The following is a 576,716-nucleotide window of genomic DNA, read 5'->3' on the forward strand; positions in this document are numbered from 1 at the left end:
CAGATTAAGATTGTTATTATAGAACACAAAAATATGCCAAATTCAGCCAATTTCATGAAAACTTGCATGTAAAACAATAACCCTAATTGAATTATTCACTATTTCCACATCTGATAGCTCTATCATGAGATCTATTTAAAATTCACTAAAACAAAAATAGAGAAACATCACTCCTACTCACCTGATGGATACTATAGTGTTTATGCATAGCAGTGGAAATAAAAAATTATTGCACTGGATAATGCTAACAGTTAAACATTCTTTATTAATTTGAATCTTCCAAAAGCATGTTTTAATTTTCAGCTGACTTTGAGTAATACACATGTACAAACTTATACCTACATATAGCTACACTGAGAAAATTGTCACTATTTGTTACTTTCTTAGCGGTAGAAGAAATCAATTCAAATAAGCTCAATTTATACATACTTAGTATTTTCAATACATGGAAGACCAAACTGTACAGAAATTTTAATAAACATGAAAAAAATGCTATCCACAAAATTCTATTTTCTTTTTGATTGTGTTGCTGCTAAGAAAAACCTTTCCTTGATTCACACCTAACCTCATCCAACTGCCTTTCAGGAGTGTGGTTTCCCATGCTCATAAATTGGCAACCTAGAAGGCCCATTAGAGTATGAGTTAATTTCATTAATGCACTCTCAGGGTAAGCGCATGTGCAGCTAGTATTTCCAAACTATTTATTTTGTCTAAACATTTCCCCTCACTGAGTGATTTATACATTACGTGGTGGAACTAGAGTGGGTGCCAAAGGTAGGGCCAGATGAGAACCTTTCTAGATGTAACTCACTGGTAGTAAATCTTGGGCTTTTATAAAGGACACTCTTCAGCAAGCAGAATATCCACGCAAAGACAAAGGTTCTCTGAACAGGCAAGTTGGATAATGAAGACTTACACTCCAGATATTTATTTCCCCCAATTTTTATTACTAATGCATTAATTTATTCCACAAATATTTGTTAACTACCTCCTAGGCAATTGATGAGATCTAGTGAAAATTAGGCTTTCTCTACCTTCTACCTAGGATGACAAATTCCTTTAGGATTTTCTATGAGTCTTACATCAATGCACACATGCACACAGAAACACATATGCACACATTTTTTAAAACATGTGTAAATATATACAAACATATTTGGCCTTAATATTAATAGGAAAGTTATATTAAATTTTTGATATATTACATATATATTTGAAATCTAAACACATATCATTCCATTCCTTTCGGCTTTATTGTATTTGATAACAAAAAAGAGAAGTGAATGAAATTAAATTCATAAAATTTAATCCAGAAATGTCATCAATTTCCCTAGTTTACCAGTTCTAACTAAAAGATAATGATTTTTGCATGGTATTGGTATAAAAACAGATACGTAGACCAATGGAATAGAATAGGGAACCCATAGATAAAACTATGTATTTATAGCCAACTGATTTTCAACAAAGGCACCATGAACATACATGAGAGAAATAAAGGAGTGCTAGGAAAACTGGATATTCATATGCAGAAGAATAAAACTGGACCTCTATCTCTCACCATAAACACCAAACAACTCAAGGTGTATTAAAGAGTTAAATATAAGACCTGAAACTATAAAACTACTAGAAAAAAACATAGAGGAAATTCTTCAGGACGTTGGTCTAGGCAAAGATTTTTATGGCTAAACCTCAAAAGCACAGCCAACAAAAACAAAAGTAGACAAATTGGACTACATAAAACTAAAAATTTCCTTTGGGTTCAGCAAAGGAAACAACCAACACAATGAAGAGACAACCTGTTGAATGGAAGAAAACAAACTATTCATCTGAAATGGGACTAATATCCAGAATATACAGGGAACTCAAATAACTCAACAGCAAAAATCAAATATTCTTATTAAAAGGTGATTGAATGGCATGAATAGCCATTTCTTTAAAGAAGACATACAAATGGCCAACAGGTAAATGGAAAAATGCTCAACATCATTGATCATCAGAGAAATGAAAACCAAAACTACCCAATTGGAATGGTTACTATTAAAAAGACAAAAACAGATGCTGGTGAGGATGCAGAGAAAAGGGAACTCTCATACACTGTTAGTGGGGATGTAAATTAATATAGTCACTATGGAAAACAGTATGGAGATGTCTAAAAAAACTAAAAATAGAACTACTATCCAATCCAGCAATCCCACTACCGGGTATTTATCCAAAGGAAAAGAAATCTGTACATCCAAAAGATACCTGCACCCTATGTTTATTTCAGCATTATTCACAATAGCAATAATGTGGAATAAACCTAAGTGTCCATTGAATGATCAATGGATAAAGAAAATGTGGTGTATGTACACAATGGAATACTATTTGGGCACGAAACATAATAAAATCATGTCATTTGAAGCAACATGGTTGGAACCGAAGGTCATTTTTAAGTGAAATAAGATAGGCACAGAAAGACAAATATCACATATTCTCATTCATATGTGGGAGCTAAAAAAGGTTGATCTCATGGAGGTATAGAGTAGGATGGTAGATACCAGAGGCTGGGAAGGGGGAAGAGAGTTTGGTTAATGAGTACAAACAGAGTTAGAGAGAAAGAATATGTTCTAATGTTTGATAGCAGAGTAGGGTGACTATAGTTAACAACAATGTATTGTATACTTCAGAATATCTAGGGAGTACTTGAAATATTCTCAACACATAGAAATGATAAATACTTCAGGTGGTAGATACCCCGAATACTCTGATTTAATCATTACACATTGTTCGCATGTAACAAAATATCATATGTATGACATACATATGTACAGATATTGTGTACTGATAAAAGAGATATAGTTTTTATTTTAGACAGTGTTGAATTAATGAGTGTAGTAGAACACTACCTTTCCTTTTTTTTTTTTTTTAACTAGAACACCTCACAAAGAAAGCTTAGGGAGGAGTCTGAAAATTCGTATAAATAAGGATGTTATTTGATCTACTTCACAAAACTAGTGATTAATAGTCCACTTTCAAGTAGTATAGACATTACTAATTTCATCTAAATTCTATCCAAGCTATAAATTATGAAGTTTCTACCTTATTAAAATGTGAATATCAGTGGAAAGCAACTATAATTTCCTACTAAAATACTTCTTAGTTGTGCTTTGGTATTATTTCCATATTTAGTATGTAACTTCTATTTAACCTTATTATTAATAAATTCATAACCCAGGTGAATATGAAGCCCAAGGCTTTCATCTATGTGGCATATCCAAAGCATGATGATGTTCTAGAGCTACATATAGTTTAAATATAAAACAAACAAATGTGTTTTGCTACAATACAAGGTGGCAATATGAAGGTAGAAAATTTTAAGGATCTTGAGACAGGAAGGCCATCATTTATAAAGCCATGGATTGAAAAATTAAGAAAATAATTTTGTGCGATAAGTCATTAATATTATGAAAATGAGAAAGAACAAGAATTTTAATTTTTAAAAAGTACCTATTTCATGCCCCTTGTAAAATGACATGTGGCTACTTCCATCAAGGGATGAAGTCTGTTTCTCCATCCCTTGCCTCTGACCTTGACCATGTGACCTGCTTTGGCCAACAGCCATGGTAAATGGGAGCAGAGGTTTTTCCTCTTGCTGCTGGAAACATTTCCACCACAGCATGAAGAAGCCCAGGTGAGCCTGCAGCAGAGGCCATGGGGGAGGACTGAGGTGCCCTGATGGGTGAGCCTGAGAGTGAAACCTGCTGCTACCAAGGTGCCAGGTAACTGACTGCAGTGAGCCCAGGTGAGACCAGGAGGGATGCCCAGCTAGAGCCAAATTCGTGACCCACAGACTCGTGAGCTAGTAAATGGTTTTTTCCAAACCACAGAGTCTCATGGATGTTTGTTAACATAGCAAATGCTACAATAAATTAATTAAAAACAAACACAAGGAGACATGGAACTCTTAGTCGCTTTCACTAGTAGTGACAATGAGTGTGCAATGAAAAATATTTTTTTCATGCCTGAACATACTTTGTGATCAAGCAATGCATTTGGTAGATGGCTTAGTTGCTATGGAATGCTTTTCCTCTGAATAAAGTTGACTAATTTGTTTGGTAATGAAACTCAAGACCCTTGTTTTGTTAGCATCCTGCTTCTGGAACTGAGAGATGTGGCTCAGATATTGTTTCCAGAAGGGTCTCTGCAGCCAACTGAATGATGTATAGACATCAGGCCACAGTGTGACTTTCAGGAGCCCTGGTCCCTTTGCTGTTATGGAAAACTATTGATAAGTAGAGCTTATAACCCCATTTGCTATAAAGATGAATATATTCATATGACATATTAATATCATATGACATATTTTCTTCAACTTAAAAATTTGAGGTTTTTTTCTTCTGATTTTAAAAGAAATCAAAACATTTTCATAGACCCCTAAAGGTATAGTGGGACCTGGGCACTGGGCCTATTGTGTGTAATGAGTAAGTCGGCCGAGCCAGATAGTATAAAGGGTCAACTTACTTACTTCCTTCTTCCTTCCAGATCTTCAGAACTGCTGTTTTATAACCACAGTTGAGAAGGTGTGTGTATGTGTGAGTGTGTGTGTGTGTGTGTTGACATTTGGCCTCCCTTTATGCCTGCAGTAGGTAAGCAGCCTCTCGAGTCTCTGCTGCATCCACGCCTCACAGCAACCTGGGGGCACCCTCAGTAGAGGCAACTGTAGTAGGGACTGCAGAGGACAGAACCATTCATATCCCACAATGACCATAAAAAACCCCTCACTAGGGAATCTTCAATATAAACATTAATAGTTTCCCACATCTTTGTTTAGAGAATAGCCTGAGGGTTTCTAAACTTTTAGATCTTATTCATTCCAGAACTGTTTCACTTATGGCCACATAAATCTTGACTCTTTAAAAGTTCCAAGATGAAGACTCTTTGGAAACTGGAATCGCAGAGAAGTCACAGGTGATCCATGTTAAAGCAAATCTGATTTGGGCCATTCAGGAGACAAACATTTGCTAAGATAATTTGAATCAAGCTGTCACATCAGTTATAAAGAAGAGAGGCCTGGTTTAAAATCACAGTGAATTTGGTAGCAATTATAGTATTCTTGTTGTTGCACTAGGTTGTATTATTTTCTTATGATTACAAAAGAAAGACACTCAATGTAGAAAATTTAAATAGTCTTCTTTTAAAATAAAAAATGAAGACCATGGAAAGTTGTATAGAGAGCTAACAGGCCAGATGTGACTGAGAATTTATGGCTTTATATATTTTTCTTTAGCTATAAGCACATTTCAGTGACCTTTCATTTTGAAAAATGTATTTCATTTTGAATCTAGTAATGTAAAAATGTTAACCCTCCACTATGTTCCAAAGTGGAAAAGTGACCATTTTAAATAAAGTTAAATGAGAGCTACAAAACCCATGACTTTACATTTCCCTGTTAAGTTTTAGATCTCCCCATCCTCTCACATTTCGCCTGGCATCTAAGTTATAAAATAGTCCACAACTTTCCTCCTCACTGAAGGCCAGCTTTTAAAATGAAAAGACTACAAAACAATAACCACCCATCTCCCATGATGTAAAAGAATCCAGAAATTCTTGTCACTCACACATGCCCTTCCACTTCATCATGGTCTTCTATCTATTAATCTTTCCTCTTTGTTACCATCTAGCAACCATCTGACCTGTTTTCTTTTCCCCTGAGCCTGGTCTCCAGGGTACATTGTTTTCCCATAGCAGTAATATATTAATATTACATATTACTCTAATACCAGTTTTTTGGGGCTGCCTAAATGTAGCTCCAACATACAAAGCTCAGGGGTTAGAGTGAGTGTAGAGAGCAAGTTATCAATTTTAACTATCTTCCCTCCCTCTCCTCTCCTCTAAGAGTACTTTGGAAAGCCCCATATAAATATAAAGACAGAAGAGGACTAGTTCTATATATTGCATGTTATTGCTACTGAAGCATCCTAGAGATTAAAATATATTCACATCCAATCTATATTGTCAAGTCTCCTCTTCCCTCTCAGAAGTATTACTATCTCAAGACTGCAACTTTGGATTTGGAAGGTATCACTGAACTCCATTGCACGGACAAGCATGTGGTACCCAGAAGCAGAGGAATTCTCCCTAGCTGCAGCGGAAACACTTTCCAGCTGCCTCTGCACGGCAGAGCCAAACCAGCCAAGGACGAAGGGCATCATCTCAGCGCTCAGAGCATGTGCTCAGAAACTTCACTTATTCATTACATCATCTTCGCATCTCCCAAGATCTTGGACACAAGTCATCCCAGGAGCTACAAAAGGCATCCTCATTTTTCTGGGCAGATCCAGATAGTTTGGTGACGTGAACTTAGACAAAGCTAAGCAGCAAAGAAAACATGGCTTGAATCTGTGGCTTTCAATTTAGGAGGATGACATGCACTCTGGGCTCCAAGGTCAGTAATGGATCTCCGTGGCATCCCTTCCCTTATCAATCCACCTCAACTTGCTCAGTCTCTCACTCCCTGTCGCCCCAGTACTTGACATTCAGTTGGAACGGATTTATCAGACTCACTTATTAGTGACTTTATTTATTTCTGAACTATTTCTCCAATTACATTATAAACTCTAAGGCACTGTCCCTGGGTGACCTATCTATTCAGCAAGACTTTAATTTTCACATAGGTACTGGTCATTCCTGTATTTATGTCTAAAGAATGTCAGTCATTGGGACATGGATGTCCCTCATGAACTTCATGTTCAATGTCCAAAATAGAACTCACTTTTTTCTAACCCCCAGGCCCTGACTGTCCTTCCCTATTGTCTTAGAGGACAGCATTCAAACCATACCAGAAGGCTGGTAGTCATGTCAACTCCTCTGACTTCATCCTCACATAGCCATGGGTCATTGGCACTCTTACTTCCTTAATAACTCTTGACTTTGGACCCTTCTTTCTCCTCATATGGGTAGTTGAGAGGAGCTCGTTGTCTCTTGTCTGGATTATCATATCAGCCTCCCAACCACTTCTCACATCCTTACTCTTGGTTTCCCAAACCACACAGCACATCACCGCCAGGCTATTTTTCTAAAACAGAAATCTGATTATGCAACACTCCTACTTAAAATAATTCAACAATTTCTTCTTTACCTGCAGCCATCACTCCCAGACAGGAAGCTCCAGAAGGACCATGGTACACCTTCTTGGAGATACATTTATTTGAAGGTAAATAACGCAAAGCATATTAAAATTTTTTTTTTTTTTTTTTTTTTTTTTTTTTTTTGAGACAGAGTCTCGCTTTGTTGCCCAGGCTAGAGTGAGTGCCGTGGCGTCAGCCTAGCTCACAGCAACCTCAAACTCCTGGGCTCGAGTGATCCTTCTGCCTCAGCCTCCCGGGTAGCTGGGACTACAGGCATGCGCCACCATGCCCGGCTAATTTTTTTATATATATATCAGTTGGCCAATTAATTTCTTTCTATTTATAGTAGAGACGGGGTCTCGCTCTTGCTCAGGCTGGTTTTGAACTCCTGACCTTGAGCAATCCGCCCGCCTCGGCCTCCCAAGAGCTAGGATTACAGGCGTGAGCCACCGCGCCCGGCCTAGCATATTAAAATTGATGTAATATAGAGTAGATTACAAAATTCCCATTTGTTTTTACATGTGGGAACTTGAGAAATTTTATCATGAGCAACAACCATTTCAGATGCTGTTCCTATATTTTTGTTCACATTTGTAGTTAGGAATAATATGCTGAAGAAAAAAAAGGAGCATTAATGGGTAAGACCTAAATTTCTTGATACAGGTTATAAAGCTTATACTGATCTTGCCTTTCTTTTCTTTCCTTCCTCATGTGCCTCTTTAAGCCTCATCCAAGCACTTGCCTGACTACCTCATACTTACCTTTACCTTCCAGGTGTAGCTCCATCAGGAAATTTTCCTTCTTTCTCTCCCCGCCATGTCTGGGTTTGGACTTCTGTTCTCTATGATCCACCAGCTTCTTGTGCATACTTCTATCATAGCCTCAGCCACATTGCTTTGCCTTTGTGCTTTTCTTGTGTGATTCTTACATCAGAGTGTAAGCACCTTAAAGGGAGGGGTTGTACAGTTTTGAAAGTTCAGTATCTAACAGAGTACTGAGCACACAGTAGGTGCTCAACAAATACTTATGATTAGTTGAATAATTATTCTCCACAGAGGACAACACAGGCAATCAATAGATGCTTAATTTAACAATTGATAATCAAGAAATAGATATTTCTTGTTAATTCTGTTCCTTTTTGAGCATTCATAACGTTCTACCTGAATTCTTAAAATTCAATTTCCCACCCTCTAGTCACAACCTCCTGTTGTGAGGGCAGACTGCTGAGGGCTGTGCCTCTGCAGGTTCATCCTTCTCAGTCCCAGGTGGAATTTCTTTGTCCTTCAGTAACCTTTAAACTTTCCTTTTCCCTCAGTGGATGGAAATATTCAAATATTCACCACTGTCATTGATTCCATTGTCATTTCAGCATGCAATCTCACCTTCTAATGCATAGATCAGCCTTAAACCTTTGCCCCCCATTTAAAATACCCACAAATTCATCTTTATCCTCGTTATTCTCCTATCTATCTCTCCTCTTAGGGGGAAAGTTATTCTCTCTTTTCAAGAGCCCTACCCCTGGGTTCCAGGTCCCAATAACCACCTGATAGCCACATTCCAGAAATGCTTCTCTTTTGTATTCTAAGTGGCCATCTGTTGAATTTGGCATCACTACTGATCTCTTTTTATTCAAATTATTTCCCTTTGGTTTGAGTGATGGATTCTCTTACTCTTCAGGCTCTTTCTCCTTTGTGCACTTCCCATCATTTTCTAGAGTTTCATCCTTTGCTCTTCTTCTATTACCCACAACCTCTCCTCAATCCTTCTACTCTGAAGGATTTATCTGCCACCGATGTCCTAACATTGGTCAGCCATATACTCTGGTAGACGGCTCCCAGACATCTCAACACAGAAGTCTTATGGACGTTTGAAACTCAACAAGCAATAATTTACTATCTTTATCTCATCTTCCATCCTCTAACCCTCTAAATTTCTCTTCTTCCTGTGTTCCCTATCTGGGTTAATTGGTGGCATCATCAAGTTGCCCAAGTCAGAAAGCAGTAAGTCATCTCGTAATGCCCCTTCTTAATAGCACTAGTCGCTGAAGAACTCTTGACAATTCTTCCCCCAGTTTAATCTGAGTTGATCCCATCCTCTTCAATCCAACTGCCAGTGTTCTTGTCTGGTCCTCACCAGCTCTCATGTGCGGTTCTAAAACAGGTCCTATTTGTTCCTCTTCCAGGCCTCACCTCTCCTGACCCACACTTCTTACCAGAGTTGGTCCTCTGAGTCATCCCAGACATCGCTTCCTGGAGAAACTCTGGCAACACCACTGCCTCCTCCCCAGCAGAAATAGCTGCTTTCTCCTGTGTGAATCTAAGCACTGGCACAACACAAAGCTCTTCCCCAGTCTGTACTCAATTGCATTCATTCATATTCTGTTTCTCTCATTTTCTCTCTTCCACTAAATTGTGAGCTATTTGATTATAGGAGCTGTATCTTCTTCAACAGCTCAATAAATATTTACTGAATAAAATGTTTATTGAGTAAATTCTTCTAATTCTTTACCCTTTTCCACTTCATTTTGCCGTTATTGGTTTTAATTGAGAGGTGGTAGAGTGTAGTGTTTAAAGTTCAGGTTCTAAAGTGAGACTTCCTGAGTTCAAATCCCAGCTCCGCTATGAAGACACTATAATAATTTTGCAAGCTCCTTCACTTTCTGTGCCCAATTTTCTGATCTGGTAAATGGAGATAATAATATAATAATAATAATAATGGTTTCCAGGATGTTATGAGGACTAAGTGAATTAATATGTAAACATTTATCAACTGATGTATATTAAGCACATTAAGATGTTAGTTTTATTATCATCCTATTTTTCTTTTCCTTTCTTTCTTCTTTCCTCCTTTCTTTTCTATTCTTTTTGTTTGCTTGTTTGGCTTTCAATTTTCTCCCTTTCTTTCCTGTTACTTTCATATTCATAACAACTCATAATGTCCCAGCCACAGAGAAGGTCCTGCTCTGAGGAGTCATACAAACAAATACCTCCTCTGTAAGGTCATGTTGATGTGACATTTAGAGATGGAGTAAACAGTTGCATTGTGGCAGTGACACGCTCAGGAATTTGCCTGCAACACAGCCCTCTGTGGCATGGAATGCAGAATAATGACATTCCAGAATTCTGTCCAAGAGAGGGTAGAGCAGTTTTAGGACATTATTTGTGTGATGACTCCAGACACGGTGCTACTGCAGGCTTCAGGGTAGTTTCTTAGTGGTCAATATCATCTGACAGACCCATTTTGGAATTTCTCTGTGAGCTGGTATTTTCTGCTGGAAAAGGAGGACTTTTGCTTGGATTTTGGAAGCATATGATTTTAACCCTCAAAGCAAGATTTATCTGGAAGTCTAATTGCTACTCCTTCTTCTAATAGTTTGAAAAGGATAAAAGTGGAATGACTATACCCCTGGCCTTTATGCAAATATTTTATTGCTTATGGCCAACATCTAATACAGGGATGTCAAAATGAGTTCACTTTCGGTCATATGAATGTCCAGAAAAAGTGCAGGGGTGTGTGTGTGCATGAGTGTGTGTGTGTGTGTGTGTGTGTGTGCGTGCGTGCGTGCGTGCGTGTGTGTGTGTGTGTGTGTGTGTGTGTGCATGTGCTTGTCTTCTTGCTGTAGGGGAGAATCCACAAGGGGCAGTTTAAAAATAAATACGTGTAGCCTTCTTTATAGAAGGAATCTAACTCAAATTTAGAGGATGAAGAGATCAATTTTACCTACATGGAAACAATTAGGTAAATTTTGGGCAAAGACTTGATTTTTATGTGTTTTTTAAATTGACAATGATTTTTTTTCCTTTTTTCATTTATACATAATATTTGCACATATTTATAGAGTATATGTGATATTTTGTTACATGTATGTATAGAATGTATAATGTATAGAATGTATAATGATCAAGTAAAAGTATTTGGGATATCCATAACTGGAGTATTTATCATTTTTATGTGTTGGAAATATTTCAAGTACTCTCTTCCAGATATTTTAAAGTATATCATACATTGTTGTTAACTATAGTCACCTTATTCTGCTATAAAACATTAGAACTTATTCCTTTTGTCTGTTTGTACCCATTAACCACACTCTCTTCATCTCCTATCCTTCCCACATACCCTTTCCAGCCGCTGATGTCTGTCATTATATTCTCTACCTCAATGAGATCAATATTTGTAGGTCCTACATGTGAATGAGAACATGTGATATTTGTCTTTCTTTGCCTGGTTTATTTCACTTAACATAGTGACCATCAGTTCCATCCACGTTGCTTCAAATGACATGATTTTATTTTTTATGGCTGAATAGTATTCCATTGTGTATATACATCACATTTTCTTTATCCATTAGTCTATTGGTGGACACTTAGGTTGATTCTATACTTTTGCCATTGTGAATAGTGCTGGAATAAACTTGTGGATGCAGATATCTTTTGGATATATCAGTTTCTTTTACTCTGTGAAGATACCCAGTAGTGGGATAGTTGGATTGGATAGTAGTTCTATTTTTAGTTTTTTGAGAAATCTCCATATTGGTTTCCATAATGGCTATACTAATTTACATTCTCACCAACAGTGTATAAGATTTCTCTTTTCTCCACATTCTTGCTAGTATCTGTTACTTTTCGTCTTTTTAATAATAGCCATTCTAATTGGCATAAGATGATATCTCATTGTGCTTTTGATTTGCATTTCCCTGTTGCTTAGTGATGTTGAACATTTTTTCAAACATGCATTGGCTATTTGTATGTCCTCTTTTGAGAACTGTCTATTCATGTCCTTTTCCCACTTTTAAATGGGATTATTTGGTTTTTTTTCACTGTTAAGTCTTATATAATCTGGATATTAATCCTTTGTCAGATAAATAGTTTGCAAATATTTTCTTCCACTCAACAGGTTTGTCTCTCCACTCTGTGGATTGTTTCCTTTGCTGTGCCCAAAATAAATTTTTAGTTTAGTATAGTCCCATTTGTCTCTTTTTGTTTCTGTTGCCTATGCTTTTGAGGTGTTAGTCATAAAATCTTTGCCTAGACCAATGCCCTAGAGCATTTCCTTATGTTTTCTTCTAATAATTTAATAGTTTCTGTTCTTACACTTAAGTCTTTAGTCCATATTGAGTTGATTTTCATATATGGTAAGATATAGAGGTCCAGTTTTATTTTTTTATAGATGGGTATTTAATTTTCCCAGCACCATTTATTTAAGATGCTATCCTTTCTTGCTTGTATGTTTTTGGTGGCTTTCTTGAAAATCAGTTGGCTGTAAATATGTGGATTTATTTCTGGGTTCTCCATTTTGTCCCATTGGTCTATGTGTATTTTTTATGTCAATACTATGCTGTTTTGGTTACTATAACCATGTAACATATTTTGAAGTCAGGTAGTGTGATGCCTCTAGCTTTTTGCTTTTTTCTTTTTGCTCAAGATTGCTTTGGCTATTCTCGCTCTTTTTTGGTTCTGTAGAAATTTTATAATTTTTAAAAATTTCTTTGAAAATGATATTGTTATTTTGACAGAGATTGCATTGAATCTGGAAATTGCTTTGGGCAATATGGTTATTTTAATTATGTTAATTCTTCTAATCCATGAGCATGGGATGTCTTTCAATTTGCTTATGTCCTCTTCAATTTCTTCCATCACTGTTTTGTAGTTTTCCTTGTAGCTAACTTCCAGCCCAAAGTGGACAGGTGGTGGTCTTATCTTCCAGGTCAATAGAATCACTGTTGTGTCTCCTGGTAGAACCATTTATTCCTTTGGAATTCTAGACCAGAAGAGCCTAAAATCAGCAAAAATTTTGCTAGTGTATCACTAGGAACAATAGTGAGTGGAGTAATTACTCTTTTTACTCTTTAATTTCTGGACCTATGAATCTTGGCTATGGAAGTAAAAGCACCATACACTGGATGCTGATTTAGAGCATCTATAGCCTCTTGCCTCAACCTCACAAGGTATTGTCATGTATAGGTAGCATTATAACTTTGTCTTCAAGAGGCCATCCACCATCCTTCAACCCAATTACTTTAGGATAATGAGGAACAATGGTAAGACCAGTGAATTCCGTAAGCTCATTGATGTTCTTCATTTGCTGTGTACTGAGTTTCTTGATAAGAAGCAATACTTTGTGGAATATCATAATGGTAGATAAGAAATTCTGTAAGTCCACAGATGGTAGTTTTGGCAGAAGCATTATAGGCAGAGAAGGTAAATCCATCTGCATAATATGTATCTATTTTAATAAGAACAATGTATTGTCTCTTCCATGATGGAAGTGATCCTGTGTAACCAACCTGGCACCAGGTATCTGGCTAATTATCTTGAAGAACAGAACTATATTGGGGACTCAGTGTTGGTCTCTGCTGCTGGCAGGTTGAACTCTCAGCAATGGCTATAGCCAAGTCAGCTTTGGTGAATGGAATCCATGTTGCTGAGCCCACACATGACCTCTATTTCTTATACCATGGCTACTTTGTTCATAAGTCCATTAAGCAATGACAGGAGGGGCTAGATAAAGATGCTTACTAGTATCTACAGAATCAGTACTTTCTTGATTATTAATATCCTCCACTGATGAGGTTACCTTTTAGTGAACAATCACATGGGGCACAAATATATTTACATTTTTTGCCCATTCAGAGAAGTTTATTCACATACTTCTTCCCCAGACTTTCTTGTCACCAATTTTCCAATTGTGTTCCTGACTATCCAGCCAAACTTCTGGCAATTTCTCCTTCCAAGCAAAATTAACAACCAGGTTAAACATGTGATGTTTTGCTCATTGTGAGGAAATTCCTTCACCACTGCCCTTCAGGGATGCTTCAGAAAGGGGCTTTAGTGCTGTGGTGCTGTAGTTGTCCACTTTTAGGTGGTACCTGCCTGATATGGTTTGAATGATACTGTCCTCTCCAAAATTTATGTGAAAAGTTAAGCCCTAATGCAACAGTATTAAAACATGCAGCCTTTAGGAGGTGATTTAATCATAAGAGTTCTGTCCTTATGAATGGGATGATGTTGAAGGGAGCATTCTTTTGCTCTTCCATGTGCAGACACTGTTCCTCCCCTCTGGAGGATGCAACAATAAGGTGCCATCTTGGAAACAGAGACTGGGCCCTTACCAGACACTGAATCTGCTGGTACCTCGATCTTGGACTTCCCAGCCTCCAGAACTGTGAGAAATAAATTTATATTCTTCATAAATTACCTAGTCTCAGGCATTTTGTTATAGCAGCACAAATGACCAAGACACTGCCCATTGTACAGAACCATCTATAAACCAGGTGCTAGTTTTTCTCTTCATCAACTGGTCATAGGAAGTTTCCCAAGAAGCATAAGTAAAGGGAGGAAGAAGGTAGTATAGCAGCAGTAGAGGCCATGAACACTTAGAATACTTCTTCGTGTAACTTACTTGTGCCTTTAGGGCCTGCTCGGGGCCCATTAATGTATATACACTTCCATTTGATTATGGAACATTGCTGTGCATTCCAAACTTTGTGGTGGTTTGGTGAGGCAGATAGCACTCAGCTTATGTTGGGCAGCTCAGACCACATGGCAACTTCGTGGCCCATGGGTAAGCATTCAGTCTCTACTAAAGCCCAGAAGCAAGCCTTTTAAAAGCTTTTTCTTAAAAGAAGAATAGTTATTTGCAGAGGAAGACAGGGCTTTGATTTAAAATCTTAAGATATAATGCACCTATAGAAACTTGCAAAAAGCTCCAAACAACATCTCTATCTGGCATTGACACTTCACGTATCATTGGATATGATGGATAATATGCCCCACAGGGTAGAACAGTTTTCATGGCTGTCTGGACCTGTTAAAGAGCCTTCTCTTGTTCTGGACTCCAATCAAACTGCCAGCTTCCCAGGTCACTATGTAAATGGGCTGGAGTAGCACACTCATATGAGCAATATGTCACCTGCAAAATCCAAACAAATCCAGTAGGTGTTGTTCCTCTTTTTTGGTTGCAGGAGAGACAAGATTCAATAACTTATCACTTATTATTAATACTCCACACCACTGTTTCCCTAGACATTTCAGTGAAGTGGAAGACTGCTGAATTTTTGTAAGATTTATTCCCTACCCTCTGAATCACAAATGTCTTATCAATACATATATAAAGTAGTTGCTATTTCTTGCTCACTAGGTCCAACCAACACAATGTCATCAATGTAATGGAACAGCATGATACCTTTGGAAGGGAATAGCAATCAAGTTTCTTGGGGATTAAATTATGACATAAGGCTACAGAATGAATATACACCTGAGGTTGGACAGTGAAAATGTACCGCTGATCTTGCTAGGTAAAAACAAACTGCTCTGGTGGTCTTTACTAACAGATATGGAGAAGAGGTATTTACCAGCTCAATGGCTGCATACCAAATACCTGGGGATGTGCTAATTTGCTTAAGCAATAAAAGCATATTTGGTATAGCAGCTGCAGTTGGCACCACTAGCTGATTAAGTTTGTGATAATCCATTGTCATCCTCCAAGTTCCATCTGTTTTCTGCACAGGCCAAATAAGAGAGTTGCACCACCCCTGCAACTCTCAAGTACTTGATGGTGACTCTAATATATGTAATTCCTTCAGAAAAACAGTATTGCTTTTGATTTACTATTTTTGTAGGTATAAGTAGTTCTAGAGACTTCCACTTGGCCTTTCTTATCACTTTTCCTGACCTTACCACATGTCACAGAACAAATGTAGGAACTCTACCAATTGCCGAGTATGTCTGTTCCAATTATACATTCCAGAACTGGGGAAATAACCATCAGATATGTTCAGGGACCCTGAGCTAAAACTCCATTTATCACCTGACCTCCATAAGCCCTTCTTCAGGTTGGTAAACTACAGTGATGTTAGAGGTCTCCCTCCAAAAATTAATGTAAATTCAGAGACAAAGACCAGTAATCTCCCGCCTCCAAAGCCTTCGTACTTCACTTTCCCCAATGCACAGCCACTCTAGTGAATGGCCATAGGTTCCTCTGGGGAAAAATTCACATCATAAATTTTCAGCATGGTAGCAGGGTCCTTCCTTGAGGGGACCTGGACTCCTCTTTATTCAAAGAGTTCTGAGTCTGTAAATTAATGCGAGTTGGGAAATTTATTGAGGAGTCATTATTCTCTAAGTTAGACTTCTGTTCACTAGATCTAGAACATATCTGCTTATGCAGATCAAGTAAGAATTTAATAGATTACCCAACTATTTCTTCTCAAGGGACATCATGATAAACTAGACAATGCTACAGGCCTCTTCCAATCAGACTGTTCTGATTACTGTTTTGACTCACCTGTCCATTGCAGTAATCATGTCTACTTTATATTTGTCAACTAAGTGCCACCACTTGGTCCTTGCCACCCCAGAATCCCATTATCCCATTGCAATGAGGGATTCTTGTTTGATGGTAGTAGCCTCTACTGTAATTTCTGACATACAAAGAAGAGAGTTCACAGAGCCCTTGAAGGATGCTGTAGTTTCCCTCACAAATTTATTCCTAACAGTCATAATGAAAGGAGTTTCCCCCCAGGATGGGTGAGAAGGATAAATCTACTCTAATATTCCAATCTCCCTATGCCATTGGACATTTTCTTCTTTAGTATACTAAAGCAGTTCTGGCATTTCAACTTCATTTTTCATGCCCTTTTATGTACACGATTTAACCAAACAAACAAACTGTTAAAGCCCTTTCTAACCCTTAAAGCTGCAGAATCTCTGCTTAGTGGGGCCATGTCAATAAACTTGGCCTGATACAATTTTATGCTTCTTCCACCATTATCTTACACCCTTAAGATTCACTCCTACACACAATCTCTGAATATCTGTTTGAGTGGAAAAATGCAGGTAGTCGCTTTGGAGAAACGCATCTTTTCATGGGCCACACTTACAGATCCTGATGGAACTTGAGTCTAGTTGTAAGTTTAGAAACAAAGAGGGGTGGTGGTGGAGGGTCCTCAGGAGAATAGCAGTGTCTTGCAAGACACTAGCTTAGGGGAGGCTATTATAGCTTCTTCAGGCAAAGTGGAGCTCACTTCTCAGTTGGGTGCAGAAAGGCTGCGTCTACTGGCAAAGAAGGATCAGCAGCATCCAGGGGTTCAATGTCCCTGGCTTCATCAGGATCTGTACATATATCCTGACTTCAGTTTGCAGGACCCTATTTCTTCCCAATCAATGCCCTCCCTTTAACAGGAGATATTCTAAAGATTTGGGAATTTGATTTGTGTTATAATTTAGCCGCTCACAGTAAGGCACTCTGGGTTTGGTTTTCAGAAACTTCTGCCCTGCAACTACATGAGATAAGGATTTATTTCAAGGCAGATATAAAAGCCTTTCAAATCATTTATGCAGCACTTGAGCTAGGACTTTGAAGCCCTGGGCTTTCTTTCCCCCTTCCCTAATTTCTCCAGTGGATTTAGGAGGAATTAGCCAATCCAAATTATATTTCTTAGTTTACTAGAGTATTTTAATATATCAAATACATGGTTACTCAGAACCTTATCTTCCATAGGTATTTGATAGGAGTATCATCCAATGGTGACATTCTGCATATCCCTATTGCCACACTTACACTATGGACTATCAGTGTCTCCTTAACCACTGGAAATAGAACTGCTAGTGCTGTCAAACCTAAATCATATTAGACAAAAAATTCCATAAAACCCAGAACCAATTCAGAAAATTCATCCTTAAGATTCTGGTCCTCTGGAATCAATCCTTGTATGAAAATCCATATCATCACACCACACTATTGACACACCATGCTATCACCTCCTGACACCATTATCATGTCACATTATCATCACACCACATCATTATCACACTACATCATCACACTACATCATCATACTACATCATCACACTACATCATTATCACACCAATGATCATATGACATCATCATGCTATGTCATCATCACACTACATCATTATTACACTAAACAATGATCGCATGACATAGTCATCACACCATACCATCATCACACTATACCCTAAACACTAAACCATCATCAAAACAAACTATTCACACCACAACATCATCTCCCCCAACCTTCATCACAGTACACCATCTTCCCCAACACATCATCACCATCATCATTTCTGCTACCAAATTAGATTAATTTGAAAGTGTACTAGATTGTGGATATGCTTACTTAAATCAGTAAAATTCTGAAAAAAAGGTAAAAATCAATTCATATATTTATCTATATGACTGATCACCATTCCTGTACCACTATAATCACTCCCTTTAGTCCTACCATCATCTCCTGAACTACTGTGGACTCTTAATTTTTCATACATATATTATCTCATTTAATCCTTGCAATAAACAATCTTTCACAGTATTTATTATTATTCCCATTTAGTAGATGAGGAAACTGTGATTCACATAGCTGGTAAATTGCAGATCCAATACTGGAATTAATATTTGTCTGCCTCCATAGCCTGTGCTTCTTACCTTAAACCACATTTTTGCATTTGGAAATACAAATTATTTTTAATAGTTTTTGACCAATAAATGGCTTTTATATCTCTGTAACCTATTGAGATAAATAAATAGGAAAATTTATACATCAAGTAAACTCAAGTCTACAGCTAACTCATGTGAGATAAAACCAAAAGTACTGATTCTAGTGTAAAAAAAAGTTAAGATGTTCTCAAAATATTAGAAATGTTGGATGATATAGTCCTTAGTTTGTCCCTTGTTTGATTTGCTTTGGCATAGGACATATTGCCACATAATAAATGCATCTTGATAAAGTAAATTTATTTCCCTTAACATTCATATATCAACACAGTACATACAAATAAGTGGCATAGAGCCCCTCAGCAATTCTGAGAGAATCTCATTGCCCAACACATGATAAAGATCTAGGAGGCAAATGAAAAATGATTGCATTTTAAAAATTTGGTTTTAGTAGCAAAATAATGGAAATAAAATTAAACTGCCTTGTTTACCATAGAAACGGAATTTTAAATGAGGGTAAGTAAAGTGCAGTGAAATAATCTAGAAAATAACTATAAACCTTTAAAATACTACTAATAAATAAATGTTATCTGAATTGAACTGACAGGTTTTAAGGGTCTACATATAATTTACTTGTGTCCTGATGAGGCCATAACTTTCTCCAAAGCCCATATCCAAAATTGTTTTCTTCATAATGAAGATAAAGTAGCACACATACCAAAAAATCATTTGAAAGATGCTATAATTTAATACAAAAAGATACTGAAGGCCCATGTGCATTTGGGGGAGCTTGTATTTTATTGCATAACATAATTTACAACAAAAAGTTGGCTGTGGAATAGTAGTTTATTCCATAAGCAGCCAATATATTTGCTAAAATGTTTGTTCTTTTAATCCTTATCATATTGTAATCTTTTGGGACTATTTCAATGACAATAACTGCAACAATTAATAATATCCAACTTAAAAAAAACTCATGACAGTTGCACAGTGATGTTGTATAGAAACTTTATGGGATATGTGTTCCATGTTCTGATGTTTTTCATGGAAAAGAGTTCGGTCTCCTGATATGCTGCCTAAACATTCTGTGGGTGGTATTGAAATCTCTGGTCAAAGGGGATAATATCTAAGTTTCAAATACAAATCTTGTTTAATGCAAAGAAAAAAATTATAAGATGTGAGAGGACAGTTTAATTTCTATTATACAATATACATGTCCACAAAATATGGTTACCTGAGCTATTCATTGAACCAAACTCTCATCACAATTCATTATCTCTCCAAAATGGTTTGTGGTATTTTATTTTTATAAATTATACTTTGGTCTTTTATTCTTAAAATTCTATACACCAAATAATCAAATCCATGAGATCTGGTACCTTTAAAGTATTCCAAGTAAAATGGTGATTACCTCACCTTTTACTTGGGACAATGTTGTTGTGTTGATAAAATAAATGTCATTATTTCATTAAACAAGTATTTATGAGAGACATTTTTCAGACACTTAAACTTTGAATATGAGTCAGACATGGCCTTTGCATCAAGGAGCTTTACCATATTTAGAAAAGACAGGTGTGTAAATAAATAGATGTAGCATGTTATAATAGAGGTTCATGCAAGGTACAGGGATTGAACAAGAGAACAATAAACCCTGGAGGGTGAATGGGGATGAAGAGTTCTCTGTGGAGGTGTTCCATGATCTGGAACTTAAAAGATGTTCCCCAGGCAGACTAGAGGGAACAGGTATTTCCAGGTTTCTCTTCCTAGGCGTCAAGAAGAGAAACAACATGCTATCCTTTCAACCCTCTTCTCAAAAGGTTTAGACAATAAAAAGCATTGCATTTCATTAGTCACAAACAAATGATATAAGTCTTTCTGAACAAGATGTGTCCCTAGCAACAGAATGTCAGAGGACCCATTAGAATATGAATGATGCTGTGATCAAGTGTGTCTATGCAGCACAACCCTAGAAGCCAATTTACTATGATCTGGATGTGTATGTTGAAGTGCAGATACTATGGGTGATGGTGTTGGATGGTGGAGCCTTTGGGAGGTTATTAGTTCATAAGGGCTGAACCCTCATAAGTGGGACTGATGTTTTTATAAACCAGGTTCCAGGGAGCTCATTCGTCCTTTCCTCCACATGAGGACACACAGAGAGGCACTGGCTGTGAATCAGAGAGCAGGCCCTTACCAGATACAAAATGAACAGGCATGCTGAGCAGCCTCCAGAACTGTGAGAAATAAATTTCTATTGTTATAAGCTACCCAGTTAATGGTATTTTATTGTAGAAGCCATAATGGAATAAGACATAACTTTCATAGTTTTTTTTGGAGGACTTACATGGAAGAGGTAGAACTTTTGGAAGAGATACTGATAGAAGCATTTGCAGAAATCTCAGATAAACTTCTGGCTTTCAATAGTGGGACGGCAAAAAGTAATTTTGCCTCTAGTTAACTAAGAAAATATTGATTTGGAATGGAAGTAATTAATGTGGAAATTTGAATGTGAAGTGCTATCATGTACTTTTTCCTCATCATCAGGATTATCATCATCATTGTTATCATCATCGTCACCTCACAGCATCATCACACTCCATTAATACCACCTGGAGTGGATGGGGACGGACTTGAATGCCAGATGCCCTCCAAAGATTACAGGTGACATACTGTGGAATCACATCCCTGAGTGGCTCTGGGGGAAGTCAAAAGAGTGGAACGTTGGCCAACCTCAGAGCAGGATTAGGTCCCAAGTGATAGTTGCTTCATTAAATCTCACTTCAGCAGCCTCTCCACATTACTTACACAGTGGGTTTCAAGAGAGAAGGGAACCCTTTATAGTGAAGACTTTTTTTTTTAATTTCAAAGTATTACAAGGATACAAATATTTTTGGTTACATGGATCACTTTCATAATGCTTGAGTCATGGTTATAAGTGTGTCCGTCACCCAGATAGTGTTCATTGTACCTGTTAGGTGGGTTTTCACCCATTCCCTCCTCTCTCGTGCCCCCTGCTTGATTTCCATTGAGTTTTGCTTCCGTCTGTGCACATGTGTGTTCATCAATTAGTTCCAGTTCAATAGCGAGTACATGTGGTGTTTGTTTCTCCATCCTTCAGATACTTCACTTAGAATAATTCCATCCACAGTTCCATCCACATTTTTGCAAAAGGCATTAAGTCATTCTTCTTCATGGCTGAGTGGTATTTCTGGTATATATATACCACGTTTTGTTAATCCACTCTTAAATCCATGGGCACTTGGGTTGATTCCACATCTTTGCAATTATGAATTGTGACGCAATAAACATTTGAGTGCAGGTGTCGTTTTGATAAAATGAACAAACAACATACTTTCCAGTGGATCACTCCATTTTTATTCAATTCCTTTGGAATAAGCCTTTACTTATTATACTGATTTGCAAATAAACCCTTAAAAATTAAGACTCAGGACTCCCTCCGCTCCCTGGTTCTATAAAGCAGAAACCCATCGCTGTCTACTTCTATTATCAAGTATATAATTGAATAGGAGTATCCATAACAATCACATAGGAGCAGGCTGAAATGAATAGTTTTTTTCATCTCATGAGCTGTTAGGAAATCAATTAGAAAAGGATTCTGGCATAAAATTGGAAAGAAGGACTTTCCCCAGTACATTCCTGTTTTTTTAAAATAGCCATTTCTCAGACTCAATCTCTGAAGCAAAAATACTCATTTCATTTAGTAAAATATGGAAAAACACCAATGAGTTTAAGTAGCAAAACAGAATAACACTGTACTTATTATAATAATGGAATGGAAGCATAAAAAATATATATAGTTAAACACAATTGCTACAATCTCTCAAATGAAAAAAAAAATAAAGGGAAATAGTTTTTTAGAGAGTGAGGAGCATGCCAAAAAGGAAACCCCCTGAAGGGGAGCTAGAGTAGGTAGTAACGTCCCAGTAGAAGTCCCTGTGGTAGCACTGGTGAGATGGGCCTGAGGTCTCCACAGTCAGGCACTCTCTGCACAAAGGGTCTGAGCAGAATGTGAAGCAAACTGCCAAACTGCACAACCGGCCCAGAGGGAGCTGGACTGAGCTTTGGAAACAAAGAGATTATGTACAGCTGCTCCCAAGATTTTTAAGTTGAGGATGAGGAGTTACTGTGTAAATGAACTGGTATTTCCTGGGCAGGCCTGCACTGAGATTCTGTTTTCTCCAAGTCGCACATGTTTCACTATTTTTGCTTTAACTCTCAAGTTTACATAAACCTTGTGTCTTCACCTCCTATATCCAATAATTAGTGAGACTCCATCTTTACATTAATGAAATTTTTACTGCATTTCTTAGCCTTGTTTTCTGTTGCCTTGGTGCTGGCCAATTCTAGCAGGATTTTGAAGCACAGTCTAGAAATGGTGAGAGGAAAGGAAGTTTACTTTTACTGAGAATATATCTCTATCTATGTCTATGACTATATTTTCTTCTCCAAGCAACAATGAGCCTATTAGTGTCATCATTTGCATCTTAGCAAGATGAAATGGAGATGCAGAGAGGTTGACCAACTTAACCAAAATGAGTGGTGAAAAAAGAATCACAAGAGTTTATGCCCTGCTTAGGAGCCATGATCAGTGCCGGAGGGGCATGTCTGAGAACTCTCACTGCTTTGTAGTTCTCTGATCAGGAAGGTTCTGGTTATGCATCTCCAATAATTTAAAAAAGGGGCCGGGCGCGGTGGCTCAAGCCTGTAATCCTAGCACTCTGGGAGGCCGAGGCGGGCGGATTGCTCGAGGTCAGGAGTTCGAAACCAGCCTGAGCAAGAGTGAGACCCCGTCTCTACTATAAATAGAAAGAAATTAATTGGCCAACTAATATATATATATATATAAAATTAGCCGGGCGTGGTGGCGCATGCCTGTAGTCCCAGCTACTCGGGAGGCTGAGGCAGAAGGATTGCTTGAGCCCAGGAGTTTGAGGTTGCTGTGAGCTAGGCTGACGCCACGGCACTCACTCTAGCCTGAGCAACAAAGCGAGACTCTGTCTCAAAAAAAAAAATAAAATAAAATAAAAAAAATAAATAAAAAAGGTACAGGGCGCTTCCATGAGCCAGTGATATCTATTGGGCTCTCACTATGTGTACAGGACATGATTACCAAAAGAGAGTAAGGGAGCCTTCTACCTAGCAGCTTAAAATATAGATGATACATATATATGTTTGAATAATAAAAGACCAAAGATGAAGTGTTAATTATCTGAGTCCTTGGCTGCTAAGGACAAGGAGACATGGGGTGAGAAAATACCACCTTTCATGGAGGCCAGGTTTATTCTTGTTTATGCTTTTTCTTTCCAATCTATCATGCTCACTTCACAGAATGCTTTTTTGAATATTCTAAAGGTTGGCTCTTTAATGAAATCTTTCCCCATTATGTCAGCCCCAATTCATCTTTCCAATTTCCAGTTGAATTCATTTCACGTGCCCTGTGATGCTTTCTGTTCTGATTTATAATTAATTTGGATGGCAACTCCAGTTGTGCAACAGGCAAATAATCATTATCTTTGTTATAGTGAACTGTAGAAATGCTACTGTCAAAGATTTCAGTACATAGCTGTGTAATACTGTGTGAGCTCTGAAGCAGAATGAGCCAGAGTTTCCCCATATTTCTTCTACTGCTTTAGAAATCCTGGACGTTTCTCATTCTGGCATACAGGCTGGGGGTCAAGGGTGAATCAGTTAGACTTACTCTCCCTAGTGCAACTTTGCCATACACATTTACAATTGTTTCTCCTTTACACTAAGGAAGCCATGTCTGTGCTGAGAATTTCTTCTTTCTTGTTTATCACGGATAATAGATAGGGATCCATCACCATCTACTGACAGAACAGGAGCCACTGTCTTCTTCAGCCACTATCCTGTGGCTTCCACTGAGGAAAATGGTTTTCCTCCAGAGAATGGGCTCAGATGGATCCCATCGTATATTGGAACAAAACTGTGGCCTTTGACTTAGAAGAGGAAAGACTGTTTAAAAGTTCTTCATATTGAGTTTGGGCTGTTATCATTCATTATTCATGTGAGCATATCGATATAAGAAACTCTTCCCACTCCTGTTAGTTAGTCTTGGGAATATATGCTCTGTCTCCTGAGAGGACTTGAAATTTCCAAAGCAAGGATTCTGCAGGGGGCCATTTGTCATGAAAACAGGGACCCAGCAGCAGTTTGTCCCTGTGGTCTGCAGGCACCAATCATTGGGGCCATCCCTGAGACTCTTTCAAGGATAGAGTGGGGAGGAGGAAAGGGATGTATGTTTCCATAACGTGTGTGATGCACACCACCAGGGGATCAGACATTTCGGGGGGAGGGAGGGGGCAGGAGCAATATTTGTAACCCTAACAATATTTGTACCTCCATAATATGATGAAATAAAAAAAATAATAATAATAAAAAAGAAATTTGCATTAGTCTTAAGGTCCCTTTGTTGGTCAATTGAGATACTTATGAGAGTCTGAGAAACTTCAGAGTCTAGAATTACCTTAATTTTGGGTCAACATAATATATTTTAGAGAACTTGTGTAGAGCCAGCTCCTGGTACTTCACCATCTTGAGAATACTTTTGACCAGAAATAGGTCTGGGGCCATAATGAATTCACAGAATTTTCTATTTTTTTCGTTAGGGATCTTTGTCTAGATCATTCTGAAAATCATCTTGGTAGCTTTAGCTGCCAGATTTGTACATTCCTTTGTTCACTTATTCTGCAAATATTTATGGTGTCTCTCTTATTTCCTATACATTCTCAGTACTAGGGCCTGGTGATAGGGTAGTAAATAAGATAGAGGCTCGTCCTTGAGGAACATATAGATGATCTGCTTTCTATTCCCAATTTTATCATTAACAAGATGTTTAACCTTCAACCAAGTACCTACTCTGGGCCTTAATGTCTGTATATGGGGGGAAAATGCTATGGATTGGGATGTTTCTTTCAGCTTTAAAATTCTGTATTTTTATATTCCATTCATGTTTTCCACACTCAAGGAGATAAACAAAAGTAACAACAAAAACAAAAGAAACCAGAATATCTGCCTCCTAATTTGTGAATGCCCTTAAAAAACAAAATCTGTCTTATACCAAAATGTATTTAAGTAGCTGGAAAAGCAACTTGACTCAGTTCAAAGTAAAAATTCAGACATAGTGGCAAAAGGTTCAATACATGTTTTAAAAAAAAATGAGCAGCAATTAACCCCCCTAAGGTCAACGAAGAAAGAATGAATCCATGAGTCTGCCTGCCAACCATTAATGTATTGAAAAAGTAATAGGTATGGAACTTCTAGGGCCTAAAGCTGTTCCTTCCACATATGTGATTACCATAGAGAAGCAAAGTATTCTTGATTTTACAAAGACTACAAAAGCATAAGCATGAAAGTACTTAAAAAATATTTTCAGAATTGGAAACTAGGGGAAAAGAAAGAATTTGTTTTACCACTTCACTCCAATGGTGGGCCTTCTGCCTTCCACAAAAGGCTGCAATCCTGCCCACATTCCAGATAAGCTTTTCTTCCTCTGTATTATTTTCTCTTGTACACATCAGTGCCTGTCCTCAGGCTATCTGGTTCCCCAGGCACAATTGTCACCTATTCCAAGATAGGTTTCCTGTCAATTTTAAGGGCAAAGTTTAACCGTCAGCTGTGTCAAATGCTCACTCTATTTTTTCTTATCCTTCATGTCATAAATATAAAGAGATTATGACAAATTAATTCTTACATGTATTCCTCAGCTTATAGTGGGAGATGCTTCTTATCTTTTCAAAGTCTAAGATCTCAGGCCAAGTACAAATGGGTAAATTTCCCATAATGTCATATAAGATTTATGGGAGCCAGATTATATCTATCTGAAGTGAAATAAAATAAACCCTCCATTGTGTATCCACGTCGAATACCTTTGGGCATGATTTTGTACTATGAGATCTCACACAGGTATATTTTTTCAGCAAAAGTTAATATCCTTGAAACTATCTAATATTGATTTTTTTTCTACCTTTCTCCTTTCCCTTCCTGTGGTTTAAGCAGATAGGCAGCTCAGCACTTGGCCCTGTGGCAGGGTGTAAGACAGACTACTTTCTGGTTTGTGTTTCCAAAAGCCAAAGCTCATTGGAAAGCTCAGGGCTTGCAGAGGATAGAGCGAGGAGGAGCAGGGCGAGGGCTGCAGCAGTGTTGGGGGGCATTCAGGGAGGTGGGGCTCTAGCATGGGGTTGTCAGCCTCAGCAAAAACCTCCTGTCTCAAGAACGGTGCAGCAGCAGAGCCCTGCTGTCTCCATGAGAGCACAGAATGGAGAAACATGCTTATAGCTCAGATGTTCTGCTCATCCATGATCGGAGGTAGACGAAACCAATCAAAGCCTTCCAAAAGGAATTCATTATTTCTTTAAATTCAAAGGAGGTGAGAAACTAATATCCATGAAGGCACAGAGGCGAGGACCAGCACAACCTGTTAGAGATGACAAAGTGTGTCCAAACTCATTGGAGACGGTTCGAGAAGAGACAGAACGAGGGACACTGAGGAATAGACTAGCTAATATGACAGGGAGGAACTGGTCATTAATTAGGTTGAAAAGACTGTTTATTACCCAAATGGCAGAGCATAGACTGAGATAATGAAAACTCTTCCTGTCGCATTTGGATGACATTAAGGGAGCAGGTTGGGGGTGGTTCTGAGATGGCCAGGATTCAGGTGTGAGGTGAGGAGGTGTAGGCATGGCAAGCAGAGTTGAGTGGCCTACAGTGATGATAGACGGGGGTGTTGGCAAAAGAGAAAAAATGTTGTAAAATAGCTAGACAACCAGGAATCTGACATGTGCCTGGGGTAGGTAATCTTGGTGCCCTGGGAGGTAACAGCACATTCAGAGCCGATGGAGAGGGAGGGAGGGTGAGAGAAGGAAACTGTAAAGGAAAATGAAGAAGAAGAAGAAGGTTCCACTAATTATACAAAGTACAAAGAAAATCAAGGATAATATTTTTATGATCAGAATATTCAGTGTCTTCATAATCTCTCGTTAAGACTAGAGTTGTGGATTTGGTTCATCTTAGTACTCAAAGCCACCGCACTGGCTTTGTGAGTCCTCCTCTGGCAATAGATGGAGAGGAAAAGAGGTTGAAGGATTAATTCTGGGCTCAGTGCTTGGAGGTTGGGGGAAGATAAAAATGATCCAGCAAAGGGGACTAAGAAGGAATGGTGACTGAAGTAGAAGGAAAACTGAGAGAAAGTGAGCAGAAGCCACGCAAAGAAAAATATTCCAAGATACAGAGAGTGAGTAACTATGTCAAATGTGAGTGTTCGAGTAATCTAAGGGTGGGGAAAACCCCATTTTTGTCTGGAAAGTGGAGGTCATTGGTGACTGAGAAGCACAGTTTTGGGGGAGTGGCTGGGATGAAAGCTGCTCTAGAGTGAATTCAAACTAGAATGTGAAGAGAGGAAGGGGAGATAGTGAATATGAGTAAGGAACTCTTCTGAAGAATTTTGTCATAAAGCAGGAGAAATGGAGCAATAGCTAGGGAGGAATATGGGATATGGGGTAAAAGAAGGTTTTTTTTGTTGTTTTTTTTTTAAGATGGTTAATACAGCTTGCTTGTGTGTTAACAGGAACGACTCAATAGAGAGGGATTAATGGTGCAGGCAAGAGGACACAAGTGGGTGAATCACAGGGACAAGATTCAGCCCATAATAGAAGGGAAATCAGAGCGTGAGGTCCAGCCAGGCCCAGGCTGGCTGATCCATGGGTTGTTCACTTCTAACCCTTCTGGCAGATTCTGGGGGTATTTCTGAGGGAAATAGGAAGGTTATCAGCTGCATGAGGACAGGAAATAGAGCACTGGACATCTGAGAAAGGAGAAATGGTTGGAAGTACCCTCTAGGAGCATGAAAGTGTCTTACCATTGATCTTTGTCTTCTTAATGACCCCATCTTAACAAATAAGGAACCTCAGAATAGACATATAGACATGGATGACAATATTATAAGCATTCTTTTATTTTTAAAAATAGAAACTCCATATATATATATGTATACTGTGACCTTTGAACAGCACAGGTTTGAACTGTGCAGGTCCACTTCTATGAGGATTATTATTCAACAAATACATTGAAAAAATTTTTGGAGATTTGCAACAATTTGAAAAAACTCGAAAACAAACCTCATAGCCTAGATATAATGAAAAAATTAAGAAAAAGTTAGGTATGTTATGATTGCATAAAATATATGTAGATACTAGTCTATCTTATCATTTATCATCATAAAATATACACAGATCGATTATAAAAGTTAAAATTTGTCAAAATTCACACACACAAACACAGACCAAACATGGCATCATTTTTAGACAAGAGAAATGGTAAACACAGGTAAAGATGCAGTATTAAATCATAACTGCATGAAATTAACTATAGTACATACTGTACTACTGTAATAATTTCATAGCCACCTCTCATTGCTATTGCAGTGAGCTCAAATGTTGTGATTATCCTGTTAAATCGCCATGTGACACTAATCAACTTTGTAGGAGCAGTATGTCTCTCCCGTAGATTGTGGATCGCAATAAAAAGTGATCTTGTGTGGTTTATGTATATTTTTCATCATGTTTAGCACAATACCATAAACTTTGAATAACAACCAGGACACCCATATGGAGTACCACTAGTGATGCTGGAAGTTCTCTGAAGAAGCAGAGAAAAGTTGTGATATCACAAGAAAATATTGAATTGCTTGATATGGACCATTGATTGAGGTCTGCAGCTGTGGTTGCCTTTTCAGACCAATGATTCATTTTGCAGACAGATGATGTAAATTTACCAGATCTGTAAATACAGTACTATAAATGTATTTTCTCTTCCTTATAATTTTCTTAAACATTTTCATTTCTCTATCTTACTTTATTGTGAGAATACAGTATATCATAGGTATAATATACAAAATATGTGTTAATCAATTGTTTATGTTATTGATAAGGTTGCCAGTCAGCCGTAGGCAATTAGTAGTTAAGTTTTTGGGGAATCAAAAGTTATAGGATTTTCTACTATGTGGGGATACAGTCAGTGCCCATAACCCCTGCAATGGTCAAGGATCAACTGTATGTATACTATACACATATACAGTTTTGAATAGTTTCAATTATATGGGATGTGTGTGCACACATACAGTAAGTGTAAAATTTGTTTTTATTAAATATGATACTTATTAATTTAAAAAAATGTTGAACTCAGGAATGAAATACTGACTCCACCAATTTTAAAAATGAAGTCAATTTTGGGGTATACATTATGTCTGTTTTTGAGATTTTTATAATTTACTTTTTTTTTTCACTTTTACCCAGAGACCTTTGAAAGTTTCATCATCTAGACCAGTGATTTGCAAACTTGAGTATGCATCAGAATCACCTGGAGGGTTTATTAAAACACAGATTGTTGGGCTGAAACCCCAGAAATCCTGATTTAGTATGTTTGGGGTGGGGCCTATGAATCTGTATTTCCCAAAAGTTTCTAGGTGTTGCCATGCTGCTGGACCAGGGACCATACTTGGTAAATTGCTGATGTAGAGTCACAGGATCTTGTTAGTCTTCATGTGTGTAAAGAGCAAAAGGGACCTGGAAACAGAGATTAAGAGTATGGATAGGCCTCCACGAGAAACAGGAAAAGAAAAAGAACATACCTGTCATACCTGGGTGGGATTCCAGATTGTGACGAGTCTCCAGTCTTCATTTTTTGCTTTAGTCTCTAACCACTGCACTTTCCATTAGCCCTGAGAGAAGAAACCTCTAATTAGATTAGATCTCATAATCAAGATAGGATTTCATTCTACTAGAAAACATAAACTAGTTTTTATTCTACTAGAAAACATAAACAAGAGAAGCCTCTTCTCTTGTTACTTCTGAGACAGTTTCTAGCATTTATGAATGCTCAGCCTGCAATAGAAAATGCTGCATTGGTAGAGAAACTAGTCAACATTTTAGCAGCTTATACCAGCTTCCACCTTGCACAGGACCTTGATTCCAGTTTTCTTAAGAGGACACAGGCAGTGGCCTTAAGTTGCCTCACCACCTACTCGTGTCTCTTTGCTCCTACTTGCCAACTGAAACCTAAGGGGCCCCTTGGGACTGTCCAGAACCATTTGTTGGGAGTAATGCAGTAAACATGCCACCGATTCCAGCCCATTAGAAGAGCTTCTGCCAAAGAGCCATCCACACCACAGTTCCCTCGGGCTTCTTGTTCAACTCCATTCCCCTCCACATCTTTACGTTCTGTTTAGAGTCAAGTACACGGTTCTCACATAATAAATGTCGACTAATAACCTAACCAATTTCTACAGTAACACAAATGTGGGTGCTCTGTAATTTTAACACATAAAGTGGGAGCTGAAAAAGGTGGGCTATTTCATATGCAATATCAAGTGTCTGTAATGTAGATCAAATCACAAGGTAACTTATTTTATAGATTTCTTATATGACAAAAATTCCAAAATGCAAGAGGTGTTTATTGTATTTATCAAAGCAAAAAGATAAAAATTAAAGTACTCATAATTCCATCACCTATACAGAGATACAATTGTGGTTTTGGCAACTAACCTGTCAGATACTAGCACACACACATGCATGTGTGCATATATGATAAAAGTATGCATGATTTTTGTGACCTGTTTTGTTTTTTTTATATAATATATTGCGAACAGCTTTACACCTCAACAACCTCATTCTAAATTGCTGCTTAAGTATTCCATCAACTGGATAAACCATAGTTTATTAGTTACCCAGTCCTCTATTACTGAATACTCCCCCCCCACCATTTCTTATTTTTATTATAATGCCATAGTCCTTTAACAGTGTTGTATCTAATTTTTTTAAGTCTATATTTACTAATTTCCTTAAGAGAAATTCTTAAAACTGTCATCTTAAAGGTATTAATGCATATTACCAAATGACCTTCCAGGAATCTTATTAAAAAGTTGTTTCCTACAGACAATGAGACTGACTGCCCATTTCTCCAATATATTTGTGAAGTATAGGTATCACCAATTTCCAAATACTTTTGTTTTAATGTGTATTTTCTTGTTAGCTAAGTGGCATTAAGGTTTTTACCTGATATGTGTTGATCATTCATATTTTTTATTTTGTGAATTTTTGACTAATATTCTTTGCTTGCTTTCTACTTTTTTTCTTCTTTTGAAAGCACATATGATGTCTAATCTTGGGTGTCTCCTTGACTGGATTAAGGATTGCCTAGCAAATTGGTGAAGCATTACTTCTGGTGTGTTTGGGAGAGTGCTTCCAAAGAACATTGGCATGTGACTCAGTGGACTAATTGGGGAAGATCCCGTCTCAATGTGGGTGGGCACCATTCAGTTGCGTAGGGGCCCAGATAGAACAAAAAGGAGAGAAAAGGATTTCCTTTCTCATGCTCCTGGAGCTGGGACACTGTCTTCTTCCTGCCCTTGGGCATCAGAACTCCAGGCTATTTGCCTTTGGAACTCCAGACCTTACACCAGTGCCAACCCCCTTACCATTCCCCAAGTTCTCAGGCCTTTGGTTTTGCAGCTTTTAGACTTGAGCTGAGCCACACTAATAGCATCCCAGGGTCTCCAGCTTGCAGAGAGTCTACCCTGGGACTCCCCAGCCCCCATAATCACATGACAAATTCCCATAATAAATTCTCCCTCATATATCTATATCTAAGATATATATTTATATCTATATCCATGCTCCTATTGGTTTTGTCTCTCCAGAAAACCCTGACTAATACAGAATACTTTTTATGTATTAATACTATCTGTCTGTTTTATACATTGCCATGTTTTTATTTTACCCTTTGCATTTCCATTTTGTTTATGGATTGCCTTTAACTTTCAGATATTTTAGATCTTGTGATGGCTAATTTTATATGTCAACTTGACTGGGCCCAGGGCACCAAGCTATTTGGTCAAACGTTGTTCTGGGTGTTTCTGTGAGGGTGTTTTTTGGTTAAGATTAACATTTAAGTTGGGAGACTGGGTGAAGTAGATTGTCCTTTCTAGTGTGAAATCAATCAGAGTTGAAGGCCTGAATAGAAGAAAAATGCTGACCTTTACCCAAGTTATAGAAAATTCGTCCTGCCTGATTGCCTTTTAACTGAAACATTGGCTCTTCCCAGGTCTTGGGTCTGCTGGCCTTTAGACTGGAACTGAACCATTGCCTCTCCTGGTCTCCTGCTTGTTAGATCACCCTGTAGATTGTGGGACTTGCTTGCCTCCATAATCTCATGAGGGAATTCCTTATAATAAGTTTCCTTACCTATGGGTAAATACATCCTATTGATTCTATTTCTCTGGGGAACTCTGACTAATAGAGATGTTTAGATCTGTACATGGTCACACCTCTCAGTGTTTTCCTTTATTGTTCCTGTTTGTGGCATCATGACAAAATCATATTTTATAACAGGGCCTCTCTCAAAGTAAAATTTAAAAAATAGTTTTGGTTGTTGTAAATAAACTGCTATGTTTTACCCTTCATTGGTCAGATCTCACTCGCTCCAGGGTTGACAGTAGCGTTTCTCCAAAGCTATGGTTTATTCTCTGATATGACATTAGACGTTCCAGTGAAAAGACGTTGAAAGCTGCACACTTTTTTGGTAAAGACACATTAACCCCAATCATGAGAGGAACTTAAGAAAAATGTTCATTCATGTTTTATGAATCATGAAAGGAATATCTTAGCTGAAGATGTATCTTATTATTAGGAAGATTATAAGTGCTTGAATGTAATAATTAAATCTATTGCTTTGTTGAAAGGTTTGGAGATCATAGACCTTTAGATTAGTAATTAATTAGTAATTGAGCTGAGAACACCCTACTGTTGGGCATTACAAAACAGAGTGAATGGGGGCACATTTTAGGGAACACTGTACGGTGCATTTTATAAATTACAGAGAATTTTATCATAAAATTTGTTGATGATATGGTATCTTTGCAAATTAAGTAGGGCAGATATTATTAGGGACATAGTACAGAAAAGTAAAAAAGTGAACTGAGGCTCAGAGAGAATTTTCCTAGATATTTTGACTTAGTGACAAGTTCCAGATGTAGAACCTTAACATATAGTCCAATGCTTATTAAACTACACTCTCCTGATCTCACAGGATTGTAGATATTTTGGCTTAAAACAAATTAGTGAAAATGGCAATCAAAACATTCTCCAGTCAAAGGTTTTGTATTTTTTAAAATAAGGTAATGGTAATGGTAATATGAGGGCAAGATGCAGTAGATATTTTTATATAGTTTCTGTTTGTGCTCACTAGCTTTCGTAAAATCACCTCGATCACAGGGTTTACTCCTATTGTCCTTCTCAGTGACTCCTGTGGTTCCAGAGGGATCCTTAAGAAATAATATAGTAAGCTTCTAAGAGACAATCAGTATCAGCAGAAGAGAGTGAATGCTTGTCTTACATGTGCTGCTTTCTAAAAAAAATAGTAAGGATTCAGAACAATGGGACCTGTGAGTACTGACATTTATGAAGCCATAGGGAGGCTATGACCACTGGGTGCAGAAGCTTATGGCAGAATGGAGCTTGGATTCTGAGTAAAAAGGGAATAGAAAAAATACAGATAATCCAATAGGGAGAAAAAGATACCCAAAGGAAAAAAGTTTCATATATACTAAAAAGGACCACAGGGGAGGAATAAAGGGATATTTATGCCACCCTCTTAATCTCCAGGTATATTTATAATGGGCAGCAAGTAAGACCATGTTCTCTATAGAATGAATTAATGGAATCTACTCAGCTTTTTATTTGCAGCAAGCATAATGTATAATAAGTCGCTCAGATTTACTTAAATTAATTTATTTAAACATTGCAGTTGTAAGTAATTTTAAGGAGTTTTGCTATTAAAAACATTGACAAAATAAACTAGAAAGTGTAGGCTCTCTGCCTAAGTCATGTTGATCCCTTTTTCTAAGAATGACTCTCTGCATTCATGGGGGGGGGGATCCTAAAACCGTGGTTTTGTGTATGTCTCTAACCCTTTGGCTACAGTTAGACACAGATATTAATGTGTTTCCCAACGTGATGTGTTTCCCAACGTGAAGATTCCCAGGGAATCTTCCCAACTGCCTTTCTAAATAATTTGGAATTGGGATTCTGTGATGATTACTTTTTCTCAGGATAGGGGTGGAATGAGGGTTTTGAAATCAGGGATTATCGAGCATATCCATCTTCTACACACCAGAGTACAGATAAAGAGAGATGTTCAGAGAGGGGCAGAGGATGACAGCAGAGACAGCTACTGCCATTATGGTTTCTGGAGTCATATTATAACAACAACTTTAGCATAGGAATGGGTAGAGATAATATAGTATGTTAAATATGATTGATAGAAACATTAAATGCAAAGGTCAAAAAAAATCTGAAAAGACAAGAGAAGATGGTTGGCCAAATAAGAACCATAGTTAGCAGTAAAAGCATCTTTTGAACATAAAACCTGGTCGACAGCTATTCCGAGTCCACTGCTTCTCTCCTTACCCACAACCCTGTGCCATCAGGCTCCTGACATCCCTGGTCCCATTCCCCGTAAGTGACCTCTACTCCCGGTATAATTGTCTATAAATTTTCTATGTGAATACAAACATTTCTATTGGTTTACTCTCCAAATATTTTTAAATGCCTACTATGTACCAGGAATTCTTCTAGGTAGATATTAAACAAATATGAACAGGTCAGGGGAGAAAATGCCCCTCATTTGTCTTGATAGTTTATACCCTTGTGAAAGGAGAGTAAAAATTAAGAAAAAATCTAAATATCAGTAAAATCATGAGCTAATGATAAGCACTATGCAGAGAATTAAAATATGATGATGTGGTATTGATGGGGCAGCTAGTTTGTATTGAGTGGCCCTCCAGAAGTTGACTTCTCAGCTCAGCTCCAGCTCAGCTGGTGGAGATGGGGCTGGTACAAGGGAAACGGATACTCCTGGAAGTAGAAACCTTGAGTCTAGTGCAGTGGTTTCAAGAGGGTGGTCTGGGGGACTCCTGAGAGTCCCCAAGACATTTCAGAGAATCCACAGGTCAAAACTATGACCATTATAACACTAAGATAATATTAACTTTTTTTACTGTGTTGACATTGCCAATGATGTTGCCAAAGCAAAGGTGGGTAAAACGGAAACCTTAGCAGGAATCAAGTCAATGGTAACAAACAGTGATAGTAGTCATTGTATTTTTTTAAAAAAAAAACATTAAGCACAGTTTGTGGAACTGCAATTAATAATTTCACTTAAAAATTTCTTTGATAAAGTGAGAAAAATGATGAATTGTGTTATATCTCACCCTTAGAGTACACTTTTTTTAATATTATGTGCGATGAAATGAGAAACACACATAAAGCATTTCTGCTGCACATCAACAAATTGTAACTGTCTTAAGGAAGAGCCTGTGATTTACCTTGTAATTTTAAAAGATATATCCTTATAGCAAACCTCCAGCTACTAAATAAAAAAATGTCTTAGTCTGTTTGGGCTGCCATAATAGAATACCATAGACTGGCTGGCTTATAAGCAACAGAAATTTATTTCTCACAGTCCTGGAGGTTGGAAAGTCCAAGATCAAAGCACCAGCAGGTTTGGTGTCCACTAAAGGCCCATTTCCTGGCTCATAGATGGCCATTCTCTTGCTGTGACTTCATGTGGTAGAAATAAGGATGCAAGTTGTCTTGGGATTCTTTTAAGGACAGCAATCTCATTCATGAAGGCTCCATCCTCAAAACCTCATCTAATCCTGATTATCTCCCAAAGCCCCCATCCCCATTAATCTCACCATATTAGGAAGGTAGGATTTCAACATATGAATTTGGGGCACATAAACATTCAGTCCATATAGGAAGTAATGATAGAATTAGAAAATCATCATTTTATCATTACTGATAAACTAATCTAGGCACTGATCACAAAAAAGAAATTCAACTAGATATTATGTGCTTCTTGAGAGAAGAACACACTACAACCATAAGAAAGTAAACAAATAAATAAATCAATAAGCCTTAATCTGATCAAGCCTTAAATCAAACTACCAACATGCAGAAACCATAGATTATAGGGGAACATGTTAATGACACCAAGGACTATGGGAAATCTATAGGAAAAATAATCTAATTTATTCAATATAAAATTGCAATATGAGAAAATAGAGAAAGTTGAGAAGGGGAGACATACAGATTAAAAGAGATTATAGATTATAAGAAATATTGAGTAATAGTAATTACGTGGATCTTTTTGTATACTGATTTACATTAAGTAAACATCATAAATGTCTTTTGTTATTAAACGTTCCATTCAAACATTTTGTTTAACTCTTGTGTAATGGATAGAAAATAAGACAGTTGTAGTAGAGATTGGCTTTAATGATACTCTTTGGTTCACCTTTCAGAGATATTTTTAAAAACATATGCCATCCTCAAAGTTATGGCAATAAAATATCCTTTCTATTCTTTTTAACATTTATAAGACAATTGGAATATGATTATTGACTGGATAGTTGATAATACCAAGAAATCAGGAAGAAAATAAATATGCCTACTATTGCCATCATAATTTAATTTTTTTTTTTTTGAGACAGTGTCTCACTCTGTCACCTGGGCTAGAGTGCAATAGCCTCATCATAGCTCACTGCAACCTCAAACTCCCAGGCTCAAGTGATCCCCCTACCTCAGCCTACCTAGTAGCTGGGACTACAGGTGCATGCCACCATGCCTGTCTACTATTTAATATTGTTTTGAAAGTGTTAGATAATTGACTTAAACAAGAGAACTAAAGAGCATAATAATTACAGCAGAGGAAGCAACATTATCATAAATCAGTAGAATATGAACTGAAAAACTATCAGAAGCAATAAGAAAACCAGTAAGGCTCCTGGTTTTAGTACTAATGTAAAAATCATTAATTATCCTTCATGCAAGCAATAGACAGCTATGAAGTATAACGATAAACAAGATCCCATCCCAAATGGCAACAAAAATGTAAATCATACAGGCATAAGTGTAACAAGAGATAGGAGAGACTATGTAAAGAATTTCTTGAAACTTTTAAGTTAATCTATATATTTTATACACTCCTAAACAGAGGGCAATATGATTTGGAGTGGAGAACAGGTTTGGAAAGAAATATGCTAAATTTCTTTTTACAAACTAACAGGTAAGTGTGACTAGAGAAGGAGCAGGTTTTAGATCCTCCTTTGTCGGTGTCTCTCTCTGAGAATGAAGGAAAGCAGAAGATGTCTGTCCTCAGTGGGCTCCCTAATGGGGGCTTTGGCTCCTCGGGCCCTGCTAGGCCCAGTTGAGCAGAAGAGACACTGTCAACAGCTGTGAGCCCTCACACAACATCTCACTTAAAATGTCATGTGTGCTACTTGGTTTAAATTGTCACCCCTCCAGCAACCACAAACAATGCAGACACAGCAGATGTGTTTTCTATTTAGAATTAAACAGTTTATCTCAACCACTGTCATTGTTATAGGGAAAAAATAAATAAATATCCATTTTAATGTAAACTTCAAAAGGTACTTTCTGGCAACATGAGATACTTTCAAATCCAAAGTCCTCTGAGAAAACTAGGATTTGACCACAGATTTTTTTTCCAATCGGGATGCTGGCAGCTCCAAGAGTAGTAAAACGTAGCCTGGTCAAAAGATTTTTGGCCAGATATTGCATACAATAACTCATGTCATTGATACTTAATGGTCCAAAACATTAAGTAAACATCATAAATGTCTTTTGTTATTAAACGTTCCATTCAAACATTTTGTTTAACTCTTGTGTAATGGATAGAAAATAAGACAGTTGTGGTAGAGATTGGCTTTAATGATACTCTTTGGTTCACCTTTCAGAGATATTTTTAAAAACATATGCCATCCTCAAAGTTACGGCAATAAAATAGCCTTTCTATCTTTAGAGTGTGCATTCTGTCTCTGGAAGTTAGGCTACTTGTAAGTTTGACTTTGTTAGGTCAAGTTCAAATTACCACCCATGTGTTCAGAAGACTTTAACTTTGTTCTCTTTAAAGTTGGGAGGCAGTCTTCCTCTGTGATAACTAAAGTAGAAATATGGGTGTTTTCTTAATGTGAGGTTACAAAGACAAGGAAAATGCTACTTTTCAAAGATCATTTTACAAGAATAACAATTGCTGTAGTAAAAGGAAAACCAAAATTGGTTTGTATAAAAAGGCCTATCGAGACAGTGATCGTCTAGAGCAGTCCACCCAGTACACAAATCTTGACATAAATGCACTTGTGTTTCCATAATCTGAAGGTTCCGTTTAGTCATTAAAACATGACTCATTTTATCCTGGATCTAACCTCAGCTTTTCTCTTGTAGTGTTGTTGTTGTTATTTTTTTTAAATCTGTAGCTAAAACATCAGTGAAAAGTTTTGCAGCAACATTAAAAAAATTTATATTTTCCCATGGAGTTTTTCTTCCCATTTGAGTAAATACAGTTTCTCAGCTACCCATGTGGATTATATATTCTCATAAGCCCAAAGTGCTGAACAAATTATTAGGATGCTTTCTGTTTCTTTCAGGGAGGAGAATATCCAAACAACACAAACCAAATGGCCATCCATTTATATGTTATAATTTTTTATGTAAAGAAGACCTAAAATCACATTTGGTGTGTTGCATCCCATCTTGGTCATTTCTAAGTATATGTTTTGCATCACACATAGGAGGCCTGATATTTTCTTGGGAAAGACTACCTGCACTGTTCTAAGGTCTATGATTTTCTAAATGAAACTAGAAATTACCTCCCATTAGTTCACAGCACCCATAGTAATCAACTTCCTAGAAGTTGGTGTTTTCGCAGTGTATCTACTATATAATCCATTTGTCTATTCATTTCATTTACTGAACGTTTCATCTGACAATTATTTATTGAGCATCTATTCTGCTATAAAGGAGGAAATTCTATCCTTGCTTTGATGGACTTGTTAGTTACACTCCATCTGGGCTACCATATTTTTGTTCCTCCACATGAAATTCATTCAGAATCCTTTAGGACAATCACTCCCTGTATCTATTGTGGAATGACCAAGGCCTTTGTGTTATACTTTGAACTATAGTTAGATAGCGTCTAGAGCCATGGACTTGGCAAATGAATGATGTAAAAAGTAGCAGGGCTGCACAATTTTATACTAAGAGTAGTAACAGATGAGGGATGGCAACAAAGATGCTATTATTTCTCTTCTGATCTTGGGAAAAATGAATATTCCTAACATGTATTCTAATGCATTTGTATTTTCACTGGCTCCAAGATCTGATATCTAAACAGGTGATTACAGAGAAATTTTTGCATTATACTCCATAAGCAAACATGCAATGAGGGAAATCCATAACATGTTTTTTTCTTTATCAAAAGCCTTAACATTTCTTGCTATCAAACTACTATTTGGGAAAAGTGGTATTTTCCCACTTAGGAAAAGAAACAAAACTTGGGGGAGCTTTGTATATTTATTTGGAAGTGTTCTTTCAAAATAGGAAGGCATGAGTAAGAACTATGAGCTGGGAACCAGGATGCCTGTACCCCCACCTCTGGCTTCAGCTGGGTATGGTCTTCAAGGTCCAGGTCCAGGGTGACTTATCTCTCTCTCTGTCTGTTTCCCTCCTGGAAGACTTAATAAGGATGCTTGGCATTTAGAGTAAGTAAAATATGCGAAAACTCTTCACTGCACTATGAAAGGAGAAAAAAAAATACTAAAGGTAAGGAAATCTTCCCTGCTATTGAAGACACTGTAATTAAGGAAGATGTTTCTCCCAGTGAGACAAACGAGTAAGGATCTTAGGTTCCAAAGTCAAATTGAAAAGTAACTTGGACAATATATCCCATATTGTTTTATTGTTTACCTATAATACCAACAAGGAAATAATTCTTTAGGGCACGCCATAGCTTGTCTCACTAACATGAGACTAAGATAAGGGAGCATCTTGGATTATTCATACCAAACTCTAATTGCAGACCAAGGAATAATGCTCAATACATTTTCTCTCTGTGATCACAGGACCAACTTGTTTTTTGGCTTTTATCCCGAGGAATGGCTCTAATACAAATGTAATTTTGAAATTATTTTTGGGCTGTCAGAATATATTTTTTAAAAGGTGCATTTTGTAAACTGGGTATGGAGGGAGGAATTATGCACACGTGCTCACCTAGAAGAATACTCTCCATTAAATATATTTTAATTTTAAATTGGAGATTTTCACTGGTTAGAAGAGAATGCTCTTTCATCAACCTATTTGTAGGGCAATAAAGATATAAAAACAGGAATACAGATCTATGACAATCCTAACTTCTTTTTCTGTTTGTTTTTAAGAAGACAAATTTAAATTAATGAAACAAAAAATAGGATACTCTGTACCAAAGGGTTGACTCTCATGATAAATGCAAGTTCACAGACATTACACAGAAAGCAATAGCAGCTTTTACTCCTAATAATCCTAAATTATATTCACATGTATTAACTCTGAAAAGGGAGTTTAATCAAATATTTTTTTTGTGTGCAAACCAAAGAAAAATATTTACTTATACTATTCTTTTTAAATAGTGACATAGTTATTATGCAAAGTAAAAAAAATTGTGGAAGTCCTAAGTGTGAGACTAATTCTTGTTTCTTCTTAATAGTACAGAGAAATCAAACATAATATGCAATGTGATAATGAGACTTGTTTTATGATAAATGTGAAACATACCATTTAAGACACAGAACATGATGAGCCAAGCTATTGCCTTCATTTTATAGGGAAAGACAGTCTGCTATCTTAAAAGAGTAGTTGGTTCACAAATTTTCTATAAAGTGTTTATTTTTGGTTTTAGTGAACATCTTTTTTGTCCCAATGCATCCAGAGATAAGATGTTCCCCAAGTCTCAAAGTGGCCCTCTGATTACAGGAAAACTTTAGTATTTATATATAATAAAGGACGGGAGGAGCATGGGGCAGTAGGGAATGCTGGACTCTCATCCTTGTGACACATTTTTGGTAACAAATCTCTTTCAATACTTTTAATGGCTAAACATCTATAGATAGTGGATTGGCCAAAGCTTTTTCAGTCATAAGTGATATAAACCCAAATGAATTTAAGCTCATGTTACCAAACTATGAAGGGGGGGGGTGCTGAAATGCTCTGACAATTCATTCTAGGCCTTGAATGCTATCAGTTCATTGCCTTTCTTTCTTCTTTTCTTTTCTTTCTTTTTTTCTTCTATCTCTCTGTCCCCGTCCTAGACATTGAGGATACAACAGTGAACAAATAAAGCAGATAGAACTCTCCAGCCTTATGAGCTAGCATTGCTTCATAAATCTTTAAGCATGAATTTGGTATAGTCAGACAGAGATGAGGAAGGGCATCCCTAGCTGAGGAAGCAGCATGAGCAAACAGACCAAAGGAGGGAAATATATGTGATAGGACATGCTAGCCATCGCCAATGATCGTGCACAGGTGTGAAGAGGGAGATGAAAGCTAAGATGAAGTCAAATGCCAAAGGGAATTGGGTGCCAAATAAGGGGTCAATATTTAATATATCATTGTGAAGATGAGTTAACAGAATCTGGAAAGAGATAATAGGTAAAGAAGAAAGAATTGTCAAAGGGAAGTATAAAGTTTCTAACTCTAGACTATGAAAAGCATACCCCATCCTCTTTACTCACAACCCTCACACACAGCCATGCCAAATTAAAATGTGTCAGTGTATCAGTGTTCTCTAGAGAAATAGAACCAACAGTGTGCAAATATATATCTATATAATAGATGTAATATATATAAAATATATTTCAGAGTACGTGTATATGAGAGAGAGAAGGGGATTTATTATAAGGAGTTGGCATGATGACAAAGACTGAGAAGCCCAAGATCTGCAGTTGGCAAGCTGGAGACCCAGGAAAGCCAATGGTTTAGTTCCAGTCCAAGAACAAAGGCCTGAGATTCACAAAAGCTGATGGTGTAACTGCCAGTCTAAGGGCCAGCAGGCTCAAGACTCAAGAAGAACCAATGTTTCAGTTTGAGTTTGAAAGCGGGAAAAGACTGATGTTCCAGATCAAGTAAGAGGAGTTCCCTCTTGCAGTGGGATCTGCATTTTTGTTCTATTCAGGTCTTCAACTGATTGGATGAGGACCACCCACATTAGGGAGGGCAATCTGCTTTGCATTCCCTAGAGAACAGTCCATCAATTCAAATGTTAATTGCATCTAAAATACCCTCACAGACATAACTAGAATAACGTTTGACCAAATATCTGGGCAACCTGTGGCCCAGTCAGGTTGACACATAAAATTAGCTATCACATTTGGACTTTGACACATCTTCAAGCCTTTGTTCATGAATTTCCTCTGTTTAAAATAATTTCTCCACCCTCCTGCCCCATCTTGACTCCCAATCCTATTGGCCACCACCTTCATCCTTAAGATTATCTCCTTATCCTTTAAGAATTTGCCCAAATATAATTTTTGAAGTCTTTCTTAAATCCCTACACCCCACATGAAGCAATACTGAGCATATTCTGGTTCTCCTAGCACCTTGCACAGACTACCAATATAGCACATATCATATTTTAATTACTGGACTAAATTTTTGTTGTCTTGTACTATAATGTGAGTATAGATAGGTCCCAAAGACATGGACCATGGTTTTTTTATTCTTTTTATTATTATTCTGTTGTGATATATATATATATATATATATATATATATACACACACACACACACACATAAAATTTGCCATTTTAACTATATGACACAGCAATTCCACTCTCAGGTATATACTCCAAAAACCTTAAAACAGGGACTCAAACAGATACTTATATACCATTGTTCGTATCAGCATTATTCACAATAGCTGAAAAGATGAAAACAGCTTAAGTGTTCATCAATAGATGAGCACTTGTATGGATAAACAAAATGAGGTATATCCATAAAATGCAATATTATTCAGCCATAAAAAGACTGAAGTTTTTTTTTATTGTTTTTTTTTTTGAGACAGAGTCTCGCTTTGTTGCCCAGGCTAGAGTGAGTGCCGTGGCGTCAGCCTAGCTCACAGCAACCTCAAACTCCTGGGCTCCAGCGATCCTTCTGCCTCAGCCTCCCGAGTAGCTGGGACTACAGGCATGCGCCACCATACCCGGCTAATTTTTTTTTTTTTATATATATCAGTTGGCCAATTAATTTCTTTCTATTTATAGTAGAGACGGGGTCTCGCTCTTGCTCAGGCTGGTTTTGAACTCCTGACCTTGAGCAATCCGCCCGCCTCGGCCTCCCAAAGAGCTAGGATTACAGGCGTGAGCCACCGCGCCCGGCCAAGACTGAAGTTTTGACATGAGCTACAACATGAATATACCTTGAAAACATCCTAATTAGAAAAACTGACTATGTTTTATTTATTGTTGTATATCCACCACTTAGCATGGCTCCTGGAAAATGGGTGGTATATATTAAATGATTTCAGGTATTCATTTGGAGCCAGAGTTCCTTAGTTCAAATCTTAGGACCTTCAATTCCTACTTGTATGACCTGAACAACTTATTTAACACTTATGCCTTATTTTTCTCCTATGAAAAAGGGGTAAGGTGTAATAATTGTACTTATAGGGTTATGAGGATTGAATGAGTTAATTTGTAAAGAGCTTACAAATATCTGAAACACAGAAAGCACTAGCAAGTGTTATTACCATTATCATTATTCATGTTATCACATAATGAATTTAGGGATGAGGTTCATGTTGGAGAGAAGCAGTTCTTAATATTTGAGAGAGATGGCTTTCAGGAGAGAATTGTTAGTGCTAAGAAGACTGGAATTATTGAAAAAGGTATTTTGTGTGCCGTTATATCACCGAGAATGTAAAAGAATGGGTACTGAGGTCATACTGCCAAAATAGGAATCGTGGCTTCACCATACACTAGCTGTGTGGTCTTGCATAAACTACCTAACTGTCTGAGCTTTGATTTTCTTTTCAAAAATGGCATTAGTAGACATTGCTATGAGGACTAAATGAGATAATGCATATAAAGTGTTGGCATAGTGCCTGGCATAAATTAAGCAATATTTAATCAATGCTAGGTGCTATTAACAGTGTTAAATTAGTTTTTATTGACCTCTTGACACTCATCGATTAAAAATATTAGTCTCTGATTTTTTATATTCTATCCAGGTTGATTTTACCCACAATTTCAAGTCAAGGACAGCCTATTTTATGTTGGAATTAGGTTTTAACCAGTTTTCCAGAGTACCTACATGTGCAATAATAAACACGACATTCCTCCAAAATTGACCTCAATTATTCATTACTGCCCAGATATTGAGAAGCAAAATTCTTCAGCTTTGTGTAATGTCAAGCTCAGTGCATGTCCTAGTTTTAAAAATAAGGCAATTATGTAGATAGAACAGATGGATTGTATCGGTGAGTGTTTATCATTTTTTAATATTCCGAAACCAGATGTGCTACATACACATTGCTGGTTGCCTTCTAAGGAAGCTTCATTGGTGGGTTACTAATCTTTAATAAGGAATTACAGCGTTTTCATCCAGCTTAAATCAACTATTTTTAATACACAATTGGACAACCACTGCTGCAAGCCTTTAGAAAATAGAAAACAGATGCTTAATACAAGGAATACTAACAGCCAAGAAATTCCTGATGATCTTTTTCTAAAATATAAACTTACATATTTTATGGGTCCTTTAATGAACTGCTATAGAACAACTTCAGCAGTCAAAACATTTCATGAAAATAGACGTGAACAATTTGTCACTTGTTACCATATTCACAGAAAATCCTTCAGTTGCACTCTTGGGAAAATGGGCATAATAGTGGCTCTTACTATGCTATTAACAACATCTGTTACTTGCCATAGACCTGATTGGATATGTTGGAGAAAGGAGGAATTAGGATAAACAAACTGATATGCCTCCATTTCTCTAGGTGTTTCTGCTAGACCTGGCAAAGATCCCTTGCTAGGTATGAATACTTCTGTGTTAATTATGCTCACAGGAGAAAGGCACAGTGGAGTTCAGAGCAAGGCCAGAGAGATTGTGTTGTGTTTCAGGGGTGCTTTTAGTAGGGAAAAGTCCAATAGATTGAGGATTGAGAGTTAGAAGAATCTAAAGGGAGCCCTAATATTTTCCCATTGGGATAACAATTTAACAAACCTTCCATTGGCTCAGTCCAACTATGAGACTGAAGGAAAGGAAGTGGCAAACAATAGTCACTTAATTCCATTTCTGAATTGCACCTCTGATGTCTGCAATTGTAGGTCCCCTGTATCTCTGCAAGCTGGGACATAGAAGCAAGGATTGAGAGAGTGGGAATCAACCCCTCCCATAACTCTACCCCATCACCAATTTCATATATCCTTCATCATGCCATATGATTTTTAAATCTGGTTTAGAGTAAGAGGGAGCAGAGTGAAGAAAAGGAAAAGAAAAAGTAGGAGAAGAGTTGATAGAAGAAAATCTAAAGAGCAATGCAAGTACTCTACACTTAACATCATCCCAAAAGGAGAAGGTAGGTTTTTAAGCCATTAAAAAGAAAAAAAAAGCATCATGCCCACTACACGTCACCACTGTCCCCGGGAGAAAAATGGAGGCCTGATTGTCTAATGGTGCAAAAGTCAGCAAATTTATAATAGAAATGTATTAGTATTTTCTCTCCTGGAAATACAGGAGAGAACTTATTTTCTTTGTTTAAAAAAGCATTCTGCTTGTATAATCCTTAGTGAGGTTGAGGGAATAAAAGGTATTAGCCACAACAAGAATTTGCCGCCTACGGAAAAGTTTAAACAAATAGACTATTTTACCCTCACAAGCAATGACTAAAAACTCTAATCTTTAGAAAATGCAACATAAAATACAACCTTATAGCATAATGACAGAGTTACTATTAGAAGATACTTAGGATGCCCACAAAGCTGAGTAGGTAGCAGGAAATGGGAAGCTCTACCCATGTGGATACCATGTATAGTTCAAGTGCATTAACACTGATCAGTTTATTTGATACATATTTCTGAGTATCCTGTATGTGCAAAACTCAGTGCCCTATACTATTCAAGATGCACGGATGTAATTAACTTACTCTTAAGGAACTTAATAGTCTTCTAGAGTTGATTAAGAAAATAACCTGAACACGGACGAAACTGCTATTTACCAATAAATATCCCTTTTTGGCATCCGACCAAATGGCTACATATCTCTTGCAATTAGGTGTTACATATAATTACATTTTTGTTAGTGAAGTTAAAGCAGAAGTGCTGTTGGGGATTTCTGAAAAGACTTTCTAAGGGGAGGTAACTCGGTTGAAAGGTGGGTCCTTTTGCCCCTTCCCTTCTCACTTCCTCCTTCCTATTTCCCAGAACACATGTGACTTGAGCTTGAACAATCAGGTGACCTTCTGGATGAAAGTGCTAGGCTAGATAAAAGATAGAACAAAATCAGCTCCTTTTGAGCAAGGAGTCTAAATACAACACATAAATTGCATACACTCTAACTGCTTTTACATTAGGTAACAATGAGGATTTGTCTTATGTAGGCCAAGCGTAATATTAAATGATACACTAAATTATTGTAATCAATCCTGGGAAGTGAGAAGTGCTACTATATAGATATAAATAAAGTGCCATGAGAATAGGGAAATCATGATGATCAGGGAAGACTTGCAGGGGAGGTGGTGTATTAGTTTTCTTGGATGCTATAACAAAGTACTACAGACTGGGTGGCTTAAACAACAGAAATTTCTTTTCTCACAGTGCTGGAGCCTGGAAGACAAAGATCAGGGCACAGTCAGGGTTGGTTTCTGCTGAGGCCTCTCTTCCTGGCTTGTAGACAGCCACTTTCTTGCCGTGTCCTTATATAACCTCTCCTCTGTGTGCGTGTAGAGAGATTTCTGGTTTCTCTTCTTTTTCATATAAAGACAGCAGTTCTGTTGGATTAGAGCCCCACCCTATGACCTCATTAAACTTTAATTATGTCTCTAAGGGCCCCTATCTTGAAATACAGTCACATTGGAAGTCAGGGCTACAGGATTTGAAATTTAGAGAGGTACAATTCAGGCCATAACAGGTGGTATGTGAACTAGGCTTGTAAAGTTGAGTAGGACTTAAGTATACAGAAACCTCCAGTGTTGGAACTAGGGGACTGAGTAGTTGGAAGTAGGAATATCCAGAGTATACACATAAAACAGGAGTGGTTCCAGCTGATTGGACTGTAAGGGCCATAAAGGAATTGGACTATAAGGATCATAAAATGAAAAACAGAGTTGGAAAGCTAGATTGGGGATTGAATGCCAGGCTGAAGTTTGTACTTCATTGTTCAGAGAATGAAGAGTCGTTGAAGGTTTATGAGCTGAGGAATGACATGATCAGAGTTGAACTTCAGAAAGATAATATGTGAGTAAGCATATGAGACGTTGGAATGTGTGGAAACTGGAAGCAGATAGACCAGTAAAAAAGACTATTGCAATAGTTCAGGGAAGAGATAATGACTTGAAATCTATATTTGATTAAATGCAATCATTGTTTTGCTTTTAAAGTGGAATTCTTAATACTATTCTTATCACTATTTTTCCATTTGATTTTTGGCCTTCTCGTTCTGCAGTTTTTGTGTTGGTTTTTGTGTCCCAAAGATGTAATCCACTATTGAGAAAGTCCTATGGGCAAGTACATGGAACTCACATACGGTGATTAAGAAATTTTTGAAAGTTTCAAAGGGAGAATAAATAATCACCTGTTGGAGATCTATAATACCCACCATACAACTGGATTCTCCTATCTTCAGGAAACGTTGCAGTTTTGGTATTCATAAAACTTAAGTATGACACAACTAAGAATGTTAACTGTCTATGAAAAATGCTAAACTGGGCATTTAGATTTTATAGAGATGTCTTGCATTCAACTATATAACTTGACTACCAAATAAACACTCCCCATGTTATCCATACCACTCAAAATAAACATGAATATTTATTATGTGAGTAGGAATTTTAAAAACCAAAACAAAAATTCTCAGCAAAGCCTCTTATGTAGCAAAAGCAGCATATTTTGCTTGTGTTTTAGCTACCAACTTGTTTAGTTTTTCATGTTTTTTTCCAAACAACCTCATTTCTTCTCATGCTGGAATTCAGCCTACAGTTCTTTCCATGATAACTAGAACTCCAGTCCATTTGGCATTGATCCATCTGATCCTCAGCCGAAATAATTTAAATAGTTATTGTTTCCAAATAGCCCCTCTAGTTTAATTGCTATTTTCTTTCCCAGACTAGAGGCTCAGTGGTTTACAGCATATCCTTGTAGTTTCTCCACAATGCCAGAATTGCAATCCACTCTTCTAGTTTGCAGAGCAAAAAGATGTATCTTTAATTAATAAATAGCTACTGACTTACCATTATGTGCAAAAAAGTGGGCTAGGCACTATTGGGAATACAAATAGAATCCCTGCTCACTGGCTCATGAACCTTGGTTTCAGATTTTAAAAATATAATAATAAGATTTTTTTTCAAGAGTCTCCCCAAGCAGAGAATTCCATGAGCTCTGGTCCATTTGAAATTCCTCTGGATTTACCTGGGACCTCCTAGCAGGAGGCCTGTGCATGCCTTTCCCCCACCAAACTCCCCTGCAGTGTTTTTTATTGTGGTGAAATACACACAAGATTTATCATCTTAGCCATTTTTAAATGTACAGTTCAGTGATATTATTATAAAATGATTATAAGGTTGTGCCATCATCACCACCATCCATTTCTATAACTATTTTCATTTTGGAAAATGGAAGCCCTAGACCCTTTAAACAATAACTCCCCATTCCCCTCTGCCCCATGCCCTGTAAACCACCATTCTGTTTTGTGTCTTTATGATTTTGACTACTCTAAGTATCTTGTGTAAATGGGAACAAATAGTATTGGCCTTTTTGTGACTGGCTTATTTCATGTAGCCTAATGTTCTAAGTGTTCATCCATGTTGTGGTATTTATCAGAATGTCCTTCCCTTTTAAGGCCGAGTAACATTCCATTGTATGTAAATACTGCATTTTGCTTACCTCTTCATCCATGGATGGACACTTGGGTTGCTTCCATGTTTTAGCTATTGTGAATAATGCTGCTATGAATATGGCTATACAAACTTCAAGACCCTGCTTTCAATTCTTTTGGGTAAATACCCATAAAAGAAATTGCTATATCATATGGTAACACTATTTTTAATTTTGGGGGGGAACTGCCATACAGTTTTCCATAGCAGCTGTACCATTTTAGATTCCCATCAACAGTGTACAAGGGTTCCAATTTTTCCATATCCTCACCAACACTTATTTTCTGCATTTTTTGATAGTAACCATCCTAATGGATATAAAGTGACATCTCATTGTAGTTTTGATTTGCATTTTCCTAATGATTAGTGATGTTGAGCATCTTTTCATGTGCTTATTTTTTACACGTGTATCTTCTTTGGGTAAATGTCCATTCAAGTCCTTTGCCCATTTTTGAATCAGGTTGGTTGTTTTCTGTTGTTGAGTTTAGGAGTTTTCCATATATTCTGGATAATAATCCCCCATTAAAGATATAATTTGCAAATATTTTCTCTCATTCTGTGAGTTGCCTTTAACTGTTAATGTTGTATTTTGATGTGCATATTTTTCAATTTTCATAAAGTCCAATTCGTTTATTCACCATTCTTTTGCATGTGGATATTCAGTTTTCCCAGCAACATTTGTTAAAAATACTGTCCTTTCCCCACTGACTGGTATTGGCATCCTTGTCAAAAATCATTTGATTATCTGCTTCGATTACTGTAGCTTTGTAGTATATTTTGAAATCAGGAAATATGAGCCCTCCATCTTTGTTCTTCTTTTTCAAAATTATCTTGGCTATCTGGGGGTCTCTTGAGATTCCATATGAACTTTAAGATGAGTTTTCTATTTCTGCAAAAAAGTCATAGGGCTTTTGATAGGGATTGCACTGAATATGTGGATCATTTGGGTAATATTGACATCTTAAGTCTTCCAATATTGACACATTAAGTCTTCCAATCCATGAACATAGGATGTGTTTCCACTTAATTTATGTCTTTAATTCCCTTTAGCAATGCTTTATATTTTTGTTATACAAGTTTTTCACCTCCTTAGTTAAGTTAATTCCTAAGTATTTTATTCATTTGATGATATTGCTTTAGTCAGGACTATAATTGTGCTCATCACCCAAATAGTGTTCATTGTACCTGTTAGGTAGGTTTTTACCCCTCACCTCCCTGCTTCTTGATTTCCAACAATTTTTACTTCTTTCTGTGCCCATGTGTGTCCATCAATTAGTTCCAAATTATTAAAGAGTATATGTGGTGTTTGTTTTTCCATTCTTGAGATAGTTCACTTGGATCATGGTCTCAAGTTCCATCACAATTGCAGCAAAAGACACTAATTCATTTCTTTTTGTGGTTGACTAGTACTCTATGGTGTATATATACCACATTTTCTTTATTCATTCATGAATTGAGGGGCACCTGAGTTGATTCCACATCTTTGCAATTGTGCTGCTATAAACATTTAAGTGCAGGTATCTTTTTGATAAAATGACTTCTTTTCCTTTGGGTAGATACCCAGAAGTGGGATGGCTGGATTGAATGGTAGGCCTACTTTTAGCTCTTTGAGAAATCTCCATACTATTTTCCATAGAGGTTTTACTAATGTGCAGTCCCACTAAGAGTGTATAAGCATTCCTATCTCTCTGCATCCATGCCAGCATCTATTGTTTTTAGACATTTTAATGAAAGCCATTTTTCCAGGGGTAAGACGATATCTCATTGTGCTTTTAATTTCCATTTTCCTGATGATTAGTGACCTTGAGCATTTTTTTATAAATTTGCTGGCCATTTGTCTATCTTCTTTTGAAAAGCTTCTGTTCATGTCCCTTGCCTACTTTTTAATAGAGATGTTTATTTTTTTCTTGCTGATTTGTTTGAGTTCTTTGTAGATTCTGGATATTAGCCCTTTATTGGATATATAGTTTGCAAATATTTTCTCCCACTCTGTAGATTGTCTATTTGCTCTGTTGATTATTTCCTTTGCTGTGCAGAAACTTTTTAACTTAGTCAATTCCCATTAATTTATTTTTGTTGTCGCTGTAATTGTCTTTCGGATCTTAGTCCTAGGCTGTTATCTAGAAGCTTTTTTGTTACATTTTCTTCTAGAATTTTTATGGTTTCATGCCTTACCTTTAGGTCCTTTATCCATCTTCAATTAATTTTTGTAAGTAGTAAGAGATAGGGATCCTCTTTCATTCTTCTGACTGTGGCTATCCAATTTTCTCAGCACCATTTATTGAATATGCCTTGTTTTCCCGAGTGTATATTTCTGTCTGCTTTGATGAAGATCAGTTGGTTGTAGATGATTTTATATCTGGGTTCCCTGTTCTGTGCCATTGGGGGTTTATGTCTATATTTTTCTACCAACACCATGCTGTTTTGGTTACTATACCCTCGTAGTATAGTGTGAAGTCTGGTGATGTGATGCCTCCGAATTTGTTCTTTTTGCTTACGATTGCTTTGGCTATTTGGGCTCTTTACTGGTTCTACATGAGGAATAAAATTATTTTTACTGGTCTGTGAAATATGACATTGGTATTTTAATGGGGATTGCATTGAGTATGTAAATCATCTTGGACAGTATAGACATTTTGTCAATGTTCATTCTACCAATCCATGATATGTTTTTCCATTTGTTTGTGTCATTTGTGATTTCATTTCTCAGTGTTTCATAGTTTTCTTGTAGATATCTTTTCACCTCCTTGGTTAAGTACATTCCTAAGTATTTTATTCCCTTTGTAGCTATTGTGAATGGTAATGAGTCTTTGATTGGACTCTCATTTTGACTGTAATTGGTATATAGAAATGCTATCGATTTGTATACATGGATTTTATAACCTGAGACTCTGTTGAATTTATTTATTAATTCTAGGATTCTTTTGGTAGAGTCTTTGTGTTTTCTAGATAAAAGATAATATCATTAGCAAACATTGATAGTTTGACCTTCTCTTTTCTGTTTTGAATATCCTTTATTTCTTTCTTTTACCTGATTGCACTGGCTAGGACTTCCAGTACTTTATTGAATAGAAGTGGTGACAATGGGCATCCTTGTCTCAATACTTTCCTCAAATTGATTTTCCATGCTTTTAGCTCTTTCTTTTTTTTCTCTCTCAGGGATACCTATAATTACTATGTTAGTTCACTTCACATAAACCCGTATTTCCCTAAGTGGTTTCCCAGTCCTTTTTATTCTCTTCTCTGCCTTTTTGAATGGCTGGGTAAGCTCAAGAGCCTTGTCTTTAAGCTCTGAGGTTCTTTCTTATCCTTGGTTTAGTCTGTTGTTGAAGCTTTCTGCTATTTTTGAAATGCTCTAAATTGCTCTCTCATATTTTAAAATTCTATTATATCCTTTCTTATTTTGTCTAACACTTTAGTGACTTTTTCCTTTTTTTTCATTGATCTCCTGAAATTTTTTGAGCTTCTCTTTGTTGGGCTTCTTTCTTTTCAAACTTTCTCTTCAATTCCATTCATCGTATTTGTCATCCATATTCTGAATTCCATTCCTGCCATTTTGGCAATTTCCTTGTGGTTGGAGTCCACTACTGTGACTCCATTGTGATCCCCTGGGCGTGTTGAACTGTTTTGTTTTTCATGTTTCCAGGGTTCTTTTGCTGGTTTCTTCTCATTTGAATCTTCTTTTCTCAGCTTAGGGCTAATAGGTTTGCAGGACACCTGCTATCCTTTGCTGGAAATGCTCCTGCTTAATTAGAAAAAGATGAAGACTCTAGATGGTGCTTTTTCCTAGTCTAAAATGTTGATTTGGCAGGGAAGGGGCATGTACACTAAAAGCCTGTAGTGTAGCTGTTCATTTTTGTCCTGTTCACCTATGATTGCCACAGTTTAAGCCAGTGCTGGATGATCTTTATGTGCAGTGATCAGTTGTTCCCCAGATCATTGTAGGAGTTTCAAGTTGGGGATTGGGTGAGACACTATCCACAGATGCTGGCATTGTGAGGATTGCTTTTCCTGGGGTCTTTCTGCAAAGGTGACAGTGGCAACTGGATGAGGCTATCTAGGCAGTGGTTGTGGGTGTGTGAGCTGTAGACATTTGCTAGAACCAAATCCAGATGGAATGGTGGCTTGAGGCTGGTGAGTCCCTGGCAGAGTGTTGGACCTTGGGTAAGTACTATCAGACCAGCAGCAGTGGTGAAGACTCAGGGGTGGGGTGTTGGGGTCCAGGTGTAGTGCTGGCTTTTCAGGGATGGTGTCACAGGCTCGGCGGGAGCTCTGGATCCACAAGTGTGGAGCCCTACGCTCCATCAAGAGAGTCTCACAGCCAGAATTGGGGCCCACAGAAGCAATGCCATGCAGGCAGTGGGTTGTTCCAACCTGGGGCACAAAGGTAGGGCTGCACAGGTGATGGGCTATTCCACTGCCTCAAGGACCATGGATGTCAAGTTGCACGAGTGGGGGTTGGTTCCAGTGGCCCAGGGACCATTGAGTTCTCCCCACCTTCCCAGATCCTGCTAAGTCACCCAAAGCTTCCCATGTAGACTGTGTAGGGCCTGAGGCAACTCTGCTCAGATCCCACCGCTCTGGAATGGAGGAGCACCTGGCCTCCAGTCATAGGGTACAACTCAGGGGAGCATCCATTCTGTTTGCTCCCCCTCCAGCCCTTTGGGGGCAATGTGAAGGCCACTGCTGCAAAGGTGAGTCCCATGCAGACCTGGTGTCTTGTGCCTGAGAGCTCAGGATGGTGTCAGCTGCAGAAACCCAAGATCAGCAGCCACCAGATCCTTACTGTGCCTGTTCTCCAGTGCAGTGACTCTGAACAGGCTCCAGGCAGCACCCTAGTCAGTCCAGACAGGTCTGTGGTGTTGGAGGAATCCCCCTCACAACTCAGCTCCAGTTCCTGCAGGGTAAGCATGACACCCCAGCACTCTATCCTCCTAATCTTCCCCATATGCAGATATCTCCCCACAGATCCCTTCAATCTTGTAAATGAATTAAACTCTTCAATCAAAAGATAATAATTTGCAGAATGGACAAAATCACATGATCCAGATGGGAGGAAGAAGATGGCAGACTAGAAGCAACCCACAAGCACACTGCTTTCAGGTAAAAGATCCTAAATTGCAGGCAGATGCCCACCTATGGATAGCTTTTCTCAGCAGGAACATTGTGAAACCCCAGAGAAGTGATGCGGAACACTCAGAGTGAAGGAGAAGGTGACAGGGCGATTCATTTTACAAGACCTATCTCCCCCTGCTGACACACACACACACATACACAAAAATACATTTACAAACACACCGAATTCCAGGTGTATTAAAGCTGTAATGTAAAATGAAAAAACTAAACTTTTAAAAAATGCATGAAAGATACACAAGAATGTCTTTATGATTTAAGATGTCTATTGTTTTTTAAACAAAAAAGTATTGTATCAAAATTTTAAATTTCTATGTTATAGAAGACTCTATAATTTTTTAAAAAAGAAACTAAAAAGGGAAAAATATTTTAATGCATATATACAACAAAGTATTGGTATGCAGAACACATAAGTAACTTAAAAATAAAAAATGAAGTACAGGCCGGGTGTGGTGGCTTATGCCTGTAATCCTAGCACTCTGGGAGGCTGAGGTGGGAGGATCTCTTGAGCTCAGGAGTTGGAGATAAGCCTGAGCAAGAGTGAGACCCTGTCTCTATTAAAAATAAAAGGAAATTATCCAGACAACTAAAAATAGAAAAAATTAGCTGGGCATGGTGGCACACGCCTGTAGTCCCAGCTACTTGGGAGGCTGAGGCAGGAGGATTGCTTGAGCCCAGGAGTTTGAGGTTGCTGTGAGCTAGGCTGATGCCATAGCACTCTAACCTGGGCAACAGAGCAAAATTCTGTCTCAAAAAAAAAAAAAAAAAAAATGAAGGACAAGCAATCTGATGGCAAATATAAATATGATGAGTAAATTGGAAGAATAAGGCAGTGAAACAAATGAAAATATGCTCACTGGAAAATCGAGAAATGTAAGGGGAAAACCAAAATGCATAGTCATCAGTTTGGGAAAAATACTTTGCTACCTCTTGTCATCGAGCATGTAGAACAACATTAAAACTGTAAGCTCTGGCTGAATGATGACTTCTTAAAACCATTTTGGAGAGATTTTTAGTATAATTCAATAGAATAAAATACCTATACCTTAGGACTTAGTACTTCCATGTCTATATATTCCCAGGGAAACTATGACTCAAGTATATAAAGAAACATGAAAAAAATTGTTTTAAACAGCAATGTTTACATTAAAAGAAAATGGAACCTAATGTTGAACAACATGAGAATGAATTAATTATAGATTGTGTTGCGTATATTTAATGGCTTTCTATATAACAGTGGAAATTAATGACTAAGTGAATAGACTTTACAAATATAATGTTGAGTGAAAACAGCAAGAGAAACAAATACAGCATGGTACTCCTAAAACACATAAAGACATGCAAACCAATATCACAGATTGCTTAAGGCTGTGTGTGTGCATGTGTGTGTGTGTTTGTATCATATAGGTGCATACATCCTAATTAGCAAAAATGTTAAGAAATGGTAAACCTCAAAATGATGGAGCAATTGTCTTTGAGAAAGAAGAAGATTCAATAAAGTAGAGGTATATAGTAAATTCTAATTTCGACTCTAATAGTACATTTTTATTTCTTAAGCTGAGTGGTCACCACACATATTTTTGCACTTATTTGTATGCCTGAAATATTACACAATATATTTCAGGAAAAAAGAAGAGTAATGGGCATATTAAAAACATGATATAATCATCTCAGATGTAGAAAAAGCCCTTGACACAACCGAATCTTCATTCACTGTCAAAACTCTTAGCAAAGAAGGAGTGGCTATATAATTTCCATCATGTGATAAAGGAATACCAAAAACTTAGTAAACATCATGTATCTTGGTAAAATATTTAAAGGGTCCACTTTAAATTTACATCAAGAGAAAGTTGCCTGCTTCCATTCAACATCATACAGTGTGTTCGGCTGGCCGACCAGACAAGGAAAAGATGCGAAGGCTATGATTGGAAAGGGGAACTCAGGTTGCCACCTGCAGTTCTCCTTGTTCCTTCTGTTGTAGGTGGGTGTCTCAGCCTGGGCAGGTCTTCTGGTCAGTTCTGGAGGTTCCTCATCCCTCCAGCCCAGCTGCCCAGCGAGACACAGCATCCCAACTTCCCGTTTCCTTACTAACCTGCTGCCTAAACTTGTTATTGCTATTCTTGCAGGAAAAAAAAGGTAGCAAAACAAACACAACATAGACAGAAAGCATAGAAAACAAAACTTCCATCATCCCTTGAACTAAAAATTCCTATCTCTCATTCTCAAACACTGCAGACAGGGGATCCCTGATCCCCTTGGGCTTTCTACCTTGCACGCATCTACCTGCTATTATAATTTCAGATATTCTGCCTTTGCTAAGGAGTTGTAGAAAAATGGCTTTTCCTATCTGTCGAGGTGGAGGCAATGTTGCACTGTGTGACGTGTGTGGATCACCCTGGGGCAGGATGTCCCACTGCTTACCGTTCCTTCTCATGAGGCAAGGGCTTGCTGTATCAGTTCATCTCGGTCTGTTTTAAACACGATAAACCAACCGTGTCTTCACGTTCCTTTGCGTAGTCAATTTTCTTAATCATAAAGAGCAGGAACAGAAGAAAGATTTTTTCAAGTTAAAAGTCTTACTAAAGCAATCCTCTTAGTATAAACAAAGAAAAACAAGATGATTCAAGGACCCATTCATTACGATAATAAAATCTTCTATTTACAAAGCTTTTTACAGGTTTCGAAGTACTTTTACATTTATGAGTTTGGGCATATCCAAACTCATTTGACCCCAGAATATTAATAATATCAAGTAGGGGAATGATAGAAAAATATGAGATATAAAGTGTGCTTAGATTAAGGTTTGTAGCAGAAAATGATCTCATAGGTTAAATAATCTCAGAATTATTTATGTTTATTATAAGATAATCAGAATTCAATTTTTTAAATCCTATACAGAATTCTTATGAATCTTAATTTTGGAAACACATTAGATTTTTAGAATTATATGAGATAGGCACAGTAAGTTTTATGATGTGCATTATGAAAAATATGTTATTTTTCTCAGTTATTAATGCTTTCAAATTAGTATATAAAGCCATTGTGACAAAAAATAATGGGGAACATGATATAAAATATTGAATTCATCTAATTCATTCTGATGATCTCTTTCAGACATTTCTAATACATATTATATCTTTATATGCATGGCATATTATGAATTTCTATTATTTTATTCAGAAAAATATTAATTGCTTTATTTATAATTTTCATTTTGATGGTTATGTAGTTTTATAGGCTATTGATAAACCAAAATTTAATTTTTGTCTTTCCAATTGTTAGGCATTTAGATTATGTTCAGAGAATATCAGAGAATTGTCATATGCATAAAACTGTTTCCTTTCAATTTAAAATAATACCAGAAACAAGCGATATGAGGACAGGGCTGGTGTGTCACACTAGGCTAGACATTGTATTTTCAGCCCCCAAATCAGTGTATTGGAGGTGCTCAGTAATTATTTTTTTACTTCTGAATACATGGAATCTTTTGAACTATATTGCAAAATTGTTTTTCAAAATGACTGCTTTAGTATTTATTAAAACTAGCAATGTGTGAATATGCTAGTTTCATCACATGCTCATTAAAACTGGATATTTCATTAACATAAAAATACTTCATTATTTTTATTTTTTATATGATATGTTGTAATTTATATTTCTTTGGTAATGAAGTTGAATATATTTTCTTGTTTGTTATATAATAATATTTATACTATTTCTAATTGTTGGTTTAGATGAGGAAAATGGGGTTCCAGGAGGTAGAAATATGCATTTGAATAGAAATTAGTCAGGTATCAAATCTCTTTCTGATCAATTAAGATATGGTCTCTACCATGATACCCCAAATGTAGTTAATTTTTGTGGTAATAGTTTTAATTTAGCTTATAAGGTGTCATATTGATGTGAGACTCTCAAGTTAAGGTCATCTATAGAAATTATGAATATCCTATTCTCAAATCCCAGATTTTCATAGGTTTAATTTAGTTAAACCTCCAGTGATTTTGCTAATGTTAGTAATAACTAGTACTCTCTATGTGAATTCAATAATTTATTTTCTAAATATTTTAAATGTTTCAGAATTACTTAAAATGTTTTGAGACTAGAGAGAATCCTTCAACTACTTGCATATTTTGAGTCAATTGTATTTCACAAGTCACAGAATAATTTCTGAATATTTAATGTATCTTCACAGAAAAAAAGCAACTTGGGGGTCTGAGAAAGAAGAATGATCATAGCTTATTTTTCAGAGGGTTTTTAAGGATACCAGGGCTCATACCTTTCTGTGAGGAGGTTTTAAATGGGCTAGAATTGAAATAAAACAATAGTAAATAACACTTATAAATGCTACCCCAAAATCAGTTTTCTTCATCATTGTTAAGATATTGGGGGAAAATTATACATGCACAAATTGGATGCTGCTTTTCAGTGCTTAATTTCTGGTACTTTTTGACAAGTTTCATTTATATAAAGCATTTTTAAATCTGGTATACTAAAGTAGGGGGATCTGGCCAAGTTTAGCTAAAGGGACAGCTGAGTTTGAAACACCTTCCTTGGGACAACACATGCCCTGTGCCCCTCATACGACACACCCTGCAGGGGGGAAGAAGGAGAGCTGACCTTTCAGACACCAAAACTGTCATCCTTACTGCTCAGTGAAACTGCAGTAAATCAGTAGTCAAAGAATGATGAAATACTACTATCTCGAACATTAATATGTGAGAGAATGATCATAGTTTTTTCAGAGGGTCATAATTTGTACAAATATGCACATAAATACATGTACACTCATACATACATGCACACACATATATGTATACTTGTTTTCATATGGTAACATACATGTTTCCTATAATTCTTTTCCTGAGAACTATTGTTTTTCCTAAATCCTTGTAACAACGCCACACTTACCAAGTAGATAGTTGCAGAAAAGAAGGCTATTCCCAGCCAGGAAACTGCCGTAGCACAATGCAAACGATACTTTTCTAGAGCTTTGAGCACTTACTGTTCAGGATGCTGCGACTTGTACTTCCCTTCTTGTTGAGACCGGGAATCATCTTAGTTCTGCAGTTTGCATAAATTCTGTGCAAAATAAAAGATTAATAATGAAGTATAATATATTATAACACAGCTTCCCTATAAAGCACTTTATTTCGTGGAGTAGCTCTTAATAGATGGTGAATCTGTCAATTGATATTTTAGAGGGATTTTAGAGAGATTCCCAACAGTTTAAATGGATCGCCCTCTGGTGTTCTTCTGAAGTAATGCCAGTGGTAAGACTTCAAAACTCTTGAGTATTAAGGAAGGGCAAGGAAGAAAGTAAAAGGTTTACGGAGTTTTCTCCTTTAACTGAATACAAACTGATGCTGTTTGTGTTACTGTTGTTTTCCCTCAGCATGGAGCTAATTTTTTTTTTCTACTCAAAACTTTTGACCTTGTATCTTTTGCCTTTGGAGAGCAGTAACTCTAATAAGATTGTCAGTGAACAAATATTTATTGAACTCCTCCTATGTGTCAGGTACTACATTAAGTCTTAAAAGAAAGGGAGGGGATGACTAGAATTCTCACTTGCTTTTGAATCTTTTTTTGACTATCCAGTTTGCTGATTATTTAGTCACACCTGTTCTTCATAGACAGCACCAACCTGCAAGTAAACATAGGATCAGCTTCCTCCTACTGTTGGGAGTTCCAAGTTCCAGACACACTCAGATTCTCCCCCTGTGTTTCTAAGAGTTCTCAAAGTTGTCTCAAATGTGCTTGAGAATTATTCCTGAAGCTATTTCCACACAGCACACCCTCCAGCAGCTACTGAAGCATGTGTGTCAAAAGTCACTTCAAGTAGGAAAAGGGCCCTTCAGTGCCATGTGTGCTATAGGCTGCAACACAAATGGGTAGCCTTGAGCCCTCAGTAGCAGAGATTTCAGTCCATTGTTTTAAACTTTTATTTTATTTTCTCTTTGCTCAGAGAGACTTGTAGAGTAGCCTATCTTTCCCCGCAAAATTGAATCCCTGGGGGGGATGAGGTATTCATTTGCATGGGGATCTGGAACTGGAAGAGGGAGCTGGAAGAGTCTGGAACATTGGGCACTGTTCAGAAAATATTGGTTGGGGAGAATGACTATGTGTGTGAAGCAGGGAGCAAGGATGCACCATGAGGACACTGGACACTTGCAAAAGGAATCAGAGGATGCAAAGTGTAGGAAAAGAGGTACTGAAAAGATGCAATAATGTGAAAGGTAAGCTCTGTGTGTGCTATAATTCATTCTAGAGGCCAGCCTAGACAGAGCTGGCGGTGGCACTGCCATAAGGTGGCATCCCCCTCCCCCCCTCCCCAGGCATGGGCTTGGCACCAGGGTATAGTTAGAATCAGGGCAGTAGTTACCAGAGGCAGTGCCCTGTGGTGTTTCTTACATAGCATTAGAGACAAAAATCCAGGACCTGAATATAAAATACAAATAGAGAAAAACAAAAGGGAGTTGAGGTCTGAAATGAAGTGTGTCATAGACTGTTTTTCCATTCTTTAGATACTTCACTTAGGACAGTGGTCTCCAGTTCCATCCAGACTGTTGCAAAGAAGTATTAATTCATCTCTTTTCCAAGATGGATAAAAGAGTTGTTAGGTTTCAGTCTGAAACTGTCAGTTCTTGGCGAGCTCATGGGTGAAGAACAACCGGACAGGCCAAAGTTAGGCAAGCATAAAAATTAGGTTTATTGAGGAGAGAAAGGTATGATTACAGGGCAAGGGTAAGATAAAGGTTCACAGAGCATGGTACATATGCCACAGATGATAATTGGACCCACGGTTGCAGCAGGGAAGGCAAAAGGAAGGGCAAAGAGAGAGAGGTTGGCTATGCTCTGTGTCTTACTTTATAATGCCTGGAAAGGGACCTCCTTTGTGGTCCAGAGGTCACCATGGAACCACTTTGATTGGACAGTTGGGAGTCACATGACCTGAGGCATAACTACACATATGGGTTCTAGGTCACTTTCCATACTCTTTGGTATCCATGTAGCTTGACCTGTGGGCTACAAAGTCCTCTGCATTCTTTTGCAGCTTGGTGAGCCAAGTTCTGATTGGCAGATTCAGGGGGTGTTTCCTCCTCCCTGACGTATGGAGAATTAGGATGGGGCAGGACCAAGATGGGAGCATTACCCACTTTCATCCCTAGGAGACCAGGAATCCCTCACTAGCTACCTAACAGAGTTAGATCTAAGGAACGAAACCATAAGAATTCTAGAGGAAAATGTAGGTAAAACTCCTCTACATATCTGTTAGGGTGGCCCTGAATCTCCCAGTTTTCTAATAACAGCTAAAAATCAATCCTCTGAGCTCTCTCTCTCTGTTCTCTCTGCTGTTTCTCTCCCAAGCTAGCAGGCAACCTCCTGGGACTCTGTTTTCACAAACATCTGAAAAGAGCCAAAAGAAAAGAAATGTAAGTCTTTCTCTTTACATTCACCATCTCACAGCCTTTAGAAATTTACTTCTACAGCATAAAGGTGTTCTTGAGAAGCTCCCTGATCAGACATCAAGGGGGTAAACTGCAGGTCCTAGTTTCCCTCAAAACCGTATCTCAGGAACAAAAATCACAGCCCCTGTGACACGCCTAACTAATCTCAGATATAACCAAGTCTTCAGGAACACAGAAGAAGCAAGAAAGACAGACAACTTGTGACTGCCTGCTAATTACTTCACAACAATTACTATTTTTCTCTTTGTCTCCATAAAAGCAGCAAGCCAGTTGGCCTAGCTGTTGGCATCTCCCTTCTCTTTCTTCTAGATGGCATGCCCCCTGCTCCTCCCACCCCATTCTCTCTGTTTTTCTAAAGGATAAAATAAATTTTACTTATATCTCAGTGTATGCAATCTTTCTCCACCTGAGCCATGAGCACCTACTAGCGTTTCTATCCTGACAATATTAGCCTAGGCAAAGAATTTATGAAAAAGACCCCAATGGCAATCATAGCAACAACAAAAATCAACAAACGTGGTTTGATTAAACTAAAAAGCTTCTGCACAGCTAAGGAAACATTCAACAGAATAAATAGACAATCTATAGAATGGGAGAAAATATTTATAAGATACACATCTGATAAAGGGCTAATAATCAGAATTTAAAAAGGACTTAAGCAAATCAACAAGAAAAAAATAAACAACCCTATTATAAAATGGACAAAAGACATGAACAGAAGCTTCTTAAAAAAAGAAAGACAAATGGCCAATAAACACACAAAAAATGCTTAATGTCACTAATCATCAGGGAAATGTAAATTAAAACTACAATGAGATAGCACCTTACCCCAATTAGAATGGCATTTATCAAAAAGTCCAAAAACAGTAGAATCTGGACTGGACATAGAGAGAAAGGAACGCTTACAGCTGTTGGTGGGACTGCAGATTAGTACAACCTCCAAGGAAAACAGTATAGAGATTCCTCAAAGAATTAAAAGTAGACCTACCATTTAAGCCAGCAATCCTACTATTAGGTATTTAAAACCCAAAGGAAAAAAAAAAAAGACTTTTTATCAAGAAAACACCTGCACTCAAATGTTTATGGCAGCACAATTCACAATTGCAAAGATGTGGAATCAACCTAAGTGTCCACCAATTCCTGAGTGGATTAATTAAAATGTGGTGTATCATTTCGTACATTTCCTGGAAAGACACCTTCAGTAAGTCTCTCCTGCTCTTTTTATACGTATAGTTGGTAATCATGGAAACGACACAAAAAGAAAGCTAGAAATTTGGTGGAACTTGTGAGAGACTATTTTGTGCTTTTATGGATATTATACTTGATAATATGTGTATAAGTTACTAATACATGAATTGATGTTGAATATGTATTCCATTTGGATTCTCTTTGGATAAAGTTATTTCTTGATGTAAAAAAATGTGGTATACGTATATTGTTTCTATTTGTAATAGCACCCCTTCAAAGCAGAAAACATGTTTTAATTATTTGTGTATTCTTAGCACTTAGTACAGGATATGTTTGTTCTTTTAAAAAAAGGTGATTTATAAATATTTTGCTGAGGAAATGAATGAGTTAATGAATGATGGAGATACATTCTAATAAATGAATTGTAGGTAAACTGAGGCCAGGTTAATCCATTTATATTTGGCTAACCATGTATCAGGTCCTTTAAGTCTCTGTTTGATGTGGGCTGTCAGGAACTTAAACAAATGAAAAATAAGAAACAAAAACCAAATAAGAAAATGTTCCATATTGTTCAGTTTAGTATACCATATGGAATTCAAAAGAGGCTCTCTGGAATCTTGTAAAATTCAACTCATACTATAAATTCATTTTGTCCATAAGTCCCAAGTGGGATATATTTTGGAGGGAAATCTAGGTTTGGTGGCCCGCATTGAGAATGATGAGCAATTTCAGGTGATTATGTATCTGGGTAAGTGAGGTAGAAAATCACAAGTCCTATTTCCCATCTTTTTGAGAGACCCATTTTTCTCATCTTTACTTAATAATAATTGTCCTAAAATTTGTGGACCTCAGGACATCTTTCTGATTGGGCACAAGTAACAATTGTAATCTAACAATTATAAATAAAATACCTGTTGTTTTCTTTATATTTCTTTCTTTCTTCCCCACCCCAACAGAATTGTTTGAGTGTTTTTTAATTGCCTGTCTGAGGGAGAGTCTCAGATCTTCATAAACCTGTTGGCCCCTCTGTGAGTACAGTTATTTGAGGAGAATCAATTCAAGTTTTTTAAATGGACAATATTTTACTTCCAAAAATTATAAACCATTTGCCTTCTGGTGGTTTACTATAATTATCTAAGTTGGTTTCCTTCTTGAAAAAAATATAATCCTGGGTTTCTGAGACCAATACTTTACCTGAAGAATAAAATAGATTTCCATTCAGCTATTCCACAGAGATGGGTTTTACCATCCCTAATCTCCTGTGGGAGTATGGAAGAAACCACCCAAGATTGCTCCTTTTATTGCTAGTTTGAAATGTTTGGCTCTGTGCCTAGAAATTGACTATGCACAAGGTATAGGAGTGCAATATACATTCTTGTTAACCTAGCTCCTTCATCATGGCACTTGTACCTTGATATTAGGAGTCACCAACAGGTGAAAAGGCATCCTAAAAATTGAGATAACTCTTTTGCAAAATAAAAAATTAAATATATATTTTCACCACATTCTTTTTCTTTAAAAATTATTTGCTATATTTTTAAAAGTTGTCTAATTCAATAATTACCAAAGATTTGAGTATAATAACTTATTAAAATGTTTTTAAATAACAAGGAATAATTACAAACATTCACAAAAATAGAATTCATAGTACAATGTAACCTCTATGTAACCATCACTGAGATTCAAAAATTATCAATAGTTTGCTACCTTTGTCCATTTCTTTTCATTTCCTTGTTTTTTTTGCTGAAATATTTGAAAGCAAATACTATATCATGTTATTTCACCTCTACATATGTGTATATCTAAAGAAACCACACAACTTTTAAAAAAATATATAACCATTATCACACCTAACAAAGTTAAAAATCAGTTTTGGTCTCACATGATATTCAATTAATAATTGATTTCCCAGATTGCGTCAAAATGTGCTTTTACTGTTGTTTGTTGAGGATATACACATTCAGTGTCCAAAATGTAGCTGAATCCCCACCATACACATTGATTAAGAACATAATAGTGTGAACTTGGTAACATTTTCAAATGCAATTGAATTTCACTATTCTCCATATCATCCACATATATTTAGAATATAATAGTGCATGTATGATAACCACATACATTTGTAGTATTTGTAATAATTTTGCAACCCTTCCTCAGGCTGTGAGTCTTTGATCTAAGCTAAATTTGTTAAATGAGTTGGAGATAATTCTATTTTAGACCAAGATTTTAATTTATTTTTGTATTTATTGTTTATATATATTTTATTATTGATTTTATTGTCAAAGATTATACACTGACTTCTCTTGATGAAATTTTAGTTGTAATCCTGGATTATTATTCTACTGGTTTCCTAAGGTTTTATTCCATGGAGTACTTAATAAATGAGATAATTTCAGATCTTTTGGCCTACTAAAATCTGAGCTTCTTTATGCTTGATTTTGCTTTATTCCATTTTTATACTATTTATTAGTTACAAGTATATTCCCCAAATGTGAATTTTGCAATGTTCAAAAGTTATTTTTTAAATTAAAATGATACCTTGTGAATTAAATTCTAAAAACTATCATCTCAATGAAATGAAACTTATTAATTGTAGAAAATTTAGAAAGTATAGAAAAATGAAATGAAGAAAATAATCCTTACAATCTTCTGACCTAGAGAGCACCTGTTAACATTTTGATGTACAGTTTTCCAGTTTTTCCTGTCTATCTTTTATAGCTTGGCTCATTCTGCATATATAATTTAATGTTCCTTTTTTTCACTCAACATTGGGTTGTGAGCATTTTCCTATTTTATTATGCATAGAAATGTGATTTTTACAGACTCCATATTTCATCATATGAGTGTACCATAATTCACTTAAGAATTAGGTCTTTGCCAAGCTTGTACATAGTTATTTATAACTATTATAAATAAATCAATAAACATTGTTTTACATATTTCCCTAATTATTTTAAAAAATAATTTAGAGTTATTTAGTAATTATTAATTAGTGACAGATCTTTTAAAGTAATTGTTCATGAAATACTAGATATAATTTCCTTGTTTGCTTGAACCTCTAAATCACTAGGCTCTGTTCCATACCTTTCAAGGTCCTAGACACTTGGCATCTACTGATTCCTTCTTCTTACCACCACCCCTTCCATCTTGCTGTGTCATCCCCGCCGTATTACCCCAGGGAACTCCAAATTCTTCTCACTCAATCAAGCTGTCACAAAAATATTTCCAATTCTCAACCCCTAACACACAGTCCCATCATTGTATAATATATCCCGAACACAGCACAACTTTCAGCAGAATAAAATGGGTCTTCAATGAACAGAATCTATCTGTAAAGGGCAGTTACAATGACTGAGGCAATTTTCCTGGATTAAATAGCTAATCAGTTCCCGGGACTAGCTATGGAGCTGCTAAGAGGTCAGGCAAGGAAACATGTCCAGGGCTTAGACTAATACTTGGCACATAGTGCTTGACAAAAGTTAACTGATGATGATGATGATGGTGACCTCTCCTTCATGAATATATTGGGTTGAACCTTGTGAAATTGCCATTTTCACAGGCCAATGATATATAGAATGATATTCCATATAAGATGCTAAAATATGTTTAACACATTTTGAAAAGAACCTCTGTGTTGAAGAAGCAGCAAAAGTCCTGAAAAAAATAGGCTCCACTGAGAAAGCGCTGTGGGGTGTATCTATCATTCTACTGCTACTACTAATTGTTACTAGTATTATATTTGTACACATTTTCTTCAACTGCAAAACTTGATTCTAGTATACACAAATCCCTCCTATTGTGGTTAATCTGGAAAAAATAGGAACCGGATGGTTAAAATTTTAAGATGAGGGAAATAAAAGACAAAGCTGGAAAAGAGACTTAGAAAGAAAAAAAGAAGTCATGACAAAACAAACCAGATGATTTTCAGGATGACAGTTTCATAGCTTAGGAGGCAATTAATAAAAACTATGGCATAAAGTTTATCATGAGCCAAGCTACAGAATGAATGTGTATCTTTACCCTACACCATATACAAATATTAACTGAAATAGATTAAAGACCTAAACCTAAGACCTGAAACTATAAAACTCTTAGGAGAAAACATAAGATAAAAACTTCAGGACATTGGATTTGGCAATGACTTGTTGAATATGACATCAAAAACACAGGCAACAAAAGCAAATATAGACAAACGGAACTACATCGAAATTTAAACTTCTGCTCATCATCATAGTGAAACAATCATCATAGTGTAAAGCACCCCTCAGAATGGGACAAAATATTTGCAAATCATATGTCTGATAAGGGATAATTATCCAGAATTTGTGAGGAACTTCTACAACTCAACAACAAAAAAGATAACCCAATTTTTAAAAATGGGCAAATGCCTTAAATAGACATTTCTCTAAAGAGGAAATACAAATGGCCAACAAGCATATGAAAAGATTCTCCACATCACTATTAGAGAAATGCAAATCAAAACCACAATAAGCTATCACCTTACACTCATTAAGATGGCCACTATCAAAAGAACAGAAAAGAACAAGTGTTGGCAAAGATGTAGAGAAATTGGAACTTTTGGGTTGTATCATGATGAGAATGTAAAATGGCACAGTTGTTATGGAAAACAGTATGGAGATTCCTTAAAAAATTAAAAATAGAATTACCATATGATCCAGCACTCCCATGTATGGGTATATATATCCAAATGAAGTTAAAACAGACTCTCAGAGAGAGATTTGCACACTCATGTTCATTGCAGCATTGTTCACAATAGCCATGAGGTGGAAGCAACCCAAGTGTCTAGTAACAGGTAAATGGGTAAAGAAAATGTGGCATATACATATATAATAGAATATGGCCTTAAAAAAGAAGGATATCATGCCACATGCTACAACATACGTGAACCTCACGAACACTATGCTAAGTGAAATAAGCCAGAAGGACAAATATTGTATGAATCCATTCAATATGAAGGATCTAAAGTACTGAGGTCAAAATCATAGAAACAAAGTAGAAAGGCGGTTGCCCAGGGCTAGGTGGACAGGGGAGAGACAATTGGTATTTAATGGACACAGAGTTTCAGTTTTGCATGATGAAAAAGTTCTAGAGACCTGTTGCAGGATGATGTGAATACAGTTAACACTACTCAACTGTACACCTTAACATGGTTAAGACGGTACATGTAATGTTGTGTGTCTTTTATCACAATTAAAAAAAAAAAAGGTTGCAGCACATCCCTTCTCATCAGTTTCCAAAGTTTAAAAGTACATTTTTGCTCTGTGAGTTATTTAATCAATTAAGACTCCAGTTTTACTGAAAACATTGGTGATGACAAAAATGATAGGACTTAATACTACAAAATTTCACACATCTGGCCATCTGCTTTTCAGAGCAAATGAATCTTGAAAATGAATTAACATGTGGCGTATGAAAGAAAGGCAGGAGAAATTGGGACCCTGCTCAGACCTTCAAAGACTAGCACTATCCATTCAGTTTGAAAGCAGTTCTCCTCCATGTAGGCAGGTCTTTCACATTGCAGGCCAAACTATTTCTTTGTACAAACAATCTGCTGCAGTCCAATTCATCTCACGTTCCTCTGTTATGACCATTCAGCTTCAAGCACAGCAACCCGCGTGCCTGATTGATTTCACTTCTGGTCAATTCCTTTCATATTTGGCTTTCACACCTGACTTATTCTTCCTATGTAAGATACAGAATAGGTTATAATAAACAAATATAAATCTTCATAGAGCCATTGAAGCTGAGTTGTTGCGTTAGGAGATCTTTACGCCAGCAGCCAAGGGCATCGTTGGTATTTAAAAATAGATCAGTGGCTGCACCAGCCACAGCAGCGGGACCTGAGAATTTGCTAGCAGTGCAAATTCTGGAGTCTCGCCCCAAACCGACTGAGTCTGGAATCCTGGGGTTGGGGCTCAGCAAACTATGTTGTCACAACCCTCCAGGTGATTCTGATGCCAGCTGGAAATCGATAGCCACTGCTGTAGATCATCTGTCCCCACATGACAGGGGCTGGATAAAGGCCGATGTGCGAAGAGTGACAGCAGGTGGCAGTGTTCGACTATTTCTGCCTTTCTCACAAACTTGTGCTTACCATAGAGCAAATCAAATTTATCACTGAAAATTTACCATATGTTACTGATGATTTAGTGAAAAATAAATTTCATTGCTAGTTTGCTTTCCAAAAAAACAAAAAAAGAAGAAAACTTTTAGAAGAAAAATTAAAAATAAAGAACTGAAATCTAAAAATAAAACATTTTTTTTTTCCTTTTTTGACCTTTTTGGGAAATTTAACTTTGGAGATATTTTTAAAATCATTTTACATCAAAACAATAAAATGCCTATAATGGATCTCCTTAGGTATAGTTAACAGAATTTTCATTCCTCCCCATCAATACCCTGCCACTCTACTATTTTGTTTTCTATTCTGTGTAGACATGACTTTTACCTGCCCAATTTACATACCTATGTATCCCTGGTGAGAACACTGAGTTTAAGGATAGTTTATATTTTAAAAAGGGTTCCTTGTGGTGCAAGCCAGAATTTTAATCATAGCCAGTCGGATGGACTTGGAAAAGAACTATCATTGTCTTAAGAGATTACATGACATACACAAGATTTCACAGCGAAAGATTCAGGCTTTCCAAGCAAATGATTTTTTTCCCCACTAGTGGAACAAACACCAGTTGCTTTCTGATCCCCAGTGGCTACAGGGATTCAGCCTGATCTGCCTGGGGCCTTCCCGAAGGCTGCCCTCCCAGTGACCCTTCCCTGAGCACAGAGACTGGTCCACTGCTCTGGGACCAAAGAAGGAGCAAGAAGACCATACTGGGCCCCAGCCCTGCCTTTCCCTTTCACCGGCCTCTTTAAACACAAAGACTTTTTAAATTTTAACATTATTATACCCTGAAAAACTTTTCTGGATAAATGGCCCTTTGAATGACATGTATAATAACATTCAGTGTCTTCTCAAAGAGGAATGACTATTGAAGTGACAGCAATGCAGTCGGGGCTATTCCACCCATTCCTGCAGCTTTGTTTTCTGGTGTCCTTTTATCTACAACACCGATTTGTCCCTGTCAGCAATCATAAGCTATGGAGGCAGGATTCCATGCAGGGAAGGCAGTGTTTGTTCTTCCCTATTGGCATGTTAAATATTTTTTCCTGATGCCATGTTACATTTAGTGTTATGCTGCTGGGAGAGAGAAATTCATCAGTGCCTCTCAGCTCACGGTCCTATCTTGTCTTGAGATCACGTTTCATTATTCCCCAAGCCAAGAATACATGGGGTCTGATCCACGGCCAAATAATGTGATTCTGGGACATAGATTGGGATTACTGAAGATAAAGTGGCCTGGCCATGAGGCATACTGTAAGAACACATGTGCTTATTAGATTGCATCCCATCTCTGTGGCGGCCGCCCTCCTGCCAAGACTGATTGCTACTAAGCACATACCTCCCCTCAGCTCCTATGTGAGTCACAAGTTTGCTTTCATTCCAAAAGCAAAACATAACAGTGAGAGAGGCCCAGCGCCGCTCAAGAGCTCCAAGCTGTCAGTTCGTTTGGGGACAGGGCCCGCCTTCCAGCTGATGCAGCACCCCAATAATGCCAAGTGGCGCCTTCAGCACTCTCACAGGTGCAAGCTATTTCTTCCTGAATGAATCACCAATTCTCCCCTAAGACTTTTGTGCTACTCACTGTTGCTTACATCATAAACACACTGAGGCTGCAAAGCCTCACACTTCTTTCCAAACATCTAAAAGGAGCTTTTAGCCTAGGCGTCTCCCTCCTTATACGGTAATAACTGAGCTCTGAACCACTCCCAGCTCAGGGCCTTATCTTTGAAAGGACCATGAAAGTCAAAGGCAATATCAATCGTTGAAGTTACCTACAGTAGTTGTTTAATGTACTTGATACAAAAAGGCAGGTGTATGGCCAACGCTTTTCAGATGGAGTGACATATGTGGGGCCACAGCAGGAATTCAGGAGCCTTAGGAGCATTTTAACATCCATGAGTGAAGCCCACTTGGTCTTAAGCGAAAGATCAAGGAGGCAGAAATGGTCCTGTAATTTTATCCTTTCATTTGCAATCTCCCTTATCAAAAGGGCCCTAAGATTGGGGAAGGGTTTCATAGTTTCTTAAAAGTGTACAGTGCAGACTATCTGCATCCAAATTATCTGGAGTGCTTCTTAAAGGCTTATTCTGAACCTCCACCATGCCCTATTCACCCCTGGGTGAATCAGAATCACTGAGTTTGAGGCCCCAGGCATCTGCATTTTAACAAGGCTCTTGGGTAATCTTTTTGGACATGAAATTTTGGGAATTGTTTATCTAGAATCTTAAGAGACTTTCGGACTACTAATTAACAATGGATTCCCTGAAGAGTTGTAATGGGGTGCAATGGGCCCCAGCCACACCTTCCTTTAGCCCCTCATGCAGAATGGCCACATGTAGGTGATTGCTCTCATTATGTATATATTATCCACCAGGATACAAATCTCAGGGCAATAATCAGGTCTTTTACTTCTTTTACACTTTTAGCAATGACAAGGACAATGCCATTATAAGTAAACAAGATATAAATCTTGTAAAGCTAGACATAAAACAAGACATGTAGTAAGTAAAACAAGACAGAAAATGTTATTTGGATTTATTGTATTGCATTTGAAGGACGTCTCACTGGAATTCAGCTGGGCTCCAGAATAAGTCTCGCCTGATTGCCTAATGTCACTGACGCTCACAAGGACATGGCAAGGTTGATGAGAGGGCTTAACTGGCTATTGGCAAAGCTCTGTTAAGAGGACAGTTCTTACTAACTGAGTTGAAACCCGGAGTGACCCAAAAGAGGTCCAAGTGCTAGAATAGAGGCTGACATACTAGGTGTTCAATAAATGCTTGTTGCATGAAAATGAGATTTGTGGTTCCATTGCTTGTCAATATTTGCTGATTCACAGCTTTCTCCACATTCTCACCTGGTTATTTTATTCTTGCTATCCTACACATTTGCTTTAATGATCAGATTATAATAAATAATAGTAACACTTAATTTGAAAACATCTAGTGGTATTAATTAAGAGAAAGGGTCATACTGAATTTTATCAGACATTACTGAGGTTTCCAGTGAAAAAGTCTAACGTGCTACCATTTAGACAACTTCAAGTGTTAGATCGAGGCAGAAACTCTAAGGCAATTAAGTTTTAGAAAGCATCAAAATACCCAGATCTCTACAAAACTTTCCTGAGAACCTTTGCCACTTTTCTTTCCGTATATAGACATTGTGTCAAATATGGTAGTTGAAAAAGAATATTTCATATGTATTATTATTAAAATGTGAAGTTTTAATGCCCCTCTATTTAAAATGCTAGCTCAGTGAAGACAGGAGCTAAAACTATACTTAATAATCTTCACAGGCACAAGTAAGTTACACAGTTTAAACAGCTTGCAGGCAGTTAAGAAATATCTACCTACTGGAATGAGTGACAACTGGGACCCTGGCAGAAAACATAGCCAGGAAATCCCCTCATGCCAAGAGAGGGTTTCTGGGTGGTAAGGAGGATGCTCTAGAGAGGAACCCATGGAAAGTTCTTGCTCAAAAAAAGATTCAGAGCCAAATGATTACTTGCTTCCAAGGACCAGCCTGGCCTGACATGCTATTCTGGGGGGGAAAAAGGAGAGAAGGAAGAAAGGAAGGAAGGACAAAAGAATGAAAGAAAAAAAAGAAAACAAACAACAAAAAAGAAACTCTTAAGTGGCAGCAAACACATTTGAGGCAAAGATATTTGTTGGCACTTGTTCACCCAGTTTCTCAGCCTCTGTCCTGTGCCTGCTACAAGTGACCCTTTCTCATGGGGAAACAGGTGTCTCCTGCCAATTAGGATTTAAAAATCAACAGGGGCTTCTTGAGAGAATGATGACAAGTCTAATTGCAAGAAGCAGCTGTAGAGCCCTTGGCTACACTAGGGCAGGTTTTATTAATCCCCATTTTGCTGGGTGCCTGGCACCAAGCTGGGGTCAGCTCCCCTGTCACAGGGTTGAAGCTGTAAAATGTAGGGCGAGTATTTAATGACCTGAGCTCAGCAGGAGGGATTAGAGTGCCCGGCACTGACACAGGGAGTTGGGCATGTAAAAGTCAAGTGGACACAAAGGCACTGTCAACAGGCAGCAGCATTTCAAAGGGTTACCACCACTACCGAAAGTGACCAGTAGGCTTACACAATGCGCTGGGATTTATTCACTCTTGCCGTGTTTACTGGTCTGTTGTCAGAACCCCACCCCTGCATCCAGGGTAAGAACCTGGAGTTTCTTAGAAGTGTGGCTTCAAAATGCTTACTGATGTTTGCTTTTGAAAAACTACTTATTCTTATATTACATAAACCTTAGTGTGAAGAGATCACAAAAGTATGGTAGTATAGCACACCAGCGGTCCCCAACTTTTTGGCACCAGGGATCGGTTTCATGGAAGACAAATTTTCCACACACTGGGGTAGGGGCAGAAGGGATGGTTTGGGGATGATTCGAGCACATTACATGTATTTTGCACTTTATTTCTATTATTATTACATTGTAATATGTAATGAAATAATTATACAACTCACCATAATGCAGAATCTAATGCTGCTGCTGATTTGATGGGAGGTGGAGCCCAGACGGTGATGCGAGCAATGGGGAACAGCTAAATGCAGATGAAGCTTCACTTGCTCACCTGCTGCTCATTTCCTGCTGTGCAGCCCAGTTCCTAACAGGCCACAGATGGGTACTAGAGATTGGGGACTGCAGTAGTACACCATCAGTATAGAATCAGCAAAGCAAAACAAAAACAAATAAATCTGGGCATTTGAAGAGCCTGTCAAGAGAAAAGTTTTTTAAATGAATTGAAACTTAACTTGAAAGAGTATCTTAAGATTTCCTAGTGGTAGAGCCTTTCTAGATTCCCCACAAGTCTTCTATGAGTGTGTTCTCCAGGCAGTATGTATGCAAATAGATGCTATATGCATATGTATATATGTATATATGCATAGGCAAATGGCACCTCTCCAGTAAGCTCTTCTTGGTCCTTTGTGTTTCAGTAGCACATTCTTTATGCCTGCACAACAAGTTGTCTTTAAGTGCCTTTACTATTTGTTTTTATACCTGGCTCATTCATTACTAGAGGGTAAACTTTTTGAGGGTTGGTGTGTGTTTTAATTATCTTTGTATTCTTATCATCTAACATGGTACCTGACACATATAGTAAGTGTTCAATAAATGATTCTTTAAACTCTCACTTCCCAAATCAGGAGGTGTGGAATCCATCTACCAAATCATTGCTAACAACTGCCAAGGCAAACACAGTGTAATCATGTGGTTCTGTTGCCATCTAAGAAGTCATTCCTTTAAAATGCCAGTGACGACAGGAAAATCCAAGAAACATTCCTCCAGAAACACATGCAAACATTCATTGTGGAATGCCTTGGCATTCTGTCACAAGAATAGTTCAGTGAGAGCCCAGCAGAGGGGAAAATGAAACCAGAGACTAACATTTGCTCATAGAAACGTACTATAGACCTTAATTTAGGCAGTGCTGAGAGGTCAGGGTCAAGTGGATTAACAGGATGAAGAGTTTTCCGCAGGGAAATTCTGTAAGTCCTATGAATATGTTACAATCTACATGCAGAAACTAGTCCATATGCAACTGAAATCCTTTTTAACTAACATTTACTACAAACTTACCCTATATTATCTTTTGTTCTGGCTAATAGTACCCAGAGAGCCCTGGTCCCACAATGTCATGCTAAGGAGTTTCCACTTGGTATCTTAAGAGATCCTGGTGTCATGCAAAAAGAGAGACAAGCTCAGTCTTGTTCTTTATCACCCAGTGGGCTCATGCAGGATGTATTAATATTGGAAGGGTGGGGAGTGACTTCAGGTAACTATTTAACACTGTTAATCATCTTGGCAAAAGGGGATTGGAATCTTTAGAGATGGGCCCAATAGAGTGAGGTCAGGGCAGAGATGTGAAGAACAATTTCACAGATATTATTAGTAAGCCTGGAGAAGGAAGAGAGAAGGATGGGTAGATACTAAATTTAAGATTCATAGTTTGGAGAACCAGGTGGCTGGTATGGCGTGAACAAAGATAAATAGGGAGGGGAAGAGAAGGTGCTAGTTTGTGGCTTTAAATGAAAAGCCAAATTTTGAAGCCATTAAACGCAGAATTTTAAAGTAAAGGTAAACTTGTAACAAGCAGACAGATTTTACATTGGGTTCTGAATCTACAGTTAATAAAGAATGTTCTCTAAATAAAATATTTTAATATCATGGATCATTATGTAGGAAAACAAGTCTGTATAAACTGGTAACATTAAAGATTTATAATTTCAAATAATATATATATAGTATAAAAGGAAGAGACCAACACGTTCAATCCCAAATATACAAAGATTAATTTACTGCTTGCTTGAGTAAGAAAAACTCTGAGGATCGGGCACAGCATCATTGAGCAAAGAAAAGAAAGGATTTGGGCAAGAGCTTGTTCTGGGTAGTGTTGGGGACAGCAGCAGGAGAAGGTCATCACGGTCTTGGAAGTGATATTTCATGTGGGTGACAGAGTGGGTTGATTTCAGCCTTAGAAGCCTGCTCACTGGACAGGCTGCGTCACCCAATGGCTGCCTTTCAAATTGTAAGGCTGCCGCTGATTGGTTGGCCTTCAGAGTTGTGTTCATGGCAGCAGGTTGTCACACTGATTAGGTGAGTTTAAAATCAGCTTTGGTGGTTTCTTGTTGCCACAGCCTTTGAACTGAACTTTATTGATTAAACAGGATTAAAACTAGTTTCTAATCTTTACTGCTTAGCAAAGCTATTAGAATTCTCGGGCTTTTCCTGGGAACATGGGGATTCTAGCTTTTCTTTAATTATTTCCAATAGGTACAAGACCAAGACCAATGCAATAACAACCTAATAGGCTGTTTCACTGCATTACTGCTCTGACATGTTTTTTAAAAGCGTCTCCACTTTTGAACTTCTCATGACAATAGAAAAATATTCAATCAATGAAAGATTTCCCAAATTGCCAATGTTTTGAATTTTTGTGATCTTTTACCAATTAAAATCTACTGTGATTTGGCTAGCACCTAACACATCCCTTCATTTTTCTTATTTTCATGACGTTGTGCATTGTCTTGTTCTACGGGGAAAGTTTTGAATTCAGTACTGAAGGTAGTTGAAATTCAGAAGGTTTCCTTACTGCACTTAGGGGCTAGGTCCATGTGCTGTGGGTTTTCCTCTGCAAACTATCGGTTGTGCTTGTCAAGCTGTTTAGATACTTTGAATTCTAAGGTAATTCTGGGTAAGGCACCATTTGGTTCCCTTACAGCTGATGTCTGGGGCTATATGTGCTTCAGCTGTGGTGCCCGTCCTGACAGGCTGACAGAATGCTTGCTAAGTGGATGTCTAAACACATATGTCTATGCACATATGCCTTCTCTGCACTGGAGCAGCAGAAGGCCTGCATTTTTGGAAACTGCACTACACTGTTTATATTATGATGCAAGGTTTGGAAGCCGTTCTAGTTTTTCTTTTAACACTGCTGAAAGAGATTCCACCTTAAACATTATTGAACAGGAAACAGCATTCGATTCCAGATACAGTGCCATGTAGCTCTTACTATAACATTTATTCTGGGGCATTGCAGTTGCCTATGCTCCTAATTAAATCCTTCCTCAGTCTTCAAAGTCCCTAGGGAATCAGGCCTGATTCCTTTCCTGTTTGGTCCTGGTGCCTGGTGGAGGGCTTGACACATATTAGGTGCTCAGAAAGTGTTTGCTGAATAAAATGATCAGTAAGTTTTTAATGCCAGATGTCAAAATATTTCTGCAATGGAAACAGAGGTAACATATTCCTTTTATTGTGCTCATTTCTAAGTTCCAATCAATTATAATACTTAGAAATTCCGAACAGAAAGAAATATTGGCAGCAATCATTTCCAACCCCCTTATTTTATTTATGAAGTTTCCTGAAATACAGAGTGAAGAGAAGAATTTTTTTGGATAGTAACACTATCATCAGGAAATGGATCTCTTGATTCTTAATCCAGTGCTTTTCCTATAGTCCCTTACAGGTCTTTTTACCCATATTTTTATTTTTTCTAGCAGTCCAAAACAGTTTCTTAGTATCATTTTTGTATCAAGTTCACTGAGCCATTTAAGGTTAGTCTCTGTATTTTCACTAGAATAAGATTTGGAGAGCAGAGTTCCTGTGATCAGTTCCTTGCCGATATCAAAACACTAAAACATTTTGCCAATGATTGTTACTGGATACTTCAAACTACCATGTTCAGCTTTTTCCTTTATCCACATCACACAAAAATGTCTCCAGAGAAAGGAATTCTAATGACAAAGAAAAGTAGTGAAGAAAAGACAAATGGTGAATTTTAAAAACTGTTTATGGCTTGATTAAACTTCAAGACATCTTATTAAACCCATGGTCTGATGTGTAAAGTGGAAACTTAGCGTTTTTCCTTGATTGGTTACCATTTCACATGTTCAGATCACTCAATCCTTCTTTTCTCAGGCAGGAGCAAATATGACAACCTTTGACTTGACGGCCACTCTGGTTGAGGGATAAAAAGAAGAGCATGCCTTTAGTGAGAAGGAAATAAGCTGGAATATATCAGCATATATGGTTTTTACAAGTTATTTGTGAACTGAGTCTCACTTTACAGAAATTGAGGAGCTCCTACTGTGAAAGAATCTTGGAATAAATCTTTTGTAAGTGGAAAAAAAAAAACAACCCTAAGATATAAATATGTGTCCATAATGCCTCTCTGTCAAAGGCAGCTCCTTGGCTGGTGATATGAAACCAAGTAATAGGTTCCTGACTCTCTTTTTGCCTTAAAATGGAGCACCCACGTGACGTGGGCAGAGCTAAAGGGCAGCTCATCTTCCTTTGCGCTAAACAGTCAGAATCACGGAGAATCGGCAGTGGTACTGACTTACAGATACTAGACGAAACCAAGCTGAGCTTAATAAAAATCAGGTAGTTGTCCTGAAGGATATTAAATGAACTGTGCAAACTCAGACGTTTCAACATGTTTTCTCCAGAGATCTGGGTCTAGGCAGAAATTCAGAGTATGTTCACTACAGTTAGATGCCTGAAATTTCTGGGCCGACTGCTTAGCAATAACCAGGTGAGGGTGACGAAGGCACATTTGGATGTTTAAGAAGGGTCCAAGTCTTTGATTCTGTTCCCTTCCTATTTTTCAACTGCAGAATGAGATAATATATGTTTTTTTTAATGATTGATTAGAATAAGTAGGTTCTTTCTGCTTCTGGGCGGGAATAGCCAGTGTTTTACCAGCAAGGCACGGGGAGGGTCTGACATTGCTCTGTGGGAGAGGGTGTGACACGATGCTTCACGATGGCGATATTAATATGTTCTTGCTCTCATGTACCATTTCAAGAAAACTGGACATTCCTTGAAATAATAAAAATAACATGATTTATTAATAGTTGCTGATCCTGACTTTTCATAAAAACATCCAAAGAATTAAAAAAAATAGTATTGTCCAGGTCCCACCTCAAATCAATTAAACTATTACCCATGGGAAAGGAGCTTCAGTATTTTTTAAAAGGTCTCTTACGTAGTTCTGATGTATAGGCAAGGTTTTGAATAATTGGCTTAACCCTTTAAAAGGCATATCCTACTAACTAGAGGCTCCATCCCCAACTCCCACTCTCAGAAGTGACTCTACTTGCCTTTTTGCTCTCTACTGAAGTTGCTTTGGATCAAGTCCTCTTCCCCCTTATCCTGTCCTGTTGCAACAGCCTCCTAACCACTCTCCCACCCCCAATCCTCTTCCCGCCATGCTCCTCCATTCTTCACATAGCTACCAGCTGTGTCCTACCTAAAATGAGTCTGATTGTGACATTCCTCTAATGAAAACCCACTGGTTCTCTTCCATCCTGGCATCTGATATTGGCTTACATTCAAACTCCTCAACCTGCCATTCAAATTCCTTCCTAATTTTTCTGCTGCCTTCTTCCCCAGCCTCAGCTTCCACTGCTCTGGTCAAGTTCAATGTTCTCTGCAGGATAGGGTTGCCAAATACAATACAGCATGCCCAGCTAAATTTGATTTTCAGTTGAACAAAATAACGCGATATTTGGGACATGCTTTTAGTAATGATAGTATTCTTTCTGTATCTGATATTCAAATTTAGCTGGATGTCCTGTATTTGTATTTGCTAAGCTGGAGACCCACCCCAGGAGGAATTCTGGGGAGTGGGGCCACCCCCTTCTCTGCCCATACTGCACAGGCTGCTGCTCCCCCTTCTAGCTGGTTGAGAACCCATCTTTTCCTCCCAGACAGTCAAGCTCTCCTTCCTCTGTATGCACACTTCTTTCTTCAAACTTCTCCCTAAGGTGAGAATTGTCTCTGCACCTGTCTTCTCACCCCACTTTCCATCCCCAGGCAAGATGAGGAGCAACTTGATGTCAGGAACTGAGCCTTACTCAGTATCTTCATGTTCCTACCTCCTAGCAGTGCTCAGTGCTCAGTAAGTGCTTGGGAAGTGACTCAACAGCACTGTTGGGACACACTGGCAGATACAGTGAAGCAGGAGCATTACCTTAGTTTTTGGTAACAGAAGCCTCACCCTTTCTGCAACATTACCAACACTCCTCAAGTCAACTGTCGCAGCCCATGCCTGAGGATACTGTGCCCTCCAAATACTCTTTCTGGATTTCTTTCTCTACCTTACAAAATAGCTACATTTTTTTGGTTTGTTTTTGTTGTTTATTTCCTTTAGAGCTGCAGTCTCCAGTAACCTGGCCACAGACTGGTACTGGTCCCTGGCCTGTTAGGAAACAGGCTACATAGCAGGTGAGTTGCAGGTGAGTGAGCGAAGTTTCATCTGTATTTACAGACACTCCCCATCATTCACATCACCACCGAAGCTCGTCCTCCTGTCAGATTAATGGTGGCAATAGATTCTCATAGGAGCGGGAACCCTACTGCAAACTAGGCATGCAAGGGATCTAGGTTGTGTGCCCTGATGAGAATCTGATGCCTGATGATCTGAGGTGGAGCTGAGGCAGTGATGGTAGCACTGGGGGGCAGCTGCAAATACAGACTGTTGTTAGCAAAGAGGTTAACAATATAATAATAGAAATAAAGTGCAGAGTAAATGTAATGCATTTGAATCATCCCCAAACCATCCCCCCTCCACCCTGGTCTGTACAAAAATTATCTTCCAAAAAGGCTGGGGACCATTGCTTTAGAGGAGCCTCCACAGAGGGAAAGCTCTTTAAATACCATCTCACTTAATTCTCATAACAACCATAGGAGATGGGTTAGAGTGGGAAGTTTAAAGCTTAGGGAGGTAAGTGACCACCACAAGGTAGCAAGAAGCACTCTTGGATTCAGATCCAGGTACATCTTACTCTGAACTGTGTTCTTTCAAATTGATTTTGCTTATTGATCTCACTTTTTAATCAGTGCTTAAGCGTCAATGCCAACTTCCTCCAAGAGTGAGGTAGTTGGCCTCCAACGTAGCCCCAAAGACCTGCCCCCCTACGTCTTGGTACTAACACCATTGTCCAGTTGCCTCCCCCATTGTACCATGGTTGAGCTCTGTGACGAACAGCATATAGCAAAAGACATGCCACTTCTGAAATTAGGTACAAACAACTGTGACTTCCATCTTGGGTGCTCTCTTGCTAGCCTGCCCTGTCTCCTCCTCTTAGATCTCCCCTTGAGAGGTAAGCAAGCTGCCATGCTGTGACTAGTTTTATGGTGAGGCAGAAACTGAAGCCCTCAGCCAACAGCCAGGGAGGAACTGATTCTTGCCAATGACCATTTACGTGAGTTTGGAAGAGAATTCTCCAGCCCATCAAGCCTTGAGATGAACGCAGTCCCAGCTGACAGCTTGATGCTAATCTTGAGAGAAACCCCGAGCCAGAAACATTCAGCCAAGCTTCTAGATCTCTGACCCTTGGACACTATGTGAAGTAGTAAATGCTTGATGTTTTGAGCTGCTACATTTTGGGACAATTTGTTCCATAGTAATAGATAATGAATACACGGATAGATAAGTATATCTTTCTCCAAGAGGTTTTCTGATGCAATTGGGTAGAAGAAACTTTAGACCTCTAAAATCATACCATTTAGCCCTCAATTTCTCAGATGATGCTGAAGAAAGACCTGTCTTCAGCTGGAATACTAATGTCCAAGCCTTGCTTCTAGTGTATCACATACGGAGAGAAACAGACTGATGGCTCTCTTCTGCACCACTTAGTAATTGGGGAGCAACATTCTCTGTTAAACCCTTGACTCTCCCCAAGGCACTGGTGGGTGGTTATTTATGGTTGATTCTGAGTTATTACTGCATAACATCCCCACAGGCAGTTTGCACAGTATTTATTGAACAGCCTTTAATGATGAATAGAGTGAGAAACACCAGGCAAAGAATATGGTAATAACAGTACATAAATTTTATTTTCATTTACTATGAAAACACCTGATTTCCTTCAACATTGTAAACATGTCACATTATTAGACAGTGAAAGCCTGATGAATTTAGATGTTCATTTAGACATTGTTTTGAATGGAAAATGTACTTTAATTCCATTAGCTTCCACCATTACAGACCATTCTGTTTTGATTTGTCCTATTTCAGTTTGGTTTAATTAAAAAAAAAAATACAAGGAGAGAAATCAACTGTAAGGTTTTCCCAGGATGGGGGTTGGTTTTTTTAAAGACATTTCACTACTTATTCTCTTGAGAAACAGTGAAGCAGTCTCAGAATAGATCATTTTATGGTCAGAGTTGGCAAGTACTTCATGGTGTGTAGTTAATAAACATGATTAAAGTTAAGTGTTCAGAAGGAAAATCTGCTAGACCTTTTTTTTTTTTTATAAAAACAAAACAAAGAATGCACTCATTAATTATGTGCAATTTTGTCATTACTTAAGGAAGGAAATTTTAGGCTAGGAAGGCAACTTATTCCTAGACATAATGTTAAAGAAATAAGTACCTTCACGCTTAAATTATTGCCTTGGAAAAAGACAGACAAGTGTCTTTGCAAGTCTCATTACTGATTTGTTGCTTCATTGGCATGACGATGTGTTTTCTAGCACTAAGGTCTTGTCAGTCATTGCAGTAGAAGCTCTTACTTTTAGAGTTTATCATTCAGCTGTTTTTAAAAAAAGGTTCTGGCTGATCAAAAAGCATAGTAAAATAAGCTCTCAGTGTGGGTGCCAGTATGGGTGTATTGGAGTTATAGGAGAAATGGGTGAGACAAAGAAAACCTATACACTTCTAACTACCATGCTAGTTCTGAATATATAGAATGCTGTAGACTTTATATAATTCAGCAGTGCCCTTTTTATTTAACACATTGTGTGTCTAGAGGTTCCATTGTAATGACTCAGGGTTATAGGTGAAACATTTTTTCCAAGCAATGAAAAAGTAAGGAGTGGTCAAAGAATCTGGCATCTGATTGGCTAAGTTAGTCCTAAACCGAATTCCACAGTTGGTTAGGCGACATGGTCACAGGTGGGGGGTGTGGTGTGGGAGGCAGATGGAGCACTGAGATTCAAGTCCTGGATATCTGTGTTCTCAAGAGGTGTGCCCAAATCGCAGGGTGACATAAAGTGAGGTGCCAGAATTCATCCAAAGCACCATAACTTAGAGGGGAAATATTTTGAAGTAACAATTTTAAACTATTGTGAGATATTCTAAGCCCTCTTCTTTATAAATAAACAGTCCCTCCCTTCCATCTTTTTTCTAGCCCCAGATGTCTTGGCCACTGTGGAGCTGGAAAGAGCAAAAGACCTACAGAAGAGCATAGTCAGGAGTAAAACCACTCTTTATACATTGAATGACCAACTCTAACCCCTTTATTCTCCCAAGCATTGATTAAAAGGCAGGCTCTGAGCTGTTGGCTCCAAGAATCAATATTTCCAATTGGATATTCTTGCATATTCTCTTGACTTCAAGTGACAGAAACCAAAGTCAAACAAGTTTGAGGAAAAAAGAAAAGACAAGCTCTTGGCTTATGAAGCTAAAACAGCCAGGCATGGTGTGGAGTTGGAGTTCTGCCTCCTGACATCCTGAAACTAAATGTTCTGACATTACCAGGACTTGGCCTCTGGGCTATTCTTGGCTTCATATTTGGGTTCTTTCTCTATGTGGCAGGAAAGATGGTCCTGGTGTTCTAAGCTGACATAGCCACCAGAGCTCCTGATCCCAGAAAGACAACGCATCTTTCACGGGGGCTTTGGAAAAAAGTCTTGGGATGAGTTTTTGTAGGCCCAGCTTGGGTACTGTAACCATTCTTGGGCAAATAAAATATTGTGGCAAATAGGATGGAAAAGATGCTGACTGTGCCCTTCTGTGGCTGGAGCGGGTGACAGCAGCACAACCCCGTGAACATACCTTATGCCACTGTACACTTAAAAATGTTTAACATGGTAACTTTTATCTGTATGTTACCACAATTAAAAAAAATCATGTCCACTATAGAATTTTAGAAAAAAGACAAAGTCGGCCAAATTGGTTTTCTCCACTTACCCTTTATTAGAATTCCTTCTGAATATCTTCCCTCCAGATACTTCTGAAATCATGCTGATTCCTCGGTGCTCCACTGTGATTTCTCTTGGCTGCACTAGAGAGGTTGAGAACCTTCCCGATTCCCTACTCCGGTATCCTTGGGACCACGCTGTAGGTCAGGGAGCCTGTAAGTTTGTTGTACCAAGAGCTATTGATATGAGAATTGTACCTAGTAAAGGTGTTTTGAAAAGAGGGGATCTGGAAAATGTGTCTCAACCCAAATGCAAATGAATGCAGCAGCTTTAATTGGATAGTTATCTCCAGTCTTCATAGAGGACTGGATTTAATTGCAATTGCCAAGCCAAACCATAAGGTAAAGTTCCGCTTATCTGCAAAAGTAAGATTTCTACTGCCTAAGGGCCATTTCTCACGAGGGCGACATAAGCATTACTTGGATGGCATTTATGTCCAGGGAGAGAGAAAGGAGTTACCGTCAACTCCATAGCTTGCAATCTCACCTGCTCTTGATTGCACTTTGCTTCAGATCATGACTCTACAAGTGCTGAGCAGCACAACTGCAGTCAATGGACGGGCGGATACAGTGCAATGATGCTAACTACAGTCTAGATAATGCCCACCCAATAGACTTAAGTATATTCCAACTCTATCTTTGCCACCTACAAGTCATACGACCTCGGAAGTCACTTAATTATACAATGGGACTAAGAATACCAACTCGCAGGCACATGATAATTAAATGGTAAGCTCCTGGATCTTTATGGGTTTAATCAAATGCTAGTATATTACCTTTACTTCCTTCTAGTGTACTCACTCAAGAGCTCGCTCCAGAGCTAGTGACTGAATCAATTCTGAACACCTACTACATGATCTCATTCCTCACTTTGCTAGAATGATACCAGTTGTCTCTGCCCAGTGGACACAGCTTGGGTTGAATGAATAAAAACCAATAATAACGAAAGCTTCAAGGAAAGAGGTAAAGGTACACACATACATATCCCCACTCTGCCTAGACAGAGGCAAGAAAAATGTTTTTCTTTTCCTTAAAATCAATTATCAAGTCAAGCATGGTTAACGTGTATTGCTAGAAGCAGCCAGTTCGTGGTAGCTGGTTTTATTTAGGAAATCGGCGGGTGCTCGTAATTTGGAAACTGTACTTGTCATTTGTAAAACTCTAGATGAAAGTTTAAAAAATGATGTTGTACCACTTTTTCTTCAGAGCCCTCTCCAGGGCTCCACCTCAGCCCCTGCCATTCCCATAACTGATGTAAAAGTAATTTCATGTGCCTAATAGGATGGTTTTATAGGTGTGTGTTTGGCATTAATTTTACTTTCTATGCATGTATTGGATATTACTACCTACTCTCATGAAATAGTTTATTCCACCGTAACATATATTTTAATGACCACCATGTTTTTTGGAATACATTAATCTGTCTAAGAAAAAGTGACTAAATCATCTGTCATTCTGTGTGGAGCTCTTTAATATGTTTTCTTTCTTTGGCAAATAAATTAGAATGTCACACTGGTTTCCAAGCAGACACATGCTGGTGATGACTTATTTATACAAAAGTCACTGATGAAAAGTTCATAGAGGCATTTGGATTTCTTCAGGGTTGTAAATCCAGATATATTACTGCTTTATCTTACTGGAAACTACTATAAGGTAGGAGATGAGAAAGCATGATGCTAAATCAACTGGTGATCCCAAATAATTTTCCATGGTGCTCATCGTCCACGAACATTCTACATTCATTACTGGCATCATTCCTAGCCTTTCGACCATGCTGTTTAAAGTTTTCACAAATGGTAAATGTTTTATAAATGATCGACTGATGTGGTTTGATGAAATTATTCAAGATTATATGTAGTGCGCTGAAAGAAATTCAGTTATGACCTGGCAAGGTGTTTAACAGACAACCAGGCAGTTACCATAAATTCAGTTTCCCCCTAGACAACTCTATTCGAGGCCACCACCACCTCCAAATTAACACTTCCAGAAACTGGGCTCAATTTCTCCCTCCAATAACAAGCGCCACCAACCACAGTAAAAACAGCAACCAGAACCTCTCTTTTGTGTTTCTGATCTCTGTGAACTGCACTATAACCTACCAGACTGCCCAAGCCAGAAACCTAGACGTTGGGCTGGATTTGCCTGAGGACATGAGATGAAGCAGCAACCATAACAAAGTCCTTATTCATCTTAATACCTACATTTCTTTGAATCTGTACACTTCTCTTCATTTCCATGCCCATCACCCAACTCAGGAATCTCTGGCAGTAACTCTTCAGGATGCTGCACCAGCGTCTTAGGTCTCTTCTTGGTGTGGCCAGAGTAACCCTTACAAAGCACAAATCTGCACACATAAATTCTCTGCTTACAAATCTTTCATTTGATACCTGCTGATCCCAGGATAAAATCAAAACTCATCATATCAAAAATCCTCATGAATGGCTCTTATTTTTCAGTCTTAGTTTTCTTACTATTTCTTCTCATCACTCCATGCACCAGAAACAAGAATTACTTGCAGTTCCCTGACCACACCACTCTACTCTTCTCTTACCTACACTCACATATTTTCCACTATGCCTGGATGCTGCCAGTCCAATCCCACATTCCCTGGCCTTCTCTATTTTGTCCTTGCAGTTTCAATTTGGGAATCACTCTCCCCAGGAATCTTCCTTTTAAGGGCTGGTTAGGTTCCTCTGCAAGCAACTCACTATGCACCTGTGTTTACTCTTTGTAACACACTCTACTCATCATCTGAACAGTCACCCCCACGGAAATGCCTAACAGCCCTGAGAGTCAGGACTGTGATGAGTTCAGGGTTAGCTCTATTCTGCTGTGGTTCTGTGGAGGCTGTTTTTTGGTAGTCCCTCTACAATCCCAAGTCCTGTGTGTTTTCACTGAAGACTCACCAGAACACTAAACTGACATCAGCATAGCAGACATCAGGCACAAGAATCTAAGATTTCATGACTGCAAAGGGCAATGGAGTGTCCTTTAGCCAAAAAAATGTCCCCACAAGCCTCAACCAAAAGATATTTCAAGGGGAGGGAAAATAATTGTCTGGCTTACATAAAATAATTGTCTGCTGTGTCAAAGATTCTTGAGCATGTTATGTTTGGGCATTTTTTAAAATTGTGTACTAACACAGTCCTGGAAGGTTCTCTGGACGAGGGGAAAAACTAAGTATTTAATTATAATAGCTACCACTTCCATTTAAATTCAGGACTTTTGGGCTCAGTGAACATTTCCCTCTTGATGTTCTGAGAAAGCATCTTTGTTCAGTATAGTACACCTCAAGAATTGACTTTGGCCTGGTCAAATTTGAGATTCCTTTGACAAGTGACCTGTGTATAAAAACATACGTACTTTGATACCATTATATCCAATAACATTTTTGAAAACACAAAATAATGCACAGATGTTAAATATTAGTTATTTTTTGCCAACTAAAGGAAATTATTCTTCTCTTTTTTTGTGTCAGAGACTGAGAATCATGAACCACAGGGTTTGCAGAGAGCTCTGATTTTTATGTGATTTTTTTGTGTGGCTTTATGTAATTCAAGTCAATTAAGCTCTGATTTGAGGGGGGAGGGAGGCATGGGTAATATACATAACCTTAACACTTGTACCCCCATAATATGCTAAAATAAAAAAAAACCTACTGATGTTTCATACTTTTTATATATATAAAAGGGAAAAAAGCGGTATAAAGGAGGCAAGTACTGATTCATTGTAAACTCGTTTTTATCCAGCAGATCATTGTCAAGTCATGTATAACCTTTTTTCACTTAAATCTTTGTCCCTTATTTTCATAAATTATTAATATAAGGCGAGCAAACACTCCAGCTAAGTTGTAAATACTATATAAGTCCCAATCAAACTTACCTGCATGTTTTCTTCCTTTTTTTGCCCTTAAAATCTAGCTGTACCATTTTAAATCACTTTAATTCTAGACCATGATCAAACATGTATTTTCCTATAATTTAGGGTAGGTATTCATTAACAAATGCTTTCTGAGTACCTACTATATGCCACTTTTCTAGATACTGATTCCATCCAAATGAATAAAACAAAACAAAAATCCCTGCCTTCACAGAGCATATATTGTAATGGGTGTCATACAATACAAAGATAAATTAAATGTGTGTATCATGTTGGCTAAATCTAAGGATTAAGTATTCTTCACCAGTCAGCAGGGAATGACAGAAGGGTTGGGCAGGCATGTGCAATTTTAGAGAAGAGCACCTTTGAGTAAAGACCTGAAGAAACCCAGGACGTAAGTGACACAGATATCTGAGCAAAACCCCTTCCAAGTGGAAGTAACAGTGAGTGCATTGGCCCCGAGGCAGGTGGGGTGCGGGCACGTGACGGACATGGAGGTGCCAGTTTGGCTGGGTGCAGTGAGCCAGAGGAGGGCAGAACAGCATGAAGATGGAGAGCTCGACAGGGACGGTGCAGGTAGGCAGACAAGTCATTGCTAAGGTGCTGATGTCTGTGCCCAGTGATCTAGGATGCCAGATGCTGGAGGTTTTCGAGGAGAGGAGGGACACGCTCTGATTGGCAGTGTTATCCTGGTTGAAGGGGTGTGAGGGCCAGAGCAGCGAGACTAAGCCAGAAGCCGATGTAGTAACCCAGTTGAGACCTGATGACAGTTCCGCCCCAGGTGGGACTTGTAGGACAGGTGAGACGTGGCTGGGGTAGAAACACAAGTTCAGATTTGGACATGTTGGTTTGAGAGGTGCTTTCCTCCAAGCTGGTACATTAAATAGGCAAATAGGACCCACTTGTTTGGCGTTCAGGGGAGGATTGGGATATGATACATGTAATTTAGTCTTACCACAAATTCAAATTTCAACGGTAATTGGCTATAAGAGAATAGAAAGGAAGTTTACCTATTCAATTTATTTTAAATATAGTCATTGTATTCCTGTAGGCCATAATTGATTTTTGTATGGCATGAAGGTTATCAGATGTTCCCACAAAATTCCACTTATATCTCATTAATTTGGAGGCTAACATTTTTAAAAGTTGTGAATAAGCAGAGGTTGATCTGAAATTTGCCTTTGGTTTATATGTGAACAGCAGATTTGCAGTAAATCAATGCTATATATAAGGTAATAAAGGAGCCATTGAATCTGTTATAGAAAACTACTTTTTTTATCCTCTTGGAAGATACTTATAAACTATGTCCCATATGCATCTAATGGACACTTGGTTTTAATATTCTAATAGGCATTACTTTATCATTAATGATTTGTGGCTACATTACGCATTATACTTAAATGGAGCTACCTATATGTAAAAAACTATGCAATCACATTTTTTCAGTAAACCAGCCCACTTTTAGTCTTAATTAGTGACACTTCACTGTGTTACCCCCTACTTGCCTTAACTGCAAATTACACAACTTAGGAACAAAAAAGGGAATGTAAGAATACACCAAGAAACCTCAATACAAATTTCACACGATTTAGAATCAAGCTCAATGCACACACAAAAAACTCTGCAACATGGGAAGGTGAAGAAAATGAAAACATTTGCAAAGGTATTTATTGAGAAATAGTAAAGATGTACATATTTTTACAAGCTTTTAATATTAATTTACATTTCTTTAAATTATGTAGGCCCCAATAATCTATATTTTACTAATACATAACACAAACCCTTGACTTTGTGAGATTTCCATAATGATATCATAATTGGGAGTCAAAATGCAACTTTGGCTCATGATGCTTAAGTTTTTTTTAAAAGAAATACTAAACGCCATATTCACTGAGAATGTAGGCCTGTCATAAACAAATGTGCTTAAAAAAAACAAAACAACTTCATACTGGAGCATGCTGTTGACACTATATTGAATCTGCGCTCACCAACGACTAAGGAAAAAACATTTTTAGAGACATTTATTACCTACTTTGGTGCACAAACTGCATGACTCTAAAATATTTTTTTTTTTGCCTCTGAATTTGATTTACAAATTTTTGCAGGGATATAGTGTCTTAATTATATGCTATAATATTGCAGCCAGGCCACCTATTTTGTTACTGAAATTGCATGGTCTTGATATTTTTAAGGTGCAACACAAGGTGGTCATCTTTCCTAGTGATATACCAAGTTTGCAAGCGTAGTAGCTGAAAACCCATTTCAGTTACCGAACATTTTTCAAACCAGTTTACAGTAAGGCACAATATTCGATATGTAAATAGAATGTGGGAATTGCCAAAAGAGCTGGCTTTTTGTTTGTTGGTTTGTTTTTTGTTTTTCAGATCAGAAAGGAAGAGGAATCTGTCTTCCTAAGGTGGGAAAGGGAAGAGTTCTAGTTTAAGCATGCTCAAAGTCACACGCCCAAGCTGTGATGCTGGCTTGTTGGCCTGCACCATCGTTGTGCCAGACAAGCTGTTCTCCTTCTAGGTTTTGTGCTGGCAGCCTCTTCTGAACACAGAATCAGGGGAAAAGGTGTGTGTGAGAAACAGCCCCAGGCAATGCAATCAGCCAGCTTCTCTTTGCCCTTCAAGGTTGTTTCTTTTTGCACCTGCAAGTTTAGCAGCATAAAAAGCCTTGCTTGTTTGATATAAAAAAGAATTTAAAAATTTAGATGTAATTCCACAATTCTATCATTTAAAGAAACCAGCTATACAGTAAAGATAATTTTGGTTTTTTTCACAGTAATAAATAATTAAGGTTTTAGTGCACAAAGTAATTAAGTACTGATAATCAATGCAATACTTAAAATTTTTTAACTGCTATTTTCAAGCTAAAGGCCAACAGAAGTGTAAGATTTATTATTATTATTATTGTTAAAAGTATTCCAACCTTAATTTGTCTGGAACAGTACATGGGGCAGAGGTAACCAAAAGCTACAAAATTTAGAGTATGTTTAAGGTTTATGTGATTAAATCACAATCTTATGCAAAAATCAGGATCTCACTACCTTTCTGCCCAACATAAATATGGCCTTTTAGCATTCAGTAAAGAAATACAGATTCAATTCATGGCCTGACGAAATAAAATCATATTTCCATAATGTTATGATCCGTGAGCAAAGTCCAACCTATAGAAGCCACAGAAGCCTCAGCTGATGAACTGTCATGAACCAGCCTCTGGTTAGGGGCACCGATGAGTGGATTCCAGGATCCACATTATGACATGTTAAACACTGAACTGCGGGTGCAGACACCATTAAAATACTCTAGATCTCGAAGTCTTAGATTTCCACAAGGGAAATCTTGTCGTAGGAAATGACAGGAGAACCTGTACAGTGTTCCCAGCATGGGCTACACATGAAGGAAAAAAAAAAAAACCCTGTAAACACAATGATGACAGGTTCTCCTTGCAGTGAATGCTGTCCATTGTGCAGTAACAGTACAGGCAGAAACTAACGTCTGCAAGTCTGTGACGAAGAGAACCTGCGCTGATGTGTTAAGACAGAGAACCAGGTACTATTTTACTGCTGTGATTTCAGTAACGCTGCCAAGATCCAGCTCACTTGCTAATTTACTTTATGATGATATTTTAGGTAAAATTTTCATAGACTTGCTTCTTCCATTAGAAGCCATCTGAGACATCCGCCTTCCATTATTGATGACATATCATTTCACGATGGCATTGGGAATAAAATACACCTAACTTTATTTTAAGCCATGTTCAGGCAATGTGGATTTTAAGCCACGCCCATGGCATATTCTCAAAAAGTTTGGGTGATAATTGCTGATGATTTGCATGACAGTATCTCCCTCTATAAAACTTACACATATCAAAAAGTCTCAAAATCACAACTGGGCAAGTCATCATGAATATGGCTCTTAGTTTTCTCCAGTAAAAAGGAGGGGTACTTGAGACTTCTACATACGTTTTGCTTTCTAAGTAAAGGTCCCGCAGTCTTTCCCAAACCTTCTGCTTATGGTTGGATGCACAAATAGTTGCCTCATACAATTATTGGAATTATTAAGAACCCAAATGAAACACAAGCTTTCCTTCATTATCATTGTTTTCTTATTGCAACAAATACTCAGTTTGTTGCTGATGCAGTATTTAGCTTTGATAGCTTGAATTTGAAATTTGGTCATGTTAAGAATTATCACAAAGGTTTTTGCTTTTCATTATCTACAGAGATTTTAACCAAAGTTACATTGTAACACACAAACGCTGTCTTGTCTTTAAGGCACAACACATCAGTATGAACATTCTGTTTGCCAAACTTAAAAAAGAGACAATATTATATTCCCATTTCCCCTCCCTCTCCCCTCCCCGACAAATGAAAGAAAAATTGCATCCACTTTCAAAGTCAGCTGCTAATAAAGTCACAGTAAATTATTTTCATGAATAATTTACACAAATTACAGGTCTAGATAGGACTGTCCTTCTACAGTCTGAGTGCATTCCAATTCAGATTTTCTGGGCTAGGTAGGCTAAAGTCAGATTCAAACCTCAGGGCTGAGAAGATCTCCCATTGTGAGGAATGTCGTTGACCTTGTCAGACAGAGCATGTGTGTTGCTGCTTTGCCAGGGTAAGAGTTCTTTGCTAAAGCTGTTAATTCCAGTTAGGACTCATTCGGTGTGTACCAGCAACCTCCACAGATTTTTTTTTTTAAACCATTAAAGTGTTGTAAATATAAGACCATAGAGTTTCCTTTCTGTAGCACTAAAGTTTAATTCCATTCAGCAATCTGAATTCTTCATTCTGGAATTTTCATTCCAAATACGATTTCATCCTTTAAGACAATTTATATGTGTAGAGCCAGAGGCATTGAATCACACATAAAAATTCAGTGTACTTGAAATATAAAAAATGGATCTCCAGCTAGAGAACACAGTTACAAATACTCTAATTCCAGTGCTTGATGTAGAGCCAAGAGGTCTGAGTGACTTGATATCCTCCAAAAGGGCATGTTGTGCTGTGTGGTTAAGAGAAGGAGGGGTGGGAGAGAGAAGGGGAAGGAATGAGGAATGGAGAGAGATCATAAACATCGTCTCAGCAAAGCAGCAGTGCACACAAGGATGTGCAGTCCACCCAAGTTCAAGGGAGGGAATTTAAAGGAGGGATGATCATATCGGAAGGCTTGGCAGCACCAATATGGCATTGTCAAAATAATAAATAGATCTGAACTGGAGGTCAATGATAATAAAGACAAATATTGAGATTTCTCAGGTGGTTTACTATTTATTCTAGAAAGTATCATTACCAACATCACCATCTGGCAAAGCAAGTGGGCATCAAAATCCTCCCTGGCTGATGAAAAACATGCTGTTTGTTTTGCTCTGTCTTGCTCTGTTGTCCTAGCTAGAATGCAGTGGCATCATCATAGCTCATTGCAACCTCAAACTCTTGGTCTCAAGTGATCCCCCGCCTCAGCCTCCCATGTACCTGGGACTACAGGCACAGGCCACCACACCTGGCTAATTTTTCTATTTTTTGTAGAGATGGGGTCTTTCTCTTGCTCTGGCTGATCTCAAGCTATCCTCCTGCCTTAGCCTCCCAGAATGCTAGAATTATAGGCATGAGCCACCGCACCCGGCCAAAAACAAATTTTAATCAATGCCTCACTCTTAAATGTCCATCTCTTAGTTAAAACTAAACTAAACTAAACTAAAATAAAATAATAAACTTCTTAAGCCTAAGGCTTTTTATTTAAGAGGAAAACAGGGTGGATTCCTTTCTATGTGAAAAATAATTTGAAGCTGGACTGTAGATAGTAGAAATAAATGTGGGAATGATAACTTTCTTACTTGTTTAGGATAAAGCCAGTAGAGTTGATCTGATTTATTTCACTGGCATGGGGTTGAGAGAAAGTACTCTAGCATACATTTCCAATGGGGGAGATATTATTCCCAAGGGGACAAAAGTAGGTTCTTGTAAGAGCAGAAAATCTTAGCCACTGCAATGGTTTGTGGCCCTCTAAAGATATACCAGTATATAGTATATCTGTGGCATTAAAATTTCATGAAAGGTGGGGTGATTAGGAAAAAAATGTCTAAAAGATCCCAATGGGGATGATAATGAGAAAAAGAAAACACCGTGCTATAGTAATTGGCAAAGCAAAAGCATTATTTTTAAGTTTGGGCTGATGACATCTTTTAGAATACATATGTATGAAATATATATTCATGTATGTAATGTAAATACATACATATAAAACATGGAAAATTTTTATTTAAAAAATTAAGCATAATCATAATAATCATGATTGCTATGTAATTCTTTGCTACCTAATATGGTAGCCTCTAGCCAAGCACATGTGGCTATTTAGCCCTTGAAATGTGGTTAGTCCAGTTTAAAACACAGACAGAATTTCAAAGACTTAGAACAAGAAAAATGTAAACATTACATCAATAATTTTTATATTGATTAGGTGTTGAGACAATAATGTTTTAGATATATTGGGTTAATTAAAATATACTATTAACATTAAATAGTTCTACCTGTTTCTTTTTACTTTTTAAAAATGTGACTTCTAGAAAATTTTAAATTACATATGCAGCTCATATTATATATTTCTATAGGAGAGTGCAGTTATATGTATATATTTTTAAACTTTAAGATTTCTTCTTAAATTTCTCCAACAAAATATGTTTAGGGCAAATTAAAGGACAGAAATTCACCTACAAGTAACATTTTTTTTCATTCAGCTCAGATCTATTTGTAATAACAAAACAGTACTTAATATTTCTGCACATGCGATTACTGCTACATCCAAAGAAAAGCATGCATTCTGGTACTAGAGAAACCAACCACCTGTGTTTCAAAATAGAATTATAAGCCTTCACCATCACCAAAACTGTACCTACATAAACAACCATTTGGAAATAGCATTCTATCTGAGATTCTTATCTATTTGGAGTCACGCCTTTTTCTCTTGAAGTTTTGGGTGTAAAGTAGAAGGTATGACAACTAGTATACCTAATCTAGCTTTCACACCATGGGTAACTGGGGGTAGACTTGGTAAGTTTTAATTGTCAAAGGCATGTATTGTTATTGGTTTGGAAAAGTGAATTATATAACTCCTTACCTAGATATATGTGAATTTGACACAGGCTATAAGACGTGTAAACTTTCTCTGGAGCGGCCACATCATTGACTGCTATTTGTTGTGTGTAATTATAGTGCCAATATGAAAAATCAAAACAACATAGACTCAGGACATTGACAAACTCCAGAAGATATTACAATTGCGTGTGACAGGAAAGATTTCAAGCAGTAGTCGGCAATGAAAGTTGTATTCCTTGAGGCTGCAGCCCTGACCTCATACAGAATGTCTTTGGGGCCTGTGTGCTGTCTTGGGTCACTGACACTGCTAATGACGACCGAAGTGCTCTGTGGGAGGCAGAGCCCGCACCCGCTCTCTTAATGGGATGGAGAAGCATGGAGAATTTCAAATATGGCTGCCAACACTGTCACCAACCCTACTAAAACGGATGCGCTTTCTTTTTCTCCATTTTGCCTGATTTAAATTGACTAGAAACATAAATCATTTCCTTTCTCTTTCTATTATTGCCATAAACTTTTCTATAAAAGTGTTTATGTTGATTTGTTTTGGAAAACAGAAATCAGGAAAGCACTCCAGCACAAGTTTAGTGAAGGGCTTATTAGATGATGATTTAAAATTTCTTCTGAATAATAAGGATAACATTCTTTCTATGTAAAACAATATAAGCTGATGTGTTATTGTTTAAAAATACCGATTCATCGTTTTGCTTTGTTTTATAAATTCTATCACTTTTATCTTGGTTAGGTGATATTTTGCTGTCACTCAGTGAGGGAAGCAGATCTCAGTGTTGTGTTGGTTGGCAGTCTGGTGTCAGGGGCCAATCCTGATACCATTCTTCTTCTGATGTTGAACCAGCCATTTAATGTTTTTTAACTGTCTTGGTTTCTTCTTCAGAAAGATGGGCCAGATGAAAAGCCTTAGGTAAATACTTAGATAAGCCTCTGAGGTTTTCGGAATACGTTCAAAGCCAGATGCTTGGCTTCGAGCAGGTACCAGTGGCTCACCAGAACAGATGAAACTCTTCTAGAACATGTGAGGCACACTGCCTTTAAGACAAGTTGGCACAAAAGGATCTGAATAATACAAATCATTCCAATAGTGCTTATTAAAAGCACTTACAGAGGCTTTTCCTCGGCTATTAAATCCACCTCTGGCTTTATCACCACGGAGTATACCTACTTCTAGGTGCTCACAGGCGATTCATGAGCCACTCACACGATTATTCTATGGGGCTCATTAAACTTCTTTATTTTATTAAACTTCATGGGCTTAACAGTGGTTATTTCCCCTCCTCTTTCTTACAGACCACTGGGTCATCTGTATCGGCATGCATTATGTGCATACATATGCATATGTGTATTTATGTACACATAAATATATATATTTTTGTCAAATTTACTTTATTCACACACACAAATAAATAAATGTAACTAAATTTTCCCGCATCTCCTATCAAATTTCAGGCAAAAAAATGCTAGACTCCAAATGGTTTATTTGAATGTAAGTATTGACCCTCTCATGCTCTTATTGCTTTGCATCTATAAATTTAAGTCATTTGTCAAGCTGCCATTGGGCCAAACTACAGGAATGCAAACAAAAAGGCTTGCATTAGAAGTATCACACCGACATTGTTGGAGACAGGTTACCTTTTTTGCTGCCTGTTCTTCTTCTACACCATCCCCAATTACAACATACACTACTTTTCTGCCAAACCTTTGCATTATTCGTTCAAAGCAACTTTCTTTTCCTGGAAGATAAATGAGATAAAGTTCAGAGCGAAGTTACCTGGTTAGCGGCATGCTCCTCATCTCGGCCATCTCCAATCACAACATAAGTTATGTTAGTGCCAAATCTGGACACTATACGCTCAAAACAGCTTTCCTTGCCTGAAAAACAATGCACTGCTTATTCTTCCAGCCATTGCATTCATTAACCTAAAGATTCATAAAGTGTTAAGTTAATTTCTCTCGAACATCACTTGAACTAGCCTACAGCCTCTGGGTTTATGAAATCAACATACGTTTGAATAACATAAATCTTTACTTAGGACAGGTTATTAAACAAATGTGTTTCATGCTGCAAAAATGTAATTAGGGTTAAGCATCTGACCTATACAAAGGTTAGTATGTTTTACTCCACTAAGAGTACTGGAACAACTTTACAGGCAACTGTAAGTTTCAATAACCTTTGTCATTTAATTCTATAAATCAACTTTTATCTAATTTATTTTAAGGAGTATAGACAAGTTGAGTATGCTATTGTGAAAAATCTTGAAGGTTCACCTCTAAAGAAAGAGGAAATACTAAAATGTGGATTTACCTTGATAAGCAACACTTTTCTTCAAGTGGGTGAGAACTAGTCTACTCAGATTCCTTGTACTAAGGATGTTATCAGACTAGGCTGCAGCACTGATAACACTGAGATACTCTGACTGCACAATGGGACCACCCCCGTGCAATTTCTACATGTTCTTTGTTTTTACAACATTAGTATTTTTCTCTAGATTTCATTTTCAGAATGTTCACATATCCATGGTTATTTCTGCCTTCTTTCTTAATCTGATAGTTCAGAACTCCAAAAAAATACTAGCTTAAAGGGAAAAATAAAAATAATTTTTTTCAGATTAAAAAATATAAGGAAAAATTTGGCCAATAAAAAAGAATATTTTCCCTACTAAAATAAATGTTTATACCGGTATAAAGTTATTTGATTTGTCAAAAGGCAAAATTATCTTCTACATAGTAACTCCACTAACATAAATACATACATTTATATAAAAAATATATGGTATTGCTTATCCAAGCTCTGAACTACAGTGCTCATGACAATGTGGAATTTACCTCATGGAATGGCTCTCTTAAACTGTACTGAAACAGCTGCAACAGGGGGCTCCTTTGGCCAGAGCCAATATCAGACCTCCTCAAGGGCCAGGGCAAGTTATTTTTGGTGGGGGATTTTGGGATTTTGAACCTCTCTTGTCAATGTGCCAGGGCCTAAGTCTGTTGACCTTCAGGGCACATTACACAACCCATTTATTTTCTCAGGCATTTCCTTGACAGACAGTGGAAGACATGAGCAGTTTTCTTTTAACTCTTTCAAGATGGCAGAAGTTGATGAAGTCGTGTTTTTGAATGTTTATTAGAAGTCTAAGTCTGTGAAATCCACTTGAAGTCAAAGATGACTCCATAGATAGACAAAGAACAAGGTTGTAGTTCTTTGATTGCCACTGCGCATTTTTGGAAATGTGCATTTCCAGTCACTCATCATGTGTTATGAATATTTCCAGTTATGCTTTCTGATTCATGAAATTCTTTGTTTTTTGTAATTAAGGACATTAGTTCAATCTATCTGAGACTTCCCTGTAATGCCAAAATAGTATTTTTATCTTGGATCTAGAGTACTGCATATGCAAGGATGTAATACTAATTAAACTATTAAATACCATGGCTAAGAGATATTCCGTATCATTTAGATGACATGTGCTGTAATATTCCATGAAATATACAGAATGAGTCAGAACTACCCAGATACTGAGTTCAGAATTTCACTAGCTAACAGTTCTCATAAAATTCATACACATACAATGAGTTGCAAAGGACTCTGCGACTTTATCCAAATTTGCTTCAGGTACTAACAGTGACATTGATGAAAAGGGGAACCATGCAGAGTCACATAGATGTGAACACATTCCGTACAGAGTTTAAAATAATTTCCTTACCTATTTTGGTTGCACTGTAAATATTCTCAATGGGGAAAGCACCTCCTAAACTATAGAGCAGAACCTTCGCGAGTGCTGGGATCAGTTGGGTTGTCGTTACCAAGACATTTACACAGTTACTCCTAAAATAGGGAGGAAATGTACATATTTGTTTTCTAATACTAAATAACTTCTAGTAGATTCAAAATTGTCACTGTAGTCTCTAAATTCCATAATAAATGTCCCCTTTCAGTCCCTTTCAATATTCAACAGTTATTGCCTATCAGCAGACAGATACTGATCAAAAAACAACAGCAGATTGTTAAGGATAAAACACAAACCCATGACTGTACTGTGACACTTTAAGTTCTACATAACATTCTGTTAAAACAATATGCTATTCAAAGTCATATACAGGTAAGTGTTATAGAATGAAAACGTGGTGGAATAAAATAAAGCACAGGTTTTTTTAAGTTTAGAGATACGGTTTTGACATGAAGTTTCACCACTTACACCATGTGATAATATTCACAGTTTACATCCTTTCTTTTTTAATTACAAACACTGTGCATATTTTTAATAGAAAATTTGTAAAAGACAGAAAAATATGAAGAAGAAAATGAAAAGCATTATTCTTCAACTACCTAGAGAGAGCCGCTCTCTCCATTTTGTGCATTTACTTTCAGTGTTTCTGTTTGTATACAGATTTTTTCCCATTAGGATCATACTTTTATACATATGCAGTTTTGTATTCTATTTTATTTATCTAATAGCATGAGACTATTAGTTTATATTACACATCTATTATTTCCCCTCTCCCAACACAATAATGTGTGTAGACTACTCTACCATGTAGATGCACCAGATTTTTAAAGTTAAATTTAGTTGCTTAGATGGCTTTTGATTTCTATATATTATAAATAATGCTACGTAAATTTTTTCCTACATCTTTGATTGTCCTTAGACTATATTCATAGAACAAGAATTAAGGTCAGAGGGTAACTTAAGTTTACTAAAGGTTCTGATACATAATTCAACAAAGCATCTATTTTTCTGACCTCCTGGGCATTTTGTGAAAACTACCAATATGATAACATATAAATTATAATTGAATAATATATAAAATATAATTTAGCAAATTCCATAGCATTTAACTATATAGTGCATACTGATCTATTTTTCACCTCCCCTTCCTGTTATAACTTTATTAATTTCTTAAAACCATATAATCCATAGTTGTTTTAAGGCCATCTGTTTAATAGTCTGTATATGAAGTCTGTCAGGAAAGTATCCAGCCATGTAATATAAAAAAAAGAGACATTTACTGAAGAAGATAGAAAATACAGGAAACACTGTACATAGGACAACGACACGTCAGTCCCCTTCAAAGTAGGCACACAGTTCTCCCAGTGTCTCTTAACCCGTGCACATTCAATATTCTGAAGTGTTCTGTTTGGTGTAGACCTTCCAGAACATGGATCACTTTCAACAGATTCTAGACCACCTTTGAACACTTGTGCCGCATGTTTATTTGTGCTGCACGCATTGCATCATCCCTGAAAGCCTTCTGAATCATCCAAATAGTTTCCACAGAGGAATGTTCAAGCTTAATGCAAAATTTGATGCAGATTTGTTGCTCTACTCGCTCAGTCACTTTGAATGTGACAACCACACAGTACACAAGTTCACTCAATGGCTCTAATGCCCCACTGACTGGTACAGTGACGTCATCATTGTTCACGCATTTCAGTCCATTCACCTTGGCTGCCAGGTTACACACCCATGTTGCTCAAACCATTCTCGTTACATTAACAATGGCTGGATGCTTTTAATTCTATTCTCTCCACTAACAAGTCAGAATTTCACTGTTTCAGTCAACGAACACAAAGTTTAGAGTTTTTTCAAGAGTTTCCTCTTGCTTTTCTGATGCATATCAATTGTGTGTATATTATCTATTAAGGCCTAAAAGACCTAAAACCTGCGTTCTTTGTAGAAACAGTACTGTTTTATTTCTGCCAGCACCCCTTATACTTTGCCACCAACAACATGCTCTTTCATTTTTCATTGGAAGTCATGTAACCATTGTATATTATACACAATGCAATAAATATAACCTATAGATAATATAATAATCTTTGTTTTTTTAACTATCTTGGAGACATCTTTTAGAAATGAATAACAGGCTGCTTCAACTCTGTCACAGCCCCCGCTGGAATGTGGTGCCCAGAACGGAGCGAAGTGCTCTGCCACGGCCTCCCCAGGCAGACCCGGGAAGCTACTTCCCCCTCTGTTCTCCATTTAGACTTTCTGTTGTCAGTGCAGCTAGTGATCATGCCACGCGGTCAGAAGCCACGTGCAGGATTTGATACATGCTCATTTACTTACATGCTCTTAATATTAGACTCTTCTTTTAACCTGCCAAGGTTTTTCTGTACCCTGATTCGATCAGTCCAAATAACCTCTTTCTCTGAATGCTGTATTACCTATACATTTGCTAAGCATGCTTTCATCTTCATTTGTTCATCTAACCCAGAAATACAACCATGGAAGAGGACAGTACAAAGATTCAGCCTCACCTCACTAGCTACCACTTTCCAGATTTATATTACTTTATGGATTAGCATTTATGGCACGTGGTTGTTCAACTAGTTATCAATCAATTTAATTCTATTCTCTCCACTAACAAGTCAGAATTTCACTGTTTCGGTCAAAGAACACAAACTTTAGAGTTTTCTCAAGAGCTTCCTCTTGCTCTTCTGATGCATTTCAATTGTGTGTGTATTATCTATTAAGGCCTAAAAGACCTAAAACCTGCATTCTTTGTAGAAACAGTACTGTTTTATTTCTGCCATCACCCCTTATACTTTGCCACCAACAACGAGCTCTTTCTTTTTTCATTGGAAGTCATGTAGCCACTCTGTGGGGATCGTCAGCGGTTATGAGGAAAGACAGATGGAGAGACAGGATCTCCTGGTTATTGTGAGAAACAGCAACCCTCTCTCATCCCCCGTCCCCTCTCCCCCGACACACACACATACAGAAAACTGAAAATCACTGGACTAGGAATTGTTAGGTCGCTTCAAACTCTAAAACAATCTAGGAATTAAAACATTTTCACCCATGTTGTGCAATTAGAACTAAATCTTCAATAAAATAAACATAGAAATGGCATTAATGCCACTTACCTAGTACTAATAATTGATAAAGACTTAAGTGCATTTGTTAGCCAGGAATCTGTCAGACCTTCAATCTCTGCCCTTAACTGTAGCCATGCGTCCCTTTTGGCAGGGCCAAGGAGTCCTGCAACACAGAAAAGGAAGGCAGAGTCAAGTGATGAATATTTTCTTGGAAATATCTAGTTTGGACTCCTTTCTGTCCTGTATAGATAATTTTCAATTCAGTCTATATCAGAAATCGAGAGATATATTTATACCCATATTGATCCTTCATTTCTGAATTGACTATCCATTCATCGAATATTTATGGAAGAATTTCTAGGTGTCAGGTACTGGGCTAAACATTGGGGACATAGAGTGAAAAGTGGGCCCCTGTCTCTGCCCTCACTGGACCTAGGATCTGGTGGAGTGGAATCCAATCACCGGAGAGCTTTGAGAACTCCTATGCCTGTCTCATTCCAAGATACTGAGATACATCAGGTCTGGAGGAGTTGTCCAGTCCCTACCAGCCTAGGGACACAGGCCTCAAATATTTTGGCTGCCTGAAAATGTTTAGTTTCTTAATAATCACAATCATGTTCACTTTGAAACAGTAACAATGCCATTATCATATGTAGCTATTAGAATGTCTCTAATACCAGTGCTAATGCTATTATACTTTGTTTTGTAAAAAGAAATTAAGAATTGTGCTTAAAATCATAAAGTGTATGATACAGTTATAGACAACGGATAACTACAATGTTATAGAAAATATATTATTTAAAAAGATCCAGCCTTTGCTTTTATGATAAAACAAGATCGTATAAGTCTATTTAAAAAGTTTCTTGTTTAAATTGCACTTCAGGATACTGGAGCACAAATAGAGTTAAATGATTTTTAAAATCAACATTTATAGTTTCTAGAAAGTCTCACTTGTCCTCATTTCAATATAGAGATGCTCAAGTATGATAGAAAATGGACTTGTGCTTGTTTAAACTTTCTAAGATGTAAGATTATTTCTTAGCAATGTGTCCATTTTTGAAAAATCGTAATAATACCCTACAAGAGGGAAATGGCATACTTAAATGATAAAAACTAATTCATATTTCCTGAAAGCATATTTATTTTAAAGTTAAGCATATTACCCACAATTGATTTTAACTGGAAAACCTATTTAGTTGATTTTACAAAAGCATCATGTAGAGAGATTAGACTGCGTTAGGAAACCAGTGTTTTTCCCCTAGAACCCTGGCCAAGTCAGTAGCTTTCAGGGGCCAGTTTCTGATTTGGAAGTGAAAGTCTTCCATATCTAAGTTCCCTTTTGGTGCTAACATTATTATTATCTATGGTTTTTGTCCTCTTATAGTTTCTAAGAATCTATTGAGCATCTGTTGTGTGCTTCACTGCCAGGCACATGGGGAGGCAAGGTGAGCAGACACTCAGCCCCACCCTCATGATGTATATGAGAGTATGTGATATATGTATGCTATATAGGAACATTTTATTTACTATAATGTATTTTATGACATATATGTGAATGTACATATGTATAGTATGCACATGTATATTTAGCTGTATCATTCTGTTTTGGATTCTGGTGTGTGGTTCTCAATCACCCTTCCTTTTTTTTTTTTTTTTTTTTGAGACAGAGTCTCGCTTTGTTGCCCAGGCTAGAGTGAGTGCCGTGGCGTCAGCCTAGCTCACAGCAACCTCAAACTCCTGGGCTCGAGTGATCCTTCTGCCTCAGCCTCCCGGGTAGCTGGGACTACAGGCATGTGCCACCATGCCCGGCTAATTTTTTATATATATATCAGTTGGCCAATTAATTTCTTTCTATTTATAGTAGAGACGGGGTCTCGCTCTTGCTCAGGCTGGTTTCGAACTCCTGACCTTGAGTAATCCGCCCGCCTCGGCCTCCCAAGAGCTAGGATTACAGGCGTGAGCCACAGCGCCCGGCCACCCTTCCTTTTTTTAAAAACAGAGAAGCACATAAACAAACAAAAAGCCCTGGGAGATTAATCTTATGTGACGTCATAGCAAATCTCAGGAATCTTGTTGATCTAAAATTGATTCTAACAATAAAGATCATCAAGATTTCTTATATCTAGAAGCACACAGAAGATTCTAGTTTTGATCTCACAGGTAATAACATCCTCTGTAAAATATATAAATAAATATAAAATGTTCAGATATTACCTACAGAGTATTTGAACTTTAAAAAAACCATGATAATCATAGCTAACACTGTAGATGGGAAAGATACACTGTCAGAAATGTGTTTTTTAAAACTGTAAACTTGTTGAAGGTCTTTGAAATGACATAAATGTTTATATTTATTTCTGATAGGATTCCAGAAAGATAATGCTTGCTAACAACTCTGCTTCAATGACTGAGGCTCTCTTCTTTAGACAGGTCTTCTTCCCACTGGCTTGGTCAATTCCTCTGTTGATGTTCCTTGATAATGTCCCAGCACCAGCTGATGGGGGTAAGCTAAACGGCTTGCTGTAAATCTTGACTAAACATCTGAGCACAAGGTTTCACAAAGAATTCCCAATTCATGAGAACAGTGGTGCATGTTCTGTTTTGCAGTTAAACTTTTCCCCACAAATTATAAGAAACTTAAAATTCTGGCTCAATGCAGGTCAACATAATTCCTTTATTAGATTAAGAAGGCCACTCATACCTCCGACATTGTTCTTGTAGGTGTTATATAATTCTTTTACTCTTCTGTAACGAAAAGCCAACTTCCTCATCCAGTCCACTCCTCCTCTTACACCTGTTGGCAAACAAAGGTTTGCACTACTTGCAGCTGCATGGAAGCCATCAGTTGCAAAACTGTAGGTACTGCAACACCCAAAATACATTAAAAAGAAATAAAAGAAATAATTACATGTGCAAAACTCCACAGCCGAATTTCTGTAGGAAACAGCAGACTGAAAGGCATGGCTTACCTTAAGTCCTGCCCATTATCATCAGAGGAAACATCATCTATATGAACTTGATCACACTCCTGTTAAAAACATTGGAAACGTTATTTGTTTTTCAAATGCTGCTTGTCACTACATTTGAGGGTTTTCCCATCTTTCCATTTGATCAGACCATGGCCAGAAGATGGCAGCATGTGCCCATCCATCCCAGCGTCTCACGCTTGTGTTCTTGTGCTGGGGAATGGCACCATTTCTACTCTATAAGATCTAAATCCAGAAGAGTGGCACAAAAAGGGGTCAGAAAACATATGGCATGAGGGTTTCTTTAGAGTAATTTAAAAAATGATTTTAATCTTAATATTATTGACGAGAAATTCTCTTCTGAATCTTTGTAATCATTTGGGTTCTTTACCGAGCATTTCTGTTGTGCTTACTCAAGCACAGTTAATCTGAAGATACACAAAACTTGTTTGGTCAGAAGACCTTAAGTGGTTACTATTACTTATCATTTGTTGAGTGGCAACAGAGGGGCTTGCCCTCAGATTATGGTGTCCTGTGAAATTTCCATGACTGGATCTGAGATACTGGGAACGAACCAGGTGGGTGTTATTTTAAAGGTCCTGGTCTTTGAACACAGAAAAAAGGTAATACCCACAGAAGCTGATAATTTGTTTTTTCAAGTTTTAAAATTTTCAAACAAAAAAAATACTTATAAGTAAAAGGGAAATAATGAAGGTTTACCATCTCAGATGTGCTACAAGATTCCAAGGAAAATGAACTTTTGGTACGTATACCCACACAGTTGACCTGATTTTAAGTTACCGTGTGCTCAGAACAAATGGTAACTTTTCTGGATAAGAATCAATTCTTCTTTGCTGTCCTAAGAGTCTTACTCTACTTTTGAATAATCTGCAAAATTCCAGTGAACTGTTATAAGATCTGAAGGAAGAATTTGGCAAGAGCATTTAAAATACCTAGTCCTCAGAATAAGTATACAAAAGATGATAAATTATTATAATATATAATAAATGAATATAGTTCTAATAAATAATCTCAGAATAAATACCATTTGGCATCTTGGGCCCATTTTTTCCCCTCAAATTATTTTAATCATACTGACAGATTCTGCCTATATACCATTCAAAATCAATTTTTTAAAAAAAATCATTAAATTTGAAAATATGTCATACTAAACAAAGGCTTTCAGCTATTATTTATATTCATTATAGGACTTGGAAGTATCTGGTAGTCAAGTATTTAATAGCTAGTCTCCAGCTTTTCAGTGTATTAATACTGTTTCAGTTTAAAGATGATCTAGCTGATTACTTTAAAACATAAAACTCAGTGACTAGCTTAATAGGTATGATTTTAGTATATAACTTGAAAATCTAGGTAAATTAATTTTAAAAGTTCATATGATTTACATAAATTATGGGTTTAGTATTTCTGGATAAATCTCTACCTACATTCATAGGTAAGGCCCAGAAAATTTAATGTGACCCTTTGGGTGACATTTTGTTCACCAGGATATGCCCTCACTGAAGGCACAATCTGGCATAGAATAATCATGCCACAATTCTGTCTTAAATAAATATTGGAACTCTAGACAAATGATAATTCTCGACAGGATTACCACCATCATTTAAATTTTCTAATACAAACTTACAGTAATAGAAAATAAAAATATTCTAGATCAGCGGTCCCCAATCTTATTGGCACCACAAACTGGTTTCATGGAAGTCAATGCTTCCAGGGACTGGGAGGAAGTTGTTGATTTGGGGTGAATTCAAGCATATTACATTTATTGTGCAGTCAAACCTCTCTGTTAATGATAACCTGTGTTTGCAGCTGCTCCCCAGCACTAGCATCACTGCCTCAGCCCCACCTCTGATCATCAGGCATTAGATTCTTACAGCATGTGCACCTAGACCCTTTGCATGTGCAGTTTGCAGTAGGGTTAGCTCCTATGAGAATCTAATGCCACCATTGATTTCACAGAAGAAGGAACTCAGGCGGTGATGTGAGTGATGGGGAGCAGCTTAAATACAGACGAAGCTTCACTCATTTGCCTATGGCTCACCTCCTGCTGTGCAGCAGCCTGGGGGTTGGGGGACCACAGTTCTAGATGGTGAGGACTGTAGGAAGATGTTTCTATCAGGAGTGGATGGGAGGGAGAGAGAGCACAGCAGGTGCTGAGGGTGCCCAAGCCATGGCCAGACAGGCACTCAGGGAGTTTCTTCCCCTCTTTGACCAAGCATTGCTTCAAAGGAGTACAGCTCAAACTGTAACCAAAAGAGGCATTATGCTTCTAGAAAAATCTAAGGTAAAGGTATTGCAATCAATGGTAGAAGCTGTTGGATTGTACCTTCAAGGGAAGGGTGGAGAGATTTTACCAGTTAGCATGAAAGTTAGAAATAAAATTTTTCTCCCAGAATATGGAGGCACCAAAGTAGTTCTAGAGGACAGGTTTATTTCTTATTTAGAGATGGTGACATTCTTGGAGAGTATGTATACTGAAATAAATCACTATGGAAATGGTATCACATGAAGTTGTCCAGTCCACTGAAGTTCTGAAATCCTTCCTTATGTAAATAATTTCCATGTCTCTCCTTTATAGCAAACTAATGATATTCCCTCAAAAAGGGGAAGAGATCCTTATAAATCACTCTGGTAATCAGAAGTTATTTCTACATTTAATAGTCTCTCATCCTAATTTTTAGAGAAATTCTTCTGACATTTCTAGTATTAATTCATGTGATTAATTTGTATATAGGTTGCCCAAACATTTATTTTTTACTCCTGAGGACAACAGTATATCAAACTTATTAGACCGTGAACTCCATACTTGAAGTTATGTTTGAGGTTTTTCCAAATCTAACTTCTCTTTAAATTTATTTAGGCATAGTTAACTATGCCTGTTGACTCTGGACGGTTGCCTGAGGATTACAGTCCAGTGAAAGAAACCTGAACTTCAATTACTTACATTTTTAGGAAAAGCTAAATAATTATTCTTCAATTAGCTTTCACTGCGAGGAACTTTGCAAGAATCATTTTGACCAAATGTGAAATACTAAAAACACTCTAATGTTTCGGCTCTCACAGAACTCAAACATTTGAAATACTTCTGATGGTAATCTTAAATCTTAAATTTTTAAAATTTTTTCTTATAAGGTGACCACAAAGTTGTCACTGATGTTTATCAGTTATAATTCACAGCAGTCTCTTCTCACTTTTGCGATCTCAAACTCCCTGGTGCCTTCTTTTCTGGAAATTATTATAACTGAAATAGCATTTTATTTAAACACACAGCATTCTCTTCTCAGGGGGAGCTGTGAGAGCATTTGCCTTCTCTGCAGTTGGGCAGGATGTAGTGAAGTGTCTAAAAGGAGGACTTAAATTTGTATCTTTTAAGGAATTATGTGAGGAGCAGCTGCTACTACACATGTTGCAGTATCTATTGAAGGATTTGAGTCTCAAATTAGATTTTTAGGTTTAAAAAAAAGAACCCTGAGAGGTTAAATATACAAAAAAAAAAAAAAAGCTAATGGCCGAGTTACTTTTTTAAGTAATTCTTTTCTTTGTCAGCAGAGGTGGAAATAACTTAATTGCAATTATGGAGCCCAAGATAATCTTTGGCTGCAAGAGGTTTATTGAAATAAAAAATTGTATGAGAGTAAAGTTGACATTCACTGTCAGCTGCAGAAGGATAGAGGGAATGCATGTAACTATACTGAATGTCTTGAAAGCTATTATTTTGATTTTATTAGCTTTAGTGCTTGCTTATCTACTTAAGTCAGTAATAAACTTTTGTATTTCCTTGGGTACTTTATCTGGATGCACAAGCATGCATATGTGTGTAAATGTATCAGAGTTCAATCGATATATAGGCACAGACTCAATTAATTCATTGATTACATGCCATTTTGTTGAATAGCTAAGTTCTAGGGTTTGAGTCCAATTTTAGCACATTCTAAAACAACTCAAAAGCTATAACTGGAAAAGTCACTATTTCTACCAGAGATTCTGTCAGATATTTTAAAAATTCATACAACATAGTATCTGAACTAAAGTAAAACGTCTTCAAGTACCATAGATGACTGTAACATGTTTTTGATATTCCGATATTCATTTCAAACCTGCTAAAGTTATTTACAAATTCATTTTATGTGACTTTCACCTTCTCACTTTAGTGTTTGGTTAAAAGTTGAATAGTAAATTTATTCCATCTGGCTTCTAATGTGTCACTAAAAAGCCAAGAATTCATTTATTCTATTTATTTCTAGTAAAAAATTAATTAACCAAATGAAATAAACACTATAAAACTTGGATACAACCACATAGAATCCTTTTCTTTTTATAGCTTTGAAAGAACCAAGACACTTAGAATTCTCTTTAGAATGAAATTCAGTCATTCTAACAGAAAAACTAACCTAAAAAGTGATCATTGTATATAAAAAATTCAAGTTCCAAAAACATTAAATGTATTTCCTATTGTCAGGTATATATAAAATCATTCTGTGTACTAGATAGACAGTAATAAGTAGCAAGATTAATTTAAATCAGGTTTTATAGAGGTAATTATTATTTATTATCTAAAACTAGAAAATTTGCCAAGGAATATTGATCTTTCATATTGCCCATTAAAGAAAAACAATGCCTCTTTAAACAGACAGTGATTTTATTATCCAGTAAAAATGCTGAATCCCTGTAGAGAAAAAAACAACAAAATGCTATTATACAGGTTTTCAGTACATACATTTATGGGATGATTTTTATTCTCATGTCTCAAACATAACTAAAACTGGATTTCAGACCTTGTCAATTAAAAAAAAAAACAAACATATTTAGTGACTCAATAACTTGGTTTTTTTACACTTTTAAAAATTTCAGCCTGGTATGGGGGCACAAGTATGTGCTCTGGAGCCAGACAGATCTGTTTAAAATTCCAGTTCTACCACTTCCATAGCAGGTAAGCCTGGATGTGATTTCGTATCGTGGACCCTGTAGTTTCTCCCTTGTAAAAATAATGTGATAAACATATTTATTTCAAGATATTGTTAATTTCTTAATGGAAAGTCCAACATAAAATGTCTTGAAGAAGGTGGTGGTTCAGTAACAATTTCCCTTTTATTTCATTCTGAAATCATGAGATAAAAAATAAATTTAAACATGTAATTTAAAAAGAAGAAAGATAAATGTCTATTTCAGCATAGTGATGCTTGTCTGAGAAATACTTCTGCCAAATGCACAAACTACTTAGTTATTTTCAGATTCTGTTATCTGAATGCCTAGTAACCAAAGTTATTAGCATGCAGACTATATACCTTGTTGTAGTACAGATTCAACTACTCTGAGGCTATTTTTTTCTTGGGCTCTTTCATTTTTTGTTGTTGTTGCTTTTACTCTCTCTTCCTCTTGTTTGCTATTAGACACTGTGTTATCATTTGAGGTTGGAAATGGAAAAATAAATTTAAAAAAATAGAAACTAAATATATTCAAACCCATCAAATGTGCTATATAAATAGCTCCAGCACTTTTTTTTATCCAAAAGGAACTGAGGAATGATAATGTTGTCTAAAGTTAGGTTTCAGATTATCTGCAAAATTTAATGATCATGCTATTACCATGGGTGGTATCTGTGAAGACTGTCTTGTGATTAACATAAATAGTATCCTGGTTAGTCATCTGGAAGAGCTCATGTTGACTCCAAAGGTGCCAAATGGGTTGTGGCTGCCACGAAAAGACTAAAAGAACCAGGAACAGAGTAGGGGGCAGCAAGGTCGACCATCTCTTCTGGGACATTTTTACACTACGTATGTGCCGGTACATACGTATTTATTCGTGAACACAATTTATATTTGTATATACAATTTTTCCTCTTGATGAGAACTTTATGGTTTTCTTGAATTAAATTTCTATCTTTCCATTTTCTTGAGGCTATCTGCAGATATAGAAACCATCTAAGAGGCTTAGTGTTGGATACAACTATTCCTACCTTTTAAAATTCTTACCTCTAAATCATTAAAAAACAAATGCGTATCAGCAAGGTTAAAAATCATTTCCTCCATACGGAGTCCAAGGGTTACAGCCATGGGGGGATCCTGAAAAGAAAATGCACACATAATGAGGCGAAATTTCAGTAACCACCAGAACATTTTAAGCGCATATTGCTGTGGGAGGGAGAGACTGCATGGATTTTTACCGAAGATCCAAAATATTTCCCATTTACAGAGGTGACTTTCCAGAGGTTCAGGACATAACAAATGCACAGACACATCTGGGAATTTAGACATACACAAAGATGACTCAGCAAACACTGTCACATAAAGCCACATGTTCATGAGAGGAGGAAGAGAAAAGCCAGCTGGTTTATATGACCCAGTTTACACATAATCCACAGAAAGTCTTTTGGAGAAAGGTATTCAGATGAGGTGCCAGAGAATAGGACAAACTTGGTAAAAGAGGAAAGAATATCCCTTTAAGATTGGCAACAAATAATCAGCAGTAAAAGATGAAAGTATGTCAACTGGATGTGTGTAGGACTTCAAAAGAGAAGTGATCTTGAGGTGGAATAAGAACAGCTGGTACAAGATGGTGCAACCGCCACTTACTTATTAATTGCATTTTGATCAACAGGGTAATAGGAATCTCTATTCGAATATGTGGCGAGTTTGGTCTGACCTGCATTTGACTAGGGTGGAAGAGGAGAGGGTCGAGGATAACTGAAAGAGAATTATGTAAATGTAATCTTCCATAAATGTAATCTAGGTAGAAAATATATGCTGTGGGTAGTTTAACAAAAGTGAAGGGGTTAATAAGCAGTCAAAATGACTCAATTTTTGTTTACAGAAACCAAGATATTAAACAGCAGCAAGGAGTTGAAAATCAAGACCAGAGTTGTTACTTGACCATGATTAACTACAGCTGAAGGCCTGGCAGCAAGTGGTGTTAAGATTAAAAAGTAAGGAAAGTTTAGGGATAGGGACAGGGAAGTAATTCATGCACAAACATTGTGTTTAAAATTATCAAAGTTGGAATGATCTCTGAAGGAGAACTGCTAATAGGTGTGACACTGGAGATATGGAAAATAGGAAACCTGGAAGGGACAGAGTCTTAGAATTTGAGACCAGATGGGTGTTAGCAGGGAGAAGAATATGGTTTTGAATAAAGCTGACAAATCTAGAAGGATACTATTGGTGTTGGCTGAGAAGTTATTTTGGAAGACCTCAGAGGGTGATTTGGGTTGAGTGGCTGGGCCAGGAGCCAGACTGTAGGGATTTGAGAAGAGAGAACTGAAATTGCATTTTCAGTGTTCTGATAAATGGCATTTCAAGAAATGTATTTAAACCCGGGGAAATGTAATGCTAACTTTACATAATTTATGATAAGAACAAGCAACCCAGGTCACGCCAAGCAGTATTCATCTATACCCTTGAGTTGATTCCACTCACAAGTGGCATCCCTTCCTCACGCCATACCTCCACAACAGTCAGACTTACTCCTACATCTCCTTCCACAGTGCTTTAAGGCGAAAGCCCTAGAGTGTTAACATGTCTGAAGTGTCAGCTCTGGGTTCTGTAGCCATTAAAACCCGGAGACTAGGAATTGCATGCTGAGAAATAGAAACTGAACACCAATAGGTCGTTGAAGTGTGCAGCACAAACTTGATGTGGGAGAAATGGACATAGATAATAACAACATGTTGGATTTCAACATAATTTTCTAATTGTTTACATCTTCTCATTCGAGATTTCTATGGACTTCAGAGCTAGATACTCTCATTTCTCAAAACTGGATGTTGACTGTCACATACTTGATGGCATCCTGCCATTGTGTTCTCCCAGTCAGCTTGACTCTATTGCCACAATTCATCTGTCTTCTTCCTTCCAGTGACAGGACCATTTGGGGCAACTTACCCAAATATCAAATAAATTCTGTTTTACCCAACAAATATTCATTCAAAAACAAGAACAAAAATATTAAGTGCCTGTTTTGTGTTTTAAGGGGTTTTAGAACTCAGAAGGATCCTTGTTCTGTTTCCTTCATATAAAATTCTTTTTTTGTTGTTCATGTTTTTGTTGTTGTTGTTGAAAGAAAATCTCTGACAGTTGAATACATTTTTTTAAAAAATACACATTTTGCCTTTTTTTCTCTTAGCAAATTCCTACTGCTAGTCTCTCTCTTTTTTTTCAGGGTTGGAGGAGGCATTGGATAGGCAGAGAACATAGAAACCTTGTAAGTATTCTGCCTAGTCATGGAACCATGAACAAAAAGTCTACAGATATGTCAGGAAAAATCAAATGTAATTACAGCATGAAAACACATAATTCCATTAGTGACGCCCTATGCTTTTGAGGAATGTTCACTGATGCAAGACAATAAAACCGAGCTCCACACTGCTCTGTTATGTTTGTGATGATGACTGCCTTAAAGATATGTATTTCAGATGGGGGATCAGAAATATCTTATTTAAAAGGTTTTCCTTCTGGAGACCAGGTTGGTTAGACGCTTATCCTATGATTTGCCATTTTTTTCTTTTTAAGTTTTAAATAAAATTATTGAATTTCTTATGCTCATTCCTCACATTCTTTGCATTTACAGATCAGATTTACGGGGATGGGAGAAACCATACTGTTCCTCTTTGATTGTGACTTTGATTGATTCCATGCTTCTGAGGTACGTAACTCTCTATGCGGCCCAAACAGTGATAGGAAAACCCATGAAGAATGCATTCTGTACATCTGATAAGCATGCAAGCAAATATAATTTTTTTTTTTTTTAATGCAAGACTCCTCTAGCAAGCAAGCATAGCGTATGGCACGATGAAAACTGTATTTGAGCACTCCGCTGGAATGCAACCCCATGGCACTGGGAGGGCTGCTCGTTTGTTTTTCAAACTGCGGCGATTCCACATCACACACTCGGCTAGGGCCAGGACTTAGTAAGCATTTTGGCAAAATAATCATTTGTTAACTGGGAAAGTTTAGGTTTGTGGTTTGCTGGAGTGTGAACTAGCTGCATTTTACTAATGTTTCCAGAGAGCAAGGCTTGTTGAAAGGGAGATGTTTCGTCAGCCGTGCCAAAGGCTTGGCACACATGGGCTAGGGAGTGATGCCATAAGCCAAGGAAAACCATGCCTGTAAGAGGTGGTGATCTTGTTTCTAAGAGAATGTCTGGTGAGGGCTTGCTTTCAAATATCTAATTTTACTTTTTGTTTTTTTCCAGCTTACTAAGTCACTGGGACAGCTAATTCTAAGTAAGCAGATTACAGCACCACATTTTTCCAGCTAAAGGACCCACAGATCTAAGAATCCAAGAAAGATGACTGGACATTTGGTGTGTGTAGCCTTAGCAATGTCTCAGTGCTGGGCACCTTCTGCCTTGCCAGACTACCGTGACGGAGCTGCCAGCGCCTGCGATCCCACTGTTTTATCAGGCATCTGAGAGTGAGACATACTGCTGGACCGAGTCCAAGTTTTATACAAAGATGTTTGCTCATTTTCATTAGATGTTCATAGAATTATAGGCACCTTATGAATCAAGAGTTGCTGGTTTTTGTTTTTTTTTTCCATTTAACCGTAGTGAGTGTTGAGTTTAGGGTCTAAAATGAAGTGATAGCAAAAACTTGGATAGAGGAAAAAAGTGGGATAATAAAGGCACTAACAGGGTTTTGTGGAAGCTCTGATACATATTACATATATATAATAGTTCCAAAAGGTTCAAAGTGTCTATAACAGAGTTTAATATGGGGAAAACTAAACTTCTGCCAATTTATTCTGTGTATTGCTTTATCAAAACACTGAAAGCATTCCCAAGACATTTTACTGAATACAGAAAGAGAGCAAGAGAGAGAGAAGAAGATGATGAAGAAAATAAATAGCTCTTGGCCTTTAAATCTGTGGTGCTTAGCCAGATGTTACCAGCATACAACCAAGTCAGGATCAAGTACAGCACTTCTCTAAATCAAAATACGAACGCCTATTAGCCATGTTAGCACAGAGCATAAATTGGAGCCAGACTGTCTGTCTATGGGCCTCTGCCCTGCACTGGGCCATCAGCTGGAATTCCTCCTCTAGGGACACACTGTAAAAATATCTCTGGAGAGGCAGCAATTATGTATTTTTAAAGAAATGGAGAACTTTTTTTTTTTTTAAGGCCTCAAGCTCTTGGAACAGTTACTCCTTTGGGACCTGAAGCACATGTGCAGACGTGTGCACACAGAGACAGAGGACGTGCAAGTTCATCACAGAAGGAGGAAGACAAGCCAGCCTCATGAACCAAGGTGGAAACAGTCCCTGGAATTTTTAGAATACATGAACTCCTCCAATCAGGGATAAGACATAAAACACAATTCAGTCATGAATCAGAAGGGAAACTTTACAATTGAGATTGTTGTCTATGATGAATAGGTAGTGGGCTTAAGAGGAAATGGAGGATGGTTTCAGGAACATTCATTTATTTACAACATATTTATGGAGTGTCTACTAAGCATTAGGCATATTCAAATTTTGGGCAGAGCCCAGATAACCAACAAAGCAAAGACCCTCCCCTTACGGGGTTTATTTTATTGGATGAGATATCTGACAAACAGATGCAAAGCCAAGTAAATACAAGCATTCCAGGTGGCGGTAAGGCTATAGTGGGACACACCGGGACAGGCAGCCACAGGGATGAAGGGGATGAGTGGTGACGGCCAATTTAAAGCAAATGCAGGCAAGGTCCCTGAATCAAATGCACGTGAGAGGCCCCAGCAGGATAAACCAAAAGGGAACATGCAATTTGGCAAGAAGGTGGTTCCTCAAACTTGGAAAGAGTCATTTTTATGGCAGGCTGGAGAGAGCAGAGAGAGTGAGAGAGCAGCACCTGGAGGGGAACGGGGGCTCAAAGGGCTTTTCTAGTGGCGGGCCTGTTACAGCACGTAACAGGGGGTGGTGGAAGATTCCAGGCAAATGGGAAGCTAGCGGCTCATGGAAAGAGGTCATGTCAGAAGTGGATTCCCTGGGTGAGCGAGAGGGGGTGGAAGCAGGGCACAGGTGGGGTGTGGGAGTCGGCAGAGAATCTGGCTACAGATGCAGGGACACAGATCTGGTGGCACAAAAAAAAGAGGGAATTCTTTTCAATTTAATTTTTTTTCTCAGTAAACAAGGAGGAGGTTTGTGCAGAATTGGGAGATGGCTTTGAAGACCTGATGAGAGAGCAGGTGTGAAATAGTCAGCTGAAGGCGTTCACTACCCTAGGTGTGCCAGCACCTGCTTAAGGTCTGTGGCCACATGCAGCTGCTGAGGTACAGGGAGAGTCAGTGGGGTTTTTTGCAAGATGAGTCTGATGGAGAAACACAGGATAAGGACACAGAGGCTTTATGCAAAAGCGGGCTATAGGGATACACCGGGATGCCTCTCTGGAAGGTTCTCTCTCTTCACCATGCATAAGAAACACTTGCGGGCCTTTTGTAACTCCTGTTGCTCAGGCCACATCCTATACCTGTTAGATCAGATTCTCTGAGGTGGGCCCAGGAATCAGACACTTCTAAGCTCTCCGGCGATGCCAATGTCGTAACAAGATTGAGAATCAGCTGATGATGACCTTGCTACTCAGAGTGTGGTTCACACACCAGCAACACTGGTATCACTGGGAGCCCCTGTCAGGAAGGCAGAATTGTAGACCCTACCCCAGATCTACTGAACCGGGAGCCGTACTTTAACAAGATTGCCAGGCGACTCACATGCACGTCAGTATTTAAGAAGCACTGGTCTAAGAGCTCTCATGAAGGACTGGGACAGTTAAAGAAGACCAGAGCGGGCATGACCTTCTGGCTTCCTATAAGTGAAGCCTCTGGGGTACTTCCAAAGGACTGTCAGACTCCAGTCAGTGGGATCACTGAGCACAACAGCGGCTCAGTATAATTTTGGGGGGACTAACCTTCTCTAGCATTGAATAGAGTTATGAGGAAGAGTGCATTTTACCATTTCACCTCCATAAGGATCATCTGTGGACTTCAAGGACTGAATGACTGATGGTGTCTCTTTCTTAGTCATGTAGCCAACTACCCGCTGGGGAGCTGGTAAAGGTGAAAAACTAGCTCTTTTCTGCTCTGGATTAAAAGATTTTGTTCACAATCCAAGTGTTCAAGGTAAGCAACATATTTGCAATTGAACAATATGAAGTAGTCAGAAGCCCAGGAAGGGGTCATCACACAATTTACCCACCACTGCCAACTTCTACAGTTTCAATCAGAATGGAATTCAATGAATAAAATGCATCCAAATTTATTAAACCAATAATGGAATAAAGGTAAATAAGTTTCAAGGGGAATGACAGCAGTGGTAGATAGCAATAGTATAACAGAGCACTTGGATGGAAAGGAAAAAGTCAGGCTGCTGAAACTGACCTTGGAGGCTGAACTAGAAAACACAGGGCTCAGAAAAAAGTGGGACTGCAGAGATGGCAAATGAACACAGCCAACGTAGCATTTATGGAGAAAGGGGATCGGTATGTGAGAAGGCAGCTATAAAAGGACGGGTGAGAAAATTTAGGGAAAGGAGAGTTGATGATGATTTAAGGAAACTTAAGGGAAGCTAATGATATAATCCTCCACCTCCCCAAGATGTGAGATTGAATGATCATCAACTGAGATAAAAGAGACTGAAAATTTCAGGGCAGGTTATAGAAGGCTTCTCTAGAAGTTTGTATTTTTAAGATATTAGTTACCATTATCTTTCTTGTTTTTTAACTTCAATTTAATAAAGCTCTTTTGCCTTTTCTAACATACTGCCAACAATAACTTTGTAAGGTTGGGCTTAAAGAAAAGTTAGTAAAATATCTGGCTATTTATGATATCATCTAGAGCCACTCAATCCAAAAGAAAAAAAAAAAAACCTGATTTCTCTAAATAAACGTATACTCAACACAAAACTCTGAAAGAAGAGACAACAGGCAGCACTGACTCCCAAACTCCCTATGATAGACTTTGAGAACTGTCTCTGTCCTGATTTGGCTTTATTTTTATATTTATATCCTACATTTAGGTGCACACTATACACATGCGCACATCCCAAGCATGTGCGATCAAACATATTATGAGCAATCAGGAAAAGCACAATGCATTTTTTGAGGCTTGCAAATTCAGTACTTATTCATTTTATATCAACCTCCCCAAACTGCTCTCTAGTCACACTGGCATAGTGCCACTTCTCTACAATACTGAGCTGAGTATCTCATATTATGAGGTAAAACAAGAGATACAAATATAATACGCAGATTCCTTTAGAAAATATTCAGTTTGCCAAATTTCATATTTTCTCAAAACAAAACAGATTATGTTTATTGCATGTTTACTGTGTGGTTGGGAATGTGCTGAGTTTTAAGGCATTAACTTATTTAACTCACATAATCAAATTGTTACTTTTATTATTCTCCTCATTGTATATACAAGGCAACTAAGAATCACAAATGCTGAATAAACTACCCAAGGTCACTGGGGTAGTTGGAAGTGGAGCTAGAATTTGAACTCGGGTCCATTCTCCCTCCAAAGGCAGAGGGAGCGGCTAATGGACCTGGTGCTAGCACTGCCATTAGAGTTGCCTCAGATCCGTGGTTCTAAGACTTGATTAATCCTCTGCACTTCCTATTAAAATCACATTGATTTTCTGAAGTCTACATACACTAAAGTCAGTATTTATCTTCAAGACTACCCTATTATTTAGAGTTCAGCTGGTGCTATTTTGGAAGTCTTGTTCTACATGAATGAATGTAGATTATTTAATATAAAATAACCAATTGATTTATCCCAGTGAACATATTATTTCCCCAGCACTGCTCTTATATAAGATGTTGTCTAAAATGACCAAGTAGTTTGGGGAGCCTGAGTTTTAATTCCACATTACAAGGCAACCATTCACTTTTCCTTGAGTTTTTTTTTCCCCTGACTTGGGCTATTTCCTTTGTATCTTTACGGTGGAATAACTTCAGAGAATCATAGCTTCATAGCACATGATACATTAATGCTCTGAAATGAACCAAATCCCTAAAGCACAATTTATTTACTTTCCTTCGCCAGTAATTCTCCCCAAAAAAGGAATTACTGCAACTTATCAGGTAAAATAACATATACAATTAATCAGGGAATAGGAATAATCTTCATAAACTCTAACAGATGATGGATGATTCCTGGCCTACATCTTGTCAAATTTACAAACTCTTATTGTAGAGTTTTGTAGTGTTGAAAACTGTGCACGCCAACTGGTGCTCAGCTGCAAAACCCATCACCAGCCTCACTGCAGCAGAGCTCGGACACAGACGCACCTCGCCCGCCGCTACGGGGAATGTCCAGGAATGGTTCTGCTTGGGAAGAGAGAGTGCTGACAACAGAAAAGAGTCAAAAAGTGATAACACATTAGGAAGATCCTTGGAAAATTCACATTATTTATTTATAAATGGAAGTAGAAGTTTCCAAAAGTGCTTTTTTTTTTTTTAAATGAAAACACATATGTTCATTCTATAGGGGGATTTATAAGTAAAATGGCATGCCTATATCACTGTGTCCCAGGAATTTTATTTTTATAGGTTGTGGGGGAAAATACAAGAACAAAAGTGTATAGAGAGATTAAGAACCTGTCAAAGAGATCTGGGTTCCACTGGCCATGCCACGGACGAGCTGTGTAACATGGTCCCAATCACACAGGGTGGTGGTGAAAGCCAAAGAAAGAAGGCATTTAGCAGGGCACTCATCGAAGTGCCAGGCACACTGCAAGAAGTCAAAATGGTACTTATTATCGTCCACTGTTTATGGGTGGTAGGAGAAAAAGAGAGACAGGTAGGTATGTCAGTAGGTGTGGTAATTTCAGGAAGATGATTTCACATCTCTGCCCCCTAGAGGCCAGGCTTCCAGCTCACCGTATGGAGGCCACTGCAGTACCACCACATGCATTGTAAGAGTTAACACTGACTGTCTGCAGGTCTGAAAACATCTGTCTTTAGTCATTTCTCATTTGGGGGAAACAATGTATATTTTTTACTTAAGTTTTTCTGACCAGGGAGGTGGATGATAGTTTTCCTAGTGGAGTGTCATTTTTATATAGTTACATTATTTCAGTTAATCCACCCAGTAACTGGAGGAAGGAGATGGATTATAACCATTTGCAGATGAAACAGGATCAGAGGCCAAATGACTTGCCCTTAGGCACAGGAGGTCCTTCCAGCTGACCATTTTCCTTTACGGTTTGCGGTGAAGCTGAAGCCACCCAAAATCCGTTCTGTCTCATATGCAAGGACCCCTGAGCTGCACGTGGCCCGCAGCTTCACAAGATGGGCCTTACCAAACACTTTGCAATATGCCAAGATATTCATGTCATACTGGCTAAAAGGCAATGCCCGTTTCCTTACTGACGTTAAGAAAAATGTCAATGATAAAATGACTTTTAGAAAAATGTCAACAGTAGTTCAATAAATAAGGCAATCTGAGTTGTTTTTCATGGAATTCAGTAAGGGTGTTTTTATTTTGATTAGAAAACCATATAGCCTAAAAAAATTTTTACTTTAATTTTCTTAGGTTGCCCTGAATAAAAAACTTCGCTCAACCCAATCAATTCTACTAGACATCCTTCCAGTAAACACAGAGAGTATAAAGAACATGGACTTGTTATAAAACTGACTTGGTTTCCAATATATGCACCAGCATTTGTCATTTTTGTGACCTTGGTCAGGTTACTTAAACCCTCATAATCCTGGTTTCCTCATCCATAAACCTTGTATCACAATAAATTACAGCAGAGTAATTGTGAGAATTAAATGGGATAAAGGTTTGTAAAAGTGACCAACAGTAGCTACTTTTATTTTTTGAGTTGTTAATTCACACCAAATGTTCTGCTATGCCCTGCCAACATGCTATCTCTTTAATTCTTATTTGCTATGGATGTTGCTATTCCCATTTTACAGATATTGAGACTGAGGAATTAATTAATTTGCCAGAGTCAGAAAGCTGTAAGCATCCGAACTTGATTTTCAAACTTAAGTTTATCCAACTCAAAAGCTCTTGCCTTTAACCACCACCCCTATTGCTTCTAAAATGTTAAACACAGGCTATACCACATGCCAGGTAGTCTACAAATGAAAGCTTACCCTCTTCACACCCTTCCAATAGCACCTTGACTCTCTTCATACTCTGTATCTCCACTAGGTACTGATCACTGCCTGCCACACTCTATTTCACTGAGTATTCCTTAAGTTTTACCTCTTGATGAAAAAATATCCCAAGTGTCTGAGAGAAGATAATTTGAATGATTTACAACTTAAAAAAGAACTCACACAATGGCCTACACAGTACCTCACTAATTGCCTTTACTCCTCTTAGGAAATGTCACTTTCATATCGTACTCCCGATAGATTAATTGCCTAGGCCAGGTAATGTGCTACAGCAGAAAGAACATGAGCTTTGGAGTCAGAGTCCGGAGCCCCAGGACTCATTTCTGTCACTGACTAGTGGTGCGACTGTGCACACATTTTATTACCTCTCTGAGTATGTTTCCTCGCCCATAGGGTGGGGAGAACAACCTACCCCTTGTGATGGTTACAGCATAGCACATCAGAGCACTAAATAAAGGTTAGTTTCCTTCTTCCCCTCACTTTGCTCCCCTCTTTCCGTTTTCTCTGCTGTCTTAACCTTCTGGAAGCATGGAGAACATGTCTATTTTGTATTTGAATAAAGCCTTTTAGACAATACTCTGAAATAATGAAACCTGTACATTGAAACGAGTGCTGCACGTCCAGGCACTCCTCCAGGGAGTCGATGTTTGTTTCAATGATGCACCAGTGCTGGGAGAAGTTTGGGAACTTAGCTTTTGGAATTGCTCTTAGAGCCCGTTTATGAGTCAATTGAGAAAAGCAGCCTCATCACTCTATGGTATTTTTGGCAAAATGAAAACAAATATATATAGTGACATTTTTACCATGCTCCTTATCCATTGCCTTGGTTCCAAATGATCTTAGTATTTCTAAAGATCAAAATTACCACAAAAGGATGAAGATTGGAAGTCAGAAAACACACTGAAAGTCTAAAGATATTTCCAAACGGTGAGTACCAACACTCATTTTTCACAACGGGAATAGCATGTATATTTAGGTAGAGTCCCTAATGGTGACTATTTTGAAGGGATCTTTATTTGGGTTCATGTACTCAAGTTAGATTATTTATTTTAAACACTTACATAATATAAATTTAGCTGCACAAAAATATTACAATCAGTTCAACAGAATTTACTGTGTACTTTTGATAAGCTGATACTGTTACAGAAGAAATCTTTTAGATTAGTGTCTGGAAACTTCTTAAATTGTGTACTCCATCAGTAATAGAATTTTCAGCATGCACTCCAAATTTCTGTATGGTGATTTACTTATAAATTATAATCATGTGCATTTATGCTATGGACCAAATGTTTGTGCTCACTCAGAATTCATATATTGGAATCCTAACCTCAATGTGGTGGCATTAGGAGATGGGGCCTTTGGGAGGTAATTATAAGTAATAGGTCATGAGGGTGGAACCCTCCTGAATGGCCTTAGTGCCCTTATAAAAAGACACAAGAGCTTGCTTTCTCTTTTTCTCTGCTTTCCATGACGTAGCAAGAAGACCACCACCTGTAAACCGGGCAGCGGGCCCTCACCAGAACTGAATCTGCTGACATGCTGGCCTTGGCCTTCTCAGCCTCCAGAACTGTGAGAAGTAAATGTTGGCTGTCTAAGCCACCCAGTCTATGGTAATTTGTTATAGCAGCAGACCTAACTAAGATATAAAGTATATGCATTATGAAACAGATAATAAAAATTAGTAAGTAGGAATACACAAGTGCGTCTGTATATGTGTGTTCATTCTGATATTTTCTTTCCTTATCCCAGTGGAGGGTCTTGTATGTCTGGTGGATATGTATACATCTTGCTTTGCAGAAGACTTTTTAGATGATAATTGTGATGAAGGGGCTAAGACTCTTTCTTGTAAATGGTTGTTAAACAACATTGTTAACCTTTCTTATCTGTTTAGCAACATCCATTACCTATATTGAAAAACAAACAACAATGCACATTCACCCAAAGTGCAATTTAGGAAGATATACTCGAACACAATTCATCATTACCTGTCTAGAAAACAAGGCTTAACATTGTTGCTAAAAACTGCATGCTGAGCTGACATAAGACTATCAAATAATGGGACAATAAATACATAAATAAAGACACAGCAAGACATTTTTGTAAATGTATATACAGAGGAACCAAAGGTAGAGACAACTTTGACTACAGTAACTGCAGGCAGGCCAACCTGTTCTGAATTGATAGTTAAGGCCTAAACAATTGTGTTTCCAGCCAAAAAACCTGTTGCGGTTGCATCAGTCTTTGGGGAAGCACTGTCGAAGGTGTGTAACAGCACTGTTCTAAGAAGCTTACTGCAAAAACAATAACAAGAGAAAAAGGCAGGGGAAAAATGAGCCCATCTGTCACTGACTTTGTGTGTGTGGGAGGCTGTTAGCCCAGTTGCTGTTCCTATGCTTACTAAAGTTACAGAAAAACTTTCATTCATAAATCCAAAGAATCTGATGAAAGATTACTTGCTTCTTTCAAACAGCATTCTGTAGCAACAGTTGATGCAACAAATTAGTTCAAACAATTTCTTAAATTTCCTCAATGGGATAATATGTGATTTGATAATGTTTTAAAGTCCACTTCAATTTACAAAAAAAAAAAAAAAATTTTAATTATTATGTGAGAGTATAAGAAGCTTGGTCTTCATGTAGAAAACTAAAGTCGTTTTGAAGAAACAAAAAAGAACTCAATTTCTAATTATCTCGGTAAATTTGCCAATTCAAATATTAAAGAACAATAAGCCACTGGAAATAGATAATGAAGAGAAAAATCTGACAGACTGCAATAAAAACACTTAAAATGCATTTTTAAATGGCCCTTGATTTTTGAACAAAATAAAATTATAACACAATTTCTTAAAGTAAAATTTCTTGATTTCTTACCTTGCCATACTTCTGTGCATAAGATCCTGTGAGCAGTGAGTGAAAAACAATGATGGTTTCATCCAAATCCCAGACAAACACACGCTGAAGACAAAAATAAATATAAAAAAATTATAAAGTTTACAGAAACAGAAATCTCTTTACAAGTAGAAAACATTTCCCTTCATTGTTGGATATCATCTCGATACCATTTTATAGACAATAACCCTATTACTTCATGAATTGTTTTTCAAATTTGCTGAATCTAACTCCTGTAAAATCTGAAGAGCAAGAGTGATAGAAATAATAACAAGCTTGAAAGTCAAAGGTCCTAACTTGAATAAATTTATGCAAACATTTACTTGTAGTTAATATCCCCCAAAAAGACACATTTGGACTTTATGACAGAAGTGTGCTTGAAACTCTATGTATTTTAAAGTTTTACATTTCATGGATTCGTAAAATTTTGCAATTTATGCAAAGAATTAAATTTTAAAAAATATTTAAAATAATCAATAAATAACCCCTAAACAGAAATTGCAAAATGTGGAGCTTTGGGTCAGATTGGGCCAGCAAATTTGTTGTTTGACCTGCATGGAGTTTTGAAAAATTTCATATTATTTAGCGTCATTTCAAAATTAGGCAATTTCACACAAATTTCAGGGTTTTGACGATGGCACAGAAGTTGTGGCCAGGTTAGCTGACATTCCCACATGGCAGGAATGGGTACATCTCCCAGAATGGGCCAATGCTCGTAGTTTGCTAGGCTCCCCAGCCTGGTCACTCAACCATATCACCTGTCAGATTCTAGAAGGGATTTAAACTTGCTGTTGTTCAGGTGAAGGAAATTATCTCTTATGAAGAAGCACAAATGGCTGATGCTTCATTTTACTAAGTCTGGTGATTTAGTTTTTTTCTTAAAGTATTTGGTTACATAAGAAGTAACATGTTATGATTAAGAATAGTTTCTACTGATGTTTTATAATAAAAGTCAACCTGCTTATTAGTCCATCTGTATCTCAAAAGAGCTCTCAAGCAGAAAAAGTGACATATACTGAAATTTTCACAGATATAAAAATTTTAATGTATGATTAAAATTTTTCCTATTTTCAGAAGATGACTTTGTCTTTCCATAGAGATTACTTTTATCTTTTTGAATCTAATGACTCATATAGATGCCTTTCATTATGGTAGTACTATCAAATATAGTGTTTTTCAGAAAATTATCCCACAAACAATGGCTTCATTTAAAACATTTGTGCCAATTTGGATCAAAAGATGCCATTATCTCAGACCTAGAATTTGCAAAGCAATATCACTTTTAACTTGTTTTTGTTTTTAATTTTGCCATTATAATGGATAAACTCTCAAACTTCAGAGCTGAAAAATGCCTATGACAAAGTATGTCCACTCAATTATATGTCTTTTTTTAAAGTTTGAAACTTAATGGGACTGCAAGGTATATAATATATCATTCAGTAAAATAAAGCATCATATTACACTCTTTAGGAATAAGTAGGCATACCTCCAGGTCACTGTCAGGAGGTGGGGAGGGATTATTTTTCCGGCCTCTTCCTCTGGACTTTGATCCAGAACTCCTACATGTTCTCTCATCAAGATCTTTGATGGGTGTGGAGGGGCTCTGCACCGTATCAAACTCCCCTATAAATAACATAACATAAGTGTCAAGAATAGCACTTCATTTTTAGATCAAGTATGAGTCTTCATTATTAATTATCTTAACAAAGACATTCTTATATGATAGAACCTCCTTATGAAAAAGAAAGATTTATAATCCCAAGCACACAAAAATCCCTCCTAGATTTAATCTATATGATCTATTAACCCTGAACATCTATATACTCCATATGCCTTTAAATTCCTGTTTGTACTTTACCTACATCTCCATTTAGATCTATCTTCACCTCAATTTTTGGGTCACAGTTTGGAGAATGAGACGTGTCCTTCTGGATCAAACCCATCCCTGTACTTGTAACCTTGACTCCCCAATCTCACCTGTTAGGGGATCATGGTCCATTAGTTAAACCCTCTCACATCTTTCCTTCAACCTGTCCCATTTCCAGGAGCCCCTGACAAATTTAAAAGTTCTTCCTTTGGCCTTGCATTTCCCATTGAGATACTATGTGCTTACTATCTTCTCTTTCAAATAAACAATAGACTTAAACAATAAACTTAAACAATAGTGCATACCAGTGCTGTCCAACAGAAATATAATGTAAGCCACAAATGTGACTGCATATATAATTTTAAACTTTTTAGCAGCCACATTAAAAAACAAAAAAAGAGATGTAAAAATTAATCTTATTCATATATGTTAATTAACTCAATATATTTAAAATGTTATCATTTCAGCATATAATCAATAAATGTTGTCAATGATAGGTTTTACATTCTCTTTCATACTAAGTCTTTGAAATCTCATGAATATTCTGCACTTACAGCAGACCTCAATCTGCAGTAGCCACATTACAAGTTTTCCATAGCCACATGTGACCAGTGGCTGTAGTACTAGATAGCACATTTGTCTCCACTTCTTGACATGCGATTTATCAAAATCTAGCTTCATGTCACAAAAACGCTAGTAAAAATATTCTTGCTAAGATTCCCCACTAACTACCTCATTGATAAATGCAATAGCAATAGACAGACTCAGTTCTTCTTTCTGGATTTCTGTGCTGTGTTCAATCTTCTTAAACACCACCTCCTCGGAACCATTATTTGCCAGCTGATGCCCTTCCACTCTCCTCGTTCTAGAATCTCTCTCACCTTTTCCGTCGTTCTCTGTCTGCGAGACATGAACTACTGTCCTTCTCTTATTCCTTATAAGCTGGTATTTAAGAATTCCATCCTCTGATCACTGTACTTCTCACTCCCCACACTGTGGGTCATTTAAAGCTCTCATATGTTAATGACCTACATATGATGATGCAGACACAAATCTGTACCTGCAACCAGGACACGTCTTAAGTTTCAGACCTTTTATCTAGTTGACTTCTGCATGTCCCACAGATACCTAAGATTCTGACACATCTAAAGCCAGTGACAATGTATCTTAGGAGGCAGAAAGTACTGAGCGGTGGCAAACCTGTGAGCGGGGTTGTTAGGAGAAACTGAGGTGACCGTGAGGAACAATATAACAAGTCAAAGAGTCAGAATTACTGTGTGACTTCAAGCATTTTACCATTTATCCAAAAAGGTAGCTATTATTACCTATTATTATACAATGAAACTGAGATTCAGAAAAATCTTTCTGAATCTTTCTGAATTCAGAAAAATCTTTCTGAATCTTTCTGAATCTCAGTTTCATTGTATAATAATAGGTAATAATCGCTATCTTTTTGGATAACTGAAGGATAAATATAAGTTATAAGAATTTAAATTTAAATCATATGTATAAAGTAAAAATCTCTAGAAGAGCCAGATGGCAAACTGCATTAAATTTTAATTACATACTTTTTTAACATAATGATAGTATGACTATCATGCTTTATCATTAAATTGAAATAAAATAATTCTGAGGGCAGCCAAGCAGTTATTAATCTAAATAAACAAATCGGAATAAACTTAGGCAATGTTTTTTTTTTTCTGAGAAACAATAATTTTTACATAGCTAATCTCTAATTGTTTCTATTGGTTTTAACATTTCTTTTGGGAAATACTGTACATGTCAGGGCAGGATCAAAAATATGTCTGTGCTCCAAATACTATTTGCTCTAAAAATTTTGGTAGCACAGTTCATTGCATGAGTCTCTGTTATTGCCTGGGTGAGAGTAACAGGATAATAGGAAAGGTTTTAGTTATTGGGTTGAACATAGCCCTGTCTTACAGAAAATAGGGTTTTAGCTTATTGCATAGGCATTAAATGACACTTTAGGTACGTGAACACGCAGCAACTTTTAAATAAAAGCACTTGAAATTTTTTCCATTTTTAATTCTGTTTTGAAACAAAATTTTCCTAATTACTATATCTCACACATTAAAATAAAATGGTGATTCAAATTAGCTCTCATTTATTAAGCAAGTTTTTAATAATTTTTTGGATGCTATTCCATAAAACCTTTCTTTATATTCATTATTGATCCATTTTCAGGTGTTAACTATCATCAGGCAGCTTCCTTCTTGCCACAGTGCAAGAACTGAAGGGACAAAAACTTGCAAAATCCTAGTCATGGGTGGTTGATTGTAGATTAGATCCATAAAGAAGGCATTTAGCAGAAGCCACTTGACTCTGCTATCCCACAGCTGTCACAGTGAGGGGGTGAAAAGAGCAGAAAAGGCCAGGGAAAGACTGTGGCCATAGGAAGTGTCTGGGTTTCAGTAAACATAAGACTTTATTCCCATTGATTCTTTTCAAGTTACTGAAGGATCCTAAAAGAGCTCTAAGAATTTGGACAAAACATGGGCAGAGGCATTTTCTTGGAAAATAAATGCACAGCTTTTTTTTGAAAACTATAAAGAGTAGGTCCACATTTATTAAACTTTTAGTTTGCATATATATGTTCTTATATACATATATATGCATATATGAATAGTGTTATGCACTGTTCTTTAAAAAAATTTTATTGAAACATGTGTTTGGCTTCATTCACTGCTCATTATGCCTGTGAGATCATCCACATTATAGCCTGGAGCAGTTGTTTATTCTTTCCTTAATGTGGCTAGGATTTCATCATGTATGTATATTATACTTTATCCATTCTGTTGATGGACACTTGGGTTATTCACAATTATAGGCTATTTTAAGTAAAGCTGCTATATTCATTCTTGTACATGTCTTTGTGGACATAAGCTCTCAGTCCTCTTGGGAATCTATACCTAGCAATGGGATTGCTGCTGGGTCAGAGGGAAGGCATATGGTCATCTTTAACAGACACTGGCTTCCCCCAAAGTGGTTGTATCAATTTACTCTCTTACCAGCAATGAGAGTTCTAGTTGCTCCACATCGCTGCCAATACTTGGTATTATTAGTCTTTTCAACTTGAACCATTGTGGGTGCACATGCATGGTGGTATCTCATTGTGGCTTTAATTTGCATGTTCTTGATGAATAATTATGGAGGACACTTTTCCATATGTTTGTTGCCCATTTGATATCACTTTTAATGAAATGACTGTTAAATCTTTTGCCCATTTAAAATATTGAGTTGTCTGTCTTTGTCTTATTGATTTGTTGGAGCTCTTTAGTATGAAACTATATATATATATATCTATACGTATGTATATATATATATATATATATATATATATATATATATATAGTTTAAACCTCACTCCACTCCAACCCAGTGAATTAGGCCCTTCATTATCATCTAATAATGGAGGACATGGAGACATGTAGGACTTAATTAATTTACCAAAATTAAATAGTTTGTGTGTGGCAACATTGCTATGATTCCAGAACTTCTGCTTTCACCATATGGCTATACTTCATCATGCAAACAGCAACTGACTCACCAGGTCACAAAAAGCTCAAACCTAGATCTGCTTCTGCTCATCAAAAGAGTCACAACAACTTACCAGAATAGCAGAAAATATTTGCAAACCATACACATGAGAAGAGGTTAATATCCAAAATATATAAGAATCTCAAACTCAATCACAGAAAATAATCCACTTAAAAAATGGATAAAGAATCTGAAAAGACATTTCTCAAAAGAAGACATATAAATGACCAACAGTCATATGAAAAAAATGTTCAACACCACTGATCATCAAAGAAATGCAAATTAAAACAACCACAATGAGATGCCATCTCACGCCTGTTGAAATGGCTATTACCAAGAAGAAAGACAGTAAGTGTAGGAGAGGATGTGGGGGAAGGAACCCTGCACACTGTTGGTGGGAAAGTAAATTAGCACAGCCATTATGCAAGACAGTGCAGAGGCTTCTCAAAAAGTTAGACATGTAACTAGCATATGATCTGGCAGTACCAGGTACATACTGAAGGGAAAGGAAATCAGTATGTCAAAGAGATATCTGTACTTCCATGTTCACTGCAGCCTCATTCACGATAACTAACATAAGGAGTCAACCTAAGTATCCATCAGTGGATGAAATGGCTAAAGAAAATGTCGCATATGTACAAAATGGAGTGCTAGTCGGCCTTGAAAAAGAAGAAAATCCTGTCGCTTCGGACAACACAGATGAACCTGGATGACATTATGTTAAGTGAAATAAGCCAGGCACAGAAAGACAAATATTGCATGTTATGTACAGTGCAAAAAAAAAAAAAAAATTGAACTTATAGTGGTAGAGAGTAGGATAATGGTTACCAGGGGCTGTGGGGATGGGGAGGGGAATTAGGGAGCTGTTGGTAAAGGATACAAATTTCAGTTACATAGGAGGAATAAATTTACAACATGGTAATTACTGTTAATAACAACATATTGTAGTCTCAAAAATTACTAGGAGAATATATTTTTCTTACCCCCGAAATAAGTATGTGAGGTAATACATATGTTAATTAGTTCAATTGAGCCATTTCACAATGTTTCAATACAAAGTGTTATACACAATAAATATACACAATATTTTTTTAAGACACAGGGTCTCACTATGTTGCCCAGGCTGGACTCAAACTCCTGGGTTCAAGTGATCCTCCTGCCTCAGTTGCTTGAGTGTCTGGGACTACAGGTGCCTCCCATATATGCCTCCCATGTATGCCTGTATATACAATTTTTACTTGACAATTAAAAAATAAATTAAAAAAGATTTATATAGAGATTATGCTATTTCTGTGCGAGGGAGGGCCAAGGAATTTGTTGAAAGAACTTCATAGAAGTAAAAGAGCACAACCTGTAGAGGGCATGTGATATATCTGGGCTCCTACTTTCATCATCCAGGTAGAATTGTACTGACCTCTATTCCTTCTGAAGGTTCTATCCTTTCTTCTGATAAAGGGTAAAACAAGGAACTTGAGCTCAACTGGTCATTAAACATTTGTTGACACTTTTTTTTTTTTTTTTTTTAAAGGAGAAAGCTGTTAATTCCACTGCCTCTGCCAAATTTCACTCAGGTAATTGCACAAGGGCACAGTAAGGCTGCAGGTGGGGAAAATGTCAACTGGTACAGCAGTTCAGTGTGGTCCATCCTTTCAATCTAAATCCTCTTGTTAGTTTCAATTAGATGAGTTAGCTTCCAGTCACGTGAAAAACCATGAAGTTGTGAAAAGGCTGCTGGGGTTCTGCTTTTGAAAGTGGCTTCTTTCCAGAGAGAGAAATGATCTTATTACATCCTTTACATTTCTGGAGCACTTGTTAAAGTTCAATTAGCTACTGTATTGTAATGTTTATTAAGGTCCCAGAATAAAGCATAATATTGTTACAGATTACTAACTACATTTAATTTTAAAGATGTTCAAAATATTTCAAAAGGAGAAGCCGTCAAATATCTCTCATCTTCATGTGCTCATCAGTCCTCAAACTTTCTGAGTATAAATCAAAAATATAATATACCTAATATAAAATTTATATTAAAGACAAAAAAAATCTTTATAAAGATAATGAATTAAAATGTCTGCTCTTAATCAGCATGGTAATGTTTCTTTAAATCCATTGTCAAACTACCTAATAAGGTAAAGTAAAACAACTGAATGCTATTTGCAAATAATATCAGTCATTACCAATTGCCCTAGGCTTTTCTTAACCCACCATTACACATGATTAAATAATTATCCTTTAATCAACATGGCAATGAATAACTGCACCTTGTAAGTTTTGGATATTTAGATCTGACTTTATTTCATTAGGCTTATCTCTAAATCACAACAACCAGCTGGCTCTTATTGAGCATAAGTTATGTTTTTATTATAAAAATGGAAGTCAACAGTAAACGTTCTATGAGAAATTGTGAATTTAACTCTTAGGTTTCTGCTTTAGGTTCAAAATGCAGAATTGGTCAATGGGAAATACTTTTCCTACCCTTAAACTAAATACATAGGATTCCATCAATAATAAAGAAAAATCCCACAGTTATAAACTTGTTTTTTTTTTTTTTTTTTTTATGAATGCCAGATCTGAAAAGGCAAAATTAAACTTGGAACTACCTTGACTGAAGGTCTGAGGTCACCGAATTCTTTAAAAATCCAAGCATGTGTGTTGTTATGATTTTGGCAGAATAATATAGTTATATGGAGAAATAATTTCTTCTTTAAATTCTACATAAAGTCTAATAAAATCTGAAAATTGTGTCAAACTATATTTATTGGCATCAGCACCCAGTGGAAGCCTGAAGAAATAGCAGCATTCTGATAGTGAATACACAAATGCCACATGTGAATATGTCACATTCAAAGTCCCACATTCAGAATATCTATCTGCCTGCAATTGGGATTTTTTAATACAAATAAAATAGCTAGTCTCAATACTGATTATGTTTTAGTGAATGGAAAGTAACCATCAGTGTCTTTCCTGCAGAGAAACTGTGTTAGGATCGCATGGAAATTAAAGCAGAAGCAACCTTTTACGCAAAGCTCTGCCCAGCAGCTATCATACCTGAGCATACAAATGGTTTTCCTTCATGGCAGCTGTAGTTCAGCAAATTCAAAAACACCCTGCTGTTCCTGTCTCTCATTCAGTCTGTGACACCCTGATGATCAGACATTTCTACTGTGTTGTTTTTGAAGAGACACACCCCACCTTGTTTTCCCCTAAGCTTTCACCATTGAGAAAAACCTTCCACATTGTGATAAGAGTTTGTCAGTAATCTCCCTACCTAAGGTATCTCCACTACTTGTAAAGCAAGGATTCTGAAATCACTCATTCTTTGAATTAAGGTAAGATCCTTAATGAAATACAAGTATTGACTCAAAGACGATCAGGGCAGATTTGGGACGTGTGATTTAGGCTGGGACTAATGAGTGAGGCACCCAGGCGCTAGGGCACAGCATTTAAGGGCCCTGAGAATGAGTTCCTCTGTAAATTTTGTGCCCTCAGTGCTTTACTGCCCTTACAGTAGTCCTGGCCCTGCAAGAGATACAGGTGCTCGGGGAAGCTGAGATAGTTGAAAGCCTAAATAAGAAGCTCTAGCAGGACCAGGACCAGAAATTCAAAGGGGCTGTGTGCTCACAGGTATGAGGATCTAAAGGAAGATAAGGGGAAAGCAACTGAAAAGTAAGGCACCAAAAAAACTCTATCTTCTAGACTAGTTTTCCTTAGGTCTATAGTTAAAGATGATACTCAGAACAGGGAACCAAAAATAAGGAATGTTACCATTTTATCCGTGGAATGTTACCACCCATGACATAAGCATATCCTGGCTGCTGTTTAAAATATCAGTGTCATTGTTTCTTCTTTATGCTCAAATTAGTTCACTTGTTAATACTCCCCATATCATCTACCATTTTCTCTTTTGCAATATGCATTATTGTAATTATCTGCTTAATCTTTGTCTTGCTTGTTAAATGGAAGCTAAAGGAGTGCAGAGAGCTCATTCACTGCTGAAATAGGCGTTTCTAGCACCATGCTGATACCTAATAGGCACGAGATAAATAATCGTTTTCTGGCATTGAATCATCTTGGCCCCACTGGTCCAGTTGGAAAGAATTTACAGTCCTGTGACCATGTTTCCCTATTTTCTTTCCTTTCCAAAGCTGAATAAAAATGAAGCGAAGATGAATTTGGATCTTGCAAATAACTGAAGGTAGAAAATATAGTTGAACACATTCATGATATTTACAAAAATTCTTAACCTCATTTTTTCCTTCCTTTTTATTTTTCAGAGACAGGATCTTGCTCTGTCGCCTAGACTGGAGTACAGCGGTGCAATCATAACCCACTGTAGCCTTGAACTCCCAGGCTCAAGTGATCCACTATACAGCCTCCCAAGTAGCTGGGAGTAGAGACCTATGCCACTATGCCTGGCTATTAACCTCACTTTTTGTAGTGATTTTGAGAGTTCCCTATATATTCTGGATACAAGTCATTCATCAGATATGTGTTTTGCAAATATTTTCTCCCCATCTGTGGCTTGTCTTTTTATTCTTGTAACAGTGTCTTTTAAAGAGCAGAAGTTCTTAATTTTATGAAACCTAATTTGTCTTTTCTTTTCCATATTGTGTGTGTATTGTCCTATCTATAAAATCCTTATGCAGCCCAGGGTCACAAAGATTTCCTCCATGTTTTCTTCTAGAAGTTTCACAGTTTTTGTTTTTACATGTAGGTTCTGTTATCCATTTTGAGTTAATTTTTGCATATGAGACATGAGTTGAAATTCTATTCTCTTTTGCATATGGATGTTCAATTGTTCCATCACCTTTTGTTGAAGATACTATTCATTCTCCATTCAACTGCCTTTGCACCTTGGTCAAAAACCAGTTTTCCAGTATATGTATGAGTCTATTTCTGGACTCTCCATTCTGTTTCATTGCTCTGTGTATCTATCCTTTTGCCAACACTGTACTTTCTTGATTATTGTACTTTATAAAATCTTAAAATAAGGCAATGTGAGTCTTCAAACTTTGTTCTTATTTTTCAAAATTGTTTTGACTATTCTAATTCCTTGTAGTTTTAGAACCATCTCAACCTTTTCTACAAAAAGTTCTGGAATTTTGACTGAAATTATGCAGAATTTCTATTAAACTTGCTTTTAACTTTAAATACTTCCGGTGTGTCAAATATGTTCAGCAAATACAATCCCAACAACAATACAGCAAGCTTCAGATAACTGAAATATACAATGGAGTTTAAATATGCTCTGATTGGACAAAATTATTAAACTGCCCATCACTGATCCTGCCTACACTGATCCTAGGAATGTAGGAAATGTTCAGTGGCTAGAGCCACTGATGACTCACAGAGGTGAAGGAGTTATGCAGTCTCTCCAGCATAAAGGAAATATTGCCAGTTATACTCAAGAAAGATATCAAAACTTTTCTCTTTGTTGTCAAAAGTTTGTCTGGTCAAAGGTCCATTCACCTTTTATTTCCATATTGATACATATACTGTCATTTTGAGATTAAAATCTCCTATCCATCCCACATCTAAAAGAAGGGTTTTCTGAAATGCCAGAAAAGCCCCATCTCATACAGTGAAGCTCACACAGATTAAATATCATCACGATGAGCGCTTTCTGCCATGTTTTTGAAATTTCCATTTTCTCCATACTACTAGATACTGCAAAACACATAAAAGTATTTCACCTGGGTGAAGATCTGTACCTGGTTGGTTAGTCAGTCCCGGGAGAGACTCCTGCAACTGATAGGTTGAGGCGGAAGACTGTGTGCCATCGGCGGTGTTATTTGATGTCATGTACGCTCCATACGTGGATGCCGAGTAGTACTGTGCATACTGGTTTTGGCCAAAGGCTGTATAGGATGGATAATCCTGAAACAATAATCGAGATGTGTGTGTTTAAAAGAGAAAGTATCCTCTAGTATGCACCAAAGAAAACCTATCACTATGGCAAGTGAAAGGCTAATATTCAGTGCATTGGTTCCTGAGCACACAGCTTTGAGATGATCCAAATGAATTCAGACAACTTGGTAGGCATCTTTCACATGCACGAGGTGAAGAACTCCCCTACTGGTTTTGTAAACCGGGTCCAGTGCACAAATTTTAATCTACATGAAGGCTGCATACACTTCACTGTCTTTCTGATAATTACTCACCCAAGGATTTACATCATCAGGACCTATATGCTTAAAGAGCAGAGAAGGAGATGGAATCAGTTCTTATTCACAAAATCCATTCTCATACATCTCCTAACATCACTAGCAAGGAGTTGTGGTTGCCCCTCCCACCCTCCACCTAGACCTCAGTGACTTTTCCCCCCCTTTTAGGCTACCCTTGATAACTTTGTTTTCTTGGCAGGCGGTAAAGAGCAAATAAAAGAAGATGAATAAGATTGTTTTCACCCAGCCTCTCACAAACTATGTGTCACCGGAGGCCTGGACTTAAAGTTTTCAGTGAGGTTTTCAAATATTTAGTTTCCCTCCTTTGTTAGAAGGAAAAATGAATACATTGGATATCAACTCCTCTGACCTGTTTTTTATTAAAAAATATTAAGAACCTTAAAGTAATAAGAATGATCCTTCAAAAATCCTTTTACAGATTATGATGATGAGTAAGGATCTGTTGTGATAAATGGTGTTTAATATATCTAGCATGTCTTAGCCCCAAATCTCATCAGTGACGACAAATCCTGGGTCAAGGTTAAGACACCCATTCACACCTGATGGGTGCGGTATGCATTTTCTGGGGATGGGCACGCTTGTAGCTCTGACTCGGCAAGTGCCAAGGCAATATATGTAATCAAAGTATTTGTACCCCTGTAATATTCTGAAATGAAATAGAAAAAAAGATCCCCTGATGAGACATGTTCTAAAGGGAACAAAAATCCACATTTGATGTGGTTTCCAAAAAAAGGAAATCCTCTCTATAAGTAAATATGTGTATTGTCAGAAAAGATGAAGTATGGCCGGGCGCTGTGGCTCACGCCTGTAATCCTAGCTCTTGGGAGGCCGAGGCGGGCGGATTGCTCAAGGTCAGGAGTTCAAAACCAGCCTGAGCAAGAGCGAGACCCCGTCTCTACTATAAATAGAAAGAAATTAATTGGCCAACTGATATATATATAAAAAATTAGCCGGGCATGGTGGCGCATGCCTGTAGTCCCAGCTACCCGGGAGGCTGAGGCAGAAGGATCACTCGAGCCCAGGAGTTTGAGGTTGCTGTGAGCTAGGCTGACGCCACGGCACTCACTCTAGCCTGGGGCAACAAAGTGAGACTCTGTCTCAAAAAAAAAAAAAAAAAAAAAAAAAAAAAAAGAAAAGATGAAGTAATATAGCAGGAAGCTAAAATTCTATTAGTTTGTTAATATCAGGACCTGATGTTCCCCAACTACTACTTCTGAGCCAAGAAAAAAAAAACACAAAAAAACCTCTTATCAATATTTGAACAAAGTTCCTGGCAACACTTCCTTCTCAGAATAAAGTAGTGATAGCAAACATTTACAAAGTGCTCACTTTGTGTCAAGGCACTGTTCTAAGAGCTTAAATAGATTTATTCATTTAATTCTCACAACCTTCTATGTGATATTATTACTTTCATTTTACATGGAAGGGGACTAAGGCACAGAGTGGTTAAGTGATTTGCACAAGGTCACACAGACAGTAAGTTTCAGAGCTGGAATTTGAACCCAGAGAGCCGAACTCCAGCATCTCTGTGTTGAAGCTCTCTGTTAGCCTGCTAATGCCCTCACAGGAAGATGAGGTTACAAACTAGAAAGGTCCAGGCTGCCAGCCTCTGGGGAATATAACGCCTTTTTGTATTCAAATACATCTTAGAGATCTCTCCTTCTCTTCATTTCTACTATTGTCCACTTGTCCAAGCTAACTTTACTTCCTGTTGCAGCCGATGTATTCATTTTCTAATTTATCTCCTCGTTTCCTTCCATTTCTTGACTTTCCCCAAAGACCCTGAAGCCAGAGTAATCTTCTCAAAACATAAATTATATGATGTTATTCTCCTGCCCCAAATACTTAAATAGCTTCCTACTGGGCTTGGAAAAGAATCAGAATTCCTTATTGTAAACGACAGGGCCCTACTGAGCAGGCCCCTGCCTCTCTCTGCCAATGTACGCTGCCCCACCTTCCCCCCACGCACCGACTAAATTCCAGCCTTCAAGTCCAATGACACCCGGAGTCTTCCACCCATCAGGGGTTTGTTGCTCACCAATTTCTCTGCCTGAAACACTGCTGCCCTCGTTCTTTACCTAACTCTTAAGAGTCTTGGCTTAAATATGGTTTCCATAGCGGAGCCTTCCACAAACCTGCCCTGTTCAAAATTATACTTCTATTAATATTCTAATAAGCTCTGTTCTCTCCCTTTATGCTTTGTAATTGTATATCTATTTGTGTCATTATGGGTTGCTGTCTGGTTCCTGCAGTAGGCTGTAAGCTCCATGAGGCAGTGATCAGACTGATCCAGCCCTGCCCCCTTCATCATCCCCAGTGTACGCACCAATTCCTAATCCTTAACAGGCACTCAACGAATATTTGCTAAAAGAATAAACTGGCACTCAGAGGATGGCCCAAAACACAGATTGCATTTTACGTTGGATCCACTATACTTAAAATTGAATCTTCAGATAGAATTGGATCTATTTTGTGATTACATCTTTATAAATAAATTTTATTTTCCTTGATGGAGCTTTTCTTAATCTTCCCAAATAGAGCAGAGTAGTTCTTCCTTTATACTACCACTTTGACTAGTGTATATTTCTATTATTATATTCATTACATCTTACCCTCTGTCCATATTATTTTCATGTCTGTTTCTCTGTTTCTTCAGGAAGACTGTGTCTGCTTGAAGAGCAGGGAACGACTTATTATTTTTGACTCTTCGATGCCTACTCAAAACCCTAACATACAGCAAAGTGCTCAAGAACTGTCAGCCGCATTGATAAATAAGTTAAATTAAGCTATTAAAAATTCTCAGTTTTTAAAAATAAAACACTGGCTTTCATGTTTAGTGTTTTAAGATACCATTTTTTCTAACTAATGCCAAATTAGAGTTTAATCCTAACAAAAATATTACTATTCCACACTATTTTAATAATCAATTTTCCTTTCTGCCTTTTGCTATGTCAATAAAACTAAAAGAAGGCAATTAATAGAATTCCTTTAGTAAATCCAAGAGCAAGCACTTGTGCAATAACTTACACTTCAGAATATATAGAAGTCCAACAATTATATGAAGGTAAAATAGTGTATTGCAAGCCCAGAAATCAGCTACCCTTTAATCTTAACTATTCCGAACATTGTTGAGAATCAGGAAATAAGGACAAAACTCAAGTGTAAACATACATCTCAAATTCATCTCGCTGCAAGCTGACTTAGTCATTCTTGCTCCATACATAATTCTAACAAACTGCATTTTAAAACTCATAAAAATATTAAGAAAACATAATTAGGAGAAGGATTAAGGACCACTAGAGGAAGGCACAGTGACAACAGCAAAATGTTAACGGCTGTCAGGAAAGTAGGAATCAAACATTTATTAAAAGAAATCATATAAGTAAAAAATAAAAAATTTAAAAAGGCAACAATAGTTCTAGAGGCATTTTGTTTAGTAACAAGTGATACTTTTAGGACTTAAAAATGTCATAAAAGCTATAACACAATCCTGTGATTGATACAGTTCAATCTATTAATTAATATTTTTAATTTTTATCAAGAAAAATAAAATTATTTTTTAGTATATTTCAAGACAACAGAAAGTATCCAATACATTTTGTAATTCCATGCCAAATAATTAAAGCAACTATAGCTTAAATGTTTAAAGCACTAACCTTTAAACTCAAGAAATCTAAAACAGCCAGAATAATGCATATTCCAGGAAATCTGGGTAGCTAAGTTTTTATTATCCTAAAATGCTATCTTAATTTTAAATAAAGAAATCTTACTCTGGGAGACTACACACTTACATGGGAACCTGAAAGTACTTTTCCAAAATCTGAAATAGATATAAAAAGCTTAAAATACAAAAATCTACTATACCTGTTGTGAACCACTGAAATTCGTTGAATTGGAAACTGAATTATTTGCATAAATAGTAGATGATGGTGCAAAACTAGAACCTAGAGGTAAAGAACAAACTGCATTTAAAAAATATTCATTGTAAAATAATAAAATGCATTTCACTTTGCAGAATTTAGTGAGAGAAATAAATTTTGAATTTTGATGTGAAGACAGTAAAATTTGAAGTTGAGTGATTTATATAGAAAATGTACTTAGCTGTATCCCTCCTGTAACAGCTGGTAAACCCTTTCCTATTGAATCTGTTGGGCTAAACAGAAGCACATGGGAAGTCTTCATCAGGACTTAGGCTAACATTTAAGGGTGAAGTGCCTAGTGGTGCTCAAAAGAATAAAATTATACACAGATTAAGACTACTGCCAAGAAGTCACTGGAACCTTCAAATCACACCAACTGCATTTGCATCCAGAAACTGCTAGAGTCATATATTTGGGTGGGGTTGTTAGTATAGGAAATAAACACACAGAACCCACCTAGAATTGATGCTAACAGCTCCCTGTACTTTTGTTCCTCTATGTCCTTTCTTTAGAACAAAAATAGCTTAGAGTTCAGACTCAGGGAGAACTATTTATACTGAAAGAATCTAAGGTCTGAGGGCCTTCTAAAACTGTACTACATGGTACTACATGGTCTGTCATTTAATTATTTTTCAAATGAGGGTGAAAACAAGTGAGCTATCAATTACAGATTTTTTTTAAAAATATATGTGCTCAGGAAATGTGCTTGTTAAAGAGTAAAATGAAAAACTATTGAAGCAACTGATTACTTGTTTTACCAAAGTGTTTTGACTATCCTAGCACTCTGGGAGGCCGGGTGGAAGGATTGCTCGAGGTCAGGAGTTCGAAACCAGCCTAAGCAAGAGCGAGACACCGTCTCTACTATAAATAGAAATAAATTAATTGGCCAACTAATATATGTAGAAAAAATTAGCTGGGCATGGTGGCGCATGCCTGTAGTCCCAGCTACTCGGGAGGCTGAGGCAGAAGGATTGCTTGAGCCCAGGAGTTTGAGGTTGCTGTGAGCTAGGCTGATGCCATGGCACTCACTCTAGCCTGGGCAACAAAGTGAGACTCTTTCTCAAAAAAAAAAAAAAAAAAAAAGTGTTTTGACTAGCAATATATCATGAATCAATCAATGCAACTTACCTGGCCTGGAATAGCCAATATGAATGTATTTGGGGGAAAAATGAAAATATCTCTATGCTGTCACACTGCTAACTGAAACTATATGACTTTTTGTGGCTGGAGCATGCAAGGGAATATGTTCCTATCTACATTCTAGGAAAAAAGAGACCTTCAATTCTAGCCAAAAATGTCTAAGTAATTATTTCATTTTAGTCAATTGACCAAAATGTCAATACCAGTTGGTTCAAACATGTTAATTTAGCCTACAATTTGTGACTAACAATATAGACAAAATGACAGATAGAAACAGATGGAAAACAGAACAGATAGAAAAGCTGGTGCTTTTAAATGTTTTTACTATGTCACTAAAATTCTTTCAGCAACTATTACATAAAGATCAAACACAATTTTTAACAGAAGTCAAAAATAAGAAAAATGATTCCTACATGGAGGACTTGGGGGGTACAAATTATATAAATAGTCCTATTAAAAAATATGTAGGGGAGAGAGATTCTAGGAGTGAACAAAAATTCTCAATCACTCAATGATAAATGAAACTTAGAAAAGAACTAATTCACTTTTAAATATCATCAAAACAGCATTACGTGCCTAAGAAATGCTGAAAAGAAAACACTTATTTGTGCTCTGAATCTTTTAAATCACTTAAGTAGACACCAAACGTGTGCCTGACCTGGTGCCTGGCTCTCAGGTTGCTTTGCTTGGAGTTGGTTTCCTGCCCAATGTTATGCAGCTGAAACTTCAGTATTTAAATTTGGTATGGGGGTCACGCTTCTTGATGTATATTCAACGATTTTCACCATGTTTCTGCCTAGTCATTTGTCTTTTCTTTAAAAATTGTGTGAGCTGTGATAAAGTTTAAAACTGTCTTCATGATCAGGCATTCCTAGTCTGAAGCCAAGAAGCCTCATTCGAAGAAAAAGTTCTCACATAACATGTTTCACATGTGGTTACTCACCTGGCATTTGGTAAGAATAGGGTGTCTGGCCTGGCTGTGGGGTAGAAAACCCTGGGCTGTAACTGAGGCAGCCACTCTGTAATGGGGACTGGGTTTGGGAAAGTCCACTCTCTGTCTTGATGGCTGGCAACATCACACCCAAATCTGTTTAGAAAATGCATGCACAAACCATCTCATTAGTAAGGTGATCTTCCTTCCGAGCCATAACCTGCATCAGAATATAAAACTACTAGCCAGCAGGATTACCCGCTTCTAACCAAAGAAGGAGAAGACGTGAAATACCGTAAGTGGGCAGGCTGTAGGGCTGTCCTGTCTGTGAGTAGGCTGTGTAGACGGCTGGCTGCTGCATCCCCGAATACTGAGTCTGGCCCGCATAGGCAGACATTGTTTGAGCTGCTGGTGTAGAAAGAATGTGTGGATAGGGCCTAAATATCAGAAAAATAAATTACTGTGGCAACAAAGACTGCATATTAATTCAGACAGCTTAGATTCAGTGAAACCCTATAATATCCAGGAAGTAATCCTCCTCTTTATCCACAATATAATCTTAACAACACAGAAAAGAACAAGAGTCTGAATGTCAGGAGGCCAGGCTCTGCTACAAACCAGTCTAGTGACCACGGCCAAGTAATCTAAACTCCCTAAGTCTACACCTCACCTGTAAAATGAGATATTTGGTTTAGATATTACATCAAGTGTCTCTTCCAGGTCTATAATTCTTGTTTACATCTGAAATAGCACTGCAATTTATATGTAGATGAGGAAAACTGAGCACAGGCCAACTAACTATTATGGTCATGAGCATATTTACACTCATCACTCATCAGAGTGACCTGATGCTACACAATGACTATGAAAGTCTATTTAAAAGCCCGCCCACGAATTTGCTACCAAGAATTTGAAATCTTTAAAAAAAAATAGTAGGGGACTTCCTAAAAAGAAATGGAATGGCATTTCTTTCTCCATGCCACATTTTATATAGTGTACCCCATTCCATGCCCAGCCTATATATACTTAATGACACTCTAGATGCTACAGAAATAACATACTATATTTAAATGTGTATGTATCAGAAATATAAAATCTCTGCAGATCTGTCTGATTCCAAACAAATTCAGATATACACTCAACATAGTTAAACTTGAGAAATGTCTACCACTGTCCTCAATAAGGTGACTATATTAGTTACAAAAATAATAAAGCATATTCTGCAAAAATAAGTTTATTACAACTTTAAATCCAAACAAAAAAATTCAATGATATAATGAAATATTGATGTTTGGATAAAATGAAAGCTCTTCAGGTTTTCTTTAAACAAGCTAGCATTTTTGAATGTGCATCTAGAAAACCAGTGAATTCTGATTTGAGCTTGATGTTATGTTCAAGGAATGGTAAGTCCAGATCGGAGGGAATTATCCAGATAAAAGTGGACATCTCTATTTCAACTTTATACAGGATATTACCTATATGTCTAATCTACCCAAGAATCTATCCAACTATCTATTTGTAATACGCATATATAAATGTTTGCCAATTTTAAGTTGTTATATTATGTGAATACAGATTAATAAAGATAATTCTGGAAAGTTGTTTTAACAAACAGAAAGAATCTACTGACCACTTACTTGGAAGGATAGAGCTGTGGGGAATACTGATGTGCTGATCGGGGGCTGTAGCCACTGCTTGTTATGACTGTAAGACACAAAACACCGGGGCACAACAGGTTGCTTCATGAATATATTTCACTAGGGTGTACACAACCAATTTGAAGAAATTACCACCTTAAATACATGTTTCTAAAGAGAAACCGCTCACCTAAAAACTTTCCCCGAATTAAACTAATTTGAGTTTTGTTCTAAAACCATGAAAGGAACATTCCTCTCACAAATCATTCTCTCTATCACTCTTCCATTTTCTCAAGTTAGTAGCAGGCTCTTATGTATCAATATGCTATGGATAAATCATTGATTATAGGGTAATTAGGCTTTCATGATGTAAACTTTTTAAAATTTTCAAACTTTACACATTTGAAATATTTGCAATTTTTCAATTGCCATATGATGGCAATATATATTGCTCTTCCTCCATCTGTATTCTAATGGAAATATAGTACAAATTAAGACAAATTTGATGTTCGAACCTTCATTTTCTAATTGTAAAATGTGATTGTATTCTATTTCCTTTCATTTTACCAATCAAACGAGTAGTTAAAAATGCAGAGTCCAAAATATTCTAGTAAGAATTGGAATATACACAGAAAGCACAGGTGATAATATAACATTTTTCTAAAAAAACACAATCACAAAATACAGTAGCAATTATATTTGCAAATATATTTTGAACTACCAGAGATAATACTTTTCTGAGAAAAACTTAAAGGTGAAAGTCAGGTCCTATGAACAGTTCGTCCTAAAATGCAGCCCCCAACTGGAATATATCCAAAATTTTGGAAGTTTCTCTTTCCTTTGACCATCTGTCTTGACTAAGACAGATGTACTGCAAATATATGGACTCTAAAGTGTTGAGCCAGTCCCTTCAGAGCCAATCCACACTGAGCAAGGACACAGAGTGTCTTTATTAGGCCATCTGCTGTTCATTCACTTTTCAAAAAGATTAAAGTAGTACACAATGCAGTGCTGGAATTAGTTTAGTCTAATCAATCATAGTTATACTTCAAAGTACAATGTCCTTTCTAAGTTGTTCATAATAATTCTGGAGCTAAACTTTTAGAATTGTAAAAGTGACAAATAGGTTTAGGTTGCTAACTATTTTATGAAACATGATATATTTCTATATCCAAATGCTATTAAGTACCCTTGTGATCTACTGCTTCAAAAACATGTAGAATTTAATGTGTTTAAAATGCCATATTGCCTGGAAACTCTAAGTATAGAAAGTATATTTTAGTTTTTCTAGTAATAGTGTAGTCAGTATTATTTTCAAGACTATTATAAATTAATTTTGAAAATCATCAAATTTGACTAAACAGTTATGTTCTAAATATTTTCAGCTCCAAATTTTAAATGAGTTTGCTATATGTAGTTAAAAATAAATTGACCAATAAACTATGAATCTCATACTTATTTATTAAAAACTTAAAGAACATTTAAAACTTTCAAGTCAACTCTACGAAAGCAGACTCTTTGTACTACACGATGGGCACTAAGTGTACATCACATAATGACAGTGTTATTCCACAGGATATTCATTCTAATTTATTAATTCACAATAGTGAATACTCTATTTAGCAGAAATGTAGTGAAAGGAGGCTTAATTCCAAGTCGTTTTGCCTTTTTTTTCATGGACCTTCACCTTGGTACATTTGAGACTTGAGCTATACTAATCTTGAGTTATTCTTAAGATTGTAAAATAGAAGTTTTTTCCAAAGAAACACTGAATAATGGAAGATTTACGATAACAACTTTAAGACAAAGATCAGAATTATATATTTCACAAAAAAACCTACCTACATGAACTCAATTCTGAATACATAGGATGTACATAGGACTCATCCCTCCAACGAATCCAGACATCATTAGATAATGTGCCCACAACACTGAAAGGGTCAATTAATCTTTAAAGTTTGATATTGATAAGTTCATTTTCTAAATAGAATACAAAACCTTTGGCTCATAAAACAGAGGTTCACACAGGAATAAAATTTGGAGAGTTTATGCTTCTCTACTAAAATGTTTATATTTTGTTCTAACTCATAAATTTGCAGATAACTGAAAAAAACAACAAAACTGGATTAAAGTGAGTTGTGATTATGTTAATAATCAAAGTAAGGACTGTTCCTACAAGGGGCAACCTAATCTCCAGAATGATTACTGCAATACCATACACAAAGGTGGAATACCTTCGTTTTACTACCCATTGTCAATTAATCATACACAGTACCCAAAACACTTGACTCACTGTATTCCATCATTTCTGTATACAAAAAGTAAGCAAAACTGCTTGTCATCAGAGTGCCCTGAAAATTCTTTAAATTTTTAATGTCTACTGTCAGTTTCCCAGATGGTCTCAAAGTAATTTAAAGGTTTTATTCTTATTATTGTGACATATTAGATCAGTGACTCAATGGAATGAGAAGTGGAGGCCTGGGGGAATTTTGCCTGCTAGGGGACACTTAAAATGTCTGAAGACATTTTTGGTTGTCACAACTAGGGGGTGCTACTGGTATCTTGGGATAGATGCAAGGTTGCTGCCAAGTAGCTGACAATGCAGAGGACAGCTCCCCTATAATAAAGAATGAAGCCGAATCTTTAATAGTGCTGCTGTTAAGAATCCCTGCCCTGGATCATTGCTGTAGAACAGAACTTTACATATGTTGGAAATGTTCTATGTCTGAGTTGTCCAACATGGTAGCCATTGACCACATGCAACTGTTAAACACTTGAAAGGTGGCAGGAGTAACTAAGAAACAAATTTCTTAATTTTACCAAATTTTAATTAATTAAAATTTAAGTAGCCACATATGGCTAGGGGCTACTTTAGTGGACAACACAGCCCTAGATAGTTCTTAAGAGAAAATTAGGAAAAGATCTACAAAGACAATATGAATGAATTTCAACAGGATGATTGTTGACTCCTATTTCTTTTTCGCAATGGGGTATTATAGAAAGGACCCAGGGACTAATCATCAGGACACAGTTCTAGACTCTTTTATACATAACTCTGACCAACTAGGAGGCCTGACTGTGGGGCCTTAACCACCTCTGACTTCTCTGTGTGCCTTGGTAAATCTTGCCTATACAATGGATCACAGAGCATCGAAATTCCTTCTGGAGCTTACATTCTATAGTTTTGTGGTTTTTTTTTTTTTTCATTTAGCTTTCAATTAACTTGTAGTATACTATTGAAGTATATAAGCAATTACTTAATAATTCCATTCTTTTCCTTAAAAACTGGTTCATAGACATTTTCTTTCCAGAGAGTTTTGTACAAGAGTTATGAAAAGTGAGCAATACAGAATGCTGGAGTAAATGTGTACATCTATCTTCTGGGAGGCAGGTGAATTTCTAGAAAAGATGTAGCATAGCGCATATGACTCTATGCAAAGTTTATATTCTATTATTTATTTCTGTTTGGTGTATTAATACTTATGTAAATACACATCAGCTGCTTCCAATCAGTGTGAACTAATAAAATTGGACCATCTGTATCTATAAAAATCAAATATATGCTATAGTGACATTATACTCAAAGGCATAACTCAAGTATTTTTACATAAAGCATACCCACATACGATCCTTGTAACATGAGAACATGGATAAATGTAAAAATATGTTAAAGTAGAATAACAGAACCAAGATTTCATTACCATAAATACTTTTCTAGGTTTAATGGTCATCTATCTGATATACACATTCCTCCTCAGGTTAAAAAAAAAAATCCTTTCACCAGATAATAAGCCAAACAAAATATTGTAACTTAGAAAAAAATCTTTAAGTCAACTTAATTTGTGCCCTCTGTGCCCAGCTGGGAGTTATCAGGTATTAATATTTTAAAAGGATTGATGTTTAAAGAGATGCTATTGTTCTCTTTGAAGCACACTAGTGCTGTCAGAGGCTGGGTTCTAATGCAACCAGCATGTGCTCTCCTGCAGCCCATTAACCTTTAAGACTTGTCACTCAGCTGCTTACACGGGAGTAGTTTTTTAAACCCAGAGAGGAAGCAAGGTTATTTAGAAGGAATCAAATGGATAGTTTTACATCTCGAATGTTGGACAGAAGGCAGTTTTCATGTAATTTAAAGGGTAAGTTGAAGGAACAAGGTCGGCTATTACAACCTAATTACTAAATTAATTAGACACCGTACAAAATAATTTCAAAGGAAGCCAGCTCTCCTTATCTCTAATAAGGAAGTCATGGCACTTTCTCTGTCAACTGAAAATCCCGAAAAATAATTCCAAATATAATTTCTAAAAAACACAGTTTTATGGCAATTAGATTGCAAACAAAAGTGAATTTATCACTAACTTTATGCAGATCAAAGTCCTAACAACTTTGACGTTTGTGCTGCTTCTTCATAAGGAGGAGAATGTGTATGCACCCCCATGTGTACGTAAGGACACACGAGCTAAAGGCTTTACCTGACCCAGTAAAAGTGTCAAGCGCTCCATCTCCAGTCGTGGTTGTGGTTTCACTGCTGTTCAAGGGCTCTGTTTTGACTGCAAGAAGAGACACTACGTAGAAGAATAAGTACATGTGAGTTTTACTTCTAAATGTATATCAAAGACCCTGACTGTTCTACTAGTGATTTTTCTAGCTACCATGGGCATGCAAGAGAAAACTTGAGAAGTTGAGGAGAGTTTTGTTAATTTCGCTTCTAAATGGGCATGCATTTACAGAGGGCTTAATCTAAGATCTTCTGGTAAGCTAACTCTCTCAAATCTGACTTTTAAAGGCAGTCAACCTTAGAAAGTGAAACAGCAGTACACATATTGCATTTTTAACTCACCTAAGCACACTCTAATATAGACAGAAAAAAGGAATCATCAGTCAGTCCTCAGCACATTTAATCCAAATCATAAAAAAGTAATTTACTAGCTTGTATTTTTTTCTTCCCAGGGAGATATTTGTTAAAAACCAATTGTATAGAAGTACAATGAAAGCATACGCAAATACAGAAACCATGGGCCTATTCCCATGATGAGTGTAAAAAGAATTTTTAAAATTCCTTAATAAATTTTCTACTGTAAAATGAATGACTAAAGAGCCATACAGTGTTGGGCTTTTTATTTTAATGGTATAACAATTTTAATGTGTTACAAAGATAAGCACAGAATAAGAGATAACTTCTATGGCAAGTACATATTTTTTAAAAAATTATTTATGTTTAATTATTATTTATTATTAATTTTTAATTATTATGAGTACATCATAGTTGTATATATTTATAGGTTACATGTGATGTTTTGATACGGGCATACAATGTGCAATAATCAAATCCGGATAATTGGGGTATCTATCACTTCAGGCATTTATCATTTCTTTGTGTTAGGAACATTCCTATTCCACTTTTTCAGTTATTTAAAAGTATACCATAACTTACTGTTGACTATAGTCACTTTGTTGTGCTATCAAATGTTGTTCATTCCATCCAATTATCTAACTATATTTTGTACCCATTGACTATCCCCATTTTATCCCTGCCTCCCCACTACCCTTCCCAGTCTCTGGTAACCATCATTCTACTGTCTCCATGAGATCAAGTGTTTTAATATTCTGCTCCCACATATGAGTGAGAACATGCGAGATTTGTCTGAGCAGCAAGTATATCTTTTGAAAACTTTTAAAATATGTTATTTCTACTTTGAAGTGGCATATTTTGTCAAAATCCTTTTGTGGCATTGAAGTAGCCTGGCACACATTATTGTCATTATTAGACACAAGGGGCAGGGAGGCAGTGGTAAAGCTTCTAAAGACCATTTGGTCACACCATATTTTCCCTTTGTTGGCAAAGTTTTACTACATACATCACAGCAGCAAGCAAATGAATGAAATTATTTTCTACTTAACACCTCTTGTGTTTCCTGGTTATAAATGAAATGAACGATACAGCGAAATAACTCAGAAGCAAGTAGAAAACTTTAAGGAAGAAAGCTGAAGACTAGCCAACTGTGAACAAATATGGCCAAAAGAAATAGTGGGATCATAGGGTACTCCCCCCAACTAAGAAAGTCAGTCATGTTATTCTGTTAGAAAAGTAATTAATTCGTGAGAAAACATGCAGTAGTGATTATGTTCTTTTCACATGAACAGAATTGACCAGACTCTCAGTGAGCTCTGGGTTAATTTAGTATTCATGATTTAATAATGACATGATGATTTGCTGGAAGATTCATAGGAGAAATGTAAAAGTTGGAAAGAGGAAGTGAAGAAACTTGGATGACTTATCCTAGCAAAAGAGAAAAATAAGCTTGACCTATCTTTCAGTAGCAACAATGATCTGAGGTGTTGTGTCTAATGAGTAATGAAAAATTATGTAATATATTGGTGGTTACTACTTAGCAGTAATGTGCACAGTAGCCCATATTATTATATCTGATCACTAACTAAACTTATCACTTCAAAATTATTTTACTACTTTTGTATTTACTACTACAGAATTATTTATTATCTATTGAGAGCTTACTGTGTGCTAGAGGATACACATGTAGCTAATACTTAAAACAACCTTGATGGATATAAATCACTATATTTATTTCAGATAGAAGGAACCTGAAATTCAAGTAGCTGAGGAGCCTGTTTAAGTTCCAGTGCGGATGATGACAGGGCTAAGATTCGAACTCAGGTTTTTAGCTCTAACATCCACCATCTTTCCTCAGTAACAGGCTGCCTTCAGGTATGAAAATGGCTTATGTTCATGACTACAAGAGGTAGCAAGTTTGAAAGGCCGATAACAATAACAACATACATTTAAAAGGTTCTTAATACATTCTAGGTGTTGTTCTTGTGCTTTACAGGTATTAAATCATTTACTTCTCACAACAGTCGGTAGATAATATTATCATCTTCACTTTTTGGATGAGGAAATTGAGGCACAAGAAGGTTAAATACCTTGCCCGTAGTCATAGACCTGGAATTTGAGATCAGGTCATGTGAAACATGTTCAGGATCCAAACAATAAACCATACCGCCTCTCAGTCAGCACTAACGAAGCAAGAATTTCTTTCATCTGTATAAAGATAATCCGGACTATAATCTAGATGGGTATTAAGGGTACGTTTCTTTGTACATTTCTATGCAATGTCCATTTCTGACTTTTGACATTTATGACAGAAAGGCATAGGCTAAAGCCTTCAGCAAAACTAAGGCAATAGACAGTCTCTTGGAACTTCCAACTTCTAATTGTGGCTAAGCTCCTATTTAAGCATGTCTGTATTCTATGAACAATATTTGTAAACGAGATTTATTATACTAATAGTAATATATATTTCATCTCTGAAGGAGGGGCAATATGAGGGCTGTCTCTATCAAGGCTGGTCTAGAAGCCAGACATGAAGATTAGTTTTGTTACTTTGGATTCCAATTTTGAGACTTGATTTTAAAAACTTAGCATTGGTTTTGATTATAATCTCCTCAATCTGAAAGTTTCAGAAGGAGCAAGAAGACAGAGAGAGGTAATTTTTGGTCTCCTTCATTATATTGGAAATGTCTCATTAAAACTGTAAAGGTCTGCATTTAGTCAAAGACAAAGAAGGCTCATTTTACTAAGAAAAGATATCCCTAGAAAGTATATGAAGAGAACAATAAAAAGCAAGATGTGTTAAGTCCACTAAAATGCATGGATTTTAAGTAATAATTCAACAAAATGGGTGCTAACATTTGGGGGAAAGTGATGCACATTAATGTAAAATTGTTTTTCCTATGAAGGTAAGGGTAGAACAAAAGAGAAAAGGGAAAAAATTATTTAACCTGTCACAGAAAATAAATTACTTTCACATTAAGAAAGCAACAACAAACATCTCTTGAGCTCTAAGTTAAAATGCAAAGTTATTTTGGCTTGATTTTTTTTAAAGAAAAAGAGTAATATTAAAGATAAGAGTAATATTAAAGAAAACAGTAATATTATGTAATAATAAATAATTTGAGTTGTCAGCAATAGAAAGCTCAACTAGAAAGGTGAACTAGACACTCCTTATATTATTAGTTGATTTATTAAAAATATGTGAAAATACAAAGAAGTAATACTTGATATTTATACAATGGGTAACTACTATAAAGTAAACATTACATAATAATTATAGATAATGCTTAGAATGGAATTTATTTTCATTGAAGCTCCAGAAAAATTTGAAATGTATTCTATTTTCTTTTATCTTGCTTTTGTTTCTGTGCTTTAATTTAGATATACTATATACTTTTCTAGTGGCAAGAAGCTTTTTGTTTCATTAAATATGTGTAAGGCACAATTGGAATGATATTCATTAATAAGACAAATCTAGTCTTCTTACTATTTTTCTAAAACTTGTAAAAATCTTCATTCCAAATGATTATCAGTGTATATTCATTGACATGTTCAGATGTATTTTGTAAACTATATTTTGTTTTTCTTAAATTAACATGGAGTTAAATCAGGGCTTTTTACTTATTTTTAGGACAGTGATTATTGTCAGGTGTCAGTTATGGCTACTACATCATTGATTTCCTTTCTTCACATACCAACCTTCTTCCCTATCCTATATATTAATTTTCAAAGCAAACTTAATCTTGTCCCCTTAAATTATCTTTAGAATTTAAGTACGATATTAATGTATATTAATTACTTTTGAAGAAAGACTGTCTTATTATAATATCTCAAAGGTTGCATTTATTTGTTCCAATATCAGGCTTATTCTTGAAAGGTGACCCAAGTAATTTACATTTTACATTTCATCTTCAGAAATCTGTGTTTAAACTGGTAGCCACTTAAAAGACTACATATATGTAATTCTGCATACACTTCTTTATGAACTACAAAATCACATATACTTTTGATGCTTTAGTTTCTACAAAGAATTTCAGGAAGAGTTAGATCAGGAAAGTTATAATTTATAACATTACAGGCAAACAATAAGTATTACCTACTGGTTTTAATAATCAGTATAGCCTATGATTTATGCCTGTCTAAATCAATATATTCACCCAAAAACCTATGAGTACCAAGTGTCTTCATTTCTAACTATCCATAAAGTAATTTCTTAATATAATTACATGAAGAAATTTATGACTTTTATTCTAAAAAAAAATCTACAAAGAATAGAGCTACAGTAATAGGTGGCTCTACTGCAAAATATATAACATTGAGATACACATTTGTTAGATATGAGTCAATCATCTCTATATTAAAAATTCTGGAAGATTCTTTTCTAGAACATATAGATTTCAAATATAGAAAACACAATAAAGCTGATCAGAATGTCTGATTTTGGTTCCCCTAAACCTTTTCTTTGAAGTGTTTAGTTAATCTCCATGTAGAATCAAATATTCCCTCCCTCTGCTGTGCATCCACCTTGAACACATTATGGTATTCATTATTTTCATGCCTGCTTTGCTCTGCTAAACTTTTGGTCCCTGGATGGCCAGTATCGTGTTCTTTAGGTCAGTGGGTTCCCATTTTCTAGCACAGAACCTGGCATATAATAGGAACTTGATACATTTTAATTAAGTGAGAAAGCAAAAACTTCATTCTTTTTGACCCTGCCCTATGCTCTCCCACTAGATTTAAGTATTTCTGTACATAAAGGATAGTTAATCATGAATCCTAACACAATAAAGCAAATTAGAATCTGGAATTACCTATATCTGGAAATAACTTTTCATATGATTGGCATGCATTCATACATGTACAACATACTTCATGTATATGCACATACATCTATTTCAGGGGTCCCACAACGTCTGACTCATGGCCTGTTTTTGTGTGGTCCATAAGCTAAGAATTGTTTTTACCCTTTTAAAATAGCTGAAAAATACCAAAAGAATAATACCTTTGTGACATAAAAATTTCAATGAAATTCAAATTTCAGTGTTAACAAATGAAGGTTATTTAAACACAGCCACAGTCATTTGTTTAGGTATCTATGGCTGCTATTCTGCAACAATAGCAGAACTGAATAGCTACAACTGAGATCATACGGTCTGCAAAGCCTGATCCCTGATTTATTGGCTAAGGGATGATCGCATTTATTCTATTTTTACATTTTATATTTTAACAATTTTACAAAAGACAAAAATTTGAAAGGAAAACTCAGGTTTCAGGTTTCAAGACAAATCTGTAAATGAAATTATTTAATTGGGATTAAGGTGATGAAACACTTTAAATTACTTTAAGGAATAACACAACATACTTAAATAGCACCAACAGAGTATAATAGACTCTTAAGGTGATACTATCAACTTATATTTAAAAAATAACTAAAATTATCTTTTTGAACATTGAAGTTAATGGGACAATCTGGAAAAGCCATTAAATTAGTTCTTAGCGTTGCCTTTTGTTTTATTATAATAATTTCACAAAGTGATTCAATTTTAACAATAAAACCCAGAATTAAAACTAAAATAGTTTATTCTCAATAGGAGAGATTATGCAATAAATGTTTATTTTGTGTGATAAACACCTAGTATAAAAAAGTCATTAAAATTTATTAAAAATTTCATATACTATGCCACCAGGACTATATCATTAATAATCAAAGTATAACCTAATATTTTGTTACTACATGTTTGCCTTCTTTGCCCCAGTTTACATATTTCAAATTCCAAAAGAATGTGTTATCTGATCAAATATTGGAGAGTCTTTTAACACAATTCATGTTTTCATTTTCCTTAAAAAGCTGTTGCTTAATTACTACTTAATTGCTAAGTAGTAATTAATTACTATTTAATTAAAACAAGGACGATGCACCGATATTTACTGCTAACCAACTGATGTACATTACCTAATTAAGACAAAATCCTTGCCAGGGAAGTGTTACTGTCCTCCTTCTATAGAAAGGAACTGAAGCTCAGAGAAGTTAAGTAACTTTAACTTCTTCAAAGTGACACAGCCAGTAAGTGTAGTGCTAAGATCCAGATCTGTGACATACCTGACAACACAAGTCCTTGTTCTTCTAACATCAACATTAAGAACCAGGAAAGCTTGATGCTTAACACTTAGAAAAACGTTTCTGGTTGAGATGAGCTGTAAATTACTAAATACACATTACCTATATTCACTATTATAATGTTGCCTGTGTTAAATACTACTTTAAAACAGAACAGCCAGTGTGAGCTAAGGATTTTTTTACATATTAAATGTTTTAAAAATTATCAAAATTAGAATACTTCATGATAGATAAAAATTATATAAATTTAAATTTTAGGGTCCATAAGTAAAGTTTTATTAGAACACAATCACACTTATTCAGAGACATATGGCCTAGAAAGCCAAAAATTTACTATGTAGCTCTTTACAGAAAAAAATCCTGCATTAGAATTAAGAATAACTAAATTATGGCATTATATTTTTAAGTAAGGAAAGTATATAAAGTATGAAATTAAAAAAATTTAAAACTAAAACTATAAAAATATTAATAATGAGGGTAACGCAGTGCTTTATTCACTGGTCATATATTCTAATTTAATCTGAGAGCAAGGCCCAAACTGTGTGTGTTCTAACTGCTTGCTTGTAATGCACATTCTAATAGACATGAGCTCTTCTTTTTCATCCTAAGATTGTGTGGTTCCACAGCAGTGTGATGGTTTTGTTTTAATTGTTTAATTTTGATACCATGCTGGCACTTCATTTAGGAGAAAGTTTGTTTATATGTGTGTGTCTGAATGCAGTTAATATCTATAGTTCAAAACATTTTAAGAGACAATATTAATTTACAATTTTAAATGTATAGTTTTCATCACTGATAATTTTTAAAGTGATGGAACAGTGATATGTTACTTTAGATTGAATGTTACTTTAGATACTTTGGAATATTTATCAAAGTCTGTAAAAGAGCAAATATCTTTTTGCCATGTTAAAAATTTAATTTAATTATGAAAGTCTACAGGTTATGAAGGTAATTAAGTATGTCTGTGTGCCCACTCTGCTTCAATTGCTCTGTTTGACATGACTTTTGCTGGGCTGAATTAACCATAACTGATAAGTAGTAAGAAAACCAATAGTAAACTGATAAGTAGTTAGAAAACCAATATATGCATCATTTGTGGAATTATGAAAAAAATCCAAGAAAAGAATACTACTGATATAAAAAAATCTAAGATTAGCATATCAACTGATAAGAATACTATAACCAACTGTTATCAAAAAGCAACTAAAAGGAATGTTCATTTCTCCTTTCCCTTTATAAGTACTGAACACAGAAAAAGGGTGCAAACACAGAAATAGCAATAGACAGCAAACCAGAGGGGCAAATTCACACACCCAAACACATGCAGTGTACCATCAGCTCTCATACTTGTTGCAGAAGAGGGGGTGTTGCAACTCAGCAACCAGTCTGCTGTGTTTAAAACAGTCATGTTGTCCCCTGAGAACAGGAACAGTATAAGAGTTCATTGCCTGAATGCCTGCTGAGTGGATATGAATAATCTTCAATGCTTGTGCTGGTTTCTGACCTTTCAGCCAAAATTATAACTGCACTGTATGACTTTTACATTTTAGTTTATCTAAAATAAACTAGTTCTGGTTTTCAGTAAAATATATGTACATAATGACTGGTGAACTTCAAGGTCTGATTCCAGAATGCTTGGCTTTTTTAATCTTATTATTTGTACCCAACTTAAGGTTTAAATGTAAATGTTCTTACTCCAGTAGTCATCATTAAATAGTCTTACACATTTGCAGTCCCATAATTAATTAGCTGAAATTATAGATGCATGTTTAGATACAAATAAACATTATAAACAAGGAAAATGTTAATCTACAAAGGATTTGGTGTAAAACATTATTAAATACAGGTAAGTTGCAATGCACACAACTTTACAAAGAAAATTTTAGATTGCACAGTTATTCTAAAATAAATGGGAAGAGGTGTGTCAATTTCATAGGTATTTATTTAAAATTTAAAAGAAAATATGATGTGGCAAATGCTGATCTATGGTAATAAAAATAGTTTATAAATTAAAACAAATTTCATATAATTTTTAAATAATTGACTAGCTCTACAAAATTTCAAAATAACTGTGAATAATTTGATATGCACCATATATGTTGTATGTGTGTAGTCTCTATACATACATATTGTATTGGGTCGTATTTTCTGAGCAAGTTATATGCATTATATAAAAACAACAAAGAAGAATATTTGCAATAATAGCTATTATTGTTGTCATATGCTCTGGCATAATTATAGGCTAATCAAATGAGAAATTATTTGGAAAAATGCAATTCCTTTTAAAATAAATATTAGGTATTATTCTCTTTGAAAAGAAAATGCAGCAGATATGAATATTATTGTATTTCCAACATCATTTTTATGAAAAACTAGTTTTAAGAAAAATGTTGGGGCAACCTTTTATTACAGTTCAACATAAAACCAAAAAGTGTTGGGGAGATTTTGTATATATGTATAAATTATATATATATGTGTATATATAGATATATATACACACACACACATATACATATATTTTTGGTAATATCAAGGTATAAATCCTTTGGCCTCAATTTCTAAATTTTTGGGGATATTTACAAGGGCAAATACAAGAAGGGAGCCTTGCTAAAGGCTCTTAAATGTTTTTCAAGATTATTCTGTCTAAAGATTTCCAGCTATGGAGGAGGAGCAAAAATTTCAAGAAAATCAATAGAATAATAAATAATATATTAACTATGCATTCCTTGGATATGATGGTGATTGTGTTATTTATTAGTGGATCCCTAATATGTAAAATTAAAGCACACGTTGAAATGTGATTCTGGGTATCTTCAGGGTGGTACGCTTACCTCCTGTCCCATTTGTAGTGACGGATGTACTGCTGAGATTCGATTTGTCCAGTTTGGAGCTACCAGGAGGATCACTACCTCCAACAAGAGTATGAGGACTTGCTAGGTCCTGCATTTCCATAGACCTGTTAGAGAAGGAAGCAGCAGAGCAAAAGTTGAAATTTCAGCAATTTTTTTCTAATAGATTACACATATTATTCTACCGAGCACATGTGTGATCTCACAATAAAAGTTGAAACCAGTAGGTAAGGTTTAACCACGTGAACATACCTGTCCTTTTTAAAATAATGAGTAAATAAATAAATAAGAAGAGCCTCCACAGTAAATTAGGCTTCATGATCTGTTATTTGTAATCCTACAATTCCATATAATAATGTAAGGAAAAAAGCAGACTCTGTCATCTTGGCAGTTTAAGCTGCTATAGGTACCCTCTCAAACTGATCACCTCTGCAAGAAACACTAGAAATTATGCAAATGTTTGATTCCCAAAACTTGGCATCCGCTGTCATCAATAAGGAAGAAATCAGTAGCCAAAAATAAAGTGTGAACTCAAAACCAGAGTAGAACCTTTCAGCTGACCTTGTTGACCCAGGAGGCTGAAAAATGAGCCTGAGGCCTGGGAGCCGGGGTTGTAACCCTTTTAATATCCATTCAGGAATGGAAGACTGAGTTATGTATGTTCCAGGGAATGTGCTAGAATTGAGACCTAAAATAAAACTGGGATTCTTGAAAGACTGACCATAGTTTGAAAAGGAAACTAGAAAAAAGAATTGCACAGTGGCCCAAAGAAGCTACACTTGCTTTCATGAAAGAAACAAAATATACAAGATAAACAAAAGTGGAGAGAATTTTCCATCAATAACCTGAACTGCAAAAAATATTAATACTAAAGAAAGACCTTTAGCTGAAAGAAAGAGCCAGATGAAAACTCAAGCCTACAGGAAGGAATGAAGAGTAACATAAATGTAAATATATAGGTAAACACAACAGATTATCTTTTATCTTTCTCTCAATTCATGAAACATAGCCTACTGAAGCCAAAGTAATTACATTGTATTGGGGGATTTATAATATGGTATAGAAATAAAATTATATGACAACAACAACACAAAGCATGATGGGGTTAAATGATATATTTTTAAGGTTCTTTCATTTGGCAAAAGGTGTTAAACTTGAATAAGAGGTAAGTTTAGGGTGTATAAAGTGATTACCATTAAATGTTAATAAGAAAAATACCAACAGGTAGAACAAAAAGCCAAAAGAAGAATTAAATGAAATTTTACAGAAACAAAAAACATGTGAAAAATGGAAATCACATAGCAAGATGGCACACTCAAACCCAACCCCAGGGATGATTACACTAAATATCAATGGACTAAACACTCCATTGAAAAGCCAAATGTTGTCAGGTTAGATTACACAGCCAAGACCTAACTATAGGGCATCTGCGAGGGAAGCACTTTAAATATAAGCACAGAGTGATACTACAGTGCATGGCCCAGACATCCACCTCTAGGACTGAAGAACTCATTCCTACAGCTGCTGATAGTGTTACCAACTGGCAGCTCTCAACTGAGTTTCTTTCCAGGACTTGCCCTCAACTAAACAAAGTCACTTTATCCAAGATCATACCCCTTCTGAGGGCAGCCCTCATCTGACTGGTGAATGTAAGGGTATAAGGACTAAACTATACTCTCTTACCACAAGGGGCATCCTAGCCTGGGGCCCCCCATAAGACCAGATGAGACCTTTGCTGCAACTGAACTCTCAGCCCACCTCTGCTTCCTTCACGCCAACAAAACAGTTATTGACATTCAAAGCACAAACAATAAACTCCTGCACACGAATCATCATCTCTGTGTCTGCTTCCTGTGAACCTGAACAGTGGTAAGGCCCAATTAGGATGAGGGTAAAAAAATGGAAAATGATGTATCATGCAACTCGTAAACGTAAGACAGATGTTCAGGCTATAATAGTAACACACAAAAGAAGCCTCAAGATGCAGACTATTAGCAAATATAAAGAGAGAAATTAGAAAATAATGAAAAACAATAAATTCTTCAGGAAGACATAACAACCCTAATTGTACATGGACCTACAAGCAAAGCTACAAAATAAAGTAAAAACTGACAAAATTATAGGAAGAAACAAGCAAGTCCATCATCATAGTTGGAGCGTTTATAACACGCTTTTCACAGTAATCAATAAAAAAAGTAGACAAAAGATAAATTTTAAAGATATATACATAAATTTTAAATAGCATTATCACCAATATGACCTAATTGTAATTGACTGTTACAGGACACTGACACTCAATAATTATGAAACATGCATTATTTTCAAGTACACAAGTGACATCTACCAAAAGGAATATATGCTGGCCTATAAAATAAATTGTGATAAATTTTAAAATGGAAATCTTACAGAGTATGATATCTGACTACAATAAATTTAGAAAGCAATGATAATAAGATATATTTTAAAAATCCCCGATATTTGAAAATTAAACATCACACACTTCTACATAATCTATGAGTCAGAAAAACTCACAAGTGATTATAAAAAATATTTAGGAGCAAAACGATAATAAAAAGGCATCAAATTAAAACTTGCGATATGCAAATAGAGTAGTGGTTAGTGAGAAATGGTCATATCAGAAAAGGAGAAAGATTTAAAATCTGTGATCTAAGTTTCCACCTTTAGAAACTAGAGAAAGAAAGGCAAATTAAACATAAAGTAAGTAGAAGGAAACACTAAAGAGCAGAAATCATTGAAACAGAAAATCTATGAACAATAGAGAAAATTCATAAACCCAAAATATGAGCATTAGAGACACTAATGATATTAAAAGAATAATAAGGGAATGTTATAAAACAATATTATGCCAATGATTTCAATGATAGATAAAATCAATGAATTTCTTGAAAGATACACTTGTAGAACCTTAACCAATGAAAAATAGAAAATCTGAATAGTTCTACATAAATTAAAGAAACTGAATTCATAATAAAACACTTCAAAAAGAAAACTCCAGAGCTATATGGTTTAATTAGTGAATGTTAGCAACATTTAAGAAAAAATAATGGTAATCTTTTACAAATTCTTTCAGAAAAAAATAGGAGGAAACAATTTTCACTCAATTGTAGACAACCAGAATTACCCTGATCCCAAATCTGATAAAAACAATTTCAAGAAAAGAAATTATAAATCTATATTTCTTATAAACATAGATGAAAATATATTCTCAAATCAAATCCAGCAATAAAAAAAGAATCATGACCCAGTGTGGTTTATGCCAGAAATGTAAAGCTGACTTAACATTTGGAAATCAATGTAATTCAATATATCAACAGAATATTATTTCCATCGGTGCAGAAAAGTATTTGACAATATTTATCTTATCTTCATGATACAAACTCCTGGCAAACTAGGAAAATAAGTGTTTTTCCTTCATCTGATAAAAAACCACTCTTGAAATATCTACAGCTTATATTTAATGATGAAATATTGAGTTATTTCATAACCAAGGCAAAAATGTCTGCTTTCCCTACATTTTACTGGCAATCTTAGCCAGTATAAGACCAAAATAAAGTGAGTAAAGGGGCAAAGTTTAGAAGTTTAGAAAAATCTTTAATTCACACATGATGTAATTATTTATATAGAAAATTCTGAGAAATCCATCCCCAAGCCCCCAAACTACTAGAACTCATGAGTGAATTTACTAAAGTTACATGTACAAGGACCTTACTAGTACTAAATAAAATATAAACTAAAAATATCTGAAACTTCAGTCAGTGCTTCTCCAGTTCAAATACTGAAATATCAAAACACTAGTTGTTCAGCAGGTTGTAAGTTGGGCTGTTCACAGCCCAGCTCCAGCTCAACTTAAGTCCAGAAGAGATCTGAATGTGCAGACCCTCACCTGAACCACCAGACAGAGGAAAGAAGGACTCACACTCTTTGGGAAATAAAAACACAACAGAAATGTATGCTTTAGTCTCTACTAATTATTTTGTACATAATGTTCAGAATATTATAAATATTTTGAGACATAACAAGAAGCATAGCCTAATCCAGACTCTTCTAACAAAGTTTACAAACAAGCCTCAAAAAACTGAAGCTGATCTACAAATAATTTAACTGTCTTCCAGAACAAGGTGCAATACTTTTTAAAGGAAGCAAAGAAATCAAGCATTCAATAATGTATACTCCATCATCTAACCAAAAATTATTAGACATGCAAAGAAGCCAGAAAAATGTAACTCACAGACAACAGAAAACACACTCACAAATTATAGCAATGATAGAATTAGCAGAAAACGACATTAAAACAAATTTTAAATATAGTTAGAAATTAAAAGATAAGCATGAATATAATGAGGAAAGAATAGTGAGATATAAAGAAAGTAAAACTTCTAGAACTGAAAAATGCAAAAATGAAATTCCACTAGATAGAATGAACAACAGATTAAAAAACAGACTATGAAAGAAAAAATAAGTGAACTTTAAGACAAAGTAAAATAAAATATCCAACCTAAAGAATAAAATAAAGATTGATAATACATTAACAGCCTCTGTGTCCTGTGGGACAATATCAAGTAATCTAACTTAACATGTGACTGAAACAACAGAAAGAGAAAAGGTTTGCAGGAAAAGTTTAAAATACATTTAAAGAAATAAAGGCTGACCATTTTACAAATTTGATGACACACAGCAATGAAGCTCAAACAGGATATACTATCCACGTGTGCACCCATGCACCCAGACATACAGAATCCCAACTGAGTAAGGTACATACATCACAATCAAATTGCTGAAAACCAGCAATTAAGACAAAAATATTAAAAGTATCCAGATAATTCATAGACATTTTATCAGAAACAATGCAAGCCAGAAAGAAATGGAATCATTAAGATTGGAGAAAATACATGTATTAGCTTAGAATTTTATATCCTATAAAAATATCATTTAAAAATGAAGGTAAAATAAAGATCTTTGTAAAAAAATAAGAGCATTTGTTGCCTGCGGATCCAGTATAAGAAATGGTTAAAGGAAATTCCTCAGGCTGAATGTGGTAACACAAAGGCAGGGATTTTTGCCTGTTTTATTCACTGCTTTCTAAACCCACTGTCTGCAAAGGTGGCTGATGAATGAATGAATGAGTGAAATAATGTATAAGCCATGTCATATTACAAAAAGTTGTGAAATCAAGCATATTAGTATGAACAAGGTGAATTTTTTTTTTAATTATTTTTTTTTATTTTGGCATATTATGGGGGTACAGATTTTAAGGTTTCAATAAATGCCCATTTCCCCCCTCCCCCCAAAAGTCTGAGTCTCCATCATGACCATCCCCCAGATGGTGCACATCTCACTCACTATGTATGTATATACCCGCCCCCCTCCCCCCTCCCACCTGCCCAATACCCTATTACTGTAGCACCTATGTGTCCACTTAGGTGCTACTCAGTTAATACCAGTTTGCTGGAGAATATATCTGGTGCTTGTTTTTCCATTCTTGGGATACTTCACTTAGTAGTATGGGTTCCAGCTCTAACCAGGAAAATATAAGGTGTGCTATATCACCATTGTTTCTTAGAGCTGAATAGTACTCCATGGTGTACATATACCACATTTTATTAATCCATTCTTTGATTGATGGGCACTTGGGCTGTTTCCACAGCCTTGCAATTATGAATTGTGCTGCTATAAACATTCGAGTGCAGGTGTCTTTTTTGTAGAGTGTCACTGGATCATTTGGGTAGATGCCCAGCAATGGGATTGCTGGATCAAATGGTAGATTCACTTGTATCGCTTTAAGGTATCTCCATATTGCTTTCCACAGAGGTTGAACTAGTTTGCAGTCCCACCAGCAGTGTAGGAGTGTTCCTCTCTCTCCGCAACCACGCCAGCATTTATTGTTTGGAGATTTTTTGATAAAGGCCATTCTCACTGGGGTTAAGTGATATCTCATTGTGGTTTTGATTTGCATTTCCCTGATGATTAGAGATGTTGAGCATTTCTTCATATGTTTGTTGGCCATTCTTCTGTCTTCTTTAGAAAAATTTCTGTTCAAGTCCTTTGCCCACTTTTTAATGGGGTTATTTGATTTTTTCTTCCTAATTTTCGTGAGTTCTAAGTATATTCTAGTTATCAGTCCCTTATCGGATGCATAGGATGCAAAAATTTTCTCCCATTCTGTAGGTTGTCTGTTTACTTTCGTGACTATTTCTTTGGCTGTGCAGAAGCTTTGTAGTTTGATCATGTCCCATTTATTTATTTTTGTTGCTGCTGTGATTGCCTTTGGGGACTTCTTCATAAACTCTTTGCCCAGGCCGATGTCTAGGAGAGTGTTTCCAACTTTTTCCTCTAGAGTTCTAATAGTTTCATATCTTAGGTTTAAGTCTGTTATCCAGCGTGAGTTGGTTTTTGTGAGAGGTGAAAGGTGTGGGTCCTGTTTTAGCCTTCTACAGGTGGCTATCCAGTTTTCCCAGCACCATTTATTGAAGAGGGATTCTTTTCCCCAGCGTATGTTTTTGTCTGCTTTGTCAAATATGAGACGGCTATATGAGGATGGTTTTATATCAGGATTCTCACATCTGTTCCACTGGTCAATATTCCTGTTTTTGTGCCAATACCATATTGTTTTAATTACTACAGCTTTGTAGTATAGTTTAATATCTGGCATATTAATGCCTCCCATTTCAAGGTGAATTTAAGTATGAAAAACTGGGAGAAATGAATTTAAATGGAAGTGAGGAATCAGAAGATTTACCAGTCATGGTGAAGCACAAAGATGATTTCAAAAACAGTAAAAAGTAGTATCTGTAGCACACTTCTGCTAACAGACTTAATTACAGTAAACAATGAATGCTTATGATTTCATTATCTCCTCCTGGATCCACCTAACACAAAGACCTTTACTTTAATCCATCAAACAAATTAATGATTGCTTATTATGTGCAAAGCACTGTCACAGGTGTTAGGGTTGCGGAGCAAAGAAAACATGGCTCTATCCTCAGGGAGTTTACAATCTAAACGCGAAAGCCGAGTGCCTGCATAGAAATTCAAAGTACAGTTAAGTGTCCACTAAGTGGAACAGACAGAAATCAGTGTAAACTTAGAGTCTGGAAAATTTTCTCAGAAACTGATAGCCAGGTTTTGACGAATGCAAATAAAGGATCCTTGGGGAGGAGGTGATAGCACTAAAAAAGACACAGTGTAGAGTGGAGGCTCGCAGCCAATCTGGACCACATGCAAGATGAGTAAAGAGAATCAGTTAGAAATGAGAGAATGGAGCATATCCCACAGATGGGAGCAGGGAGGAAATAGAAAATGTTGCTCTTGTAAAACAAAAATATCAAAATCAAAATAGCCTTGGCATTTTACATTCCAGTCCACAGGAAACCAAAATGCATTATCTGAATCTTTATAGTGCGTAGTCCCTTTTGCTTGAACTCGTTTTAGTGGGTTGGTGTTTGCTTGCAACTAGAGGAGGCTTTGGGGAACAGAGATGCATTGTTACTACCAAGAATACAGCAAGAATATTCCTGTACTTACTTTTGCATGTTTTGTAATTAATTGTGACACTTCAGATTCTTTTTAAGTCTAATTTACACAAAATATAATATATAAAATATAAATTTTACCTTAGGGTTCAACAACAGAATATGATTAATGGGTACCTGTTTTCACTGAGTACATATTGTATGACATATTCTATGCTTGGTACTTCTTATATATTATCAGCCTTAATTGTTAAAATAGCACATTGATATACATATTATTTTCCATATTTTAAAGATGAAAAATTGAGGCTCAGAGAGGATACACAGCAGGCCCAAGATCACATAGGTAAACAGTAGGAGCCCAAGAGCTTGAATTCATGTTTATTTGATGCCAGAGCCCAGGTTCTTTCTATCATACACTGTATGTCTTCTATTTTAAGTGACTTTAATTCTTTCACACTATGAAGCCACAGTCAGGAATGCACATCCCTGCAATAAAATATTCTGCATAGTTTTCAAAAATGACTAAAGTTAAGAAAGCATCTATTTTGCCAACTCTACAATGCTCATTATGATATTTAAAAGTAACTGTCCTTGCTACCCAAGATGTCTATTTGAACTCCCTTTTAGTGGTCTTCATGTCATAAGGCAATATGAATAGTAGCATCTGTGTGGACAACATAAAAATAATGAACTTAGCCATAAAAACAAAAATTCATTTAAACAAAGAAAAGAAAGATTTGTAAAACACATGCAACTAGTTTCTTGGTTCTTTTCTGCAATCTTTCTGTAGCATAGATGAAATTTATTTCTAATGGTCTAAAATACCATCTTCAAACCCAAGGGGGTGGGCAAGATTTACATTGGTGCACTTTAGAGTCTACTCTAACTCAGAACCCGTGATTCATTCTGTGCAGATCCTGGTAATGAGTCATGGTCCTGCTTATTTTTAGGTTGTCTCCATCAGTTGTTCACAACCCAAGAAATGCAAAACCATCCTAGACTTCCAAAGATACTCTCATGCCAGAGTTTCCCCTTTGCAAAAAGTGGACAGTATGCATGCTTGGTTCTATTTCCCACATTCTCAGAGCCCGTTGAAATACCAAATTAGCATTTGACTGGTAGAATGAATTTAAGAGCAAGAGTTCAGGTATTTACTTTGCTCACAACTTCTTTTTTTATGCAATATAAACCTCAATTCTTCTTAGCTGGAAAAGCAGGAATAACATCAGCGTCTACTCACATAATTAAAGTGTCAGGTTCCATCCACGGGGGCAGGGCTTGATTTCTATCTTATTTATGGCTTTTTTTCCCCTTACTCTTCAATGGTGAAGTGTACTGAGTGGGTGCTAATGAATACATATTAAAACAATAGAAAAAATGCAGATGAAGTGATTTGAGTTAGTTGGAGTCAAATGTAGTCTAGTTCAGCAAACACTGCTTGAGCATCTACTATGTTCTAGGCATAGTTCTAGGAATACGAAATATCTTCAAAGAGGTTACAGGCTAGTGGGAAAGCAAGGGGCTAGGTGGAGGGAGATGGGGATTATTAGTTACCTGATGCAAATGTGCATGGAAGTTTACACATCTGTAGGTGCAGTTTTAGATCTCCCAAATTAGTGAAGGGTGTGTATGTGTTTGTGTGTGTGTGTGTGTGTGTGCGCACGCGTGCATGCGTGCACTTGAGAAAGAGAGGAGGCAATACCCTGCATGAGCAAAGAAAGACATAGTGGAAAATGCTCTGCAAGGGTAAAGAAAGATATTATGGAAGAAAAAAATAATAATGAAACTTGGTCAACTTAGATCGGATGACAAACACTAGGGTATGTCCCTACTTAGTACCAGTTCCCAAGTACAGGGAAAAAGCACAGGCCTTTAAAAACATCAGATAACAATGCCAGGTCATGTTAAACCAACATACCTCAGATTGGGATCCCAGAGTCACTTGTCACGGCTGCAGCCCTGAGCCAGTGACTCCGCTGGCAGTGGGGCTGGGAGATGCAGCTCCTCTCTGCTGCACAGTGTCTAGATCACTGACCAGGTGGACAGGCAGTCCCAGAAGGAGGCCCTCACCAACCCAGTCCCCTAGACACAGTCAGAATTGAGGTGAGCTGCAGAGACAAGGTCCGACAGGGGGAAGAAGAACCTTACCAAGGATCAGGCATGTGGGTTATGCATAAAGAACCGGGAGCTGTTCTTGCAATTTGCTAGTAACCGCGAATGCCAGTCTGAATGCTTGTCTGAATGCTTGCAGTGCAAGTGACCCATCTGCCAGGGTGACCTCAAGCCCTGGAGTAACAGCAAATAAAGCCATGAACACACTGTCCTCTGGACTCTTTTACAATCCTTCCTTTCCAGGGCTTACAGCTCTGGACCTGAGACCTGCAACTCTGGCCCTTTGTTCATTATGACTCCACCAAATTATTCACATGAAACATGTCAGTCCCCTACCCCAACCCCCAAGATATGTGAGTAAATATTTCAAGAAAACAGAAGCATTTCTTTAAATTTTGGTTTCCAAAAGCTTCCCTCCATTGGAAAACAAAGGAGAAAACAAAAATCCAGTGGATTCCCCAAACATTATTTGAATGGAACAGACTCAAGTGTCTGACAGATCAGTTACAAACCACGGTTAATGATGCAGGAAATTATTTTCCTCTAGCAAGTAGTGGGGTAAAGCCATAAGGCCACAATCAAAACATTTAATGCCATCAATTACACCAAGAAATATATCAACCCTTTTTCTAAGAATAAACTTTACCAGTAAGGATCAAATATTTTATAGGATGAACAAATCTGGATTTTTCAGTACTAGAATGTTGAACTAACAAGAGCAAAGCATTGACATATTATACAAAATAAAGGTGGTTACCTAATTAAAACGATAGCATTTCTGGCTCTGAAGGGATATTAAATGTCCTTAAATGCAAAATACCGTATTATGCTCGAGGCTATGAGTGCAGTGTTAAGAGCCTATACTGTCAACTAAAACCTGAGCTTTAAACTCTGCCTCTGGCATTTACCAGTCATGGGATCTTAGTCTCAAAATTAGAGATAATAATATCCACTGGAAGGCTACTGTGTGAATTACGTAAGATCACACACAAAAAGTACACAGAGCATAGCATATAGTACATGCTTCACCAATGGTGGATCTATTACTATAATTACTTCTACATCACTGACAATGAATGGCTGGTTTATCTGTTTGAAAACTTGTAGTATCAAGAAAATCAGTTTCTTAAGAGGCAGCCCATTTCATTTTCAGATAACTTATCCTACTAAGAAGTTTTCTAGTCACAGATTCCCTGGAACTTTGGTCCTAGAGGAAAATTCACCTATCAACACGGGTCAAATCTAAACTGTTTTTCATATAACAGGCTTTCAAACATCAAAGAGCTGTCCTGATGAAGAGCCCTTTCTCACCCAGGATGGGCATCTCCAGTTCCCTCAGCCCACTGAGACAATTTCAAACTCCTTATCTTCCTACTGTTCTCTTCTGAAGGAATTCCAGGATTCTTCTGAAACTATGGGACCCAGAGACACACAATTATGGAACAAAACACGGCACAGCTATTGCAACTTTCACTGCACCTGTCTGTACCCTAAAGAGTGCATCAGCTTCGCTCTCAGCCATTTACAGCCCTAACTCATGCTGAAACCCAGCCAACGAAGTCCCTATGTCTTTGTCCACCATGATGCTTTAGAGCCACTTCCCCCCAGTCGCTACACATGTATTGGCACTTGGAACCCGAATGAACAGCCAGTTTTTCGTGTGTTCCTTCTAAATGTGACCTTGTTGGACTGAGTCCCCTGTTTCAGCCTGTCTTGTTAGATTCTGACTCAGCTGTTCAATGTACTAGTTCCCAGTGAAGTTCCGTGAACTTTCTTAGCATGTCCTCAACACCCTCACAATAAACATGTTGAACAAGCTGATGTCAAGGCCAGATCTTGAAGAGGGCATTCGCTATAAATCTGTGTAACTCCATAAATATATAGATAATATACATAGATTCTATAGGTACTAAGTGTAATGCATGCTTTTGTTCCTGATTTCTGGTACTGCTATCACAATAGACTATGAGGTTATTCTGATACGCCTTTTGCCTAGAGAACATATGCTAGATTCTCATGACCATGGCCCCCTAATTATTTACATTTAATTATCTAAGAATTTCATTTTAGACTCAACAATTCACAAGAATTTCACTGGTGTATATTTTATTATATCATATAAAGAAGCAATAAAAATGATTTAAAAAGTAAATCAGATGATAAAATACACATAAGAAACGTACTGTATTAGATAACAATAGGACTGAGAATCAGAAACACAAATTTAAGTCTACGATCTACTTACTACCTAGATAGTTAATGGGTGTGTGTAGACAGTTTCCCAAATATCTTCTCAGGTTTACAGGGCACACTAATAACACTGAGACTCTTCCATAGACAAGCATTCTGTAGGCCCCTCCTTTCCCTGCCAAGACATTCTGTATCTTTATGAGGTTACTCAACCCATTCACTTTGAGTGCAAAAAGTTAGCACCTGCCATGAGGGATCAGAATGTGACATGTGATGAGAGGGCCCTGTGATAAGGGCCTGACCTTAGCAAACAAAAATAAAACCTCCAAGAGAAAGATGAAAATGCAATAATAGACAAACCAGAGTATTGCATGGCCCTTAATACAAGCAATTAAAATTCCAATCCACAGCAAGCAGTGGTTGAGGCTGTGTACGATTCACGGAGCAGTAGTGCCAGGAGACGTCAGGGAACTCCCCCGTTACCTCATCTTCACGACACTGTAACATGATAGACTCCATGAAAAAAAAAGTCAACCAGCCATCTTAGCGATAGGAACCTGGGGCCCATTTCTCATCTGGCGTAATACTTCACAGAGCAGATCCAAACACAATGCAACGTCCTTGAAATCAGCAGGAGCTCAGCACTCTGGTCCGTGCCAAAGAGCAAGATGAGAAATGGGGCTGGTATAAATATTCAATTGGGAAGTTATGGCCAATCTCCTTGAGCTGTGTGTTTAGTGCAACTCAAAACTGCTCCACCTGGTCCCTGCTGGCTCCCTCATGTCTACCAGGGGCTGGCAGCTGGAAGGCAGGCTGAGCCTTGGGGATCTTTTAATTTGCTGTAGCACCAGCGGGGCAGGCGGGAGGGATGACAATGCATATGCTGGGATTCAATTACAGAGCTGCCTCTTTCCCAGGTGGGAGGCACCACTGACTGAAGAGAATTCAATGCTTCCGTTTGTTAAGGTCCCTTAGCAAGTGACTGGTGGTTTGCAAATGCTGCCGGTGTGGAATAATGCACTATGGTCTGCCCTCACAACAAAGGTCTCAGCAAAAAAAAAAAAAATTAATAAAATTGAATATTTTGTTAGGCTCATGTGCTGTCTTTACTTTTCATTTGTTTTCCAAAATAAGATCATTCTGTAACTTCTGCCTCATGATCTCACTGCCAAAAAGGTTTTTAAATATTGCATAAACTTAGATGTGTTCCAGCTATGAACATTTAAGGGGAACACACAATGTTCTAAATTTGAAGTACTTGAATAGTTTCTAAAAGCTCGACAAAATTACCTCCAATGCAATCCTTTCTTTACGATAAAATGTCATAATGTCATTAATTTTAAGGACACTGATCTCAAAAATCTGTAGTAATCTGTCCATGCTGAAGGGGGAGGATGCGCTTCATATTCCACCTGCTACAAAGCAAAGTTCACCAAATACAAGAGTATGATTGCAGTAACTGGATTATTTCTATATGAATAGATACTATGCTAATTACAAATCAAAATTACCTATTTGTTAAAGTAGATTTTTCAGCGCTATTACTTGGACAAACTTCCTGGTTAGATAGCTTTACTTTATTATATAGTTAAAAGAAAGAAAGAGTTGCATTTGTTCCAACCCAGGGCCACATTTGTCCTAGAGAGGGCCGTCCTCCCATGGCAGTTAGAGCACAACCAGCTCAACCAAATCAGTCCTCTGTTCTAAACCCTCCTATGCCTTCCCATGCCTCTGACAGTAATCCCCAAATTCCTTGCAGGGTCTCTAAGGGGCCTCGCTTCCTTACATGACACCCCATTCCTTGACCTCACCTTCTAGGTGAGTCCCTCACTCATGGCTCCCCAATCCCCTACATCCCATCTCCCCAACCTGACCTGCTGTTCTTCAAATCCACCCAAACCACCCAACACGTTGAGCTGCCAGAGTAGGTCCTCTGCACTTGATTTTCCCTTTCCCTGGAAGACAGTTGCCCCGGCCATCCTCCTTGCCTTGGAATAAGCTCACTCATCCCCTATTTGGAGAACATCTTCACTCAACAATTGCCACTTGGGTAGCCCCAACTGCCGTATTTTATTCTTCTTCAAGGCAATTATCTCCCTGACATAGTGTGTATTCATTTATTTGTTAATCGTCTCCCCCTCTAGAATGTAAGCTCCATGAGAGCACGGAACCTAGCACAGTGCCTGGCACATTGTAAGTGCTCAGTTAACATTTGTTGAATGTATGAATAAATTTTCCAGTGATTTTAACTGACCTACCTAGTCAGAACTAGGTACCTAGGCTTTACTGCACTGCTCAATATTACCAGTTTTTTTTTGTGGCACAGTTTTATTGTCTTGTAGAATCAATTCTCTGATAAATAAAAAAATGATTCTAGTATAAAAAATTTTATAGTATTATTGACATAGAATCTCTAACATTTTTTTACCCTCAAATATGAAAAATAGAGTAAATAATAATTATTTAACGAGTTTCTACCGTTTCAAACACATGTCTGGTCCACAACAGTGTGAATGACTTCTCAAACTTTCCCCCTCCTGGACTTGCCTAATACTTGGTCCTTGTTGCCTTGTTGTGCATTTTTCATTTTCCATTTCTTCATACCTAACAGAATCTCAATTTTTGTTCAGGCATTCTTCTGTGACTGAGAAAGTTCGGTGCCTCATGAGAAGCTAAATCCACCCCAGAAGATGGAGACCTAACTTTCTCCTAAATTAATGATTGTTTCAGGAGTCATTAAGTAACCAGATTTGTGCCAAAGGGACACAGGAACACTTGGCTGGAGACTTGGGTGTAATTCCTCTTCATTCTTCTAGGAAAGCTTCCATATCCAAACTGCCTCTTCAGCTGGGTGTGAATTTGTACTACCAGGTATTCATTCTATCGCCAAAGAAACAGACATGGGGCAAATGCAAAACCGAGGATGGCAGAGCAAAAGGAGACAAAGTAAACTGGTTTCTTGATGAAGTTATTGAGCTCCTGGAGGAACCACTCTAGAAATCACTCCACCACTGGAATTTCAGTTATGTGAGCCAATAAATTACCTTATTGTTTAATGAGGTGAGTCAGGTTTTCTATTACTTCCACTTGAAAGTATTTTAAGTACTACAACTACTCTTTCCTGTTTCTTGATCTCACATCTGGCCATGCAATTTTCAGTCATCTTCCTGGATCACTCTCCTCTTAACCTTTTGATGTCCTTATCTTGCAACCTCACCCATCATTTTATCTCACTAAGGTAAGCACCCTTCTGGGGACATTTCACATGTATTTATGTCTTCAACAACTATTTTTTTTCTTGTGGATCAATTCCAAATCCATCCCTCCTCGGTCTTCTATCTTTCTGAGCACCAGAATTTACCTACAATTCTATACTGGTCATCTCCACAGAGATTTTTCACAAACTCTTCTAACCTTATATGTCCATAGCTAAACTCACTACCACTCCTTTCATACCAACTCATACTCTTATCTCTAGCCTCACTATTAAATTGGTCAGTCCAATCAGCACCCTGGGTGTGTCTTTAAGCCCTCAATCTTTACATAGTTCACCAAATACTGTAAGTGCTTCTGCCTAAAAGGATTACAAAATATTCACTCCTTTTACCCTAATCACTACCTAAATTAGGTCATCATAATTCTTCACTGAAACTGTTCCAACAGGCTATACTTATTACACAGAATCTTTGTTGTTAACTCAACCCTAAGTGCATACCAAGTGATAGGTACTTTATAACTGAACCTTGACGAATGAGCATAGAGCCCCCTGGTTTTGTCTTCTGTCTACTCTCCAAATCATCCTTCAATCATCAGAAGTATTTTTTTCAAATACAATTGTAACTATTTCACTCCCCCATCCCCTGAACTCTTCCTCCCCTCAAATAAGCAAAGGTTCTCAAGTGGCTTCAGCTCAAAGTTTTCATAAATATCTACTACATGTCAGATTCTCAGCTAAGGGCTTCAATAGCATTACTTATGACTTTTTTCTTTTAAAAATCATATAATTCAGGAGAGACTTGCTAAATGGCCTTAGTTACAGCAAAATATATGTATCATCATACTACTCTGAATCCAAGAACCTGCATCTATTTTTACTTTGAGATACAATATTCTCATATTATTTTATACTCCATCTATTTGGATTGGTAATAGGAATATCTTGAGTTAATTTCAACTTATATTAATGGACAACAATTTCAGAAAACATATGATTAATTGATACTGTCTGGTATAGAAATCACTACTTTTTAGAAGAGGCTCTAAAATTGAGAATTTAAATGCTATGCTTTAGATAAATGAACATGGTCATTTGCTGGTCTTGTGATTTCACTTAAGAAATTACCTCGAATGTATGATATATGTTAAAATTCAGAAATTCACTCAAATTTAGTCATACTTCCTTCAAAGTTTATTACTGAAGAAATAAGGACTATTTGAACCCCACGATATAGCAGATAATGTTAAACTTTCATTCATTTGATGAATATTGCATATCTAGGCCCTTGGTTTTTCTTTATGAATAATGCAGACAAAAATTCTCTGCCTTTGTGAAGCTTATCTTCTAGTGTGAGGCAGGGGAGAAAATATATATTCATATATTACATATATATACACACACATACAGAAAACACATATTGTAGCTGCTATTCACTTTAACAAATTGCTGTACATCAGAAATACTAAAGGAGATGTGCTATAGATACAGATATATGGTACAGATAGAAAAGAATATGATGCAGGTGCCAACTTCAGCATAATTATCATTAGAATTCAGACAAATGGAGGGGAGAAGAGAAAGTTTTCAGGCAAAAGGACAAATCTGAGCCAGGAACACAAGTTGGAATGAATATAGCTTGCCACAGGAAGTGAAGAATAGAGAATATGTTATAGAATAGAAAAAAATTGGTTACTAGTATACCTAGAACTTTTAAAAAGCCAGGCGGTGGAATCTGACAGGGGTGCAATGTAATCAGAGCAATATTTGTAAGAGATTAGTCTGGCTAATCTGCATTAGTACAGTTTAGAAAAGCAGTAGAATTTACTGACATAGGCTGGTTAAGAAGCTGATACAACAATTCAGGCAGGAAGTTTTTGAGTAAGGTAGTGATGACAGAATTGAAAACAAATGAAAGCCATTAGGTGTATGTTGCCTGGAAAATGACAACCTGGATGACTAGATTGTTAAAGACACATATTCATTCATTCATATTTATTGAGCACCATAATTTGACTTACTCATATTTATTAAGCACTTGACATATTTACTGAGCACCTATTAGGTAATTGCTGTTGTATCTCTTACTGGATTCAAAGGTAGACAGCCACAGCCTCCAAACTCACCATGGCCACAGTCTAGCAAGGACAGTCCTATGGCAGCACAGTGCCAGGGCAGGGTCATGGTCACTGGCGGTGTGGATGAGAAGTGGTCAGCTTTGCTGGGTTTTGTGGGAGTGCACGGGTGTGCAGAGATAAAAGGCAGCTCAAAACTGATATCTGAGTTTTTACCCAAAGTTGGTGAGGGATTCCAGAAGCTGGAAGGGCAGTTTTATTCAAAGGCATGGAGGTGTGAAACTGCATCATGTGTTTAGGTTCCTAGAAGCAGTTAAATCTTTCCGCACACTTCTGCAGAGTACATTTGCTTAGAGGTAAAGGTAGACATCTCACCCTCACCTCTTGCATGACTGGACTGTGTCTAGCCTTGTCTTCACTGGAGAAGACATACAGTCTAAGAAAAAGCCAAATGAAGGAGAAAAGTAGGGAGAGGGAATTCTTTGAAGGTGTCCGTCCATCTCTTTTCTGCAGAGAAATGGGACATGGAGAGCAGGCTGCAGTAACAGTAGTAAGAGAAAAGAAACGTGAGCCAGATAATAGGCTGTTAAATAGCGGCGTCTTCTGTATAAGATGAGCAGCTACCCCTTGAACTACTGCAATACTTACTCATCTTGCATTAAATTGAGTGTCCGAGTTTAGAAAGGTGCCTGTCAGATTCCCTGGAATCCTACCATGACTGACCACGACTGACATCAACTCTAGCTTTCTGTATGAAGCTGGAACACAGTCACAGTGTTAGCTTTTCAGCTCACAGTCATGTGCAGGCACAGCACAAGTTTGGCAAAGTTGACATCTCTTGCGCTTACACAACTGTTAAAGTTGATCAAGGCTGTCCCTTCTTCAAATGTTGTTATAACCAAAGGTACACTCAAGAACCTGCTGTATGAGTCCCATATAAAAGGACAAGAGGGCAGGCAGGAGGAATGGCAAGCTGGCAGGCCTGTGCCCATACTATCTCCATGGTTTCCCAGGTGAGTGACTCACTTAGCATCCACTGCACCTCAATTTTCTCATGTATAAAACCAGGAAAATAGCTTTTGTCCTGCACAACGAGAAGGAGAGTGTGAAGACTGACATAACATTTGGGAAGTTGCTTTTAAAATTTTAAGTTGTATGCAAATGCAAGATATTATTTGTAACATTAGCAAAAATAAAAATCAGGAGAGAAAACCTTATATTCTGCACAAGGTACCCCTAACACTGAGATGTTTACCAATATGCTATCAACTTTCCACAGAGAGGATGCTGAAGAAGTGTTCATTGTCTTAATAATGAATATGAATGTATGAGAACACCTCTTAAATCAGTGGTCCCAAACTTTCTGACACCAGGGGCCGGTTTCTCCACCTCAGATCATCGGGCGTTGGATTCTCATGGGGAGCATGCAACCTGGATCCCTCGCATGTGCAGTTTGCAGTGGGGTTCATGCTTCTACGAGGGTCTGATGCCCCCACTGATCAGATAGGGGGTGGGGCTCAGGTGGCTATGCAAGGGATGGGGAACAGCTGTGGGTACAGGTGGGGCTTCACTTGCTTGCCTGCCACTCGCCTCTTGCTGTGTGGCCCGGTTCCTGGCTCAGGGGTCGGGGATCGCTGTCAAATTATGGGAAATCTGTGAATAATAAGTACGGGTGATTTTTTTGGTGATGTTATAAAGATAAGAATTATGGATTGCTTTAGAGATTTCCTGGGCAGTGAGTGTCACTTTCCCAAATACAACCCTGCAGCAGTCACCTCAAAAATGTACTCACACTTTACAGTGACAACGTTCACACACACAAACACACACACACACATTCTCTCTCTCTCTCTCTCTCTCTCTCTCTCTCTCTAAATGGGACCCCAAGCCAAACAGCATAAAACATCTCTTCTGAGTTTTCGTGGGACATTTTTTTCCTTGATTGCTTCATTCGCTCATAAATGTCTCTTTAACATGCACCACGCTCTGGGCACCACGAGAGGCACGACAGGTACAAGATGAAGAAGTCGTAGTGTCCCTCCTGCATAATGAGACTGCACCTACTCAGACTGCCATGGCCAGATATTCATATATTGTTGGGCTGTGTTGCACTCCTTTTTAAACGCACAGAAATCCTTTTGGTTTGGGTAATGTATGACGTTTCAGTTTGTTTGAGTCTTCTTTGCATGGAGAGGAGTGAGCACAGAGGGAACGTGGTATTTATGGTGTTTCTATAGGATGAATTATCTCATTCACTTACAATAAAAAGAGGGAAAGACCATCCCATGTCCTATGAATGAATATTATTAATCTAATGGTGGCCCAGAGACAAGAGGGAGAAAGCAGGGTATTGTATCATTCTATTCACATTTATAAAAAAAAAAAAAAACATAAAGAATAGAATGTCTTATGAGTAAATCTTTATTACCTTAGAAACTATTGCTCCCAGATGTAGTTTTCTTTATTTTCAAATATATGTCAAAGAAAGAAGTATACATTATCCTAATCTGGAAACGCCAAAATTGTAAGCTTTATAAAGCTATGATTTATCTTGAGATCCCTAATTATATCTATCTGTTTACTCTTATTTATAGAGTTGTGCTCTATAGAGTAGTTACTATAGTACCATCTCCCCAACTAATCTGTCTAAAATATAAGGTATTCATGTTGAACAAAACTTTAAGTTCCTGTTTCAGATTTCATTCAATTTATCTATGTACTGACTTATCAATTATGTGTATTTGAAATGTATTGAAAATATACATGTAGAGCTTAATATGTGTGTGTATATATATAATATATGTGTGCATATATACTATCAAATGTTAAATGCCATAGGAAAAAGTCCACAATATAATGCCAGTAATAACTTTCATTAACCATGCATTCAACACATATTTTTGAGCAATCAGTATGTACAAGGTGCTGTGCTGGGCAAAGTGGGGAAAGAGATTTGTAAGACGTCTAACAGTCTAGCTTGTGCATAACAGAGCCTAAAGAGCAGCCACAGCTGTCACATCCCTGAAGAATGTGAGTTTGTCATTCAGGCACCACACTGGAGAGCCGGGCTTCTGCGCACAAACTCCCAGAATGCAGTCAATCACGACGTGGAAGTGAGGTTTGACTTTGCAGGTTTTGCTAGGTGGTACGCAGGTTCAGAATGTATCATATATTGCTTTTCCCCAGCTGCCGAAGAATGAAAAGCTAAAGAAAGACCACAAGCAAAACTAATGCCATAATGCGCTCCATCCTTAAGCACTGTGGTGTTAGCTGTCAAACACAGGCAAAGGCGATAGCTAAAGGCAACTTAAATCTGGAAAACCAGAGAAGAGGATGTGGGGTATATGTTTTTTGAGCAGGAGCACTATGCACTGCCCACAATAAAAGAACAGATTGGTACAACAGGTTTAAAAATGAGCCATAGCAGAAAACTCAGAAATATTCTCCATATGCTTTGGATGATTCAAAGGGCTCCTGTGGAAAGAACAAGATTTTAATTCAAGAAACTTGTTTTCAAGTCCCAGTGCAGCTCCTCACACTAAGTTGTGATTTGAGGCAAACATTTAAACTCTCTGTGCCTTATTTTCTATCTGTATAGAGGGAACAATAACTCACAGGGTTATCACAATGCTCAAAGGAGTAAATAATGTTTTGATTGTTGTTTCATTCTTTACTAGTAATGTGCCTGGTTATGAATATCTAATACAGAGTGTTATCTGTGTGCATATACATTGTCCTTAGTCACTCAGCATTCCACAGTATGTATACTGCAACTGCCAAGTACAAATCCTGTGCATTAACCAACTCATCGCAAGTCCTATGAGTTCATCTTGACAATTGGCCTCACGTTCACCTTTTTTTTCTTGTTTCTCTCACTGCTTCAGGTCTGAAACACGATACTGCCCAGACCTTCTGGCTTTCAACCTTCATTCCTTGCCTACCCATAGATCCACCCGCCTATGAGACAGCTTACCTCTCGCTGTATGGGTACCACGTGGCTTACAAAGTGAAGGGAAAGAGAAGTGAAGTGTGAAGTGAAGTCAAGATGTGGTCTTGGCTCTGTCTCAAACTCCACCTCACTTCACCTCTCTGGCCTTTTGTTTCCCTATCTATAAACTTAGTAGATTTGCTCTACATGATTTCTAGGCCCCTTCCAATTCTAATATTCTTAATTTTAAATTTCATATTCAAATGATACATCAAAAGCATCACTGCAAAAATATATAGTCAAGACACTGTCTCAAATAATGATCAGAATAGAAACAATGGCAGCAAACTGCTTTATCAAGGGACTGCTTTGCCCCCCTCCACAGGAGCAGCAGGTGTTAGGCACACACCCATACCCACCTTTACACAGTGGTGTAACTACAGGCGGCTGGCCGCAGCCACCTCCACTCATTTCCATGACACTCAGTTCAGATGCGATAGGGAGATGATGCTTTGCCCTATTCACACACTCATGAGTGAGCCACGGTATTTGAGGAGTAGAGGGACACAAAGAGAATACACAACTTCATCTCAAGGAATGTGGTTCTACTATTTTTTGCCAAGCAAGCTGGAATAGTCACATTTGGAGCTTTTATTTTCAATGCAAAAATATAAGTATGTAAATTCTTATGCATGTTTCACTTCTATCATCATAGATAGTTCACTTATCTATGATGTCAATGTAATATAAGATGTATAATGCTTTATCTTTTCTATACGATGTTGAAATTCTATCTGAAGCCAAATCTACTGATGTTGAGATCCCTTACTCACATTACCCTCCTAATCTCTTCCTGAAGACTTCTCTGTTAGGCATTAAAGAGCTATGAATAGAAAATTCATAGCTATGAATATTCATATGCTATGAATAGAAAATGAGACTTTGTGAGGATTTTAAATATAACAATCAGAGCAGAACAACAAAACAACTGATCAATACAGACAGCTATTAATTGGCTTGGAAAAAAGTGCAAGAAGCACTCGGTGACAGACACACAGGGTCACATGGGTTTATTCTGGTCTTTTCCCTTCCCGCACTAACCATATCCCATCAATTACAAAATCCTGGTGCTTTAAATTCCTAAACTATTCTTGATTGGTCCTTTATCTGTATTTTAACTCCCCCCTGGACAATGTAACACTACTCAAATTTTTTTCCTGCCTCAGATTTCATCTTTTTCAAATTCATTCTTCACACTACAGCCTGAGTAATCCTTCCATAAAGGGTTTATCGGACGATGGCACTCCCGTATTGAGCATCCTTCCATGAGTTTCCAGAGACTCACGTGTTAGTGGCCTTCACAAGACATGCTGTTTCCTGACCCCATATATTAACACTTGCACAAAGATTTACTCTCCCTGCAATACCTTACCTGTCTTCTCACCTAACTGACTCCAACTGATCCTTAAAGAATTTGTAAAGGCCTCACCTTTTTCTAGAAGTCTTCCCTGAGACCACTCAGGAAAAAATAAGAGCTTCTGAGATTCCTTGTACATATGTCTACTATTGCCCTTCTACACTGTTTGATACTTGTTGCATGTCTGTGTCCTCCTGCTAGATTATGAGTTCATGGAGATGTCTCATCTGGCAGAGGACCTGGTACATTAATCAATTAACAAATATTTATTGGGCACCTACAATGTAGCAGGCACCATTCTAAGTGGCAGGGATACAATAGTGCACAGAAGAGGTGGAAATCTCTGTCCTTGTGAACCTTACATATGTAAAACGAAGCAAATTATATATTATGTCAGGACATGGTAAATTGTGTGAGAAAAAATGGAGCAGAGACAGTGTTGATGACGAGAGTGGGGTGCAATTTAAATGTAATAGTCACATGTGCCTCATAATCCCCATCAAGCCAGGACCTGAATCCAGTAAAGGAATAAGCCATGAGAATGCTAGAGGAAGAAAACTCCAAACAGAAAGAACAGCTTGTGCACAGGCTTGGAGAGGAGGCAGGCCCGGCACAAAGAGGAGGCCAGTAGACCAGACAAGACTGAGCGGTGAGAGAAGAGGAGGAAATGGGGTGAAAGACAGAATGGGGGGCTGGATTGTGCAGGGCTTTCAACTACTGTAAGTTCTTGGGCATCTACTCTGATGAGAGAAATGTGGACCTACTGGAAAGTTTTACAAACGGGAAGTGGACAGGTAAGAAACAGTCCACTGGAAGGTTCCCTTCATGGAAGGACCAAGGCATTGTTTCACTCTGGTGGTTCACTTACTATGCAGTAATGAGGAACACATCAAGGCTCTGGATTTACCAATCCAGCAGTGTGGGCAACTGGGAAAAGAGGCAGGTTTGACAGCAGCCAAGCCTGAGTTTGAAATCTGGATGTTACTAACGCTGTGACCTTCAGTTAGTTACGGGACTTTTCTAAACCTTTGTTTGCCCACCTGTAAAACAGGATAATAATATTTACCAAATAGGAAGAAATAAATCCACCTACAGGAAGAATATGGCATAAAATAAAGGCTCAAGCAACTCTAGTCTCTGATGTCTTTTCATATTTGAGTTATCCTCCAAATAAATCAACGAAAGTCTGTAACTGACACACAATGTCACCCACCTCAAACAGGTAAAACAGATGATGTAACTTCTTCTCTGAGTGCTGATTACAGGGATGTCTAGTTTTAGGAAAGTTCACCAGACTGAAATTTATGGTATATGTACTTTTCTGTATGAATGTTACACTTTAAAAATAAGTTAAAAACCTGCTAAACAAAAAATATATATGATTCTTACCCAAACAGTAACAATTATATATATATATATATATTTTTTTTTTTAAAAGGTAATAACTCAATGTTGACAAGTGTGAGACAAGAACTCCTATGCCATGCTGGTTTTGACTTTAAAATGGCACAAATTTGGTACAAAGCTACCTGGCAAAAGGTTCAAGAGCTTTAAAATATGCATGGCCATTGACCTAAAATTGCATTTCTAGAAGTTCACTCTAAGAAAATCAGGAATATGGGCTGATTTATGCACAAATATATTCAATGAATTACTAATGTTTTTATAAGACGGGAAATTTTGAAAGAAACGAATATTCCTAAATGAGGAAGTGATTACATAAATCACTGTGATATGATATTATGCAAGTAACTTTCACTTCTATGGCAAAACATTCATAAGGTAATGTCAAATTTTTCAAAAGCAGGATAGAAAAGTGAGTATGCCATATTGTTCCAAATATACATAAAAGAAGGATGCCAAAGTGTGGTTAACTCTGGGTAGAGTGACTTTGGTTTTAGTTTAATAAATTATGTTTTTCTAGATTTTTGGTTTTAGTTTAATATTATGTTTTTCTAGATTTTTCTAAAAAGAGCAGTAATACTTTATTGATTACAGATTTTTTTAAAAAATCGTGGTGGTATTGCATTTTTATTTGCTTTTCTCACAGAGTTTCATTTTTGCTTTCTATACCACAAGTAACAACTGTGTACTGCTCCATAAAAATTGTATTAACTATTTGACTTCGTGCTGCCTGGGGACAGTACAGTGTCTCTTATTCTTCAAAACCTTTCCCTATAATGCCTTACAAAAAATAGAGTATATGCTCAAAAAATATTGAATCAAAAAATAGCATGCCCTCATGTGTTATCTTCTTATATAATTGTGCTATACAATTAAATAAACATCATGCAGTGTTAAACCTTTTGCTGTGTATATGCAAAAGTGAAAATAAAGTACTTTTAACTGCTTGTGGTTTATCCACATAACCCACTCTGTCTTCTTCTGGCTTGTGAGGGCAGAAGGTCACGGGGTGGTGGGGGTAGCTTAGGCGAGGGTGAGGCAGGGGTGGGGGGGTGGGGGAGAGGTGGGGAAAAGGTCTGGAAGAGCAGACGCTGGGGCTGAGGGTTCAACCCCACCTCTAATGCTCCATCTAGAGCACTGCTACTTTGATCTTCTTCCAGCTCTCTTCCCCTTCCCCCAGGGCTCAAGGCTGAAGGAGGCAAAATCCAACAATACAGCGATGCCAAGGGTGAATCAACACCTGGGGGTAATAATTTCACTGGCCCACTGGGGAACCAGAGCCCTGTTTGAAGTGGACTGCAGGGGAGCCCCTAAGAAGAGAGAAAAGCTAACAGGAGGGACTGCCTGCTCCTACAGGACAGAGAAGGGCACCTTCAAGGCAAAGGGGGAAAACACATGATTGATAGAAGGAATTAAGATCTTAGCTCAATGCACAAACACAGAAAACTTTTTTCTAAGAGGAGCTCCTTCACAGTCAAATCATGACATTTGCATTTGAAAAAAAGTTGCTAATTTTAATGTTAGTTGATGATTTTTTTAAAAAAAATATGTGATCTGAATAGTAATTATCCAACATCCTAGTTAAGCTGGATTTATATCAACTTAAATAATACTTTCTCAAAATAATTTTTTTCTCCCTCTCCTCTTGTTTATGCAGTGCTGTTCACTCTAAAGTTTATATGAAATTTGGAGAAAAAGCAGCATGTAATTTATATTTAATAAATACCAATAACATATACCTATTTTAAAAATATTTATTTTACATGAATATTTTACTCACATTGTACTCAATAGGAAGCTTTCAAGAATGCCAACTTTCCATTCACTTAGGCAAGCTCTAGTATACTATCATCTCATTAAATTAATGAAAAAAGATTTAATCAACAGATACTTTGGGCACTAAGGTCATGGTCTGTCTATATATCTATACATTATCTTTTTCTAAATTAGCTTTGCAAATACTAGCAAATTTGCTACATTACACTTAGATATGTATGGGTTGTAGTTGTATCTGCAAAGTATTTCAAAAGCCTAATAGCCCTATGTATTTAAATGACCCAAAGAAGGGAAAAGAAATTACATGTGTATATATATGTATGTGTATATATGTGTGTGTATATATATATACATATATATGCTTTATATTTAAGGTATACAACATGTTTTGATATACACATACATAGTAAAATGATTACTATAGTCAAGCCAATTAACATGTCCCTCATTTCATATAGTTACCTTTCTTTTTTGTGGTAAGAGCATCTAACATCTATGCCCTTAGTAAATTTCCAGTATATAATACAATAGTATTTACTATATATTAACTGTAATCCTGATGCTGTGCTTTAGATCTCTAGACTTATTCATCCTACATAACCGCAACTTTGTACCATTTGACCTACATAAGTCCTCATCCCTCCCTCTATCTCTGGTAACTACCATTGTATTATCTATGTATTTGATTTTCTTTTAAGATGCCATATATAAGAGAAATCATGCAGTGTTTTTCTCTCTGTGCCTGGCTTATTTCACTTAGCATAATATCCTGCAGGTTAATCAATGTTGTTTTTAAGGTTGAATAATACGTGTGTTTATATATCACAATTGTGTGTATATATCACAATTTCTTTTTCCATTCATCCTTCCATGAACACTTGGTTGTTTCCATATCTTGGCTGTTGTGAACAATGCTGCAATAAACATAGATGTTCAGCTATCTCTATGAGGTGCTGATTTCATTTCCTTTGGGTAGTGCACAGAAATTTTAAAGCTATAATTTTGGATGGGAGCAGTACATGTTTCTAAATGATCTTGCCAATCCAGCCTCAAGTGTCTTCTTTGTCAGTCAGGGCTTAAGCCTCATCCCCATAATAGTGCAGCTATGGACTGAGGACCTATGGATCACTGGCTCGCCAACTTCATTTCACCTGTAATAAAATCCAGATTGGAACAGAGGTTTTGCAAGAGCAAAGTCTAATGAATGGAGGTGAACTCTTTTTCACTACTTAAAAAGGAATTAAAGTTATGCTCCACTCAAAATGACCACACACCTTCAAGAGCCCTATCAAAAATAGCATTAAACCACTCCATGTTGCAGTTGAATTTAATCCTAAATCCTACACAAATAAGAACACACTCCTGTCTGATGAATATCATGAATAATCATCACACAAAGACTAACACTCTCTGAGTGCTTGGTTGGTGCCAGGCACTGCCCTAAAATCTTTGATGTTGTCAACTCATTTAAACCTTATGGAAATATATGAGGTAGGTACTGTTATTATCATTCCATTTTTTGAATAAGGAAACTGAGGCATAAAGAGATTAAGTAACTTGTCTAAAACTTCACAACTAGCAAGTGGTAAATCCAGGTTTCATTCAAATCAGGCAGTCTGGCTCGAGAATCTACATCCTCTGCCATTATTGTAGATTGCCTCCCAAACCTAAAAATTTACTGAGATTCATTCAATCTTACATGGAGATTCTAAAAACCAGACAAAATATATTTTTTTTAACCTCCACACAAATCAAGAGGATAAGACTATGCAGACGGTCCATCTGCAATGTAACCACATAAAAGAATTCTGTGCAAATCCAAGCCCATTAACAAAAGTGTGCATGGAATCTGCCAAGGAGCCAGATGTCTTCATTGGAGGAGGAGTATCTTACTGGCTTGTCACTGAGACCTCCAGCAGGGCATTCCCCAACAAAAGACGGAGGAAGGATGATCTGTTCACCATGCCAACGGCCCAAATGTAAAGTGCATGATGTGTTCAGTAATAACCTTGAAACTCTTAGTAATAAATACTCTTTAGCAAAATCCAAACTGCAGCACCAACAGTAAAAGGAACTCCATAAAGGTATGCATTATAGTTCTGGGAACGTTTGCATAATTAAAAAGTTAAAGCTCGTCCTAATCCCTTTTCATGTTTAGCTCTTAATATAGATCAGGGTTACTTTTTTCTTCCCCCCCTACTTCAAATCCTCCAAAGAATGCAAGAGAAAATTAGGCAAGCGAAACAAGCAGCTTTTGATTCTCTGGCACTCTACCATTTGGAAAACAGACTTGAATTGCAGGATAGCTAGATAGTGGTCTAGGAATTTAAGAAATATGAGTTTGGTTTCAATAAGAAATACCTTTACAAGGAAGCTGAAAAAATAGAAAACAGCAGCAGTGTTTTTCTTCTTTTCTTTTCCTCCCCGAAAATCAGTAACAAATATCGAAACTCTAAGTTGAATTGGAGTCTACTCTTTGATTTACGATTTCTTACTAGGCTCAACTTAATTGAATTTAGGAGACTAAAATCACTGGAGTTGAGAAGATTTATTATTGTATTTTATCTGTGGCACAGGGGGTCCTTGGATTCTTCAAGAGTCAGGGGAGCTGGCACTCTGTGAGCTGCCTCTGCTAAGCTCGGTGTAAAGTGAAGCCACTGGGGAAAAAACACAGTCTCTTAGAGCAACGAAGGAGTGAGCGAGAACCAAAGTGCTGGGGATGTGGAAAGAGTCTGGGCTTGTGGGGTCTGTTTCTTTCCATCCCCTTCCTCCCCATTCAACATCTAGTCCAATCTTGTTCCAATTTAAGAAACACTAACACGTTCCCCAAAAGACTAACTAGAATGATCTATATAAACCTCTTGTGATGAATACCCCTCCTTTGATTAATAAAAAAGGCCTAGACTCCTTTATTTAACAGTGTGGGTGGATAAAACTATGTGATAGCATGTGGTTGATAAAACCGAATTAGCATTTCAACAATCAACTGAAATAACCACAGAGTCTTAATACATTCTCTAATTAAAAAAGTGATCACAAAATTTATTTTCTTTCTTTCTGAATTCAAAGACATTCATGGTATATTATATATTATCCCGAGATATTATCATACCAAAAGCTGTATATAAAATCTGCTCAAGAGAAAGACAATAAGGCTGAAAGTTAAAAGTTAAATAAATGCATCCTTTACCTTCACCTTCTGGAAAAGCCAATGCTACAGATACATTATTTCTCTATTTATTTTTTCTCTATAATTAAAACTAACCTCAATTTTAAACTATTCTGCATTTCTTTCTGATTTATTCTACTTAGAAAAGTATTAGGAATGAAATGATAAGAGATAAATGATATACATTTCACTTTAATTTTAATAGAAAAACTTCTAGAATTAAAAAATCCTAATAGTATACCTGGAAATTATATATTTTGTTAAAGTACTAAAAAATAGGCTTGGGGTGAGCACAGTGGCTCACGCCTGTAATCCCAGTGCTTTGGGAGGCTGAGGAGGGGGGATTGCTTGAGACCAGGAGTGCCAGATCAGTATGGGCAACAAAGCAAGACCTGTTCTCCATAAAAAGTAAAAAAATTAGCCAGGCATTGTGGCTCCTGCCTGTAGTCTCAGCAGCTTGGGAGGCTGAGGCAGGAGGATCACTTGAGCCTAGGAGTTCAAGGTTATAATGAGCTAAGATCACACCACTGCACTCCAGTCTAGGTGACAAGGTGAGACTCTGTCCTTAAAAAACAAACAAACAAAAAAACAAAACTCGAGCTTTATACGACTTGTTAACTGCTTTTATAATTCGAAAAATGTATGTAGGCTATGCAATCTAACTGTTATATTGGCATTTAGCTGAAGATGATTTTAACAAAGGATTTTGAAGACCAAGGCATTGAATGTCAGGATAAATCTTAGATCATTTTTAATGTAGAGAATTCACAAAATATATACTCATTCAAAGGCTTTTCAATGCTGACCAAAGCTTTCCTTTTCAACCTTACCTTCCACTCCTGCCTTCACAGATCTTGGACTGCCAGTGACTCAGCAGGTGTGCCCACGTTTATGCCCTTACATATGAGGCTCTGTTTGCATTGCATGCCCCTCAAGGTGCAGCTAGATACTATCTCTTCCCAGAAGCACTGACTTCATTCTCTGTCTCCTTCTTTGGCTAATTAGTTGTCATATTCTTATGATAGTCTGTCTTGTGTCACTAGTCCAGTATGTGTCTTATCTCTCCTATTATTTAGTAAACCTTTTCTGAGTGAGAACTATATTTAATAGATTTTGAATTTCTTATATTACCTGGGACAGAATCTGGCCCACGCTAAGCGCTAAATAACTGTCTATTAAATTCGTGAATGAAAAGATGAAAGAAGTTTGACAGCCTATGCTATAACACCTGATATATCCAGCAACATTAGCCCCCTAACTGGTTTCCCTTCAGTCTTTCTTCTATACCTGTGCTGTTTAATACAATGATCACATGTGGCTGTTTAAACATAAATTAATTAAAATTAAAAATTCAACTCCACAGTGGCACTAGCTATATTTAAAACATTCAATAGCTACAAGTGGCCTGCGCCTACTATATTAGACAGCACAGATTGTAGACAATTTCCATCCAGAAAGTTATATTGGATGGACAGTATTTGCATTTCCTACCTAAGTAATAGAATAGAAAATACCAAGAATGATTTTTTTATTAGACCTGTAGAAATCAATCACAGCACCAAGACAATGCAAGAATACATAAGTTAGTATGGCCTTGAGTTTTCCCAAACAATGATATTTTCTGCCACCAAAATAACCATTTATTTAGTCAGAACCATTTGGACTATAAGAGGTAAATTCCATCCTGTTTTTTATTGGGGGAAGGATGTTGCTAAAATGATGTTGATCCATTCATTCATTCACATATCCAGTAGCTATTTTATGACACCAACTTCCAGGTGCCACAAGATGGCTAAGATCTTTGGAACACAGGTAAGAAAGTCCTGTCCCTAGCAACTCAAAGTCCAATGAGGGTGGCAGGAAGTCAGACAATAGTCTAGCACAGTGTGTCAGTGCTATGGCAGTGGCGAGCACAGGGGTTGAAGGTACTTCAAAATCATAACTCTAGGAAATGATTCTCAGGGAAGTGGGCTCCTGAGAAGGAAAACGTTAAAAGAGTTTGTCACATGAGAAACCTAGGGACGGTGTTCAAGCAGAAAGAATAGCATCTTGGAAGGCACTACAAATGAGTGAGTAGGGTACTGCCAGGGCAGAGTTTTTAAAATAGAATGAAATAGTAGATGTTGAATCAAGTGAACAAGGAATTAGGGTTTCCCATTTCTCTCTCCTCACATGAAGAGCCCAGGGGCCTAGAAACTGGATATAAGCAATCCACATTGAGGTGGGGGATAAGCAAGGCTACATGTGAACAGGAAAGACATTCCAAAATGAAATGAAAGTGCTTTCTATTACATACACACTTATATTAGCTGATAACTAGCTGCATAGGAAATTATAATATCAGTCTCCAATGTTTTATGTTACAAAAAAGCTTTACTATTCAAACCGACAATTGGAGTTGCTCTCTATGACTAGAAGACTATAGCAGCTGCAATTATAGATAATTTTTATTTTATTTAGTATGACTATGTATTTTCTATCTAAAGGATCTATTAATACAATGTAATATATTTGTAATAGTAACAAAAACAGTTTGGAAAGTCTTAAGAAAAATATTGAACTAGGAGCCACTACTTGTCAAATCCAGTTAAGAGTGGGTATTATCTTTCCTAAAGAAACAGAGTGACTGGGCCAAATAGAACTCAGCAATAAATACCAGTTGGATGTGAATGAATTAAAGGAATGAAGTTACTCATTGCTTTGGTATTAATTAACTTGGGATCTTATATGCTCTCCCTTCATCACTGAGGAACATCTTCATTAAAAAAGAGATGATATGTTTTTCTTTTTTTCATCTATTCTCTTATTGGTAACACTCACTGAATTGCAAAAAACAAGGGAACAGAGGAGTCAGTCCAAAGACAAAAGTCTAAATCCTGAGATATTTTTTATGAAGAATACATGATAGGAAAAGATCCCTCCCATTTCTGAAGTATTTCTTGTGGAGTAGCCTCCTTTCTTTTATAAAAGATAGTTCTAACTGATGAATGTGCAAATAGAAGACTATGATGATTCATTCAAATCTGAATAGATTATTTTAAGGAGATGAGCTTAATTATGAAAAATAAATATTGCTTGATATCAAGGAAATTCCTTGAAGTTAAATATAATCTTTTTTAATAAACGCTTTCTTTAAGTCGTCATTTTAACATGCAATTAACATCATATACTATGTGCACTACCCTTGATTTAAACATACAGAACAAAGTTTTATTTCTCCCAACTTTGGTTAAAGTACACATATGGGGAAAAACAGAAAGATTATTTATTTTATAGAGCTGTGTCTGCTAAAAATACTATTGTTTAGGCTAGATCTTTAGGAGTTAAATAAAGCCTATGGAAAACATCAATAAGACAAGGTAGCCAGCTATTTCATAGTTTCCATTGTCTATTAGGTCAATTCCTTTATTTTCTGTATAAACAAACTAAGATGGTCGGAAAGCCTTTTTGTTATTAGAATCCCAGAATCCTGTTAAATAAAAAATTCTAATTTGGTGTAACATAGTTAAAATTTTTTGCTATTTGGCCTACACACTGTTTAGATTTCTTTTTACACAAACACGTAAACCTAAGAGTAGTAACAGAAATAAAAATAGCACTTGATGCTGTCCTAAGTGCTTTAGTTTTAGCCAATTTAATCCTTACAACAACTCTAAAAAGTAGGCATGTTATGATCCCCATGATAAAACTGATGAAAACGAGGGACTAAGAGATTAAGGAAAGGGCCCAAATTAGCAGAGTGAGTGCTCCAGGAGCTGGGATTCTACTCCGGACTGTTGTAACTAAGGGAAGTCTCAGTAATTAACCATTCTGTAATCCACACACTTCCTCAGTTCTCACTGGTTTTGTCTGTCCCTTGTTACCCTCGCTTTTGTTTCTCTATAAACATGAGAATTTATTATATTTGTAAATGGATTTGTTCTGTTATTCTTTGGGGTTTATATTTTATTCCTCCTGGCTTCATGTATATCTAACGTAACCCCAGTTACTATCAACCAAACTAACACACAAAGTCCGTATTTAGTGACGGTGCACGTTTTTACATAAGGGATTAATATGAGCAATATCTCCTATTGGCCATGCCTTGATAGCATCTTTCTATACAGCTTCCTGGATCGCCAGACTAGACAAAGATGCAAGCACATGACTCCCAATTCCAGCCAAAAATTCCCAAAGTGCTTCATCAAAGTGAATTTGCTCAGAGAAAGTTGACTAAACTCTTTCAGTACGTATGTCAACGTTTGTGTTGATAACTAGGTAGTGTGAATTTAATCTTCCACATACTTAGCTAGATTCTCACTTTGGAATTTTTTCACTAATATTTATTTTATGAATGTCACATTTTTAGAAACCGAACAGGGAATAAAAAGATCAAGTGTTGCATTTGGAGAGCTATTTAATAAACAATGAAGAGCAATTAATTAGAGAATAAAGATAACATCGTAAGTGCTCAGCACTCAACAACGTAACAGATGCACTTTTCCCTCATAAGGTATTTTGGAGAAGTTTTAAGAACTGCCCTTAGACATCCTTCTGTGCCATGATGCAATCTGGGATAGCTACATATGTGGGGTCCACAATTCCACAATGTATAAACAGGATGTGTGTGTGTGTGTGTGTGTGCATGTGACTATGTGTGTGATGAATCATACAGTTAATTTTGAAAAAAAAATGTGGTTTTGGCTGAAATTATCTAGCTATCTTTTGGAACAGAAGGGTAAAGGAAAGTCTTCCCATAGTCAGTGGAAACAGCTGGTCATAATGAGGTGGTGGGCAACTCCCAGCTCTCTCCTCCTTTCCCCTTGGTTCCTTGTGGTTACTGCTCAAAAAATAGAAAAAGCAGTAAAGTTCACCCATGTCACTGCTGCTCTCTGTCATTTTTTCCCCGTGTCTGCTAAAATATTAGGTTTCTGGTATTAGAGAGAGGTATGCAGGAAAAGACCCTCCAGTTCAAGATTGATGTTCTTAACAAAACTGAGCCCTGGATTCTGCACATTTCAACAGGTCAATATACAAATCCCCAGGGTCATTTGTACACACCTCTGAAGATAATCACTACCTTTCACTGAGTGTTAACTACATGTCAAACATTACACATAATATCATCTAACTTAGTCTTCATGAACATAGAAGAAGTACCTGATTTCTGGGTAAAATGTGAGGCTAAAAGAACATATGAAACTTATGCTAGGTAGTAGGGGAATGCTATTTGAACTCAGTCTTTTGGTTATGGGATATGGTTGTTATGTGATATTATTTTCTTTTTCAACTGATACCTAGTAGATGTATTAATATTAATGCATTTTTTTCAGGGTGCATGTGATAATTTGATGCATTCATATAATCAAATCAGGGTAATTTGGATATCTGCCACCTTAAATATTTATCTTTTCTTTAATGCTAGAAGTTTCAAATTATTCTCTTCCAGCTATTTTGACATGTACAATGGATTAATGTTAACTAGTCTCCATATTAATCTATCAAACACTAGCTCTTATTTCTTCTATCAGTTTTATTGGTATCCATTCAACCAGTCTTCATGCTTCCCTCCCTGCTACCCTTCCCAGCCTCTTGATAACCATCATTCTACTTTCTATCTCCGTCACTCACATCCACGTTTTTAGTTCCCACATATGAGTGAGAACATGAGCTATTTGTTTTCTGTGCTTGGCTCATTTCACTTCCCCAAATGACCAGTTCCATCCATGTTGTTGCCAATGACAATATTTCATTCTTTTGTGGCTGAATAATATTCTACTGGGTATATATACCATATTTTCTTTATCCATTTGTCCATTGATGGGCACTTAGGTTGATTCCAGAGGAGAGTGACAGGACAAAATAGGAAAACTTGAGCTGTGTCCCTCACTCTAATTTCAAACCAAAGGTGCCCACATGAACCATTTTAAACTTTCCATTCTTACACAAAGAGGTTAGAATTTATTAGACTTTATGGCAATTAAGTACAGATTATGATTTCATGCAAAGAGGGCAGGTGCTAACTGAAGCTGGTTTGAACTTAAAGCATAATTTAGAACATCTTGAATATATTTTAAAAATAACGCTATTAAAAGAGGTAACCAATAATACCTTGAATACTATATTACTATCCTTGACTTGAGTATGATATCCCAATTTGAAATGATGTCCACAAACACTGAGTCTATTTTCATGGATTTTGCTAAATAAAGTCCTATAGTAACACAGACTGTTTATGTAAGGGGGCTCACATGTAATTTCCTAACTTGCATCTGGATCAGTTTATACCTTAGTGATAGTGCCGTTTTGCACATGACATGTATTAGATGTGTTTCATTTTGTTATGAAACTCATTTAAATAAAGATTAGGTAAGCACAAAAAAGGTAGAAATAAGTAAATTAATATGGTGATATTCTGATGTGCAAATTCAAAAACAAAAAAAAATCAAGCACTGTTCAGAGAATGAGGCATGGTACCCTTAAGAATATTATGCAATTCAAGCATCCTAGTTCCCATTTTTTCAGCTCTAATTGTTACTTCCAACTATGTTTTCCCAACCATTATACAAAACCTCCACTACGTATTTTCTCTTATTTAATTTTGATTAAACTATGGCAGAACTTTACACACTGACATTAAGCAATTATCTTCCCATCAAAATTATTTTAAGAAACCTATTCTGGAAATCATACAGGCATGTTGCCAATTTGTCTTTGTAATGTGGAAGAGAAAAAAATGCTGTTTACATTTTTAAAAGTCAGAAAACTACTTTTAAAGCCAGAAAAACAGAAAAGTATTGTCATTTGATGGGAACTTTGCTTCACATCACAACATAGACTAGTGCCAGAATTCAATGCAATATAGCTACTTACACTGAGATTTTCAGCAGATGTAGTTAAAGTTAACAACATTCTTCTGCGTATCATTAGAAAATATTTTCACTGAAAACATATTCCTGATTTAAAACATAAGTGACCTCATCGGGCTTTTTTCTTCCTCAGCAGCTTGTATCAACCTGTTTTTAACTCCCTAACTTTTCTCACCTTTCTATAACACACACCAACATCTTGATCTAGTGAACTAACCAGATAATGAATAATATTAAATATCAGTTCTTCACAGTAATCCTCTACTTGAAAGAGAGAAAAATATATGAAAGTACTAATTTAATAAAAGTAATTTCCTTCTGTTCACCAGTTCTTCATTAGGAATAATTTATATTCATTCTAAATTAAATGGTTTACAATCAGAAAGAAGAAATTATAACATAAAAATTTTTGGCCTGACATTGAAAACAACTGAGAATGTATAAATTATGCCCAGAAAACCCACTAGCAAGGCAAGCTGATTTCGCTTGGATGCCGACCTGATTTTAGCATGACCCGCCGTGGGCACCAGTGGACAACTGGTTGTAATAGGAGAGCGAAAGACTGCAGACGTGGGAAGGTGCATATTTAGCCAAAAGACAAATTGCCAGGTAGTGCCATTATACCTTATTCAATACTAATTTAATTCTCTTTAGTCCACACTTTTTATGATTAGTCTTTCAACAAATCCAATCCTCCCTCCTGCAGCATACGCCAATCACATCCTGTTTCCCTTCTTTGTGCTTATTCCACCAGTTTCATTAGGGAGCAAGGTTTTACTAAATACAGTTTTAACCTACACGTTGGCTTTTTTCCAAAGACTCCATATTAGGTCTTTCTTTAGGGAACCTGGGCTTTCCCATTCTACAGGATGGCCAGTTTATCAAAGAAAATGTCTGCAGTGAAATCCTGTGGACTCTTCTCATGTAGAGTCTTCTCAAAGTTTTCAAACAGATCTCCCATAGCATGAACGCAAAAGGAGCAATTTCAGAAGAGGGCCTTGAAATAAAAAACACATGTCAGACTCAGAAGTTCTAACTCTTATTACTGACAATATAAACAGCCAACTGGGTAAAGGCAACGTGGAAATATGAAGAAAAAAAGTAGCAGCTGAAAAAAAATCAAACTCCCTAAATAAGAAGAAATTGAAACCTGTCCTGATAGCCACTCTGTTCAACCAACTGATAACAGCTTCAATTTGGTTGTGAACATTTAATTTATTGCAAGTCTATTGCATAAAATTCCGTTTCCCATAAGAAAAAGGCAAGCTTATTTGGAAAGTAAAAAAAAAACAAAAACACTCAAAATCCTCAAATTAGTCTCAATACCCCCCTTACCACTACCATACACACAGAATCAATTTCATGATGTAGGTGCATAAAACCGGTTTGGTCACTTCCAGGAATCACACAGATGGAAAACAAGCGTTCTTTTGCTATTCATCTGATTCTTGACCAGGAGATGAGGCTTAGATCTTGCACAGTCCTCTCTCTCTCTCCTTTTATTTTTTTTCAATTTTATCTTCTGCATTTGCATAAAACATTTAGTGGCCACTCAGATGCTTTAACTAAATGGGCCCTCCATGCATAACCCCGGGGGAAAGGATGCACAAAACAACACAATGGGAGACATTTGAGGACATACCACATATGCAAGTAAAAGAAATCAATTCCAAAGATTTTCCAAGCCCTGTTCAGAGTACTGATAAATGATAAATTATTAATAGGTGAAAAACCAACTATTTCCAATATTCCTCAAAGATCATTAATTCGCCTTGCATGAAGGAAAAAAACAAAATTTTTCACAAAATAAAATTCAATTTTATAAAAATCCATGTGCCCTAATATCAAGAATTTGTTAAATGGAATGGAGATGATAGATTAGAAATGGAATGGAAAAAGTAAAAAGATGCCAGAGACATAGGAATTTTGGAAATCACCCTGAAACCTCACACTGCTCTTCTTCCAATGTCAGGAAAAGGCCTTGAATTCGGGCTCTGGAGCTTACTGACTCTGCCTAAGCAGCACCTACAGTCAAACGATATTACTGGGACACTGACCTTGAGTTGTTTTTCTAAGGTATTGATGGCTCTCGCTTTGCTGCCTACACGCTCACCCTTGTTGCAATGTCAAGTGTCTGGGAGGGCCACGACTGGGGTGAGCTGTCAGAGACTCTAGGGGGGAATGCTTTTTCCAGCAGAGCTGGAGTGGTTCATTCTGGGTCCTCAACAGGTTGGCTTCACTAATATCATGTTTGATACCTTGTATTTTCCACATCATTTTTAGTCCATCGGACACATGAAATTTTAGGATATACAGTAGCCTCTTCTGACCAAAATCAGGAGCTTACTGGGTAGCTGGGGAGCGTCTGAAAACATGCCAGGAGTTTGGGGCTGTCCCAGTCACCGGACTGCTATGGGGAGCTGAAAGAAGGCAGGGTTGGACAGTTCTGCAATGTGTTGGTCAGCAAGGCAGTGTGCCGGACTGTCCTGCATGACAAAGAATTGCCCCTTCCCAATCCTCTTTGGAAAAAACACAGGTGGGTCATCCACAATTCCAGCCATGTTGCTTGCACACGCACATGCACACGCACACGCACACTCTTTTTTTCTGCACCATGGTTTCTGTCACTGCTTCTCTTTAAAACAAAAACCAATAAATAATGGGAAAACTTAAGATAATAACTACCCCAAGAGCACAGATATACCACAATAGTTAAGAGTATGTAAAAGTCAGCGTCTGAGCTATGGCAGCCTGTTTCATCTCCCGTCCAATGTCAGACGTGAAGCTCCTGTCGAAAGCCAGCAGTCTTCACTACGACAGCTGCTGCCACGAGGGTGTGGTGCATCTGCCTCGGCATTCTGCCAAAACACATTAATCATTTTTTTCCCAGGCACAAGCATGGTATCTAACATCCCAATTAGTTGGGACTTTAGCTCTTCTAGTTGAAGAATAACAGAAAACAAGGGAATAGGCAATACAGAGGAGATCAATAATAGAAGATTGTATCACTTCACGTAATAAGACTGCGTGTATTCTTAAAGAGATGGTATTATTTTTGAGAGGGATGGAGTTTCTACAAATTAATCACATGGCAGAATGCATGCAATACAGGAGCTTCCTAGTTAAGTCAAGCCTACAAACACAGAACAACTACTTCCTAAGTGATCTTTTGTTTCAAGGAGCATTTTCACATGTTGGGTTGCTCTAAGGATCAAAGTGCAATGCTCCATTATAAAAGTCATTCTGAGATAGGAAAGAGAGGAAGGAAAAGTAGAGAAGGAGGGAGGGATGGAAAAAAAGAGAAATTTATTGACTGTTGTATTTTTATTTCAAAAGATTTGGTAAGGACATCATGACTTTAATTAGGGTAACCATAAAACTTATCCCGCAAACCAGAATTTCTTGAAAGTAAAGTTTCTCCAACCAAAGGGGATGCTGGGACAGCAAGTATAAACCTGGACACTGCTTGGGACAAGCTGAAATACAGAGTTGTCCTACTTGCTGTTCGGCAAACTTAGAAGTCTTTCTTAGGTTTAATCTTGTTTACAAATGACATTTAAGCCTTTTTAGTTGTTATGCGGCATATAGCAGTGAGAATAGTGTAGGTAAAGACGTGAAGAACTCTCCACTTCTCCCCCAGAAATATAAAAACTAGCCACTCATTGATTTATCCATAGAGTAAATACTTACTGAATTCCTACTATGTGCCAGTACTAGGTACCTGAACTGGATTCCCTAAATTCCTAAATGATCCAGACACTTGAGTTGCTCCTGTTAGTGGGAAAAAGAAACAATTCCTCAAAACTTCAGCTATCAAACCTTCTAGAAATGATCATTAGGGTTTAGTCATATTTTTTGTGTTGCTAAGCTGTGAATCGCTTTAAGCAATAGCATATTTAAAATGGGATCTATCTCTTCAGCCACAAAAAAATAATAATAAAATAAAATGGGATCATTTAATATATAAGTCATTCGAAAATGTTATACTGCTAAACATAATCTGAGTTTTACTTAGAGAATCAGGGTGATAAACACTAATGAGAATCATTACCTAGTACTAAGTAAGGCATGCCAATGTCCTCAGGGATTACTAAAGCATACTGGGTTTCTAGAGTTAATGTCAAAATTCTCACGTGACTGAGCATTTTGCATTCTTACATCTATGCTTTATTATTTTTCTGTCTCCTTTTTGTTGTTAGACTGTCATTTGTCAATACTATCGCTATGCCCATTTGTAATAAAAGCAGTCATTTAAAATTCATGTAATATGTGACAGGTACTTCTCTAAATGCTTTCCATATATTCCCCATTTAGAACTGAGAATTATGAGAAAACGCCATCTGAGACAGCATCTCAGAGAGAATCCTATGACACCTAGATTTGTCAACAGGCTTTTTTCTTTCTCTGCAGTTCTCAAATATGTCCGTGTGGGTGAGGGTTTGTTTGCCAAATTTGTGGGGGCTTGGAAATTAATTATAATTAAATGAAAGCATTTTAAAAATATAAGCTTATATATGTTTTTTCCAACTATTCTTATTTTGGATATTCTCTCATTAGAAATTTAGATTTTTAGGAAATGTAGACTTTAATTTTAGTTACATGAATTTTAAGAATATAAAGTTATTTGGCATAGTAAGCATGCCTGAAAGACATCAAGTATCAGGTGATAGAAATTCATAAACACATGAACAAAGAATCCATTCATCCACTGGCTTATTGAAAAGCAAATGAGAATGCTGCATAGGTTGCTAAGACAACTGAAATGTGATGATTAAATGTTAAGATAATGAGCAGAATCTCTGTACCTTTTGAAATGAAAATTCTGGAATCACTACTAAGCTCTCATCTATATTAACAGCTGAAACTTTAAGAGCATTACTTTAGAAAAAGGCTTAAGGCTTTGAGCCCTGCTGGTGAAGAAGCTTGAAGTCTTCCAATCAGGAGAGAGCCCTGGGCTGAGAGCATGTGTGTGGTGTGGCAGAGAGGTGTTCCTGGCTTGGGATCAAGCCCATCTTGTAGCAGCGGTAGATGAGGTGCCTGTCAGAGACTATTAGCCAGTAGACAAGAAAAATTATTTGCAACTGATTTATTAAAATCCCAAGTAAATATTTTCAAAAATACAGGAAAGACTAGAAATAGTAGCTTTTCTAGAATATTGCTATTTCCCATTTTAAACCCTGGGCTCACTCCATTTTAGCCACACTGTCCTCCCTACTGTTGCTTGAACATGCCAGGCAGGCTTCCACCGAAGGGTCTGCATATTGTCTCATCCCCAAGATAATGTACTTCCTCCAGCCCTCTGCTTGGCTTATTTGCTCATGTCCTTCAAGTCTTTGCTTGGATATCACCCAGTTTAAAATCACAACCGATTCCCCCCAATATTCCTGATCCTCACTTTTTATTCCCCAGTATTTAAAACCTCCTAGCATACTCCATTATCATGTATGTTCCTGTTTTGTTCACTAAACTATCTCAAGCATTCAGTGCCAGACACATGGCAGATGCTCAATAAATAGTAACTTTAAGGCCCCAAAAAATGTTCTTATAAGTTGACCTAACATGAAGCGGGACCACAAAAGCCTCCATGCTTCCACTCCCATCGACACTAGAACTTCTGCCCCAAAGATGTCCCAAGTCCAAAATAACCATGAGGATTTATGAAGCTTAGTAACTTCATGGTATATACTCAGAGTCAGTCGTCACCCCCATCCACAACAATTTTAATTGTCCCTGTGCTGCAAAGCAGAGTCTAGTCTCAGCTCTTTAAGCCCTATGGATAAAAGTCACTAAACAAATGCTACTTTATGTAATGCATGACTCTGAACAAATTAATTCAAAGCAGCTAGCAGTCTCCAGAAAGACTGTTTCATTCTGTTAACCACAAAGATTTCAGAGCTCAGTTTGTGCTGTAGGAGAGGCTGACCAGGAACATAGCCATTTTCTGGAATTAATCACCAATACATGTGGGTAAATCGGGCATTTTCTCATCTCTACAGAATCATACAAACTGTCAAAAAAAGAGGCCAGATCCCTCCCACTGCCACCATGCCTATTTCAGGCCAAATCTATTATTTCATGCTATATATATATATATTTTCATGCTTTATATATATTTTTGTTCGTAAATCAGTATAATGCCTCCCCCAAATAACCACAATTGGTTAAATGTCTCTCAGGCCTTTTAAGTAAGTTTCATAGCTGGTTTCCCCCCTCCAAGCCAGCTGATCTGTCATCACCAGCACAATTTTAATCATGGTTTTACCTGATCAGAAATCCATTGGTGACCTCTCAATACCTGTAAGAGAGCTTGCCAAAATTTCAAATTTGGGCTCCAGGTTATTGATTGCTGATTGTATTTCTGTAGGCATGTTTGGAATTCTTTTTTTTTTTTTAATGTCCAAACCTAGACATTAATTTTGGCAAAATTACCTTCAGAAAGGTAAATAATTTAAACCACAGTATAAAGTGCATTAGCCAGACAATTATCTAACAACTAGATTAATCACAGGAAATGGAGAAAGCAATTTGCATTCAGATTGGTATTTGAGAGCAGAAGAGAAGACTGGGTCCATTGAACAGCAACTGGTCTGCTTGGGGCTGGGTCCAGGAGTGCCGAAAATTGGTGGAAGAGTTTACAAAAGAGGTGAACTGAGCTCATCTCACTTTGCAGTTTGGCTGCCACTGCACTTAAACGTCTGTCTGCAGCAATCTTTACTTTGCAGATCATGGTTCACAGATGTCTGAACTATGAAATCAAACTCTACGTCTCTAAGCTAGTGAGATGAATAACTATTGAGTTGTATCTTATTAGGGAAGGGGGCAGTGAATTTTCAGTTTCCTTGATGTTTGCTGCATTATAAAGTGAAGGATGAGGGAGGGGTGGATGATGGAATACATAAGTGGGTTATCTGTTCTGGGAAGGGAAGGGTAGAAGAAAGTAGAGAGAATTTGTGTGTTTGTCCGCCCAGCATCCTTTTCTTGGAAGTTCTCCTCGGCCCTAATTCATGTGCTCATAGAGGTGGCTCCTAAAAGTCACATTTCTGTTTTGTGACTCTGCCTCTCTGATAATATTCTCTTCTCTAGAAATTCAGAACTGAGATTTAAAAAGGAGAGAGAGTTTTAGCATCTGGGTGGCTAAAGAGGTAAAACACATAAAATCAGGAGCAGTGTCACACGGGCACGTTCCTCCTATAAGTGGGGCCCAGAGAAAAAATAAGTCTGATCAACCAATCTGCACTGAGAGAGATAAAGACATAGAAGCAGTGAATCAAATAGGACAGAGGTGGACAAGAAATGAGCAGGAAGGCAACCTCCGGCTCCCATGCCTTCTGAGATTCAGCAAGCCCTCTCTTCTTAAGTTCTCTAGGGAATTATACCTTTGTTTAAAACAAAATAACAACAAAATAACAAGCAACAATCCAAACTCCCCTTTTCTTCTTCAACTGGCTCACATTTGCAGCTGCAACCAATAAACGTCCTAACTAAAACAACTAGGAATCCAGACAGCCACAGTCGGTGCTAATTTTCTGATTTCATCTACTATTTCTTCACATACATCAAGTAGGACTACTCACAAACATGCACAAAACATATCTTTCCATTTCTATTTCTAGTCATTTTCAGTACCTCACTGTGGGTTCTCTTTCCCCTGTTGAAAATGTATCTATTCTTTGACACTCAACTCAGCTAGCATCCCAATCTTGCATGAAACTCTTTCTAACCACTTCTGCACACAGTACTGTGCTGAAACCAAAACCTGGTTGTGGTGTTCTTCTCTACTCCTCTAGTGAAATAAGCTCATCTGTAGAACTCCCTCATTAAGTACTACCCTAAAATAGATGCTCTCAGATGGCCACATAGTATACAAACATACTATTTTATTCTAAGATTTATATAGAAAATGGGGACAGGAAAGGGGGAGAAGAAAAAACATACCTATGTAACTGGTACATATATTTTTTCTGGAATGTTCCAGGACCCAGGTTCGAGCCATGTACTGTTGTGTCAGTTTGTAACTAAAGGAAAAATATGAAATGGGACCCAATAAACATCTAATGGGCCAAAGTAAAGGGACAGCAGAAGAGTGGACAATAGGTAGCCCAGGTAATCCCTGACCTTTCTTGGACAGCAACTAGGCACAAATAATATACTTCTTGCATATAACTTTTAAACTTTTTGCATACAATTCAATTTTTAAGGTTACTTGTTTGCTTCTGTATATACTCTGCCTACTGAGAACTATCTGGTCAATGAACAAACAGGGCAACACCCTATGGAAAGTGTCATTGAGAAAGGTTCTCTTAGACCTGGCAGAACAGAAAGGCAGGTTTTTAGACCCCAGGAAGCCACATGGGAATCTGTTTATTAATTCAGAGGTGAGGTGACAAGAGCCTGAACTTTCACAATGACAGTGGGAAGGGGTGGAATAAAGAGATTCAAAAAACACGGCAGAGGAAAATTAAAAACAACTTGATGACCAGCAGGATTTGGCAAGGGAAGGAGAGGAGTAAGTCAAAGATCACTCAAAAGTTCTAAGACAGGACAACTGAGAGAAGTTCCACTGGAAAGGAAAGACCCTGGGGAAGGGAATGCAATAATTACAATTTTTCATAAGTGGAATTTTAGATAGCAGAGAGAAATCTCTAATAAAATTACATTAGGGATTTGTGGTTTAATGAGATATTCCAGGAGAGGTTGCAAGCCAGATTCACGCATTTGGAAGTGACTCATTCATTTAGCAGATATGTATTGGACACTGCTGGGTCCTGCGCGGGGTACCAATGATGTGATGGTGAACAGAAGCAGACATGGTCTCCAGCCTTGTGAAGCTCATAGCCCAGCGGATGGAGGAGGCATTAATCAAATGAGGCATCTCTGCAGGAGAAGAACATGGTACCCTGTGGCCACATGACAGTGGGGCTGGACCAGTCTGCTGACCAGGGAAGGCTTCCCTGAGGAAGAAGCACTGAGCAGAGATCTGGAGGATGAGTTGAAATGAAATAGCTGAGCAAAGATGGAATGGGAGGGGAGGCAGATGGGGGAAAAGGAGTCCCATCCTCTGTAGAGGGAAGAGAGTGGTATTTGTGAACGCAGACCTCCTAGCCAGGAGAAGCTCATGGAAACAGGCTGGAGGAAAAGAAAGTGGGTAGGGCATGCCAGACACTGGGGGCCATTGTCAAGAGTTGGGAACAGAGATTATATGTGAAAAACTATGAAATGAAAGGAAAGCAAAAAGATCAAGAATAAAACCTAGGGTTCTGAGACAGTGAAGCAAAGGCTGAATGAACACGACGTGAATGAAGGAGTGTTAATAGTGAGGTCTTTCTTTCCATTAGTTGTAGCTTATGCTTGTCCCTTAATGGGTTACAGAATGTCTTTATTCAATTAAAACACATAATAAGCAACCACTCTCTGAGCGACAATGTGTAAGGGCCTTTCACGTGTATTGTTTTGCTCTCATGTGCTCCTTCATTTAACCTTGGAAAAAGATTAACTCTATGGGGAAGTGCACAAAGAAGTCAACTAGTGAATAGGTAACACTAAGCTATGCTGGCCAATAAAGAAATTACCCGGAGTTCCCAGTGAGCTATGGGAAAGGTTGACTGGGCACATATATGAAAAGACATTTAGGAAACAATACATTTCGAGATGGTTCTTTATATCTTCAGTTATCACTGACATGAGGGATTTGGCAGATGCCACAGACAACTGGCTCAGAAACCAACCATGACCAAAAGGGTTAAGATACGATTAACAGCAAAGTAGAACACATCACTCTCCTTCACAGCCCCACCTGCATCCACACCTGTAGGAATCTGTAAAGACACCCCAGAAAAGGCAAAAAGGATTCAGAAAAATCTCCAGTGAATGCCAGCCAAAATCATGAAGACACTGGAAAGGCGTCCACTTGAGGCCAGGCTTTGAAATGAGAGAAAAACACTTTCAAAATGGGGAAGGAAAGGATCAAGCTATAACATGCCTCGGGTTAACCAAATGACCCAAGAATTAAATCACACTCTTAGAACATCTACCTGTCAATCATGTATCATTTTCAGGAGATATATACTTTATAATTCAAAAGAGATGGTTGTAAATAACTAGAAGGGATTGTTACTTTGCATTAGCAATTTCCTGAGTTAACTGGTTACAAAGATAGTATATGATTAATAATATAACCAAGTCCAAGAAATGGTTACATAATTCTGTGGACAGTACAACTAGATTGTATTACTGACAGAATCTAAGTTATTGGAACTACCTCCTGAAATTGTCAAGTTTGATACATTTTTGATACTTCTTAGAGACAGAATATTGGGCTAGATAGACCTGATTTGACACAATGAAATACTACGCATGTTTTCATGAAGATGCCCTCAGTTTTCTCTGCTATAAAAACTATACAGCATTCAATTTTTATACAGGCAATTATATGCAGATAAACATTTTAGTCTTCTGAAAGCATTGCAATCATTATTTTATTAGCAAATAAATATTTATAACTTAATACATTAAATATAACATTGCTAAATCATAACTATTTATATAAGATGAATTAATTTCATTTTTCAGGTTTTACACAAAGACATTGAATAGATAAATTTCCTGAGGCTCACTTATATATTAAATATAAATTAATTCCAATGCTTCTTTAAAAACTAGAAAGTCACTTTGCCTCTCTCTTGATAGTTGCAAAGTGAAGAAAGACTAGAACAAGAAGACACAGGCCAACACCTTTGCTAATTGAAGGTAATCATTAAGTACTCAACAAACTCAATTTCTTTAACTTATGAAATAGGGAAGAGTCAATCCTCTCCATTACCCACACAATCTCTTTTTTATTCTCCATATGGGAAAACCATCACCTTAACTCACATGTACCGTAAATACTTCATATATTTTACTAATATTCTTCCTAGATTGCCTTATTGTATGCTACTAGTGATACCATGGCCAGGATGAGACAAAGCTACTACAGGAAAAGAACTGGTATAACTCCTAGAAGTCACTTCAAAGCCTAATTTCATGAAAATTTATGTTTCCATTCACTTCTTAATTAGCAGAACAAGTATAAAATAAAATCGCCTGATTTGAGTTTTATTTCCTTTTTATGTCTAACATAGATGAAAATGCTCTATTAGTCAGTGGCCCAAAAGAGAGAAAAGCAAAGAGGAACAGAAACAGAAGATGACCAAAGAAATTTCTTGGACATTATTGAAACTACTTTAATATACAGGCACTCTAAGGTATTTGTAAAGAACACAATTAAAGAAAAAGATAAATTATTTCCTCACCTCATATCAGAAATAAAAAGGACTTAAAGTAGAAGAGTTTAAAAAAAACTGAGACCTATGGAAATTTCTGGTATAAAATTCACTTGACCAGGAGCTATCTATTATAGTAAACAAGAGCCATGTATTTTCAGAGATGAGTTAAATGGGACACAAATCTACACAAATAAATTCACCAAGAATATAGAAAAAAATCAACACAAAAATAACATTTCAGTTGATGCCTTTAAGATGGTCTATCTAGTAACACACTTAATCTCACAGTAAGGTAAAACATGAGAAAAATATAAATTTTAGTTTTCTCATGCACTCATTCTGCAGTTAACATTAGTTTTTAGGAACAATGGCCAAAATAGTTGCTGGACATAGTTAGCAACACAGAAGACAGCAAAAAAAGAAAAATATGTAAAGAATGTCAACTTTAATATGAAGCACATTAAATTCTTTTTCATATGACATCAAGTTTTAACAGCTTTAGGAAGCAGAGAAAATACAATCCCTGATGTCTGGCTTTTAGTATATACACATAATATTAATTCTAAGAAGGCAGTTTTGCCTTATTTAACATTGTACGTGTTTGTAAAATTTTTTTCCCAACCTACCAGTTACATCTGCAGCCCAAGCATTTCTGTCCAAAAGAAGAATTAAGGCCAAGCAAGACAAAGAATTTGCTGATACACATGTCACTCCAAGAATTCTCCTGACAGTCTCCACACCCAATTTAATTATTTCTCTACTGTAACAACACTTTCCATCTGCATTTATTCTAATCATTTCAAATCCAAAACCAACACACTATAAAGCTAGCTAAATAAATGAACAATATTAGCTTTAGGTTCCAAGTGAGGCAGCATTTTGTATGGCAGCAGTGGGTCTTCAGCTCACATTTTATGCTGATACAGTATTTTGGTATTTCTTTGAGCTCAGTTCTTTACTTAAGATTTGTTTAGAATAGAATTACCTAGCCTCAGGCTTTAAATCTCAATCTAAGCCTCTGTCTCTCTCCCTCCTCACCCTCTCTCTCTCACACACACAGTTTGAAAAGGGGAGACAGAAAGAATATAAATGTTTGTGGTTCTTAATGAGCAAAAGAGAATGTACCCCTATATCTATGTACTAAAGTAATGCTGCCTAGTGTCTATAATAAAACCATTTGGGTTGGTTTTTTTTTTTTTGATAGGTTATAAAAACTGAACCTCAGTACATTCATATAATAAATACTATTTTAAGCATTCCTTAATTTGCTAACTATTCAGTAAATTATTGTATCTTTAATGTTCTCTAGTAGATTTTTATTCTCTTCTGGGTGTTCTATCACTGCATTAACTAACTGCCATTTCTGGCACTCCCAGACTCAATGTCGGTGAATAAACAGAGGATCCAAGAATAGCCACATCGTTATGATACTGACATTGACTGGAGTGTGGAGATCAGCCATTGTATCAGAAGTCTGGACATAAGACCAGTCACTATCAAAATATCTGGGCAAACCTGAACAAATGAATGATTCTAGATCATCTTGAAGGCCTTTCCATCTCGAATGTCAATGAAGATTGTTTTATTTATTTGTTTGTTATTGATATCACAAAGGTTTAGCGTTCTTAGAAACTGATTTGCCTAACTTCACCTATTTATATTACAGACTAGGAGACTTTAGGAAGCAGTTAATCCACAGCAACAAACTGATGATTTCCAGAACCCCATCCACTTTGCAATTTACCAAGAAATATATTATTTAATAATAAATGTATTTTAAACAGTCTTTAAAATAATAACCATCATTTTTCTTAAAAATAAAATTGTATCATTAAGGCCACATGGGCTGAGATTTTCTAGATAAAAATGAATGATCTCATTCCGGGCTTAAATACAATGAGTTCTGAATTCTTTCCGTTTCTTCTCTAATTTACTGACACCAAATCTGAACAATGAATCAGTTTGGTTGCTTTCTGTTTTTTAAAAATTTACTGAAGGGCTGGGCACAGTGGCTCACGCCTGTAATCCTAGCACTTTGGGGTCACTTGAGGTCAGAAGTTGGACATCAACCTGAGCAATATGGCAAGACCCTGCCTCTACTGAAAATTTAAAAATTAGCTGGCTGTGCTGGCAAGCACCTGTAGTAGTAGCTACACTGGAGGCTGAGGCAGGAGGACCGCTGGAGCCCAGGAGTTTGAGGTTATAGTCAGCTATGATACGCCACTGCACTCCAGCCACGACAACAGAGCCAGACCCTGCCTCAAAAAAAATTTTTTTAAATAATAAAATAAAATTTACTTCAGTATAGTATTATCTGTCCAAATATTCTCAGTGGCCTCAAGGCTAAAAATTTCGATATGAAATATTAATAATAAGGATGATTATAACTGCTGTTTTTTCCTATTAAGCCTCAAGACCAGCTGCTTGCAAAAATTATCTAATTACTTATATAATCCTTACAAAGCAAGTCATAGGTAGGTCACTCATACAGGTCAGCAAATAATTAGGAAGAAAGTGTCTACAAGGAATAAAACTTTGCCCTTCCCTTCTCCTCACACATCCTAGAATCACTCTGCTTTGTAGGAAAAAATTTAATGGTTCACCCACTTCCTAATGCTCCAAAATATGCTAAAATTATTTGGTTCCATTTAGAGAGCTAATTATAAAGAACAAAGATCAAAATTTAAAAATCCTATGTCATTACACGTTCTTAATGATCCAAATGGAAAGATCATATACAATTATTTTAACATAATTATGTATAGGACTTCATTATAGAAATATCATGCTTCGTAAAACAAAGACAGAGTTACTCAAACTATAAATGGACTGTACATAATATATATTTATTCTCCAAAAGGAAAACATAGTGGCTATTAACATTTTACCTAGATTTGTATTGTTTTATTACACCAAGAAAATCACTACCTGCATTGTATATGCTGAAGTATGTAGGACAAAATAAACTGAGACCCAACTTACAAATTAAATACAAATTTCTTAATGTAATACATTAAATCATATCCTTAATATCATATTAAGGACATGTTACTATTGTCATGGTATTTGCAATACTTTTGCTTATCCATTTAAACTTGAGGCCTCGGTTTTGAAATGAAAGCAATGAAAATATGTAGGCCTAAAAACTCTGCTGGGCATTTGGTCCAATCACAAACAACTGAACGGTGCTAAATTCCTGCATGAAATGGTCTGACCACTATAATTCATCATTTCTACAGGCTCCAAATAACCAGAAAAAGAATGCCAAGTTACTGTTAAGGTTTCTAATTTGATAACATTGTCAAAATCTGGCAATAGTTCATTGGAAAAAAAAAGAAATATTGTGTGTATGTGTGTGTGTGTTTTTTTTTTTTTTTTGGTAAACATAGTTTATAGTTATTCAGTGTCTGGCACAATTTTACATGTGAATACATTTATTAAAAAAGATTAGAATGAACAATTTAGATTAACTTAAAATAATGAATGCTAAGGGATTAACTTTTCAAGTATTTCTAGAGGTTTTTCTACTATTCTTTAAAATGGACTTCAAAGACAGTCCTTTTTATTAATATTATGATTAAGAATATTGCAGCTGGTATAACATATAATTTCCATAAAGATAAGTTCTCAAAGAAGCTCAATATTTCAAAACACAGTTCTATCTGATGTATAACATCTTACTAATTCTCCAAAATTGTAATTTCTTTCTTAGTGGAATCTTGGCCTTTATTTTAACTATACCTGGAATTCTGAGGTTCTGAAACATCTGATTCTGTGCACGTTTTCTTTACCTGTAAGAAAAGAGTACTAGTTATTTTCATATGAAAATACAACTTCCTCACTCAGGTTCACACACTTGTTAAACCTAAAGTGGATACAGCTCTGTTCACCAAGATCTCTATAAAATACTCCCCACATTTTACAGCGGCAGCATGCAGCACTAAATAGCATATTTCATTATTATCCCATGAACAGCTGCCAAATGTACTTCCCTGGACTCCATTAGTATGTAAAATGTTCAGCTAAAATAGCCTAACTAGGAACAAAGAAACCAAAGAACCAGGTTTCCCACTTAGGAATTAGAAAGCCACACTGTTCTCAATCTACTAAGGAACATTTTGCCAATTGATACTGCTTGTCTCCTATTAAAACACACAATAATAAACACCAGCTTCTGGGGCAAAGCACAGTGTTAGCTAAAATGTTTACAGATTAATGTTCATTTTCTCAATTGAGTGGCTACATGTTTTCTATACGTCTCAGCATATTAATAAAGCTTAGGCATTGTTTCTTACACATATTTTCAGTATATTTTGCGGACTATATTTCAACTCTGTGGTTTTTAACCCATGAAAGGTAAAAAAAAAGAATAATTTTTACTTCTAGGGCATCCAATTCATTTCTAAACAGAAGTAGGTAGTACATCCTCTATCTCAAACCCATAGCTTTTTACAACTTCCAGCACAGATACCTATGTTGGATTATTATGATCTTAAAAGTACATTATATGCAGAGTAGACTCAACTTCAAAAATCCATTAGTTAATATGGAAAACATACAATACACATTTATAAATGCATCGTATATTCTGGGTATTCATACTGGTATAAAATGGAACCTACAAAATCCAAGGAGTTTTAAATTCTAATACATGGCTTGGAAGCAAATAAAAGTCTACTAAATATATATCATAGGGCACACTTGCATGATGCAAATTGCAGTATGAATGTTACCACTTAAAAGCAAGTTTTGAATTTTGAAGACACAGCATTGTCTTTCCAGCTCACAAAGTAATTTTTTCCTCTTCTTTCTCAGAAGAATACTTAAAAAACCAACACACATAACCCCCTACACTTTCTAAAATCTCTATCGTTTGCTTTCAGTTCCAAGCCTAGACATTTTTATAATCTGAGAAATCAATTATTTTTTGATTAACTCTATAGCCTCTTTTGCATCCTGTGTATACATTTACATAATATGAAAATATTAATAAAACTGATTAGAGAAGAGATTGTCATCCTGTCTTACTATGTAATGTGTTCTATGCCCTTAACATGGTACTCAGCATCATGAGATGGAAGAGGCAAAAAAAGGTTTTCAAGAGTAATTAGTTTAAAATAAAGAAAAAAAGGTTATACTTTTCTTAAAACATAAAATTCACTAGAAAATCCACAAGTCTTATGTCCATTAAATTTGTCCAGGAAAAACAAGAACTAAAAAGGAAGGATGTCATGAAGAAAGAACCCTTCCTTTCCACTGGTTCTTTTCTGTGATTTATCATCAGAAACTATATGAACTGCCCAATGAATACAGGGAAATCATGCCCAAATGAATGCCACTTTCCACAAGACCATGATGACTCAACCTTGAGACTGATGGAAGAAGCTCTAGACTACCACACAAATAAACTAGGCACGTGCTCCCACTGAGAGTTAGAGCCAGATAAACTTCTTACCGTTTAAAAAGAAAGAATAATTTTCTTTACTATCCATGGCTTTACAAAGCATAATTCCCCAAATAACTTAACATGAAGTTCTGATTATTTTTTTTTATTCTCAAAGTAGAAACTATAATGGCAGAGAATACATCTACTGATTTTTTGCTATCGAGTACCCACGGAGTCCCAGGCTTATGACTAATGCTTAATAAGCAAGTGATGAAAGAATGAATTATATATTGTTAAAGTTATGCATTCATTAAAGTAGTTATTTTTAGGAGTGTCATTTATTCATTCATGGTCAAATGAGGGAAGAATAATATTTAGTACACCATGACTACTATAGAGGAGGTCTATCTAAAGTGTTGTATGTGTTTAAAGAACAAACAACGCCAACCAAAGGAAGATGGAGAAGGCAACAAAGGACATGACTTCTGAACTGAGTCTTAAAGGATACAAGCCTCAAACACTAAATGTGGAGACTGGTAGTTATTTCAGCATCATGAAGTTTACTAGAGGATATGAAGCCTTTATACATGGTAAAGATTTGGGCACTTAACTTTTGATCAATGGAGACCATTGAAAGGTTATAAGAAACAGACTTGGTAGAGGTGAATGGTATAGAAGAAAATGTGGAAGGGGGACAAGGTGAGGCCAGAAAGTCAGGTAAGAGCCCAATGCAACAAGAGGGAGAGTAGAAGTTCCATAAAGGCAAAGATGGCATTGACCTTGTACAGCACTACATCCCCAGCCTTGAGCAGGTGCTCCCCAAATGCTAATTTACTAAGTGAACCAATCTATCAATGCGAGAGAGGGAAGATCAAAATTAAGACAGGATATTTTTGACAAATATTTCTGAGATAGAATTGACAGAATATTTTAAGTGGCTGAAGCAAAATATTAACCGGAATATGATCTGATCTTTTGATCTGTCCTTAAAAAGAAATTTTAGATATGCTAAAGACAAAAAAAGCATTATTTTATAACTGCTTCAAACTGCTTCAAAACTCTATCTTATTTCTAAATTAATGGAGAGACATTAAATGCATCATATTAAGAAATATATATTTATAGTGACTTAATCATGGAATTAGAATTGAAATGATAGTTTTACCTAATTTGAAGATTACTCTCCCACCATTCGAGAGATCATTGGTACTTCATTAAATGGCAACTGCTGAACCATATATGCTACATAAAAAACAATAAATTTACAAAATATATGGAACCTACTGTCTTCAATGACTACCAATTTACAATGTATTTATTCACTTATTTATTTATTTTTAGAGATAGGGTCTTCCTATGTTGCTAAGGCTGGAATGCAGTGGCTATTCACAAGCTCGATTGTGGTGCACTCACTACATCCTCGAACTTTTGGCTCAAGGGATCCTCCCACTTCAGCCTTCCAAGTAGCTGAGACTTCAGGTGCATACCACTGCACTTGGCTTATTTTTGAATTTGTTTTGAATAAAACAGGCCAAGAAATGAAGTGGAATTTCATACCCCAAAGTTAATCCAAATCCTAGTTTTCATAAGACATTTGAGATGGGCAAAAAAATATACCAAGAGGGAAAAGATGAAGTGTTAAAGGATTGTAACTGGTTGCAATAAAGTGAATTTTAACCTACTTAATGTCTCTTTAGAGAAATAATAAAAGTACATGAAAAAGCAAAGCACAAAAAGAGTTAAAAGTTTAACTATTTTAAGAAAAGTAACTATTCACATTCAGTGAAAATACAAATATCAAAATACCAAATTTTGGGGGTGAAGGAATGAATGAACAATAGCTAAACTTTTTGAGTGTTTATTATATGCCAGGTACAATGCTTAGAAAGATACAGTTTTTTTCCCAATTCCCATATGAAAATACTAAGAATCAGAAAGTTTAACCTGCAATCAAGTTAAGTAACAAATTTCAAAACTGGATCTATGAGGGAATTTCAACTAGAATATATTAAGAACCTGAAATTTATAAACATATAAACTAAAAAGTTCAAAATGAAGATCAAAACATCTTCATATTTAGAAGTTTGACTTCTATTATGCCTCAATGATGATGATTACTGCCATTTATTAAATAATTATTCTTTTTCACTCACTGTGCTACACTATGTATGTATGTAACCTCATTTAATCCACTAAGATAGGTATGATGAATAAAATCTTCCTGTTACAAACGATAAAATTAAGGTATAGAAAGGTTAAACAACTTGTCCAATATTCCACATCTAGCACTAGCAAGGCTTAAATTAGAAATAAAGGATATAAATAACAAGCCTTTCTTTCTTATCTATGCTTGATTTGCCAGTTGCTTATATTAGGTTGTTTTACTTTTCTTTTCTTTTAAAAAATCACCTTATTGAGGTATGACTGACGGACAAAAAGATGTACATATTTAATGTATACAACTTGATGAGTTTGGAGATAAAAATATACCTGTGAAACCATCACCATAATCTATTGTGTGAAGATACCCATACTTTCAAAAGTTTTCTCCCCCCCTCTTTATTTGTGTGTGTATGTAACATAAGATCCATCTTCCTAGTAAATTTTTAAGAATGCAATACAGTATTGGTATCTGTAGACACCAAGCTGTACCGATTTCTAGCATTTACTCATCTTGCATAAGTCAAGCTTTTGTACCCTTTGACTAATACCTCCCCATTTTAAAGCTAAGAGTTTAAATTAAAGTTTCATGGAACAATTTTCAAAGAACCTTCTAGTTACTTTTATAACATTATCAATGACTAAACAAATCTACATTGGACTACTGAAATAATCAGTTTTTACCAAGCACCAGTAACATTTAAACTTTATGTAACCAAAGTGAACAGAAGTTTGGAAAAATGATCCAGATACCCCTAGCATCCACTGCTACGACCACCCCAGCAACTGCAAAAAAAGCTCTAAGGTGAAAAACAACTTCCAGGTTGGTGGGTTTTTATTTTTATATTTTGGTCTGAAATATCAAGATCTGCTCATTCAGCAAGGCTTTACTGAATACCTGGGATATACCAGGTTCTCTTCTAGGCAGAGAGATGAGCCAGACCTAAGCAGCTCAATGAACAGCCACTAACCACACGTGGCTATTTAGAATTTGAAATGTGCCTGAACCGAACTGAGACGTGCTCAAAGTGTAAAAGGCACACTGGATTTCAAAGTCTTAATATGAAAAAAAGAAGTAAAAATATCTCAATATTTTTGATATTGAGAAATGAAATGATATTTCAGATATACTATGCTAAAGAAAACAATTTCCTCTGTTGCTTCTTACTTTCCTAACGTAGCTACTAGAAAATTTAAAATATACATATTCATGCATCATTTTTCTATTGAACAACATTGACCTAGACCAACAGAAACCTGCCTGTAAGGATCACACATTCTAGTGGAGGAGACATACATGAAATAAGTAAAAAGGTAAACAAAGAATACAGTGTCAGCAGTGGTAAGTGCTGAGAAAAAAATAAAGCAGAATAAAGGGATAGAGAGGACTGGTCAACAATATTACATTAGTCAAACAATGTTTTAAAAAAATCATTTTCCTTATTTCATAATACTATTCATCCTTCAAGTTTTTAAAGCTGTATTTACAAAACATAAAGTATGCTTTTTAATAAATAATAAAGAATGTGGGATTTGGTACTGATAAAAATTAATTCATTCAATGCCTGTAGAAGATATGTAGAAAATACTGTCATCTCTAGAATCTTCTGCATTATGACTATTACATTCAAGTATAAAGATCATTTTAATTTTTTTCATATTTTCTAACCACTAGGTTCTTTGAAAAGCCCACAATCTTTTGATGAGAAACAGAATTAATGCATAAAAAGTTTGCAAACAAGTTTCTTTTATTCTACCCACCATCTTCTAAAAAAGCTAGACTCAATTATCCCACTTATTTTCTACTTAATCTTGCTGTGTATAAATCCTGAAACATTAATGATAATAAAAATGTAGAAAGAATGGAATAATGTAAGATGACATTTTCCAAAAATCTCTTTTGAAACTCTAATTTTGTTTGAAATTAACATTAATGACCAAGTCTTAGAACATAATATATACAGTGATGATAAAAGATCAATTATGCAACTGTAAATCCAAGATGACTTCAGAAATGAAAGTTTGACGATATAATGAATAATTTATTATACATATTCTTATGGATGGGAAGACAATATTTATTTCTTCACTGAACTGTGTAGTGCATATAATGTAAATTAGATTTGAATGCATTATTGCTTAATGAAAACATGGATAAATAGATACAAATAAATTTTTTTCCAAAAATGCAAATTATATTGTAGATCGCTGCATGCCAAACTCTTTGTAAATACTGAAAGTGATATAGAATTACTGCCAACAACAATTTAAAATTGTCAGCTTTGTTTGTTTTTCAAATGTGAATACTTTAACATGTGAAACTGACTCAATATTTATTTTAAAAAACTGCAGTATATCAATATCTAGGGTCTTGTATGAATGTACATTTTATAAAATGTACTTTATAACTGGGTTGAATAAAATCATTGTAAATAATTGCCTGATAAAGCAGAACAGTATCTAACTTTAGTTACTGTTAGGTTCTGAATTAGTGAAAACACTTCTTGAAATACCAATGCCATGTGACATTTTTCATATTTTATAACACTTAAAAGTTGGTCATATTTGAATTTTAAATGAAATAATAAAATTTTAAAAGTATTTTTAATAATTATTCCAGCTTTATTCTAGGAATGTAAATTATGTTTCTATTTAATGGCCATTATCACATTGATTTTTTTTTTTAAATTGATAACCAACTGATACATTATAATTCACTTCTTGACTTTTAAAAAGTCAGAACTTAAAATTTTTGGAACACAAAAGTTGTCATCAAGAGTTTTAAAAAAAATACATCTATCTTTTAGTATATCCACACAAATTTGAGAGGATTTTCAAGGAAAATAAAATGCCATTTTGCCAAATGGTGCTCAAAAAAAATTAAAGTTTTAGAAATAAAGTTTGTAAAAACCGAATTATTAAATGATATAGAACTATTTTTCCTTAGAAAAAAAATTTTGCAGTTCTGAAATCCATATATTTCTGAAATTCTTTTCATGGAATTAGGAAAGTTTCTTTATTCCTTCCTTTTCTTACTATAACCCTCTTCAACATCTTTATCATTCCTTACCAAAGCATCTCCATGGCAACACCAAATGTCAGTTTCCAAAAGCCCAAGCCACCATTTATTTATCATAAAAGAAGAGAACCCTACTGCATCAATGGAAGTCTGCTACTTCCATGCAAAGAAAGACTTTCACAACCCTCCTTTAACTACAACACATTTTTCTTACAAATGTGCACTATGAACAAACACCTAAAGAGGTATATCCTGATATATCTTGGTCTCCTTCATACTTTTTGTTTATGTCTTTAACGTCCTGGGTGTCACAAGAAAGATAGGAATATTCTGTACAATATATTAGAACAGCAAACACATCAAAGATACAACTGAATATTCCATTTTTAAGTGCAACAGTAGACAAAATAAACAATAAGATTAAGAAGTGTTAGAAGATTAATAAAAATCCACCACCAAAATCCTGTAGAAATTATTTTACCGCTCTAGTATTCGGCTGTCATAGGCAAAGATCTTACTTGATTTCTGGCCTTTAATGCTGGGGCCTCCCAGGACCCCAGTTTGGGGGAGGGAGGTTAGGCAAAATTACACACTAGGGAGGAATTATGTTTTAAATGGAAAAAATCTTATAGTCTATAACTCTTCATCAAGTACCACTGTCACAATAGCTTTCAAATTATTTGAGAGTTCACAGCAAGGTTGAATACATTTAAAGAGCAACTTAGCAACAATAACACAGGAAAACAAAGCACAATTATTTATGTACAGCACATAAGTATTAAACCAAATGTCAAATTGTATTAACCTTTAAAATTCTAAAGCACATTTTCTCCTTAGCTACGCCACAGTTCTTTGTCACCTGCCATAAGTGTATGCCACATATACTTTATACATTATTCAGGAGAATTTCAAACTCCTTCTAATGCCATGTTTTTTCATTGTTACCCAACAGGGCAAAGGTATTTAAAATGCCACAAAAGGAACCATAAGATGCCTTAACATATCATGTTACAGCTCATATGAAAGTCTCCCCCTCTAAATTGGGAAATGAGAGTAGATTGTCCAGCCATAACACTATGCATAAATACTATAGGTAAGTGTTAAAAGGATTTTTTCTCTTGCAAATGTGCACTATGAACAAACACCTAAAGAGATATTTCCTGATAAATCTTGGTCTCCTTCATACTTTTTGTTTATGTTTCTTTGAAGTCCTGGGTGTCACAAGAAAGATAGGAAAATTCTGTACAATATATTAGAACAGCAAAAAAGCAAAATGAAATATTCTATTCTGAGCTAAGAACTATTGCTTAATGTACATAATGTTAATTTGAAAGAATGCACTGCAACTAAATTAAAGTCACTGACTCCACTGTGCATCCTCACACAGCACCAGGAATGAATAATTCCACTGCTATTGCATATCAAAAACTTTAGCTTTACATTTTCCTCCACTCGAGTGAAGATTTATGAATTCTCACAAAAAATGCTTTAAATATAATCTTAAGAATTCACTCTTGTCTTCTAAATAGAGAAAACTTGCTAATGTCTTTGGCAACATCTTCTACATCTTTTTTTTTTTTTTTCCTTTTTAAGATATTGGAATGTTTTGGCCACAAGGTTAAGAAAAACTTCCCCATTTATCATGAGCTGCCAAGCACAACAGGTCTCTCGACAGCCCAGCGCTCTACCACTTAACAAATGCAGCTCATCTTGGTCATTAAACTTCAAAAGAATTTGGCCACAGGCATAGATTAGATATCATATGTTTTAAAACATAAATATCAATCATTGTGTAACATATGCTAGTGCACCTAGCATCATTTGTCTATTAGGTATGACCAATAACAAACCTTTTCAATTTGAATAATAATTGACTATAAAGATAGTCTGGCTTATCAATTTAAAATTGTTGAATTCATTTGCAAAAATTTCTGTTAAAATTTTTCTGGGTTTGTGTGTGTGTGTGTGTATAATATATATGTATATATAAAATTATTTTCAAACAATATATAAAAACTCTAATATGTCCAATAGTATTCACTATAACTCCTAAAGAAAATTAAAAAATTCTGTAACTTTAAAAACAAATTAATGCAATGCACACAAAATTTTAAAGGCAATTTTAAATAGAACAGCATGCATCTATAGATTAATTTATATAAGCTAAAATATTTCTGGAACAGCATGTTGATAAAGTAAGTATCTAAGACAGCTATATTTTTTAATTTTATAAATTTTATATTCTTGATCTTCCATTCAAGTAGCAACTTTCATAAAGAGAAAATTCAGAGACATTGGCATCAAGTTCTTTATTTTTAAAATTAAACTTTATCCAATAAGAAAAAATGTATTTTTAGCATGCTACACTTAATCTGGTATATTTCACAACATTGTAGCAACATTTTTGAGTTTTAAAATCTATTGTAAAGGAGCTTTATATTAAATCTATCTTGTATAACCATAATTATAAAAAGCTTATAAAACCACCTTTCCTCGGGTTTTAATCCTAAAATGAAATTCTTCAATGGCAGTTAATAAAACATAGACTGTAGCATAATTTACACACTAAAAAACACAAATTATGTGATTTCTGTTTGAGTAGATTTTCTAGCAAATTAAAGTAACAATTTAAATTACCTGAGAGCTAAGAGCTTGAGAGAAAACAGTTCCATGTGAAACATTTCACGTATATAAATACGTGGCAAGAAGAAACAGCTTCATTAACTGCATTTTTAAATGCAGTTTATGGCTTAGATGAAAGTAAAATTTAGTTAATTTCACAATTTTTGTGGCCCTAAATATTTGTCTTTCATAAACACTCTGTATTCTAAAGGTAAAATGGATCCACACAATAGGAAAACTCATGGGTTAAAGGGTAAAGGAATTATAGATTAGGTCTATCTGTAGTGAAGGCCTCATTCTAGGTAAACCTAATAAATAATTGAGACATACTTAGGATTTCTTCCTCTTTGACCTCAATTAAAATGGCTGTCTGAGAGCTGGTTCTAAGGACAATTTATCCTGGTCTTCTTAATACACACTTATGAAGTCATCTGGCTTTTCTATTTCTTCAACAGCTGCATTAACCTCTAAAATTGGCTTGAACCATTTCCCCAAAGCAAAATGTATAGCTGCGCCTGGACACACACAACCACCTTCTCTATAGGGTTGCTACAAGATCAAAAAGTTAGACCATAAAATTTTGAAAATGCTAACGACAGTAATTTATAAATAACATGGAAGAGGAAAAAGAAAAATCGAAGTCGAGGTAAAAGATTGGTCTCTTTGTCCTTCCCCTGCCCCTCATAAGTTATAACTCATACTACTGTATTGGTATTGATGTTTGCTCTTTTGGCCATTTTTGACATATAATATTTTAGTAGTTTAGTAAACTTTTGGCTAGAAAACAAACAAAAAGCAAAATAAAGTAGTGCAACATCATTATTCAATTGCACAGTAATTCAGAAAATAGTAACTGCAACTCAGAAAAGCAGCAGGAAACTGGATAGTGCAGACTGATGTTCAGTAGACCCTGAAAACCAAACGGGAAAACTTATTGGCTGGGATAATTTATCCTCCCTTTCTTCAAACAGGTTCCCTAAACAATCTAACTCTGGCAGTAAATCAGTTTTCACAGATACTTAAAATTAAAGGATATTTTCTCATCCTGAAATGTGTTTTTTTCTCACAAGAAGAATAAAATAGTGCCAACATAGCAAACCTTCCCTCAGTTGTCTTGAATGAAACAAATCTTTAAGATATTGTTAGTATCGTGATAATTCATCCACATCTCAGCCCTTTGATGCAGCAAAACAGCAATTTACATGCTTTCTTCTTGAGATTCAAAGATACAGAGATGTATTTAAATAATTTAAACCAAAGTATACCAAAAGCTTCCACGTCAAGGTTTTAAATCAAAGTACACACTCAAGTGCACATCCAAATAAAGGTAAAACCAACCTAAAAACTTAAAACTTTTTTAAGAAGTTAAAATTAAATTGGATCTTACTATTATAATTCCAGGAAAAAAATAATAAAGTTCCAAAAGTGGTGGAAAATATTTGTTCTCTTAAAAATATTAAATATTTATCATTTGGGTGACTTCATTTCAAATCTAATAAAAAACTCAAACTCACCACAAAATTTTTAAACAAATTACACAGAAAAGAAGGCCTTTATTTAAATAGCTGGTATTAGTTTTTGAAAATCTTTCAGCATGCACGATTAGGGGAAAACTCCTTAAGGTTGACCATTAAAGTTGTGTAGTGAAATGTAATCTATTAATTATCAATTATTGTGTTACCTGCATTTCTCCCAGCATTAACACAATGTAATTGCAGTAGTTGAATTTTATGAAGTAAACAAAAACAAAATGTATTTAAAAACTTTAAGGATGAACAGATTAGGGATTTTCTCTAATTTGACTGACTTGCTCAATTTCTATGTCCATATTTCTTCTATCATCCTTGCGCTAAAACTGCAAAACATCCAAACAGTTCATTTTAACAAGAAAAATATTTTTCTCTGAGGTAGACTCATGCCTATACCTAATTGCATGACTGCCCTTATAACACAGTAATAATGATATTGCTTCAATCAAAAGCTAAAGGCAACTTACCTCATTCAGCATCCAAAAAGCTGAAACTTATTCCAGTCGTTTTTCGGAAGTGAGTTTTGTGTGTGCGTGTGTGTAAAGTTCAGCAGCCCATTCCGACCTGCAGTGTCAGTAGAATGAAATCTAGTTTGAGGGGTACAGAATGCTCTGAGAGGTTTACAGTCTCTAACCAACACCCAGGTAGGCTTAAAAGCACCTTGCTCTGGCGTGAATGCCCAGGCTGCGGGAGCGGTGCAGTTATGTAGGTTAACCAGGAGGAGACCTGGATAGTAAGCACTCTTGGCTCCGACCAATGGCTTTCCGCGCCCTTCTGTTTATAGTAAGATGACTTGCTGTCAGAGGTCACCCTCGTCAACAGCTCCTGTCTTTCAGTGGGTTCTAACATACAGCGTTTATCCTGAGGTGCCTCTAATGAAGCCACATCCCCTGACTCCTAAGCTCTGCTAACCTGCTGTCACGCTGAAACACTCACAACCCGCTGCTCTGACTGCTCAGAGTTAAATCCCTGCACTAAAGTTTCAAAAAACAGATCTTACTTTAAATTTCGTTTAAAGTAAAACGTTTCTGTAGGAGAAATATTTCATGGCAAGTTAATATCAATAAGGCTGGTACTCATTTAAGATCCCCAACTGACGCTTTACATTTTGGTTTGGTTTTGGTTTTTTTTTTTTTTTTTTTGGTTGAGGGACAAGGCATGTAAGATTTCACTTTCATTATTACTTCACTCCAGAAAATACAAAACTTTCTCCTCCCCTGAGATTCATGTATGTCGACAAAATGGAAAGATAATTCAGGCATTCTTATTTAATTCATTTTGTATATATTTTCGTTTGAGGTAGAGAGAATGAACACAATAAAAATGCTCACACAGAGGTTATCATTTTATGTGACATGTTTTCTAAAATAAAGCCTTTTTATGTGTATAACAAAAGAGGATGGATACATTAATTTCTGATGGAATAACAAGGAACCAAGAATAGCAAACTCAAGAGATAAGGATAATGCAAGTTAAGTCTATTATGAGTCTATTATCTGATATTAATGTTTTCATAGTTTATGAAAAAGGATTAATTTCCTTAAAGAAAACAGTGTCATGCAACTTTCACCTCTCATCCCTCTAAAAATATGTCTCACGGCCTTCAAAAGAAAGATTAAACTTATTTCATAAATTCTTCAGACAATATTTCAGTCTAGCCTTTATAGGCATTAAAGGATTACTGCCTCCAATTTGTTTATATAATTCTGAGATTAGTTCTTTTTCTTTCATTTTTCTTCATCTTTACAGTTTGGCTCTAAATGACAGAGTGACTTACAAGGCAGAGAGTAAATACCTCATCTGAGTCATTTGTAGCCCAAGTATTTCTTAAAGTTGTTTTCATTTTCAAGGGAGGAACCAAGGAAGGGAAAAGTAATTTACCTATTTCAGGTTTGGGCAGCAGGGCAGAAAGGAGCCCCAGTGGCCTTAGAACTGAAGACGGCGCTGTCTCCCCACTAGTGTCGGCAGCTTCTGTTGCTGTTGCTGCAGCTGGCAAACTGGGTAAGCGTGAGCATGCCACCTGCAGCTCACGTTCAGCCCAGGGTTTGATGCCACTACACGATTTTTAAATGACAGAGAGCTGCCTGACTCTATCAAAGTTCATAAAATGTGCTGATTATTTTAGGGTGTCAGAGATCCCATTTTGGCAGATGCAGTTCTTTGTTCTTTGGACAGTTAGGGTCGCTAAAAGTAATGCCATTGCAGCCAAATCTTCCCAAAGAGAGATTCTCAAGTATTGCGGTATAAATTTGACATTTTTTTTTCTAAGTTCAACAGAATATGCTTGTGAAATAGCTATTTTCCTAATGGATAAGTCATTCAATAGTTTCTAAATACTTATAAACTCAGGAAATATTCATTGAAGCAAAATATCTATCTGTTCCTGCTACAATAGAGACCCAGGTAAATCATGCCTAAAACTCTGAGGAAGATAAAATAAGTTCTCCATGCATTAAAGAAAGCTTTTTATATTGTAATTTTCTTTCCCAATCTTAGAGGTGGCGGCAGGGGGAGGGGATAGGAGGCAGGGACGACAAACAAAGTGTAGTGAAAACTTTGTAAATATAAACGTGAAAACAAATGTAATTTGCAGTTTCCATTCTTGAAGAGTACGAATAACTATAATTATTCTGATGAGAAACATAATCTTTATCTCAGTTTGCATCAGGCCCTCAAAGTGTTCCTAGAAACATAGAAATCAATGGTATACTTTATAAGTAGGAAAATTGGATAGATGATTTTTAATAACATTTTATAAACAGAGATTATTGGGATGCCCTTCTGGTTCCAGCATACCACCAACAACTATAATATTAATAATTATGTGACCTGGAAACAAATATATAAGCCATCTTTCCAAGTGTCAGTTTCCTCCCTGTGAAATGAAGGTTTTCATCTTAAAGTGTCAAGGGTATAGTATTTATTTTTCAATGTAAACCACACAGTTTGGAAGACTCCATCTAGCAAATGTATTTCATGTAACCCTAGTTGTTTTCATTAACCCATGCTTAAAATCAAGCATACACAGCTGTCAATCAATGCTGCTAATTATGACATACTGTAGGTACAAATGAGTTGATAAAACAGCCAAAATCAGAGGAACTAGATACTTTTAGACGCCAGTAGAGCCTTATTATGGATAAATGCTTGGTTCCCCTTACCTTGTAGAATATTGAAAATGGCAACCTGGTCTCCAAAAACTCTGCACAGTCCTTTTGATTCCACCTTTCAATGATTTAAGTGCGATCAGTGAGGGGCCCGCCCTCCATTCTGATCGAAGTGAAGCTATTGTGAACTGCTGACAGCTGATACACTGAATAGCCGTGACTCGCACATTGTCAGCGCTACACTGACATTTGCTGAATGCATGAATATCTTTCAAAGTAATATGCAAACCAAGATTAAGTTTAGTCAGTCATGATATTTGTTAGAGTTGATAGAAATCTTGCTGTGTAATTCTTTTTTAAAGTCAAGAAAATAAGTCTGCAGTTTCATGGGATGTATCCTTTATATTCACTCTGGCTACTCACTCTCCGTGACTCCTAGCACACAGTAGGTGCTTATGTACTCCCTGTTCTTCACGGCTTCTCCTCTCCAAGACATGCTTTTTTGTACATTGTCTAGTATCTACCAAGCACCCTTCCCCTCCTAAGTTGCAAAACACCTCCAGGCTCCTTTACAGCATTTCTTGCCACTTTTCCTTATTGGCTAATTAACTAGAGACAGCTTTCTGAACAATTCCAAGAAGAGATATTTGAAATTAAGAGATAAAACAGAGCCAACATGGGAGAACAAAGGGAAAACTGAAAATATAGCCAGATAATTCTGACAACAACTGAAAAGCTATAGAGAAAGGAAAGAAAAACAATTTAAAATTTCTGTATGTACAATAAGATCCTAAATTGCTGGTGTGAAAAAGACCACGTGCAATCAAAACTAAACAGCCACCACAAACCCTAACAGCTTCCTTAGCCAGGTTACTGACGTGATATCTCCATTATAATATAAAATTCAAAATCTAAGAGCCTATTCTTAAATAAACATTCAACAAATCATGTCCATGCTACTAAATAAGAAACACCATACAGAAATCAATGAAATAATTACATTTGCTATTTGCTCAATCATCTTCCTTCTTTGTGCATTAAGGCTGACAAACTCAAGTACGTTCAGGAGCCAAGTGGGTTATTAGAAGGAGCAAAACAGGTCAAGTAGAGGTGGGGCTATTGGCCAATCCATGACCTGTCCCCAGTCATTCAAATTCTATACTGCTCTTAGATAATTCATGTAGTTTCATGTCTCAAATACTATCTATTTACTGTAGATTCCAAAATTTTTATCACCGCCTGAGATTCATCCTCTGAGTTCAAACTCTCACATTCTCCTGCCTCATTTATATCTTGGTAGAAATAACCACAGCCATATCAAATTTTAACATGTCCCGTGCTAGGTTCTTTATTACTTCTCCAACAACCCTGTGTGTACTGTCCAATATTTTTCATATAAATAAAGGCAGAAACCAGAGTCACTGAGTCCCCCCTTTCCTCACACTCTATATCTAAGTTCATCATCAAATTTAGCTGATGCAGCCTTCACAACATGTCTCTAATCTGTCCGTTCCCTTCATCTCTCTAGCCTCCCGTCCAGGTAAAAACACTGTCATCTTCCATGTGGATTACTACATAGCCCGCCTAAATAGTCTCCCCAATCCCAAACTGTGTTTTCTTAGATTCTGTATGTGTCTATTTGGCAACCATTTATCACAGGACCAAATATATAAAATATTTTCTTATTTCCTGTATCCTGATGCTCTGGCATTTGTGGCCTCACTGACTGGGGAGAGACTGTCCTCCCAGGGCTACTAGATTCTCAGAGACAGCAAAGGGCTAGCCTGGGATTGTGCTTTTCATATGCAAACTAAGTAATCCAGAGACCACACCCTTAGCCATCTCTTTTAACAGCCACACACACATACACACACACACACATACCCCAAATCAATATTCCACCTGCCCTAAATCACCCAGGGCCAGGTACTAGACAACTAGACTACCCATACAGCCCAGAGTCCACTAAAATTGTTCAAACTAGCCAATCCTAAAATGTTTCCCCTGCTCTTGCCTTTCCTACAGAAACCTCCATACTGGCTCTGGCCCGCTTTCCCCTCCTCCTACCTCCTGACCAGACCTGGTGTTTCCCCATGTGGCTCTTCATGGTGTGGTGTCCTCTCTCCTCTTGGGAACTGTACGTAATAAAAACCTTCTTTCAATGGCTTTGGCCCATTGTGTCATCACTCAGTCAACCACCATAAATTAAAATCCATAGAGACAATTGATATTCTCTCCTTTTCTAGTATTTGCTCTTCAATTTATTCATGAAGCAGCTAGAACTATCTCAGCACATAAGCAGGCATCAAGAATTGTAAAAGGTCTGAGAAAATTTTACTCTACTTGGAAGCTAACATGGCAGCCAGCCTCAGCTTCATGGATGCTGGAAGGCTTGAGGATCCAGTATCAGGGTATGGGGTGAGCAGTTTACTCAACCAAATGACCAACAGCCTTATGATCTGAGATGACTTAATCCGAGAAGAAAATGCACACTGCTGGACCAGAATAAGTCTGAATCCCTGTTCCACCTTTTGGCCAGGCTGCCAGTGTACCAAACAGGTTGGCCCTGGGTAATTGTTAGGAGAAAGACAGACTCATGTCTAGGAATGGTCAGGATGATATCCCAAACAGTTCTCTATAACCTCTCACCCCTTCCATCCTGATCACAACCAAGGAAGAGGCCCAAAGGAGGATGGTCCCTAAATGAGGCCAGTTGCACTCGGTGACCAAACTGTCTTACTAATGGTGTGAACCAGGAGGAGGTTAGGGAGGCAGAGTTTTAAATTATTTTGACTTGATTTTAAGGAGGCTGGTCCAATATTCAAAAACACAAAATGCCTGTGGATGGCAGGGAGCATGAAAAGGCCATCAAATACTTTGACTGTCAGCCCTGGCTTCTGCCATAAAAGGTGCACCATTGTCAGGCCACAATGTTGTGGCTGGATTTGGCTAATTGGAACAGGCCATCAAACCTCCAACCTGAAAATATGTCAACAGGAGTGAGGTACCACCACCACCAGTTCCAAGAGGGGTTTAATGCAGTCAATCTGTTGGGAATGGGCAGGGGTAATCCCTGCATCTTCCTCGAGACAAACAGGTCAACTATTGGCAGGAGTCACAAGTCTGTGATGTGCCCGGTCTGTGGCTGTGGGTGCGCCCCACGTTCAGCACCCTGACAAAGCGAGGCAGCAATGGAGGCTGACAGTCCAGCCATTTCCACAGCCTGTGCCCCCCAAAGTAGCAATTTTAATCTGCCAATTGGTGATTTTTCAAGTGGCAGACCAAACAACTAGGTCACTGGTGACACTCCCACAGACAGTAAAAACATAACAAGATTCATTAAGGGGAGGATTGGCCACTGCTATAAGCATTGCCTTGAATTCTGAACACTGAGCACAGAAACGATGTCCATTTCTAGTTCTGCATAGCTGGTGGCGAGGCTGAACAGCCACAGCAGCCCAGGGGACACCGCCAGGTTTCCGGGAACTGATCCGCAAGAGAACCAGGCCCAGACATCTAAGGGGGCCTCTATGAATCAGGCAGCAGAGTCGGGGGGTAAGAGCTGCCACTGTTTTCTCACATGCAGTTAAGACGCCACTCACATCTGGCCAGCTGTGTTCCTGAATATACCATTTGCATTTGACAGCCCAGGCTGGCTGGACCCTGCCTAGCTTATTACTCTCCTTGAGCATGAGTTGACCCCAAGGTGGGAATATCAGGCTGAAGAGTTACAAGGTCTTCACATGCCAGGCTTTCAGCTCAACAGGAGTCCTTTTCAAAAGGAATGCACCTGGTATTCATGTCAGGGTATGAGTCCAGAACCCCACAGGATACCTCTGGGTGGATGCTACCTCCTTTCGCCAGAGGCTCCAATCAGCAAAACCATCAGTCATAGAGACTTGAAGGTCCAAAGAGGTCGTCAGGGTCATGGAGCCCCAAAGGCAGCAGCACTTCTCTGCACACAGCTCTGGCAGATCGGGAGAGTCCCCTCTGGACTTCATCAGCATTCATGTTGCAATCACGTAAAATCCAGCAGTGGAAGCTAAAACAAAGATTCACTGCATGGGCCCCACGGGCCCACCCATGGCCCCACCCCAACGGGCCCCACTCACAAGGTCTGTTAGCTTTCTTCCCTCACTGCAAACAAACCCTGTTTAAACCACAGGAGCTGAATTTGGGTAACTCCTTCCTCCATGGGACTGGGCAGGGTGGTGAATTGGGCACTTGTGTCTCACAGAGACATAAAAGTATAAGTCCCTTCCCTCTCCAGAGTTTCCCAGCATATTCAGATAAGAATTTTGGTCCTTTTCCAGGACAGAGAGAACTCTGCCCCACTCATTTCTCCTTAAAGAAGCTGAGACTGGTGGGCGTAGTGGCAAACACCTGTTGTCTCAGCTGAGGGAGGAGGATGAGTTGAGCCCAGGAGTATGAGGCTGCAGAGAGCTATGATTATGCCACTGCACTCCAGCCTGGGTGACAGAGCAAGGCCCTATCTCTTTAAAAATAAGAATGATCTCCAGGTCCATCCATGTTGTTTGTTACAAAAGGTATTAATTCACCATTTTCTTGTGGCTAATACTGCATGGTATACGTATACTGCATTTTATTAATCCACTCATGTATTGATGGCCACTTGGTTTGATTCTACATCTTGGAGATTGTGCATTTTGCTGCAATAAACTTTCTAGTGCAAGTGTCTTTTTGATAAAATGACTGTTTTTTTGGGGGGGTAAATATCCAATGAGGGGATTGTTGGATCAAATTCTAGATCCACTTTTAGTTCTTTGAGGTATCTCCATACTACCATACTACCTCCCATAAAATCAAACACCACATGTACTCACAATTAAATTGGAATTAATCCATCAACACTCATAAGCACATATGGAAGTAAAATTCAGCAGAAATCAAGCAGGTGGGGGGTGGGTAGAGGGGATGGGTAAATACACACCTAACAGGTACAATGCATGCTATCTGGGTAATCGACACACTTACAACTTTGACTTACACTGTACAAAAGCAATTCATGTAACCAAACTGTTTGTATCCTTGTAATATTCTGAAATTTAAAAAGAGAAAAATGGGGGAGGGGAACCTGAGCCTGAGGTAGAGGGGGAGGGAGGAGGGAGAGAACGGTTCCATGTTAATAAACAAAGTGCCTTTACTTTCGGTTTTGATTGGCAGTTGGCTCAAGGCTCAATCAAATAAACTTCTAATGTTTTCAGTCCTGCAATGCTCTGTATTTGGCAGCAGGATCATTACTGACACCAACTATTCCAGTTTGAGGAACCCCTAGACTTAGCAGCCATAACCACTTTCTGGCTGTGGCTATGGTATTTGTTCCATTTGGTTGACTCAGGCTTGATTTGCACAGCAGCAATTTTTTTTTAAGGAGTCTGTCTTTACTGAGGGCATTTACTGCCCTATGTTACAACATCTCTGAAGTTCTATCCCTGCTTCAATATAAGAGTTATGGGAGTTTTGAAGGGCAATGGATATGATCTAAGAATTTATCTGGATTTCTTCTGGTCAGTTTTTCATCTTCCAATAGGTCATTTTCATCAGCATTATAAACCCATTCCAGGGCATTACGAGTCCAAATATTAGTCAATATCTCATCTATGGTTTCCCATGGGAGCTTTTCTCTTTGAAGAAAATCTCCCCAATAAGACCACAGTTCTTTTATAGCATCCCAGACCCACTTGAAGAAACTCCAAGTCTCCTAATGAGTCTAAGGTAGGAATGATAGTCCACAGGAGGGGCTGAGCTGTAAAATGGCCCAAATACTGCCAGAACCTCAAGAGTTAATACTTCCTTAAAAAGCATTACACACCCAACACCTTCATCTTCTCAGGTAACCAGCCGAAATTATAGCCATTTGCTTGTTTTCTACCAACAGTGGTTACAAATTTCCCTCCTTTCATACTCAAAGCATGAAACTGTCAAAGAGGGTCAGAACATTCCTCTAGACCTGGATCGGTCATTGTCCTACTTGTCAAAATGGGTGGATCCAAAGCAGACTGTCAGATTGGTAAGGAAGTCCCTGTTCAGGCAGCTGACTTTGAACCTACTAAAAGGCACATGGATTATGATCATCTCCCCAATTCTTCCTCATTAACAGGCAATAAAATGGGGACCATTTATTCCCCAATTGACTAAACAAGTTGTCCATGTTCATTAATGAAGTCCATGGGCTTCCCTCAAATCTCATCCACTGGCCCAGGAGGTTGTCATCCTTTCTCTTCCAGAAAGTCATGTCTCTGTCAGCATCCCATCCTCATCACTAAAACTGCCAAGAACTGTGAAGGGTCTGAGGTTTTACCCAATTTACAAACTAACAAGTTAGCTTTCCACAATTTCACAGATGCTGGCAGAATACACAAGACTTTTGGGTCAAACACTTTATTGCTTACAGCAATAATAGAAGTCTTTATATCAGCATTTTTTTTTTGACAGTTCTGATTCCCAAGTTCCACAGGGTGACAATGCCACTTGCACATGTGATGGATTGCATTACAGCAAAACAACTCTGAACTTAGGAATGCCAAATAATTTAAAGTGAGCAGTAAACATGCCTGCCCTTTGTTCCAAAGGAAGACATTACCTTTATTATACTGCAAGCATATCTGCTCTTTGCTACAGAGGGAGGCACTATCATTTTCTTCTAAGGTTGTTCATAAACATCCTTGAAAAGAGAGTGTGACAAAGGCAGTCAGTATCTTCACTCACAAGACATGCAGACACGTGAGAGACCCATGGAGAGCTGTCTTCCAACAGCAGGTTCACAATATTCTATTCTAAAACTCTTCTGTGGCGTCCCTGTGCACTTACAGCACTACTATAACTCTCAAAGTATGTAAGAAATGATGTCTTCTCTCTATTCTTTGAACATCCCAATCTCTTTCCCACATCAGGACCTATCTGTGAGTATATGGTTTAAGAGAGAAGAATCGAGAATGGCCCTCCAGTTCCTGGAGGGAGCAGAGGGAAGCTGGTTGGAAAGGAACATGCCCAGGGGTCGCTCCCTGGCATGGTCAGCTCCCCTCATTCTCCAGACCTCAGCTGAAATGCTACTGTCCCAAAGCTCCACTGTTCACCACTGTATTCACAGACACTAGTTCATCATAAGTGCTCAAAAATGGTGGTTACATTAAGTGACATGCAATTTTTCTGAGAAATGAAAATAATAGTTACTTGTTTGATTATGGTGTTTAAATAAGATATCCTGAAAAGTATCTAACACATTGCTGGGCATACAGTAGGTACTAAAATGTCATTCTCTTTCTCCCCCACCCTTTCATATTCACAGTGACATCTGTTTCTCTCAGACAGAGCAAGTATTTATAGTATTCATTATGACAGATGAGGAAACTAGAGCTCATTGTGTTTCTATGGCTTGTCCTAAATAACACATCGGGGAGAAGAAGTCTTCTGACTCCTAGCCCACTAAGCCAAACTGTGAAATTTATCCTATTTGATATTAACTATGTATGTTCACAAGATATAAACTGCCTGCACTTATAAATGGTGTCTAAATAAAATCATAAGGTTTGTTTTTGTGTTAATGTAGGAAAAAACAATTTTCTCCCTTTTCTCATATTTCTGTTCCATCCCATAAAATAAAAACTTTCTTGTGAGTATCAAGCATTACATCTTTCCTTTCTGATTAGTAAGAGAGAGAAAGTTCCCTGGGTTGGTTAAATTATCCCTTCCTGGGCTACCTTGTTTAGATGCTGCCTGCCTTCAGGATGTATGCACCACTCTTTCTCTGTCTTCTGGTTCTGGGGACAGTTTGGGTAAAGGAGAGGAAGCGTGATTTAGGCCCTGGGTTCAAGGACAGCTCTCCAGCCTGGCTTTATTAACAATAAACCTTGTATTGTCATTTTTATCTAATTCCCGTGATTATTCGCAATGGATTCAAAGGGATTAACATTGGGTCCATAGACATCAACAACTTCATGGAAATATTTCCCCAGTGGAATATGGTTTATTTTATAGGCAAATTTTTTCAAAGTGAAATCAGTTTTACAACTAGGTAGGAATAATAAAACATCACTGCCTGACCTACCGAGACAATAAAATATTGGGAGATATAGTTTCACTCCCAAACACTAGTAATGTCTCACCTATCTAATATATTGAACCCTCTGGCAATTTTATCTATCAGGGAAATATAAACAAGGGCCAGATAAACTTGGCTTCTGAATAGTCAGAAAAAAATATCACTGTCTGCACAGCAGAGTTCATAGGCTATATTAATAGGACAATCCAACAGGCTCTCACGCAGAAGCTACTGATTGCTCCCTACACATGCCTAATAAACTAAATATGCTGATTGCCATGCCTACAAGCTCCTCAAAAACAGACAAGGGAGTAGCTGGCATTGAGTGAGAAAGCAACCCAAGAGCAGAGAAAATGGAAAAACGATGGTTCATATACAAGAATCCCAATGATCTTTACACAAGGGCTACCGACCTTCCACACTCCAGCTGCCCATTAGGGTTTCAGTTCATGAACTGATTGCACGATGATGGCCTCAGGTATGAGGAAAGTATGAAAATGTTCAGCCAGAAGATCTTCACAGGACAAAGAGCCCAGAACCAGGTGTCAGAGAATGGAGTTCACACCCCCGCTACCATACAGGCAAGGTGACCATGGGCTAGTCAGCCTCCTTAACTCTCGGTGTCTACACTTGAATGTCTTGTGCATCTCAGCTGGCTGTTTTAAGCTATTTTCTATAAACGTGTTTTATAAACTATACAGGACTTTACATCTTTTGTCGGACCAGTCTTTTCCAGGCTTCCTGTGTTCCAGTCACCCCGAATTTCTGTCAGTTTCTTGCAAACAAAAAGGGCCCTTTTTTCTACCAAGGCCTCTCCTGCTTTCCAATGCTTGGAATGCCCTCCCCCACGTTCTCTGAGACTGCCTGTCTCTCATCCTTCAGATCTTGGCTTAAATTTCACTCTCTCAGAGAGACCTTTCCTAACCAGTCAACCTGAAGTAGTTGTACCCTGTTCCTTCTCATAGTGACCTCTTGTTTTCCTTCTAGCATCTACCACAATATATCTATCATTTATTTGGTTGGTTTTGTTTTCTTTAACCTGCCTTCCTTCTAGTTCACATACTTCCTAAAAACTGGACCTATATCCATTTTCCCATCAGTTTCTGTACAGGGCTTAACAGAGTACTTGGCAGCGAACAGCAGTGAATAAATTTTATTAGCGATTAAATGAATGAATATGTAACTGTAAGGCAACAATATCTGTGTCTTTTATAAAGCAAATATGTATAATAACTTTTAGAAAAATGCTCAATTGAAATAATTCAGCTAAAAAAAAAGTCTGATGCTTTAAAGGGTGTAAAACCTAGGATACCTGAAAATCCCCACTAAAATCAATGATTCCTTTTTGCTGTGAGTTTCATATAGCAGTATGACTCTATAGTTGCACTTCCCAACAAAAAAAGAGTTTTGGAGATTAACCTACTCATTTTCTCATTTGATCCTGTGAGACCGTTCTTATCTCAATTTTACTGAGGAAAATAATTGAAAATACAGATATTTAGTGACTTCTTCAAAATGACAAAAATAATATTCAATAGTTAAGATTCAAACTCTGGTCCTTTGATACAAGTCCAGTATTTTCCAATACACTAGACGACCTGTTTTAAAAGGAAGGCTCTGATCAGAGAGTTGAGTAAGAATATTTTGGCTTCTTACCACCAAAGTAGTTTCAGAGCAGTATGTTTTGATTTGTTGTAGCATAAACTCCAATAAAATAAACAGTAAGTCAACAGCAGCTATGAAGTTATCAGTGAGGTTCACTTCAGGGTTTGTTTACCTTTAACATTTTCTTTAATTCGAACCTTATTGAAAAGAAAATATTATATGGTAGCAAGACTTAGCAGTACCTCAGGTAAACAGGGCCTAATAACACATACATAATACAGATATATAAATTGTTTTTGTCAAATATATAAGTATTTTATGTAATATATATAATTTTATACAACTACACCTATATGACTATATAAATATTACATATATAGATTTTTCCCAAATGACAACAAACATTACCATAGTATGAAATCTGTGCCCCAAGCAAAACTATCAAAAAGACCCTTTACCTTCCCTTAACTTCAAAACAAACACAATACCCATGAAGAAGGGTGCCACCCTGTGTGGAGTGCTTCCTAAGAGAAGTAAGTATTAATAAGAAGACAGCTGCTTCTAGAAATGGCCTCCTGTGTCTGTGAAAACGACTGCTAAACAAACAGTTTAGATTTTTTGACCTGACCTGGAAATGGGAGTGTTTAGATTTATGTCAAATTCTGAAATGTATAGTGTGAGAATGAAAGGATATTTTAGGAATTTCTCTGAATAATTTCTACAGTTCAAAAATTATCTTAGGATTAGATTGGGTAAACATAGTTTAATTATATTGAGGAAAACTCATCCTCTCGCAAGTTCATTTTGCTACTTTAACAACATTCACTTATTTCTGTAAAATAGATTTTGTGAGAATAGTACAAAGGTCCTCTCTTTTGTTTGCTAGGAAATAAAACTGGTAGAGTTTATACGTAAATAAGACAACTAGCTAATTGTTTCTGCTCTTCTATGATGGGAAATAAACTCTTAAAAATAGGACTACCTCAATTCAGAAAGCCTCAGTTTAACCAAAAAGAGAGAAAACAAGAACTAGAAGACTGCTTAACAGCTATTAAACAAAGGTCATTAAATATAACTATAAATACACAATAAAAATCACCAATTCAACTTTAAATACATATAACAATTCTTAACTAAGTTGATCATGAAGCATGAATGAAAATAGTAATTTGAACCCAGATTCATAGTTTAAATAAACTGAGTTTTACTGACAGAAGAATCGTCTGACTCCAATGATTAGTCTAAATTTGAAATTAATTTTTTCTAAAATACTCCACTACACATTAGTTATAATAATACATATATAAGGTGATACACAGTTATTTACTATAGTCTTACATTTTCTTATTATTTCTGATGTCATAATATAATTGGAGCTTTTGCATTTAGACTCACTAGATTTACTAACACTTTTCACTTCCTCTTTAAAACATACTGATTAACACTTTGACACTTTGAATGCTAACAGTTAGTAAACTCATCTTTAATAACCTTATGCTCAAAATTCTTTCACATTCATTATACTCCTTGGTCTTTAAAAAATCATAAAATCAAAATGGCTGGCTTCATCATGATGGCTACCGTTTCTAAGTCTATAACTGAGTAGACACTACTGTCACCTCAGCAGCAGTCAGCTTCTCCTGTCTTCTGTGTAACTATCATAACAATAGCCATAAATAATAAATAGTAGTTTTTTAGGAAAAGTATCAGAGTTCTAATCAAGCACATGATCAAATCATCATCACAAACATCAAAATATTAATATGTATTAACATAACTTTAGTAAACTATGCCAATTTTAATAACTCGCATGTGTTAATCCATTTGAGTGAAAAACTGTAAATAAGTGGTTTGACTCAACTTCAGCGTTGAGAGATGTGTTATGGACTAAATGTCTGCATCCCCCTCAAATTGATATGCTGGAGCCCTAAACCCCAATATGAGATTATTTGGAGATGGAGCCTTTAAAAGGTAATTAGGGTTGGATGAGGTCAGGAGGGTAAGATCATCGTGATGGGATTAGTTCCTTTATAAAAAGAGACATCAGAGACAGTCTCTCTCTCTTCCCCTTTCCCTTCTCCATGGAAGGCAGACATATATTAGCTAGGAAGAGAGCCCTCACCAAAAACTGACCATGCTGGCACCTTGATCTTGGGCTTCCCCATCTCCAAACTTGTGAGAAATAAATTTGTATTGTTTAAGCTACCTAGTCTCTGGTATTTTGTTATGGCAACCTGAGTTAACTAAGACAATATGCAACCGTATAACATGATACTACTGAGAATTATTTTTCATAAAAGCATGCTCTTTCTTTTATTTTTACTGCTTTTTATATTCAAGGTTCTGAATTCTTGAAGTACATAACATAAAAAATAATTTTAGATATAAGAAGCTTAATCTTTGAACATAAGTAATGATACAAAGCTCTTTAGAGACCTATATTAATAAAAGGTACTTATATAGCAATCAATGAGGACATTCTATCCTAAAAATAAGCTTAGAAGTAGGGTTCATCACCAGGTTCATCATCATGAGTTTCACCAAACTGAAATCATTAAAGAAGTATTTTTCGAAACCATTTATCTGAACTTTTATCAGATACTTTTATCAGAACTTTTACGCACCCAAAAGGTAGATTTGTTATTCTGCTGTCTGCAAGCTGTGGCAATAGTCCTAAGGAAAAGCTGCCCATGCCCTGGGGAATATCTAGGCTCTACAGATAGGCTCTGTTTATAAGATTTCCCACTAACCTTCCTGTGAAAAAAAGGAAAAAACAACAACAACAAAAAACCCACCACACCTCAATCTGTTTTCAATGGATCTGAGTCATATCTTTACACAGAAGTTGAATGCCTTCATAAACAGAAATGAAGTTTCCCATGTTTTTATTTTTTTCCTGGCACAACTTTTAATAAACTTACGAACTCCATTTTTTGCTTTCCCTATAAAGTATTCTTGTTCCAGAAGTCCTAACAAAAATGTATTTTAAGATTTTCATGGAAATTCTTAGAAAAGATCTGACGGAAAAAGAAGCAGTATAAGGCAGTGGAAATGAGTACATATTTTGGAACTGGAGAGTAAAGAATTTGTGTTGCATTTCTGTTGTGTACCAATTATGTGAAATTTTCCATCAGAACAACTAAGATAAAAATAACAGTACAGGAGTAATTGTGATGAATAAATGAGATGACGAACCTAAAGCATACAGCACAGAGCCAACACTCAGGAAGCATTAACTAGTCTTTATCTTCTTCCTCTGTTGTGACTGTCAGGACAATTATTATTGCTAAGACTTTTCAGCACTGCCATCCATCACTACCATGAATTCCAAAAATAATAATAAAAGCAGCTATTGTTATTACTGGTAGTATGTTCACTCCTGGTAGTTAAAAATTACAACTTCACCTCTCTGGAATTCAGTTATACAAAACTCACTCAAGAATGTGGGTGATATTTTGTCACAGAAGCTGTAAATAAGGATTTCTAAAGCACATATGGCTTTGCCCTTAATATTACAAAACATATATGTTGTTAACATGTCTGCAATTTTCCTAAAAGTACTATAGCATATACAGTGCATTATTATGTGTGAATTACTTAGATTACACTACCATTTAGCTGTTGTAAGAATTCTATTAGAAAATGCAACAATAGAGGGGTGGCATTCTCATCAGAAAGCCTGCATTTCCTGGGGTAGGTATTAAAAAAATCTTCTGGTATCTGAATTTCCATCAGCAAACAACTTTTTTGAAAATTAAGAATACTTACTGTCAGAAATGGGTTTTCACTGATAAAAACAGTGGCCTCATGACTAGCACTGTGAATGGCAGAAATGAGCTCACTCAGCTCATTTTAATTGAAATTAAGAGTATTCAAGATAAGTTGAACACTAAAGTATTTTAGCAATACTCCCCAACCTTGCATGAATTGAGTATAAAAATCAGAGAAGCCTGTAGCTGTCACTACTGAGATAATGTGTTTGGCTAACTCTTTAAGCAATCCTAAGCCCAGTCATGAACTATAGAAGATTCTGATTGCCTGATGCAGGCCATAAGGTAAGAGAATCTGCCTTGGAATTTTGATGTTTGATGTCTCAGCTCAAGCTTCATGCGAGGTAATGGTCACCACATCTAAAAGGACATAAGAGCTAGAACTTCCTTGAGGCCACAGAACAAACTATAGGGACATCTTTGTGTGTATATTTGTTTGCTTAATAAACGTTCAAAAATTTCTATATATATATAAAGCAAAATTCAGATTGAGATTTCTTTAATTTTTACCTAGAAATAAAGTTTGGAAGGGAGAGTAGATAACCTTCACTCATCTCAACATTAACTACCTAACAGAACTGAAGAACTGTCATGTCATAAACACACATACACTACAGAAGCACAGGCACACTCACATGCCAACACTGTTCTCTGGAAAGATGTTAAGAATTGAATATAGATTAACAGATAAATTGAGAAACTTATGTGTCTACTGGACATAGAAGAATGATGGAATAACAATGAATCATAATACATTATCTGGGAAAATTCTCTTCATTGTAGGAAAAATAAACATTTCCAGCACAACTTACAGTCATGATTTTTTTAAATGCATGTGAAATTTATTCCAAAGTAAAGAATTTACTACCCACAGTGAGATTTTACTATAACATATGCTTATTTTCAATTAGAATAAGCTATTATCATTTGAACTTGTAGATACATGCCCAAAATATCGTTAGTGCTAGGACAAGATTATCAACTCTTCACAATTGTCAACCATGGCATGTTGAGCTAAGACATGTGAAGCTTTGTTAGTGGTATTAACTTTGTTGGTTTAGTTATGGGCGATTGATTTTCCAACTTTCATTCTGTCTTGCAAAATTCTTCCTTTTATTAAGCTTGGCTTTGACTTTGTTTCTTCCTGTCATTCTCCTTTCAGTGCAGCTGCAATTCTGGCCTCATTATCATCATGCGTTAGTGAATTAACCCAACTGGGTATGTTTATTAATAACAGACCTCCAATTATTTTCCTTTGCATTTATTTCTAATGTTTATTTATTGATGAAACTACATTAAGGAAAATTTTAAAAGAAAAAATATATTCTCACTAATCTGTTAGAAATATTATTCACCTTATGTTTTTCTAGATTTCATTTAAGATATTCCTCAAATTATCTATGTTGTGCTACTTTTAAATACCACAAATTATAATATATATGAACATGTGTAATTTTTTCCGCTAAATATTAAGTGTTATATTATTTTAAAACATTTGCCATGTTGTTTCACTGTTTACCTTTATAAGCTCCAGAATATTCGTCATCATAAAAAAATTCAACACAACTTCCTTTTGAACAAGAGATTACTGCTCATCTCTAAGGGAGCCAATGAATTGTGGTTATTTTGTGTTTTCAATTTCAGCCAAATCAGATCACAATGTATACATGAGACAATGTATCAGGTAAATAAACTATTGCAATTATTAGCCTAATTATAATGATTTTTGGCAAAAAAAAATAAAGACACAAATCAAATCTATATTTAAATATATTTGGCAGTGCTCAAAAAGACTAAATTAAGGTGTAAGGTTTCAATTATAAAAACAGATTAAAATCTAAAATTGAAGAATAAGTACCAAGTAAATAAAGTAGGGATTCAATAAATACTATTTTCTCTCCCATCAGTTTTTTTTCTTTCAGCATTTCTTTTCCTCATTTGTCTTGCCATTTCTTCCTTTAAATAGTTTTTCAGGATTTGTTTAAAAACAATCTAGATGGGTGAGGGGCCCTGGAGGAGGTACAGTTGAACAAGTTTGGCACTCTGGTGTTAATTGTTAAAGATGGATGGTAGGTTTTAAGAGTTCAAGAGAGTCTTTTCTCTACTTTTTCATACATTTGAAACTATCCATAATAAAATGTTACCAAAAAAAAATTGTTCTCATGGTCATACATTTCTGACCCATGCAAAAGAATTTGTAACTGACATCCTTCCTATATAAAACATACAGAAATCCAGACAAATACATGAAATGTTTGACTTTCAATGTCAGACAAAGGCAGCCAAGGAGTATAATCAAGGAAAGAAGGGAAACAAAGGTCAGCACTGTAATGATGACAACTTTCTGTCCAGAGCCATTTTCTGGATTTGATGTAGGGAAGGGATACCCTTAGTTACTAAGTTAGATAGAGTTCCGGAAGGTTAAGGTGAATGTAATATGCAAGGCAGCATACTGGAAATAACAGAGGTATGTAGAAAAAGAGCTCCCGAAATCTGCATGAGTTCCCATTATATAGTTGCTAAATATTAAACTGCATATCCACAGGTGGAAACACCACATGGCTGGGCAAAATAAAAGACCAACTGATGAGTTGTAATCTTAACAATGTGCAGTGTTTACAGAGAGCTAGAAGACATTTGCATTCCATCTGGCCAGAGTGCAGACACCGTACTGAATACCTGGGGCATTTAGTTGAGACCCTGACAGTTCACATTTTAATGGTAAGGCAAAACTAAAACGAGATTAAGGACTATAGTAGCCTCACTCTAATAACACTTAAAAACAAGCCTCTAAAATGTAAGCTGATTTGCAAGTTACTTAATGGCTTTCTAAAACAAGGTTTAACACTCCATAAAAAAAAGACAATAAAATCCAGACAGTCAACAGCATAATGTCTAGCATCCCATAAAATGTTACTAGTCATGCAAAGAAAATGTAACCAGGAGAAAAATCAGTCATTAGAAACAGGCACACAAATAATAGAGATGACAGAATTTGGAGAAACTGATATTAAAACCATATCATAAATACACTCAGGAATTTAAGTGAAATCATGAATATAATAACAAGAAATGGAATGTACTGAAAAGGAATTAAATGGAATTTGTAAAGCTAAAGAACAGAATATTTAAAATAAAAATAGTTCGAGATCAGCTAGGCAATGTAGTAAGACCCCTTCACTACAAAAGAAAATTTTTTTTTAATTAGCTGGGCATGGTGGCATACACCTGTAGTCCCAGCTATTCAGGAAGCTGAGGCAGGAGCATCGTTTGAGCCCAGGAATTTAGGTTACAGTGAGCTATGATTATGCCACTGCACTCCAGCCTGAGCAACAAGGTGAAACTCTGTCTCTAAAATAAAATATAATAAATAAAGTAAAATAAAATAAATAAAACAAGTTCACTGGATTGGATTAACAGCAGATTTGACACTGAAGTGGAAAAGATCAGCAAACTTGAAGACATAGCAAACTGAAGCACAGAAGAAAACAGAGTGAAAACAAAGAATAAAGCTACAGGAGCCTACTTCCCAAAGCTCACCCAACTCTCCCTCACTGCACCCTGCCCCTCCTTCTAGTCTGCTGTTTTCCAAAGACAGTAAGCTCCTTTCTGCTTTATGGTTTCTTCACCTAGTATCTCCACTGTCTAGAAGCTCTATCCACATCTTTGAATTGTTGTTTTTCTTGACAGTTTGGTCTCTGCTCCAAGACACCTTCATTAACTCTCAGTGTAAACTAGTCAACACCCTAAACTAGCACTCTATCGGAACATTTTATGTCTTTATAGCAGTTAGATCTATGTAAAATTGCCTTTTTCATTAGCTAATCTGATGATTATCTGTCACCCTTCTCTCCCCTGCAAATGGAGTGGAAGTTTCACATGAAGATGTACTTCTGTGTCTTTGTCCATGTAACCCTGCCACCTAGAGCAGTGCATGGCATATAATAGGATCTCAATACATTTTATTTGCTTCTTGGTTGAATCAGACCATAAATATCATAGATCAGGTCCCTACCACTGTGAATAAGAATTAACAGAAATAGCAAAGGGAGCCAGAAACACTTCAAAAGATTCTAGGAATTATTTTTCACCAAAAGTTCTTGATTTGATTGGTGTTTCATGTCCTACATATTTCCTACTGAAGTTATTTTAAACATTTTTCTCATGATTATTTTAAACAGATAAGGTTTGCTAAAATAGGTAGATCTCTGAAGTTTATGCTTCTTTTACCAGAGCTCTAAAATTTGCAGTCCACAAGTTGAGCCTGGCTAGAAAGCATGTTTTGTTTGACCCTCATGAAATTTTGAATTGGAAACCAACATTTCTGAATTGCTAGAGCTCTCATAAAAAGCTGGATTTCCAGCTGCCTCTTCTAATTCAAATGGTAAGGCACCAATTGCCTAGGACAGCAATGAGGTATAGCCCCCAGATGGGGGATTAACCCTGTGGTTTATCTCAGTCCTCATCTCTGTATTACTCTGTACCCAAAAGACTCCATACATTTGCATTACCTGCCTGCGTCCTGAGAAATTTTATTTCAGCATACATTCACTCATCAGCCCTGGCTGCCAGAATAAGAGGCCAGCACTAACTTGTAATCATTTTCAAATGAAGATATAGGTTCCTAATAAAACTTAGATACATTCATTCATTCATTCATACATGAGTTCAACAAATGTTTACTGAGTGCCTAATATGTGTCAAGCACTGTTCTAGGCAGTAAGTAAACAACTTTGAAATAACAACATATGAAATCTGTATCTTCATAACACTCACATACTAATCGACAGAGACAGACAAAAGTAACAAAACAAAAAAGTAAAATTTAATATGCTAGATGATGTTCATTAATATCATGTAAAATAAAACAAATAACGAGTGTGTCTGGGGAGGGGAGTGGGGAATGAATGCAACACAAAATGGGTGGTCAGGGAAAGCCTCATTCAAAAGATATTTTGGAAAAGACCTAAAGGAGCTGAGCGAGTAAGTCATGCAGACATTTGAGAAATGAACATTCGAGGCAGAGGGGAAAGTAAATGCAAAGGTTCTAAGGCAGCGTGTGTCCGGTGCATTCAAAGACCACACCTGCTATTTTGGCTAGGGGAGATTAACTGGGGAGACAAATAGGATACAACCTCAAAGGTGCAACTAAGGTTCTGATCATGTAGAGCCTTGTCGGCCACTGTAAGGACTGTGACTTTTACTTTGAGTGAGATGGGAAGCCAGGTTTGAGCAGAGGAGCAACATGATCTGACTTAAATTTTAAAGGCTCACTTTGGGTGCTGTGCAGAGAAAATACTATAGGGAGACAAGTTAGGAGGCTACAGCAATCACTCAGGTAGAGATGAAGCCCCCTAAGCCAAAGGTGGTGGCAATAAAGGTGCTGGAGTTGGTTAAATTGTTTGTATTTTAAGGGCTGAGCCAACAGGACTGCCAATGAATTAGATGTTTACAGATCAGGGAAAATGCCTAGATTGGAGACAAAAGTGTGACTCTTCCCAATAACAATGGTATCTAAAGCTCAGAGACTAGATGAGATCACAAAGAGAGTACCTAGCATTCTAAGATTGAAGACAAGCACGATTTTGCAATCTGAAGGTTTCAACCCATACCATGTTTAAGCAAGAATGATACTGGAATAACTTTGTGTCATAGACTGTTAAAGGTATAAGATACTTAAAATATCATCACCTAAAGAAGGCAACTGAGAGTTTGAAGGATGGAGAGAACTGACTTTGAAAAAGTCATGCAACTAGTCATGGCAGAATCCAGATTTCAATAGGGTACACTTGACTTCTGACCTACTCTTTGACCTATATAATCTGCCTTTCTTGATAACATTTAAATACCATATCATACACAAAAAGGATTTGTTAACCCGCAGTACAAAATACTCACCAAATAGTTACTGAATGAATGCAAAGTATGACCAGCTCATAAATTACAGATTTGTCTTAAAGCCAATAAGTTCCAATGAAGTGCAACATGTAGGCTGTAGAATCAGACTTTTTCAGTTCATGTTTTCACTCTGCTACTAACTACCTTGGACACATTATTTAACCACTCTGTGTCTCAGTTTAATCATCCTTAAAATGGGCATAAAAACAGTTACCTATACATAGAGATGAGATTAAATAAAATAATCTATGAAAAATGCTGGCAACAGTGCTTGGCATAGAGTAATGCTTTAAAAGGGTTAGCAATTACTATTATTAGGCATGTGCTTCTGGGCAACCACCTTGCCCTTTTCAGTATTTACTATTAAATAGAATAGCTACAAAACTAAAGGGGAGGGTGTGGGGAGACAAGCATAATCACCATTTCACATGCACTCTACCATTGTTAATTCTGCATTGGAAGTGTACAATTTATACATTTTAAATCTCAGGAGTTAATTCTGCCAACCCATGAACATGGTATGGTTTTCTACCTGTTTATGTCCCCTGCTATTTCCTGCCTCAGTGTTTCATAGTTCTCCCTGTAGAGGTCTTTTACCTCCTTAAATATATTCCTAGGTATTTTATTTTCTTTGTCGCTATTGTTTTTTTTTTTTTTTTTTTTTTTGAGACAGAGTCTCGCTTTGTTGCCCAGGCTAGAGTGAGTGCCGTGGCGTCAGCCTAGCTCACAGCAACCTCAAACTCCGGGGCTCAGCAATCCTACTGCCTCAGCCTCCCGAGTAGCTGGGACTACAGGCATGCGCCACCATGCCCGGCTAATTTTTTTTTATATATATATCAGTTGGCCAATTAATTTCTTTCTATTTATAGTAGAGACGGGGTCTCGCTCTTGCTCAGGCTGGTTTTGAACTCCTGACCTTGAGCAATCCGCCCGCCTCGGCCTCCCAAGAGCTTCTTTGTCGCTATTGTGAAGGGTATTGAGTCTTTGATTTGGTTCTCAGTCTGACTGTTGTTGGTGTATAGGAATGCTAATGATTTCTGTACATTGATTTGGTAACCTGAGACTTTGCTGAATTTGTTTATCGATTCCAGTAGTCTCATGGAAGAATCTTTGGGATTTTCTAGACATAAGATCATATCTTCAGTAAAGAGTGATAGTTGACCTATTCTAACCCCATTTGGATGCCCTTGATTTCCTTCTCTTTTCTGATTGCTCTGGCTAGGACTTCTAGCACTATGTTGAATAGAAGTGGTGATAGTGGGCAACCTTGTCTGGTTCTAGTTCTAAGTGGGAATGCTTTCAATTTTTCCCCATTCAGTATGATGTTGGCTGTGAGTTTGTCATATATGGCTTGTATCATTTTTAGGTAAGTCCTATCTATGCCTATTTTGTTATGTGTTTTTATCATAAAATGGTGCTGAGTTTTCTTGAATGCTTTTTCTGCATCTATTGAGAGGATCATATGGTGTTTGTTTTGCCTCTATTTATGTGGAGAATTACATTTATAGACATTTTCTTATGTTGAGCCATCATCCCTGCACCTCTGGGATGAAGCCCACTTAGTCATGATGGATCATTTTTTAAATAAGCACAGTTTGCTAGGATTTTGTTGAGAATTAAGTGATCTACAGATTCAATGCAATCCCTATTAAAATACCAACATCATTTTTTGCAAATCTAGAAAAAAAATTCTACCCTTCATATGGAACCAGAGAAAACCCTGTATAGCAAAACCAATCTAAAGCAAACAGAACAAACTGGGACGCATTGATTTACCAGACTTCAAGTTATACTACTAGATGTCCTTACCATCTCTCAAGCATTACATACCAGTGTGCAGAAGTACAATATTGCCTAAGAATGCCTTATAGTGATAAGGCAATTTTCTTTGAAAATTGAGGAGAACTGAATTAACAGACTATTTTTATTACTTTAGCCCTTTCCATAGAATCAGTTTCTTATAGTTGACTAAACTAACAGGAAAATTAACAATTTGTCATTATTCTCTATTTTCATTTTTAAGGTGCAACTAAAATATGATTTTAAAATGTGTACACTGTCACTTATTAAAACATATGATGAAATAGTAATGCCTGCCCAATAAATTGTTTAAATAAGCTGTTTCTGGCAGATTTTTTAAAAGGATGATAAGATCAATAATTAACAAAGTTCATAATATTTTCTTACAAATTGAAAGTATACAGGTTGAGTATACAGGTTTTAGATTTCTAATGAAAATACTAGTAAATCTTGAGTGTGTGTGTGTATGCTTATACAAAATATATCATATACATCGTATTTAGTATCCATATTCCTCATAAGATTCTGGGAAATTTTAGTTTGTGAAGAGAGATTAGCCAAATAATCCATGCTACAAAGTATAGCTCTTTAGAAGCGACAAGAGTCAACATCTCATCTCTGCAACTTTCCCCCTAAGTAACAGCTACAGTATCTAACTAGAAAACCATACAGGAAGAGCATACTTAAAGATTTTTTTCTTTCATAGCATAGCTTTACAGAGTTTTTTTTATCCTTTTAAATGTTTAATTCCATTGATTCATTTCAAAAAGCTAGATAAGATCACAGTTCCCATACATACACATGCTATTATGAAAAAAGCATGCCAAGAGCTAATGATTTAACCTAATGAAAGAAACCTGAAGGAATATCTAGTCTGTTTGCAGAAATAAGACTTTTCCTTTCCAAAATGGAAGCCATCCATTTAACTATATTAAATTGGAAGCAGAAAAATCTCAAGGCATTAATGATATTTTTAGAAGGTAAGCCAGTAAGCTTCTCAGTTCTGATGACATTGATATGTGAAGTGATTATTATATAAGCACCATAAAAATTTTACATCATTCACATTGGTACGAACAATCGAAGATGAAATGAGTAAAGGAAGAGACACAACTTTGATATAATTAAAGGAATACTTGTCAAAATCTACAATTTGGATTATGTATACCACATGCAAATTTGGATATAATATTATATTGGAATAGGTTTCATTTATATAATCTCAATGCATAATGTATAAAATATATAATATTTATATCAATATCATCATTTCAAATGCCACCTCATTTTAAAATAACAACTTTGTGTAAAGGCAATTTTCTTCCCTAATGGTTTTATTACCTGTGCATTAGGTATTATATATTTATCCCTTTTCCTACAATGCTCTGGTTGCTACCTTCATCCTAATCCATAATGAATGAACAATCTCCTGATCTCACTGCTCATCTCAAGAACAAGAGGTCACTTTTATATCAGATAAGACAAACATCACCGAAGTAATGATTTCCTTAATAAGAAATAGAATTTATTGTTAAATAGCAGCTAACAAATTGTAAGACTTTCAGAGCGATATTTTTCTAAGCAAACAAACGTTTGTATATAAGAGTCCATACATATTTGATCTCTCACCCTATCATAAGAAAATATAAATAACATATGTGAGTGTGTATCAATATTTATTAAAAATATAGTTCTGCTTTAGCTCATACCTCATTCTTCCTTTCTGTTTTGAAACAATAACCTCTATCTCAAATGACAAAATGAATGTGTAAAGCCTTTGTATTATAAAGTGGTGTATTATTTGTTATTATTAGTCTTTGTTAAGCCTGTTAAAGTCATGGCACCAGAATACTGTTTACTAGAGTGTGTATGGGAGGGGTAAGGGCACCGTGCTGGTCGTGGTCGTGGCCAGGAGATTGTTGGGCAAGGGTTGGGCTAATTTCTAGGGAACTAGGGTGAAGCACTGAGAAATGAACAACACCAACAGGGACCAAGGGCACCAAGTATCATATCAAGGTCTGCACCAAGAAAGCCAAAGTGGAGCAAGAGACGGGCTTGAGGCTCAAGGATGGTACAGGGTAGGAACAGAGTAAATGAATATACAAGTAAGCAGGAAATAAACCAATAACAGATCCAAAGTAAAATAAAAGTCACAGACCATTCCCAGTAAAGGCAGTTGAAGAGTCACAAGCAGGAATTACATCTGTCAATATGTATAATTTTGTTCTGATGGATTTCTTCATAATCAAAATTATTTCAAGTTGGCCTAAGGTGGTGTATTCTTAAAAGAAACACACCGCTTCATTTTGCAGGATATCTGTACACATTCTAGAATTGTCCATATAACATTTCAAAGCAGATCAATTTATTCCCCACCTTCTGAGAAGAAACCTATAAAGCTAATAAATCAAATAACTCAAAATAGCAATTGATCTGTACATTTTCATATCTATAATAACTTTATTTCTCTGTAATTTATAAAATAAAACACAAATTCATTTCATCAAAATCATAAGGATCAATAAGCTTAATATAGATGATAATGTACAAAATATAGAATTATTAGTAGAGTGCATGCATAGGAATCAAATCTGTACCATACTTAAGAAATTTTGTATAAAAATATGAGGGTGTTTTCACTATTAAAACAAATCAGTGGCCGGGCGCGGTGGCTCACGCCTGTAATCCTAGCTCTTGGGAGGCCGAGGCGGGCGGATTGCTCAAGGTCAGGAGTTCAAAACCAGCCTGAGCAAGAGCGAGACCCGGTCTCTACTATAAATAGAAAGAAATTAATTGGCCAACTGATATATATATAAAAAATGAGCCGGGCGTGGTGGCGCATGCCTGTAGTCCCAGCTACTCGGGAGGCTGAGACAGAAGGATCACTCGAGCCCAGGAGTTTGAGGTTGCTGTGAGCTAGGCTGACGCCACGGCACTCACTCTAGCCTGGACAACAAAGCGAGACTCTGTCTCAAAAAAAATAAAATAAAATAAAATAAAATAAAATAAAATAAAATAAAAAAACAAATCAGTACTTTTTAGTCTGTATCCAGCCTATTTGATGATTCAGGTAGACTGAATAAAGATTTCAAAAATCCCAAATCCTCTGCGAATACCTATTCAGCCTAGCCCAGGTAAAAAATGCTAAAGAATTACAGTATGCAAGATAAATTCAACATATGCATTAAGCTAAGTTCAGTTAAGCCCAGAAAAATATTAAGAACCATATGTATTGCATTGAGTACCTTAACCTGGATGCCAGCAATACTCTTGTTATCAGGTGACCCTGGGTAACAAATGACCAAAGCCTAGATGCTCACTATAAAACTCCTTCCTTAATTCACCTTCTGACCTGAATGTGTGCTTTCTTCCACAGTTAGGCCCATAACATTATTCTGAAATTCACCCGACTTGGCTGGACCCTAAAAATGTGCCCAGGCTTTGTGAAGCCCTTCTGGGAATCAAACCTGCCCTTCACCCTCCTTCCCAATAGCTAGAATTCATCCCTAGATCCACATCAGCCCAGATCCAACATGTTCCCATGGCACCGCCCATTTGACTCTACCCTGCCATAGAAGAAACTCACAGACGGTAGCACCAATCTAGACTTGTCTGAATTTCAGCTCACATTCTGTGATTGTGTGATCTGGCTCTGGGGCCTGTAGTCAGTAAGTTGCTCCTAAGCCCTAACCATTCCAAGTTAATGTTCCTATGTCAGACAGCCTTCTTAGGGTCCCAGCATGTTATCTCCTCAAGATATTTTTGAGACAATTCAGCAGCATTAGACCAAATCTTGTCATATAATTAATCCAGAACTTGACTATGAAGAGACATGTTATAAAAGTAAACAGCTTGAAAAAATTTTTTTTCAGTCACTTGGGAAGACTGCTGAAAATCAAATTTCAATAGATGCTATCCATTCCACACTAACTATTTCACTTGTTGAATGGTACATTTTTTTCCCCCTTAAGTGGCAGTTGGCTTAAAGCCACCGTACCCATTAGCTCCATAGTTGGTGAGAACCAGTGGAGATTGTTTGTCCTGCTTATCTAGAAATCCTGCCCTCCCCTAGCTATTCATTCGTGAGTCACTGCTTTTTTATTCAACTATTGCAAAAGTCCTTTGTTTCAATCATAGAAAAGAATTTTCTAAATTCTGTTCAATGTTACACCTTTAAACTAGAATTTACTAGGCTATTCTTATTTGGAAATCCACAAAGCTAGATCCTGCTGGAATTAAAATGTAATGTTATAGTGGACTTCTTAAAGGGTTCCACTGTATTAATGTTTCATCTACATCTCTCAGACTAGTTCACAGAATAAAGGAGAAAAAATAGTGGCTTTGATCAAAATGTGGCATAAGTATAAATCCTGGCTTTTCCACTTATCTTTATAATTTAAATTACCATATAAGTTAAATTCATCCACCTGTCCATCCAATCATTTATTCATTCAACTAACATTTAATGGATATCCACCATGTTCCAGGCACTTTGTAGATACTAGGACATAAAACATAAACAAAACAAAAAAATCTCTGTTTTTGTGCTGCCTAACATTTGTCTGGAGTAAAATAAAACAATAAATAAATGAACAAGTAAAATGCATGGCATGTCAGATGGTGGTACATGCTGTAAAAAAGAGGCAGCTGGACAGGTGGTGAGAGAGGGCTGAGATGGAGGAGGTTTGCACCACTGATAGGTGATATTTGTATTTACAGGCAGAGAGAAGGAAGTTTATATATCTGGGAGACAAACATTCCAGGGGAAGGATGTGCACAGGCCCCAAGGCAGAACTGTGCTTGAAAACAGCAGGGAGGCCAAGAGACTGCAGAGGAGGGAGAGAGAAGAAAGGGACTCAAAGCTCAGGTCAGAGGACGTGGCAAAACTTTTCATATCAAGCCCTGTAGGCTAACAAAGACTTGGGCTTTTACTACGAGTCATCTGAGAAGCCACTGGAGCAAAAGAGTGGCGTGGCTGATGTAAGTTTTCAAAAGATCACTCTGGCTGCTGTGTGCAGAGAGGAATGCAGAGTATAAGGACATACAGAAGAAGCCATAAATGCCCAGCCAGAAACCACAGTGGGTGGTAAGGAGCAGATAAAGTATGGTAGTATTTGGGAGACACAGTCAACACGACTTGTGGATGGGCTGCATTTCAAATGGAAGTTACTTATCACGGAGCCAAAAATTTAGAAAATGATGAGGTCTAACTTCTCCTATGTTTATACTTGCTGTGGTATAAACCTTGGACGTGAACCCTAGATTTGAAGAACCTGCAGACACATTTTAAGAGAAGAGCTTCCAATCTTCCAAGGAAGGTTCTGCAAAATGAAGACTGGATACACACAGTAAACAGATGTCTGAGCTACCTGAGGAGCCACATTACGGAAGTATGTAGAAAGGAACTTGGATGATCTTGAAAATAATCTAGGTCAAGCATGCCCATGCCCTTTCAAATGTCACAAGTCCTGAGTGACAAGTGCAATGTTAAAAGAGGTAAAGGCAGAAGAAGAACCGTTCTTGTATCTGGAAGAGTGGTCCAAGCTCAATTTGGCAAAGAATAGGATGTGGGATTAGCCAATCTGCTAGTTCACATTTAAATTCTGCTTTTCTGTGCCTATAATCATAATCCCTCCAGTACACAGAAAGAGCAGGGAATGAACTTTTGTGCACACTTTAACACAGTAGGCTTGTATACAGTGTTAACAATAGAGACAATGTCTTTTTAACCCCTGTAATAGATGGGACAATTTCTGATATTGTGACTTAACATCCCCTTCTAAGTCTTTCTCGCCACCTTATACTAACCTCCACCCCTGCTGGTTGCTAACTTCTACCAGTCCAAGGATCAGTCTTCCAAACCTGCTTGTTGGTTTTAGCAACTATTTTACACACCTCTGTAATCCATCCTTGGCCATCATCCTTGATGATTCAATGTCACGTTATTAAGCTTTTCTGCCTTGTAAGCACAGACCTTCACTGTCTCAAATCAATGTGCTCCCAGTTATTCTCCACCTTAGCTCCCTATAAACACCTACCTGGACCTTGTCATAATTAACAAATCTATCAAAGTTTGAACTCCTAATAGGCCCTCTCCAAATACAAGGTTTTCTCTTTTTAGCATTTCAAAAACCACATTTCTACTGATCGTTCTGCACTAACTACAGACTATATGCCCCTTCCGGATGTTGTGTTTCACTGGGCAGCCAAGAATCTATGGTCATCCTTTCAGAGGATAATCTTACCAATAAGCAAGCATGACTTGTTCCCCTCATTCCTCATGCATATTTCCTTTTCCTCTCCAGGGACAACCTCTGCTTTATAGACACATGTTATCATATTTCCCTAATTCAAAAACAAAGAAATTTGATATTCTCCCTCTGATGGCTCCATACTACCTCTGTCCATTTAAACCTGTCTGACCTAACTGCAACCATCATACACCTGCAAGTCTTTAAGGGCAGGCAGCAAACACTGGTGTTCACAGCAACTGCATAGAAATGCTGAATTCCACCAGCTCTTTGGACTTGGTATTTGAACTTGTCTGTTTCAATGACTCTAACAAAATCGAACTGAACCTATCCTGATGGACTGCTTCTGTTCCCTTTCCTGACCACCTAGCTAGTTTCCTAAACAGACTATCCAAACTCTCACCAAATGATGATTTCATCAACAGTGACCCATGCAGATACATATGACAAGTCTGGGACCCAGTTAGCACAGAACTAAGGTTTCTTGATACACAGCACATGCTTTTCTTACCTCACCCTGCCTCCCCAGCACTGATTTCCACACCTAAGAAGGTCCTCTGATAGTGATAAAAATCCTCTGACAATAAATTTATAAAAGAGCCAAGTAATGGCCAGAGACATTATCTTTTTCACAAAATAAACATGATTTTTAAGGATTTATACTTTTAGTGTATAATCCACCTACCTATTCCTGAGAAGACAAAGATAAAGAAGCAACTGGTGATCATGTTCTAAATGTTATTGTGTGTGTGCACACACCCATGCCATCCTGTTTAGTTTTAGCAAGAACAAGAATCGTTGCCTCTTCTATAGTCATCATGCCAGGGATGCCATAATGTTTCTTAAGAAATGATTTTAAGGCACAGATGTGGCAATGGGTAAAAGTACAACACAACCAAAGTGTTGTATCAGGGCCCATCATTTTATATCATTTGTTTGTGTATATAGCTTTAATAGAGGTTGAATGTTTATGATATCTAACTGACTTCTAGAGGTAAAAATAAAAGGCTTACTTTTTATAAATTGCTCTTACTGTAAATAAGGAAAAACCTTCCTGGAATATAAATACACATTTAAGTGAAATGAAAGAAACCATCCAGTTACCTTTTGTTGAATAAATACAGTAAAATATGCACAGATAATACAAAAAGTAAGTATTTCATTCACTACATGTAAGGAACAAATATAATTTGAGTTTAAAATTAGTGTAAATTATCTACATCAAATGCTAGCAAAATTACAAGTGATTTTTTTCTCTTTACTCAATAAAATTTTTTGAGTGTTTCTAAAATGAGCATCTATTACTTGTGGTAAAAATATTTGGGTAAAGTTTTAGCTAATGATTAGATGGTCAGCCCACAAAGTAAGCTCTAAAGTATTTGGCTTTTTCTAATCCCTACAAAGAATTAATGTTCCCTTTTATATTTTGAGAAAAAATAGCTTATATAATATTTTTATATAGTGTAGTTTCATAGGGAATAAACAGTGCATAAAAATGGAGTTTATCATTTAATTGTCTGAAATCTGTTTTAAGTGAGAGCAATTGAGGATTGCTACCCAATACAATCAAATGATACATTTCCACTTTGATTTTTCAAAGTATCTCAAAACCCATGATATCTAAGACCAAACCTTGGATCTTTCTTCCCAAACTTAACCACCTGCATAGTTCTCACTCTCCGTTTCTGACAGTGGCACCAACATTCATTTAGTTACACAAGTCAGAAACTCAGGAGTCGGCCATTATTTCCCTCTCTGTCTTATGCCCCATTAACAATATAATATTTAAGTTCAATTATTTTTTTACCTCCTAAAATGTATTCATTTCTCACATCTTATGGCTTCTCTCTGTCATCACCACCATCCTGGTACAAAGCTATCATATTATCCACTATCAGGTCTATTGGTCTATTACAATAGCCTCCTAACTGGTGTTCCACAGCCAGCCATTCTGGGTCATTTCTATCAAACACAAACACTCTCTTTGTTGCAGGCACGAATCAGCCCTCAGTCCCAGGCTCTCAGTGGAGGGTCAGATTCAGTGGCTTGAGCCTCAGACCATACCACACACTTACACTACTGATGTCAGCACAACATGTGTTCAAGACCTGGAGGGCTTGGCAGATTTGGCATTCTACATGTTGAAGTGACTTTCAGAGTTAGTGAAGGATTAGCTTACCAGCTGTAGTTCACTAAGTGCCAGAAACTCTGTGACCAGATGCATAGGCTGAGTCAAGTACTAACAAGCTTGCCATCCACTCTCTCCCTCTAACTTTTTATTACAAAAATTTGCACACAGACAAAAAATTTGAAAGACACTAGTATAACGAACATTTAGATATTCTCCTCCAAGATTCCCCAATTCTTAACATTTTTCCATATTTACTTTACCTCTATTTCTATCATACACACACACACACACACACACACACACACATACACATATATTTAGAGACATGTAGACAGGGCTCACTCTGTGCCCAGACTGGAATGTAATGCACAATCATAGCTCACTGCAGCCTTGAAATCCTGGGCTCAAGCTATCCTCCTGCCTCAGCCTTCTGAGTAGCTAGGACTACAGCTGTGCACCACTATGTCTGGCTAATTTTTAAAATTTTTTGTAGATATGGTGTCTTACTGTGTTGTTCAGCTTTCCCCCACCCCAACCCATCCCCAAGCATCACTAGGGATTCATGGATTTCAATTTCTTCCATTTTTGTTACAATAAAACACAATCATTATTTTGTATTCTTTATTGCCTCTAATCCATGGATTACAGTACGACCAAAGTCATCTTTCCTAAAACCAAATCTCATTCACTCCCTCCCTGTCTTTTAAGACATTAAGAGCCTCCCATTGTTCTTAGGATGAAGACAAAAAGACCCTTAACATGGCCTACAGATATGTACCATCCTGGCCCCTACTCACCTGGACACTTTTATTATACCCAATGCTTTACTTTACTCTCAGGGTTCCATCTACAATGCACCATGCTTCCTTCCTCTACAGAGTATGAATATTACCTCCCACACAAACCTAGAATGTTCTACCCAAGCACCTCTTCCTACTTAAATCCTATTAATCAGTTTTAGTCATCAACCAATCCCTTCCTCAGAGAAACCATTTAGCTACTTACCTAACTTTGCAGTACGTAAGATGGTTGGATTTATATTTAATTGCATACTTATTTTCTTTATCCCTCTCTTACCAACTTGACTGCAAGTAATATGAGGGCAAGAGAAGAATCTGTTATTTGTTCACCAGGCACAGTGTTTAGCATATAGTAGGATGCTCAATAAATATTGTATCTGTTAATAAATGAATGGTGTTACTAATTATTTTTATTTACCTTTAGGATTATGTAAAGAAGGAATGGAAGTGATTATAAAAATTAAAACTGGCAATAGAAATCTTGAAAACTCATTATTGAGTTCATCTATAATTAGCTAAAAAGTAAACTCAAAGCCCTAGGTATACAAAGGCACATTGCTGAACCACTGTTTCACTTCTGCTTATTTCTTTCTAAATTTTTAATTGTTTTTTAGTGATCTAGATCAGTGAACTGCCTTGCAAATACAGAAATGCGTGTACCAAGTCATTAGCTATGTCTAAAGATAATTTTCCTTTGCTTTGTGAAATAAAGAATTCTCTCCTATAACAAACACATTATAACATAGTAAAAGCTATGTAGAATGCCCACCCAATTAGAGCTTTGATGACTTCTCACTCCTAAAACTAGCTAAAGAGTATTGTTTATTAGCTAGAACTGTATATAGCTCAGTTGCACATTTAATTTCAAAATTTTAGTAATAAAAGCAAATTTTGAACCAAAGATAAATGGATCATAAAATATTCTTTATATAGGTACTATTTCTAATATGTATATTAATAGTCACCAAGACCTTCAGAGTATCTAATAAAACTTTAATAAAATGAGCCTTAATAAAATAGTCTATTTTGTAAAGAATTTGGTGGAGGTCACTAGGGTTCTTTTTTTCCCTTGCTAAGAGTGATCAAACAGATAGACTGGCAAATGCAGACTCATGTAGGAAAACTACTGAAATACAATACAACTTCTAGTTTGTGCTAAAATGTTCAGTCCCAGTGACACATGCCAACTAGACACATGGTAGCAGGAAAATACATTCAGGCAGAGCTTGCTAATCACAATTACTAATACAATTTCCAGAAACTCCTCAAGAACAAAAAATTCCTGCTCTGAAAGTCTCACTCTTACTACCAACCTGCAAACAAACAGATCCTGTTGAAAGAAATGTTCCATTCTGGACTGGACTGTTTTAAATCTCTGGCTGCAAAACACTGAAGGCTTGAATCTTTTCTCTTAAGCACAAGGAATGTGAAGGAATAGTTACATGAATTCTGTCCCTATGTGCCTTTGAGGCTTATCATGGACAATTTAGTCTTCTGAAACCAGAATTTTTTAAAAAAAGATGCTTTATACTTTTAGCATATGCATCTGCTAATTCAAATTTCTGTTGTCTCATAAGCTTAACGCTATTAAGCTGTGTAGGAAATTCCCTCCCTAAAGACTGACTCATTTTCACTGCCTGAAACAGCAAACTGGACTAGAGAATTGTAAAAGGGCACAATGTTCCTCTGCTCTGTCTTTTTAATTACCCTAAGTGGCAAAGATTGAGAGATAGCTGAGAGCAGTGGAATTTTACCAACTAAAACAAAAGATTTCCTTAGTATACATATAGCCCACCAATAAAGTTCCTAGCCATAAAGGAACTTTTTCAGAAGGCAAGATCACTTTAATTAACTGCAAAATTTATATCATTACGACTCAAAATTTAAAACACAACCTAATTAGATATTGCTCATTGCAATAATCATGTTATTTGCCCTTTCCTATACATTCATCGCTATTCTAATATATTAAGACAAGTGTTTTTGCTAACACAATTAGTATAAAATAAAGGTAAAAAAGAATCACAAAAGATTATTTGGTGTTAAACGTTGCTATGGCTAAAACACTGAGCCAGTAGTCTCCGTTTTCACACAGTATCCTCAACAAATGCTGAAAGAATAAATTAGAAAAATATTCAATTCTTCAAGAAACCAAATATTGAGAGACTATCACCAAGAAGTTATCACCACACAGGATTAGAGTAAAATGTCATGATCATTTATTTCAATTTCCTATATGATGCTGAAATCCCCTCTCTGGAGGCAAACCCTAACATAGAGTTGTCTAGCCTTTTTGTAAACATTTCCATGGATGGAAAATGCATTGCCTCTTAAGGAAACTCCTTCTAGTGTCTGACAGATTAAATTGTTAAGGAGTTCTCATCTCTGTCGTTTTCATTCACCTATCAAGTGTTCATTAAGGGAATACTAGGCACTAGGCCAGGGTTCCAGCATGATCCCTGCCTTCCCCTGGCTTACAGTCTAGCGGGAGAGATAAATCAATAACCACAGAAAATGACTGTATCATTACACTTTTTGATAAGTTACAGGAACGGAAGCCAAAGCTGCTTGGCACATGGTAGGTCTAAAATAATTTAACACAACATGGAATGAATCAATGAAGATGTCACGAGAGACTATAACAAACAGGAAGGAATTAGACTGGGGAATCTGGGAAGGCTTCTCAGAAGAGGTGACATTTAAGCTAAGATCTGAGGGATGACTAGGAGCACATCTGGAAAAGATTCAGGAGAAGACAGCAGAAACCAAACCGACTGAACCGCATGTAAGAAAGCCTCAAAGCAGAAAAAACCTCGGCATTTTCCAGTTCCTAAAATAAAATTACAGGGACGATAGTACAATGAATGTGCAGGGTTAGAGGGCACAGGGGTGAGAGAAATCAGGGGAAGGGCAGAGCCTGAAGGCCTTATTAAGCATATTAGATTTTAGTCTAATTGAAATTAAGAATCCAACGAAGATCTTTTTAATTAAAGGGGGATGGGATGATCACTTAGGTTTTGTTCTATTTCGTTTTTAAAGCCCCTAGGTCTGCTCTCCTGTTACTTTGGGGCTAACACCTATTTCTATGTCTGCACTTGTTCCTCTTTTTTATGGCCATACTCCATTCAGGTGACTAAGGGGAAGAAAAGCCACAAGAACTGAGCAGACATGGCCAGAGGCTCGGGGAAGGCTTCTGTCCTATGACCCCTCCGGCATTGCTGAGCTCCCACTCCAGTGTGGGTAAGTCTGAGCATCCACCTGTCTTGTTAGGACCCAGGTAAGCCTGGTTGGGGGCAGTGACCCCACTGAGGCAGATCTGCGGAGGTCAGGAACTGACAGACCATTCACACAAGAGCACAGTGACACACCTACAGTGGAGACCAAAATATGACTGCGATAACTATATTTTTGGCCTTTAAAAGGTGACATTTTTGTACCTGAATTACGAATGTACCTCCAATTCCTTTGAAAAAGCATTTTCTATCCTTGACATCGTCAAAATATTTTTAAAACTGAAAATTTCTTCAACTAGAAATGAATGGGTCCATTAAAAATATATATATAGATTTGGAATCCAAATCTGAAAGTTTTGATTGATTACCCTCTCTCTAAATTCTGAAATAAAAATCAAGCCAGCTTCTTGGATGGCCACATGGTGAGGACTCAGCATAGCCATATAAAAAGCACTGTTGCAGTAAAGTAGGTCCTTTCTTAGAAATGGAACAGACAAAGCCTTTCATTTATTATTCATGATGCCTTGTGCCCATGTCAACTCCTGATTAATAATTAAAATTAATCTCATTACAGAAGATTTCATTACAGGATAATTTAATTAAATGATGAATTGGCTCCCAGATGTTACCTTCTGTGCCATCTTTTAAATAATGCTGCTGATGACACAGGGATTCGCTTGGTATCAGTAGGGCCTTAAGAAACTGAATTATTTATCAGGTTCTGCCATTCTGCTGATAATAAATGATATTGATCACAACTATGCATTATCCTTCTTCAAAGTCACACTTTCCCAAGATTTCCGGTATTTTCAGAAATTTTTAAGAGTCCATTGGAAATTTTGAGCCATCATGTGGCAGTCATTTTGTCATTTCATAAAAAATGTATCCATTTAGTAAAAATTTTAATTCACAAAACATACTCACTTTATAGGATTTCGCTATACAAACGGGGTCTCTGAATTAAAAATCTGCAAGTTCAACTTCAAAATAAGTAGGGGGAGAGATGTACTGATCATTACAATATTTTTGTTAGAAAAAAAGAGTTCAAGTATACAAAATAATAAAATAGATTTAGAAATGAAACCAGAATTTTGTTTAATTTGTTTATATAAAGTAACCAGTAAAAAGATCCTCACAAAGTCATGTACTTTTTAAAAACTTTGTCATGAGCCAACATAAATCACAATTTTTAGGCCCTTCCAGTCACCACATACTTCACTGATGTAAACATACTGCTCTCACCACACTTTGCACAAGATACATAACCTGATAAGTCAACATAAGAAAATATTAAAACCACTAACTCAGACTTTTAGAGGTGAAAACATATAAAAGAGACATTTCTTTTTATTACCTGGGAAGAAATGGGGCTTTTTTGAATGCCACAGTGTATGACAAAATCTATGTCATTCCAAAAATTATCAGCCAAACACACAGTTCTTGATTATTCTACTTCTTTTATTTTAATGATTCTGATCCCCCAAAGAGATATGTAAATGTTAGAAGCTCAGTCTAAGACTGTAATTTTGATTTTTTGTGATTTCTATTAGCAGAGGGAGATTTTTTTGAATATGAGATTGAAAATAAAGGTAGAAAATGTAACATAATCTTCACATAAAGAAATGTATTGCATCATTTAAAGACCTTCCAGAAAAATTCATTATAGTTAGCTGAGGGGTAATTTATAATTACAGAGCAATCAATTGTGTTGTCATATCTTCCACACACTTTATTCAAGGGTAATCAGCAACACAAGTAGTAGAATCACAGTATCTCAGAGGTGGAACATATTTTAGAAGGCATCTAGTTTATCTTCCATCCAACATTATGAATTCCTTAAACATCTAACAAGGAGACACTCTTGACTTGTTTATCTCTACCACTGGACACTCACAACTTTGCTAGGCAGCTTGTTCCATTTTTAGTCAGATGATAGGATTAGAAAGTTCTTACATACACCCTTTCCAAATCTCTTGAGACCTACTCCCTTTCCTTTTTCTCTCCTGCCTCACTGCACATTTTTCATTAAATGGGCAAGTCCTCTATACTGGCCAAACTGATCTACCTTTCTTGGAGAGCTCTTGTTCATTCCTACACATCCTGGGCTCCTTCTCTGCCAAATCATGTCCCTTTTCCTTTAGAATTGATCCAAAACACACCACTTCTATAAAGAATTCTTGTTAGTTCTTATGTGGTTTGTACCATGCCAATTTATATGCAAGTACATACTGTATAGTATGACAACGGCAGCTGTCAAGCATATAAGACCCAGAGAATTTGTGGGAAAATGCTAGTCCTTTTGAGAAATACCAAGCACCACGATATTTCAGTCCATCAATCTGAACTAGGAACAGTTCTACAAGAAGATATTACCACTATATACGCAATATAAAATCAGTCATGGGCATACACATTTCTCATAAAAAATAATCAAAGTTAACAACTCAAACAAGATTGAATGTTTCTCAGATTTTTCTGTTATTTGATGTTTGTGAGTTGTTCATTCACAGTATACAGGCATTCATAGTATCTAAGGTTTACCAAAACTGTAAAAAAAAAAAAAAATCCATAAATTGGGAAAAAAATTGTTGTTTGATTTCAAATTCCAAGCTGGAATTTGAGCTATTTCAGGAGGAGTTACACAGCACCAATTTTTTAATATTCCTCTAGAGAATCTGTAAAAATTTTGTGGTAGTAACTCAATAGGTCTACACTCTAGACTGGGAATGGCTCTGCCAGCACATAAGACTATTAACATGGACCTTATTTATATTGAGAAAAGAAACACTGGAAAAAGATAAGCTCAAACAAGCTTGGATGTTATAAAAATGTATCTAATAATCATCAAATCATAGTATACTAGAATTAATTGTTACCTCATTGAAGCCAGAGAGGTACAGTTAATGCAAAAAAAAAAGGAAATTTGACTTCAAAATTAAAATGAAGGCTCATGTTACTCTAAGAACTAAGAGAAGCTTCTGCTTAAAAGTGTTTTAAGAAGAATTAGACAAACTCACAAAAGATACATAGAAAACAAGCTGAGAGGGAAAACTGCTTTGTACTCAGGCAGCCTGCTGTTTGTTAAACTGAACTGAATTTTCATTTCTGACTTTAATATCAGGTGGGGGCTTTTGCATGAATACCCAGTGCTAATTTTATAAGCCAAATATTTACCTCTAGTATCTTCTACAAACCTGGGGATTCATCAATATAATCCATTTTTAAGATTTTAAAATTTATCAGTATTGGGTCTTGGGAGACAAGTCTTTATAAATACATGTCTAGTAGTTCTTAACTATTTGTTTATCCATACAAAATACTAAACTTAATTAGTGACTACATTTTATAAATATTTGTCAGTGGAAGAAAAGTCTAAATAAATATTAAATAAATGGCATATAATAGACATATTTTATTTCTACATATATTTTATTTTCTACCTAAAAGCAATCAGATTATTTAAATCAGGTATTTTTTTTCTCTTTAGTGAATGCTAATGAGTGTTATCATTTATTGAGCGCTAACCGTGTGTCAGAAGATTATCTACATTTATCTGAACAAATCCCTACAACCATTCACTGTGATAGGTAACATTAGCCCCCACAATAAAGAGAAGTTACTTAAAGAGTTTAGTTAATTTGCTCACAGTCATACAGCTGCTAAATGGTAGAGCAGGAATTAAAATCCAAGTCTATGTGACTCCAAACAATAATAATACTAATAACAACAACATATTTGAAATGCTCCAAGTATCTTAGATATATCATTTAATCCTTACATAACCAACCCTATAAAATTGTTTACTCTTAATAGTACTATTTTAAAGATGAGAAAAGTAGGCATAGACAGGTTAAATAATCTTCCCACTACTAAGGTGTAGACCTGGGCTTTAGTGTCAGGCAGTTCAACTCCTGGGTACTACTTTGAACCTCTGCACTCAGATTGCTTTCCCAAAGACTTTAATTTAGCCCTTTATCCAAAGGGATTATGTCTCTATAGACTGATTTTGTAATAAAAGAATGACTACTAGTATGTGTCCTTCCTAGAAATAATAATTTGGAAGCAGAAATCCTCCTAATATGTCCTTATCACTCAAGAAAAACAATCCATTTAGCCTTATTTTTATCTCCTGTTAATCTCAAATTGCTCCCTATGTACCAAGACCAATATGAGATCACACTGGTCCTTTTCTCTGGCTTTAATTTATTTTGGATATCTTTGAGCACTGATTGTAAGGTTCCATGAAAATATATTTTAGTCAAAGTTTTATTTGTAATTCAGCTAACAATGACTGTAAAATGTAGGGGTCTGAACAAAAAATCCAATTATGTATCATTTCCACTGAAAAGAAGCAATATATCTACTTTGGCATAACTCATGCTTGGCTAAGGGTAAAGGCCTGAACCTTCAGGAACACATGCCAATGAAAGGCCCAGGCCCAGGGACAGGGAGGATGGAAGTCTGCAAGAAAGCCCAATGGGCTGGGCCAGGATGGCACTAAGAGCCTAAAAAAGGCCAAGATATGGAACTGGGCGGCACCACAGGAGCCCAGGACACCACCAGCATTCAAAGAACAGAGTTAGTTCAGGGCTATCTGTTCATTAAAAGCACATTTCAGCCACAGTGAAGGTATAAGGAAGATAACCCAGAGCTTTGGAGAACAGTGAATCACCACGCTCAGGCAGGCAGGCAAGCAAGCAAGGCCCCATCCCAGCAGAGCAAGAGAGTCCTGTGAACCCAAGGCAGGGAGGAGGGGCTCCAGTTTGCTAGTTGCACAGCCCTGCCCAGATGTGGTTAGTAATAATGGTAATGTTGATAGTAACGAAATGGTCCACACCAATAAGACATATGCCAAGAAGATATGATATTTCAACTCTCTCTCTCTCTTTCTCTCTTTCTCTCTCTCTGTGCATGTATATGCCTATGTATTCCCCAAACCTCTGACCTACGCGGCGCCAGTCACAGCAGTGGAACTCAACCCATGCTCTGCCCGTGTATGGGCTGAGATCCCCACGAGTGAGTCAACCTCCCGTCAAGATTGGCTCTGGAACCAGGCTGCTCTGGGCAGAAGGATGAAGGGCACCACTGCCTCCACTTGTGAGGGAAGAGGAAAGAGGGACAGAGGCCACACACCGCTCCCCAAATCTGAATTTGGAAAGACATATGGAAGTTCTCTCAAGCCCTTCCTAGAAGATGCGAGAAGCCTAAGAGGCAAAGACATGGACCACCTAGCAGGAACCTGCAGATAGAGCATTACAACAGGACTAACCAGAGAAGGTGGCTGATGATGCAGAAGGCTTGGGTGGGGAAGGGGGCCAGCAAACTGGAGCCTATTTCCATGCTCCTATTGGTCCAGCTGAGCCAACAGAAAGCTCACAGCCACACCCTTTCCTTTTCCCCTTGCCCATGACTGTTTTCTGGCTGCAGTGACAGGGCCGAGCAACTGCAACCATGACTCCATGGCCTAAAACACAAAGTCTAAAACATTTACCTCTGGACCCTTAGAAAAAACATCTACTGACCCCTACCTTAGAGAAATAGCAGTCTTGCTAGATCCAAACATATAAATGAAAATATATACAAACAATAAAAATGTATAACTGTAAGATTCGAAAGGACAGACCATAAAAATGTCAAAAAGTTAACCTTTATGACTTAACAGCTAATCCATCCTAATCAGATGGACCACACAGATACGTTATCATCAATAGCAATTCTGATACTAACAAAGTGGTCCACACCAATAAGATATACACCAATGAGATACAGTATTTGTTCTCTCTCCCTATGATTTTTTTCCCACCCTACCAACATGTTAACCATCCACAAGATTGTATCAGTCTTTTCTTCTTGGAATCATAATCCTGTTCCTGTATAGTTCCCACTGTTACCTGCCTAATGTGCCCTGGCCACACTCTGCCCATTTGATTCGTGGACTCCTAAGCTAACTCCGCTTTAGGAGATCAGACCACCTCTGTCAAAATCATTTATTGGAATATGCTCCTTAAAGTTTTCAAAAAAAATTATCAAAACTTGAAAGAAGAGACTGAATTTATTGATTTGATTTTTTTAAAACACTGGCTGATTTCCCAATGAAAAAACTTTCTTTTCATTTCTTCTTATTATTAAGAATCTATACCCAAGGAAGTTCATGCAATCTTTCATTCAACAGTATTCACTCAGGGCCTTGAACTATGCTGGGAACCAGTTGGGATCAGAGAAACAACCTGGTATTGGTTTTCTATCTCTTCACTTTCACAAGGATCCTCTATTTTCCCAATACTTCACAAGGATCTTCTATTTTCCCAATACTTCAGACACACAGTAGAATAACTTTATAGATTTATTTTCCAGAAAAATAGAAATTACAATTATATTATTTCATAAGAAAGAAAAACTTTTAAAATATAAAATACTTGAAAATAGAAAGTTGGTGAATCAAGTATTATATGATACTTCTTCTCTCTGCCCCTTGGCCAAAGGAAAAAAAAAAACCCACAGAAGTTTAGGATATTCAAAGATTTTAAATTTCTTCTGTTTCCTTCAACATTACAGAAGCTGAGATGGAATTATATTAATAAGTAAAGCTTCTAATTACAGACATTATTCAAAATTATATTTGTAGTAGTAGAATACAGTATGTTTTTGTCATATAAGGGATATACTGTATAATAATTAATACACTTCCTCTAATTTAAGAATTTTAATTATGTTTCTATTATGAAACTACAGAATGAATGTTTTGATAGCAGTGGAGAATATATATGCATTATATATGAACTGGTATCCAATTTTTAAGTTGTTTTTGAAAAGTTGAAGGGCTGATCTTCAAAGGAAGAAAAAAATCAATAATATTTGAACTTGTTCAAATGGAGATGGAAATTTTAAAAATTTAATGGAGGGTGAGTTTTAATCCCCCAAAGTTCTCATTACGTGAGAAATAAGAGTGGCCACCCAGATATCCAGATATTACATCTCGTAACTTCTTATGGATCTATATTAAGAACCTCGTGTTAGTACCATCTGTTCCTTGAGGTATGTCTTGAGAGGGGGACTATTAAGCATTTGTAAGAATACAGAAATAATTGAGATAATTTCTTTATTAATTTTGACTGCATTAGCATATCAAACTTGTTACTGGAAAACTAAATTTCAAACACATTCACCCTTCACACATTCACTCCTATTCCCTCTCTCTCTCTCTCTCTCTCACACACACACATGTGTACACACACCCACAACAATCTTTGCTTCCACTAGAAGCTCATTATCAACTATTAAGTTATTACATGTATTCAAAAATTGCACATTTTTACTGAGCTATTTTGTGATGTTAGTAATTCCAATTTTAGTAAGAAATGAAAAGGCATTGTGTTGGGATTTGATAACTGCTCCTATTAACCAAAGTTTACTAATTTTTCAGTCTCTAATTCAGAATAAAATGTCAACACACTGCATCTGATTAAAATTTTTGAGAGAACCAGCAAAAGAACATTTTTACTTTTGCTGAAATTCAAACTCAGAAACCTAGGCAACACTCTGCAGTTCTGAGTCTCAGAGCTCTTCTTGGAGCCACTTTAATTCTTAATGTCTTAATTACTTGCACTTATTAAATAATTGAAACCCTCTAACAAACAAAAGATGAGATGGCTCTTCTTCTATCTGACCAACATTATGGCAGGAGCTTGTTCTAAAAGAAGAAAAGCAAGAATTATGTTGGCTTGGGGAGATACGCTAAAGAGCAGAAAAATTTAAAGCTTGTATTCATCATTAGTTTTTGATCCCTACACACACACACAGGTGAATTCTGTATGTATATATTGATAATAGGTATATAGAATGAAATAAATTTTGTCCCGAGAAACTGATAATACGTATATGTAGAAACAATCACTAGAATCATAAGCTCTTAAAGATGATAGGGTAATTTGAGATCATTCTGTCACATCTCACCAATAGCAGGCATGTGTGGTAGGCATGCGAATTCCTTTATTTCACAGAAATTCTAAAATCTGTTTGCATTATATGAACCTTTTATTTTGCTAGCTTTAATTAAAATTCTATATATTGGCTTATTCAGTATTTACAATAGAAAACAGCTGTGAATTTCTCATTGTATGTCTATGTACAAGATTCACTGGGAATTTTAGTATGCTATGGCAGACAAGATACAGTATCATACAACGTGCCTACCAACTTTACCTCACAATCAGCTCTGACTACTTACATCCTTGTTGTGTCTGTTCTTGGGAAATTAGACTCAACTACAATGAGATGTAATACTATAAATATCTTAGAGTATTGTATATATTTGCTGAAAAAATTCATGAATAACATTAGCATCGGATTTACGCATACCCCATACTTCTTTCTCAATAGCATTGCACTCCAAGTTTTCAAAGACCACTGGCCTTTATACTTATGAAATAAGCATGTTTTTCTTGTGGGGAAAGCCATTTGGCAACTCTGGGTGGAGTACAGACTTCAATGGAAAGACTATCTATGATAACAAATCACAAATATTCATATCTAAAACTTGCAGGACAGTCCTTTCATAGCACGGTAGTCACACAATTCTACATTCCTGTACTGGCTCTGCTCACTCTAACCGTCCTACATTACTACTAATAGTGTCTGTCACTCTCAAAAGTATCTCAGTTTGAATAATAAATGATAATAGCTCTCAATCTAAATAATCAATGCCACCCTTTACCTTTTTTCTCAGTAATCATTCCCCAAGTTTAGCCTCAACTTCTCATCATGATGCTTTCACATATTTAATCACCGGCATATGCCCTCTGGCTCAAAATCCACGGCAATGATAAATACAACAAGAAAATACAAAGTCATAAAGCTGTAACTAAGATTTTTCAAATATGGTAAATATCTTTAGGCGGAAAATGGAAACGTGGGAAGGAAGGCAGAGGCCCATGCGCCCTCTGGCCTCTCGGTCCAGGGCAGGCAGGAACTGGGCTCCGGAGCACCACAGGCTGCAGGAGCTCAGCACACTGGAGGACCATACCCAGGATGACTGACGGAAGTCTGGAGCTAGTCTGGGGCTGCTTTGCCCACCACACACTCAATTTCATCTAACAGTGAAAGGATGCTGGGGAGGAGAAAAAACTTTTGCTGAAATTCTCCCATTTGAAAAATCCGTATACTAAAATTCCAAAACACAGGAAAAGAAGTCCTAATCCTAAGAAATACAACTAATAAAATCAAGCAAGCCAAACATGGATTTTTCTCCATATGAAATTACTTTGGCGGAAGCTATTTTTAGCATTTCCAAACAGATAAGGAAGGGGAAAAGTTTTTTGCCCTCCTCCTTCAAAAAAAAAAAATTTCTGCAAGCAACAGTTGATAGACGTTTTAAAAGAACAGAAGATATAAATATTACAAATTAAAAATGCTGAAAAGGAAATTAAAAGCTGTTGAAATGATACAGTGAATGATATGCAGCACAACTGAGAGGCTCCATCACATATACGATAGGAATTGCAGGAAAAGAGATTGTAGATAAAGGCAGAGCAAACAATATTCGGGGATATAAAATTAAGAATTTTAATAAAGTTATATAATTATTCAGATCAAAAATTTATTCTAAATACCACATAGGATAAATAAAGCTAAATCAATGCTTAGAGATAATATAATAAAAATGTAAAGAAGGTTAAGTATAAAAAGGAACTAGAAAGAAACAACAGATTACTAAAAAAGGACCAATCAATTCACTTTCTTACCAGCAATGGTATGCCATTTATTCAAAAAAAATTTGTGTTTACTGTTGTCCAGTTAGAAAACAACAGGATAGCATCTTTAAAGTGCTGAGGAGAAAATAAATTGTAACTTCGGCTGTTATATCCAGTTAAAGTATTATTTAAAAAATAAAATTAAGATAAAGCCAACCTTAGACCATCGCTGAGTCAACTATTTAAGGATACACTTCAGTATACAGAAAAATGAATCTATAAGGATGTAACAGGATAAAAAACAACGATAAAGTGTAAATTTAACTGTTTAATGTAAAATAAGAAATTATATTACATTTTAAAATGATAAAACCAAATTCAAACAATGATAATTATTCAGTGAGTGTTTATAACATGCTAAAGTATGCTCAGGAAGAGGATGTGAATACAGATTAACTGTAAATTTTTTAAATGAGTAATAATTTATGCATATTTTAAAAGTAAAAGTGATCCCTAAAGAAAGAAAACTATGGTATACAGATTTCAAATAAGCGGAGACAAATAAAATGAAATATAAAAAGCTTTAACAATCCAATAGAAAGCAAGAAGGAAAAAAAAGGAGTAAAAAACAAAAAAGGATGGTCATAGAAAATTCAAAAGAAGGTAATATAAATAAATATAAACATGCTTACAAACACAGTAAATTTAAATAATAAACTCCCTATTTAAATACAGAAATTATCAGAGATATCAATATTTTAAAAATTAAAAAATAAAACTTACTCTGATTAAAAGGGACATCCTTTAAAACCATCCAAAACAATGTTTTAAAAATGAGAATGAGGGGCTGAAAAAAGGAATAGCCAACCAATACTAACCAAAAGAAAGCTGATACAGCAATGTTGTTATGAAAAAAATAACATTCAAGTCAAAAAGAGTATTAATTCTGGCAAAAAAAGGGACATTGTTCAATAACCCAAAGGGAAAATCCACCAAGAAGATATAATAGTTATGAACATGCATGCACAAGCAGCATAACCTCAAGGTATACAGAGTAAAAACTGATAGTTACACAGTAAAATAAAAATGTGCAATAATAGAGAAGATTTTTACTCATCCATTTTCATGACAGTTACAGATTCATGTACATCTAAATTCTGACTGCTGGTTCTAAGCACAGAAGCACAACCACCTGCTTATGCCAAGTTATGAAATTATCAATCTTTAAAAAGATACAACCATGTGGATATCTTCAAAGATCCTAGCAAAACCCTGAGGATGAAGAGCTTCTCCCCCATAAGAATAGTAAAGATAGGCTTTCTGAGATCTAAAATTTGGTAGGGGAGGTGGGAGAGGGAAGGAGGGCACGGGTATTTATTCTGCACACATGAATCCACACCATACCCATGAGAAGGAGGAGACTTGATGGCCCGGCCTTTGAGCAGCCTGCTGTAAACGTGGCCTCCTGAAAGCAAATTCACTGTTCAGACACAACTCCATGGACTCACAGGGGCTTTAGAATTGTGTTTTATGCTCAGATGATCACATTAATATAGTGTCGACTGCAGAAAGAACGTGAAAGAAGAAAGCAGAAAACACAGTTCAGGGAAACCCAAAATTAAAAACACTTAGGTATAAATTAGAGCATTAGGTAAAAATAAGTATGAGTGATATCTATAGCAGTACAGAACATGATCAGGCGTGCTGTATATTTACAAGGGCCATCAAAGCTCCTGAAGTAACTAAATTAGTTCAGGAGACTCTGGATGGTGAACAGAAGAATTTTTTAAAACTATTTTTTCAACCAGGAGGGATATGGATATCGGAATTTAAAAAATAATCTGAAAATAAAATAAACCAAGTGCAAATTTTATCAGGGAGGAAGGACAGAGTAGCTACGAAGGAGAAGACACAGGCACCACAGGTACTAGGATGTGAACTGGGACAAGCAAAGAGAAAGCCAATAGTTTTTGCTCACCTTGACAGAAAAGCCACGGTTTGCTTTAACAGTTTATTCACTGCCAGAAAAAATGTTTACAAACAGTCACCAAGGCCCACTGATATCTAAAATTCCAATTTTAAATGTGTAATAATTCCTCTCATAATTTCCCCCTTAAAATCTACCCTCCGTGAAGCCAATAAACAAGAACCAGTCACACCCAAAGAAGGGTCCAACCCTTACCACAAGGCACGGACTGAAACTGGTCATAAATTGCCATGCTTTAGCAAAAACAAAAATCCCAACTGAATAACTACACGCTGAGAAATAAAGCACTGGTATATCATCGTTGTGAAGATCAACAAACACATACAGGTTAATTCTACAAACACATGTATTTATTTTCAGAAACTACATGAAAAAAGCAAGTTTCATTACAAGGTAAGTAGTATAGTAGCACTTGTGTAAGAGATAGAATATATATAAATGGATGGGTGGATGCATGGATGGATGGATGGATGGATGGATGGATGGATGGATGGATGGATGGATGGATAGGTAGATTGGTGGGTTGGGGGTGGATAGGTGGCAGAATGGGTGGGAGGAAGGGTGAATAGATTGGTGGATGGAAAGAGTGGATTGCAATATGATTGAGAGTGAGATGAAAAATGGTCATATAAAAATTCAGATAGAAATACACCTAATTATTAGGTGGTTATCACCTAGAAAATAGGAGTGACACGATGAGGAGAAGAGATCATTTCTCTTTTATTTCATACACTTAAAAAGTTATACTCCAGAACATTGGAATGTATTATTTTATAATTATGTTTATACTTATAAACCTAAGCATACTTATTTCAAATAATGGTATAGCAAGAGTATTAACTTAGAATTTTGTTAAATTTGAATAATTTTAATATGAAACCAAAGAGGCAGATCAGAAATGAATTATTATTAATACAGATACAAATAATTAATAATAAAATCATAAGTACCTTGGTCCCAGTTCTTGCCCCAGGAGAACAGATACCTGGGTTTGTTACAGCACACCCAATTTTGTCACTGCTTGCCTTGCAGCTAATTAGTCTTCAGCCATCTACCTATGTGTGGCTTGTTATAACAGTGTTCCTCAAATGAAGTTGAGATTCTCTGGAGCATCATGAAGATCTGCAGACACTTGCTATTTGGTAGTTACAGGTGGGTACTATGAGCTATTGAAATAAGTTTCCCACAAGTATCTCTATTTCTTAGTGTCCTAAAGCTTTTTGACCTTTTGACAGGACAAGAGAATAAATTGAGCTGTACAGTTTTGAGTGGCTGTCTTAAGATGATATTACTACTTGGTGTAGATTCTTTCCCTCTAACCTCCATTCTGTCTCTCTCTGTCTTTATCAAAAATAAGCAAAGGATGTACATGAGGCCTCAATGTACATTTCTTTCTTTATCAAGAAAGAAATGTACATTTCTTTCTTTATTAAGAAGGAGCAAAGGATGTACATGAGGCCTCAATGGTCCAAAATGAATAAAGCAAGCCAAGGCTTCTATGCAGCAATGGAAAAAAACGACGTAAGCCACTAGGGCACAGGGACAGCCGAGGAGTGACTATATGCTAGACTGACAGCAAAGCCATTGGCCAGCAGTTAGGAAATGATCCGAGTCCTAACTTCAGCTTGTGGGTAGCAATATGCATCTGTTGGCATGGTTTAAATGAGAGGCGAACACAGTCTTAATGAATTGCCACATATAAGCAAGGAAGGGTTGAAAGGGGTAGAGTAGAAAATGAATGGAATGTAACTAAAGAAGAAAATGACAGTCATAGAATTGGTGCCTAATTACTTTATTAATGCTAAAGAAATATTTCAATTACTCACATGAGTATTAGTTTAAAGAGCTTGAGTACTCAATGTCTATGAAACTATGAACCATAAAACAACCCCACTAGCCAGAAAAATCTGCTCTAATATACATTTACTTTAACTGATAGCTATGCTAAAACTTACTTAAGTTGCTGATTATAGAACCCTCATACTGATTAAGGTCATATAGTAAGGCTGTAAGATTTTTACCCTTAGGAACTATAACCATGCATGGTGGGAGGACTGTACCCAAGAATTTAAGGGAACAAATAAATGCAGCTTATCTATTTTTTCTAAGACTATCACATTATCAACACATTTTATAATATTAAAGACATCTCTAAACAAGCCTTCATTAATATGAACTATTTGCTGAGAAAAAAAGTAAAGCTTCCAGGCTTTTAAAAGAAATAGGGAGTTCTTAGCTTACTGAAGTGAGAACTAATGAGGGCTTCTTCAGCAAGAATTCAAATCACCATACCCACCTGCATGGTGACATCAGTGGAAGGCAGCCCCTGAGCCCTGCCGGGGTCTGCAGGGCAGCCTAAGGGAAAGCAGAAGTGCTTCCTGGGGTGTGTGCTGCCCAGTGCCACAGCTTGCTCCAGTTAGCCAGACCCTGCTGCTGACACTTCGAAAAACACTCAGTTCCTGTTGATTCTACATCTCCCCCTTTTCCGAAGGTACCGCACAGTGGCTGCCACCCTATTCCAATATAAGTTTCCATTAGGAGATGCAAAACATCTTTCCAATAACACAAATTTTAGCAGTTGAAAAGAAAAATGCTTTAAAAGTGAATTAAAATAAGAATTCACATACCCACGATCTTACGGTAGAACACATTTCTCACCATGATTCAATTCCACAAGCTTCCTGTTTGTGTCCATAGTTTAAATTTTTCCTTGTATTCCAAGGCCCTATGGATTTGCTTTTGTCACCCTAAGCACTTCTGTTCCTAATACTTCTTCAGTATCTTTCCACTTTCCTATCAGTGGCTCTTGTCTTGCATTAATCTTCTTTGACCATTTTTGGGAGAATTTTCAGCAAATTTTCTGAATTTAATAATATCTGAAAAACTTCATTTAACAGTAGGTTTTTTTTTTCCTTCTTGCTCAACAATTTCCCACAAAATGATTATTTTAATGCCATTTTCTCAATTAAAAAATAAAGTTTACATATGATTAAAGAAGTATTTCCCCTTAAGGTTGAAATTGCCATAAAAGGAGAGAAAAATCTTCCCCTTTCCCAGAAAACACTTAGTTTTAACACTTGATGGGTTTCCAAAAGCACTGGGAAAATATTCTATAAAAAACAGACTCTGTGGTTGCTGTCCTGAATAATATCAGCAGCCTCCCCTGACTACGCAGCTGTGCAGGCCAAGTGTGATTTAGCGGCCTCAAAAATGAAATTCTGCGCTGCTTCAGCAAGCACAGATCTTTATTGTCCAGGGGTTCCATCAACCAAGTTCTCCACGAGACTGGCTCCTTTCCACATGGGTGAATTTCCCCTTAGCTTAGACATGTGGTTTTCACTGAGGGTAGCTTGGGAGACGCAATAGTTTATATAGAATGTTCTTGTAAAGTTGTGCTAGAAAGTCAGTCACCACCCAAAGTTACACACCCATTTTAGATGAGGAGGAAAAACAGGGACTCCCTGGGGCTGGTTCATCATGGATTCCAATTTCTGCTAGAAATTTTCATTGGTTTGGAGTTCCTATCACCACTGAAAGGAGAAAGCTATGTAATACTTTATATCACCCTATAAAATGTTTTATAGGCTAAAAATGTTTTAAAAGTTAAAGATGATGAAGTAAAATCAAAATCAAAATTAACCATTTCTAACATTAGCACTTGATTAATATGGTAGTGACACTGCTATGTTAACTACATTTTAATTGGAAAGTACAATTTGAAAAAACGAAATATTTTCATGCAGAAAGTAAGCTGTAACCAGTGTACCTGGAAGAAAAAAACGTGTTTTACCATGTGGGAGAATTAATCCATTCTATAGAGTTGAATAGTGAAAATAAATATGTAAGTATATGTATTTTTACGTAAATTATACCAAGAATAGTTAACTTTTTGCCATTCACACTAAAGGTAAGAAGACATGCATGGTTAATTTTAAAATAAAAATATTTAACTCTGAGATGTTTCTGATTATTTTTCTGCAAATTAAAATTTATCATTAGTTTTCACTTAAGTACATATTCAAATAGTCTTTCTGAATCAAGGAAATGAAAATTAATGATGGAAAGTGAAAGTGGTCAAAGGGTTTAAGTGTTGCAGAAATTAACAACTTTTGTGCATAATATACAAGTTTCTATATACAAGCATACAGTCACACATAGGCACATACAGTGTTACTTATATTTTTCTCATCTATATTTTTCCCTTAGCATAACATTTAATCAGTATCAGAAGTCATAAGTAATCTGTATCAGATGAATGATTTAACCATATTTATATTTTTATCACTTTAACCACATATACCTCCATCGACAGCTTTATTCAAATACTAACATAGAACTTAAAAACTTTCCATAACTTAAAATAAGTTTTTTAAAATATAAAAATTGTTTTTAAAAATACAGCTTCATATTAAGGTTTAGCTACTTTTAATTCCATAAAAGGTATTTTAAAAGACAGGAAGTTAACATACTAACCAAAGTCAACACACAGCCTCCATCAGCAAAATAAGACATCAGAAAGATTCTCATGGAAAAGGAGAAATAATTACTATACATTCTCTAACTTGATCCCTCCTTTAATCAGCTTAAGTACAACAATGAAATGAATGAAGGTGACAGAAAACAAAGTCTCAATCTAACAACCGTATAAGAAGCCAGAGAATTACTGCAGATATTTATATAACAAAGAACAGAAAAGAGAGTTTACAAAAGTGAAATAAAAATGAGTTCTACAGACCCAAATTTATCTGAGTAGCTGAATCCTGGTTACCATATTTTAGCAATAAGATAACTAAATCCAGTTTGATTTTGCCATTGGAATAGCAACAATTAACCTCAAACAGATTTTATATTTCATTAAATTATCCCAATTAGCATCTAAATCTATTTTTTCCTAGAAAAATACTGTTGATCAACAAGGATGGTAGATAAAATGTTAAAGGGGAGGATTCTTCAATCTAAATGACTTCTCCCCAAAATAAAGGCAACAGATTTTAAATATGAATTGCAGAGAGAAGCACATCACGTGCCTAGATCCTCAATCTCCATTTCTAGCATAACTTTTTCTAGGCCATTTTGAGAGTAGACACAGGCAAACAGTCATCCTCTCTACTCAGGAAGGTGCTATGCTTGGCTGGGAGCAAACTTCCCTCCTCCAGAAGAGTAGGGGCAATGTCCTCCCATCCTAAAAGAAAGGAAGCATCTCCTTCCGCCTAAACCAAAGACAACAGATTGAACGCTCCCACATCTACGCCATACTTTATAAATCCAATATGTAACTTATATCATAAAAAAGTAATAAAATCAAATGTTACAGACACAAGTCTGGGCAGAGGTTTTAAAGCAAGAAAACATAGTAGATTAAAAAATGGAAATAAATATAAAAGACTATAATGATCTTAACAGATGAGATATATCTATACCTAATCTTAAATCCTTCCCCTCGAGGGAAGATGAAGTAATCATAAGAGGGCACAGTCTTAGGCTCTGTGCTATAGGGGAAGGGAGGAAAGTCATATTCTGAAAGTGAAATATAGCCCAAGATGGAAGAAATAGAAAAAGAAAAAAAAAAAGAGGGGGAAAATATGAAAAGAAAGAAGATAAATTTCTAAGCGGGAAGAAAAAGAGGATGGAGGCAAAGAAGCTATTTTAAAAAAAAAAAGAGCTGCAGTGAAAAAAGTTTGCTTTGAGTGAGGAGAGAGGCCGAGCAAATGCTGAACAGTGAGGAAGAAGATCCCAATGGCAGTACCGCTTGAGGATGGTTGCAAACTAACATGGAGAAAAACAGGGACACATCTGAGAAATAGTAACAATAATAATCTCTATGCATACTTACAGTTAATAAAGTACTTTCACTATTTCATTTGACTTTCACCACAATGAGCTCAATATTTTTATGTCTGTTTTACAAATGAGATGAGAAATCTGCAATTTAGAAGGTTAAGGTTAACCTAAGGCAGGTTGCTCAGTTTCTCTCTCTCTCTCTCTCTCTCTCTTTCTCTCTCTGTCACACACACACACACACACACACACACACACACACACACACACACACACACAGGTACCCTATGAACTGAACCTAGATCTCCAAATGTTTAATTATGTTTGCTAACATCCATCCAAGTGCTTAACCAAAACCCTATTAACTCCTCCCTTTTCCTCACCCCTCCCCACATTCAGTCTATTAGAAAATCCTAAACTGAGACCCACAGCGTTCTGCAGAAACAGCCACTGCTCCTGGCCACACTGGCTGTTGAACATATTGTTTTTTTCTTCTTGAAAACCCTCTCCCTCCCGCTCCTCACCCCTCCTCTCTCACACAAATGCTCTGTCCTTTCATAAATTAACTTCTCCTCATTGCCTGAGTCATGACTGTCTCAGTTAGACTGCACTATGACAACCTTTCATAAAACCATGAGCCTATGCCTCCAAGCATGTATCAGTGTTGTGGTTTTGCAGGTATTTATTGCATTATCACTTGATTAATATCTCCTCTACAGCTAGACTAAGTTCTGTGACTAAAAAGTCCAGTCTTTTCCTTTTTCTTCTCTCGTTCTTATTTATTAATTTATTGCTACATCCCCAGTATTCAGCACAGTGCCTGTGTCGTGCGCAACTTTTATAAATATTCCTGAATGATCATGGGTGTCTCCATGGAGTTTACAATCCAGGAGGGACGGATCACATGGGGCTTGCTGGGCTTGGGAAGGAGTTTGGGTTTTTAGCTGATTGTGACAGGGAGCTCCTGAAGGACTTTGGGGGTTAGAGACATGTTATCTAATCTGAAATTTTAAAAAAATTACTCTTTCCATTGGATAAGGGATAGACAGGACACAAGAAAGAGGAAGAAGGGATACCTGGAAGAAGCAACTACAAAAGCTGAGAAGAGGGATTATCACAACCTGGCAGGGGCCAGTGTGAAAGCAGGACAGCTGGACAGTCGTGAGCAGACGGGAAAGATGCAGGGGACACAATGAATGAATCCTGGTCATTGCCATGGACTGTATGTGGAAAAGGAGCAAAAACAAAACAATAAAACCTAGGTTTAAGACCAGGCGTGGTGGCTCACGTCTGTAATCCTAGCACTCTGGGAGGCCGAGGTGGGCGGATTGCTCGAGGTCAGGTGTTCAGAACCAGCCTGAGCGAGACCCCGTCTCTACTAAAAAAAAAAAAAAAAAAAAAAAAAGAAAGAAAGAAATAAATTAATTGACCAACTAAAAATACATATACAAAAAAAAATTAGGAAAAAAAACAACCTAGGGTTACATATGAAACACTAAAAAGACAACTAAACAAGATAATTTCAAATACAGGTATAGGAAAAAGCCTGAGCTCTTATGACAGTTATAGAGTCAGCAAAAGAAACATTCTAAGAAATGGAAATTAAACAATATATGTCCTACTAGAAATCTAATATAAAGGAAAGTATAAAACAAAAACTGTGATTGTTTCCTAAAATATTAGAATCCGTTTCTGAAATTTTGATTTAAACACTAGACATCAAAATCATATGATTTTGTTATAATCTGTGATGTTTCCAATTTCTTTTTAAGGTTTTTCACAATTTATTTTTCCCCAGGACTCCTCTAAATATCTTTTAGAGTCACCAAAGTCTTGAAATCAATGGAAATGTTGTTAACCAAATCTTAGTGTCATAACAAAGTTCATTAGTCCTCAGAAAACTATCACCAAATACTTGATAATCATTTTCCATGTCAGTTATATGATACATGTTAGCTTCACAATGGAAATTAATGGTTCACTAATCAAAGCTAGAATAAAGATATTAAAATTCAAACTAACCAAATTCATATCTTAGCATACTATATTAAAATTATGTTAAACAATTAATGGATGTGGGTGCAAACAAGAAATACATGTTGCGATAACATATTGGTTGGAGATAAATGAGTAACTATTCAGAATCCAAAATAATTATAACAATAGTGAAGTTAGAATATTTTCAAGTGGGAATGAGATAACAAATATACAAGTGAGAAATAACAAGGCACTAAGATCCCTGTTGACCAATCAATATTTTGCAAAGAAAAAAGCTTTCTCCTTTTCGAAGTAGAAATAATTGAAGATCCTATAAAGTAGGAATTAGCAGAACACAGCCCAGTGCTTTCACACAGGCTTTTCACTTTAAATCATCAAATAAGTAAAGTTTAGTTCCTCACTTTTCCAGGCTGTGTGAATATTGAGGCCACTGGTGTGAATACAATGCTCTCTCACCCCAGTGCAGAACACCTCATGCTAAGGGAATATTGCCTGTTTGAGACTGCTGTCAACAAATCATAAAGGCTTTCCCAGATATCCTTCTTTTCTACTCCCTACAAATCCCAGAAACTTCTACCCACTACTTTCTTCATCAGGACAGGATACTGTCCCATAACCACAAAAATAAGATGCAGCTCTCAGCCAGACAGTCCATACAGTACAATGGAGTTTAATTGTGCAATTCTCTTTCCACGGCTAACTTCGCTTGGCTTCCTTGTGCCAGAGACTTTTAAGATGGACAAGTTTCAAGCCAGAAAAAAGAGATCTGGTTTCAAAGTAAACAGGCATGTTAGTACATTATCTCATTGTGGTACATGGTTTTATTAGTCTTCTATTGAAGAAAGAAAGCCAGAATGGTAAGGTTAATAGCAAATTAATGAAAACCACTCCTAAGTATTTCAGAGTAGTACTGCCTTAATCAGAACAGTGAATAAATATTTGTTTGAAAATGTCTATAGGACTTTAAAACTGAGAAATTTTTTTATGGAAAACAAGTACATGTTTCCACCACCTTTGCTTATAATATACATAAGAAACCATACCTGTTTACTAAGTAAAATTTTGAATATTTTAAGAGGATTTATTATTGCAATTTCATTGCCTATTTTATTTTTTAATTGTTTTGTTTTGAGACAGGGTCTCACTGCCTTAGCTTCCCGAATAGCTGGTACTACAGGCATGTGCCACCACACCGGCTGATTTTTCTATTTTTTGTAGGGATGGGGTCTCGGCTCTTGCTCAGGTTGGTCTCAAACTCCTGGTTTCAAGCAATCCTCCCACCTCTACCTCCCAAAATGATAGGATTATAGGCGTGAGCCAACACACAGCCTTAAAAATCTGTTATTAAATTTCAAGGCTTTGGTCAGACTAAACTTTCTGCATTTCTGTATCACCATACAACTGTTATCAGACTCTACTTAAACCCTAATACACTGAAATGTATTCTCTGAAAACAAGTATAGTTCTGCATTACATCTCAATTTAAATATCTTTCATTTCTACAGTTGGGAGATTTTTTCATAGTTCACAAAAGAATATTATGTTGTTTTAAATAAAGCAAAAAAACATATTTAAAGTAACTACTAAAGGAATCTGTCTTATATTGAATTATAGCATAACAAAACTCAAGTCTCTTCAAACATACTTAAAATGCTTTTTTGTGCTTGTGTCTTTTTTCCCGTATATTTTGTTTTTAAACATGAACATAATATTCCATTCCACCTAAAGAAAATTAAGTAGCTACACAAAATCATATCCATAATCACAATCTTGCATCTTCTTTGATTCTTAAAAAAACTCCCTGAATAAAAATTCTTTTTAAGTTATATAATAAGCTTATTTTAAATATTTTACATAGGTATATTGATGATTACATGTATAAAAATATAAAATTGTTGAACATAAGGTAACATGTGTTAGTTTAAAGTTATTACATTTGGAATCAGAAATCCTGGATTCAATTTCTGCTTTTTCTATGTATTAACATATACGATTTGCATGAGTTATTTAACCTCTCTGATCCTATTTATATCACCTGTAAAAACAGAGATAATGCCTGCATTGTTGTGAGAACCGAATTAGAAGACTAGCACTTACTAGCCGTGTAACCATCGGCAGATTAAACAACCTTCCAAATCCTCAATTTCCTCATAGGTAAATGGGGATTATAAGGAGGGTATCCACCTCCTAAGACTGTTGATATGAATAAATGAGATAATTTGTATAACGTGCTTAAAATCATGCCTGGTACACAGTAAGGGCTCAGAAACTATCACTATTTACGTTGTTGTCATTATATAGGGAGAAGGCGACAAACACACTGTCCACAAAGGAAAACACTCCAACAGGCCTTAGAGCCAGTCAGACCTGTATTAGAAGGCCAGGTTAGTATTAAGGTACGAACGGCCTCCAGCCCATAGCACTTAGTGAGTACTTGATTAAATACCTACCTGTTATTACGGCATTAGGTTCTCATTTAAGGTGAGTCAACTCTAAAAGAGATACTGCTCTTTTGAACTGTCAAATCCCAGCAAGAAGTTTTCTCAACAGATGGGACATTTCTGCTGAAGCCTTTAAGAGGCATAAACTTGAACTTTCTCTCTCTAGACTAAAAGGAAATCTAAACGCAATAATGTTTAACTTCATTGATTTGGTTCTTTATGAGGCTAGAAAAAATGTCATGATCTATTAAAAACACTCAAAACCTCAGGGAGCTGGGACGGATGTTGGAATTCTTTCAGACCATGGAAGAAATGATTCAGGATGCAGAGACGTGCTAGGAGGCTCCTAATGAAACTCAGCTCACATTCATCATGTGCTGGATCCTGGAATAGCTTTTGTTTTTGTCCCAGATGGTGGCTTAAATACATTTCAAACTATTGTTGGTTTATATAATACATGACAGAAGATAATTTAAACACAATGTCCCAATTGTATATTTGTTTTGGTTATAACACTTACTGTGCACGCAATAAATGCCCCACTACAAAAATAATAAAAAATGTTTTTCTTGTACATAAATCATTCCCTGCTTTGTTACAGTGATTGGAAAGTGTGGATTAAATACATGTGACCCTTATTTTTTTTTTAAACAAGTTCCTACTGAGGATCTCTGCCAACTCCAGTTCTTTTATGATTTAAATTTAGGTGAGTTATAAATAAGGCATATTTTATTCCTTACATTTGATTTGTAGAAATGACTATTTAAATATGGCTATAAGACCAAGTTCCTTAAAATGTTAAAAATATTATAAACAAATAGGCATCAAATGGAAGGTGGTAGGTGAATCTGTTGATGTTTTAATATAATTAAATATAAAACAATTTAAATTCTGATTTTCAAATTAAAGATTGATTTTTTTTGTAAATCTCCACATTGAAACATTCAGTTGGTCAGAAACTTTGAGAGAATAAAGGAAGTATTTGTTTTTCCCCTTGGAGAATATGCTCTTCACCTGGAAAAACAGCTGATCAAATGAAGGCTGTGCAGGGTAATGGGAGGGGAGGCATAGATTATAACACTGGCTCTGCCACTTACAAGCTACAGCAAGTCAGTCCACCCACCAGGACCCCTGTTTCTTCACATGCAAAACAAGGAGCTCTGTCTATAAGGTCCCTTCTAACACTAGATGCCTATAGTTATGCCTTGTGATGATCTATTCCAGGCGTCCTCAAACTACGGCCCGCGGGCCACATGCGGGTGTTTTTGCCCATTTGTTTTTTTTACTTCAGAATAAGATATGTGCAGTGTGCATAGGAATTTTTTCATAGTTTTTTTTAAACTATAGTCTGCCCTTCCAATGGTCTGAGGGACAGTGAACTGGCCCCCTATTTAAAAAGTTTGGGGACATCTGAATTCTATTCCATAGGAATAGATCACGGGCTCTGGAGCCAATCTCTTGAGTTCTCAAACTCTAGCACTTATCTAGGTACCATGTTTCCCCGAAAGTAAGATCTACCCATAATATAAGCCCTAGCAGGATTTCTAAGCATTTGTGCAATATAAGCCCTATCCCAAAAATAAGACCGAGTGATGGGCGTGGCTATGCAGCATATCTGCACAACCCATGCATTTTGTCACAGAGCGGTAAAGAAGAGCAGCCCTTCTCATCTGCCCCATAAGAGCTCTATTGCTCTACATGAGAGATTGGAGTGAATGGTTCTACAGGAAATAGAGTCGCAAGAAATTCAGAATGGAATTTCGGGTTTGGAGAGTTATGATGATGTTCCAGAAGAAAACAACTTAACTATATTTGAATAAATGTAGATTGTTGTACTGTACTTAAAAAAAATAACATATCCCCTGAAAATAAGCCGTAGGGTGTTTTCTTGATGAAAAATAAATATAAGACCCTGTCTTATTTTCAGGGAAACATAGTCGTTATCTTTGGCAGATCATTTCATCTCTCTTTTCCCTAGTCTTCTTGCTTATAATCTGTGGTAATTTGTGATAGTAATTATGCAATATGAGTGCATTATCTACATGGGAGAGAAACGGGCTCAGAAGCATCATAAAATTCTGCAGCATCATTAAAACTGCTAGAGAAAGTGATTACGTTTGGCCCAATGTCATATCAGATATACCTTCTAGAAGAACCAATATACAGACACACAAATTAACATTTATTAAGCACATATATAAGCAGTATTACTTAAGAGTTACAAATAATGACAGAAATAAAACGGATATGTCCTCTATGTGTTTTTTACTTTACATATTTTATTCTTTCTTATAATCTAATGGAAATTTTGAATAGATAAAAGGCAATCTGACATACATAGTTGAAAAAGACAGATCTAGCTTCCAATGGCCAATTCTGTGATCTTGAATACACCCAACTTCTCCAGTGGCATCATATGTAGCATAAATCCTGGTATAACAGTAGCTACTACATTGGGTTACTGAAAAGATTAGGAGAAAACACGCTGAGAAGTCTGCACAATGCGGGCTCACCACAAATGCTCTGGCTAAATGGTAGCAATTATTACCTTGGCTGGCAAAGTCCCTATTCTTAACTCCTTTTGACAGCTATTTGCTGGTAAGGCTGCCATGTTGCAGCTGGTAATGGAACATTTTCTCACTCAACTTCAAAAAAAGACATGTTCATTAAGCTCATCAACTCAGGGAAGGGCAGCGTGCTCAACAAGGGAAAAACGAAAGAACAAGCTCATGTTAAAACCTCACTGCTGAGTTTAGATAGAAGTTTTAACAACCAACTAGTAGCTAGCATTTATTGATTGCTTACCATTGGCCAGGCACATGGTGAACCTGAAGTGATTTGCAAGTTATTTAATCCATACAAGCACCTCTTCTCAACACTTCATTCCTAAAAACCAGCTTCTTAAAAACCTTCTGCCCTTGCCCTAGCTAGACTATTCTCAAAAAAGCAGCCAGAGTTCTTGTTACAACAGGAAGATCAAGTTACTGCTTGCCCAAGACCCTCCAATAGTTTGCTTCGTCTCACTCCAAGTCTTGACAGTAACCAACAAAGACCTACAAACTCTGGGCCGCATTTCTACCCCACCCTCATCTCCTACTGTAACTTCCACTACTCCGGCCATAGCAATTCCTTATGTTTCTCAAACATGTCAGGCACATTCCATCGTTGGGTCTTTACATTTTGCTGTTTCCTCAGAAACGCTCTTCCCCCAAATACTCTCACTGATTGGACCCCTATCTCCTTCATGCCTTTACTCAAATGTCATCTAAAGGAAGTCTTCCCTGACATGTTATTGAAAACTGCAACCTCCCTTCTTCGCCACTTCCAACCTGGTCCCAGGATTCCCAATCCTCCTTCCACTATTTCACACACTACGTATTTCACTTATATTGCTCCTTGTCTATCTCCCCACCCAACTCAGAATATAAGCTCTTTGGGATAAGGATTTGTTTACTTTGTTTAGTGCTGTATTCTCCATGCATAGAAAGTCCTAGATTGTAGTCGCCATTCATAAATTAACTTTTGAATAAATACACAGATCCCAGAAGATAGGTCATTTCTATCCCCATATTACTTGTGAGAAAAATAGAAGTGTCTGAACTCTCAGTAAAATGCAGAGGCAAGATTAAAACTCAAACTCCAGAATGCACACTTGACCACTACACTATATGCCTCTCAAGGTAAAGCTCAAGGTTCGGCACCATGGCACACATAACCCTTCAGGATCTGGCCCTAGCAAATTTCTACAGACCCATCCTCCGACAACACAGACCTGCCGGTGACTCCTTGTGCCTGCGTCACTGTCTCACCCACCTCTGCTAAAGCTAGTCCTTCAGCCTGAAGGTTCTTCTGCTCTTTTTCCTATTTTTTCCTTAGCTTGCCTATACTCAAATTTCAGGATTTGGCTGGGAATATAGAAGGAAAGGATGTCTATCTTCCTGAAATAGAGATTCCTGAGTAGGGTGGCCTCCTCTGGACTCCTAAGAACCCTGCACATGCTCCCAGAGTTGCACTTGTCACATTTTATTAAAACAACATATTCATGTCTGTCTTCCCCACTAGATAATTAATTAGTCAATTAATTAATTATGTATATCCACAGAATCTAAAATAATACCTAGCAGAGGACTGATGCACACCTAAATTTAAACCAAATGGTGGCCACAGAAACCCACTAGAAAGTTTATATGTTCAGGGTGTAGGAGGAAAATTACTGCTACTGACAATATCATATTCATCACCCTTGTTCCTTCAAGTAGAAAATCTATTTATGCCTTCATTCCAATAACACATATTTATTTGAACCTTCTGTGTGTGAAGTACTGATTTAGACTCCATGGACACTATGAAAATGAAAAAAATAAGTAAGAAAGAAGCAAGTAAGTCTTCCCTACCTGAGCCCTGAAGCCATCCCACCTCCAATTCCAACCAGCTGCTAACAATATCATATTAAATTTAGCACCACAGAAATTTCATATGAATGAGATGAAAAAGTACTACCAGAATGGAGGGAGCATGAGATATCACATCAGGCTGGTGCAATAAGGAAAGATGGCATGAAGAAAGTGAATTTTGTTAAAACTATAAGAAAAGGTTATATTATAACATTTGTATTTTATATCACGAGGAAAGAATATTATTCTTAAACCAACTACTAAAACAAAAGGAATAAAGTGAAATATTTGCTTTTCTATCCAATTACATGGGCCAAAATAATTTAGTGTCTCTAACCTAAAATTTTGTTGTGTACTGGTATTCCAAATTTCTACAATGGAGGAAGGAAATGTAAAGGCCAAAACAAATAATATATCCAGTTGTACCAAATATAAAATTAATACATATCACTTAAGGGAAAAATATCACTGAGAATACACTGAATACCAATATGCTTACACTAAGCATCTATTAGAGCCAAACACAATATTGCTCAGTGCAAGCCTGCATCTTATAACAAAATTAAGAATCAAAACTAAGCAAAGAAAACTGTAGAGCAGGGGTAAGCAAACTATGGCCCATATACCATCCATCCCACCATCTGTGTTTGTAAAAAAGTTTTATTAGAACAGATTCGCATTCATTCATTACATATAGGCTATGGATGTTTCTTCATCCAACAATGGTGGCAGAGCTGCAACAGAAACTGGCCCATAAAGGCTGAAATATTTACTTTCTGTCTTATTACAGAAAAAATCTGCAAATCTCTGTATTATGCTAATATATTAATAAATCTGTTACCTGTGACTGATGTTACTGATGTAGCATTTCTTTACTATAGCAAACTTTTAAATTCTGTAAAACTTTTCAAAAAGTTTTTCATTTAATAAATATAAATTTATGATCATATTATAATAATACTGTCATCTGTTTATGAAAATTTAAGATCTTAACTTTTATAATTTCTACCAGTTTAGTATAATATAAAAAGTATATTGTTAAACACATGTGTGCTTTTGTATAGTTTTTATATATTTTCTTAAAAGTCTCAATTTCATTGCAGAAGCTAATAGCCAGGCTAAAACATTAAAACAAGCATAACTGACCATTTGCTATGAACAATTTTGTTTCTAGATATCGAAGTTTCTGGCTGAATAAGTTCCAGATTCATAAATTGTGAAACAATTATTAAAGAATATGCTGTTTAAAAAGGCTATTAATTTTTGTGCGTAAGAGTACATAAGTCCAAAAACAACTCAATGTACTACAACTTTAGTATTAAATTGAAATCCCAGGCACTCAAACCTTTTAATCTCTCCCTATTCCCACAAGGATTTTGGACATGCACTCCTGACTTCCTTTAGTCTGGTCTTCCTAACTGGAAACTCCCCACACTAACAAAACTTCCACACCATTGCTAAAGAAATCTTTATTAAAAAAAAAAAAAAAGACAAAAAAGCAAATCTAATTCTTTTACTACTTACACTCTAATGGTCCCCCCACCGTTCACATTGCAAAACCCAAAACCCCTTCACCAGGCTTTTCAAAATTTGGCCTCTAAGTCATCTGCAAGACTGGCATTTTACAAATGCTGCCTTCGCTTCCTGGAATATTCTCCTCCCCTGCTATGTCTACTAAGCCTAAACATCAACGCCTTCCAGAAGTCAACCTAACGATGCTTCCTCTCTCATCATCCCAGGCAGATGTACCCAGAGCTCAGTGATCTCAGTGATCATCTAACCCACTATGCCGTGAGCTCCTTCAGGGCAAAGGACATGTCACATTCATCCTCTGCTTCTGAAGCCCAGCACATTTCCTAATCCAAAGTGCAGGCTGACAAAAATCTGTTGCATGAATGAAGGTATCAGTGATAACCAACAGAATAAACCAAGCGTAACACAGAGGATAAGAACAGGGTTCTGAAGGCAGATTCAAATCCTAGTTCCACCACTTCTGGCTCTGTTACATTGTACATGTCATTAAACATCTCCAAGTTCCAGTTGTCCTCATCTATAAAAAAGAGACAGAAATAGCATCTGCTTTGTCTAATTCTGTGAAGACTATATTAAATAATGCACACAGTGCCTGATATGCAGGCACTCCTTGATAGCTATTATTATCATATGTACAGCTATCTGCATTCGCTTCATATTAGAACACTGCTTTTTCACACACAAAAAAAAAGGCATCCTGGAATCCACTAAAATCTTGATAATCATAAAAGCCATATTGGTGCATCAAGGGAAACCCTGGAAATTCAGAATGTACACAAAGGAAGAGACTCACCAGCCAAAGACAACAGTGGTTAGAATTTTCATCATGTGTTGTTATAATACAATCATATAATGTTTAAAAGATAAACATTCATTCATCATGCTTTCCTTAAGGAAATTCTCTGTAAAAGGTTTTTTAAAAATGAATAGTTTACATATTTAAGGTTTCTTATCAAGATGGTTTAATAGACTCTTATGATTAAAATAATTACACATGTTCCCAAAACCCTCATACTGAGTGTAAACACAAACACACATCCTATTAATCAGCAGGACTCACATGGATATGCCAGTCTCATTATAGTCAAAAGTGTGTAAAATATGAAACACATGGTATGAAAAGTCAAGGCCTGGATAGCGTTTGCCTTCAACAAGATGTTTCTTAGAATTTTGCAAAAACTTTGCTTTTAATTTTATAATCCCTTGGACATACAGAATACAGAAGGCAAGCAGAGAAGCTATGGTAATGATTTAATTATCCTACTCAGTAAATGTTTTAAAAGGTCCGTTCATGAGAAGGGACTCATAATATTTCTCCATTCTGACACTTTCAGTAATTAAAGCACTTCTGAAAATGATTGCAGCCAGTATAAGACTACACCACTACTACAAGAAACCAAGTTATAATATATTTTGTACAAATATTTGTCATAATATGGAAATTAACTAAATTCTGGCCAGTAAAAGAAACTAGCTCCTGAAGGAAGGTCAGATATCTTTAGCCACATATTTGTGTTAATTGTATGTTGCTCTCTTTACATTAACATTTAAGAGCAGACAATGACAGAAAAAACTACAGTTGACCCTTGAACAACATGGCTTTGAACTGCATGGGTCCACTTATATACGTGGATTTTCTTTCTCCTCTGCCACCCCTGAAACAGCAAGACCAACGCCTGATCTTCCTCCTCCTTCTCAGCCTTCTCAATGGAAAGACTGAGGATAAAGACCTTTATCATAATCCATTTCCACTTAATGAGAATAGTAAATATATTTTCTCTTCCTTATGATTTTTCTAATAACATTTTCTTTTCCATAGCTTACTTTATTATAAGAATACATTATATGATACATGTATAATAATACACAGAATATGGCTTCCAGGCAACAATAGGCTATTAGTAGTTAAGTTTTTGGGGAGTCAAAAAGTTCTACAGGAATTTTCAACTACATGGTGGGGAGGGGTGTCCACACCCTAATCCACATGTTGTTCAAAGGTCAACTGGATTAATGGAATCATCACATAAATTTCTATTTGTTGTGCTATTGTGAGGGACAATCATACATTAGATTGGGTTTTTAGTGTTTCATGGCCCACTTCAATGGTGAAAATATTGCCATGAGACTGGGTTTCCGCCACATAGGAGGGATGGAAAGAAAATTTTTAAAAAAGAACAGTCAACAAAGGAATAAGTAGAATTGTAATGTATACGTTAATTTTCTTCATATTATGGAAATAGGTTCACGATTGTTAGAATTTTTATTTGCATAAAAATTGTGTAACAAATTGCACAGATTACTATACATATGTGGTTTGTTTTTCTCATTCACTCCCTGAAAACATTCCATTGGAGGTCCCATCTCAATTCTAGGGTCTCCAATATAAAATTCTACCTTTTCATTCACCAGACTGCCAGACTTTTTTTCTGCTGTCCCCAGCCTGCTCATGACAACCTGAGAAGAGTCCTGCCTCATTCCCTCACTGCAAGCAAAAAGAACCACATTGTTGGGAAACCTTATTTATAGCTCTTTCATTTCTTTCTCAGCTTCTTCGGGACAAAGACTCTGTTACTTATCTTTCAGGGTCCCCTGTAGGGAATGGTACTGTCCTGACAGGCACTCAGTGAATGAAGTTGTTTGTACACTTCATAGGTTGAACCACATGAAATTATCAGTTTTGTAGGTCAAAAATGGTCAAAGAGTAGCAGTTCCACAGGGCTCAGCCTAATATTTTTTTTTACAAATAATTAAAAAGTACATACCCTGAGCCAGGGACTGTTGTGAGCAGTTTATATATCTCAACACATCTGCTTCTCACAACTACCCTTGAGATAGGTACTTTTATTATTCTGATTTTGGAGAAACTAAGAAAGACACAGTGAAGTTAAGTGAATTGTCCAAAGTCAGCCATTTAAGCCAGTACATTTAAGAACTGGGATTATTTGCCACTATGCTATCATGCCTGACACTAATTTACCTAGAGTAAATAAACTCTGTAAGTTGAGATATCGATACAGATATATGATTTCTTAAAAAACAGATTTTCTAGTTCTTTCCACTAAAAAGGCCTAAGTACAATGGCATTTGGTAGCAATGACTACATCTAGAACTCTGATTTTGGTTTATAAGTGCCATTTCCCATCAAAAGAAATAGGACTCCTTCGGAAAAATTGGCTGCTTCCAGATCTGGAGCAGGGAAAGTATAAAGTAAGCCCGGGACAGTTATTCTGCCAAAAATCAGATAGACCCGAAGACTTAAGTGAGGCCTGTCAAAAGGACACAGAAGTTGGCTTGGAGGGCTCCCATTTAACACATTCAGAACAATCTGAGTATCAAAATACTTATGATGGCAAAGGATTAGAACACACTGAGTTAAAAATAATCCATGAGACCACAATACAAGAAAAATGGTAAAGAGATTTTGGAGAAGCAAGCTCTTCTTTACAGAAAAATGGGAACTAATAAATGTAGAAGAAATAACAGAATTTGAAAATCACCATATTATAGCCTGTGGCATACTAATTAATTCAGGCAATAATCATTAGTGGAGGCTAAAACCACTGACTGAAAGTTTGTGGAGAAAGGATTTTCATGGAGCCTAAAGGTACCTACCCCAAGAAATCAGTGAACAGACATCACAATGCTGGGTTTGGCCTCAAACCCTCATGTGTTTTCAACCTTGCATGTCAGCAAGAGCTACTATGGACTAGATGTTCAGAGAAACCCTTCCTGGTATAGCAGACGAAAAACACTGTATAAAAATTAAAGATCCTTTTATAAAACAGCTGAGATGGCAAGAAAGTACGTCAATACCTTGGAGGATAAAAATGAAAAGACTTGAAAATTCTGTAGGATTAATAAGCACAGACTGGGCTTGCCCTGAACTCAAACTTGGGTTTTTGTAAGGCAAAACCAAGAGTCCAAACAGGGTGAGATATTAAGATCTTGCATAGTCACATCCAGATGGACCCTTGCAGAGCTGTGCCCTCAGGGATGGAGAAGAAAAAGCCTCATCTTGCAAAGGGCAATTGTGGGGATACAAGTCTGTCTTCCCCTTGACCCAGATGGAGGAGGAAAAGAAGAAATCGCTTTCCTGAAAATTCCTAACCATAGCTCACAATCACTCCATTTGAAATTCAAAATTCATGCTATATGTGTAGCAAAAAAATAATAAAAACTCCTAAATCAAAATTTAGTTTAAATTGACCATAGACGGTAGGGTTTCCAGGCATTTGATAAAAATGAATTTGAATTCAGGCCCCATAGGATTCCCATCAGTAAAGTTCAGAACAACATGAGCTCAAAAACAAAAACACAAATGCTATCCAAAAGAATGATGTTCGTAGCCACATTAGCAAAAAAACAAAATAGACTTTAAAGCAAAGGGCATTTGAAAAGAGCATTATCACATATTGAAAAAAGTTTAATTCACCAAGAAGAATTAACAATCCTAAATGTTCATGCACCTGGTAAAATAACTGCAATATGTATAAAGCAAAAATAGATAGAATTTTAACATAAGCTGGATATATCCACCATCACAGTGGGAGATTTTTAATATACCTATCTTGCTAATTGATTGACTTAGTGACAAGAAAAACAAAAAAAAATTTTTTATAGTTAAGTCATAACTATCAGTAATACAGAAGCTTTGAACAACATAAGCGGTAAACCTACTTTCATGGATATAAATGGAAACCTCATAGATGATATATGAAAATAGATAATAAAAGTGCTGGGAATGGGCAGAAATATAGAGAAAGGAAAAAACCTACCCCACATCACACAAAAAACGAGCTCCTAATTTCCTTCCCAAACTCCCCTCCTGAAGAGTTTCTCATCATAGTATTTAGGGTCAAAAACTTAGAGCCATCACTGACCCTCCCTTTTGCTCATGCCCCATATCCAATCCACCAGTTTATCTTGTTGGCTCTACCTCTAAAACAGATCCAGCATCTTACCACTTCTCACTACTCGCGGTTACACGCCTGACCCAAGATATCTCCATCTCATGCCTGAACTACTGCAACAGCCTCCTACATGGCTTCCCAGATCCTTCCTGATTGTCCTACAGTCGATTTTCGATCTTAAAAACAAGTCGCGCTGTGTCAGACCAGTGCCCAAAGCCTTCCAGTGACTCCCCATCTCTCTCAGAGTAAACGCCAAAGTCCTGACCGAGGCCTACAGGTTTTGACCCCACACCACCTCTCTGACCTTGTGCCCCACCTTTTCCCCTACACTCACTTTTCTTCAGGTTTCCTGGCCTCCTGTCTGCTCCATGATCATGCCAACTATGTTCCCACCTTAGCAGCACCGCACGTGCTGTTCCCTCTGCTTGAAGGCTGTTCTTGCAGATACTCCCACGGCTCACCCTTTCACTTCTTTCAGGCGTCTGCTCACATGTCAGTTTTACAAGAAAAGCCTTCCCTGACCACCATCCTATAAAAACACAGTATGAACACCCCTTTTGCCACCACTTTCTCTCCTGTCACCCTACTTTGTTCTTTCTCCATAACACTTAATGCCACTGGAAAAATACATATATTTTGCTGCTTTTCTTCACTAGAATATGAGATACCTGAAAGCAAGAACTTAGTGTCCTTTTTCTATACCTGTAACAGTGCCTGGCACATAGGAGGGGCTCAATTGGTATTTATGTAATAAATTCATTAATAAATAATAAATATGATATAGCAGAGTCAGATACACCTGGATTTGGGTCTCATCGTCACCAATTTCTATGTGAATTTGGGCAAAATCTTAACCTCACAAAGATTTCATTGTATCATCTTTAAAAAGAGGATGTAAATACCTAAATTATAATTGCAAGTTTTGCAAGGATTTAAAAATTGCATTTATATACACATATTTAATATACACAAAATTATATATCATATATAAATGATATGTCATATATAAATTATTGCAGTTTATAATTAGTAGACATTCAATAAATAATAAGTGTCATTAGTATTTTATTTTTGGAGAATGCTTCCTACTGTATCTTCCTCTTTAATAGCCTCTGAGCAAATGCAGGGATTTATTTCAAGCCCAAATTTTAATGCAAGATTTTAGAATGCTGCATGAGAAAAACAATTGTTCTACTAAGGCTAAATAAGATTCTTGAAATAAATCTTCAAATCTATTTTTTTCTAGATCAGTTCAGAGTCCTGCAATTAATCAATGATTCCATATATCATCATCTTAGGGGAGCACTTGTACATATAATCAGTTGAAGAGCATAATTAACAACTCAAAATATTAATTTTGAAACCATTAAAAACATTTAAATATACTTAGAATTATACTTAGAGTCTTGCATGGGGATGAATGTTTTACTCATAATGGTTCTAGCAATTTAGCTATATTACACTAAAGCAGAAGAAATACAATATTTTGGATATTTAAGTAAGAGAGAAAGCTAAGAAATATTTAACCAATGCAATGTTGAATAGTCATTTTTAAATGGCAGGACTGACCTCTATTTTTTAATAAGAGGCAATGAACTTCAATATTAGATGGCAACATAATGGGCAAGAGACCAAGAATATCCTTTTCCTTTTTCTTTACTCATAGACTATAGTTTGTGTCCTGTGTAATTATTTCAAGTACACATAAACAAACTACTTGTGAGGATGAGCCTGTGGATAGCCTATTTTTGAAGAGTTTACTAGGGAAAAGAGACCTTTCTAGTTTACATGATGATCATCACCACGACTCACATGGTTTAACAGTTATATTTATAAAAAAGTTTATGTTTTACAAGGCACAGTTTCACTCTGACTCCGGAGGGGTAGGCCAGGATAAGATTACAGGTGAGGAAAGAGGTTCAGAGCCATTCAAGTTCTATGGCAAAGTGATATAGTAATTGAATGAGTGACACGGACCTTAAAAACGATTTTCTGCCCCCAAGTACAGTGTCCCTCCTACAATACTGTGCTGTCTTTTCTTATACTCATTCATAAATTGTAACCATAGTATTCAGTCATCAAGCATTTCTGAGAGATTACTGATAACAGAAAATTTACCTATTTCCCAAGTATCTGTACATATCAAAATGGAAGATAAATCCATCAAATGTATGTCTGTGTGTGTGTGTGTGTATATATATATATATATTATATACACTCTAAGTCATGATGCATATTTAAGTGTCAATTGTAATAAGGTTAGTGCCACAGGTGATGTGCTTTGTAAAAAATAACACTGCCATCTTTTAATGGATTTTTGGGTGAAAAGGCATAGTTCTCTGGGCATAGATTGCATGGTGAGGGCATGACAAAGCTGAATTTCTGAAAAATCAAATGAGAGGAACAGAGGCTACTGAGGACAAAGAAGAGAAATTCAGAACATCTAGGGAAGAGGAGGAGATGCAAGAAGGGTCATAGAAAGAAAGACCCTGGGAACACAATGCAAGCCACAGACCCCTGAGGGTAGATGACCAGTGAGCAATGAATGACCAATGAATTTCTATAAGCTGTGCTGTGTGACAGTTTTAAATTCTCTCCTATATTCCACTCACACTGCACTCACACTGGTCCTTAGTTTCCTCTCATTATATCCATGAAATGACAGAGTTGGACGTGTGGTCTCTGCCAACTCTTCTCTGTAAGCTTTAACATTTAGAGACTCTGCAAAAAGGCTGATGTTTAGAAAAGGGACAAAAGTATTTAAAATAGACCTACTTAAACTTCTGGGGTGTTTCATATAATATACATATCTGAGTCAAAAAATATCATCTAATGATGCTTTAAACTCTGAAAAAAATTAACACAAAAATTTTCTATCAATTCCTAAGTTTGTTATTTTCCCAAACACAGAGAAACAAGGTACTAAAAGTACATTTCTTCCCAATTTCCTTGTATAAAGGTTAATATGCTCAATCTGATGGAATCTAACAGCAAAGCAGCTTCCAGTGTGAGATCCCAACATCAACATTCAACTCATGTTCATGTAATAAACACCAATACCCTGAAGGCCTTCAATTAGTTCCCTTAATGCTCAAGCTATTTGATATTAAGGGCTCAAGAATGAAAATCATGTACATACAATTCCAACGACTGTGTGAGAAACAATAAAATAAACTAAGAGGGGAAAAATTAGTCTAGCATTAAAATATTAAACCTATTACACCAGAAACATTCAGTGTAAAATTTACTTTCTTGAAGATCAGCAAATTGATTCAACATTCTAAAAGAAGTATGCATAACCTGAAATTACCACTAATGATTCCAGATTTTGTTTTGCAGAATAATCTATGTGCAATGGAATGTGACTGAACTATCCAAAATCTAAGCAGATACCATTACAGCAAGTACCATATAAATGTTCAGTAGACAAGCACTCTAGAAAGGTCTCTTAACTGTCAATAACAAGTTACTTAATATAAACATTCATATACCTCTTAAGCTTTTTCACAAAGGTTTTCAGTCACAAATTATTGTCCTAGGATAATATGCAAGTCCTTTAATTTCGAACGACTTTTCAACATCTAAGATATTAAGCAAACAAACAAAATCAGAAAAAAATGAAATCAGTCTAGCTGGGATCCCAGCCAATGAAAACTTTACTTCATGGAAAGAAAATAAGAAGCCCACAGTCTCACAGTGAGGATGGAAACAATCGCTCCCAACATGAATCAGTGTGGATAATATTATGCCAATCACAGGGTACTGGAGAAAAGGGAAGAAGTTGGCTTGAAGTGAGTGAAGATAAGTGACTACCTTTAAAGGGGTCTAATGGAAGGACACATGCGCTGCTAGACAGCTGGAGTCAGTAGCACCTGGCATTATTTGTCTCTTTCATCTGATGAAAATGCTCCCCAAACTGAAGTTTTAGAGCCTTTTTATTTTGAACTTATGGACCTCCAGCCTTACTTTTTTTTTCTGGTTACTTTCTTATGTTTCTTTTTTTTAAAAATATATAATGTTATTGCAAAATATTACAGGATACAAATGTTTTTGGTTACATACATTTGGATACATGTTTTTGGTTACATACATACAATGATTTGGTTCCTCATCTTCCTCTCATTTGTAATGCTTAAGTCAGGGTTATAAGTGTGCCTTCACCCAGACAGTGTTTAATTATGCCTGTTAGGAAGGTTTTTGCCAATCCCCTCCTCTTCCCTCTCCCCTGCTTGATTTCCACCGAGTTTTACTTCCCTCTGTGCACACGTGTGCTCAGCAGTTAGTTCCAATTTAATGGCAAGTACATGTGTTTTTCCATTCTTTAGCTACTTCCCTTAGGATAATGATCTCCAGTTCCATCCAAATTGTTGCAAAAGGTATTAATTCATTTTTATGGCTGAGTAGTACTCCACGGTATATCTATACTACATTTTGTTAATCTGCTCATGAATAGATGGACACATCCTTGCAATTGTGAATTGTGCTGCAATAAACATTTGCATGCAGGGGTCTTTTTAATAAAATGACTTCTTTTCCTTTAGGTAAATACCCACTAGTGAGATTGCTGGATCAAATGACAGGTCTACTTTCAGTTCTTTGAGCAATGCTTACTTTCTTTAATATTAGTGTTTGAAGCATTGTTTACCACTTATAAAATCTGCTCCATATTTTTCATTACTGAACACTATAACTATCTCCACATGTAGTTAAGCAACATAAAAATTCATACACATATATATCATTTTGCCAAAGACATTCATTTAAAAACCACTGATTATAAACAGTAGTTATCATATATATACATTTTATAAGATTTGTGAAATCGACAGAAAACTCTTTGAGGCAGAAGTTTATGCAGACAAGTTAGCTAAAATAAGAGTAAAAATATCTAAAGTACAAAGATATCCTTAGCAATTTAAAAAGCAACCACAAAATACTTTAAAATATTTGTTGAATAAATATTTTAACTTCCTGTACACAACTTAAATCTATTGTTTAATTCCAGGTCAAAATGAAGTAACCCAAATATGCACTCTGTTATATAAAAGGCCCAGAGGATGAAATTACATCTCTCTCTAATAAGGTCCTTTGAAATCCTACACCAGAGTAACTTAGCAGCCAAATTATTTTTCTTCTGTTAATGCTGATTGAGCAGTAAATAATAACTAGGAGAAAAACAAACACGTAAAATAAAGTGTTTCACACCTTTGCTTGAGCTTTTTTAAGTGACCCTGATCTACCAACAACTTTAGTAGAAGCTCAAATGCAATTATTTCATCAGCCCTTATATAAAGCAATAATTCAATGCAGTTTTCAGGGGGCTGGGGCTGGTTTTCATCTTCAAATGTTAAGAAACTAAACACAAAAGGTATGCTTTCAAATTTTAGAGTTGAGGTTGAAATGAATCAAAAAACCTTGTTTCAAAACACAGTGCTGTTGTTGACACCCTGCCCCTGGTAAGGTGCTTAAATTCTTTCACTCCCCATTTTTGCATCTGAAAAATAAAGGATTTGGATAGTGCAATCTCTGAAAGTCCCCACCACCTATAAAACAAGTCCTCTAGCCCTCTGTATCAAGCACGGCAATATGAAAAGGACATAAAGTAGGCAAGATATTTAAAAGAAAACAAATGAGAGTGTGCTTCTGAATGTCCCTAAAGACTCTGGTGTAGAAAAACCAGTGCAGACTCCAAATCCCACCAAGCCTCCCTTTTTTAAAGTCAGTAGTTTGAAAAATCAACACAGTCTATTTTATATTCCTCCGTGTACCCCTTTCACATCACTTGTGGAATTGAAGAAAATGTTAATAGGAGAAAAAAACGAACACACATCAAATTGTTTTCTTCTTATATATGAAAACTCAAAGCATTTCAAACTTTTGTGATAAAGGCACAAGTCAGGGCTGAAAAATAAATAAAAGCATTTTCCCAACAGATTTGCTTCACAGTTAAGATCGTCAACTCTGGAGCCCTATTTCCTGGCTTAAAATCCTGCTCCCTGACCCAGAAGTTGGGTGACCCCTTGTCTGGAAACTGGGGTGGGTAGTAACAGTGCTCACCTCATCAAATCCTTGCGAGAATTAAATGAGTTAATGTATTTAAATTATATATGCACTCATTTATAGCACTTACCTGGCAGCACACAATAATAAGCACTGCCTAAGTGTGAGCTGTCGGCATCTAGGGCCCAGCACCTAGGTAGAATCTACCGTCCACCTGAATCATCCACTGCAGGTTAGCAAAGTAATGAAAACAAAGCAAAGTGAGCAGGCAATGTTTGCCTCTCCTTTTAAAACTCTCATTTATGTGTTTGTTTTTGTGATTCTCCTTCCACCTTGCCATCCCAGCTCCTGCCAAGAGGTTACCCTGAACTTTTTAAAACATTAGCCCCTATAGGGGTATTTGCATTCTAAAAAAGTCTGAGCAATCCATCCTTAATCCAAGAAGACGTGAAATTACAGAATTTCAAGTACTTTGAGACAATGACTTTTTTAATTGATGTCAAACAACTTTAGCCTGTAAAATATCTATAAAAATAGGCTCTTCTTTTTGTTGCAGATGCTGACATTGGAGGAAAACAGAGCAAAGAGCTTTTTCCAAAGACAATGAAAGATATTTTCATTAACCCAAAGTGTTTATTTTTCTTTTCTCTTCTTCATTAAAATTTTAAAAATTAAATTAAATTAACTTTCAATGCTAATACACATTCTTAAGTCCTAGTCAACGAGACATACTTTGCTAAAAGAAAACTGAAAATGTCTCAGTAATCTATGCATTGTATCTAGGAGGTCACCTGCCATTTTTTAAAGCAATGGTTATTACAAATCTTCTTTATACTACTTAAGCCTTTAATCCTATCCTGCTTCCATCTACTTCCTGACCTTGTGTGAACAAAGGTACTTGCCTCATGTATTAATAAAACATGAATCGTCAAGGGAGAGTACCTTGGGATATTCCAGGATACACACGTTCTCTAACATTTCCCAAATCAGAGGGTGTTACCCCTTCCCTGCAAGATACCTTCTTTCTTTTCCCTCCTCTGCTGAGCCCAACATGCCTTTTGCAACAGCTCGAGTCTATTCTCCACTGACTCTTTCTACAACCCTGTCATCAACCACGCACAAGCCTCCCCTTATTTGGAAAAAGTGGGCCCTTCAACTGCTGTTCTGTTTCTCTTCAAAACCTCTATCTCGGTCTCATTCTGCTTGACTCCTTGAAATGCCAGATAGTGATAGCCAATTCCTCCTGAAAATTAGTTTGGTCTGTGGCTCTGAAGACAGTATTATGCTCATCTTCCTCTTGTTCCTCTATCTCCTCTCTGTTTCTCAAGACCCATCTTCCTCCTTCTACTGCATAAACCTGGTAGTCTCCTAGGTTCACCCTCATCCTTCTGCCCTTCCCCAGACGTCATTTCCCCTTATAAGCATCACCTCAAGGAAAATACTGTCCCGCTCTGCATGGCCAGCCTAGATATCTCCTCCATGGCTCAGCAGGGCTTCATTAAATTTCGAGTTTGACATGTTCTCAAAAGTCCTCAGTTCAAATGCATCTTTCTCTTTCCTTAAGTCACAAACACCTGCTCTTAAACTTTATTAATGGCATCTCCTAAGCTTGAAATTACAGAGTCATCCTTTTCCTTCTCTATGTCCACCCTTCGCTCCTACTAACCTTGTTTGATTAGTTACCAAGTTCAGCAAAGCTTCAAGTTCCTTTCATTAATTCTTTTACTGACTGTCTTCCTTTCCACTGCAACATCATTAGTTTAGGCCAGGGGTTGGCAAAGTATGGTCCACAGCCTGCCACCCAGTTTTGTAAATAAAGCTTTACTGGAACACATTCATGCCCATTCAATTATTTGACATCTATGGCTTTTTCACATTTCAACAGCAGAGGTGAGCAGTTGGTACAGAGATGCGATGGCTAGAAAATCCAAAAATATTTACTGTCTCATTCTTTATAGAAAAAAATTGCCCTCCCCTGGTTTAGCCCCTTTTGAGTTCATGTATAAACTGCTTCAAGGCCCCCCCTAAACCATTTCCCCACTGCCAGTTTCTCAACTTTGTTAATCTTCCTACCATCTGGTTTCTTTTTCTAAAACATCATTTTAACTATATTAATCTCTTGATCAAAAGTTATATGTGACTTTCTATTATGTCCGAGTTAAAAGTCAAGAAATACAGGGTAGTATCGCATACATCTCTGTATTTTACGCAGGAATGAGCATCATTCTCACCATCCAGGGACATGAAAACAGCTTGGCTTTGACGCGCTTTTCAGTTTAGTCTCAGCGCTGCCAGATCTCCCACCGCTCCACATCCTCATGCCCACGAAGCTTCTGATTCAGTAATTCTAATCCACCCACAGCTCCTAGACTGGCCTTATCATTTTGTACCTGAGCCTTTATTCCTGAGATCCCCCGGGCCAGAATAGGTCCTTTTTTTCCCAAACAAATTCATTCCATCTTTCAAGACCCAGTGCAAGTGTGACTTAGTCTATCTATAATTCCTTTCTTGAGTAGACCTTCCCTGCTAGTAGAATCGTACTGTTACCTTAGAGATATTATTTTGCTTGCTTGCAAATTCTGTATTAGGTCTTTGTCTTTTCACTGTAGTTTTCTCAATAATATATCTCTCAATACAGCACATCATATTAAATGATGATCAGGTAAACCTCAGATAATCTGTGGGGAGTAAGTATGTAAACAAACAACTCACTGAAAGCAGATGTAATGTAGATCAGTGGTCCCTCCCCTACCCCCAACACTCCCTGTAAACACACACAGAAAACGACTCACAATTCTCAAGACATTCTTGATTGTCACAAAAAAGGAAGGGGGGTGCTACTGACATCTAGTGGGTAGATACCAGAGATGCGTCTAAATATCATGCAACGTACGGGATGGCCCCCCCACTACAAAGAATTCTCCAGCCCAAAATGTCAATAATGCTGAGGTTGAAAAACTCTGAATAGATTAATTCTTTACTAAGTTAGAGTGCCTAGAAACATCATATCTACAAAAACAGCAATGAGAAAATGATAACTATTTATTGGCCGACTGAATTGCCTCCTACATATTTTATGGTTTGGGTTACTTTGATGGAAATCTCAAAGAAGTGAATAATGTCTCTCTGTTCATAGCTGCACGGTACTTCTTTCCCTGACAGAGGTGAACCAAGTAAGCAGTGCTCTGGATATATGTGATTTTGGGAGAACTTGGAAGAAAGTGCATTGAAGGAGAATTCACTGAATGTGGCCACATACAGCCTATGGTACAACTCAATGCTTATGGGTGTTATGGTAGGAGGATCAGTAAACTATTATCTCTTTGATCTCTAAATCTGGGGTGTCCCTGGACTTAGTTTATTTAATTTGTCTCTATCTAGACTTACTCCCTTGGTGATTTAAATCAATTTCTTTTTTTTTTTTTTTTTTTGAGACAGAGTCTCACTTTGTTGCCTAGGCTAGAGTGAGTGCCGTGGCGTCAGCCTAGCTCACAGCAACCTCAGACTCCTGGGCTCAAACGATCCTTCTGTCTCAGCCTCCCAAGTAGCTGGGACTACAGGCATGCGCCACCATGCCCGGCTAATTTTTTCTATATATATTAGTTGGCCAATTAGTTTCTTTCTATTTATAGTAGAGACGGGGTCTCGCTCTTGCTCAGGCTGGTTTTGAACTCCCGACCTCGAGCAATCCGCCCGCCTCGGCCTCCCAGAGAGCTAGGATTACAGGCGTGAGCCACCGCGCCCGGCCTAAATCAATTTCTTTAAATGCCATTGATATTTTGAAGCCTCCTACATTTATATTTCAAGTCCAACCTACTCCTGAGTTCTGGATGGTCACATCTGACTCACAACATTTCCCCTCATATGTCTAATAGTAGGTAAAAGGGCACATGTCCCTATTAGTGTAGCTGATTAACACTCTCCTGGGAAGCTGTCCCCAACACAGTGCCTCAGCTAGCAAACCAGCGTTCTTCAATCTTGGGGCTACACCATCCTTACCAGAAGCCTCCCCCCCCATCATCACCCTAGGGTTTCTCACTGCCTCAGCCTCAAAATGATACGCACATCACTTCCTCCTGTATTTCATGGGCCAGAACTAGTTATATAGCCCTGCCACAGTGTAAGGAGACTGAGATGCACCAGAAAAGAGGAATGTGAGACAAGGTTGGTGAAAACACAGTAATCAATGTCTCTGCCACCATGTCTAAAAGTGAACCCCCAATCTATCTCCCCCAACCTGTTCTCCCCAAGTCATCCCATCTCAGTAAATGCAAACTCCATCCTTCCCATTGCTCAGGACAAAGAGCTTGAAGTTCTCTTTGACTTCTTTCTTTCTCTTACAGTCCACATCCAATAAATCAGCAAGTCATCTAGCTCCACCTTCAAAACATACACTGAATCCAACCACTTCTCACCACCTCCAATGCCACTTTGTCCATTTTCATCTGGATAGTTACAATAGCCAGTCCCTGCTCTTGTCATCATAGTCTATTTTCCAAATAAAAGCCAGAGTGGTAGTTTAAAAACTTAAGTCACATAATGTCATCCCTAAGCTCAAAACCCTCCAATAGCTTTACATGCCCCTCAGAGGAAAGGTTCAAGTTCTTATAATGGCCTTAACACCCCTACACACTCTGCCTGCCTCTACCCCATGCAGATTACCTCTGTGGCCTTAGCTCTGCCTGTTCTCTCCCCCACTGGACCAACACTGGCCTCCGTCCTATTCCCTTTTTTTTTGTTAACAGATGAGTTCTGGCTCTGTCACCCAGGCTACAGTACAGTGGCACTACCAAAGCTCACCGCAGCCTCAAATACCAGGCTCGAGCAATCCTCCTGCTTCAGCCTCCAGAGAAGCTAGGATTACAAGCACACAACCACATCCAACTAACTTTTTAAAAAAAATTTTGTAGAGACAGAGTCTTGCTATGTTGCCCAGGCTGGTCTCGAACTCCTGGCCTTGAGTGATCCTCCCTCATCTCGGCCTCCCAAAGTGCTGGAATTACAGGCATGAACCACCATGTACAGCTTCCTTCCTATTCCTTGAACATGCCAGGCATGTTCCCACCTCCAGGTTTTCTCAGTTGCTGTTACAACCTCTAACTCAAACCCACCTCCCCAGATACCCTGATGGTTCACTCGCTGGCCTCCCTTGGGTCTTTCCACAACATCTCAGTGAAGCCTCCCTGAGCACTCTTCAAAAATTGCAGCTGTCCTCCACCTGGCTATCCTACCCCCAAGCACTCCCTACCCTCCTCCCTACTTTATCTGGTTTTCCTCCTTGCACTTATTACTATCTGACATACACAGTCATACATATACTATATGACATTACTATCTCCCCCTACTAGCATATAAGCTCCACAAGAACAGTTATGGTCCATTCTGTCCACCAAGTATCCCCAACACCTAAAACCATGCTTCAAATACAGCAGTGCTTCACAAGTATTCACTGAATGAATATTGGTAACTATCCAAAACTCATTTTAAAATAAATGAAGAATAGAACTTAATGTAATATCATATAATCTTCGCTAAACTAAAATTTGGGGGAGGATAGGAATTATATTATGTTTATCTTTTAATTCTTAGGTTAGCAAAGTTCCTGGAAGAGAGCAAGAAATCTCTAAATATTTATTCAATTGAATTTGCTAAATTAGTATTTAATTTTCATACATTCTGCCACTTTACGACTGTCTGTTAAATATTTACTAATGAAGACCGTGCAGTAAATTTGCAGTCATGGTGAAATAATTTACTTTTCTCACCAAGACCCATGATATTTAAAACCTTTGATCTTCATTTAAATAAAGAAAGATCAAGTTGAATTTTAATGCATTCATTAGGATTCTGGAATAAGTCTTTGTGAGTTCACATCCCATCAGTACAGCTTTCTAGCTGTCACAACCTTGAATAAGATATCTAAATTCAGCTTCAGTGCTCTCTTCGGTAGACCAGGGTTATGACAGAGCCGACCACATATGGCTGTTGTGAGGTTTAATGAAATGAGTTACATAGGCACTTAGCATGGTGCCTAGGATTAAATGCTAGCTCCTCTTACCAGTGAATTTTTGAACTTGCTGTATACCTTATAGTAGAAGTTACATGACATTCATTTTTCTCCATTTCCCAAAATATTCACGCATGACAGAAATGTGTTTCTCTCATAAAATTATTTTAATTTTAATTCATAAAGAAGAATTATTGACCAAACAATATATCATGTATAGGTTGTAAATTCAGATAAGATACTTTTGGTATCCAAATATATCACAGCTCTTTATTTACATCTATACTATCCAGACTAACAGCCCAAGCATCCTAACAACTATCCAGCCCAGAATCAGCAGGTATGAGGCTCTGGTGCCACCCTTCTTCCTTATCAAATCCACGGCAGATCACAATAAATTAATAATGTTACTCTTCCAATGAGTCAGTTTATAACCATAGTTTCCTTCTCAACATAGGCAGTAAGTGCCAACTGATCACAGTTGAAAGAAGAAAAAGCTAATACTCTTCAGATTTGGGCAAATGACATGAAAATCACTATCCATATTCTGTATAATATGGGGTTCCTCTTCTGTATGTATCCTGTGTTTTCTAAAATTTGTAAAAAAGTTTTAACAAATTAGATGTGGAATCAACTCAAGTGCCCATCAATTCATGCGTGAATGGATTAATAACGTGGTATACATATACTATAGAGTAATACTCAGCCATAAAAAAGATGAATTAATACCTTTTGCAACAATCTGGATGGAATTGGAGACCATTCTCCTAAGTGAAATATCTAAGGAACAGAAAAACAAACACCACATGTACTCACTATTAAATTAGAACTAACCGATGAGCATACATGTGCACAAAGGGAAGTAAAGCTCAGTGGTAATCAACCAGGGGGAGATGGGGAAGGAGGGAAGGGACAAAAATCTACCTAATGGGTACAATGGACACTATATGGGTGATGGGAACACCTGTAGCCAGGACTCAAGCATTACAAAAGCAATCAATGTAACCTAAAACATTTGTACCTCCTTAATATTTTACAATAAAAATTACAATAAAAAAAGTAAAATGAAGTTTGATCATAGTATAATCCCCTAACTCCTGAATACTGTGGCAGTATGGAGTAATTACAAGTAATACAGTGGAGCTATATGCAATTATGTGAGAGGAAAGCCCATGATGTGATAGTGTGTAAAAAACAAGAGATTGAAGAGAAATGCATATTCATCTCATCTTTATTAAAAAATAAAAATACTATATATTTTTAAAAATGTTTTAACAAATCAATTATAATTTTAGAAGGTCATAGATGATAATTAATGAAATCTTGTGCTTAATCCCAACAGAAAAATACAAAAATTCAGAGTTAAAAAAATTACTTACAAAAAGAGAGTGAGTCTTAATGATTAATAAAAATTAAAACATATTTAATGTATCTACTTTATAATTTCACAGTTTAAATACTCATAGTGTAATAACTGCAAATTCAAGCTGTAATTGGCAATTTGGCATTAACAATATTTATGCAATTGATTCATCTTTGAGCAGAAGTCCATGGAATGCTGAAGTATATTATTCAGTTGGATGGTATAAAAATTACATCTTGTAAATATAATTCTTTTTACCAGTTTAAAGGTCAAGTTCTTCCAAACAGAATTGGAGCCTCAAAAAGAATAATCCAACTTTTTTTAGATCTAAATAAAATACATTTAAAATACAAATATGCATGTTGCTCAAATTGAGGTAGAGTACCCAAGAACAAGGCAACAGAATAAGAGGATTTTTAGATTTGATAATGCCATATTATAAAAATGCAAAAATGATCTAAACTAAAATTAATCAAAATAATTAATTCTAACACAGTGCACTGCCAGATGTTGGTGATTCTGAAGTTGCATGTCTAGATTATAAGTCTAATGGAGTATTCAATTCTATACAATAAATAGAAATTTATCCAAATGGCTCAGATAGTGCACAGGTTTTAAAGATGGGTTAGTGGCTATAACCAAAGCTATACTATAGAATCTCTAAGAACAAAGAGCTGAGGAATAATCAAAAGTCATGAAATATTCTAAAGGAGAACAACAGACAGATAAAAAAGAAATTCATTTATCATATTAGCTCTAGATTTTTGATAGACATTAAATTTAGCATGTTTGGTGCAAGCAAATAAATATAATTCATATCTACAAATGTATGTGGATTTCCAAAACTATTACTGGAACATATAATATGTAATATGGATCCAATTAGAATCAATTTAGACCTCACTAATGGAAACATGCCACCAATAATATAAGCAAATTGATTTAGTAACAGTGTAGGAATATTCAGGTCCTTAATGTATAATATTTAGAGAATGTAATCCTAGTGTGAACTGTAACTTACTCATTTTACTTTGTTTTATTTAGTATTCACTAATGTTTTATTTTATAACATATAATACTTTAATAAACCATATTTCTTTTCAAACCTTTCAGCTTGATAATTAATTTAGGCCAGACTCCATCTCACTTCAATATGAATGTTTTAGAAGAGAAAAAAAATCTAGTAATATTCAACACCACCAAAATGGGACTTTAAAACACCTCAATCTGTAAGTATATTACAAAAGGTATAAAAATAATAAATACTGCTCATCCTTTATTTGAATACAGAAAATATAACACATTTTGCAGTATCAAGGGAGACATTGCTATGGATAACCTAGATTCATAGCCATTTCTATTAACAAGAACAACATTTAGTTAAAAAGTATAGTAAGCTATAATTAGCTATAACTTAAACTGCTCCTAAATAATTATGAAGCTTTAATACAGAATTTTAGAAAGATTTGTGAAAGTTAAATCATATCTTTGTTTATGTCTTAAAATCCTGTAGACCTCTAAGCCAGACTGCAAAATAAAAGCCAGATATAATGCAAAAATAATAAAATAAAATAAGATAAAACTTTATTTTGATCATATGCAGTTAAGCTAGTGTTATATCTTATATGCAATTTTTTTAAAATTTGAGTCAACTATGAATTCATGAGTCAGTAAATTATGAGAGTAATATATTATGAGAGTAATATATTACTCTGAGAGTAATATATTGCATATATTGAGCATAGTATAATCCCCTAAACTCCTAAATATTGTGGAGGTATGGAGTAATTACAAGTAATACAATGGAGCTATATGCAATTATGTGAGGGGAAAGCCCATGATGTGATGTGTAAAAAACAAGAGATTGAAGAGAAATGCATATTCATCTCATCTTTATTAAAAAATAAAAATACTATACACTTTTTAAAAAGTTTTAACAAATCAATTATAATTTTGGTTTTCTAAAATTTGTTAAGCTATTTGTTAACATTCCTCACTAAAAGTATATAAAACTTTTGAAGAAAACACTTATTGAACATCGGTAAGAATTGCGCTAAGTAAGCATACAAGATGAACAAGCCCCACCATTCCTCTTAAGTACTTTATAATCTAGTGGAGAGACAGGCAAGTAAACAGATAAGGTTTCAGCTGTGTGAGGTAAGTGCTGGGTTAGAGGTAAATGCCAAAGGTCTACAGCAGCACACTGCAGAGGCCCCTGACCTGGAGTGGCTGACTCAGCACAGCTGATGAGGAGAAGAAAGCAGTCAGTCTGAGGAGTTGCTCAGAGCAAAACCTAAATTGAATCTTCAAGAATTGCAGGTTATCCTGGTAGGGAAGAAGATGCATCTGGGAAGAGGCTATAGTACTTACAAAACGCATGGAAACCCAAGATCGCAGATGATGCAGGGAACTGACAGAAACCAGAAATAAGACTGAAGACATAAGTAAGCATTAAGCCTTGTGTGCCTGACTCCACATTTGAGCCTCTCACCTGAGGACAAGAAAGGTGATGTCATCAGGGATGTTTTAGAAAGACAACTCTAGAGGCAACTTAAAGCAGAACAAGACAGGAGAGAAAATAAAGATCCAAACTAAGGGAGCTAGAACAAAGAGAACAGTTTTGAGACATATTAAAAATTAAGAGTGAACAAAACATTGAGATGGGGGTTGAGGGAGAGAATGCCTACCTGTTTAATGGCGTAACCTACTCAGTAGCTGGTGATGGGTAATACGAGAGTCGAAAAGAAAGGGAGAAAAACTGGGAGAGGGGAGAGCTGGTGAGTTTAGTTTTCAGTTGCTGAGTTTGTGGACCTATGAACCGCCAGGCAAGGATTTCCAGAAGGTAGCTAGATGTGACAGTATGAACAAACACTCATTGAAGGGCATCCGAATATCCCAAGTATTTGTAACAGTAGCTAACATTGACTGAGTGTTTACTCTAAGTGAGGCATGTGTAAGCACTTCATATAACATCTTTTTATTACCCTCCCCACTCTATAAGGAGGAGGAGTTTAAGTAATTGCTCAGTGGTTACAAAGTATTTAAGTGTCAGGAATGTCTGATCTTACAGCTCAAGCCCTTAACTACCATATATGTTGTATCATGCAAAATCCATTACAGGTTTTAGGGCCAGATAAAAATGCCTTTAATTCTAATCTCTGCTACTTAACAGCTATTTGATCTTTACATTCTCTAAGCCGTAGTTTCCTCATCTGTAAAATGGTAGCCTTAAAAATCACACTGTGAGAATATGGTAAGGTTTGGAGAAAGTAAATGGAAAATGCTAGATCCAGTGTGTATGTGCCATGAATGGTACCTACTGTTGTGTCTAGGCTCAAAGAATCTGAGCAAATTCCTTTTCATCTTACTATGAACTTTATTTTAATTCCACCCCTACTTTTTTCTATATCTTAATAAATGCTATAAAATATCATTTTTCAAAACGTTTTCTGACATTAATATATTCTGCAAAATTTAAAGCCATTTAAAGATTTCATTGAAACAGAAATCATTGCGATATAAAGGGATTGATTCTCATGCTTTTGTCATTTCTGTAGCGATGAATGCCACAATAAGAATAACCCAGAAGTGATCAGGCATGTTGATGTTATGGAGAGAGCTTTGGACTTGGAGTCAGAAGACCTGTGTGAAGTCCCAACTCTGCCACTGACCAGCCATGCCAACGTGGGCAAGTCATTTAACAGTTGTAATGAGATGAACAGAGCAGCCTACATGTTCTAAATAAAAATTCGGTAAATGGATTTAAGCTGAGAGACTAGGAAAGTCACCCTAGATTCTGGTTCTCAAACCTAGCTGCACACTAACATCATATGTATATTTTTTAAAATCATGAGCTCCATGACCGTAAAATATCACTAGAAGGACACCATATATGGTTTACAAGTTCTGAGCTTCACTTTGTGAAAGGTGATATGAAGTGTCTTGGGTAATACCTCACTCTAATGTTAAATATAAAAATATATTCTTTTTAATCTCAATTGCATTGAAAGCAAAAATTCTTTCTTGAGTATATAAACACCTGAGAGTAATTAACAGAATCAACCATCCTAGTTTACTGGGACACAGCCTGCTTTTAGCATCAGAAAGTTCCATGTCCCCAGAAAACCTCAGTCTATAGAAAACAGGGACAATTGGTCACTGTAACATACATACACACATACTCTTACATAACCCTTGGTATATCAGAACAAGGTAACGATCAACAACAGTACTTCTCCCATGAAGCACCACTGTTAAAATGAAGTCATCATTCACTGTTGGCCATTCAGGTACATGGTCAACTAACAGACCTCTGATTCCAGAGGGATTCGTGAACATGCAATGGCATGGGTAAGAGAGACAGCAGTCATGATAGCTATCATCCATTTTGCTGGAGTCCATGCTATGAATATTTAAATACAATAACCAACATTTTTAAAAATTGTTTTAAAGCCCTTGGCTCCCAATTGCCATTTTTGGGAGGAAAAAAAAATCACACATTTGTTGAGGAATAACATCTCTACCATTTGACAGATTTCATAGTTATTTAGCATTGTAAGTTTTTGTTCCCTTTTTCTGGTAATGATGCCATGTGAAATAAATAATACTACAAGATATAATAAAGTTAGATTATGGTCATGTCTACCAAAATTAAAGACATGCTTACCATTTCTTTTCAATACAACATCCACTAGAAAACAAATTAAATTAATTTCAAATGGCACCAGAACATACATCCCTCATTATTTTAAAATTAAACTCATCATATATGCCTTTTCTAGAACCACATTATTATACACAAGGGTCTTTTCCTCAGTTGCCAGATGGAGACATTAGACTCTAAGATAAGTGATGATCGTACAAGCTAATAAAGGACAGCATCAGTCTGCAGAATACACTCTTGGCACGTACACATCTTCTTACTCGTGACATCACTAGTTATCTGTGTGCAGAAGAGCTGGGGCAACAGTTTCCAGTGGTATCAGGATGTGTGAGAAGTCCCCCCCCCCAATGCCTCTAGTTCCACACACTAAACTTAGTGTCATGGAGACACTACTAATGAGCTAGGAGGAACGGCCACACATACAAAGACCTTCCTCGTGGGAAATCAGAATCTTATAAGGATTGTTACCAATCTGGTGCAATCTTGGTCCTGCAAGGAACCAAACAAAATAAGAAAAGCCCTTGAGAACGGTGATTCTTTCTATCCTTGAAATGAGGAATACGCATGCCAACAATATACTTTCTCCTTTTATGCATCTGATATCCAACAAAATACGAACTAGCCCGTGTATCTGAAACAAAACATGATAAAGGAGGTGTATAAAGTTGTTTAGACTGTCTAACCACCTTAGCTTTTTTACTACCGGCTTTCCAAGCAGAGAATCAAGGGAGACACCAACATGTGACATCAGTATTAAGCAGAAACAGCATAAAATCTCCAAAAGGTCTGTTTCATGGCCTTGAAAGAGAATTCAAAAAGCATCTAGCAAATATATTTAATAAAAAATTTATGTCTTACAACATATTCCTTTTAAGTATGATTTCGAGTAGTGTTACTAGAACTTTTTTCAGCAAATCTGAGACTGAATTAAGACTTACTGATTGTTCATTTAAATCCTGGGAGTCTTCCATGTGGTTTTCTCACTTCTCCTGCCACTTCCAGTAGAAGCAGCTTTCTTCAATTAAAAATGACTATCTAAAATGAAAAGATGGAAACAAGTGAAAAAAGAAAAGGTTATATATTTTGTTCATTTGTAGAATTACCAAAACATATTAGTCAGCAATTTATAGAGTATTTTTTAAAGAACAAAATCCACTAATATTGTTTGCATATCCAATATAATTAATGATCTCAAAAATAGTATTGTGGTAACATTGATTGAGAAAATAGTATTGTGGTAAACAGCTACTTATGAATCCTGGAAACAAACAAAAATATCTGAAGACAGCTTTGGAGACACAGTCTGCAGTAAACAATTAGTTTATATACCAATAACAATTAATAAACAAGTAGTTTATTATACCATTTTGCTGAGACAGGTCTGCCATTAAGCAACTGATAGGTTAAAAATTAAGAGGGTGAATTAAACATTCACTTTCAAAAGTACTTAAAATAATTTGAGAAAATTCAGTGTGTACTATAATATGATAGTTTTCTCTTACAGGAAAGTTTGTCTGAATTACCAGATGATCATTCTTCACTTCTAAAGAACACAATTTTATAAAATACATGACCAATTCTTTTAAAAAGTAAAAATAAGACTATTATGTTAAGGAAGGTATTACAAATAAAGGGAAGGCCAATTGATCAATAAACTATGGTGAGATAATTGGTTAACTATTTAAAAAAGTTAATCTTTACTCCATATATTGAAAATTTTTCCAGGCAAATTAAAGTTTGAAAGAAAACTCTTAGAAAAATAGGCATTTATTTTTTAATTCCCAGAGAAGGATTTAATCATAGTAGCAATAGAAGACAACACAAAAAGGCTAAACATCTGAATTCTCACATACACATAATCAAAATTAAAAGGTACATGAAAATCTAGAAAAAATACCTGCACAAACAAAGTATTCCAATCTGTAGAAACAACTGATTACCAATTCAGTTTACTGAATATTCAATAATGCAGGCGCTTTGCTCACTTTTATATATATCCATTCACATATTCCCTATTACAACCAGGTAGACATGGCCTGAATTTCCTTTCTTTTATACTTTCAAGTATTTTCTTTCTACCATAAACCTGTTACTTTCCTTATTAGAATACAAGATGTTTTGAAAATTATAATACAAGGGAAATTTAAAATGTAAATTGTAAAATGTTTTATGCATAAACAAACATGGAAACACAGACCAAGGGTGTTTTTTTCCATCTTAGGAGTTAAGTCGGAAAATGGCAATGGTAACTTATACGTAGGTAATGTGACAATCTCAGTGAGATACTGATTAAAAATACTCCGGAATTAGAAAAGTAGCATTTTGAAGAAAAGTACAATTCTAAAGTGCATATGGAATGGGGGTGGGGGTGGGTCTTGAATATAGGGCGGGTTATTCAGCATAGTAAAAGCTGTCACAGTACACATTTGGATTCAGGAAGATAAGTGGGCAGGGAGTTCTAGATATAAAGGTGTTGTTTTTGTGTTGGGGCAGGGGAGGGGGTAGGGGCTGAGACATGGGGACCAGAAAAAGTCCAGTTTTTGCCATTAGTTCATATGTCCATCTTCCTCCTCCCAATCTCCCTCTTCTCCTCCTGATGGACTGGTTCCCTCCCAAATCTGGGTCTGTCACCCTGGTCCTGATTTGTGTTGATCCCTTGCTTGGCCCTCCTTTCCCAGCAGACCCCCTGATCCCTGGTCCTGTGCACTGCTCGCAGGCCTGGTGACCAGCACCACTCTGGCTCAGGTTCACCTTGGATACAACGCACACCACAGTAAGTGCTGGCCACTAGTCCAACCTATGATGACCTGCCTGAGACTGCCTACGGCCCACCTCAAGTAGGCCTGATCACCTCCTTTAGAGCCAGCCCCTCCTCACTATCTGGATAACAAAGGGGACAAGTGCTCTATTAAAGGGAAGAAGAAAGGAAGAATCTGATGTTTCTTTTTTTTTTTTCCTGAGACAAGGTCTCTTTCTGTCATGCAGGCTGAAGTACAGTAGCTTCATCATAGCTCACTGCAACCTCTAACTCCTGGGATTAAGTGATTCTCCCTGCTCAGGCAGGGAGAAGTTCTGGGATTACAGGTGTGAACCACTGCGCCCAGCCTGATGTTTGTTCTTATTCTATTAGATAAACAGATAAAATAAGTGGTAAAAATACTGTACCAGATTACAAAGGGAAGGGACAACTAACTGATTCAGCTACACGAAACCACAAAACAAAACTTTTGTATTTCTGAATGTAGAAAAAAAGCTCGAAAAGTAAAAGGATACAACAGATTACGGAAAATATCTTCAGTATTTTTATAAATATGACTATATGTATTCAGAACATAGAAATTGGTTAGGAAAAGTTTAAGGGCCCATTGAATGATTAGGTAAGAACAAGAGAACATAATTCATTATGAGAAAGTGTAAATAATAAACAAACATGAAAAAGTATTTACTCTCATAGTTATTGAAATATGTAAATTAAAGCAATAATTCTACATTTTGGATTGTTGTATACATATTCAACTTAAATATTATCAATATTTAAATATTGATAATACCCAATGTCAGAAAGAATACAGTGAAAATGGTGTCCTCAGTCATTTGCTGGTAACAATATCAAGTTTTCTAATACTTTTAGAGCATAATCTGTCACTGCACTTTAAAAACTATAAATAAATATGTTTAAATTCTTTTATATGGTATTGACTTTCTTAAGGAATAAATTTTCTACCAAAAAGCCACAGGGTTTTATTCATGATAATATAAACTAGAAACAGCTTCATATTTGTAGTGGATTGATTAAACAAATTATGATAAATCAATTTAATATATTAATAATGTAATGATCAAAGGAGTAATTATAAAAATAGCATGGAAAAGTGAAAACTGTTGATTGTGTATTAAGTGAAAATCAGAACATAAAAATTTAGCTATGCTAACACTAATGTACAACTAAGCATGCATTTGGATACCGATTAGTACGAAACATTAAAAAATACAAATAATTTGATAAACAGTTATATTTTTGGTTTCATATACCTACATTATTATTGATTTAGTTACCTGTGCAGTAAGTAAAATTTTATTTTTTTCCACTATAATACAGTAGCACAGAGTAAGTAAAACCAAATGATGCTAAAATGGTTTTACATTTTATTTGTAGAAACAGATAAAGCTACAGCACATACTGAAAATGGATTTTCTGAGTAGATTCTTTCTGCAAGTGGCCTCTGTCACTTCTTCTGCAGATTAAATTTCAAAGTCAGAGTAACCTCTTTGAGGGAAAACAATTTTTGTATTATTTACTAAAGTTATCTACCGCACCTCGCTCAGTGTCTAGCACATTTTAAGTGTTTAATAAATATTGGTTGAATAAAGCAGATAATTAATGACAGATGAAAATGTGCAGAGTATATCTTATGGTGTAAATGAAAAAATTGGAATAAACAGAGAAATAATTTAAGTTTTGAAAATACTGTCTCAAACATATGACTATTTTAGGAAAAATCTGTTTTATCCCACATTTTCAGGTACATAATTGGCTCCATTCTAATTTTCACTTTGATTTAGGACAACAAAAATAGAAACTTTTAGAGAAGCATTATTTGCTAAACTGGACTATTTTAACTTTTCATAAAATTTAATATTGAGAACGAGTCTACCAGGTAATTTCTTGCTCACTTGACCTAATAATAAAATATACTTAAAATTATTATTGATACTAATTAAAACTACTGTTTACTTATAACACTGTATGTTGTATTAGTTTCCTAAGACTCCTGTAAAATATACCACAAACTAGGTGGCTTAGAACAAGAGAAATTTGTTCTCACAGTTCTGGAGGCTAGAAATTCTAAATCAAGGTGTTGGAAGGTCTATGCTCCCTCTAAAGAATCCTCCTTTCTGTCTTCCTGGACTCTGGTGGATGCCAGCAATCCTTGGCTTGTAGGTGCATCACTTTAATCTCTGCCTTCATCGTCACATGGTATTCTCTTCATGTGGCTTTCTTCTATGTGTGTGTATGTCTCTGTGTCCAAATTTTCCTCTTCTATTAAGTACATCAGTCACTGGATTAGCATCCAACGTAATCCAGTAAAATCTCATCTTAACTTGATTGCACCAGCAAAGACCCTATTTCCAAATAAGGTCACATCCACAGGTAGAGGGTTTAGGACTTAAACATATCTTTTAGGGGACACAATCTACCCACAACACATGTGTACAATTATCACACTAAAAATATTTTTAAGGTGTGATCACGATATACATGTAATATTTCCAGAAAGTATATATAAAATTAAATTAAGGAGACTCATCATCAGGAAAGAAGTGACAATTTTCTAAAAGGACCACCATCTCAGGGCACTGTTGCTAACTCAAGTGAAATTAAGACTTCAGGGAAGGTACTGGAGCATAAGAGAATTAAGCCAAAACTTTCCTTTATTTGCTAATAACCAGTTCAGAATCTATTTCATGAACTGTTGGAGAGTTATTTGCATCAATGTTCCATGTTACAACATAATACTTTGCTTTATGTTTCCTTGAAATTTAGATTAATTGTTACTTAGCTTGACTTTTTATGGTAACATGAATTTCTTTCTTTGCCAAACACACTAAGGTACTAAAATATTATGAGCCTAGTGATTTTATATTACTGAACCAAGTAAAACTACCTAGGCTAATTGCAAACACAGTATTATTTTACATCATAATCTACCAATGGTTGTTATGCTAAATCCTCCACCATTTAGTTTTCACAAATATATGAGAAAAGGACAAGAACACTCTTCAAATCAAGTAAGAGAAGTATTACCTCATAATAAAGATATAAAATTAAGGAATAACAGTAACCTCATGCTGTTTTATGAGGCAATAATCTAGTTCCCAGCTCTATCTAAGGCCATTCCTCCAGAAAAGGTGGATTTCCAACAAGAATAATAGAAACCTCACTCATTCCATATTAGATTATTTCTTTTGCAGTTAAGTTTTCAATATATAGACAATTTCATTGCATCCTTTTCTTTAAGCTCTCATAAACTCTTATGTCATAGAAAATTAGAATTAAGAATTCAACATTTCTTCTAATTGAAATCTGTAATATCAGATTTGTATATAAAGTTTTAAGACAGATCTCAGAAATGCAACAAGGCACTGCAGCAGGTCCAAGTGGGAGAGACAGTAAGGACCCCTGAGCCTTAAGGAACAAGATGTTGAAGGAGGTTTGAGAAGTTTATAGAGATTCTGTGATGTAGACCTAACTCTCTGTCTTTTCTCATCAACCTTCTATAAAAACAAGATTGTGCAGACATGCTTTACCCCGGCTGAAGAAATGTGAATGTGAAGGGGAGAGATCTCACCTCTGCCAGGGCTGGCACGGGATGGGGGCGGGATGCCACACCTCTGGGTTATGCACACAAGGGCGCAGCCATCCCTAGTCATCAAGCCAGACACCTGGGCTTTGTCACTGATGCCTTGCCCACTCGCTCTCTTATTCAATACATTACCAAATGCTATCAGTACCTCCCAGAGTCCACTCAAACCCCACCTTGGTTTCTCTCCTCATCGCCACTGCAGGAGTTCAGCCGTCATTATCCCTTGTCTGGGCCAGAGCGACAGCCACTTAATGGTTTCTTCTCTCCATTCCTGCTCCATGGACACCATGTTTCACAGTATAGCCACAGTGACAGTTCTAAAATGCAGATCTGATTGTACTCTCTTAAAAATAATTCAGAGCTTTACCCCATCCTTAGGAGAAATCAGAAATTCTTTAATCAGTCCTACGTGCAGCCCTGGCAGTGCCTAGCAAAAGTACACGTCTGCCAAAAGGTCCCTTGAAGTGTCACCAGGAGTCTGGTGCTTTTGCTCCCTGGGGCTACTGTTCCAGGCGGGAGTTCTGAGGGAAATGTCCCCTTTTGTCCTCCCCAGTCCTGTTCCATTGTCTTTGCCATTCCCTCAACCTGGCACTAGCTTCACATTATCCTGTAGCCGGAGGCGGGACCTAAACCAGGAGTGTCCTGAGAGGCTGTAAGCACAGCTGAGGGTGACACTTGCCTCTTGCTGCATCTAAAAGAGGGGAGGAGGAAACTACCATCCCCCACTCATGCTTGGAATGCCTACTATTCCCTTAGGAAAAGATTTAAAAATTGCAGCTGCCCAAATTTTGGTCCAGCCCTGGTGCAGACCCTGGGATAAGGAAATAGGTGCCTGGATAGTCCCACCTGGGATCCCTGACACAACTCTGTTTTAACTTAGGTGGGATTCAAGAATCTTTGCACCTGTGCAGAGTTGCCTGAACCATGAGAGGGTGCCACTACATTATATTCTAACATTCAGAACAGTTTGCTTTCAGATTTTCAAACTGGAAGTCAATTTTCAGAAGGATATTTTGTAAAAAAAAAAAAAAAAAAAAAAAAAAAAGGAAAAAAATTAAGGTTTCTTGCATAAGAGGTATATTATATATATACAATTTGTATCTAACCATGGACCCATATTCAGCTTAACCTGTTAGGAAGGTTCCCAGGTCTTCTCCAATTACACCAAATTACTTTTATTTAATAATCCATCTTGCTTAGGATATGATTCTGGGAAAATATCAGGCTAGTCCTCTGTTACTGGCAAAAATCTCTAGGATATAAAATTTGGGAGCTCCTTAGAGCCATGTTCTATAGGGAGAGACAGAAGGGAAATTACCAAGAAGGAGGAACAAACTGGGCACAGTAGCTCACACCTGTAATCCTGGCACTCTGGGAGGCCAAGGCAGGAGGACCACTTGAGCTTAGGAGCTCAAGACCAGCCTGAGCAAGAGCGAGAACTGTATCTAGTAAAAATAGAAACATTAGCCAGGTGCAGTGCTGTGCACCTATAGTCCCAGCTACTTGGGAAGCTGAGGCAGGAGTTTGAGATTTCAGTGACCTATGATGACACATCATTGCACTCTACCCAGGCGACAGAGTGAGATTTTGTCTGAAATAAAGAAAGAGGAGCAAAATGAGGATGGCAAAAAAGTCCTGGCAGAATTGAAGCACCTGGATCTTGTTATTCCTGAAGTCTCACTGTTTCTCTGCTCTTCCTGATGCTTGGTTGTCCAATTCTTCCTTGGATTTCATGAGCTATCCTCACAGTCTTCAATTAAATTCTCTTCTTTATATTGTAATTGTATAGGAAGTCTAACAACTTATATTCCTATTACATTATTGAAAAATTATAGCTGTGAACAACTGTCCAGAAGGGTATTGCTTTACAGCTCCTGTGCACCTAGTTACCTGTGCTGCCTTCCTAGTTTCATTACTGGATCTGTGAAGCTGGGTCAGGCACTGGCTGGCTCCATCCACTCAGGCAGCATGCCAGAGAGGGAAGCCAAAGGCACAAAGAACACCTAGCTCCAATTCTATGGCCAACTGTTCAGAAAGGTGGAGATACACATTCTTGGATCACTCACATGACTCTCATCCCTGCCTGTAGAAAAGGAAAATGGCCAAGGTGTCCAAGAAACAGATCTGGGTGAATAGTAATGAGCACCTTGCCTGACTTCAAGCTCCTTAAATGGAGCCAAACTACAAACCAGATGCTGAGTTATTTTTGAATTGTTTATAAAGACCGAGCATGGGCTTTGCAAAATGGTCCATTTAACACCAAACGCTTAATAATAATGGGGTTAATACTTCTCATGCTAAAAAAGTGTAATAAGCTCAATTTCATGAGAATCATTTGGGTCATTTGTTCATTTGATGGCAAAAATCTTCTTGTAATTATAAATTATGACCACTTGATTTCTGACAAGCAAGTCCAACCAAGGTTTTCTGTTTTGTTCCTGTTTGCTAATTGTTGATAGTTGGCTAGTGAGCTTAGAAAACACAGAAGTAGTTATGAATAAACTGTCCCAGGGAGACATGTGAAAGAATTCAAAGCCTGAGCAACTCTTGTTTCCCCTACAGATATTCAGTCAGACTCTGCAGACTGCCTTCCCTTGGCTCCTGCTCCTCTTCCCAACCAATTCTTTGAAATCATTCTGCTGAGCACTTTGTATACACTGCAATGGTTCATCTAGCTAGCTCTCCTGTAGCCTGGCAGAAGAGAAACTATTTGAGCCTTTTCTCAGAATGAGTCTGTCTTTTTCTCAGCCATAAATTTCTTTCATGTAACATAGGAAGTTGTTTTTTTTTTTAATGAAGAATATATGACTGTATATATTGCTTAACACACATCTGATGACTTTATGTCCCTCCTGAGAAAAATGTGTTGCACTTTACAAGAATTGAAGAATAGATCTCCCAAGTTTAGCATTCAACTCTTGAAACCCTAGAGATGTAAAAGATAGCTTTGCTAGAGGGAATGTAAATTTAGTGATTCCAAGTAAAGACTGGAATGAAACAGATCTGCACGTGAATCCTTGCTTGACCACTGGAGAACTGGCTGGCCTTGGAAAAGTTAATATCTCTATCACTCTCTTCATTCATAAAATAGAGATAATAATGCTTATATTATATTTTGTTAGGATTAAATGAAATCAGGTATTTCAAAACTATAAACCATTCTGGTTATTAGTGAAACTGGAAAAAAAACCTCTGCTTTTATATTTTGCTCTTCATATACTGAATTAAACATTTTAACATTTTTTGCTGTACCAGAAAGTATTACCTATCCAATCTCTTGCACAAAGAAATTATTTTTAATTTTAATAATTACTGATTATTTTTAACTCTGCTCAGCTACAAATATTATACTAATCAGTGATTTCCAGGTGCTGCATTAACCACCTTATTTAGACAGTAGCCAAAAGTCACCAATCTTTTACCAACTCTCTGAACTCAACTAAGTTTATAAAAATGAATAATACCTTAACTAAGTACCAATTACCACTTTTTAGTTTGCCATTCTGTATAGCATCAAAGTTGTGATTGGTTCCTTTAGTGTTGAGAGACTGGTATGATCAATAACAGGACTATAGATGGATATATGAAAGAAGAGAACACAAAGGAAAGACCCTTCGGTGCTAATAGGATGCTAAGAAGTTTTAAATTGGCAAAAGCTGGAGTAAAGGCCAAAACATTAGAGAATAAAGATAACTGATAGCCTTAAAACCAAACAAAGGATGGCGTATGTCATATCACTGCAGCAACAGATCTTTTTCAGATATCTGAAAAACAAGATGAACAGTAGTAAGTGAAGGTTGTTGTGATGCTCTGGGTGAGAAGTCAAGAAAATGTGGACTGAGGTGGTGGCTGAAAGAAGCCCGGAGAAAAGGTGGATATCAGGACTAACATGAGAGAGAAATCAGCAGGACACAGAAAGTATATGAATACAACTGATAAGGCAAACATCACTTTCAAGTGTCACACTTTAATTGGTTAGAAATTGGTGATATGGAAAAATGGAGAGGAAAAGATATTTTTGTTTGTGTTGTTATTATTTTTGTTGTCATTATCTACATCTATGGGGATGGGCAGGCAGCAAAAGCAAGAGGCAATCCAAATAGGAAGGGATCTGAAAAGCATGTCACATTTAGTGCAGGGGGACTAGAAAAACTCAGCCCACCATCACACTCAGCAAGGAAGCTTGTTAGATGGGGAGCATTCGGGAAGAGAATAAAAGAAAATAATTTCCTCGAGGTAAATCAAAACCTTAGCTTCACACAAATGTAAATTCGAAGTTTTCACTGTGTCTGTGGTATGGAAACCTCGAGCCAAAAAATTAAAATCAAAACTGACTTAGAGGCTTGAAATCGTTAGATTCCAGGGGAAGCAAAAGCAAAATTGCTCCACAGGGCACAAAAGATTCTGAGAGAAACACATCAAAAATTTATAAGCTACATAAGGAAACAAAACACAGTAGAGAGAATAGAAACAACAACAGGGAAATTAGAAATGTAAGAATTTGAGATTATAGAACAATCTAAAAACAGCTATAGAAGTATGCTTAAAACAAACAGAAGAAGTGGAAACAAAAAAAAATTAAAGGAACCACTCATAAAAAAAATAAATACACAAATTTGGAAAAGAACCATAAAATGTTTTCTTAAATATATGCACTGAAATTTTTAAAAAGAAATGAATTAAACAGAAAACTAGATATAGCTAAAGGAACCATTTGTTAACTAGAATATAAATTTCTGGAAGTACTCATCCCCAAAAATGAAAATAATGACAAGAAAAACAATTTTTAAAATAACCACAAATATACCATTGCTCTCAACTTTTCCATAACATTAATTTCTCAGGAATCACAGTGTGATACCTGAAACTCATATTTTTTTTATTATGCAAGGGAGGCATCCCGATACATAACAAAGTAAACATGAGAGATACATAATATAACAGTAAATTTGATTTATCTAAAGCCTATTTTATCTAAAGCCTATTATCTAAATTTTGTCTATGGTAAATATCAGTTAAGGATGTAATCAAATATGATGTTTGCCTTCTTAAACCGAGACGTTTGAGGAGAATTTTAATGGTCCAGATTTTTAATTGAGGAATCCAGGAAAGTTTGAATACCTTCTTTCTTCTCAATAAATGCCCCTATAGCATCAGAGTATAAAAATCATTCCACTGACTTTGTAACTGCAATGTAGGGCCACCTTTACAAAAAATTGGCATTACAACTTCTATAAATCCACAGACCTTTCTAAGGGTTAAAGTTGTAAGAGTCCAGAAAATAATATCTCAGATAAATTTGGTGTTTTGGATCAATTAAATGTTGTGCTTCCCTGCTTTATGTTTTGACTTTAAGGAGAGAGAGAGAGAGAGAGAGAGAGAGAGAGAGAGAGAGAGAGAGAGAGAGAATGGATACAAATGGAATCCACAGAGTCTTATTTCTTTGTCTAGGATCACGAGGAATATAGAAGTAGGTGGGGTTTATTTTGGGCTGAATGTATGAGTCTGTAGGTACACTACTTGAAGCTTCAAAAAAATTTACTTTTTGGATCTTCCCTTCTCTGGTCTGCCCACCAGAGTCACACACTGAATCCTACCTTCACATGTATATCAGCTGTTAAATATTAGGAGTGGAGTGTGCTATCATTCATGTCACCCTAATCTTTTTTACCTCAAGTTAAGTACATACCACTAGTTAATGAGACCACATCTTTAATAATAATAAAAAAGTCTGTTTCCTAATAGGAATTATTGGGAAATTCAGTCAGCCATAAAAGTATAATTGCCTAGGAAATGCATTAAATGGAAGGTAGATATGAACTAGGTTGCAGTACATCATTACTTTTTAATCACTCAATTTTAAATTGACACTGTATTAATAGCTCAGCATTAATGTACACCAAAGTATCACATTTGTACTCAGACAAAAATGTAAAGGAAAACTAATTAACTGAAATAAAAATTAATGGCAAATCTTCAAAGCAGTAAGAGTGCTTCTTTGAGAAAGATCCTAGAGCTTTGTTTGTTTGCTTATTTGTGGAGGACTGAATTATTCCTCAGGAAAATTAAAGAAAAGTGTACGACTAATGTTTAAGCTACAGGAAGGTTTGGTTTGCCTAGTACTTAGACGTGCCTGGACTTATTTATAGAATCTGTGGGTTCAGTTCCCAGGGGGCCAAGTGCTCTTGGGCCTGAAGAGCCCCCTGGGAAAGAACTCTTCCAAGGGAAGAGCTAGTGAGCTATATGGGGCGGAAGTCAAGTCTGACTCCTAAGTCTCGGGGCTACAAGAAAAGAACAAGAAAACAAACAAACAAAAAACCTTCTAGAAAGGGGTGAGGGCAGGTGGCCTCACTCTATTCTCCCAGGTCTCTGTTACAGCGTGCCTGTGCTCAGGGAAGCTGCTAGATACTTTCCTCGTTTGAAATTACCTGTGGCCCCGGCTGTTCAATCAGAGAGAGGTGAGGTCTGACTTGTGGAAATACTATTTGCTTTAAATATGATCCTTCAAGCTTGGGGAAAGAAATGAAGAGGGTGAAGAAAGCTTGGAAAAATACTGGTTAACTCGCAAGAAAAAGATCACAATGCGTAAGAACTGAAAATGTGAGAAGTGAAAAACAAAAAGATGACAGAGTGGGACGCAGAATAATTTGCCCCTCCCCTTGATGAAGCCAAATGTAAAGACAGTCAACCTTAGAGATGTGACACTAGTGTCTCTCGTACTCTCTGAGAGTGCTGTAGCTTTTCCCTGCCCTGCTCTCTGCCCCGGACCTACCTACGGCTTCAGCCAAGTTCTTGCTCCAGGACTTATACAGACACTGCTATGGCCCACACCTAGACAATGCAACTTGCTTTTTTAATGCCTTAATTTCTTTTTTCATGATTGTGAAAAAAAATTAGTTTCTCTAAAGAAAATATCTAAGATATATAAATTTAAAATATTATTCATAGCCCCCAAATCAAGACCATATTTTACAAACACATTGATTCTTTTCAAATGTACAATGAATGAACAAGCAAATAAGGAAACACTACTAAGGCACATGCCAGGAAATGGATAACTTTAGTTTCATGAAGTTTCAGAATGAATCAGGCAAACAGAATTGTAGATTTCTATGTCTGCCATGACTCAAGGTACAGCTTTGGGAAAACCTTGTAATTTCTCCATACTTCAGTTTCTCACCCTATAAAACGAGTATATTGCTTGAAATTTAATTCCCTCACAGCAGCGAGAGTTTTGATTCAACATTTATAAAATGCTTTTTAGCTTTTCTGATTAATAGGCAAAATACAGCGGTAGTCTGTATAATACACTTTCCAAAAAGTATAAAGGTAACGGGTCGAATCTGATGTAAAATAATACTTTACGTGAGAAATAAATATCAGTCATACTTAGTACCTCTCCATTCCATTTGCTAAGTAATAAAAAAATTAGTTCTAAGAGAAAAAAGTACCAAATTAATATTCAAGCCGGTTGAAGTGTTATCATCCTCGGCCTCACCTACGTTGGGGAAGGAGAGTTGTTTTGTTTTTCCAGGCTACCCCACATGTTTATATGGTAACGTCAGGAATGTCGGGCATGGTTTTGAAGGCCTCTAGCGTATTCACTGGTTTCTGGCATTCTAATGCACTCTACTCTTATAACCATAAAAGTACTCTTGAGTGCTTCTGGAAATACATAACAAATCCTTAATCAATTTAAGAGTGTTTTAACTGCATACATGAAATTTCTTGGGAGGAAAATGTTAGCTATTCTACACACATACAGTACTTAAGTTAGCAAGAGAGTTCCTTCTCAAAGGCACAAAGCAGTTTCCCCATAGTAATATAATTTTCAGTTTTATGTGCATAAGTCCTATTGAATCCCTTAGAATAACAGGAAATTCTGCAGGAAAAAAACCCCACAAAAATTGATAGCCATATTTATCCAATGCCAGAGGAATACATTAGCCATTCTGAGTTGGACTATTCTTTAAAGGCACTAGATAACCATTGAGAGTTAACCAAAATCTTAAGCAGAAACTATAGGAACTGAATATTCTGGAGAATTTTCTAATAATAAAGCCAACTGATCAATATACTTCATTTTTTTTTTTTTTTTTTTTTTTTTGAGACAGAGTCTCGCTTTGTTGCCCAGGCTAGAGTGAGTGCCGTGGCGTCAGCCTAGCTCACAGCAACCTCAAACTCCTGGGCTCGAGTGATCCTTCTGCCTCAGCCTCCCAGGTAGCTGGGACTACAGGCCTGTGCCACCATGCCCGGCTAATTTTTTATATATATATCAGTTGGCCAATTAATTTCTTTCTATTTATAGTAGAGACGGGGTCTCGCTCTTGCTCAGGCTGGTTTTGAACTCCTGACCTTGAGCAATCCGCCCGCCTCGGCCTCCCAAGAGCTAGGATTACAGGCGTGAGCCACAGCGCCCGGCCTCAATATACTTCATTTTAAACCTTATCGCATTACTTTAGCCAGGACTGGAGTAGTAATTTTCTGGATTTTGATGTATTAACTTTTATTTTCACATTAAAAAGATCATAATAACTTACAAATTTATAAATTAGTCATTGATATGACATGATTGATATTTTGGTATGTGTAATATATCAACACATTCAAAATGAAGTAATAACATTTATTATTAATACAACCATCTATACCTTTCGTCTTTATGTTAAAAACCATAGTAATATCTGTAAGGTACTTAGAACTGTGCCTGGCACATGGTAGACTCTTAGTAGAACAATAAATTCTCTTCAATCATGAGAGTTAGGACCATTTCTCCTAATAATTCTGATAAATATTTTATGGTGCTAAGTGAAAAAAATGTAGTGAATATGATATACACTGATTTATTTCTTCTTACCAATTCATTTAGGAAGAATAAATATAATATTCATCCTTATAACTGAGTAGTAATAATTCTTAAGTGAGAAACTAACCATATACAATATAGATTTTTTTATACTTATGGTTAATAGAGTTATTTGTCCTGATCAGTGGAGCATTCCAATTAATGTATGAGTCTGAAGGAATTTACCATTATAAACATTTTTCTTAACAAGAGCATAAATAATTATAAGGTTCAATTAACCAGAATCTTTCACACTTGGCCTTTGTGAGAAAGATGCAAACACTACCATAAAGATACAAAATGTTATAATCTTTTTGAAAAGTATTAATATTTTGGCACCATCTATGTGAAATGCACATACACATTCACCTATTAATTTTACATCTAGAATTTTATCTGTAGAAATTTTTGGCAGGTATACAAAGAGATCTATAAAAATCATCACTGCAACACTCTTTGTAACAGCAAAAATCTGAAGACAACCTAGAGATATACCAAGAGGGGAACAGTAAAATTATGAAACCTATGCATGCATTAAATAGAAGTACCCAAAACTATATGTACTAATATAACAAAAATAGTCAAGATTCAGCAGATCAAAGGCAAGTTTAAAGAAAATCAATTGATTCTATTTGGGATTAAAAATATAAAATGAAAATAAACTACATCCTCATATGGTTCCTACATTTACACATATAGAGAAAAAATGTCTGAAAGCACACCAATGTATAATTTAGCCTGATTTGTGGAGAAGATAAATATAATGGGGAAATCCACTTTTTACTTTAAATATATCTGTATCTTTTAAACTTTTTAATAAAGTATAACATACATATAGTAAAATGCATAAAAGTTGATGGCTGATGAAATTTTTATTGAATAAACACCTCCCCACCCATGTCGCTGGCAATCAAACTAAGATAAAGAAAATGATCAGCATTCCAGAAAGCTCTCCTCCTCCCTGCTGGTCGTTCCCCTCAAAGGTACCCCTAACATACCTGTTTTAATATGTTACGCCAAGTGTAAATTACTTGTGTTTTAAAAAAATGACTTGTATTTAAAAAAAACTCTTGCCATAGCTGCATGAATTTCCCTTTTTTAAAATATTAAATATGAACTCAGCAGTTTATTCAAAGAAATTAATTAAAAACATATCCTGAGATTTTGCAGTGGGCCACGCACTGAAACAAATGTCTTTTCCTGCATGAATTCAGTTATTCCTTACAACAACTCCATGAAACAGGAACAGTCATTATTCCTCATTTCCACATCGTGGTACTATGGCTTACAGCCACTCCAGAAACTACCTACCCAAGGTCACAGAGCTGCTGAGTGGCAGAGCCTAGACATACACAAAGGTTGTCAGACACAAACAAACAAAATACATGAATGCAACAAGATGTAGGGTTGGGGGCACCAGAGTGTCTCTCCTCTAGCATGAGGTTCTGTTTCTCACTTTGTTTTGAGTAAATGATTTAATGTCCCTTAAGGCAGTATTTCATCTGCAAAATGGAAGGCGTAGGCTGGATTCCTCTTCTGATCTGACTCTCTGATAAACAAAGTGACCCACTAAAATATAGAGCAAATATGCTTTATCATGATGTAGTGCAATCATGTACTGTACCACATTCAAAACTGACTCGCACAAGGAAATAAAACCACAAATTCTGAAACTATTGGAAACAATAATCTTCATTTAATGTTATTTTTGGACATAGGAAGGATTTTTTTTATTCCCCCTAAATAAGCAAGTTAGTGGTTTTGAAGGGTCTTGCTCATCTTTGTGTGGAAAATGCCTAAAAACAAACCACTAGAAACTAAACAAAAATTTTTCCTTCCTCAATTGTGCCTGAAAAAAGATGTAATTTCTCTCACCAAAAGGCCACATATACTTTTAACACATACATCTGGAATTTTTAGTCCCTACATTTTGAAACTGACACAATCACAGAACATGTTTCCTCTCAGATGAAATCCATAATTCTGAGGGTTAAAAATTCTTCAAAATAACAAGAAATTTATCTCAGCAGAAAGCAACCAAAGAGGCCAAAGTTTGTTTCCAGAGAAAACTGGGAGTAGGAAGGCCATAAACCTCAACTAGAAACCTGTTGTTTCTAATTGTGCTTTACTGAAAATATCAGTTTATGCTGGACATATCTTTTCTTCCGCTAGAAAATCAGTAATACTTTGGTACAAATGTATTGGTTAGAGTAGAAAATAACCAAAAAACTGGCTTCCAAGACCATAAGCAAAAGACAAACAGTTTTCCAAAGTGTAAACAGGATTCTTTCTTTACAGATGTCTGGTCTTAGACATATGTGTTTTGAAAATTGAATAGCACATGCAGTTACTTAATTTCTATCAATATGCCCAAGCGTTGAGGTTACACAGGGGAGAAGATATGATCTCACAGACAGACTCACATATAATCAGCCCCAACACAATGTGCTGTTATATTAATAGTCCAACTAAAGCGCTATGGTATTAAAGAGAGAAAAGAATTAATTCTGCCTGAGACTTCAGGAAGGCTTCCCAGAGGAGGTGACATTTGAGCTAAGCCTTGAAAGATGAGTAGATTTTTTTGTCCAAGTAGGCAGCAAGAGAGTGCGAAGCAAGGAGGTTAAGGGAGCTGGGGCGGTGGAGGATGGGGCTGCCGAGAGTATCCCACGAAGAGAAAAGGAAGTGCCTGATCATATTATAAGAAATAAAGCATTCATAAAAATAAGTTAAGTCTCGCCACGTTAGGACCCACTGTACAAAGAATCAACCTGAGAAAGTAGATATGTGACTTGAATACTCAAGGGGTTTCCCTGATTTATGAACCCAGGAAGTGCTCATTTGGAAAAACAGAACTTCGGGTTTTTTGGCTGTTCGCCAGTACCTAAAGGGCTCCCAGGCTTCCTGTTCAATGTCTGGCATAAAGTGCCTGGATGGGCCCCCAGGTTTGCAGGGCCTTCTATGGACTTCCTGTCAATGCACGGAGTAGAACTCTCCTCCACTGGCTAAAAACTCCAGATTGAAGCCTCTTCTTTAAATCCTCCCCCCTCAACTCCTCTGGAATGGCCCTCACCTGTCTCTGGGTTCCCAGCATCCACTTCATCTCTCCGCTAACAAGTAGCTATGCTGGGTCCCTCTCCTCTTAGAAAACAGAAAAACATTTTGGTCACATTACAGTATGCTATATTTGCAATCACTTTGCCCCCAAGAACACATTTCAAAATTAAAGCATAAATCAAAGGAAGTGTGAGAGTGTGTGTGTGTTTGTGTGTGAGTTTTCACATGTTCTCCCCTGCCTACCTAAGCATCAATTAGTGAACCATGTGAAAGCCCTAGGTCTGACTGCTTCCAGATAACATAATTAGCTGCCTAATACAATTAAAGTAAAACTACTAAATTAGTACATATGTGTGGAATTTCAAATATCTTAGTAATTACTAATAAGATAAAATTATCTACTGCTTAGAATTCATAATACTACTCTAATCTTATATTTATAATATTAATGTTTCACATTTCAAAATAGTTTTCACATTCAACCCAAAACTGATGTGGGCAAGGTTACATTCTCTCCCTTTATGTTAACATTGTATGTTCCAGTTTTGTTCTTTTTAAGTAATTTTCAAAACATCTTTCATATACACCTGAACTGGGAGGGAGTGGTGCTCAGATTTCACATTTACTTAAAGTCAACTGCATATCAATTCATAGATAAAATGTATCTATCAGCATAAAGCCTATAGAATTAGAATGTAAAAGTTCAGATTTGTAATTCACCAAAAGAGTGTTTTTACATGCAATATTTTCATTTTTACTTTCTTCAGACTGTACATGTTATTAAAATTATGATCCTGAACTTGTGGTACCAACTGAAAGCTAAGGCACACTTCATCTGAAAATTTCTCATTACAAATGAACAAATGATTGAATTCATTAAGCATTTTAATCTTCAGCAATTGTGATTATAGGTAACTTTACTCTTTCTGACACTACAGACTAAATAAAATAAAAGTTTCCTATTGCTTAATACTTATCTATGGAAACGAAAAGGAAATTATCATTATTATAAAATGAATCAAAGGTATCTACTAACAAATAACAGGAAGAATAGACATATAGGTGATTCAAGTAAATATTGACTTCCTACATACTCTCCCAGGTATTCTGCTCCCCCCACTCAGAGATTATTTCCCAAAGAGGAAAGTATGCTGAAGATGGTCAATCTGTGTAAGGCTTATCTGTAAATCCCCTCTGTGTAAAGTTGATCTATCAACACAGACTAATGAGAATTGTTTGACTTCGTGTTTAAACTTGGTAGGAAAGTACTAGGATTCTCCACACTTGACTGCAAATAGAACAATCCTCTTATGAAGAGCTCTGGGAATCTTTTGACTACATCAAGCAATATTAAGAATCTGCTTAGGTTATGGGTTCTCAGCTCGGGGCAATTTTGCTTTCAGAGAACACCTGACAATGTCTGGCGACACTGTTGTCACTCAGGAGAGGGAAGGCTACTGGCATCTAGTGGGCAGAGGCCAGGGATGCTACTGAGCACCCTACAATGCACTGCACAGCACTCCCTGAATAAATTATCCATCCCAACACACCAATAACCAGAGCTTGAAAAACCCTATCTAAATATATTGAGGAGTTCAGGTGCGAGATCAATATTATCATATTTTTTAATACAGATGCACCTGGCGGGAGTTCTCAGTAAGCACTAAAAATAAAACCTTGACAGTTAACATTTTAACTTCCCTCTTTCCCTCAGCCCCATCCTGTCAAATAGTCATCATATCTCAATCCAGGGACTAAGCAATAAATTTTAGAAATAGAGCTGCCAAAAACCTCCTATTGTCTTCACAAAGGTTAGACTCATAGCAACATTTAAAGGTACATTTTTTAAAGTTCACACTGAGTTAATCAAGCCCATCGACAACTGAAAATTATACAAATTCTCATAATTAGTACCTTCAGGCTGAACAAAAGCAACTGAGGAAACTTAAATATTGGCTATAAAGTAAGACTACCATTATAGAATGTGCTTATAATTGCTTGGGGTAGTTGAGGAACCACATAGATTAAAGTCCTAAAAAATTTAGATTACTGAATATGAAAATATTTGATAAAAGAAATACTATGCAATGTAAATGACCAAAGCTGACTTTTGAGCACCTATAATGTCTTCTCTCTGGGCTCCAAATACAGCCTCACATTTGCCAAGATGACTCAGAGTACCAAATCTGTACTTGGACCGCTGGGAACTCAACTTGTAGTCTCCAATCTCCGGCCTCCAAAAGGACTTTCAGCTCCAAACAAACCTCTGGAACATTCTGGATAATCTAATGAATGCTATATAATCATAATCATAATCATAATAACTAATACTCATATTGAGTGCTATTCTAAATGCTTTACATATATTTTGTCATTGAATTCTCAACAGAACCCCATGAGGTATACACATCAGAAAACTAAAGCAAAATTAGTTTAAGTAACATGCCTGACATTACAAAGACTTTAGTGTCAGAGATAGTGTCTACACCCAAGCAGCCTGGCTCCATATCCTTGTACTTAAATTGAGTACCTCAGATTTCAATGGCTATGAAATTCCTGTATCTCTAGAGACTTTCAGGATCCTTGGCTTATCCACTAGATTACTGACTTCCCAATGGTGGGAAATAAACACATTCCTACATTCACACACACACACACACACACACACACACACACACACACACACACTCCATATAAACGTGGGCCATTATTCAGAGCTGCAACTCTACTGAGTCAATGCCAAAATTACCTGAGGTTGTTTTGTTTTTGAGGGTCTTGGTCACAGTTCTTCCCACTGTTCCCAGTCTCAAGGCAGGGGATGTCCAGTGTCACAACCCCTGCTCTCGTGCCCTCCATCCCTTTACTCGTTCACTCAATGAGAATTTAGTGGCCCCCTACTTAACTATTTGTCAGGGAGCACACTGTGCACTAAACAACAAATACAGCTTCCAGTAAATTCTCAGTTTTGAATAGGATTTATACTAACGTAACCTATTACATTTCAATGTAGCAAGTGCTACCCCAAAGGTAGAGACAGGGTGGTTTGGGGAGTAAAGAGTAAAGGAATGTCTAACTCACCCTGTCAGTGTCAGAGTAACTGACCAGAGGCGGTAACATTTTGCATCTTAAATATTGAAAAAGAAGTAGAAAAGGACGTTGCAGGGGGTGGGAGGATGTCTTTCAGACAGAAAGAGTCCCGGGCACAAAGAAAGGAGGTGGAAACAACCAAGGTGTGTTTGAGAACCACAGTTTTCCATGTGGCTGAAGAAGAGAGTTCTTGTGTCTGGCAAACAAGAGAAGAGAATGACAACCTGAGCAAAGTTCTCAGCTTGAAGGGCCTTGCAGACTTTGTGGAAAATTTTTGAATTTGTCCTGTAGGCAACGGGGAATTTTTAAAAGAATTTTAAGTCCAAGAGGGACCTGATAAAAATTATGAACAAATGTGGCTGAATATCTTAGAGATGAGAGAGTCTTAGAGAAAGTTCAGCTCAGTCCAAAATGGGCCCCCAAGAGAGCCATCAAGATATCACAACTATTCTTGTTATGACAAAGACAACACTATGTCCAAGTGTGTATAGGACAAATGTCCGCCTAATGCTAATTTGACTACCTGAGGAGTAACCATTGTGACCTTGGTTACAATGATTAGCTCACTGTGCTAACTGTTCCTGGGAAATGTTATGTAAATCTATAACACACTAAAGGCTCAAAGGTCTTCAAAATTATAGAGCAGGAAAAAATCTATTCATCCCACTGTAATTTTTGCATGTCTGTAGCAGCACTGATAAGGAAAAAGCATTTAACAAGTATTCAACAAGTACACAGAATCTTGCTAGATAGTTTCATGAATGAAGCCTTTAAAAACTAAAGTCAACAATTAAGGAGATAAAACGGATCTAAATTAAAATTCTTCACCGGTCAACTAAGAAGAATAAAACAGCAGCATCATCTCATCACCTAAAGTTCATGTAAAAAATTTCAGTAGAATTGCTGCTCTCCACAGACTTACTGAGGTTTGCATTCTTATGTTACCTACTAGAAGCACAGTTTGAGATTACTGAAAAACTTACAAAAGGAAATATGAACGTGACTCACCCACAGTGCGATTAAATTTGGCTAGAATTACTTGGCATAACCATACATGAATATACATTTGCATTCAAATACAAATGTTTAAGAGAAAAGAATTAGCTAATGTAGAGATCTGTTGAGTCTCTGACTCATTACAACTTTCAACATACTGTACACATTAAGTTAGAAATATTCAATCTCTTAATCAGAACATTTAGGTCTTTCCAAATCCTTTAACATTAGGGAGTTCAAAGTCAGAGGTGAACTGTAATGAATAGATAACACCGTTGGGTATATGCATTGGTCTATCAATTGTATATATGACCTTGTGAAGAATAAGCCCTCCCGGTATGTGGTGCACCTACTTAAGGTTAGATTAAGGATTAGAATTTCAAATTTAGTGCTATTGCTTTTATAAGTAGAATTAAACTCAGTGGCATATGAATGTAAATTCTTATGATTTAATTATAGCTTTACACAAGAAATGCCCCTTTTGTTTTAAAAAGAAAGTAGGAAAGAATAACAGAAGCAGTAGCAATAATTTACACGAAAATCTAAAATCATGTCAAGTGAGGCCAGTGCTGGTGTTTCTTCTCAAAGTCTTTAAAGCAGAAAAGATGCTCTCATAAAGCAAACCTTCGCAGGTACAATCTCTATGTGCTTCATTCACACTGGTAACTATACGTGGGGAACATTTTGACCAGTTTTAATTGCCTCGGTGTTAAACTGAAGTAAATTTAAAGACTGGCTAATAACAATACTCAAGTTGTATGAGGGTGAGCAGACACACTTTTTGGCTATGTGTCGTACTGGGAGATACTTTATGGTATTTGAGAGTTTGTTTTTTAATGATGATACAATAACATACTAGAGCAGGCAGTCTGAGTTGACTCCCTTTTGTCAGAAGGCTGGTTCTTTTTGCAGCAACTTCCATACACTGGAAGATGCTTACAGAGAATTCCAGAGGCTGCCACGGTGAGAGGGCAGTGTTGGTGAATCATTCTCAGGCCACCCACGTCCTGCTTCACCCAGAGCAATGGCACATTTCTCTACTGGGCATATTGTCAGCTTTCATTTGAATAAAGGGGTCTGTGGCTGCATCCATAAATAAATAAAAAATGAAAACCACTGCTTTAGTGGAAAAGTACTTTAAAATTTCAAAACAGGTTATTAACAGCAAAACAAAAGTGTTCACCTAGAGAAAACCTTAAAAATGCAAAGTATGATCCCATATAGGTTGAAAGTATTTCCAAAATATGGGTGGTCCCATTATAATTTAAACCTGCCTCCAGAATCCACTACCCACTCTTTAACTCCTCACTCCTTATTAGCTGGTTCAACATAAATGTGTAGATTTGAGATTTGTAACCAGCATTCAGGCTTAAAACCACAAAAACAAAAACACTATAAAATTGATAATATCTAACCAATGGATAGGTTTGAAAAGCAAAGGAAAATTCTTCATGTAAGTTAAATATTAAAAAGATCTGGTCATAAGTTCTTGATAATTAAGAAGCATTACAGAGTAACAATGTATCCCCAAATTCAGTCACTTCCTACCCAACCTTCATGATTTTGGCTGTTGGGGCCAAGCACTTGTTCACTGTTACTTAATGTTTCCTTAGGCACTTCAAAAAAATTTTTTTTACTTCAGTACTGTTTTTGGTCTTGCCTTAAACAATATTATCCATGAAATTACAGGTTTGATATAAAATAGAACATATATTTGTAATATCTAGTTATTCTTATGTAACTAATAATATAAAAATAAAATGTGTAGGTACTACCTAAAAAGCCCTCATATATGACTGGTTGGAGCAACTGCCTAGCACAATGTTTAAGGACAAGGATACGAGGATCAGACTGGGAAGTTAGGATCCTGGCTCCACCCTGCTCCATGACTGGGCCTCAGCTTCCTCATCTGTAAAATGGGAATAATAAAAGTAGCTCATTTATGGCATACGTGGGAAGATTAAAATTAGCTAATCCATGTAAATACTTGAAACAGTGTTTTACATAAAATAAATCCTCAGTAAATGTTTGTGATGATGTTATGATGGTGATAATGATCAATGATAACAATCATGATGACTTGGACAGCAAAATTGCAACTACCCAAAGACTAAACTGACAACTTTTATTTAAAAATATACTTTAAGATTTAAATATATACCTAAGAAAATATACTGTTAGATATCAAATTTCAAGATGGCCATTCTATATTGGTTTAATGCATCTTCACTTTGAAAAATGTGGTAATAGCAATCGGACTTCGCTTAAATATTTCAACTTGAAAAATACTACCTGTGGAAAAAAAATATTTAAAAAAAGTCCTAATATAATACAGATAGGTCTTTCTTCCATGGTCCAAAACTACATTGAGACAAATTTACTTATAGGATATAAATAACAGCTCTAAAAATATGAACATGCTGCATTAAATGGAAAAAAGTGAGAATTTCTGATATTTTAGTATGGTGTCTTTCTTGACCAGCCATGCACTGAAATCTCAGGGTAAGAAAAGGGCCAGACCAATGCTGAAAGGTTTCAAATATCAAACTATACTATTATGTCAGTGCCCGAAGATCAATTAGCACCTTTCAATGACAGAAAAGGTTACAGGGAGACTCAGAGGTACACTCTCTGAAACTGTCTTAAACCACCATATAAATGTGGTTTTGATAACACAAAATGGTTTCTATTTTTAAATTAATCAGTTTCATCTCTTTTCCTGGAGGAATGGAAGGGGTTAGGGGAGTAAGAATAGTGGTGTTCATTTTCAGTATCTCTCAACTAGTAAAAACATGGATGGGGAAATAGTAAGAATCACAAACTTCAAGCGTAAAATGACGTTATCACCAAGGCATATACTGACGTACACTGCCATAAGGATTATTAATCGACAGTAATGTTTACAAAGTCTTCAAACCTCTTAAAAGCAATCAAAGTTCCTTGTACTGCTTTTTAATATGTGACTCTTGTTTATTTTCTTCCACTCAAGTTCAAGCTAAATGACGCAAAGTTTGGCTCCATGTACGATTTAGATTTAATGAATATGCAGTGTCCTCCTCATTAAAGCCCATCTAACTGCAAAATGCAGTATTGCACATGCTGCAATTAAATACACTACTGCATCTCACCAATCTCGAGGGCAAATGCCTGAAAGAGCATGTCATTTCTTAGCTCACCGGGAAAAATTCATGAGAGAAGCAGGTACACTGCAATGCCACCCCATTCCCCCTGGTGTTGATTTCCTTCACCTAGTAACCATTGTAATAAAATCCCCCAACTGTGTTTCTGAGTACAATTAGTTTAAGATACTCCACAGGGAGACACATTATAAGAGTTTAGCATATGTAAGAATAATATCCATTTGAAAAAGAAACTGTCAGGATTATATTCTAACTGAAAGAAATAACAAGGTGTTTTGATAGAGGTTTGTTCAGCTCTTCAATGAGAGGATTCAAAACATCTTCTACTTTTGATAGCAGGCTTTTCTGTTTATTTCTTAAATGAGTGATCTGAAATATTTACAACCAGACAGTACCTAATTTTAGGTTTTAAGTGCTTTAACAGCTCCATGAAATATGATCAGCAGCTGCAATACAGAACTATGGTGAATAAACTCCTTAGAAAGAGGGGCCTGTTTTTACTGAATGTCCAGTGTTCTTGCATTTACCCAATAGAAAAAAATGATAATGAAAAAACATAATAAATACTAACATTCTTAAATTACTTAACACTTCACTAAGTCTTGAAAGGGATTATCTCCCCTCTTCTTGAATTCTGTATAAAAAGTGTGAGGTTTCATTGGATGAAATAAGTTTAATTTTATGATTTGAAAGTTAGAATGTGAACTTCCCAACATCCTAACTTTTTATAATAGCCATGGTTTTTCTACCATTCTACCTTTCTAAAAACTCTAGATAATCTAATTCCAGTGTGCAAAATTAAAAAATGAAATATTAAGCCACATAAATATATTTTTAGACACGACATCAGTCATTTAGAACTTGCAACAGAGATTGAAAACATGAAACTGGACACTCTATTTCCCGTGGCTATGTAAAATTTATTTACACCCCAAAGCACAATATAAATAAGAAGGAAACTCTCAGAAATGGAGAACTTGTTTTTCTTTTTTTAAACCCAAATACATTTTATAAAAGAAAAAATATACAAAAATGACAAGCCACTCATCGGCCAATCTCCTCTCCAAAACAAACTTCTATGCAGAGACAAATTTTTCATCCAGCTTCTAGAAATCCTCTAGAATTCAGGATTTGTATATTTTAATAAGAATAATGATTGTTCTTAAACCAATTTCTTTTTATACAAATCTTAAGATTTAAAAATTTTTTTACTTGAATATATTACTTAAAAGTAATGTTAGCTGTGAATATAATACATACATATATATGAAACTTTTCATTTTGGAAATGAGAAATTAAATTTCTAATATTCAATAAAATAAATACTAATAGAACAGAATAATTGAGTAAATATTTTTATTTTCGTTATAATGGTGAGACAACCTCTAATTGCAACAGCTTTAAAATGCTGAAGCATACTATTTTCAGGCAATTTACACAGGAAAAACACCTTGATTTTAGACCTTAACTTATTGTGAAAGACAAGGACATGTCCCTAATAATCAGAGAAAGGAACAGTTTCTAGCTAATCTAATTATGTTGCTTTCAAAGCTATAACTGTCAAAGGCTTTAACTTCATTGTACAGTCATTTCTAAGAATTGGTTTAACTTTGAATAACTTACAACTTTTAATCAGGTGGAACAAACTATTTTTACGGTTTATAATAACAACAAATGTAGGTGTAGTTATATCTGAGTTCAGTATTGTTGCCATAAAAAATCAGATTCTAGCAGTCTAGCTCCACACACAAGTTCGTCTTTCCTTACTACTGCTTTTCATTTCTTGGGATAATGTTAATTTTTAAAAAAAAATACACAAATGTCTTTGAATGCAATCTCCTAAAATGCACCACACCATGTATCAAATGCTTTGTTTTAGGATTCTCTGCCTGCCCCCTTTCCTAGTTTTTGGTTCTTCGGGTATGAACTTGCCAAAAATATTTTTAAAAAGACAAAAAAAAAAACCAAAAACATAACATTTCTGCTTAAAACCAAGCTCCACTCACTCGGGAAAGTTTATCGAATACAATTCTTGACATAAGGAGGTTTTAAAAACAAAAACCACCCAACAAACAAACAAACAAAAAACCCATCAACTTTCTATCCTGTCAGTCACCTACGTGCAAGTGAAACTTCAGAAGCTGTTGATGGGACGCTCGCGGCTGTTAAACGCTCCTAAGACTCCCACCTAAATCCCGCAGGAGCCCGCACTGAAACCGACGAACGCCCGAGGGTTCAAAAAGTGGCCGCAGACGAGAAGAGGAACAAAATGCCATATTCGAGAAGATACATTTGGCTCCAACAATTACGTTGATCCCAGGGTGCCAAGCCAAAAGGGGTAAGGGAGAAAGAAAACTGTTAAGTATGAGCTCTTAATGTGAAACCTAACCTGTTGGTTCTCTTAGGTATCAGATTTTGGAAGTGTCTGTAATGACAGCCAGGAAAGCAAATTAATGGCCAACAGCCCACTGGGTTTGAACACCAGACTCCTGTTACCTCCTCACGGATCAAGTACACAACGCACACGCACACGGAGGTGCTCCACGTGGAACTGCTCTGCAACCAAAACACACGCCCGGGCGCTATTCTGCACCCTGGCAGAAGGGACAGGGGGACCTGCACCTTCCTCCCCAGCCCTCGGGTTAAGATTCATGAATGACTCTCTCAGCCCGCTCGGTGCGGCGGGGACAGGCGCAGGGGACTAGGTGAGAGAGGACAGTCTCCAAACACCGCCCTCCCCCACGCGCTCCCACCCAAGGCGCAAACCTCCTAAGTCTTCACGGGGAGGGGATCAAGGGCTGGTGGCGAAGGGCGACACTGCCACCCCTACTAGGGGAGAGATGACAAAAATTAAACTGCGCTCTCCGATTTCGCCACCGCTCCGCCTCTGCACTCGGTCCGCAAATTCTCTAATCGCTCCGAGCTGTTCCAAATCTTGCAGACAAAGAAAGAAAACTCTTTAAAGTGCTACCCAACGAAAGTTCGGGTTGCCGAGTGGCGCAGAATGAAACAAGCACACACGCCGTCTACTTCCAAACCCCGCTCAGCCACGCTTATTAAAAAAAAAAAAAAGCGAACCGTTTCATGTCCCACAGCCTCCCCAGACCCAGCAGGCTTGGAAATCAGGAAAAAAAAAAAAAAACAACAACCTGCTCTCCCCAGCCAGGTCCCTTGGTTTGGAGCAGTTATAATCCCTTCATGGCACCCGCGCTTCGAGCCAATGAACGCGACTGCTCTGACAAGGCGCCTCTAATTTCACGGACCCTGGCAAACTGCAGGACACATTCGGTCCACGCCACATAAAAACTATTAAAGTGGGATCGCCGCAGTTTAAAAGGCGGGTCGGTGGCTGGCGGTCAGAGCACAAGCTGTTAACGTACCCAAGCACCCGGCACCGGGCTAGCCCAGGCGCCTGGGGCCCTCGGGGGACTCTAGGTCCGCATCCCTGCGCCTGGGCCATCTACCGGCTCATCACAAAGTAACGAATGTCTCAGGACGGATGTAGGGGAGCCCCTGGTGCGGGTGCGCGCGCCTCTGCGAGGCGGGGGCGGGGTGCAGGTAGGCGCCGCGCGCTGGAAGGTGAGGGGCGGCGAACCCCATTACGCGCAGGCGTCGCGCCGGTCCCGCGGGGGACAGGCCGGCTCTGAGGGGACCGTTGAGGCCCGGGGGCGTCCTCCAGGGCAGAGCGCACGGCCGCGATCCAGTGGCCGGGGTCCCCGGGCGTGAGGCACTCCGTCTCGGAGCGCCCCCTCCCCGGACTCCGGCACCCACGCACTGTCCCGCTGCGCGTCCTCGGTCCTCAGCGCTCAGCGCCCAGGGCAGAGCTTAGTGCGCCTTCCCTGGGAGATTTTGGGGGATCCCCCACACCCAGGCCCCCGCGAGCTCCAGGTCCGAGGTTGGAAGAAGGGGGCACTCACCTCCCGTAGCCCGGACCGCCTCGGGATCCCGAAGTTTAAGTGTCCGTCCCAGCCGCGGATCTGTGCGTCCGTATTTAGGTATTTATTCTCCTTCCTTCCAGTGTCGAAGTTTCCCCTTCGCGCTGTGCCTCTGGTGAAAACAGGACATCCCCTTCGGCCACCCCCCAACAAATAGCGTACACAAGTGGAGGAGAAACGGGGCGGGGGGAGAAGCCGGCTCCGAGGGGGAGGAGGGAAGGAGAGGAGCCAAAACTCTGGACTGACAAGAGGAAAGGAGAAGAAAAGAAAAAGAGAGGGCGCCCAGCCGCCGCGGTCGCCACCCCGCAGCTTTTCCCGAAGCTCCTTCCTCCTCTCTAAGGGAGCGACAACTTCACGTGGACAGGATGGAAGTTTTGCGCGGAAGCCGGGAGCGGCCGGAGCGTGCGCCGCGCGGCGGGCAGCCTCGCACTTGCGCGCGGAGGTGGGGCGGGGGGACGTCGCCGCCGGCTACTGCGGGCTCCGGAGGCCGCCGGGGACCTGGGGCCGGGCCACCGGGGGCGCGGGGGGCGGCGCGCGGGGGACCGACTCCTTTTTATTCGACCTCGGGTGACTGCCTATTGTCATCGTTTGCGGTCTCGCGTGGGGACCGCCGGGGGCCTCGGGGCCCAGGGCGTCCCGGGTGGCGCCGCAGTAATCTCTTCGCCCTCCGCGCCGCCCCCACCCGGCGTGCGGCGGCCCCACCCGGCGTGCGGCGGCCGCTGCAGGCTCCTGAGGGGAGGGACCCGCGGCCGCGCTCCCCTCCCTGGGCGAGGAACCACTACTGTCTGCCCCCACCTGCTTCTGAGAGGCAGCCCCTGGAGTTGCCTGGAACTCTCTGGCTCCCAGGTTCCCCAGAGCAGGCCACTTACGGGCCCCCTGCCGGAATCCTTTCCACTTACCCCAAGGGAGGCGACAGAAGAGACTTCACCTACCAGCAACAACGTAAAATAAAAACTAACCCAGACCAGACTGGGGCGCTTTCTCTGACAAGAGGAAATACCCTTTTCGGTGGAGATGTATGCTACGAGGGAGTGAGCAGTCTGGGGATAGGCTGTGCTGGGAAGGGCCTGGGTCCCTTCCAGCGCTGGGTGCAGGTATAGGCATCCCTCCCAGACGCCCAAAGGTCAGGCAGCAACGACTGACTTCCAAGCGTCAGAGCTTCCCTAGGCACATTGCTGAAATGACATTTCATGCGTAAGCCTTCTGCGCGTGCATTGTGGGCCTACCTAGGGTTTAATATTCTATATGCACACGTGTGTGCGTCACAACCAGGGGCCACGGCGAAGTAGACGTTTACAATCTATAAATTTCTCGTCCGTTTAATCACCTCTTCCTGAAACCTATTGTCTATTTTAGTAGCGTCTTAATTGTCACATCGATAAGTGTTTAAATTTATTGTGAGTGGAGTGTCAGTCATTGTATTGGTCACTTATGGTACCTGATCTCATTTAATTTTCATGACAACTTTATGGTGGTCATTATTATTAAGCCTGTATAAAAGATGAGGAAACCGAAGCCCAAAGAAACCTGAGTAACTTCCCCAAAGGCAAACCCAGTGGTCTCTAACCACAAAGCCTCTGATTCAACAAGCAGTCGCCTGCATTGCCTTAGGTGTGGCCTAAGAGATTACAAATTAACTCTTAGAAATTACTCCCATTCAAAGAAGATTTAGTTTTAATATATTATCAACTAAATGATATTCTGAAAAAAAGTTCACGAAAAGATTTCATCCTCTACAGCTTGTTCTTATGCGACTGATAGTAGCACTGTCTAGTTCAAGAGCAAAACCAATACCGAATACTTGCAGTTACAATTTATTTTTTAATTCATGGACCCATTATCTACAACGATTAAGAGGCCATAGAAAAGGCAGGGTTGTAAATTTAAAATGATAAAGGTAGTCATTGCTGCTCTCATCACTTTTACTGGGTGTTCTTTCCTGCAGATTTATTTTGGAGGGTGTAGGCACTGCCAGGCATAATGTTTCCTTTTCTGGTTCTCAAGGTAGAAAGGGCTCTGGCAGGGAGTTTGGCACAAAGAAGATTTGGAGCCCGGTCTAGAGCACATTCTGGCCTAAAGAGGAATGCCAGCTAATATACACCTAAGAGAAAAATATCAATGGCCAGATTTAATTAATTTTGCAGATCTTATTTTCTCCATTTTAAGTGTGAGAAAACCAAGAATTTTTAGCAGCTAGCTAGTAAATGGCAGACGTGAGATTCAAACCAACCTCTGTGTAACCCTGAAGTCCACTCTCAGTCATTTTGAGGCTATTATTATTCACTGTAGTCAGAAAAATAGTAATTCTTTTTAATACAGTGTATATGTTACAGGCCACATACACAATTTAAATGTTTTGTGAATCATAGTGTCGAAGAATGCTCTGTGGCTATAGCAAACATCATGTGAGGATTAAGTACAATGCTGAATTTAACACTTTAACACTCTCTTCATAAGGCCACAAATGTTTGAATTTCATTTTGGCATAAAATATTATGTGCTAGTTTTATATCACTAAATAAAGATGAGGAGATGCATAATTTGGATAAAATAAAAATTCATACTTTAGTACAGCATATTGTTAGCATAAATATTGTTTTTATTAGCATGTTTCTTTGCTCCCTTATGAAATCAGATTTTCAGTAATACTGAACTTGCGTTCAAGGTTACTTTGTTCCCATACAGTTTTTATACATCTACATAAGAATACATTTATAGAAGTTGTCAAAAAACCCCAAAGTTATATGACCATAGTTATTTAATTTATTACTCTCCTCTAATAGTTGTCTTAAACATACATATATTACATGGATACCATTAGAAGTGAAGTAAAATGTCACATTTTCAGTCCACATTTGAAATAAGAAGTTGGACATAGGAAACAAAGAATTTTAAGATTATAAAGGCAAATATGTATTGTTTGTTAAAACAAGGCATTATTTCCAGCATTTCTATTGATGACCACTTTTATAATTATAACCATATCATCTATAATACTATTGACTTAACATGTATCTTTAAACAATCTATTTCTATTAAATAAATTTATTCTGCAAAGGAAACTTTCTATAGGCACCATAAATGGAAAAGCAATATTATTTGCCATGCGCAGATGATCTTGCAAATGAACCTACCTGTATTATAGAAATGTTATTTCTCCTGTACCACCTAAAATTGTCTAACACAGCAGTTTGAGAAACATTGGTTTAAATAATTACATTCCATGTGTCCCTCAGTTTCGGCCAAAATATATTTCCAAGACTTCCCTTTCCATTACTGGAAAGAAATATCAAGTCCAAGTTACTTTCAGATACCACTTTTTAAATTCTGTGATTATTCAATTATTGCTGTCTTTGCCTAAAATTTACTTGAAGTCTCTGAAGTTGAGGTATCTTTTTAAAATGAATGTATTTTTTATTGTTTTACTATCTTGCAGTAAAATGCAAACAATTCATAAGTACACAATTAAAAAGCAAATGACTCTCCTGAAAGATTGTACCAGCTACGCATTACTGTCCTGTATCTATCAGCCCAGTGTGGTACTATAACAAAGTTCTACAAGACAATGTAGAAGGGAGGAAAGGTAGAACAATGGGAGAAGCTCAAAGAACCTGGAAGGACATGTGGGGGGATTCTTAAGTCCAAAACCTGATGCCAAATTCTGGAAGTGATTCAGAAACACTAGCTGGTCCTACATGACGTGAATCAGGCTCTTAAAATATCTATACATGTTCAACTCTGTCTGAGAAAGGACATTTGTTGTGGGAGGAAGAGAGAAAAAAAAATATGTGACTTTATAGTGAAAATCAGTGGAAATATAGATTCACTTATTAGCAATTCCCTTAACCATCCCCTCTAGGATGGGATGCCTCTGCAGTTACCCTTTCCTATTTGTTTATTTTTCAAATGCGCACAGCACTGTTTTGGCATTGGGTTTTGTGTAAGTCAAATTAAACAAACAAAGCCTTCTAGGAGCTCATAATCCAAAACATAATTTTTGTTTTAATTTTATTTAAAAGTAACCTTAAGGGAAAAACCACACTGTCACTTTAGTAAGAACAGATTTTTAGGCTAAAAAATGGAGTAAGACACTACATTTACCAAAAAAAGAAAACAGAGGACTGGATGCTTGTGGAAACAATCTCAAAATAAATCTCTTGCGCACCTTTTTGGTGTACCTTTGAACTCCACCTAGAAGTCTACACAATTTTTAAAAAATACAGTTATGCAATTGTTTCTTAGTAAATTCTATGCCAAACCATTTGAGTTTTGGAAGAATGGAGTTTTAAAGACCAGCCTCTTGTGAAATATGAACAGCCAATATGAACAACATTGAACAATGTTTTAATCTACTGCTCTACCGGTGACAGACTACACAAACAAATGAGGATAAAACATGATTGCCTAAGAATCTAAAGTCTCATGCTGCTGGTTTTCTAAAATCTAGAAATAAACACACTCTCTGAGTAATCTTGTGCAGCCAGATCCAAGTTTAAAAAGGTTTCTACTAGATTGTGAAAGTGAAGAAATCAGATCTATAGGGGATCCATTGGGTCATTCTCTTTGGCTGGGCTCTCTGCTAAACTTCCTCCTTCTTGGCAGGGTATCTAAAGAAAAGGAAATGCACACATTCTGGGAGATAACTTCATTGTATTTACTTTTAAATTTTCTCTTGAAATTTTTTTCTCAAGTTAAACCTTTTTAATATCATATTAGGCAATTGTACTGAATCTTCCATGTACACACCCAACCTTCAGATGTTTATAAACAGATAACATGCCCACTTTAAAGTGATATGTTAACCACATTCAACAAATATAAAGCCTTTTATTCTTGTTGTAGTTCAGTCTCTCCAAGGCCTTAATCATTCTTATTAATTGTTTCTGTACTATTTCCAATTTCTTAGGTGTTCATTTTAGTTAGCAGTGTTGTTGAATGTGTGAACTAAAGTAAAATTTTAAGGCTCACTTCTCCACTGGATGACTGAATGGACCCCCTCGTGGCCAAAGGAATAGCCCAAAACTAAATTGCCTGGCAGGAAGAAGGAGGTCAGAGAAGCCTCATCATGCCCCACCTCCCCTTCTTTGAGACATCCTTTGTAACCCACTAAGAGGCCTAAGGATGTGCAAGACAAATCTGCAGGTCCTTAATTTACACAACAAATATATATCTGTTGGCTTATCTCTGATAAACAGCTCCTATGTTAAAACAATCTAAGCCTTTGGACAAAGCTTCATGTCTTTAACCAATTACAAGTCAAAGAATATTTAAGCCCACCTATAAGCTATAAGCACCCACCCCCCCTAGCTTCTAGATGGCCCACCTTTTCAGGTCAAACCAATGTATGACTCCCAAGTATTGATTTATGACTTTACCTGTAATCCCTGTCTCCCTGAAATGTATAAAACCAAACTGTAACCCAACCATAGCAAGTCCACTTGCTCAAAGCTTCTTCAACACAGCTCCAGGTCATGGTCCTCAAATTTGACTCAAGTAAATCTTTTTAAAATTACTTTACAGAGTTTGGCTTTTTTTCCATTAACAAATGCATTATTCCAGGTGTCCTTATATTAGTGTACTAGCATACTAGAATGAATCCTACTTCTTTTTTCCTGTGGCATTATATTTTTACTTTACTTTGAATTCATACCAAATCATGCTACTTTCGTATTCTAACAAGTCATTTGTAATTTTTTTCTATTTTCACCTCACACAATGTTTTTCTTGACATACTATACCAATCCTGATTCCTCAAGTACTTCAAGTGCACATTTTTATATGATAATAATAGTGAAAATATGAACAATATCACTTTCTTATCCTTTTGATTTCTTTGGCTTATAATCACATACATTTTAAAATAGGAGAGATCCAATTAAGCTCTTTCTTATAATACCCTTATCATATTTATCTGCTTATAAAAATGTCCACCAATTATAATTTGAAAGGGTCTACATATATAATTCAATGATTGGTGGAAGGAAGAATTTAACTTCATGGAGAAAAAATAAGTTGATTTGAAAATTTTAAAGTAATGCATTTGGTATGGTTAATTCTAGTATCTGTTGTATAAAACCCCAATGTTAGAAAGGCTGCTAAATTGCAACATTCTACTTACACTGAATTCTTTTGAATGAAAATATTATATCAATGAAAACTGTAATGAAAGCTTTGTGACGTCTATTCCTTCCCCTATATTTAATAGCACACTCAGAAACAATTTCATCATACAATGTTTTTCATTTTTAAGCGTATATTCTCAGCAACCCCCAACACACCTTAAAATGACTTTTCCTATTCACTTGATTTCTTTATTCCACCACTAACCCTCTCAAAAAATAAAAAAAAAGTAGTCAGTGTTCAGAGTTTCTACTTCTTATTCTTCCTAATCCTAAAAATCTGAGTTCTGTTCCCACCCCTTTACTGAGACTGCTCTTTTTAAAATTTTCAGTGGTCTCTTAATAGTCATTTCTTAGTGTTCATTATTATTGATGTACAGGAAACATCCAGTATTATTGATAGCCTCTTGCTAACTCCCTTTTTAACTTTCATAATTCTGTTTTTATTCTCTTATTGTTGTTACTTGATATCTTACCAACCTTCCTCTTTTCTCTTAATGACACTCAAAAGTAAATGTAGACATGAGTTCTCTTCTCTTTTTTCACTATATTCTCTCCTTTTACAATTTCGTTCATTCCATAATCTTTTCTTTCATCTCCAAATGGGTGACTTAAAGACATAAATGTCCTTCTCAGAATCCTGGATATCTTTCCCTGCAGGTCAAGGTGGCATCTCAACCTTAGTCCATTTATTGTTGCTTATAACAAAATACTTGAAACTTCCTAACTTATAAAGAAAAAAATGTATTTCGTACAGCTATGAAGGCTGAGAAGTCCAAGATTGAGGGGCTACATCAGGTGATGGCCTTGCTGGTGGGCGACTCTCTGCAGAGTCCAAGGTGGTGCAGGGCATCACATAATGAGAGGGCTGAGTGTGCTGGCTGAGGTCTTCTTCCTCTACTTCCAAGCCATCCATCCCATTCCCAAGATAACTCCTTAATCCATTAACCCATTAATTCATTAATCTATGAATCCATGAATGGATTAATCTATTCATGAGAGCAGAGCCCTCATTCTCCAATCACCTCTTACAGGATCTGTCTCTTAATACTGACACATTGGGGGTTAAGTTTCAGCAAGAATTTTGGAGAAAGCAAACACTAAAATCCTAACACCACCTCGCCCATCAGCTTCTCTTTGTGACTAATTTGTTTTAAGAGTGTCATCTTCATCAAGGCTCAACACTTTGAATTTATTTTTCACTCCTGTTTCTTACTTTTCATATGCAGTAAGTCAACAAGACAAGTTTATCTTATGGTGGCAACATCTCCAAAGCTGTCCTCTCCTTCTTTTATCACTGCTGCCTTCCCAGGTCAGGCTCTGCATCTGCTTCTTCTGTCATGATTGGCATCCTCACTTCTAGGCTCTTCCTACTAATCCATTACACAGAGATGCGAGTTCTTCCTTTCTCTATAGTACAGTTCTTCTCTCAGTTAAAAATCTCCAGTAAATTCTAAATGCCCATTTAATAAATTCTTAACCCAGCTCAGACAACTGCCCAGAGTAGATGTGGCAAATGGAAACCTTGCATCTTTCTTTCCCTCTCATGCACAATGTCTAGCATCCCGTAGACATTTGAGAAGGTGATTAAATGAAGGATGTCCAAACACTCTAATAATCTGATTGCAATGGAGTAGCAAACATTTAATGTGATGGGTAAACTTCTCTTGGGGGTTTAATTTGTTTTGGGGGAATGTCAACTCATATAGCCCTCTGGGCAATTTGATATACTTGCTAAGCCCAAAACAACTTGTCTCTTTTGTATTCTACTATTCCACATTAGCAGTGATAAAGTGATCTGCTTGCGTCATACAATTTGAGATCTGTGCAATTCTAGCTTCATAATAATAATCTCAAAAGCAGACTATGAGTTCAAAAAAAAAAAAAAGAAAGATTGGGGTGTGTGGCTTAGGAGGGGAGCTTGAGGACAATCCAGTGAGGCAGGAAATTTTACATCTATACGAGAGGGAGGCTAAGTTAGAAAAAGGCAGAAGGGGAAGTGGTATGGTTTGAATATGTCCCCCAAGTTTCATGTGTTAGAAACTTAATCCCCAAATTTATATGTTGACTGGAGATGGGTCCTTTAGGAGGTACTCAGGATTAGATAAGATCATCAGGGTGTTATGAAAAGAGAAAGAGAAAGCCAAGCTGATAGGAATGCTCACTCTTGCCCTCTTGCCGTGTGACATTTTCTATCATGTTTGTGACACAGCAAGAAAGCCCTCACCAGAAACCAACCAGAGGCCAGTGCCATGCCCTCAGACTTCCCAGCCTCCAGAACTATAAGAAATGAATTTATTTTCTTTATAAATTACACAATCTCAGGCACTCTGTGATAGCAATACAAAACAGACTAAGACAGAAAGGATTCAGAATGGCTGCTTTTATTCCTCTCTATTTGCAGTATCTCACATGGTGCCAGGGACATAGTAAGCACTCATGATTTATGCATTGAGCTAAATGAACTGATTCCAGCTGCAGTGGCCTCACTAACTTGATTTTAACTTAAAGTAAGCCATAGTTAACCTACCTGAAATGAGAGGATGATCCCACAAAGTTTTATTTCAAGATGAAATGAAACATTGTGAAAGGGCTATATGTACAATGTGAGATGAAACCTTTGGGAGACCTTCATGCTGTTGCTCCTCAGTTCTGCCTCATCTAAATATTTGAGTGCTTAAAATGTGGTAGCATTCTTCTTTCTCATTAACTTTCAAATAAGCAGGTAGTCTAAATTATAACAATAAATTCTTTGTCCCCATGACAGTCAATGAAACTACTTGAACTTTGAAGAAGAAGGAGAAGGAGAAGGAGAAGGAGAAGAAGAAGAAGAAGAAGAAGAAGAAGAAAAAGAAGAAGAAGAAGAAGAAGAAGAAGAAGAAGAAGAAGATTATTTAATGCTTTTTCCCAAATTGTCCTTATTGCCAAATTTGTTCCAGAGGAACTCAAGGGCCTGGTGGCATTGCTTGGTTTTCATCCTGGGTTTCAGAATATCAGATTCCTAAAGCCCTCTCTCTTCACTGGCAAATCCTTTGCTCAGTCCTCCTACTTGAGGACTAATTTTTTGGTGAATGGTTTTGCTGACAAGCCATGTTGGAATTATCTTCTCTCCTGGCTTCTGTGGGTCTGCTGTGACCTCGGTCAACTCCAGCTGTCTCCCCACTCCTTGGATTGTCTCTGGCCACTTAAATGTGGCTGCTCCTTAGCATTCTGCTCTTAGCATTCAAGAACACTTATTTTAAGTCAGGAGGTACAGAGATGAACCAGGCATAGCCCTTACCTTCCAGAAAATTTCAGTCTAGAGTAGACAATAGGGCATTTAAAAATAATTATTACATGGGAGAGAAAGTGCTAAGCTCCTTAAGAGAAACATTGACAAACGCACTATTTTAGTTCAGACAGAGAGAGTTTGCTTCCAGCTGAAGGAATGAAGGGAGTATCACTTGGACCTGGCCTTAGTCATGTAGAGTACGCCTAGGAACATGTATGATTTAATATGACAAAAACAGGAACAATTGTCTTTCCCTTCCACCCTTCCCTAAACAAGATACTCCTCTCTCCACACTCCTTTATGTGTTCATGGATACCAGTACCCTCCCAGCCACCAGAGGTAGAAATGAGTGTTCCATTCCTTGGCCTTCTTCATCCAATCACTTACTAAAACCTGCAGTTTCCACTTCTGCAATAAGCTTTGCTTTATTCTCTCCTTACAATTTTTTAATGCTGACTTAATGTGGGCTTTATTTACTCTCACACAGACTATTTAGATAGGCATATCCTTGGTTTTCCCTTGTCCAATACCCTGTTCCTACTATCAGATTACTTACTTTATAACCCAACTCTGTTCATGTCGCTTCTTTATTTTATTTTACTTTTTTTCTTTTGTCCATATTCCAGAGTCCCTAATCTCTGGTCCCATCCTGTCTTTCCTACATTATCTTCTGCACTTTCAGCCACCCAGCCCCAGGTGATCTTTGGTCATTTGCACAGCCTCCACTGTTGTGTGTGCCTTAGATGCGGATTATAGCTTACCTAGTATGATGCTCAATGATAGCACATTGAGGGCAGACTACATTTTATGCATCTTTGAATCCTCTACAGTGCTTAATGTAGAATCTTAAACATAGTAGGTATTCCACAAAAATGTGTTAAATACATTAATGATAACTCTTCAATAGATAATACTACATACGTACTGTTGGAGCTCCTTATGTTGCCTGGGTCTCATTGAAATACTTTTGTATTAACTGATATAGCTACATTCCAAAAACAAAGACACACGCACACAGTTCCACAAAAAATCCCGATACTAAGAATATAGCCCAGTAGAAGGAGTCATTGCACCTACTTTATGGGCTATTGTTGAGAATTAGGTGATTGCATCAGACACTCCCTTTTTTGTGAAGATAAAGAAGTCTTAGCATCATCAGAATTATAGGTTGTATAGGTCGCTTATATCTTGAAGACACTGAGAATTGTGTAACTAATCAAGTTTCTCTTTTTGACTTAATGCTAAAAAATTTAGGACCACATTTGGGACCCATGCCCAGGAAGAATGTAAGCTACTGTCATATGTATTTTTGTATTTAGCCTTGTCCTTGAATTATTTAGGGCTTTATCCTAATATCTTTCCTCTTTCTCACTTACTTTTAATTTGTTTTCTAGTTATATTTTATCCATATCAGCTGCCTATAAATAAATAGGTCTTAAAAATCTTCATACCCTTTTGAATGAATATATTCAAAGTAAATCCAGGGCTAAGGTTAGGAATCATGCATTATTTTTTATATATATCATTCAGTTTCATGAAGTAATTCCTTCCATTGTTTGTCTAACTTGCTTACTCCACCTTTGTCAGCAATCTACCAAATAACTCCGGATAATTCATTTCTTTTCTCTTTTCAATAACAGTAAGATATAATTGTCATAGAATATAAATTTTATAAACATATAAATAGATTTGATTGTTATCTAGCCCAAACTTTTCATTTTCTGACTACAAAACTCTAGTTGTAGAGAGGTTAAATGACTTGTTATTTAACCATTATGGAAATCAAAGTAGAATACAGATCTCTCAACTCTTCTCACACTGGTTGAAGTTACTAAGCACATAGCATGTGCATGGTATTGTGTATGTAGATGACAAATTTTTAATAGGAACTCTCTAAATGTAATATTATTTTATGAAAATATGAACTAATTGAGATTTAACATAATTAGTAAGACTCGCCCTTTTCGCAGCTCTCTTTTTTATGTTTTTCAGATTGATGCATTGTAGCGTCTTATATTTTCTGGTTAAAATCAAATATCCATAGATAGTTCTTTAGTATAGGTTTCTTGCTATATATAATTCAAAATGCTACTACAAAAATGGAATGAAAGATCCATTTACCATGGCTATCAAATGTCAGGAATCAAGAGAACGTGACCTCCCCTCTTTGCTAATACTACTATGTGTAGAAGTTGGCTGTCAATCCAGTAGCAAGTTGTGACTGGCAAATAAGAATAAACTAGATGTGTTGTATGTGTATATAACACTGTTTTGTAATTTAAAATTTATATTAGCTATTTTTAGAGTAAAGCAGGGCTTGAATTTACAGTTCAAATTTTAATATCAAAACAAAATTCAAGGATACTTGTTTGATAATATGACTGCTTTATAAATATTATATAACTTCCCAATACATTTTGAATGAATCACAGTGATACTTAAAAGGCTAATCAAACTGAAAATAATACATGATGCACGTACGGCACACAGGGACTGGCCATGCAGGCTGAAGACACAACCATGCACAGTTCTAGGTGCCCAATGACAACAACTGAAAGTATTTCAGTGGTATTTCTAATATTGGAACTTTTGAAACCATTTTTATTTGGTATTTTGTCATAAGACTTTATATCCTATGATGTATTCCTTTTAAAACAATCACTTTTTATGCTATCATTTATTATTGCTAAGAAAAATATCAAACTTTAAGCTAACTTTAGGAGCTTACATATTTTATGTTTGGGTCAATTCTCAGATGAATATGTAAAATTGAAAGTCGTTTTTTATTTCCAAGTAGCAAACATGACAGCTCATCAAGGCTCATACTCATTTCATAAATTAAACACACAACATCATTGTTTATGCATTTAGTTCCTTCTGCAAACAATGCCTCATTGAGAGTTATGTTTCAAAACAAACAAAAATTTGCTTTAGTTCCTTTTTCATTTCACTGTAACTTTGAAGTGTGTGCTTATATGAAACAGCGTCTCATGGCCATCACTGGTTTGTGTGTCATGAGTAACGAGCTAACTTAACTTCTAGTTAAGGAGTCTACACATTGCACTTTGGTGCCTTTCTTGATCAAACATAAAAGGCAATACTTTTTGTTTTTTCAATCTATAGTTCATTTAGCTCTCAAATCATTAAACATCAAATTTGTTATTTTAACATCATCAACATGTCTGTTAAAGCAGTGGTGATAAATAATTTTTCAAATTAAAACTCATAAGGGATTATTCAACTGAGTACTTTTGTTAATTTTGTACTTTCAAGGATTCCACACCATTTTGAAGATGAGTGCCTGTGACTTTCCTCATTTTTAAAATTAGCCTGAGATTTGAGATAGCCTAACAAATGGAACAGCCTTGTTTGCCTAGTAAGTTGAGCTCAAAATTCTAGTTTTTATTAATAACCCATTATTACATACGAGTTAATCTATGCTTTTAAAAATTCTCTTTTTTACAAAGACTATTCCTTCATTGTACTATTCTTAAAGCTTCCTCACGACTTCATGAATTGATGGACTTTTATTACAAAGCCTACAGAACTTTCTAGTGAGGAAAGTGAAGAGATCCAGTGAAGCCCAAATGAAGAAAGGAGCACACACAAAACTCCTTAATGGCAATTGCCTTTTGTTTTGATCTTCCCAAATCCCATAAAATTTTGCACGAGGTATGGTCACCATAACTATAATCCCATTCCAAATGCAGTTGAACCATAATTCTGAGCAAAGGTAGAACAACCATTTCTCTTATGTTTCTAATATATTTCTAAACAATGTTAAGAATATAACAAAATATTTTGTGATGGTCTCACCAGCACTTGGGCTAATTTCTTCAGAAAATAATCTAAGTACCATTCCCTCAGGGTTGTAACCACTAATTTAGAAGTCATCATCCCAAAGTATTGTTTGTTGTATTTTCTGCTAAGTCTGCCTTGCAATTCACATACTGAAATTCATCTCCATAGAGCTGTCATGCACACAACCTTAAAACATTCTTCTGAATGTTTACCTGGCAGTTTTCAAAGTGGAATGGCTTAATATCATCTAGAAGATTAGATATTTAACTAAACACTTCTCCCTTTAGACCCCCCCCAAAATATTATATATCTATTCTCTATTTAGTACCCTGTTTGATACTAAACCTTAAAAATGTCGTGCCATTTATTCTATTTGGTGTTCCTGCTGAAAATCGGTTTGTATTGATGTCAAAAGAAAACTTTTAATTCTGGTATTTAAAATATAATCTTTCAGACAGAAAAGAATTTAACTCCTAAAACAAATAATAAGCAAAAACAATAGCAAAAAACCGTGTTTCTTTGTCCAAAATAGTTTGTTTTTCAACATTTCTTAGTCTTACCAATAATTTTATATGCTGTTTATGTTGTTTTTGTTTATACAACATTGAAGTGAAATTCATCAGCCCATTGCAGATTTAAGGGTACCCTCTGAAAACTTTTGAAAAAATTAGAATCATATTGTAAATCTACTAGATACCCAGCACCTTATCTGCTTTTAATGATAGATAATACATTGTGCCCAACAATTGCATTGCACAATTTCATTATTAAGTTTCTTCACATCTCTCTAATCAAATCTATGTGGCCCTGGTAATTTATTCTTGTGAATGAATATCAAGGAAAGGAGGAGTTGAAAAAGAGGCTGCCTAGTTAGTAGGAAGTAGAAGAATAACGTAGAGTTAGATAAGAGAGTTATATGTTGATTCTAGTTGCAGTCATAGCTAAAGATGTCTACTTCCCACTCTTAGCAAGAATTCTTTTGACAGCATTCATAAGCCATAGACATTTAGCACTAATTCAGGACCTGGTGCCTAGTAGGTACCCAATAAATGTTTTTTACATAAATAAGTTAATTCAAATCTCAAATTTAGAGCTTGACACTAATGATACTTTCTTATGTTTCTCTAAAATCTGCCTTTCCTGTGTTTTGGGGTAGTCATGGCTGCGTAAGTTTTGAGAGCTCTACATCAGAGATCAGCAAAATTGCTCGGAAATACCTCAGTTTGAATGGCAGTATATCCTGGCAGGGAGGGAAGGGGTTCTTTCCGTGTGTGTGTGTGTGTGTGTGTGTGTGTGTGTGTAAAGTGAAAATTATTAATTAAAGTCTCAGCATTCATAAAATTCTTGGCTTTTATGCACTTTAATTCAAGTTTTAAGTTTAAGTAATATTCCTTAATTGATGCCACAGAGATAACAAGAGAAGAGACGAGGATGATTATAGAATACACACAAAATATTCAAAACTTTAATGATACTTTCAGTTTTCCATTAAAATATATGATTTTGAATGTACTGATTTGGCAAATAATGACCTTTTGGCTCTGAAAATTATTATTCCTATAACCCTAAATATGTGTCAAGAAATTAATCCTCCCAGCACACTTATAGGAGCAATAACAGTACGAGTTGGTTATGAGCTGCTTTGATAGGTACTGTAAAGCCCTTTGGTCTTTAAAGAGTCCTGGCATTGGGTAACTTTAATTGTTGGTTTCAGATGTCAGACTCCATCAGGAACACAGCTGGATACTGATAGGTGTCACTTGGGAATAAGCATTTTGGATTACTTTGAAGTCAATTGGACTGAACATGAAAATTTTATAGTCAGTGACAGATTTAAGATATATTTAAGTAAAGTATTACTTAAACCAATTACATTAAAAACTATCCAGAATAAGAAACCTCAAAGGAAAATTCTTCTCATTGGCAAAGTGTTAATCAAATAAACCGAGAAAACATTTTTCTAAAACCCATAATTTCCATGCTTTGGGTTGCTCTCATTTGGATACAGCCCATTTTAACTCTTTCCCTTTCATTTCTAAGCATCTTGCATTTTGAAGTGGTATTTTTAAAAGCTGTAAGAAAGGTAGCATACACAAGACGAGGGCAAAGGGTGCATTGGTCAGGTATGGCAGGGAGCACATGCTTCGGGACTTCTATCTGTGCCTGGCTGTGACTGAGCCCTCCTGTCTCTTCGTTGAAAGCTGTGAACCCTCCTAGAGGAGGCAAGAGCAATGCCTCCTGGTCCCTTGAGTTGTTTGGTTTATACAGAGAGTGGTTTAAGAGTGACTCACTTACTCTCTAAGGAGTATAAAAGAACAGCAAGAGCTATTTTCTCCTAGTGATTAGAATGCTTCAATTTTGTTTCCTACTAGAAAGTTTACATAAGGCAGTTTTTAGTGATGTATAGCAGAATTTTAACACCCTCTAATCAAAATGAAAAAATCACGATATTAAAGTCTGTGGATTCCAAATCAGTGAGCACACCAGGGCTGACAGAGCTAAACTAAGTGCTGTATACTGGCATCAGGCAAATAATTGCTACTTTACAAAAAAAAAAAAAAAAAAAAAAAGCAGAATAAAGAAAATAACAGAAGAAACATACATCCTATATAATTGGTTAAGTCTAGTGTTGTATCCAAAGTTATTTCCACCATGCTCTCAAGCTTTCTGGCCCTTTTTAAACTCCTACCTCAGTAGGAATAGCCTGGTATCAATACCAGACTAATCACTTCATGCTTTATTCCCTCAATTTTCTTACTCTTGGCATTTGCTTTAACACTATTAGTCTAGACTAGACAGCTTCTTCTATCCTTCACTTGGATCATGAGGAAATTTCTGTTCCAAACACTTTTTTTGTTGTAGTGTTGCTGGGAACTATAAAGCACAAAGGGACTGTGGGAGTGATGGCTGCTACAGGATCACCTGCCACCATGGCATGTGTAGGTTTAGCCCACCGGCCAGTTGTAAGCCAGCTGCAAAAGACATGAATTTGCAATTCTTTTTAGGATTAGAGATATAAAGACGAAACGTATAAATGGCAACTCTGCAAGAGTGGAGGCTATTATAAACATTATCCAACCACAGAGTTAGAAGGGTGAAATGTATTTCAAGGAATACATCTACCAGTGAGCTACACAGTTCTTCCTGACAATTGGTGATGGCACTTCATCACTGAACTGCATTTTGTGCCCTTAGTGTTTTCATCTTCTGATACATGGACCAGAGATCACAATGGAAGAGGCACTACATTAGGATTCCAGAGTCCTGGGTAAAAGGTTCACTTCTATCGCCATTTTTGCCACTTAATTTCTCTGTGTTCAGTTTCCTGATATGCAGAACAAAGGGATCCTGCTCAGTCATTTATCTCTAAGGTCTGCTCCAGCGTTAGTATGAATTCTGTCCCACCCCCTTTTAAAGTCGCTCGTTTGCCAGCCAATGAATAAGCATTTAATTGTGGCCTAATATGTACCTAAGCTGGATGAATTTCTTAGTGACTAAATAAATCTGTTTCCCAACTGAGGCCAGGTCTATAAATGGTAAGTAAATTAAACCAATAGCAAAAGGACTGCTCTACTCAGATTTCTTCAGGTTTTCTGTGACGAGTAATGGAGGGTCGGGGAGCAACTGCTTGCATGGCTCTGGCTGCTAATTTAGAACCAGAGAGGACCTGTGCTAATCCAGGATAACTACTTTTCAGTCCAGTGTATCATGGATGTGCGAATGTGGCTGCTATTCAGGCGGTATACTGTAACAACTTGCAAGTGATGGGGGAGGGCGAGATGGGAGTCATGTTAGCAGAGATGATTACAGGTAGTGAAAAACGTATTGGAGCAGTTCAGTGAAACCCACACAAATATGCAGTGTATATAGGTGTGTGTGTGTGTGTGTGTGTGTGCGCACACACACACATACACGTTTATATGCAAGTGGATGTTTAATCAGGACTGGGATTGCCATAGGGCTGTATAGTCATTGATAGGTCAATGGATTGGATCTATTAAGAAAATCCCCCATATTGTCTCACCTATAGCTCTGTAAAAGATTCCCAACATCCCACCATTAAAAATTGATTCCTTTGAGTTAAATCAAGATTTGCCTATTCATATGAATATACATCTCTGAACAGGGGGTCCCACCATCTTTTAAAACTGACTTAATGGCACTTCAGTTTTTCCAATGTGATAGCAAAGTGGGCCACACTTTAAGAACATGTCACACAATAAAGATGTGTTGGTATGAGGTCGGGAGATACAGTTTTGGGCCAGGGAAGGATAGGGTTGGGAGAAGTGTCACAGAAGACAAATGAAAACCAGAAGGGCCAGTAGGAGAGCCTACGACCCCAGCAGAAGAAAATGAACAAAAATGGGAAATAGTAGGATAACAATAGATATATGTAGTTAACAGCCTGTTCTATTTAGAGTCTGTTCCTGGCTTATGTTCAGTTCACATCTTAGTTTTTTTAAATAAAATGTTGCTTCTGATTCTTTTATCTGAGTACTGAAAGCATTTTGTTTGCATTCATACCACTTGGCAACTTGAGTGAGGCAGTTTTCTTGTCAATTCTGTTCACTTATAAATTAGGATGACCATGCATCAATTTATTGATTTCTGCAAATCTAATGTAGAGATAAAAAGTCATTCTTCCTAATTTCTAATTCTAGAAAGCTCAATGGCTAAAGAACAAATAGGTAAAGATGAATCATTACCAAAATATTAGCAAGTTCTGTGGACCAATGTTACATGTTAAACATGTATGTAGTCATTTTTATGTGCTAAAATATGCTGTAAATATTTGCCAACTTTACTCTGTGCTTACTCCTTGTATTATGTGGAAAACTTCCTTTACTCCTGATGACTCTAAAAGGTAGATGATAAGTATTTTAGCTCATTTTATAGGTGAGGAAACTAAGGTTTAGGGAGGTCAAGTCACTTAGGCTCACAGCTAAGTAGGAAGAACAGCAGAGATTAAATCCAGCTTCACAAGACTCCAGAGATGGATCATTAAGCAACTCTGGGAGATGTCTCACTAGGGTCGGTGTTGGTTGACTCACACCATTGGGGAAAAGAAAACAAACAGACAAAAACCCAAACCAAAGATAACTATTTGCTGTAGAATTTATGGAACCATGTAAAAATACATAGGCGTATAGACTTAGCGTCTGGAGTTAAATTGAATCAGATGAACTGAAATGATCATTAACCGCTTCGGTACCAGTGTCGACTACAGTCGATAGCCACAGATGAACATGCACGGCGACTTTAGCCGACAGCCATGATATGACTTTTCTAATTTTTCATTTATCAAAATAAAATTGTAAACATTTAAAAATAACGAAATGAAAACATATATGTATATGTTACCTATTCTGATTTACATTACAAGTAAAGCTGCCTGTAAAGTAAAACAAGCTTTCAGTGCTTTCAAGTTTTCCTCATCACACAAGAACAAAACGCATTCGTCATCAATGCACAGCACAAACTATCGTGAGGACTGTGAGTGCCGGCTGTGGGCAAGGGTTCGCGGCTGGTGAGCGCCATACCGAAGTGGTTAATCAGCATTCCTACAGCACCTTTTCCAAAGTATATGGATGGGTTAACCATTGCACAAATTGAATTAAGAGGTGATTGCCAACCTAGGAACTAATAGGCCCATGACTAAGAAATTAATCCAAAAATTAAAATATACAGAGGACAGCATTTGTAATTAGTACTATGGCATTATTGTTATTCTTTACATTGCTCTTACCTCACCTTCTTTTAGGAATGCTGATGGGAAAATTCCTTGGGCTGGTTCAGATGCTGTGGGCTGATTCATTCCTCTGGGGCCTTTCAATGAAGCTGTGCTTTTGGTTACTGTGACCATTCATGTAGGATAACGTTACCATAGTGGCATCTGTGGCCAAGAGACATGACAGCTAAGACTGGGATGTTTATTCCATTCTACCCTCACTTGTTCTAGTTCTCCGCAATTTTTTTCCCCTTGGATTTTGATATTTGATGCCAACTCAGCAGAACTTTGACTTCGAATCAGATTTTCCTCAGCCCCAATTTAAGATAAAAAAAAATAACATAAATGTGTAAATTGGATGGGAAATGTCAATTCTAAGGCAGAGTATTGGTTCAAAGGGTGTATATGGCTAAAGACAAGAGTTGTGTTCCTGGGTTACCTAGAAATACATGGTAAAGTTTAGACACAGGAAAGTACCTAGAAATAGAGACAACACTATGTCTAGACAGATTTCCCCGACTTCATACACCTTGCTTACTGCTGTGCTCCCACTATTAGAGTTCTTTTCTCAAATATAATTACATCTATAAATAAGCCAGAAAAAGATAATGACAGAAAAATAGAAGTCTATTGTCTATAGGCATTGCACTAAAGAAAGCAGATGTAAAGCAAATAAACACATGAAAAGATGCTCAATTTCACTGTCATCAGCATAATAACAATCAGTAAATTAAAATTATAGTGAGGCATTGTTACATACAGAAAAAAATAACTAAAAGGAAAAGGCAAACAATACCAAGTGTTGGGGAAGATTTGGAAAAATCAGAACACTAACACTGCTACAGGGAGCGTTTGGAAAACTTTTTGTGCCTCTCTACTAAAGCTGAACATATGTGTATCCTATGATCTGGCAATTCCACTTTTAGGTACATATCCACCAGAAACGTAATGTTATGTTCACCAACAAACAAACAAACAATCAAACAAACAAAAAAAGTAAAGAATATTCATGACACTGTTCTTAATACTTTCAAACTGGAAACTACCCAAATGTCAATCAACAATAAAATGAATAAATAAATTGTGGTATATCCACACGATGGAATATTACATATACAGCAATAAGAATGATTCACAAATACATGCAACAATATAGAGGAATCTCAAAAACATAGATTCAAAAGAATCCAGGCACAAAAGAATATACATGGCATGATTAATTCAAGTAGTACAAAAATGGACAATATTGTGGTGTTAGAAATTAAAATAATGCATACTTTTGAGGCTATAGTGAATGGAAAAGGGCTTTTGGATTGTTGGTAATGTTCTGTTTCTTGATCTGAGTGCTGGCTGTGTATGTTCACCTTCATTAAGTCAGACACTTATGACTAATATACTTTTTCTCAATGTACATTATTATTCAATAAAATTTTTTTTAAGCCTAAGCCATTTAAAATTATTATTTCAAAGTATTATGGGGGTACAAATGTTTTTGGTTACATGGATCACTTTTGTTATGCTTGAGTCAGGGTTATAAGTGTGTCCGTCACCCAGATAATGTTCATTGTACCCGTTAGGTAGGTTTTTGCCCATGCCCTCCTCCTTCTTCCCTCTGCTTGATTTCCATTAAGCTTTATTCTCTCTGTGTACATGCGTGCTCATCAGTTAGTTTTAATTTAATATCAAGTATATGTGATGTTTGTTTTTCCATTCTTTAGGATAATGGCCTCCACTTCCATCCAAATTGTTGCAAAAGGCATTAAATCATCCTTCTTCATGGCTGAGTAGTATTCCATGACATACATATACCACATTTTGTTAATCCATTCATGAACTGATGGGCATTTGGGTTAATTCCACATATTTGCAATTGTGAATTGTGTGCTGCTATAAACATTCAAGTGCAGGTGTCTTTTTGATAAAATGACTTCTTTTCCTTTAGGTGAAAACTCAGTAGTGGCATTGCTGGGTCAAATGATAGGTCTATGGAGATTCTTTGAGAATTTCCATACTGTTTTCCATAGAGGTTGTGCTGATTTGCTGTCCCACCAACAGTGTATAAGCATTCCTTTCTCTCTACATCCATGCCAGCATCTACTGTTTTGGACTTTTTAATAATTCATTTTTTAATCAATCATTCTAACTGTGGTAAAGTGATATCTCATTGCAGTTTACATTTGCATTTCCCTGATGATTAGTGATGTTGAGCATTTTTTCCTATGTCTATTGGCCATTTGTCTATCTTCATTTGAAAAGCTACTGTTTATGTCTTTTGCTCACTTTTCATCTTGCTCATTTCCACGCAACAATCATTTTTAAAAATGGTAAGAGAAGACTTCTTTCAAGCTGCATTAACCTGAGTAAGACATCAATGATGTTGAGTTCATCAGATTAAGTTAACAATCCCTTTGAAAATCTGCCAGTGGGCTCCTGACAGTGTGGAACTCAGGACAAGAAAGTTTTGATGTTGATAGAAGATGGCAGCGACTGTGAAAGGTTTTGAGCACATGGCAGCTCACAGTGGGCCCATATGGAGAGCTACTGTGGGTGTAACTGCATCAGGAAGACAGCCCATGGGTCCCTTAAGGGGCCTGGGTCAGGGTCAGATGCAAGCAGGCAATGGAAGAGAGAAAGAGATGCTAGAATGCAAAAAATGGAAATCTGGTAGAACCTAAAAAACTCAACTTACCTTTTTTCACAGTTTACCCAGAGCAAAGCCTACTCAAAAACAAATTTGATGTTATTCCAAGATTCACAGAATTTAATTAAACTCTCTGTAATAATCCAGAATGGCATATCTCTCCCCTGCTAGCCATGGGGGTCTTATACAGTGTCTCTTTGTTAGTTTTCCATTAATAATTCACTAGGAGAGGGGCTGAGAAGGCGGTTGGGGTGGGGGGAGTTAGTGGGAATTAAATTCATATAGCACATTCATTCTGTAGAGATTCTAGATAGTGAAGTGTCACCAACATCACTATGTCCTTTTAGTCAACGCAGACTCAATGCAACTCAATGTAGTTCCCATACTAAGTACAAGGGCTTTAATTAATTAAGGTTATTCCAAAAAGAACTAATTTTGCTTAAGGAAAATGGTTTTCTATACTTATTCATTCATTCACTTATTTCGTAAATGCTTGATGAATCCCTGTCATATGCCACCGTTATGTACTTCTCTTCAAATCTATGGGAGCATGAAATATGGAAACAGCTTCACTTACGAATGCCTCAAAACATTTGGAATTATAACTAAAATATAAACTATAAAATTTTAGATAAAAGAAATGGCATGTACCCAAAATAGAATATGTTCTTTAGGAATCCTTCTGATGAGTTCAAAAATATGGCAGAGAATGGAGAAATAAACTGAATAGTATAAAATATCCTGGACTTTAAGTTCTATTGAATATGTTTCTAATGCCAGTTAAAAATATTTACTTCCTCTGTATGTTTAACAATATTACCATGTGAGTGTTGAGCCCTGTAATGGAACTCTTACATTGTTTATTTTTGTCTGTGTCTACAGGGAGAATATGCAATAGAGGAGTCGCTTGTTTTCATCTCTTTTTCCAGGGACCTGTTACTCTCTTGGATTGCAACAAAGACCACAGTTTCCAGAGTAGTTTTCAATCTCAGTGGATTACTTTCTTTCTTTCAGAGATGGCCTCAAACCAAGATCTGCAAAGTCAAGTTAACTATAGGTATTCAACTTTTCTCTCTGAGTGATTGGTTCCTCTTGGCACCAAAGACTTTATTTTTGTCTTTCAACAAAAATGTTGTTTAATCTCCATAGGGATTTGACATTATGGTTCTTTTCTTTCTCCTTCCTACCACCAATTTCCCCACTTTTTAAAGAAGATATCTAGCTCCTCATAATTTGAAATAGAAACATATATCCTTAAACCAAAAGGCTGTTTTGAACTTAAGAAGCGAAGCCCCATTAATTGATGTTTTAAAGCTTTCCTATTTCTTAGGAAAGGGCTGGCCCACTTTTGAGGGGCTAACTTGGCCCTCTCCTCCCTTATCCCCCACTTCATAGGAGGCTGTATGTAGGTATTTGCAACTGCAATTAACAGAACTCTGGGGCCCAGAATTCTAACTGAGATATAAAATTATGCTTTGAAAATGATGTATTTTTTTGCTGTTTTTATTGGCCATCAGGGAATTTTCCTTTTGAGGATAGCTATAATCCTGCTCTCTATGTAACCTTCATCTTCCCCAATACAAATCACAGAGGGCTTATAGATAATGAATAATTACAGTTTTAATTATTATAATTAATAATTATTTATTATCAGATACCATAATTCTCTCTGATGGCATTTTGTGTTATGGGTTGACATTAATGTTAATGAGGAATAATGCTGTTTAAATCTAGATTCATGAAGAGAACTTGGTTTCATTTATGTCTGTAGCTAGTGACTTGAGAAGGTTACCTTTGGACTCTAGCATGATGTATATGAGTAAAAAGAAAAAAGAAAAAAAAAAGAGAAGGTTACCTAGCCTTCATGTTTTCTTCACCAATAAAATTAATATAGTTCTTCATTATGTCATTTTGGCAGTGTTTCAAATTATTGGAAAATTATCATAAACAGTTATTAAAAATTAATAATAATTGTCATGAATTTTCTGTTTCCCTGAAATCTAATAATAAGAAAGTTGGTTTTTTTTTTTTTAAAAAAGAATTACAGAGTAGTTAAGGACCATAAAATTCTCCTAATTTATAGATGGAGAAAACTGCTTTTCAGGAGATCCACCACTTTCAGTGTTACCAAGAACTCAATCAGATGTTTAATAATGATTATTTCTCAAACCCAGCATAGCATTGTTGGGCATCTATCCAAAAGAACATAAGTCACTCTATTATAAAGACATCTGCACCCAAATGTTTATAGCAGCACAATTCACTATTGCACGGTCATGGAAACTATCCAAGTGCCCATCAATTCATGAATGGATAACTAAAATGTGGTATATACTCACAATGGAATATTACTCAATCCTAAGAAACGATAGTGAACTAGCACCGTTTATGCTTTCGTGGATTAAGCTTAAGCCTGTAATACAAAACGAGACGACACAAGACCTGAAAAATGGGCTACACATCTACTCGCCATCAAATTGGTAATGACAGCCTAAAACTATGGTGTTCAAATAATTGTAGTGTTCAACAGGGATCTGAGGGGGGGAAGACCCACATCTTAAGGATGTGATGAGCATTGTAGGGGGGAAAGGATTACCTCTATTCCTTTTTAGAGAGGCAAAGAAACACACTGTAACCAAAATGTCTAAAAAAAAAATTGTTAATGGGAGGTGAACAGGTGGAAGGGGGGAGAAGGGGAAGGGTACGCACTTTCATGGTAGGTGCAGGGCACACCACTTGAAGACTGGACACGCGTGAAGCTCTGGCAGAGCGGGGTGGGGAGGGGAGCAGGGGCAAGATATGTAGCCCTAACAATATTTGTACCCACAGAATTTGGGAGAAAAAAAAGAGTTAATCCTCACATTCTAGAATAAGGAAAAATTTAAGATTTCTAATATGGAACAAATTGAACATAGAAATTGCTAAACATGTCCCTGGTTAGAATGGATCAGAGATAGTTATAGTAAATTACAAATGACTGTTATTACTAAGGAACAAAATGAAAATAACCAAGAAATAATATTAAAGACTGTATTTACAAATTCAAATAGAATGGAATGCAACATAAAATAAATAATTCATCATTCAAAAAATATTCTTAATAATCTAGGTTTTGATTTAGTCTACCAGGGGAAAAAAATCTCAGCCTTATCGGAAGACTTGACCCTAAGGCCAAGTTATCTTATCTAAAAGATGGGATAGTTGGAGACTTTAACACCCCACTGACAGCACAGGACAGATCCTCCAAACAGAAAATCAACAAAGAAATAATGGACTTAAACAGAACCCTAGAACAAATGGGCCTGACTGACATTTACAGGACATTCTACCCCAAAACCACTGAATATACATTCTTCTCATCAGCTCATAGATCATTCTCAAAGACTGACCATATCCTAGGACACAAAGCACGTCTCAAACAATTTTTAAAAAATTATACCATATATCTTTTCAGACCACAATGGAATAAATGTAGAAATCAATCCTAACAGGAGTCCTCATTTCTACACAAAGTCCTGGAAACTAAACAACCTTCTGCTGAATGATCACTTCATAAACAAGGAAATCAAGATAGAAATCAAAAGATTCTTTGAACTAAACGACAAAGGTGACACAAGTTACCAAACCCTGTGGGACACAGCTAAAGCACACCTGAGAGGAAAGTTGATTTCCATAAATGCCTATATCCAAAAGTCGAAAATATCACAAATATACAACCTAATGAATCCTCTCAAAGAGCTGGAAAAAGAAGAACAGACCAACTCCAAACCCAGCAGAAGAAGTGAAATCATTAAGATCAAATCTGAACTAAACGAAATTGACAACAGAGAAACTATACATAAGATTAATAAAACAAAAAGTTGGTTCTTTGAAAAAATAAACAAAATTGACACACCATTGGCTAGACTAACAAAAAGCAGAAAAGAAAAATCTCTAATAAGCTCCATCAGGAACAATAAAGGAGAAATTACAACTGATGCCACAGAGATACAAGATATAATTTATGAATACTATAAAAACCTCTATGCACACAAACTGGAAAATGTGGAGAAAATGGACAATTTCTTAGAAACACACAGTCTCCCCAGGCTCAACCAGAAAGAAATAGAATTCCTGAACAGACCAATATCAAGTACTGAAATTGAAACAGCAATAAAAACCCTTCCTAAAGAGAAGAGTCCTGGACCAGATGGTTTCACACCCGAATTTTACCATACCTCCAAAGAAGAACTGGTGCCTATCCTGCAGAAATTATTCCACAACATCGAGAAGGATGGATTTCTCACCAAAACATTTTATGAAGCCAACACAACCCTGATACCAATGCCAGGAAAGGATGCAACAACAAAAAAGAGAACTATAGACCAATATCCCTTATGAATATAGATGCAAAAATTCTCAATAAAACCCTAGCCAATTGAATCCAGGTGCTTATCAAGAAAATAATTCATCACAACAAAGTGGGCTTCATCCCAGGGATGCAGGATGGTTCAACATACGCAAGTCTATAAATGTAATTCACCATATAAACAGAAGTAAAAACAAATACCATATGATTCTCTCAATAGACTCAGAAAGAATTTGACAAAATGCAACCCCCTTTTATGATAAGAACGCTCAACAAAATAGCCATAGACAGGGCTTACCTAAAAATGATACAAGCCATATATGACAAACCCACAGCCATATCATACCAAATGGGGAAAAATTGAAAGCATTCCCACTTAGAACTGGAACAAGACAAGGTTGCCCATTGTCTCTACTTCTGTTCAACATAGTGCTGGAAGTCCTCGCTACAGCAATCAGACAAGAGAGTGGAATTTAGGGCGTCCAAATGGGAGCAGAAGAGATCAAACTCTCACTCTTCACTGATGACATGATATTATACCTAGAAAACCCCAAGGATTCAACCAAGAGACTCCTTGATCTGATAAATGAATTTGGTAAAGTCTCAGGATACAAAATCAATACACAGAAATCAGAGGCATTCATATATACCAACAACAGTAAAAGTGAGAACCAAATCAAACACTCAATTCCCTTCAAAATAGCAACAAAGAAAATAAAGTACCTTGGAATATATTTAACTAAGGAGGTAAAAGACTTCTACAGGGAGAACTATGAAACACTGAAGAAGGAAATAGCAGAGGACGTAAACAGATGGAAGAATATACCATGCTCATGGGTCGGCAGAATCAACATTGTTAAAATGTCTATACTACCCAAAGTGACCTACAGAGTCAGTGCAATCCCTATCAAAATACCATCATCATTTTTCACAGACATAGAAAAAATAATTTTATGCTTTGTATGGAACCAGAGAAGTCCCCGTATAGCAAAATCAATCCTAGGCAATAAAAACAAAATAGGAGGTATCAATTTACCAGACTTCAAACTATACTACAAGGCTATCATCATTAAAACATCTTTTTACTGGCACAAGCACAGGGACATTGACCAGTGAAACAGAACAGAGAACCCAGATATAAAACCATCCTCATATAGCCAACTAATCTTCAACAAAGCTGACAAAAACATACACTGGGGAAAAGAATCCTTATTCAATAAATGGTGCTGGGAAAACTGGATAGCCACATGTAGAAGACTGAAACAAGACCCACACCTTTCACCTCTCGCAAAAATCAACCACGCTGGGTAACAGACTTGAGCCTTAGGGGCGAAACTATTAGAATTCTAGAGGAAAATGTTGGAAATACTCTTCTAGACATTGGCCTAGGCAAAGAATTTATGAAGAAGACCCCAAAGGCAATCACAACAGCAACAGAAATAAACAAATGGGACCTAATGAAATTAAAAAGCTTGTGCACAGCCAAAGAAACTGTCAAGAGAGCAAACAGACAACCCACAGAATGGAAGAAAAGTTTTGCAAGCTACACATCTGATAAAGGGCCAATAACTAGAATCTATTTAGAACTCAGGAAAATCAGCAAGAAAAAATCAAACAACCCTATTAAAAAATGGGCAAGGGACATGAACAGAAACTTCTCAAAAGAAGACAGAATAATGGCCAACAAACATATGAAAAAATGTTCAACATCTCTAATCATCAGGGAAATGCAAATCAAAACCACAATGATATATGACTTAACTCCAGTGAGAATGGCCTTTATCAAAAAGTCCCCAAACAACAAATGCTGGCATGGATGCAGAGAGAGAGGAACACTCCTACACTGCTGGTGGGACTGCAAACTACTTCAACTCTGTGGAAAGCAATATGGAGATACCTCAAAGTGATACAAGTAGATCTACCATTTGATCCAGCAATTCCACTACTGGGCATCTACCCAAAAGATCAAAAGTCACTTTATGCAAAAGACATCTGTACTCAAATGTTTATAGCAGGACAATTCACAATTGCAAAACTGTGGAAACAACCCAAGTGCCCATCAATTCATGAGTGGATTAATAAAATGTGGTATATGTATACCATGGAATACTACTCAGCTTTAAGAAACAATGATGATATATCACCTCTTGTATATTCCTGGATACAGCTGGAACCCATTCTACTAAGTGAAATATCTCAAGAATGGAAAAACCAGCACCACATGTACTCACCAGCAAATTGATATTAACAGATCAACAACTAAGTGGACATATAGGAGTAACATTTATCGGGTGTCGGGAGGATGGGAGGGGGGAGGAGGGGTGAGTTTATACAACCACAACGAGTAAGATGTGCAACGTTTGGGGGATGGACATGCTTGAAGCTCTTACTCGAGGGGGAGGGGGACATGGGTAATATAAGTAACCTTAACACTTGTACCCCCATAATACGCTAAAATTAAAAAATAAATAAAATAAAATAAAAGATGGGGGTTCATAATAATATCTGCCTCATGAATTAAATATAATAATGGGAATTAAATAAGATAATGCCTGTAAATTATTTGCACAGTACCTGACACATAGATGATACTTAGTAAATGGTAGCTATTTTTATATTGTCTTTATTATCATTTTACTTAGAGAAGACTCTTTTATTTGCAGTAGTTATGTTCTAAGAAGTCTCTTTGAACACTGAATTAGCAAATATTGAACCACTGCTCCTAGGGGAAATACAGGATTAGACTTTTGCGAGCCTCTGGTCACAATATTTTCATCCACTCAGCAATACATAACTTTGTTTCATGCATATTTCTGTTTAAAAACACTTTTTAAAATGTAGAGTTGGTTGATTAACATTGAACTTACAACCAACAGCACTATGATTCATACCAAAATGAAGCTTATCTAACACAAGTATTTTCTCCACAAGGCACATCACAGCCTTCTTGGTCTCAGAAGCATTAAGCAGCATTTCAGCACTATGCTTGGGAGCCATTTTAAATAGCAAAATCACCAACAAAAAATAAATGTGCAAAATAGGTCACGCTAAATAGACCATACAAAGGACACTTGTTCACAGTATGAGAGCTGAAATAGGAAATCAGGACATTACCTCGTTCAACCTCAGCTGGGAACATGAACTTTGGGTGACTCAAAATTTTCATCACTCTAAGTATGATGCATGTTGGTGGATGACTTCAAAAGCATCCGGAATGTTGATTTTGGGGTTACAAATAAATGTTAGCTAGTAGGTGAATTTGCAAATATGGAAGGTAGAAAAAAATAAGGATCAATTATATCTGATTCTTGAAAAATTAAAATAAATTCAGTTTGACTACATAATAATAGAGTTCCAGAGGAAAGCAGCAGGAAAAGAATTGAAGATTTTCCCTTGTGCGGGGAAAGGTAGGACCTGTCACAAGTGCCCTAGGTACATTGTTAAGAAGTTAGTCCCTTTTCTAATAATAATGAAGCGTAGTAAATCCATTTCTACTTGAAAATGATATGACCTTGTATAAAGAAAATCCTAATGAATCTGCTAAAAATTGTTAGAACTCATAATTTCAGCAAGGTTGCAGGATACAAGAGTAATATACAAAACCCAACTGTATTTCTCAGTAGTAATAAGCAAACTAAAAATGAAATTAAGAAAACAATACCATTTACAATAGCATCCAAAAAATATATATGAATCAATTCAATAACAAAAAAACACAAAACTTATACTCTGGAAACTATAAAACATTGTTAAAAGAAACTGAAGATTTGAATAAATGGAAAGACACCCATGAATAGAAGACAATATTGTTAAAATAGCAATAGTCCCCAATTTGGTATACGGATTCAACATAATCCCTAAGAAAATTGCAACCCCTCCACCTTTTTATGCAAAAATTGATAAACTGATGCTGAAATTCATTTGGAAATGAAACTGATCCAAAATAGCCAAAACAATCTTGAAGAAAACAAAGTTAGAAGACTCACACTTCCTAATTTGAAAACTTGCTATGAAGCTAACATCATCAAGACAGTGTGGTACTGGCATAACCATAGACATAAAGAACAATGGAATAGAAGTGAGAGTTCAGAAATAAATCTTTGTATTTGTGGTCAGTTCATTTTCAACAAACATGCCAAGGCATTTCAATGAGGAAAAGAACAATCTTTTTGACAAATGGTACTGGAGCAACTGGATACCTCTTGCAAAAGCTGTAGCCCTAACTCATGCTATATACAAAAATTAACTCAAAATGGATGAAAGATCTAAATGTTAGCTAAAATTATAAAACTTTTTAGGAGAATACTATAAATTTTGGTGACAATGGATTTGTCAATGGTATACAGACTGATATATGACACCTAAAGTATGAGCAACAACAAAATATAAATGGACATCATCAAAATTTAAAACTGTTTTGCTTCAAAGAACACCATTAAGAAAGTGAAAAGACTACACACAGAATAAAGGAAAATTTTGCAAACCCAGTATATCTGAAAAGTAACTTGTACTTATATGCAATATACAAATAACTATTACAACTCAGTAATAAAAATGACAAACAATCTAAAAATGTGCAAAGGATCTGAATAGCTAGTCCTCCAAAGAAGATGTATAAAGAAAAGCACACAATAAGATGCTCAACATTGTTAGTCATCAGGAAAATGAAAATCAAAGCCTCAATGAATTACTACTACACAATCACTAGGATGTTTATAATCAAAATGGAAGTTAATAACAGGTGCTGATGAGGATATATAAAAATTGGAACCCTTATACACTTCAACGGGAATGTAAAATGGTATAGCTTATTGGAAAAACAGTCTGATAGCAACCCAAAAATGTAAGCATACCATTACCATTTGACCCAGCAATGCTACTCCTAAGCATATATCCAAAAGAAATGGAAACATATGTCCACAAAAAACTTGTACTTGAATGTTGATAGCAGCATTATTCATAACAGCAAAAGTGGAAACAGTCCAAATGTCCATCAACTGATTAATAGATAATGTGGTACATCCACACAATGGAATATTATTTAGCAATAACAAGTAATGAAGTACCAATACACACCACGACATGGATAAATCTTGAAAACATTATGCTAAATGAAAGAGTCCAGTCACAAAGAACCACATATAGTATAGCTGCATTTATATTAAATGTCTAGAATAGGCAAATCTATATAGACAGGAAGTATATTAGTGGTTTCCAGAGGCTGAGGGAACAGAGTGATGGGGAGTGACTGCTAATGTGTTTGGGGTTTCTTTTGGGATGCTGAAAATGCTTTGGAATTAGATAGTGGTGATAGTTACATAACTTTGTGGATATACTATAAACCACTGAATTGTATACTTTATAAGGGTGAATCTTGTGTATAAAAATTTTTTTTAAAAAAGAGTTGTACAGAATTTCCAACTCTGATCATAATATAGTAATTGCTGAGAGAATTGTCCTTTCACTGTTAATCATCCTAAATACGAATAAAGTTTGTGATAGAGACTTTACAGGCTTCGGGCAACAGATGGTGAGGAGCTGTCATTTTTGAGAAAAGGAAAAGTATGACATGACCCATACTTTTTTGCCTTGGCACTTGTCTGAACTTGAGTATGTGAAGATGGAGCCCCAACAGAATATAGTAAGCTTGGGTAGCTGAGGAGGCAGTTATTTAATGTCAGAGGCATGGAAGAAGGTGACATTTGAGAAGGAGGCTCCCAGAGTTGAGGAGGCTACTCCGATGGGTGGTTCCCATGCATCTGAAGCATGCATGTGGGTTCCATCCCTTCCCTGGTCTGGACTCTGTGTGCACAGGGTGAGGCTTCATGAGGCTTAGTAGAGAACAGCTCCTATGAGGCAGAGGGTGAATGAGGATTTCACTGTGCTCTGTGTTGGGAGGGTAGAAGGAAGGGAGAAAGAGAGGGAGGAAAGACCAGTGAAAAGCAGAAGATTCAACTGGGTACCTCACATAGCAACAGTGACCACACCATGACAAGCTTTAATTTTTCAAATGATCAAACAAAACCAAAACTGTCTCAATTATTGAGGGTTGTCAACAATGTTAATCCATAACACTTTAAGAGAAATCAAAATGGAAGATATGAAATTACCAAGTTTCCCATCCAAAAGCCTCATTAACTAACTGTGGAGAAAACACCACTGCAGAGTGAGAGTAATAAAGAAGGTTAAATATAAGCATTTGGTGGAATTTATTTAACTTGGCAGATTCCATTTTTGTGAAGTGATAGGCTGAGAAGGGAGGAGTATTAGGCAAAAGGGAAAGAAATTCCAAGATCACTTTCCGCTCAGTAAATTATTCTCTAGAACAGAATTCTTCTAAAAATAGAATTTTAGAAGATCAAACCAGTTAGTCCATTCATGTAGATGGAATCCTTGGTTTAAAGTCAAAGTAAGTACATTTATACTAAAAGCACTACTCAATTTTAAAATAAGAGATGAATGTCCTCAAAGGTGTGAGTCTACCTTTTCCATTAATACCTTACACTTGTGTCCTTTTCATTTGAGTAAAGAATACATCTGTCAATTGCAAACATTTATTCACCTATTGGCTGAACAAAAAAGCCAATTGAAAATGAGGTTAGGAAAAACATGAGCCTGGTCTTATCACATTAACAAGTGATTTTAAAAATTGTTTTAACCTTGTAGTATGTGGTTAGTCATCACCATGTGCACCACTAACTCAAACTAGATACTTGTTCTTTTGCCAAATAATGTCACTTTAAATGTGTGCAAATATCAATATCACAGTAAAATTTAGGACCTAAATTCTGACAAGGTGTGACCACATGCATGGTAATGAAATTTCATCTGTTCCCTTAAAATTTCTTCTCTAAAGATGCTTTATTTGAGGAGAAATGGAACCCATTTAGGTTTAAAATATCCATTCAGAACAGCTATGAAAAAATAAACTGAACTGAAAAAATTCTAGCTCTCCATATACATGGATTTGTTATTCACTGTAATTCATTGGCAATGTTTTCTAAGGGACTAAATTTTTTAATACATTATGTATGAGAAAGCAAAGTTTTACTGTATTGTATATTAAGTTAAACCCTTTAAAATAAATTCTAGACAGTAAAATTCATCACAATATGCCTCCATTTAACATTTTCCTGCAGCTAATTTCATTTTTCAAAAAGCTGGCTAAGGGCCCAAAGAGGATCATGTATCACTGAAAAAAAAAATTCCCAGATTTCTGGAAAACATTATAGAGACATTCCAGTGTATTTAATTTTCAGAAAATGATATTTGTCAAATTGTTAGCCATGTATTAGACTGTGTGCTCTGTGAATGTACCACCATTTTAAAGTGTTGATAATACATCTTACTGGCCTTCCCACTAGTCAAGAGTTCTTGGTAAAATATTTTCCTACCACATAAGCCACTAGTCATCAACCGTGTCAAACAACATTTTCAATTCGGATAATGAAATTCAAAGTTGGCTATACTCAATAAATAATCAAGAGATATATGATATTAACCATGTAATATTTAATCATATTTAAGTCAAGCTATATAACTTATAGGAATAAGGCAAAATTTTTATGTTGATTGTGCATACATAAATTATTAACTATTATGTTTTATAAAAGCATGATTTTCAACCCAGCCTTACACAGAATGAAATTCAATTGTATATATGTGTTTAAAGACTAGGAATAGAAACCTGTTTTTGCTAAATAGTAAAAAATATCAAATAAAGGTACTTAAGCTCTGTCCTTTGCAATCTATATTTTGCATATATAGTAAATAGTATATATAACAAACATATTATATATGCAAAATAAATTTATATATGTATTTATAAATACAAATATATTTATATAAGTATGTGTATATAAAATACAAAATAAATTGGTATATTTATTATATATACAAATATACAATATATATTATATAATCACTATATACAGTGATAAAATATGCATAATTTAAAATTTACTGTTTTAATCATTTTAAGTGTGCAGTGCAATGGCATTAAGTACATTCACATTATTGTGAAACCATCACCACCATCCATCTTCGGAACATTTTGTCAGTTCAAACTGAAACTCTGTACCAATTAAACAATATCTCCCCATTATCCATTCCCCCCAGTCCCTAAAAAACCACTATTCTACTGTCTGTCTCTATGAATTTGACTACTCGGGGGTTGACTCTATGTACCTCATATGAGTGGAATCGTACAGAATTTGTCCTTTTGTGACTGCCTTATTTTACTTAGCATGATGTTCAAGGTTCATCTATGCTGTAGCATGTATCAGAATTTTCTTTCTTTTTGCAACTAAATAACATTCCGTTGTCTGTATATACCACGTTTTGTTTATCTATTCATCTGCCAACAGACAGTGGAGCTGCTCCTACTTTTTGGCTATTGTGAACAATGCCACTGTGAACATGAGGGTATTTGTTTGAGTCCCTGCTTTCATTCTTTGGGTTATATACCCAGAAGTGGAACTGCTGGATTCTCTATAATATCTATAGCAAGTTCTCAGATCTACCCATAGGCTTATTTTGTATTTCCAAGGTGGTGGTTGCTATTCTGAGGGACGGCAGTATCTCCATATCCTTCCCTCACAACCGTCACAGTGTCCTCTCTGTGTCCCCTTGCCCTCAAAGGGTTAATAAGACTTCTTACAAAACAACGGTCAAGAGACTTTTTAAGAAAGTTTATCATTACTGACCTATTCATAAATTCTGAATATTCATTTCGCTTAGGGGTGCTTAAGTGTTAGCTTTTGGAGAATCAAAGCTGTAAGAAACTTGGGGGAAAACCCCAAACATGTTGCCCATTCCTCATCCTCCATTTACACCCTCATTCTAGTTCAACATACGCCTCTTCCAGGGCAGCTTTCAGAAGACAAAATTTCAAAGCCTTCCTCATCAGTCTCTTCCTATGTTCAACTCTCTCTCAAGAGAAGGTTCTTTCCCTCTAGCAGAAATTCCACTCTGCTGTTACTCTTCCTCATCTGTGCCTCTGTCAGCTCCTCTATTCTTCCCATCCTGAAATCCACATCACTCCCAAAATGTACACACTGATCTTTAAAATTCAATGTGTCAACTTTTCTTGGATGTCCTTCCTGATTTACCAAGATGACACTATGATTTCCTTGTCTGAAAAATAGAGGGAAAAGTTTCCTTCCTCCTTTGGTTTGTTGTGAGGACTCGATGTTAAAAGATATGCTTGGAACTTCTAAGGCATGTTGTAAGTTCTCAATAAAAATCAGCTATTGTTACCAATGAAAACGAAATTTAATGGGGGATGAAAATCAGTTGCTTCATATCTGTGTATTAAAGGATTTTTTTATTTGTAAAACTATTACTATTGTATCATTAAACTGAACCTGATTTTTTGTTATCGTTTCTACTACTTCTTATTTTCCTACCTTTTACTCATCCTAACAGCTCTTCCCTGAGTTCTCACTCACTAAATTTTCCTCACATATTTCAACTTTGTAGTCCTAAGGTTGATATGATTTCCAAGTCTGGGAATGAGAAATGTCATATACAATTGAAGATGGGAAGAGGAGAGATGCTAATTTTACTTTAATTAACTGTCATCCATCTGTATAATGATGCTTGTTTTCTGATAGCCTGTTGATCCAGAGGTATGTTCTTCTTAGAGTTTTTTTGGTCACAGATTCCCTTTGCAAATATGATGAAAACTATAGATCAACTCCTCAAAAAGGCACACTCACAATTTACATTAAAATTCTGAGGATGTATGAACCGCACGAATATTCCAGAAGAGTCCATAGTTCCTTGATAATACTGATTATTGTAGAATATAAACATAGTAAATTTTAATTGTTCTATTTTCCCCTGAAACACATATCAGATTTCTTGCCCTAATATTATATCCCATCATACTACTTCTTGTCTACACCTCTTTATGGTTTTCCAGTGGTTGGATGAAGGCTAATTGACCCAAATGCTCTAGGCTCTGCAAAAAGCAACCATGGTAATAAGACAGAGGACCTTCTCAGTATATAGGATAAATCTTTATCTTTTTTTCCCCTCACACTTGTATACCAGTGTTGAGAAAGTCCTCTTTAGGCACAAAGGTAGCATATATAATATTTTTAAAATTCCTTAGCATATTTGGATATTCTAATAAAACATAGAAAAGTTAAAGTTTCTGAATTTACGTAATAGTTTAGAAGATTTACTTCAATCCAATTTCTTTCTAAAATAAAAAAGTTTTCACTATACTATGAAAAAACTGATTTGGTAGCTTTTGTAATGTTTTGTGAGTTACTAGACTAAATAGGATGACAATCTAATTAAGGTAAACTTTTAATAAATTTGATTCATCCAAAGGCTTTAATACCAGTGAATAAGAGTTCTTTCTAGTCTGTGATGTTCTTATACTTTTGTTAATAGGTAATCTGCTCCATTTGAAGGCAAAATGTAATACAATTAAGAACAGAGGAGACATACAGAACAAATTTCCCCCGTGATGAACGAGGAAAGTGACTCTAAATCAAATACATTGATTACAAAAAAGTCCTAATAATGTCCTCCTAAGGTGCTTTGATTTTAAATTTGGTCTTTATTAAATACAACTTTAACTTTGGTTTGATTGCAATTGACCTTATTACATTATATTTGGTTGGCAATGCCTCATTCTTAAATATTCAGGAAGTACTCCAAAGAGGTGCATGCTGACGGTCAACCACCTCTCTTTATCCACTTGTATAGATTCAGGAGTTATGAGTTCTGTGTATCATCATCAACCAGTCAGATGCCACCAATGTGCCCTGAGTAACAGACGTCTAAAGCCATTAATAAATCCAGGTATCACTGAGTAAGAGCTTGACAATATGAATGAGAATGTAAGGAGACTGCATCCAGTCAAGTTGTGGAAATAATTAATGGACAGAGGGAAAGGAAGAAAGGGGGTAATTGAACTGCAAATGCTGAGAGATCATCTAATTTCACCTGCTTGTTCTATAAATGAAAACGTGGAGTAACTGATTACTCTTAGATTAGGACTGAGGATATAATTTAGGGGGAAAATTAGTAATTTGAGATTCAAGAAACCTGAATCCAGACTTGAATTTGCCATTAATATTGTGCAAGATAGATGTTCTGTGTCTTAGTTGCCACAAATGTTAAATGGGAGGATTGGGTTAGAATTCCATGATGCTAATCTTTAACTAGGCTGTTTTAATTCCCAGAATAATACTATTTCTTCTGAACATACTAAATGATGGTCTTTATCCTCAGGTTAACATAAGCAAGTCCTGGTTATAATAATAACAATAACAATAATAATTAAAATTATTACTCAATATTAACTATTATGAGATAAATAATATGTCCTTTAAAATGTTAGAGGTAATTTATATTTTTTTAATTTAAAAGCAAATATTTATTAAGCAAAATTTTTTTTCATTTCTTGATGATAGACACTTTTTGATTTTTAAAAATACATTAAGCTCTTCCAGACTATCGCCCACGTTTCTGGATCTTAAAGTTACAACCATGTATAGAAAAGGACTCCCTGTCCTCAAGAACAGAGAATTATAAATATCAAAATAAAAATTAAAGATAATCTCAGAGTGGTATATATCCTTTTAAAAAAATAAAACAGACTTTTATAGAGAATATTGGCTGATGTGGCTAAAGGATGGGAGATGTTACTGTATAGATTGGATACTCACCTCTAACAAGAAATTTGGGCTAAGGTATACATCATAGGAATAAATTAGTCTCAGGGCTAAGGCACAGAGATAGGAAGGTTCAAAGTTCACACGTGGGAGTCAGCTTGCTCTTCAAGGGACATAAAGTAGGCCAGTGTGGGACGATATGGGGTGAGGTCAAAGGTATAGACCAGGGCCAGATTGGAGGCCAAGTCCAAAGTTTCCACAAAATACTATCCATCTATAATAATTAAAAACTTTTAAATATTTAATATAAATGTAACCAAGGGATATTTTTTTAAAATCCAAACTGATTATAAATACTTCTGTTTTCTAGGAAGTGTGTGTGTCTGTGAGCACGTGTATGTGGTGGGACATGAATATTTTTCAAGAGTGAAGAAAAACTTTTCTACATCCTTCCTGACCCCTTGAAGAGACTGGTGAAAGACAAAGAATGGGTGAAACTTGAAATAGATATTTAGAGGCGCACTTAGTGGGTCCCTAGATGTGCCTCAGAAACTCAGAGCTGATTTTGGGTTCAGTTAGAGAAAGTAGAATTATCTTGTAAAAGGTAAGAGGGAGTCAAGTCCATGTGATACGGCTGGAAGCCAACATACTTTTAAATAGAAAAATCTCCAATATTCAAAATTGCATTATTTTGCCATAAACCATCTTAGCTTTACCAAAATTTCAGTAAAGAAGAAGAAAAATTCTTTTTGTAACCAGATTTGCTTTTTTGAGACTTGAAGCCAGAATAGACCACGGGAATGTAAGTCCATCAGGAATGCACAGAAATCTTCAGAAGAACATGGGACAGGTAGCTTGAGCTGTCACACAAGTTATATAACTGTTTACTTATTTGTTCATTCATTTTCATCTCTGTAAAGTCTCTTATAGAAAAAGATAATAATTGCAGAGGGGGAAGAGAGAGACTCTGATTTCTTTTTTAGAGACTCTAAGTATCCATGATGCCAAAACACCCAATCAAGTTGGTGAGAAAAAAGTTAAGTTGCTAGCTGTTTAATACAGAGTAGTCAAAATAGTTGGCTGACTGGCTAAGTTTTTCACTTCTCAACCACCCGCTTTGGCATAAAATAGACACAAGTCAAAAATAAATATTTAAGAGTAGAGCTACATTCACTTATTCCAAATTCTGAGAAAAATTCATGAACATGTTTTCAGTTTTATCAGCAAGAATCCATGTGAATAACTACTTGTCCCATTTGTTCTGGGACTCTGGAGTTTAAGTGGGCCAGGGTTTTGAAGTGTTGAAAGACATTATAAAGCACTTACAAGTATTCAGCTAGTCAGACTGCTCAATTAGCTGAACATTTATAACCTCAAAATTTTGACAGAGCATGATTCATGTAGGAACGACCCCTTGGACAACAGATGGCTTTATTGTAGGTATGCCTGAGAGAAAGCAAACAGAGCTATGGGATGTGAAGGAAATAAAAATGGAACCTGTGGAGAATGTAAAATTGGACTGAGGAGCATGCATTGTTAATTTTTTTTAAAAGAAGAAAATTATTGAAAAAGTTAGCTGATATATTTTTAATGATAGGGTCTTTTTTTTTGTTTTTGTTTTTACTTAAGACATTCATTTACGGGACATACTGCAAAACCAAAATAGACCACAACTAATACCAAGTAGGCAACCCATACTCCACTCATTTTACAAATCTAAATTAAGCATTAAGAAAAACACAACGGGGATTGGGGGGAGAAAGAATCAAAATACCAACAAAAAACTTATATCCATAGCATTTTATTCCGTCCTCCCACCACCAACGCCCCTAGCTATAGGCTGCTTATGTCTAGAGAGTATTATGGAGAAGTATTCTGGGAAACTAATCCAAAGGTACATTTTGGAATAATATTTTCAAACTATATTTTTCACTATATATTTTCATTACATTTTCAATATAATCACTAAACTACTAAAATATATCCGATTTTAATTTAAAAGGTTTTAGTTTCTAAAAGAGAAATAAAAGTCACCCTGTGAAGTATAAAGGACAGGTACTGTTATCCTCGAGCCTTGAAACTTTTTTGGAGCGCGAATATTCCATCCCAGAGAGCTGCCAGGAGGTAACTTTCCTCTCCTCCCGAGTCGCGCAGCCCGCAGGAAGTGAATCGGGCCCTGGGCACCGGGGTCAGTTCTGATGTCCAGAGCCCCGGTGGGGACTTGGCGCCTGCTGGTGCAGAGCCTGGCGGGCTCCCGGAGGGAGGTGCCCACCGCAGGCAAGTCCCCAGCACTTAGAAGAGCTTGCCTATCTGCGGTTCAGGAGGAAGGCCTGGAGCCCTGGGTGAGGGGGACTGGCTTTGCCAAGCGTACTGCTCCCATGTTGTATTCATACAATAGTTGTGACAATCCGAGTTATGGAGCAGTAAAGGCACTATACCGAGTTAGCCAAAGGTGCAAACAGAACACAGTCCTTTAAATTCAGCCCTCATTAACTCCTCACAACTACTGCTTACTTATTTGAGGCACAATAAAATAATCTTACTGCCTATCAACGTTTTAAAAATAAGTATGAAAAAAATTTAATGAAAAACCAGAAAGGAAGCAAAAACAAATTATACTTCCCCCCTGTGCTTATGTAGTCATTTTTCGCCTTTAACTCTATTTAGCAAGAAGCAATTTTTATAGAATGGAATACTAATCCTTGATTAAGTGTTTTTACAAACTGTAAATAAACATACGCTTTAACATTCTTGTGCTCATTGGTCCTCATTACAACTCTGTAGAACTGGTTATTATTATTATTATTATTAGCCCCATTTTATAGATAAGAACCTGAAGCTCAGAGAAAATAATATATCAAAAGTCAAACTGCCAACACAGACTACAGTCAACATTTAAATAAAGAACTTCAGACTGTAAGTTACATTTCATTTCCTTTAATTATCCACCTATAACTCCAACGAATCTAAATAAATGTTTTCCAAACAAAACCTGCTACCATCCTAACAGGGACACATACTAAAAGTATAATTCTTGAGTAACTTTTTAGAAAGATCTTATACAAAATGTAACAATGTTGTGAAGGTCATTGTTTACACTTGCAAAATACTTTTTTTCCTCTTTTCAATACTTATAATTTGAATAATCCAATAAATTAGAAAAAGAAGCAAAACATTAAAATCTTAAATGTTCACTATTAATTCCTCAAACCTTTCTCTTTTTTGCACATGAATTCTTTTTCTTTATATAGTTTGAAGAATCAGAAAGCAGTTTAAGAAATTTAGCTATTGCAAGTGTAGCTGAATTAAGAGGAAAAGAAATAGGAGAAAGAGAGAGAAATCTAAAAATTATGCTAGTTTCTTTTTATCATGATGATTTAGTCAAGACCAAAAATGAAATACTGTGCTCTGTGGGTGCACGTATCACTTACATGTACAAGAATGAGTTAAAACTGACTTTAGATTAAAAACAAAAACTAATACAACACACAGGATTACTGATAGAAAACACAATTAAAGTGCAGAACAAAATTAATTTAGTAAGCACATAATAGTCCACACATTACTTACAAGGCTAAGATAAGCCCTTTCAAGGCTTTTGCAGTCTGCTTCTATGTGAGACATTCATTGTCACTGTATAGGGTTTTTTCTGCCCTTCTGCTAAATGCTCCATGACTTTTTTGGCAAAACTGAATGTAGGTTATTGTTACCAAATATCAGAACTGTCATAATTATGATTTTTAGGATAATCCAAATTAATTACAACTTCAAGCAGTGGCACAGACTAAAATAGCAAGAGCTGCTGGTGATCTAAAACTACTCACAGCATGTCCCAGCGAGGACTTGGCCAGGAGCACACGTAGCTTAAAAAAAAACAAAAACATGTAACCCTTTAGGCCCAGCAGGCGATTAAGGCCTTGGTAGAAATGTCAGCCATAAGTATGAAAAGACCTTTCAATTGTTTACATACAATTTCCCTCTAATTAGTGAGAACTGATTTTAATTTTTTACTTCTTGTTTTCTCAAACAGGACCATATGGGATCAGGCTTAGAGAGCAGCTGCTTCATTAAAGAGAGAGAGAGAGAGAGAGAGAGAGAGAGAGAGAGAGAGAGAGAGAAAGGGAGAGAGAAAGGGAGAGAGAAAGGGAGAGAGAGGGAGCAGTGTGTCATTCCTGTCTATCAGACCCCACGATTCTTACAGCGATTGGGTGAGTATATGCCTGTAAGCTTAGCAATCTTTAAAAATGTGTGAGGAACTCTCAAAGGGCTATGCTGATGAGGTAAAATAAGAAGACATTTTCAGACACATCTGGCAAACAAAGTATAAAAATAATCAAAGTCTGGTGTCCTGAGTTACTGATGCCTGGGTAGTAAAAGTAAGATGTTCTACTCTACTTTTATTTGATTGTTGTGTTGCTTGTCAAATAACTATATGTAGGACTTTAAATAAATATTGATTTTAAAATGGCACAAGTCAAATGAATATCTCTAAATTACTTTGTAAAACAATTTTGACAGTGTTTTGAAATATTTGAATAGAATTGACTATGGAATAATTGTAAGTACTATCTAATCTCTAATATCAACCTGGAGATGGAGTATATTTGGGGCATAGTTTGAAAAACTTTCACAAAGGCATTTCATTTTCTATTCCATGGAATCAACATAATAATGATAAATTTAATTTTGCTGAAATTTTAATTTTACTTTCTAGATTTCAGAATATCAACCTCAGGAGAAAAGAATATCAGTGTCTTTCTAAATATATTAATGCTTAAATATAAGTTTTTAAAGTGTTTTTAGGTCATCCAATTATGAAGAGTGACTGGGACACATTTATACATTTAACACCTTAACTGCCATGTGAGTTGTATTTAACTCATGCTAGTTTTAAGCCTGAGGCTTTGTGAAGCATATATAACTCACCATCTCTTCACCTTGAAACCGTGAGAACTATTTTTCAAGTTGCATATAACTGACACACAGAAAACAATAAAAAAATAACAAATTTTTCATTAAATTAGAAAGGATCATTTTGTTTTCAAAGTTTTTATTCTACTATTCTACTTTCCTAATAAAACACTGTGGCCCCAAGGAAAACAATTTTTTTTCTAGTGTGGTAGTCAATGTGTTAAACATGGAATTAAAAAACACATTACCATTCAGAACTTGATTTATTTATATTTATTCATTTAAAAATGTTAACTTGGAATTTACACATGGGAATTTCCAAATTAGGGTAGCAGGCCTATAATATTTCTCTAGAAATTTTTACACTATGCTAGCAATAAGTAAGAAAGATTGACAGAAAAGAAAACATTAAGCATTCACAGTTTTGTTTTCATTTATCTTGACATTGTTATTGAAGACAAACTACCTAAACTTTCTTAAAATCCAAACGTATGGTGCAAGAGCTCAGTAGAACCCTCAGACTTCCACATGTGGCTTTAATTCAAATAAGAAGCAATTCAATTTCACATGCCAAATACAGGTAACTATCCCAAGAAATCCTTGAATCATTATATAAAGATAAGCCCCCTTTAAAATAAACCTCCCAAAACAAAAGAAAAACCTCAAAACAACCCAAGAACAAAACCAAAAAACCTAGGTAGTCAAGTCAGAATTTACATGGAAAAGGTTCTGCTAACTAATAGGATTCCTTCCTGTTCTAACAGGATGGAACAAAGAATTAAATTAATTCAGTTGTCTGAGCAGGAAAGTAAGTTCTCAAGAACCTATGAGTGGGTGCAGCTTTTGTAGGAAATGTTCATGGCTTTCTCTTCCTACTTTCCCAAACCTTCTGCTTGAGCCACTAGGGAGGTACGGGAAAGCACCTTAGAAGAGCCCAACCTGGAGGTGAGGCAGAGATGAGCTAGATTTGCAAAACTTATATCCCAAAAGATCCCTAGTGTTTGTCAACACAGCAAGCTGTGGTGCAACCCCCAAGCTTGTAAAACCTTATGGGGGTCACAACTTCCAGCTGATTTTGTGAAGAGCAGGCCTACTGGCTTAGGCATCCTCTTTTCTCAAGCTCCTACAAGAGGTTCCTACCTTCTATCATCTGCCTTCTGTCTCCTTTCTGCCATTAGCCACTTCTAGTTGGGAGATATTTTCCATGATCCTGAAATACGTCTTGACTTCACTGTCTATCACGTAAGTGAAGTCAGGGAATCACAGTGCCATTCAGTACAAGAGTCTTGGGAATCCTGTCATTTTAAAAATAGCTGTAACAATCACTTTTCCTTTTAATTAGTCTCCACATCTATTATTACAAATTCCTCCAATTTGGAAAACCATTTCCATGCTTTATATACCAGAAAGACTGTCCTAAAATGAAATCTTTCCTATGTTTTTCAATTTCCTTTCCTATCTTAAATCTTTTGCAGCTCCTAATTACCTATATTAGGAGTGATTCCAAGCACAGCATACAGTCCAGAAACATAAAATACTCTTTGTCTTCAACGTACTAGACTTGCAATTTCTCAAACACCTCCTGCAGAAGTCCTACTGGAGTGGAGATCCTTCCCTCGAACCACCACAGCCCATATTTGCAGGTAGAGATGAAGCTGAAATATTGTCAACAATTGCAAGAAGAGCCTGATTCTAGGATAAAGAGCAAAAAAAAAAAAAAAAAAAAACTAAAAGATTTAAAAAGGGAACAACCATGGGATAGGGGGAAAAAAAGACGTGGCAAGTCTGTGGAGATGGCCCAGTCAGGACCCAGCAATGAGGGTAACAGAAGGGCAGGGGAGGGAGGGCTGAGGCAGACATGCCCTCCACAGGGCCAGCTTCCCAGGCACGCCATCTGTGCAGGTGCGCAGCGCCCCACACTCAGATGAGCCCCACATGTGGCTTGAGGTTCTCCTCTCACCATCTTGAAATTCTCAATAATTTTATTTTTGAACTTGTGTTTTATAAATGAAGTCCTATGAGACTATTGAACATGCACGTGAGTGCAGAGATATGCCCAATATGCATGCCCGCTGTTCCTTGTCACCCCATGAGCAGGAAGTCCAGTGGACTCACAATGCATGGGAGTTTGGTGAGTATAAGGTAAACATGTTATGTTTACACCTGAGTAAGCCAGGGGCTAATAGCTCAAAGTGGCTACACTTTTCCTTAGAAACAGGACATGCTTTGAATCTAGAATGAAGACAATGCTGTTCTAAGAAACACAATGACCATAGCACTCTCTCATATGCTTTCTTACCTGTGTTTTTTGCCTGAATTAGCAAATCAGGTATGCTAAAAATGCTGACATAGTAGAAAAAGGAAAGACAGAGTAACCCATAGGCTTTTTCCTTTGAGTGCTTCCCTACCAATTTGTAAGCTGAAGGTAGAGTGTTGGGAAGAACGCGTGCATCACAACAAGTGAAATAAAAACAGTGTTAGTGTTGTGTGCGTTAGTTTTGTGCAGCGTTTCCACTGTTGTGGTAAGAATGACATACATAGACATGTAAGAGCTATGAAATACAAATTGCATAATTTTTGTGAATCTGCATATGAGTTAAAGACTCTTATACTTTCATATAAAACTGGCATTGCACAATATAAAGATTAATGGAAAAATTCACATTAATAATTTAATACTGTAACTTTATTTAGAATAGCACTAAATCACAAATAAAACACCATAGCAAGTTTAGAAAGAGACTGCAGAAGAAAGGAAACAGCTCTGTATTTTAGTCCCTTTAATGACACTTTTTCCTGCTTTTGAACAAGGGGTTGCCCACATTTTCATTTTGCACTGGGCCTCACAAATTCTGTAGCTGACCCTGGCACTTCTTTACTTCTAACTCTCATGTTGGATTCCATAGTTGCATTGCCTTTATACTCACACTCCAAGTAAAAGTCTATGTGATAGATTCTTCTCTACCTTGTGGCTTGATACATTAGTGCTTAGGCCATTTGAGGTATGGACTCAATGCATTCTTTCTTTTATGATTAGGATATAGTCAGGATTGTGGCTGGGGCGACCTAAAAGAGTGGTTCAACTCTGGGAATAATTCTCCTAATTTATTATCTTTTCAACAGTTTTTAAAGGCATTATATTGCATGACAGTTGTTAGGACTCTGAGGAAAAGTTGCCTGAGGACCCCCTATGAAACACTAGCTTGAAATACCAATGTTCAGATTGTGAGACATACAGCTGAGTGTGGAGACCCTACTTCAAGGCCAGCGTGGAGTGAACACACTGAACACTGGAGGAAGAAATCCACAAACCCTGAGTCCCATGATGGGTGGCAGATATAACTATGAAAATACTGCCCTCCCCACTTTGCTCTCTTCCATTTTTTGTTCACTGATTGAAAAGAATAAAGGAAAAGAAAAGTAGGTAAAATAACAGAGTTATGCAGATATAATGACAAGAAAGCAAAAAAGTATCCTCTCCTTTTAAATTTAGAATCTTTTGTTTTGGTAAGAACCATGAATGACTGGATGTGCAAGTTGGGGCAAGGGGCTTGGGCAGAATTGCTCTGTCTGATGAGAGGAGAGAGGAGGAGAGGGGAAAGGAGGGGAGGGGAAGACCAAGTTACTGCAGCAGGGAGGGGGAGAAGAGGAGACATCCAGTAGGTACAGACATAGGAGAAATGTCAAAAGGGATATTTCAAATGGTGGTTGCTGGTTTTATGATAAAAAACCAGTAACCACCTTGATTCATCTTAAAATATTCTCTCCTCGATTCATCTTAAAATAAAATCTACAGTTTTTCTCAAAAGTTTTGGTGGAAGTAGATTTAAGAGTGTGAGGAAGGCTGAGGTTGAGGTGCAGATTGAAATGGAGGAGGGGTAGATTGGAAGGAAGCTCCAAGAAGAAGGTGAGGGAAGAGCTGGCAATAGCGTGACTTAGATTTTAAAGATTGTGTTTAGCTTTTAAGAGGATAGAAAAATTAGTTCATTTCCCATTTCATATTCTCTATCTTCCTGATAACTTTTGGCTCTTCATGTTGACTTCTTTCTGGCCACAGAATCAGTTTTCCTCATTCCTTGGTCCCTCTCCAAAGGAAAGAACTAACGCCGATGTCTCCAGTTTTACCATTTAATATTTTGTCCAGCAGTGGACTCCTTGGAAAGATAATAAAACAGAAATGTCAGTAGAGATATGTGGCAAAGGCAGAGAGCGTTGTCATTATGAGGGCAAAGCCTGTGTCCTGGCCACCCTTAATGGCCTGTTTCCTTCACTCTAAGTATAGAGCAGGGCTTTCCTTACACCTGACCGCTGACACTGCCAGCTCCAGAGCATCGAGTCTCGACTCCAATTTAACTTCCACATTTCAGTAACATATCTCAGCCGTTCTTTCAATACGTTGACCATTTTCTCTTTAAAAATTACGCTAATGGTATATTGCTAATGCAAAATATTTGCCATTTCTTGTAAGCTTCTAGGTGTAAGCTGGAATTTCCATCATTATAATAAGTTGGAAAAAAAGTTTTCTTGTTGCTGCCTTTGTCTTCTGAACCCTGACACAGAGTGTCTCCTGTTTGAAAACCTTATTTTCTGGACTGAGCAGCCACTGGCAGTCGAGGGCCTCATGAAGATGAATCGCTTTGAACCCATATGGGAATCATAGGCGATTGTTCACAGTTCCAGCCCTGTGTTGATTCATGGCAGAGCAGCTTCGAGCCTCAGGGCCTCACTTGCCCCTTGTGTCAGGAAGAAACCATTTGTGGTTTTTGATCATGGGTGATTCTCTTCTGTGCCTCCAGCTCTCCCTTTCTGATCTATCCATCACATGCAGACAAATTCAACTTGCTCCAACATAAATTATTCCCTGCTCAGACACTTTGCAGGACTCACCATGGAAGGCATTTCACAGGAATCCAAACCCCTCAGCAGTGTTTAAGGCCCTTCACGGTCAGAACTCAACCTTCCTATCTGGGACCTTCTCTCCCTGCCTTTCTCCTCACATGTTCATTCCTGCCCTTTTTTAAAATATATATTTTTTAATACTCAAGTAATTCTACCTAGCAGTTACTCACAGGATCAGAGACATTCATTTACTCACACATTTAGCATTGGACATTGAAACTTCCTTCTTTGTTCTTCTGATATTGATGGGAGGAGAATATGTTGGTTGAATGCTACCCATTCTGTCAAATGTTGTTTATACGATTCTCACCAGAATCATTTGGGACATTGGATAAAAATGCAGATTTTTCAACACCAGCTCAGACCTAAGTCAGAATCTTTGGAAATGGAATATGAGAATCTGAAGGTTAAGTGAATTACTCGTGTCTATTTGGTATATCCTGGAGTTTAAATACTCCATGTAACTGACATTTAGAACAATAGAATTTGCCTTATTAATAGTATCTCTTTTATCTCAATAATCTCTATACCATCCAAACATTAATATCCTACCAATGCCTACTCTATATTGTACCCTGAATATGGCATGCATTGACTAGAATAGACATAGTTCTTCAGGACTTATTACTGATTGAACAAGAAAGAAAAGATGAAACATGTATACCAATATTCCAGAAGATAAAGAAAACAGACCAGAATGCTGAGGTTTTGCTGGGGTTCAGTGACCAGAGCTGGTAATGTTTGATCTTGGAAACCTTCATGGAGATAAACTGTTTTGAGGAGAAGAAGAATTATTCCAACTTTGGAAATTCACAAAAGCAAAGCTCAGGAAAGATTCACGAACCCTGATCAATTTAATTGTCCACCTTAGTATGTCATTGGAAAATGGGGGAGGTAGCCATGGGAAAGAAAGTGAGCCTTAATAAGTACAGAGATTAGAAGCATGCAAAGGGATGCATTTTGATGGGGAATTTATGCAACAATTATTTACTAGATTTGATATGAGAAGCAATAGCGTTCCAAGAGATATGAAGTCATCCAATGAAAATAATTGATATTCATTCAAAAATATGTATTGGATGATCCTATATGTCCATCACTGTTCTAGGAACAATTCATCAGTGAACAAAAAAGACCAAACAAGCCCCTGCCTCCCTGAAGATAGACAGTAAACATTAAGACTGACTCCCAATATTCCTTCGATCCTTCACCCTTCTTCTACTGAACAGCAGGGATACAATGTGAGGAATTTTCCTCTGCTCAAGGGGTGGGCCAACCTGGCTATAGGTAACCCTATTTCCTCTTGCCAATAGTTTCTTGACAAAAGGGGCTTATGGCCTAATTCTGGGTAATTAGATGAGAGGCAATATTTTCTGGAGGCCAATAAAGGTACAGGAAACCATGTTCTCTTTCCTGTTGGACAAGAAGGAGGAAGAAGCATATGGCCTCAATTTCTAACACCAGGGGAGCTATCTTGGAATGAAATCAACACTATTGTTGGAGGAAAAGAGATATGAAAAGAACCACTATCCAAGAAGCCTGCACCAACTCCAGTCTTGTTTCTTATGTCAACTAATTCATTTCTTTACTGTTTAAGCTTGAGTAGTTTTACTTATAGCCACATACATCTTAACTGATATACATGCATAACAATTTTTATATATCTATTTGATCCTTAACAACCTCTTTCAGGAGGAATATTTCTGCTAATAAAAATAGAAAAATCAAACTCTAAAAATGAAGAAAAATACAAGAAAGTTTTACCAAAGTTTAAGCATAAGGCTTTGGAATTTAGAAATAGTATGGAAGCAAGCTAACAGTCACTGGACATTTTCTATATGCCAATAATTCTGCTAAGCACTTCACAGATTATCTGATTTTAATTTTTATAACAACTCTATAAGTTCAATATTATTATCCTGTTTTAAAGATGGGTAAACAGACCCTCAGAGAGTTCAAGCAATTCATGCCAGGCTATAATGTGCTGCAACAGGAATTCAAACTCTAATATTTTGGTCAGCGATTTCTATGTTCTTTCTGCTTCACCATAAACTGCTTCTTAACAAGAAAAAATGTCCTATGAGTGAAGTCTTATACAGGCATGATTGTCAGGGATTGGTAATGTGAGAATTTAAGTAAAAGGTCATTGGAGAGAATGTGTGAGCCTTTGTGACTGGAAGGATAGTGTGGTAATGGTGAAAGCAATGAGATATCAAGGAATAAATCTCCAATAAAGGGTAACTGAAAGGTTTCAGCAGAAATTTCAAGGGAGCAGAATTAAAGTGGATATTTGGGAATTATTAGCAAATTGCACGTGCATCAGAAACGAGTCTTTGGGGAAGCCCAATGAAGGATATGACAACAAGAGGAGTTAGCAAAACAGGGAATAACAGGTATGAGGAATATTAGCTTAAGTATAAGCAAAATCATATGCTAGGTTCCTGGCAGAGGATCTTAGAAAGAATATGAATAAAGCCTGTCAAAATGAATAATGGACTAATTCATCATTGTACTTTTGGACTCATGTTTAAGACATCGAGTGGTAATGTAGTTGAACTGAGTTTGTTTGCCTATCCATTTAAGCAAAGAAGTGCCTGGGAAAATCACCCCAAATTTGGGAGGTTGTCAGAGATTGGAACCTCAGTTCTCTGGCGTTTCCAATACAATAAATTCCTTGTTACTTGGAAGGGAAGAAAAGTGTAAGGAAACTTACTGGTGCCTGTTAAGGGGTAGATTCCACTAAGAACTTCCCATGCAGTTCTTCATCCATCATGTTGTATGGATCCCAGAATAAAGGTTCACCATAAAATCTGCAGAGAAGTGATGTACATTTAATCCTCACAATAACCATATGGAGTTATGGTGTTAGTTTCTGCTTCACAATCAAAGACAGAAGGCTCAGAGGATTTTAGTAAGTAGCCATAGGTTATGTCTCTTGAGGGGGTGGAATCAGGATTTGAATATAGGTTTTCATGACTCCAGTGCCCTGTATTTATCCACTTCTTATAGATCACTCACTTGAACTTTATTTTAAATAGTATTTCCATGAGAAACAACCTTAAAGTGAGAGATTCAGTGGTAACAAATATTGCCAGATATTCTACTCAACAGAGCAAGTTCATTTACCTCAGTCACTCTACTCTTTACAGCACTTCCATATTAATGTTTACAAATACAACATCGTAGGCACTTTGCTGGCCTTTGTAGAGTAATTGAGATTTCATTTACCCTTCTGCCTTAAATAACAAAAAACCCAGACAAAATCTATAAAACAATGATTTGCAAGTACTAGACAATAGGCAGCACGAGTCGCTGATTACTGGGAGAAGGGAAACAAATGAGGCAGGCCTCAGTTATCTGTCTGAAGAGAAGTTCTACTAGACCATAGTGCAGGGAGAATGGACCTTTGTTGAGAATGTCAAAAAGGGAGCTAGGGTAGGTACAATACTTTTACCTCCCTATTAATTTCCCACTCTCCTCACCAATTCTCACCCTGGAATATCATAGTTAAGGAAATTCAGGGAAAAACTTAAAAATGCAGTCTGAATATTACACTGGTGGGTGCATTCATTTGCTAGGGCTACAGTTACAAGGCACTAAAAAGTGGGTGACTTAAACAACAGAAATGTATTGCTTCACAGTTCTGGAAATTCAAGATCTAGATTTTGACAAGGTTGGTTCCTTCTGAAGGCCACAAGGGAAAATCTTTTCCATTCCTCTCCCCTAGCTTCTGGTGGTTTGCTGGTAATCTTTGACATTCCTTGGCTTATAGATGCAAAACTCAAATCTTTCCTTGGTCTTCACGTGGCATTCTCCCTGTGTGTGTGTGTTTGTGTCCAGATTTCCCCTTTTTATAGGGACACCAATCTTATTTGGATTAGCTTCTCACCCTGCTCCAGTATGACCTCATCCTAAGTTGACTAATTATATCTACAATGACCCTATTTCCAAATAAGGTCACATTCTAAAGTACTGGGGTTTAGGGCTTCAACATATGAATTTTGGAGGGGACCCAATTCAACACATAACAGTGGGGAAATGCTGAGGCTTTTTAATAGGATGGATCTTGATCAGAATTGGCCTGTAGGAAGAAAAATCTGGCAACAGTGTGTGAATCAGCCTCTGAAACTTTCTAGCCTCATCTTCCCTAAATTTGTTCTATATGCAAATGCATACATCGCCGAGCTGTTACCTAGATCTGCCACACCCTGTCCTCCCTCTCTGCTCTTGCCCGTGCTGTTCCCACTCCTGGGATTCCTCTACCCCGTTTATGGCTAATTCCCATTCTTGCTTCAGTGCTTATCTTCTCAAGTGTCTTAATCGCATTCATAATACATGGGATTATGCCTCACACACTTTAGAAGCCTTCCCTGAATATGCTTCTCCCCTTCTGAAAGGTGAAGTTCATAATCCCTCAGTCTTAACCCTGCCTTATAAAAAAATTTAACATACCTGTATTATAGCATTGATTATACTTTCCTATAATTTGTGTGCATACTTTTAGTCAAAACCGTGACACACTTGAGGATAGATACATTGTCTAACTCATCTCTGATCTCTTGCAGCTAGCTTAGTGTGGCATCTATTAGATAAAGAGACTAGAGGTCAAGATGCAGCTAATTTTCTGTATATATTAAGGTTTACTCTTAGAAAAATTAGTATTGATTATAAGAAGTACCATCAATGTAGTACCTGCCATATGCCTGGCATTGTTTTAAGTGCTTAATAGGTATTACTCATTTATTCTTCACAAAAAACCCCATGAGTTGGGTACTACTATTATCCTGTTTCACTGATGATGAATCAGAAGCACAGAGAGGCTCAGTAACTTGCCTGGGATTACACAGCAAGTGAGTGGCAGATGCCGCAATCTAGTCTTTGTTCTCTCTGCCAAATTGCCTCTCACCAGACATTTGCTTGCTCAATCAGAGTTCTTTTATTTTGGAACCATCTCCAGCTCTGTCACTAACTAGTCACATGATTTGGGGCAAGTTGTTTAGCTTCTTTATACTTTAATTTCTTTAATTTTGCCATGGGTATGATTATAGTACTGTCCTCATAGAATTAATGTGTGTAAAGTAGTTAGAAGAGTGCCTTACATGAAGGCTACCCCTACACACACACACACACACACACACGCACACACGCACACACACACATTAAATAACTGAGAATTTATTGTACACTATGTGGCTAATTGAAGCCATACTGCCTCCTGCTGATGATTAATAGCGTCTGGCTTCTGAAGAAGGATGGTATTGGCAGATTTTTTTTTTTTTTTTTTTTTTTTTTTGCCTTTTTATGAAGGATGGGACAGGGCTGTCACTTTCTATGAAAATAAGAAAGAGGAGGTCAGAGGTGTTTTTGATAGCAACACAAAGGACCTTTATATGGCTTTAAAAAGGATTGCAGTGTTAGAAGTCTAAGACCCTGGGTTTCCATTGGCTTACAGCATTCACCTTGACCTTTCCTCCCTCCTTGTAAAGGGGCATTGGAAAGGCACCAGGGGAGAAGGGAGAACATTTTAGAAAATATTTCAGAAAATAGGACCTTGAAAGGAAATTAAAAAATCTGAATTCTGCACAATAAGAAAATCCTGTACACTGAGCCTGTTGAACAGTTATCAACAATTCTTTAGAAAACTCTAGCAGTTTACATGTGGAGCCAGTTGCTTTCTAATTGCTACAGCAGGCTACCACTGGGAAGAACAAAGGAAATATTTAGCACATCATAAATTCTTCTGCAGCCCTGTAGAGTGGCTGGAGTTCAGATTACACGTTTATAACTAGCATTTGAGAGCAATTTCTCCTTCACTTTGAGAAAGTGGTTGGGGTGGGTGTTCGGCACGGTTCCTTGTACGATTCTGGAGAAACGCAGACCAAGTGTTTAAATTTAACAATCCAGTTCATCTGTGTTAGGATGCAGTGAAGCTTGGAAAGGTGTAACAGTGAAATACATTTTCTCTTCTAGAATTTGCTTTTTAACAGGAAGTAGATTTCTCAAGGAATGGGAAAGTGTACCTCAGATACACCATTGGGGGAGGGGGGGTTGACAGCTCTCTAACCTGGGCAGTGGTCCTCTCTGAGGACCAAGACTGAGAAAGTCAGAAGAATAGGCAGGACCCCAAAATAGATTCGGTTCACACAGCCAGAGACAGCAAGAAAGAGAGAGGTAGTCAACATGTTTCATGTCACCAGAGGTGGAATGAAGAAGCCACTCCACATAACTAAGAAAGAAAACACCACAACTGAGTAATAGCAACAAGAAGCCACTTGGAGATAAGAAGTCAGAGGACAGCTAAGATAGATCTTGAAGCTATTATATTTACTTTATGGCTGAGACATGTGTGAGTTTGCAATGTCTGATTTATCTTTGCCTATGGAGAAGATGGCTCAATTCTCTATGGATTTTGATGGGCATGCTTTCTTAGCAGATAGAAGTATTAATATATTGTGGAAGAATTGGCTGATAGTTTATTATGTATGAGTTGTCTCTGGATTTATGTCCTTATAGTTGGGCATAGCCATAAGGACTACCTTGTAATTCTTCACCTAGATGACTAACAAAATATGGGAAGTCATTTCCCCCCAGGATAGTAAGTTGATGTCTTTACCCTTGCACATGGTAGAAAAGGCTGAGACTCAGATTTTTCCAATGAATGAAAAATGTATGCTATCTGGACTTGTGGTGCCTAAATTTCCCATTTCCTACCCCCTACAAAAAAGAATTGATAATTTTCTCACTAACTTGCCTAAACTCTTAATTGCATATTGGCCATATTTGGGGTAATTTTCTAAATAAAGTAAAAACAAAAAAACATTATCTAGATAAACTTCCCACTTATTTGAGACTAGTTCTAAGATAAAATTTCTACAGATTTGAACTACAGAACAAATTTTGTCTCTTTCAGGATAAACATAAACCATAACTTCATTATCTTTTCTCCACCTAAGTTTAGAATTGCAGCTTCATTTTAGTTTTAGAGTAAAAGATTAATGAGAGCTGGATATGGAGTTAGTCCCTATTTTAAGTTTTGGTTTTGCTATATAAGTAAGTAACCTGATTAAATTGAATAAGACAGCTATTTAGTTGTCACATTTGTTTATTTAATATTTATAGTTTCCCTTCCAATGTCTGTCATAATTTCGCCCAACTATTGGTTGTTTGAGATGACTGAATTTCTCAATTATATCCCATATATAACTTGTACCCCAGTAAGGAAGAATTAATCTCTGGTTACCCGGTATATACTTGAAACACAATCTGGTATTCAAGTTTTTTTTCAAATCTGGCTCGATAACAAAAAGGGGCTAAAGGCAAATTAAAAATGATTTTATATCTTTAAAAATACCTAATTTGTTTCAGTATCAATCAAACGTGCATTTGAACTACAAGAATTTATACCATGTACACCCTGTTGCTTGAAAACAAAAAGAAGAAAAGGCTAACCATATCTCTGTAAAGAGGTATACATACTTTAAATGTATTTTCAATATTAGAAAAAAGTGAATTGAAAAAGAGTGCAATGGATGAAGTGAGGAATGAAATGAGAATATTAGCTAAAAGCTTGTCAAGTAATATAATATTTATGAATGTACACTGTGATTGATTTTCACAACAAATTAAAATCTCTACAACCAAAAGATTTCTAGACTTAAGTCAATGACTCACTTATTTCAAGTAACACTTGATACAAACAAAAGCCAATAAGATCACTCTCTTGGATTTCATTTTGATGGAATTTATTCTGTGTTCATAGATATTAATAATATTGGTCTAGAATAACCAGATGTCCGTGGAAGTTTTATTGAATAATTAATTGCTTGCTATTTTTAATCACACATTCTTACTGACATTTTAGTAACTCAAAGAAATTTAAGCATTTAAAAACCAAGCATGAGATAAGAACAACCCTTAATAAACATAATTCTGAGAGGGAATCTTTTATGGTTGTGAAGCTTATAAAATTGAAGGTCTCATGTTTTAAGAAGATAAAAAAAGGAATTCTTTCTCTGCTGTAGAATAAATGGACTATCTCACCCATGAATAATGATTAACGTCCTTTCACTCAGAGAAAAGGCTCCTAGGAGTTCACACCTGCAGCCTTCATGAATTACAGGTCCCATTCCCTTGAAAGAAACTTAATAATCACTATTCACAGGTGAAGTGTGCTTCAGTTGGATATAAAACGTTGAGATAAAACCAGTCTGCTTTGTTTCCTGTGCTGTTATTTTCCCAGCATTCCATCCGACCAGTTACTGCAAAAATACTTGACTAGCTTTAAAGTTATCCAAAGGTGGTGTTGTAAATACCTTTTCTTCTCAGCTTAGTTCTGTGTTTATCAGAGATTCAAAGGTGGTTTTAAAAGGTCACAAAAACAAGCTGCCTGAAAACTTGGATTCAAACCCAAGTAATAAGGTCGGCATTTTTACAGTTGTACTCTTCTTGTGGCCATCCAGGTCGAAATTGGCCTTAAGTTTCCTCATTTTGAACCCAAATCTACCAAGTCCGGCCATATAAATAAAAATATAAGTATATATTTAAATAAAAATATAACATGTAAGTTTAAAAATAAGCTTGAATGTAAGGTTAAAATACATAAATGTATGTAAACATATACATATAAATATATTTTCCTATTTTGCAGGAAGGGTTTTCGTTATTTTTATTGCTGCTTCAGTTTAAGGAAGATGTTTATGGCATCTTTCTACTTGGAGCTACACTGATGGCCCATATATTATCGATGGCTTGTTCATGTTCATGTTTTCTTGGCTCATGGGGTATTTTAAAAAATAGTGAACTGTAATTTAAAAGCTAGGATATTTTACATTTTTAAAAAAAATCTAAAGTTTGAACCTAAAGTTTTAAGGTCTAGCATCAAACACTCCACCTATACGCCTTCATACTAAAAACTGATGGATGGAAGCTAAGCATTGCCTTCTCCCTGTAGGGCATGACTTCTATTCTTTTTGCAAAGCCTCATGACTCATTTACTGTTTCCTGCCTGAACCTTGAACACACAATCCTAGAATAACCAAGTTATCATTCTTTCATCAACCCTCCTCTCTTCATGTGGTTACTTTTCACTAGTCAGACCAATGCTAACTATGTCTGAGTCTGCCCTTATGAGTAGTCACGTCTTTAAGTGGAAAGTGTAGTTTAGATGCACATTTTTTTCAGTCCTTGACTTTTAGGCAAGCATTATATGAAACACTGGGGATGTAAATATGATAAGGTAATTCTACCTTCAAGAAGATTACAATTCAGTTGGAAACAAAGAGATATGCCTTCAACACGTAACTAAAACTTGCAAGTGCAATGATAAAGATATTGGTAGAGGAATTAGAGTGTGCGTAAGAAGGTCACTTGAACTACACAGGCTGTGGAAGGCATGGCAGGGTTGAGGGGGGAGAGAGAGATGTTCACATCTGGGCAGAAAAGTCTTTCCTGAGCCTTAGAAATTATGTAGGAGTTGGGACAGCTATGAGGAACAGAGTGGGATGAGCCAGTGTTTTGGTCTTTTTCTTGTTTTGTCTTGGCTTTATTTATGATAACCTGCTCTTTGACTTACATAAGGGTGATGCTTTCATTTAAGAAAACAAAAGCATACTCGATATGCAGATATATTTATCTTTAAGCTATCTTTAAGCTATATATCAACTATTTCAAAGTTTTCTTTCTCTAGTTCTGAATTCAGCATTACAACACTTTTATGAACATTGTTTAAAAACAAATTTTACCACTGTAAGCCATGTATTTTCCAAATACATACCCATCTCCACTTCAGAAATAATCCTTAGATTTTCATTTATGACCAAATCTGGGGATATTTGATATCACATTTGAGAAAAAGAAAATAAAATCTGACTGTTTAGTAAAATGAAAACTGCTCCCACCCACACAAACATACACACACAAAGATACCTTATACAGAAACATAATTTGTTAGGATCTAATGTTATTAGCCACTACTGAGATAAGCAAAATTGATTTCAGACACTGAAAAGGAGGGGAAATGGTTTTTCAGTGTTCAGTTTTTGAGTTTTAATATTTGGTCATAGCAAACACTTTGTTTCGACAAAGCCAAATTGTTCATTAGTATTTCAAGTCTCAAATGACAAATTCATTACATTTATGATTGCAACACAGAAGAATGAATGCCTTCCAAATAAAAGAAATAAAACATTCTAATTGAACTACAGCACTGGAATGGTTTCATAATTAATTCATTTGTAAAATGCAATTTGGGTTCCTGAATTAAAACATAAAATTAAAAAAAAATAAGTGGAAGTCTTGTGGGTTTGGCATTGGCATGCATTTAAAGAATAGTAAGAGTTTCCTCATGTAACAGAAATGTAAAATTTGCAAAGAACAAAATATGCTAATGTTTGGATATCAAGATGTTTTAGGGTAATGCTGTCTTTTATTTGAAAAGAAACATAATCAAGTTAGGAAACACAAGAGAAAGTGTTTAAGTCTCTTCACACATATTCTCCTTTTCAGTGAAATAATGCCAGTCATCAAAAGCCATTTCAAGTGCAATCTATACAATAATAGTTAAGTAGATAAGTTCAAGTTAGCAGTTCAGGCAGTGTGCTCAGCTTGCAACTGTATTGCCAGTTCTCATTTCTTTGTTAGTCATAGTAGTAGGTTGCCAGGTTTTTTTCTTTCAAAAGCTTATAAAATTCATAGTTAAGAGGCAGGTCTATGAAAACTTAAAAACAAAGGAGATGAATTCAAAAGCAGCTGCTTCTGCAGTTTGATTGCAATATTTCACTGCAAGTCATGATGTCTTCACTGCCGCTTCATACTTAAAAGATTCTGAAAGTTGATTGATTGTTTCCAAACTGCTACATAGTTTTATTTGATTAACCATGTATATTTTTGCCAATATGTCTGGCTACCTATTTAAAGTTAGTGCATTGCTGGCAGTATTACAAAAACAGATTTTAAGGATTGGAATCAGATTTGGCAGTAAAAGATTCAGTTCCAAACTCATAGGTGATCTTAAAATTTCATTTGACATAAAAAGAACCACCTTTGCAGTCAAAAAAAAAGAAGTCTCTACTTTCGTTGAAAAAAGTTTCTTGGCTGCCAAACAGGTTTATTTTTCTTATGTTCTTCCTTTACCACTGATTCCTTTGAAGAAAGAACTTCAAGTGATACTATTTAAAAATATATGCACATATACACACACAAAATTTAATCAAGATCTTTCTTTAGATGTGAAGTAAAATCTTACTCCTTTAATGTAAAAAAAAAATACATCTTTTCAAAAGTTCATTGCAATAAAAGAATCTTTTGTCCTTCCTCTTGGCATTTTAAGGTTTTAACGAGTTGTTTATATATCTCAATGGCTTGAAAAGACAGATGTATTTTATGTAATCTTCCATGTAAGCTTTTTTCATTTCCCTTATAAATTACTTTTCCATATTTTAAAATGTAGTTGTGTTTTCCGGGGGAAAAAATGGCCAAAAAATATGAGCCGTTATTTGTTGGCCACCACGAACCTTTAGATAAAGTAGGTATAAATCACACTAAGCAATAAAATTCCATCCTAAATATAAACCACAACTTTATTGAAGAAATGTCTATTAAAATTGTGTTGTTTCATTTTCATTTTACCTGAACATTAATGTATGAGTTTCATTTGAAAGCTAACAGTTAGCAACCCATGTTTCATATTCTAATTAACATAAAGGAGATCTGTCTCAATTAAGGAAAGCAAACGTCCTAAAGATTCAATGATGAACTGCTTTTATACTCCGTGAACTAGGGCAGTAAATTATATATAACACACTGAGAAATAAAAAACAACGAAGAACAAAGATGCCAAACCTCTGAAATATATAATTGAATAATAGTGATTTAAGTACACATGTCAGGTTGTGTGTGTAGCAAGTTCAACCCACAGAAGCATAGACCTAATGAAATGGTTTCTTGCTCTTTAATCTCTACAAACCGTTCCTGATGCTTTTAACTCTTACAAGTTTGAATACAAATCAAACATAGACCTTAGCTTCATCTGAAGCTGGAGTCCAGGAAACAAACAGAAAACAAAACAACTTCTGAAATGGCTTAAACAGACTAACGAATGTGTGCTTTGATGGATGATTAAAAAGCCCTCAAAGTTAAAGGGACACAGCTGAGACTATGGCCCACCTTAATATTGCAGGAGTGGGTAATAAGATACCTCTGGTTTCTAAGTACCTGATTGTAATGAAATAATCCACCCCAATCTTTGTAATTAAGGTAACGTAAATTCTATTATTTGTGGGATACATAAAAAAAGCAATGTGAGAGCTCCCCCTATTGACTCACAATAATGCATAATGTACCCTGAAATGCACTTCCAAATATTCATAATCAATATAAAATTTCAGTTTAAGGGATATGAAAAATAAGCTAATTTGAGTTCATCCATTTGTACTTGTAGAAACTGAGGCCTAATGACATTTATTGTCATGGAACAAATTAGTGGCAGAACTGGACTGGAACCTCTGTTTCTGCACCCCATTTTCTCTGTACTGAAACCTGACATGCAGCAGGTTATATAATTCAGAAGTAGGAGAGGAGACACCCTATAGATCTAACTCTTAACTTCTTCTGGTCAGGGAGATCCACAGAGGCTAAGAGGCCTGTCTAGGTCCATGGTTTCTCCTTAATAGTCAGGGATTATTGAGTTAGGAGTGGAATCCCAGTGATATGCTCCGTCTCTCTACAATTTCTACTCTGGCAGCTTGTTCTATTTTGTTTTGGATCTCAAATCTTTATGCTCTTTTGTAATTTAAGGACATGTTTTTCAAAAATATCAGAATTTGAAATTCTGGAAGACAAGAAGACATATATGGCCAGGAAATTAACTATTCTTTACTTTTGGATGACACATACTGTCTGTAAATTAACTAGAACATGTATATTAATAGGGTCTTGATATTTCCTTACGTGCCTCCAACTCTTAAAATATTTATAAGACTATATGTGTTAATTGTGCAAAATGGCAATCTGCGCTTATAATAAAATCACAAAAAAAGCATGAAATATAGTTCTCTGGGTTGCTTTTTGGTGAATTAATGGCAATTAATTGGTCAACATTTATATTAAAATTACCCTTCTTGTAATTAATCATGAGATATTGTTGATTCTTATGAACAGAGTTTTTTTCCCCCATACTTGAAGATACATGAAGACACATTTATAAATTCTAGGAGTCCCTTAACTCCTAGAGGGCAGGGAGTTTTTTATATATCTAATTTTTTCAAAGAACACAGTTGCAGTGAACACAGGGCTTTGAATGAAAGTTTTGGATTTGCCATTGCTTGTGATGCCCCTTCTACTGCAGTCTAATCACAGGTGGCACCACTGATAATACTACTCTAGCAGAAATGCTTTTCAGATTCCACAGTCCTAACGCCATATTCTACACATGGAACTCTTTCAAAATGCTGAGCTCCTTTCATTCATTCTCCCATAGACACATGGAGATTTCTTACAAGGTGCATAGAATGGCTTTCACACTTGTTGAATATGCAGTGGAGGTAACAAAATATACTTCTGTCATCTACAAATCTAAATCTCCTTTATTGTAAGTTTGAAGTTTAGTTAACTATGCCTTGTCTTTTATTTACTTGAAGAAAACTTTTTCGGAATTACTAAATTTTGTGTACATTGGGTAAATCAGTTCCTGGTTTCAACTTCTGGTTTTTCAGAACCCTTTCTGGAATTAAGAATTGGAAGATGAAAATATGTCATATTAAGGTAACTTTGATGGAAGAACTTTTAGAATTAGAAAAAAAGAACTAATGGGCTTTAGTACTTCCTTGTATTAGTACTTCGTACAATTATAATAAGAAGGAACAATCTCATATGACCAGGGGAGGCTGAGTCTGGACACAATTAGAGATGAATCAGAACCAAGAAAAAGAAGGTGGGTATACTTCTGTATTTCTTCCGTTTAGCTCTGTAACTGTGGATATTTTGGTGTGGGGGTTGGGGAGGGAAGGGGAGGGGATTAGTAAGAGGCATTCAGCACTCTCAGGATTATATGGAGTTTGGCCACGGGCAAGCAGAACAGTAGAGCTCATAGCCACATTACTTGCTGAAGAAATCTTCAAAACAAATATCCACTGGCCTCATCTCAGGCTCAGCAGTCATTGTCTTGTAGCAAACCCAGATTTTAACAGCAGACATTTCAGATTGTCAGTTGTTAGACAACTGAAAAGCTCTTTATTTTCATTGAAACTCTTTTCCTATCCCAAAATATTTAGATGTATGTAACCTCCAGCATGGTTGTGAGAATTAAATGAGATAAGGCATGTAAAATTCCAAGCAGAAAGTAAACTATAACTGTCATTTTTAGATAAAACTAAGAATGAGTATAAGAGAGATTGAAGAAGTACTAAGTAGGATTCTAAAAGAGGTTTATTCTAAGAGTACAGTGATAGTTCAAATTTAGATATCCATTTCAAAATAACTCAAAGCAGTAAGTGAAAAGGGAAAAACTACACGATAGCTTTGATAAACCGAAAAATCATTTGATAGCATTTGACATTTATTTTGGATTAAAAATAAACTTTAATAAATCATAATTAAAAAGATATTTTTAATGCAATTAAAATGTATATACTGAGTGGTAAAACAAAATATTGTAACTAAAACAAGACTAAAGCAAAAAAGAGCTCTATCCCCAGTATTATTTAATATTGGTCTCATGGAGTTATCATCCACCTGGATGAATTGTAAGAAGAACTGGACAAAAAAACATACGATTATGTACAGAGAATATGGTTTAAATCTAGAAAATCCAAGATAATAATCTGAAAGAAGAAAACAGTCTTATTTATAAAATACCTTCTTAACCCAAGTATTATATTAGAAATTGAATATACGAGCCATCAGAGAAAATGTTTGCTTTTAGCTACCGGAAAAGAATGTTTCTCAGTGGAAAAAATGAGACACCAAAAAGGATACAAGTTAACTACAAATGTCAACACATCTATAATAATTATTTTAAAAATAACCCATATAGAAAATAAAAATAAATCTTCTCCCCCATCCCCCCAATATTATTCACAAAGAGCCAATCATACACAGCCTGTTAGGAAATAAAATTGTAATAATCAGGTTTTATCTGCATTTCACAGATGATGAAAAAGTGTCAAGAATAATGCATTGTTAAATATGATTTTAAGAACTTAATTCCTTAAGGAAGTATCCAGATTGTCAGGACTACCTGACTGTCCAGCAAAAATCATAAAACAAATATAACAATACATTTATTTCCATGTTTGAAAGGTTGAAATGTATTCATAATTAGCATATTAGTAGATTTTTGATACAATAACAAGATCTAGTAAAAATGACCCTAAATTAGTAGGTAAAAGTAAATGCATCAGATCAGTTTAGCTGGCAAAACAGTTTTCTTATTACAGATGACAGAAATAAAACTCAGATGGAAAAGGGTGTTTTCCACTACCCTATCCTTTCAGTTTTTTTCCTATTCTTGGTCCTAAACTTTGGGAAGCATTTGATTTTCATTTTAATAATCTTCTTTACTTTGGGCTAAGCATAATTTATTTTCTTTCTTATAAAACACAGCAAATTCTGATTTGCTTTGCAGAGTTGGGGTATACAGTTGCAATTCCTATGAAGTTTGAGGTTGAAAATTCATCTTAAGGGAGAATTATTAAGTAAAGTTGTAAAGAAAGTTATAATTTATACTAAAAAATAGTGAATAATTTATTCCTACTCAAAAGTTTTGGAGTATGGTCCTTAGAATGATTTGGAAGGTCTAACCGAATGGATGCAGACTGCTATAGTCACCAGAGTCACTACCCTCTCACCAAACTGTCCACTACCCACACACACAAGTTTAGACTGACCAATGAAAATCCTCATGAGTGTATGGAAAAATGGGTTGGTTTTCATGATAAGATAATATGTTCTTATTACATAGCTAAATTATATAGAAGCCAGAATGTGTAATAGATTTCATTCTGAATTCTGGATATGCTTCTGAAATTTCAAAGCAAATTTATGATGAAACATAGACAAAAATATTCACAGTAAAATAAACTTTAGACATAGAGTAAACCTTCAAATTTATGATTTAAGCAACAGAGCTTGAGTGGAAACCTGAGTTAGCAACCTTTTCTCATATCTCTTGATATAAAAGTTTTTAAAGCTATTTTTAAAAAGAAGTAGCTTATTAAATTACTTGCATGGATAGTTTCCAGACTTTCATTTCTGACAATATGCAGATTAGATATGTTTAAAAACAAGCAAACAAACACAAAACCCCCTCCTAGTACAAAAATCTTAAAAATGCTAGATAGCATTTAAAACACCATTTTAAAAAATGCTTGCCTATTCTGACAATAAATACAGAAAACAGATTCACAAAGGCCAAAAAGAATAAGAAAGCATAAACTCAGAGATCTTTTAGCACTAAATTGGATAGCTGCCCAGTGGGACACCTGCCAGGCCCTGGTACCCAAAGCTTTCTTTCAATGAACTCAGTGAGTGGAATATAGATTAGACTATATAAATATAGACTATAGAATGATCAAGGTGAGAAGTTTAATTAGAGATGTCCTCACAATGCCAGAACCTTCAAAAGGTAATATCTTTAGTAAAGAATGAACTAGAAAAATTACCACACCAAAAGGAAAAACTAAAAAATTTGGCTTCAGATGGAGAAGGAAAAAAGTGCCTGTAACCACAAGCAAGGCATTGCTCAGGTTCTGGGCCAGAATTCATTCTGTCTGTGTGGTCCAAAAACCCCAAGATGAAAATTTAGTTTAAATTGATCCTGGGTTGCTAGTACCTCTAGCCACCTGGCAGAAGCAAACATTTATCTTCTGTGGAGATAAATGTTAAATCAAGGCCACAAAAAATACCCCTGTAAAGCTACAAATATGAGGTCTCAATTAAAAAATTATAAAGTACACAAAGACTACAGGCTTACTTATTATAAAATACATATGCTTAATGCGTTTGGGAAAAAGGTAGAGAGAGTATAACAAAGAATAGCAGACTATCCAAAATGTTCAGGAATATTTTTTTTTTTGGAAAAAACAACCACCAATAGAACTTCAGTAAATAAATAAAAAGATAATTAATAGAATTCACTAGGCAGGATAAATTGAGATTTGACACAGCTGAAGAGAGATGTAGTAGATTGGAAAATGGACAAGAAATTATCCAGTTTGTGGAACAGAGAGACATAAAAAGAGGAAATATTTAAAATAGATTAAGAGACACGTAAGGTGGAGGAAGAATGTGAAACATATCTATTTGGAATTCTAGAATGAGAGAGTAGATAAAATGTGGGAAAGGCAACATATGAAGAAGTAACACCAAGGACTCTCCATAATTAATGAAAAATATTCAGATTGAAACAATTCAACGAATCTCAAGAGAAATATATAAAACGAAAGCCATTCTCAGACAAATTGTAGTGAAATAATAGAGCTTTAAAACAAAAATAACTGAGAGGAAAAAGAATTTACTTATGAAGGAATGAATGCTCAGCTGGTCTCTCAATAGGAAGAACGATATCTAGAAGACAGTATGATAATATCTTAAAGTCCTGAGAGAATTACCTGCAAAACTAGAATTATATGAAAGGGTCTATAAAGATATCTTACACAGAAACTAAGGAATTTTACTACCACTGATCCTCTCCAGAGGAATATCTAAAAAAACAAAACAAAACAAAACAAAACTTCAAGAAGAGCAAAAGTGTTCTCAAATGAAAATTCTGAAGTACAAACAGAAATGAGCAAAGAAAATAATAAATATGAAAGTGAGCTATACAAAATTTGACTCCATAAAATGATAATTGTTTCATCTATGAGGTTAAAACAACAGAACTATAACAAGAATAACATCTAAGTTGGGGAAAAGGATGTTTCAATGCATTCCGAACTTCTTCACTCTGCTTGAGAAGAGTAAAGAAATTGATTAAATGTGGACTTTATTAAGATAAATATTATTTTAAAAATTTCATGGGTAAGAACTTATAGACTAGAAATAGAGTGTAGAACCCCTAAACTTCTAGACAGACAATACATACAGATATGCATTCATAAGTATATAAATAAATAAGTTGAAGAAAACAAATAAGCCAAATTAGGAACTGCAAAAGCATTTAATGTGCAGCATACATTAAAAAGATAAGATAATATATAGTGATCAGATAAGGGTAAATGCCATTTCCATCATTTCAAGCATTTGTTGTTTCTTGGTGTTGGGCACATTCAATATCCTCCTTCTAGCTATTTGAAACTATTAATATTTATCATTGTTAACTATAGTCTTCCTACAGGGTATAGAGCACTAGAACTTATTCTTCCTATCTTTCTATAATTTGGCCTGGTAAGTACTTGGATGGGAAAATAAAATTTTAAAGAAGATATTGGGTGGGAGGGAGTAGAAGATGGGAGGTTGCTTGTTGGGTACAATGTGCATTGCTTCAGGGATAGATGTACTGAAGGCCCCGACTCGCCACCATGCAATGTATCCATGTAGCAAAATTGCACTTGTACTCCATAAATATATACAAATAAAAAAATAAATGAAAAAAAGAAGATATTATTTTCAATAATATATAATGTACTTAGAAATAAATCTAACAAAAGATATGTTGAGAACATTATGGAGAAAATTATAAGCTTAAAAAAAGTTCATGGAGACGCAAAGCATATTTGTGAGTAGGAAGACTCAATATTGGGAAGATATCAATTCTCCCCAAATAATCAAGTTATTTAACTTAATTCAAATTAAATTCCCAAATTGGTTTTAAAAAATATGTATGGAAGAGCAGAATGCCAAATATAGTCAAGACAGTCTCAAGAACTAACAGATATCATGACTTATAAAAAAGAAACTGTAAGTTTATAAGTATACAGTGTAAGAATAAACAAACCAACAAGTGACCCAGAACAGAGACCCCAACAGACTCATACATACAAGGGAGCTTCACATCTGACCAACATTGAACAACAAATCACTGGGGAAAGGGGTCAAAAAATGAGACAAGTCCAGTTGGTTACTCATATGATAAAAGCTAAGCAAATTCCCTATCTTACACCACTAATAAAGACAAATTCCAGATTACTTATGGACATATATGAAAGACAAAGAAAGTGTTAAGACCTTTAGAAGACAATATCAGTAAATATGTTTGTAACCTTTACAGGAGAGAATTTCTTAAGTAAGACACGTAAAGCACACACTAAAAAGGAAAATATCTGTAAACTCAACAACATTAATACTGAGGATTCTATTACCTAAAGACACCATATAGAAAGTGAAAAAACAAGCTACACACTGGTAAAAGATATTTACAATATCTTTATTTTCCAAAATAGAAAGAATTCTTACAAATTGATTTTTTAAAAGGCAAACAACCAAGCAAAGAAAAGGAGAAAGGCTTGAATAGACACATCCTGAAAAGAATCGCAGATCAATCAACATAGGAGAAGATGCTCACCTCGTTAGTAATCAGAAAACCCAGTTGAGATGCCATTTCACACCTACCAGAGGGGCAAACATTTTTAAATGTCTGACAGTATCAAGGGTTAGGGAGAACGAGAAGCAATGACAGCTCTGATAAGTTGCTGCAGGGAGAATAAATGCAACAACTTTGACATTTTCTGTAAATTTAAGATGTGCATACTCTAACCATTTCTACTCCCAAATAAGTGTTTTCACATGTACAAGGGAACCATGTACAAATTCTTATCAGCATTGTTTATAGTTATAAATACCTGAAAACTACTCAAATTCTATCAAAAGAAAAATAGAATAAATATATAAAACTAAGCAATTCTTATTGAGAAGGTGCACACATATGTGGTAAAACTATAAACACAAGACAATGATAATTTTAAAATTCATAAGAATAACAATTAAATCTTTCAGAGGTGTATATGGGACTTTAAAGCATTGGGAATATTCTACTTTGTAAGAAGAGTAGCAGATTTTAATAGGCGCATATGCTTCATATATAATTTTCCTATGTAAAATTTTTTTGTAATTTATATATTTTTTGGCAAAAGTTTCTGGGCGTTTGTCGAGTTTCACAAGAGTTAACAACGTATGTTTTTCAAAAGCAATGGTGATTTTGCTGTTAACTTTGGAGGTGAGGAAGGATGGCTAAGTAAATAACTTTCAAAAGCAGTATATCTGACATTGCAAACTGGAGTCCATCCTGTTTTATGCATGCTTGTAATTGCAAAAGATTTGCATTCATCATCTTTGTAAAAGTTTTAGCGGGTACAATATATTTCCCTGCTCTTTAAAAAATCTAATCAAACCACAAACTTTATTGTGTACATATTATAGAGATTTGGAAGAGGCCACTGCAGCATTTTGATGAATATTGTCCGATTATTTATACAGAGTCTCTAATCAGGTGTTGCATCTTACCTCTGGAGACAGATATTGTGGTTGTCCCATGCATAAGCTATTTTAATGTTGATTTTTTTATTTTTACATGAATTTCTTTTACTGCAATTCTATACCTAGGATGTGGAAACTGCATTGCCATAATGAACTATTTCTACCATTGTTACTCTGATATTTTGATGGAGAGGTTTTTCTTTTAAACAAGAATAACACCATGAAGTAACTGGTTTCCACTTACACACAATGGAATGTAAGCACACCTTTATTGTTTAATCAAATAGGTAGAAAGCTGAGAGTTTTTATTCAAGCTTAACAAGGGCTCTCACTCAATACGTTAAGCTGGTTTTGCTGTTATCGTAGGCAAACGAAGAGGGAGAATGTGCTTGGTGCATAGGATCTCTGATAAACTAAAATACATCCAGCAAAAACAACAACGACAAAAAACAAATCTCAGTTTAAGGATTTAAAAACTTAGTTCGTGTTGAAGTAGGAACAGACTCTTTACACTGGCATTCTGTTAGTGTCTTGAAAAACAAAATACCTTGTGATAAGTAATCAGATACATCATTATACACCTGTTAGAACAAAAAGTACTGTATGCTGACTGTCATAAAGAGTAGGAAGTAGGGACTGGATGCTTCAAGAGATTGGGCAGTAATAAAGAGAAAGGCATCCTTTCAGCCCAGAGGACAGTAGCTGATTTTATTCCGGACAATGCTGGGAGATGCTGGAACTCATTCCTACCTGATGACTAACAAACAAGGACCTTATACAGGCCAGCAGATGGTATCGGCATCGGTTCAGAATCTGATGGAAAGCTGTCCACACAAAGTTTGTATGAAGTATCATGATACAATGTAAGCAGCTTCAGCTCAGAAAATTTGTTTTTCAACTCCAAAATCAGAAATTAAGCCAGATCTTAATTTTGTTGCAGCTGAAAGAAAAACACATTATGGATTCCGTCTCTTCCTATTTAAGATGACCAGATCTACTAAATAAAAATAACTAGATAGCCTACTTAAAATTTAATTTCAAATAAACTGTGAATATATTTTTATTATAAGTGAGTCTCATGCAATATTTGGGACACACTTATACTAAAAAACTATTTGTTTATTTTTGTCTCAGTGGCCTGTATTTTAGCTGGAAACTCTTTCCTTCCACATTCTCCCTAATCAAGTTCCAAATTTTTTGCAACACTTTTTCCATGGTAAATTTTTGAAAGCAAAATTTTTGGAGCAATGACCCTGTATTTAGCTTGGACCTGAGATAGTAATTCTGAACATCCGGAAGAGTTAGATGATGCAGGTTTGTTACAATTCTGGGCTATTCATTCAAAGAGAAAATAAAGTCTCTAGGGTAGCCAACATGGGTGGTGAATCTTTGGATCTTTGCCCAGTGGTGTTTCATTGATTCTTCTTGGCATGATTTGCATAGGAATAAAGGATTCAGTAAGAATGGTGAAATGCAATATCCTTTGCGAGATACTTAGATTCTGTTTTACACAATGTGACTAAAAACAGCTGGTCTTTCTGAGAAAAAAAAGATTTTTTTTCAAAGAAAGCCAACATCAGTAGGAAAATGCCAAGTGTTTAAACTACTGATTGAAAAATCATGTCCCCTTAGAATTTTTGTGCCATTTCAATTCACCCCCAACAAATAATATAATTTAAATAAATGATATTTAAATTGTCCTTAAATCACAAAAAGGCAATAATCAATAGTTGCCACTACCTATAAGCAACATGTGTTAAAAATCTCAAGGGAAAAGAAGTAAATGTGTAACACATTGTGCTGACCCCTTACATATAATTATATAAACTTTATAAAGGAGTTATGATAATTTGATAGAAGAGACATAGTGGGGCTATTCAAGGGGATAGTCAGAGGCAGTGTAATAGTGGAAGGATTGCGAACTTTATTATTAACCCTTTGTGACTCACTGACTTTGAATTCCCTTGGTAGATATTTTTACTCTTTCATACAGTTGTATTTTCCTCCTAACCTCCTAAATATGCAAAAAATAAATAAAGCCTTGAAATACTTCTCCCCACTTATATCACATTGGATAGAACCCCGGCAACGCGTGGTGTAAGCTCTCTGCCCACTTTGGGTACTCCCAGAAAGTTTCCTAGACTTTACTCCAGGGCACATCAACTTCCCAAGAGCTTTCTTCAGTGGCTTCTTCTCTCAAGAGACCTTTGGCCAGCAGAACGCATGGCAGCTACCCCAGGAAGTAGAGCTTTACAGGTGGGCATGAAGGTGTGCCTCTGCGGGCATCTTTGCTACAGAACACACAATGTTAACCAGAAATAAAGAAACCCAACAAGCGCACACCCTTTATTTCATCTTATGGGAAGACCAGTGTATGAAATTAAAGATTGTTTGGAGATCAGAGCTATAGAAAGACTAAGGAGTCACAGCAGAATCAGGGGGAAGAGGTGGAAATCTATCAATCTATAAATGCTTCAACCTTAATAAAATGATTTTCTGGGTTTAATTCTAGCTAATAGTCAGTTTTCAATTACAACAATTTTGTCTGAGGCTAGTTCTTCTCAAAATGGTACTTTCTGAAGTCTGATGACAAGGGTACTTGTGATGGTTAATTTTATGTGTCAGGGTTAAACATTATTTCTGGGTGTGTCTGCAATGGCCTTTGTGGATAAGAGTGGCATTTGAATTGGTGGAATCTGTAAAGTAGATTGCCCTCTCAGTGTGGGTGAGCACTATCCACTCTCTGAGGGCCTGAATAGAACTAAAGGTGGAGGAAGGAGGAATTTACCCATTTTTCCTGCCTTGCTGCTGAGCTGGAACATCTTGTCTCTTCTTCCCCTGACCTTGGAGTCAGACTGAATTATACCACTAGTTCTGTGGGTCTCCATTTTGCAGAAGATATATAAGATTTCTCAGCCTCCAAAATTATTGTGTGAGCCAATTTTTTATAATCTCCTCTCTCTCTCTCTCTCTCTCTCTCTCTCTACATATATATATATATATATATATATATATGTGTGTGTGTGTGTGTGTGTGTGTGTGTGTGTGTGTGTGTGTGTGTATCTCCTATGATTCTGTTCCTCTGGAAAACCCTAATACTCACAATATAATCCAACCTAGTGGGTGAAGAAAAACATACTACCTCTTTAAGACAAGTCTCTGGATTCAAAGCAAACATCTCCTGACCCACTAACAGCACACTGGGCCATGCAGACTACTCCTCTTTTCCCTTTTTAATTCCTTTCTACCTGGCAGTGTTAAATAGACCCCTTTCCCCCAAAGGAAAGATAACTGCTGAATTTTCTTGTAAGAAACTCAACCCAGTCATTATTTCTCGGCATTTATTTACTAAAAACACAGAGACAATGACATGTATTCTTACACATTTGATTGTCACCTTGGCATTTCTAGAAGAGAGACTGATTTATAAGTTAAAGCCAGGTTCTTCTGGGGGTAAAGGGACAATATAAAGCATGGACAATTATATGAAGAGAAATATCAATGCTGTTGATTTATTTTATATCACTACTTGTAATACTGCTATAAAACTTACCTAAGACTAAATCCTTCTTATATAGCCTTTGGCCTAATTGAAAAGTCACTCTATTGAGACACTGTAGCACTTACTATCTTCCAAAGAAGCTCCACATTTTTCTATTCCATTCAAATCAGTTAACAGTGATGCTCTGACATGTGGCCACTGCCACCTCTTCACATCTCATTACACAGTTGTCATTGATTTATGCTATTCTTTAAGCCTGACTGCCCCCTTCATACCATTATGCCCACTCTAGGCTACTTACGTGGTTCTGAACTTGACTGTGTAATTAAAATCTCTGATGCTGGTACTCAAGAATCTATCTTATCAGAAAGTCTCCTACCCAGGAGATTCTGGTACAACTAGTACATTGACCAATATCTGTGGACTTTATAAAATTAGCCTGGATTAGTCTCTTTTTTAAAAATTCTTCCTCAACCTCATTGTCAGCTGTCCCAATGCTACCAAACTTCTTATCTTGACTTTTCACAGTTCCAGTGCCTAACCTGCTGCTGTCTTCTTTCACAAATCCTGTTCATGCCCTTGGACTATTTTCAATGAGAAGTTTAGCAAGTCCAAACTTTAACTTCCAATGACCTGTCACCTGACATCTTAAGCAATGCTCCTACTTTATAAAGCTACGTGGGTTTACACTCCCTTCCTGATTGCCAAGCTTCTATAATTGTCTCTTTCCCTCTAAAATCATCTGTGTCTCCCTTTTCTCTGACTTGTTACCTATTGAAACTCAGCACCCCTGTGACTGGGTGTTAGGGTCTTTCTAAGGCAAACCCTGTCCTATCTGTAGAATGGCATTTCCCCTTCATTTGCCATCATGCACTTTCTGCTCCGAGAGCTGGCAGGCTTCCTGAGGGCAGAGACGGTATTCCATGCTTCTCTGAATCCAGTACTGCTCACAGTTCCTCGCACGTGAAATGTATTCAAGGGGCAATTGAATGAATGACCTCACACTGCTCTTCTTGTCTAAAATTCCCCCGTTCGTGTGCTCACTCATCTAGACCTATTGTTTAAGCACAGCAAAAGTCTCACCCCTGATCACTCACACAGTTACTTATTGCTGTTATCTTTAAACTCTTTCAAGCTTAAACTATACTAAACAATTTAATATTCAATTATTCACTATCAAATTTTGCCAGGAGTGGCCTGCTACACTGGGGGCTGAGTCAGAAGATTGCTTGAGCCTAGGAGTTCGAAGCTATAGAGCACTGTGATTGCACCTGTGAATAGCCACCGCGCTCCAGCCTGGGCAATATAGGGAGCTCTCATCTCTATTGAACAAAAAGAAAATCATCCTTATTTTATAAATCATAAGTGTACATCTAGATTTTAAGTTATTTAAGAAAAATAGGTGCATCTGCTATTTTGTGGAAACACTCATAGTGTTCATTACAAATAAAGTGTTCAATAATTGTTTGAAGATTAGTGATTAAAGATAATTAAAAGAAAGTCTGCAAGGTGAAGTTTTAGAAGAACTGGGCTAGAAGCTGTGGAACCTGAGTTCTAGACCTGCTCTGCTACAAGCTAGATGTGGAATCCTGGAGAAATCATTGACCTTATTTCAGCCTTGGTTTCCTTACCTGTGAAAAAATGAAATTCAATTGTATGATTTCTAATGGCCCAGCCAACTCTAAATTCCATCTTCTGGGGACATTCCAGCTACCTAAGGAAACTGCTGGAGTAGGATATTTGTTCCACCTGTTCCCTCTGCCTGGACCACTGCTCTGCCAGATGTCCACTGGGCTCACTCTTTCATTCCCTTCAAATCTTCACTCACTTTTTCTATCTCAGCAAGGCTCATCCTGCCTACCCCATTGAAGACTCCGATCCATCTTCCTTTCTTACCCTCTACCCTACTCCTGATCCAACACAACCAATCCTTTTTTGTTGTTGTTGCTGAGTATTTTCATTTTTTTCATAGTCTTTATCACCTTCCAACATATATATAATTTTCTTATTTTTTTATGTGTGACTCTTACCCACTAGAATGTAAGTCTCAGAGTCTACAGACTTTAGGCTGCTGTGTTCACTGGTGTATCAGGAGCACATAGAACAGTACCTGGCAGTTGATGCTCAACAAATACTTGCAGAATGAATGGATCCATTTATAATGGGAATAACCTTTTATGAACTAGATTTTTAGAATCCAAATTCTCTGTAACCTAAAACCATAAACATCATCTTGACTTTGCCTACTAAAATTGACTCAAAAATAGAAGCTCTGAGGCAGAGATGGGGTGTAATTCTAATAATAATAGATATCACATTGCTGAATTATTTCTTAAAAATGGGTCAGAATGAATTCTTCTGAATGTGTCCCTGACAAGATCTATTTATAGTAAAACTGTAACATTTTAGAATCCTTGGGAAATGAAACATTCCAGTTATAAATTTTAACCATTGATCTTGAAATATTTATAAAATGTGGTATCACTAAAACACTAAAATACTGAGTATTAATGAATTTTCTTTGATGAATATAAATTTTATAGCTCAGTGTTCTGAATAGAAAATAATTCTCTTTCTGTGACTGTAAAAGAAGACAGAGGAAATGTAGAAATTGTAGGATAAATTTATCTTGTTCAAGTACATACCCTGAAATTGATATCTTGGAGCATGCCTAAAACTTTTCTGATGATTTGCACATTTTAAAAAGTTTTTAAAAAGTGAATTTGATCAATTTAGGATTGCAGTTTTAATTAAGATTTAGTCAAGACTTTGTAGAATAAATTATATTTTTCTTCCTTTCTATCATTGTTCTATATATTTCAAAGCTGTGTCTGTCCTCTGATCTGCATCCAACTTTTTGTTTGTTTTTAATTTATTAGCATCTCAGTACCTTGTCAATCTCCCAAGATAAAGAAAAATGAAAGACAAAAGAATGTCGAGCTTGGTGCTCTGGCACTTGAGAAGAAAACTGATGAAGCCATCTCAGTAGAAGCAGTTTCAGTACCCTAAGAAGACTGAACATGGCCATTGTGCCTGAGGCTGCGATGATGGGCAGGAGGGAATGACAGTGGCCTGCCACCTTGGTAAATCAGAACTGGGGAAGTCTTGTCCTATGGAGGTCCTAGGAAAGTGGGGTCACTTCCCAGTTCTCCTGGAAATGTAGCTTATGTTATGATCCTCTGGAAGAATTCACTGTCCACCACTGTTGATCAAGAGGGACCAATCCCACTATAATGTTATTAAAGGTTCTGTGGAACACTTCAAAGCCTTGAGTATCTCCATAGTGACTCTGAGATGTTTTAAAGACTAAGAAGACTGTGTTTGTACATTCATTATTCTGCTCGCATTTTCCCGTGATTCAGCCATTTTGTGCTTACTTTTATTGAGACTGAATTGGAGATGTTGATCACTTTCCAGGAGCATTGAGTATCATTGGTTCAAGCACAATTTTATAGCTACCAAAGATGCTTTACATTGCTAGAAAGATTTCCCCAGCCATCCCCACTCTGGCCCAAGAGTGATCCACTTTTTATTTCAAAAGAATTTCTGATCCCATCTATAGATGTGAACATTTCCTAATATTCCTTGCTCCTGCTGGGATTCTGAGCACTTGGGGAGAATGTGTCAGTATGAAAACAGCTCATCACTGGCATGCTAATGTAGCTAGGACACTACTCACTAAGTCAGACACCATGGAAGGGAGGCAGGGGAATAATGAGATTTTTAGCATGCTCTCACATTCTATAAAGTAAACTTGACTCTTGGGCTTTGGTGAGTTGGCAGATATTTAAACATGTGGTTTTTAAAATATTCTATGGGTGGACTAAAACTTTTCAGAAAATTTTCCATAAAAAATTAGTACATGCTCTGCCTTTAAGTTAATTTTTATATATTTATGAACATGATGTGAAATAGAATTTTAGATCTGGAAGAGACCATCAGTTCAGTCTCGTAATTGGCAGAATTATGCAGTCTCCCTTCAAATCTTTACACATAATTTTAGTATGTTGCCCTCTGTACAGAATGTCTCTATTTCTACCACCACCTATTGCTTCCTGCTCTCCCCACCAGCATGTAGAATATACTTCGTTCACAATGTTATTCAGATGTCCTCTCTCTGAACACTTGGCACTGATAGTTGTTCCATCTTTATTGCTCCTGTGACACTTTGTACATGTATGTGTCAGATATATGTCGCTATCTTGAGGTATTTATCTCATCCACTAGACCTGAGCTTCATAAGGGCACATGACTTAGTTATATTTCCATCCATAATATGCTTGGACTATGGTAGAAATTCAATAAATTTTTTTGAGTCAACAGTGGAAATCTCAATGAATTAATTTAAACACATTATTTACTTAGGTATAAAATCTCTCATAATTCCATTTATAATTTACTTGTATTTTGCAATTAGACCTGAAAAGCAAGAATCTTTCCACGATTTCAAGTATAACATACTTGAAATACTTTTAGAATGCATGTAAAATTAATATAAGATACTTAAAAGTGAGAAAAAAGTGTGGAAATTAGGAAGTAGATTTTTGTACTATGATTCTTAGATGACTTTTTGTTCTATATTTCTTTTAACTCAAACTAAAACTAAGTAAATACAAAGATAATAAATGCTTGGGGGTTTACTGTATATAAAATGTAGTGTTGGCTGGGCACAGTGGCTCACACCTGTATCCTAGCACTCTGGGAGGCTGAGGTGGGAGGATCACTTGAGGTCAGGAATTTGAGACCGGCTTGGGCAAGAGTGAGCCCCCATCTCTACTGAAAACAGAAAAAATTAGCTGGTCATGGTAGTGTATGCCTATAGTCCCAGCTACTTGGGAGGCTGAGGCAGGAGGATCACTTGAGCCCAGGAGTTTGAGGTTGTGATAAGCTATGATCATGCCACTGCATTCTAGCCTGGGTGACAGAGTGAGACTCTGTCTCAAAATATAAAATAAAATAAGATAAGATAAAATAAAATAAAGTATAATGTAGTGTTGTATGAACTTAATATATGACATATAATAGATAATGTATAACTATTCTAAATCTATGAAAAATTATGTTAATGTTAGTTTTTAGAAATAGCTGGATGTACAACTGTTTGATATCCTTGCTAAAAGTCTCAAAGATGTTATATGTATGTCAGATATCTATGCCAGAACTATTCTCCAAGTAAGTTTATTATTCAAGACATGAAGGACATGATTGAAAACAATGGTTATCTTAGTCTGTTTGTGTTGCTATAAAGGAATACTCAAGGCTGGGTAATTTATAAAGAAAAGAGGTTTATGTGGCTCATGGTTCTGTATGCTCTACAAGAAGCCTGGCACCAGCAACTGCTGCTGGTGAGGATTTCAGGCTGCTTCCACTCATGGCAAAAGGGGAAGGGGAGCTGGTCTGTGCAGAGATCACACAGTGAGAGAGGCAGTGAGAAAGAGAGAGGGGGGAGATGCCAGGCTCTTTTGAACTACCAGCTCTTGGGGGAACTCTTGCAGGAACTAATAGAGTGACAAGGCACTCATTACACAGAGGATGGCACAAAGCCATTCATGAGAGATTTGCCTGCATGACCCAAACACCTCCCATTGGCCCCCACCTCCAACATTAGAAATCAAATTTCCACATGAGGTGTGGGTGGTCAAACATCCAAGCTATGGCAATGGCTATAGTAAGGGAAGGTCAGCTAGCAAGATTATATATTGTAGTTCTGTTTGGTCTTGAATTTCTAGGGCTAATAGTTGAATAAACTATTGCTTCCACCTTCATGATAATCTAGCCAATGTAACTGTATTGAAGTCTGTATTTCTTAGATTTATTGGATATATTTTGTAATTCTATATTTTACTTATTCTCATAAATCACATTCTCAATTTCTTAAATTTTGTCCTATAGTCTTTCCTATTCATAGAAAGTTATATAAATGTATAAAACTTCTAACTCATTCAATCTGCTATGTAAAAGTTTCTTATTTTTTATTCTACTGGCTAGCTAAATATTTTGGGTCCCTAACATGCCAAAGGGCAGGTATTCAGCTATTGGCTATCAGGCATCAGATATTTCAAAAATGCCTCAGTGAGATTCTATTATACATTTTCATATTTCCCTTAATGGATTGGTTTGGTCAATAGAAAAATCTTATCTTTGTGTTTCATAATTTTAGAATAATATCTGTTCTAAGTCTATTTAAAAAGTGACATAGATTATAAGTTTGTCCACTCTATATTTATTTTGGTATCATATGCATAATTTATGAAGTAAAATGTGATTACTCTAACAGGCTAGAACTGCTCCAAAAATCCTTATAAAAAACCAGCAAATATATATTCATATATATGCTCTTCAAATTACTACAATGAAAAATGTTTTCAATCAACCTATCCAAAATATGAATTGAACCCCAAAATTATTTGGATTGATGTAAATGGACAGAGGTTTATGCACCCTTTTTGGTAAAAGCAGCAAATTGTCAGTGATGAATGAGGTAAAAACTCCATGACTGATGCCTCCAGATGTCTACACAGAGTGTGGTCTGCTTACTGCCCCCATCGTGTGCGTATACAGAACTCTGCAAGGAGACTTACTCAGAAAGGCTGTTTCCTTTGTTTCTCCTTCAGAAGGCTGTGCAATGGCCTCCCGAAACACTGATGAGATTTTCTTAGACCAGCTGGTTCATGCTCTAGATTAATGAGTCCCTAGCTGTGGCCACAAAATCCAATGGGCCAACAAGTTATTGCAAGGAGAGTCCACAAATACATTTTCCAATAAAGTCAAGCATTGTCTATTGAATGAACAGTATATTTTACACATTTGTGCAATATCAGTTTCACATATAATGAATTTCTGTTTTGAATAACAAGATACTAATCATTAAAAGCACCACTGAATTCATTCATGTCTTTCCTCTTATGTTATTTCACAATCATAGGGTAGTAAAAGTATCACTGGTACTTTTATTGATTATGTGGAAGTTCATGGAATTTTTGATATTTACCCAAAGGAAAAAAGACATTCTATAAAAAAGACATCTGCACTAGAATGTTTATAGCAACACAATTCACAATTGCAAAGATGTGGAAACAATCCAAGTGCCCATCAATACATGAGTGGATCAATAAAATGTGGTATATGTATACCATGGCATACTACTCAACCACAAAACACAATGGTGATCTAGCATCTCTTGTATTACCCTGGATAGAACTGGAGCCCATTCTACTAAGCAAAGTATCATAAGAATGAAAAAACAAGCACCACATGCACTCACCATCAAATTGGTATTAACTGATCAACACTATGTGCACCTATAGTAGTAACATTCATCATGTGTTGGGCAGGTGGAGGGGGAGGTGGAGATGGTTATACTCACATCTAATGGGTGCGGTGCGCACCGTCTGGGCGATGGATATGCTTGAAGCTCTGACTCAGGCGGGGCAAAGGCAATATATGCAACCTAAATATTTGTACCCCCGTAATATGCTGAGATTAAGAAAAAATATGCTCTTCATACAGCAAAAGTTTGAGACTAGAGGCCTTAAACCATTGTTTTCTTTTAATTTAAATACTCAATACATTAATAAGAGCAAATGCAAAACACTGTGATATTAACTATAACTTTATGAATATGGCAGTCCCCCCCTAACTGCAGGCGGGGAAGACCCCAAGTGGATTCCTGATACAGTGGATAGTGCCAAACCCTATATAAACAATGTTTTCTCAATCTCATAACCTAGTTCGCCACTAAGTGATTAGCGGGTAGGCAGCGTCTACAGTGTGGATCTGCTGGATAAAAGGATGAGTCATGTCCAGGACAGGACCAAGCAGGAAGGCATGAGATTTCATCCCGCTACTCAGAACTGTGCACAATCAGAACTTATGAATTGTACCTTTCTAGAATCTTCCACTTAATATTTTGGACCATGGTTGACCTCAGGTAATTGAAACCTCAGCAAGTGAAACCACAGATCAGGTGGAGGACTACCGTAAAATCACAGCTTCCTAAAATTAGCTGCCAATTTGACTCAAGATGGGCTCACGAAATCACTTGCGTAGTACTTCCTGAAAAAAGTGTTTGAGTTTTTAGACATGGCACAAGGAAAGAGCCTTGCAGGTGACAGTCCGACTTCAGGAGAAAGCGGACTTGCTTATATTATGCTGGTGTCCTCACAAACCCCCTGCCTTGTAGGTCAGTGCCGAACATCACGATACTGTTTAGAAGAACTCTGCTAACTAATCTGCCACCCCACAGAGCACCAGCGACTTCTTCGATATTCCCCTAAGAACTAACTTCCCAAGTATTGAAGGCTTAGCATTGAAATCAACAGCACGTGCAAACAAATTGTTTATTAGAAACCCTTTCCCATTTTCTGTAATTAACAGTCATTAATCAACAGCAAATACTTATTGAGCACATCTCATTTGACTTATTATTTCTGATAAATTGATGATAGACAAAGGGGCTACCACACGTATGTGTCTATAACAACCTTTACCCCTCTGCCCCTGTGTTGAGATCACTGTAGCATGGGCATAATGAGGGGAAAATACCCTTCCTAGCTCCTGTGTTTCAGGAGAAAAGGGTCAAATCCATCTGTCCGGAGAGGGTCTGAACCAGGCTAGCAACCTAGCTGATCTTTATTGAGTTAACCTTCTTGTTATGAGCTGATCTTTTAGAGACTCACTTATTAATCCAACATATTTTTTTCTTAAGACATTTAAGGCTGTATGACATATATATATACATATATATATAACATATATATGTAGTGATCTGGTGATAAAGACTCAAGAGACAGAGAAAGAATATCAATGAACTCTGATCACACTCATACCATGGAAAATGCATTTCACTATTTGCTGTGTAGTGATTTGATGTGTAGCAATACAGAGAATAAGAATGTTAGAGCTAGACCCTAAACACTTACTTCCTCCATGGCAGGAAGAAATGTAAAGTACAGAAACACTAATTGCTCTTCTTTCTTGGCATTTGAAAGTGAAACCTGGTGCGGGAAGCTCTGGGCTAGCCTCTTGGTCGTCTGCAGGGCTGTTTTACATAGATTCATCAGCTCTGGAAACTGCCAGGGTCCTCCAGAGAGAAAGAGGGGAAATCTGGCTCATTGCACCCTGTCGAGTAAAAGAGAAAAATTCACATTTGAATCAGCTTGAAGGTTAATAGAGAAAAGGATCACATAAATGCATTCTTTTCCCTAAGGCTAGGCTACTGTCAGCAGAGGATGATTGAGTTAGCAAAGGCATTTCCCCTTTTTTCCTGAAATTTTCAGCATTTTAAATTCCACCCATGCATGCTGCCCTTATTCGACACCCGCTCTACACACCCTTTAAAGAGAGCATCTAAGTCTGCCAACTCTGTAAACCTCCCCAGAGAAGTAGGCCAGATTTCTCATCACAAACACATAGCATGATGGGGGAAATGGCTGAAATTGATTTAAATGGTTTAAACTAGCCATTCCATTGTGCTGGTGAGGAAGGAAAATGGGAAATGCAAACAAACTAAACAATTATGCTCTGTTAGCATTTATAAAATTGATGCTGGCTTATGCAGACTTTACTTTTTATTGTTCTATCATAATATTCTCGAAACAATTGCTCTATTTTTCTTATAGTTAGTGATCAGTACAGAGGACCAGAGAAAAGGTATCTTTCTGAAGGAATGAATGATCACATTATATATGTCGAGCATTTAATTCTTATTCATTGGACCAAGAATTAATATACAATATACATACTACAGATTTATTTTTCTTACTTTTCAATACTTAGTAATCATGCCATCACATATTTTAAAACTTTAAAGATTTAATTTGGGACCAGATTTTGGAAAAAAAATGACTACTTTTGTACAGATGAATTTGTAAGAAAGATGCAGTATCTTATAATTTCTTTCTCTTTTACTGTTCCAGTGAAAACCAACCAATTTTCTACCTTTTCTCATTGGCTCAAACAAGATTAGAACTTTTATTAATCTCTAATGTTTATCTCATTATTACTTTTTGCTCCATTACTAGTACTCACAAATAAGATTTTAACACATGCAAAAACCATTTTGTGTACTCCAGACCCTGAGATCCAGCAGACCCACGCTACCTGGAAAGGACTTGATTCATTTAGCATTGCTCATTTAAAATATTTTCTTTGGTTGGTCTAGTGCTTGTTTTAAATACTTGAGTGCTCCAGTTTAAGATTTATTATGCCCATTAGTATTGCTTTGTTGAAACTGTAGTATGTATTCTAACAAGTACCTACAATTTATGATGGTAAGTTCAAAGTTGTATAATTACTGCAATAATTTCCAACTCATTCACTTGTCATTTTTTATTTCCAGACCTTCCCACAAAAATTTTCAAAATTAAAAAGGCTCTTGTCCAACTTGGTCTTTGTTCAGAAGTTAATAATTTTAGCTTTTGGTAAATCAAAAGTCTGCCTTAAAAATATATCATTCATTTTTTTCCTAATTTAGCATAGTAAGGATGGATCACCAAACCTCAGAAAAACTGGAAAAGTGACTGAAACACTCAGATGGCTGATTTCCTGGAGGTAACTTTTCCAGAATGTAATCGTTTGGACTAACGTTTTAGATTCAATGGATGAAAGTGTAGTAAGCTTCCTTTCAAGATGTTTTTGAAATCCCAGTTAGGAAGACCTAGCCACTCTGCACAGAGAAATGAAGTCTTTAGTCTTTTTGCTCCCTCTGATTCGACCACCACTGTACATAAAGCCACTGCAGTCAGGATGTGCTATATAAGCAGCATTGCCATACATAGCATTTGCATCAGCATCCTGGATCCCTAATATTGCCTATTTTTTTTTTTTTTTTTACCATTAACACTTTTTACAGCCAGCACTGTGACTTCGACTGAAAGATCATATTTGCATTTCACAGAGGTATCCATGTACTGCACTTTGGGTCCAGTAGAGAGTTTTGTCGTTTTTCAAGGATGTGTCTTCTCTCAGAAAACAAAATTGTCTTTTGATGATTAGAACAAATCAAGTTATGAGTAACTGAAAGAATATGGCAGATACATATTTTATTTTATTTATTTTTTTATTTGGAGACAGGGCTTCCTTCTGTTGCCTGAGATAGAATACAGTGGTGTCATCACAGTTCATCACAACCTCAAACTCCTGGGTTCAAGCAATCCTCCTGCCTCAGCCTACTAAGTAGCTAGGACTACAGGTGCACACCACCATGCTTGGCTAATTTCTTTTCCTATTTCTTGTAGAGACAGAGTCTAGCTCTTGCTCAGGCTGGTCTCAAACTCCTAACCTCAAGTGATCCTCCCACCTCAGTCTTGCAAAGTGCTAGGATTACAAGAGTGCACTGCACCATGCCACGGCATATATATATTTTCAAGAAATTATTTGATTCTCGCCATAGCAAATTCTTGGAGTTAAAAAAAGAGACTTTTTTTTCTACAACAATTGTATTGTCCATTGAAAACTTTCATGGGGGTTGTTTGCCTATGGGTAATCCTACTATTTTTCAAAGTTTTCATAGGGGTGAAGACCTTTCTCCAAATAAAATACATATCTCAATACATAGAAAGACAAAGTGGAGTTCCTCTGCGAGAGTGGGGATTCAGAGCCCCATCAGCTCATCCCCCCCCTTTTTTTTTTTGCTGTTCAAGATGATTTCTGAGGCAACTCCAAGCAGTCTTAAGGCTCTGAAAAGCAAAGCTTCAAAACCATTCTCCTAATGTTTTATTTTCAGTCTTTTATCTATAGATACCATGCAAGTTAATAGGTATAGGCAGATACAGTTTTATGCAAATTAACTACAAATAAGGGAGGTAACATTTGTATTTTTCACTCTAGACTTAACCCAATGGACAGATCTAAATTCAAATCTTTTTTTCCATCTATTAAAAATTAATTTTTTTATTTATATAGATTTAGGGTGAAAGGTGAGTGCTGGTCCTCATGTCTACTCTGCCAGCCCAATGGAATTTTCTAAAAATATTAGTATTATTTGTTTTAGTTCACTAACATACGGAGGACTGCCCTGTTGACTTTGGTTCTGATTTTGGAGTAAGAAATGTCCAGCTTCATCTTGATTGAATGCCAGATGAAAGTACATAGCCTTTAGGAATGGGTAGAATGAGAAAAACTTGATTGTCAAATTTGGGGGATTTTCAAAAACAAACTTCTAAAACTTTCCTTCAGATTCTGGTTCTAGCTCAACCACTCAGTTGAGCTTCCTTAGTTACGTTGTTCTTCTTCTGGTTTTCTTTTCTTGGGTCTATGACTAGTCTTTAGTTTTTTAGATGAGGTGAGAATTTTCTTCTTAGGCTCCTAAAATCCCTCCCCAACCTCTGGACCATCCTGATAACCTTTTTCTTTGTTCTTTTTGAATAACTACAGTATTCTATCCTCTCCCACTCATTTTCTCTGATTCAGTTTTCTGTTCCTGAAGGCGTTACTTCTGTCTTTAGGTGGTGTGGCACAATTTATATTCTAAGCAACGATCTGGATCCAGCCTAGGCACTGTCATCCCAAAGTCTGCTGACTGTCACTCTGTTCCTCTCTCTGGCCACATCTAACTTCCATCCACTTTTGTCCAGACCTCTTGCTAGGCATTCTGATATGTTCTTATTTCCAGTCTGAAAGTCATATAGATGCTACTTCTATATTGCATCACAGGATGTATCCTAAATCCAATAAATATTCATCCTTCAAGATCTCAGGTTTATCAACTTCTCCCTGATTCTTCCTTATAACCAATTCAAGTGCCATCCAGGAGGGTGGTCTTCTGAAACCTATAATAATAGTTTCGTGGTACCAAAATATCTCAAGCAGACAATGAAGAAAAATCACTACAATTTTCTACAAAGAAAAAGGAAGAATTTTTTATTAAACCTTTATTATAGGGTAGCATTTCTGAAAAAATTTGATTCTGGAGAAAAATCATTGTGTTTTAACATTCTAGGAAGCAATAAAGTCATGACAAGATGCATTATGCTTTTGTTCAATTCAGTGGGATTGGACATGCATGCCACACCTTCGTAAGTTTTGTCTGCTATGTATATTCCAAGATAATAATACTGATCAAAGATCTCAGAGCTTGTTTATATTATATATGTGCTGCCAAAATGTATAAAACACCATGCAGGTGTCGAATATTGTTATTACTAAAGCAAATATGATCAGACCCTTATTTCATGGAACATAGCAGCAAAAGAAAACTATTTTAAAGTCAAATACAAATTTGTTAGTGATGGACTCAGTGTTAATTAGGGATCATATATGTTTGAGCTTGATTAATTTGGAGAAAACATAGTAGTATGAGATTTATGTTAATTTAGTAATCTGTCTCTGAGCTCGAGTAACTTGAGAAAATATAGCTATATAAGCTTAAGTAATCAATTTATTCAGAGATTAACTCTGATTATAAAGAATTTTCTTGAGTGGGTTTTGCATTTACATTGATATATCTATTATTAGCTATAGTCACTGGCTAAAAAAACAAAACAAAACAAAAGAAATAATTAAATTGATTTGGGCATTCTGCCAGGGCTGAATGTTTTTTGTTCTGGAGGGAAATGTGAGAAATAGAGGATGAAAGAGAAAAAGTAGAGTTAGTTTATTCAAGGGAGAAATAAATTCAAATGCAGTTAGACAAATTAATTGCTTAATTACATGGTACACTTGAATTCTTCTGTAATATGTGTCCTTTGCCATTTTAACTTTAATCTCATGTACACCATCATTACAAGTTAGAGCTCGCGACTCTCATCAGTTTGTTATTCATTTTTAAACAAATTTTCCTGTGTGTGAGTGAGATTGTTTTTCTTCTTCATAAGAGTGATTCTAGATATTTAAGGGGGAATATGTCTGAAAAAGGGGAGGAGTTATATGTTGAATATAAATATGGGGTCTAAAGTAATTTTTTAATGTAATAGAAATCTGTAATTGTTTGCTTACGTTTTCTAGGAGATCTGAAAGTTTCAGTTTCTACATCTAATAAGATAGAATAAATATCAAAGAAAAATAATATCTGGTTGAATCCTGAAGTATAGTACACTTATGAAAACCTCTATGGTCAGGGATATATAACAAGATGATTTATAATATTATCAGCCCTACCTCTCCTAGCAGAAAAGCTTGTGGTAGCTGTTGTAGGATTATTTAAAGTATACTTTTAATATCACAAAATATTAAACTATTAAAATATTGCTGTCAAGTCTCAATAGTGTAGATTTTGCAAGAGAGAAAACCACCTGCAAAGAATGGTATTCATAACCTCTCTCTTCAACAATCCTTAATACTTGGCAACAAGTAGTTATGATTATTCACCCAGTAATAATGTCCAGGAATTGTATCATAGTCAGATATTCCAAGAATATATTGGACTGCAACAATATTTACATAACATCTAAATTCGAAGTCACCAAACACTTAATTAGGCCCTTACAGTTTATAAAACACTGAATTAGGAACTGGGAATGCAAAATTAAATATTTAAGAATCCATTTCCAAAATATACCATATTTTTATTTAAGAAGGTCAATAGAAAATATTTTAAGAAATCTTCTGTGGTTTCAATAAAACAGGAATTAGAATTAAAAAAGAAAAGAATTGGGGTAAAAGAGACTTCTAGTATTTTCATTGTATTATTGCTCGGTACTCATTGTCTTCATGGTTTTCTTTAAAGAAAGGCCCCCTTTTTCTCCATGACAATGCCTAAACCTACCTCCAAGCCCGATTGTTTACTACTAAGACCATTTTTCTTTAGACTTTGTAACTACAACATACTTATATCCCTACCCTCTGGCTATATCACATTCCAGCATTCCTTGTGCCATTCATATTACACTTAATATGGGTACTTTACCTTAAGCTCACACTATCATGTGATTTACCACATTGGAGCTCTGCTTGGCTCATGTTTTGCATGAGGTGTGGAGGGGAGGGCAGAGCAGTAGTTTGTTATGCTTATAACTAAGTATTGTCTGATGTATGAATGGGACTATATACAGAAAAATTTAAAAAACTGATTTCTGTTTACTTGTTATGGAACTCCATCCTTTTTTTCATGCCTTTGTACATTTTCAATTTATCTAGAGTTTATAGTACATGACAACAACTCACGGTGATTTTCCTGGCAGTGTCATTTAGGATAATCATTTAGTTTCTCCAATATATCAGCCATAACACAAAATTGCCTCTTTCTTCCCAGAAACTGCACAGTTACAAATCATTCCCTATACATATACAATTGGATTTTTGCTCAATTTTCCCTATATCCCACAGATGTGCAGGACTTCTTATTTTTATGTTAATTCAAAGTATTTGGGGTAAGATAACGATTTCTTAAATTCACAAGGTTGAAAGTCAACCGATTTCTATGCCAATCATTAAAAATCTTTACTTCAATCCAACCTTGTAATTTCCTCTTAAAACTTCCAGTCTATCCTTTAATGCACAAATAAAGGTATATTTCAGGGGCTTCTTGTTGCTCAGACAGAATTTAATGGTGAATAACATTGGCCACGTACTGTTGAAATGAATATTTTCCCCATTGGTACATTATGTAATAAGCTACAACCTCAGAGTGAACATCTGTACTGCGAAAACGGCCATGTATAGAATTTTGAGGTCAAGTTATGTTAAATCTATGTTCTCCAAAGTCATAGTTTCCTTCATAATAAATGACATACAAATGTCAACTTTATTCTGTACCTAACAGCTACACATCTATTATTATTTTGACCCTACAATAAAATTTCCTTATGATGATGCCATTATTTTAAGTGCATAATGTATTCAGTATGCTGAGGGTCAAAGAACAGCCTGCCTCTTTTTTTCTCTTTTTATCAGCATTTTTTAGACAATGATTTCCTTTCTTGTGCTATTTTTGTATTTAGTTTGCTCTTCTTTTTCTAGTTCCTTATGGTGTGAAGTTAGGTTATTGATTTGAAATCCTTCTTTTTTAATGTAGATGTTTATAGCTATAAATTGCCCTCTGACCATAGTTTTTGCTGCATCTCATAAGTTTAGGTATGTTGTGTTTTTGTTTTCATTCATCTCAAGCATTTTCTAATTTCCCTTGTGATTTCTTCTTTGAACCACTGGTTATTTAAGACTATGTTATTTAACTGCCACAGATTTGTGGATTTTCCATATTTCCTTCTGTTTTTGATTTCTAGTTTCATTCCATTGTGGTCAGAGAAGATACTTTGTATGGTTTCAATCCTTATAAATTTATTGAAACTTGTTTTGTGGCCTAACATGTGGTCTATTCTGAAGAATGTTTCATGCATACTTAAGAAAATATACATTTATGTTATTCGTAGGGTGGAGCATTCAGTAGATGTCTGTTAGGTTGGAATATTCATTTTTGATAAAGGGACAAAAGCAATTCAGTGGAGAAGGGACAACTTTTTCAACAAATAGTGCTGGATCAATTGAATATCCATATGTTAAAAAAATGAATTTCTACTTATACCTAGCATAATATATAAAAAATAATTCAAAATGGGTCATACACATAAATGCAAACTTAAAACTATAAATGTCAAAAAAAAAAGAAAATTTATATGACTTGGGTTTTGTAAAAATTTATTAGAAATAACAACAGCAGTATGATTTATATAAGAAAAAACTAATAAATTCATTAAAAATTAAAAACATTTATTTGTAACAAAACAAGCCTCATTCTGGGAGAAAATTATTGTAAGTAATGTATCTAAAAAAGGATTTGTATCCAGATTGTCTAAAGAACTCTAAAAATATAGGAATAAGGAAATTTAAAAAAAATCCAAGTGAAAAACTGGCAAGATTTGAATCAATGCATCATTAAAGAAGATATACAGGTAGCAAATAAGTACATAAAAAGATGCTGAATAGCAGTAGTCATTAGTGAAATGCATATTTCACAATGAATAATACTGCATACCTATTAAAATTGCTAATATGTAAAAGTCTGACCACACTAAGTGTTGGCAAGGATGTAGAGGGACTGGAAATTTCACACACTAGTGGTGCAAATGTAAAATTGTATAACAACTTAGGAAAACTATTTGAAAAGCTTTTAAAAATGTAAAGATGATCTATGCTATGATCCAGCCATTCCACACCAGGTCTTAATACCTACCTAAGACAAAGAAAGCATATGTCTACACAAAGACTTGTGCAAGAACCTTCATAGCAGCTTTATTTGTAATAGCCGAAAACTGGAAACAATTCACATGTTCATCAACAGGCAAATGGATAAACAAATCGTGGTCTAGCCATATAATGGAGTATTATTCAGCAACGAAAGGGAATGAAACATTGATACATACACATGACTCAGAGGAGTCTCAAAATACTTGTGCTACCTGAAAGAAGACAGATAGAATGAGTGTATAGGTGTTTAATACTTTTCTATTCCATTCATGTCAAAATCTAGAAGATGACAGAAAACAGGTTGGTGGTTCAGTGGTTTCCTGGGTTTGGTTGTAGGAGAGATGGGGGAGGGATGGATTGTAAAGGGGCCCAAGGAAGCTTTTGAGAGAGGATATGTTATCTTGATTGTGGTTGTACATGTATACAATTCCACATAAAAAATAGTTTATTGTATGGCAATACCTCAATAAACCTACTTAAAAAATAATCAAACAAAGGGAATCTAAAATTTTTCATAGCCTCCATAGAAGTCACCTCCCTGGCATGTCATCAATGTTTTTGATGATACGGTCTCTTGTACCTCTTCCACATTCGTCTTGTCTTCCTACCATGTACAACATCAGTCCTTCTAAGAAGCCATAATTTTTTAAAACCTGCTCATTGTGCAAACATTGCTCTTCCTTGGTTTAAAGCCTCTAGCTCTCTTACATGCCAGACAGACACTTGCTTAGCCCTCCGAGACTCAGTTCCAATCACTGTTGTCAAGTTCTCCACTCCACCCCGCAATTCACCAAGTAGCGAGGCCCTGCCTTTTCTGTCACCCCACAGCAAGCTACCAAGCTCACATCCTCAATAAAATGAAATAATTTACCTTTTAGTTTTCTTCATTAGATTGTGAGCCTTTGAGGGCAGCTATTCTGCTTTATTTCACTTTCTCCCCAGCAGGATAAGTAAATTTTTGTTAAATGAATGTATGATCTCAAGACCAATAAAGTAAAAAAAAAAAACTAATAAACTGCTTATATGGTACATTAAGAGCCAAACATTGTTAATGTTCTAAGTGTGTCCTGAAGATAAAAATTATCCCACGAACCATCCAAGCATCTCTCATAGAAAGGAGAAACAAGTTTATATCATATTTTCCATCAATAAATTATTCCAAAGGCGTCATCACCTAGATTTGTGTCTCTCTTTGAGCCTAGTGAGATAATGATGTTCACACATCTCAAGTGTCCTAGCTCAACCATTATTGAATTTAAAACAAATTTATTTCATTATTATTATACAATTATATATTATTAATTATAATATAATTATTTATTATGATATATAATTATATATTATATATTATTATATATTATTATATTGTCAGTGTTTTTCAGTGGGAAAAATCTATAAAACTATAATAAGGGAAGTAAATTGACTTAAGTCTAACAGGAATAGTATAAGTACATTTTAATTCATTTTGTCATATTTTCTTTAGGTAAGCATAAAAAAACAACACAATACTTTAAAAATAGTTCCTGCTTCCTGGTTTTCCCACTTTGATTTTATATAATGGCTGCTCTTTCTTAATTAAAAGGGCTGCTGGAAGATAAAGGGGTGGTAATACAATCAGCCCAAACTTTTTCAAATTTCCTTCTTTACTGCCTTCTACCTTAATGAAAACATTCTTATACTAAGCCACGGTGATATCAAAGAACAACATGGCATTGCATTCAGCATTAGTGTAAATCAAAGAAAACAATCTTGTTTTTCTTTAAGGAATCTGAAAGCAAGATAAGTCTATGATTTTGAACATTGGGATTTGTCACAGAAATATAACTCTTACAATTAAATTTGCTGTTAATTGAACCATAATTATTTTCGCCTGTTGAATCATGTGAGAAAGCCACCTTCTCTTCAACTGGGCTTGAAAGCCAAAATGATGGCTGACTTGGAGAATTCAGAAGGGACAAAGTCACAAAACCAGCTTCAGAAGAGAGATTCCTAATCCAATTCATTATGCCTCAGAGAGTCTGTAAGTTCCTTTTCCAGAGCTGAGCAATGCTTGTCTACTCAGCTTTAAATAACTGTAAAATCCAGACTGGTGGAACTATTCCAATCTGTGGACAGTGTGATTAATTTAGAAAACTTTGGCATGGTAACAAAGTCAAGTGTTTCTCACTGTGAGAAATTTTCAACTTATTTCATGGGTAAGGTTGAACAGATTTGGAAGAGCTCTACTATGGGAATGGCACTAGGGAGGGATGCATGGTAAGAAAGGGAGCTAGAAAAGCACTAACTTTGCTGGCAGTTTTCTCTTAGAATTTCAAGGAAAGCTTTGAGGAGGTCTAAGGAATCGTAGACAACCAGTCGGGGGTAAACCTTCAAAGTTTGTTATACTGCAGAGAGGTGACTCATTAATCAAGCACCAACGTTGACTCAGTTATTGACTACATACTGAGCATCAACTCTCTATGCAAGGTGCTCCTGGGGATACAGAGTGGAGTGAAAAAGACTCAAAGTTTCTGGTGTGATTTTAGAACTACCTGCAGCAGAACTGCCTTACATGTGTGTCAATTATCTGGGCATCACCCAGGTTATTGAATAAGAATTTCTGAGAATTTGGCTTAGAAATACATGCTGTAGTTTAATCTTCTTCCTAGAAATTTTTATGCATTATAAAGTGTGAGACTCACTAATTGTGAGCTTCCATTCAATGAAGAAATAAGACAAATAAACAAGCTACTGTGATACATGGCATAATTCAATTTCTGTAATGGGAGAGTTAGAAACTGCTATTTAGGTTTAAAGAAGGGGAAAATTATGCCTGGAAAGAAGGATCTGAAAATACCTAAGAAAGAAAGAGTGTTTGAAATAAACTTCCTGGGAGAATATATAGGATTTGTATAGTTGGCATTTGCAAGAGTCATGCTCCAGATGAAGAGAATATATGAATAAAGGCAAAGTGCATTCATAAAACACTGAATGTTTTTCTTTCTACTAGAAAGATGGAGTACTATTTCTCCATCTTTACATTTTAACATCTGGAGAGCTTTTGAAAAATGCTGATACTCAGGCTCCATTCTCAAAATTCTCATTTCATGTATCTCTAGGAGGGCTTTGACACAAGATCTTTAAAAATTATTGAATTGCATATAATTATTATTTAAAACATTTTTTAAAAAAGAAAAATCAAGAAGATGAGCTATTTAGAAAGGGAAAAGAGGATTTGGTGAGTAAAGAAATGATGAGTTTTAATTTGGGAGCTTATTAGGCTATTCAGGTGCCTAGTTTTATAGCTAGGAAATACAAACTGGAATTCTGGAAAGAAGCTGGAGCTGACGGTGTTGACTGGGAAGAGGATTTTTAAAGATTTGTGTGTGGATTAAGAAAGACATGCAAATAGGATTTAGAGAGGTGAGAGGAGAAAAAGACATGGAAGTGATGAGAATCGCAGAGCAAGAACCATGACACAATCTCCAAAGTGAAGAGAGGAACGGGCTTCAGGTGATCTTTAGTGTTACTCCCTACAGCAGTAATTCTCCACATCAGCTTCACAGCAGAATCACCTGCTGTGTGGTCACACTGGAGGACCACTGTACTATAGGGAAGGTAAGAAGGATGGAAATAAAGGAAAAGCCCTGGAATTTGGTGTTTAGGAGACCACTGGTGATTTCCAAGAGCAGTTCCAATTTATTAATAATAGTATTTGGGGTTGAAAGCCAAATACAAAGGAGTTAAAGAATTAGAGGTGGTGAAGAAGGGACTCTGGTTAGACTACATTGTTTTAGAAAAATACCTTACAATGAAAGCAAGACAATTTTTTAAATACTTCCTCAAAACTTTTAGAGAAAGTGGGTTATATTAAAAAATAGCGTTGAAAAATCAAGTTACTCTGTGACACACTAGATTTCTGTGACCCTAATTATCATGAGGGCAGGGCATAGATATAGCAAGAAATTGGGAGGATAGGTCCAATGTGGTAAATGCCTTTGGATGAAAACAGTGGATAGAAATGATTTGAAAGTGTCCTCCATGGTGATTCCTCACTCTCTTTCTTCTTTGGAAAGTCTTTTCTCCTTTTCATTTTCTCCTTTTATTGATTTTTTTTTTCTTTCTCATGAATGACAGTGAAGTATTGTTAGATTCTCCTGGAGAATCTAAGACTGAGAAGTTGTTTAATTTAAAACACAGTTGTCCCTGATATTCTCAAGGGATTGGTTCCAGGATTCCCTCGAGATACCAAAATCCAAGGATGCTCAAGTCCCTGAAATACAATGGTGTAGTATTTGCAATCTATGCACATCATCCGGTATACTTTGTAGACTTTAAATTATCTCTAGATTATTTATAATACCAAATACAATCTAAATGCTGTGTAAATAGTTATTACACTGTATTTTAAAATTATTTGTATTATTTTTATTGTTGTAATGTTATTTCTATCTCATTTTAAAATATTTTAATCCAAGGTTGCTTGGATCTCGGATGCAGAACCAAGGGATACAGAGGGCAGAGTGACTTTCTGCCACTAATTTTGTACTTGATTGAATCAGATTTTTTTTTCTAATTTCAAGGAAATTTTCACTTTGAGGGGAAAAGAAGAATTAAAATTTACATTCTCTGGCAAGTATCTGCATAAAATATACTGAGGTTTTGTGTCCATGGCCTACACTATGGTTCACATCTACATTTTTCTCTTCTTTTGTTTGGTCCTTTTATGCTTGGATTTAGGACCTAAATAAGTCAGAAAATAATAATTCTTAAATTTAAGTTAAAGTATCATTTTGTTTTCTTTTGAGACAAGGTCTTACTCTGTTGCCTGGGCTAGAATGGCATCACCATAGCTCACTGCAACCTCAAACTCTTGGGCTCAAGTGATTCTCCCACCTCAGCCCTCCAAGTAGCTGGAACTATAGGCAGACACCACCATGCCTGGCTAATTTTTCTATATTTTGTCGAGATGGGATCTCACTATTGTCCAGGCTGATCTCAAACTCCTGGGCTCAAGCAATCCTCCCTCATTGGCCTCCCAAAGTGCTAGGATTACAGCTACAAGCCACCACGCCCAGCCTGGTTAAAGTATCATTGATGTTATCTATGGAAGCTTCATTACTGTTTATGCTTCTAGTATTTAATGGTGATAAATTCTTGATTTACTCCAAATTGCTTCCTTTCTCCTCACTTGTCTAGGTGGCCTTTCGTCTCTTCTTTTTTTAAAAAAAGTTATGCCTAATCCCACTCAAACATGATATTTCTATCTCTCTCCATCTCAACTGTTGCTTCTGTTTCTACATTCAGTGATGAGTATTTGAGGTAGAGGGATTAAAGAGACATAAGACTATCACCAGGGTCAGGCCTGTAATCCTAGCACTCTGGGAGGCCTAGGCAGGAGGATTGCTTGAGCCTAGGAATTTAAGACCAGCCTGAGCAAGAGTAAACCTTGTCTCTGCAAAAAATAGAAAAATTAGCTGGGCATGGTGGCACATGCCTGTAGTCCCAGCTACTCGGGAGGCTGAGGCAGGAGGAGTGCTTGAGCCCAGGAGTTTGAGGTTGCAGTGAGCTAGGATGATGCCACTACACTCTATCCCAGGAGACAAAGCAAGACTCTGTCTAATATAAAATAAAATAAAATAAAATAAAATAAAATAACAAAATATAAAATAAAAATACAACTATCAACAGAAAGCAATAAAGAAAATAGCAACATAATCTTACTCCAATCTATGTGTTTGACTTCCACTTTTATTCTAAGCTCATTAAAAACTCATTATAAAAATAGCAACTATCTTTTTCCAGAACAATCTTTTCAGCCTTTATGCTCATCCTGGAAAGCTAGGGATGGACACATGGTCTAAATTGATTCTCTATGACTCTCCCTCCTCTGCCCAGAGCCGGTGAGACAGCACCTATCCCTGGGATTGTTGGCAGCCACTTTGTAACCAACAGTGAGGAAGGAGCCTACAGGGAGTGAAGGGGGCACATGGAAGAGAAAACAAAGAGGTAAAACAACAATCCTTTCTCTAGAATCCTTTCTCCAGTCACATGAACAAATAAACACTCTATTTTTTAGGCCAGTCCGAGCTGGAATTTTATATATTATTTGCAACCAAAACATTCTGGCAGATAGAACAGAAGAAAAATCAATGGATTAAAAGTTTAAGAGACCAAATGCAGTGTGTATCAGGAAATATTCGTTGAATAAATGATCTAATTTTCCATTACATCTTGATGTGAATTTGGGCAAATCACCACTTTAATGATTTGTATTGTAAAATAAAATGTTAATGGACATTTTCTAAGGTCACTTCCCATTAAAAATAGCTATATGTTTTCTATGAAGGTTACATTAAATATTAGCTATTATTAACATCAGTTTTGTATTTGAAGGACTGTTTCTTTTCATGTTCCTATTTTGTGATTCTCTTCTTTCACTGTTTCTTTAGCATTAGTATTTTATAACAAATTATCTCTGATAAAAGTAATAAGCATATGTGTCAGAAAATATATTTGCTCTAATACATTTAAAGACATGATTTTTTATATCCTTAAAAAATATATCCTTATATATTTTTTATATCCTTAAAAACATGACATTTATTATAAAATGGCTAAGAAAAAATTTCATATTAAATCACAAAAGGGATCTAATTGCTTCACTGTAAACCACAGATCATTGTTTTCTGTAAGTATTTCAAACACATTGCAATGCGTGACTACTATGTGGGTTGTGGAAACATCTACTGCTTCTCGGTATTATTTAATTTCTTGGCTTGATTGGACAGTTTGAATATTTTTGTTTTATACATTATCCCTCTTCTTTCCTTTTGCACATATAACAGATATTTAATTCCATTGAAATGTTAAAATTAGATATAATTGTTCTTACCTGACCAAGATTAAAACTGAAAATTCTACTTCCAAAGCTTTTGTAGGGAAGGTTAATAATCACATCCTTAGGGAAATCAGTAAGTAGCCTATTTAGAGAGAAGAGCATCATGACACCAATGAGAAGAGTCGAGGGCACTAGTCATAAACCTGCAGCCATATTGAAATTTCCACAAATGCCAGAAACAAACTATGTTGGATAAGTGGAGAATGTGGAATGATTTGATGGGATTTGTCATAGTTGCTACCAGGTTTAAGTCGGAAATTGTCTAAACTTCCTATTTGGTTGAAGAGGCGTTGCTTACATGAGATAGTAAACCCTACTTCCTAACTTCTTACTGTTTTAAAGATTTTATGGCCCTCTGTAAGAACATGACATCACATCCTAATATCTGCCCCTATTTTATTTGAACCCTGTCATCATTTTTTTCCATAAAAATGATGACTCTTGTCCAATACTTAAATACTGTAATTTGTGGCATTCAAGCAAAGACTGTGAGTCAACCTGAGCCAACTCTGCATTTTTCCCTTTGTGTTACAAGCTGGTTTCCAAAAGACACGTATATTCAGGCTCAAAACACTGATAATATTTATCAGCATGTGAAAGAATCACAATGAAGAGTTAACTACCATCTTTCTGTGGTCAAATTCAGTCAGATAGAAGTTGATTATATATGTAGTATAAATAAAAAATGGATATTTAAAAATCATGTTATCTCTTGATATCAAAATTTTAGCATAGAATGTCTTCCCTTTATGTCTTCCCATATGTTATGAACAGAGAGATTCAAAAATGATAATGAATGTAGAAAATAGCTTTAAAAAATCAAAGATAATTCTTTACTTCTTATTAAAAATCAATCAGATAGAACCCATAACTTTAGATGAAGGCTGTGACTGTATGGTGTGTTCTTTTCATTGCTTATTCATGAAGAATCTGTTTTCAATTGTTCTAAGTAACAATTTTTTGGTTATAACATAATGATTTATTCCATTTAGTGATATTCTTTTTGTTTTATGGTCTAACTCCCTAAAGGCAAGCAGAGATCATTTAGGAGGCATCCTACGGTCTAGATTTAAGATTCTATTCTTATTTAAAAAAAATAAAAATAAAACATTCAAAACTTACCAGCGAGTCCAATGCAACTAAGATAATCTCTCTATAAGCTATTTTCCAATTGAAAAACAATATTAAAACTAACAATAGTACAGGTTTTTTAAAAAATTGTGAAGAACACCATGATAAGATTGGAACTAGAAGGAGGAAAAATCACTTCATTTTTCCCCACTGGTTTATGCAGATTAAAACCATTTGCATAATTATTTTTAAGGAGAGGTTTATATCAGGGATCTGAAATTGATGAAGTGATCCATTTGGGTATAGCACGTGCTTAAAAGAGAGCTCATAAGACTCTAGCTGTAGTAGGCTACCTCTGCGTTCTGGCACCAACTGAACATAGTTTGAACAATGAAGGGGAGGAAAACTTCATCTATGGTAATAGAAGTCAGAATAGTGACAGTTTTTGCTGAGAGCAATGACTGGGAAGGAGCTTGAGTTAGGCTTATGCGTCTAGCTAATATTCCATGTCTTAATCTGGGCAGAAGTTACACAGAGTTACACAGGTGTGTTCACTTTGTAAAAACTCATGAAACAGTTCATTTAAGATTTGGGTACTTTGCTGTATGTATTATTTCAGTTACAAAGTTTACCAAAAAAAAAAAAAAAAAAAAAAAGAAGGGAATTCTATGTCAACTGGCCTAGATCCTTTAAAAAGTCATCATTTAAAAACAAAACAAGTAAAAAAAAAAGACTCACAAAACCCAACCAAATATACAACATGTGAATCTTGACCAGATTGTGGGTTAGGGGAAAAATAGTTATAAAAACCTTTCGGAGACAACTGGGGCTATATGAATATGAAATGGGTCATAGATTATATCATGAAATTACTGTTAATTTTCTTAGATGTGATAAGGTGTTATAGTACAGTTCTGAGGAAATGCTCACTGATGTGCTTAGGGATAAAATATTCAAATGGTTCAGAAAAAATTGCACGAGTGTGTGTTTGTGTGTGTGTGTGTGTGTGTGTGTGTGAATGTGTGTGTGACTTTGAGAGTATGTGTGAGAACATATGCATGTGATTTTGCATGTGTGTATGTATAATAGTGTGTGAATATGTATGATAGTGTGTGTGAACATGTATGAGAGGGTGTGAGTGTGCATGTGAGTGTGCAAGAGAGAACAAATGACAGCAAAGAGACAACATTTTAACAAGTGTTAAACCCAGGTGTAGAGTCTCTTATAATTTTCTTACAACATTTTTATATTTTAAAAAAACATTTCAAATAAAAAGGAGACTTTAAAAAAAATAAAAAGGGAAAAATAAAATGATTGCTTGACCTAAATCCCAAGCTTTGAGATTCCTGCTGAACCGTTCTGAAGACCAAGATGAAACTGAGAGAACTGTAGAAGAATCTGGAAACAATGGGCCCTAGACACACAGGATGAGTTATATTGCTCACATACGAGGCTCCGGAACGCTCACCGTCCTGAATTTTATTTTTACATGGCACACATTTAGAGAATGTAGGAGTGTTCTGGGAAGTTGTAGCAGCTGGTCTGCGAGTGCCGGCGAGGCTGGGGTGGTTGAATGTCTGAGGAATTCCGAGGCTGCGAGGGAAGTGTGTTTCAGAGCAAGGCCCCAAACTGCCTGGGAGCCCCCAGTGTGAGAAACAAGCCGGTGGACGGGCCCTGACAGATGTTATGAAAGGGTGGCGTTAAGTGCCTTTTTCAGGATATTAAACCAGCATCCTAACTGGCAAAAAAATGAATTGTCGCTGACATTATGTCGGCCCGGCGGAGACCCTGTGCGCTACTTTCCGCGATCTGGGAGCCATTATGCCCGGGCGATCGGTGCGCTCCTGGGCTGGAGTCTAAATAATGATTTCTAATAAAACCTATTTGAGACTGTAGAGGCCAGAGGACAGACACAAGCCACAAAACATACTGTACTTAAAGCCGCCCTTCCCTCCCTTTCTCTCTTTTTTAAAGACCTGAATAATGGAAGAGAGATCTGGTGATAACGCATTTAAAAAAAAAAAAAGAAGAAGAAGGGCTTTTGGTCCTGGCCAATGTGCTCAGCTAATGGCTGTAAACTGACACCCCTAATGAAATAAAAATGTCTGGGTTCCAGTGCGTGGGCGCACAACTGCTAACGACGCTGAACTCTGGCCGCGATGCTGGCGATGGGTATTAAGTGATACACTGACGATTTCCCACGACTTCCGTCCACCCCCAGCCCCTGCCCCGCTGAAAAAAGCAAATAAAGGAATCGTGTGCAAAATTTAAAGATGTTTCGGCCAGGGGAGCAATGGGCCTTATCATGTTCTCTGCTTGCAAGAGTGGACTGATTACTTTTCATCTGCAGTCTTAAGGCCCACGGTGGGTCACGAACGGGGAGTGCTCTGTCCTGCCGCGTGCAGGGGAGATGGGGACACCGAGAGGTGTGCGTCCTGCAGCCTGTGCCGACCTCTCCCTCCTCCTGCCCGGGCCGCGTGGCTCGGCCCCGCTCCTCCGAGCCCTGCAGCGCCCGGGCCGGACGGTCACGTTACCACGGGCTCCCCCTGCGCTCCCGCACGGCTTGCAGTTGTCTGATTTCAATCAGCGGCAGTTCCCTCCACATGTCCAGCCATCAATCTTCCGCCGCCCCTGGATGAGTGTGGCACAACACGGGGCATGTTCCAGTTAAAAAATAGCCTTTGCCGCAGCCTTCCCTCCTCGGCCACTGGTAAGTATGCCTTTGATATTTTTATTAAAAAAGAAAGAAAACACGTTGGGGAATATGTTTCATTTCTTACAGCCCAGACCCGAGCCCCCGACGTTGAAGAGGATTGAGGTCTGTTGAGAGGCAAAACGGAGAGGAGGGCCGAGTCGCGCCTTTGAAATTCCAGAGCTTTGCGCGGTGGGAAGGCCCCACTGCCCCAACGCGGAAGCTCCGCGGTGGCGTTTTTTCACAAGCAGCAAACCAACGTCACCATCCTCCTCTTCAGACAAGGAACACGCATTTCAGTGGGAAACAGGGTTTTGAAAGACAGAATATGGAAATAAATTGTGGCCCCTGCAATTAGCTTTTTCCCCATACCCACTGATGGATTTTACAGCACGCCCTATAGACTGCCCGCGTCGCCTGCGTTGCTGCTCACCCGGGGCAGGAAGGCAGGCGCAGGGTGGCGGTGGGGAGAGGATGGGAGGCAGGGACTTGTCTCTCCCAGGCTGGGCTCTCCTGGCAGGGCTCCTGGGGATGCCTGCCCACTTAGTCACTCCGGGAGACTACACAGTAAACATTCTGTAGCCAGGTTCTGGTGCCTATTTTAAAACCGGCTATTCCAATTCACTTACACTCAGGGGGCCGCCTACCTTCCTGGCAGGGTTGTTAGAGAAGCCTCTGGAACTCTGGGGGCACAGGGACATAATGCACTGGATCCCCACGCCTTTTGTTTATCTCTGCCCCTCCAGCCTTTGTTCACCTCTAAGGCTAAGGAGAAGCTGGCCTGGTGAGGTTTATTGTAATTAGATTTTTTTACGTATGCTTTCTACCCCCGAAATATTAAGAGGGTACAAATGTTTTTGTTACATAGATACCTTTTATAATGCTTGGGTTGGAGCTTCTAGTGTGCCCATCACTTGAATAGTGTTCATTGTATCTGATTAGATTTTTAAATGGGGCCAGTTGCCCATTGCTGGAGAAACTTTCAAGTCATCAAGTCTTGTACCTGGCAACCTAAAAATGAAACCTAAGGTAAAAAAGGGTCTGGCCTATCTGTATCCCAACCACTCAGGCCTCATAGTCTTTGGGGGTTGCAAAATCATCTGCCATCCTCACGGTGTGCAGGGCTATCTAACAGTGGCTCAAGTGCTGAAAACCTATACAGGAACCTTGGGGAGGTGAGGAGGGAGGGTTTCTAAATGGCACGGTGTGGTAATTAGAGACGAACAGATCTGTGGGCAGAGATGGGGAGGGCAATTCTATTTTGGAAAACCTTAGAATCAGAAATAACAGGAAAGAACCTGGGATTTGAAGAAGCTGCCAGAATGTGTTCTAGGCATCTGGTACTGTGAATGCTTGGGATAAGGTTTCAGGGACATGGCAAGCCTTCTGTCTCGTGGGGGACCACAGGCAATATTTGTGGACGATGGCACCTCATTTTAAAGATGAAGAACTGACTCATGCTAGAAAGGGGGAGGTGAGTCATGTTATGTCCCTTTCAGAGGGACACAATGAAAGCAACCTTTTCAGTAAGTACAAATTTAAATCATTGAAATGGCTCGGCCATTTGGAGTTACCATGGACCCACTGAATCCAGTGGCTTCCTCCACTTGCTAGCTTGCCAGAGTCCATAATATTTTACTAATTCTGAAATTTTAAGTTGTTGCATGAATGAATGAGCTCAACTGCTGTTTGTATTGGTATTGATGAGTATGATACCTATGGTTTACGATGTAAAGACTGGCACAGAATACAAAAAATATTTTCACTCAACAGATATTTTTGGAGCTCCTGCCATGTGTTAGGCACTGTTCTTGGACATGGGGATGCAGCAGAGAAGAAGATACAGCATTGACACTTCCTGCAGCTTACACGCCAAATGAGGAGACCGACAATAAATAATTAAATGAAAAAATAAGATATGATGTTAGATACTGATAAATGCTACTTCTACAAATAATATAGGTGGTTAAGGATGGCCCTTCTGAAAAGATTTATTTGAATAGAGAACCAAATGGTGAAAAGATGTAAGCCATGAAGCTTCTGGAAGAAGAATGTTCCATGAAGAGAAATCAGCCTGCATGTGTGAGGAAAAGAAAAGATGCCCATGGTCGGTGACCAACATGCTGGTTTGCCTTGGACTGAGGGGGGTTCCCAGGACACAGGACTTTTCACGCTGAAAACAGGAAAGTCCTGGGCAAACTGGGAGGAATTGGCCACCCTATGTGTGGCTGCATGTGCCACATGAGAGGCTGTGATGGGGGTGAGGCAGGCAGGACGAGGTCACGTGGGCCCCTGGAGACCATGGTCTGGAGTCATTTTATTCTGAGTTTCATGAGCAGCTGTTGTAGGACATTTGTGGGTCTCAAGCTGTTATTCTAGAAAATGTTCTTACTGCATAGTGGCAGTGACACTCGAATGATATTTTATTTAGTACTGAATGGGTACTGGGGTTCAGTTATGCAAGGTTTTGATTCTGTGGAATTTTGAGAAAGTGAAAATATGAAAGATTAGAGCTGAAATGATCAGGCTTTATAATTTGCTGAAGTTGCTACACAGGTTGCTGCACTCTCTCGGCTGGCCCCTGCCTTCCTTCCCTCCAGGCTTCTCTCCTGGAACCTGCCTCTTCTTCAGTCCCCTCCACCCACGCTAGGTTTGCTGCATGTCCTAAAACACTCCACGCTTGCTTTCAGATCCAAGGCCTTTTTTTGTTTGTTTGTTTTTGTTTTTGAGACAGAGTCTCACTCTCTTGCCTGGGCTAGAGTGTCCTGGCATCAGCCTAGCTCACAGCAACCTCCAACTCCTGGGCTCAAGCAATCCTCCTGCCTCAGCCTCCCGAGTAGCTGGGACTACAGGCATGCGCCACTATGGCCGGCTAATTTGTTCTAAATATTTTGAGTTGGCCAATTAATTTCTTTCTGTTTCTAGTAGAGACGGGGTCTCGCTCTTGCTCAGGCTGGTTTCGAACTCCTGACCTTGAGCGATCCTCCCACCTTGGCCTCCCAGAGTGCTAGGATTACCATGCCCAGCCTCAGAACCAAGGCCTTTGTACTAAGTAGTTGCACTTTCTGGAACACCCTTCCCACACTTTTCCTGGAGTTATTCCTTCGTGTAGTTTAGGTATCTTCTTAAATGTCAATTCCCTAGACCCTTTCTGTCTCCCATATCTAAAATAGCCACCACCACCCTGCCACTTCTTTTCACCTTAGCCTGCTTTATTTTCTTCATAGCACTCAACAGTTATCTGTTTCTTTTATTCCATCAGAGTGATAAGAGATGCAAGACTGCTCTAACCATCTCTGGCTACCTCTTTCTTCTTCTTTTTATTTTTGTTGTCTGCTGAATGTTTACTCTTCTCCTACATGGCAGTTGAGGCCAGGGCTGCTGTCCTTGTCTAGGACATTGTCTCTCTTGGTCAACTTTTCCTCTTGGGTTGATGGCTGTGCCTTGGCTTGTTCTCTGCTCACATTGCAGTGGTGAGATCTGAGCCTTGGGTTTGGTCTTCAGGGTGGCAGGAGACAAAGCTCACATCTGGCCTGCTCTGGTTTCATGTGACTGGGCCTACTTGTAATAACAAGAAAAGGAGTCCTATGCTTTTATTCTTCCTAACTCACTGCATTAGGCAATGATTGTAGTAGCTATTAATAAAAAGCACTAATGCTTGCTTTGACCAGTCATTGTCTTGTACACACATCTCTCCCAGGGAGGATTTATTGGTCTGACAGATGATTCAGACATTCCTAGGTTCCCTGCTCAACACAGTATTAATGTCATATCTTCAGAATACTCCATTCTATCATTCTTAACATTTAGGCTTGCCAGAAGTGCCTGGAACGCTATTAATAACATCAAAAGATTGATTCCTTTTTTTTTTAAACCAGAGCAAAGGGAAAACTCCAGTTATGTTAGAATACATTGAAGGCAGTACATATCATTCCCATCTTGCTTGTACTTGGTCTTTTCAGTGTTGAAATGACCCATGATATACTGATAATTAAAGCACAAATAAACATCTTCACCAAAGAACAAGGCAAAAGGTTAAAAAAAAGTATTGTATGCTTTTATGTTGGAAGTTTACACTAAATAAACTAGGGTGGGTATAGCACATACTTAATTTCTATGTTATATCTTTCCCTAAATTATATTAATGTTGAGATATGTGGTAATTAAATTTAATAAGGAATACTTTGTATATTGCTTTAAATCATTTTTCAGTTTTTGTGTTTATTTACCATGGAAGCTATTTTTGTACTGGGTTAAAACCAAATTGCTAAGGCTGAACACAGTGGATATGAACTAGACCTGTCTGGTAACTTAATCCACGGCTTGGTTTCTGAAAATCTTTTTCTTGGTTTGATTTGATGGACCTTGAATCATTTATATTTGAAATTCACTCTCCATTAAGAGTGTAAAAGATGTTTTTAGTCTTTTACCTCTTTTCTGCTCACTTCTCCTTCCTCCTAGTCTGCCTGTGTGTTAATATCTTGAGGATCATGAGAGGCAAGGAGAGAGAAAAGAGAGGGAGAGGGGAGGCCCATTTTATAGTTGGTTCCCTTTCATCTCCTCCCTTGAAATCAAGTAACCCCTTGATTTCTTGTCCTGTTTTTAGAGGCCAACCTTCCTTTTCCTCCCTCAAACATTGCCTCATATTGCTTTCTCCTCACAACCTTTTGTTATGTAAGCAAATCAAACCCCACATTGTAGAAAGTAGAATGTAGCAGTTAAGCACCTGTTCTCTGAAGCCAGACTGCCTGGGTTTTGAGTCCCAACCTACAACCAACCCATTATTTACAAGTTGTTTGAAGTTGGCAATTTGGGCAATCTGTTTTAGCTCTTGGTTCCTTTCTCTGTAAAATGGGAATAATATCAATGTTCATCTTATGGTTACTGCTACTTAACTACGGTACTTTAATTAAATGCCTTTGTATATGTAAAGTGCTAATAACATGCCTGGCAGTTAGTAAGCACCCAATAAAGCCTTGCTCTTATTATACCCTCCCTTCCAAATCTTGAGTCATGCATATCATTATCCAAAAATGTCACACTTGACAAACACCGGGCTGCACAGGGCCTCCCACCTCTGGCCTGTGTACCCCTGCACAAAATGCTTGTCAGTTTAAATCAGGGTAAAATTAACACCGTGGACAGCTTGGAAGCAGAAAACAAATGACAACAGGAGCATCTACAGTGTGTCTAGAGGAGGGAGAATGGCGCATACACATTTGTCTTGAGGATGACAAAGGAAGAGTGGATTTGGAATTAATTTTGTGGCTGGGAGCGTTGGGCACCTGTCAGTGCTGGCTTGTGGGGGCCACTCTGTTCACCAGCAAGTTCTTCCTGACAGACATAAGGCAGATCCACCAACCCAAAGCCATCAGGCTGTAGGGCTCAAGACAGTCATTCTCATTTAATGAACCCTTGGAAAAACTGAACTTCCCCAAAATTAGCATCATCACCACGTCTCAGTCTTTTGTTTTAGGTAAAGGGTAATAGAAATATGTAATATTAATTTTTACCTACATTTCTGAAAACTAGGATTTCTTCATTAATAACATAATTATGTTTCCACGCTCATTTATTTTGGCATGTAAATTCTTAAAGTATAAGAAATCTACATGTATTACAGATACATAACTATATTATTAAATGTTTTTGAATGATAATTTCTTTATTTAAAAAGTACTGTCTAATTCATTAGGAAAGTTTAAGCATATAGTCAGGACAAAATTATTTTTATTTTAATTTTTTTAATATTTTGGAGATAGAGTCTCACTTTGTTGCCCAGACATGAGGGCAGTGGCATTATCATAGCTCACTGCAACTTCTAACTCCTGGGCTCAAGCGATCCTCCTGCCTCAGCCTCCTGAATAGCTGAGACTACAGGTGTGTGCCATCACACCCAGGTTATTTTTCTATTTTTTGTAAAGATGGTATCTTGCTATGTTGCTTAGGCTGGTCTTGAATGCCACCCTTAAGACATCGTCTTGCCTCAATCTCCCGAAGTGTTAGGATTACAAGCATGAGCTACCACACTTGGCCCCAAACTATTTTTATATTAAGAATATTGACTAAATTTTATTTGATTTTAGACATAATTTTTTTATTAAATTAAAGTATGTAGAAATCATACAAGAGACAGTGTGCTTTATCAGGGAGTTGCTTTTCAATAAAAGGGCAATTCTTTATTTGCAGGGTTCCTTATGATGATAGAATTAAGATTAATCCAATACCTACCTGATTTTAAAGCACAACTTTGCTTATATTGTCCATACAAAAATCCTTGCTTGGCCGGGTATGGTGACTCATGCCTGTAATCTTAGCACTCTGGGAGGCTGAGGTGGGAAGATCGCTTGATGTTGGGAGTTTGGGAACAGCTTGAGCAAGAGCGAGACCCTGTTTCTACCAGAAAATAGAAAAAATTAGCCTGGCGTGGTAGTGTGTACCTGTCGTCCCAGTCCCAGCTACTCGGGAAGCTGAGGCAGGAGGATCACTTGAGCCCAGGAGTTTGAGGTTGCTGTGAGCTATGATGACACCACTGCACTCTAGCTGGTGCAACAGAGTGAGACTGTCTCAAACAACAACAACAAAAAATCCTTGCTTAATGACCAAAGGCCAGATGTGTAGATTATAAATCTTGCTTTTCAATAAAGAACACTGCTTCTACATGAGTCTCTTTATTCTCAGTCTCTGATAAAGCCATCTTCCCATCAAGTCATTGGAAGTGGGATGACTTCTAGTATTCATAGTTGCTCAGGTCTGTCGTGGCACAGACAGTTGCAAATATTTCCTTCTGTCTCCAGTATCACAGGAAAACAACCACTGGCTTGGCATTGCACATCTACCAAAAGCGAGTTTATCTCCTAGGAATTCAAGGCTATATAATGTTCTTCTTTCTGAAAGTAATGATGTCTCCTAGCCATATTTTAATTATTAGTAGCAAACTATTCAACATACATTCTGAAAATTGAGCTACATCTGAGGGAACACATTAAAGGAAAACAAAATAGTAGACAGATTATTTCACATTCTTAAGAAATCCCATAAATGTTTGAAGTCTTATCATAGCAAATTTCCTTTAAATAAACTGATTTAACTTATAGAGATCTAAGAACAACTTTTAATGTTGCAATAAGAAAATAAATTTTAAGATAAAGTTGTATACTTATAAAAGTATAATTTAAGTAAAACATAGTTTAAAAAACCTCTTAGATATCACATTCGTGGGTCAAAATAATGGAAAAATATTTTAAATTTTAGAATAAAATCTCTAAGTCAATAATAAATCTGGAAACCTTGAAGAACCTGGAACCATCCATAACTATTTGGTTTTAAGAGACAAAACTCCAATTCGAATTAGCTCAAGCAAAAGATAAAATGTATTGGTTCACATAACAACAAATACCACACTCTCATTTCGGGCATAGTTGTATCCAGGCACTTATGCCATGTCTTTAATAACTGTCCTCTCTCCCTCCATTTCTTCTTTCTCAGCCAAGCCTTTTCCTATGTGAAGAAAAAGATAACCACAGACAGCACCAGGCTTATAGGATTTGTATTGCTTGAAATCTGCAAAAAAGAAAGATTATTCCCCTTCACTCTCTATAATAATCTCCCCCCAAAGCTCTGATTGATGCTGCTTGGGTCATGTGCCTAAACTGGGCTAAGTACTTCGCCTAACAGGATAAAATCATGTGCCACCCTTGTATTCAGGAAGCATGGTAATGAAATTGATGGCCCCATCACGATCACAGTATGAGGTAGGGGAAACAGGACAGAAAAAATAAAATAAAAAATAAAACCAGATGTTTGCCATGATGCAGCAAATATACAGTTACTCTGGAAGGGTGGTGTAACATTATTAGAAGTTGCCGGTCAGAGTCACTCAAGGGGAATTTATCGACTTCTGGCGTGGATATGGCAATGTATACTCAGGATTCTCCTTGTTTATTGTTCTGTACTATCAGAAAGAAAACAAGCAAAATTAAAAGTAAAAGGACAAATTCCATTTGTAACAACAGTAGGAGCCACAATTTCTAAAGGTTGCTGAAAATAGAATTCATGCAAAAGCTGCACGCGTGGAAGGGAGCCAAAAGGGATGCGTGCTGGTGGCGGACTTCTGAATGCGTAACCAAAATGCAGCTCCTGAAGGGTGAGTTACATCTGAGTGTGGGAAGACATTATATCTTCTGCAGAAACAGGACTGAGCTGGCTGAAGGTGGAATCTACCTTTCCTCACCCACAACTAAGTAGAATGATTTAGAAAAAGAGAGATGTGTTTACCAAAAGAATCATACAGAAACCCATATTTGCATGAAGCATCCTAGGTTTGTGGTAGCTGAGGATAAGGCAAGGTCTGTGTTACCAGGAAAACAAAAACTAACCCAAAACCCAGGTAGCTTAGAGCACTACCCCGCCCCGTCCCTGCTCACAGGAAACTTACATTATATATTACTGCTAGTCCACAAACTCTCAGTTCATACAACAATAAACCATAAAAAGGAATTAGCAACTATGCAGAGAAGCCATAAGAATAAAGGAGTAAATGAACAGCAAAATTTATTGTCAGAATCACTTGCCATGGACAAGATTAAATTTTAAACAAATATTTTGCTATAAAGATTTTTTTGGAAATATTAATGTAGCAGTGGCCTCTACAAATGAAGACTACAAAACAGAACAGTAAGAACATAGGGAAGAGATGGAGACATAATATAATAGTAGCAAATAAACTAGAATTAGTTAATAAGGAAGTATGAAAAATATAAGAATTAAAACATGAAAAAGAAATTAGAAGAAGCTCAAAAGTGAACTGTGGAAATACAGTAATGAAAACAGAAGAGAAAAATAAGAGAAATAAAATACAATTCAGATAAATGGCTAAAAAGAATTAGAGAGAAAATGTTGATAATAAAAGGCCATAAAAGGAGACACACTGTATGCATAATTATAGTCTGTGTAAGAGGGAAAAAGGAATAGAACAAATACTTAAAGATACAATACAAGAAAACTTTCCTAAAATAAAACAAAACCAAAAGCACTTGAGTCTAAATATTAAGGGCAGGTCATGTGTAATGGAGATTCGATACCTGAACACTTTTAGTAAAGTTCCTGGAAATAAAAAAATCCTTTGGGCAGCCAGAAAAAAATATCAAGTCGCTTATATGGTAGAAGAAAATCGGTATATTTTTATATGCTGATTTATATAAAAAATCATATATAAAAATATGATAAAAATATATTTGATAATATATGATAAATATATATGATAAAAATATATTTTTATCACATTTAATGTCAGAAGTCAGGTGATATCTATCAAATACTAAACCCTGAAAATAATAGATAATACAACTTGTTTTCAGATACCCATAAACCTTCCATGGACATGAATCATACTGGACAATAAAGAAAATCTTAGTATACTTCAAAAAATTCAAAAAATTAAGAAGTCAAAATACAAAAAACATTCTCTAATCGCAATGCAACAAAACTAAAAACTAACAGAAGCAATAACAAAATGCTCCCACTTCTTGGAATGGTAGAAAGTTCTTATGAATTTTCTGAAAGAGAAAATTTATAAAGTGTCTAAGAGTGATGATAATGAAAATAACTTCGTATTAGAGCTTATGAGATACAGTTAACAACATTGAGAAAAAAAACTTGTGGTATTAAATATTTTATCAATAAACAGAAAAGATTGAGAACAAAGCCAGGCATGGTGGCTCACACCTGCAATCCCAGCTACTTAGGAGGCTGAGGCAGGAGGATCTCTTCAGGTCAGGAGTTCGAGACCACCCTGCCTGATATAGTGAGACCCTGTCTCAAAAAAAAAAATTGAGAACAAATAGAATTAAGCATATGCCTTAAAAGATTATAAGAGAAACAACAAATACTAGAAATGAATTAATGAAGACTGTATTAACAAGAAAATAAATAAATCAATGAATAAGTAAATGAAACCAATAAATCCAAAAACTACCTTTTTGAAAAACAAATTGATTAAACTACTCACTGACCTAGTTTTTTTAAAGTTTAGAAATGAAGGAAATTAAGAGAATTATACTATATTTGTTCAATTCTATACCAATAAATTAAAATATCTGAATGAAAAGATCATTTTTATTATAAAATATAATTTACTAAAATTGACTTCAGAAGAAGTAGAGAAATCAAAGCAGGTAAAATTACATAGAAGAAATAGAGAAAACTGTCAAGGAACTTCCCCTCAAAAAAAGCACCAAGTGAAAACAGGTTAACAGAGGGTTTCTACCAAACTTTTGGAAGATAATATTATTTAATCAGATTCAAAGTATAAATAAGGAAGAAAAAATTCTGAGTCTTTTCCATGAAAAGTCTTTTCCATAAAAAACTGGATACCAAACCCTAATAAAGATTGTGTATGTATTTGTGGCTATAGAATTCACTGTGGTTTGCTATTTCAAAGCCCTCAATAGAGAGAGTGCCTCTAGGGCAATTTTGCTGGCAAGATGGAGATTTACATAGTGCAGTGTAAATATGGGAGGTACAGCTCATCACCTCTGCCATATTCTACTGGTTAGCAGCAAACCAGGGATCCAACCCACCTTCAAGGAAAGTTGGTTACACAAGGCCATGAACATGAGGAGGCCACATTAAGGTTTGTCCATGCCAGCCCCTTACAGAAAACTATATAGAGCTCTCACTTAATGGATATTAACACAAAATTCTTGGATAAAATAGTGACATAAAGAATACATAAGCGGCCGGGCGCTGTGGCTCACGCCTGTAATCCTAGCTCTTGGGAGGCCGAGGCGGGCGGATAGCTCAAGGTCAGGAGTTCAAAACCAGCCTGAGCAAGAGCGAGACCCCGTCTCTACTATAAATAGAAAGAAATTAATTGGCCAACTGATATATATATATAAAAAATTAGCCGGGCATGGTGGCACATGCCTGTAGTCCCAGCTACCTGGGAGGCTGAGGCAGAAGGATCACTCGAGCCCGGGAGTTTGAGGTTGCTGTGAGCTAGGCTGACGCCACGGCACTCACTCTAGCCTGGGCAACAAAGTGAGACTCTGTCTCAAAAAAAAAAAAAAAAAAAAAAAAAAGAATACATAAGCACCCTATAATATAGAACATTATGATCTAATAGAAATAATTCTATTAATAGAAATGCAAGGATGGTTTAATATTAGTAAATCCATCAGTATAGTCCATTATATCCATAGATGTAAAAGAAAGAAAAAAGATTATTTCCATAGATGCTGAAAAGGAATTTAACACAATTCAATCCATCTTTGTTTTTAAAAACACTTAATTAAATTGCTCCTTAATGTGATATTAATAAAATATATCTTATCTCAATAGCTAACCAGTTGATTGCCACTAAATTAAGAGAAAGAAAGATTCACAAATCCTAATAAAGATTGTGTATGTATTTGTGGTCACTACTATTCTTTAAAATTGTATTGGAGGTGTCAGCCAATGCAATTTAAAAAGAGAAAGAAATTAGAGACATAAAATTGGCAAGGAAGAAGTAAAATTATTACCATTATAAATGATATAAATATTGTACCTGGAACACCTAAGACAATCAATTAAAAAGTATTATAGACAATAACAGAATCCAGTAAGGTAACAGGGTTAAAAAATAAATATAAACCAAGACCAAGTTCCATCACTACTTAAACAAGATGAATATGGCCCTTTCATCTGGTCTTGTGACAGCAACCTCAGACTACTATTAATAGTTGTCCACCCTCTCAAGGCACCAGCCCCTCAATCTCACTCAATGACTTGAAAGAATTTAGTTTGATTCTCCATACTAGAAGGTAGCTTCCAGAATGTTGCATGTGCAAAGCCACACTGTTTATGACACCATATCTCTTTTCTCTCAAACCTGCAATTCAACTCCCTCAGGGAGACATCTCTGATTATACTCAGCAAATTCTCTGCGTGCCATTACTCTGCATGCTCCTAGCACTTACAGCAGCGGTTTGTCTTGTCCTAATTTGTTTACTTGTATGTTGCTTACCAAGTAAGTGCTAAGTGGTGCATGTTTTGTTTGCCCAAGTAAAGAATTTAAGAACTCTTTTCTATTCCCTTCACCCACAGTGCCCAGCTTTAGTAGTCTATATACAAGAATTTCATAAATGCTTCTTTTAGTTTTTTAATGAATTTTCAAAATAGGGAGCATAGTTCCATGGTTTGGATACTGACACAGATTTTCTGTTTATTTTTCCAGAGAGGGTTTATGCTTGATAAGCCAATACAGTTATAGTGTCCAGTTTTTCTTATTGTTTTTATAAAAATGGTAACATAACATATTCAATTCTCTAAGCCTGGTTTAAACGTTAACAATATATTTTGAATATATTTCCATTAACATATGGGAGGCTTTTTCAATTTTTAAATTACACATATTATTCCATTATAAGTATATATTTTAATATGTTTAACCAGCATAGTATTGATAGACATTATATTGATTGCAATTTTTTGCTATTGCAAACAGTGCCTTCCAATTGACATGATATATACAGATAGATTTGCATTAAAATTGTACATAGATAGATGATAGATTCATTTGCAATGGAATCCTGTATTGATGGCTTAGAATGGCCTTAACTCTCTAAGGTAACTTTTCATATTTATGTTCTAATTCGTGGTGCATTGATTTTTTATTTTAATAGCCAGAGATTCCTGGAGAAAGTCTTATTGAAGTCCAGCTCTCATACTTCCCATGCCTGCTACCAGATGTAAGAGTTTGATCCCACTTCCAGGAAACCACCTACTCAAGAACTATAGGCTGGAGGTCCTCAGCGGTGGCTCCCTGAGATGCCTGCATTTCCTGACTTCTCAAACAGTAGTAGCAGTTTTCTTCACTTTTGTGCACCCCGATCTGGTGATGGTTTTGTTAAGTCTTTAATTAGGCCCTGCATTTTAATAATTCCTTCCCACTTGAACATCTCAGGGCAGGTTCTATTTTCCTCTCTAAATGCCACTGATACATATGCAGTGGTTGGTATCCAAAGGAAAAGCCAGCAGAGTCTTTTCCTGCCTTTGGACCACGGCAAAAGTTTCCTGGCTCTTTTTGGCACCACCTTTCCATCAGGTGTGACCATATGACAGAGAGCTGGCCAATTAAATGGGAGCAGAAACCTGGTGTCTTGCCCCCACCTCCAGCCTGGTCCTTACAAAGCTTCCAGACATCATTCTCCTCTCTTTCCCCACCTCCTGCTGAATGGAGGCAACTCCTGGGTAGCAGAGCCTGTCATAGAGAAAGTGCATGTTCCTGATTGACCCTAGAATAGAGCACCTTCATATCTCCCCCCACAACCCACAGGAGTCTCACTGGAATGGGAAGAGTAGCACTTTATTGTGAGAAGCCACTGAAATGTTGGGATTGTTTGCTAGAGCAATTAACCTACTCCAATAAGTGACTGTCCTTGAAAGCAGGGACTACGTTCTTAATCTATTTGGGCTGCGATAACTATATATCACAGACTGGGTATCTTACAAACAACATAAAGTTAGTTCTCACAGTTCTGGAGGCTGGGAAGTCCAAGGTCAAGGCTCTGGCATATTTGGTATCTGGCAAGGGCCTGCTTTCTGGGTCATAGATGGTGCCTTGTGGCTATGGCCTCACATGGTGGAAGGGGCAAGGTTGCTCTCTGGGACATCTTTTATAAGAGCATTGACTCCATTCATGAGGGCAGAGCCTCCCAAAAGCTCCACCTCCTAACACTATCACATTGGAGATTAACTTTCAACATATGAATTTTGGAGGGACACAAACATTCAGATCACAGCACACTATATTTACAATTTTTTGTTTTTCCCACAGAGCTAAACATATCTCTATGAAGAGAATAAATCAATAAATGCTTGATTCATGAATGAAGGAAATAAGAGATAGGGATAAATATATTTAAATAAGGGTAATTTAATAATTGAGTGATCACTGGAGAAGACTAGCTACCATATATACCAGTGACCATATGACACATTATGTCACATGAATGAGAAAAATGTGCTAGTATTACAGGCTGTGTTGAATGTTATGCCTGAAGGCAAAGGTTAGCAAATATAAGAGAAGTTAAAATTGTGGATGCTGGTTCATACCTGCTCTGTCACTTACTAGCTGGTTATCTTGAAAAAGATACTTAAACTCTAGAGGTTTTCATTTTTTCATCCATTTCTTTCATCTTTGGAACGTAATCAGTAAAACTGACAGTGACAGAGCTGTTGTGTGGGTTCCATGATTTCACTTTATGGAGTACTGTGTAGAGTGCCTGGCCCACAATATTGTATTTGTTAATATCCAATATAAAAATATTAAAGGTAGCCCAGCCTTTCTTGTCTTTCATCATCTTTGATGCTATCTCTTTTCTCCAATATTCTTTCCTCTTACATGGATTTTGTTTTGGTTGCCATAGATTCCTTTCAGATAGAACCTATAGAAATACTTGTGCTTTTTTTCATCTTTGCAGTTTTCAGATTTATTGTGGTTGGCAAGAATTCTTGATTTGATTCTATATTGGTTTACTATATCATTGTTGCATTCTTACTACCTTAATATCCCAGTGAACAGTAAACGTCCCTTTTCTTCCTCAATAGCTTTGAAACTTACTTTGTTGGATTTTATTTTTCTCTCATGAATTGTAAGGACCTTATGGAAATCTTTAAGCAATTTTGAGTTTTATAACCTCAATACACCAAGGCCTGTGGCACAGGTCATTCTTTCCATTTGTATTTTGTTGCATGATGTACGGCTAATTTCCCTGCTTGTTATAACAATTTTCTCACAATTACATGTTATGACAGTCAATGTCTATAACACACTTGCCCACCACTACATTATTCATCACACTCTTAGTTTTCCTGTCCTCCCTTAACTGATTCTGAATGCCCAGTTTGCTGACTTTAACGTCATTTGGCCTCTCTGTGCTCCTCCTTCCATTTATTCACATGCAGAGCTGTGGCTTCCTTTCTCCTGTTCACCTTCTTACTTGCTGAAATCAGCCATGTGTCCTCAGTAAAACTTTCATCTGCCCTCCAAAAGAACTTTTGTATGTAATGTATAGTTTTCTGTCACTACAGCAGACAGCACTCATGAAATACTGTTTTTAATTTGTGCTGCAGAACTCAAACACATTATGTTCCTCTCTGAATTAGAGATAGTGAGCAGGTCAACTACTTGATAGTATGACAACCTTCAACTAAATAATACTTCTTCCTTCACCCTCAACCACCCAATATAGTCATATAAACTCACAGAAGTCAGTGTAGAAGTGTAGGAAGGACCTTCAAGAAGATTGCAAGCCACTGATGCCTGTTTGTTTCTGTCCTCATCTTTCAAAAAGAGTGATAGACACTTAAGAACCTTAAACCAAATGTTGTGACTTTTTTTTTTGATTAGGAAGAATCTTTGGTTTGATTTTGTCATCACTTATTCCTGAATTCAAAGGAGGAAGAAAGAATATCTCATGATAAAGAGACCAATATTCAGTGTTCTGTATGCAAGATACTTGGCAGAGCTACAAAGTAAAACCTTTACAAGTTACCAATGCTTTCTAAAAAACTATTGATTAAAAGAGCATTTGTTAAATGTGCCAATGCTTTGTACTCGGTAGGTGTTGCCTTTAAGAGCTCCAGAATCTGGTAGTAACAGGTGGAATTGGGCCACACAGAAGAGTACTGGGTATGGGTAGGGATGAACCCACAGTGGAAGGCTTTTTGTGGTATCTGTGTACATTAAATGGAACAAAGCAGGCCCCAAACAAGGGGCCACAGTGGGGATGACTCAGATCTCTCTAACATCCTAATATCACTGCAGTTTGTCTCCGTCATGCCTGTGGCAAAGCCCTTCTTGCCCTCTATCTCATCATTCCGGTGCTGCCTTGTGTCCTCCTACTGGCCTCCCTGCATCCCCACTCGCTGTACCCTGTCCTGTCTGGGCTCCAAGGCCACATGTCCCAAGTCTTTCTTCCCCCTACTTCCCTGCATTCCTCGCATCACATGTTTTATCCTCTCAGCTTCTTACTCAATTATTAGCTTCTTGAGAGAAAGAACTAGATCTAATTTATACTTTCCTTCCAGCATATAAAAGAGATACCATGCGGGGATAGAGTAGAGTGCAAAGGTTCAATGTTTGGGCGGTAGCAAGAATGAATATTGATCTTGTCCTTCAGGATCTTGCTGTCTTAGGAGCTGACTGAGGAAGAATGCAGCAATGTGTTATCCTTCCTAGAACATATTTAAATATTTTTCTTATAAAAAATTTTAAAAAAACTCATTTTGAAAACTTCAACAAAACAGAATTACATAAAGTAGAGCTCTTCTTTTCTTCCTCCCCTCTAGCCCACTGCTAGAGGGATCCATTATTGGTGTGTATCCTTCTGATCATGTTCCAGGTGTAGACAACCACAAAAACACATTTATAATATGTGAGTTTCTCTAGATCTATCTATATTATTTATTTTAACAACTGTGACATTCATGACAATCCTGACCATGTTCTTCAACAGTGAATATGGAACCTGATCTGCCCTCATGACTCAAGCTTGTCTATATGAACATCTGTCACTATACGCTGACTATTTAGAACCTCTAAATTCCTAAAATCCTCTGATGCTCCCCAAAACTGTAGAGCTGGTAAAAGTTCTGCACCTAGAGATGGCAGAGAGTGCTGTATTTTTTTCCTGTGCCTGGTTTTAGCATCTATCCAACTCTTACTCAACCGTTGGTTGTTCTTTTTGCTGTTTTCAATTGTTCATTTTTTTCCTCCCGATTTTTCTGTCCCTATTTTATTATATGCTTGCAAATTAGATTTCCAGTCTTACTAGCGATGTGCCTAAAGTCAAGGTTAAGTTCTAAGAGAGGGCTTCAGAGGGTTCTTCTCTAAATCAGATGCACACACCTTTGGCCATGGCCTTTGTGATTCAAGAGTTAATTCAGAAGGGTTCCCTGTCAGAGTGTTGACAGGTGAGACCAGCCAATGCAACCCAGACCACCTCTGTCCCCAGCACAGGGCTCACCTCTGACCTGGGGAGTGTCGCTGATTGGCAGAGACTCACAGAATTCAACTCTGACCTAAAACAAAACAACAACAAAAAACAAACCAAAACTTACAAAAACAACAACAAAAATAAACTTTCTGCCTAACAGCTACAGGATTGCTTAAATGTCGAAGGCATGTGAATTATGAGAGTAACTAAGAACCATCAGCTTCAACATACAGACATATTGAAGGCAAAAATAAATAAATAAATAAAGGGTTGGGGGTGGGGAGAGAAAGCCTTGTCAGTAGCTTTGAGCTGCCTCATTTTTTTTTTAATGAAAAAATTGTTACAAATGGGTTCTTCAGCATATGTTATTAATTTCATTATCCTGGCTTCTTGCCAGTTAAGCATCAAGCCCTGGTTTTTGTGATTTCAGTTGCAACTAGTAAAACTCATGTGGGCATTAACAGAAACAGACACGAGAACGTTTTTTCAAATCAACTCCAAGTGACTATTTTAAAGGTTTTTATTTCATAAAACTAGTTGAGACATTTGTTTTTGTTGATGAGAATTATGCTTTCCTAAAATGTGCTATTCCCAGCCTTCCCCAGACTTATTTGAGGGACTTTGAATAAGTAAATTATTGACACTGGCAGGTAAAAAAATATTTATGTTGTGTTTTAAAATGTATAAAACTTTATAAATGTTCATAAAAGTTTTACTTTTTATTTTTACTGCACGACATAGGTTTTTTTTGATAATAATGAACACTATGAAAACAGAAATGTTTTTCTTCTAGATGAAGAAATTATCGTAAGTGCTTTGGGAACAGAAAGGCAAATGCAGTATTAAAATGTCACTCTGTGGGCTTCTTTATTACACCTTTGAAATAGGTATAATATTTTGAAAAGTCATTATCCACATCACACACACACACACACACACACACACACACACACACACCAAAAAAAAAAAAAAAAAAAAAAACACTCAGAAATTAGCATCTACCCTTGTCTTTAAGCTGACATTTATTGAGTCCCAGTTATCAACCAGGCAATTTAATAACATCACTTGCTGTTGATCCAGCACACATTATGTATTGGCAATGTGTTAAGTGTTTCACATATAGTCTTTTTAAAGAAATCCCCACAAACCTTTGACACAGGTATTTACATCCCCAATTACGAATGATAAACTGAAGTCAGAGACAGCATGTCTTGCCCAAGATCATATTGCTAATAAACATGAGTGGGGAATTCAAATCCTTGAGAGCATTTGACTCTAAAATCCAGGGCTACCAATAGTCCTGGTTTGCCTGGGACTGTCGGCTGGCATGGGATGAGGGATGTTTCCTCCTAAAACAAGAAAATTCCTAGCTTCCCCTGATGAGTTGGTCAACCTGTTAGAATCTGCCATCCTCCCTGCTGTGCTGTCTGACCTTGCGTGTCCTGCTCCTCCTGCTGTCTTCCCTCAAAGCCCACCAACCACCTGAATGGTGCATTCTCTCTTTCTTTCTTTCTTTCTTTCTTTCTTTCTTTCTTTCTTTCTTTCTTTCTTTCTTTCTTTCTTTCTTTCTTTCTTTCTTTCTTTCTTTCTTTCTTTCCTTCCTTCCTTCCTTCCTTCCTTCCTTCCTTCCTTCCTTCCTTCCTTCCTTCCTTCCTTCCTTCCTTCCTTCCTTCCTTCCTTCTTTCTTTCTTTCTTTCTTTCTTTCTTTCTTTTTTCTCTTTCAATCTTGAGTGATTGTCCTCATACTATAATACTTTATATTTTTAAATTTTCAGAATCCTTCTAAGAACACAGGACATTTGAAACGAATACATCCATTTACAGATGCATTCATTCTTTTGTTCAACTCTTATAATTTATTGAATGCCCTCCATAGAGCAGGCACAGGGCGTGCAGTGCTAAACAAAGTCTCATACATGTGGAGCTTACATGGTTGGGAAAGGGGACAGATAAGAAACAAATAGGTGTGTTCTACAACCACTGGTGACTGAGTGTTGTGAAGTAGAACAAGGACGATAGAACACGATCAGGCGTGTTTTGTTTTTTCCTATGTTGTTGTCAGGGAAGCTGTCTCTGTCCAGGTGACCTGTGAGCAGAATTGAGGCAGAAGGGGCTTGGCATGGAGGCAGTGTAATAGGGGCTGAGCAGGATTGGGTCACACAGGGCCTCTGGGGCTCTACTAAGGAGTTTGTTGGGAGGAAGGTCTGTATAACTGTAAGGGCCACCTGATTTTTTTTCTTTCCCTTTCTCTATGCAAAAAGCGTAAAAGCAGAGCACACACAGTTTAAGGAATGCTCCCATGAAATCTCCTACTTTGCAATTTTTCCCTGGTATCTAAGATCAATTTAGGAGTTAGGGGGAGTGGGAAGGATCAGAGGGTGATGAAAAAGAATTATTCTTAAAGTCTCATGTTCTTGATTTTTATCATGATTCTTGATGCATGACTTGGTATTGGTGAAACTTAATCATACAAGTTTAAGATTCCTTGAGCCCCTGCACCAAGTAAGACCTTATTAGTCATAAGCAAGTTCTCAGATTTTTCTGGACCCTATGCTCTTAGTTGAGTGAACGCAGCAATAATAATGACAATAACCACACGAATGCCTCGCATTGAATTGTGATTTACAATGTTCAATGCCTTTTTCTTAGCGTTATTATTTCCTCACAAAACCCAATGGGGTAGGCAGAGAACATTAATAACATCATTTTATACATGATGAGATTAAAATTCACAAAAGCGAAAGTAAGGTCATTTGTCCAAAGTCATACTTGTAGGTGATAGAGCCAGGACAGCCAGGACTAGAACACGGAATTTATTCTTAGTTCACTGGTTCCCTGTCTGGTCTGCATGTTATTGTGAAGTGATGACACGATTCGGAAAGTGTGCACTAAGCTCAAATCTATAAGCTCCTGTCTCCTTTGGCAAGATCAGGCACCATTCCACGACAAAACTAGAGTGACTCCACCCATTCTTCTGCTTTCAGGGTGAGTTCTCTGCTCATCGTGGAAACTCCTCTTAGTGAAAGGTGAGAGGCCAGGTCAGGGTTCTTGACCTCATTGTGTCAGGCACTTTCCTTCCAATCATCTTCAAATCCTCATCTCCCATTCTTCCAAAGCTCCTATGTAGTCTAGATGAAAACAAATCTCTGATCAGTTCTTTTTATCTCCCACCTCAACCCAGGAAAAATTAAGACATTAAATATTTCAAACACATTGGGTCTCAATTTAGAAAAGTTTATTACTCTATCTATGTTCCCCCCCAATATCTCCTCCTTTATCTTCATGCTTGAATCTCATTTAACCTTTAAAAAATTTTGTTTGATTCTAACCCTTCAAATCATTTCCCAATCTCTCTGATTTTCACACCCAACTTTCTTTTAAATTTTTTCTTATTTTATTTCTTCCTCACTCTGTTCTCCCTTTCATCTGTTAATCATTAAATATTTTTACTGATCAAATCACCTTCCTGCTCTTCATCCTCAGAGACTGCCAGAGTTTTTGGCCCTTCTTATCTCTTGCACTGAACTCAGCCTCTCACCAGTGCTCATCTTACCTGTTATTCCCCAATCTGTTCTGTCCTCCCATTGCTGCAGAATGTTCTTCCCAGCCCAAACTGATCTGGAGAGTCTCCATGCAAAGAAATCTCCGTTGACGTCCCGTGACCTGCAGCACGTCATCTAAATTCCTTCACTTGGCACGCAAGACCCATCGCAAGTTGATCCAAAACCCCTTTTCGAACTTTATATCCTGCCCCAATCATTTTTCCTCCTCGCATAGCTCCCTGCAGGTGCAAATGCTGTTTCTTCTGCCTGGTAAATGCTCATTCATCCTCTGACACCCAGCTCAAGGGTCACCTTCTCCCATCCCCCTGTGTGATTCCAAAGCATTTTGATTATAAAACTTCCAAGAGTTCTTACCATATGGCAATACTGTTTTTCCATTTAGGTGCCCTTTTCCCTGCCTGCGCTGCGTTTGGCTCACTGCGTGGCACATAGTAGGTTCTTTATAAATTTTACAGTAAATATTGATATGAATAAAGAAATGCATGAATGAAGTGAGGGAATTGGGTAACTTCATTACATAAATATCAACACATATGTCTTCTTTTTTAACCACAGGGGAAAAAAGTTCAAAGTTACAATAAATAACTTACATGAAAGTATGTGTGTGTATACACACATTTGCCCCAGTAATTATTCCCTAAGTGTATTTCAACTACTGTAGTTTTAACAGCTGTCATTTATGTAAATATTGCAATAAATTTAAGGTTGCAGTTTTATAGCATTGAAGTGAAAATGAAAAATTCCAGTGAAACACTAGACTGCAATAGTACCATGGAGCCTAAACATTGTAGATCACTATCACAGGATGTAAAACCATAGGAAGTAGTGAACGTTTTGTGACCTCTGATAAAAATACACCATTGAGGGACTAATAGCTCACAGTTTTTATAATAAAATATGAAGAGATAAAAGTACATCAGAGTGGATAAAATAGGATCAATAAAATGAAATATCCAGTAGGATGTAATTTATTTCCCTTTATTCTTTGTATTTTCTAACATGTCTATAACATGCATGTATTATATAATAATGAGAAAGCAAAATAAAAAACAGTGCACTTACATAACTGAAAGTTCCTTAGGTCAAAGAAACAGTTAAATTACTCAGTGGCTAGATAGAATTTTTAGCTGCTTATATTAGATATTTTAATTTTATCATTGATTTAATCATTTAACATTTCTTTTAAAATAAGATTTTCTTCTAATTTTAATTCAAACATTTTTTTTTGAGACAGAGTCTCGCTTTGTTGCCCAGGCTAGAGTGAGTGCTGTGGCATCAGCCTAGCTCACAGCAACCTCAAACTCCTGGGCTCAAGCGATCCTCCTGCCTCAGCCTCCCAAGTAGCTGGGACTACAGACATGCGCCACCATGCCTGGCTAATTTTTTGTATATATATTTTTAGTTGGTCAATTAATTTCTTTCTATTTTTAGTAGAGACGGGGTCTCGCTCAGGCTGGTTTTGAACTCCTGACCTCGAGCAATCCGCCCGTCTCAGCCTCCCAGCGTGGTAGGATTACAGGCATGAGCCACCATGCCCAGCCAGATTTTCTTCTAATTTTAAAAATCATATATTTGTTATAGTGAATTTCTAAAGGACGAAAAATTAAGGAATACTTAAACTACTCACAATTACACTAGTTATAGCAAACCACTGTTAATGTATTGAGTTAATAAGTTCACACACCACTGTTAATGTATTGAGTTAATAAGTTCACACTTTCAGCCATTTAGCATATATCTTTTTGTGTCCTTTTATTTTAACCTGTAAGTCTCTGAATTTCTGATTATTTCCTTAGGAAAGTTAGCATATGCATGGAGATGATTCCTAAATTTACATCTCCAGGCCTGACTCTTCCATTGAGTTCCAAATATAAGTTCACATATAAAACTTCTCCATTAGCAACTCTAGGCATTTCAGGGTAGCAGGCATCTCAAAGTCAATAGGGCCAAAGCAAAAACTGACTCCCCCTCTCTTCTGCCCCAAATTTTCGTGCTGAAACTCTCCCTCCTAAGTGTTCCCCATCTCATCAATAACCCAGGGGTCATTATGAATTTCTCTCCTTGTACCCAATAACTATCATCAGCACCCCATCCAAAACATCCCCTTTGAAACTGTTCACCTCTCTCCTTGTGCCTCCCACACTCTAGCCTAGGCCTCATCATCTCTTCTCTAGACTTCTTCAATCATCTCACTAGTTCTCCTACTCGGGCTCCCGCTGCCCTACAAACCATGTGTACCAATACACTGTGAATCCCTTTGACTCATAATATGACTTGAAAATGTCAATCATTACACTGAGCTAAATTTTTGGACAAGCCCACGCCTACCCCTTTAGCTCTTCCCGTCAGTACTATGCTGATAAATGCTTAAAAAGTGGGAAAATAAAAGCCCTGGTTTGCAGCATTTGCTGATTACTCTAGTGTAAATACTCTCAGCATTGGTGATTGCAAGCTACCAGTATGATATTACTGACCTTGGAATTGGAAAGAAATGTTTGCAATTAATTCTTGGTAGGTGGTATGAACAGGCTCTGGCACACCACGGGGACCCAGCACCCGGGCCTTCTTTTTGTTCCTCAACACCTCACACCTTTTCTCACCTTAGAGTCTTTGCATCTGTTCCACTGGGACCACACGTGGCTAGTTATATCTTATTCAACTGTCAGCTGAAATATCACCCGTGATGATTGCTTTGATGAGTCAACTTGGGTAGTGCTCTGTTGCTTGGTCAAACACCAGTCTAGGTGTTGCTGTGAAGGTAATTTTAGATGTGATTAACATTAAAGTCAGTAGACTTTGAGTAAAGCAGATTAACCTACAGAATGTGGGTGGGCTCATCCAATCAGCTGAAGGCCTTAAGAGGAAAGACTGAGGTCCCCTGAAGAAGGAATGCTGCCTTCAGGCTCAAGACTGCAACATGAGTCTTCCCTGGGTGTTTAGCCTGCTAGACTGCCCTGTAGATTTCAGACTTCCCATTCTCCACAATGGTGTGAGTCAATGTGTTAAAATAAGGTGCATTTTCTCCCTCCTTTTCTTTCCTTCTTTGCATTCACACACACACCCCCCCAACACACACAAGCACATATATACACACACAGCACAAACATATGTATGTATATACCGATCTATCTATATATGTAGAGAGATATACACACATGCTGTTAGTTTTGTTCATGTATTGGTATATATATGTAGCATATTGATTGCTTCTCTGAAGGTTACCTCTTCAATGGGAATTTCCCTGACCATCTCCTGCTCACTCACTAAAATATTACTCTAGTTTATTTCCTTCACTCCTATATTGGCTATGCTAATTCACTCTATAATATCTTGCTTACTTATATATTTATGCAGGTTTATTGTCTATTCTCCCCCTGGCCCCGCCAGAACCTAAGTCCCATAACAGCAAGTACCTGGCCTGCCTTGTTAATAGCGCTATGGACTTCTCCTAGAAAAATGCCTGGCACAAAGTAGGGCCTGAAAAAAAAATTTTTGTTCAATGACTAATTCTAAGAAATACAGTTAGGGGCCAAAGAAGACGCTTTTTAAAAAATGTAAAACTCTTGATACTTTAAATGCTTTATAGAAAGGTTGTATCAATGAAAGCTCTTATCAGCACCAGTATCAGGCTAACTGTCTCAACATTTCTTTCACTCACATCGTGTGTTACCATTTTGGAAGAGCTCTGCTAATGTAACCAACCATTCCTTATTGCTTATGAGTCCATTCAAGAAAATCTTCAGATTAGACAACGTAACATACACATGTGGCCCATAGAATGGTACAAAGTACCTCCTCACTTTCCATCTAAATGACCAACTGTGCATTTTGAGTCTATCTCAGACAGACATTCAGGGATTCTCCTCCCTTTCCCACCATCTCCGTTTTGCTTTTTTCTCTTTAACCAGACCCTTAGGAGACCCCCTGAGCGTCTCCTACAAAGAGTCACAATACTACAAAAAGAGGGGTAATCAAGTAAAACAGTCTCTCTGGGCGTAATCTCACAGTGAAACATCGATGTGGCAATAAACCTGCTCTTAGAACATGGCGCTGGTGCTCTGTCCTCTTTCCTCTACCTGACAAATCTTTCTATCTTTGGATGAGGGTCTGAGCCCCTCTTGTAAAGGGACGGGCTGGAGGGTGGGGTAGAGTACGTGTGAAATCCCATGGTACTTCCTTTTCCCCCTACTAATCCAAGAGTCAAAGTGTCTCATTTTAAGTTGATATGTCCTTATTTATCAGTGTGGGCAAACATGTTTTATTATATTTATTAGTCACATGTATTTTCCTTGTCTGCCAACTCTATTTACAAGCTCTTGGCCCTTTTTCCCACTGGCAAACTTACTAGTTGGTTTGAGTTCTATTTAATGACATAACTCTTTGTCATTTTTCTGAAAAACTTTTCAAGTTTATTGCTGACCCCTAATTTTGCTTATGATAGGTTTTGCTATAACACAGTTTGGGCTTTTTATGCACTCAAATACTAATTTTTCCCCCTCCCTTAGTGATTACTTCTTTTTTCTAAAATCTAGGATTAGATTATTATTTATATTACTTATTTCTTTTTTAGAATTTTATTTTTGACACTAATTTTTAATTTATCTGGAATGTGTTTGCCTGTAATATTAGGACCTAGTTTAGTTTAGCCACTGTCACAGCATCATTCATTACATAGCTCTCCTGGTGATTTATTAGATTTTTCAATTGTATTTTTATTAAATGATTTCATTTTGTTAGATTTTTGTTTGCTTATATTTATTTGTGATGATACTTTCATCAATTAGAAAATGTTAATCATAATTAAGATTTCTTTCTCGATTTTCTTTTCAATTTCTTTGATCTGCCTTTTGATTCTTGAATCCAAGTCACTCTCCCTTGTTATTGTAGCTCTGCATTGTATTTTAATAACCAGTGTAGCAAGTCTCCAACATTCTTCTTTTTCAAAAATTTCTTTGATTTTCTTTTTGCCTTTCTATTCTTTTATGTGCTTATGAATTCAAGAAAATCTCACAAGGATTTCTGCTATCATAATACCATATCTATAACCTAAGTTGATAAAAAATTGCTATCTTTAAAATGTTAAGGCTCTTATCTGGCAACATGAAAAGATTACTACTGTTAAAATGTTTTAAATTATGGTAAAGAGGTTAAACAGTGAGATGATAGGTTAACACTATAGAGGAAATTTTAGGCAAATGTCTGATTTCTATATCCAAGGCCATAATGCCAATCTCCCCATCCTGTATCTCCCACAATTAAACATTCTGATTCTTACTGGGTGCGTATTCTGCATGATGAAAAAGATTTCGTCTTCTTTCAACTCTTAGTTGTATATTCTATAATTCAGATCACTTATGTAATTTTTTGACCTTGCATCTACAATGTAGTGTGCACTGAGAATTCATTTTAACCTTCATTTGAAGGGTGCAGGAAGCATCATATGTCTTATAATACAGGAGGCAGATTACCAAAGGAAAGAGGAAAATGATCAAATTAAGCAAATCTCATAACTCTCGTCTTTAAACAGAGGGGTAAACCAAAGCTAAAAGCATTCCGGTGCATGAGTCAATTCTCCTCTTGATCCTGCAGAGTTAAAGATTGTGTGTTCTCCACGGAAGGCTCGCTTCACTAAGGAAACCACAGTGAATCTATTATGCGAGAGCTCTTATTTCAGGATGTTGCTGCAAGAATTCCTTAGGGTTTTTCCTGTAACCTTGAGCAACCCCTTTAGACATTATTCACCAGTCACACACGACTACATATAATCATACATTACAAGGCAAAAAAGTTTCCTTTACCTCCAATTAGATTAAAAAACAGTATTTTTAAAAAAATATTTTTAGTCCTTCTTTCCCCCAAAGTTTATAATTATTGCTTTTATTTATGATTGTATGGAACAACTACAATTCTTAAATTAAGAGAATTTTTTAATGAACTCTAATTCTGGCATTTCTGTTGCAGTGCTAGCATAAATACTTGATTGTTATTTAGTTATAAGGGCTGAAATGTCGCCACTGAGTTTCCCATGGCACTTTTTTTACTTACTAGATGTTTTGGAAATACTATAAGGACAAAATATAGAAATCAGAAAAATGTAGTATCTGAAGAAAATATGAAAGTTTTAAATGTTATTCTTCCACCAATATTAATTTACTTGTAGCAATTTTCTTCTCACTTAGAAAAAAAATTACTTCCTGGCCCCTAGCTAAAGAGTCAATATTAGTAAATACTTCACAGAGGCATAAATACTGGAATTCAGAAAGACAAAAATTTTCCTTAACTGGGGTTAGAATATATTAACTCGTTGATAATGACAAGTCTCTTTTTTCTTCTACTCTTGCAATAGTGCAATAACTGCAACTCTGTTAATCTAAGAACTAGTTTGTCCACTAAATTTGATCATGTTTTGTGATTTTTGTCACATAATCTCTGTGCCTACTTGTCAAATACAGTATATTGAGTGGAGAATTGTTAAATTTGAGAAAAGTAGTATATAATATTGCTAACTCCCCTTTAAATGTTAGATTAAAATTTTTAGAGCACCTTAGAGATAATTGTTCACAGCAAGCAATTCTGACATTAACACATATATAAAATATACATATTTGTTATTTTAATAAAGTAAGAATGTCATGAACCTCACAGTGTCTGGTAAATATATGAATTGTGTCATGAAGCCTCTATTAGTAACGTAGGACCAAATAAAGATTGTTAAAAGTGAAAATGAATCTGGTTCAATCAAATTACTTCTTGGAGACAGCATGTTATGAAACTGTCTCATCATGCTCTGTACTTTGCCTAGAAGAGTTTCTACAGTTTAGAACTGGAGAAACCTTGCATAATAATTGGTTAAGACATCTGAAAAGCTGGCATTTAAAATATAGTTACACTTGACTTTTTTCATTGGCAGACTTCTTAGGCCATTTTTAGAAGCAGTACATTTTACCTAAAACATTTAGACCATAGAAATAGGAAAACGTGCACATTCTGAAAAAATAGCTTAAATCATGTTTAAAGCACTTGTGTTTATATATATGAGGAAAAAGAAAAATTAAAAAGAAAATTAAAAAAGAAAATTTAAAGCATGAGATAATCAACTGATTTTGTGGACAGTTAGCACTACCTGTAACAAAGAAAATAAGGTCACTGTGGCATTTTTTAAATGAATAAATATATTTTTATAAAACATGAAAAACTGGCAACCACTAATAAAGATATCTGGTATATGCAGCATCAACATTCATTTGGCACATTTTTATTACAAATTTAATATATACCAGATTATGCTAAAAAATGCCAAAGGTTCCCACTGGCTCCTGGAGCTGTGGGTCTCAACTCTAGCTGATTTACCCTGAAAGCTTTTTAAAAATGCTATGCCTGAGTGACTTTCTTGACTAATCAAACTAGTATTGGTGTTTTTTACGAGTTCTTCCGGTGACTCAATCATCCAGCAAGGGTTGAGAATAGATCCCAAAGGCCTGAATCTGACATTCGAGGCCTTAGCTATTCAAGCCTTGGCTCCCATTTTCCTATATGAGTCTGTGTTTCACTGAGAATGATTTAATAACTATATTTGTCTTGAATTTTCCAATCTGTAGACATACCTTTGCTAATACTCTGTAGACTTTCCATCTATCATACCAAAGTTTAACTACTTTTTAAGGGTCTTACAAGAAACTAACAACTATTGAGTGCTTACTCATGTTCAGTTTTCCTATTCTATAGTAGTATTCACATTCTATACTACAAAATAGTTCACAGGCAAGTGGAGAATGCGAATAACTTAAAAGGCAAAATGACACGGGGCTGTGACAACAAGGATGGAAAGTACTAGGGAAGCACATTCTAAGGGTGCCTGATTCAGACTTAGGGATCCAGGAAAGTGCCTAAGAGGCTGAGTGAAAGTCAGTTAGGAGAGGCAAAAAGTGCATGTGATGGTTTAGAGTTAACACAAGAGACCATGGGCTCTTTCAGCACAAGAGCAGGAAGTTCAAGGTAGGAAGTGGTTGGTGAATCTTGAGGGGAAAAACGAAGGCCAGATTATGCAGGTGTGTCAGTCCCTGTTAAGAGCTTGGATTTTAATTAAAGAACAACAGTGAGCCAGGGCAGAGTTTTAAGAGAGGGGTTAGCACAATAACATATGCAGTTTAGAAAGATCTTGTTTGCTGATCATGTAACACAGAGGCAAAATGGATTGGGTGGAATTAAGACCAGAGATAGGGAAACCAGTTAAAAGGTTATTGCAATAATCTAGGTGGAAGATTACGGTAGCTGGAGCTGGGCAGTGCCAAAGGATTGGGCTGTGATACCGTCCTGCACACAGCGGGAAATGCAGGCTTGTTCTTTGTAGGAAATTTTCTAGAAAGCAGAAGACAAAGTCTTCTTAAGTACTAAAGTGAAACAAGTTAGTGATATACTGACTAAGATTAGCTTTTTAGATTCCTCCTTGACAACCTTGTCCACTGCTAGCACAGGAATCTTTTCCTACACTATATTGTGTATCTGTGAATTCTTTATGAAATTGGAATATAGATTAAATTAATTTTGCTACCTCATCTTAAACAGGCAAAAGTTGAGTTCAGTGTAGCATAACTTGTGTCACTTCTATACAATATAATTAGACAAAAACAAAACTGAAGACTAGAAAGTTGAAAAATAAAAAGAGGGGAGGCAGAAGAAGATAATGGCAGAAAAAAAGTATAGTTTTAACAATTGCTAGAGGTTCTCTAGAATTGTATTAAATGGCAGCTGTAAGGAAAGTGCTGTCCCTTACTTCCCAGCTGGGACAGATCACGCATTCTCAGACACTGTATGATTCACCTTTGTGGCACACTTCAAAATTTTTATTAAATATGTGATTGTCTAATTAGTTAATTAAAGGGTGCTCCCATCTCAGGCTTGAAAAGAAGCATCTAGAGGTCAAGGACTGATTCTGTATATTCGGTTATTAGGATAATATCTGATACGTGGAACATGCTCATTAAATAGTTATTGAATAAATTAGGGAGAGAACAGAGATCCATATGAAAAGCACTGAAAGAGAAAATATGAGATGAAGGAAGATGGGATTCATAGAGATTCGAAGCATGGCCTAGAATGCAGAAGTCAACAACTGTTGTAACCCAAAAAAGCACTAATCAAGAGGTGGCCATATGTCCTGGTTTGCCTAGGATGTTCCCAGTGGACACCTGTTACCCTAGTGTAATTATTAAAAGTCCCCCCTTTCATTCTCAAAAGAGGCTCAGGTTTTTTTTAAATAAAGTATATGGTCACCTTAACTAGATATTTGAATGGAACATCAAATAAAGAAAAATATTATATGTATGTGTGTGGGGGGGAACACACACACACACAAATACATATATTAAAATAATACAGCTTTGCATGTATTTCATTCAGGGTGAAAGATATAGTGAGTAAATAGAAATTAGCATAGCATATCAATTAATTATAAAATTTAAGATGTATTAAAATTCATTGATATCTCTTTGACTAAGGGCTATCACCGTTGTTGTAGTTCAAGAATATAAACTTGTTCATAAAGTCCTGATTTTATTTTCTCCAATTCTATTTTCCCTGTTGCACAATGACATTTTTAGGGGCCTAACTTTGCTTTTGATGGACAGCACTATCATGCTATTCTCCTACTTCACACAGCTGTGTGTAAACCCCATTCTTGAACATCCACCACCTAAATTTGCAAAGCCTTTGGAATCCTTTGGATCAAAGCATCTTTTGACTGTCCCTTACTATTATTAATCTGAATGTGAGCTTGAAAGTTTGCTTGGTGGATGGAATTGAATTGCACTGCTGATTTTATTAAGCTGATCAAACTTCACTATCTTGTAGCAATTCTTTTCTATCTACTGTTCAGGATAAACAGATGCTCAAACTAATCCCAGAAAAATGCCAAGTAATAACTTTTCATTTCAGTGCGGGCCATGACAGGCACAGGTGAGGAGAGTTAAGCAGTTGCAGGCTGTCCTGCTGCTCAAAGCAATTCCTCTAGAATCTTGTCATCATTCTGCAGCAGATGCCTTGGTTTGGGGAATAGTTGGAATTTTTCCTTGCCAGGAGGTGCTATAAATTTGTCTTACTCATTTTGTATCCACAATACCTGGTATATAGTAGTTGCTCATTATAAAATAAGGAATAATGACAAAGGGACATGTTATCTAGCATTTTTTCTATTTGTTTAGCAAGTTTTTTTTTAATATAATTTAACTTGGCATACAGAGAGCACTTACAAATATTTGTTGAACTGCTAAGATTGCTGTCCACCTATTTTCCTGGGAAAGGATTTGAGAGGGCTTTCATGAAAGTCATTTATCAGCTGTTTTAAGAATTAATTGAGGTCATATTTTCAAAAAATTATTCTTGGCTTTACAGATGTGAATAACTATCAGCCTTATTATTATCATAATCATTGTTCTGACACTTAAACATTAAAAGTCACATAGTGAAGGAGTTGTGCAGAGGTCATTGGATCAAAATCAACTGATAGCCTCTGTCCTCAAACTGCTTCGCTAGACTTCAGCCTAATATTACCTGAGATCCTTGTTTCCTAAGTAGGATGTTTTAAACGGCTGTGGATCAGGGTTAACTCATTTCTGTTCCTGCTTCTATTACTCATTAATTGTGTGAATGCAGAGATGTCTCTTAGCTTGCTAAGTCTCGTTCTTTAAAATCTATACAATGCTATCATTATCTGCTCCTCTGTGCTCTCGTAGGACCTTAAAGTTACCTCTGTTATCTGAACTGAGATGTATTGATTGCCCACTACATTTCAGGTGCTATTCTAAGCTTTTTATGTCTATTAACTCATTAATCTTAACAAAACCTCTGTACATTTTCCTCTTTTCCTTCCCTCCCTATTTTCCCCCCTCCCCCCTTTCTTTCTTTCTTCCTTCCTTCCTCCCATAACAAATTTATACCCTTTTCCCAAAGTCATACAGTTACTAAGAAATAGAGTTAGGATTTGAACTCAAGCGATTTAGTGCCCCAAATTCAAACTCTAATCACTATTTTCTAACTTATTCTATTTTTCATTTTAATTAAAGGAGCATACATCTTTCAATACCTTATTTTCTCCCTGTATTGAACCGGGTTCCCTCAACACAGTCAATTAGCAATCTATTTTTTTCTCCACTCGTTTGTGGTATCATCTTTTGACTACATATCAAGTACAATTAAGGACATTAGTTTCTGGCCATCCATTCTGCTTTATTGGTCTGCTTGTTTCTGTGCTAGTGCCACACTGATTGATTTTAAAAACAATGACAACTGCGTAATATGTGTTAAGTTTGGGTCCTGTGAGAAGCAGACACCAAGATGGACAGAGGGCTAGGACCTGGGAGAGCCATCTGTCCATAAGGCTAGTCTGACCTTAAGCACAAACACACCAACATGGCAGTGGATTTCAGAGTGCAGCAGCTACGGGCTGGGGCAATCTCACGTGCTGCCTCAGAGATCCTAAAAAGGGCATCCTTTTGCTAGCAATGTGGTGAGTCCACATGTGGATTCAAGAGTGAATCTTCAAGACTGACATAGTGAGTCCTGGATCTTAAAATAAGTTTCAGCATAAGTTTATCAAGTTCTTCAAATTATCCTGGTGGAATTTGTATTGGGATTGGATAGAACTTTTGGAGTAATTTGGTAAGAATTTTTGTACTTAAAGTGTCAAGCTTTGCCATTCACAAACATAGCATGCAATTTTATTTATTCAGGTGCTCTTTTATGTAGTTTAGGAGGTTTTGAAATTTTTCCCATAAAAACCTGGTGCATTCATTGTGGTTAAATTTTAGATGACTTAGAAAATTGATTGCTACACAAAGAGTATTCATCACTTATCTAGTTTATGACTCATCAACATATGCTTTCTGCATTCCATACATAGATGACAATATTTTTTTTTTTAGTTTAAACTCTATCCTTATGATTTCCACTGCCACTATTTAAGTGGACAAGTTTTCTTTTTGTTTAAATGATATTATTAATAATATACTTTCTCTATCTCCATGTGTTTCTGAGTATGTCAAATAAACCACAAAGTATATCAAGTAAATGGAAAATTGCTATAAAGACTAGCATATTCACAGGGCTTAGCAGAAATTGAGTGCTGAAGAAATGATGAGGACTGGAGATGAGATGGAATATTAATAGGCTATAATAAAATATTTTCATTTGCTATCATCCAAACTGTCTAGTCACTGTCTTCAATTACATTGGACATATCTACTTGGGTTTCTCAAACTCAATATCTGTTATATTTCCGTAAATGAGTAGTGCCCCATTCTAACTTCTTTGCCACAGTAGTTTACATTTAATAAGAGCATCTATGTACGTGAATGATATCTGCCTCCTAGGATGCATTGCAGCTTTTCAATATTGAGGGTGAAAATATCCTTTCTGTGCAGGTTCTGGTAAATATCTTGGATAGTGCCTTCAACTATAACACCAAACTTTATGAAGTATAGCATCACCTACCTGTTACAGACTCAAGGACAATGAAACTGAACATAAACAAGGGTGTTAGGTATATCACAGCCAGGTACAAATCATGACTTTGAGGTAGCCCTCCAAATTTTCTTCTAAGTGTAACACAGGGAAAATGTTTGTTAAAAACTCATAGCATTCCAGCAGTTCTTATAATTTTATTAATTTATTAATTTGGTTTCTAAATTAATTTATACATACCCATAAAATTATTCTAGAATGTGTATAATCAGTAAAGGACAGCTTCCCACTCTAAGTCCTCATGCCAAAAAAATGACATTTTATGGTTTCCTTTACTGCTAATTTGCCATAATATGTCTACCTGTTTTTATCATTGACTTTGGTTGTTTCTGTAGGTTCTGGAAATATTGAATTTTCATTTTCCTCTTAAATATTTCCCCATGATTTTTTAGGCCATCAATTGGCTACTTTCCTTTAGCTCAGTAAAAACTCAAAAACAGTGTCTGCCTAATCCCCTATCACCATATAAATAGGCAATAAAGAATTTACAGCAAGGTCAGACCCTATGGGGAAAACATTTAAAAGATCATTAAAGTAATTATTCCCTGGAAGCCAAGGTAATTGTTTTAAAATCAGATTTCTAGAGCTGTATGGCTAGCGAATGAGCGCTAAGTTGAGAAAGTTAAGCACAAAGCATGTCTTTGGCACCACATTTAGCAGCCTTTCAAAATGATAGTTTCGTTTTCCTTGTGAAATCATACAGATTACACGGCATACGGCACGTCATTGGGTTTACTGCTGGGCCGATGGTACAGGTGCAATGTTCTCTTCTGCTTCCGCTTCGTGTGCTTTGAATAGTTGGTCAGGGCAACTTTCTTGATGGCTCCGTTTTCCGGTTCATACTGTATTTGTCGCCCACTTAAGGAAGCCCTCAGCGGAGAGGATGGAATTCAACTTGTTCATTCACTGGGGCTGCTCAGTAACTGTCTCCCTCCCACCCACGGTGGTTTATTTATACAGACCTTTCAGACAGCTTCTTTTGGTTCTTGTGGGCCAGAACTTTTGTGATATGGATGGTCCCACAGCAGCTCTCACCACTGTAAATAAATCTCCATACTACAAGTGGATGGAGTCTGGCACAGAAAGAACAACCAAATAGTAGCATTGTCAAGCATTTAATATTATCTAACCAAGGTAAAGATTTAACAAATAATGAATGTGTAATGAAGCACTTAGGAAATACAGAAGAATATGTAAGTGCCAAATTATCAAAAAGATTACTTACTGACAAAATGTAAATGTTAAAAGACCACAGGATATGCAAGACCACAGGATATAATAATTTATGTGTTTATTTCTATCAAAAACATGACTGAAAACCCATACCTGAGTGATTAAAATGCATTTGAAGGTGTATTCATCTTTTTATTTCTCCTGTAATAAATTACCACAAATTTAGCAGCTTAACACAACACACATTTATTTCTGTAGAAATCTGAGTGGGCCTGACTGGCTTCTCTGCTTTGGGTCTTACAAGGCCAAAATCAAGGTGTTGCCAGCCTGGGCTCTTGCCTGGAGGCTTCTGGAGAAACCTTTTCCAGACTCGTTCAGGTTGTTGGCAGAATTTAGTTGCAGAACTGAAGCCCCCATTTCCTCACTGCTGGGGCTGGGGGTCGTGTTCAACTCGTAAAGTCTGCCCACGTTCCCTGGTTCGTGGCCTCCTGCATCTTCCAAGCCAGCAACCGTGGAAGTTATTCCCACCCTTCAAACTTTTCTGACCTCCCCTTCTGCCTCACCTGCCCTGCCTCCAGCTAGAGAAACTTCTCGGTTTTTAAGAACTTATGTGATTAGATCGAGCCCACTGGATAATCCAGGATCATTTCTCTCATTAATTACATCTGAAAGTTCATTTTGCTGTGTAACATAACATAGTCTTAGGTTCTAGGAATTAGGGTATGGACATCTTTGGAGGGCATTCAGCCTACCACAGAAGGTAAATTATAACAGAATAAGTCATTGCACTGGATTCAGTGTACATGCATCCATGTTTTGGCATGCTTGAGAGAGAAAATTTATTATATGATGTTTCCAATGGAAGCCTCATCTATGAATCACCTTCCAATTGAGAAAAGACTTCAATGGCCCTTGTAGTCTACTTACTCCCAGTGGACCTATTGAGCATCAAGGCTCTTGAAGATGCATAAAACCAAACAAAAAATTAGTGGATTTTGCAGTTTTTAGTCTCTAAAATGCTTTAGTGTTATTATTCAAAACCCAATATCCCAATTTCTGTCTTTGGTCCATACTTTGGTAAAATTATCTCCCTAAAGTGGATTTTTAATAGATAACTCTTAAAGTAAAACAAAAGGCAGCTATCCAGAATTTTTAGCATGCTAAATGACATCAGTTTAACCAATGCTTCTTGGACTAGATCTCATGTGCCTTGTGCCTCTTGAACTCATAGTTACTGAAAGGTAATGAAAATTTCCATCATTTAAACTAGGTTGGCAAATAGAAATGGAGAATTCACTAGAAAGTAAGTTCCCTAAGAACAAAGATGGAGGATTTCATATACTGATGCATTCCAAGCTCCTAGCATAGTTCCTGACAAAGTATGATCATTCAGGCAATATTTTGGTTGGATGAATGGACGATGACTGACTGAATGAAAGAAATTATATTATCAGGTACAAATTAACGTCATCTGGACAATCTGACATGATTTTCATTTGTTTGTTTGTTCATAGACAAGCTGAAGATCTGATGTAAAAATAAATATAAGGAGACATTTTAATAAGAGTTCTCTTAAAGTTTTCTTAATCAACACTATAGACCTATTATTACATTATGATACCCTTCATGACTACATTGTAGACTGCATTGTCTAAATACATTAATGGAAAAGTATTAAATGATTCCCAAACCCTGAATCATTTGTGCTCAAAATCTACATGCATACATATGCCAACACGTCTCTGTGTTCATTATTTCAGACTGTAACCACAGAACCAGCCCTATCTGGTTCAACATTGTGTAACAAAATGGTGAGATGTTTTTCAATTGCCATGGACTCCAGGTTGCAAGTTATCTAACCTGAGCATGCTCAGATGAGCCACGTGAGTGACCATGGGTAAGACCTAAGTGCTTAGACCAAGGAACAAAGACCAAATTAAGAAATAGACACCTCATGGATTGATCCATGATCCAATCAGATCAAGTCCTGGCATGACGTCATTGCAAGATCCAATCATATCACACCTCATTACACTTTGCCCCAAGCTCGGGAGATTGCCTCCTGTCTCCTTGCCAGTCAACTCACAATAAGGCCTTTTGCTTCTCAAAAGCTGGTGACATAGTATTGGCTTCTATGCACGTTGAGTACCAAGCCTGTTGCTTGCTTGGTAACAAAACCTCTGTATTTATAAGACCATTTCCCATAATTGTTAAATGCAGCAACATTTCTTTTTTAAAAATGAATAGAAAATGAGAACAGAAAGTGATATGCTGGCCGGGCGCTGTGGCTCACGCCTGTAATCCTAGCTCTTGGGAGGCCGAGGCGGGCGGATTGCTCAAGGTCAGGAGTTCAAAACCAGCCTGAGCAAGAGCGAGACCCCGTCTCTACTATAAATAGAAAGAAATTAATTGGCCAACTGATATATATATAGAAAATTAGCCGGGCATGGTGGCGCATGCCTGTAGTCCCAGCTACTCGGGAGGCTGAGGCAGGAGGATTGCTTGAGCCCAGGAGTTTGAGGTTGCTGTGAGCTAGGCTGACGCCACGGCACTCACTCTAGCCTGGACAACAAAGTGAGACTCTGTCTCAAAAAAAAAAAAAAAAAAAAAAAAAAGAAAGTGATATGCTAAAATATTAATGGTAAACACCATGGATGATTATTTATAATTATACGTAAATACTCTGAGCATATTTTACTTCTATAACCAGAACACAATATCCTCCACAAAGTAACAAAGGACTGGTCTTGGTTTGTCCTCTGACCCAACTGGCACTGTTTCCTAATGGCCACTAAGGCGATACAGAAAGCCAAAGGAAGATTTCACAGAAGTCACAAAACTGAGATGCAAACTATGAAAACAAATCAAGATTTAATATGCCAATAAAAATATTTTAATAACTTGCATAGTCTTTCTGCATAGATTTTTTCATTTTAATGTTTTACATATTCACAATAGTTTTAAATTGAATAAAAATAAGTACAAGATAGACAGAATTAATGATTTAAGGACTTGTATTTCTTAAATTCTATGGGTTTGACAGACACCTACAAAACAGGCTGGGAAAATATCCCCAATGCAGACATCCAGGCAGTTTTCCATTCACTATGTTTTCCTCCCTTGCATAAAAAAGAAAGCAGAAAAAAATTATTTTACATTTTTCTAGATAAGTACTTGCTTCCCTTGGGATAGTCCACTATGGAAGTCTGCATGGATTTAAAATGTTAATCAGAAAATCAAAGGTTTTTAAAGTTTATAAAACAAACCTTATACCTCTCAGCAATACAAAGTAAGTTTGAATTCTTCAATAGCAAACAGAGTTTGAGAATTTGGACTGTGAGTTAACTATATACTATACGTGAGAGTGTGTGACAAGGTCTTTGTAGAATAAGTTGGCTAGTGCAGAAGGGAAGTCACGAGAGCATCACTTCCTTCCAGCTGTTGTATCAACACGGAGAAGTGTCAGCCCTTGACCATAACAGCTACTATAAAAGACTGTAATCTACACTTTCTTATATGCAATCGCTTAAAGTTTTCAAAATTATGAAATGTTCAGGTTAAAGTTTACAGTTCATTTTGCTTTTGAAGAATGATTTGAAAAACTAAGAAAGCTGGACAGAAAAACATTTACAAAAACATCAAACTTGTATACCCTTAATTTTTATATTTGCTTTCCACATAATATTTAGAGCATTTAAAAGAATGTTTACATCCTAGCTTCTAGGCATATATAGTCTCAGAAATCTTCAAACAGAAGGAAATATTCTGAAAAACTGTGAATATAATTTGATATGTGATGCCTTTAACAGCTGGAAGGATTTCACACTTAAAGCCCAATTTATAAAACTTTGGAGTTGGCATTGTATCAACTCTAGTCCTAGAAGTCATAATTTCTCAAAGAATTTTTTCTGGATTTGGAAATCATTTGTGTAAGGAAAACGTATCATTTCAAAAATGAAGTTATCATAGCAGAACCTGGCTAAGCATAAATGAACAACTTTAGAAGAAAGGTCTGAGAGCATTATCCCACTGCCATTCAATTCAGAAAGCCAGCTTCATTTCTTAACTATCAAAGTTCTATCTTTGCAAGCAAGCAATCTATGTTTTCATATCCCATATCCTTAATTAGCCTAAGAAACTTGCTATGTTAAAAGAGAAAATACAAAATTCCAATATGATAAATGTTAATAATAAAGGATAAAAACAAATTCAATCAATTCTAATTTGTATATGTATGTGCATGTTTTGATGGTGGTGATGTGAAGACTGGTTAGAAAGTGAAATTAAAATGAAGAGACTCTGGGCCAGCTGTGGTGGCTCGTGCCTTTAATCCTAGAGCCTTGGGAGGCCAAGGCAGGAGGATCCCTAAAGGCCAGGAGTTCAAGACCAGTCTGGGCAACATAGTGAGACCACATATCTAAAAAAAAAATTTTTTTTTTAAATTAGCCTGGTGTTGTGGTACACCTCTAGTCTCAGCTACTCAGGAGGCTGAAGTGGGAGAATCACTCGAGCCCAGGAGTTGGAGGCCACAAGGAGCTATGATTGCACCACTGCACTCCTGCCCAGACCCTGTTTCAAAAAAAAGAAGAAGAAACTCTGAAGGACCTGCAGTGGGTTTGCTTTTTCTGGCTTTTATTTGTAAAATTAAGGATGGAAAAAAATAGTTGCCCAAGAGATTAACAGCAGCAAAGTGAACTAACCCCATTCTGCCATTGCTACTAGTAGCTGATTTGGTCTGAACCAGATCTTGTGCTTCTAGAAGGCTGACACATTGACAGAGAGTGGGAAAAGTGGGCATGATATCCCTCTCGTCACAGCCTCTCCTTGGAGAGAGGCCCCCTGGCCAGAGCCTCCTTACGTATCCAGATTTCTCTGGATTCAAGAAAATGGATCAAAGCTTAGACTCTGTTTTCAAATTGTAATTTGATTCAGCCCCAAAGAAAATTTTACAAAATTGCCAGTAATACAACCATCATCATTAGGCATCAAGTTGTCTCGGCCTTGCCTAAACTCTTTGAAATCTCTTGTTTTGACTCTATGAACCATTCCCTTTAACACTATTTGGGATTCCAGTTTTTTGAACCTCACATTATTATATAAATCTGTCTTGCTCTCATTTGTTTTAACACCTATATTCAAATGCTTTCTTTGAGGGAAGTTTGAGATTTTTAATCTTATGAAAATTGCCCTGATGTAGTGGAAATGTCAGGAAACTGGGCAATGGATAAAATGTTTTGTATCCTGGTGCTACAATTTATTTGCTGTGTGATTCTGAGAATTATTATACTCTGGGACTCAGTTTACTAGTTTGCAATGTACTGAGGGCTGTCCAGAAAGTATCCAGCTGTGTAATATGAAAATTATATACTAACAATGGCTGGATATTTTCCAGACAGCCCTCATATTTCTCAAATATAGAGAAAGCACCTAAAATAACACATAAAGGGTGTGTTATATCATTAGTTTTCATTCTATGTCATGTCAAATGCTGTACCAAGTTTTCAAGTTTTGTAAAAAGTGCCTACAGAATGATGAAAATAATTTTAGAATTTTTGTTTTTGACATTTAAAACACAAGTCATGTGTATTAGTACATCAGCCTAAAAAAATGAGGCAGAGGAAATAAAGCAAATACATAAGCAGGAATTTTATGCCAATTGTTGGAAGTATCAGCTTATAAAATGAGTTGTTCAAAAGATAATTTCTCAAGGAAAATTGCAGGTGGAACCAGTAAAGGCCTATGTGATTGGAGGTTTTCTAACACTGAAGTCCATTTCAATTAACAAATTATGTTGAATATCATGAAGACACAATTATTTTAAATCTTGAATATAATTATTTTGAAGCTTGATATATAATTATTTTAAACCTCAAATATAATTATTTCAAACCCTGATGCAACTGGTACAAAACTGAAGACATAGAATATTTCAAAATATTATTTTCTATTACTCTACCACTTTCTTTAAACAGACCTTTGGCTACAAGCCTAATTAAGTCAGTGGAAGTATACTGTGTCCCTGGTGATGTCCTACTTAATTCCTGTCCAGCCACTATGAGCTGTGCTGTGAAAACAAGCCGCACGGCTTCTGCTTGGCTCACCACACACAAGATTACAAAATCTGCTTATCCCCGTTTTGTTTTAACACCTGTGAAAAAAAACACAAGACTGTCACGTGGCACACAAAAGGCTCAGGTGTCTCCCTGTTTAGAACCTAGCAGTCCTGAACAGCAGTAGGAAATAAGGTTGTAATATTAATAAACACCTGCCAGTATTATTATACTCGTTGGCTTCATCCCAGTGAAATAGTTAATCAACTAAACCTAACAAAACAATTGTCTAAACACTAAGCTGAGGCAGTTTATGTTACCACATAGCTCTGAGTCCGCCCTGTGATAAAAGATGAGAAACTCATGTACTGTACTGTTTTGTAAATGAGGAGAGCTGAGTATATCCCTGAGCATTAAGTTAAAAATAATGACAGTTATTTTGAGAGCAGTTTCTATACGCCAGGCACTGTCGTGGGCGGGTCCTGGGGAAACTGCAGTGAATGGGGGAAGAAGGACCTCTGTTTCCATGCAGATCACATTCCACTGGCAGAGAGGGGACAGACCGTAAGCTCAGCGATTCCCCATCCTGTTGATCTAGGATCACTGGGCTCATTCCCGTGTAGTATTCATCCCTGAGGCTGAGAATCACAGGGCTGAGTAAGGAACAGAAGGGACAGAGACAAACAGAGGGGACAGAGGGGACAGAGCGAGGCCAGGAGAGACCCGACTGAAGAAGAGATGTTTGAACTAACACCTGAAAGACGAGGTGCTCCCAGCCCTGGACTAACGAACGACTAACTGGGAGAAGACAGATTTCACCAAGGCAAGTGCAGATGGCCAGGGAGGTGACACAGAAAGCAGAGAGAGTGGCAGTCAAACCGATTAATGACCAGCTCTTACAAAACTGGTCAAGTCCATGACTCTTACAAGTCCATGCTCTTTCCATGACACCAGGCAGCATTGCTTCTCAAGAGTAAAGGAAATACGGATGATGCTACAGATATTCATATTAATATATGATTTTCACTTCCTTCGCTTCCTTGTTTTTAGGCTTGAGTATGTGTGATCATCTCAAGCCCCAATGCTCAGGGAGGTTTTGAAGCACCACAGAAATACTAGTTTTAAAATATTCTTTTCCAAAGAGTTTTTCCACTCTACGTTTGTAGGACTTATTGCAAGTTAAGTCTCATTTTGTGAATGATTCAAGTGTTAGGTTTCGAAAGGTAGCATGCAATACATAAACCCCATTTCCACACACGGATCAGATAGTTGAGAGGAAACAAAAGACATCCATCCAATTGTGGGGAAGAAAAAGGATAAGAAACCACAATTTTAGAAATATCTGTTACTACCAAATATATTCTACTAATTCTGTTTTGAATTAGACAAAACATAAAGATAAAATAGAAAGGAGTTATGCATATTATTAGGTATAAGCTGGTTGAAGACAGGATCCATGGCTGCTTTATCTTTGTGTCTCAGACTGTGTCTTGCACAAAGGAAGAGTTCACACAAATATTTATTTATAAAAGAATGAAAAATCAGTGATAATCAAGCAATTGACCAGCAAATACATTCTAAGAGAATGATAAAAAATATTTCTATTATGTGGATAAAAAGTACACAAAAAAATGCATTAATATTAGATAAAGAAACCACAAACTAATAAAACAATGGCATTGCTTTCTCTTAGGAGAAAACGTAGCAAAATACTGAATTAAAAAAAAAAACAGATAATACAATCTGACCAAATAGTTGGTATACATATTCATTTTTCTTTATTATATGGGACATTTAGCCTCAGAAAATAAAGGAGACATCATGATTTCTCCATACGAATGAAGATAGGGAGATGAAAATTAGTATTTAAAATATCACCACTGGCCTACCTAAGGCTTTCAGTTATGAGCAGCTGAAGGGTTAGAAGCTATGGAAATAGAAAGGGGAGGCTGGAGACCCAAGCTACAAACCTGGTTTCTTTTATATTTCCCAGTTGGATTGTTAGCAATGAATTAAAGAACTTTGCTGAATTATTCTGTTGGACTAAATGAGTCTGGCCAGAGGTGCAGAAACAGAAACATGTTGCAGAGGGCATAGTGGAGTCTCAGACAAAGGACTGTGGCTTCACTCACATGTACCTACACACTCATGCAAAAACACACATACAACTTCTTCGCTGGTGCGTAGAGACAGCAGCCTTTTTAAGCTCTTAAGATTAGAAAAAATATGTGTGAGCACCCTGAATCAGAACTACTTCAGGAACATTACAATCCATTTATCTGTTTCAATAATTATTTAATGACACCATTATTAATCATTGTATAAATATAATTATAAATGAAAGATAATGTGAATCTATTATAGTGACATCACATGCCCTCTATATTGAACCAAACATATTCTGACCTGAGCTGGTTATAATAATGACTATTTCAATTTATTAGTGCCATAGTGGTACACAATTCTATTATTTTAACATGCAAAAAAATAGTAGTATTAAAGAGAAGTCATCACTTGCTTATTTATCAGATCTTAGAAAACTAAATAAGCACGTAAGGGGCCATCAACTCCATTGCAGATAAAAATGTGCATACATGCATATGTTAGGAAACTGCTAAAAACTAAAAAAGAGAAGATTTTAAAAGGCATGATTAGTGGTGACAATAAAACATAAGATGTGATCAAACAAATTTAGTAAGATGTTAATGGTAGAATGTAGATGGTGAGGATATAGGTGTTCACTATAAAATTATTTCAACATTGCTATATGGTTGAAAAAATTCTTAATAAAGTTGAGGAAGTAAGATATAGGAGAACATTAAAAAGTGATAATTAAGAGAAATGTGTTAAGAGCACAAGGACTCGGAATGGCGAGATGATAGTATGGAGTATCACTGCCCGCTAGGGAGGCAGTACATACAGCACAGTAGCTGAGAGCATGGCCTTTGACGTTAAATACATCTAGAAGCAAATCTCAGCTCTATCATTTACCAGCTGTGTAACTTTGAGGTAATTACTCTGTAAGCCCCTTTTTTGGCATCAGTAAAATGCAGACAATGGTGTCTACTTTATAAAACATAAACACAAAAAAATCTTAATAGATATCAAACATTATTCACAGTTGCCACTACTAACGACTATGGAAAACAAATTCCACCAATGAGGGTATAGAAGTAACCCCATAAATACTAGCCCCTTATGTGATACATACAGAGTGCTAATGATATGATATGTCAATTGAGATATTCTTGAAATAATTTCAAGCAATGAAATACTCAAATAAAGATCAATTATTTTATAGCTCACATCACAAGGAGTGCAGAAGTAGAGGGTTTCATGGTTGGTTTATACAGCAGTTTAGCAATGCCAGAGCTCAGGGAGAATCATGGTCGCTACAGCAGCTTTCATCCCCATTTCCTTTCTGTGTAACGTCCAAAGGTAGGAATAAAAAGGAAGTTATTCCTTGCACACCTCTCCTGTGATCAGAAACTATTTTCCTAGAAACCCTATAACATACTTACCCCTGCATCTTACTAGCCATAAATGGATCACATATTGCCCACTAAACATTCACTGACAAGGGAGAATGAATTGCAAGGATTGGCTTAGCACAGTCATGGTTGAGCCCCTAGATTTGGACAAAGAGCCCATCTTCCCTGAGTGCAGTATTGCCAAATATCTGGAAAAAAAAATCAGGTTTGTGTTGATAAGAAAGATGAGGGAAGTGGCTATTGAGTTGACAACCAACAGTTATGTGCTACCTATGGGACACAATAATGATATGCTAATAAAACACACACAAATTACATGCTAATCATAGCTCCCAAGGGACATGACATAAATTGACAAGAAACTGTGAAACAAGAGAGTTTTTAAAGCTGCTAAGATTATTTATGTAATAAAGGTTCTGCCAAAGTATTCTACACTGAAGTTGATTATTTGGTGAATATATGCTATGTGCACCTTTGACTACAAAGGAGGAAAGATTTTCATAAAACAAAGAGATCCACTTTTAAGACCAATGTCTCCCTTGTCAAAATGTCTCTGATAAACCAAAATATAGGTAAAAGCACTTTTGCTTTATATGTTTCTTCAGGGTAAATTAATTAATGGATTAGTTCCTATTATGAAATAAAAGCTTACAAATGCCTATTGTTAGGGAAAATAATTTTGATTGTAGTATGTGATTTTATTAGTTGTAAATCGCTACACCAAGAAACTAGACATAAATGGCACAGTTCGGTTCAAACTTACATCACAAAGATATTCTGCATATAAAATGTGATATCCTGGATTATTTGGTTAATGCAAAAATACAGCTTACTAATATTTAAGGAATCATTGAGAGAGTTGTTAGAATTGTGTTAACTAAGACTAAAGTTCAGGTGGATCATCAGATGTTAGAAATGCTAGGAAGGTGGGTAGAGGCGGGTAATGTAAGTTATGAAACTTTTGGATAAACAAAGTTTTACATGAATAGGGACCAAGCAGCCCTTTGGAAAACATGCCCTAGGTCCCCAGCTAATAGTGTTTTGTGAGCCTTGTATTCAGGCCAAAAATCTTTGAAAGTCCTGAGGGAGCTACAGTACCTAAGTTTCAGCTAATTTAGCATCACTTAAATGGGGCCATGCTGTATATCTTACAGTCTGGATTTCTTTATTTCCAATTATTTAAGGGACTCAAGGAAAATCAGTTTTATAAAAAAGAACTATATAAAAAAATGACCCACATGATTTTCTTCTTTTGTGTATTGAAAATACATCTACTGCTTTGAGTTAAATTCATTTTAAATCAACAAATATTTACTGAGTTCCTATTGTGAAACCCTGTGTTAGGTGTTATAAAAGAGAAATGGAACCTAAAATATAACTCCAGACTTCTAGAATTTCAAGTAACCTAGTATTAAGTTATAAGAATCCTCAAAAATGTTTTCTCCAGAATAAGTTCAAGAGATCTATTGTACAGCATGGTGACCATAGTCAATAACAATGTATTAATACTTGAAAAATCTCTGAGAGTGGATTTTGGCTTTTTTCACCAAAAAATAAATAAATATAAAATACATAAGTATGTGAGGTAATGTATATGTTAATTGGCTCAATTTAGCCATTCCACAAATATACATATTTCAAAACATGCTGTACACAATAAATCTATGTAATTTTATTGCCAATTAAAATAAATACATAATTTGGAAAAAATCTTCTTATAAAATGTTCTGTCAGTTGGAGACTCTTTTGGGATAATATGCCCCTAGATGAAAAAAAACTTTTCAGAAAATGAAGGCAAGTAGGCTAGAGGAGCACATTGCAAGGAGACTTCTCCTGTTTTTATGTACATCTATGTTACCCAAAACCTTCATTTCAAAATGAACATGTGTTTCTTTGTAATAATGCGATATACATTTGCCTTTACCTTAATATTTTTGTAGCACTAATGGAAATTACATACATAAACTTCAAAGAGGTTATGTATGTTGTAGGCAGCCTCCAGCATGGCCCCCTAAAAATCTCCACCTCCCTGTATTCTTACCCTCATGTATTCCCTTCTCACATTGTGCTGGGTTTGGTCCGGATGGCCAGTAGACTATGGGCAGAGGGATGGTATTTCGCTTCTGCGATTAGGATATAAAAGACTGAGGCTACCCTTGGGATAAGGCTTTCCTCTGGACTGTCTCTCTCTCTCTACTCTGCCCCATTCCTCTCTGTGGGGGAAGCCAGATGCCCAGTGAGGAGAACACTTAGGCAGCCTAATGAAGAGCTAGAGGTTCATACGATCAGGAATTAAGGTCTCCAGCCACCATGGAGCTTGAAAACAGATTGTCTAGCCCCATGTGAGAGCACACAAATGAGTGTAGATCCAGCCAACATCTTGACTGCAACCTCATGAAACTTCCTGGCCCAAAACTAAGAGCTGATTCTCCTGATTCTCAGAAACTGTGGGAGATAACAAATATTTGTTATTTTAAGATGCTTAGTTTTGGGGTAATTTGTTAGGTAGCAATCAATAACTAATAAAATATACAATGTCATCCCCCAACAGAGATACCATAATAGGGTCTTATTCAACAAATATTTATCGATCTCCTATTATTGCCTAGGTTAATATGCTCAGAGTTTGTACCTTAAAATTTTATTCTAAGAAATCCATTATCTGTCAAAGCTAAGTATCTTTCATGTTTATTTTTCATCTCATTTATTAACAGTTAAGAAATTATTAACATAAAGTATTTTATATGCAGATTATAATTTCTTATCTTTCAAAGAACTTTGACTGCTAGATATGTAGGGTTGAAATACTTCTTTTAACTTATTTTTATTAGTTATGTAATGTTAGCTAATATAACAAACTCCCAAATCTCAGTGACTTAAATCCATCAAACCATTTCTCACTCATATGAGTCTAAAATTGAAATCCTGGTAAGTGAGAAGTTTTCCATGTGGTTCTTTCCAGTACTCTGGATTCTTTCATTTCACGGATCCTTGGTTGGCCATTTGCATCTGCCCAGTAGACTCCAAGAAAGAGTGTGGAGGATCAAGTAGGTTGGTTTAATGCACCAGATATGGAAGTAGGGGACCTCGCTTAAGTCATATTCTACTGGCTAGATCTTTCTACTGTTTCAATCCCAGACATCTTTACAAAGCCTAAGGCTCAGAAAACTGACTCTATCCTAATCTTTAAGGATAGACTGTTGAAACTTGAAAAATAGGCCAAGATGAGAAGATCACTTGAGGCCAGGACCAACCTGAGCAACATAGCAAGACCTCATCTCTACAAAAAATAGGAAAAATTAGCTTGGGTACGGTGGTGCATGCTGTAGTCCCAGCTTCTCAGGAGGCTGAGGCAGGAGGATCACTTGAACTGAGGAGTTTGAGGTTGCAGTGACCTATCAATGATGCCACTGAATCTAACTCAGGCAACAGAGAGAGACTCTGTCTCAAAAGAAAAAAAAAAAAAAGCCAACAAATCAAATGCAGTCTATCAATTTTTGTCCCATTTTTCTGCTGTAGCAAGTTGAATTTCTCCTTGTTTTGTTGTTTTTGCTGTTTGTTTCTTTTAAAATCCAAATAATTCCCAAATAGCTTAGCAGAACAGATGGGAATACTATATCTTTGACATAGTCTTTTTAAAAAGAGGTAAGACAAATACAATGATAATAAATTCTTTGAAATTTAAATTTCACCCAGTTTCTTTTTGTTTTTATTTAAAGCACAAATAAAGGTAGAATCCTTAAGTTGGACAGTATATACAAAATGAGTAATTTTTTCTCATATGGTCATTTACATATAAAGTAAATCACCCCAGATATAAATGTAATTTATATAAATTTTTATTTTGCTGACATTTCTGTAGTTCACACAAATAGTGTACTTTTAACACATTATATTATTAGTATTTACTCATATATGTGCATTCATATGCATATACCTGCTACATGTATTTTCATACTATACATATTTTTACACTGATTCACAGGCCATCTGTTTTATGTGATTCTCACATTATTCTGCTAGTAAGCAAAGGGCCACCAGAGCAAAGACCATAGATATATAAAATTTTCATAATTTCTTGGCATGAATATTACTGCTACTCAGGAGGATAGTAAATTAGTCACTCTACTACAGAAAAACCTTCTAAACTTTTTTTCCTTGAAATAAAATACATATTATTGATGTAAAAGAGGCAGGAAACAATCAAATCTCTTATTTCTGGGCCAACTTTGTAGTTTCATAGTCTTATTTCAAGTATACCACAGAGGAGCAGAAAATTGATAAATCACGAAAAAAGAAAATTACACAGAACTATGAATCTTATGTGTCCTTTTCTTCTAAAGAATAATTCAAGTGATTTAGAGTGATTCTGGTTTACATGAGAAAGGAGAAAAATGGTCCCAAAATCTGGATAAGCATTTAGCAATAATATAAAAGGTGATCTAATTCAGAATTGTAAAATGACAACCAGTGAAATATTAATATTAATATAGTGAGCAAACATATAGTATGGGAAATTTTGCTTTCAAATAGAAATTTTCAAATGACTCTGGAAAATAATTAGATTAGTTTATTTCTTTGAAGAATAAATAAAATGGCTGTGATGATCATGTCTCATTTGAGTGCTGATCAAATTCTTTCTTTGGAGTTAATTTTTTTTTTTTTTTTTTTTGAGACAGAGTCTTGCTTTGTTGTCCAGGCTAGAGTGAGTGCCGTGATGTCAGTCTAGCTCACAGCAACCTCAAACTCCTGGGCTCAAGCGATCCTACTGCCTCAGCCTCCCGAGTAGCTGGGACTACAGGCATGTGCCACCATGCCCGGCTAATTTTATATATATATCAGTTGGCCAATTAATTTCTTTCTATTTATAGTAGAGATGGGGTCTTGCTCTTGCTCAGGCTGGTTTTGAACTCCTGACCTTGAGCAATCCGCCCGCCTCGGCCTCCCAGAGAGCTAGGATTACAGGCGTGAACCACCGCGCCTGGCCTGGAGTTAATTTGTGTGTGTGTGTGTGTTTGTGTCGAAGATTCGGTAATGACTATAATAATCTCCATAATCCAGTATTCTGAGAACCAGAGGGACAAATATTCAAGAATCTGAGTTTCAATTCTTCCTAGTTTTATGTGTTTAGCTTAAGATCCTACCAGAAGCAAGGTTATGCCTCTTTCATTCATGTGTAACAAAGTATTATGACGACAGCCTGTAAACCTTCCTACCTCTAACACCTAGAAATTCAAGATAAAATAAAACCTGTCTTTTAAATACATAGCTGAAATGTACAAAAAATAGGTTTCCCTAGGTGCTGGGAATAAAATTAGAACTGAACATGAGAGTGATTATCTCTTGAGCTGATGGGGCTCCTATAGTCTATGCCTTATAATTCAGAATTATAAAATATCCAGGAATATAAACCCCCCAACAAGGTTTAGAAGGCATAGTAACAGCATATTACCATAACTATACTATACTATTACTATACGATTACTATAACCCTAATAACATGAAATAATAGAGATAATTTGACAACGCATACAAAATAAGTATTTTCTAAAATGACTAAAAGCATAAAAAGAAGAGTTGAAGCTATGCAACAACCAGAAGGCATCATGAAAGCAAACTTACAAGACTTGAAAAAGAATCAAATAATAGACGCAGATAAGATAAACTTTGATAAACTAGAAGATAGATATGTTTATCTTTAAAAAGACAGAAATAAGAAAGTGACCCAAAGATAGCAAAGATAGAGATTAATGTTAGAGCTGGAAAATGTGAACAAGATTAAGACATATGGAACACAAAATGAGAAAATACAATCTATTCATAAGTTCCATATGGAGAAAAAAAAGAGAATAGGAGGAAGGCAATATTTAAACAGTTAATTTCTGAACAATTTTCCTAAATTGATAAAGACCTGAATTCTCAAATTAAAGAAATATTGAGTCCCAAGTATGATAAATTAAAATAACTCCCCATCAAACAAATAATAGCAAAATTGCAGAATACCACAGGTGAAAAAATATCTCCAAAAAAAAAGGGAAAATGTTACCTACAAAGGAACTATGATTAGATTAAAGCAGATTCCTTGAGCAACATTGAAGTTAGAAGAAGATGGAATAACAAGTTCATTGTATCAAGTGAAAAGAACTACAGACAGACATAAACTCCATTTATTCAAAATGAAACATCTTATTCAAGAGAGCAGGTTTAAAAGTCAAAGACTCCGAGGGAGTTTATAATTGACAAGGTCTTCTCTGATAGAACTCTTTAAAAAATCCATTTTAAGAAAAAAATTGAACCCAGGAAAGATAACACAGAATGCAACAAGCAATGGTGTTAAATGAAATTGGTCAACAGATGAGTAATTATAAATAAAATTCACCTGTATATTTTTTTAAAATGAGGAATTTAGAAGTATATGAAAATAAAGTGGGAGTAAAATACTGGATAACTGTTACAAGTTGGAGACAACAGACAAGTTGGAGTGAAACTGCTGCAATGTTTCTTTATAGAATAGGAGAAAAGTTAGATGCCTAAGAATCTTAGACTGTGTTAAGAACAGTGAGCATGTGAGATTTTAGGGCTATTCTTTTATAGAGAAATAGATTATAAGGCTTTCAAATTATAGTGAGGAGAAAAAAGTAATAAAAAAACTTGATCAATGTAAGAGAAGGCAGGCAAGGGGGAAAATAGAAAAAAGTAGGTTAAATAAAATAAGATTTTCTATGGCTCTCTATTTTTAAGAATTAGGTTCAAAATCCTTACCATGGAATAGAAAAAATATATTGATGAGAATATTTAATATTATTTTTTCCCCAAGATATTATCAAATGGAGAAGAACCAACCTATATTACTATAATATATTTAAAATAATTTAGTTAAGATTAAATTAATAACTTGGAGAAATTTCAAATAAATAATTTTATTATCACTGAATAGTCTAAAATTAAAATAAGTTAGGTGCTCAGATTTTGAGATAAGATTTTGTGAGGTGGTTTGCTGACCTCTTCTCTAACCAGCAGAATATCTGGCATGATTAAACAAGCACAAAAGGGTTTTGGAATGTCCAGTTGTACTTGAACAGATGTGGTGGCTGAATGAAATAGTTCCTTCTGATGTGGTTTTTCCTTCCCTCTTCTACCCAAGGTTGCTTAAGTAAAAAAACCATCATATTATATATTTAAAAATATAAGACCATTAAAAATAAAAGATACATTAGTTTTATTTTCCACAGTTGCTCCAGTTCATTTTAGATACTCACGTAGCACTGGCTCCAGTCGAATTGTGACGTTTATGTTTTGGTTCCTTTCATCTTAAGATCATGCCTCATCACCCATGAGCTCATTCAGCCCCTCCCTTCAGCTGTCCAGAGTGTGACCTAACTTTGACCTTCCAAACCAGTGCTATAAATGGCAAAATTTTCCAGTGGCCTTTTTACAATAAATGTACCTGTCCTGTGTTCTATTCCATATGAGGCTCTCTCTTTTAGCTTTCCAATGTAACAGCAGTAATATCATCAAAAGTGTGAGTGCAATTGGACTTCCTTAACCCTACCTTACTTAGGTAATTTGTGAATTTTAGTTGTAGCCTTATCATGGGATCTAAGACCTGTGTTCAATGTCAGAATAGGTCTCTAGCTATGAGACTTATAGAAAACAACTAACCTTTTAGAGCCTTAGTTTCTTCATTTATAAAATGAGACAATAACACCTGAACTGCCCACCTCAAAGATTTATTGTGAATAGTAAATGATATAAAGCACATCAAAGTATTTGAAACGTGTAAACCTCTGTATGTTACTTTTTATTTATTTTTTTAAAAATTTTATTCAAATGGTTTACTTTACTAGAGACAATTTTTAATATAAAGAATGCTTGGACCCTGAATGTTTTTAAGAAGGTATTCCCTTTAAAACATGCAAGTAAATAGTTGTCTATAGTTTCTCCAAATGTTTCAAAAGTCATCTCGAAATGATTTAGTATTCCATATTGAGAAATCCAATTGTCCTCCAAATAATATATTCTGATGTCCTCCCTGATTTCTACTCACTTAGATTCAAGAAGACCAAAAAATTATAAAAAGTCATCTAGAGAAAATGGGAAGCTTAGCCACCCCCAAATATTCTGTTCAAGAACTAGTAATGTCCTCTTTTATAACAATGTACAGGATATCAAATTAGCCCTCAGAAGTATTCTATGAATTAACTAAATGATATGACAATTAAAATGTAAAAGCTTTTTATTAGCTATTCTGCAAGTTCAGTAAGAGAACCAACTATAGTAGTAAATATAAATACATTTAGAGCTAATGTAAGAAATATTCCTCTTTTTAAAAAAGAATGATTTACACATGCTAACTGTAGTACACTATAAATCAATGATAGATTCCTTAAATCAAAGTGATATTAACCACAGAATGTTCCTAGGACAACTCAAAATGTACCTAAATAGATACAATAGATTTAGTAACTTACAGGAAAAAAATAGACACCAGGCCCGTCTCAGAATAAGGCTATATGCACAGAACAGATACACACACGAATACACAGGCACACACATACATACACACATTCTCATGCCCTATTGCTATTTATTTTTCTCAAATAATCATAATAAAATCGAAGTGGTTTTTATATACATTTTTAAAATATTCTTTACTAGGTAATAGAAAAGAAACATGTAAACATTACCAACTAAGACTAGTCAACATAAACCACAAGAAGGGGAAACTGTGACATTTTGTTGCTATTACACAAGTAAATAAAGTACTTCCATGTGTGCTCTCTCTTACTGCAAAATTCTTACATATTCTGTTGACCAAACGACAGTGCTTACTCTGCAAGTCCTAATTTTAGGCACCACGAAAATCCACAAATGGATAAGAGATGGTTCCATCTTTCCAGAAGCTTTAGAAGGCAGCCATATTTACTATAACTTAAATGCCATCCCTGCTGTGTTACTACCTTGTTTGGTCCATGGATAGGTCTCAGTACAGAGAAAGAGTCATGCATTCCTGTGCCAATGTTTAAATTTTAAAAATCCTCTCATAGCATTTCTATAATGCATTCTTAACTAGTCCGCTGGTGGTCTTTTCCATAAAATGGTTTTTAAAATAAATATTTCAAAATGTCAGAGGAAAGGCAAAATTCCCCCTTAGCAGATGAAACGTCTCAACTTGGAAATGTATCCTCGTTACACGGGAGACAAATCTTCCAAGGTATGCCTGTGTAAGAAAACACTATATCAACACTGTAGGTAAGTACCAACATCCTGGTGACTTATTTGAGGAATACCGGGTGTTCAATGGAATACCAGTGGTCTCTGCCTTAGAATTTTAAAAGCAGAAAATGAATTGCCATTGATCCTTCAATTGAGATTTATGAAAACAATGCACAGTGAGAGTGAAGTAGGTTTTGTTGGTTTAAGCTGAGTCTGTGGTAAGTTTGCCCAAACCATTGCGTTGGTTACTCACTTGGCCTGTTCCACTTTCCCATTTGGAAACACAGCAAACATTTCTACGTCAGATTTTTCTAGTTGTTTTCTAAAAAGGTTTATGATCACAGCTGCAGTAGTTATGGGTCGGTTTATAGTACATGGCCCATAGATGGGCCCATATGTCCAACAGAGTTTGTGTGATACCATACCTTCCACAGACGTGGGCCGCACTTGAGGAGTGCCTATAAACCCGCCGTTAAATGGACCAGCTGTACTCATAAACTTACATTAGCGGCCTCAATCCACCCGCCTTACAAAAGTCATTGGCAATAAATCTATGTTCAGTCTATATATGCACTTTTAAGTATTTCTTTTACACTTCTGAAAAGAAAATATAAAATGTATCCAAGGCTTCTGTGATCCTGACTGAAATAAGAGCTGATTTCTTTGGGGTGTATAAACAATGTCTTTAAAGGCCTCATTTTCTACTTCTTGGCAAAATATCCATCCTTCTTGACAGCCTTTTTTCCTCAGATTGAAAAAAAAAAAGTAAATGATCAACATTGTTCTTTCCCCCCCACACACCTGAATTCCTTTGATAGGAACTTTGAGGGCTTGGGCCTGGTTTGAGCTGTAGTCACTATGTCATTCGTTCATTCCAGCATGGTAGCTCACTGCGGAGCCATGAGCCAGCATGTGAGAACGAGCTATGCTGGTTCAGCTGTGTGTCGAGTGTGCTTCCGTAGTGTGGTGGCCCGGGGACCCCAGCACTGGCACAGCATGGACCTTTCTCACTCTCTTCATTACCCGTCAAAAGCTAGTGGTGATCACTTAGTTCCTTAAAGGAAGCAGACCATCAGAGGAAGCTACTTTTCCATCTGAAATAGAGTTCTGACTCATGCTGTTTCTTAATCAAGTGTATTTTATAGTGGTGTACTTCCATGAAATTTTTTATGCCTTATTTTAGCTTTTTAAAATTGTATATAATTAAGGTATACAACATGATATTTTGATACATATGTACATAATAAAATAATTACTATAGTTAAGCAAACTAACATATCCATCATCTCATGTAGTTACCTTTGTGTGTGTGTGTGTGTGTGTGCGTGTGTAGTAAAAGTACCTAAAATCTACTCTCTTAGAAAATTTCCAGTATACAATACAATATTATTAACCTTCATCTTCATGCTATATATTATATTTCAAGTTCTCTGTCATTGAAACTTTGTACCCTTTTACCTTTATCTCTTCATTTCCTCACCCCCCTGTTCCTGGTAACCACTTTTCTACTCTCTGTTTCATTGTACCAGGCTTTTTTTCTGTTGGGAGTTTGTTACAGCTTTATATTAGAAAAAGCCTTGCATTTGAAATCAGAAGTCTAAAGTATGGACTTACAACTTATTAAGCAAGTGTTTGGGGGCGGATTATCACCTCTCTCTGAGTTTCTTCTCCCACAAAATGGAGACATTTGCTGAATCTCAACTCCATGCCTTCCTTTCTATTCAGTCACAGCATTCTATCAATTTTTCGACATATTTCCAGAAACTCTCATTTTCTTTCGATTCCCATCTCCCATTCTAGATGTCTAGAACTATAAATATTTCATGTCTGGACTACTGCAACAGCATCTGATCTAGTATCCCACTTGGCAGTTTTTACCCTTTCTAGATCAGCTCTCTATAAGAGTCTCATGATCTAGTCATTCCTTTGCTCAACTCACTTTAATTCCAAACTATGCATATACTTAAAGTTTTTTTTTTGAATTGAAAGACATTTCTGCTAGTTTCAATGAGGCAACACTAAATATTTTGTTAAAAACAAGTTTGAAAAGAATTTTAAATTACTTTGAGGAAGTAAATGAACTTTCCAACTGAAGCAAATGGAAAAAGCCTTATAGAAGTTTTCTTTATCTGAAAGTTTCATCTTGAAATGTCTGTGTGTTTGAGAAATTGCTAACAGTAGGCTTTCAAACAGTTTTACAAATATAATCAACATAATTTATTTTAGATAGCATGAAAGATCCTTGGACAAATATATTAGACATTGCTTTATTAATATAAGCACTATCTCTATGGGACAATCCAGTGGTGACAAAACTGGGGGTAGTGGTGGAAGAAATAGGTACAATAGCCCTTATTAAGGTCTCCTTGGGTAGTGATTATTCACAAATGGGCTAGGTTATATATCTATCTTTATCTCCCTCCATCTAATCTTTTTAAATAATAATAAAAATACAGAATTTATATCTCCACCTCAATTCCTTATGGCAGGAGTGTAAGCAATTAGAAAGTCTTTTCCCTTCCCTCTCTGGCTTGACATGAAATATTTCAGATGACCTTGAAAAAGCCTTCAATATTTTTGGGCCATTCCTTTCTTATAATACTATTTTCCTCCATTTCCAGATATCATGCTCTTCCACTTTCTATCTCTCCTCTGTCTCTTTAAGAAGCACATTTTCTTCTACTCTGCCATTAAATGTTGTTGCTGCTCAGTGCTTAGCCACTGGCCCTTTCCTCTTCTCGCTCTGTATCTTTCCCTAGGTCACCTCATTATACTCAACAACTTCAATCACCACCTACACTCAGATGACCCACAAATTTCTCTCTCTAGCCTAGACCTTTCTTTGAGAAACGGATGCATATATTCAGTAGCTGACTTCACATGTCTATCAACTAGTCTGAAATGTCCTGCAAATCCAGTGTCAGAACCTAAACTCAAGTTCTTCCCGCCCAAACTTTTGACTGTTTCCTATCACATTGAATGGAACTGGCACCTATTATTATGTAAATCAGGAGCCTGAATGCATCCTTGAGATTTGTCTTTTCTTCAACAAACTCCTTAACCACATCCAATCCATCACCAAATTATGCTAATTTATCTCCTAAATAAACTCTGAAATGTATTCTTTTTGCTGGATCTTTATTACCAACTCTGCAGTCAAATCTGCGACAATCTCTTGGCTGGCCTGCAAAAAGCCTTTTTTCTGGTCTACCCAAATCAACTTTGGCCCCCTCTAGTCCACCTCCACATTCTGTCATATGTTCTCTCCCAGGGCTCCCTCAACCTTATTACATCCCAATTAAAACTCTTCACTGGCTTGCCATCTATCTCAGAAAAAAGACAAAATACTCACGATGACTTTTCCCTTTTGCTCTCTCAGCTCAATCTTTACTGTCTATAGTTAGTCCTTCTTAATCATCATTTGCACTTTTGCTCCACATCCTTTGGAGCTGGAATAGTCTTTATTTTCCAAATTGCCAAGTTTAAACTTACTTTTCTGATTTTAGGATCCTGAACACACTGAGCAGATTAAGCCTATCTGTTTGTCATAAACTTTCTAGCACCATGTATATCTTTTTTTCCAGTACCATTAGAATTTCAATTTTTTCATCTAATTTTGTGCTATTTTTATTGAATAGACTTTACACTTCATAAGGGACATGGTCCAGTTTTACTCGCCATCATGTGCCCTGGTACAGTGTGTGATATGTGGTGAGTAGTCAGTAAGTATTTGTTGCAAGAATGACTTAATAAATGAACATCCCTACAAGGGTAGACCCACCTTTTCAAAGTGGCCATAGTGAAAGCATTCTGTCTGCAAGAAGCAGTGCAGTGGGGGAGGGGAAGCATAGATCTGGGGTCGCACCAATATGGATGTGAAACTCCCTACTGTACCTCTTGCAAAGCTTGACACCTGGAGCCTCCATGAAGGTCAATTTTCTGCTCATCAAAAGTGATGCTAATGATGCCTTCCTTTAGGGCTGTGATGAAGATAAGGGACATGGAGGAAGTACTTTTTGGATAATTAACTTAACAAAAATATTCATTCAAACAATGATTATTGAGCATCTAATATATGGCAGGTTCATTACCATCATCTTTGTTCCTCTATATTGCTTTTCATTCATTTACATCAGTGTTAACTTTGTCACTGGTTTGATACTAAGTGCTGCCTTATATTATAGTTCATCTTTTCTATGTGTGCATGTCTTATTTTCCTAATGTACTAAACTTGTACTAAACTTGTTCTTCTCTTAAATGACCTTCAATTCTTACTATGGAATATATCACATAATAAGTGGGCAATAAATACATGTTGGTTGATTTATTTAACAACTTGCATATACCAAATACACAGTTAATCAGCAGGAAGAAATGTTTTAAATAACAAAATGTCCATAATTTCTGTTCCTAGAGAATTTAAAATCAAGTACATAAATGAGAATTATTTTTAAAAAGTATGAAAAATATCTAAAAGCATTAGTATTACAGTGTATGTCAAGAACTTTGTCATCATAATAGGGTTTAAATATATGAAATGTAAACCTAGAACAAATTAGTAGTTGCCCATAAACACCTTTAAAATATTTATGGCTCTAGCTCTTTTCCCTGTTCAAAGTAACTTTTAGGAGACAGTCTGAAAATTAGAAACATTTCCTCAAATATCCTTTACATGTTTTGTGGGAGGCAGAATGGTGGCAAATATGGAAAATATTCAATTTTATTTTGAAAGAAACCCTCAAAGGAATATATTAAATGCCAGGGTCAAGCTGTGAGTTTGTTAAAGCCTTAGCAATAATTTAAAGGCAAAAAAAAGTAAGATGACTTAACAAAACTAGAGGCATTTAAAAATCAACTAAGGGCTTAATTTCAACTTCTATTTATTCAATTGAAAATATCCATAAATGTTGCTTATCCTTTCTGGAATGAGGTAAAATGCAGGCCTTGATCTTTAGCTCAGGGAAAAGGTCATGCTAATTATTTAACATCCCTGAGCTATGAACTCATAAAATAAAATGTGTATTTTTCCATCTACATAATATTTACTCTTTAAAAGGGCATTTTAAAGTTACAGAAATAATGCTAGTTCAGGTGAGAGGTTGAGAGACAATTTTAAACATAAGAAAAAAATCAAATCCATTTTATGGGTATAGGATTAAAAAAAGAGGTTTTCTGAACTCAACTCTAAGGGCAATTCAGACAGGGGTGGATGTGCTTGGAGTGAGATTCAGTTTATTTGCAAGAAGCTTGAGAGAATCTGACCTGAGGGAAACTTAGCCTGACCTCAAAGGAAGACTCAATCGCTGGGTGCAAGTTGTCGTTCCAGATTCCGAGTGCCACATGGAGTTTGATACCTGAAATGGTCTCTCAGGCCAGTTCTTATTAAAATCTAGTCCAACAGAGAGTGGGGGATTCATGAAAAGCTTTTCCAATAAAACTTAATAAGTCCCTGGGGAATAAAGAAGATGGTGCAGGTATTCCCCTAAAAGGAGGTATCACAAAAGGGAAACAAAGCACATTCTCCTTTTATCTAAGCCACAATGAAGAGGTATCTGGTAGCTGGAGGGTCCCAGTGTTTCAGCTGGCATGGGAGAAAATGTCCAGCAAATGCTAGTGAGAGACAGCTCTGTCCCGCCCAACCTAGGGTAGCAGCAGAAGGTGAGGCAGGTCCTAGAACAGACCTCCAAATGCAAGAAAGACATCCCTGGCATGTGAATTTGGCAAGAAATGTCTTGTTTTTATTAGCATATTTTCGATTACTAGAGAATTTTTTAAGTGATGCATAAATTTATCCATCATATAGATCTCATGACTTGTCTGTTCATGTCCCTTTTTATGCTCTTATGCCAGGGGTCCCCAACCTTTTTGGCACCAGGGACCATTTTCATGGAAGGCAATTTTTCCATGGACCATGGATGGGGAGATGGTTTGGGGATGATGCAAGTGCATTACATTTATTATGCACTTTATTTCTATTATTATTACATTGTAATATATAATGAAATAATTATAGAACACACCATAGGTTGGGGATCCCCTGCTCTACACCACATGAATAAATTTTTATACAATAGCTATCTAACTTATTTTTGCATTTTTAAACCAATGACCTTACTATCATTACTTGGATAATCCATTACTTCCTCAGCAATTCAGAATTTAATCCATCATATTCATTTTATACACATCTATTTATGTATTCATCTAGTTAATCTCTTTATATTTCCAATGATGTGCTGTAAATTCTAATGCCCATTCTAAGTAATGTGATTTATAACTTGTTTTAATATTTGATAATGCAAGTGGGCCTCATTATTTTTCTTTTAAAAAATCTTGACTACTTTCCTTCATTTGTTTTTCCAGATAAACTCTAGAATTATGGCCAAATTTCAAAGTAAGATCTTGTAGACATTGGATTAAAATTTCATTAAATGTATACATTAACATGGGAGAGAAGTGATAACTTTACAATCTTGGAAATTCCCCTCCTAGAAAAAATATATATTTCCATTTATTGTTATATATTTTCCTTTTCAGTAAAGCTTTATAGCTTTGTTTTCATTCATTTCTGCATATTGCTATTAAGTTTGTTCCAAATTAGCGTATATTTTTGTATCTCTTGAAAACAATCTTTTCAATCCATTTTATTTTGCTAAATGATCTTCTCTGCCATATGGGAAAATAATCTCTTTATATTTATTTTAATATAGAATTCTTAAAAAATATCTCCTTATACAGTCTCTACTTAAAATGCTTCACAGTTGATGACATTTTAAGTTTTAAGTAAAAAGAAAAAGCCATGGACTCTGGCATCAAAGATACTTACTTTTGACTCTTGGCTTGACTGTTTCCTCACTATGTAAATTTGGACATGCTATATAGACTCTGAACCTCAATATTCCCATGTACAAAATGGGGTTCATTTTTCCCTTGACATGGTCATCTTGAGACAAAGTAAAAGAATATTCACAAAGCACAGAGCTCAAATGTAGCTAGCATAGAGTAGGAAGCAAAGAAAAATATCAGTTTCTTATTCCTCATCCTGTTTCTTATAGAAAAATGATTTGGGAACGTCATCCATTAGACATATAAACTAGAAAAGTAATTATGCATAAACACCCACATATATAGTTCTTAAATGCAGTCAGGGACTTAATTCATTAATTGCCCAAACATTCACTGAGTGAGCACCAACTGCCAGGCACAGTGCTAGGCACAGAGGACGGGATGGTGACAATATCTGCCTACTGAAATGTGTGGTATTCTCAACTACATCTTAAGCAATCAGCTGGCTGACTGTCATAAGGCAGTGGTTTCCTCTTCTGGACCTTTAGATAATGTGTCTGATCAATCTATTTCTTTATCCAGAGCAGCTGCTCTCACGTATCTTTCCCCATCTAGCAACCTAATAAATGCTTTTCAGCCTGAGCAGACTAAAGTCGGACTATTGGACATGCCCATTTTTAATTTCTGAAGCTACTGCCCAAATCTTTATTTCATTTCATGTCGATGCATCAGGAGCTGACCTAGGATAAATGGAAGCTACCAAATGCCAACTGTGCTGGCAGCTGCGTGGCCGTGTCAAAGGTGCTAGCTGAGCTTGCAAATTCTGACGGTGTGCCAGCGGCGAAGGTATTTGCCTTAGAGGGAAATGGTGCCCCGGACATACCTCGCCCTGCAGTGCTGCTGAATGCGCCGATTTCAGGCAATGCCCAATTTGGAGAAAAGAAAGAGTGCAAAGAAAGATGTTTCCTTGACCTGCCCTCCATAAATCCATAAAACCACCTGCGGATCCCTCGCCACTCTAATCTTTGCCTTGGGCACACCCTCGTGCATTAACAGTAGAGAAGAAGCGAGTTTCTGTTTCCTCCGAGTGCTGGGAAGCGGCGAGACAGCTGGTTTCCATGAACAGAGCACATATTCCAACCCTGCAAAGAAAAAAAAATCTCCCCACAACGCTCTTTTATCTATTAATCTAAAGAAGGTTTATTACATTCTTGGTGCATTCAATGCATTTATCTAAATTTTTCCTCACGCTGAATTCTTGTCAACGAAAGCCTGTTCTTGCATTTTAAAAAATTTACTTGTGATAACAAGCATAACTTAAATGCAAATTTCTGATTTTTTTTTTTTTAAAGGAGAGGATGATATTTAGGAAAAAAAAAATCTATTGGCTAAATAAAATCATTTGACAGCTGAGGTCAAGCCTGAATTTAGCTGTAGGAATCATTGTCGTATCAATGTGGAAATAGAAATAGCCCTGAAAGAATGTTCTTTTTCTCTTGAAAGATGCACCCTCTGACCCACTTGTGACGCATTGTGAGGAGTTCAGTGACTATAAATGTTACCGATGACTCTTATCCCTGGTTTAACTCTGGGTTTTTCTAAATGCTTATGTAGCGTACAAATTATCTGCTGAAGCGTAGCCAACGGTGCCAAGTGAACAGTGCTGGAGACGTCAGAAGGCAGTGAGGTTTGGAAATGAAACAGCACCCTTTAAATAGCCCAGCTGCAGGCACCATGACATGACTTCAGGGGGCCTCCTGTCATTAATGATAGGATATAAAGGAAAAACCCTCTGAAGGGTTTAATCCAAAAGAGAATAACTTTTTATTCAATTACCACTAGTATGATTACTTAGCTATTATTTAAGATTTTATTCTTTCTTTCTTTCTTTTGGCCACTTTCTGTTTTCCCTTCCTCTAGAAAATTGAAAAAAATTCAGGCCCTGAATGATTTGTCATTTGAATCAGTTTGATCACGGCAGTAATTAATTTATGTATCACTTAGAAACTTCTAATGGAAAAACGACATAATTAAACATCATTAATTTTAATGATTGAAAATATCATAAACCAATTTTTAATAGTATTTTTGCTAATAAAACTTCTGAGACATTGGCTGAATTAAGATCCATTCATATGAAGGAAGGTACGTGTAACTATTGAAAAGAAATGAACATTTATTAGCATCCTAATATATGTGGAGCATTATACTAAGCATTTTACATATATTTTCTCATTTATACTTTTTAACAGCCTGACAAAATGCATATTATTGTCCCCAATCTACAGCAAAAAACTGGAAACTCAAAGTGATTAAATAAAGTATTCAAGCTTTGAGAGACATTGCTTTTAAGTGGCAGAACCTGAATGAAAACCCAGGTCAACTGACCTCAGGGTGCTTCTCTCTCTCTCTCTCTCTCTCTCTCTCTCTCTTTCTCTCTCTGTCTCTCTGTCTCTGCATTATCTCCCACAGGATCTTCCATTCAACCAAAAGTTGAAAAGGTAAAAAATCGCAAATATGTTTTCTCTCAGTAACAACAACCAAAAAACTGAGAAGAATAATCATAATTGGTAATATTGACATCAGTTTATAAAAATATTTGTTTCATACAATTTAACAAAATTTTCATCTTTAGGTAGTGAATTATTCGAGTGGTAAATTTACCACCATTGTTATTAAAACATAGTTTAAATGATTTTAATATTTCTAGCAAGATTAAATTTGTTTTAGGCTCAAATCATAAACACAAAATGCATGCATATTTGCCACATTTAATGTAGAAGTTTTGTATTTTTCCATCTTTTTTGAGGCATACTTGATAAATAGAAATTGTATTTATTTAAGCTGTACAACATGATGATTTGATATAGGTATATATTGTGAAATGATTGCCAAAATCAAGCTAATAAACATATCCATCACCTCTCACAGTTATGATTTTTTGTGTGTGGTGAAAACACTTAAGATCAAATCTCTTAGCAAATTTTAAGTACACAATTCAGTATTATTAACTATAACTACCATGCTGTACGTTAGATCTCTAGAACTTATTCATCCTGCATAACTAAAATTTCATCCCTTTGATCAACATCTCCTCATTTCCCTCACCCCTCAGCTCCTGGCAGCCACCATTCTACTCTCTGCTGCCACACATAAGTGAGATCATTCAAGTGTCTGTCTTTCTGTGTTGGCTTATTTCATTTAGTATAACGTCCTCCACATTCATCCATGTTGCTGCAAATGAAAAGATTTCCATTTTTTAAGGCTGAATAATATTCCATTATATATACATATGTACAGTCATGGCTCACTTAACAGCAAGTATACATTCTGAGAAATGTGTTGTTAAGTGATTTTGTTGTGACATGAACATCAGAATGTACTTACACAGACCTAGAGGGTATAGCCCCCTCCATACCTAGGCTACATAGCCCATTGCTCCTAGGCTACAAATCTCTATAGCATGTTCCTGTTTACACCACCATCGCCACAAACACATGAGTAAGGCATCGCACTACAATCTTAAAATGGCACGGTGGATACAACATACAGGGTGATAGGAATATTTAGACTCCATTATAATCTTATGGGACCACAGTCATATAGGTGGACCTTCTTTGGCAGAAATGTCATTACGCAGTGCATGCCTATATAGAGAGAGACCACATTTTCTTTATCCATGCAACATACTTTCTCTTGATTTATTTTTGGATTCTTAGTGATCAAAAGAAAGGAACATTAAAAGGTCTTTGCTCTGTCCTCTCTCAACCTAGTCACTCATTTTTTTATTTAATATTCCCAATTTCCAAATACATTGTGTGCTATTGGTTATGTTTATATTTAAAAAGGAAATATAAAACCATAGTAAGATATGGTTTATGGTATAATTTTTAGTAAAAATTATTTTCGAAAAAGAAATTGTTAACATGTGAGTGGTGGAAGTGTCAGTATACATCTGGTCTGTGCAGGGCACACAGGTATCTAAGTCTCTCCTCCCTGTCTCCACTTGTCATTGGTGGTGTTGGTGTTCCCTCTCAAAGGGGAAATGCCCTGGACAGGCACATGGGTTCCCCTGGACAGGCATAGTCTGTGCACTGTTGGTAACGGCCACTTTAAGAACATAAACCCATCAGAGAATATTCTCTTGCTGACCCAATGATGTTTAGCCCTCTGGTAAGTTAGAAATTGAGAGTCAATGTTTATTTTTTGCTTCTGCCTTGGCAACGTGCCTGGAGTAACAGGGAGAACAAAATTTCATATGTTAAATTCACCTTAATTTTATTTCCTGGGTTTATTTCCAAGGAATACACATCTATGAAGAGTTTACTCTCTGTAGCTTTGCTATTCAATATGGTAGCCATTAGACACAAGAAGCTGTTGACTGCTTGAAATGTGGCCGGTGCAACCACGGAACTAAATTTTTTAATTTTAATTAATTTTAATAATTTAAATGTTAAAGCTGAACCAGTATAAAACATATTTCTCTTAGACATAACCATGTTAATTTGGCCAACATTAGTTGACCTTGAACAATGAGGGGGTTAAGGGCACTGACACCCCCAGTAGCCGAAATGCCCTGTGTTAGCTTTTGATGTGCTCAAAACTTAACTAATAATAGCCTATTGTTGACTGGAAGTCTTACCAATAACATAAACAGTTTATTAACACATATTTTGTATATTGTATTATTATATACTGTATTCTTACAATGAAGTAAGCTAGAGAATAGTAAATGTTATTAAGAAAATCATAAGGAAGAGAAAATATGCTTACTGTTCATTAAGTGGAAGTGGATCATCATGAAGATCTTCATCCTCATCATCTTCATGTTGAGTAGGCTGAGGAGGAGGAGGAGGAGGAAGAGGAGGCATTGGCCTCGCTGTCTCAGGGGTGGCAGAGGCAGAAGAAAATTGGGGTATAAGTGGACCCACACAGTTCAAGCCTGTGTTGTTCAAGAGTCAACTTTGTACTACATTTCACTTTAACTGTTGCATCAAATGTAAGATATTATTTAAATTAAGTTTTATTTTGTACTTTTTTTTAGTGCGGCTACTAGGATATTTAAAGTTACATGTATGGTCCACATTACATCTCTATTGTACAACACTGTTCAGAGAAAGTAGGACAAGGATTCTGGTGCCAGATTGCATGTCATCGATGCTCTCCATCTACCTGTTTGGCTATGGGAAATTTACTCAGCTTCTCTGTGCCTTTCTTATCCCTAAGTGGGTATGATAATACAGGTACCTACTTAATAGGCTTATAGCATTAAATGCATTCAAATGTGTAAAGTGCTTAAAATAGTGCCTGGCATATAGTAAGCATTATATATGCATTTGTAAATTAAAAATGAAAGCAAATTATTCCTCTGTAGAAGAGGTAGATCAAAATTCTCATGGATACCCAATGACTACAGAGTTACTGCAGTTAAACTAATGCTCTGTTAAATATCTGTAATTGATGAAGAATTAGAATAGCTCGCCTTTTTTTATTGTCTCACAAAAAAGATGCCCATAATAGAGATGAACCAAAACAGACATTCTTACAAAAGCGTAGTACTATTTTGAAATATATTTTAAAACTCTTTATGAAAAGCAAGTATAGATACTTGTTCTTGTGGCGTGCTCCTTTCTCTTTGAGGACCGTTGGAACTGTCAGAGCACAGAATTCTCCTTAGGTATTGCTTGCTATACATGACAATCAGCCACAAACACTTACTAGATATAAATATTGGCATGTGTCTATTTTAGTATTACAAGGAGTTATGTCACTTAGATACATAATTACATTACTTAAAAAACATCACAGATGAAATCATGATTCTTCATTCAATATATATATTAAAATACACATTAAAGCTTAGCCAAAGAAATAAAGTATAAGATATTATTTTATAATTTTTTATAGACAGAGGGAACAATAGACAAATCTCATTTATAAAAACACATACTCCTTTGATATCCTCAATTCATTAGTCAGACATATTGAATACCTGAAACATGGCCCCACAAAACAAGACACGATCTCTGTGCTCAAAAAACTTACATGTTTTGTAGAGTAAAATTAAGACTAAAAGCGATCAATTGTAATTGTAGATTTCTTTTAACCAAACATAAGATTCATTTTGAATGGTCTACCATTTAAAATATGTTCACATTTTTGTGTTTCTTTTCTTGGGCAATTGTTCAAAAATATAATATCTAATTTGAGAAGGTGGTTATCTCCATGTTTCATCTAACTGTCTTTACTTAGTGTGGTTATAGGTAAATGACTATAGTCAATATTCTATAAAATATTGTTATGTTTCCCTAGAGGGTAAAAATACACACATATGCACACACACATGCACGTGCACAAACACACAGACACTGTGGGAAGTGAAAATAACCCCCCCAAATAAAGTTCAGAAAACCCCAAAAGTAATGCGTTGAGCAAAATTAGGAATATATTGTGCTTGTCATGCTATTTTCAGAATGTAGTACTCCTCTCACCTCCCCCTCTTCTGTGAAACACATCTGTGATTTCTTTACTAACCATTTTCCAGCCTCTTTCATAAAATAACGGTTGTGTTCTGGTGTTTTTCATTTTGAATACTTAAAGCATGTCTCCCATCTCATCCACCACCACGTTGTTAAATCTAAAGTAGAAAGAGAGAGTGATCACTCCGGTGACTCCAGTTGGCAGCAGAAAATGTGTTGTTTTCAATTACTGTGTATAAAAGCTCAGCCGGAGGGAAGGCAATGTTTTAGGATGATGTACTTAGAGAAAGAACTACCATAAATGTAGACTGAAAATGACAGCTCCAAATTAAGCCTCAATAAAGGATTCTCAAAAGCGACACTAGTTAGGTCCGCAGACTCTTCACTTGGCTTTGCCCAGTCACATCAAGGAAATCTTCCCTCTAGGCTGAACGACACAGGCAGACACAGCCTGCATCCCTCTGGAGAGGTGCTGGACAAAGGAAGTTCATTTGCCCAGCCTTTTGCTCCAAAAGGATGTCTGCTCCCTGCAATAGTAAAAGTTAACACAATACAGAAGTCTTGCTAATATAAAGGATTTGCGATTAACACTCTACATCAATTCTGATTTTCCATATTTTTTTAGTAGGACCAGGTTTGCTAATAAATTGCCAGCTGTTAAAGTCACTAAGCCTATTTTCATCGCAACCACCACATAACAGGACCCCTGCAAATACCTGAGGCCTGCTTTTCTCTCCTTGTACGCTTTTATATTGTTTCAGATGAAACGCACCCTCCGCCAGCCAGCGTTGCCGGGCCTTCGTCGTTAATGGCTTAAAATACAGTTACAAGATTCGGGGGGTAGGTTGGCAGACCTGCAGGCAACGTGGCATCTGAGCCAATCTCTCTCCCTTCTAAAAGGCCTGGAGATGATTTCACAAGAGAAAAATAGGAATAATCAGAAGTCTGGGGAGCCACCAAAGACTTTGATTGGTTACTGCTTCACCAAAAAAAAAAAAAAAAAAAATATGGATTTTCAAAATAACACTTGAAAAGGGCAAGTTGGAAAAGAAGAAAGCAAGAAATAATTGATTAGAAACAAAAAACTGGGGGTGGGGGCGAGCAGTGCTCTCTCAATCAAATTTTGTACAACCCTGTCCAAATTAAGGAAGCATGTAAGGGTTAGATTTTGAATTCTGATCAATAATATTTATCCTTCATAAAAAATCACAGATTTTCTGCCTTCCCTCCTCCTTGCCAACCCCCTGCAAGAGAAAGTTAACAATTTACTAGAGAAGAAGCTTTGTTTTTTTTTTTTTAAAGATTATATAAAGATTTTGGCTATTTGGAGGAGATGTAGTGAAAATCATGTGCTAACAGCTCTAACTTCTCAATAGCAATGAGCTTTGCCCCTGAGAAAACAGTATTTTCATCACGCCACTGCTCTAGCTATAATGCTGGTTTTGACAAGCCGCGTTCCTGGTAAAATGTTATTGTTGGCAAATGTGGGACGTGGGGAGACAGTTTGGGGAGGATCCCTCCGGAGTGGAGATGTGCAAATTGACGACAGCACCTGTGGGAGACTCAGGTACCCCTGACCCAGATTCGCTCTGTTTTCTAGCACCCTGTCCCTTTGTTCTGTAATGAGAGCCAAATGTTCCCTTTCTCTAGTCCCTCTGGCCCTGTAACGTGACGCCAGTCAGCTTGCACGGCCCCCCTCACCCTTCCCAGCCCTGGGCCCTGTTGCCACCATGGCCCTGAAATTGAAAAGGGGTTTAGAAGCCAGCAGCTCCCGGGCCGCGCTAACCCTCTTTACGCCTTGCGCACTGCTATGGCTCTGCCCTCCTGACGTTTTTTTCACAGTGAACCAGAGGGTTAGCAGGTCAGTTATGAAGCTAAATTTTTGTTTTCTTTTGTTTTGGCGGGAGAGTGGATTTTTCAGCAGGATGGACGCCAATCTCTCCCCAATGCAAAGCCCAGTGAATTTTACTGTACTGCATAGGACTCAGAGCAGGAAATGCTTATGCCTAACCTAAATCACGGATGCTGCAGTTTAAATCCATGTTTTTCTGCCTGTTCCCCTTCCCCGTCTCAGGAAAGACATGCGGAAGGAAGTGAAGCCCCAGCCTTGTGCCAAAGCAGCTGCGTTGGGCTCCAAATTGCCTCTGAAAATGTCAGTACAGGGCCTGGTTTGATTTAGAAAGTTCATCCTTTACCTAAGCCCGTCTGACCAAAAGCCGGTGCCCACACAGAGATCAATCAACTGCACTTCTGCTCAGCGGACAAACAGGAATCTGCCCCGAAATCAAAGCAAGTCTTGGGAAGGTTTCAGAAAAGAGTATGGGAGCCATAAACGCCATGCACAGAGGACCTTTGTAAAGGATTCCTAACACTGCCCCCAACCCCCAGCGCACCTCCGTCTCAGTGAGGAAAACCAGCCTGGAAAGTTCAAGAAGATCTTTCCTTTTGTCACTTTCAAACAAGACCCCAGGAATTACATACTGGAATTTGTTAAATCAGGCCCTGGTTTTCTAAGCCTCTCCGTCTTCCATTTCTGTGGGCCCACATAGAAATTGTATTATTGTTGTTGTAATGTCACATGTTTGAAAGATTACCTGTCTTGCTGGGGCAAAGAGTGAGACTAGAGTTAAAGAAACCAATTCGGTTTCAGTACTCCAAGCAAGAAGTGTTAAGGCATGAGGATAAAAAGGAAGCGTTAGATTCCAGAGCTATTTGGAAGGGAGATTTTTAATATTTATTTAAACAGTAAGCATTGTGCTAAGCACTTCACATGCACTGTCTACCTACTTCAATTCCCATCATGATCCTATGACATAAACACTATCGTCGACCCGTTTTCTAGATGAGGAAACTAAAGTGCAGAGAAGTGACTTCCCTTATGCTGAGCTGGGATTTGCATCAAAGCCCATTTGATTCCAAAGGTCAGATTCTTACTGGAAATAGTAAACAGGATTTAGTGATTGATTAGAAGCTGGAAGAGAAACAGGCCTGGGAGTCAGAGTGATGATGTGATATTCAGCCCAGAAATGCAAATCAAGATTTACAATAATACACAGTTTGACCTTAAAGGAACTTTAGCAATCTCAACCAATTTCGCCATTTTATAGATGAGGAACCTGAAGGTCAGAGGTGCCCTAGTCCACGCAGGTTCATGCAGAGTAACACTGGCAGAGTTCAAGCTGCAAGGCAGCTCCTCCAAGTCCCTGGCTGTGTTTTTCCACTTTATCAATTTATTGGGCTAGGACTTTTGAGCATCTCTCTTTTCAGTGCACAGTCTGTTTATTAGAAAAGTTTTGACTAAAACCAGAACATTTTATCCACAAACAAGTCTGTTACAGCACAGGAATTTCGGTACCTGCTGTGGGTAGGCACTACTGATCACATCTCTTCCATGTCATTTTCAAGTGCCAGCTATAGGGCCAGAGGAGGGGAACATTCAAGTATCAGGCACAGAGTTCCCTGGACCAAATGATCCAGCTGGCAGGCATGCAGAGAACATTTTGTTCAGAATCTAATTCAGTGAAACAAAAGAAAGTTTAAAAATCTGCTATTCTCTTTTCCAGTGTAAGTTTAGAGTATTTTCCTTTATGTACATTCAAACATTCTCTATGCCTTTCAAATTTGTTGAGGGATCAGTGTATTATCTCTTGGCCTGCATTTTCCTGACCCATGTGGGAGACAAATGGGCCAACCATTCCCTTCCCCTGACTAACCCAGCTGACTTTCTGTTTGAAGGGGTATAAGCAACATTTGTGTGCATTTGCTTTGGACAAACATTAACTTACCTAGCCTGTGTTTGGGTGCTGTGTTCTGGGTGAGGTGCTTTACATGTATAAATTTATTTAATTCTTACCACTGCTGTTATATCTATCTTTCAAATAAAGAAACTGAAGATGAGAAAACCTTTTTGTTCAAGGTCACATAGCTAATAAATGGAACATCTGGATGTCAATTCACACGGCTCCCTCCAATGTTCCCGATCTTTCCAGGATAACACAACTCCTTCCCTTTGCAATTGTTCAAAGGCCCTTGTGGCCTATGGTGCAAAGTGCAAACTGCTTAGGGAGACACATCACCTCTCCTGTCTTCTTTCTCGCTCTCTCTCTCTTTCCCTCTTTTTCCCTCTCTCTCTCTGCATTTTCTAGAAACACCCTGCCTACAACCACAGCAGCTTCTTGCAATTTCTCTCAACTTCCAAGCAATTTCAGGTCACCTAGCCACCAATCCCATTTTTCCTTATTTTGAAGATCTCTCCCCTCCCCAAACTGACAGCTACATTATAGACACAGGCTCTTTCGCTTCTGGAAGACACTGTTTTTCCTCCACTGTTTTGTTTTGTTTGTTTGTTTCCGAGTCACTGAAAAACTAGGTGATTGTGATTGGAAGAATTTTTCAGTGCACATACACAAAAATGACAGCCTCATTGGGAACAGAGTGAGCACTTGTGTCTGATGCTGCCTCAGTGCTTCTCCACGTGCACCCTCTGTGACTGCAACCCAGCCATTCCGCCCAGCCCCACACACAGGGACAGTCATCGCTGGTTGCCAATCTCCACCCACAAGGGTAGCAGGAGCTGGTTCTGCACTGTGTCTGGTCTCAACAAAGCCAAAAGAAGTGGCCCAAGGCATGTGTACCTGGCCTGGGAAGGAAGGTTATGTCCACTGTCAGCAGAACAAAAATATAACGTCATCTGCAATGTCTTACTGTCCCCAGGAGTGTGCAAGAAGGCTTTTCAGGCTGAAGAAGTATGCATCTTGTCCCAAGAAGTGGCACATATGTTAGGAAATAAAAAAGAAATATGCCCAAACTGAGAGCTCAGAGATAATGATGCTAGAAACTTGTTAAAAAAAAAAAAAAAAAAAAAGATAACGAAAGTGAATAACATTAAACCTCAAACCCAACAATGAAACTATGCCCAGGGATTCCTGTGCCTGTGGCCGGACATCATGCTTTACCATCTCCCCCCTGCACTCTGGTCTGGAGAGACTTTCAGTCCTTCCCTCCATCCTCATTTTAACCTCTTGCAGAACAGCATGGGCTTTTCCCTTACATCCTCAAGAAAGCACAGCAGCTCGTAGCAAGTTAGATATGAACAATGTCCTTTTCACAACATGATTTTAGCTGCTGCTACTCAGGTATCCACCCGCTTTAAGAAAGACAACCTGTGAGAAATCCAAAGGGCTGCACAGCTTTTCAGGATTGCAGATACCACTATGGGACTAAATCTTGTTATATTGCATTAGTGAAAAGTCTCCTGTGAAGGTATTTTTGGAAAATTCAATTACATATCAATTGACCTCTATGAACTAGCTATAAAAAGAGCTCTGCTGAGAATAATTCTGTAGGAGGAGGTACTTTTTTGATATATGGACTATGACCCCTACTTTATTTATTTTATAAGTTCTGTTTTTGCTCATATTTCTCTTTGTTCACAGCAGAGACTTTCTGTTCCAAATAATCTGAAGAGTTGAGATGCTCATGCACTGCCCAGAGTTCCATGTTATTGTTTTTTGAGAGGTCTCTCCTGTTTTTTCTAGATGGCACAGAAAGTGCAGTGGAATTCTGAAGTAAACGTTTTCTCAAATGTATCAAGTATAAAAATGTACAAAGCAAATGTTTAAACCAAGGGCAAGTGAAGGCAAAGGCATGGGAAATTTGAGGAACTCAAGTTTCCTGGGGATATTAGGGAAAAAAATAGTATATATATATATAACAGATACTAGTACCAAGGCATGACATAAAATAATGTTTAAAAGTCTAACACAGACCTTCAACTACTATCAAACAACTTATAGAATTTCCTTTAAAGTTTACTGAAATTTTCACCAAAAGCAATCAATAGGCATAAACAGCAGTTTATCAGAGATGGCACAGGCCTAATGATTCACATTTATCCATCGACTCAAAAAATGCAGCTTGAAATATGCTAAGCCAAATGAAAGGCTAATGATAGAGACCCCCTTTCCCAAAGGTTTACACTGCAATATGCACAACAAACATTTCAACAACATAGGGAGTTACAGAGGCGGTATAAACAATAAGAAAAGCACATACAGAACACAGTGGGGCAGAGAGGAAGGCGTGGTTACATGTCTGGAGGATGGCCAGAGAAAGATTCCCAAAGAAGGTGACATATCAGCTGATGAGTAGGATGGATGAGTAAGAGGATCAACATTTCGAAATGACAACAAAGATATCACATACTATAGTGAAACCTGCACAGGAAGCAGTTTCATGTACAAAAAGGAAGGAGCCATTCAATGACATTGAACAAGTATTTGTCCAGGCTTTATTTCTACTGTCAGCACTATGTGGAGTTTCTGTGGATGCTAAGAAAAGAAAAAGAAATAAGAGACAGATTTGTAATCATGCTGGGAAAACAAGACTTACATGTATAAACCAATAAGAGAATTATATAAAATAATACAAGTCAGTGCCAAAGTCTGTGTATAGACACTAAGTACTGTAAAGATCAAATTTTGCAGTGTTACCATTTACAATATTACTAGGCAAGACAGTGGGGGGGTCTATTTTTAAGAAATATAATGGGTAAGAAACTGGTCATTATCGTTTATCTAATTAACATTTGTTCCAGATAGGACATCTGAATCAATCATTGGAAATGAAATGCTTGATTATTTAGATAAAAATTAGGAATAAAACAAAACTTACCAAGGAATTATTTACCAGAAAAAAATTTAGTGTTCTTTCTTTTAACCTCTAATGGAATAGTTTGTGAAGAAGTATCATTTGCTTTTTCCTATAATCTAGCTGAACTTCAAGAAGGATTTTGAGAACACATGGTCAGCTTCTACTGAACCCGACTGAGTGTACTTAAGCAATCGTTGAGGTTGAGAATTGACTATCAGATGGTAAATGAAGAACAGGATTTTATTAAACCACAATATTCAGGGATGGGGCTATTTCTCTGACCCTTTCAGCAGGGGCTGGGCCTTGTCAAGCCGTGGGACTCTTTGGGAATAAATGATAACAAGCACAAGTCAACAGAGATCAGAGCTATGTAACTGGCCAGCTGTAGTCTACTGACCACCAGGAGGTAATGGAGAGGAAGAAAAGGAGATTCTCCCCAGCAGAGCTGACACACTAGTGCATAACTGCATAAATAAACAAGCACTCCACCTGGAGTTCTATAAATATAAGAAACATATTCCTATCTGGCAGACTTTCCTTTTAATGGACTAGCTCTAACAAATAAATGTCTTCAATTAATGTTCCAAAATGGATATATAAATTATTACTTTCTAAATAAGGTTTATTTAATATGTAAATATGTCCAAACAGTTCCTTGGCTAAACGGGCAGAGGATAATGACAGAGTCTTTGGTTGTATACGGGTGCATGACCACTACTTAGTGCCATCGATGACACAGTGAAGCTGTAATGTCAAACATAGCTGGTTATGAACACTTCTTCATCCTTTGAAAATAATAAATAGGACTTTACCCCCAAGAAGATCTGAACACCTAAGCCCGGAGCATGCATTCAGAATTCTTTCTGTGTATTTTCATCTTCTAATTCTGCTGCTTTCAAATTGATCCAGGCTGGAACTTGGATCTCTTTGTGTTCTTCTTAAAATATGATGCAGTTCCAAGAATAATTTACTTCCTTTGTCTTCCTAAGGGTCAGACCTCATTGGCTGTGTTTCACCCATCACCCTGCCTAAAAAGAAATCTTGGGAGACGCCCTTCTCAGGGACAATCTTACTCAACTTCGTGAAGTCCGCAGTCTGTCTCTCCTCTGTGATTCCATCTGTCTCGTGACTTACCAGATGCTGTGACTTTTCCCTTTCTTCCACCTCTAGACTATAAATACCTTCTCTCAGGATTCAACCCTAAAGTGCAAATAAATAACTAAGGAGGTTTCCACCCATTTCCACCCCCACTCTTCATGTTTGGGGTGAGGAGAGTATTTATCGCCTCAAAGACAGAAAAGCCTTTAGCCATAGAAATGAAGCAGTAGTGCAAAAATTTCAATCCCTGGTGAGCAGATGAGAAAAGAGTTGTCATCCTTGATAACAATGCCTTCTTCTGAGCAACTCCTGAAGGACCTACCTGAGACTCTTCTTAAGAGGTGTCACTCTTTTCAGAAATACACACATGGTGGTTTGCTTACTCTTTTCAGAAATATGCGCATGGTGGTTTGCTTGTTTGTTTCTTTTCTTCATCATAGTTTTGTGTGAGTAATGCATTGTGCTATAACTTTACAACAGCTATGATGGCACTAGGTGATAGGGATTTTTCAGCTCCATTATAGTCTTGTGGGACCACTGTCATATATGCAGTCCATTTTTGACCTAAAGGTAATTATTATGCAGTATATGGCTGTGTATGTCTACCTGAAAATTGTTGGAACAGCACTAATATACCACCATCCTTATCCGTTATTCCTAAACAGAATGTAAACTCATAAGTGAGTTTAGTCATCAGATATACCTCTATCTACTTCAAGTCTCTCAATGTCCACAGCGACTGAGTCATCATTCCCTTTTCTCCCAAACTAATCTGAGGTCTTGCTGATTTAAGTCCTCCTGATACTCCTTAGGTACTTTCAATGCAGCTTGTAGTTTGGACCACAAAGGAAATTAGAATAATACATGACAGACCAAGTAGGCTGAAATAGCCATCATAATCAATCTTGCTGACTCCATGTACTTCAAAAGCATGGAGATTTTCATTCTCACTCTTCTTTTATCCCCTTTACAAATTGGCATTTACCAAAATAAAAGAGGAAATGAAATGATATAGACCACTTTCATGAAATATTGTTGGTCTGGCTTACATTCCCAGTAATCTGTATGCATATTCAGTTTTATGGCTTAAAATATTATGATTATACTTCACATTTTTAAGCTAAAGTGGATTTAAAAAGTAGGAGAAACCAAAGGAACAGAAGAAAATATTGATATTATGAATGAACCTTCAATTCTAAAGGTTTTACAGTTCTTAAAGATTGCAAACCAGATACCCAATCTCACACAGAGGCTGTGGGATGTCATTGGGTTGTGGAAAGGATAAAAATCCTTCCAGTCTCTGGCTTTCCCGGGTTTTGTGGGTTTGAACAAGACCCTTACAGCTATTTGGACTTGGGTTATGTGGTTAATATATGATAAAGGGGTTATTACACAGTGATCCTTGAGTGTTTAGGTCAGCTGTGGCCATCAATCAAGGGACACCTCTTTTTTGGCAGTACACACTTCCATAAAAAATTATCTGGCTGATCCAAGTTAGTTAGTAATGGCAGAGTAACCTCCATGTCAAGTAACATACATGATAAATTTTGCATGTGCTGTTGACTGACAGAAGCTCTGGCATTCTGGTTAGTAGTACACACAAGCCTCAAAGAGCATAGAAACCTCTTCTTCTTTCCAAACTAAAGTTGGTTAAATTAAACACATAATATCCATAAAAGTTAAAACAGACAATTTAGGAATAAGTTTACATTTTGGTGCCTATTCTTTCTAGTTGCTTTTTTTTTTTCATTCTATTATAAGAAAGTCTCCCTAAAATATCTTTTTTATTAAGGTAATTTATATTTCTGAATGATTCATTTCAACTTAACAAAAATTTCCTGAACTCCAAATATACATTTGACACAGGGCCAGGGCACTGAGAGGATAAAAGATGAACAAGATACTGGATGCGACCCCAAAACATCTACCACCTCATCCATACTCAGCCAGTTGGTTATTTTCATCTTTCAGATCAATAAGTTCAAAGAGATGGTCAAAGAGGAGGGCAGTCTTTGTATTCAGTTCTAGGTTTATTTTGGCTTGTTTGTGTTTCCCACTAAAAAGATACTGGCATACTGGTGATCTGCTTCTCTACCTTGTGAAGAAAAAAATAAAAAGAGCACCTATGGAGCAGCTAGATTGCAACTAGATCACCCTCACATCTGTCTTAGCCATTTCAAGTAAAGCAACAATGATTCCAGTTTTGGACAAGGATAGGAGAACCTACTAGAACCTATAGTGATCTGTTAATGCCAGTCCTGTTCTTGAAAACTTGGGAGAAAAACTGATTTAATTTAAACAAAAATTATCATAGATTAATAAAGAAAAATTTAAAGAGGTAAGACCAATGAAATAACTGCTGGGTTTAGCTTCTGAATTAACTCACTGATCCATCAGTTACTAACAGAACCTGTTAAGAGAAGAAAGCTCAACTCTTAGGGTTGGGTAAAGTGCCCACTGACTTCCATGTGATCCTATGCATAATTCAGTATGGGATTTAGATGATTTGTTTCCAAGTTGATTTTTCTAAGAATATACTAAGGGAGAAGTGACAAAGACTGTATGTATAGAATAACTGTATGTATGGAATACACGGCTGCACTATCTAATTGAAATATAATGTGAGCCACATATGTAATTTTTAATATTCTATTACTCATAAGTAAAAAGACAAGAACATTTTTAGAAATGTGTAGAAAAGAACAATCACATTTTGAAATGATAATGTTTTTAATATATTTAAGTTAAAACATATTAATATATTATTATATATTATAATATATAATAATATATTAATATTTTGTTAACATAATTATAATATTTTGTTAACATAATTAACAAAATATATTAATATATTATGATATATTGTAATATATAATAATATATTAATATTTTGTTTACTTAAATATATTAAAAACATTATCATTTCAAAATGTGATTAATACAAAATAATAAGATATTTTATGTTCCTTTTCTCATATGAACACTTTGAAATCTAGTGCATCTTTTCAACTTATAGCACATCCCAATTCAGACTAGACAAATTTTAAGTACCCACTAGTCATATACGGCTAGTGGATGTCTTATTGGACAGCACAGATGTATAGAATTCTTAAAAGCAAGGGATGCTACTATCAAATTAAACAAGACTATTCATATTGACCTTTTGGGTTGGAGAACCAATTAATAATGAGAAATTTTGAATCATTTAACTAAGCTTCAAGTAGTAAAAACAAAGTCAAAACCCATTTTTGAGATAACAGATAACCCAATTTAAGTCTTATACTATATATAATCCAAGCAAAAGCTTCAATTTAACTTAACAAGACATTAAAATGTTCAACAATATTTCCCTACCCATTACCTAATAGCCTAATATGATTTTGTCATAAAAGTATTTTCAATTTCAGATGTTATTTGCCGCTGCACAAAACCCCAAACAGTTCCCACCAATTCTCTGGATGAAATGCAGTCACTCCTATCAATCCAAATGAACATGTTCATAAAGAAAATAGGGAACTTTAAACTAACATTTATATTATAGTGGTATCGTCAAACTGCTCGTCAGCAATAACAACAGTTCCTGGTGTAGTTTGGCAGGAGGCAAACATGCAATGCAATTCACCACGGACTTCTAAAGATCAAAACCAACCAGATCTATAATCGTGTGTTCAAACATTCTCATTTTGAAAAGATAGAGTTTATTTGTTTCTGAAACAGCTAATTTGGTATTCACATAACTATGTCCTTAACTTCCCTTCTAACACAAGTATGAATTCCTCAAAGACCACAAGAGCCAAGTTTATACTTAACTATAGTGGAAAGGTTTGTCAAAATGATATTTTTCTATTATTGAACTTTTATTTTTGTTTGTTTAAAAACTTTTATATTTTTAAGAAAAATGCAAAATGATTGTATAGGCAACCCAGTAGTAACGGTGCATCCACCCTTCATGTAAAAAGTTGATAAAGGCATTTTAGGAAAACTAAATCTCTTCCAAAAAAAATTTTGAATTTCCCATCATGATTTTCAGAGTTGATGTTCTCTTCTGTCGTGTTGCATGATTTTAATGACAAATGCTAAGCAATCACTGAAAGGGAGGTAGCAAGGTGGTGCTGGACATCAGTGCAGAAAGCCAAGGACTAGTGTCAAGGATCGCCCCTGGCCTGCCATGGACTAACTGCAGGATGGAGCATGCATTGCAAGCTCCTGGGTCTCAATTTCTTCATCTATAAAATTTGGGGATCGGAATAAACTGACTCCAGGGTTTCTTTTATTCTGTGAATTATTAGTGAAAACTGGATAACATTTTAAAAGATTAGTCACTTTTTAAAAATCAAAGAAGCTTTGAATTTTCAAAGGTCCTAACTTTAAAAAGTAACCCAGGTCAGGTTTTCATTGTAGAAAAAAATCACCTTTATCTATACAAAGATTAAAAATAGTTGATGCTGCCACTTCCATTAAGAGCCTAGTGAGTTCCATTTTGACTCAGTATCACCCCTTCCAAAGCTGACACATCACAAGGAAGACCACTGACATTGGTTATTTAAGTGTATGAATGGTTGTGCGTGGACAAATTCCCATAATCTTACATAAGGAAAGCCACAGGTGCTACTGGTGGAATATATTTTGGCTACACCCTGTCAGTAGACAGGAGTAAACCATTTAGTTAATATGACCTGAAACATAAGTTAAGTACTATACTCCTTGCCAAAACGTAAAATTAAGTGTGTCATACTGAAAAGATCAAAAAGACTATTATTCTTTTGATTGTGTTTACTTGTGTGTTAAATTTGAGAAAAGACCCAAAGATTAAGTTTAGTAGCTTTCCTGTGCATATTTATGGAAAAATCTCCATTCTTCAGTGCATAAAATGTCCAGTGTGGACAGTTTTTTTGCTTCTAATGCTCTAAAAACAAGTATCATCTACCCCAAAAATTATAGAAATAGATAGACAGATAGATAGATATATGATTGACAGTGTGTATGTACACACACATATACATAATAACATCCTTAACATCCTTATAAGATTTTCGTTTTGACTGTAATTTCATAGACATAAAACTTAATGAGAAACTCGCCTAATGACCAACCTAAAATGGAACAGAGAAATGATTAGAAGTCCCTTGCTCCATCTTCTAATGAAAAGCACTACTTTTAATTGTCATATGTTTGCAAACAATGGTTTATATAAAATTCGGTCCCTTGTTTATATATGAAATGTCTAGTTTATTTGGTTGACATGTGCATCCATTGATTCTCCTTTCCTGTTTCTTCTCATTTGATGATTTTTACACAGTAGTTAATATTTTTAATTATATGATAATAGCACTGGCTCTAAAAATAAATTCTTAAATTTTTTTCTTGGCATGCCTTGATGTATAGCCATGCATTTATATGTATGTCACTCATCAGTTTTCAATTTTTTCTTTTGAATAAAAATTTGAAATTCAAGCTAGTGTGTTCTACTTGACAACAAAGCCATTTTTCAATATAGATTACATATATTTGAATATGTATTACATATATATTTTTGTATTTTAAAGCATTTCCCTCATCTTTATAATAAAAATGTGGTAATAATATAATTTTAAACAAAATGAACCATTAAGCAAACCAAAATAATGAAAAATCAAAATATGCACACTATGCAAAAACATAGTCACATAGATTTTGCCTTGTATAAACTTCACTGTGCCTATGTGGGTTTTAACATATTTCCATGGCTTTAAATAGGAAAACATCTTAAAGCTCAGCCCATGGGAAACCCAAGCTTGATTAGTTTTCCCTTTTACTATAGCCTGCAGAGTGTAAAACACAGCACATCAGAATTGAATTTGTCATCTCCAGACCTCACAGGAATCTTAGGAACTAAATAGTTAGGAAGCCATCCTGGTACTTCTCTTTGCTTTAATCAAAGTCGAAGTTTCAATTTAAACATTCAGGAAATCTCCCTTATTTAAAGCAATCAACTCATTGCTGACAAGGTCTGGCCTTACTGTGTTTAATTTTTTGGCATCAAGAAACATTTGATTGGTCACAGCCAGTACATCAGGGGTCCTCCCCTTCCCTAAAAGAAGAGAAGGATTCCAGATCTTTGCTGCATTCAACATTAGTCTAGAGATATGGTGAATTTTCAAATCAACACTACACTGACATAAGCCTCAACTGAAAAATGGAGCTAAGGCTTAAAACCTACAACGGGTTTCAGAGTCAATGAACTCTCAAGCTGTTTAGCTGTGAAAGAATATTCTGAGACAATATTGGGCACGCTTCTTCATTCCTCCAGTGATTTCTCCCTATTGTGTCATGCTTTGGGAAATATGTGGCCAGTCACTAACCTGTATTCTAATTTGAAGATTTTGATTTACTATAAAGTAGAAAACAGATTTAGTGAGGCATAGATGGGGAGAAGTTATGCCATGCTTAAAAGCTAGGCACCAGCATCTCCCAGGAAAATGTATTTAAGGCACAGTCTCATATGATGTAGGTGTAGAAGTAGAGGTAGATGCTGATGTAGAGGTTGAGATGCAGATAGAGACAGACATGTCCCACTGCACCTCGGAAATCAGGAGGGAAAGGATAGCTAACAAATAAAACTAAACCAATTTCCCTAAGATTGAAGAGCATTATTAAAGGTCTGGAGAATAAATCATGCAAGAGTTTGGAATGACTGCATCTATCCTCGGAGCTATCAATGGCCCATCTCCTTTTGTTGAGCTCCCAAAGATGGAAAAAAAATAGCATATGGGCTCTTTAGTTTGGTTACTCAATGGAGATACAGCCAAAGTATTACTGAATATCTTTCATACTAGACTCAACTCTGATCCTTTGCAACCGTCTCTTATAGCCTTCCAGTAATTTGTCTTTCCTAACAAGGTAAGAGATATGATGAATTATGCAATGAATGTACTAATGCAATGAATGTACTACTTCTTGTAAGATTATCTAGAAGGTACTATAGTAAAACATTTTGAACTTTTAAGATGGAAAATTTTGATAAAGATTAAACAGTGAAAATATTTCATGTTGTCAAAATTTTTTAAAATGCACAAGATTTTAGGGTACCACTGAAGTTAAATTCTACATAGGATTCTGTTATTTCCCAGAATACTTACATGGCCTACATAGTAATGTTAGAGTTGCCATAACAAAATACTTACCATATTGGGTGGCTTAAACAACAGAAACTTATTTTCTCATGGTTTAGGACGCCAAACGTACCAGATCAAGACCTGGCAGGGTTGGCTTCTGGTGAGGTCTATCTTCCTACCTTCTGGGCCAACATCCGGCTGGCTATGTTGTCCCACGGCTTTTCCTTTGTGTACACTCAGGGAAGGGCAATCAGAGGGGTCTCTCCTTATAAGGACATTAATCCTGTCATCTCAGGGCCCACCCTATGGCCTCACTTAACCTTAATTACTTCTTATAGGCCCTATCTCAAATACACTCATAGTGGGGACTAAGGCTTCAACATAAGCATTTGAGAGGAACACATTTCAGTCCATAGCAGCCTATTAACAAGATTTCAGATGTTTATGGTGTCTACCTACCAGCAAAAGAAAAATTCTCTTTCTCACTATGAACTCACAAATTCACATATAGTTTCTTCCTCCAAATGCACACATGAATATCATCAGAGATAAAGTACATTTTTGGAAATTAACCTGTGCATCTGTGTGCAGCAGTGCAGAAATCTGATACATTTTCACTAGAACATGTGATGTTTCATTGCTGCTACTGATGGGAAAAAGATCAATTTAACACTTAATTCCACTCATGTTCTTGTCAAAACCAGATGCTATAGAGCAAAAATAACATCTGATCAGGAGATTCAGACTCTCTAAAACCCAGATTATTATTTGCCAAATGGCCTATGATAATCGTGCTAAATAATTTTATAGTTATTATAGAAAATTTTTTTCTCTTGCCCAACAGGAAAGAAAACTGCACAGAAATGGCTCACAAAATGTGAGAAAAGGTGTTACCCATTTTTGAGACACAGTGAAATGCCTGTTACATTTTCGTTTTTCCACTATGGCATACCACAGCTCAAAACCCAAGGGCAAAGAACTCACTTAACTAAGATACATCCCATACATCACAGAAATGAGGCTGCCTTTCCTGAAAGATGATGTCATATTTAAGGCAAGTATATTGTGTTACTGGGTTTTCTGTATTTTTTCCTTGTAACTGTCACCATTTGGATATGATAAGTGAGGACAAGTGTTTGATATACTGTATTTTATTTCCTAGTCATGCATCATTTAATCCAGAGCTTCTCCCGAGTGTGGTCCAGAGAGCCCTGGGGGCCCTCTGGTTAGTCTATAATGCTTCACAAAGAGGAAGAACTTGACCGGAGTGGGGCATTGAGCAGAGAGTGATCCTGCAGAAAGCAACTGAAGTCGTGGTGATTCTTACCCACAAAAGGGGGCCAAAGAGCAGAAGCCTGACAAGTCTAAAACGGGAAGATTTATCACCCAGGCATCATGGGTAGAGGGCAAACGTGAGACTATTAAGCCCTAGTGCCGCTCCTCTGTCCCTGGGCTGTGTTTTCTTCCTCTCCCCTTCTCCCCGGCCACACCATTGTCTCCCTGGGTGTTCTACATCGCCACCCCCACCCAAGGCTTGCCCCAGAATAGGCAAGGTCCTCTGAGCATTCTTCTTCCATTTTGTCAACAAGGACAAGACCTTTTCATAGTGAGCTGCCTATGACTTGGGGGGAGACGCAGGAAGTAGAGAATTTTAAAAGTAGCTAATGTAGAAAAGTCCCAGATATCCTGGAATGCATATACCCCTCTGATGATAACTGGATTTCTGTCCTTTATTTTTACTTCTGGGAACAGGGCTCTCTGCCCCCTCCCCACGCCCATTCTCCCTGCCAGGACGGCAGAGCACTTAGCTGAGGGAGTACTGGGCATATCTCAATGGTGTTCGCATCCCACAAATGGGTATTTCTGCATTTTTGATTTGATGGTGATGGGCAAAACTATGTTAAATAGCTTGTTTAACATATCCCACACTAAAGTCGCTTACAACCATTTTTTCACACAGCATTATAAATATTTTTTCATATTATTATTTTGAAAAAATACATGCAAAGTAAAAAAAAAAAAAAGGTGTAAACACTGAAATGGGGCATAATAAAAAGTATATCCAGCCCCTTTACCTAAGTCCCACAATCTGTCCTACTTCCATGCCCAGTGGAACATATTAGGTTGTCACTGTATATGAGGTGTATTATACATGTACACAAATCTATACATATATGAGGATATGTGTGTATGTGTGTGTGCATATATCTTTTTTTTCTTAATACAATGCAGCATTCTAGGCATTGTCCCAAAAATCATAGTGAGATTTTAAGCTTTATTAGTTTTAGAAGTATAAATGCTACCAACTTTCATAAAAATTTAAAATTTTAATCACTTAAATTTCATTTATACTTATTTTGCCTTTTATATTTTGAATAATCATTTTAATCTTAATCTTTGTTGTAGCCAACATTTGCCGTTCTTAATCTGAGGATCTGAAGTGTACATAGCACTCTGCCCCTTGCTTCTTGCACTTACTGTATCTCGGTGATTGTTGTATCCCAGGGTGTGTAGATCTCCATCATCCTTTCTCAGAGTTGCACTGCAGTCCACTGTATGAATGAATCAGAAATTACTTAACCAGCCTTCTGTTGGTACACATTCAAATGGACCATAACTACACTCTGAAGACTATTCTTATGCTCATTTATAGTATAGGTAAAACAAATGTTGACTAATGTGGCAATTCTGTTTTTAATAGGGTTTTATTTATTTATCACACAATAGGAATTCCAGAGGTTTATGGGCTTCTGATGTGGTTGGAGGCATAGCTTCCACCATTCTTAGTGTGTCGGACTTTTGTCTGCATCTTTGTTGCTTTATGGTCACAAGACAGCTACCATAGCTGCAGGAATCACATCCACAATACAGACAAGAGGAGGGGGACAGAAAGAGTGTCAACTACATCTGTTCCTCTTATCAGGACTGGAAAGCTCTCCTAGAGCGTGCATTAGACTTCCGATTATAATGCTCCTATCTTCCAAGGAGACAGCACAAGAATGAGCGTGCTGGAAACGGCTAACAGTGTCAGCCACCGCCAATACATCAAGTGGATGCATTTCTAGACCTTTTCAAGTGACTTTCTGCGAGAAACACATCCCTAATTCTTCCCTAAATGCTCTGTCTCCCCCAGACTCTCTGAAGGTTTTTCTCTGGATTTCAGCCCTCCCTGTTGCTCTACCATGCAGTTTACAACTTAGTAAGTTCTCTAATTATTTCATTTATTTTAGTCTTTTCTCTCCCACTTGCTTGTCACATGCTTTCAGGCAAGGACTTTTGAGTTATTTGTTTCTCACAGCAATGAGCAAGTCATTATTCTAGAATATGTACAGTAAAGAAAAATGTAGAAAGCTACATTTATTTAATGGTATTGAACTCAGACATTTTTGAAATGTTGGTAGCTGTTTCACCCAAACTACTAGGTCAGAAAGTATTTTGCCTTACGTTGTTAAGTAAAAAATGAAAATGAAATGAAAAAAAAATGAAAAAATGTAAGTTCAATGTAATATGTGTAATATGATCCTATTTTAGTAAAGGTGAACATACTATACATGTGTGTACATATTGCATAGCTATGTGTGGGCAAAAAGACATAGATACACACCCATCTATTACTGTTGGGGAGCTGGGCTGGAGGGAAGCAGGAAGGAAAAGGAAGAGAGAGAAGAAAGAAGGGTTACCTTTTACTTTATTATTTCACTTGGTAATACAAGCATAGAGTACCTTAAAAACCAAATAAGAAAATCAAAGAAAAGAGAAAAGTCTCACTTTTTAAAATAGTGATGCATTTTATAATAAAATGCCAAAGATCCATAGATGGAGTTCCCAGATGAATAACTAATTATGGGAGTTAGAAATAAGTAGATCAAATTAGCCCCCAGTATTTGTAGTAACTCTTCAAAAGTAATTCCCTTTACAAAGAAAAACCTAGTATAACTAAACTGTGTAAAAGTCAATATTTCAGACACAAGCCTTCTGTCCTCCTCAGTTTATTACACAAGTCAAAAATTATGTGAAAACTGTTACTAATGTTTTGAATACTAAGTCAAAGGCAGGAGGGAGAATACACTTCAATAAAATACATTTAATATCAGTAGACTGAGTAGACTGGACTAGCAATTCAAATGGACATTGTGAGCCTACCCGTGTAGACATGCACAGCATCAACCTTATGCCAAAAGCAAACCAGGCAGCAGATCAGAAAGATTTTATTAAAGAGTCTTCCTCTCTTTTCTATTGCTGCATTTACTAGGCTTTGATGGGAATTTGTGTTTATACAGAAAATGAATATACTTCCTTCCAGTTTGTAGAGATGTTCTCTATTGCTTAAAAGTTCCTGAATCTGTTTCCTTTGCATTCCAACCAAGATTGCATTTTATGAGCAGTAAGCACACCTACAAAAAAAAAAAAAAAAAATCCTACATTGAGGACTAATCTTTACCCTTTTTTTCCTTCTCTGCTTTTTTCTCCTACTCCCTTTCCCTCCAGCTTGAAATAGAAACATCCAGAATAATAAACAAAGTAGCATTTTAGGCAATTGTGAAGAAAGACTGGAGGGGCACTGGGAATTGGATTGGGGCAATGATGATAGCTAAAAAATTATTGAACACTTATTATATGCTAGGCCCTGTTTTGAGTATTTGACATGTATTAAAGAATTTAATCCTCACAACAATTTTTTTCCATATAGGCAGATCTATTTTATCAGAACCATCAATGATAAACTAATCAACAAAAGCTGTAATATCCTGGCAAAGGTGGGCAACTTCGTAGGTTCTAGCCTCAACCCTCGTAAGCACTAAAACAGAGAGATTGTTTCAATGACTGCATCTCCTTGCTCTGCCTCCACTGCCCTTAAAGCTCAACCTCTGGTTGGCTTCAGAGGTGTCGGACTCAACAGGAAAGCAAGCCGGGCCATCCTTACCCAGGGGAAGTACTGAAATTGCTCTCTTTGTCTATGATCTTGGCGATGTTCTGGAAATTTCCAATCTGATTTATTCTTTTAATGCCTTATCATCTTCATAATGAAGAAAAGTCTCAAATTATTTTTTCAAAGTTTGAATGTGTGCTTTTTAGTACACTACACAAAATGGTAAACTAACAAACTTTAGTTTGGCCTTTTCTGGTGGATCAAAAGAGCAAGGTTGATGGCCAGTTATCGTCTCATTTGATGGTGGGGGTCAGGGAGCTTGAAAAGTCACAGACAACTTTTAGTTGACCAGTTGGGAAACTTATAGAAGTAAAACTTTGTTGTCCTTAAGAAGAGTTGCGGGAGTCTAATCCCAGTAGTTCTCAAGTCTTGATGCAATCTGTTGCTGCAAGTCTTTCTTAGCTTTTACGAACACTTCACCAGCAGGAAATTCTACCAGGAACTAGTGCTGCTTCTCATGTCACTGGGATCGGTATGTCCAGCGGGGTGTCTTTCAAAAGGAAAACAGTAACCGATAGTGAGGTTTGCTGCCCATCTCTAGGGGAACAGTTTGCAGAAGCAAATTTCAGTAGAGTGAGACACAAAGTCCTTAGTCTCAGAGCGTCACCTGCATGCCTCCTCATGTGTTCCCACGTCTGGTTGGTGAACTCTCTGGTCTGGAACTAAGGTGTGCAATGCAAGATCTGCTTTCCCTGAGTAGCTTTCCGTGCAGCGGAAAGCTACTCCCGTGCAGCCATGCCCTGACCATGCCTCACAAAGTCTCATGGGCTCTGCCTTCCCCGGTGCCTTGACTGCCTGTCGTGTCACAGAAAAGGGGGCATTGAGTGGAGTCCCTACACTCTCTAGATCTCAGCCTCTCAACACATCCTGGGACATTGGGTTTCGGACATTTCCAACTTAAGAAAAGAAAGCCAAATCACATTTTAATTTTGGTGTTATGAATCTGCCAGAAAATAGGGGGTCTGGAATAGCCGTATGCTAAAAAATACCAGTCAAAACCACGATGAGACCTTTTTAAAGAAATAAGAGGTTACGCAAAGTTCTGGCTCCTCTTCTCTCGCAGCTGCTGTCTCACAGACCCCTTCGCTATTCTAAGGGCCGGAAAGGCTTCTATACACAGGGTCATTTGTGGTCAACATAAAGTAGACTGTAGACTTGGCCCCACTCACTTTGCTTTGTTAAAAATAACATTAATACACATTCATTGCAGAAAACTTGGAGAATACAGAAAAGCATGAAGAAAATCAAGATTACTCCTAGGCCCACCACTCCACTCATTTTCATACCTGCTGATCTAAAAGCGAATGGAGAGATCAAAAGAGCAGATAAATGTCCCCAAAGTTTGCTGGTTTTTTTTTTCTTTTTACATAATGTATACCTGAACATTTATTTAGTCAAGACATTGTCAGCAAAATGACTAAGCAAAGGAACTGCCTCAGAGCACAGCATCTTAGAGGCAGAATAGACACTAATAGTCATCTTTTCCAACCTAAAATGCTACCCAGGCATCTCCCCCATGCTACCTCTGATAGAGGGCATGCCAGATTCAGCTCATTGTTTCCAGAATGCTTTTCTAGATAGTTGGCTCAGCTATATGAAGTTCTGTTTGCTGAGAAGTTCTACCTACCTGATGTGCCTCCTACCCCTTGGTCCTTAGTAGTAATCATGCAACAGAGAATAAGTTTAATGCCCACTTGTGTTACCTGCACAAGCAATCATTGAGTCCTCCTCTATCTTCTTATTTTAAGGATAACCTATTCTAGACATTCTACTCTGAATGAACGCTACTCTGTTCAAATTGTGGTGTTCAGAATCAAACAATGAACTCCAATATTAATGAATAAAATGGGAACGTCATGTCATCTTCTGTGATATTGACATTGAACTTCTATTAATACCAACCTAATAGCCAAAATACAAAACATATATTCTAATTACAATAACAATCATTCAACCTCACTGGCCACACCCTCCACTGTTGATGTCTGCAGTGACATTGGCCATAATCACACCACTCCAACATCCCTGAAAGGACACTTTAGAAAATTTTAGTGCCTCCACATATGCTCTGATGGTTAATTTTATATGTCAACTTGGCTAAGGTACAAGGCCCAGCTGTATGGCCAAACACTAGTTTAGATGTTGTTATGATAGGTATTTTTTTTTAAATGTGATAAACATTTAAATCAGTAGACTTTGAGTAAAACTCACACCCTCCATTCTTAAGGTGAGACTCATCCAATCACTTGAAAGCCTTAAGAGAAAAGAGTGTTCCTTCTACCTCCCAAAGACAAGGAATTCTGCTTCTTGGTTGCCTTTGTATTGAAGACTGCAGCACCAACTCTTACTGGAATTTCCAGCCTTCCAGCATTCCCTGCAAATTTTGCAATTCAAAGCCCCACAGTTGTACGAGCCAATTGCTTAAAATCAGTCTCTCTCTCTCCCTCTCTCTCTGGAGAACCCAGACTAATACAGGTACATACCACATTTTCTATTCCTTTCCTTTCCTTCCTTGCTATTCCTTACTTTTTCCCCAAATCTTGGCACACTCCATCAAATATTGACCCTTAGCCGAATATGGCCTCAATTCATCTTTTGTTCTCTAGACACATACCTTCACCTCTATATATGAATCATGGTTTTCTTGGCCGAATTTCCAAGCAAATAATTTTTGCCATTTCCCCTTTCTGAAATGCTTTAAAACTTGCTGTCTAATGAACCACAGTTCTCCTCCCTCAAAACACTCAGTAGAATCACTTCACAGAAAACTTTATGATGTAAACTCATGTGGCTCTGGTCATTGAGACCTCCAGCAACTCCCATAAAACCCAAACCTCTGTCAAATGTCTACTTCTAGATCCTTGTTTATACGCTTTCTTCTTATTTTGCTCATGTTCTTTTCTTTTGGTTTTATCTGAGTTTGTATTTTTCATTTATATTAAAAGCTCCTTAAGGACAAGGAACATATCTTGTTCTTTAAAATCTTGCCTAGAACTAAATTCAGTGCATGGAGGCTCCTTAATAAATATCCTTCACTATAGTTTACTCAAACAACTTGAGGTTTACCTCTGTGGATAAAGGAAAGAGTTAGAGACAGAACTAGCCAGAATTTCGATGACATTAAGCTCCATTTGTACCTTAAGACCATTGAGGGATTTAAGTTCTTGCTATTTAAGTTCTACCAAGCTTCTATTATGAAAGATTTCCTAGGAGTCCATTGTTAAACTTTTTAAATTCTCCCAGTCCACATGTGCCAAAATTATACATAATGGTGCAGGGCATCTTAAAATTTAATGTGTATAAGACTCACCTTGTTAACTCTTGTTAAAATATAGATTTTGATCAGAAGATCCGAGATGAGCCAGAAATTCTGCATCTCTAACAACCTGCCCAATTATTGCTACCAGGTGATGCTGACAGTGTTGGTCTAGCAGAGACGACATAGGCATTGAAGTCAGAGTTGAGCCCAAGTCATGACTCTCTCACTAGCTCTGGACAATGCCTAGAACAACAAAACATTGTCAAGATTAAATTAGCAGATATATGTGAAAGCATGTAGAGTAGCACCTGGAACGCAATAGGTGTTCAGTAACCTTGATTTCTTTCCCACCATGGTCATGACTATCCCTGTCTGTGTGGGTTACACCTGTCATTATACCTCACGCTTTAAACCTTGTCAGTTTCTAATAAAGGTATCTTTCCCCCAACGCCTGTAATTATTTTCTTTTTAATTTCCATTTAATTACAATAAATTGGTTTTTAATAATCTTTGTAAAATGAGAAACTGTCTCTGCACTCCATTCATTTTCATGTCCGTGGCATACCGCGTATCATTGTATAGCCTTTGAAGTCAAACGGACCCAATTATTCAAATCCTGGCTCTACCACCTATTGGCTGAGACCATGTACAAGTTATTTCATCTTTGTATATTGATTTTCCTTATTTTAAACATGAGGATAAGTTAGCCAGCCTACAGAGGTATTGGGAAGATTAAGTGAAAGAATGTATGAAAGTTTATGAGGGCCTAATTCACAGTAAGCATTTATATCAATATAGTCCCTACTTTGAGACAAAATATCTTACACACCAAAAAATTTCTGAACCTGGCAAAAATATAAGGGCAGGGACCAGGAGACATATGTGGGTGTGGTTTAAAGATATAGGACTAGAAGGAGCAAAATATAAAGGAAGTAGATTATGAGGTTGGTCGGAAACATTTATTGACATGGGCACACTCTCCCATGACTAAGGGTTCGATGTTGTATCAGTCTGCTGTTGCTGCAAATAGCCACATAGTGACATGCCACGATAAACATTTATTTCTTTTCTGAGGTTTGGCTGATATAGCCTGGGCTTGACTGGGCTTGCTCCAAGCAGTGGGTTGAATCCAGATCTTCAACTCATGTCTTTCATCTTCCTTGTGCCAGTGGTTATTCAAGGCATGGTCTTCTCATGGCCAAAGACTGGAGTTCAGAGGTTTAGCCCATACTTCAAGCCTCTGCTCCTGTCATGTTCAATAATGTCCTAATGGCCAACACAAGTCATGTGGCAAGTCCAAAGTTCTAAGTATATGAAAGAAAGAAAATAGTTTTATTATTTGCAGGAAAATATTATTATTATTTGCATATGATATGATTGATTATCTACCTAGAAAACAAATAATGTTTTCTAGGATAACTGGATAAAATGTTAGAATAATAAGAGACCACAGCAAAGACTAGTATCTAGATCTAAAATCAGTATGTACCAGGAATTGCACTATTATCTGATAGAACATAATATTTAAAATATAATCTATAAAAAGATACCATTTATAGTTGAAACAAAAAAGAATAGGTATAAAGATACAAATCTAACAAAAGACATACAGAACATGTGCAGAAAGAAAATGGTGAAACTTTTCGAAAGACTAAAGAAGACCTAAATACTTAAAAATATATCTCATGTTTGAGGCTAGGAAGACACAAAATCATAAGGCTATTATCAATTCTTTTCCACAAAATTCCAAACTTAATTTTAAAAACCCAAGCTGATTTTTTCCATGATTTGGCAAATAATTCTAAAATTTATGCAGAATAGACCAAAGATGAGCCAAGGCATCCAAGACACCAAACAAAAAGAACAAGGAGGGAGGAGAGATGTCCTACCAGATATCAAGATCTATTATAAAATTAAATTAATTAAAGCACTGTAGTATTACAATCAAGATAAACTTGCTTATCAAACAGAATGAGGAGCCTGGTTTGAAGTCATGTTGGGGGCTAGGGTAATTGGTCACGCATATTTTAAAAAATGAAATCAAGTCTCTTCTGTATGTCATAGCCATTCTCTCACCAAAGAATAATACCAATGAATTAAAGACTTAAATGTGTAAGACAAAAATTTTTAAATTTTAGAAGTCAGTACAAGAGATCATTACAAACTTGAGATATGGGAAATTTTGATGAAAGAAAGTGCAGAAAAAAATTAACTATAAAAATGTTGATAAACGTGACTACATTCAAATTATCCCCAGTGGTCAAGGAGGGTTGCCATGGGTGTGAATTCTCCCAGGTAGTGCACACATGAGTACCAAGTGAGCTCCCATGTTGTGGTGTAAGAGGAGTCCCAGGCAGGAAGCAGGAAGTCAGAACCTCGGGGTCTGAGGCAACGTGCTGACAAGTGCAAGGGCACAAAGCTGATTACAGATCATGTGGAACTGAGCACGTATCAATGTCTGGATAAGAGGTGGAACTGAAAACATATAAAGTGGTGCACAGGCCACCAAGTGAGAGTCAATTTTGCCAAAGTTAGTCATAATTCATTTTTGTTTGTTTAAAGATTTTCCTAACTATTTTATATTGATTATTTGGTAATTTTAATATCACAAATTGCTTGTGGTTTCTACTGAAATTCAGTCATAGAGATTAATTTTCTTATGCACTTAGTGGTCTTTGATCTGAACACTACATACTTTATCTTTATACATGAAAATTTAGCAACCTAAATTAGGGTGCTTACGTTTGGAAAAGAATTATGTTTGTTTCTACTAGAAGCAGGAAGGTACTACTGACCTTAGACAACTTTATCCTTCTTGGAAAGTTCTTGGGTTAATAATCCTAGAGCCTTTGATTCATTTCTCCCACCTTGTTCTTGTCTCAAGACCTAGTTGCCCAGTTGTAGCAACAATTCAGGGACGTGCCTTAAAAGCAAACTTATTTTGAGTTTGTTCATGGTTCCATTTTCAGCACATATTTTTGTGTTTTGTTTTGGCAGTTTCTTTAGAGTTTTCCTTTATTTCCTGAGATCCCAGAAATTTGATAAAAATGTTTAATTCAGATCTCTTTCTCTCTCTTTTTTTCTTCCTAACAGGACCCTTCAGAGTATCTGGCTTGTCATATTGACAGAAGCCAAAGCCCTGGATACATAATTTTGGACAGAGCCTGGCAGCCTGCATTTGGCTGCTCTCAGACTGCATCAGTGCCTATTCCCCTTGTATAAAACATTCCATGCTTGCTGCCAGCCATGCATTGCCCTTTTTTATTAGTTCAGTCACTTTCATCTCTTCAGGGTCGAATTTTTAAAGAATCTTACAAACACTACAAGATAAGGAGGTATGAAAGATTGGCTGTCCATGGTTTTCTAACTCCTTTCCTGAAGCTGCAACTCTTTCTCTGCTGCTTTTATTCTAAAAGCAAAAAGCAAATGAGTCTAGTCTTCATAACTTGCACCTTGATCTAATTAAATTATATTACAAGATAAGAACAGAGAGCTGACCACAGTGCTCATGGGAAACAATTGAGAATTTGGTCAGCAAATTCCAAAACAGTTTACAATTCTGTTTTAACTTTGTAATTCTGGCCTATGGCCAGACAGAAAAATGCAAGCCACTTTGCTACTCAAATATGAGCAGAGTTCATTTCAAATTGAAATCACATATTGAACAACTCCATTAAACTACTATAATTTTCTTGTTTTGCTCTAGTTCTGGAATATAAAATATTCTCTCTGCCTTTCTTTCTGTTACATCCTGGAACCCACAACTACAAAGCTATAACTACAAGCTACAAAGCCTTGGAACTTATAGTCAGAAAAACAAAATCAACCATGGTGCCTTTTCTGTTTTCTTTCACATGTAAACCAAATTGTGCATTTGAAATTCTGGCTCCATTTAGAATACTAAATGCACTCTAGCTAAGATCCAACATTTTTCCCCCTCCATTGCTAGTTGAAAGCATACTTTCTAAACTCTTGTTCATTTAGGTAGCAGTGGCTCCTTTGTAGAGTTTCTGGTTGTATTTTGTTAGTAGTTATAATTAAACAAAGAAAAAAAAATAAAGTGAACAATATGATCATATCAGAATAAAAATCTTCCTATTTCTGGTCTCCTAAAAATATTATTTTCCCCCAGCTTTGAGTTAAGCTATGAAATATTTATAATTTGACCTTCAAATGTATTTATCATACTTGAGAAGAGGAGGCAATGACTTCATGCTTAGGAAAATGAACTCATTTTCTAAGCTTCAACTCCAAATAGAGGTAATTCTAACCAATCTTCCTACCTAGAAAAAAAAATTAGAAAAATTGGACAAAATGTTATACTTGAAGGAAATGAAATCTACCAAGAAAGTGAAGAACTGTTACAGAACATGGAAGAGGATGGAAGCCCTGGAAGGTGAGTCTGAGAGTTGAGGCTATTCTTCACCCAAGAACATTTCCTCATCCTGGATGGGGCAGCTGTGAGGCTGAGCTCTGCTTTTGACAAACTAGCAGGACGAGGGATCAGGAATTAGAGTTCCGGGCTTGCCGAAATGGTGGAGTCCTGGTACTTCTCCTTGTTTTTGCTTGACTATACCTTTGGAATTAAGGGTGAACTAGAAGTAAAGAGACCTAAGACAATGGCCAAAACTTAGTTTTAAAACATGAAATCCTTGAATTGGAATGAATGAATCCCAGGTTGCCAGTTCTGCCCAGACATCTGGCAAAAGCAAATATAAATCCTCCCTGGAGGAAGATAATATCCTCTTAAGCCTCAAATTATTTTGTAAGCAGTTTTACAAAATCAATTTCTGGCATAGAATGAAAAATAATCAGTCACACTAGGAGAAGATAACACATTCAAGGAAAACAGAAGAAACAAAAGTAAGAAACAGATACTGGCACTATAAGGAGATAAAAGGCACAGACTGGAAAATGGCATGTTTTCTATGTTCAAAGACATAACAGACATGATTATTAGAACAGACATGATTATTTCTTTAGTCATAAAGAAAAAACACAAATGGAAATTTTGAAATTTAGATGACATTTGACAAGATTAGGAAATCAGTGTGTAGGTATAATAGCAGATTTGACCCAGCTAAAGACAGAATTAGTAGCTGTAAAATAAGAAAAAGAAAATATCTAGAATAAGAGAGAGGGGGAAAAAGAGAGAGGGAGAGGGGGGAGAGAAAGAAGGAGAATACAGAAAAGTAGAGACTAAGATTTAACAGAAACATTGAGAATTCCATATATAACTATTTAAAACATCAAACATAGAGTAAAGGAGGACAGAAGAAATATTTGAAGAGATCATTGTTGAGAACTTTCCAAAGTTGATGAAATATATTAAGCTACAGATTCAAGAATGCTTACAAACCCCAAGCAGAATTTTTTTAAAAATTTATACCTAAGTGCAAGAGCATACTAAAAACAAAGAGCTAGTGAGAAAGAGAGAGGAAACTAGAATAGAATAATCTTAAAAGTAGCCAGAAAAATAAGACAGATCGTCTTCAAAGAAACAAATACACAGAGAGCTGTCTTCTCCACACACACACAAAAAAATTGTTAAAGAGAATGGAATAATGTATTTATGGGTCTGAGAAAAATACCTGGTAATCTAGTTTTATACCCAACCAAAATATACTTGAAGAATGAAGAAGAAGTAAATATTTTTCAGACAAACAGAAATTGAGGGAATTCCTCTCCTGAGGACTTTCACTAAAGAGTAGACATCAAGTAGAAAGAAAATAAGTTCAGTTGGACGTCTGAGAAGCAAGGAGAAATATAGAGCAATGGAAATGGTGACTATGTGGGTAAATCTAAATGAATATTGGCTATGTGTAGTTCTAACAATGTGTAATTGAAATAGTGAGGTATTGGTGCAAAGATAGACTAGATCAATGGATTAGAACAAGAATCACACAAACAGACCTATACATATACAGATTATTGATTTATGAAAAACTTACCTGTGAAGAACAGTGGAGAATAAAATGTCCTGAGACCACTGGATATCAGTATTTAAAACATGGAAGTTATCCTCTACCTCATACCATACACATAAAAAAATAAATTATAGGTAGACTTTTAGATCTAAATGCAAAGAGCAAATAAAAACAAACATTCTAGAAGATACTATAAGAGAATATCTTCATGACCTTAGAGTAAGGAGGAACTTTTTAAAAGAAAATTTACTAAACTTAAAGGAAAATATTGATAAATGAGCTACATTAAAACTAAAAATCTGTTTATCGAAAGACACTTGCAAGGGAGTGAAGAGGTGAGGCACTGTCTGGGAGATGATATGTGTAGCACAAGTACCTGACAAAGGGCTCACATACTGAGTCTACAAAAGACACCTATAGATCAGTAAGAAAATGATGTCCCCATAGAAAGATGGGCAAGAGATTTGAATAGGCACTTCAAAGAGGAGAAAATCCAAAGTGCTCAGTAAACATCTAGAAAAGGGTTCAATTGCATTAGCCACCAAGAAAATGCAAATAAAACAAAAATAAGTGACTAGTACATGCCCACAGGACTAATAAAAGGAAAACAACTGACAACCACGAGAGTTGGTGAGGACATGAAGCAAATAGAACTCTCATAACCTGATGATTGAGGTATAAGTTGGTATAATTTCTTGAAAAATGTGTGACATTATTTACTAACATTGAATTTACACATAATTTATTGACTCATCAGTTTGACTCCTATGTATGTGCCCAACAGGAGTGAGTGCATGTGTGCCAAAAGACATACACAAGAATGGTACAGTAGCATTGTACCTAATAACCCTAAACTGGAATTAACCCAGATGTCCATCAGAAGTAGAATGATAGATTAAGAAATTCTGGGACATCCATAAAATTCTTATGAATTATATAAACATACAACTAAAAACAATACTATGGATGAATCTCACAAACATAATGTGAAACAAAGACCCCAGACTAATAGAACAAATACTATAGGATTCCATTCATATAAACTTGAAAAATCCAGCACTTAGCTATTTTGTTAAAGGACGCATACTCATATGGTATATATATACAGACAAACATGAATGTGGTTATCATAAAAATTATGGTGATGGAGGTTTGGAGGAGAAGGAAGTAAGGGATAATGGCTGGGATACAAAGAGGTGCTTCGAGTCCTGACAATTTTCTATTTCTTCTTGCATCCTGATTACAAGGTCGTTCATTTTGTAATAAATCATTGAACTTAGCATTTTTGTTCTGTTTCTTTTATGTGTATTTGTTTCTATTTTATAATAAAGAAATTAAATACTAAACCAATCTAAATTAAATGAAATTTATTTTCTCTTGAAAGTCAACTTTTTTGTAGGGAGTCATCTTTTGTGATTTTTCTTTTCAGAATATGAAGAGTGAGAATGATATGTAAAATGTAGAATATTTCCTCTTGCAAAGAAAATGGTTTCTACAATGCAGAGATAACAGAAGTTCATGTGCTTGTGGTTTTGTCTTGTTTTGTTTTTAATAATTCTTAAAGAGATTGAGTAGCAGTATGTTGAGATCAGAACACACTGAAAGAGGCTAGTTTTTTTTTTCTCTTTCTTACCTTTCTAAGTTATACTGAAGGAAAAAAGCTACTACAAAGAAGACATGGCTATACAAAAGCAGCTGAAATTTGGTATGAAAATGTGTTGACCTCTCCTTTTTCCTTTGTTGACACTCAGCTCATTTCAGCTGACTGCTTTTGAGTTTGTACCTTCATCTTTAGTTTTCCCCTTTTCTCTTAAGAGTTTATTCAAATTACAAGTACCCCCAAACAACCTTAATTCAACTGTCTTTAATTATAAGTTGAAATGCATGTTTTCCCATTTTCTACTACTTTAAAATTTCCCAACAATGATGACCTCATTGCCATTCTGAAGTTCAAAACCACATGCATAGCTACTAATCCATGGTGGATTTGTGCCAAGAGCTCCTGTCCTCCGAGTTCAGAGCACTGATGAGATTGTGGTCATTAAAATCTCTCAAGGATGAGAATCTTACACTTTCATGAGTGTCTTCTGCCCAATCTACTTTTGCTCAAACACAAGGCTGTTTTTGAATTATTCTTAATATGGAGTTGGTTTATTATATATCGGTATGTTGGTTCTGAAGGTGCTCTCTTTCTCAGATTATAGATATCTTGAATAACTATGACTAAAACTTCTGTTCAAGTAGAAAGGAGTTCTATGGAAGTAGGTCTTGTGGGATCTGACACCTATTAAATAATGTATTCCCACCCCAACTCTGCACAATACCCAATTAATCACTAAATCCTATAATTATTCTTCTTGAAAAAACTCAAGCCACTATCATTTCTTGCTCAAATTACTGCCAAGGCTTTCTTATTGTGTTCTTCCTGGTGCTAATCTTGATCCCTTTTGAGTGATCATGCTAAAAGGTAAAGATATCCTCTCATGGACCCTGTTTAACAGTTCTTCCTTCCAAAGTTTCCCAATGTTCTCAGAATAAACTTCAAATTAATTATCAGGCCTCCAAGGCCCTTCATAATTGGCTTCTCATAACATGAAGATGCTCTATGCTCCAACATTTTGAATTACTTACAGTTGCCTAGATGGTACCATGTTCTCTTCTCTCTGTGTATGTGTGCACTGTTCCCCCAGCTAAAATCTCACTTCTATGCCTTCTCTCTTCCTCTCAGAACTTCACATGGTTAACAGCTATTTCCTGCTTGGTCTTTCAGTCTCAGCTCAGATGTTACTTTTTCTGGGTCTCCTTCTTTATATACCAAGTCTGGATTACATACCACCCACTACGTGTTTTTGTAAGACTCTATACTTAGCCCCATAATATTCTTATCATTTTGAATTAACTGTTCATTTCCTTTTCTGTCTAAACCACCATCAATAAGCCCTTAGAGTGTAGGTTTGTATCTGCAACACAGCTAATACCAATGGCTAGCACTCTGCTGGCACAGACTGGGTACTCTATTAAATTAAACTCTACTAAAATTAATAATCGTTGAATAAATGAAAATTTTCATCTAAATGTGGGTTTCAAAAAGCTGTACTACTTTTCACTATTAAATTGTAGTTAGTATTAGGGCACTCTAAATGGAAGGATGGTGAGAGAGAGGGATATATAAATAGCTACTTCATGGCAGACTGAAGCAATGATACATAAATCATAAACAGGTGGGAAAATGTTTTAAGAATGTTCTGAAAATATGCTTCAAGTACCTTGCCAAACCTGAGAAAACCATATCAATAAGCATTAGCTCCAAAAATGGAGACTATGCTTTTCAAACCCCAAATCAGAATACATGGTTTGACAAATGATTTGTATGATTTATATATCTATTTATATAGACACTTGAAAATGTTTTAAAATAGATCATATTTAATTTGACACAATGAATTGCCCTTCCTGAAAAAAAAATAAACTACTTGGGAAGAAAAGTATGCTAAAAATCTGAATATGTGATTTCTGCATCTGTAAGTATGTCAATTTAAAATGATTTTGATGAGAAAATGCAAACTTGCTACGCTATGAGGAAATTTACATCATGAATTTCAGAGGCAGAGCGAGCTGTAGCGTTGGGTCATTCAGTGGCTGCATCTCCATTTCTCTGCTATGCCTTTAGCTGTGCCCATCTGTGTGGGCTGCATCCTGAATTTGGTGGCTACATGGCTAGGGCAGTCCAATGCATCACAATATATTTTAAAGAGACAAAATATCTCTCTCGGAAGATCTTAGCAATCTTTCCTCATTTCTCATGGACCCTAATTGGATCACATGTGAAATAATTGCTGAGTCTGCATTGGTTTAACCCTGAGTTTCTGAACCTGTTCCTGTGGTAAGAATAATGGGATTACAGTTTTCCAGACATGAGCTTTCTTTGAAGCTTCTGGGTTGCCAGGGGAGAGGTGGACACATAAATAAAAACCAGGGCATTCCCAGGAAGGAGAAATGGGGTAACGAACGTTGAGAACACAACCAACAATTTATGCTATAATGAAAAACAGCATAATTGTTTTTCAATTATATTTTCATAATTTTTTTCAATTATGCTATTCTTACAGAAGATATTTGAGAAGCATAACTTTATACTATGTAGATTTTTAGTGGAATTAAAAGGGAGCTAAAACCTATCTTCTAAACATGAAGGCTCACATGTTAGCACATCTATGTTAATCTGAATAGCACATTCAAAGGCTCACCATTTCCCCTTTTGAGAATAATAAACAAATTAGAGGCAAAAGTCCAAACATAAAACATTGTTCAAATCCAAAAGAAGTATGGCCATTTAAAAAATATGTTCTTACTGGTTAAAAATATAGTTTGTTTTAGGAGAGTATTATTAATAAAATACATGTGCTTGGAAAAAATGTGTACAATTCTTAAATTCTATGTGTATTTTAATGGTCAGGATTGAAACAGACATATTAAGTGGCTTCAGCCTTTTGTCTCTCAAGAAAAGTAAAATATACAAATACCACACAAAAATCTGTTTATATGTCTAGATTAGAAAATGCATTTAAATTGCATATTTCACTTTTCTGGCTTCCTCAAAGAAATCATATCCCAAATTTGACAATGTGAGCAATATAAAGACAAAGTAAGCAATATATACAACTCCTTTCTAAATTGAAACCGCCCTGAAGCACAAAAGAAATGATTTGCTTTGTTGTGTGCCTGACTTGGCTGTGTTAGCAGACCCAGCTTGGGCCACGTTTCCCTAAGACCTTCACTTTATGCCTTTTCCCACACACAAAATCTCATCATATTATAGGTAACATTCAAGTTAGAAACTTAAAAGAAAATTTTAAAGCCATCTTTATTTTCTCCATGAAGTCATTATTTATAGCGAGAATATTTTCCTTGTGTTTAATTAAGATATGGTTTAAATTTTTTATCAATAAAAATAAAACTTAAAATATAATAAATTTCACATTATGAAATTTTGCTTTAATAATTCTAGACTTTCTTCACATAATGTTGAGGTTATATTTTCCTACCCATATTAAATCAAAGTAAACACTAACTATATTTTTTCATGTTCAGCTCAGAAGCTTCTGTAGATACCATTTTTAAAATGGACAATAATACACCATACAACAGGCATTTAAGAACTTTTCATATATTAAATTATATTTAAAAAAGAAATGAAATGTTGTATGTTAAAATGTATATATATTTTTTTAGATTCTAAACATCAGAGAATTTCTGTGTATATGTGTGTGTGCAAGAAATAGGAAGGAACCATTGTTAGAAGATCCTCAGTGAAAGTGAACTTATTATTTTCCTGTTTTTATGTGCGTAGAGTTCACTAAAGTCCTCCCGTTATAAGAAAGACACATGGTTCACAAATCATTTTAAACTGTGGAACTTCATAGCTTCTTTTAGTGGCTCTAAACTGCACTTATTGCCAAGGTCACTGTGGTTACCAGAGCCTTGCTTTTCTAGGATGGAAAATATTTTGTTACCCAAAAAACATGTCCTATTATTTACATAAATATAAATAAATTATATTTATCATATAATTTAGATAAAGAGAGCTTAGGTCAAAATCAAAATAGAAAACAGGTTATTTGCACTTGAAGTGACATCTCTTTGAAAAGAGTCCAAGGTATTTATAGACCAGTCCTCAGGATGCTGTTCCAGCCTGACTCCATCACTCCTTTCTTGAGAGTCTCCAGCTTGGTTTTTCCAACTTCCAACTGTCTTAATCATTCGTGATGCTATAACAGAATACCACAGGCTAGCTAATTTATAAAGAACAGAAATTTATGTCTTCAGTTCTAAAACTGGGAAGTCCAAGATCACAGCACCAGCATCTGGCAAAAGGCCTTCTTGTTGAATCCTCATATGACAAAAGAGCAAAAGAGAGAGTGAACTCACTCCTGCACTGTCACTAATATGTCATGAGGGCTCTCTAAACACCTCTCAGAAGGCCACACTTTCCAACACTGTCACATTGGGGATTAAGTTTCCAACACATAAATTTTGGAGGAGACACATACAAAGCATAGCACCAACTTTCCAAATTATGTCTCTCACATAAGAGAGAATATTATGTGAAGTTCTTCAAATATCTAAGAACTGAGGGATAAATGTAATACAAATAAAATACCAAGGAAGGTGTACTATAAAAGGGCCAAATTTTAAAATTATTCCAATGTTCCTTAACTATCCTAGATCATAGAGAAAGATAAAAATCTTCCGAATTTATTTTATGAAGAGAGCATAAATGTATTGCTGAAACCTGTAAACAATGTTCCAAAAGTATTAAAATTCAATATGCAATTGAATTGTACATCTCTAAATGGATTTTGCCACCCATCATATACCGATATGTAAACAAACAACAAACAATCTTAAATTCAAGCTTTACCCTGATTGGGTCTCACCATTCCTTCACCTCCCCTCATCTGGATCTCCATGCTTTATGCTTAGACCACATCACATCTCTAAGGCCAGTTCTGACCTTAAGTATTTAATCAGAAAGAAGTAATTTTTCAGGAACTCAACATCAAGTCACTTTTGTGGTTCTGCTTCTTTGGTCTGGTTCTGAGATTTGAGTTTGGGTTCTGTTTCTTGTGTCTGAATCTCTTGATTGACAGTCTGCTTAGCCCTGGCCAGCATCTGTCCTGTGGAAAGGAGTTCTGAACCTGAGCCCCTTTTCTTAGCTAAGGTTCCATAACTGCTGACGCTAATCCTGAGTAGGCTCTGACTCATGTTCCAGGTGAGCCACCTGGATGCTGACTTGTTGGAACTGGACTGATGGGAGAACTGTTACTAACTCTACTTCCCTGGGCTGGACAGCTTCTCAGAACATACGACTGAATCTGACCCTTCACAATCTGACCAGTCCTCATGGCAGTTTTAGTTTGGGGTATCAGTCCCTCCAAGCCTGACTCCTTTTGTCTACCTTTAACCAAGCAGTGTCTGACAATGAGAGAACTTGCTTATATATTAATATTATCTCATCATCCTGAACCACTAATCTTTGTATATATCCCCATAACAACATGCTAAAGAAAAGGAACACTACTATCACTAAGTCAATTTTCCCATGGAGAGACACACAAACATGTATACATACATATGGAAGCAGATAAACACATATATAGACACACAGGAGACTAGAAGACAATTAGTCTAATTTTCTAAATGGGTATAATTATATGGTTGCAGTAGTATCCAAGGCAGTTTTTTTGTACCTGGCAGTACTTTGGCAAATGCTTATTTAGTGATTGACAAACCAGATGCCCAGTTCTACTCATAGCCCTGCTTTCTACATCCTACTTGTACTTTCTCATGACATGGCTTGTCAAATGTTTTTTCACTATAAAGTCTTTGTAATCCTATTACACCTTTTCCCCTCAATTTTCAGGAGTGAAGCTTTCTGAGTGAAGTTCTTCTTTAGATCTTAACACTCATTTTGGCCCCAATGTTAAAACTAAAATGCCTTGAGAACAGGAATGTACTTTGTGAAAAACTGTTTATGAAAACCACATTTTATCCAATATGCATACTTCAAGATACATTTGAATACATATTATTTAATAACTAATATCAGTAGCATCTGTCTTCAGATTAATAGGCACATTGTGTTTATTCAACACCAAGAAATCACTTATTACACTATTTAGAGGAATCGACAAAAATGTCTTAGGGAAATAGATGTCAGAGGATCAGTGTTGGCACCTACAAGGAAGCAATATTTCTGGTTGAAATGCTTCAATATCATTTGGAGGGAGGTGTGTGAAATTCTACCTGCTACCCTATTAATGGGAGCAGCAACATAAATAATTTCTCAAGCTGCAGTTTTGTCTGGCTTTCAGCATCATTAGCAGTAAATTTGAGACATACCATCTGAAAAGTTAACTCATAGCTTGTCTGAATCAAATGTCACCCACCATTACCCAGCCATCTACACGCATTTGCACCCTCCTGTAGTTGCTTATCAAGACCCACCTTTCATGTCTTAGCAGGTCTGTCCTCCTGAGCAGCTCCTGAGTTGGAGTTTCTCACAGCTTGCTCCTTATTTTGTCCCTCTTCAACTGTTTCCTTTTTGCCCTGCTCTCAGTTCTCTCCCTTTGGTCTCTAGACTACCCTGTTCCCACTGCAAACCTCATTTCTAAATGCTGAGAAAGGAAGACCGAAAGCTATTTGACTTTAAAACATACGAGTAGAACCCATGCCTTAGAGTCTTAACCAAATAAAGAGCTATTGCCTTCCCTCAAAGCAAAAAACCATTCCAGATTTATATGAATTAAAGTTACATGTGGATCAAGAGATGTTTGACTTTTTCTCTATCTGAACTTGATTGCTAGGCAATTATGAAGAATAGAGAATAATAATACCAAACTAAAAAGGTCATTATGAGGATGAAACGAGATTTTATTTGTCAATGTGCTTGTACTCTAGTCAGATAATGCATTAGTTTGATTTAACTCGGCTTTTCCATAACAATCAAACCCTTGTCTCAGGACAAAATGGCATATAAGTTTAAAATTATTTACATAATTCTGGCCCAACATTTGTAAACACTTATATTTAATCAGAATATAGTCTTCATATAAAAGAGTCATCTGTTGGTCTAGTAACTGACTTCATGCTATATTCAGAAAAAAATTCATCATAATTATAAACATAAATGAATACTATTGTTTTAATGTATTATGTTTCACTAAAATAATAACTAATGGATCAAATTAACAACCTCAAAAGAAATATGTAAATTGAGTAAATGTTGGGATAATACTCTTCTTATGTATGGGATTTTTGCCATAACTCTGTGGGCAGAGTTAATTATTTTCTTTATGTGAATTAGATACCATTTTCAAAATAGAAAATTCAAGTAAAAGAACTAATAAAATATCTCTCAGTAAGGTAGTTAAATTATAAATACTAAATCCATAGCCTTTGTAAATGCTTCATAGCAATGGTTCTGTTTGAGAAAGGATTTACAAAAATATTTCATTCAACATGACAGCCACAAAAATTAGAAAAAGCAAACAATGCAATAGAAACTTCCAGGTAAAATTGACAACAAAAATGAAGAAGAGGGAATAGAAGGGGAAGAAGTGGGATGAGCAGGAGGAGAAAGAAGAAGAGAGGAGGAGGAGGAATAAGAGAAAGGATAAGAAAACACATGGAAAATAATTTTTCAAGGAATTAATCCTTAATTTTATCTAACACAGTAATTTCACAAAAGGAAGAAATCATTTTATCAGCTATTAAAACACACTGTAAGGCTATATTAATTAAGAATTCAATAGTGATTAAGGAATAGACAAATAATAGAATAAAACAAAGACAATAGTAAATTTCATGCTTATATAAGAGTTTAGTATCTTTGAAAGGTTATCTTTCAAATTCTAGGGGGAAAATGGACTATAAATGATGTTATTAAAACAAAAAAAATGGGAGGATTTTATTTTAGGAATTTGGGGAAAAAAGAAACTCCCTCTATACATACAATAGGTAAAGAACAATTTCTAGATAGATTAAATATCCTAACATAAACATTAAGAATAATAAATAATAGAAGATATCGTAGTAAAATTATTTCTATGATTTACTTAATCAATACATAAAACTCCAAAATCATAGTGCAAAGAAATTAGAAAATTTTTTAATTCTTTGAACTTTCATTTTAAACAATGGACTGATGTGTCATTACTTCTAACTGTATCATTCGTTCTATCAGACAAAAATTAGAAACAATATAAACATAGTCCATACCTAATACATAATATCATCTGTCATTAAAAGAATAAAGTATATGTTCATATATTTCATAGAACAATGCCCATATTATGTTGTTAAATAAGAACAGCAAATTACAAAATATGTCTTAAGGTGATTCCGCTACTGTGAGAAAAGCAATGCTTACACACATACATACATTGATATGTGCTCAGAACATTTTTAGAAAAATAGATACAATGAGAGATTCACCAAATTGTTAATATTGTTCTCTCTAGTGATTGAAACTGGAAGAGGGGCTGAGGAGCTTTCATTTTATCTTCCAATACTTCTTGATTATTTTAATGTGATTTTAAAACAAGCATACCATACACTACATGTGTAATTTTCCTTAAATAAACTTTATTTTTTAGAATAGTTTAAGATTTATAGAAACATTAGAAAACAGTACAAAGTTTCCATAACCATACACCCAATTTCCCATTGCACACATTAGTATGGTACATTTGGCAAAATTAATGAGCCAGTATTAACATGGTATTATTAAATAAAGAACACAGCTTATCCAAATTTCTTAAGTTTTTATCTGATGCCTTTTTCCTGTTCCAAGATCTCATTTGAGATGCCACATGACATTTAAAGGCCACGTCTCCTTAGCTGTGACAGTTTCTCAGACTTTTCTTACTTTTTATGACCTTGACAGTTTTGAGGTATACTGGTCAGGCTACTTGCAGGATGCTCTTCTATTAGAATTAGTTCAATGTTTTTTTCATAATAAGATGGGTTTTGGGTTTAGGGGAGGAAGATCATGAAGGTTAAGTGTCATCTTCATCATGTCACATCAAAGGTAAAAACCATCTATCAACATGATTTATGATCATTGCTGTTGGCCTTAATCCCCTGGCTGAAGTAGAATCTGTCAGGTTTCTTAACTGTAAAGTTACTCTTTCCCTCCAGCCCTCTCCTCACACTGTAATATGGAAGAAAATGACTGTGCATAGACCATTCTTAAGGAGAGGGAATTTATACTAGCCCTCCTTTAAGGTGGAGTATTTATACAAATTACTGGCATTTTTCTGCATAGATTTGTCTCTTCTGCCACATTTATTAATTTATTCAATCATTCATTTATATAAGTTTGAACTCATGGATACTTATTTTATACTTTGAGTTATAAGCCAATACTATTTTATTTATTTTATGCTAAAATTGTTCCAGTTTTGGCCATTGGCTCTTTCAGTTGGCTCCTGTACTTCTTTGACATGCTTCCACTGATGTGTTCTGTTTTGGTCTTGAATAATTCCTTACTTCCTGGTACTACAAGATGTTCCAGGCTTATTTTGTATATTTCCTTCCCCAGCCTTAGAATCAGTCATTTCTCCAAGGAGCCCTGGTTTCTTTTACTGGAGAACGGAGTTAGAAACAAAGATGTGGGCACTCAGAAAGTTCTTCACTGCTCAAGTATTTTTGCTTCTAGACCTTGTCATTGACAACATAAAAAAAAAATGTGTATATATACAAATAGCTATAAATATTTCTATATGTAACCACCTGTTTCTATAGCAAGCTAAACATGAGTTCATACTAATTGTCTTCAACTCTAAGCCATCACTGCATCATGCCAGCCTCTTCCACTTGTGTATCTGTAGCTTCCCACTTCAAGAAGGAAAGATCTGGCTCGTACATCTGTCATTCATGTACTTAATTTTTCAATTCTATTTCATGCATATCAGTAGAAGAATTGCTTACTTGTACCCCCATGAGAAAAAACTTTATCAACCAGGGTATAGTGCTTATGTGCAGGCCCTTTCGCCATTATTCTTACAGACTCATTTCCAAAGTCAGAATCTTTTGCCCTCACTCTCTTCAGTAAGCTTTTTTAAAAAAACTTTTGCAATACATATATTCCTGTTAATAGTCTCCATTCCTCCTGGGATCCCTCAACCTTCTAAATAACTTTTTTTTTTTTTTTTTTTTTTTTTGAGACAGAGTCTCGCTTTGTTGCCCAGGCTAGAGTGAGTGCCGTGCGTCAGCCTAGCTCACAGCAACCTCAATCTCCTGGGCTCGAGTGATCCTTCTGCCTCAGCCTCCCGGGTAGCTGGGACTACAGGCATGTGCCACCATGCCCGGCTAATTTTTTATATATATATCAGTTGGCCAATTAATTTCTTTCTATTTATAGTAGAGACGGGGTCTCGCTCTTGCTCAGGCTGGTTTTGAACTCCTGACCTTGAGCAATCCGCCCGCCTCGGCCTCCCAAGAGCTAGGATTACAGGCGTGAGCCACAGCGCCCGGCCTAAATAACTTTTTTAAAAATTTCATACATTAAGGTTCACCCTTTCTGGAGTAAAGCTCTATGGGTTTTGACAAATATACAATGCCATATATCTACCATTACAGTATCATACGAATAGTTTTGCTGCCCTAAAAATTCCTTTGCTTCACCTATTCATTTCTCCCCCTTCCCTCCCTGAACCCTTGGCATTCGCTGATTATTTTATGGTCTCTATAGTTTCACCTTTGCTAAACTGTCATATAATTGGAATCACACAGTATGTAGCTTTTTAAGACTTGCTTATCTCACTTGGGAAAAACAATTCTAAAGCAAGTAATGAAGATATAATTGATTTAAAGTTTAGAAAAAAATTATAAATATATAGTATGGATTAAAATTTGTAAGCATCAAATTTAAAATGCATAATCTTTGTGGCACTCGGAGCCACTAGGATGTGATGGGAAATACTCAACAAGCATCCTTCGTTAAAAAGTCCTTAATTCCAAGTTCCTGTAAATCAAGGCAGGAACTGTCACCAGCAATGCACTGGCCAGTCTTAATTACTGGGATGGCTGGTCTAATGGGGAGGGGTCACTTCTAAAGTAACTAGGATTTATCCACAGCTGGAATTCAGACCATTCTAGGGATATGGTTAAGAGAGTAATTTTATTCTAAATTTGTTTTCTCAATCCCAGACCTTTTAAGAGACCATATTATGTTTAAAAACCAAATACCCATAGGTATGATACGGTCAAAAATACACTCACCATGGCTTAATAGTGTACTATTTAAAGGGCAAAAATTATACCACACAGAAGCATGAAAAAAAATGTAATGAACAGGCGGTTAAAGGGAATGTATTCTACTTAAGGACAAACGATTGTTTCTTGAAAAACGGCATTTAGGCAAACTGCAAGTAAAAGTGTACTTAAGACATTAAGTTTTTTTTATTGTTAAACTAAAATCATTAGGTAGAAAATGTTATTTAAATTTGATACTGGTGTAGGGATAGATAAAAATAAATCCTTATGAATTATTCAAATAGAAGATGCAGACAGTATTTTGATTTTAGACTTCTAGGTACTGTTCACCCTCCAGTTCTGAGTCAACTACTTGTTGTATTGTGGTGTCCTTGTTTCATGCCAAAGCCAGGAAGTCCTGAACCAGAAATCTTCCAAGAAAGCCTATTCTTATGCGATATTTAATCTGATCTTTTTGGCAAGTAAAAACTAAGAATACTTTTGGATTGAGCTTCTGAACTAACTTTCTGCTTATCAAAACTGAACTACTGAAGGCTTTTGTATTTTTAAAAATGTTTTTAAAAAACATTTCCTGTAGGGAAAGGAGATCATTATAGTATTTCTTTAGAAACTAAATCAAAGAATTTTATAGATTTCAGTTAGGTCTTCTAGGTTTAGGCCAGAAAACTTAATTTTTTCTTTATTACCTGAGTATAAGAAGAAATAAATATCTATTGGCTCCTCTCAAAACAGGCATATTTTTCTCAAAGTCTTCAAGATATCTTAGGTAAAACTATATCATTTTTTTTAATGACACCTCCAGGGGTTATTTAAATTTGAGAGGCTTAGGGAACTGAGAATGCAAGAACCCAGATAGAGTTGTCAAATTATCTAAGATTTTATTTAGTTGAGACCTTTAAAAATTACTTAGCCAATGCAGTAAGGGGAGTTCTCTATAAACATTCACATTTTCCACCTACACATTGGCAAATATTTTCAAAATATATTTGATAAAAGTGGGAATACAAGGAAATGGACAACTATACATTATTGGTGGAAGAATAAATACTTCCAGAATATTTTAGTAATAAAAATAAAAACCAGTAAACAATGCATATCTTTAACTCAGTAATTCTATTTCTACTCAGAGAATGGGTCTAAGGATTTAGTTACAAGAATATTCATCACGTTGTTTATAACGGTAAATGTCAAAACATTGAAATGTTCAACAATATGCATTATTTGATTTTAATAAATAAAAATAAGACATCAATGACCCTTGCAAACTTTTTAACCTACCCAATAACCCTATTGGGCAAATGCTATTATTATCCCCACTGAGAAAATTTACACACAAGGAGATTAAGTAACTTGTTTGAGCTCATATCCCTGATAAGCAGCAAAGCTGGGATTTGAGACTGGGCTGTGTAGTTCAAGAGTGCATACTCTTCTTAATCACAATGAACTATGGGTACAGCTAATATGGACTGAGTTCCTGCTATGTCTGTCAAGCTGATCACATTACATGTAGTATTAAGCTATCTAGTTCTCCCAACAACTCTATGAAGTGGACACTCATTGTCGCTATCTTATAGGTAAAGGAATTGAGGTCATGCTCAGTAATAGTAATGTTTCTTCCCAGCTTGTTTTCTGCCATTCCCCCTCACCTCTGTTCTTGCTGTTCCAGTTAAAGAATAACCCATTAGGCATGGAATAATCATACTTACTTCACTCAGAGAAATCCATTTCTTCCTTAAGATCTGAAGAGGCGCCTGTAGACTTGGATGTCTTTACTTGATTCATTTCAGAATTATTTCTTGATATGATATTTTTTGTAGACTTTGTCTTAAAGAAATAGCCCTGTTCTGGACTCTTACACCCTTCCTGCTACCCCATTCAGAATGGATTAATATTTTATTCATATCAGTATATTTCAGTTAGGCAAATGTAGTCAATGTTCCTTTTATGCCATAATCCACTAGTTACAATCTATATATCACATTTGAAATAAATAAATATTGACATTTTTTTCCTTTTCAAAGAGCATATACCTTAGAGTAAAAGTGAAGAACTTCATGATTTAGAAACCAAATCTCTGTCCCAAGCTCCATAATATATTTAAGCAACAACTGATCCTGTCTGCAATAGTGGTATAGCATCATATTTAATAATTTCATATTGTGCTTTTTGGCCTCACTAGTTCTCTTAATTTATGTCCTTTAATCTTCTTTAGGAAATAGCAAGAGTGGGTTTTTCTTTTTTTTTTTTAGAATTTTTGCCTATGGAAAAAAGATTAAAGATTATATGGCAGAATAAAAAAAGAGGCCTTCCTCCCTTAAACTTTATTTCTGAGTCCTCATTCTGGCTGAATGAATCAGACCAAAGTTTAGTCCTTATTAAAAGTGTTTAATTTTTGTAACTTATAGCAGAGACAAGAGCAAGAAAAAGTTTTATAACTCAGAACATTTTGATAATCAAAAAGCAAGGCCTTAAATAACCCTGGTTAAGAAAAAAAGTAGCCCTAGTTAATAAACTAAATGTATAAACAACCAATTTAAAGGATTCTTTGACTGCAAAGAGAAGGGTGAGAGTTGAAGAGGAAGCCAGGGATTGATGCTGCATTGATAAGTATCCCTGAATAGGAATCTTGCACCTTCCCTCCAACCCCAGGGCCAGAGAGGCCATGAGATGCAGGGGTGATGATCTGGTGGGGGAGATAGAATTACACACCTCATAAAGGTATTGCATATTTTAGAGTATAGGTGATGATCCTGTATCATATTTTAGCATGCATCAGAATGACCTGGAGGACTCCCTAAGCTGCAGATTGCTGTATCCACACTAGTGGTTCTAATTTAACAGGTTAGGGGTGGAGCCTAATTTGCATTTCTAGCAAGTCCCAGGTAATGTTGATGATGCTGGTTAGTGCACACACTTTGAAACCACTGGGACATAGGACTTGTCTTTTATTTCCTGGGTGTAACCTGTTGTGCTGAATGTTGTCTTTACTCTTCCAGATCTACTTTCTGTCCTTCTCCACCTTGCTCTTGGTTCCAGGAACTTGTCCCTGAGCTCTGGGAGTGAATCAACGGATTTCCTTCTCCTTTGACTCCCAGATGGTTTGAACTAACGGAGGATATTAACAGAAGGGAAAGAAGAGAATGACACTGGGGACTTATTCCCCAGGCTCCCTCTCTGCCCTGTCACTGCAGATTGACTACCTCCCTAAAGAAGGACACAGATGTTGTGACGTTGTGAGACCCTCCGCAGCCTCATGTAATTGTTCTCCTGACTTGCCCCTCAGGTCTATGGGTGGTAACAGCTTCCATTGCTTTTAGCCCTGCAAGAGCAATTCCTGCAAATCCCTGTTGCTTTCCCCAAATGTGCCCACATCTTTATAAATAGTCTATTTATCGGTCTCCTTAAATTAGTATTTTCAGATGTTTCCTACCAGTGCCTACCAGATGTTTCCTACCAGTGCCCTAACAGAGCAGGATAAGTGGTCGAGCTTATATTGTTTCCCCTACATCCAACATGTCCAAGATGAAAAGGTCTGCAAGAGCCCTACTGAGTTTTTTGCAGTCTTGAACTTGAAAGCTTTATATATCTCTCTCAACAATGTGAGAAGAACGGTATTAGAAACTGGAGGAAAGAGGATCCTTATTATGTAGTGGCAGGGAGTTTAGCAATGCTGCTACCTGTGGTAACGTGGAAAGTGGAAAATAGACTGTTAGGTTGGTTCAAAAGTAAATGTGGTTTCAGACCATGAATTTCAAGTCAATATAACTAGGTTCAAACACATCTTTATTAATCAAAATAGGAAAAACTTTACAATCAACACATTTTTGTCAATGTGAAATAAGCTTGTTTATTCCTGTAGCATAAAAATCTATGCTTCAGGATTCCATGAACTCTTGGAAAGCATTTTCTGCACCTGCTGGCTGTGGAAGTGTTTTCCCTGCAAAAAGTTTTCAAGATGCTTGAAGAAGTGGTAGTAGGTTGGCGAGAGGTCAGGTGAACATGGCGGATAAGGCAAAACTTTGTAGCCCAATTTGTTTAGCTTTTGAAGTGTTGGTTGTGAACATGGAGAAGAAACAGGCCCTTTCTGTTAACCAATGCCAGTTTCAGGCGTTGCAGTTTTTGGTGCATCTCAGCAATTTGCTGAGCATACTTCTCAGATGTAATGGTTTCACCAGGATTCAGAAAACTGTAGTGGATCAGAGAGGCAACAGACCACCAGTGACCATGACATTTTTTGAGTGCAAGCTTGGCTTTGGGAAGTGCTTTGGAGCTTCTTCTCAGTCCAACCACTCCGGTGTTCATCGTCAGTTGTCATATAAAATCCACTTTTCATCACACATCACAATCCGATCAACAAATGGTTTGTTGTTGAGCACAATAAGAGAAGACAACATTTCAAAACAATGACTTCTTTTGATTTTCGGCCAGCTCATAAGGTACCCACTTATCAAGCTTTATCACCTTTCCAATTTGCTTCAAATGCTGAATGACCATAGAATGGTTGACACTGAGTTCTTCGGCAACTTGTCGTGTAGTTGTGAAAGGATCAGCTTAGATGATTGCTCTCAATTGGGTGCTGTCAACTTCCGATGGACGGCCACTGTCCTCCTCATCTTCAAGGCTCTCGTCTCCTTTGCAAAACTTCTTGAACCACCACTGCACAGTATGTTCATTAGCAATTTCTTGGCTAAATGTGTCGTTGATGTTGCGAGTTGTCTCCGCTGCTTTATGACCCATTTTGAACTCAAATAAAAAAAATTGCTCAAATTTGCTTTTTGTCTAATATCATTTCCATAGTCTAAAATAAATATAAAATAAACAGCAAGTAATAAGTCATTAGCAAATAAAAACACATACAGTGAGAAATGTGCATTAAAGTGATGTAATAACATAACCAGATTTATTTAAGAATGTATTCCAATATCAAACAGCAAATTTCAACAATGCAAAAACCACAATTACTTTTGCACCAACCTAAATGCTTAAGTACATCATTTAAAACTGCAGACACAAGTATGTCACTTTAAGTGCAAGTGATAACTGACCATTCCGCACATGACACTGTTACAGCATGTTGATGAAAACTTAGTTACTTTTCCTTGGTTTTTTGCACAACTCAATTTGAGCCCTCTAAATTTATATCGGCAACATTTTAATATTCCAAAGGAAAACCCAAATTTGGCTGGATCAAAACTGAATTGTCATTCGCTGTTTCATGGAATGGAATTGCCCTCCATCTTCTCAGTCACTACTTAGGCCCTTCTCCCGGCTCTCAACTCCTAACTCTCTCTCTCTCATTCAATTAGTTCCTGGATATCATAGATTCTGCCTCCTATTTAATAACTCTCTGCGTCACTCTTGTCTCAGTGAAACGCTTCTTGCCTAGGTTATTGCAAATCTGACTGGTCTCCTGGCTTAGTTCCTGACAGGTCCATCCACCATGTTACTACAGGAGTGACTGCCCTAAAATGGAAATCAGGTTATATTCCTTTTCTTTATAGAGAACTTTATTGGTTCTTAGGGGCAAACTCTCATCAGCACACCAGTCTTGCCGTGCTTTCATTCCTAAGTAACTGCTTCATCCTCCACAGCCTTCCCACCCGGATCCTTTCCTCTGACCACATCAGGGTAGAAGACACACAATGTTTTTTCCTCTGTGCTTTCATACATATAGTAGACACAAGGTAGGTTGCTTTCTTTATTTCTCTGACTAGCTAATTCCTTTTCATATTTTGAAATAGCACAAAGGTAATGTCCCTAACTTATTGGTCAAATGACTTAAAATCTCTAAGACTTTATTCTCTTATAAATGAATGGAGATCATAATAGTATCTATATTCTGGGCTTGAAGTGAAGAATAAATGAGATATTGCATGAAGAGTGTATTAGAGTTTCCCGCATCATATCATGGTTATTATGTGTTTTCATAGCACCACATGGAGAAATTTCTTTTCAGAGCACTATGATCCTGTTTAAAGAAAAGCGATATCAGCATGCTAACATCCTATGACACCAACTAAAACCTCAGATGCATACAAACATGTCACTTCAAGTACAAACAACACAGTCCTTCTTCTCATCTGGGCACTCTGAGCCTTCAGAAAGAATGCAGATCCCTCCTGCCATCTAGGTATGCCCAAGTAATATTATTTCCATGGTCTTAATTAACCTCCTTGCTAATTCTTTTCAACGTGCCTTTTGAAAACATTTTCTCATCAAAATAAATTCTGCATTCCTGTATTCCAAAAACACTTCCTCTACAATCTTATATTAAAATCATGCTCTTGCTTCAAAGCCTTTTGACATGATGGGTGTTCATTTTCTTCCAGTGTGTTTACCAAAACATCACAAAGACAATATTTGCATTTTCCTCTTCCCCCTTTTCCGTGGCTACTTTTAGACCATTGCTTTTCCACATTCATGAAAAATAAAAACAATAACCACAAAAAAATCTTTAAAGTTCTTGACATTTCCTCACAATACACCTAGTCTATTTGGATAGAGTCTAATACTGATTTCATTTTTATACCTTACCTTTTGTTATCTTTTTAAAAGCACATGTAGCCTTTCTTTAAAATTTTTATCATTTGAAGTTCTTATTGGTCTATCCCTGAAATGTCTTGTGATCTGCTGACGTTTCATCTTGGTGGACTGTTTCCTGCATGTGTGTGTGTGTGAGATCTGGTTGTGACCTTATCTTCAGAGAACATTGAGAAGAATTGTGTTATGTTTATATCACTGTAAAATTGAGCGATCATCATAAAATTATTATAGAAAATGGATATCATTCCTCTTAAAAAATAGTTTCACAATTTTTGCCTTCCAGATCCCACAGGAAGAATGAATTCAAATCTCAAAATCACAGAGCAGAAGGCTCATGGGTACAAATAACCGAGGAGACCCATTTCCCACCCTGACCCCAGGGCAAGACAGACAAACCCCCATGCCCTCTCCCGGTGCTGACCAGCAGTTTTTTTCTGGTTCACCATTTCATTGAGGTTGTAGCCCTGGCTTTAGGCAGAAGACTCAGAACTTCTATCTTGAGGTAACTTGAAGCTTAATATCCTATTTCCAAGGGTGCATAAAGCCAACTCGTTAGCTACTAAGATTGAAAAATAACCACAGGCAATCCTGATCTAAACTCCCTCTTACTGCTCTGGTTTTCATTTTCTTCTTGAGTTCAAGCTTCCAGAGATTTCTTTTATGTATGAATAGATGTATGCTTATATGTATGTATATGTATATGCTTGAAAGCTCAGTTTGGCATTTAAATGGATATTTGTTGTATTTTATCCAGCATTTCCAGGTGATACAGAAAGATTTACAGGTTGTCTAGTTTACAATGTTGCCAGAAATGCAAGTCTTCAGGTCTATTTCACCTACCCTTATGTTCACTTTGTGGTCTCTGCTTACTTCTAATTTCAGCTCATTCAGAGCTGTTACTTCTCATAGCCTCTGCTAACAACTACCTTCTCCTTATCACCTGAATATTATACTTCATAAATTTCACTATTTATATGCCCAAGAGAAAGGAGGGTTTGTCTTTGCCAATGTCCATTATTCCTTGCTTAAAAAGAGCTTTGCATGCCAAGCCACCTCCTTAGTCCACTGGTCAAACTATGGATTGGCTGCCCAGAGCTAACGACTCACCACTTGGTTCAGTCAGCTACCACCACAGCAGTGTGGCCATTCGCATATGGGACGAGGATATTTCAGCAGGCTCTGTCAGTGAGATGATTCTCTTACAGAGCAACTATAATTATGAGAGTAATTGTGAAGTACCTATATAGTACCTTCTCAACATTTGAAAACCCAGGAACATGACTTACACACAAAGAAGTTCAAAGTCAGTATGATAAAGCTGTTTATTCTGTTTCAACCTACTCCAGACTGGTCCCTGAGTTCCTCCTCCTTCCTTTCCTATATACACCCTGGTGTCCTTCCTCCAATTCTCATTTCAGCTTAGCCCAAGGCTCCATGGAGTAGAATCTTCTCCACCCTCAGTAGGTTCCTACAAATCGTGTAATTACGTTGTTGCAGAATCTCAGATCCTAGAGCTAGAAGGCATTTCAGAGACCATCTCCATATAAGGTTTGAAACAGGTTGCCATTAGCCAGTAACTGCCCATAGGTGGTACTTCTAAGGTCAGATATCAGCATTTTTTTTTTTTTTTTGAGACAGAGTCTCACTTTGTTACCTAGGCTAGAGTGAGTGCCATGGCGTCAGCCTAGCTCACAGCAACCTCAAACTCCTGGGCTCAAGCGATTCTGCTGCCTCAGCCTCCCGAGTAGCTGGGACTACAGGCATGCACCACCATGCCTGGCTAATTTTTTCTATATATATTAGTTGGCCAATTAATTTCTTTCTGTTTATAGTAGAGACGGGGTCTCGCTCTTGCTCAGGCTGGTTTCGAACTCCTGACCTTGAGCAATCCGCCCGCCTTGGCCTCCCAGAGAGCTAGGATTACAGGCGTGAGCCACCGCGCCTGGCCAACAATTTTAACCATGGTTATCTGACACGTTTGTTTCGATAATTGTAAATACTTTGTTATTAACAATAAATGTGCTGTACTTATGAATGATTTGCTTTTTATTTTATAATGTCACTTGCTTTGTGATCATTTGCATTCAGAGTGAAATTTTAAAAATGAAATTATAAGTGACATTTCAGTGAAATCTCTTTGGTTGAAAACTACAGACATAGAATTTATTGGAAAGAAATCAGAAGGTGGAGAGGGACTCAAAATGTACCACAGGAGAAAGAACAATGCTTCAGAATGCACATAAAACAAGTCAGTTCCCAAAGCGAGGAACCAGAAACCACCACAGTAGTGCCACGGCTGGGAAAGGCTGGTGAGGACCCACCACCACGAGAGTGAAAGTCTAACCATGAATGTCTATTTGTTCTTCTACTCAAGATTAAAATTTGGAAGCAGAGAATCTGATTGGTCTAGATTTGTCCTTGGCTAGAAGACATCTAATTAGAGCAATAAGGATACTGTTCGAAAAAAGAAAAAGAAAAATGAATGCTGGGCAGTGAAATAGAATAAAATATGACTGCATATCAATAGCAGTTTCAGTGAGCAATGCTTGTCTGCCCTACAGTTTCTTTCTCACTGGGAAGAGCAGATGGAAAGTTCCAAACAGTAGGAACCAAGGATTTGCATAAAGCCCTAAGCACTGAATTTCTTAGAAAATGTCAATGCTTTACAAATATTATGTGTGGGATGCAGATAGCCCTTGATTCAAATTCAGAAGCATACCTAACGAGAATAATGTATATATTCTGTGTAAATATTCTCAAATCAGCAAATGAACACACCTACCACTTGTTATAAAACAGAAAGGAAAGTTAAGCTCCTTACTCCCACCTCTACAGCCTCCTTTGTTTACCCTGGATTCCCATGGAGGCTTTTAGACCCTCCTCTCAGTTTCTTCACGCTCTGGACTCACTGTGAGTGAGTCATTGTGAGGCCCGCAGAAGCAGGCTTGCCAGAGTGGAGCTGGCATCAGCGGTCATTCTTGAAGTGCCACTGGGCATGATGTGTGGGCAATTCCAGACTCTTCCTTGCCTTCACAACTTTTGGTAACAGGTGCAGCAAATGAACTTCTGCCACTGTCTTCCTTAAATGCACACAAATAAAGCGTTACCATGTCTTGGATGTGAAGCAATGCCTACTTCCATGAATCATATTTTGTGTTCATGACTCTGCAACTGGGAATTAGTCATTTAGACTTAATTAGTTTTTTTCAAAATAGAAAATGTTTGTGCCAATAATTTAATATCCATATATAATTTATATAGCCAGATTACATCTAGGAAAATGCCAATTTAGATGCTCAATCAACAACAAAAAAATATGTATTTTTTTACACTCTGCCATCAAAACCCCAAATGAACCCCAAGGGTCAGGTGTTTGAAACTAGCTGCTCTCCTACATTTATAGAAGGCAGTTAGAATTGAGGGCTGGCTTTCAGCGATGCTGAGCCCAACCTAGTACTTGACAAGGCCCCATTCAAGGAAAATGCAAATAGAACAAATCGTGCTTCATGCACTTTGTAAAAATTATATTTCGATTTGACAATTTTATCAAATTTCAACCAAATGACAGAACTACATGACGGACTTGCATTTATCTAGGTATCCAAGTCCCAGCTACTAAAGAAGCAAGCATGCCACCAGAAATATAAATAACTCTTTGAATCTGGTGCTTGGTTTTTCTATAGCAAACACATACCCAAATGTACAGAAATGTGTCCAGTCCTTACCTTTATTGCTCTATGCATTTAATATTTGTAGGGACAAAATAGAAGAAAATTTAAAGTGTGGGCTGTCATTGAGATATTTTTAAAGTTATTTACAGTCCTTACAAGAGTATGATAATCTATTTTCCTAAGGATGAGCAAAGCACATTTGAATTTCCAGATAAACCAACAACATTTTTTGAGTTTCCACTTTGGTTGAAGTACATATAACATCTCCAAAAGTGACTGGAAAATATTTTCTAGACACAAGTATTTGTTGCTAACTTAATAAACAGTTGTTTAACATCCATTAATATAGATGCAATTGCTAAGCAAAGTAAACCCAATATAATTTTTTAAGTGGGGAATGTATGCTTACCAGTTTTGACCATTGGAGTCTTGAATAATTTCCATTTAATAAATACTTGATACAAATATCAATATATGATAATAAATGGAAAAAGTATTTAATTTAGTGCCTGCTAAGAGGGTTAGTGACCTATGTCATCACTGGGCAGGAAAAGATGAGCTGGATTCATCAGAGTCACCTTGGGGAATTTGAATTGAGAGATACAGATAGAGTGAGGCAGTTAATGGTGAATCTAAAATTGAAAGATCATGATAGAAGTGGACAGAGAAATCATGATGAGGCAGTCCAAGGAAGCAGAAGCAGACAAAGAATAAAACAGTTGGTAAAGAGAAAGGGTAACCAGTCCCAAGAGCTATTTTTTGTTCCTGATGGTTTCCTTCTCCAATTTCGGTGCATATACTTCCTTAAAGTTCCCTTTGTTCTACTAGATTGTTTGGCACATGAGTCTTTTTCCCCTTAAAACAACAACAAAGAAAAACAAAAAAAAACAAAACAAAAAAAGAGCTCTACTAAGATATAGTTTGTGCCTGTTAATTTTGAGAATGGTTGTGTAAGGCAGCAGCTCTCTCCAAGAATGCTGGGTCTGCAATCTCTCTGACAATTAGGTGTCCTTTGCACAATCAGCCACCTTCTGCTCTAATGATGGAAGGGAAGAAGTTAAAGCCCTATTTGACACTGAGAACCTCTTCCTTTTTGGTGCTCTAAGCAACGTTCAGACAGCCCACTCGAATAAATGCAGACTCAATAACACTTCTGGTTCAGCAACTTTACATTTCTCTCCCTGGCTATAGGAGCTAGGAAGTAGCTAAGAGAAGGTGTGTTCTGTTAATTATTCCAGGCACTAAAATATTTTTTGGCAGTGCTATGTGCCTAAAATGTAAAAATGAATTTAAAAACATAGTACTTGCTTTCAAAGGGTTCAAGTTCACAGTCTAATGGGAAAATTCATATGCAAGTAATTGCAAAAGAAAATAATAAATGCCTAATAGTTATATTAACAATGTTCTAACAGTGAATGATTTCTGCCTAGAAGTATCAGAAAAGAACTCACTAATTGAACTGAACATCAAAATGCATGTAGAATTTCATCAGGCAGAAAGTGGTAAGGAAATTTTAAGATAGGATCATTCATAAAAATGAATGACAGTGTGGAGCTGAAAAGTGCAAATCTTTAGAAGCAGCACCCCTGGAACACAAGATACATGCATCAGGTGAAGCACAATGAACTTGAAAAGTAGAGAGTTTAAAGTAAAACAATAAAGGGCATTCATTATGTGGCATGCAAAAAAACCGGGGGGACCTATGGGGAGTTTCCTAAATATTTTCATGTAGAATCCTTTGATCCTGAGTGTAATGAAGTTTAATATATAACCACCATTGCAATCAAGATACAAAGCATTTGAAGTAGCCCAAAGGTTCTCTCATACCCCTTCTAGGTGAGACCCTCCCCATCCCCAGAGATAACCATGAATTAGTTTTGCCTATTCTTGAATATAATATAAATGGCATTATACAATGTGTATTCTTTATATCTGGCTTTTTTCCAACAGCACAGTATCTTTGCAATCCATCAGTGTGTGGATTAATAGTTCATTCATTTTTACTGCTGTGGAGTATCTCATTTGCATAAATATATCACAATGCATTTGCCATTTGTCTTAGTCAGCTCAGGCTGCCGTAACAACATGCCATGGACTGAGTGGCTTAGACAACAGAAATTTATTTTCTCACTGTTCTGGAGGCTGCAAAGTGCAAGATCAAGATGCCAGCAGAGTTGCCAGCAGTAGTGTCTGGTGAGGGCTCTCTCCTTGGATTACAGATGGCCAACTTCTCACTGTGTCCTCACATGGCCTTCCCTTGGTGCCTGTCTCTTCCTCTTCTTATAAGGTCACTAATGCCATCACGAGGCTCCACCCTTATGATCTCATCTAAACCTAATTATCTCCAAACTTATTGCCAATCCCCAAATATACCATTATATTGGGGGTTAGGGCTTCAACACTAATTTTGAGGATATCCAGTTCAGTCCATAGCATTGTTTTCCTGTTTTGATTATTTCTAGTTTGGGGCTATTATGAAGAAAGCCACTATAAATATTTTGGTACAAACCATGGTATGGACATAGGCACCCATGTCTTATATATACGTAGCAAAGAGTGGGATTCCTAGATCATTATGTTTAGCTGTAGAAGATACTGCAAAGTTTCTAAAGTAGTTGTAGTAGTTTAAATTCCCACAGCAATATATAAGAATTTCAGTTGATCTGTGTCTGTACTGGAACTTGATATTGGCAGTTTGTAAAATTTTAGTCAAACTGGTAGTTTATAGTGGTTTAATATAAACTGGTAGTTTATATTACTTGTGGCTTCAATTTGCATTTCCCTGATACTAAATACTGTTTGAAATGTTGATTAGCATTAGAATACTCTCTTTTGTGAAGGGTCTGCTCAAGCCTTTATCTATTTTTTAATATGTTGTTTGTCTTTTCCTTATTAATTTATGAATTCTTTATTTATTCTGTATGTGAATCCTTTGGTGCACATAAGCATTGCAAATGCCTTCTCCCAGTCTGTCATTTGTTTTTCACTCTCCTAATGGTGTCTTTTGAATAACATAAATTCTTAATTTAAATGAAGTCAGATTTATCAAAATTATTTTTTAATGGTTAGTGCTTTGCATGTCCTGTTGAAGAAATTTTTGCCTATCATAAGGCCATGAACATATTTTCTATAAAATATAAGCTTTCTATAAAATATAAGCGTATAAGCTTTATTGTTTTACCTTTCACATATTTAGGTCTATAATCCATATTTAGGTCTATAATCCATCTTACATTAATTTTTGCATATGGCAGGAGAGAGGGACCAAGACCCATTTATTCTGAATGGATATTCAATTGTTCTAGTAAAGACCATCATTTCCTCATTGCAGTGATGGCATCTTTCTCTAAATTAAGCGGCCTATATGTGTGGGTCTACTTCTAGATTTTTTATTCTGTTCTATCGATCTTTTGTTAGTTTATCACTGCAATGATAATACTATCTTAATGAATGATAGTAAGTCTTGAAATCTGGTGGTATAAATCCACCAATGGCGTTTGTCTTCTTTAAAATTATCTTGTATTTTCTCAGATTTTTGCAATTCTGTAAAATTCCAGAATCATATTGTCAATTTTCCCACACACAACCACATACATGCAATTGAGATTTCATTTGGAATTTCATTGACTCTGTAGATCAGTTGAGGAGAATTGAAGTCTTCACAATATTGAGTCTTCCAATTTTTGAAAATGATATGTCTCACCATGTATTTAGGTCTTCTTTCATCTCTCAGTAATGCTTCATATTAAAATAGCTTTTCAGCATAGAGATCATTTATATCTTTATTTAAAGCTATTCTTAACTATTTAATTTCATGATGTTAAAATGAAATTGACTCATTTTTATGTTTTTCCTATTGTTTCTTGCTGGTAGATTAAAAATAATTGATTTTGTATGTTTATCTTATATCTATCAGCCATATTAAATTTATTTATTAGTTCTATTAGATTATTTGCAAATGCTTTTGGGTTCTATTTCCACAATCCTGTGGTCTATAATAATTTTTTCTTCTTTTTTCAAATATTTTAACATTTTGAAAAATGTTAGTGTCTTACTGCACTAGCTGGCATTATGGAATAATTTTGAAGAGAAAATTGACCTGATTGCATTAGTATTTTAAAAGATAGAGGTGTGGTAGAGGTGTGAAATATTTATTGAAGTGAGAAGTTCAGTCTAGAGAAATCTAATTAAGGAAATACATGTGGGAATTCAGAGAAAGACATCCAATCAAGAGACTTCTCTGAAATAGATTTGACAAGCAATGGCGATCGGCTATAGGAACTGAAGTCTTTAGCCAGGGTGGCTAGCCATTACATGAGATAAGGGACATTTTAAAAGAAAAAGAATGAAAAGTAGATTGAGAAAGAGTAATGCAGATTAACGCATTTTAGAAACTTTTGATATCCAACTGAGACCTTTTTTTCCAAGTCCTATAAAACTAAATCAATAATTTTAACATCTAGATAGATTAGGTATCTGCCTCACCCAAGGAAGAGAGGGCAGATAGCCCTGGGTAACCACGATTTGAATTCTAAGCCACAGCTGAGCACCCTAAGTAGTGTGGGCTCCAAGGAAGCTGATTACAGGACGGCCAGTGGCCTGGAGTGGTACAGCCCTCTGTTTCCTACCTCCCTTCCTCCGTCATCCCTTCTAGTCTTCATTCACCTGTCATTACATCCCAACCAGCCTCGGTAGCTGGGCTTCTGGCACAGAACAGATGTCCACCCCAGTTCTAACAACAGCACTATGGACTGATTTTCTTGTTCTAAGTCATAAGTTTAAGATTTTCTTTTTAAAATAATATTTCCAGAAGAGAAACTGACTTCCACCAGAAAAGCTCACAAGAGAGCAACGATTATTAGAGATCCCTCACAGCCTGTGAACTTGCTTTGGGAGCTCGGTCAGTTCTCCTTTCCTCAGGACGGCCACAGCGTTGGCAGAATTGTAATGATGTTGTGGGTCCAGGTGAATCAGACAGAAAAGAGCTGCTTAATTCCACTTCGTGTAACTTTGGTCTTTCTTCATGAGCTCAAGTCACGGGGCATCAGCTCTGCCTCTCCAGTCAGGATGCTCCCCTCAGGTGGACGGTGAGATGACCAGTGCGGTACCTTTGTTCCTTTGCTTTAGTCTTTTACTCTAGTTCCTTTGCACACATGGAAAGAAATGAAAAGCTGCTATGTTCATGAGGCCTCAGAAGACTTAGTTCAAGAAGGAGGTTTGGAACAAAATATGTGGATACATTTATAAAAAACAGTTAAACCAACTCCGTTTTTTTCTTAATGTAATTGGCATCTCCAAAGAAATGATAGAGACGTAGCTTGAAAACAAAACTCCCAACGTAAAGCAAGCTTAGAAGACAATGAGGCCAGGTGCTGTGGCTCACACTTACAATCTCAGCACGTTGGGAGGCCAAGGCAGAAGGGAGGATCACCTGAGCCCAAGCGGCTAAGGCTGCAGTAAGCTGTGATTGTGCCTCTGTGCTCCAGTGTGGGCAACAGAGATCCTGTCTCAAAAAAAAAAAAAAAAGAAAAGAAAAGAAAAGAAAAAGAATAAAAAGAAGACGTTAAGATGGTAGAACACTGAAGTTGGCTTGCCTTCAGACTTCAGTAAACAGCAAACTGCAGGGGTTTTTTGTTTCATCATATTATGGGGGTACAAATGTTGTTAAGGTTACATATATTGCCCTTGCCACCCCTCCCCGTCCCCAGTCAGAGCTTCAAGCGTGTCCATCCTCCAGGTGGTGCGCGACACACTCATTATGTAAGTAAGGAGTAAAAAAATATCTCACAGAAAAATCATTTAAAAATTTGTGATGACTCCTGCTCCCCTAGAAGTGCTAACAAATTCACGATTATCTAACAGTAAGCAAATTCAAACCTTCTGAACAAGTTTCTCCCAACTTGTATAAAATTTTTTAAGTTGAATATTATTCCACATAGTCCACATAGAATTGGCCCAAATAAACATATATAAAAAGCTCTAGAGAAAATCAGGAAACTGAAACAATGCTAGTGTTAGCCATCTGCATCATGAAAGCCCAACTCTGCTGCCCTAGTTAGTCAGTGACATTGGAGGCAGGCAGTGGGGTAGGAGGCCAAGGTCATTGTGGATGCTCAGCATTACTACAGGGTGGCACGCTGAGTGCAGACTGCGGAGAGGAAAAACAATTAGACTTGCTCCAGGTGTCCTCAATTTGTAGAATTAAGATCAAATGTTGGATGCTACAGTGAAGTGGATTTCACACAGGTAAGAGCAGGATTTTAAGATGTTCAGAGGTTTCCAAACATAGAGTGAGCTTCCTGGTCCAGCAGTGAGTTTTTCATCTCTGGATTTGTCAAACAGAGGCCAAGTGGCCATTATACTTCACAGATGGTTGTAAAAAAGTATTTCCTAAACTTCCATCAGTTAAAAACTTAAACCATGAATTTATCATATTTTATGTACCATGTCTTAATTTTTTATATTAAAACAATATCTTTTTGCTGAAATAAATTAATGTTGTTGAAAGCAATAATGTTTTTCATATTAAAGGGTTGATATCTTGGTGGTTTTTTTTTTCCCTAAACTTCTTTAAAATAAGCACATAACTTAAAACATTCACTCATGTACCATCTAAAGTCACCTCAGGTACCACTGGTGATTTCAACTTTAGAAAACTTGTTACAAAAGATACTTCATCATAGAGAGGGACCTTTAATATCCTTTTCCCTCTGAGATCTAGGATTCTAAATAGTTAATAGGTGCTGAAGCTTGACTTCTTTTCTTTTTTGCTGCTAAGCACAGAGGAGTCCATATAGTCACATAGAACCTTCAGCATCAGCAGACTTTCATCATTTCAAAAGTGCTTTTACTTTTATTATCTTATTTTACCCACTGAGCTCTGCATAGAAATAGTAGGGATGAGAAAATAAAAGCACATAAAGTTGCATGAAGCCCAACATCACACAACTAATTCATGGATAAACTAGATCTAAAGTCAACTCTGAGCCTAATGCTCTTTCCATTAAATAAATTAGTCTTTATTGAAGAGAATTAGTTACACCCTCCTGTTTAATAAACCCTTTAATAAAAATATGTTTCCAAGTTAGTTTTTCTTTGTTACCTTTATTTTCCATTATTTCTCCAAATGGGAAAACCGTGGCTCAAACAGCAAACAGAACTCTGGGAAAATATTTTCTTGAATACTTTGTCTTTATGCATTCATATAAAAACAGAGTGAATATAAAATGTTATTTCACTTAAAATAATTATCATGGTAATAAAATTTCAGTGTTTGAAAGAGGGATTTGGGCAATGCCACATTTTTTTTGTCATATAATTTTTCTTGATTTTGTTTTGAATGACATTCTGATATTCCAATAAATCAATCAGGCAACTTATATTTCTGGAAGACCACATTTGTGCTCATCACTAGAATAGATGTCATGGAAATTTAGGTAGATGTATAAATTAATTTGTCAGCAGCAAGCTTATAATCTAATTAGTAAAACAAATCTAATATAAGTAGAAGAAATAGCAAATAGCTCATTTAATGGAAAAACCATATTTCAATAGATTTTCTATACCTTTGAATAAGACAATTATCTTCTCTGAGTTCTTTCATCTGTAAAATAAGAGGGCTGATTTTGTTCTCCCCGATTTCTGAAATTCTAAGATCTATATCTTAGAGTAGATAAAATTAAATAAAAGAAAAATATTATTTAATAAACTTGGGTATTCTTTTCTTCCAAAGAATGCAAAAGAAATTAATTTGATAGTCATGAAATACATTTTGCACAGTACTACTGAAGTGATACCAATAATTAAAATTAAATTCAATCATAAGAATGCATTAACGTAGTGGTAGGTTAGTTAACAAATACTTCTTGAGCAACTACTCATGCCAGGTACTGTTGTCATAGCTGCTGGTGATACAGGCAAGAGTGCCTATCTATAATGGGGCTTATATTCTAGGATTAGGGAGGGATGAACCAAAGACTAAACATTAGTACAGGTATTCATAAGTGCTACCAAGAAAGCAATGTACAGTAACATGATAGAGTCCGGCTAGGGCGGGTGTGGAGGGGGCGGCTATGGATTGCTATGGGGACCCTTCTGTTATAGCAACTTCTGAGTAGAAACCTTCCCAGATGATTAGAAGTGGCCAAGCAAACATCATGAGAAAAAGAGTTTCACAAGGAGCTGACAGCAAGTGCCAAAGGTCTGAGCAAGGTACAACCCAGGTATTTCTTTAAAAAAAAAAAAAAAAAAGGGAGCAAAAATCATAGCAATAGCCAAGAAGATTAGAAGAAACTAAGGTAAAAATGTTGACAAAGCCTTGTGGACCATCATCATTGGATTTGGATTGTATTGAAGGCATGTCAGCAAGAATCGAGTCATATCTGACTTTCATTCCTTGGAGTTTTCATGGGGTATTAGGTGAACTATGCCCTGACAATCACAGCACCATCAATGGCTTCTGATTTCTCTTTGAAATTCCTTTATCAAGGGCAAATTCATGTGTACTCTGGTTGCTCTCTTATTACTTTTGCCCCGAGGCATCTGGTGCCTTCTTTCTAGTCACCTTCTTGTTAGAATGTAAAATAATCCCATGCTTCTCTTATACACTTACTGGTCCACAGGATTATCTCACACATCCTCTGGTCTGACAAACTTCAGGAGTGGAAATCTCAACACAGCTACCTCATTTTTGCTCCATAATCAAAGAGCTACCCCATGCATTTACTGGCCTTATAGATTTCCCAGAGAGGATTCAAACACTGACCAAAAGCAAAGGTTAGAGTGGTCTTATCAAAGCCTTGTCCTCTTGATTTAAAGTGAAAGAAAGCTCACTATAGACCAACTCCTCTCTCCTAATATTCTCTCCCATTTCTAATCCTAACTCTTTCTACCCTGTATGTGGGTGATGAGTTGAAAGGATTTAGTTTTTGACCGTCATCTTTGAAAAATGTGGTGTTATTCAAGTTTTTAAATCTTTTTTTTTTTTTTTCTTGAGACAGAGTCTCACTTTGTTGCCCAGGCTAGAGTGAGTGCCGTGGAGTCAGCCTAGCTTACAGCAACCTCAAACTCCTGAGCTCAAGCGATCCTCCTGCCTCAGCCTCCCGAGTACCTGGGACTACAGGCATGCGCCGCCACCATGCCCGGCTAATTTTTTCTATATATATTAGTTGGCCACTTAATTTCTTTCTATTTATAGTAGAGACAGATTTCACTCTTGCTCAGGCTGGTTTCGAACTCCTGACCTTGAGCGATCCACCCGCCTTGGCCTCCCAGAGAGCTAGGATTACAGGCGTGAGCCACCATGCCCAGCCTCAAGTCTTTAAATTTTATTATCAATTTATGAGCAACACAGAGGAACACATTAAAGAACTATGCAATTAGTAAAATCCACGATGCGGGAAACTATAGAACAACAACAACAAAAAAAACCCACAGTGTCTTCAACAAATAAATTGCTAGGGTGAAATATAAGGAGGGGAAAAATCTGTAAATGAAGATAGACTGAAGAGACACACCAACCAAATATGAGTTGTAAACTTTGGATCCTAGGTCAGACGTGTGATCTATAAAAAAATTATGAGGCAATTAGGGAAATGTAAACACTGGCTGATGACATTAAGAAAATATAGTTAAATGTTTCAAAGGGATAAGATATTGTGAAGTGGCCTTATCTTTTAGCATTATGCACTAAGATATTTATAGATGAGGTAATACAATGTCTGGAATTTGTTTTCATGTAATGAAATAGTGGAGGGAGAGGCATAGAGATGAAACAGGACTGGCCATGTGTTGAAGCCAGGCGATGGGAACATAGGGGTTCATTACAGTACTCCTCCATATTTGTATTCCTTATACTATTCCTACATCCTTAGAATTTTCCATAAAAATATTTTAAAATGCTGTTTTGTGGTCTCAGAGTTCTCTTTGAATTGTGGCATTGATTGTCTTGATGCCTTAATTGGGACATTCATTTGACATTGTTTTAATATAATGTGTCACAGGTGCCAACGTGGCGAATTTGTGGGCTATCTTATATCCTTCTCACTTCTGCCATACTGTACTTTTCCTTCTTGGAAACTCAACTTGGAGAACTGGTCTATCCTCCCCCCAACATTTTCAAAATGGTATTCTGCAGTCATACCATGTGGGAGCAGCATGATATGGAAAGTAACTCCCTGAATTTTCAGTCTGTAAGTCACTTTCTTCTACTACAGCAATTCTGAGATTAAACAAGTTCTATCATGAAGTTGTGTGTAGGAGACGATTGTTTCTTATCAGTCTCAAGGGAGTGACTTCATTTTTGAGGCCAAGCACTTTAAATTACATGCATTGATGCCTCCATTTTTATAACCCTTTAACATAATATTTTAACCTAGATGATTTATGAAATATCAGTTGCACTTCGGGAGTACACTGGAATTAAATGCCATTTAGAGCCTTTCCCTATGATGACATTGTGCCATTCTAGATCCTTGCTCTGTAAAATTGCTTCTCTTTTTTTAGTATCTGTTGTAAATTTTATGATTGATTGCAGATATTTGTCTGCAGGGTCCAAAGCCCGTACACTTCTTTCTTGTGTTGCATTCTTTATTAGGTCACCCAAAAATAACAGTGCCAAAAACTGTTATAAAGACAGGCATTTAGAGGAATTTTAGGGTAAAGCTCATGGAAAGCAAATAAAAAGAAGGAGCCACATAATATTCTCTGCTTAGTGTTTCACTTTCTCTAAACTCAAGTATTCTTCTTTTTATGACATGAGTAAAAGAGAGGGCAAATTAAACTTTCTCACCACTATAAAGCATTATGAGTTATAGATGTATTTCAACTAGGCATCATTGATATGTTATAAATTATCTAAATTTCCTTTCTATTCTTAGGAATGGCAAAGAAATCTCTCTCTCTCTCATACACACACACACACACACACACACACACACACACAGAGCCCCAGAATGACATTGAATTCATATCACTAAGTAAAATTCCCAATATCCTCATTTCATTTGTTTGCATACTAAAATAATATGCATGGATATGAAGGATAAATAAGAAGCTATAATCTCATGGACCAGAATATTTAGATAGTTCCAACTTAATCTTGTATTAACAATTGGGATAAAGACCAAAGGTTGACATTGTTATATTCTTCAATTAACAGAGGATGACACAGAACAGATCATAGCCACCAAAATGATAGAAAAAAGTTTGGCAATATATTCAAACTCACCACCCAAAATCCATTCATAAGGAGAGAATTCATTGGATTAAGTAAAATTATAATGTGATGAATGAGAACAATAAACCAAATTAGTCTGGTGAAGCTTTTCATAGAACTTCAAATCTAACAGCTCAGAAGAAAAAAATAGGCATAGGTTGACTCTGAAAAAATTATCTAAGCATGCCCTATAAATGAATGGAAATAACTGGAATCATGTAGCTTTGCAAATTATGAAGAACCATATACCTAAGAAGGTGCCTGGCCAAGGAATAACTGCTGATCCTAGAATATTGGTCAGAAGGAGAGAAAAAGAACACATATAACAAATGCAATTGAGCACAAAACAAAATTTGTCTTCACAGTATTTTGTATTTTTATCAGTTGCTTAGACTTCAAATGATACTGTTATAACATGAAATGGGTGACTAGCTCTTGATAGTAACTATATTTACAGGGCTTATTATGTATTAGAAATTGTTCTCAGCATTGCAGCAATCTTGTAATCTTCATAACAATCCTATGGGAAGATATTGTTATTATGCCTGGTATTACCTGTAATAAACTGAGGCATGGAGAAGTTACTTAGCTTGCCCCAGGGAATGGTTGAGTCAGAGCCACCATTATCTACTACCTCTTGCCTTTGAAAATACAGGATGAACTTACATTAAATAATTAGAGAGTGATTATTGTATAAATGTATTATAAAAGCTTTATGTGTTAAATTGAGTCCCATTTATTTTTATTGCTGCTGAAATTGCCTTTGGGATCGTAGTCATAAATTCTTTGCCTAGGCCAATGCCTGCAAGGATTTTTTCTACATTTTCTTCTAGAATTTTTATGGTTTCATGCCCTACATTTAAGTCTTCTATCCATTTTCAATTAATTTTTGTAGGTGGTAAGAGATAGAGGTACTGTTTCATTCTTCTGCATGTGGCTATCCAATTTTCCCAACACCATTTATTGATTAGGGCTTCTTTTCCCCTGTGTATGTTGTTGTCTGCTTTGTCAAAGATCAGTTGGTTGTAGGTAGATGGTTTTATATCTGGGTTCTCTGTTCTGTTCCATTGGTATATGGCTTTAGTTTTGTACCAATACCATGCAGTTTTGGTTACTATAGCCATATAGTATAGTTTGAAGTCTAGTAATGTGATGTCTCTAGATTTGTTCTTTTTGCTTACGATTGCTTTAGCTATTCAGGCTCCTTTTTTGTTACAAAACAAGCATGGAATTATTTTTCTAGATCTGTGAAATGTGACATTGGTATTTTGATGGGGATTGTATCAAATCTGTAAATTGCTTTGGACAATATGGACATTTTAACAATGTTGATTCTACCCATCCACAAGCATGACATGTTTTTCCATTTGTTTGCGTCATCTGTGATTTCTTTCCAAGAAAATGTGGAGAATGGATATGCATGCAAGAAGGAACTTGGCCAAAGAATGAATAGAACTCATAATATTTAATTGGGATCATTGTAAAATAAAGTACTTTTACATCTGTCATCTGATTCAAGGGAGCAATAAAACATAATCTGCACAAAGATGGCACAGAAAAGAGATATGATAGAGCAAACTCTCAACCTGAGTTAGCAAAACAAATTAAAATAAATCCAAAATTTATAATGGGACCCCAAGAAATAAGAACCCGGAGGATCCTACGAACATACTTGATAGGTTTATTCTTTGCCACCCTGTGATCTCTGGATATAGCATCTGGAGCTCAAAAATGCTGGTAAAAACTACCTAAATAGCTAGTAAATACACTCCAGTCACTGTGCTTTATTAGTGGTAGTGTTGTTATTTTCATTTTTACTATAAAAGATCAATGTTGTTTCTGGTTTTGTACAAAATCACTATAAATCACCGCAGGAATGCAAGGAAAGGCCAGCCATAGTCAGGACTGTGCAAGGAAACACTGGTTGGAAAACCAGCAGAGGTAAGGATGCCATTCATTGCCTTATAGGAGAGAATCAGGACCAGCCAGCCTTCCCTAGTGTGAACTTCTCCTATCCAGAATATTCTTCACAGTCATCTCCATAGCAGAAAGTTGTGAAGGGATATTTTATGGCTGATGTTAAAGACTTACTTTAAAAAATGCAACAGTGGGCAGAATGAAATGCTGTCTTTAAAATGATAGGATCTACTTCAGCTTTAGGAGAAGTTTTTTGGCTGTAAAAACTTTCGATCTCTATAATAACACAGCAAAGCAAATTACAGACGCACCTTCTCTTAGTATTTTTATGGTTGAAAGAGAAAACGATATTGCTGGCCTGCCTGGAAACAGGGAAATGGACTGAATGACTTCAAGGATTCCTTCATGCTAGCTGATTTGGGGATAACTTCAGGGAAGAACAAACACAGTCTGCTGTCAGGTCTTTGGCTTATTCTCAAGTGACTGCAAAGGTTTAAAAAGATCTGAATGAAAACATTCGGATACATGAACTCTTTACGGTACCTTCAATACACTTACATCAAAATCCTTGAGGATGTGAAAATATGTTTCTAGTGCCCTTCTTGTATCTAGTATCTGCCGTCCTCTGCAAATTTAGCCCTGGTGTATCCTTAGCACTGAGGCAGGGGTTTCAAATTACTGATGAGGTCTTCTTCCTCTTTAAAGGTGGTATTAAGAGTACCTAGGAGTTCTGAGCAATATCGTCCCTTTTTAGATCTGTCCATTCATCATGATCCCATGCCAGAATTTGTTAGGTAAACATGATTGACAGACAGCCATCTTTATCCTTTATATGGCTGGAGGTCAGCCCTGGTGGAAAGTAATGCTTTTTTAATTAGCTGTTAAAGGATTGGGTTTCCTTTGTGTGGATTGCACGCTGCTCTCTCTCTCTCTCTCTTTCTGTCTCTCTGAGCCAGTATCCAAAGTGGATATCTCTTATGCCTTGCATGCTCAGTATAACTCAGATGACTGAAGAACAGTCATAAAAGATTCATATTGAAGCTGTTTTATAAAAATTTGCACAGCTGGCAAAAAAATAGAGAGAGAAAACATACTCGAAATAACAGTTCTCACAAAGAAAAACGAATGACATTTTTAAAGGCTATTTTGGCAAATAGTGGCTGCAAAAAGAAAATTGTTTTGTTGCAATCCCTCTGCTGCAAAAATAAAATAAAATAAACATAATTTTTAACTGTAATGTGCAAAATACAATTTCCTCCTAAGAATTGGTCCTTCCATTTAAAGGTAAAATAAACCCCCTGAAACAGTTTTGATTTGGCAGAGTTTGCAAAAAAAACAAAGCAAGCATTTGTGACTAATTCAATGGCACTGAACTTCTTCCGCATATTTTGTGAGGCAGGATGTTCACTTCGGAAAAAGCTGATGATTTTTACGCCTAAAACAATTAATTCAGCAATATATGAAACCCCTGTGAAATGAAAAATGGGTGTGCACAAAATACTTATACATATACAAAACACATTCTTTTTACTTAAATGTAAAATTGTTGGGCTACAAAAGAAACACTTTTATAAACTTCTGAGTAGTTTATACATACAGTGATTAGACATGATGGTCTAGGGTAAGGGTTAATATTACATGAAGATCCTAAAATGAATTTTCTACCTTATAAACCAAAAAAAAAAATATCAATTATTTGTATAAAATGTATAAATAGACCCAAAGTCTATCTCTTTTGTATATTTTCATCTCTAATCTGGTCTTCTGATTTTCTCTATTTTTTTTTCAATTTCATTTATTTCTACTTTTATCTTTATTATTTTCTCCTTCTTAGATTTATTATACTCAAACATTTCTTAAGCTTTCTTAGAGTGAAAGCTTAGGAAGCTTAGATAGTTGATTTGAGAACTTTCTTCTTTTGAGATCTTTTTCTGTTATAATCTCTCTCTCTCTCTCTCTCTTTCCCCCCACCCCTTTTCATTAAGACATAATATAGTATTTAAGAGCATGAGATCTGGAGCCAAAATGCCTGAGTTTGAATCCCAGTTCTGCCACCTACTAGCTGTGTGATCTTGGTAAAATTACTTAAGTTCTCTGGGCCTGAGATTCTTAATCTTTTAAATGGGGCCAAAAATATTTTTGCTTATTAGATTGTTTCAAGAGATATATGACTAAAAATATGTAAAGAACCTAGAAAGTTTTTTGTAATATGTACAAGTGTTATTAATACTGCAAGGAGCATGCATTCATAAAATATGTGTGCTCATCAAGTATTTTTTACCTTAGGTAAGTTAACTTCATTTAAATAATACACCAGCATTAGTAAATAAATCCTTGGGTTTTTTTCCCTTTATGTCTCATTTCTCACCGTATAAACAAAGTATTGGATTGTATTTAGGAATGAGAAGGAAAATCCATTGATGGTCTTGATGTCTACCACTAAATGAAAGTCTCTAAGACGATCATATGCAATTTCAATCAGAAAGACTTGGAGAGGTCTCTGCTGCATGTCTTGTTTATGATAATAATTGATTAATTATCAATTGTCCTTATTAGCTAATTGAGCTCCAGAAAATTAACTCATTAGTAAACTATATTTTTTTCTCTTTTGAGTGACCTGGTGCATATATTATTTAAACAAACAACAGGCCACAAAACAAGTAGTTCATTAAGAGCAATGACTATAAGACCAGATGAAGTGCACAACTTTTAAAAAATCAAGAATGAAATGGTTTTAGGAAAAATCCCAAGATGTAACAAGCTAGTTTCACGCTTGATGTTAAGCAGGCAAATACTTTCTTCCTGAATCTTGCAACTTCAGACAGAAAAATTGGTCTGTACCATCTGAAACATGGACCACATTATATGTCACTTGAATTTTTAGCTTGCTAAGGTTGAGTTTTTCCCACAAAAGGGTCATAATGGCTGTCAAAGAAATCCACATATAAAATTTGTTTACCACAGTTTAAACAAGCCATTTAATCCGCAACTGGTCTGGCTGCACGTGACAAAGCAGAGCAAAGCACCAGCAAAATTGCACGGTGTTCCTGGTAGAGGTTCATGTACTTGCATGACTTTTAGCCAACCCATGGCATCTTTGCTTTTGGTGTGTGTACAGAGGAGTGGTAGCCAGGAGTTGTAGGTGAACACGATTAAAATGCGGAGAGGTGCATTCATTTTATTGAGCACTTACTATGTGCCAGGTACTGTGCTAGGTAATATTATCTCATTTGGTCAATTAAATGAAAATTGAAATCAGAAAAACCTTTCAAAACAAACAATGGTTTAGGGATTGCAGATATGAATCATTGAATAGGGTTTTAAAATCTTCATTTGGAAAAGGTTGTTTATGCCTCTTTTCTTCTGTGTTATATGACTATAAAGCCCTACCTGAAACACCTAGGATTCTCATTGTTTATAGGCACACTCAGTTCCAAATATTAATGATTATATAAAGTTTACATGCATTGATTTAACTAAAAGAAAACTGTTACAGGAGCAGATTTTAGCTGTACATTTTTGTCAATCTTAATTCATTTTGCTGCAATCTAGTTTTAAAGTGAAAATGCTGCTGCTTCGGTGTTTTGTCTCATTAAAATATTCCATGGAAAAGGGTGTGCTAGAAATGTATAAACAAATGCAGCATTATGGGTCTAATTAGCTGGAAGAATACCTGTATAAATGGAATTTGTCGGTCACAAAGCAAGCGCCCTTCCCCCACTTACTTATATAATAATCCTGGCTTTCAGAAGACTAATCGCTACACATCATCTACACAGCATCTAATTTCCTCATCAAATTTCTCTGCTGGGTTTAGCCATGCTTGTCAACTTCCCAGCTCTCTCTTCAATAACTGGGTTTATTCTTAGTGTCTCGCCAATAAGCATTCCTATGAGCAAACCCATGAAAGAATGAAGTCCAAATTTCTTTATCGCTCCCTCTTTTAAGAAGGGTTTTCTGCTCACACTCCTGGGAAAGGTCACAGGTAATTTTGGCTGGTTGCTTTTGGGTGGCAGGATTGCAGCCAGTACATTGGGCTCTTTTGTTTAATGGTCTCACTGACCACCAAAGGCGACCACAAGCTGCAGTGAGACCGTTTAGGAAAGCAAACAGGCAAGAATGTAAGCAAGTGTGCTCAACTCAGTCTCCCTTTAAGCACAAAGTAAGTTGCTCATGTTCCATTTCAGGACAAATGCAGCTTTTCTGCAAGCAAACTTATCTTCTTTATTGTTTATGTCCTGTACTTTACTGAATTTCTGTGAGGAGTTTTAGGGACACTTTTTGTGATGGAGAAAAGTCTCATGAATGACTTGAAAGCAAACTCCTTTTCCTATTAAGTTTACAAGGGAAGTTCAACATCTTTCCCAATGAATCTCTGCAAGATGGCTGCCTTCCTAGCTGCACAGAAGGCAAGTGGCCCCTCAGTAAATTCTGGACATGCACAACCACTGAACTGACCATTTCTATACTAGCAATGGTCTATGGTGCTATACAGGTTGAATTGCGTCCCCCTCTAAAAAGATATATTGGAATCCTAACTCCCAGTACCTCAGAATGTGACCTTATTCGGAGATAAGGATTTTACAGAGGAATCAAGTTAAGTAAAGTCCTTAGGGCAGGCCCGAATCCAACCTGACTGGTATCATTATAAAAAGGGAAAATTGGACAGAGACACGCACAGGGAGAATGCCACGTGAAGATGAAGGCAGGCATCAGGGTGATATGGCAGAAGCAAGACTGCCGGCAAACCACCAGATGCTGAGAGAGAGGCAGGAAACAGACTCTCACAGCCCTCAGAAGGAAGCAATCTTGACAACACCTTGATATTGGACTTCAAGCCTCCAGAAGTGTGAGACAATAAATTGCTGTTGTTCAAGCCAATCAGCGCATAGTACAGTACTTAGTTACAGCAGCTGGAGGAAACTAGCCTACATGTTAATGATAAGTTCAAGGATATATATATGTATATATGTATATATATACATATATACATATATATATCCTTGATATATATAAATATATGCATATATATATGTTCATTCTTTGCCCACAAATAAGTTGGTAGTCATTATAAAGGTGAGGGCTAGATTCTGCTGTTTTATACACTTCTTCTTAAGCAAATTAGACCTACTGTCTCCTGCTCTCTATGTGATGATCTAAACTGAAGAAGAGCTTCCACTGACTGCCCTCAGACACTAATAAAACCTGTGAGCCAGAGTTGCTCAACCTCCACACTATTAGCACGTGTGGTGGGGGCTGTCCCATGCATTGGAGTATGTTTACTCCATTGGAGAGGCACCCCTGGCCTCTACTCACTAGATACTAGCAGCACTCTCCCCTGGGTTGTGACAATGTCTGCAGGCATTCTCAACGTTCCCTGGGGTACAAAATCGACCCCAGTTGGGAACTACTGCTCTAAATATATTTTCAGGGAGCAATACAGTCTTTTAACACACACACACAAAAAAAATTGGATTATATTTCATAGTCCTTCATCTTTAATTTTCATGGCCTTCGGAGACTTTTTCCAAATTTTAGTAACAAAAGTCTTGCTTTTCCCACAGGCAAACCAATCCTATTCAGCTCCATTACCATTTACTGAAGGCCTCTCCTTGTCATCCATAAGACAGAGACTCCTTGGTACATGAATCTTACAAAACTAACCTTAGAAAAATATCCCCCTTTATAACTAAAAGTTCTTGCCTAATAAACATGTTTGCTTGGCAGGTATTGTCTTTCCCTTGTCCTTAATGTGAAAAGAAAAATGTATGTGAGTAAGCATTATTCTGTTTGGAGGATAGGATGGTTTTTCATGGCAATAGGGTAGCTTGTCACAGTAGAAAGTCAATAGATGTTTGTTGGATCAATGAATGTCACTTATCCCTCACAGACAGGAAACAAAAATAAGTTTCATGCATAACCTGCTGAAAAACTGTCATATTGTTGATGGCATATATAGTGTGTTGGAATTTGATGTCATTTTTTATACTATACATTTCCAAGCCCAAAATATCCAACTGGGCCAGAAATAGAAAGATTTTCTTCTCTTACGGTGGCCTTGTGTAGGAGGTTCCAGAATTTATTATCTGGATCCATTGCTGTAGTGTGATGTTTAGATCCCAGGCTCTGGACCCAGGCAGAGATGAATGAATACATGGGTTTGAATCTCAGTTGCAGCAGGGAGCAGTCTTTCGCCAGGTCCTTGTCCTAACTCAGCTTCAGCTTTTTTATCTGTAAAATGGGCATGATAATACCTGATAGAATTATTATGGGATGGAATAAGGTAATGCTTATAAAGCACTTAGCTTGGTAATAAGGGCACAGTAACTGTTAATTATTGTTTTCAGGGCTAGTAAGGGTTTATTAGATCTTCCTTAGATCTTCCTTAGATCTTCCTTAGATCTTTCTAAATGATCAAACCTTCCTGCTGCAAGGATTTTTCTCATGGCTTTCTATAACAAGAGAGGTCTTTCTAAAATATAGGTCAGCAAACTTTTTCTATAAAGGATCAGGTAGTAAATATTTTAGGCTTTGTAAGCCAAACAGTCTCTGTTTCAAATACTCACCTCTGCCATTGTAGCAAGGAAGCAGTCATAAACACTGTCATCAAATGAACATGGCTGTATTCCAATAAAACTTTATTACAAAAACAAGGGAAGAGATGGAGTTTGGTCCACAGGCTATAGTTGGCTTACTATTATTCTAAAAAGAATAAACAGCTTTCCCTTTTGATGTGTCACTGCTCAAACTTTATATGTTGGTGCTTTATGAAAAATCACTTCAGATAGAAGCCATTCTATGAGCTTTTTGTTCAACAAAGCTTTAAATTCCTGTATATGAGTGAGAATAATAGTAATTAAATTTGATTTGTCAATCATGGGATGAAATCAGGCTGAAGCCATCACTAATTCATTGTAGTAAAGAGAAAAAGGGTTGATTCTTATGTTTCACTGTTGCTCAGGAGGACAGATTGGACCTTCCTGGGCTGCGGGCCATTGCACCATCCTCCCCATGGTATGGGTAGCAGGAGCCTCTGCTGGAGCCTGTGGGCATGTGTGGATTAGCCCCTTGCCTGGTGACCTCATGAACAACACGTGAGGACTGTGTTCCTGGCCTAACTGCATCAGGAGCCCTTAAGGCAGGGCCTGCATTGCATTCATCACTGTGTCTCCAAGGGCCCTGTACCAGGAGCATCAGAAGCACTCAAGAAATTGTGTTCAATTCATGTTTACAGCTCTTTGATCTCCATGGTCCAGACTTTGAGTGGTATCACAACAGTAATTTCAAAATAACCCCAATAAACAGAATACAGTTCAAGAACAGACTCCAGGACCCAAAAGTAATTTCAAAATAACCTTAATAATTTATTTCAATTTTTAACACCATAAAGAGGATTTGTAGAGCAGAGAATACATCTTCAAAATCTCCCTTTTGGTGGATTAGGAGGGAGGCAAGATGGTAGATGAGAAAAACCGCCAGCCTACATCTAAAAGACAGAAAGATCACAAATCAACAATCTAATGAATCGTCCCAAAGAACTGGAAAAGGATGAGCAAACCAACCCCAAACCTAGCAGAAGAAAAGAAATAACAAAGATCAGAGAAGAACTAAATGAAATCAATAACAAAAAAACTATATGGAAGATTAATAAAACAAAAATTTGTTGCTTTGAAATCATAAAATTGACATGCCTCCTGCTAGATTACCAAGAAGTAGAAAAGTAAGGACTCTAATAAGCTCAATCAGGAACAAAAAAAGGAGAAATTACAACTGATACCACAGAAATACAAAATATCATCTATGAATACTATAAAAACCTCTATGTACATACTCTTGAAAACCTAAAAGAAATGAACAAATTCTAGAAACACACAGCCTCCCTCGGCTCCATCAGGAAGAAATAGAATTCCTGAACAGACCAATATCAAGTTCAAAAATAGAAGCAGCAATAAAAAACACCTTCCTAAAAAGAAAGCCCTGGACCAGATGATTTCACACCTGAATTTTACCAGACCTACAAAAAAGAACTGGTGCCTATCCTGCAGAAATTATTCCACAACATCCAGAAGGAAGGAATCTTCCCCAACACATTTTATGAAGCCAATATCACCCTGATACCAAAACCAGGAAAGGACACACAAAAAAAGAAAACTACAGACCAATATCCTTTATGAATATAGATGCAAAAATTCTCAACAAAATCCTAGCAAACTGAATTCAGGTGCTTATCAAAAAAATAATCCATCCCAATCAAGTGGGCTTCATCCCAGAGATGCAGGGATGGTTCAACATACATAAAGCTATAAATGTAATTCACCACGTAAATAGAAGTGAAAACAAAGACCATATGATCCCCTCAATAGATGCAAAAAAAGCATTCAACAAAATTCAGCACCCTTTTATAAGAATGCTTAACAAAATAGGCATAGACAGGACTTACTTAACAATGATAAAAACCATATATGACAAACCGATAGCCAACATCATACTCAACAGGGAAAAATTGAAAGCATTCTGCTTAGAACTGGAACCAGACAAGGTTGCCCTCTATCACTGCTTCTATTCAACAGAGTGCTGGAAGTCTTAGCCAGAGCAATTGGACAAGAGAAGGAAATCAAGGACATCCAAATGCGGTGCACACTATGTGGGGGATGGACACACTTGAAGCTCTGAGTCAGGTGGGGCAAAGGCAATACATGTAACCTAAGCATTTGTACCCCATAATATGCTGAAATAAAAAATAAAAATAAATAAATAAATAAATGTAGGAGGCCTGCAAAAAAAATAAATACCTGGTGTTCCCTGGTTTTTGAGTCTTCACTGTGACGTAAAACTTTTGTTAAATAAATTTTTCATGCTCTTTTCTTGTTAAAAACAAAAACAAAATTGTCCAAAAAAATCCCCCTTTTGCCAGTTGTCTACGTCTTTACCCAAAAGATATTGATTAATGCCAACTACATGTTAGACAACATTCCCAACATTAGGGATATGGAATCCTGCTTTCAGGTCAGGAAGTTCTCTGACTGTCCCACAACCAATTTCCCAAACCCCCAACCCTGGCATTTGTGCCTCCTGACATCCTTCCCCTTCTCTTTCCTTCTAGTTCTTCATTATAAAACCAAAAAATTAATCTGGTGACAAGCCAGGCTCCTCTTCAGAAGGTAATGCAAACAAAAGCTGGGAACTTACATGAGCAATTATTTAATCCCAAAACAAACACTTGCTGTATCTTGCTGTATGATGCTGTGTTTTGAAGCCTTAAATCAGAATTCAAGCACACTTCTTTTTCTTTTGAAAAGTGAAAGAGTAGCTACTAACCCTGAGGCAGAAGAGAAAATGAGATGTTTGACAAGAAGAAGAACATAACAACCGCTACCACCATTTATAATTTGATGTTCTTTATAGCAGGTAATTTGTGGCATGAACAATGTGGACACACTTTTCCCTCTCTTGAGAATTCCAGTCCCATTGATGTTTAAACCTAGACACCATCTGTCCAGAGCTTGCGTGTATTAGTTTTCTCTTGCTGTCTAAAAAATCACCACAAACTTAGCGGCTTAAAGAACATCCATTTATCATCTCATAGCATAGCTGAGTTTCTGCCCAAGGTCTCACCAGGCTGAAATGAAGGTGTCGGCCCTGGCCACCATCACAGCTAGGGCTCCACACCCTCTCCACACTCACAAGATCATGACTGAATTCAGTTCCTTGCCCCTAGAAGCTTGAGGTCCCCTCTTTGCTTCTGGATGCCAGCTAGGGGGTCTCTCTCCGCTTCTAGTGGCCCCTGCAGCTCTTGCCACATGGTCCTCTCATGGGCTCTCTCCCAACATGGCAGCTGACTTCTTCAAAGCCAGCAGGAACAGCTCGATGACCTCAGGGAGCGCCAGTCCCCCTTTTACAGGGCTCAGTTAACTAGAATAATCTCCCTTTTAACTCAACATCAAATGATTAGGGATCTTAATTATGTCTTCAATGCAATTCCTTCAACTTTGCCATATAATACAACATAATGCTGGAGGTGATCTCCCACCATCTTCACAGTTCTAACCCAAACTCAGACAGAGGAGAGTATACAGGAAGTGGCATTGGGGACAGAAATCCTGGGGCCCATCTTAGAATTCTGCCTACCATCACTACTGTGATGACATTAGCAAGAATCTATTCCAAACCACCCTATATAAGAGTTTAAACAGGCTGAGCAACCCAAATCTAAAAATCTGAAATCCAAAACATTCCAAACTCTGAAACTTTTTGAGCACTGACATGAGGCTCAAAGGAAATGTTCACTAGAGCATTTAGGATTTCTGGATTTGGGATGCTTAATTGGTAAGTATGATGCAAATATTCCAAAATCCAAAAGGAAATCTGTAATCGGAAACAGATTACAGATCCTGGTCCCAAGCATTTTGGATAAGGTATATTCAACCTGTATATGTACTCACTCTATGTATGAGTTTAAATGTATACTCTCTCTACTACATGTAAGAGTTTATAAATAATATATATACACATTCTCTCTGCATGTGTGCACACACACACCCTTAGGAACTCACTTCTAAAGATGGACTCCTAAAAAGTTTAAAACCATGCACTTAATATCCACAATGATCACATAGAGTATTATTATTTATTTATTAGACTATTCCACCAAAGGGCACATTCATTTAATGCCCTCACTCCACGAAACGAAGTGAAATCTTAAGATAACTTCGATGATGTGGACAGGAACCCAGATATGCCTTTCAGGCAATGACTTTCTCTTGCCTGGAAAACTACAAAGTGAATTTGAAACCATGGGCAACACAGTGGCAGTCACATGGATGAGATAAAAAAAAAAAAAAAAAAAGAGGAAGAACAGTAACATCAGGAGCCTTTAAGCTGTTTTCTAAATTCAGAATCGGCAGAATATTTATGTTGGCAGCGTCTCTTAACTCACAGCAGGAGATTTGACAGAATGTACTCTATACATAACCCATGCAAGCCCCAGCTCAAGAGGAGAGTATTTGCATAAACAGAATCCTAGAGACCATGTCATCACTATCTTTCTCTTCCTCTTTCTTCCCTCTCTACCCTTCAAGCCGGTGGTATTGGGTTTCCTGGGCTACCTTCCAT

The 576,716-nt window shown here is 36.7% G+C and overlaps 1 protein-coding gene and 1 pseudogene across 7 annotated transcripts; one reads left to right on the forward strand and one right to left on the reverse strand.

Annotated features, from left to right (window-relative positions):
- Positions 1-89,460: 89,460 nt before the first annotated feature.
- Positions 89,461-335,647, reverse strand: EYA4 (EYA transcriptional coactivator and phosphatase 4). Of its 7 annotated transcripts, none has more exons than XM_020287207.2 (20): positions 335,220-335,647; positions 306,754-306,850; positions 207,421-207,470; positions 156,772-156,896; positions 155,288-155,356; positions 147,443-147,535; positions 142,971-143,037; positions 141,628-141,770; positions 141,346-141,489; positions 139,207-139,286; positions 134,869-135,034; positions 125,219-125,355; positions 123,715-123,798; positions 110,716-110,805; positions 104,729-104,787; positions 104,461-104,621; positions 101,808-101,922; positions 98,644-98,765; positions 96,572-96,672; positions 89,461-92,834 (listed from the first exon to the last, which is right to left on the reverse strand). In XM_020287207.2, exons 2-20 carry the CDS (start codon positions 306,784-306,786, stop codon positions 92,754-92,756), a joined length of 1,920 nt encoding a protein of 639 aa, XP_020142796.1. In that variant the 5' UTR covers positions 306,787-306,850; positions 335,220-335,647; the 3' UTR covers positions 89,461-92,753. The 7 variants fall into 7 exon arrangements, with proteins under 7 accessions (XP_020142796.1, XP_020142797.1, XP_020142792.1 ...); XM_020287208.2 differs by lacking the exon at positions 96,572-96,672 and adding an exon at positions 96,711-96,811; XM_020287203.2 differs by having other exon boundaries at positions 134,851-135,034.
- Positions 106,827-107,221, forward strand: LOC142870907 (10 kDa heat shock protein, mitochondrial pseudogene; annotated as a pseudogene).
- Positions 335,648-576,716: the final 241,069 nt, after the last annotated feature.

This window comes from Microcebus murinus, chromosome 5 (genome assembly GCF_040939455.1).
Source record: "Microcebus murinus isolate Inina chromosome 5, M.murinus_Inina_mat1.0, whole genome shotgun sequence".
NCBI lineage: Eukaryota > Metazoa > Chordata > Mammalia > Primates > Cheirogaleidae > Microcebus > Microcebus murinus.

Bases quoted from the DNA above. Each gene is read 5' to 3' on its own strand.
- EYA4 (XM_020287203.2), bottom strand. From the start codon at position 306,786: ATGGAAGACTCCCAGGATTTAAATGAACAATCA. The intron at 143,038-147,442 runs GTAAAGCCTTTA...TGTGTCTTACAG, and splicing joins TGACACTTTTACTGGGTCAG to TCATAACAAGCAGTGGCTAC. The intron at 104,788-110,715 runs GTAAGAATTTTA...TGTTTTTAACAG, and splicing joins TGTTTTTTAATGATTTAGAG to GAGTGTGATCAAGTTCATAT.